This window comes from Marmota flaviventris, chromosome 16 (genome assembly GCF_047511675.1).
Source record: "Marmota flaviventris isolate mMarFla1 chromosome 16, mMarFla1.hap1, whole genome shotgun sequence".
NCBI lineage: Eukaryota > Metazoa > Chordata > Mammalia > Rodentia > Sciuridae > Marmota > Marmota flaviventris.
This window is the reverse complement of record NC_092513.1, coordinates 66673745-67250460: the sequence shown is the minus strand read 5'-3', so window position 1 is coordinate 67250460 and position 576716 is coordinate 66673745. Positions and strand designations below refer to the sequence as shown.

The 576716-nt window shown below is 48.4% G+C and overlaps 3 protein-coding genes and 1 pseudogene across 5 annotated transcripts; 3 read left to right on the top strand and 1 right to left on the bottom strand.

The window, feature by feature from the left end:
- Nucleotides 1-68978: 68978 nt before the first annotated feature.
- Apcdd1 (APC down-regulated 1) lies at nt 68979-102903 on the top strand. The gene is made up of 5 exons (XM_027920699.2): nt 68979-69184; nt 81778-81961; nt 86941-87472; nt 100068-100389; nt 101891-102903. The coding sequence occupies exons 1-5, from the start codon at nt 69127-69129 to the stop codon at nt 102337-102339; spliced, it is 1545 nt and encodes a 514-aa protein (XP_027776500.1). The 5' UTR covers nt 68979-69126; the 3' UTR covers nt 102340-102903.
- A 29800-nt stretch (nt 102904-132703) lies between these two features.
- Nucleotides 132704-156364, top strand: Napg (NSF attachment protein gamma). Its single transcript, XM_027920696.2, has 12 exons — nt 132704-132836; nt 136131-136198; nt 138116-138200; nt 138836-138853; nt 139553-139583; nt 141847-141956; nt 142078-142144; nt 142403-142473; nt 150551-150629; nt 152266-152345; nt 152879-153008; nt 154074-156364. Exons 1-12 carry the CDS (start codon nt 132781-132783, stop codon nt 154215-154217), a joined length of 939 nt encoding a protein of 312 aa, XP_027776497.1. The 5' UTR covers nt 132704-132780; the 3' UTR covers nt 154218-156364.
- A 24061-nt stretch (nt 156365-180425) lies between these two features.
- Nucleotides 180426-528196, bottom strand: Piezo2 (piezo type mechanosensitive ion channel component 2). Of its 3 annotated transcripts, XM_034637375.2 has the most exons (56): nt 528133-528196; nt 462735-462830; nt 405048-405173; nt 359570-359612; nt 333329-333491; nt 323543-323747; nt 322151-322364; nt 294302-294464; nt 290722-290841; nt 287320-287358; nt 286293-286431; nt 285344-285492; nt 282835-283065; nt 278462-278585; nt 277049-277311; nt 276539-276687; nt 274939-275112; nt 272066-272107; nt 260250-260282; nt 259732-259940; nt 257368-257528; nt 254069-254245; nt 253667-253792; nt 252002-252202; nt 251051-251255; nt 250863-250964; nt 249750-249915; nt 245560-245803; nt 242664-242760; nt 241039-241198; nt 237634-237723; nt 235867-235988; nt 234795-234866; nt 230725-230831; nt 229349-229447; nt 225379-225493; nt 220347-220406; nt 216417-216583; nt 215239-215405; nt 210065-210232; nt 207326-207754; nt 206455-206713; nt 204268-204450; nt 203067-203316; nt 202095-202227; nt 200897-201044; nt 200594-200808; nt 194740-194898; nt 194346-194493; nt 189470-189658; nt 189101-189193; nt 187228-187400; nt 185713-185841; nt 184194-184273; nt 181334-181517; nt 180426-180679 (listed from the first exon to the last, which is right to left on the bottom strand). In XM_034637375.2, exons 1-56 carry the CDS (start codon nt 528194-528196, stop codon nt 180427-180429), a joined length of 8577 nt encoding a protein of 2858 aa, XP_034493266.2. In that variant the 3' UTR covers nt 180426. The 3 variants fall into 3 exon arrangements, with proteins under 3 accessions (XP_034493266.2, XP_071458849.1, XP_034493268.2); XM_071602748.1 differs by lacking the exons at nt 210065-210232; nt 229349-229447; XM_034637377.2 differs by lacking the exons at nt 210065-210232; nt 229349-229447; nt 260250-260282; nt 272066-272107.
- A 13941-nt stretch (nt 528197-542137) lies between these two features.
- Nucleotides 542138-543539, top strand: LOC114108448 (suppressor of cytokine signaling 2-like; annotated as a pseudogene).
- The last annotated feature ends 33177 nt before the right edge of the window (nt 543540-576716 follow it).

Below are 576716 nucleotides of genomic sequence, written 5' to 3'. Positions count from 1 at the left end.
CCATTTTCATTTTCTGAAGTGAAAATCTTGAGTACTCTTATAATTCTAGCATTCAATCTTATCTAGCTGCTAATATCATGTGTAGATTAACATATTTATAAATTTAGAAGCAATACAATTTTTTTTCACATTGCAATATGTTCCTTAGATTTTTCAGCCCAGCTTTTCCACACATATCCTGACTTGTGATGAACTCTGGAACCACAGCTTCGAGGATAGAGAATCCAAGTAAACAGTCCAGTGAGCCCAGGGTGCCTTCTCCATGGTGTGGGATTCACCGCCCTGTGCCCTCTGAGGAAGGTTCCACAAGGCGGTTGCTGGTGATTTTCCCTTTTGGTTCACTTTTCTCCTGTTTCCACTTATTTCTCTCTCTGCTGACATCCTTCCACACTCAGAACAGGGTCTTGCTGCAGTCAGCCGCAGCCCAGCCCACAAACCTCCACGGCAGATGGAGTTCTTTGCCTTTTAGGTTGGCTACAGAGCAAGGGGCAGCAGGCAGGTGCCCTCCCAGGGTCGGGACAGTGTGGCGCAACATTGTGGCAGGGGTGAGTCCACGGGAGCGAATTCCCCGGTGTGCATCCATGTGCCGGGGCCTTGGCAGGGATGGGCACAGGCTGGCTTTTAAGGGCCTCAGCACCACCTAACTCACAGTCTCCAAATGCACCAACTAACAACTAACAGGATCAAAGCAAGAAATGTTGAATTTGACCTGTTTGTTTGCTTACTGGGGTCAAACCCAAGGTCTCGAACATGCCAGGAGGGCTCTCTGCCCCTGAGCCAGATGGAACCCAACACTCACGGTTGGAGCTGTTGATCTGTTCTCTTCAGATTCTCTGAGATCAGGTGGAGGAGGACAGTGTCAGGGACGGAAGGCCTGAGGAGAACCATGGGGGATCCTAGCCTCACTCACAGACAGGGTACCACACTTTACGTTGAACACAGATGGAGTGTTCACCTTCCCCAGCCGTGATGTAGGCTGGGGTGACGTGGGTTATGCACACGGTGTTTTGAACATAACTGGGTGAAATAGGATCAGCCACCGGCAGGCAGCAAGTCCCCTGAGGGCTCAGGTTGAATGCTGCAGATCACCAGCTGGGCTAGAGCCCCATGACAGTGTGCTGCCAGGCATGCCCGCGGCCCCGGGTTTAATTCCCAGCTCTGCAAAAACACAAAACCAAACAACATCACTAGTAACCTAGGCTCAAGAGAAAATTGTAAGAGAAAATATTGGAACACCTTGGGACGGTGCTCTGGCAGAGAAATAACCTGTTTTCACTCCACACATCCATGACGGTGTGGATCATCAAGGTCCCCCAGAGCGTCATACGCTAAAGTCTTGTCACAGCCTGTGGGCTTCTGGGAGTGGTGCAGCTTCAGGAGCTGGGCCTAGTGGGAGGCCCCACCAGGTATTCCTCTCTGCTTCCCGTCACCATGAGGTGAGCTGCTCTGCCCCACCCTACCTTGCTGCCCAATGTTTCTACGGCACACAGGCCAAGAGGACAGGGTCAACCAACCATGGGCTGAAACCTCTCAAACCATGAGCCCCCCAAAACCTTTTCTTCTCACAAGTTTATTTAATTCAGGTATTTTGTCACAGCAAGAGAAATTTGACTAACACTATATCCAAATAATTGAGAACAGATGAGCTAAGTATTCAATTTAAGAAACTAGAAAAAGAATAGCAACATCCACCCAAAGAAACTTTAATAAAGCAAAAATAAAAGCAGAAATGTATAAAAATGAAGGCAAAGATTCATAAGCAAAATTAAAAAACCAAAGACTGATTCTTTGAAAAGCAAGTGAATGGGATTGCTAGCAAAAATGACAAAGAGGAAAAGAGAGATGAGATAAGCCAATCAAATCCAGAACAACAGAGGCAGGACAATCATAAGACAAAGAATGCTTCAGAAAAAGACTACCCAAGCATGGTATCAACAGCCATCCCTGTATCTCAAACCTGGATAAAATCAATATGATTTTGGATAAATGAAGGAGGAGAATTAGAAACTACAAGTAGGTCAGATTAGTTGGACTGGTAATCAAAAATGTGTACAGCCTTCCCTGGATAAAGACCTTGCAGCAAGTGCTTGATCTTGGTTTTACAAATAAAGTCTATGAAACATTCAGGTGCTGATCTGTTCCAAGATGATGCCCTTTTCACAGTGTGGGCCCTGAGATCACAATTCCGTCAGGACCACACATAGAGAATAGTATAGGCTCCCTCTGCTCAAGGAGCCACAGTAGGTACAACGATCTTAAATAAAGTACTAAGTGTAACAGTTCACACGGTACACACTGACTGAGATCCAGGAGACGGGGTGAGAAAAGCACGTACCTGGCTGGATCTCACCGTAGGGAAAAAGAGGAAGCATGGCAAACTTCCAGTCAGAAAGAACTATTTATTTACAGAATAGCAACAGTGATCTTCCTTCCTAACACTGGTTTCTGGATGATGGTAGAAAAACATCTCACACTTAGAACAAGTCAAGTCTTGGAACCAAAGAATTCTAACTTCCACCCAAATACCATTCACTTGGCTCTATTCCTTTTATGATCTTGAACAACTTCATAGGAGCTGCTCTAAAGTTTATGTTTGCTAATTTCATGTTTTGGTCATCCTGATGTTGGTATTTATTGAATTTTTTTAACTGAGTATGGCTCACAATTTATTTTTGCTTCTTTGTAAATCTACTAAATGGTTTTGTATATGAATATTGTGAATGATGTGTTAGAGACCCTGGATTTAGTTATATTCCTCTGAAAAGAGTAAAATTTTGCTCTAGCAGGTCTCCAAGCTGCATCTCCTGTAGTATCCAGTGGCTGAAGTTTGGGCTTCCAGCTGCTCTGCTTGTAGGGCCTCTTGAAGTCTTCTGGGGTCAGGGGCAGGTGCCTGGGTCAATGGTCAAGAATACACTATTGGGTGAAGTCTATATGCAGACCATGGTTCATTCCCGCAAAAGTTTCCTTCCTTTGAGGATTTTCCTCCCAATTGTCCAGTTACCTTATCAGAGCTAAATTCTGAGTTCTGACTCCTTAAACGGGTGAGAGTATCCATACTTGCAGGGCACCTTAGGGAGTGGCTTCCTGGCAGAAACTCTACCCTCAGAGCCCACCATGATCCCAGATTCCTGCCCCAGCCTCTGGGCCCTAAATGACCTCCTCCTCTGAGTATGTGACAGCTATGGCTAGGTGAGGTTTCAGTCCCTAGGGGAGGTTACCATGTGGGGAAGGGGAGGGGATTTTGCAAATGAGCTTAGGCACCTGACCAGTTGACCTGTGGTTAATCAAGGAGAATTCCGTCTTGAAAGAGCCTGACTGGCCCAGGAGCCCTAGAAGAAACCCAAGCGGCAAGACCTGCCGGCCTCCGGCCTCAGCCAAACCCTGCTGACACAGTGACCAGGAAGAGGACCCCAGCCTCACTGGGCTGGCAGTCCGCTGTCACCTTCATTTCAGCCTGGTAGACCCTGAGCAGGGGACACTGAGCTGGCCCCGACTCCTGCCCTGCAGAAGCTGTGAAGTTACTCAAGGTCCCGCTCTCAGCTTTGTTTTGTGGCAAGAGAAACCAGTGTTCACCGGGTCCATTCGCACCTCTCAAAGGCCCAGTTCCTCCAGTTCCTGCCTGCTGCTGGGGGAAGCTTCTAAGTGCCTTCCCGAGGTAGCCTTTTGCAAACGTCACCTGGAGGAGTGTTCCTCTGGCCAGTGTTCCAACCAGGGCTGGGAGACCTCTCTCAACTTGAACTTCCTATTTGCCTCAGCCATCTTGAACAATCCTCTCTTTCAATTCTATATACATGGAAAACGTGGAGAACCTAAGTTATTTGCTTTTAGATTAACTGACCTTACGTGCATAAGAGACTCTGAGAGGCACCTGAAGATGAGAATGAAGGATGAGCCAGAAGAATTTGCCCCAGTTTCTGATGCCTGGCAAATTTTACTCCAAAAGGAACAACAGTTCCCCGTGAGCTGCACCCTCCAGCTGGGCCTCTGCTGGCTCCTCTCCCCCGCCCCCCAGGAGCCCAGGCTGAGACCAGGTGAGCAGAGACACAACAGCATTTCCCCTCCCAGGAGATGGCAGTGGCTTCTCCATGAACCACTTAGGAAAGCTGGTTCCCCACAACTTCTTCAGAGTACAAACCCGAGAGGACATTTGTTTGTGATTCTCTGGAGTTTTGCAGGACAGGAATTGCAGTCAGCAAGGTTTAACGGGCTAAAAGACGGAAGGCAACTGACACACGAAGCCAGTCTGACATGGTTCAGCAGTCACGCAAGCGTGCTGATTGCGAGAATTCTGGAGGACACATGCATGGGGGAGGGCCCTAGGAAGAACGTGGAAGATTCCAGAAGAACTGTAGAGTTTGGCTTCGTGCTTTTATTTGTGTGCAGTAATAACGCTCTTTGGCATCTGCTGGGAAGCTTCTCCCCCAACCTCTTCCAATCCTGCAGAACTTAATGAATTTTCAAAGAGAAAACGACTTCCATTTCTGCATGTGGAACAGCTTGTTTACAGCTCTTCTGGCAAAAAGGAATCTGGAATTATTTATTGGTAATTTGCACGTTACTAAATAACAGATGGTCTGCAAAAAAAAATCTCTTTGCAACTTAAAAAATGGTTGAATTTCACATGGTGAGTGTAGGAGTTTTGAGTTCTACAAAAGTCCTTCAAGGGACACCAATACTGCAAGGCCCAGCAATGCCCAAGTCCCAAAGGAGCTATTCACACACGGGACCCTCTTGGTAGGTGGTAGGAGGCTCCGTGGCTTATGGCCCCTCCATCACCCCCACCCCAGTATAGTAAAATAGTCATGATGTCCTCAGAGCCAGGGCCACCACTGTTTCTTCAGAACAATTGCACAATCACAGTGACAATGGCAACCAAATTTAACTTGAGTTCCGTGGATGTGCTGCATCTAGGAGAGAGAAAGGAATGGGGTGGGGGCTAGCCCAGCCCATGTGTCCTCACCAAGAGCTGCAGGACGCCGAGAGCCACCTCCATGGTCTTGGGGGCTTGCATGTGCTCCCTGGGGACTGCGGTGCCTGTTCCCTGCCAGAAGTCAGAGCCTCCTTGCAGGTGAGGACCCCTCATCTGGGTGCCCAAGCCACAGTGACAGAAGAGGGCTATGGGAAGGCAGAAGGCCACCTGGGGCAGCAGAGTGCCCAGGACCTGGGGAGCCCCGATCTGTGATGCTCAGGTGGAGCAGCCCAGCACAGGACCTGCACGTCCTGCAGAGCCAGGAGTACTGCAAGCCTCTGGGCGCTGAGTGACACCCAGTCACCTCTGGCTAGGGCCCTGGGTCATCCCCAAGCCCAAGCTGATGGGTGCCCTGGGGAGGGAGGGGAATAGAGGGAGGAGAGAAAGGGAGAGGGGGGGAGGTAGACAGGAGACAGAGGGAGAGAGGGAGGGAGAGGAAGGGAAGCAGAGCCAGCGGAGGAGGAGAGAGGGAAAGGGAGAAAGGAGAGGAGAGGGCAGGGGAGGGGAGGGAAGGGAAGGGAGAGACCCCCAGGGCTCCCCACTCCTCCCTCTCCCAGCCCACTCCCCTTGTGTTCAAGGCTCTTGGGGGCCCTCCCCAGGAGGGTGCCATGTTTCCCACGGGGGCCTATGGATTGCCTCCCTCCAGCCCTAATCCTCCTCCACTGTGTCCCTTGGCGGGGCCTGCTGGCTCCAGCAGCTGTCCCCAGCACCTGGCCCCTGGTCAGCAGGACAGGAGTCCGTCCCTTGCCGGCCCCTACTCAGGGCTCAGACAGATTTAGCCAAATTAAGGATTATCTTGGCCCTTTCCATGCCGGTGGGGGAGGGCAGGCTCAGGAAGGAGGGGAGTGCCATTGGCTAATGCGTCCCTCATTGTCAACCTGGGTAAACAGGAGCTGGACTTGGCACAGGAGGAATTTAAACTCTCAGCCCGAATGGAGGTTTGGGGATTATCTGTGGATTTCCTTTATTTGTTCTCTTCCCTTTGCCACAGCTAATCCAGATTTGATGGGAAGGGGCATAAGCTATTCCAGAGACCTCACAGAGTCCTGGTGAGGCGGGGTCATTCCTGGCCCCTCTGGCCTTCAGGTCCCCTTATGTGCGTCCCTTAGCTCACTGCCTGGTGGTACCATTTCTTGTCCCAAAGCCAGAGCCACAGGGTTTTAGTTTTGAAGGAAGCCACTCCTGTGGGTCCAGAACTCAGCTCCTCCCAAGCCTGAGGAGCGGCAGGGCTGCACCTCAGCAGGGTGGTGGCTGGCGGGCAAGGCCCCTGCACCCTGAGAACCCGGGCTCATGACCCCAGGGGACTTCCTGAGCACCCGTGGCCCACAGGATCTCTGAAGAAGAAGAGTGACCCAAGCAGGAATGAGTGTGGGTGTACCATCACCCAGTGGGCAGGTAGTTAGTAGGGCTGCACCTCAAAACAGCGAGGAGGGAGGAAGTTCCAGACCCCGGCCCACAGACACGAGGTGCATTTGAGGGGTGGGTGTGCTTCTGGTTTCATCATCTGCCACCAGACCTGGAGCAGAACATCATGCTGCACCCTGCCAACGTGCAGGACCATGATGTGTCAGTCAAACATTTAAAATTTTTAAATTTAAAAAAATGTTTTTTAAAAAAAGATCCTAATGTTTGTATCCTCTGGGGAGCTTGGGGGCGGTCACTGTGAAGGGGGCGCCTGCTCCCCGTCCTGGCACTTCGCTGAGAGCTGCCTCCTGCTCTCATGATCTTCACAACTCCAGGGTGAAACCCTCCTGCAAGAAGCGTCTGCATGGGGGTGGGAGGAGCCCCTTGAGTTTTCCCCTGAACTTGTGAAAGCTGAGGTCAAGGGTCATTCCCACTCGTCCCCCTCAGTGCCTACGTCCAATCCCTGACTTCAAAGTTCTCCTTCCTTTTTAAACGGGCTCTGTATGAGTCACTGTGATTTATGATGTTCAAACTTTTCTTTAAATTGTCAGGAAGTCGAAAGGCAAGGTTTAATATAAAAGAAAACACATTTTGCTAGAAATTTGAAAGTTAGATCTGTGTCATTCACGAATAAAAGCTGATCACTCTTTTCACAGGGGGTAGGGAGGGCTGATTAATGGAAGAGCAGACACATGAAAAGGAGTCATTTCTCTCCTAACGCATGGAAATGGACTGTGGCTAAAATAAGCCAGATGGCCAGCGGCACCGGGGTGTACTCTGCCTCAGTCCGTGGGTGGTGCGGTCAGCTGAGCCTGGGGCCCGGGTGCAGCCCCGTGGAGGGAAGGCTGCAGGCTCTGGGGAACTGGGCTCCTGATAACTCTTTGTTTTTTTCTTTTGTGTGCTTGTTTTTCAGATTCTGGGCTCTCAGATTCTAAGAACAAAAGTTATCCAACTGATTTTTGAAGCCAAGTTTTCCAGGACTTGCACTAAAAGAAGTTTCAGGAAAGATGGGAGACTTGGGCTCCCCGTACAAATCTGCGAGCTGAGAACCCAGTGCGGACCTCAGATCGTCATAGCCAGTCACTCTGCCCAGGCCGGGCCAGAAGGAAGCAGTCTCTTTAAGCTAGTTTTCGGTGGACAGATTGAAATAATTAGCAGTGAAGTCATTGTCTTCCCCATTCCCAAACACGAGGCCCTATTTCTTTTGGGAACGGAACAAAGGGAAATTATTCAAGAAGCAACGTAGGGCTCTGTGGAGATTCTAGTAGCCCATGGAGAATCTGCAATGGGAACACACAGCACGTGGCTTCCAGCCTTGGACCTGAGTCCCCAGTGTGCCTGAAGTGTGCAGTAGTGGTCTTCCCCCCTACCCCACGGTACCTGGGGGTCTGCATCCTGGCTGCCCACTGGTTCTGCTAGTTCTCCAGTGGGTTGTTATAGAAGGACAAGCGCAGCCCCTCCCAGCGCTGAATCTTCCTGTCTGGAGATCTGATCTCCTCCTCCCACACGTGCCTCCACCATTGTGATGCCCTCCGCCATGAGGCCAACCACCCAGCAGAGGCCTGCTCTGTGCCCTTGACCTCCAGACTGGGAGCATAATCAGCCCCTTTTATGTATAAAGTAACCCAGCCTTGGGTGTTTTGTTATGGTAATGACAACTAGAGCAATACAACTTGTCACTGCTGGGCCCCAAGCGCTGGACAGGACCACAACGAAGGATCTAGCCCATTTTCCAAAACTAATGAAATTACTGCTCACTATTTCCTGACTCCCCACCCCCAGATACCAGGACCCTGTCAGGCGGTAGCCACTTAACTGAGCGGGGGCAAAGCTGGGCCTGCCCAAGAGGCCGGGCAGTGGACCACACAGTTAGAGAGGCAGTCAGGATCACTGCCCTTGGTCTGAACAGAAGATCAGGACTGACTTTGGGATTTCAACGTGAGCAGCTTTGGAGCGGAGTCTGAAGTCCAGACTGACTGACGTCGTTTGACATGTGTCACACCAATTCCTACCACCCTTCAACTGGGCAGGAAATTAAAAAGAAACCAATCAATAATACCGAAGCCATATATAACCTGACAAGAAAAGGAAGATGTTGTCAGAGAGTCAAAATACACAGATTTCTAGGAAACAGAAATTCAGGGATAGAAGAAAAACGTCTCTATTTAAGTCCTGTGTGTAGTGAACCCACAGACTCCTCCCGCCATCCCCCTGCACAATGCCGTGTGACAGAGTGTGCTGGCTGCCACGTCACCCAGGGACAACATGATGGACACTGGGGACACTTGGGGCTGTACAGGAAACCCTGCCATGTTACACACGGGCCTGAGCCTCCCCAGATGTGGGCACCCACGGCCCCCTGGGAGCCACAGGGCAACTGTACTGTCACCAGGCATCACCAGGCATCAGTCACCCCCTGGAGGCAAATTCCCACAGACAGGTTTTGGTCCTTCCCCGGGACACCTTCTGCTCTGCCTGACTCTCCTGGACACCCCATCTGACTCCTGGCTCCCTCGGCTTCCCTCTGTGGTGGAGGCTGGTGGCCCACCTGCGCAGCCCCCTGAGCAGGCCACACCGGGTCCCTTTTGCCCTCCACACAGCCCGTCCCCAGCTGCCCAGTGGTGTTCCCGAGGTCCTCCTCTCCGTCCCGGGCATGGCTCGCATCCCGTGTCCCCCTGCGGGTACCGAAGGAGCTTTCTCTAGCTGATCTTTCTGGCAGGATCACTGCCCTCAAAGCCATCATGTCCGCCACTCCCCGAGCAATCCTGCCAAGGGTGGACACGTCAACCTGGTGTCATGCTCCCAATGCTCACTCCGTGACCTTGAAGGTGGATGCTGAGGGAGAGGTTTCTCATTTTCCATCCCGTACCCTGGTCCAGTCTGGGGGCCTTGATGAGCAGGTTGGAAATGTCCCCTGGAGTCCACTCAGTGGCCAAGGTTGCGTGGTGGGACCTGAGGTGTCCCTCTTCTCTACGGCTGGTGCGGAGTCGCACGGGAGGGTACCTCAGGCCACCTCCACAGGGAGCCGCGTGGCTCCCAGACCTGGTGGCAAAGATGACCCCAGAGAAAAGACATTCCAGTTCCCCTGTCATCCCTTCACTTCCGGAACCAACCTGCCTTTGTTTTGTGAGTCAGTCTTGAAAGGCCAGACTCCCAGAGGCCTGACCCCTGCCCACGCCCCGGCTGGGCATGACCCCTGCCCACGCTCAGGCTGAACGTGACCCCTGCCCACGCTCCGGGTGAGCTTGACCCCCGGCCCACGCTCAGGCTCTGCCCACGCTCCAGATGAGCATCATCCCGAGTCCCTCGGCTGCCTGCTCTGGGTGGGCCACAAGCGTCAGGAGACCCTGGCTGTGGGGTCCGCGGCCTGGCCAGCACCAGCACCGAGTCCTCTGGAGAGAGGGAGGAAGCCCGCTGCAGGCCTGCCTGGAGCCACAGCAGTGGGGCGGGCAGGGACGCCACCTGGCTGGGGGACCGCCTTAGCCAGGGCTTGTGACTTTGCTCTGAGGAACTCAGTCGCCTCCCTGGTAGCTGCCAAGCATTGCTGCGGTTGGAGCTGCTGACGCTTTTGTGAGCTTGACGTGCTTTTGATTCCTTGCTAGGAGTCCTTCTGTTCTAAATGTCCACACAGAGCCCGCCACTCATTTTGCCCCGAGGGAGACCGCGCCTCCACTGTGCGGGCCTGACGTGCCGGAGGCTGACAGGTGGCGCACAGGGCCAGGGACCAGGGCCTCCCAACCCTACTGTCCAGCCTGTGCTAGACCCATGCCCCATGTGACTGCTCCACACACAAGAACAAAGAACATAGAAAGTACAGACAGTGGGAGTCTCTGTCACAGCTCAGCTCTGCGGCCACTGAGGTGCACAGGTAGGCCCAGCGACCATGTGAAGGAGTGTGCAGGGCAGAGGGCTCGGGAGCGTGGGTGCCAGGAGCCTTCCTTGGAGCGCTGGCATTGAACGCCACGCCGATTTCCACATGCCATGAAGGGCTCTTTGATTTTCTTTGCAGCCATTCAGAGACGTAAGAGCCATTCTTAGCTCTCGGGAGTAGGCAGTGGGCCAGAGCTGGGAACCCCGAGGTAAGCGTCAGGGCTCAGATTCAAACCTATAAACTTCGCAGCTAACTGGGAGGCCAAGGCGCTCTGTGGAGTCGGCGTTTCTGGGCTCTGTTCCCGCATTTCTGCCACCCGGTACGGTACCTCCTGCACAAAAGCATCCAGACGTCCGCCTCAGGTCAGGGGTGCTGGGCACGGCCAGCTAGAGAGCCAGCACTCTCACCAACTAGATAGATGCCCAGTGTGTGCACGTGCACGGGTGTGACAGTGCTGAGGATGGGTTTCGGCGTAGTCATGGTAACACAGGAGATAGGTGGGCGGGTATCATCCAACCCCCTGTAGCCAACAAGGAAAGTGCGTGTCCAGTCCCGCTGCTCAGTAAGGGGACCACCATCCTGACCCTGGGGTGCTGGGCCTGGTGCTCTTCATTCTCCTGGGCAAAGCCCTGGGGTCCAGCAAGGCACTGCCCATGTCTCTCCCTCAGAATCGTCCTCCGCCTTGGGCTGCCCCAAGTAGGAAAGAAGTCCTCACGGTGAGATGAAGGAGCAGCTCGGATGTCTCAGGCCAGAGTGGAAGCAGGTTTGCAGGCGGCTCTCCCCGTGGCTTTGTGCTGCTGATGAAGGCCTGATGTGTGGCGGGCTCCAGGCCGTCCCGTGGTAATTTGATTTTCACGGGAGAAGCTGAGCTGATTCAATTGTACCTCCGGCTGCCACGGCCCAGAGCCCTCCCCACCTGGGCTGTGCACCCACAGCCTTTTCCAAAGAGGAAAAGTGCTGGCTCCTCCCACCTGGGTACCCAGGGGTTCCCTGCCTTGGAGAGTCCCCGTCTTCTCCAGGCCTTGCACCCATGCCCTCCTCGTACCAGGACCAGAACCCGTGGACATGGGCCTGATCATGCCCCCGGGCCCTTTGCTTCCCACTGACGAAGCATAAAGCACACAGGTCTGCTTAGCCCCACACCTGCTCCCTGCTCCTTGACAGGAGATGTTTGCAGCCTTTCACTTGCATGGCGGTTACTTAATTGTCTGAGTCTCAGTTTGCCCCTCTGGAGAATGGGGAAGAAGATGGTTGTGGTAGCCAGCTTTCTATTGCTGTGACAAAGTACCTGAGATAATCAACTTAGAGAAGGAAAGGTCTGTTTTGGCTCATGGTTTCAGCCCATGGTGGCTGGCTTCATTGTATTGGGCCTGTAATGAGGCAGAACATCATGGCAGGAGTGCATGGAGCAGAGCTGCTCCTCTCGTGGTGGCCAGAGAGCAAGAGAAGAAGGGCCTGGGGTCCCAATGTCCCAAAGATGCCCACTCAGTCCCACCCCTTAAAGGCTCCACCACCTCCTAGGAACGCCACAGGCTGGGGAGCAGATCTGTAGCACATGGGCATTTGGGAACCTTCCAAATCCACACCCTGGCAATTCTTCACGCAGCAGACTCTGGAGAGGACTGGCTGAGGCCATCAAGGTGACCCATAAAACAATCACTGGCAGGTCAGAGCTGTGACATAACTCTTGTTCCCTCTCTCCTTGCCCTCTCACCCCTCCACCAGCAGACACGTGTACGGATACAGATGCACCTGACTCACCCCTTTCCAGCAGCCCAGGCGTGGAGGCAGGAACACCTCTCAGACCTGCTGGGAGGTCCACCTTGCCTGGCTGGCTCTCAGCCTTCTCCCTCTGGGGCTCTGTCTCCTCCGCAGCCCAGCCACCTGTTTCCACAGTGATGCTGCCACACACGGCCCTAGGCCAGACACATGCACACCTTAGCTCAGGAGCCCGGGTGCCCCTTTGAGGGAAAAGGTGAGGTTTCTGATGTGTTCTTTACCGAGGTTGCTAAGACTAGTAGCACAGTCAGGTTCTAAGACAGAAGCCACTTTCCCACACTCCCATCGCAGTGTGCTGCTCTAATTGCTCTAGGGTATTCCTAGTTGTTATTGATCTTTCTGCCTAATTTGTGGACTACACTATATCCTAGGTGAGTGCTCATGGGGGAAACAGTGCACACAGGGTTCAGACCTACCTGTGGTTTCAGGAAGCCACTGGGACCTTGGAATGTGTCCCCTGTGGATTCAGAGGGACTATTGTACCCCATGCCTTGGTGGGGAATCCCAGAGTCACGGGGAAAGGGTGGCGGCTGGGAGAGGGGTGAAGAAGAGCATAATGCAGCTGGTGGGGGGGCATGAGTGCAGCTGGAACCAGGAAAGCAGCTAGGGGATGAATGCACCTTGGGGGGGGGCGGTGAATGCAGCTGGGGGGTGAATGCAGCTGGGGGTGAATGCAGCTGGGGGTGAATGCAGCTGGGGGATGAATGTAACTGAGGGGTGAATGTAGCTGGGGGATGAATGTAGCTGAGGTGTGAATGTAGCTGGGGGGTGAACGCAGCTAGGGGGTGAATGCAGCTAGGGGGTGAATGGAGCTAGGGGGTGAATGCATCTGGGGGGTGAATGCACCTGGGGGGTGAATGCAGCCTGGAGGGATGAATGAAGCTGGTGGGTGAATGCAGCTGGGGAGTGAATGCAGCTAGGGGATGAATGCAGCTAGGGGGTGAATGCAGCTAGGGGGTGAATGCAGCTAGGGGGTGAATGCAGCTAGGGGGTGAATGCAGCTAGGGGGTGAACGCAGCTAGGGGGTGAATGCAGCTGGGGTGAATGCAGCTAGGGGGTGAATGCAGGTGGGAGTGAATGTAGCTGGGGAGTGAATGCAACAGGGGTGGTGGTGAATACAGCTAGGGGGTGAATGCATCTGGGGGGTGAATGCACCTGGGGGGTGAATGCAGCCTGGAGGGATGAATGAAGCTGGTGGGTGAATGCAGCTGGGGAGTGAATGCAGCTAGGGGGTGAATGCAACTGGAGGGTGAACGCAGCTGGGGATGAATACAGCTGGGGGGTGAACGCAGCTGGGAGGTGAATGCAGCTGGGGGGTGAATGCAGATGGGGGGTGAATGCAGGTGGGAGGTGAATGCAGGAGGGTTGAATGCAGTGAGGGTGTGAATGTGGGGGGGGTGAACGCAGCTGGGGATGAATGCAGCTGGGGTGAACGCAGCTGGGGGGTGAATGCAGGTGGGAGGTGAATGCAGGAGGGTTGAATGCAGTGAGGGTGTGAATGTGGGGGGGTGAATGCAGCTGGGGGGTGAATGCAGTGGGGGCGGCATGTGGGGGTGCATGCAGCCAGGGGAGCCATTACAGGAGCTTTTCTGCTCTCTTCCCCTGCTCCCCCCTCAGCACCTCATTTCAAAACAGGTTTGAAGCTCTCCATAAGCAGGAATCGGTTTGGAAGGAGTAACAGAAGTTTAAAGAATTATCCCCTTAGTAGCATTTAAAATTTTAACTGGGGACAAATTTTAAATAAAGGAGGTCATTCCAGAGGATTCTGAGCGCAGAGAGGCGCAGTGGGGAGGACTGAGGGAGAAGGGAGCCTGCCTCTGTTTCCTTTGGGGGCAACTTAGGTGGTCCCTACATGGCCAGCTGGCAGCAGGACTGGAAATGGAAGCTATTTATTCAGGGAGCTCTGACCGCAGCACTATTAAAATCCCTTGGAAGCCTGGACATCTCTCCACTCTGCTCCATTACCATGGCCAAGCTCCTGCCAGCGGGTGGGCAGGGAGCAACCTCTTCCCCTCCTGTTCCCACAGTAGAATTTTGCCAACAAATACACCTATCCTGCAATTGTCGTAGAACTCACCGACTGAGAAAGTCTCCAGGCGCGCAGTGCACTGATTCTTTTCAAACAGTCTTCTTGCATGTCCGTGTGCTGCTCTGAGGGCCAGCCGTCACGCTAGAGAACATCTGTCTGTCCACACGGCCCACTTCTACATAGACCTCCTCCACCTTCTGGGGTAAAGTTGCCACTTTTTGGCATCTCCGTGCCCAGCGACGGGAATAGAAACCATCGCTGAGGAATTCTGTGCCCAAGCCTAGGAGACTGTGTGTTGTCGCGTGACTTTTTGCTGGTGTGACTGAGAAGTTTGAGGGACCTGTCCCTGTGTTTCTCCAACCCACCCTGAGCATTTCATCATTCCCATTTTTATCCACTGCAATTGAGGGCACCTTCTCTGGTGCACCCACTGGAGGGGTGCTTGGCACTGTTGGCCCGCACATCAGGCACAGATTTGTTCTCTGGAAATTCAGTCCCCTGAGCACAGCCTGTAGAGAAGAGAAGCGGTAGACCATGTGGCCAGGAGTTCACCCTCCTGGTGCTCAAAGACATCTGTTCAGCAAAACTGGGTCTCCATAGAGACTTTATGGAAACTGAAAGGAGGATCCAGTCTCCCCTGCTCCGTTCCCAGGGAAAGGTAAGCTTTTGACGCTCAAAGTCCCCTCCATAACACCCTTGCTCTCTCCTCATCCATCCAGTCCAGCATTCGGTCTCCACAAGATGCAGAACATGCTCCTGGCTGGGTGTGCAGCCACCCAGGCCAGTGTCCAGGGGGGCCCCCGTGCCCAAAGTAAGGCCCAGATCCACCCACGCATGTAAAATCCCCAAAGGACAAAGATGAGGGAGAGACTAATGCTGGTGGACAAATTAAGGACTTAGCGGAGTTCCACAAAGCTTTTGGAACCCAACTGATTGTTTCCTTTCATTAGAGTCACTCAAACACGCCGGCATTCATGTAAACATCAGGGTTTTTCTCAGTGATTCTGTGGGATTTCTAAAATGTGCATCTATTTAGTCTGAGATGAAACACTGCTTTTAGGATGAAAAAAATTAAACACGCATTCCTCGGCTCTCGGACGTCAACCACAAACTCAAGTCCCCCAAAGTCATTAAATCACAGTGTTGCTTAAAATAACAAATTCGAAACAAAAATGTTCCAAGACATTAAACTTCAAAAAAATGACCTCCGCCTGGAAGCCCTCTGAACTTGGGTCTGGACATCATTAGGGTCCCCTGAAAACAACAAGGGGGAGATGGGCAGGCTGTCCAGGGACGGCTCGAACAGGCCTGCTGAGAGGGGCAGAAGCAGCGGGCCCTTCACTCCCCTTGGGATGCAGCGTCCCTAAAAAATGGTCTTTGTGTGGACCTTGGGGTCCAGAATCGCCTTCAAAAACCCCACTGATATCTTCTTTTTATTCCTAAAGATGCTATGAAAGTGGATCTAAATGGGCTCTCTGGGTCTCTTTGGAACCCAGGAGGGACGGATGAGGTGCGTGCCCTCCAGGGGCAGAGCTGCAGCACAGTGCTCAGCTCTAGAAAGAGATGTGTGCGTCCATCGAAGCCACCTGCGCACCTCTTCAAACTGCTACCCTCTGCCCCTCTGGAGAGAGGGCCTCTGGCCTGTGAGAGCCTCTCTCTGAGACCCTGCCAAAGGCGGGTGCCAGGGGGCTGTGTGCTCGCCTTCTGCAGAGAAGGCATGTGACCAGCGTCCACACAGCTTAGACCATACCTCTCTGCCCAGCCCACTGTCCAGTCATAACCGGACCAGCTGCATTTGCCAAAGCCGGGAATGTGATATTCAAAACAGATTCTTTTCTGACTTCTCTGGTGGCTGGATTGTCACATTCTATCAGGGGAAGTCCAGAAGGACCAGGCCGAGTCCAGGCAAGGCAGAGCAGAGGGGTTGGGCCTGTTGGCCACCCCTGTGTCTTTGGAGAAAGGTCTGTTGGGGTTCTTATCCCATTTTCACTTGTTTTACTTTGTCTCTTCGCTGGTGGGCTGTTGGAGTCCCCCAGCGTCCTGGATGCTGGCCCGCTGTCTGACCCATGGTTCCCAAGTGTTTGCCCACTGTCCTCCAGCACCTGGTCATCTTGCTCATTGATTCTGCAGAGTTTGATGCAATCCCATGAGTCTGATTTCCTTTGGGTGAACTATGCATAATCCTGCACCAAGGCCAGCTACCAAGAGTGTCCTCCTGTGGTTTCACGGTCTCAGGCCTTGGTTTTGGTGCATAGTACAATACAAGGGTCCAGCTTCCTTCTTTTGCAAGTGGACATCCCGTCTTCTCACCACCATGTATCCCTATTGTGTCCTCTTGCAGCCTGGTCAAACCTGGGTGGGCTGTGTGTGCACAGGTTGGCGTCTGGGCTCTCTGTTCTGGTCCATGGGTCCACGTGTCTGTTTGGTTTTTAACCAGTACCATGCTGATTTGATCTCTGCTGCTGAATAATATAATCTGAAATCAGCAAGTGTGATGAGTCCAGCTTTGTATTTTCCCCCAAATGCTCTGGGCTGCCAGGGTCTTTGTAGATTCATGCAAAATTGAGAACAGTCTTTCTACTTCTGTGAGGAATGCCCTTGGCATTTGGTGGAGATGGTGTTGCCTCTGTGTATGGCGTGGGCAGTGGGGCCTCAGTTCCTCCCGTCCATGGGGAGCGCTCTCCACTGTGTCCATCTTCTTCCCTCCTCTCGTGGTGGGTCCAGTGTTCTGCACAGGGCCCTTGCACCTCCCAGGTCACGTGGGTTCCCCAGTGTGTCACCGTGGGTGCCGTGGACCTTCCTGTGTGCAGGCCACACATGCCTGACTGTTTCTCAGGTGCCTTGCTGAGGTCCCTGGCGTGCACTCCCCGAGGTGCCTGTTCAGCCAACTTCCCCTCTCGGCCGCTGTTCCCACGGGCCTGCGTCCCTCAGGGCCCACTGTCTCCATGCCATGACTGCTCCCCATTGTTGATTCCTGTCATTTCCATTACACACGCGAGGGACCATCTTGCTGAGATTCCAACTGAGGACAAACACTTGGGCTCCAAGGAAACTCGTTCCTGAGGGTAGGTAGAATTAGCTTTGCTTGCCACCTAGTCTAGTTTCAGAGAGGGTGAGTGGCTACCCTGGATCACACAGCTTCTCAGCTGCAGAACCAGGATCGGCTTTCTGAGAAGCTACGGAGTTCAGTTTCATGACCCGTCGCCACTCTGCGAGCCCCTCCCAAGGCTGCAGAAGAGCCTTGTATTTTGCATTCAGAATGGATGGGAAGGTCCTAGAACATGGAGTGGAACATGAGCACTGCTCAGAGCTGAGGCCCTCAGCCCTGGGATACGTGTGAGCTCTTTGCACACTGCATGCTGGAGAGCCCAGTGCCGGCTGCAGGTGTAGCTCCTGTCTGCACAGGGTCAGTGTCTGGGGCTCTTTTGACTGACTTCCTTGCTTGGTCCTCCTCCCACTCCACCAAGCGGGTCAGTAGAGAAGGCAGGAGGCTGGGGCATGGGATGGTGGCTCCTCTTCTGACCTCTCTCCTTCTCTGAGCACCCACTGAGTGAACAGATGTTCTTATTCATTAGTAGCACCCAGCCTGGGCCGGTACAGGCTAACTGAGAGGCCCGAGCCTTGGCCACAGGGCCACCTCGCTCCTGGAGGGCAGTCTGCGCCTGGCCCTGGGCTCCCCTCTCTTCCCTCATGCCCACCTCTTCCTGTGGTAAGAAGGGACGAGCCAGGAGTGGGTGACTTCCTAAGGCCCAGTGTGAGCCTGGGGCATGATTCCCTTCCTGTCCTAGTTGGGTGGGGTCAGCACCCCAGCTGTCCCCTTGACCCCTGGGTCGACCCTAGGGCACCTTCCCTGCAAGAGCCTGGCCCTGGCTGAGCAGCTCCCTCTGCCCTGGGCTTCCTCATCCACAGAGCAGGCGGGAGCCCCCTGACTACTGGGTCCTAAGTGCTAAGCAGCCTCCGCCAAGCTGAGAGCCGCTGCCTGCTGGTGGCCCACGATGGCTCTTCCAGCCCTGGCAATGAGGACCTGAGGCCCCGCCACCCACAGGAGCCCTTCTGTGCCTGCCTGCCAACCATTTTGGCTTCTTTTCTTTGTGACACCTGCTTATGATGTTGCCAGGATCCTGGGGGGGGGGGAACACAGCTGGAGGAGAGAGGAGGAGCAGACGTGACTGACAGCACTGGGCGGTGTCTTCCGTCATTCCTGGGGCCTTCGTGGCCATCAGCCATGGCCTGCACCCCCATCAGGCCAGGCCTGGCTGGTGAAGCTGACTTGCTAGTGTCCATGAGCCCTGAGCCCCGTCAGGGACCTATGAGAGGCACCGATCCCTCAGCCCACGTCCAGCCTCTGGCCCTGAAGGACACAGGCACCCATGGGGACTGTCTCACCTTGCCCAGGACCACTTCTGGCCCCAACTGGTGCTCTGGACAGTGGGTAACTGGCCAAATGAAGCAAAGACCACTACTAGCTGGGAACGTGTGGGGCAGGAGGCGGAGAGGTGTGACCGCACAGGACAAAGCGTCTGGCTGGGGCCTTGGAAGCTCATCACGAGTGTCCAGGCTCTGCCTGGATCTCTCCTAACAGCAGAGTCACCCAGGAGTCCCCTACTTTCTCCTTCTTCTTATTTATTTAAATACTTAGAATCAAACCTAGCTGTCCTCTGGTGAGCGCCTGCCTTGTCCAGCACCTGGGAGCAGCACCCGTCCCCAGAGGAGCGCCCTGGGGCTCAGACCTGCCACTCCCTTCCTCCCTCCCTCCTTTCTTGCCCTCTCCTCTGCCCCTCAGCTTCCTCTGGGATTCCTTGTCACCTCAGTCAGCTATTATGCGTCCAGTTTCAAAAGCGGAAAAGCCGAGTGCGGAGACTGAGCCGGACACAGGTTAGTTAGTTAGGGGATGTGGATTATCTGGTTTCTTGGCGTCTATTTAAATATTCTTTTCAAAAGCCTGTCCTTAAGAATCCCTCGCTCTGGAGCCTCGATCTTGGAGCGCTGGGACGATGACCTCTTTGACTCTAGGCAGAGCTTTGCTTGGTCCCAACACCCCCCAGGCAAAGAGGGACGGAGACTGGAGGAGAGCTCAGGGCGGGAGGGCGGAGGTGAGAGCCAGTCAGCAGCTTTCTAAGACCTCTTCTCTCTGTGGTCCGGGGACGTCTTGCTGTGCCCGAGATGAGGCCACCAACGTGGAGTGGACTCTGGGGCAACTGAGGCTGGAAGTGACCCTGTTGGCCACATCTGAGCCTTCTAGATATCTTTGCTGCATGGGAACTCGTCTTGAAAGCAGAACCAGAGACCCGATTAAAACCCAGCGTTCACTTGGGGGGTGCAAGCCCAGAGGTGAGGAGACCCCGACGAGGGAGTGGGAGGTGCCCTGTGGCAGGGGTGCTGGCCGGGCAGCAGTTGCCAGCAGCAAGTCTGCAGGGCATGAGCACTCTCCTGCAAGGTCACTGATGAATGGTGTATTGGGATGTCCAGCCAAAGGAGGAGGAGGAGTGTCCACCCACCATCTTCCCGCCTCCCAGCTCTCCGTGGGCACCGTTTGCTGCCTGGAGACACCTTTCCCACAGGTTCCTGGGGCACCACTGCTCCCCAGTGCCCATCCAGGTGGCACAGGATCACATCCATTCAAGAGGCGGCAATCTGATATGTGCCCTGGTAAAGGATGCTGAGGAAGAACCCGTTTTCTTTTCTGCCGTGTGACAAGCAGGTTGAACCAGGGCTGGGAGCCACTCACCAATATGAGAAGTCCTGCAATCTGGGGATTGAAACGTTGATCGTTTCTAGAAACATTAGTCATTAACTTGCCATTTATTCAGTTTATAAAACATTTTTTCTACAAAGTTGAATTGGATTATAACACTTTTCTTTTGGATAAATAATAAAATCAGTATACCATGGCGATACAGCCACATTAATGTTTATAGCAGCACCATTCACGATAGCCAGAAATTATGGAACAAGTCCAGATGCCCATCAATAGGTAAAGAGATTTTAAAAAAAATATGTCATATATACACAATGGAGTTTTACTCAGTCACAAAGAAGAAAGAAATCATGGCGCTCCTGCTCTCACTGCCCAGAGTGGGGAGGGGAGACCACTCCTAGCCCGTCCAGGCATCTGAAAGCCGTCCTCCCCGCCTGTGGGGGGAAGTGAAGGTCCGTGACACGTGTGGGGACCTCGCGCTCTGAGCCGACTAGCGCTCTGATGCTCTGACTTCTTAGCATAGGGACACGCCATGGCGGGAAAGCCAGTCCCTGGTTTCGCCTTTGTCATTTTTATCCATAACTTGGGGTGATGGCCTTGGAGAGAAGCACAAGGCACAGAAAAGCTGGTGTTTGTTCCACTCAATACCAGTCTTGAAAATTACCCAGGAACAGTTTCCAATCCAATTGTCTCTTGGGCAGGCCCCTGGACGTCTGTGTCCTAAGAAAACGCGCTTGGACCACATGTCAATGAGGAGCCCTGAAAGCCGCTCCCGCATCCCAGCCAACCCTTCCTGGCTGAATGGCTTTGAAGAATCACATTAAGGCCTATTCATTATTTTGATCCTGAAAGCCAGCTTCTCACAGACTCGTCCACCCAGGGAGCCCTCACTGTCAGCTGGGAAAGCCAGGAGGGCAGACGGCCCCGCGCACGGCTGGGAACCAACTAAGGTGTCTGGCAAGTCGTGGGAGCCGGCCATCTGTCTCCCCGGGCCAGGAGGGCCGAGAGAACACTCGGTGACGGTAGCCTGGGGTGGAGGGTGCCCTGCGACCAGCTCTGGGCTGCCTGAGTCCCGAGACAGACGCACTCACACACCCGTGCACACGCAGGGTGCTCACAGAGAGAGCCGGATGCCCACGTGGCCTCGGGGGTCTCTGCCCCTTTTCCCTACAGTGGGTGGAATCAGATGGACTTCTGATTCCAGACTCTTAGTAAATGAAAGCCACTCATGTGTACGAGTAGGCCTAAGTGTCAAAAGAACTGGCATTTGACATGGTAAAGTCGAGTTCATGGACTATTTTCACATGTAACCCTTTGAAAGAGGGAGCAGAGGAATCCCCCGGTGTCAGGCACAGCAGTGAATGCCTGGCTGTCCTCCCTCAGCCCTGCTCCCAGTAAGGAGGCTTTGCCCCGTGAAATCGCTTAAAGTCACAGCCAATTCAAAATCAGCTGATGTTTAGGTTTGAAATATAATAAAAATATCCATTTCTTTTCTTGGCAACATGCATTGAATATCTATGAAAATAGGAAATATCAGTGGTTTTTGACTCCCCCTATTTTAAGCAAGAATATGGAAGAAACGAAAATCTCGAGATCCGGAAACCTCTAATTTCTCTAGGTTTTAGTTGGCTTAACTTCTCTCTCTTCCTCCTCTCTCCTTTTCCTACCATCAAGTGAATCCTTTGGGGAAGAAATAGGCTGCAGCTGGACCTTGATACCTTCTGACTGGTCTGTCTGGGCTCAGGGTGACAGCAGATCCCACAGCCCCTTTCTAGTCTGCATTACAGAGGGATCCTGCTGGGAGCTGAGACAGGCTCTGTGACTCACAGGGGTGTGCTGGAACACCCGGCCGTGGACCCCAATCCCTTCGGCTGCCCGGCAGCACCAGCATTGATCTGGGACCCTCTAGGATTCTCCACACTTGAGCTTCTGCTTGCTTGCCCAGCGACCGCCTGACGTGTGCACTTGTGAATGTGGATTCACACGTGTGCCCTGGGCACCAGCAGTCAGGGCGCTCAAACTACTGAAGTCTGCTAACTGGTCATGGTTGCCTCCCACCTATAGAACAAAGTCCACCCCCGGCCCCCAGTGACCCCATCCCCTGATGTGTCCTAACCCGCTAGTCCCGTCTCGTACTCCTGGGACAGGAGGTCCTGCCGTCCAAGACTTTGTCCATTTCCAACAAACCAAGGACCAGCAAGGCTCTGCGTCTTCCCTGGGCGCCCCTTCCACTGAGCTGGCCTTTCCTCTCTTCCCCCCTGGGGCTCATCCTCCCCAGTGGTCCACACCTAAGTATTAAGCCTGGTGATGACATGACCTTCCCGGGCAGGCCTGCCTGCAGGGTGGATTTCAGGTTAGGAGGGCCTGGGCGCGCAAGCTGTTGTACCCCTCGCATGCACCACAAAGGAGGAACAGGCTCCCACCCTGAGCTCCTTCATCTCCGCAGAGGCTGGGGAGACTCCCGGGCAACGTGGCCGCTGGCATCCACGAGGCTCTGCAGGCCCCAGAGCACAAAAGGCTTCTCTTTTTTTTCAGGGATTATAGGCAGGCAGAGAAGGAGCAGCCAGAACACGTGATGTTAGAACCAACGTGTGGCCAGCTGGGCCAAGCGGGCACTGGGGTCCAGCCGGTCTACCACGGGGTCTGGCCTCGCAGGGCTCTGACAGGGTTCGGCCTGCACCCTGCGGCGGGAAATGGGCTGCGTGGACACGCAACAGATTTTCTGATAAGAGCTTTGCCGAGTATTATCTTATTCTAACTTTTATTTTATTTGTCTTTTAAAAATTGCTATCTTTTAAAATCATTATTATTAGGTACCAGGGATTGAACTCAGAGGACCACTGAGGCACTTCCCCAGCCATTTTTATATTTTATTTTGAGACAGGGTCTCTCTGAGTTGACGAGGACCTTCCTAAGTTGCTGAGGCTGGCTTTGAACCTGCGATCTTCTCACCTCAGCCTCCCGAGCCCCGGGATTACAGGTGTATGCTGTCACACCAGTTTAGATCATTCTTCACTGATACAGAGAAACACAAGGCCTTCCCTCTCAGTGGGGACCGTGTATCTACCCAGCGACTGCCTGACGTGTGCACTTGTGAATGTGGATTTACATGTGTGCCCTGGGCACCAGCAGTCAGGGCGATCGAACTACTGATGTCTACTAACTGGCCATTGGTCAGTTTAAACCAAGTGACCACACCTCCTAGACCTTTGTCATCTCTGTTTAGTGAGAACGTTCAAGATCCTTCTCCAAGCCTTCAAAGGTACAGTGCGTCACTGCTCAGATACCCCACTGTGAAGGGCGGCTCACCAGACCCTCCTGCTCCTGTGGCTTAGTACCCATTGCTCAGCCCCCCCTGCCCACCATCCCTGGCCTCTGTGACACATTCCACACTCAGCTTCTGTGGAACTATCCCCTGCGACTCCACCTGGATATGAGGCTGGGTGGCCCTTGTCTTCCTGTGCCTGGCCTATTTCATGTAACATGGTGACCTAAACCGCCATCAGCATTGCTGGGAATGACAGGATCTCATCCTTTTCGTGGCTGAATAGTACTCCATTGTGTACCTGTGCTGCATTTTCTCCGTCCATTTATCACTTGCTGGGCACTGCAGTCCTTTCTGCTCCGTGGCCACTATGAACTGTGCTCAATAAGCATGGGAGCACAGGTGTCCCTTTAGCACACTGATGCCACCTCCTTTGGACATGTTCCCGGCAATGGGATTGCCAGATGACAGGGTAGTTCCACTTCTAACTTTTGAGTAACCTCCATGTTGTTTTTCATAATGGCTGGACCCATGTACATTCCTTTAGAGCAGCTTCAACATCCTTCCCACTGGCCTGAGAATGGGTGCAGGCCACAGTTGGATGGGGGAGTTAATGTACGTTCCACAGCACAGGGGGCAGCTCAGGAGTGTCCCACGGCATAGTAGGGGCAGCTCAGGGGTGTCTCATGGCACAGCAGGCAGCACAGGGATGTCCCACCGCTCAGCAGGGTCAGCTCAGGGGTGTCCCAGGGCACAGCAGGGGCAGCTCAGAGGTGTCCCACAGCACAGCGGGCAGCGCAGTGGGTCAGCTGGTTCATACATTCACAATAGTTAGAAGAGTTTGAAGGCAGAACACACAGAAATGACAGTGTTTGAGGAGATGGAAACACTAAGTGCCTGACTTGATCATTATAGAGTGAATACATGTATCAAATTATGATATTATCCTCCATCAATAAGTACGAATATTATGTCAATTAAATTTTTAAAATAAATCTAAAGAAGTGTCTTTAATCCACCTTCTGTCTCCACGCCCATGCGCTGAGTCCTCAGCAGAACGAGAAGCCCAGGCCATTAAAGCTACCCCTTCCTCTATTCCCAGAGACTTGGGGCCACCTAGAGAAAACGGGGAGCCTAAGAGGGTTAAGAACCCCCTGGGGGGCCGCTGCTGAGAGCCAGGAGGACAGCACATGCTGAGAAGCCTCAGGTCTTGCCTGTCACTTCTCGTGCCTCCGAGTCCGGAGGCCCTTTGGGAAAGTGAGAGGGCTAGGGTTTGATTCCAGTTCCCCGCCACGTGTTACCAGTCCCCCAACTTCTCCTCTTGTCCCAAATGCAATAACCAGTAAAAACAGGCTGAAAACATGTCACAGTTCAACAGTATCTTGAAATAGAATGATATCTTGCAGCACGATCAATTCATTCATGGCTTTAAACTTACAGCAGAGTTAAACTCCACAATATCACCGACTGGGGGGCAGGCAGATGGAGATTCTCTACTTGGGATGTGAGGCCATTCCACATCATCCTCGGGTTCAGAGTGGATCTCAAGAACGTGCGTCATCAGTGAAGGGAAAGTGAGCTGGGATGCTAAGGATGGCAGATCTGCATCATGACACAGTCCTTCTTGTCACGGCCATGAGTGTGCCACCACGTTCCAGTGTCCACGTCTGTGCAAGCTCACTGCCAGCTGATGGCTGTGACCGTAAATTTTATCCAATGAAATATTTGGGTAGAATATAGATAGAAACCTCAGGTGGTGGTATTGTTCATGACCAAGAGACTGGGATAAAACAACTCGCGGTGGACCCCCACGAGCACTCTGGGTCACCCACCTGTGTCTACTGCTCCCTGGACACGGGTTCTGGCTGCCAGAGCAGAGCCCCCACCTGCATCCTGGGAGCGCAGGCCCAGGCCCTGCTCTGATGGCGGAGGCCGCCCACTGAGGCCTGCATCTGGAACGTGTTAACAACTCACAGTTTAGGTGGATTCATCGTATTCCTCAAATTCAGATTAATTATCTACTGAGGGGAAAAAAATGTTTGAAATCATTGAACAAAGAGGAAATTACTAATGGCCAGGAAAGAGGCCCAGAGTGAAAGGACATCACTCTGGGCAGTCAGGACGGGGGCCACACCCGGTGGTCATGACGAGGGACACACTGGGCAGTGCTCTTCAGCCTGGGGAGATGAGGAATTCCGCTCCTCCGTGTGCAAGAAGCAGCAGGGCCAAGTTCCCGTCGACACAGACCGTCAGCGGCGCTCAGGTTTGTGTCCTGGCCACGAAGCCAGGTTTCTGGGATATTCTGTCCACGAGGGATGCTTAAATGACTCTAAGAGCTTCCCTGAGAATGCGACCCTGCTGCAGCTTGGATGTGCAGTGTCCCCAGAAGCCACATGCTGAAGGCTTGGTCCCCGCCTCTGGCTCTGTTGGGAGGTGGTGAGCCTTAGGAGGTGGGCTCGGGTCCTTGGGAGCATGCCAACCCCAGAGGTGACTCCTGTGTGACATTCTACCTCACCCACAGGTCCCAAAGCAGTGGGAACAAGACACCACGGATTGAAACCTCTGAACTGTGAGCCCAAATGAGCCTTTCCCACAGACGCTGCCCTTGGCACACCTCCGATGAATCGTTTGACCTGAGGGCTGAGACCCATGTCACCAGGAGGCCTGTCTGCCCCCCATCTGCCCACTGACCAGGGGGACACTGACTTGGGTTGCTTGTGCAGAGGCAGAACTGGCTCTTGGAACTGAGCCTTAGACATGAGAACTCAGAATTTGAAGTCCTACTTGTTTCTGAGCTGGGATGATGGCCCCCTCTACCCTCTCCCTCCACTCCTAATGCACAGGTGTGCACACAGCCACGTGGACACAGGGTGCAGTGTCCAGCAGGCAGCCTCAGGCAGGAGGGCAGGAACGCAAAGCCAATGGGGGGGGGGAGTGAGAGAGGGACAGAAAGACAGAGAGAGAGATGAGGAGGGAGGGAGAGAGAAAGAGACTGAGGGAGGGAGGGGGAGAGGGAGATGTGGGGGAGGGGAGGTGGGGAGGGAGAGACAGAGAGAGAGATGGGGAGGGGGGAGCGACAGAGAGAGGGATAGAGAGAGAGAGAGAGAGAGAGAGAGAGAGAGAGAGAGAGAGAGAGAGCACATGAGCCTGTACTTGCTGTCAAGAGATCTTTTTTCCCATCCAGCTGCAGGGTCCATCTGTTGGGGTGGCCAGGAGACGCCGGCTGGGATCTCAACAGAGACACCTGCCATCCTTGCTACCTTTGTAAGTGCCTGCCGCAGCGAGAATGACCCCATAATCTCCTTGACTTTATTCAAACAGAGCCTGGCTTTGAGGCACTTTGAGGCACTTTTGCTATTCTTCTGCTCTGTTCCTCCTAAGGCTCACCACCTCCAGCTCAGCCCAGCCCCACAGCCCCACCACGGGTGTCTCAACCCCTCCAGCAGCAGGACCCTTGCCCCATGCCGTCCTGCCATCAAGGACTCACTTGGAAACACCTGCTGGGAGCTCTCCTCTGGCCCGTCAGCCCCTGCAGCCAGGAAGCAGCTGAGTCTGGGGTCTTCTTTTTGCAAAGTCAATTCAGAACCCAAAACCAGGTTCCCACACACAGAGGAAGAAGGAGGTCCTCCCTCGGGCACCCCTGGACCCCCCGCGGATCTTGGATGCTCTCCTGCCAACAGCCCCTGCCCTCACTCCCCTTTCTGCTCCCCCATCAGTGTCCTCCTCAGCAGGTAGGAGTGGTTGTCATGCGCCTGACCGATTCAGAACACTGCCAGTCGTGCAATGCACCAAGGCCCATCAGGGGCTCGTGACACACCAAAGGCCGTCGGGAGTGCCCCTGCTTCAGCTCTCCTGTTGCTTAATGTGCAAAATTGGATTCATGGCATAGGATGGCATAGACTGCCTAAAGACAGGTGCACTCCAGTGTGCCCACAGACACCTAGTGACACCTTCCTCGATGCCATTTACACAAAGAAATGAGTTAGAAGTCAAATGGCCACCCATAGGAGTGCACCCTGAGAGTATCAGGCTGACGGAGGACATCCAAGCTTAAGGAACCCAAGGTATCATTATAAACCTAACCCAAAACATGTAAAAATGATCGGGGTGGGGATGTGGCTCAGTAGTAAAGCACATGCTTAGTACACATGAGGCCCTGGGCTCAAGCACCAGCACCCGCTAAAAATGGGCAAACCCAGTGTTTGTGGGATTTTTTGTGATTAGATCATTTAATTTTGTGTGGCAATGTGAATTGTCTCTGCGTCAGAGGAAATTCGATGTTCTGACCTTGATGTTATTATTTCAAATAAACTCCCACAGAAATAACCTCAGGAAAAAATTATATCCCTTGTGCAAAGATAAAGAAAAATTGAAATCAGCTTTTAAATTCCCCCCAGCTATTTGCAAGAAAGTAATGTTTTAGAGCATCCAGCGTCCTGACAGCTGGGGTGGTGGCGAGGGGCTGCGTGTAGGTGAAATCATGCACCAAATCGGGAGACGTCTCTTTGCAAAAGGAACCGCACCAGTTCCCAGCCAGGTGCCCTGAGCACTTGGAAGTCAGCACCCAAAACGGGGAGGATTTCCCACCCAGGAGAGTCCTCGAGGCCCAGAGAGCGATGCAGAGGCGGCCACGGTGGACCTGGGTCCCAGAGGCCTGCTTTTGAACCTGGGCTTCGTCTGCTCACTGTGTGACTTGTCCAAGGGATGGGACCTCCTTGTGTCTCAGTTTTTATCATCAAAAAAATGATAATAGTTCCAATTGCCCAATGATTGGTAAGGACCAATGAGTTAATATTTATGAAGCCTCTAAGAAATGTCTGAGCTTGTGTTACGGGCTTACTACAGTTTTGGAATAAATAAGCCATAAGAATATGCACCAGCCAGGCCTTCCCAACCCTCCCATGGCCCAGGGGGGAGAGGTCAGTGCCCTTCAGGAACCTCACTGGCCCTGATTGAAGGAGATGCCAAGGTTGGCAGAGAAGACGTGACTATAAGCTGAGGAGATGGCTCTTTTAAGGAGAAGGGAGCAGGTGTGGAATGTCAGGGTCACAGCCAGAAGTGTGGGTGCCAGGAAACTGACAGGAGCATGGGGGTCACGAGGGGCAGGTGCCTGCATCAGGAGTGTGGCCTGTCCCTCCTGTGCTCTTCTGTGCTCCTTGAGATCAGTGGCTGAGCCGGGCCCGAGGCTGGGTGAACAGCCCAGGGATAAAGGAGGGCTCCTACTGGGTGGAGACAGGCCGTGGGGACAGCCAGGCCACAGTAGCACCTGGCAAGGGGGGCACCTCCTTCAAGGACATACCCACTGCTAGGCTCACCAGACACACCGGAGGCAAGAGGCCACCCTCCAGCTGCAAAGGCTGGCCCTAGCCTGGTAGGAGAGCACAGCAGTCCCTACAGCTCTTCCTTCTGGGGCCGACAGGTGCATTGGGTACGGCCATTCTTGCCAGGGTGGCGTGAAGCAAGCCACCAGCCCCTCTCATCAAGCAGAGCTCCGGAACTTGCCGGAAGCTGCCGGGATGCCCGCAGACTCCAGAGCAGCTCAGGCTGTTGGGCTAAGGCTATTTTGGTGCGACTGGAGTGGACTGGCAAGCTTCTGCAAAACAGGAGAGTGAACATGGAACTTCACAGACCCCCTGCAGCTCCCAAGGCTTGAACTACATGGTGCCCACGTTCCATCCGACAGTCACGACTTCCAGTTGGTTATAACTATGTCATAGCTCAGGTAAAGGGAGCACAGAGCTGTGACGCTCCAGGCTTGTAAAGGTGACCACTTTAAGTAGATTCACACTTGGCTCTGTGTTTTATGATCCAGAGTTCAAGTTCTGTAGACACACTTCAGGGGCTGTGAGGAGATGAGGAGCAGCGTACACGTGCGAAATCATGTTGATTAGAGAAGCGAACTTGATGGGTGGCGCACCCTGGGAAGACAGTTGCTGGAAATGAGGCTCGATGATAATTTAACTAGCTCCTGTTAAAAATTACATCCATTCACCTCAAATGAATGTTTGTGTAGGAGCTTGCCCTCCATGGACATGGGTTAAGAATGGTCCTGCTATTATTGATCAGTTTGCCTGGATTTTCTGGTTTTCTCACATTCTGTGCAAGTATCAAATGATGTTCCATTTGAAAAACTCTCTCTAGTTGAGGGGCTCAAATTCTCCACAGTAACAACACCTTCATGCCAGTACTTTTTTTTTTCCCAAGAAAGAAAACCGTGAAGCGTGCATCTCATCACACAGTACGTTACCAGGATCCCCTGCCTTTGCCCTCCAGGGGAAGAGAAGCCCATGTGATACCCTCGAGAGAACTTGAAGGTCATCTGTTCCCAGGGTCCAGGCTTCTTGCCCTTGTGGCTGACCTACCACTTAGCAGTACATTCCCAGTTGGGGTGGCTTAGGCCAAGCCCACTCAGAGCCTCACATTCCTGCAGATGGGCAGCTGAAGGGCTTCTCAGATCCCAACTCAGAGTCTCAGAGACCTGTAGCCAGGGCGGGAGTCACACCAGGTTCTCCTTCAGAGCCCACGGCCATCATCTGTGCACAGTCAGACTGAGGGCAGACGTCAGCTCTTCATTGCTACAGGGCAGGGGTTCTGCTTTGTGGCTAGCAAGGCCCAGCTACTAGGGGTCACCCACTGTCCCACACCACAGGGACCACAGATGGCACAGGTGACTCAGAACTCCAGAGCGCCCTGTTCTCCGGTGGCAATTCCCCCAGGGGATGAGAGTGCCTGGGGAAGATGTGGTGCCCGGTGGCCCCACCCCTCCCCCCTGCTCACCACTGAGCTCAGAGGGAGATGAGGCTGAGATGGAGACACTGTCTATGTGCCAAGGGACTGGGGAGGTTTCAGAGAACCTGGGGGACTTAGACCCTGGGTTAGGAGGTGGCCACAGCAGAAGAGGTAAATAAGGGTGTTCCCTGAAACACGCCCTCTTTGCACCGGTGCTTGGAGGATCAGAAGAGCATCACCCAGCTCTGAGGTGTGTGGTCCCTAGGCTTGCACGGGGCCAAGGGCATCCCAGGGGTGAAGGCAACCAGGCACCACTGCCAGGCACTGTCCCCTGGAAACAGGATGGGAGCCACATTCCCTGCAGTTGGGGAGCTCTGGGGCTCAACTCCACTACCTTACCCAAGCTACATCCCCAGCCTTTGAGGAACTCTTCCTCTGCTCACCAAGGATCTATGCCGATGGTCTCCGGTGATGAAAAGAGCCTGGGTCGAAATTCTCCATCCTTCCCTCCACGACCACACCTTGCCCTGGTCCCAGAGACCCGCAAGGACTTGCACATGCACCCACCTTGGTGAGGATATGCAGCTGCAAGCCACCAGTGCCAACTCCAGCTCTTCCCTCCCGTCCAACTCCAGCTCTTCCCTCCCGTCCAACCCCAGAGTAAGAACAGGGAATCCCAGGGCTGGATCACCCTGATGCCACTCTCACTTGTTCTTATGGGTAAATGACTTACCATGTTGTGAAATCAAGCTTTGGCGTCAGGTGGATTTAGGTTCAATCCCATATGTTAGTCACCTTGTCATCACTGTGACCAAAACACCTGACAACAAGTTGGAGGAGGGAAGATTGATTTTGGCTCACAGTTTCAGAGGATTCATCCATGGTTGGCTGTCTCCAAGACAGAAAATCATGGCGGGAGGGTGTGGCAGAAGGAAGCTACTCAGCTCATGGCAACCAGGAGGCAGAGACAGGGTGGGGGACAGGGAGAAAGGGAACCCTTCCAGGGCACACCCCCATGACCTGCTCCTCCAACTAGGACCTGCCGTCCAGTAGCCTGTTCAGGTAGCAGTGGATTGGTCCACTTGATGGGTTAATCAAGTGGTCATTGTCAAAGTCCTCATGGTCCAATCATTCCTGAAAGCCCACCTCTGAACCTTGCTGCACTGGAGACCAGGCATTCCATGCCTGAGCTCCTGAGGGGACATTCAAGAGCCAAACCCTAACACCCAGGTCCCCTTGTCTCTTCTCAGTTTGCTTAGGGCAAACTGCTCACCCTCTTTACGCCTTGGTTTCTCCCACAGTAATGGAGAAATTCATGGTACTGACCTATAGGGTCATTGTGACTATTAAATAGGACTGTGATAGTGAATTCTATGGGTCAACTTGCCTAGACTAAGGGACGCCCAGGTGGCTAGTAGGTCTTACTTCTAGCATGTCTGAGTATTTCCTGATACGTTGGAATTGGTGCCCTGGGGAAAGCAGATGGCCTCTTCACAAGGTGGGCCTCACCCAGTCCATGCAGGGCTGGACTGCCCTACACTGGAAGGCTCAATCTGCTCTCTCCTGACTCCCAGTCTCAGCCTGGCTCCTACACTGTCAGCTCTCCACCTCTGAGCTCCTCCCACTAGCACTCCAGGTGCCCAGCTTACAGAAGGCAGAACCCAGGACTGCCCTGACTCCACACCCAGGGGGACCAATACCCTGTAAGTCTCTTTCTGTACATGCGCTATTGGATCTTTTTAATCTACAGACCCTAAATGGTGCACAGGGCCTGGAGCTCAGTAAGTGCTCAATAAATATCACCAGCCACACAGCAGTGGAGGCCCCGTGAGCCCAGCCATGCTGACATGCACCTGCTGGGCTGCTCTCAGGGCATCGGGGGGTGTGCTTTCAGGACCATATCCCTGGCTCCTATGCCACTGAAGGGTGTGCTTTTTGGGACTATATCTTGTCCTTGGCCCCTAGGTCACTGGGGTGTGTGCCTTTGGGGACTATGTCCTGTCCCTGGCCCCTTCCTCTTTCTCTCCCCACTTCATGGCTACCATGAGATGAGCAGCTTACTCCACCTGCCCTTCTGCCATAAAGTTCCACCTCATCTCAGGCTCAATGCAATGGATTCAACTGACCGTGGACTGAAACCAGGATCCAAAGTCAATTTCTCCTCTTTTAAGTTGTTCATATCAGCTTTTGGTCCCAGAATGAAGCTCACTGACAGAGACCCCCATGTGTGTCCAAGAGTCACACAGCCTCTGAGCCTTTAAAGGGCAAAAGTCACAGGGTGTCACCAGCCTCATGGTCTGCAGAGTCAAGATCAGAGAACCAGAGGGCCCACCTGGCCGGCTCTCAGCCATCTGTGTGTTGCTGAAACTTAAATAAGCAACTGGCTGACAGAGGCTAAGAAGCGTCCAGTGACTGTTTTAATCTGTGCCTGATGGACAGCAGCACTCCTGGTCAGGGAGGCCCTCCTCGCCCATGGAAGACAGCTCGCACTTGTTCACACCTCAGCTGCCACCCTCTGAGCACTAAGTCCCCTGCCGTGCCGTGCCTGGGGGGATCACCCGCAGCATCCCTCAGGCTGCGCTCCTGTCACGGCCAGTGCCCTCAGAGGGTGGGAAGGCGCCCACTCAGAGGCCCAGCCAAGCCAGCCTCGCCAGCCAGAGGCCCCCGTGCCTGCCCAGAGGCCCTTCAGCGTGTCAGGATGATACAGCAGAGGGTGCCTGTGTGGGCTGGTTCTGGAATGTCACGACTCCATAACGGAGTAGCCGTGACAGCACCAGCTGTGTGCTGGCGCTGCTCCAAGCACCTCGCATGCGCTGCCACGTCTACTCCACAGCACAGACTAAAGATGAGCTGAGTACCCGCCTGAGCTCCCCAGAGTGTGCTGAGCTGTGGGACGTGACAGGTCTGGGGGTCACGGCCCCCTCCACAGCCTTCCTGTGCTCCACAGGGCAGAGGACGGGTTGGGGACACAAGGTTCCCTGTGCGTTGGGGCTGACTGAGTGTGTGTTCCCTCCCACGCCTTCAGAGGTGGAGACTGTCGCCACGCACTCGGCCCCAGACCACCCACACCTGGTCTTCGGGCTGTACTTGACTTAGCCCCTTCTCCCCCATTTAGAATGCAAGCCCCAGGCCCACCCCTTGTCTCCCACTCCTGGTGGCACATGGCATACAGTTGGTGTTCCTAAGAGATGTCAGGTGAGCACTTACTGTATGGATAAGGACAGCAGCCCAGCGTCACTGCTCCACCTGCGGGGTCACAGAGCTCAGATTTGCAGGCTGGACCCTGACCTGTGATGGCCTCCTCTTTCCTTCTGCTCTTGTTGTCAGAAAACACTCCGCTCACGTGGAGCAGACCTTCCTCCAGTACCTCTGCTCCCCTCCCAGATGCTGTGCAGAGAGGGATACAGGCACGCCCCACGCCCTGCTCTCTGCCACCCTCAACGCTGAAGCGATTCTTGCTTCCTCTCAAGGAGCCCCTCCTTCCACAAAGCAGCTTTAACTCTCTCCCCTGGGCACACTGTAGATTGTTCTTCTAGAGCCAGGGTGCCAATCTCGCCCCTCGGGTGCACAGAGGTAGGAGAAACACCAGCCAAAGGGCAGTTCTGCTGCCTTGCTCCAGGGGCTCACCTGCGCTCCCTCCCAGGTCTGCCCACACTCCATCCCAGCCCCGACCATGGCCTGCCCAACCCTTAACCAACCTTGCCAAAGGCCATGGTGGATATGAAACCTCAAGCTATGCAGGCACGTGCCCCATGGAGGCAGGGTCACGTGGGCAGACAGCAGGGGCACCACAGGGGCACAGCCAACCGCCCCAGCCCTCCAAGCTGGGAGCAAGACCCAGCAGGCCTGCGCTAGCGTCCCAGCCCCTCCGTGCTCAGGCTTGGAGATAGTGCATTCCTTGCATAATTCCCACCCCTGTGCCTGCCAGGCCTGGCTGTGTGGGAAGGCACCCTTGCCTAAGGATCGTGGCCACAGCCAGCACCTGGCATCCACGTGGGCGCCAGTGCCCCTGGGGAACATAAAAGGTGGTCACTGAAATGGAGTAAAGATTAGTGTGAAATGAGCCGCTCAGTCAGGCCCCAGCCCAGGTCTCCAGCCCACCCGTCATTCCCACCTGCAAGGGAGGCCGAGGAGCTTTCCCCAAGCCAGGTGGCACCCTTAGGTTTTGCTGGTGGCCAGGTCCCCACGGGAATCTTCTGCAGAACATACAAGGTAGGGCTGCCAGTGCAGCTCATGGAAAGTGTGGGCTCCTGAGCTCAGAGCTTCCTGCTGATCCCCTCGTCACCAACGGCCCAGGGAGAATCACACCCACATGTTCAGGTGCTCTGCCCTCCCCCCAGTGAAGAACTGCTTTGTCCCCTCTAGTCAACTGCCACCCACGGTGACTCTGTCTGGAACAGGCTGAGTGACATGGGGCCTGTGAGGCCAAGGACTTCCCTTCTGATGGTAGCCTTTATCTTCAACCCTTGCCTTTTTAGAGGTGACTTACATGGCTTCAGTAAGTTCAGGGTCGGAGAGATCTTTCATCTGGAACTCTCCAGAACATTCTGTACACTATCAAGCCTCATGGAATGCTGGCCTGGCAGACATTAAAATATCCATTTTTCAAGCAGGGGAAGCAGGTCCTTTGAAGTTAACAGCATTCAGAGGCATTCAGAAGCATCTTGCAAGTGGCACCAAGGCAATTATTTTAAGTACTTCGGGCTGTTTTGATCTTGGGGATCACCTGTGAGGCCCGGGCAGCCGCCCTGCAGGCTGGCCAGCAGTGGAGCGCGGATGAGTGGCTGCAGGCGGCTTCGGCTTCTGCAGGGCTGCAGGGCACCATGCTCCTTCTGGAGAATTCTGCTGGTGGGATGGAGCAGCCCAGGGACGCGGCACTCTCCAGGTCCCCTCAGGGGCACTGGGCTCCCGTTACCAAGTTGCTGGAATCTTCCGAGGCCACTGACTGGGCTTTCCCGTGGAAGCCGGGGACCGAATCCAAAGACACCCACAGGAGACAGACAGAACTTCCACCTCTCGGCCAAGGAGATCATCTGCTGAGTGGCCGCAGCCTGGAGTCCAGCTGGGCTGCCTGCTCCCCCTGCCTCTCTGGCCTTTGTCCACCGGCAGCCCAGGCTGTTTCCAGCGTGTTTTCTCGTGCCCTCGCTCGCGTTCAGGTGAAGGACAGTTCAGACTCCAGATCCTCAATCCCAAAGTCCTAGACACCGCCGGCCGCCTCACCTTCCACTCCCTCCTGGACAGGCCTTTCTTCCCTCCAAGCCCTGAGCATGGGCCCACTTCAGGGCCTGCTCCCTTGGCCGCAATGCTTTCCCCTCATTTTGAGTTGACTTAACTGACACTGATCTATCAAAGGATTTGTGGCAACTCTTTGAAAACACGAGCTCATCCTCCCTGGTCTCCTGTGGTCACTCTGCCTGCTTCTCAGCCCAGCTTCGAGGTGACTCCTCAGAGCGGCCTGCCGGGGTCACCTCGTGAACCAGCCTCCCCATCCCCCACCCGGGCTACACCTGTGTGCCACTCACCTGCCCACTGGGTCCCTGCCTTTCCTTTTCTTTTTTTCTTGTTATGGTCTCTCCCAAGAAACAGGTCCCTATAGTACCCTTCAATGCCAAGGCAGTGCTGGGACATGTACTCGGTCCCTCATCTGAAGAAGGAAGGACCATACAGATCATTAGAAGCACGTCCCCCCAGATCTCAGTGCACGTAACACTCTCGACATGAGCACAAGCATCTGCTTGCAAACCTACAGGAATGTCAAATCTGCCTGTGACGGTGAGCTCAACCCCCACAGGAACGGACCTCTCAAGCCCAGCCTGAGACCAGGGGGACCCAGGAGTGCAATCACAGGACAGCATCTGCCTTCAGGTCCACTGGCTACTCTTGAGGATGTCCTGCTGGATGGGCGATTCCTTCCAACCTTATGAAACAAAGCATCTTCCACGACAAGACTATCTCTCATTCCCTAAGTCATTGTGCTTCACTGGGGACCCAAAATGTATCTCAGTCTTAAATATACAGATATCTGAGGAAAAAAGAATTTTCAGGTCTTAAATTGTCATTAAACATATAATCCACACAAGAAGGAAACTTCCGACTGTTATCTATCCAGCTCAGAGTGGGTTCAATCCTCCTTCCTTAGCCAACACCCACTAGGAGTTACATTTTGTATCACAGCCCAGGACGGAGAAGAAGGCTTTGAAGAACAATTGCATCCTCACCATGTACCACGTTTTCCTGCTCTTTCTTCTCGGTTCAGTTCCATCCAGCTTTCTTCTTCCAGAGACCAGCCTGGCTCCCCAAGTCCATGTCACAATCTGCTAATGGCTTATAACCTGCAATTTAGAAACACTGCTTCTCTTCCTACTCCTTTTCCTTGCAGAAGAGGAAGTGCAGCCCAGGAGTCGTGAATTGCTCCGAGCCCAATAACCAGAGAAGAACAAGGACAGGGCCCAGCTTCTGGTTTGGAGTTGCCATTGGAGCAATGTCTCCAGGGCTCCAGTATCTGCTGAGCCTCTGTTTACCTACCTTGCATTTGGCAGCCTTTGGCATTGAGGCAGTGCCTCCCAATTGCAGCTCATAGGTGAGGTCTGACTGCTGGAGCATCTGAGGCTCTTCCTTTGCCAACATAATCAGTCCATGTGCTGACCCAGAAGGCAACGGAGGCAAGTGGCCCCTGCCAGGCAGCCCCTCCCCCAGGAGTGTCAAGTACCACCAAGCCTTGTGCCCCAGAGTCCTATCTACATGCAAATGGGTGTGCTTACTCAAATTTTCCTCAAAGGCAATAATCTGCTCACCACTTGAAGCCTAAGGTCTGATACACAGAAGAAAGGCACCACATGAGAAGCTAAGCCTGGAAGAGAAATCCAAGGGCACAGTTAAAGGGCTAGACAGTCACTGGAATTAATACATTCATTCGTTTTTAATACGAAGGTGAGCCCTGGAACTTAAATGGGGGATGTTTTACACACTCAGAAAAGGAACCTGGACCAATAATGTATGAGCAAGAGTTTAGAAGAAGAAAGAATAATTACCAGGCCTCACATGAGCACCATGGGTGGGCTTGGGAAGGACCCCCAGACCCCCAAGGAGACGATGCTGCCCTGCGTATTCGCGAGTACGAGCTGAGCTACAAGAGCGACACCTACATGTGCAGGAACTTTACAAACAAGTACCCACGCAATGAACTAAAGCTCACAGCATCTGGGGATTGACACACTCCCAGGAGAGTGAACCGTGGTGAACGGGCAGCATGGGGGGGGATGTGGTTCGGCCCACAGTGTGGCCAGCTCACCTGGGGCATTCAAAGGGGCTTTCACACCCTTATCCCTGGCCATGTGCTCCTCCAGAGCCCCGAGAAGAGGCCAGGGTGGTGCTCAGGCCCAGCCTATGCGGCTCACTCACGGAGCAGCTTACAGCCGTGAGCTGTCACCTTCTGTCTGCTCCTTCCGCCCACGCAGCCAGAACCTGGGGCGCTGCACCTGAGCCTGGGTGGGTAGAGTCTGCGTGCCAAGACTGGGTGGGGTGGCTGGGGCAGAACCTGCCCCTGGGCCATGGTGCTTGGAGACAAGGGAACCAGGCAAGAGAGAACGTCCTACGTAGACACTGAAATCAAAAGCTAAGCCATCACCTGAAATGAGAGCTGGGACCGTAGAGGCCAGGTCACAGAGGGGAAATCCAGGCTGGATGTGATAGGACAGAGGGACGGGCAGTGTCAGACCTTGGAAAAGTTCCTCCTGCCATAGATTGTATCCAGGGCCAAGGCCTCTCTGAGGAGAGACCAGGCAGGCTGGCACAGAGCAGGGAGTCACGCGTCCTAAAGAAGAGGCTCATCTTGGGCTGCATTCCTTCCATTGGCACAAGATAAGATGCAATTGCAACTGTGGGACTTGGCCAAGGGGGAAGGTTGGGTCATCCAGAGCTTGGAAAGCTGTTGGCATGCCGTTCCTCTAAACTGGTTCCAACAGCATGTCCCCAAGAAGTGACCCAAGTCCTCCTAGCACAGCTCACCAGCCCCAAAGCGTAAGGACTTCTGCTTGCTGGTCAGCTGCCTTGCTTCTCATACCTCAGAGGGGACTTGTCTAGGCTGGGGCTGGCATGAGGACCATACCCTGCACCCACACCTCCCTTGGGTTCTCCGAATGCTTCTTGGCAGAGGCTGCTTCTGTGCCCAACACTGACCACAGGACCAGCATGCGTCTCTCTAGGATGACATTCATTTGCACCATCTCAGGGAGGACAGAGCACATTGGAAAACTGCGGCTTGATCATCCTGAGCAAATTTGCACTGACCTTCCCTACCGCATAGGCTTCCCACAGGCTTCTTCTAGATTTGCAGGAACTCAAGGTGGAAGACATCTCTGATGGCAAGGTCAGAAGGAATGGGAATGGGAGAAGACGCCCAGCCCCCTGGCTCACACGCCTCTCTGCCAGGCTCACGTCCCTTTCAGTAACCACAATGGTTACTTATACAGGTCAATCTGCTGCACCCAGAGCTCCCAGATGCAGCGGCCTTTCTGAGGGGGTCTGTGGGGGTGTTTCCCATGACATTCCCACTGGAATCCACGGACTCGTCAGAGCAGCAGGCCCTCCCCAGTGTGGGTGGCCATAGCCCCAGGCTTTGAGGGCCTGGCCAGAACAAGAGAGGAGAAAGGAAGAATCTGCCCATTTCTCTTCCACCTGGCAACTCAAGCAGGACTTCTCATCTCACCTTCCCCAGCCCTGGGACTGAGAGTCCTGCACAGTGCCTTAGGCCCCTGGACCCAGACAGTCCACCTCTGGCTTCCCTGGGCCTCCAGCTCACAGGCAGGAGGACTTTTCAGCCCATCACTGCATGAGTGGCAACACACACACACACACACACACACACACACACTATTGCTCCTGTTTCTCTGAAGAGCCCTGATTCACATAGTGGCTTACTATGGAAAGTGGCCTTTTAATTTATTTCATGTTACCTCAACAAGCGGAAGTTGGAGTGTCCAAAGTTCCCTATCAGGAACCGGAGGGGGCACAGAAAAATATACAGGACCACTCCTTTCCCTTATGACTCACAGCCCATCAGGGAAGGTGCATTTGCAAACATCAAGCTATAATCCAGAGCAAAAGCACACAAGCTAGGTGCTGTGGGACCACAGAGGAGCACTGCCCCTGACTGAAGGGTGTCAAGGGGCAGGAGACATCCCACCAGGGGTTAAAGGGCAAATGAGGTTCCCATGGCCTGGAAAGGGCTGTAAGGCCAGGGTGAGAAATTACAAATGTGAATGAGCTTGCGGGCTGGGAGAGCTTGAGGTGCTAGAGAAATGGTGTGACATATTAGCACCTATTGCTGCTGTGACAGATGACAGCCATCTTCAGCATCCATGGGCGCTGGTTCTAGGACACCCACAGACACCAAAACCTGGGGCACCCAAGACCCATAGATCAAACGGCATGGTGTTTACATATAACCCACTGATGGCCTCCATGCGTATGCTTTGAATCACCTCTAGATTAGCTATGATAACAATCCAGGGACATGCTCTGTAACAGTTGCCATGCTGTATGGTGAGCCAGAGACACAGGAGCTAACTGTCCCTGTGTGTCATCGTCACTGCGGGTCTGATGTCCACTCTCGAGGTACTGGCTGCCTGTAGCTGTTATAACACTTATTGCAGACCTCACAACGCAGGACAACACAGGCGACTCCCACGGCTCTGGAACCAAAGTGGAGAGAACAGGTCTCCCTGGGCTGCAGGGGAGCCTTGGGAGAGCTGCATGTGCCCCGGGAGGTGCTGGGCAGATGCACAGGCCTGGGCCCTTTCCCAGCCCTGGGCCGTCTGGGCTCAGCCTCCTTGGCTGGGGCCTCGTCCACTGCAGAGCCAGCAGGCTGTGGAGCCCTGCACAGTGCACACTGCTCGGCCCCTGTTTTGCTCACGCCTCCTCCAACCTCCAATAGAGAACCTTCTGCCTCTCCGTCCACCTCAGGGCTCTCAAGAGACGGGCTGCATCTGAGCACTCAAGACCACCCAGGACCACCCCCGAGTTCAGGTCAGCAGGTTGCCACCTTTATTCCACCTACAATCTGATTCCCATTGTCCTGTAACCTGGCAAGTTCACTGGTCCCTGGGGTTTGGATGTGGGCATCCTTGGGGACCACACCATGGGGGTGTCCAGGAATAAGGCAGGGGCCCTTGTGAAAGGACTGTGAGAGCCCAGGAGGAAAGCTCTGAGGCTGAGCCAGCATTGGTGACGTCGCCTGCACTTGGGCAATTTTTTTTTTTTTTTTGGTATTTGGGATTGAACCCAGGGGCGCTTAACCACTGAGCCCCATCCCCAGCCCTTTGTATTTTTTATGTAGAGACAGGGTCTTGGTGAGTTACTCAGGGCCTCACTAAGTTGCTGAGGCTGGCTTTGAACTCCCCATCCTCTTGTCTCAGCCTCCTGATTCTCTGGGATTACAGGCGTGCCCCATCACGCTACACTGCGATTTTTGTCTGACTTGACCTTGGAAAGGCACAGTGTGCTGACACTGTACTTATTTTAAGGTGAGGAAACTAAAAGCCACAGTGCAGGTGTCTTCTTCCAAGATGGCAGTGTCCCCAGGCCGCTGGCCTCTGCACTCCCCTCCAGTCTCTTGACCTGGGAGGGGTCACCCAGCGACTCAGCAAGGGTGTCCACACGGACCTTACTGTTGGCTGGCTTCCTTTGTGGACCTGGAACTGAATCTTTAAAAATAATGCATTTTCTTATTACCAAAAATTTCCTTTGCTTTGAGAAAATAAAATTCCTTGAATTAACCTTCATATGGGTACATACTGTATCTTCCTGGGGACTATGGACGTGAGGGTCGTCGTGGTTTGTTCTTATTCTCACATGGTGGCTCAGTGGAATGGAGAGCCCCACCTCTGTAAGTCATGTGGGGCATTTGCGTGGGGCTGGGGGTGACTGCGAGGGGTTGCAGTGTGGTTCCAGGGGCTGACACCCCCAGCACCAGCGCTACCTGTGGCTTCTGCTTCCCTCAGTGCGTGGACGCTGGGCTCTGTCTGGGCCCTGGATGGCATGTCTCAGCTCCTCTGACATCCCCTGGGATCCCCGCCCTTGGCGGGTCAGGGAGAGGCGCAGCTTGACCCCTTAGTCCAGAACGCAGAAGGCTGCCCCAGGCTCCCCTCGTCCAGGGCCAGAGTTGGCTCCTCCTGCTCGCACAGGCTATGAGTCCCTCTGGGCTGGGGAGGGCTCTGGTGCCAGGGGCAGACTGGTACCGCCTTTGCTCCTGTTGGTGTCACAGTAGACAGACTGGGACCTGGGCACAGACTTTAGGGTGACCGTGGGCCTCAGGTCTCATCCCACATGCAGGCCCATGCATAGTTCCTCCCATTGGGTTCAGGCCATGGGGCCAACCTCCGGCACACAGCACCCATGGGAGCTGGGAGTGCCAGCTGGTGTCCCCACTCCCATGGCTCTTGCTGCTCAGCCGTCCCCCACAAGGCCTATGCCCATGCACAGCTTTCCCCTGCAGGTGGCTGGGCCCATCCCCCTGATGGGACTTGTGGTCACTGTGGCCTGATTGTGTTCTCAGGGTCAGCAGCCTGAGCCAGGAATGTGTAGTGGACATGAAGAACAGAGAGAACACAGCTGGACACCTTGAAGGACCTCCCGTGCAGAAGGTCGAGTCAGGAAGTGAAAACCTCTTCTCTCCAAATCTTCACTGATAGGATCCCCCCTCACAAGAACCCATGAGTCTTAAAGTGTTTTTAAGTCAAATTGTGTAGAGAGAGACCCCACAAAAATATTTTCCCAGAGCTCTGCAAACCCTAAAACCAGCTCTGGTGTGGACCATGGTCATCTGATCCTTGGTGATCTCTTTCAAATTGTGTCCACAGTGCCGGCCCGGGGCCCAACACGCAGTCAGTCCTGCAAAGATAAATTCTGGGAGAGACAGAGTAGTGGGTGGCTTTAGTCATGTCCCTAATACGTCATTTTTATCTCCGGAAAACCAGAGCACAGTCAGGAGATCTCCTAAGCGTGAAGACGGGGCAGAGCTAACCTCTCCCTCTGGAGGGAAGTCAATATGAACCCGTCGATTTTAGGTAAAAAGTTCTCAGCCTCCAGTAAGACCCGGGGCAAGGAGGGTGGCAGGTGGGCACAGGACAGGAGCCTTCCTTGACTCTCCCTGGGGTGGCCTTCAGTGCAGATCAGGAGGCACAGGAGCCACAGGGGCAGACACCCAGGCCCAAGGGACAAACTCACAAAGGAGCACACAAGTTCAGAGTCACATGCTCCAGAAAAGACAGCGTGCCTCAGCAGCATGTGGAGGCACCTCGTGCAGAACAGATGGAGGGTGGGTTTTGGTCGTCGCTGGAAGGATGCACCGGGCAGGTTTCCATATTGGGCTCACTCTGGGCTGCTGTCCTGATTTCTTCCTTCCTTAGCTGTGACCTCTACCGGCACTCCTGGCTCAGAGCGAGAAGGCCGCCAACCCTCGGTGACATCCAGCTGAGGCCCTCTCCCAGATGGCTCATCTGAAACTCCTCATCTCTTTTGTTTTTGGAATTCAGCCTGAAAATGAGATTTGGGGTGAGACACTCTTTATAAGCAGAGCTTATATCAGCTTAAAATGATGAAACGGTTGTTGTGTCTGAATCAATGTGTAAACACATGCCCAGCCACGGCCACAGGCCGCCTCGAGGCTGGACGGCATTTCTGATGACCTCGTCTCACCCTCGTCTCAAACCCTGGGAAACACTTAGCTTCTCCACACTAGAGGCCTGTGTGTCTGCTATCAGACACGGCTTCTTCCCAAATTAGGGCAACATGGTACAGACAGAGCGTGTTTTAAACCCAGGATGCCCCCTGCCAGACCCTGTTCAGGGAGGGAGATGATACAGGCTCATCGCTTTTGTGGGATGGATGAGGACATATGCAAAGACTGCGATGGCACTCGGCATTGGATGACATACTAGGTACACTCAGAGGACAGCAGGTGGGGGAAGAAGCCCTCTGAGGAATGAGACCAAAACACAGATTGCCACATCCCCTGGGAGGAAAGAACCCCTGATCTTGTCTTCTCCTGCCCACGGTGCCTTTAGGACACAGGTTGCCAGACCTCTCTGACCTTGTCATTGTAAGAAATCTATTAATTAAGAAGGGGGCTTCTCTTAGCCAGTATGCCAATCTGCAACCTCAAAATAATTATGAGAGAAGGAGGGAGAGGAGGGGGGAAGAAGGGAGGGAGGGAAGGTGGGAGGGAGGGAGGAAGGGAAGGAGAAAGGGAGGGAGAGAGAGAGGGAGGGAGGGAGGGAAGGAGGAAGGGAGAGAGAGGGAGAGGGAGGGAGGGAGGGAAGGAGGAAGGAGGGAGGGAGGGAGTGAAGGAGGAAGGGAGGGAGGGAAGAAAGAAGGGAGGGAGGGAAGGAGGGAGGGAAGGAGGAAGGGAAGGAGAGAGAGAGGGAGGGAGGGAGGGAGGGAAGGAGAAAGGGAGGGAGAGGGAGGGAGGGAGGGAGGGAAGGATAAAGGGAGGGAGGAAGGAGAATTACCCAGCCAAGGAAGGAGTCACACTGCAATCAGGGAGAAGGGGTTACTTAAGAAATGGAAGAAATTCCAATATAACTTTAGAAAAGAAGAAACTCCCTGAGGGATTTACGCTATAGGATTTTGGAAACACATATTAATGAAGGACTATAATGTAGCTGAGATCTAGCCAAGAAAAATGTGAACTAATGCAGAATCCAGGAAGGCAGTAGGGAGGTGCATTGAAGTCATCATGTCACAAAATAATTCGGCAGCCAAATGAGTGGAGCCCAGAAATCTGTCCACCTGAGTCAGGGATTTGCACCTGGAGAAGAACAGGGAGCCCAGGAGCGGGGTAGTCCGCGAAAGCAAATCTCCCCTGTAAGGGAAGGTTTGGCCCCTCTGCTGCCCACCAGCCAGCCCCAGAGGCAGGCACCAGTTCTAGGCGAGCAAGCCGAAGCATGGGAAGATGCCAGTTGGAAAAGGCCGTCTGGGAAGAACCCTGGGATGAGAGTCCTTTCTCTGACACGCAGCCTTGCCAGGGCCACGTCCTGGCCCAGGGCCAGCCTGGCTTGAGCTCCCACGAAGCCTTCTGCAGAGTCTCTGCACTGGGCATGACATACACAACTGTGCCTGACTTCTTCAGCTGGACAGAACCTTCTGCATGTGCGCGGCTGCCCAGTCCTGCAGCCTGGGCTCAGATCCATGGGTTTATAAACAATCCCATCAATAACTAGGCTTGGGGCCTGGGAAACCTTGGCCATTTGTGAAGGTAAAGTTATTCTCTTCATTGGATATGAAAAGGTACACATGCATAACTTTTAAAAATAAACACAGAGATAGTCATTTCAGCTCACAAGAGGAATTATTTGTGCCAAGTTTATATTTACAAATAGAAAAGTACGATTTGCCGATTAAACTTGAACTCTTAAAACTAGATCTTACGATTTGCAAGTTTAATCTGTCAAGTATTCATTTTAAAGCCAAGTAGGCCATAAATAATCCTTTCAGCACATAAAAAAAAAATCACTGATTTAACCTTCCTTTAAAAAGAACTCCATAAAATAATAGAAAAAAAAACAGGATTGAGGGAGGGGGGGAATCACACATTAAAGGGAATTGTAGAGCTGGGAAAATAAATTGAGCATCAGCACAATACCATTACCGAAACAACAGAAGATTGGAAACAGCAAGAGGGAAAATGATTAAGGTCGGAAGTCAATTGCTAACATAAAAGCCTGGCTTAAAAGAATCAAAGTAAGTGCAGAGGGAAAAGACAAGAGGATATACTAAAACCAATGTCCCTAAAGAAAAAGGCCAGCAAATGAAAACCTAGAAGTGCTGAAGACACATCAGGAAAGACATGATCCTGAAATGCCAGAAGAAGGGAGCTTCCAGTAAGGGAGGGAACTTTTCCAGAAAATCGATACAAAAAATGACAAATATTGAGATTTATTCGGGGTGTCATTAACCTTCAAGGCAAAAAATCACAAATTCCTCATCACCCACAGAGAGGACCTTGGGCCTCGCTGGCTGGCCTCCGAGGCACCCTCACAGCGCTCTGGCCATTGCTGGTGGGAGCCACAGGATGCGGCCAAAGCAGGACGCAAGAAGGCCATGCCCAATCAAGCAGTCACTCAGAAACAAGGACAATGGGTCAGATGACGCAAGCACCAGTGAGCTCAGGATTGCTGAGTGTGGCTCCTCGAAGGCTGATGGAGGGAGTCAGCTTGCCCAGGGCAAGTGGAGGAACCAGGACTGACCTCCTCGTCCAAAGACTACCAGGCAGCATGACCCAGGAATCTGACACCCAGCAGGAGTTTTCCTTCCAAGCGTTTAAGAATGAAATCCAGCCAAACAAGTGACCATCAAAATAAAGAAAGGAGAAGTAGAAGAGCCACAGTCAAAAGACCTCCTGGGAATGAGGAGTCGCTTCTAACCAGCAGCAGCCTCAATGACCTGGGTTACCAAATGAGAGACGAAGTGTTGTAAAAAACCCAGTGGAAATAATAACACAGAGGGGAAGCCAGCAGGTGAGCAAAAGTATTGAAATGACCCAGTTTCCCAGCGGCAGTGAATATCCAGCCCAGAGGCCTGTCAGTAGAGGAATAGATAAAGAAAAGGAGGAATCCATACACAATGGAGTTCTATCAGCCACAGAGAAGAGGGAAATCACGGCATCTGCTGGCAAATGGGCAGAGCTGGAGAACCTCAGGCTAAGTGAAGTGAGCCAGACTCAGAAAGTCAAGGGTCAAATGTTTCCTCTTGTAGGCAGAAACTAGAGCAAAATAAGCGGGAAAATGGGGAAGGGAGGGTCCCTATGAAAACAGAAGGGAGATCAGAGGGCAGAGGAAGTTGATGGGGGTGCCAGGAAAAGAGAGGAACAGTGCAATGAAACTGATCAAACCACTCTATGCACAGGTCTGAATACACCCCGTGAATTCACCTTCATGAAAACCTGTGAAGCGCTAAATTAAAATATATGTACATAGACAGAGGAACAGGGTCAGGGGGAGGAGGCGAGGGAGGGGGAGGGGGAGGGGAATTCTGGGGACTGAGTTTGAGCAAATTTTACTCCATGCTCCTATGATTATGTCCAAATGAACCCGAATATTATGCATAGTTACAATGCAGTAATGAAAATCAGAAAAACACAGGTACTTTGAAACTACTGAGGATCTCTACTACTTATTGTTTTCCTGATGTTTTCATTCATCATAGAAGGCTCACTTAAGGAAAGAATCTTTTGTGGTAGAAGAAAAATCCATCCAAAGTCCTTTTTTCCACGGTCTCTTTATTGTTACATAAGTTTCTATTTAGTTTAAGGAAAATTGCATTTTGTTATTTTTGCTTAGAGACAGCATGCCAAGCGTGTTTTTCTACTCCAAGTCTGTCGATGATTTCACAGGTCATCACAGGAGATGGCTCACGTAGGTTAGAAATACTGTGGTGTCACAAGGAATCAGACACGTGCTTGGAAGTAGCCGGGCAAGGCAAAATTGACCTCTGCAGATGGGTGTGCTACCTAAGGAAGTAAACTTGGCCGGTATCTGTCTTCATCCCTATCACAGCACTGCTTCTTGCTCTCATGGGAGGAGCTGAGGGTTACAGTGCAGGGATTGGCTGATTTTAAAATTGGGGTGGTAAAAGGGGAAGGTCTGTGGTTCAAATGGCCACCAGTGCACACAGGTTGGGAGTCCAGGACGGCGACCTTTGGATGCATTTGGGACGTCCTCTGGAGCCTAGATCCAGGAGTTTAGACAGGCTACAGGATGCCTTTTTTACATCCCAATTTACATTTAAGGCTAAATACTATATTCTGAAAAATAGGTCACCAGATTTTGTGTTTCTCACAAAAAATATTAAGGACACATAATTCTTCATAGGTTTTGGGGTGATTTTTTCTTTCTTTATATTTTTTCTGCATCACTGGAGTTTTAAAAAACAATTATGGTGGGGCTGGGATTGTGGCTCAGCGGTAGAGCGCTCGCCTGGCACGGGCAGGACCCGGGTTCGATTCTCAGCACCACATAAAAATAAAGGCATTGTGTTGTGTCCATCTACAAAAAAAAAAAAAAAGAAAAAGATTCTTTCTCTCTCCTTTAAAAAAAAAACAATTATGGCTTGTTTTTGCAAAAAGAATAAAGTAGGTATTTTTAAAGGTATAAAACTTGGCCTTGGAGAACAAAATATTTCTGTGTGGGGAGGGGAGGGTCATACATAGCCATGGTTAGTTGGAAAGGGTCTCACAGACACAGCCCATCTGAGGTGGCCGGGAAGCCCCTTCCCAACTATGTGTGGTTAGGGCACAAGAAGATACCAGTCCACCTAAGACGGTCACTCCTCTCAACCACCATTACATTGATCAAGATGGGTTCATTTATTGGCTCCTCTTCCAACCTGCTGGTGGCTGAGAGGTGAAGGCAGGTGGTGGCTGGCGGCCTGACTGAGCCGGAAAAGAATCACTCAGGGCAGCAGAGGGTCAGACACCTGGAGCACAGGAAGCCAGGGGCAGAAGGGAGCAAAGATGAAGGCAGAAGCAACATGGCCCAAGGAACAGCAAACTCTAGAGACTGAACGCAGCACAGAGGGACATCACCTGGAGAAGCAATGTCAATGAAGAGCCAAGGGACAGACGAGCTGGCAGAGCCAAGGTTTCATGGACTCACTTAACCAAGATTTCCCGGGGGTGAGAGAGGCTTGGAGGATGCTTCTTTGGGAGGCTCCTTGTTCAAATGGCTGATTTTGAAGTCTAAAATAGTAGATGTGTTCTGAGATGGGCTATCATGAATGGGGTCAAACAGGTAGCCCCAGACCCCCAGGAGGGGCAAGATGTGGGCTGCAAAGGGCTGTGCAGAGAGGGGTGATGGGGACACCACCTTCGCATCTTCCCCTTCCCCCTCAGCCAGCTCGTCCTGCCCTAGCTGAACTCTAGGCCACTCCCCTTGTGACATGGCAGAGGTGCCAGAGAGCTAAGGAAACAGCACATTCCACAGGGTGCTCAGGGTGGGCGATGCATCCATGCCAGCCGTTGGGCAGTCAGCCCTTCCCAAGCCCCTCACCTGTTCCCAGGTGCCACGCAGGCTGACCCTTGCAAGGCAGGGGCCTGCTGGGCCTGTGTGCAAGGCAGAGATTGCACGGAGTTCCTCCTAAGCAGGCCGAAGTGCACTGAAACGGGTGTCCCTCCAGTCGGTGACAATGTTTAGTGGAAGGTGCTCCTCTTATGGCCTTGACACGCTCCCCTGTGTCAACAGGGCTCAGGGAGACTGTGTTTGGAGCACCCTCACACAGTAGGTCAAGACAGAGATGGGATTAAGTTTGAGCAATGGAAACTGATTTCAAAAGCAACGTGATCACTTTCGTGTACGCCCAGACCGACAGAGGCCAAGAACACGTCCATCTGCACTGATGTGGTCTTGGACAAAGGCCAGGAAGACCGGGCGAGCAGAAGCCCAACTGGAACACAGAGCCACACGTGGGAATCCTGTGGCCGAGCCAAGCGGTGCCTCCCGTAAAGGAAGTCCAGGACCAGGGTGTCCTGAGCACAGAGCATGGCCACTGGTCAGTGCCGCGCCTGCCTGACTCTGAGCATGGAGGACACTAAAGGACATTGTCGGTGAAGGAAGGGGCTGAGCTTGTGGCACATCTGTCTCTGTTTCTCACCTGTGAGATGGCACCCTGATGGTCAGAACCGCGGCCTTGACTGTGAGCCTCAGGCACCCCACACCCTCCAAGGCTAAGACTCCTCAGGGGGTCACCTGCCCAGGGAACCTCTCCCCATGCCCCAACAAGGACACCGTCTCAGTCCACCAGCCCCACCGTGGTCTCCTACAGAGCTTCATTCCTGCCTGAGTCCCAGGCCACTGCTCATCTGTCCTCCTGGGCTGTCGGAGTGGTTTTCCTGAGGTCTTTTTTAAGGCTCTCGCGGCTTTCCAACTGGTCAAAGCCTTGACGTGGCCCCGGGGACAATCAGGGTGTGACTTGTACCCACCTGTCTGGGTTCCTCCCCTGCTGTTCCCAGGAGACCCAGTGCTCCAGGTGACCCAGGGCAGTCCTGGCTGAGCTCTCTGTGCTGGACTAACCCTCTCCGTCCCTGGCAGACCAGAGCCGTGGATCTGCCTCCCTGGGCCCCTCTGTGTACTCCAGGGGCTCTTTATAGTCCCCAAAGGCTCCCTGGCTGGCCCGCCCCCTTGGCCTTTTGTGGCCTAGATAGCCATCCCTTACTGTTCCTGCTACCAAACCCAGCCAAGGTTCTCCTTCTTCAGGTCAGTGGGCCTCCAGGGGACAACTCATCAGCTTCACCGGGGAATGTTCTAGAAGTACCCATCTGTGGGCCTCACTCACACTAACAGAATCAGGCTGGGAGGTGCTCAACCATCTGTTTTAAGAGCCTTCTAGCAGGTTCCAAAGCAGTGAACCTGCTAGAAGCTACAAGTGTGAAAGCTGCTGCTCCAAGGATACCCCCCCCCCAGCATGGGCCCCTCCCCCAGCAGGCTGGCTGTTCCCGGCCATCCCCACCCTGAGGCCTGGCTCCTGTTCCGGCTCCTGTCCTCACACTGTGATTACATATCTATGTGTACCACCCAACTGCGAATTCTTTGAAGGCAGCATTGCCACTCTCTACTGCTTTCCAGGTCAGATCAGTCCCTGTTTATAGGTCTGTGGCAGTTTTATTAGCTCTTTTATTAAGGGAACAGACTTATTAAGTTATATTTAGTTTCCTAAGTCAAATCATGTTGGAGAGAAATGTGTGATCCCAGGAGAAAGAATGTCAGAGAATGAAAAGGAGCAGGTGCCCGGAGGCTGCCTTGAAGCATCTCTCAGGGTGAATTTTCCTCTGATTCTCATTAAAAGACACAGGTTGTGGCGGCCTTCATTTAACAGCAGAATGATAGACACCCTTTTCCTGCTCTAAGAGTAGTCCCACTTTCCAAACCAGCTTATCCCTTGCACACCAAGACCAGACACTGAGTTTTTAGTCCTTGAAGAAGAAAAAGAAGGAGGAAAAACCTCCGAGGGATTGAAAATTAGTTCTGAGCATGGACTTCCTCTTAGTTTGTACCATTCTTAGACCAGGAAGGACCCACACTTTTGGTCTCAATTAAAAACACTGCCACATGTCTGCTATTAATAATGACAGCAATTTACTTCTGTTGAAATTGAAAGCCCTCGATTCACTTTGAAAAACCTAAATGCATTTCACATGGCTTACAGACGTGTTTCAAAGCTTTCTTCTCCTTTATAGTTTTTTTTTTTTCTTTTTGTTTTTTAAAATCGTCTTAATCTTCAAAGCTTTACAATTGCCATTTGGTGTCTGAAGATATAGATCTGGACACACGCACATGTATAAATGTACACATGTGTGTGCATTTCTATTGATATTTATGTGTTGTGGTCAAACAAATAGTTCTGCTTTCTGAGGCAACTTGTTATTGTTCAAGTGAATATAATTTAACTGTTTTTTTTCCCCCTAGCATTTTTACTTGACATTTTAAAAGTCAGTGAAACTAAAGGAAAAAAAAAAAAAAAGAAACAAAAAGCCCTTGCGGTGGAGGAGCGTGATTGTTTGCAGCAAACCACACGTGAGGCTCCAGGCGCATGCTTCAGATGGCACTGCTTCGAGGAGCATGCGGAGGGAAGAGTCTTTAAAAGTCAGTCGTTAGGAGAAACCCGAAAACAACAAATTAGCATTCATCAAATGTGTAAGAAGAAGAGAAGTAACGCCGACCACATCAAATGTCCGACTTTGAACAGTCCGATTTCATGCACTGAATATTTAAAAAACAGACTGTGATTCAGTGGGATTATGCCCTCCCCCAAACAAAGGCATCTGTTCTGGAAGAGCTGGAAAAGGCCCGGAAAAGACACCTGGAAACAATTAGGGGCAGATGTCCCTCATATTCAATGGGAAGCAAATCCTGTGCCAGGGCCTTGGATTTCTGAAGGACTCAGAAAATTTAAGGTCAAAATTAAGCAAGTGGCTTTTAATGCATTAACTTGGAAAATACATTTAAAAAATTATCTGAGTGTCATTAATGGCAAAGTTTGTCTTTTTGTTTGGGATTTATTCATCAATCCCATTTGTTGAAGTTGCTCAGTGGTCCCATTTTGCTGAGTAAGCACAAAATAAATTCGAATGCAATTACATAATTAACCACAATATGGTGATTCCAGAAAACGGTCTATATTTATGATGGATCTACGGAGCGTTTTTCACTTATTCATTTATTTACTTATTAGTTTCTAAAACAATGGTGGGTCCATCATTGATGCTCAGTAGATTGAAGGTTTCAGTTGTGTTCAGTGACTGGTGAACTCCTAGCAGATCTTGTATTATGTTGCCTTTTTTGCTCAAATTTGTACCTGAGAGTTGAACAGATCAAATATTTCAGGGTTATCTAGTTTAGCTATTTCACAGAAATATAAAGCAAAAGGAGCATTATTAACATTAGGGTGGTGCTGATGAGAGACCAGAGGAAGTAACAATATCTCCGTGGATCAAAAAGAAGGTAGTACATGGGTCAAAAGCCCAAGTGCATCTGTATCACTGTCTGCATGGAATTCTAAAATTAAAAAAATTTTTAAAAATCAATCATAAAAAGTTAAATTAAAATAACTAAATTTCACTGAACATCTATAATATGATGTTATAGATGTGATAAAGTTAATGTGGCATAAGACATTCCCCAAGTTTCTACCAAAGGGTGTATAATTTATAAGAATGCTTTTAAAAAGTAAAAAAAAAAAAAAATTCTGATATTATTTCATAAACCAATTGTTTAAAATGTGCCAAATTAGAGAATGAAGGTAAGTCTTTTGAAGACCAGCAGATTAAATCATATGGGCCAGAGTTCTTTTTACTACATTCAATTGGTCAGTAATGTCTGTTTAATACTCTTTCTTCTATTGCTACCAGCTGTTTCTGACCTCTGCTTATTAAGACTCTGTCCAGGCTGGGTGTGGCCCAGTGGTGGAGTCCTTGCCTAGCATGCACAAGGCCTGTAAAAACAGAAAACAAACAAGACATTGCCTAAAAATCTAATTGTCAATATATTTATAAGTGATTCAACATGTAAAATTACACACTATTTCTCAAGTTAATTTTCTTTTTCCTTGAATTGCAAAGTGAGAAAAATCTCAGGAATCCCCTTGGGGTTTTTAATTTAGCCAAATATGGCTCCCCAAGTGCACCACTAACCAAATGGAAAGATCACCTTCCATTTGCCTGTCCTGCAGGAAGGGATTCAATTTCTCCAAATTCTACAGAAGTTCTCTTTCTTTCTTTCTTCTTCTTCTTTTTTTTTTTTTTGGTACTGGGGATTGAACCCAGGGGTGCTTAACCACTGAGCCACATCCCCAGCCCTTTTAATTTAGAGACAGGGTCTTGCTCAGTGCTGAGTCTTATCCTCCTGCCTCAGCCTTCTGAGCTGCTAGGACTACAGGTATGCCTGTCGTGATCCACAGAACCCAGCAAATTTTACAAAAGTTCTAGAGCAGAAGTTTCTTAATGTTTATGTTCACTTAACTATATTGGTTAAGCAAAAACCAAAATGAAGAGCATCACTCTATGCCTTTAATAAAATAAATAAAGGCATGATTTTTTAAAAGTTGATATACACTAAATATAATAAACATTTTTAATGCTATAAAAACATTTTCTGCTTTATAATTTCCTACACGTCTTTCAAAAAGCTTTGCACTTTGTGACAGAGAGATTTAACCATCTGGTTCAGAGTTCAACTTATCTTGATCCTTGGTAGCTGAAGAAGGCACCACATGAAATTCCGTCAGGAACTCTATTGGCTGGGCATGATAAATCGAGACTCTTATTTTTAGTCCATCCACCAATTTTATCAAATTTTCCATAGAAATTTGCTTAGATGTTTTTCCATTTTTTCATTTCCTTACGTCAATCAGCAGTTTGCACTGTGCTGTTTCTGTGCTAATCAGAAGGTTTCACGCTTTAATGTTTGGATGCTAAATTGAATACTTTAGAAAATCTTTCCCCAGGTATTTTAAGAATAGAGATATAAAGGTTTTCATATTATTTTAGTAACAAAATCACATAATGATTGAAATAATTCCAAATGTCTATTTTCAGGTTTTTTTCCAGAGTAAGAGTTTCTTCATAAGTTTCCTCTCTGCATATTATTTTTCTTTTAAAATTACCTTTGTGTTAGAAGTAATATAATAAAATAACTGCTGTTACTTATTTTTGCAAAACTCCTACCCAAAAGAAAACACTGCTAAGTAACTCTCCACAGACCCAAAATCATTGTCACAGACAAGACTTCAATTTCTGAAACGTCTCCTTTATCGTAAGAATAGCTTTTTATTAAATATATTTTAACTGATACATAAAAACATTAAGATTAGACTTATCTATGGAGTATTGTATTTTCTAAAATGTATACGTTGAATAATGCTCAAATCATGACAAATGTACCCACCTTCTCAAACGTTTATCCTTTATGTGAAACCCTTCAAACTCCTTTCAAGTCACTCCTCAGGACTGTCTCTGTAGCTGCCCTACTGTGCAGCAGCACCTCAGAGCTCCTTGCTCTCCTTGGATCGGGCTGGACAGGGCAGGCATAGGGAGGAGATTGATGGAATTGTAACGGGGCCCTGGGCCTGTGGCATGGGCAATCCCGCAGCCATGTCTAATTATAATGCACCAATTCAGAAGAGCTAGGGACTTTTCTCCTAGCTGTGATTTAGTGCTCGCTCACCAACCTTCCCCGTCCCACTCCTGCTCATGACATGTCTTGCCTCATGAAGGAGGTTTTATTTGCGTATGTGTTTGTGTGTTAGGCCACTGCAAAGGACTTTGCCCTGGACAGCATGAGCCCGGTGTGGTCCAGCCCATCTTCCATAGGTACCCAAGTCCCTGCCTCGGAAGCTCTCATTTGTGACAGAGCAATGGACCCCGCTGGGCCAGAAGCCCGAAGCTGGGGGGCAGAGGCCTTCCTCAACACCTCCTGACCCACAGGCCAGAGCCTAGGCCACACGGCGCTGGCCTTGCCCCCAGCACCCTCTCCAGGGCTCCTCTCTGAGCTCCCAACACCCACAATAGCCCTGGGCCTGTCCATAGCCACAGACTTGCTCTTCCTGGGCTCTCTCCCTCAGGCCCCTCCGGGCGCCCACAGGGCCTCCTCCTGCACTTCAGGGAAGATGGGGCAGTTTCAGGTGGACCCAAGGAAACCCAGGGTGTGTGGAGCCGAGCCAGCCAGGCCTCCCGCGTTACAGCTTCTGGATGCACAGCTTGAGGGCCAGCTGACCCGAGGGCTGAGGGGGGTCGAGGCAGCCCTGCAGGCCCCCAGGCAGCAGCAAGGAATGCGAAGGGCTTCCCATATGTACCAGCAGGCAGAGTAGAAGGGACCTTTGGCCTGGGTGTCCTATCAGGTGGTTGGGAAGACTGGCAGGTGGTGTCTGAGCCCACGAACTTACATGTTTCCTCTGTCCCAGACTCTCCCTGGCTCAGGTCTTCTCATGACCAAAGAATATCTGGACTCTGGTTTGAGACAGAAACCGTGACTCAGGCTACCGACCCCCATAAAGGATTGATCCCCCAGGGGTGCTCAAGTATAGGACAAGGCCATGGGGAAAGGCCCTGGAGGGCCACGGCCACACAGGCCTGGCTATCACCAGGGCCTCTGGGGGAGATGGAAGGGCCCAGACCACCAGAGGCGCCACCGAGTGCCCACTACAGGAGGACTGTGGTGGACACGGCATGCTTTCCTCCTTGCAGTTCCACTAGGTACTGACCCTGAATAGGACACTCATTTTCCAGTCAAGAAACTGGCGTCAGGGACACTGGGGACATGCCACCACTAATCCTGAGGCTGTACCAGGTCGCTGGCTCTGGCGTCCTCTCTCCACTGCCCAGGGTGGTGTCTGAACTGTCAGTCTAGAAGACCACTGACAATGAGAGCCCAGCACCCGGCTTTGAGGCCGTGAGAAAATAATTCCTACTGGACATGAAACCAGTTAACATAATCCAGGGTATGAGAGAAAATCCCCTGTCTTTTTTATACTCCCAAAGTGTATTTGCAATCTGTCACTGGCTGCTGTAGGAAATCAGCTCATTATTGTAGATCAAGTATCCCTTGTCAAAGTCAAGTATCCCTTGACTTTGGATTCTGAATAAAAAAATATATATTTGCACATATATAATGATATATCTTGGGAATATCCAAAATCAAAACTGATTTATATTGCACATACACCATATATACAGCCTGAAGTTCTTCCCTAAATTTTTAAAATAATTCTGAGCATGAAACGAAGTTTCACAGGGTGGCATCTTCTACTTGTGGTGTCATGCCAGCACTCGAAAAACTTCAGATTTAGAGTTTGGGATTAGGGTTGACAAGCTGTGTGACTTGAGTGCAGGAGCCCAACGATGTGGGCTGGGCCCTTATGGACATTGTTGTCTTGTTCTAAGCCTGTGAGCCCCACCCCTATGTCTAGGGGCAGAACTGGTCCCCCCATGTGGGGGCTGAAAACCCTGCCCTCTGGCAGGTAAAGGGTTAGGCTGTGACCTGGATATATATGACCAGACCACTCACCTAGCTGAGTGTCGGCTGGGTGTGAGGTGACAGATTGGGGACAGCAGGGCAGCCAGTCTCTGTCTCTGGGCAGCCGTTGCAGTGGCTCATCCCAGGGTCTGGGGTCGACGTGTTCACTCAACCCTAAAAGTTCTGGTCCGGGGCCACCTCAGCTGCACGTTTCCCAAGAGCAGCTCTGCGCTTTGTGTTTAAATGTGTGGGTCTCGGCAGCCTCGCCACCAAGAATCCTCCCAGCCGTGTGGTCGGGGGGGGGGGGGGGGGTCCAGGTCAGCGTGGAGAGCTGCGGTCTGCTCTCTGGACTGGCTGCAGCCCAGCATGGCCAGAGTCCTCAGGAGCCCATCCGGCCGGCTTTGTGGAGGCTGGTCAGCCAATACCAGGCAGCAGTCCTTGGCCGGAGTACCACATGCCACAGCTTCTGTGGCCCTTGTCTGATCTCAAAGACACTCAGGTCCGCAGCACGTTTCCCCCATTTCACCAAGGAGAAAACAAGATTTTCAAGAGATTGAGTGATGCAGCGAAGTCACAAGGATCTAGCACGGTTTTGAAACAAGGCCACTTGGTCACCAAAGTCCGTGTGTGCTCTCACCCACTGACACAGGGTCCCACCATCTGTTCCCCAGCACGGGGCCTGGCAGGCAGTTAATACCAGGCTCATCAGCGGCTCATCTCTGCTTCTGACTGCGTCTCCCCGCTGGGTCCAGCATAGCCCGTGTGTAAGTGGGGAACATTTGTCAGCCTAGACCTTCAGCTCCTTGATGCCAACAGTACAGGGCTGAGAAACGACTATCAAAATGACAAGTGACAGTCAGTCAGATGTGGCTGTGACCGTTAGTATAACTGAAAAAAATTTTTATAAAAGACCTAAAACAGGTGGAGACCCTGGCCTTCTGGAGAGAGCAGCAAAGCCATTCTGCCATGCGGTGGCCTGGGGCACTCTTCTCCCACAGCCCCTTGCAGCACAGTGCCTAAAGCCAACGGCCCATCACACCTGAAGCAGGCCAGTGGCCATGTCACCCGACACTCACCACAAAAATGCCCAGAACCTTCTCCAAGCATCTGGATCACGGCCTCTGTGGTGCTGCCGGTGGGCTTTACCACGTCAGTCTACGGGATCCAACTCCGACATCTGTGTGGGGGCTGGGCCAAGCCATCATGGTGCTGGGACAAAGGAAAATGAGGGCACCGAGGGCCCAGTCCATGCAGACAGGAGCCCAACAACGGCTGCACGCTCGGCCTTCAGAGCAGATGGTTAGCTTTAGTTTTGCAAAGCCACATTGTCTGATCTAGCAACACCGTCTCCATACATAAAGGGACTTGGCTCGGGACTCTAAGGTTTTAACATTTCGTCTCATATGAATGCTGGTGTTCAAGTGCCCAAGGAGGGTGGTCAAGTGCTGGGGAATCAGCTCCAACAGCTCTGCTGTGCTGTTCCAGTTTGTTCCGTAGCCACGTGGACTTGATAAACATACGAAGCAGACATCATACCTGCACAGACAGCCGGACTGAGGCAAGCGGCCATTCTGGGGCACTCACACTCATGAGTGTGAGCTCAGGCTGTGTCAGCCATTCTGCATAGTTTGTGAGCTGAGTTAGAGGTCACTCTAAACAGTGAGGAGCCAAAGCCAAAGCCAGACCAGCCCACTTCTGCCTCTACTTGAAATGAGATTAACTTATTCAGCGGAAGATGCCCCATCTTCATATTTCTAGAAGAAATTGTTCTAGTTGGGAAGAGGAAAATAAACAAAAAAGTGTTTTAAAATAAACATGGAGTTGGTAGGACCACAAGAAACCTTTATTCGCATTTCCTCTCTCTGAGTTGCCTTTTTGTTGTCTGTCTTTTTGTTTCTATTTATTTTAACTTCAAAGAGTTGTATCCAAATGGAATACAAAGTAGGGAGAATGGCTGGAAAGCCCGGTAAGATCACAACTCTGTTTTCATCTGCAGTGGGACCTCTCTGGAGTAGAAGGGACACCCCTCAGGTGTGCATTGGAGTTGTTCCTTTATTTAGATATTGTTTAATTAAGCCAGGCACACTCGTTTCCATAAGCAGCTCTAAGTAAGTGTGTTCATGCTGACATTTATGGGACGACTGCTTATCTTTTTCCTGGTTAATGCTGAGACACTGGTCATTCTCTTGGGTCGGTCATACCTCACCTTACCCGGTCCACACCACCTTGCTATATGTGGGAAGTTTGAGCCATCTCGAGATTCATCCAGAGCCTGCAGTGTCCATCATGACCCTAGGGCCACTTCTTCCAGGATGGTGATCTTGTGGAACATGCAGGACCGCTAGAGTGTTCCGTGATGGAGCACTGCCAGATCTTGGATGTATCACTGCCCTTTTAGAGAAGACCTCAGGGCTGAGGCCACAAGGGCCGGAAGGACTAGGAATCTCAGATCCTCAGCTTGCCACCAGAAATCACCACCAGGGAATGAAAGAGGAGAGATTGCATCATAGGCAGGGAAATGTGCAGAATGAAAGAAGGTAGTCCCTGATACCTTCTCCAGCAAGGTCCCACAGAAGACGGAATTACCAGCCCTAGGAGGGTGAACGGGAGTCCACAGGCGAGAAGCCAACAGCCCTGAAGCCCACCTAAAGAGGTATGCTGACTATCCTCAGACCAGCTCCCCCCTTCCTTGCTTTCACATGAGAAAGGGAAGGGTTTTGCAACCTGGTTAAAGGCTCAGATCCCTGAGATACGGGACCCATATTGCACAAGGTGGAAACAGAATAGAACCAGATAACGTTCACAAGTCAGAACAGAACCAAGACAACACCTGGTGCCATTGCCACATTCTCCAGCCCCCGCTAGAACAATAAACAAAGGACCAGAGCTCTAATGTAAAGGAAGGGAAAATCTGGCTTCCCCAGCTCAGAATACACCAGCAGAGCCAGGTCTTCACCACTCTCTCCCCACTCGCCGCCCACGGGACAGGGCTTGGCTCTGAGGTTCGGGCAGCATCTCCCAGAGCAGATGCCTGGGGTGCAGGCAGTGGGCGCTATGGGATTCCACTGTCCAGCTCACTCCAGCTCACGGCCCCCTCAACTTCAGAGGAAGAACTCAGATACAGGCCAACCTTTCAGGACGTCCAGATTATTTACATTTTATCATGAATGAGTTTCTGAACTCAAATCCTGTTTGTTAAAGAAGAAAGGCAAAGACCATGAGAACTCTGGTATCTTTTGAGAGGATCAGGCAAAGAAAGGAAGCATCAGAGAGACGAGTTTTCAGCATGGGAGAGGAACCAACCCAGGTCAGCAGGGTCCAGAGAGAAGGAAGGGCAGTGTCGCAGAGGCTCTGCCCAGAGCCCTGATGCCCTCTGGGTTTTCCTGGTGAGAGTAATGGTGCGCCTGCATAGACCACTCCTGAAACACGGTGGACACTCAGTGTTTACTGATGACCCACAGAAGGTTCTCGTTGTGTTCTAAGCAATGGTCATGACATGGGGATAGAACCTGGGGAATCAGAAAACGAAAGGAGGACTCGGGCCCGGGCCACCTGCAGGCTGGTGCCTAGTCCTCACCCATCTTGGGCCCCTCACTGTGTCAGCGCTGGACAAAATCCAAGTCCCTAATCTACCGCCAATGCCAAGGAGTGGCTCTCCTCTCACGGGGACCTTGGGTTGCACACGGGCTCTCCCAGGGTACATGGAAGGGTCTGGAATATTAGTCCCATTCAGACCCCCAGACTGCACTCCCAATCCCAGGCAGGCGACGTCCCTGCTGGAAAGTGAAAGCACGTTCTCATGTGCACCATTATGACTCTTTCGACTCTATCACCATTATTTAGAAAGGTTGTAGATATAAGTGACTAGATTCTCCCAGAAAATTCTAGAAAGCCAACAGCCTTCAAATGAGGATGGCATCTGTCCGCAGTGACTCCCACACATACTTGACTAGCTTGTCACCACCTTAGAGTCTAATTTTCAAGAATGTATGAGAGCAGAAGTAAGACTTGGTCTTCCATAAATGATGGTGATTGAAGCAGGAGGTCGGAACCACGTCCCCTTCTTTGCTGCTGACCTCTCTATCTGCCGGCGTTGGTCTGAGAGCACTCCACAACGGTTCTTCTCCACATCCTTTTCTGTCCTTTGACTGCCCTGTTCTCTTCTGGTTGGACAGAGCTAATGTCTGTGTTTGATTGTTTGGCTGTGCTGTGATTTTAATTACTGCTTCTGCAGATTCTTGGGTGGCCAGCCGGCTGCAGCACTAACCCATCTCCCCGAGTTACGCCAGCCTGTGGGGAACAGAGCGGAGCCTGTGCCTGCCATCATTTCACGTCCAAGGGGAGGACTTTGAAAGTGTCGGGATGGGACAAATATGTGTGTGGACGTGTGGATGTGCACTCTGCTTGCGATGTAACTAGCTCCAGCCTGGATAGTGCTGTCCGGCTCTTCCGCTCCAGTATTTTCTACACCTCCCACCCACCTGCACCAATGCTGTTGTCCACGCTGGGTCTCTTCCCCGTGGCAGAGTGGTGCATGAGTGTCCGGGACGTGAGGGGAAGGGTCTTCTATGCAAAGTTTTTGCAGGTGGTTGGATCAAGAGCTTCACTGTGAGCTGCTGGGTTCGGCATAACACACTGGGCCAGCCCTCTCCAAACATGTCAGAGGTCATGCGCTGCAGCGGCTCCTGTGGAATTGGTGACAGTGTGTACCCGGTGACGTTCAGCCTGGGCTGGAAATGCTCAGCCTCACTTCCACCATACACAAAGCAACGGCTGACCCCTCCCACCTACCTGTCCTGCCCATTGCCCATCCATGTCCTTGGAGAGCCACCAAATCTTGGACACTCAGCACATCTGACTCTGCAGTGGCAAGGGAATCCCTCTGTACTGCCTTCTGCAAGGAGGGTCTGAGGCCGCCGGGGGCATGGGAGGATGTGCGTGGCGGGGCTGTCTTTCCCCAGTCGTCCGGTACTCCTCTGCAGCCTGAATGGATTCTTGCAGAGCTGCTTTCTCCAGGGCTTGTCCTCACAGAAGCACAATGACCTCCCACATCCAGGAAACAACTATAGTGGGACCCCAAATCACCAGTGCCATAGATAAGGTTGGATCCCTAGTTACACTCCTAAAACTTTACACCAAGATCACAAACCAGGAGCTCAAGGGGAAGCAGAAAATACTAGACAGCAGGACAGGAGCCTCACACAGGCCCAGAAGCACCAAAGGCAGAATGGATGCAGTCAGGGAAAGAAGCAGGGACACGAGGTCCCATTGCCCCTCAGTAACCAGGGACCCCATGGACACCACAGTCCTCACGTGCTCCCATCCCACACATAAAACGGCATAGTACCTGCACAGAACCTTGCAATCCTCCTGCGGCCCCAGTCACCTCTAGCCGGCTGATAATACCAAATGCAGTGAGAACACTGTGCAGACAGGTGCTGTAGCGTAACATCATGGGATGATGACAAGAAAAACGACTGCCTGTGGTCAGCACAAATGCAGTTTCCCCAGTATGTTCAACTGGTTGTTGGTTGAGGCTGAGGACGCGGAGCCCATGGCCACAGAAGGCCAAACAGGCATATTTAAGAGGAAACCAAGAAAGTGATTAATTTAATCAACAGGGCTTTGTAGCGGTCCTGACCTCCAAGTTTTTAATCAGCACAAAAGAGAGAGCATGGAAGCTCAGGTGGAGAGGAAGGTGCCCTGGGATGAGACAGGAGACCTGGAGTCCTGGCCACCCCACTGGGTGGTGACAGAGCTCTGATGGACGGGCCTCTAGACCCTCTGGCTGGAACTGGGCTCTTGCCATCCACCATGAGGAGACACCACCTTCCTGAGTTCAGAGTGTCTCTTTAATATCCCCTGCGTCCACCTCTGTAGACTGTTTCGAGTTGCTCAACCCTTCTGGAATTCCAAGAGGGAAGCACTGGGCAGTGCTGCTGTGTAGTCTGAGCCCAGCTATGTCTCAGGCACCTGTCCCATCCTTAGGTAGCCATCCCCACTGGAGGGACACTGTCCTCACAGCCGAGGGCCATTGCCACTAAAGTGAGATCAGCCAGCTGGCCCCCGCTAGCCCGGTGTGCCCAGAGCATGCCATCCGTGCGTGGCTGGAGCTCCTGACCCTGTTCCTCTCTCCCTACTCTCCAACAGTTTGCTCATTTGAGTCAATGGGTCTGTCACAGTAAAACATTTGGTCCCCTCTCCTCCACTGAGAGTCTCTCACCAGCTATGGATGTAGGCGCCCGCTACTCCACCTGAGAAAAACACTGGGGTAAATCGTGAAGAAATAACCTGCTGGTGCAGGTAGGCTTGCCTGGGCCTGTAGGGCCAGCTCACGTCCATCCTCAGTGGCCAGAACCCTGGCGCCTTTCACTATGTATCCGTTTACAGAGTTCCCCTCTTGCTGTCTCTGCAAGCACAGGGCAAAGTCACCAAGTCCTGTGGAGAAACAGCAGAGTCTGACTCGGAGCCTGATCCACACCTCAGAGGGCAGCGCACCTTCTCGCGCCTTGGAGGCCTTCCTCGCCTCTCTTGGGGTTTTCTGCTCTACCTTGGAACAGCCCCACTGTCTTCTGGCCTTCTCAAAACTGCAGGAAGCCAAGACAGACGTCACGTATTTGGAAGTCTCTAGGGAATTATAAATGTTACATTAATGTGGAGATGAACTGTCACTGTGGCGTGGAATTGGGTGCCCATGTGTGCATCAGAGACCTAGGCTTCAGAGAGATGAAATGTGACTACACACAGCCATTCCTGAGTGGTCACCCCTCTCCATGCACACCCCTGGAAACACAGTCACGGGACATGCGGCCTAGCCGAGCCCTAACACGGAAACATTCAGACGCCAAGCTGCGGCAGCATTTTCGTGGCTGGTTCACCTGCCTTTACAGATTGCAGTTATCTGCTCAAAAACTACAATGTTTGCATATTTTACCCATAAAACCTTATCTGTAAAATATCTAAGCTTCAAGATCCCAGCTGCAGTCAGTGTCCAAATAGCCTACATAAATCCTCCCATTGGCTCAGATGTCTCAATATAAGATGGAGAAGTCCAAGACTGTCACAGAAGTGAAGCAGGACATCACTGAATGTCTGAAAACCACTGCTATGAAATAGAAGTCCCACTTCTATGCAGTTGTGAATTTGGGGCAATCCACTCCATCTCTGTGGTCTTAGTTTCCCACTTAAAAAGAGAGACCAGCAAAAGTGAACTATCTAAATCCAAGAGAAACAACACAGACAGGACGGGGCATGCAATGGATGGGAAATATGGAGAGGATTGCTTCGGACACTGAGGATGCCTCCCTTCAGGATCCTGGCCTTGCAACTTTGATCAGAGCCCTCTGGCCTGAACTTTGGCCTTTGAATGGTTAAAACAATGGAAGTCTGCTTATTATCTCCTTTGGAAGATCTGGTATTGTGTGGCCACCTGGAGAATCAGTCCATGCCAGGGATAGGTCACGACATTGCCCTTATACAGACCACATGAAAATCACCATCCAAATACACGTAAGCCTTTGAATTTATTTTGAAATCAATATTTCCTCATGTGTTTGGTATGTTGAAAGTGATATGAAACTCCAGTTGCATGTGGCAAGTCTGTGGTGCCATGCTGAGGAAGCATACAGTGCTCTTAACTGTACATGATGTGAACAGCTTGGAGAGCACTAGCTTGCTCAGATCCACACCAACATGAAGTCAAGATCCAGAAAGACAAGGTTGTATGCTTTGTCTGACGGGGGAAGTCAGTCCAAAATATGGGGGGGGGGGGAGGAATAAAAGAAAGAAAAGAATAAGGGGTGGGAAATTCCATCAAAATGGAAGAGTCATTGGTGGAGTAGGGGAAGGGGCTAGGATGGAGGGAGGAGGACGGGACAGGGGAAGACAGTGAACTGACCCTGATCCAACTCCCCTGTGCACACGTGCAAATGGACCACAGTGAGTCCCAGCATCACGCCCGCCCACCAGACACTAATTTTTAAAATTATATAAGCAAATAACAGAAATATCAGAAATATCAATAGAGGGAGGGAAACTGGGGAGAAGGTGGGGGAGGGAAATACGGGGGACTGAATTAGAAGAAATTATATTCCATGTTCTATGACTATGTCAAAGTGAGTCCTAATGTTCTACAAAACTAAGAAGAGGGGCTGGGGTTATGGCTCAGAGGTAGAGTGTATGCCTGGCATAAATGAAGCACTGGGTTTGACCCTCAGTACCACATAAAAATTAAAAAAAAATGAGATATGGTGTCTATCTATAACTAAAAAATAAATATTTAAAAAGAACCAATAAATAAAAAATAAAAAAACAAACACAAGAGAATACCTTACCTTCATCACCACGGGAGTACAGTGCATCCTTCTCAGGGTAAGCACCTGTTGATAAAATCTAAATAAGGTGAAGGCAACTCATGGATATTAGGTTATGTCATAATTCATACTGAATTGTTTAGTGAACCCATGATAGCCAATAAAATAATCTTCAAAGACGATGAAAATCAAGCAAATAACAAGATCAATATTGAGGGTGACCTTACGATGTCGTATTCAGATGGCAGGTTGTCACTTAGATGGTTAGCTGAAGTGAGATCTTTAGTTCCATGTTGTCCCACTATTCGGAGAGTTAAAGGGATGAAGTCAATGTGCATGTCTGACATGTGACCAGTTATAACAGGACTAACCTATCACTCACTCATCTTACACAGGGATCCTCAAAACTTTTTCATTATTGCCCCCAAAGAGACTTTTAAAACACTTTTTTTCTCATTATCTTCCTCCCACTAGACTGTAGGTACCGTGGATTCATTTTTCATCAGCACTGTGTTCCTTTGGAGGGCCACAAATCATGGTCACACCTAAGCTTTTTCACACACACTCAGCCATAGAAAAAGTTCCTGTCCCCTGGGGAGCAGCTTCTCCATTGTTGAGGATACATGGTCTGATCTAACTCGTTCTTGTCAGTGAGTTACTTTTTTAGGGTGAACTTGTGTAGTGTTGAACTGTACGTATGCATCTGACTGGGCCCAGCCAGGGTGAGTGCCCTGCCCAAGGTCACACAGCCAAGTTGCTCCTGCCTAGCACTCTGGCTCCTCAGCAGCCGGGCTTGGCTGACTCTATGTCAGACACGTTGTTGTTTCTCGTGGTGCTATGGCTGGGGTCACATCCAGGGCCTCGCTGGGCAAGCTCTCCACCATGAAGCACATCCCAGCCCCAGCCAGGTCTGAGCATTGTAGCACCTCTGCTCTCCAACGCCAGAGTTCTGTCTTCCTTCGGGAGCCTGTGCACAGTGGCTTAGGGTGGAGCTGGCTTGGAAGGACTCCCTCCTGATGGTCTGGTCTTAGAAGCGCCCTTTTGGACAGACTTGAGAAGGGTCTGGGGAGGGGACAGAACTTCCAGCTTCCTTTCTGTTCTCAAAGAGTTACAAACTCCAGTTGAACCTTCAAGCCACTAGACAGGGCCATCAGCCTCCCAGAAAGCACCCCGGGGTGGGGGGGGTCTCAGATCAAATGCTGGGGCCACATCTCCTCTCCTGTGCTGGGTCCTTAGCCTGAGTCTGCTTCCCAAGCAGTCATGGCAGAGGTGTCTGATGGCAGCTGTCACCCTCCTGCACACCGTCTGTGCCCTGCATGGTCACAGGGTGTGTCTGGTGTCGAGCAGCCTCTCTATCCCTGCGGACGGACGGTCAGTGGTGGAGGAAGAACGGCAGGCCCATGAGCACCTCGTTGCTGCTCTCGTGCAGGGATACTGAAAGGAACTGAAGAGGAGCGTGATGTGTGGCGTTTCGTTTCTTAGGCCCTGAAGACTGTGCTGTTCAGATGCATCTGTTTAATTTTCGGTATGGAGTCTGTTGCGCTTAGTGTGTTTAAAAAGTAGGATTCTTAGTGTGACCCATTCCAAGGCTTCCGCAGAGGGATGTCCTTATCTCTGCCTCTGAGGAAGATGTGTAGGATTTTTAAAAATGTGTATGTCTTCACCGTGGACCAAAGTCCTGCTGCAGGCAAAGCTGAAGGCCCATCTGGCTCCGGTATGCGGTGGGGTGGAGCAAGGAGTGGGGCAAAGAGGCAACAGGTCCCACCTCCAGGTGTCCCAGCCTGTGGGGACTTAACCTATATCACAGGCCGGCACCGACGTCCAGCATGTCCTGAGCACAGTCCTGTGCCTGCTGACATTCCCAGCCTGAGGCCACAGCGCCACTCTCACAGGTTCATCATGCGCACGTCTTGGTATTCACATTTATTACTCTGGCCCTTCTGAAACATACCATTTTCTTCAAGAAAAGAAAAGCCTCGCACCTCTGAAAATCCAAACGGTTTGCATGATGTTAACTTTTGCAAAGCCTGTGTTAGAAAAGCAAGTGGTGGCACAGGTTTTATGGGCCTTGGTCCCCAAACGTCCCAGGGTAACAATGATAGTGAGCTTGCTACGGCTCCACTGATCCATGCCCCCTAAAGATTGTGACATCCTGCTGTGAAAATCAAGCCCATCTGATGGATCCAACCATTCCCTGCAAAGCACATCCTAAAACATTGGCTCCTGGTCACAGTTCCTACAGGAAAAGTGGTCAGTTCTGACAGAGAAGAAGAGGTCATGGCTCAGGAGCCAATCAGCAATGCCCCGAGGAAAAGACCATTAGGTGATCATGATGCTGCCGGAGCAAATCATGAGTTCCCTCCTTCACGCTTTTTTCTTCTCCTGACACGACCATTGCATACAGTCCTCTGGGTATCTCACTTGCTTGGGGATGCTGCCAAAGGGTCCTTCCCAGTGGCCCATCAGGGCTTCTCTCATTATCACCAGGACAGGGCACCCAGGCTCCTGCTCTAGGCTGGTGCCCTCTCCGCTAGTCTGGGGACTTTCTATGCTCAGAGCTCTACATTCTGAGCTGATTTAACAATAGCTTTATCACTTCCCAGCAAGGTCCTCTTCCTGATCCTATGACTCTGAGCATAGATTCACAAATAACCACTCTCAAACAAATCTGTACTATATATATATATATACATATATATATATATTTTTTCATTCTTCTTCAGAAGTGGGTACATTCTAGCAAAAGCAAAAAGTAATACAGAAGCCTGGCACAGTGGTGCAGCCTGGCACAGTGGTGCAGTCCAGCTCCTGGGAGGCTAAGGCAGGAGGGTCACCTGAGCCCAGGAGTTCAAGGTCAGCATGGGCAATGTAGGTCCCATCTGAAAAGAAAACAAACAGAAGCCACACAGAAGATGAGCCTATGGGGAAGACCTCCTCAGCAGGCAGCAGTTGTCCACAGGACACCTCTGGATGGGCCATATGCAGGGTCCAGTATCTAAACCTAAGACATCGGGAGGAGAGAGTTCACCGCAAATGGATTCCAAACTGCTGGTCTCATTCTGGCTGTTTACACCACACTGGTGGAACCAGTTGGGAAAACAGAACATTGAAACAACTTGAATGTCAAGAAGGGGCCAAATTACAGCTGGCCCTTGGTTTTATTCTTTCTTATTTATATAACAAAATCAAATAACTACTGAAGTGAATGTATTAACTACTTGTTGGACTAATGTGTAATGAATGACCTTGACATTTTTCAGTCACTATCAACAAAGCTGCTTATAGGAAAACACCTGCTCCTCATAGCCTCTTCCGTTGTTTGCTTGATCCAAATATTCCCTGGGACTGAAAGGCATTAAGTGGGAGAGAGAACTGCAAAACCTCAACGTGACCGAGGATCCTAGTGTGTGTTCCTTTTTTGGTACGGGCTGGTGTGTGTTCTTGGTGCCAAGGCCCATGTTTTGCCTAAGCAGGCAATGAGTGCTATATCATTTCCAACTGCCCAACATTTGTGAAGAAGTCAAGTTCTTCATTTAAAATGAAAATCTGACCATCTCTTGAGAGACATTCAAATCCTACATATCACTGTGGCCGCCCACGCCAGGCAACCAGGATGAGCATACCCTAACCCTAACCCTAACCAGAAAGAGGGAGCCAGGCAAGATTCACTGGAAACACATCCATGGCTCCAGGGCATCATTCCCAGGGTCTTCTTGAGCCCACACAGAGATGCTGATGTTCATGGTCAGCAAACAGTGGTGACATTGACTCTCAGGACACTCTGTAAGGGAGCAGCCGGTATGTGTGGTATGTGTTATAATTCCCCATGTTAATGATGGAAAGAGGAATGATGGTAATATTTACATCACACCAAAACACTGGTGACGAGGTAGGGTGGGGGCGCTGGGAAAGTGGAAACTGTCAAGTGCATCCTCTTGTATTTTACTATCATAATGAAGTCAAGATCCAACTAGTTTTGAAAGTCTAATGCCTAAGGAATTGAATTATTGCTTTGTTCAAAGGGGCAGAAAACTCTCTTGGAAAGTCAGGCATTCATGTAACGTGTTTTATTTAGGGAAAACCCTAGCAGGGCTGAGTCAAACAATGCTCTCTACACCCATCTCATGCCTGCTCTTTGTCCCAGGAGAAGAGGTGGACTGACATTAGCTTAGGAGCCCATTAAACTGGCTGGGAGAAGTGAAGGGCTCCTCTGCAGAGGGATCTCCCAGGTGAAGTAGGGGCTTTGTACCAGCTCTCCAGGGAATTCAGGACTAGGGAGGAAGCTGTTTCTGCCTTGAAGTCTCAAAGGCCAAAGGAAAATCACCCTAAAGGAAAAACACCCCTTCCTCAGACCACAGGACACAAATAAGATCATCCTGTTTGTGGTTATTAGATTTGTGGTGGGGGAGGATCAGAGAAGGAGAATAAGGGAGAGGTTCTCTCAGATTTCTCCTGTGTTTCAACAAGTCTTCTGCTTCCTGCGAGGGGGTGGAAAAGATAAAGGGCTCCTGCTGCCTACATCTTGTTCCTCACAGGTCAGGGCCTGCGACAGGGCTTCTATGCTCCCCAGAGTAGCCCAAGTGCTCACTAGCGATGGGGGCTTGCAGTGAAGGCTGCACAGGCTGCAGAGCGGTTCTGCTGATCCCAACTCCTCTCTAATCTCTCTCTCTCTCTGGCACGTGTATGTGCAAGAGCACACTCACAGCCCAATCTTAGCAGGCCTACTTTGCCCAGCTCCCACTGCAAACCCGCAGCCTGGTGGGCCCTGGACAAAAGTATGGAGACGCTTTCCAAGTGTGAATCCATACCCATGCGGTGGGCCCGAGGGTGAAGGGCCTATTTCCTCACTCGCAGAAGGGATGTAGTCCCAAACCTGTAAGCCCCTCAAGGGAGTGGTAGGGAGGAAGCGCAAATGGAGCGGGCAGCTGGGCAGGAGGGAAAGGACTGGGGCAGGAGGGGAGGTGGAGGGAGAGGGCAGGTAAAGACGGGGCGGGGGAGGAAGGGGCTCGGGAGGGAAAGGATGGGGCAGAAGGAGGAAAGGGAGGAGGAGAAAAAGGAGAAGGAAAGCTAGGGGCGCGTTCAGCCAAGAGGTCCCAAGGGGCCCTGGGAGGAGGGGAGGAGGAGGGGAAGAAATGGGGAGAGAGTGGGAGGAAGAAGGGCGGCGGGAGGAGCCGACCCGGGGGGCGTGGCCAGCGCCCGCCCTCGCCCCGCCCCGGCCCCGCCCCTAGTCCCCGCCCCGCCGCAGCCGCCCTGCCGGTGGCGCTGGGGAAATATGAAGAGGCGCTGCGGCGGCGGCCACTGCAGCTCGGGGCGGCGCGCGCGGCGGCCGGGGCGGGACGCGGGCCCGGGCGCGCGGAGGCCGGGGCGGGACGCGGGGAGGCCGCGGCGCTGACGCGGGCCGGGCGCCCACCGGGGCCCGCGGGGCATGGGGCGCCGAGCCCTCGCCTGAGGCCGAGGCCGGCCTGGCCGCCGAGCTAGCCCTGCACGCCCCGCGCCAGCCGGCCCCGCGGAGGGGAGCGCAGAGCGCCCGGGCGCGGACGCGCCGCGGGCTGAGGCCACGGAGCGCTGGAGATGTCCTGTCCGCGCCGCCTGCTGCTCAGCTACCTGTTCCCGGCCCTCCTGCTGCACGGTGAGTACCGCGTGGAACCAGCTGCGCCGCGCGGTCTGCACTGCCCCTCGCGGGCCGGGGACAGCCCTGCTCCGCTGCGGCCCCACGGTCCCTGCCCCGTGCTGGGGCTCCGGAGCTGTGTTGCTGCCGAAGTGTTCTTTCTGCAAAGGCGCAAACGTCGCCCACACCGACGCTTTTATCTCCAGAATCTGTTGCTTTGCGTCCGAAGGAATACTTTTATCCACTCTGTTGGCTTTTCGGACTGGAGACTGTCACGAAATCGCAGGCTTCGCGATCCTGTTTCCAAAGTGTCAGCGCGCAGGGGCTCTTAGTGCGGTCCGAGCCCTTACTGAAAAGAGAAACCTTGATCGCTTAAGGGCAGTACACCTCGCGGTGTCCGTGTGCGGTCCAGGACCTGTGTTTGTGGTCTGCTTGCACTCTGGGCTCTCTCTGGGAAGGTGGGGTGCGGTGGCCTCCGCTGGCCCTCTGGGTGCAGTTCAAGGGCTTCTGGTAGCTAGGATTTAACCTGAAACCCAGTTTACTAAGGTTCCCGGGACCTGATGCCCTGCTTCTCTCACTGGATGTGTTCTGTTTGTGCTTCCCGTGCCACATTTTCTCGGGAGTGTCAGCCTTTGAATAGAGTTCCAGAAATCGCACTGAGCAATATAACAAATGCATTGGTGTGAAGAAGGTAGGTTTTGTGCAGGTCATTGTTGATATTCATAGTGGCCATTGCAGAACACAGTGTGCCAGAAAATATCCTAAGCAACTGTCCCTAACAGCCAGACACCTGACATCTCAAGAGTGACTTCAGGACTGTCCTTACCCTGAACCCACCACAGTCACCCCAGAACTTGCAGCTGCCTCTGGCTTTACAATGCCTTGGAGTCAGCACTGAAAAACTGGGCTGTCGACCCCGGAGGATCAAGGAAAGGGAAGAGAGTTTAACCCACAAGCTGCTGTGTCTTTCTTTCTTTGTAGTCTTGCCACCAGTGGGAGGCTCCTGTAGCTCCCAGGCCCAGCGAACATGTCTGGTTGGGCCAGACCTGCTGATTGCCAAGGTGTGCTCTGAGCCCCAGCCATCCCCACGCTCTCAGAGTTAGGGTGGAAGCTGGCAGTTCAGAGCAGAAGAGAGAAGGTGTAATTACAGGGTTGGGCTCCTAGGCCCATCTGCTTAGAATTACAGAGCAGTTTTAATCTTTGGCTGAAACATGAAACAAATCAGAGCCAATGAGCAGATCAAACAGCAGCTGCCACACACACAAGAAAAAAGAGAGACGAAACAGGCAAAATTGGCCCCTTTGAAAGACTTGTAGTATCTGTGGAGAAGAAGGTCATGCAAATGAAAATTCAATTCAAATAAGAGAAATTACTTAAAAATTTGGCATGTGCAGAATTCTTTGCAGACAAGCACTGCCTTTTGAACTGCAGAAGAGATCTCAGAGGTGTAGCTCGGTTTCCTCTAAAGAGTTCCTCCCTCCTTGGAAAGGTGGGGGTTGTCTATACACTCCTCCCCCCAGGCCAACCTGGGATGCAGTAGCTGGCAGACATCAAGAGCCCAAGCATGTCCATATGTCCTCTGGTCTAGGATAGCCCCAATTCTCTTGACTTTGAGATGTGGTGGTTCCTTGGAGTCTGGGTCAGCCTGCCTTGGTGGGAGGGGTCTTAGTGGAGCGGGGCAACTGGAAGACGCAGTCTGTGGAGTCTGTGTGTATGCGGAGGGGAAGAATTTAAGATAAAAAAGGAGGTTTGCAATTTTAATTGGATGATATGGCTTAACCTACCAAAAGCATCTACAATTCCAAAATAAATTTGCAGTGACAAAATTCTCCAGAAGCTTTTGGAGATCAATGCAAGAAGTAAACAGAGGGGATAGTAGTTCAATTTATAAATCCTCAGAAAGGTTTATCTTAATTGGTTAGGATGATGTCAAGCACCAGGAAAAAAAAATGGATATAGCCTCCTCCCAAAAGAAAAAGGGTATTGATCCACTTGACCCCAGGAATGTTTTCATGGAGCATGTCCTCCTGCTCAACAGAGGGTTTCACAGGCATTTGAGACTTCTGTAGAAGCAAGATCAATCATTTGTGTCAGTAGACATGTGTCTGTGTGAGGGAAGTCCTGAAATCTTCTTAGAGTGACTTAATGACTTTTTCCTGATAAGTAGGCATTTGATTTCTGGAACTATGTGATACCATTTTTCTCTTTATGATAATAACTTTGTAGATGGAAGCAAGTGTTCAATGTTTCTAAATGTACTTATGACAAACTTTAATACATTTATCTTCACACACACACACTCAGAGGGTTGCACTGACAAGTCAGGTCAATGAGATGGAAAAGCACACAGAGCCAGGTGAGGACACAGGTGATACCGTCATGTGTGGCATCCAGCCTTTGTTCAGGTTCTTGGCCACATCATTTCAATTCATTGCAAGTCATAAATCACCCCTAAGTTCTGTTGGTGAGTAAATTAGTCTCTGGCAGGACTTGAGCCTAGTGTTTATTTTTGTTCTTTTTTAAAACTGTAAATGTCGGGCAAGACCCAGGTTCAAAATGTGTTGGCATCAAAGTACACATGTCACCTTTGCTCTCCTCTTCTTCGGACTCTGAAAACAATTGCATTTCTTAATCCAAATAAAACCCGTTGAGTGTCATGAAAGCATGCGGCTGGGAAATATCCATTATCACTGTTTTCTTTGCTTAGAGGAAAGCTGCGGATGTTCAGATGTCCAGTTCTAAAAGTCAGTCAGCCCCAGAAAGGCAGATTAGCAGGAGGCATCCAGATCGAGTGAGTAAGTGGTGTTTGAACGCCCAGTGAGGTGCCTCCTCTTGGTTTGCGGGGACCTGACGCTGGGCCAGATGTGGAGCATGTCCGGCAGTGTATGACTTTGAAAGGGGACACTGACCTTTGGGGAGGTGGAGACTTCTCCAACAATTCCCCTTCACTCAGGCTTATGCTGTCCAGAATTAAAGACTGAGTGGGTGACCATCAGAATGAGAGGAAACTTTTAAATGGCACAAAATAGAAATCTTTGAAACTCCAGTTTATTGAAGATAGTTTTTGTACCAAGAAAGCCTTCCCCATACCCTTTGCCATCTTTTTCATTAAAAGAAAAGGAAATCTCGGAAAGGAACCTGACTCATTTGTGCACAAAGGGCCGAAGGCCTCGGGCCCTTGCTGGATATTTCCCTTGTTAAAACAATGGACTTGCTTCAGACATGGCTCAGGTGGCTCGGGAGCTTACAGTCACCTGCCCTCTTGTCCCCCTCAGAAGAGAAGAGGTCTAGAGAGGTGGGAGCAGTGGCCATAGTTACCTGCTGTTGAGGGGTGTCTCATGACAACTTGATGCAGTGGGTCAAAGTGAAGCATAGAGCAGTCTGCTGGCGATGGCCTGGGTGCAGGGTGTCCAGTACTCGCCACAGGGCGGGACTGCAGCAGGCTCCATGCCTGCAGCTGAGGCCCTTACCAGGGACCCTGGGGAGGCCATGTCGCCAAGGCTCCTGTGCGTCCCTCCCAGTCCAAACGTCTGTGGACTGCTCATGGGACACTTCATTCACTTCGAGTAGATCCTTCTGGAAAGGGAGTGAGAGACAGGTTCTAGGTCAAGGGGCATGTGGTGTCCCACTAGTGTCATGAAGGGCGCTTTGATCATTCCACTGGCCCCTCATTCCACACTCACTTGTGAAGACCTGCTAGGTGACACGTGCCAGTGTCACCACTGCCAGGGTGGAAACTGGGAGGGGTGTCCTCTCCCCAAGGACTCCTGCAAACACCCAGGGTTAGGAAGAAATGCCCACTGCAGAGCCCCAGAGCCAGAGGACAGCCCCCCTGGGCCACTCTACAGGCTAAGGATCCCACACATGCCTCACCACACACACACACACAACGCCACACACACACACACATCTCATACACACACCATACACCACACACACACATCCTAAGCCACATACACACACATACCCTATACACACACCCATACACCACACATACACACCCCCTACGCCACACACACACACACACACATACACACACACCCTATGCCACACACACACCCTACGCCCCCTCCTCACACCCTATGCCACACACATACACACCCAATACACCACACGTACACCCTACGCCACATACACACACACAACCTATGCCACACAAACACACCCTATGCCACACACACATACCCCCCGTAAACACACACCCATACACCACACACACACACACACACTCTACACCACACACACACACACACCCTATGCCACACACACACCCCATAAACACACACCCATACACCACACACACACACACCCTACACCACACACACATCCAATGCCACACACACACGCAAACACACCCTATGCCACACACACATACACATCCATATACCACACACACACACTCTACGCGACACACACACACACACCTTATACCACACCCACACACCCACACACTACATACCCTCACACTACCCACACACTTACAACACACACACACCCCATACCCCATACACCACCCACACACATATACCACACTTACACATACACCATTCACACATGCCATGCACCACACACACACACACACCACACACACACACCCCATACACACACCCCATACACCACCCCCCCACACACTCCCTGTACACACACTCAGCTTTACAATCTCTGGTTTGACCCCAGTATCTAGCCCTGGGACCTTGGCATTGAAAATGATGTCACTGGAAAATAACTCATCCACTAAAGTTAAATGGAGCCAGGCTTGAAGCTTTGACTTTATTATTTCTCCTAAAAGGAGACCACATTCAGTATGAAGGTGTACAGTTGGTAAAAGCAGTTCTCTTAGCTTTTTATTGCAGAAAAAAAATGGAAATGAATATAAGACCTTGGTAAGCACCCATCACGTTTGAATTGCAGCAGAACCAGCGTGTCTGCACCCACGTCCATTGTGTCCCAGGGGACAGCCCTGGAGCTCACCCAACAGGACCCACTTCAAAGCACACCTTCATGAGGAGGGTGCCTGTTAAATAGCCGGCAAGTTCACGGCCACATAACTAACTGCGCTTCATCTCATCAGCTGCCCTCTACACGTCGGCCAGTTCTGACTTGAGGTGCGCCCGTCACTGCATGGCCCAGGTTTGCAGGCAGACCAGTGAAGGAGGGAACCTGCAGAGTGAATGGGAAGAGAGCCGTTCAACCTCTGCCCATGCAGACACCCGGCACCCATCTGCCATCCCAGCTACCTGCCGTCCCAGGCAGGAAGCAGCAGGCTCGAGGCCAGCCTCCACAATGTAGCCAGACCCTGTCTCAAAGTAAAAACTACAACGGGCTGGGGTGTAACCCAGTGGTAGAACACCCCTGGGGGCCATCCCCAGTGTCCCCCAGCAAATACTTTTACCCACAGACAGCCATCCGTATTTTAACTAATGTGATTTTTTTGTTCTGTTAAGATGGGTTTTTCTAAAGTATTAGAGTACATACGGAGAGCCCATCCTGACCTAGATCCAGTTCAGCCCACGTGTGCTTAATAATTGTTGCTCCCTCCCAACAAGGTTTACGTTCTGTACATGTGAAGTTTCCCCATCAGTCCTGACAGCAGGGGAGTGTCGGGGCCACCTGAACAGGAGCTGTGCACCCACCTCTAAGTCCTGAGTACAGAGGTCTTGGACTGTATGTACTACACCTGCAACACAAGTGGACTTCACCTCTGCTCAGATAGGAAAGGTACAGCTCTGGGAGTGGGTGTCACCCGATGGGGTGAGTGACACCCACCTGTTTGTTGTAATCCTACCCTTCTGCCCTTTTTGACTAGAATGTTCCATGGATTAGCTCCACCCAGGGGAGAATCTGTGGAATTTTCATTTCCTGTCAAGGGTGGTCCTTGCCTAACAGAGACCCCAACACACAGTAGGCACCTGCAGTGTTGAAGGAAGGCAGGTTGAGCTTCTGAAGGCACTGCCCCTCCCACCCCCACTTTCTTGGAAGGTCCTGCCTGATCTCCCCGTGCCTGGTCTGCTTTCTGAGTGCACCTGGCACCACGTGGTGACCGTAGCAGAACTACCTTCCTCCCCTGAACACTCTGTGTGCGGGATTCGGTGAATTCAAGCGGCCTAAACTGCTCGGTCACTTTTACTTTGGGGCAGTGCTGGGGATTGGACCCCAGGCCTCACCTAGGCCTGCATTCTACTCTGAGCTACACCCAGCCCCACGTGGACTTCCACTTAGGCAGGCAGCCCTACATGGACGGCCAACCTTCTGCTGCCTTTCATTTAGGAAAATCTGTTTCCTATTTGATGTCCTGGGAATTTTCGTTCTCTGAACAGGAGACAACCGAGACTGTGATGGTCAACAAGGTCTTTGCGTTGTCCTTGGGGAGTACCATTGTGGAGTGGCACTACTGGGGGAGTAAATCCCCAGTGCACACACATGGATAGCCTGCGGAGCTCCTGGGTTTCGTGGAATGTTCTGGAAGTGGTAATCTATAAAACTGTGCCCTGGAGCCTGAAGGACTTAATTCGTTTTCAACAGGTGAAGTTTCCTTCCAGAATCCACTTACTTCTCCCATATTCTCCCGGCCATAATTCCATCTGGGTCCGTCCAGGCCTTGCAGTGACAGAATGGCCCCGCTGGGCGCAGAGCCTGGGGCTGCCTGAGCGCTGGTGCCGTGGACTGCCGGGGTCCCTCAGTGTCCTCTGGCACTGCAGAAGCAAATCGTCAGAAGAGCCAACGGCAGCTGCACATTTCAACAGCAGCGTCCACATTTCAACAACCAGATATGTGATTGACAACAGTACACAAATAATCCAATTAAGGGGAGGGTTTTTAAATTACTGTAGGTGATAAGCACATTTACTACTAGGAATGACAGGTGTCCCAGGCAAGAATGGTCATCATTGTCAGCTGCGGTTGTTTTGTTCTGCCTTGCAAATCATCAGGATGACTGATGTGTGCCACTTAAGATCTGTTAAAGTAGGACGCAGAAGGACTTTCAAAAGTCCCTTTTCAAGAGTAGTGCTGAACCTGCCCGCCTACTCCCTCCCCTCCTCGGGCCCTCCCTCTTCTTTCACCCCCAGTTTGCAGAAAATGGTCAGCACCCTTCAAGACCACATAAAGGGTGGAATGCCATTTGCTGAAAGTCGTCACATTTCTCATTTACTTGTGCAGAAACGATACCAGACTGAGCCGGTGCAGTAGGTTCCTCGTGGTCTTCCTGCTTCTGATCTGCTTGTCCCTAATCCCTCCAAAAAAAAAGTAGTCTTTCCAAAACGTCAATGGCATTCTCTTCCTGCCCTTACAGTGATGAAAGCTGTGGGGTGCCTCTTCAGCTTCCCAGAGGAGCCTCCCTCCGCACGTACATCCTGCTTGACCATGGCTGCCTGCCCTCTGCCCACGGGCATCTCCATCCCTGAGCCTGGTTCTCCCCACGGGCACAGCAGCGCCCTCCTGTTGGAGGTGGTGTCTTCTGCCTGGACAGCCCTTCCTTCATCGGGCAGAGATGTCCTCCATAACCCACAGGGAGATGCAGGGCCTGCTTCCTTCACAAGCCCCTCTGGGGCCTAGACCCTCACCCAGCCCAACCTCCAGGCTATAATGTCCGCAGCTGCCGTGCAGGGAGCAGTACCCTGACCTGCAGGCCTCCTGACTGTGGGAGTGAACGGCTGGGCTTACACCTCCAGGGGATGCGGGAACACAGGCCCCTGGTGGACCAGAATTCTCAGGTGGTATCCCTGGAGGGGGCACCAGGGCTGCTCTCAGAGGAAGCCTCGGATGTCAGGACGCTGCTATGATGCTTGCTTCTCTGCTCATGCACTCGTCCTGCCCCATGGTCTCCTACACTTCCAGTCTCATGACCTCTCCTCACCTAGCCTTCCTGCCTTGTACTCTCTTCTCGCACACTCTGCCTGTCTCCACATGATCTCCTCTGGCACTCTTTCGCCGAGACACTGTGACGCTGTGACGCAGGATGCAGTGCAGCCTAGAGGACTCGCCAGAGCTGAGCAGAGGCTGTGGCCACCCGCTGTTCCTCCAAAGCTGAGATCAATCAACCTCATTTTGAAAAACAAGTTACCAAGCCTCAGGTGTTTTGTCAGAGCAGTAGAAAACAGACCAGTGTGAACACCAGCCTGTCCTTCTGCCCCACACTGAGTACTGCCCTAGAGCGTGAGCCTGTCACAGCGTCCTTGGTGAGCTGTGACAGCTGTGGGTGTCTCCCTACTTGGCTGCTCACTGAGGCTCCCACTGTACTGACTGCCTCAGGGGCCCCTCAGCCTGGCCCACTCTCAGTTGCTTGGGTATTGGTTGGCAGAAACCCAAAACAGTTGAACACTTCTTCCCTGCTTTCCAATGATGGGCAGATTGGGCTTTGTTTCCTCAACCACTGGTTGAAAGGAGGCTGCCTTCCCTGTGTGACTCCAGCCTCAGGAACAACCTGTATATGTGCTCACTGCCACTCTTCTGCCTCTAGGGTCCCACTTTTCCTCCCAGGACCCCTCCTTCGTCATCTCTACCCTTTTCAACATCTATGTCAGAGAGACTTTGAGAACCTCAAGGTCCAAGAGCTTGCCTTTGTTCCTCTCTGTGCCTCTGGTCCCTAAAATAGACACAGTAAGAGTTGATGGGCATTCGTTGAGCCAGCAGAACAGACAGGCTCCAGGTCTGGCGCTCGGGGTCCCGCCCCTTCCACTCCAGGGCCACGGGTGCTTGGTGAACGCTCCTGAGAGCTAGCTGCTTGTCTGTCTTCCCGGCTCAGAGTAAGGCTGACCCTGGGCAACTTTCACCATTATTTTAACTGTCTTCTAGTTAGGAGGGACCTTTTGAGGTTGGCCTAAGAGCCTTGTCACTAACATTGATGGTAATGACACCGCTGTGCTCAGGAGAAGCCGGCTCTGGCAGGTGGGTGACACCTCTGCTCAAGAGAGACGCGGATACCAGCGCCTGGAAGGTTCAGGTGTTGGCGGCTGCCGTGCTGACAGGGGATGGCCGGGGGCAGGACGCCCTTGTTTCCTGCTTGGAGTTGTTTATGGTGGGATTGCAGTGGCCAGGAGGGCGGCCCGCCTTTGCCCGTGGCAACTGGACTCAGACACGCCTTTGAGCACTGGCACTTCCTTCCCATGTGCCTTTGGGCTCCATACCTCTAGTCTGATGGCAGATAGGCTGGTTCTGAGAATCAGAAGCACACCACTGAGTCTGCGTGTGTAGTGCCCCCCCTCACCCATGGCTCCTGCTCTCCGCCCCGACCGCCAGGCCTGTAGTAGAGCGTGGTGCCTGTCAGACATCAGTGAAGCCACATTCTGTCATGGCCAGAGCGGCTGCCGGGCATGTGCTCTCCTACAGCTCCTTCAGTGACTTAGAATTGAGGGTGCCCAGGAGAGCCAGGCCGTGCTTACACTCCACTGCCCAAACGCCAAGGGCAAGCAGTGGCCATGGAGCTGCGTGAGAAATCCCCACGTCTCCCTGAATAGATCAAAGGAATGTCAGAGCCACCCCCGGCTGCTGCAGTGACTCACTGCTTCCCAGAACTACTGTTAAAGCCTCGTGTCATCGTTTAAATGCAATTGTTTTTGTCTCTGGTAACAAAATACTGATGCATCTTAACCATCATTGAAATCGCGGGTTCAGTGAAACCCTCCCCGTGGCAGGTCCAATTTCCCCCCCAGCGAGTGGCCCCTCCACTGCACCCGTCTTGTTATCTCCATGGAAAACACGTGCAGGTGGCGGAGTTTACCACCACGTTTTAGAACACAGCCTGGCTGTGGTCACTGATGGCACCTTTACTGAATGCTTGGGTCCTGTTTCAAGTAGACCCTTCTCCGACTCCCAGTGCCTTGTGAGTTTGGCTAAAACCTATCTGAAACTCCTCACAGCGTAATCGATCACACGTGGACCCTCCAACAGCAGGCCGTGTTGCCTTTTGTTCCTTGATTGCTGAACAGGGACATTCAGAAAAGCTTTACTGTCAAGAGAATCGCAGCCCCGGGACTCGGGGAGGTCCTATGAGCATCGTATCTCCTGTGTCAGATTAAAACCAAATAAGAGGACAATGTGGTGTGGACAGATGGGGGTTGAAGACCAGACAGTGAAGAGCACTCAGTCAGAGGATGCTGTCAATGGTGTCCATGATAGGAGGGCCAGTCGTTCACCAGATTCATCCCTTGCTGACTGCCCCAGTGCCAGAGCTGACCACTGAAGGGCAGCGTCATCAGACCTGGGGGAGCTGATCAAAATGCACATACTTTGTAAACAGCCTGGCTCTCAAAACAGAAGGAGAAAAATGGCTGGGAAAAACAACCTGTCTCCTCCCATGGCCTGGGGAGGGATGGTGAGGGCTGCGGGGACACACCAAGAGTGCCCCTCCAGTAGGAGGACCCTCCCACATAGTAACAAGGTCATCAGACAGAGATCTCCCATTTCTGCAGTTTCCCTCATTCCAGCTCAAGCCAGAGGCAGTGGACTGGGCCAGACAGAGCCAGAGGGGAGACTGCATTAACCTGAGCTACTTAACCCTAACCCTAACAGCATAAACCTAACCCTGACATCCTAACCCTAAAACAAATACCCTAACCCTAACTGCATAATCCTAATACCCTGACCCTGAAACCCTAACCCTAACCCTAACTCTAACACTAACAACCTAACCCGATCCCCCTAACCCTAATTCTAACACCCCAACCCTAATACAAATACCCTAACCCTAAAACAAATACCCTAACTCTAACTACATATTCCTAACACCCTAACCATAACCCTAACACCTTAACTCTAATCCTGACTCTAAATACCCTAACCCTAACCCCCTAACCCTAACCCCCTAGCCCTAACCCCAACCCAGTCATCTTTGTCCGGGATCGCTGGTCACGGTTTACCTGGTGGAGATGCCAGGAGGTGCCATGCCTCCTTGCCATGGGCTCAGGTGAGGTGCCAAAGCAGCTGAAATCCTGCTCCTTCTCAAACCAGCACTCTCCTGCAGGAAAACCCAGGTCACACGTGGGGACGCTGCCGTCTCGCAGCCGGGACTCTCCACCAAACAGTAGCTCCATCTTTGAGTTTTTCGACCACATGATAGCAGATACCTGGATATGACAGAAATCTAGAAATTTCAGATATCTGGATGTCACCTGCCTGCAGGCCTGAGTGTGTCCTGGTAGATTTTCTTCATGTGGCTGTAAGTCACTGTACTCTGGGTCTCACTTGTGATTTCAGATGGCCCTCGTGAGCCATGGTCTCCATGAGGTCATTCAGGGGTTGGATGAAATCGAAGGATCGCCTCCTCAGGAGCAGTGATCTGATGGGTCGTTTGACTTTATGTAGATTCTGTTGTATTTTCACACATTTGTCTAATTCATGTCTCTTTCTGTTGACATGGTGTCAAGTACATGGCGGGCCCTCCCTAAGACCCATCGATTTGTTGGTCCCTTCAGGAGAGACTCTCAAGGGGGACTGGGCTCTCAGCGATGCCCCATTTGTCCCCATTGCTTTCCTCTGGACGTCAGCTGGTGGTGACTTTGCATGGGTAGATGGTGGCCAACCTAAAATACCGTTGTGAAGATAAACTTATTCCTAGTCGTGCTTTACTCTCCAGAAACAAAATTGTGATCTTCTCGTAATTATCTTGATTAAAAAGACTGTGTGGACTGTTCAGTTTTTCTGAGACTGGGTTCTTGTGGAGCTCCGTCTTGGAGGCTGATAGCCCAGTTAGCACAGTACTGGCTCTCCTCTGGGCCCGTGGCTGTGTCACAGGACAGTCGGCATGTTGGCAGGAGCACTGGTGAGAGGCGGAGGTCACATGGCAAGTCAGGAAGTATAAGAGGCTGGGGAGTGGCCAGGCACGTTCTTTTATGACAGCCCCCTTGCGACCACCATCCAGGGTCCCACTGACTGCACTCATCTCCTGAGGGCAGCACCCGGTGGCCTAAATGCCTGTCCTGGGCCCCATCTCCTGAAGCTCCCTCTACCTCTCAGCAACACCACACTGGAAGCCAATCTTTTGACTCGCAAGCCCTTGGGGACACACTGCACTCAGATCAGAGCAAGGACCTCCACCCAGAGGCGGAGACAGCTAGAAAATGCACGTGCTGGTGTGAGCAGATGGGGCCACCAAGGGAAGAGATTCCCTGCTGGAAGCTCCAGAGCTGTTCCCCGGCCCCTGGTCCTTCCATCTCCAGGCTACGTTTCTACCGAGACTGGTGCCCTAGCTCTCTCCTTCCCCATCCACAGGTGGCCTGGCACGTGTCCACCCTTCCGAGTGACCCCTTTCTCACGTCTCCCTTCAACCCTGTCTCCTCCCCTGGTGGCTCTGGGACATGTCCATGGCTGTCCTCCATAGCTGTGGTCACTCCCTTGCCTGCACCACACAGGTGCTCCCACAGGTGCCTGCCTTAGTCACCGTTCATAGATGCACGGATTCGAACTCCTGTTTTGCTGGTACCTAGCCAGGTGACCTCAAGCAAAGCAAGCCCTTGTCCCCATGGACCTCAGTTTTGCCACCTGGGAAGTGGCTCCCAGGGACACTTCCCCTTGGAGAGTGGGTCCTGTGGGAGCCAGCAGAGTGGCACATAACAGAGGAAGCCTTCAGTCTTCAAATGCTCCAGGCCCTTCCCTAACTGCCCACCTTTCTTTTCCAGGGCTGGGAGAGGGTTCTGCCCTCCTTCATCCTGATGGCAGATCCCATCCTCGGTCCTTAGAGAAAAGTGCCTGGAGGGCTTTCAAGGAGTCCCAGTGCCATCACATGCTCAGACACCTCCACAATGGCGCGCGGATCACTGTGCAGATGCCACCGACCATCGAGGGCCACTGGGTCTCCACAGGGTGAGAGCTCAAGGGTTGCGGAGGTGGGAGGGGCTGGGGAGGGACCAGAAGACTCTCTGTGCGGTTTCTCTGGTTCTTGGACTCTATATAGCCTACAGTGTTGTGTGAGTCCTAATGAAGGACCAGGTTAGAAATGATGGTTGGTTAAGAAACAGAGCTAAGTGCTGTAGAAATCCTACGCTGGAGCAGAGATTATATTGTGCTACTTGAACCACAGCCACGAGTGAATAGATCCTTGTTTACTGAACTCCGCGGGACCACTGTACATAAAAAGAATCCATTAGCAAGTGAAATTAAGCGTCTGTGTGTCACCAACCCTGAACATGCCTGGCAAGCTCCTGTGGCCTCTAGGTTCTAGCCATAGCCTGGTAACTCAATATGTGGCTTCAGGGCTCCCAGAGCAAGGTTAGAGCTGCCTGGGCCAGCCAGCGCGTGATTCTGAGATTCGTTTCCATGCCGTGAGGCTGAGATTTACCCCAGTTTGAGCTCCAGCTTATCTTCGATTAGAGCTTTTAAAAACAGTCTAGAGGCAGATCTGTGATGTTTTTTTCTGCCCACTAAATTGTCGAGCATTAACTAGACAAACCCTGGGATAGGATCACTTCTCCCCGTGCACTGTTCCTGGGGTCGGATAAGTAGCCTCCAGGTTCCATGGGGAGGGATCAAGTGCATGTCAGAAAAGAGGGAAAAGAAATGTTATAAGATGATGAAGATTCAGAATTTTTTTTCTAAAAATGGGAGTCTCTTAAAGTAAAGGCATTATAAATTATTTGCATAAGATTCTTAATGCAAGATCATAACTTTAAAATGGTCATTTATTAGGTGCCTACCACGTGCCAAGCACTATGTTATATTTCCTGTATAAAGCAGTGCACCAAACAGACTTGGTCCCTATCTTCAGGGATTTTACAAATACATGTAAATCTATACGAAGAAGTCCCGTGGCCGAGGGGCACGGAGTATGACAGGTGGCAGGAAAACACCAGGGCCCCCACTTCAGGATAAGGGTGGGGGCCAGAAAGTCCAGCAGAAGTGAGCTGCCTACAGAGGCTACGGGAAGGGCTTCAGTCTGGAGGAACTAGCAAAATCTAGGCTGGAGGCAGAGTGGTCAAGAGGACCCTGCAGCCAGCTGCGTGGAGTGAGCAGGAATGCACCTGGAGGAGGGTGGAGCCAGCTCCAAAGGCACCTTGCACAGCAGGTCCCCTTTTGGGGCATTGGTCTGTTTGAGAAGGGGACTTACTCTGTTGCCCAGGCTGACTGCTGCTACTGGGCTCAAGCCATCCCTCTGCCTGGAATGACAGGAGCGCCCCACGTGCCCCCGTGCAAGTTTCTCACCAGAGAGAACTAGGAAGTTTTCAGCTTCGGCTTTCCTAAAGAGCACTGCAGCTGCTGAGTGGTAACCACACAGGAGCAACAGGGATCGGGGGTGATACTAAAAGACTGTCACTCACTTCTGAGTGGAGAGAGCAGAGGCTCAGTGGAGAATGGGCGGGCCTGGGATGCAGTATGCAGGAGGGCCTGGGATGCAGTGGGGAGGAGGGCCTGGGATGCAGGGTGCAGGAGGGCCTGGGATGTAGGGTGCAGGAGGGCCTGGGATGCAGTGGGGAGGAGGGCCTGGGATGCAGGGTGCAGGAGGGCCTGGGATGTAGGGTGCAGGAGGGCCTGGGATGCAGTGGGGAGGAGGGCCTGGGATGCAGTGGGGAGGAGGGCCTGGGATGCAGTATGCAGAAGGGCCTAGGATGCAGTGGGGACGAGGACCTGGGATACAGTAGGGAGGAAGGCCTGGGATGCAGTGAGGAGGAGGCCAGGGATGCAGTGGGCAGGAGAGCCCGGGATGCAGTGGGGAAGAGGGCCTGGAGTACAGTGGGGAGGAGGGCCTGGGATGCAGTGGGCTGGAGAGCCCGGGATGCAGTGGGGAGGAGGGCCTGGGATGCAGTTGGCAGGAGGGCCCGGGATGCAGTGGGAAGGAGGGCCTGGGATGCAGGGTGCAGGAGGTCCTGGGATGCAGTGGGGAGGAGGGCCTGGGATGCAGTGGAAAGGAGGGCCTGGGATTCAGGGTGCAGGAGGTCCTGGATTGCAGTGGACAGGAAAGCCCGGGATGCAGTGGCAGGAGAGCCCGGGATAAAGTAGGGAGGAGGGCCCGGGATGCAGGGTGCAGGAGGGCCTGGGATATAGTAGGGAGGAGGGCCCGGGATGCAGTGGCAGGAGGGCCTGGGATATAGTAGGGAGGAGGGTCTGGGATGCAGTGGGGAGGAGGGCCTGGGATGCAGTGGGGAGGAGGGCCTGGGATGCAGTGGGGAGGAGGGCCTGGGATGCAGTAGAGAGGAGGGTCTGGGATGCAGTGGGAAGGAGGGCCTGGGATGCAGTAGACAGGAGGGCCTGGGATACAGTAGACAGGAGGGCCTGGGATACAGTAGACAGGAGGGCCTGGGATGCAGTAGGGAGGAGGGTCTGGGATGCAGTGGGGAGGAAGACCTGGGATGTGGTGGACAAGAGGGCCTGGGATGCAGTAGGGAGGAGGGCATGGGATACAGTGGGGAGGAGGGCCTGGGATGCAGTGGGGAGGAGGGCCTGGGATGCAGTGGGGAGGAGGGCCTGGGATGCAGTAGAGAGGAGGGTCTGGGATGCAGTGGGTAGGAGGGCCTGGGACGCATTGGGCAGGGGTCCTGGGATGCAGTGGGCGGGGGATGCCTGGATGCAGTGGGCTGGAGGGCCTGAGATCCAGTGGGGAGGAGGGCCTGGAATACAGAGTGCAGGAGGGCCTGGGATGCAGTAGGCAGGAGGTCCTGGATGCAGTGGGGAGGAGGGTCTGGTATGCAGTGGGCAGGAGGGTCTGGAATGCATTGGGCAGGAGGGCCTGGGATGCAGTAGGGAGGAAGGCCTGAGATGCAGTGGGCAGGAGGGCCTGGGATGCAGTAGGGAGGAGGGCCTGGGTTGCAGAGGGGAGGAGGGCCTGGGATGCAGTGGGGAGGAGGGCCTGGGATGCAGGGTGCAGGAGGGCCTGGAATGCAGTGGGCAGGAGGGCCTAGGATGCAGTCGGGAGGAGGGCCTGGGATGCACCTGGGATGCCATTGGGAAGAGGGCCTGGGTTGCAGAGGGCTGGAGGGACCGGGATGCAGTAGGGAGGAGGGCCCAGGATGCAGTGGGCAGGAGGGCCTGGCATGCAGTGGATCGAAAGCAGTGCTGACAAGACAAATCATCAAGAGGCTCTTCTCAGCCTCCGTGACCTGGGTGCTGCTCACTCTCTCCTCTCTCCTTGGAGGAGAGAGCTGGAGTGTCTCCTCACCCCTGTGGCTCCAGTGACTGGTGCCTGCAGGACCGCTGTGTCTTACATCCATAGGATGTCATTTGACACTAGGTGACAACTTTCTATTGCCATGGGTACCCCCTGATGTAGCTTTCTCTCTCTCAGGTCTCAGCTGAAGAACTAGCATGTTAGCGGTTCTGAGAAGGCCTGAGTGGCTTGATGTACCCATGTTGTGTCAGCTCAGCCCAGAATCTCTGTTCAAGTTGTAGACAGGAGCAGGGACTGAAGGCCAGCTCTGGTGAGCTGAGAATCAGGACCAGAAGCCGAGATCTCACAGAAGCTCATGGACAGGCTCTTTGGCCAGTGATTTAAGGAGTCCCTCCTGTCATTTGGCTTTTCATCACTGTGACAAATGCCTGAGAAGACAGCTCTAAGGAGGAAAAATTTATTTTGGCTCATGGTTTCAGAGTTTCAATCCATAGTCTGCTGGCTCCCTTGCTCTGGGCCTGAGGTAGGCAGAGCATCGTGGCGGAAGGGCAAGGCCAAAGGGCACTGCTCTGCTCATGGCAGCTGGGAAGACAAGACAGAAAGGGCTCAGGGGCAAGAAATCCCCTCCCAGGGCCTACCTAGTATCTACTCCCTTCAAGCAGGCCCCACCTCCTCCTGTTTCCACCACCTCCTGAGAGAATCCACTCAAATTATTAACCCATCCAGTGGATCAACCCACCATTGGGGTCAGAGCCCTCGTGATCCAATCACCAGAAGCCGCTGTGCACCTCTGCATTAGGGCCCAAGCAGCTTCAACACACCAGTCTCTGGGGGAAGCATTGCATACCCTGGCTCTACACCTCTGCTGCCCTGGGCTGTGCAGCCATGGCACTTGGTGGCAGCTGGAGCAGTGCAGAGGCCCAGAGCTGAAACCCCAGACACCTTTGCTGTGATTGCCAGTCTGAGTGTCCTGGTCAGGACCCCAGCCTTTATCTAACGCCCCAGCAAAGGGCACTTCCTCCCTGTCAGCCCACACAAGCCAAAGGGACCCTTGTTCCTGGTATTAGCTTCCCTTTCACTTAGTGGCCTCTTCCCCCACCCCCACCCCCACCATTCAGCTAGAGGGAAAATCCCTTTTGAATGGGTGGGAGGGAGGGTGAATTTGTCTGCAACCAGGGACTAGGTTCCCTTTCAAGACAGTGTACATCTTGCCTCTGCCTGCACTAGACACAGTCCCTTAAATGACATTTCATGAAGTCATCCACTTTTGATCCAGAGAAGGGAATTCCTTTGCTAGGCCTGCTCCACACTCTTCTTCCTTATCCAGGAGGAAATGTCTCTGTGAATAGGCCCACAGCCAGGACTGAGGAGCCTGGGCTCCCCCGGCCTGTTCCCCCGTGAACACAGACTGGTGCAGTGCTCAGAGCAGTCCCTGGGGCCCTGCTGCCTGGATTCATGCAGTAGCTGGCCACGTGTCTTGGCCTGTACCTCCATTTCTCCAGCTGTAAAAGAAGTGATAATCATATGTAACCCCTGGCTGGTGTAAGGGTTCAAAGAATTGGACCTGCAGGCCGGCCGTGTAGACAGCATGTTGTGTGTTCTACTGCTGGCATGCATCTCTCCCCCAGTCCTGGGATCCCCACCTCTCCTCCCCTGTCCCTCCCCCTGCCCTGGGCTCCCCACCTCTCCTCCCTTGTCCCTCCCCCTGCCCTGGGCTCACCACCTCTCCTCTTCTCTCCTCCAGCTGCGAGGTGCGGTCGGGGCCAGAGTTCCTCACGAGGTCCTACAGGTTCTATCACAACAACACCTTTCAGGCCTACCAGTTTTACTATGGCAGCAACCGGTGCACAAATCCCACCTATACCCTCATCATCCGCGGCAAGATCCGCCTGCGCCAGGCCTCTTGGATCATCCGCGGAGGCACGGAGGCTGACTACCAGCTGCACAACGTCCAGGTCATCTGCCACACGGAGGCAGTGGCTGAGCAGCTCAGCCAGCTGGTGAACCGCACGTGTCCAGGCTTCCTGGCCACCGGGGGCCCCTGGGTGCAGGACGTGGCCTACGACCTGTGGCGGGAGGAGAACGGCTGCGAGTGCACCAGGGCCGTGAACTTCGCCATGCACGAGCTGCAGCTCATCCGCGTGGAGAAGCAGTACCTGCACCAGAACCTGGACCACCTGGTGCAGGAGCTCTTCCTCGGGGACATCCACACAGACGCCACCCAGCGGGTGTTCTACCGGCCCTCCAGTTATCAGCCGCCCCTGCAGAATGCCAAGGTAACCCGGCTGGCCGCAGCCCTGCACCTCCTCCTACTAAGCCAAGCAGGGGGCCCTTGGTAAGGGCATGTCACAGGTGCAAAGGGACCTGTGACAGGGAGCGTTCATCTCAGGGGAGGGACAGACCAAGATGGGACTGCAGGAGAAGAGAGGAGGGCTGGTGGGTGGGAGAGGACAGCCAGGCAGGAGACCCGGGGCTGCCACCAGCTGGCTTTCAGTGACCTGGGGCTAGGTATGCCTGTTTGAAGTGGTTGGCGGTGTGGGTGACAGTCCTAGAAATTTTCTGGCACTAATGTCCGACAGCGCTCTTCTGTGACTCCCAGAGCAAAGCACAAAGGAAAGGACATCACAGCCACACTTGGCACAGAGACCAGATGACAGCCGCCAGCCCAGCTCTGGCGGAGGGGGAGGGGCCACAGGAGGAGACGGTGAAAATGGCATTTTAGGCGTCACAGAGACCTTCCTGTTACTGCTTTGGGTGTGCACAGTGGCCTTGGGGGTGGATGCTATTATGATCCTCCTGGGCACAGCAGGCAGCCGAAGACGGGAAGTCAGGTCCCCATGATCTCCCACTTGTGAGTTTCGGTGCCAAGACTTGAGCCCGGACCTCTTTCCTGCAGACGCCCACTTCTTTCCACCTCACCATGTGAAGTGGGAAGTCACTGTGATCCGAAGGGAGGACCGAGTGGGGAGGGCTGGAAACAAGGACCACTGGTGGCTCTCTCTTCCCCAGTGACACCGCAGTAATTCTGTGGGATTCACAGGCTCAGAACGGTGTTCAGCGTGCAGCTGCCCGTCCACAGCCCTAGGAGTGCGTGTGCGCGGCAGCGGGAGCAGGTTGAGCAGGCTTGCTGCAGTTCCTGATGCGTCCCCCGGCGGTCCCCCAGGGCTTTGATGGAGCACTCTAGAGCAGTAGCTGCCATCACAGGCTGGCTGACATCTGGGATGGCTTATTCACCTGTGACAGTTGTCTTCCTTAGAGGTCTTGTGAGCTCGCGTGCGGCTGGCCTGGGCATCACAGAGGACTTCCTCTACCACACGATGCCCTCTGGTGCCCTTGTCTCTTAACCTGTTATCGTGAGTTCGTGTAATGAAAGCAGCCTTATGGTCGTTGCCCCATGGCGGAGGTGCTTCCTCTGGTTGCTTCTCAGGGTGTGGCCTGTGTGCAAGTCCCTGCCCTCCCGGGGCTTGTGGTGCACCTGCAGGACTCACGGTGCCACCGGGCTTGTCCTGACACAGAAGCCAGTTCTGCTCGCTCTGACCTTAGGATTCCGGGGCACTGCAGAGGTGCCGTGAGAGGGGCCCCTCATGCCCCGCTCCCTCATGGCAGGTGTGGGAGTTCCCGGGAGTGCTCAGGGAGGTCTCATAGGGAGGAGCCCAGAGCTCTGCCCCTGTGGCCTGCCAGCTCCAGCAAGGGCCTGGCGAGGAGGACCATGGTGGTGCCTGGGCACGGTGGCCCTGGGCCAGGCGTTGCTGGGCCACCTGGGAAACCATGCAGTTCGTGGGCTTCAGGCACATTCTGGGACTTTGCGGTTGAAGGTGTGATCTGGAGTCACCGTGGAGCCCCCAGCCACACAGCGCCTCTCCTGGCATCTCAGCAAGTGGCTGTAGCAGGGCAAGAGGACTCTCATGCCCTCAGCTGGGCTTCTCTGAGTACAGTGCAGCCAGCCCTCTGAGAGTCGGGCGGTAATAGGGACACTGTCAGGGATGAAAGTGGCCCCCAGGTCACCCAGGAGCCCCACCTTGGCCAGCAGCACGCCCCTCCCACTGGCTCCCCCAAGCCCTGTTGAAGACCTGCCAATGGGCAGAGCCCTCTTTGCGCCTGCTTCCTCTCCAGCAAGTCCCTAGAGCAGCCAGAAAGCTGGGACTCGGGAGAGGTGAGGCTGGGGCTGAGTAAGAGGCTGACTTGCCCTGGGGGAGGCGGGTGGTGCCCCATGCCTGACGTCAGGTGCTGCTTGCCCCTGCCCAGGTTCAGGTGGCTCTCCTCTCCAGCATGTGCCCCTGTGGGTGCTTTGATCCCTTAGCTCTTTGTAGAACTGAAAGTGTGCAGGAGTGACCCACCAGCCCCTCTTGCCAGACCTCGGCCCTTCACTTTCTGGAGGTACGGGTGACTCCTTTGGGAGGTCCTGCAGGTCTAGTCCACATCCCTGATCCCAGAAGCTCCACGGGAATCCTCCTGGCTACTCCCCTGGTCCAGCTGGGGAGGACCCTTCTCTGTGGCTAGTGTCCCTCACGAAGGGGAGCTAGTGTGCCACCACACACTGGAGGGCCTCGGAACTGGCATGGCAGTTGTGATGCTGATCTTTGTAGAATCTTTATAAACAAAAATGTTGAGGAGTGTTCTGTTTTATTTTGTTCGTGATGCTGGGGCCCTGAGCATGCTGGGAAAGCTTCTACCACTGAGCTACGCCCCACTGCCCTAGAGCTGGTAGTTTTGGATTTTTAAGCCATGGTCTGGATAAATGGGCAAGAAAGTGGACTTTGGCAATGAGAGTCTCCCTGCCCCAGTCCTCAGCCTCAGTTGACTGGCACTGGTACTGTCTGACCTCTTACAACCCTGCTTTGTCTTTGCTACAAGATGGTAGGAATATCAGATCCAGTGGGGTTACCCTGTGGGGTACTGTCTGGCCTCTGTCCCCCTGTGTCCATCTGTGGCTGGTGCCGGGGCATGGATGGTGGTTGACAGGGACATCAAAGTGTGTGCCTGGCCCAACAGGAAAGCACTTCCTTCTGTCTTCTCCTTTCCCCTCTGCGGGGGCTGTTGTGGGGACATTTACCTGGATTCTTAAGAAATGGACTCCGAAGCCTCAGGCCTGATTCCCTGACTCCAGAAATATGAAGGGTGGAAAGAACTTGGGGAACTAGATGTTATCTAGGATGTACTAAGTGACACAGTAGATAAAGAAAGGTGCAGACTAGCCCCGTGGATGCCATTTGATCAGACCAGTGATAGGAGAGGACAGGAGTCAGGCACAGGAACCGTGACCACCGAGAAGGGGCCAGGAGATGGGGACGGCTGGGCCCGCATTATTTTCTCACCTTTGCAGTTTGTGCCGTGATCTCCTGTTACCCAAACACCATCACCACGCAAAAGTAAAATTACAGAAAACAAAAAGCACAGCTGGGACTCCGAGGAAGGCAGAGGTCACGCAAGCGCTGGCGGCCTGGCGGGGAAGAGGGCCTGGGCTTCCAGAGCCAGCCAAGGCCAGGGCCCTGGACTAGCACGGCTGCCTGGCCAGCATGGCCAAGGCTGGTTGGCGTGGCTCTGGGACCTGAAAGGGCCTTTCTTCTCCTGTTGACCCTCGCTGTGTACCTCTTGGCCCACGGCGTGCTGCGGAGTCCTCAGGAAGTTCTCAGATCCTTCCCAGGAAAGCCACGAGGAAGAGCAGATGGACCTGGCCGTCGGGGTCTGTTTGAGCGCTGGGCCTGGCGAAGGCCCTGTGGGCACTGCTGCAGCAGGTTGTGGGGTTCTGTGGCGCCTGGCCCAGGATAGGAGGAGCCAGGGAGCGTCTCCAAAGACCCACACCCTGCCAGGAGGGGTCGGAGCTTCCTCCTTGGAACTCTGTGCCTCCCCTAATGGCTGGTCCACAGAGACCTGGCTGAAAATTAGTTTAAATACTAAATTGAGTTAGAAACCACTAGTCTCAGCCCCTGTGGAAACACCAGGTAAAAATAGAAATGTCGAGCCGGCTTGTTTTTCTAAGCCTGATGCAGCTTCGCTGTGAGACTCTGAGTCTTTTGGCAAATAAATTATGTTTGCAGAGATTCAAGTGCAGAGGGCGCTCTCAGGAGGCAACTGGCCACTCTTCTTTAAGAAAAACCACGGGGGCCTAAAATAACCCCACGGAAGACGCTGTGCTTGAATGGAGTCAGCGCCCGGCAGCCCCTGCCCCTGCAGAGCCTTCAAGCCCTGCAGTGGATGGGCGGGTGCAGGTCCATTCCTGCAGCAGCGATAGAATCCAACGGTAATTAACAGCAAATGATTGCCGGGATCTGCAGAAACGCCAGAGCCTCAGGATCAGACTTGTAAGCAAATGAAATTGGTCTTTCTCCAAAACCCTGCACTGGCCCAACGACGGGGTTGTAAATCAAGGGGGCTATCTGAAAACCAGACAGCTTCCCCTATCCGTGTATCTTAAATATTCTCCCCCAGCAGACTTGCAGCCGCGGGGCTGGGCAGTGGGAGGAGAGCACAGGGAGGAGAGCACAGGGAGGAGAGCTCTCGGAGGCTGGGCCCCGCCCGAGAAGCTGCAGCACTGTGCTCCCTGAACCGTCCGCCTGGCTGTCCATCAGCATGGGTTTGCAAGGCCCCTCTCCTGTGGCAGAGCACAGTTGGCCCTGTGACCACCAGTCACCCCTGTGGGCATCAGTTCCAGGACACCACCCACACACACCAAACCCACGGGTGCTCAAGTCCCTTATGTAAAGTGGAATAGTGTTTGCATAGACCCTACACAGTCCTCCATATGCCCTTGATCGTCTCCAGATGACAGGTCCTGTGGTGTGACTGCTAGGTAAAAGTCCTTGTACTGTATGGTTTAGGGAATCATGACAAGAAAAAGGTCTCCATGTTCAGAAGAGGTAGATTTTTGGCAATATTTTGATCCACAGTTGATTGAGTCCTCAGATGTAAACCCCACAGATCCAGAGGGATGATCGTATATGATAAATACTAGTGAACCATGCGACTTCCTGATGTTGGAGACACCAGAGGGACTTTGGGCAGGGGCTCTCTTTGGGTACGTGCCTGCTGTGCTCCTGGTGGGGGGTGTCCGTGGGGAAGGGGAGGGTCCCGGGGCTTGTAGAAGCTCCCTGGTGCCTTCTCTTCCTGCCTGTGGGGAAGGAAAGGGGTTGCCAAGGGGACGGGAGACAGAAGAGGGACTGGGGGACCCGAAGGCCATGGGGTCGCACCTGAAGTAACCTTGGGGGCCAGTCCTCGTGCAGGTGAATCATGGAGGATGTGCTCCTGGAAGCAGTGCTCAGCTAGCAGCCTGCTGTGTGGGAGGAGTGGGCAGCCAGGTCGCAACCCTGACCACAGGGTTGCTCGGGGTTGCAGTTCCCGTGGCGGCTGCAGGGGCTTGCAGCTGCGCGGTCATTGCAGATACAGATCGTCGTATCCCTTGACTCCTCCGGAGTCTTTGGCAGGCAGACAGGCAGGCAGGGTGGCTCTATGTGAGGAGTTGGAGGACCAGGAAAGATTTGTTGTCAGGGACAATGCCAGGGGTAAACATTTCATCCCTTAAAAGGCAAGAACATTGAGAGGACAGGGCAAAACCCCAAGCAGCAGGAAATCGGCCGTTTATAAAGCGTGTTAACTCCTGACTCCTCGGGTGTGAGCTGAGCCAGTGGGACCGAGGGGGAGGAAGGGGCTAAGCCGGGGGTCCTTGGGATTCGAAGCCCCCTTAACTCTTAAAATTAATTGACTTTGATTATTTAAGTGAATTAAAATACCTAAGAGAAGAAGAAAGAATCAAGTGAAAATGAATACAGATTTTCTTGAGTGACCCATCTGAAAGTCAGGCTCCCGGTGACCAGCTTCTTCCTGTCCTTGTCTCCTCGCTGCTGTCAAGTCCCGCGGGTCTGAGCAGCAAGGGGAGGCCAGATGGGCTTTCGTGGGATTGTCCACGTTTCCTAAAACAGGAAAGGCCTTGTGAGCTCACTTTCTAGATGGCAAGCTTCTCAGAAGACCCATTTCTAGAAGTATCATGTTGCTCCTGGGGACCCCTGAAGTGTCCCTTCTGAATTCCAGGATGCAGAGAGTGTTCAGGTGACTTTGGTTCCTCTCCGCGTTCAGCAGGCGAATAGATACATGGTGTCTAAAGTGCTTCTCTGCTGCTATAACAAAATACCTGAGACGGGTGATTTGTAAGCACAGTGGTTTAGCTAGCACCTGGTTCTGGAGATCGGGAAGTCCAAAAGCGAGGTGCTGGCACCTGGTGTGGCTCTGTTGCTCAGTCCTAATGTGGCAGGAGCATCACTCGGCCAAACAGAGCGGGTGTGCCCGCTGAGGCTCTTCATCCTAAGGCTCTGCCCCATGACTCGCCTGACCCTACTGACCGCCCAAAGGCCCACCTTGACATAGCATGAACATGAAGCTGGGGTCACGTTTCAAGTGTGTGGACTTTGAGGGGACGCATCCAGACTCGGGCCCAAAGGCGACAATCTGACTTCACCCTCCTCTCCTTGTCCGCCTGGCCCAGGCCCCTTCCTAGATGCCTGTAAGAGGCTGTGGGTTGCTTTGCAGGGTCCCCATGACTCTCTCTGAGTCCCCTAGAGCATAGGCCCGCCTCCTAGGGGGTGATCGGCTCCCTGCGTCAATGCCACCCCCTGCAGGAGGTGCCGAGCAGTGCCCAGGCTGGAGGGTTGGCAACCACACGGAGTCCCATCTCCCGGCTCTGCAGGCTGATGTCTGAGCAGGGTGGCAGCGTGGCTGGGTGCTGGCGGGCCTCTGCAGGGTGCAGGTGCCTTCTGCAGCCCCTCTTTCTGAAGGCACCAGCTCTACAGGTGTGGCTCCACCTTGTGCCCTAGTCACCTCCCAAGGCGGCCCCATTCCACCCATCCTCGCTCTGGAGGCCTTTCCTCCCCCTGGGGACCAGGGTTTTGATTTCAAGGGCACTAATGTTTATGGCACGTGGACAGCCAGCCCAGCAGCCTGCACTTAAAGCCACAGTCACAGGGACACAACCCTCTTGGCCCAGCTCTTACCTCCCTCTCCTTCTGAAAGCAGAACCGCCTTGATCCCTTCTGGTGCTTGAAGTAGCCCAGGTCCAGGGCTCCTAGAACCCCACATCTGGAAAATGCCCTCCATGGGGGTCAGCTCCTACGGGAATGAGTGCCACCCTTCAGCTCTCTCTCCACCAGTCAGGCAGGGAGCCCTCCCTGTGTCCAGGTCTGTGTGGCCATCATTCTGCCCATGTCCCAGGAGATATGAGAGAGAGCTCCAGTACAATGGAGAAGACCCTAGAGGACGCACACAAAGGGTCATCAACAGCAGAAAGGCCACCCGACGTGACAAACTGCAGCTGCAGACAGAGCCGTAGACACAGGCCCTCGGCCTCCGCGGCTTCTTTCTGAGAAACAGGAAGGTATTTTTGTCTATGGAACAAAACCCTGGGAGAGGAAGTTCCCATCCCCTGTCCCCACTTCCCCTGGAACACAGCTTTTAGTCCAGAGATGCTGCTTCTGGAGACTCAGGTTGTGTCCAGCTTGCTTCTGTGGTCCATCTGCTCACAACAGGATCCTCTCGAGCCAGTTCCTCCATTCTGGGTTGATGACAGAGACGAGTGGACCCAGGAGCAGAGGTTGTTGATGGAGAATAGGTGTTGGCAGGAAACCAGAGAGAGCCAGGAGAGTCCCCACCTGTCCTCGCCCTGGAGGCCTTTCCAGGGCTGGAGCCTTGGGAGGGACATCTGTTCTTTCAGGACCCTAGCCTGAGAGGCAGCACAGGGCAGGAGGTGGGACTCAGCCAGTCCCAAGACACAATGGGCATCCCAAGGCTTTTGGCTCATCTGAGCCCTTCTTTTCCCTGTGCCTTGTTTCCTTGGCTGGAAGATGTCCCCCAATCTCTGTGGGAGCCTGGGACTCTTAAAGACAGCATGCACTGGAGCCCCCCGGATCCAGGGTCCCCACTGCAAGGTGCAGTCATGTGACCAGGGAGTACGCAGGGTCAGGCCAGCAGAAGAGACAGACTCCACCCTGCCTGACAACAGCACTCACCTAGAGGGTGGAAGGTGTGGGTTTTTAGAATAAGCTTGATTTCTCCTTTCAGAGATTTCTTACATAGGGATCTTTTTCCTTCTCCCTCCCCGCTTCAAATGAAACTCCCCCTCCTTTTCTGCAGTGCTGGGCATCAAACTCAGGCCCTGAGCATGCTAGGCCAGTGCCCTACCACTGAGCTTCACCCACAGCCCCTGCATCAAAGCTTTTTATAGCAGGCAGAAGAATAGCAACTAGGAAGCATGTTCTGACTCTGCTTTTAACCTTCGAATACTCCGCATATAGAAACTCTGCCTTTAAATGGCCCTGTCTAGCATCCAGGGGAATGGGATCCTGCAGATGCCAGCTCAGGGAACCTGGGAAAGGACACTTCCCACTGAGAATCGTGTCACAGCACGGATAAAAACCAGAGAGTCATTTCATGAAGCAGATGACATTTCACAGGCAGAGACATTCGCTCGACACTCCACAGGCCGTTCTGTTTCCACCTGCCAATCTTGAGAGGCTGCTATTTAAGGAAGGCACAGTATGAAGACACAGGTGTCCGCCTCACGTCTGCTTCCCGGGGATTGTCCTGCAGGTCTCTTTAATTTTTATTCAAGCCAGTGATCAGCCACACCTGGGCCCTGGCTGACAGCACCCACAAACAGGCCCAGGGACCCCATCATCTCTGACATCTTTGGCTCCTCATGGTACACGAAGGGTCATTCAGAAAACTGTCAGCAACCCCTCCCCAAAACCAAGAAGCTTAAAAACAAGCGGTGGACTTGACCTTCTTCAAAGAGGATGTACGAGTGGCCAAGAGGCTCACAAAAAGCTGCTCCACTTCTCGGGTCATCGGGGAAACAGAAGTAGAACCAGTCGGGGGCACAAGTTGCCCCTCAGGGTGGCTCTTAGCAGACAACCAGGGTTTTCTCAAAAACACAGCCCTGTGACCTGTGGCCCAGCTGTGCTGCTTCTGGGGGCAAACACAGAAGGTCGAAGGCCAGCACTCGGGTGCTCAGTGCCCAGCTTCCTGGCCGCACATCTGCAGCCAACGGCTGGAGCTGAGTGGCTGTCGGTCAGCAGACAAAGGGACAACAAGGCTTATCCCCCCATTCCCTCCCCTTTCTCCTTCTCCCCACCTCTCCCCTCCTTCTCTCTCTCTCCCCTCCCTCCCTCTTCTCTCCCTCCCAAGCTCCCTCTCTCCCCCTCTCCTCTCCCCCCCTCTCTCCCCCTTTCCTCTCCCCCCCTCCCCCTCTCCTCTCCCCCCCTCCCCCTCTCCCTGTCTCCCTCTCTCTTTCTCTCTCCCTAACCTTCCCTCCCTCTCCCCACCTCTCCCTCCCTCTCTCTCCCCCTCCCTATCCTTTCTCCCTAACCCTCCCTCCCCCTCCCCCTTCTCCCTCCCTCTCCCCTCTCCCTTTCTCCTCCTCTCTCCCTAACCCTCCCTCCCTCTCCCCACCTTTCCCTCCCTCTCTCTCTTCTCTCTCCCTAACCCTCCCTCCCTCTCCCCACCTCTGCCTCTCTCCCTCTCCCCCTTCTCTTCCCACCTCTCCCTCCCCCTTGTCCCCTTCTCCCTCCATCACCCCCACTCCACACCTCAGTGGAACATTATTCAGCCTTAAAAAGGAAGGATATTGTGACACAGGCAATAAACCTGGATGAACTTGGGGGATATTGTGCTAATGAAATAAGGCAGTCCCCATCCCACCCCCCAAAAAAATCTGTGTGTCTGTGTGATCACATTCATAAGTGATACCCAGAGTAGTCAGATTCATAGAGACAAGTGGGTGGGGCAGTGGGCTGGGCTCGGGCAGTGTTCAGTGGCACAGAGCTTCGGCTGGGGAAGGTGCAGAGCTTTGGAGAGGGAGGGCAGCCAGGGCTGCCCATCAGCGTGAGCGCACTCAGTGCCACTGATTAGGCATTTTTTACCACAATGAAACAAAAGGAGCAAAAGGAATTTAGGGAGACCAGCACGTACCAGCCAGGTCCTCCTAGTCCCTGTGTACCACCTGAACTCCCAGACCCAACTGGTGGAAGCCAGGGCTGGCTGCTTTTCTCTTCCACCAACAGAAGCACCATCCATGACCAGCATCCTCCTAAGATGACCACTGGCCAGCCAGGTTCTCATCTGGAGCTCAGGACCCCTGCCTGTCACTTTTAAAGCAGAGATCCTCTGAAGCACCAAATACAGCACTCAGGCGTGGTGCTGTTCTGGACAGCCTGGGTCACAGCCGGGTCTACCACCCCTCTCCTGACAGAACCAGAGGCCTTAGCCTCACCACCAGCAGCATTGCTTGCAGAGCTAAGATCCCTTCTTCCCCGTCCAGGCGGCCTTCTGAGCCTTCCCTCAGTTGACACTGGTATTTGACGGGAAAACCAAATCTTTCCATGGATTGAGACGCTCATCTTCCAGAATGGCCAGAAACGAAGTAGGCACAGTTGATATTTTAAACTTCTGAATCACAGACAGAAGACCAAGTTGTGGGGAGTGGCTGGGGTGGTGCGGGTGAAGGACAAAGCCCAGGCAGCCCCTGAGGACTGCAGGGACAGAGGCCAGCACGCGTACCTGGCTGTGAGCCAGAAGGGAGGGCCCGTGGCCCTTGTGGAGGACTTAAACCCAGGGGCCCCGCCCTTCTTGCTCCCACTGAATGTGGCTTCTCTTTCCAGAATGTGGCAGCCCGCACGGGTGGTACCTGGCCAGGTGCTGGTCCCTGTACACCCTAAATGTTTCTGTGAAGAGAACCAGGAGAGGATCCCCCCTGTCCTGTGAGATCTTAGTGAGCTGAGTGCAAGTTCTGGGCTGGGTTTCTCTGGCCAGTGAGGGACTGGGAGCCAAGACAACAGGCAGTTGGTGAGGACTTTGCAGGCCACCGAGATGTCCCAGCCCTGATGGAAGTGCAGGACCCCCACTGGGCATGACAGGCATTTCATTAACCTTCCATTCTGGACTTTAAATGTCAGAACCTGTCTTTGAAGGTGAACATTTCAGAACTTGCAGCCAATAGTAACTGACTAGGGGAATGCGTAAGGGCAGAGCTCCTCCCTCGCGCTGCTCTCTTAACTCAGTGTATTTATTCACCTTACGGACATCTGAAAGTGGCCCAGAATGGGGAGCAGGCCGCTTACCTGGGCTTCACCCCAAGCAGGTATCCTGTGTGAGAACCTTGGCCTGAAAGTCCTTCTTTCTGGCAGTTATGCAAGTGACCATAATGCACGAAGGAGGAGGTTTAACAAGTGAGAGGCTCTCCCGAGGCCACAGCCATGAAGCCGTGGCTGGCCCCTGGCCTGAACTGCCCTGGTGGGGTCCCTGTGTCTCACCGTGGCCTGCTGAGGGCAGCTCCCTGCTGGGCTCGGGCTGCACAGCAGTGTGAGTTCTCCCTTGTGTCCTCAGAACCCTCGAGGAGGCCACGGCAACAAAGCACCCAGGCCCAGGGTGCAGCAAGGACTTTGCCTGTGACTATGGTCATCATGGGCCACAGCACATTAGCAAGGAACACTCCCAACCTGCAGCTCAGCTCACCTGAGGAATGCGGAGTCCCCACTCCTGAGCCCAGAGAGCTGCTGGCTGGGAACGTGGAGGGGACAGCTGGGAACCTCTACCCTGGCCCACCCTCTCCAAAACAGCAGCGTCCCCAGTCGTGAGCCGCCTTGCTGACTGGGTCTCTGACTAGGGGAGTCAAATGCTGGGCTCAAGCAGACACCTGATGGGGCTGGGGAGCCAAGGTGCCCAGGAACAGGAGTGGCCTGCTCCCCTACCCGCGGCAGCCCTGGTCAGAGGGCAGCATGACTCCAGAGGTCGGTGTTCTGTGAGCCCCATGGGCCTGGGACTACCCTGTGGGTGCCGCTCCATGTCCAGGGCAAGTCAGGCCCTGGCTCGGAGGTGCCCTGGGACTTGGGCCATACCCGCTCTCCTGATGTCCACACCCTCTTGATGGTTTGAAGAATGCAGGTTAGTGGGATTCCTTACACCCATGATGTGCAGCCCTGTCCACTCCCAACCTGGGCTCCCTTCATCTTGCTGACTGGCAACCGCCCAGCAGACCCCACACCTACCCATCCTCCCCAGGCCTGATGGCCACCATCCACTCCTGCCTCTGAGTTTCACGGCTCCAGGCTCATCCTTTCCCTTGGCTCGTGTCCTCAAGTCCATCCATGTGCTAGCAGGTGTCAGCGATATTCAGTGTGAATAGAGGCCCGACTTGGTTTCTGTCCATTTGTGGATGGGGCATTGGTGCACACCTTTTGTTCCTGTGAACGATGCTGTGACCGCAGGTATACCAGCTTGCATCCAGGGTGCCTCAGGCATCCGAGTCCTTGTCCAGGGCCCCTCAGCATCCAAGTCTGCATTCAAGGCCCCGCAGGCATCTGAATCCTCATCCAGGGCCTCTCAGCGTCCGATTCTGTGTCGGGGCTCCTCAGGCCTTTGAGTCTGCATCCCGGGAGCCTCGGGTACCAGTCAGCGTCCAGGGCCCTTCAGCGTCTGAGTCTGCGTCCAGGGTCCCTTGGGTATACCAGTCCGCATCCAGGGTGCTGCTCTCGCCTGGTAGCTGTTGGCCAATCTGAGTGGCCACCTCACTGTTCTGAAGGACTCCGCGCTGTTTCCACTGGCAGGATGCAAGGGTTCCGGTTGCCGCGCACCCGCCAGCACTTGTGGGTTGTGGGTTTGTGATTGTGGCCATCCTTTGTGGTCTGGAAACCTGCTAGGAGCCTAAAGAGCCCCTGTCACAGCTGGGCCATTAGGCAGGTCTGCCCGCTGGGCGTTTGTACACACCCTCGTCCAGCACACCCGCACCTCTCCTCGGGCTCCAGGTGCCCCTGGGGAGTTTGCCTGATAAGTGATGGGGACCCAGCGTGGGAGCTCAGCGGTCTCTGAGACCCGTTGGTTTCCTGCCCGCAGAACCATGACCACGCCTGCATCGCCTGTCGGATCATCTACCGGTCGGACGAGCACCACCCCCCCATCCTGCCCCCCAAGGCCGAGCTGACCATCGGACTGCACGGGGAGTGGGTGAGCCAGCGCTGCGAGGTGCGCCCGGAGGTCCTCTTCCTCACCCGCCACTTCATCTTCCACGACAACAACCACACCTGGGAGGGACACTACTACCACTACTCGGACCCCGTGTGCAAGCACCCCACCTTCACCATCTACGCCCGGGGCCGCTACAGCCGCGGCGTGCTCTCCTCCAGGGTCCTGGGCGGCACCGAGTTCGTGTTCAAAGGTAGGAGGCTGCCTGTGCTGTCACCAGGCTTCAGTGGGGCCTCTCCTGCTGGGGATGCTGGGGACAAATCAGAAGGCCACCTTCAAACACCCCAAGCCCCTCCTGCTCACAGCAGGGCCGGGTGCTGGGTCTGGTCCTGTGGGCTCCAGGGTGGCAGAGGTGACACCAGGTTGGCAGTTGTAGGTGTGGCCCAAGAGGCTGTCACTGCCAGTAAGACTCAATCTGCGTTTTCTTTTTGCCACACACCTTGTGGCCATCCTGAGCTGTCCCCCTGAGAGCCTTGTGCTTGCTTATATGCTGAGTGGGCAACAAGGAGTGACTGTTAGTGACCCTCAGCTGCTCAAAGTTGTCACCTCCAAGCTAAGCTGGCCCTGAATGTGAAAGGTCATCCTGGGGAAGGCGGTGGGATCAGCACTGGGGAGTTCAGGCCAGGTACTGTCACCTAACAAGGAGGCCTCAGGACTTAAGTTTGAACCTCTTTGAATATCCAGTGTCAGCTCTGTCATGCCAGTTAAGAGGCACGGCCACCTGGGAGGGCCTCCCTGTGGGTTCTAGAGCTGTTGGCTAACATGTTCTGCCCACCCAGGCCCTGCTAGAGAGAAAGGTTCGCTCCCCCAGCACAGGAGGCGGTGGGCCAGCTGAGAGAAAGAACCCCTCCCCACAGTCCCCTCAACCTTTGTGTCCCCAACAGGAGCTGCTCCCCTGGGGCAGCCGGCAGAGCCTCGCCACTGGCCGGGGTTTCTGTGCCTTCTCTTCCTGCTCACTCACTTTAGATGCCCGACTTATGGGCCTGCTGTTAGTTCATGAGATGCTGAGGCTAATACAGACATCTGACGCTTTTAGACATCGCAACACTTTTTCATCAAAACAAAATTCCAGCTTTTATTGAATATTCTTGCCTCCCAAACAGACAGCTCAGAAGTCTCCCACACAGGCTGATGCTAAACCCAGAAGCCTGCTCAGCCACAGACTGGGCTTTGCATTTGCGCCTGAGGGTGGTCTGTTTCCTGGCCACCCCTGCGGGGTGCAGTCACCCTTCAGGATCCACAGGGAGTTTGCTCCAGGACCCCCAAGATTCCCAGTTCCGAAGTTGCTCAAGCCCCCCATGTACAGCTGTGTAGCAGTTGTGTGACCTGCAGTCCCCGCATCCTTAATAAGGAGCCTCCCTAGGAGGCTGGTCTTGCCTAAGACGATGTCAGTGCCGGTCCTTTGGGGAATAGGGAGGAGTCTGCTTTCAGTCAGACCGGGCTCCCCCGCCCCGTCTTGGGACCTAGAAGCCTGGGTGGCCTGGGTGGCTGTCTTCCCTGTGACTCCCACTCAGATGACATGGGGACTCTTCCCCCCTGAGAGTGCTTCAGGACTGCCAGGCCAGCTGGCTGGGGAGGGAGCTGAGGCTTGGTTGGGATGGAGCGTCCCCAGCATTTGCTGGGTGAGCGCCTACTCCCCACCCCCCGCCATGTATTGTCCCTTGGAGTTACAAGCTCTCCTCTCTCCTCCACAGTGAATCACATGAAGGTCACCCCCATGGATGCGGCCACAGCCTCACTCCTCAACGTCTTCAACGGGAACGAGTGTGGGGCCGAGGGGTCCTGGCAGGTGGGCATCCAGCAGGACGTGACGCACACCAACGGCTGCGTGGCCCTGGGCATCAAGCTACCTCACACGGAGTACGAGATCTTCAAGATGGAGCAGGATGCCCGGGGGCGCTACCTGCTCTTCAACGGCCAGAGGCCCAGCGACGGGTCCAGCCCAGACAGGCCGGAGAAGAGGGCCACCTCCTACCAGATGCCCCTGGTGCAGTGTGCCTCCTCCTCGCCCCGAGCAGAGGACTCGCCCGAGGACAGTCGCGGCCACCCTTACGGACGGGCACCGGGAGCTGCAGCCTGGCCGCTGCTGCTTGCCACTCTCGCCACCCTTTTGACTCTTCTGCAGTGGAACGTCCTCAGATAGAAATTTTTAGAAGGTTATATTTTTCTAAGCCAGGATTTCTTATCATTTACAGATTTTCTTTACAAAAAAGGAAAGACATTGATTTTTCTGATGCACTTGAAAGCCTGAGGCCCTCTGCCCTCCCTCCCTCCAGCCCTGAGTGGTGACCAGCTGGTTTGAAGTCTCTGCTTTGAACTCCAGCCAGCCAGATCCCGATTGCCCTTGGGGTCTGCAGACGGCCTGGCTTCAGGCTGGCGCGTTGGGAGAGCAGTGGGCAGAGAGCGAGGTCCTCTGGCCCTTGCCCTCCTCAGTGTTGTTGTGTTTCTGAGTTGAGCTTAGAAGAAGCAGCTGTCCAGTTCCCACTCCTGCCCTTTACCACGGCTGCCCCCAGCCTCCTTGAGACAGTTTTCCTGTCTGCGTTTCCTGGGCTGGAGAGCTGGTCTGGGACCGCCCTGGAGACCCCGGGGGTTAATGAAGAGGGTGTGGATGTGTACACAGGAGAGCTGCGAGGTTTAGCGAGACAGCTTGTACAGCATTTGTGCAAAAAAGGAGAGTCCACGTGTGTGGGAATGTTGAGTGGGAAAATGTCTGTGATTAAAATTTCAAAGTAATTTAAACCATTTGTACATCAGCATTTTCACTCTGAGAGAGGAGACTTGTCCCATGCTGGTGCTGGTGGCAAGCCGCTTCTTCATCACCCTCGCCGTGGATGGGGCGGTCGGGATGTGGCAGAAGTAGACCTATCGCTGGACAGACAGAAGCAGCGGGTGCAGGGTGCGGGTGCCATGTAAATTGCCACACGAGCCACAGAGACAGTACCTGTTTGTTGCACAGTTTCCTCCTCGTGGGGGACCCCAGTCCCGTGCCCACTGCTGGGTGGAGTAGAGGGAGCCCCACTCTGGCGTCTCTGCCATCTTTAAAGACAAACCCAGAGAGGCCAAGCTCGGCGCTGCAGCGGCTGGCTCTTCAGAGGGTGCAGCAGGAATTGCCCGTGCTGGGTGCCAGGTGCTCACTGGGTGCCCCTGGGTGTGCAGCCAGGGCCGTGTGCATCCTCCGATCACCGGCCAGCCAGCGTGGCTCGGGTTCCTTCCTGCTCTTGCCTGGAATCCGTCCTGACTGTGAGTTTCAGGGCCACTCATTCTGAGTCAGCTTCTCTCTCACAGTCGTCAGGAGAGTGGGTGTTCAAGGCTGCCCAGCCCTTCGAGTTATTGCAAATGGTGCTACCTAAACACCAAGTGCTCTTGGTCTTAGAGACCAGCACGGGAAGGTGTAGTGATGGGAAGCTCCATGGAACTAGGAGCAGATGCCGAGACCCCGGTCCTGGCTTTGGGAGTCACCCTCATATTTAGAGTGGACTTTGTAAGACGCCGCGGGTGTCTGGTGTGTTGTGAGGTACAGAGATGGCATACAGCACCAGAGTACTTTATATTTAGATTATATTTTAGTTCGTGGTGCGTACCCGAGGGGATATATCAAAATGAAAATACTAACTTAATGCCTGCCAAGTTTAATAAATAATGAACCCAAAACTACTCCCCAAAATGCATTTTATCTGTGGACCTTTTTAATTAATACCGATGCTGTCATTCAGGAATAATAAAACTTCATGGGATACTGTGCACCCAGCACTTACCCAGTGACAGACGCGTAGCCACTCGGCCTACCGCCGTCACCTACCTTAGCTGTCTGTCCTTAAAAGCCTGCCCCCATACCTACATACCCCCAGGTGCATGAGTGTGTGACAGTCCTGGGTGACATGGAGTCCTGGCGGTCACATCACATGCTGAGTCACATCACGTGCGGTCACATCACGTGCTGAGGCAGTGTAGGTCAGTGGAGAAGGACCAACATGACTTACCACAAATGCTGACCCCCAGGCTGACACTGCCACCACACCCCCTTGTACGTTGGGTCTCGCCTGGGTCATGTCACGCCAGCACCCATGGGTATCTCTCACACTAAGCTCCTCTGCACACCCCACAGTGAGCTTCCCAGAACCTTGAAGACACGGGTCCTCTAGAGGGTCAGCAACACTGCCTGGAAACCAAGACGGGACCTGAGGAAAGGGATGCCGGCTCCTGGAACATTCTATCTACTCCACACTCTCAGGAGCGGGCGAGTCTCTTCTACTCAGTGGCTGGGAGTTCTCTGTGAGGTTTGAAGAGAGGATAAGAAAGGGAGGCTCTAGCAGACCTGCTGCAACTGGGTGTCTTGACTCATTGCTGCAGTAGAACACCTGAGCCCGGGTATCTTATAAAGAACAGAGGTTTGCTTTGACTCACAGTTCTGGAGACCAGGAATTCCAAGGTCAGGTGGGTTCTCTGGCAAGGGGCCCTACACATGGTGGAAAGCGGAAGAGCCAGCTGCTGTGTGTGGGAGAGGCAAGACATGAGGTGTAGCTGGCCCTGTGACAGCCACTCCCATGATGTCTAGCTCAGGCCCTCCTCCCAAGAGGACAGCATCAATGCATTCCTGAGGGCTCCCCACAGCCCAGGCCCCTCCCAACCCAGCCGATGAGGACTGGGGTCAGTCAGCTGTTCTTCAGCAACAGTAAAGTTTGGAGGGAGTCAAGACTTCATCCTCTCCAATCCTCAGTGACCCTGGGTTCCCAGGATGTGCTCCAAGTCCTGGGACCCAGCACAGGCCCGAGGGTTGCTCTTCTCAGGCCCCCTACACTGGTGTCTCAGAGCAGCCACTCACATCCTGTCCAGCCTCTGTGACCTCATGTGGCTATCGCAGCAGTCCCCTCAACGCTCTTGTCCTGTAGCCACGGGGGTGACATGGCATCACCCTACACTAAGGACCCCACTAGACCAGGGACAGTCCAGCATGTCCAGGATAGGGCCTCACACCCCTGATGGAGGGACTTGAGAGGAAGACCTTGTTTTCCAGTGAGGAGAAGCCCAGCTGGTAATCAGAGGGCCACGCTCTGCTCCACGCCTCTGAAGTACACCCCGAAAACCAGCGGAGCTTTCACACCCTGCAATGTCTGGTTCTGAGACGGCCACCCAACACCATAAGAGGCCAGGGGCGTGGCAATGGGGTACAGAACCCCACAGTGCACCTAGTTAGTAAGCAGGACCCCATCCCCATAGGAACACGCACCAGAGCCTGGGTGGGTGATGAGTAGGGGCAGTGGGGACAGAGGGGGGACAGAGGGAGCCCAGAGGCCTGCCACCCACACAGGTGTTGCCGGCCTCTTGAGACAGCTGAGAGCCGCAGGGGCCCCCAGGCCTCCAGGCCGTGCCGACCCCCCAGGAGCTCAGCCTTCATCTCCCTGTGCTGGAGGGCAGTGAGCGCTCTGTCCATTGCTAATGAATAAGGAATTATGTGATCCTTGTTATGTCCCAGTGAGTCACTTCCTCTCAAGTGACATTAATAGCAGGGGAGTCCCTCGGGGTGGAAAGCATGCTCTCTGAGGATTCTGGGCCTCTGAGCCCAAGTCTTGCTTCTATAGCTCAGACAGATGCCAGGACACCAAGTTTGGACCCTTCAGAGGACCAAGGTGATCACAACCAAGTGTCTCCAAAGACACCTCCCATCACACCGTCCTCCTGTCTCCTGAGCACCACGCTCAGGCTCCCGCAGAGGAGCAGGTGGGTCACGCTAGTACCCTGGCATCCACGGGCAGACACTGAGAAATGAGACAGAGCCATGTTAAGTCTCAGGCCCAGCATCACAGATATGAAAGAAAACAGTTAAATACTCCCAGGGGCTTGATTGACAGCTCCTGAGAAGAGCACTTCTGAGAGTCCCTGAAGGGACCCTGCTGTCCCCAGGGCTCCTACTGCAGCAGGGAGCTCATGGAGTAGGAAAGGCATTGCTGTGGGTGGGGTAAGGCAGGGCAGGCAAACCACAGCCAGGTGGCTCCCTCCACGTAAGTCCAGGGAGGGAGGCTTTGGACACCACGGCCACTTCAGCCAGCCTTGGAGCTGGCGGGAGCTGGCTGGAAGGACCGACTGCGAAGAGAGCTCCCTGGACCAAAGAGACTTTGATTAGTGCCTCTTCCTTTCTTTGCCCCAGAATTTGAACCCGGCTTTCTCTGCAACAGCAGGAACAACCGCTTCCTGAAAGCACATCACTTGTGTGACATTGTATGCCGTTCCTGGTGCAAGTTGCTTCGTTAGTCTTCACAGCTGCCTAGCGTGGAGTTTTGAGATTTTGAATTCTTACTGAAATCCCTAGCTACAGTCTGCACCATGCTTGCTCTGTCGAACCTCTTCATTTTATTTTATAGGCTTCGTTACTGAGCCCTACTGACCATGGAGACCCAGGGAAGCGTACAAACTTGGGTCTGGTCCCTGACTGGGGGAGGGAGAAGGGAGGAACTGGCTTTTAACTCTCAGGGTGGGACTCACCAGACCTCGCTCCCTCAATCCAGACTGAGGTAAGCCAAAGGCACCTGCTCTCCTCCAGAAGCCCCCCAGCAGAATGATGGAAGCCCTCTTTGCAACAGTGGACAATTTCAACCCCCAGATTCCCAGGGGGCTTGAGTGACCCTCAGTGTCACGGCCTTCCCAAGAATGATCTTTCTTAGCCCCCGGTCTCCAGGGCAGTGAGTGCAGGCACCTTGGGGATGGCGTCCTGCACAAAGGCTTCCATTTTAAGAGCCAATGTTTGGAGACCTAAGGTCAAACAGGGGAGTCTTCATGTGGTCAAGGACCTCCTTAGAAGCCTGAGGCACGGAGGGGTCCTCTACCCGAGAGTGATGTCTACACCCTCAGGCCACCAGTGTCCTTTAGAGGTTTGTTGAGCCTCTGCTTGTAGCTCAGGGCTTATCATCCTGTGGGATCAAACCTCGATTGCCCAGTCCCCCTCCCTTGCTCCCTCACCAGGGCTCTCCATCACCTCTCCCAGCGGCTGGACCCCCGTTGGATGATCAGCCGTCACTCCACTGTGAGGTGACCTGTGAGCGGGGCCACAGGCTGATCCCGTCAGGTACACAGGCTTCTCCACAACTTGAGGATGAGGTGCTCAGGGGTGAGGCTCTGTTTTGCTCTGTCCTTTGATAACGGCTGTCCCCGTAGGTGTGGGGTAACGGCTCGTTGTGGTTCTGCCTTGCATCCTCCTGCTGTTAGACACAGAGCCTCTTTTTGTATTCTTGCTGACCATTCGCATGTCTTCTTGGGAAAACTGTCTATTCAAACACTACCCATTTTGTTAATTGAGTGATTTGCTTTCCTGATTTTGAGTTACTTATGTATTTTTAATATTAATCCTTTATCAGATATGTGGTTGGTAATCATTTTTTCCCCTTAGGTGGGTTTCCTTTTTGCAGTAGGAATAAATTTAACTAAGCATGTGAATGACTTATACACTAAAAACTCTGCCCAAGGCAGTCCACAGATCTAATACAATCCGTATCGAAGTCCAAATGAAACGCTTCACAGAAATAGGAAAAATAAACCTAAAATTAATATTAAATTAAATGAAGGACCCCGAATACTCAAACAATCCCTGCAAAGAAGATCAAGGCTTGTGGCATCGCTCTGCTTGATCTTGAAAAATATTCGAAAGCTACAGTGGTCAGAACAAGGTGGTCCTGGTGTCCAGACAGACACAGAGACCCATGGGACAGAGAGCCCAGAAGTAGACCTGGGCATGAGTGGTGAATCGACCTGCTGCAAGCATCCAGAACCACCCTGGGCAAGGAGAGTCCCATCCACAGACAGCGCTGGGGAAACTGGACATGCACAGGCCACAGGGTAAAGCGAGACCCGCCTCAGACTCCCATCCAAGGGCACGCAGACAGGCCGAGGACTCAAATGTACGACCTGCAGCCAAGATTCACAGGAGCAACTGAGATGCTCCCTGGCAGGTCAGGAGGATGACATCATGGATGGGATAGCAGAAGCACAGGTGACAACCACAGAAACAGACAGGACAGCAGCAGATTGAACAGCCGCAGGGCCCAGGACACGCAGTCCAGGGAGCAAAGTCCAACACGGACGGGCGGGGGACGGCAGTAGGGTTATGTAAGGAAGCCCCTCAAGAGCCACAAACCAAATAACTCTGTTTTACAAAACGGAAGGCTTGACAGGCTCTCCCCGCGTGACGCCCACCACCTCCGCCTGACAGCTGGATGTCAGCTTTACCATGGAAACCGCTCATGACGTCACCAGTGGGATTTGTAACCATTTCAAATGTAGACTTCGTGAAAGATTCGGTCACAGATAAGATGTGGCTCTGATTTCCAAATACGATCCCCCCATGGCCAAGAGAGCAGGTCCCTGGTGGTCCAAGTGTCCGCACAGAAACTCCCTCGAGGCCCTCCAGCCCACCGCCAAATTCAGAGGCCTGCTCGCCGCTCTGCTTCCTTGTGAGCACGAAACCAAAAGGCAGGAAACACCCAGGGGCACCAATAACACTTCAGAATCTCCTGCCAACTTGAGGCCGGGTGGACGGGACTGCAGAGCCGGTTCCTTAATACTTTGAAAAATTCCATTGAAATGAGAGATAACAAACTTGAAAGGCAAGAACTTTTTGCATCAATAAATAAAACATCAAAGCCATGACTGAGCCCGAGATCCAAAGAAGCCATGTACATTTTTTTCAGCATAATACAGCAGCGACTATGAAGTCCAGGGCACAGCCCTAGCTTAAAAGCACAGCGAGAGTCTGCCTTTCCGGAGCGGCCCTCCTCTGGGACACTGGGACCCCAAGGCACTGCGCTGTGCCCAGTTTCTCACTTGCACTTTGTCTCTGGTCCTTTTTCCAGACCACAGAGAGCTGATAAGTTAGCCTTTCAGCTTCAATGCACTTGAAAAAGGCCAGGATCTTAGAGAAAATGGTAGTGATAAAAGTAATGAGAAACTAAATCGGAAGTCTGCAAGCCCTAGACAATGCGTCAATTTAAGAGCAGAGCATGACGCCTGTCATCAGCCGACCTCCTCGTGGTGTCTGAGAGCCCGAGCGGCACAGACCCTGCCCTGGTGCTGCCTTCTCCTCCTGCTCCTTCCTCGCAGCAGGTTGGGCAGAGTTGCCATCTCCTCCACCTTGCCCCAGATGCCCCGTCTGGCTGCTCTTGCACCTGGAGAAAGAGCGTGAGCTTGGAGCCAGACAGAGTGGTAAGGACTCCTGCCTGCCCACTGCCTGCCTGGCCGCTTTGTGCAAGCCCTCAGCTCAGTGACCTCGCTCAGAGAATGAGAATCAGAACCAAGGGGGACAGGAGCCTTCCCAATAGGCAGGTTCCACCGGCTCCCTAGATTAATGGGCTGCCCTATTTCCCTGAGGAAATGCACTGGCGAAAGCTCCCGGAAGCTCTGATGAGGGGGTTCCCCTCAATGCAGACGCTGGCCCTGCAGTGTTGTGGCACCTGGGAGGGTGTTAGCAAAAAGAGAGCTGGGTGTTCACACTAACAGAAAACAAGACAAAGAGGAATAGTATATACTCATCAAGCTCCATCTACACAGAAGATGTTACCACCTTTAACACGTGCTCATGGGAAAACGGAGCTTCAAGACGCACAGCAGGGCGCAGTGGTGCGGCTTGTAATCCCAGCTGCCCGGGAGGTGAGGCAGGAGGATCCCGAGTTCAAAGCCAGCCTCAGCAACTTGGTGACGCCCTAAGCAGCTCAGTGAGACCCTGTCTCTAAATAAAAAAGGGCTGGGGATGTGGCTCAGTGGTCGAGTGCCCCTGAGTTCAATCCCCGGTACCAAAAAAAAAAAAAATTATATATATATAATGCAAATTTTGTGAGAACTAAAGCTAAAGGGAGAAATAGGCAATTCTACAACAATAAGTGGATATTTCAATACCCCAGCCCTTTTTTGTGTTAAGACAGTCGTGCTGAGTTGCCCAGGCTGGTCTTGAACATGTGATCCTCCTGCCTCAGTCTACCATGATTACAGATGTGCACCTCACACCTAGCTTGAATGTGTCCTTGAAGGCAGAGAAGTTTCTAACTTGGAGGAAGTTAGATTTTCTGGTTTTTCTTTGGTTGCTGGTAGTTTTGTTAATGTATATTAAGAACCATTTGCAGACCCAAGCTCATGAAGATTTACCCCATAATCCTGTCTAACATTTTTCTAAGTTTTACTCTTGTGTTTATGTCTTTGATGTATTTTAAGTTGATATTTAATATGGTGTGAGGTTGAAGCCCAACATCCTTCTTTGACACCCAGGCAATGGTTATCTCAATGCTATTTGTTGAAGACACTGCTCTCTTCCCACTGAATGGTTTTAGCTTGATGGTAACATATGATCTGTTTCTGCAGTCTTAATTATATTCCATGATCTACACAAATATAATCTCACCTGCACCTTTTTCTATGGTGTATCCTTAGTATCACATTGTTGTGATTACTCTAGGCTTCCAGTTAAGTTTTGGAACCGGTAATAGAGTGTTGTCCACCTTTGTCTTCTTACAGTACTATTGTGGCTATCTGGGCTCCCTGCAATTCCATATGAGATCCATGATTGGCTTTTCCATTTCTGCAAAAAGAAAAAAGGTTATTGGGATGTTTGTTAGATAATACATTGAATCTGTAAATTGACTTTGGGATTATTGCCATCTTAACAATATTAAATCTTTTAGTCTGTGAGTACAAGATGCCTTTTGTTTATTTTCACCTTCTTTAATTTCTTTAACAATATATTATCGCTTTTGTGTACCAGTCTTGCACCTTCTTGATGAAGTTTATTCTAAGGCACTTGGTTCTTTTACAGGCTATTGTAAGTGCTACTGCTTTCTTAATTCCCTTACAGCTTATCCACTGCTGGGCTTGCTGATCTGTATGTCTCCCGTCCTGCATCTTGCTGGGTTCACATGTTAACTAATAGTTTTTATAGGATTCGTAGTTATCTCCTATGTTTGAGATCTTGCCACCTGTGAACACACACAGGTTTCATTTCTTCCTGCATAATTTGAATGCCTCATCTTTCTTTTTCTCCCTTAATTGCCCTCGATAGAACACCCAATAAGGTGTCAGACTCCTTGAAATCCAGGAACAAGAAACCTTTATCTAGATGTTAGGGAGAAAGCTTGCCGCACTTCGCTCTTAGGTGTGAGGTTAGTATGGGGATTTTCAGGATTGCTGTTTATCACTGGAGGAACTCCCTCCATTTCTGGTTTAGTGAGGTTTTTTTTTTCCCCCTCTAGTCAGGAAATGGTATTTGGTTTTGTTCAATGCTTCTTTATTAGTTGGTCATTTCGTTGTTTCTTTTCATTGTTGAATGTGGTTACGTTGGCCCACCCTTGTAATTCCCACTTGGGCATGGTGTATAATATCTTTCATATGCTGTAAGATTCAGTCTGCTAGTATTTTTTTTTCTTGGGGATTTTTGCACCTGTATTTGAAGGAACACTGGGTATGCAGTTTTCTTTTCTTGTAACATCATTGACTGACTTTGGCGTCAGGGTAGAAGGAGTAAAGAGTTCCCTCCTCTTCTGGGTTTTAAGGGAGGTCTGGTCTGGACTCTCTCTCAGTGTTTGGTAGAGTTCACTGATGCTGTGATTGGGTCCTGGCTGACTCAGCTGGTTTGGGATTATGACCAGACTTCTTCACTTTCTGTTTAATCACTTGAGATTCTGTTTCTTCTTGAGTCAGTTGTGGTGGTTTTTTTTTTTTTTTAGGAATGTGTTCATTTTACCTAATCTATCTGTTGGGATAGTAACGTACCATATGTTATCTCCATGAGGTTTTAACTTTCATTTCTGATGTTGGCAATTTGGATCTTCTCTCTGTTGATTTATTTTTGAGCAGCCACCTGTGCTTAGGTCACTCTATGTGTCCTTCTGTCCTCTATTTAATTTATCCCTATACTCATCTCTTGTGTTTCTTTATTTCTGTTTCTTCTGCCAACTTTGGATGTAGCTTGCCCTTCATTTTTCAGTTCCTAGATGGGTCCGGTTAGGCTATTGATTTGGGACTATCCTTTTTTATTGTTGTTTTGATATTTTTTTGGTACCAGGGATGAACCCAGGGGTGCTCAACCACTGAGCCACATCTTCAGCCCTTTTTTATATATTTTATTAGAGACAGGGTCTCACTGAGTTGCTTAGGGCATCTCTAAGTTACTGAGACTGGTTTTGACCCAGCAATCCTTCTATCTCAGCCTCCTGAGCCACTAGGATTACAGGCATGTGCCTTGGCACCTGGCCTGCCCTTCTTTTTAAATGCAACCATTAGCTATGAATTTCCCTCTGAGCACTGCTTTGGCTGCCTATCATATGTTTTATTGTTTTCATTAGTCTCAATGAATTTTCTTTTTTCCCTTTGAAATTTCTTCTTTGCTACACTGATGTTTAAGAGTGTGTTGTCTAATTTCCACATATCTGTGAGTTTCCCAGTTTTCATTCTGTTATTGATTTCTAACTTGATTCATCATCGTCAGAGAAGATACTTTGTGTTGTCTGACTTCAGTCTTTGTTGTGTCCTAACATGTGACAGTCCTAAAGACTGTGGCAGTACCCTTGAGAAGAATGTACATCCTGCTGCTCTTGAGGGGTCTCCATGGGTGCCTCTTGGGTCCCTCTGGGTTATAGTGCTTCTCAAGTTCTCTCCTTACTGAACTTTTGCGTGGTTGTTCTGCTGTTACTGAAAGTGGAGCATTGAAATATCCACTTATTGTTGTAGAACTGTCTGTTCTTCCCTTCAATTCTCTCAATATTTATGCGACATTTTGAAGTTCTGATGTTCCATAGGCACGTTTTAAAGACAATAACATCTTCTGTGTGGATTGAGCTTCATCAGTATATAACGCCCCTCTGTCTCCTGATTTGTATTAGTATGAACACCTAGCTCTCTTTTTGTTAAAAATTCCTTGGAATATCTTTTTCCATCCTTCTTTTTTGAACCTGTTTGTGTCTTTAAAAGCAAGTCTTCTGTAGACAGTAAAATAATTAGCACATTTGTTCATCCATTATGCCAACCTCTGATTTTTAATTGGAAAGTTTGATTCATTTACATTTAAAGCGATTACCAACAATTAAGGTCTTTCTTCTGATATTTAACATTCATTTCTGATATGTTATGTTTTTATTCCTCAATTTCTTCATTGCTACATTTTTTGTGTTTATTATTTTTTTTCTAGTGTACCTTTTTATCTATTTTTCAGTTGTTTTCTTAGTCATTATCCTGGGGGTCTGCAGTGAGCACATTAGAGCTGTTAACAGTTTAGTTTTAATTAATATCAACACAGCTTCTGAAACTCTGCTTCTATTCTACATTTGCTTCCCCTCTATGCTGTCATCATAAAAATCACATCTTTCACCACTGGGTGTCCAGGGACAGCTTTATAACGATGTCTTATGTATTTACATTTTAAATTACACAGGAAGGCGAGACCTCAGGAGTGCAAATGGCAATGCTGGTTGTCCTAGGCACCTGGACGGTGACCTTTGTGGTGTTCCTCTTTTCCTCCTGTGGCCTCCAGCTGCTGTGTGTGTGTGGGGGGGGGGGGGTCTCTGCTGCAGCTCGAGGGCCACACTAGCATCTCAAGGGCAGGTGGGTCTCCTGGTGGTGACTCCTCAGCCTGCTTTATTCTTGATTTCTCCTTCACGGGGAAGGATTTTCCTGGTGTATGATTTTTGGTTGACAGTTCTTCCTTTCAGCTTTTCAGGGTGTCACACGGCTGCCTCTGTTTTATGGTTTCCATGGAGAAAGTTGCTGACGGCCTCCTGAGGATCTTCTGCTATGTGCCAGGTCACTGCTCCCTTGCTGTGTGTCACTTCTCTCCTGTGCATCTCTGTGGCTGTCTCTGAGTTTTCTCCTGGAGGACGCCATGGCGCCTGTGGATGGTGCAGATCCGCAGTTCTCATCACGTGTGGGAACGTGGGTGGTCTTTGGCACTCCACCTGCCCGTTCCTTCTCTCCCCCTCAGGGACTCCTGTCATGGCACAGAGGTCTGCTCCGTGTCCCACACAGGTTCCCGTAGGTTTATTTATTTACTCCCTCTTCTTTCTACTTCTCAGATGGGATAATTTTAAATGAAGTAACTCCCAGACCACTGATTCTTCTGCCTGTTCAAATCTGCTGTTGAAGTAATCTAGTGAATTTTAAATAGTATTTACTGTACTTTTCAGCTTCAGAATTTCTGTTGGTTCCTTTTGGTCATTTCCTTTCTCTTTGTAGCTAGTCTGTGCCGCGAGACGTCATTCTCCTGGTTTAGTTTAGGTCTTTGTTGTTGTTGTTGTTTGTTTGTTTCAGCTCTTTGAGCATATTTAAGACAGTTGATTCAGGTCTTTGTCTGGCAAGTCCAATGCCTGGACTTCCTTAGGGACAATTCCTTTACTGTCCCCCACCCCAAACAGACCTACTTATTTCTTTGCATACCTCATAACTTTTATGCTAAAGGGACATTTTGAATATTATAACTATCCTCATAGTCGTAAGTTCTTCACCCGATTACTGAGATCTGAGAAGAGGTAAATATGGCAAGTTTTTCTGTCTTCGTCATTGCTTTAATGGAGGGAGGTGGCTGGGGATCCCATGCTGCACTGTGTGACCAAGCTTCAGCCTGAACTTGCCTGGAACTGTTTGCCACTCCTGCTTTGCGCTTCCTAGAACGTCCCCCACTGGTCCCCAAGAGATCCCAGAAGCCGACTGACCCCGTGCTGAAAGCCCATGGTCTGGCCACACCTCTAAATCGAATGTTCTTTACATATTTTCCTGGTCACTGAAGCAAGGTCTACTCTATGATTTTATGAAACCTTGATTGCCTTGAAACGAAATCCTGAAACTAGGAACAATCTTTTCTTGTAACAAATTTCAGGATCTTTACAATATCGTTCATGAACAACACACTAGGAACTGACCCAGACGGCCCAGGAACAGCTGATGGCAAGGGAACGTGGCTCTTTATAGTTAGCAGATCGTTTCTGGTGCCTTTGGGTGACCTGTGTCTTCACAACCAGACCCTATGATAAAGTAGGTCCACTCGCGTGCAAGATTGCACTGCCTGCAAAACATCCCTCCACCAAGGAATGAGGACAGTGTTTCAGCTGCTCTCATGGACTCTGCAAAGCCCCAACTTCCTTCTTCATGCTAACAGTCATGCTAAGACGCGGCGTGATTCGGTTAGTCTGGCCAAGATAGTGTGACCTAAGTCGTCATTCTAAAGTTCTCATATCTGTCTGGTACTCGCCAGTTGTTACAGGACTGACATTACGTAGGTCACTCAGTGAGGCTGTGCCCTCCCTTCCGCTGCCCAAGAAGCAAAAAAGCCATATCAGGACCTCATGTGCACAGGACCCTGGCTCTCCGCCCAGCCCTGCTCTCCATCCAGCCCCTCTCCCACCACAGCAGTGCTCCGGGCCTCCGTAGCTGGCAGAGGATGTCCAGTGTCACTGGAACACTTCTAGGGACTCTGCAAGCACCTTGCTCCATGTGGGGACACTGCTGTTCTTAAGAGAGTGTCTCATGCTGGGCAGAGTCAGTCTGTTTCCCCATCTCTCGTTCTGTCCCAGTAATTCAGATGCTCCTTTCGCATGGCAAGCTTCTGAAGAACTGCTGCTGCTAATGCTGTTCTTCTAGGGGCAAGCTCTCGGCACCGGCCTCGTCCCACCTGGGTGGGGTGAACCGCTCACTGCTCCGTGCTGGCTCTCTTGGCCAAGCCCCAGCTTGATAAACTGATGCTTCTCTGAAATGCTGAGTAAAATATGCATACATGGACCAGCGAAAACCATCTCAGTACTAGTCCTTGCCTGCTGGTTAGTAGACTTTCAGTGTCCCCAAGGTTCATGGGGCAAAGCCTTGGTCCCCAGTGTGGAGCTGTGGGGGGAGGAGGAAGCTTCCATGGTGGGGCCTGCAGGTAGGTGTTCCAGTCATTGGGGGTGGGCCCTCCAAGGAGAAGTGGGACCCTGGCCTCCCTCTCTCTGCTTCCCAGCCACCAGGGGAGCAGGCTGGTTCTCTGGTTCTGCCACACTCTTTTGTCGTGACCTGCTGCCACAGGCCCCAAGCCACAGCTCCAGCTGACAATGAGCTAAAACCTCTAAAACCGTGAGCCCGAATCCACCTTTTCCCTTGATAAGTGGATAAACTCAGGTATCTGTTGCAGCAATGGAAAGCTGGCTAACCCCTTCCCCTCTCCTGGATCAGTGCTGGGGGAATAAATAAGTGATCCTTTTAAGTCTCAACAATCTCTTTTGGTATTGGAATCCTTAAAGACTGAGAAGCTAAAGTTGTCCCCCGTGTGTTACATAATGTTAAAAAGGTAAGCCTTCAACCAACCATCAGTGGAAGAACTTGAGAAGATTCAAAGTTTTTCGTAGAGAAATAATTTGTATTTGTGTCTATTTGAAAGCTATTCAAAGGCAATTCCCGCTCCACCCCTGTGTGCCTGGCATGGATGGAATGCCTCTCACTGGATCCACAAAACTGCATGAGGTGCCTGTTCAAATACTTCACCTTTAGCAGGTTCAGTGCTTATCAAAGCTCACAGAAGAGACGTAAGTGCCAGGACAGAACCAGCTCAGCCACAGGGCAAGATGCGGGGCAGGTCCAGGGAGTCCCTGGAGCCAGGGCCACCGGGTTTCACTCCTGCCAAGGACGAAAGAGCTCTGGCAGCCAGACACCCATAAAGGGGGACATCACCTGGGCTGATGGTGTTTCTACGTAGAGGGAGGGGCAGCTGTTAAGATTTAATTTTGCTTATCTTAGTGCTTATTGCACGTGCTTTTGGACGGGTGCTCTCCCTTCTTGGCTTTGATCTTACTGCATTAGTTTGGAGTGTGTGGTTAAATTGCTTGAGTTTTTTAAATTTGCAATCAGCTTTTCTTTATTTACTTATTCATACGACACTTTGTTCCAGAAATGATTCAAGACAGCTGATGGAAACACCTACAGCTCAACAAGACCAAACAGAATATAAAAATAGCTGAGAACATCTGGACGACCAGCATGTGGGGCTCTGAAACTAGGAACAATCTCCATGTGGCCTTGGGAGGCCCAGGAAATGCTGTCAAATACGAAACCCAGCAAAAGGTGAGTCGTATTTAATGCTAGGCTTTCTAGAAGCTAAATGGTAACATGACTGAAAATTTCATGTGATTTGAACAAATTAATTGCTCAGGAAAAAAGAGCAAATATTCCTGATAGCAGAGAGATTTCTCCTTTGGCGAACTTATTCCTAGAGGGAGAATCCACTTGTCTATCCCCAGGCCTCGTTTCTGGCCAGGAGTACAGATGACCTTCACCAGCTACCTACTGACCCCGGCAGGTTTCTGTATCTTTGGAAGATGGATCAGGATACCTGGGTCACATACCCTGGCTCTGCCCCACATTCAGCCCAAGCTCGGTGGCTTGCAGTTAAATGCACAACCCCGGGAGCATCTGAGATGAGTCTTTGCCGGTCCCAGGATCTCTAGAAGATACGACTCTCTGTGACTTGCACATGTGACGCATGTGGTTTTCATGTGGGATGACTGTTCAACCCAGGGTGCCTCTCAGGGCTTTGGACTTTCATCCTTCAGTTAAACCTAATTAAGAAAACCAACTGAAGCAACTTCCCATAAAAGTGAGATATTATTATCTGCTAATGAAAGGCAGACTGAAGCCCGTGAGTCTCCTGGGTAACAGTCATTCACCGGAGGCCTCATGCCCATCAAAGGCCTCATGCCCATTTTAATTACCCTCTCCAGAATTCACGTGATCCCAGGAGGCTGTTATTAGGTGTCAGTAAATGCCCCCAGGGTGCCGTCTGCAAGCAGCATGTCCCCCTGAACAGAGTCTGGATGGTCTCTGTTAGGCTTACTCAGGTTTAATGCTCTAAATTGCTGTATTTCTTTATAGCAATGTCAATTATTGTGTAATCTCCACATGAAAGGGAACTGGTTTTTAAAACGTAGGCAAGGATGTTCTCAGCTGGACTTCTATGGGGAGAGTGGGAGGGGAGCCACAGGCCTTGACCTTGCTATCCTCTCCCCAAGGGGTCTGCTGCAGCCACCTCTGGGGTCTCCCTCTGCCCTGGGGCTAAGCTGCCCTCTCGCAGAGTGGAGAGCCCCCTCTTCCAGGTTCTTCCTGCCTGGCCACTCTGCCCAACCAGGACCGTGGACCAGACAGGGGGGCTTAGGTCAGGAAGACCTCGGCCTGTGGGTGACATTGGAACACTGGGGACAGACCTTCCCCTGTGCTGCCCAGGGTGACAGCATTCCAGCTGGGACCCCTGTGCTGCACCTCCCTCCTCGGGCCCCCCATGGACTTCACCCAGGCCAGTGTCACCTCTGGAATGATCCCCTGCTGTCCCCAAGAGGGGGTGTGTGTGTGCATGGCCTATTTGTGTCTGAGTGCATGGGCTTGTCTGGGGTCATCTGCAGGAGCGGTCACAGCCCACCAAGGTCAGCCCTGGTCCCCTCCGCACCCTCCTCTCCCCTTCCCTGGAGTTGCTTACAATACAAGCATCAACCCAAATACACTCTTCAATCCTCTCCCGTCCTGTGTTCCCTCCTCAAATAAGAATGTCTTCTCTGTTGTCCTCAGATAATCACAATAGCCACACAAATACTTTCGAAAATGGATCCCTGGAAAGAATGGACTCCAATGTGAGAGTACCCCTTGGCTAAATCCATCTTTTCTGTTTGTTTCTGTGTTATTAATCTTTAGCCGTTGCCACTTTTTCAACATTGGAGATGCCACAGTGACCTTGGCAAAGACGCCCTTGTCCAGTGGACAGCCTGATCGTCCAGCTTGGAAGGCTCTGTACTGGTTGCTCAGAGACTCACGTCTGCTCCAGGGCAGGTGGCGTCTGAGCCAGGCCCTCTCCAGGGCTCATTATCAACCGAGGTGCCTCCCTCAGACCCCACCTGAATGGCCTGGCCAGCCCTGGGGATCCTGCTCCTGCCCCTCCCTCCCTCCCTCGGGCACCCACAACGCAGCCTCAGGTGGGGCAGCCCCGTGGGCAGCAGCTCTTCATGCTGGTAATTTTAGAAAGTGTTATTCACTGTGCGTCTCTCCTCTTAAAAAGCAACTCCCTCCAGAGACCCCTGTGGATCCCGCCCCTGGCACATGAAGGCTTTTGGCTAAGAGATCTGGACGAGCAGGTGAACACAGCTGGCCCTCTGTCCCCCCAGCCTGAAAGCCCAGTTTCATCAAGACTGCTGTGGACAGAATCCAGGATTCCAGAATATTACAAAATCTGACCAGTGCGCAAACAGAGTGCATCAGGGCTCTGCTCTGGCAGTAAAATCAGCCGAACTTCAGCTTCAAACACCACACTGTGCGTCAGCTCAGAACATTCCGTTTTGCGAAAATGTATCAACTGCTATCCGAATATGAATGTTAGTTTAATTTTTGATCTAAAACTACTATTGTCAGAAGCAAAGTTCTTTGTAAATTCTCCTCTGTGACAAAAGAAGAAAACAAAATCAATCCAATATTTCCTAAGAATTGGAAAGGGAATCCTTGCCTCCGGGGAGGGGGGAAGCCCACTGGGGGAAACTCCATACGAGGGTCCCAGCAGCACGTGCCTCGAGCCAGGAAGCTGTGGGTCCCGGCGCCATGAGCATCAAACAGCAAAGAGACTTGACCAAGCCACAGAAGAAGGTTGTCTTAGAAGCCTACAGGGAATATCAGAGACATACTCGTCCACCCTGGAAGTCGGCTTGGTTGATGCTCTTCTAAATTACAGCTCCAGATTTGGACTCCAAAGCCAGAATCGTAAAATTGAAGTCACAAGTGCCGCAGCTTGGCACCTGCTCAGGCCGGAGGCTGGAGGAGACAGGTGTGTCACTCCTGTAGCCTCACACAGCACCGGGGCTGCGCGTCTCCAGGATTCATGCTAATCCCCACAAGTGAGAAGTGAGGGTGATCCACTGTCAAGGCAAACCCTCTTTTAGAAACTTCCTCAAGCACCACGTCCTCATACTGAGCCTGCATGGCCCCTTGACACACCCAGCACCCGCCAGGTGCTGCCTTGCCATTCTGTCCTGAGAATTAAGCATGGCAGGCGGCAGGAACCCAACCAAGGGCAACAAGACCCTCTAGAGAGGAGGCCCATGGGGAGAAGGGAAGTGAGCTGCGGTCTGCTTACACTGGGCAGAGCTGTGGCTGTGGGAACACTGTGTCTGGTGTCCAAAGGAGAAGTTGAGGACCCGTGGGGCCGCTGGGACGGAGAGACCTGGCAGGGAGACAAGAACAGAGGAGCAGAGGGCGCCAGGGAAGCCTGGTTCCTGAGTGGGAGTCTGGGGTGTGTCACCATGGCCCTCTGGGAACCCTCAGGGCCAGGTGTCCTCGGGGACAGAGCCAACAGGAAGCGCTGGCACAGCGGTCAGGAGCCTGGACCAGCCCTGCTGGGCACCTGTGAGTCCTAGCTGATGTCTCCCCTCTCCCTACGTTTTGTTTTTAGCTTTTCCTTTTTTCTTCTTCCTCCAACAGCTCCAGAGGATCAACAGGGAAGGTAGTCGTCCAGTCCTCTGATTCTGGCTGCTGCGGAGAGTCCCAGGTAGGACCCCGTGGCAGACAGAGGTGTACAAGTGCTCTGGAGAACCCCGCCTGCCCTCCAGGCTGCCCCTGTCTGTGGCCATCACCGGTGCTGTGTCCCCACCCCCAGTCCCTGCACCTCCCTGGCACTGCCCTGAACCATCATCCAGGCCAGGCAGGGCAGCAGGCAGGGGCAGGACCCCAGCCAGGTCTCAGCCCTGTGCACCTGGAACGTGGTCTTCCCTCCATGAGGGACGACGAAACCGGAGGGGTATAGCCACACGGGGCCATTTGTGCCTTCAGAAGCTTGTGCCACGGTGGGGACAATGGATGGATAGAGACTAGGAGGTCAGAGTAGGTTGCCATTGAGCCAGGAGGGACAAGGTGTGGCGGGCAGTGGACCACACAGGGGAGACGCAGGAGGCAGCACGCTCTCTTTCTTGGGATTCTGAGTTCTGCAGGTCCACTACACTGGGGAGACAATTTCCTGAGGTTACCCGTGATTCAAGAAGCCCAAGAGTGTCATCACTAGAAGTGTCCCTGAAACACCTATGCCCAAAAGATAAGGCTACCTGGGGCCGTGGGATGGGGTGTGAGGTTCTGGGGCCATGGGGTCTGGTGGCCTGGCGAGCCCGCCCTCCCACACAGCCTGGTGTCAAGGGCTGCATCTGCACTCTCCCAGGCCCCCGAACTTCACGAGCCCCACGTGACTGCCTGGGGAGGTTTGCAGGGGAGAAAGCCAAGCCCAGCAGGTGCTGCCCTGTCCGCACTGCCAGGTCCCTGGAGCGCCCAGAGGCACGTTGTCCCTGAGAGCACGAGGGTTTAGTAGCCCTGAGGGCAGCGGGCGACTTAGAGGCTCTCCTGCACCTGACTTGCTGGGACTGGGAAGGATTTGTGATTCCAGAGCCCCTGGACGGCCAGAGGGTCAGCTATGAGGATTTCAGTGTCCTCTGTGAGCTTGGGGGAGGTTCTGTGCAGCCCGGGGGACAGGTGCCTTGGAGGTGTTATGTGCAAAACTGACACAGACCCTCGTGATGGGCCTTTAGTGTGTGCAGGCAGCGGTGTAGCACAGCAGGCCACACCCAGTGGCTTTGGCAGCTGTTTGTCACCATATCTCATGACAGTGAGGAGGGGATTTCAGAGAGCAGGGCAAGAGCACCACCAGCTTGTCCCGGCCAGGCGGGAGCAGCTGGGTACGAGGCGTCCTTCTCCCCGCACACCTTCCAGCTCTGGGCTGAGGCTCCCTGCTGCCACCTCATCCTCGGGGTGAGAAGCTGGGCAGGCTCAGGCGTGCGCTCTGTTTCCAGATGGGAAGTAGGAGCGCTGCATCCTGAGGCTGGGGCCCGAGAAGGGCCCAGCATCACTTCCTCCAGTTTCTATTGCTGAAACAGCCCCAGAGTCCACCCAGGTCCCAAAGGAACAGATGTGGGCCCACCTCCCAGCCGGAGGAGGGTTGGAGGTGGGGCTGTGACTATGATAAAAGACCCACTGACCAACTTATCAGAAGGAAAGTTCCTGAATGAAGACATGAGTGGAATACGCCTGCTGTACACCAGAGATGTGAAAAATCATGCTCTGTGTGGGTGATGAGAATTGTGACATATTCCGTTGTCACACATAACAGATTACAATAAAAAAAAAATTCTGCAGAGTTCCCAGTTCAACTGAAAGGAGGAGGAGGAGGAGGAGGGGGGGAGGGGGAGGAGGAGGAGGAGGGGGAGGAGGAGGGGGAGGAGGGGGAGGGGGGAGGAGGGGGAGGAGGGGGAGGAGGAGGGGGAGGAGGAGGGGGAGGAGGGGGAGGAGGAGGGGGAGGGGGAGGAGGGGGAGGAGGGGGAGGGGAGGGGGAGGGGGAGGGGGAGGGGGAGGAGGAGGGGGAGGGGGAGGGGGAGGGGGAGGAGGGGGAGGAGGAGGGGGAGGAGGGGGAGGAGGAAAGGGTTACTTGTGGCTCACAGTTCCGGAGGTTTCCGTATATGGCCCATTGGCCTGTTTCTTTGGCGATGCAGCGTATCAAGGTGGGAGCCCATCACTGCATCCTGGCCAGAAAACAAAAGGAGTGTTCGAGGAAGGGGCTGGAGTCCCGCTGACCCTTCAAGGCACACCCCAGTGGCTTCTCTTCCTCCCAGGAGGCCCAGCCTCCACCGCCTCCCAATACAGCCATGGCTGGGGCCATTCCAAATCCAGACTGTAGCCGCCGCCATGTTTACTCTACCACATTATTACTCTTCCTTCCTGGAGGAAGAAACTGAAGCTCAAAGAACCCAAATAATACGAATATTGCAACCAACACAGCTGAGGTTTGAAAGTATGACTAATCCTGACCCTTTTCTCCCTCTGGGATACAGCCTGGCTCCCAGGACAAGGACATGGCTTGTTAGGGGCACAGTTCTCTCCTGACGGGCCCAGGACAGGGCACGCTCGGCAGACAATGTCTTCCCTTCTGTCTGTGACGTATATCACTAGCTGAAGAGCCCTGCTCCAATCAACACACAGACGTAGACTCTAATAAAACTTCTCTTTAGTTCAAGACAGAAAAAGGGGGAAATGCAAGTGAATCTAATCATAAATTCAAATGCAAACTCACTACCTGGCTCAGGGTACGTTGACTGCTTTCCCAGAGGACACAAATATGTTTACAGTATGAAATAAGCTGGGGTCCAATGGGAGCCCTTCGTTATTATTAGATTTCCTCTGGAGAAGGATGTATAAATAAATACACAACCTGCTATTTTAGTATTTTGTTTTTCAGGGAAGAGAACCCCTTTGCAAAAACACATTTAAAAGAAAAAACTTCTCCGTTTCAAGCACTTGTTTATTTTCTTATTTGCCAGGCTAAAACTGTCTTCTTTCATCTCTGATTTCATTGAGGGCTGGGAGAAGAGGGTATTTTTTTTTTCTTATCTTCAGATCTGGAAGTTTTCCTTTCATTTGTGACAATGTTAAGTCTTCCTGGGCTGCCATTCCAAATATGCCCTCCTCTGGCCCTAACTGCGGGCCAAGAGCGCCCCCCAGTGGGCATATTGGGAGGCACAGCCGAGGGAGGTGGCGTGTGGTGAGGGCTGCCCTGGTCTTCTGCCCTCAACTGAGGCCCCTTAGTAGCTATAGTCACTCAACCCTCTGAAACCAGCACACAGCCCCCAGACTCTGGTGCCCTTCTCGGTCTCTCCTGCACACAGGGGTCTCTATTTGCTCAGCTACCCGAGGGTCCTGAAGAAAAGGACCCCGTGGTGACATGTGCAACCCTGGTGTCTGGTGGCTTTGCGCAGACCAAGAGTGCCTGTCCAGCTTCCTCATTAACGTGTGTTAATTCTCATTACGCATGTGGAGGGAAGTTGCGAGAAATGTGTTCTGGAAGATTTCCCCACGGAATCCACAGGCTGCCTGCTTTGAGGCCAATCTTGACAAAGGAAGTGGCGTTGGTTCATGTGCCAAGTGGCCCAGAGCTCCCTCTGTCCCCTGTGGCCTCACTGGTTCTCAGCCATCTCCTGGAATGGTCCAGGGTACTCTTGGCCTCATCCTCTTCCTTCAGATCTTTGCTGGGTGTGGGCAGGGTGAGGACAGGGTGCATGGTGGCACCCCCCTTCCTGCTCTCCCCTCCTGCCCCTGCACTCTGTACCGCACCCCACCTGTTCCCTGCTCGTGCCCCCACCTCACACCTCCATCAGCTGGAGGGAGACTCCAGGGGTGCTGGGATCGGCTGTGTGTTCCCAACTTACCCCAGGGCCTGGAGGGCCCTGCACAGAGAGGCTGCTGTGTCTCGGTGAACAGTGTCAACACAGTCACAGTTCTTTGCTCCTGGCAGCTTCAAAGTGTGTGGTTCTTGAGGAATTTTTAATTTGGAAGATAGATGTTATTTTTAAAATGTCACTAATGAACCTAAGCATGAGTAATAGTTCCTGTTGTGTTAATTTCAACTTTGCATAATTCACATTCGCACAAAAGGTAACCACATGAATGTAATCTTGAAATAAAAGGGAATGGTTACAATTAAGGTTAAAGTCCTTCTCACAGGCATATCTACAGGACCTATTTTTACAAAGAGAACATGTGCCACATAGAACTAGGGCTGTTTTGGTTTTATTTTTTTTAACTTTTTTTTTTTTTGGTAGTGGGGATTTAACCCAGGCACTCTCTACCACTGAGCTAAATTCCCAGCCCTTTTTATTTTATTTTGAAAGAGCATCTCCCTAAGTTGCTGATGCTGGCCTCAAACTCAAACCCAGCCCTGGGGTGCTGCCCTCAGTCTGTTGGCGGCTTTCCTCGGTTACAGCTAATAAGCGCCCAACTGCATCTTCAATCATCATGTAAATTTCAAACTATTGTGTAGAAATAGCTGATTTTTTTTTTCCTTTGGAAGAATTTTGAAAATTTGTAGTTGATCAACACAACTAAATAGAAATGTTACCTAAGTTGCTGTTGATCTACTGTAAAGAGATTGCTCTTAGTCCATCACAGAGGGCCACATATTGAGTCCTGATTTCTGATTTCAAGTCCTCACCTTCACTGCACTGGCTGAGTGATGTTGGCAAGCTACTTGGCTTCTCTGAGCCTCAGTCTCCTCATTTGTGAAATGGGATACCAGTGTAGGGCCTTCTGACCATAGAAATGTACAGGGAAGCATTCCCCTGGTGAGCAATCCCCCTCACCCCATTTCCTACCCTTAGAATGCCCTGCAGTCTCTCTTAGGATCCAGTAACAGAGCTAGTGTACGTGCCATGTCTAGCTGGTATGGCAGTGTCCTGCCCTGAGATGCCTCTGTGCTAGAGCCTCATCCACCTCCACCTTGAAGGCAGGCACATAGCTCCTAGGAATAGAGGAACTTGCTTGCCAGATAACTACAGTGTTTCTCCAAGCTCAGATGCTCCTGGAGCCACCCGCCTCACAGTGACTTCAGACACTGGACCTTCTTGAGAGCTGCACAAAGCTCCTGAGTTGCCTATTGTAACTGTGAAATGTAACTGCAGAACAAGCGCCCTTACTGATACTCTAAACAATAATGTGGTGTGGTACTAATGACCTAATGTGACCTATTGGTGTAAATAAACAAACGTGGCTGCTTGGACAAAGGGCCCCTCTGCCACCTTCCCTGCCTCTGCACCTTGTTTCTGTGTCACCCTTTATTTATTATTCTTTACAACTGGTGATGACCAATGTTGGGGCATGAGAAGAGTTCTCTCCCCAAAGGACTCCCAGTCCACAGAGAATTTGGGACAACAGAATCCACCTTAATAGAGACCCTTCTGGACTTCGACAGGTAACAAGGGAAGGGAGTAGCTTTTTTATGCCTGGAACAGACTTCCGACGTGTGTCTCTTTCATTGGCTGGTACTGGTCCCTAATCAGTAGGCTATGGGTAATTCTCTATCTCTGTCTGACGCTCAACAACAATGTCATTAGGTTGAGCTTTCTGTCCTACTCAGCAAGGCTGAACGTACTGTAAATAGTGCTGATCTTGCTGCCTTGCTGAGAGAGATAAGCTCTTATTGTCCTTTTTATCCAGAAAGTGGGACACTAAATTTGAAGACTGGGAGAAAATAGGTGAGACACACGAATTTCTATTCCTGTGTACAGATGCAATTGAGAAACCCTCTATTTATCAACCTGCCTGCTCTTCTCCTTCTGTGTCTGGCTATTTGGCCCCTTTAAGTCCCCTCTGCTCCCCCTGAAGTGGCGGCACAACGCTGGCCACTATACTCTGCCCAGAGCCCTCCACGCATGACTCCTCTAACTCACTGCCATTGCCTCGGTGGCCAGCTGTGGAAGCCGCCCCGCCCCCAACTAGATCCCAGTTAACTGAATGTTGGGACAAGCTGTGGAGGAGGAGGGAGTCTCATAACTTACCTGTCTGTCCTATTAAGATAAATTCTGCTAACCAACCAAAATATAAACAGTTACCTTTTGCTGTATTGAAAGAGTTACAACCTTTAAATGAAAGGAAGATACAAGGTTTGACTCTACTGTCATTGAAACATGTTTATTAGTTACTGTAAATAAGCCTAAATTAGCTCTTTGTTTAAATGAGCAGTCAATTACAGGGTTATTGGACACAAATACTAATGTCATGGTGATAAATACTTTTATGGTATGGCTTTATGCATGGCCTCAAGAGGCCAGCCTGGTCTGGGGCAAAGGAAAAAAAAAATAAACAAGGATCCAAAAGCTCCCTGTGGCTACCATGCTCTGTCCTTTCCAATCCACAAGAAATCATTACTTATACTCAACTATATGTGGAAACTGTTACAAGATTTGCAAGATTTAAAACAAAAACAGAAAAGAAAAAATAACTCTCCACAAAAAAAAAAAAAATGTAAACTGCAACATCATGCTTCAAGAGCATTATCTTATACAAGAAAAGAAAAATGGTTACAACAGCTTTACTCACCTTTTAACTTCTGCTGGGTCTCTTCTACCACGCGGCCTGCGCAATGGTTTCATTAATGAGGTTCTAGGCATAAAGTTAGTTAGAAGAGATCGAAATAAAACACACAGACTCAGTTACCTTATTTCTATTGCCAGGTCCGAGACGGCTCCCCTCTCTGGCTCCGACCTCTAACCGCCCAGCAGGGCAGCAAGGATTACTCAGGGCTAGCAGGAGAGAGAGAGAGTGAACACGCCAGGGAGTAGCCTTTTATTGGGGAACAAGAAATTCAGGGGATAATTCCATCCAATGAAGGTTGAGGGGGGACTGCACTCCAAGGTCAGGGTCAGTGATTGGGCCCCCGGGGTCAGTGGTCAGTCACACCCCCACACGGACGGGTTCTCTCATCAGGAAAGGGCCGGGAAAATTCCGACACAGCCAGAAGCCTCAGACCCTTAACGGGAGTCGCCCAGTCACGTGTCAGGATGGCTTCCCACAGTCTCTAACTTTCCTAGTCTTATATTTAAAATGTAAATTACAGGACCTACAAAATTTACTAGGCTTATGAAAAACCAGTTAAGACAAAAGGAAAAAAGTGTCTCTTTAAAATCCAAACTGCTTGGCTGGCTGCCTTATTTGTGTTCAGCTGGATTTCTTGACCAGATCCTCCCTAATGTTACAGCACAGAAAGAGAAAAGTAGAAACATTCTAAATGAAAAGCTTTCTTTTTGAAATAAGTTTTTTTCTTAAAACTTTCACAGACTTCCAACTGGCTCTTATCTGGGCTAAAAGCACACTCTGACCTGATAAAAAAAAGTTAGTATTACGGTGATATAAGTTTTTAAATATTCATATAAGTTGATGTATTTTTCTGATCAGTCTGTTTTATCTAACCATAAAGGTTTTTACATACTGTCTTTATCCAAAGGCCAATTTCTCCAGAGTTAACTCTCAAATACATTCAAAAATTTCTTTTAATAAATCCTCAGGAGGATATAAATATGGTTATGATGGGAATGGGTCTGATAAGTATCAAGGACAAAAATGTCTGCTACCCTGAAACTCTTGATTTCAGTGTCCATGATAGCTGTTAGACTTATATACCTGGCATTTCCAATTGTACAGGGCTGTCTTCTGTCTATATATTATGTACTTAATATCAGAATTGACATTTAGACAAATGAGCACTCATAAATAAAAATTTAAATAATTAAGTGAATCCAAATAATTTAATTCAAATCAAATAATTAAATATATGGATGTCTCTAAAGTTCTGACTTATGGGTTTTTCTAGGTGACCAAACAATAAAGTCTTAATTTCTTAAAAATATCCAAAATATAATATAATGCTCATTACTTCTAAATTTTTTCAACAAAACAGGGATGATTAATGCTATTAATCATGTTTTCCTTATGTTTTTATGTTACAATTAAAATAAGTAAATTAGATTTAACATAAATGGGATTAATCTTCCTAAGTATAGTTTCTTAAATACATAAATCAAAAATTACAGCTGATGCCAAACTGAACTCTCATTTTTTCCAGTTGTTTAAGAAACAGGATGCTGCATCCTTTTTTATTTAACTCCTTCTTTAAAACAGGCTTTAAGGAAAATTAAAAAGAATCATCAATAATAACAGTGGATCAACTTTCAATATCTAATGTGTCATTGTCATTGATAGTTTTTGTTAAAATACCTTATACTTTTACAACAGTAGTTGCTAATTACAATAAAAAATTATATATGTTGAAATAATTATATTGCCCTCATTTTTCAGGCTATGATATTTTGCATTTTACTGTTATGTATGCTCAGTTACTTACTGATGATCACATTGAAATTTTATCCTTCACAGACATGGACATTCATGTCTTATACCTTACTTATAAAAAAAACTTCATATCTCCAATACTTACAGTTTTCCTCTACTATCAAGTTGTATTAACAGATATTTTAGAACCAATTGATTTTCACATGCCTCATGATGGACAATTCTCCTTATTATATTTAACAATTTTAATGGTAGAAATGTTATTTCTACCATTCCTCTTATAGATGGATTAAAGATGTATACAGATAAAAGTAAATAAAGAGAAATAATATCTGTTCTTAATAATGATAGATGGACTGACATTATACCCTACCTCAAGTCTCTCCACAACAAGTTGAGTCAGCTGCCATTGTCCTGGCGCTAAGACTGTTTTCTACTACTTTAAACATTATTACAGATTCTCAATATTTAACTAAACTGTTCCTTCTATTTTCATAGCTGTGTTATTCCCTTGTTTGGATTCCAATTTACTGGAGTTTTTTTAACCCTTCAGACCTTTTGCAGGGTCTGTGTGTCCTATCCTCTTTGCTCATATGCACAGCCACACCACGATTCCTGGACCTTTGATGGGTGGTGACGCTCACACAGATGGAACTATGAAATCCTTTTGTCCTTTATTTTTCAGATCCCATGGACTTTTTCATCAAAATGTTCAATGCATTTGTATGCCAGCTGTGGAAATTCAGTACAATCAGACTCCTTGACTTCTAAAACCCATTATAATATCTGGGTTCGCTTGGCTGAAATTGTTATGTACTTGCAAAAATGTCTCATGGTACCCACTGTTGTCTTAGCAGACTGACTGTGTTCTTACCTTCCCCACAGGATTTAATAGAACACCATCCTGTGCAACATATCCTTTAAGGTCTATTCCCCTTGATGAAAACTGTGATGATTCAGTGAGCCTTCTAAGACAAAATTTAACTCTTCGACATTTTCCTTAGTGGGTATCCCTGGACTAGCTGTTGGGACTTACAAAACCACTATGAAACTGGCCTGTGCTATGGTAAAAATATTAATCATACCTCTATGACAATTAATATGCTTAATGTAGAACAAAAACAACATCATCAAGCTATTCTTGACAATCGGGCCGCAATTGATTGTAATTATTACATTATAAAGGATGTCAGGAGTTTAATGATATTGCTTCAATTTAAGTGACAATAGATGTTCTATCTGAAAGGAGTTAGACTACCTTAAAGATATCATTAAAAAGGTCTGGCAAGATGATGGAGGTTTAGACTTATTGGATAGTCTAACTTCTTGGTTACCCAACTTTACATGGGTCAATTATTCATAGGTGCATTTTATTAATATTGGGATTATTATGTTGTGCTTGCTGTTGCCAATTTTACCCTATTTTTTGTCTCCACTGACATTAAAAAAAAAACAAATATTATTCATCTGAAAGGTCTTAAAAAACAAGAAAGGGGAGATGTAGGGATTCTGACCATGGAAATGTACAGGGAAGCATTTCCCTGGTGAGCAAACTCCCGGGGCGTAACAGGCACCCTGTTTCCCACCCTTAGAATGCCCTGCAGTCTCTCTTAGGATCCAGTAACAGAGCTAATGTACGTGCCATGTGTAGCTGGTATGGCAGTGTCCTGCCCTGAGATGCCTCTGTGCTAGAGCCTCATCCACCTCCACCTTGAAGGCAGGCACATAGCTCCTGGGAATAGAGAAACTTGCTTGCCAGATAACCACAATGTTTCACCAAACTCAGGTGCTCCTGGAGCCGCCCGCCTCACAGTAACTTCAGACACTGGACCTTCTTGAGAGCTGCACAAAGCTCCTGAGTTGCCTATTGTAACTGTGAAATGTAACTGCAGAACAAGCACCCTTACTGATACTCTAAACAATAATGTGGTGTGGTACTAATGACCTAATGTGACCTATTGGTATAAATAAACATGGCCACTTGGACAAAGGGCCGCTCTGCCACCTGCTCTGCCACCTTCCCTGCCTCTGCACCTTGTCTCTGTGTCGCCCTTTATTATTATTATTTCTTTACATAAGAAAGCACTAACCAGAGTTTCTGGCTCATGGTGTCTGTGACCTGGGGCCTGCGCCCTCAGGTGCCTGGAGGGTGGGGAAGCCCTGAGGTGGGCTCAGGCTGCCCTGGAAGCTATCCTGGGCTCAGGCTAGGCAGGCCCATGCTGTTCTCTGCTGAGAGAAGGGGCTGGGCATGTGTGGTGGGCCCAGCTGGTCTTTCTCACACACTCACTCTCTTGCCTTGTTTTTTGAATGCACTTGAAAATAAAAAGAAGTTATCAACAATGTTTCTTGAAAGGTTGGAACGGAAGAGGCTGAAGGAAGCATGGAGAATGTCCTCATTGCCTAAAACTGGGGAGGTGGCCTCCAGGAAGTCCCGCCAGGCTTGGGGCCTCTTACCTCTTCTTCCCTGCTGGACTCTCAGGCCGACATGGCTGGCTCTGCCTGGGTCCACCCTTGCCAGCTGCTGAGAATGAAAGGTGAAGAGGGTGCAGGTCGTTCCTCCACGGCTCCCATGGGGGGTGCAGAGGCTGGCTGCTGGCAGGCCTGGCCCAAAATGCAGATCCTCTGTGGAAAAGGCCAGACACGGCTTCTCCCACTGCTGGTCACTGTGCTGACCTGCTCAAGGCCTTGCCCTAGACACCTGCTAAGGAGGCATTCAGGCATGCCTGTGCTAGAGCTGCAGCCAGCCAGGAGACTGGGACCACTGAAACACAAATGAGCTCACTGGAGAAGCTGCCAGGTCCTCCAGGAGCCAGGCAGAGGGTGAAGACCCGCAGGGCAGTGAATGTCAGCACGTGGGAAGCTGGGTTTGAACACAGACCCCAGGCAGCCAAGAGAGAGAGGCTGCTAGGAAGGTGCTCCAGGACAAAGGGCATGCTTGAGGAATAGCAGGGCCAGTGCGGCCAGGGCAGGAGGGGACAGGGCCAAGACAAGGACAGGGTGGGGCCCGTGGGAGGCCTGAGGAGCTGGGTCTGGAGGCCAGCTTCTGGCTTTTACTCTGAGATGACAACTTGGAACTCACTGGAGCCACAAGTGAGTGATCCGGTGTGTTCGGAAAGGGTCAGCTAGTTGCAAAGTTGGAAGACCTGTGAGGACAGGGGTGACTCAGGTGACAGGCAGGTGACTCAGCCCCCAGGGGCCTTGGGAAGACAGACTCAGCAGGAGATGTGTGAAAGGAAGATGGGGAGGACGGCGTGCTGGCACCCACGAGGGTGAGACAGGGAGGCAGGCTTGGACAGGGTGTGTCTGAGGTTTCAAACTTCCATGGATCCAAACTATGGCAGCAACGAGTCGGGTGTAAGGAAGGGTCACCAGGGCTGGGAAACAGACTGCGTAGGCATCACAGGACGTACCTATGTGGGTATCAAAATCACCATCTGGTCTGTTAACGACAAACTTGCTCACGACACTATCATTTCTCTAGACCACTGCAAGTGACCCTGACCCTCTCAATTTGAAACACCTGAGTGAGGGACAGTAGCAGGGTCACAGCCTGTTCTGCTACTGGCTGACACAGAATTGGCGCTAATGGGCAAACGGGCCACTGAACAAATGCTATTCTAGCTGGGCTACCCACTGCAGTCGTGGGACACCGCAAGGCCTCCAGCTCTGTAGGGGACCTCAGCATTTCCACCCCACTAGAAGTCAGGCTCCCCGAGGCCCGGAGTGTGTCGGTAGCACCCCGGGTTTTCCGGGGCGTCGAGCAGCGTCCGACACGCCACAGGAGCTCGCTGAACCCCAGCGAGTGCGCTCAGGCCCGCCCTGCTGCTGTGCGCCTGCGCGCAACGCCCTCCGCGGCGGCGGGTTTGAGCTCCGCGGCCGCCGTAGTGCTGGCTGCGCACAGTCCCGGCTGCCCTCGCGGCTCCTCCGGCTCCGGAAGCTGCGGCGTCTCTGTGGGCGTCGGGGGATTCGTGCTGTGGAGATGGCGGCTCAGAAGATAAACGAGGGGCTGGAGCACCTGGCCAAGGCGGAGAAGTAGTGAGTGGCCCTCCGCGGGGCCCCGCCGCTCCCGCCCAGCCCGCGGCTAGCGGAGACGCCGTCGGCCAGCGCCGCCCGGGCTCCCGCGGGGCCTCCGCGGGGTGGAAGGCCTTCCCGGTCGGGAGGGAGGGTCCGTCCGTCCGTCCGTCCCAGTGACAGGGGCCCGTCTGTCCGCCCGGGTGACTGGGGGGGGGGGGGGTCCGTCTGTCCGTCCCGGTGACAGGGGCCCATCTGTCCGTCCTGGTGACAGGGGCCCGTCTGTCCGCCCGGGTGACAGGAGTTCCTGTGTGTCTGGGTGGGAGGAGGCCTTGTGGGTCCGTCCGGGTGGCAGGGAGACCTGTCCGTCTGTCGGGGAGGGAGGGCCGTGTCGGTCTGTCCGAGTGGCATTGGGCCCTGTCGGTCTGTCTGGGTGGCAGAGAGCTGTCATCCGCATGTGTGTTTCTGGGTGTGCGGTGGCGTCCCTGGTCTGCACCTCCCGCCTCTCCCCAACGATGACAGTAGACTGTATCCTTGGGAGAACAGCGTCACCCAGCGGAGAGCTATTGCTCTGACAGTCCCTTAGGGTGGGGCCGGGCTGTGGGTTAACCCTGGGCTGCCCTAGTGAACCCTGTAGTCGCTGGCATGGGCACGCTGCTCATGGATCCAGAACTGTGCTCCCTGGTCCTTTCCTAAGCTTGTTCTGTCACCTGGTCCTCAAATCCTTTTGGCCCCTTATGCTCCCCCCTACACTTTGGTTTATCTAGCAACCACCGATAATGAAGGGTCTGCCTTGTGCATCGTGCTAGGTGCTTCACATACATAATTTCACAGTCTGAGATTTACACAACTTTCCAGATAGAGATTCTTGTTTTGCAGAAGAGGAAACACCTACAGAAAAGCCTCCTAGTGACTTGCCCCAGGGCTGCACAGATGAAAGAGGCAGAGCCAGTTTTTAAACTGTGGAAAATTCAAGCATTGCTGCAGGGCAGTGTGTGGGGATGGGGAGTCTCTAGGTGCAGAGGTGGTCGGTCACAGTAGTATCGCATGGCAGTGGGAACCGACCACAAAGTGTAATGAGAGTGGTGTATGTGGAGAGGATCATGATAAAGCTGTTAGCTGTGCTTGGGGAACAGGGAGAGATTTATTCTGCCTGGGGAAACTCCAGGAGGTTTCATAGAGATGGTTTCTGAGCAAGCCTTGGAAAGTAAGAAAGTCTTTAGAAAGCCCTGTGATAATGACTGTGTGCACAGGATGTACTGTGTCCACCAGCCTGAACACATGTTCAGGAAGCACCACAGGTAGTCTGGTTGCAGTGCCAGGGGATGAAATGGAGCAGAGAGTAGTTGGGGCCAGGCTAAAGAATGACCCTGAGCTTTAGCTTTTCTAGGCATGGAATAACCAGTGGATCTGGTTAGATTAGTATTAGTACCCATTAATTGTAACAGGTTAACTGTCACAATAAATTTTAGGTGCAGAACAGGCTGAACTATGTTATCTGCAGGGCAGGCTGAACAAATGTTAGCTGCAGGATGGCCCACGCACTCAAAGCCCCCTCTGTCTGGTCCTTTATCATCTGTTTGCGTTAAAGTTGAACATTCAACCCCCACTCAAGGCTGAACACTCAACCCCCACCTTGTGCCAACAAGGCAGCTTGCAGACCCAGAGGCCCCGTTAGATTTGGGCTATAAAAACTCCCTCCTGCTGGGCCCCTCTCTCTCTCTTGCTCTCTTGTTCTCTTGTTCTGTCTCTCTCTCTTGATCTCTCTGTCTCCCTTGCATACATGTTCTCCTCTCTCTCTCTCTCTCTCTTTCTCTTTCTCTCTTTTCTCCTCTGTTGCACTGCTGCAAAAAGATCTCTTGGTTGCTCCGAGTGTTGTGGTCACTTTCCTTTCACTAAATTAACCATAGGGCTTTCTTTTTTTCTAATTAGTGGTGCTCAGCGAAATGCAGAGGGTCTTCAGTACTTTGCATGCATAGTACACTAGACATTTGAATGATTGTATCTTGTTTGTGGGGCTTACATTAATACTGAATGCAATGAATGCTTTGGGGTAGAGATGGAAGGTTGGGATTTTGCTGTATTGCCTATTTCCTCAATTTTGTGAATTAGAGTAGACATACTGCATGCAATTTAAGGATTTTATTTTTCTGAGCAATGAAATTATTTGTAAGCTTGAAAAATTGCTTATAAATTTTAATCTTGTTATAGCATAGAGTCAAATAAGTTTTAAGTATGTTAAATAAGTATTTACCAGGTAAATAAATGGCACTTAAAAGTTAGATTCTCTAAGCCTTTGGTGCAGCTGTCACTAAATGAAGGCTGTACTTCTGAGGGGCCTGAGAGTCTCCTTTTGGTTATTTTACTCCCCTGATCATATGAAGCTGGCACTGTTTATATGTAAGGTTTAGAATTTCAATGAAACTTAGAATTTGAGATGGTGTTCAGCAATCATACACACCCCAGTGTGACAGCTCTGAGGTAGTTTAAAATTTAAGTCTAAAAATACTTTATGTATGAAATATGATATGTCAAGAGCATTGTAATGTTTTGAGCAACCAATAAAAAAAAAACCAAACTATTTTAAAAAGGTAAGATAAGAACTCAAAATTTATTTTCTTTTGATTTGGCCTGTGAAGCCAATTACCAGAATGGAAGGAAACTTCTCTTGGTCATCATGATGTCCTGCTTTTTCTGATTATCCTTCCTCTTTTTTGACAGCTGCTCTTCAGCCTTTTGGCTAACTCCCTGTTGTTTCTCTGAATGGGCATATACCTTTTTCTGTCTTCCTCTACAGTCTCCTGGGGGATCTCTCTGTGCCCTTGTGTAGCATATGCTTGATTTATGTGTGTTCTGTGCTGGCTGCTGAGCTGCTCAGGTCGCTATGCTGCTGGTACACTGCTTCAGGCTCAGTAATTGAGCACCTTGCAGCTTGTTAGACGGAGGATGGCTGCACTCACCCTCAGGGTTTCTGATTCTGTGGATTTGGGGTGAGATCAGTAATTTGTGTTCTTAGCCAGTTTCAAGGTTATGCTTATGTTTCTGGACTGGGGACCATGCGTTAAGAAACCCTTCTGTATTTGGGTGTTCTATAGACATTTCAAATACAGGCTCACCATTTCTGCCACAGTGGGAGGTAGAGAGGTGAGGTCTGTTTGTTGTGGTAAGTTTGGATGGAGGTGAGCAAGATGGAGGGTTTGTACCTGATGGCCTCCCTTTATTGTTCTTTTTAGTGGTGTGCAGGGTTGTTGTAAGCAGAATTCTAACCTACAAGTACAGTTGTAAACTTCTGTTTAATGTGTTTTTCTTTCATTCTAGCCTGAAAACTGGTTTTTTAAAGTGGAAGCCAGACTATGACAGTGCTGCTTCTGAATATGGAAAAGCAGGTATTGGTGCCTGTCATCCCGTGGCTGCAGCGTCCAGTCACCTTGTTTCAGCATATACTTACTTCGTGCTTCCTATAAGGCTTTAGTAGTTAAAAAAAAAAAAAAAAAACAGACCAACTTAACAAGCCATAGTATTTTTTTCTGTTCATGTGTGTTGAGCGCTGAGTTAGGGTCCCAGGCCTGTTCTTCATGACAGCAGAGGTGGGTAGGGTTGGTGGTACCAACTGCATTTTTTTAGCCTTCTTTTTATATCCAACTTCAGTTATTTGTATACAGTATTGTGTCCATAGTTTTACCATGTTTTGCCATATTCCTCTATTATGCTTCCTATTATTGAATAAAGAATTTTCTTTTTAAAGTTTTTTTTTTTTTGTAACAGCCTCATTGGAAGCGGTCTGCAAATCGAATTTTTCCCTGTTATGTTTTTTTAATGAGCCTCACTTTGAGATACACTTAATATATTCATGAAGTGTTAAGCTACATACAGACACTAAGATATAAAAAGTCTGAAATATGCAACAGGAATTTGCTAGAAGTTTAGTGATTTTAGTTATGGAATGGTAGGCTGGCTTTCAGCATCTCTGTTATTTTACATATAAATAAAATTTTAAAGTTCCTCAAACACATTTTCATTGCATCTTAGTGATAGTCTGATCACATCTGTGAGCCTGGCATAGAGACCGCCTAGGTCAAGTGCTTGTGGGCAAGCTTTGGTTTATCACCAAAGAAGAGAAATCAGGTACAAGGAAACTAGCAACTATACCCTAGAGTATTTTTTGTGTAAAATAAAAGCCAGCAAATGAGTGTTCAGCACTTTGCTTTATTCAAAGCTCCAGCTTCATATGAAGTTCATGGACACCTAATGCAGGAGGCTTCTGAAATTGAGGCCAGCCTTCTCTTTGAGGGAGTCTAACAGATTTATTTTTTATGCCCCACACACTGCTTTCAGAAATAAATCTCAGTCAGATTTTCATGTTCATGTTATGTATTTTGCATAACCCCTTTAACATGAAGGGTTTATGCAAAATACATTTAATCAGTAAAATTTTTAAAATGGAAAATGAGGGATGGGAGTAGTTTCAAGATCTAGTTTTCAGAATTTTATTAAAAAATTTCAAGAGTATTTTTAAAAAATAACACTTAATACATAACACTTTTCTTAAATCTGTATGCTTTTACTTTGTGAGCAACTCTTGATAAGTTTTCAACATTTGCTAAATTGCATTTTAGGAACTCTCCTAATTCTTTTGCACTGATGAGTACACTTTTAAAACAGTTGTCAGCATACTTCAGCTCTTTGATCAGTGAGCTGTCTTTTTGAAAGAGACCTAAACACGTATAAAGGATCTTTTAAAACAAACAAACAAAATATATATATATATATACATGTATGTTAATATACATGTATATATTACATTAATAGGTCAACATGTAATTATGTATTATACACACACATATTTAGATATTTATTTAAAAATTGTGCCAAAAGGGAAGGTTTATTATAAAACTAATGTGTTTATTAGTATTCCATTTAGATGGCTGATTGAGCTATAATGAAAGAGTGTTTTTCTCATGAAGTCTGAGGCTGAAGTAAGGTGCTGTCCTCACGACTGAAGAACAGGCTGTTGTTACCTGGCAACGATAGGAGCACTGCTGTAGCACTTGATAACATTGTCAGTAGTCAACAAGTTAAAGAAAATGTTTAGAAAATTCTTCTAAAATATTTATAATTAGAAAAGTTGTAAGGAAATTGCTTTACAATAAAGTAATTAAAGGTTTATGAAACTTCCTAAGTATTTGAAATCAGAATATTTAATGATATTTATAAAATGCAGATTTTAGTAATGATTTGAGTTTTTTTTTTTTTTTTTAATAATGGAAGTAGAAAGTCTTTTTTTCTCTCTCTCTCTGTTTCAGCTGTTGCTTTTAAAAATGCCAAACAGTTTGAACAAGCAAAAGATGCCTGCCTGAGGGAAGCTGTTGCCCATGAAAATAACAGGGCGTATCTTTTTCAGCCTTTAAAAGAATTAAACGACTTTGGTGATTTTGACAGAAACTTATTTCCTGTTGCATTGTGGTAACGTTTCATTGTAAGATACACTTTTCAGGGATCTTCATTGGAAACTGGTTTTGCTTGATGGCTTTCCTTGTGACAGGGGAGGGAACTCTGTAGGCATGTGCTGATGAGTGAAGCATCTATTATAAAGAAATATCATTGAAAATGCGTAAACTCTTTATACAAATATTTTAAATGCAATCTTTGGTCAGCATTTATGGTAAGAGTTGTAAAGTAGTTTAAAACAATAACTCTTCCTAAGGTATTTTTAAATCTACCAATTAAAACATGTTTGTTTTACTTGCAAATTAGAGTCATAATAATTTTGCATTTTGGTAAAAATCTAGATTAACATATAATAGAAATAGTTTAAAATCTATGGGGTGTTCTGCCAGTGTTTTTGTGAATCATGTAATTTTAGGAGACAGCAGCAGTCATTGTCTTGTTTGTTCTTACTTGTTTGTAGGATTTGTCTTTTGGAGCCAACTGGCAGTGATTTGGTTAACTTTTATATAGGAGGTCCTTGAAACTATTGATTGCCTCTTTTTTTCCTTAATTTTGACATTGTTACATCCATTCAGTCTTTTTCATGCTGCCAAGTAAGTAAATTTTCCACATTTTTGTATATTTGCTAATTTTGTTTTAAATGTTGCTATTTATATAATAGACCAGCAAAGTTTTGCCATGTTATATTGTAAATAGTGAATTATTTTGAATTAATTTAACTAATTTAAATTTTAATAATTAATGCTTTTGCTTCAGTGTTCGACTTGATCTAAAAATGAAGTCACCCCTAACTAAAGGTGTTGAAATGAAATTCAGCATTATATCTTCAAGTTTGTTTTGTTAGCCTATGAAAAAACAAGTGAATTAGGATCCTCCTCCCCTTTCCTGACAGGTTATAGTACCAATGGAAGGTATTGGTTATGTGTGTGCATATATTCCTGCTTTTGTGGAGAGTATTTAGTGTTTTTTTTTTTAAACTTAGGTTTAAGTTTGTCTGATAAGTTTAACATTTAGCCTCTTCAAGCCTTACTTAATTTTGCATCTACAAAATAAAATTTCTGCAACTCAAATGTAAGGCATTATTGCCCCTGAAAATTAAAAAAAATAAAAAAGAAGAAGAAAATGATGGTGCAGTGTATGTAACTATAACCCTCACCTCGAGTGATAGGTCATGCCTCCACCAGGGCCAGCTTCCCTGGAGTCACTTCCCCACCAGCTGTACCTCCCTACAGAGCTTCTCCTTGCCCTCCTTATACCAAGGTCTCATCAGAGAAACTGTGTTCTCTTTGCAGAGCTTATGAGCAAGCTGGCATGATGCTAAAGGTCAGTAATGTGTCAAACTGTTGTGTGGGTGAAGTGAATCATTCAGAGGGTGTTAAAGTGGAACTTATGTGGAGGTAGAGAAGGTTTCTTACTGTAAAGCACAGATGCCAAGTTAAGATTTCCTGTCCAGGACAGCACTAACTGGACCCACAGGGCATGCTTGTGTATCATAAGGTAGGCAGTGTGAAATGCAAGGGAATGTGTGTTGGCAGGAGCTGGATGGTCAGGTCCTGAGCTCCGTATTGCTCAGAAAGCAGCAGTGTGAGAAGTCTGCCTACATTGGAGAACTTAAGGACATCTTAATGTAATAAAAATTTACAAGTATTTGTTTTCTGATTTCTCCTGGGCTAGAGAAAGAAGAGATATTTGCTTATTTTATAAATGTCAGTTGGCAACAGAGAGAGCCACAGACTCAGCAGTTGCTGCTTTCACTGATTCTTTTGGGATGAAATATTTTGACTAATGTACATATTTTTGCTGCTTAAAAGCAGGTTAGGAATTAATATCCTGTTGTGGTTGGGCAGGAAGTGTGACTCTCAAGGTATGCCAGGTAGCAAGTGAGATGAAATGTTTTTCTTTCCAGTTTTATGTGTTTTCAAATATGGTAGAGTTATTTTGAATTATTTAATGTTCCTAAAACTTTGTTTTAAAAACTTACACTTTAATAAAGCTTTTGTTTTCTCTAACATTTATAGTGTTAACTTACTGATTTTTTTCAGTGAATGCTTGCTGATTCTAGAACATTAGAAACATTGGAAAGAATAAAGAATGTTAATAAAAACTGTTAACATGTTTAGTTTAAAGTTTTTTTATACTCTTTGGCCCAGAAATTCCAGTACTGTGCATCTATTATAAAGAAATATCAAATATTTAGGCCCAAGCATTTTATTGAAAAAATTGGTAATTATGTAGGTTTTTAATAATAGGAAAGTGTTTAAATTATGCTGCTTCCTCATTATAAATTGTTCTTTGGCCATAGAAATAAAGTTTTTCTTACTAAACATGCAACTAGTTGCTATTTGGTGATGAAAGTCAGGTTATTAGACTTAGCAACTAGAATTTCTCTTACAGCCACAGCAGCCAGGGACCTGTTGTGACCTCCCATTTGTTTCCCCGAGAACGAGGAAGCTCCCAGGTGGCGGTCTGCAATGTGGGTGCACTGTGCCTGCTGTTAGGGTGTCCTGTCCTGGTGCAGCAGTGGTGGAGCACTGTGTTCTCACAGCACAGCTGTGCTGAGCTGCCCTCTGTGTCCACGCTGTTCAAGCATTGTTTCTGATGTTCAGGTGTCTTTTTAATTCGAGGACTGGAAAGGTGCTACTTTGAAGAAAAGGTTAATGGATAGGACAACAGATGAGTGAAGATGCTCTCTGGCAGGGTCTTGTGCTTGAATTAAATGTCTTTGGACATCACTGGGCAGCATTAGGAGGTCTGACGTACAGAGTCCACAGTTGATCCTATGGGCTGTCATATCCACCAGTGTGTTGCGCACCTTCTCACTTATCCTCCAGCAAGGCTAAGGGAGTGACAGTTTGTGGACAGAGGCCCTCTGGTTCCGTCATTTTGTTATTGTTAGATTTCATATCCTGCTGCTCCATAGTGGGCAGTAAAGTTGCTAAGTCACATGAGCCACTGAAAACTGGCTACTTGTGGTGAATGGACACAGGGGAATAACTGAAATGGATGTGGTAGCCTGGGCCTCGAGGCAGGAGGAGGGGGCTTGTTCCTCTAACAGGGACAGCTGCTGCCCAGCCCTGGCTTTTTATTGCCTTGTGGGACAGCAAACATGCCATTGCCATTGCCTTTAATATTTTTTTAAGGAAGCCATAAAAACAAAATTTTTATGAACATATCTGATTTTAAAATACTTCATGGTTCAAATAAAACACACTTGGAAATGAGCTATCAGTTTGTGATCTTTGGCATAGGGCTTACTTATAGAGTTACTCAGTAAAAGTTTAAAGACTTGTGATGTCTAGAAAAGAATAGAGAGCAAGTTTTTTTGTTTCTACAGTTTGTATAGTTTTACTGAAAGTCTGTGATGTTTTGATGAACTAAATGTAGAACTTAACTGGTACGTTTTTGGCTTGGTTAACTGAAGCTTCATGGGATATAACCACATAAAGACCCTCCATTTCCAATATGCTTATTGTAGTTTTTGAGTCATTTACTCTCATGAAATAGGGATAAGATAACTGAATTTGATGGTTAACTCTGAGTTCCTTCAGTGGCTGTTTTCTGACTGTGCTGCGTGCTTTGCCCACAGGAAATGCAGAAGCTTCCAGAGGCAGTCCATCTGATTGAGAAGGCCAGCATGATGTACCTGGAGAACGGCACGCCGGACACCGCAGCCATGGCCCTGGAGCGAGCTGGCAAGTGAGTGTGCAGAGCTCTCGTGGGAAACATCGCTCTGCAGAGACTCTTCTGTTTTACCAAAGTCCATTGGAAAACAAATTCTATTTTTCTCATATAAGTCAAATTCTCTTGTCTCATTTAGGCTTATAGAAAATGTAGATCCAGAAAAGGCTGTACAGTTATATCAGCAGACAGCTAACGTGTTTGAAGTAAGTTTGACTTTTATTTTTCATTAATTAGAATGTTTAGATTTATAACATAGGAAAACGAAAATGAAGTGGCTGCCATTTAAAGCTTTTCCAAGCCTATAACCAAACTCTGTTCCCTTTCTCTGTTAGAGAGTAGTGAAGTAGACTACCCACTTTGGTACCCTCAATCCAGTGCTGATACTTTAGGAAATTGTTATTGAGGGGTAAATTTCTACATCAAAGCCACAAATCTCCCTTGTCTTTGATATCTGTCTTCAGAATGAGGAGCGCCTCCGGCAGGCTGTTGAACTGTTGGGAAAAGCCTCAAGACTGCTAGTACGAGGACGCAGGTACATCTTTGAAAATTATTCCGTGTCTGTTTGTGCTTTGAATCTGCACTTGGGACTGTGCATGATTTAGGGCAAAGACACACCAGATTGCCAAGTAGAAAACCTGACATCTAAGTTATCTAGGCCCTTTGAATTCAGTCTTAAAAGACCTGTGTTGCTGAAGTGTAATGCCAGGTTTGTCATTCACCGCGCTCTGCATAGCTATGGGGTGGCTCTTGGTCTATTATTTGGTTGTATTTTATGTTTTTCTCTTGAGAAAAAAATATGTATATTCCATAAATGACAAAAGTTCCTTAAATGCTAACCCACAAAAGTAGTTTCTTGATTGTCAGGTTGTGTCATTATTTCCTAAACGTAAGACCTGGGGCACAGACTCCTGGAGATGAACAAGGTGTCGGGACAGTTTCCTATCATGTACAAATAATTTCTGTGGAGTTTACATTGCCGCAGTCTGGCTGGGCACAAAATCACGAGCCACTCACAGCCTTGTAGATTCAAACAGCAATTCTTCATTCCCGAACTCACACCGGCACTCTACACACGTTCTGGGGGGCTCCACATTCTGGGCAAAATCCCAAATACTCTCTCAATCCCGCGAGAACTCAACGGGAACTCAAGGAGCGGGCGCGCCTGAGGCAGCAGGATATGCCCTATTCCCAGCAAGGTACACCTTAAACCTGGAACCGCCCTAAACCCGGATTGTCCTAAACCGGGAATGCCCTAAACCCGGATTGTCCTAAACCGGGAATGCCCTAAACCCCCATCCGCCCTAAACCCGGATCCGCCCTGTTCCTTGAGCAAGGTCACCTTACATGCAATGTCACTGCAAATGACCTGGGTCATGCCATGCGTCATTCTTACTTAGCAATGGCCCTCAGCATTACATTTTGTTTTGTTTTGTTTTATTTGGATCTCACTGTTTTTTTTTGTTTGTTTGTTTGTTTTTTGTTTTTTGGAATTACAAGAAGATAAAAACACTCTCAGGCTGGGGTTGTGGCTCAGTGGTAGAGCACTTGCCTAGCATGGGTGAGGCACTGAGTTCAAGTCTCAGCAGTGCATTTAAACAAATAAATTAATTAAATAAATGTCTGTTGACCATTAAAAAAAAGTTTTTTTAATTAAAAAAATAATTATCCAGCAAAGCTAGATACGTTTTTGTTTTTTTTTTTTTTTTTTAGGAGTAGTAAGAATTACCTGATGGGAAAGTTGAAGTCATCTGTGTTTTATTATAAGTTGTGAATATTTTTTTAGATATACATGAAAATATATGGCTTTATATGACAGTTCCATGAACTTTTAGTGAAGCTGATCAACTTTTTTGACTAAGAACTTAAATAAATGCACAGTATTTCTCTTGCCTCTTTTGCTAAGTAGTTATAAGAACACAGAAATGCTATTTTTGTGCCAAGAAATAAATAATCCCTAGTGAAAAATGTGGCTTTTGTAGTTAAATGTGTGAGACGCTCCCGATCCTTTGATAGAATCTGGACACTGTGGCCACAGACTATTTTGAGGTTATTTATTTAATTAATCACATAGACTGTGATAAGCTCATGCTCACAGTTACAGATGACACAGATCTGTGTGGTCTCCCTGGCATTTTCTGTTTGCTTGACATATTGCCCAGACTTAGCACGGCAGAGCTGTGCTCACTGAGTCTGTGGGCCAGCAGTCTGGATCCCTGGGGGGGTCTGTGCTACGCGTTCCACCAGGCTGGAGGCAGGTGTGGCCTTTACCTCATTTGAGGCTCAGGTCCTTCCATGCTCACTGGTTGTTGGCAGGATTCCTTCCTTTGCATCATGTTCCCTGTTCTCTAGTCACCTGTTGACCAGGGACTACTCTGGACTCGAGTCCACCTTCATTGCCTTGGTTTGTCCCCCATAGACAGTTTGCATTGTGTAGTTTGCTGCTGATCCTTCCTTCAGGCAGGGCCCAGGCCCTCTAGGGCTCACCCAGCAAGCTCAGGCCTGCAGACAGACCACTTACTCTGTTAGCCAGTCAGTCTCACATAACAGGACTGAGGCCCCCTCATATTCAGAGGCCATGTGCACACCCAAGAGGGATCACTCAGGGAATGTGTATGAGGAGCAAAAGTCCTGGGGGCCGTCGTAGCATTCTGATGTTCACCCCCACCCACGCTAACTTATAAACAGGCCTATTTCCAAAAAGTCATCAATTCAAAATGCGTTTCTCTAGCATTGTGTTATAAGGTACTGGTAGCCAGGTCATAGCTCACAGAAATTTGGGGTGACTCATATCATGTAGAGCAGTAATGCCAGCATCCAAGCCACTATGTGTATATGCAGTTGTGTTTTTTTCAGTGCATTGTGGTTACACAGAATAGTGGGGTTCATCTTGATATATTCATAGATGTATATAACATAGTTTTCTCCTTTTCAGCCTCTCCCCTTCTTCCACATACCCTTCCTCTACTCTGTTGATCTTCTTTCTATTTATTTACTTATTTTTTTTAATTGATGCTTATAGTTATATATAAAGTTGGAATGCATCGTGGTACATTCATACATGCACCTGATATACTTTGGTCAGTTTCAGTCCCCAGTTCTTCCCCTTTCTGTCCCTTCCTCTTTTCTCCTTGCTCCCCTGCTCCTACTCTACTGATTCATTCTGTTTTCATGAGAACCCCTTTTATAAATTCCTATAGTGCAAGAATTAAAACCAAGAATCAATAAATGGGATGGATTCAAACTCAAAAGCTTCTTCTCAGCAAAAGGAACAATCAGTGAGGTGAATAGAGAGTCTACAGAATGGGAGCAAATCTTTACCACAAGCATATCAGACAGAGCACTAATCTCTAGGATATATAAAGTACTCAAAAACCTTAACACCAAAAAAAAAAAAAAATGACCCAATCAATAAATGGGCTAAGGAACTGAACAGACACTTCTCAGAAGAGGATATACAATCAATCAACAAACATATGAAAATTGTTCAACATCTCTAGCAATTAGAGAGATGCAAATCGAAACTTCTCCAAGATTTCATCTCATACCAGTCAGAATGGCAGCTATTAAGAATACAAACAATAAGTGTTGGTGAGAATGTGGGGGGAAAGGTACACTCATACACTGCTGGTGGGACTGCAAATTGGTGCAGCCAATATGGAAAGCAGAAGGGAGATTCCTTGGAAAACTGGGAATGGAACTACCATGTGACCCAGCTATCCCACTCCTTGGCTTATACCCAAAGGGCTTAACAACAGCATACTACAGGGACACAGCCACATCAATGTTTATAGAGCACAATTCATAATAGCTAAACTGAGGAACCAACCCAGATGCCCTTCAGTAGATGAGTAGATAAAGAAACTTTGGCATATATACACAATTGAATATTACTCAGCATTAAAAGAGAATAAAATCATGGCATTTGCAGGTAAATGGATGGAGCTGGAGAAGATAATGCTAAGTTAGCCAATCCCAAAAAACCAAAGGTCAAATATTTTCTTTGATATGAGGAGAGGATGCTGACTCATAATAGCAATGGAGAGGGAGCATGGGAGGAATGGAGGAACTTCAGGGCAAAGAGGAGGGAGGGGAAGGAAGGGGGCAGGGGGTAGGAATGACGGTAGAATGAGTTACCATCATTACCCTAAGTACATGTATGAAGACACGAATGGCGTGAGAATACTTTGTGTACAATCAGTGACTTGAAAAATTGTGCTCTATATGTGTAATATGAAATGAATTGCAATCTGCCATTGTGTATAACTAATTAGAATAAATAAATAATTATATATATATACATATGTGTATATATGTATAGATTGATAGGTATATATATATATATATATATATATGAATATACACAATTGAATATTATATATATAAATATATATACGTACCTATCGATCTATACATATATAGATACACATGTATATATAATTATTTATTTATTCTAATTTATATATATATATATATATATATATACACACATACATACATACACACACACACACACACACACACACACATATCTATAAATTCTTTTTTCTCTTCAGCTTCTGCATGTGAGAGAAGACATTTAGCCCTTGACTTTCTGAGTCTGGCTTATTTTACTTGGCATGATGTTCTCCAGTTCTATCCAATTACCAGCAGATGACATAAATTTCATTCTTTATGGCTGAGTAGAACTGCAGAGTTTATATATACCACGTTTTCCTTATCCACAGTCTATTGATGGGCACCTGGGCTGGTTCCATAACTAGTTTACTTGACTTGCCAGCTATAAACATTGGTGTGCATGTGACACTATAGTATGCTGATTTTAGCTCTCTCAGATAAATACCAAGGAGTGGAGTAGTTGATTCATACAGTGGTCTGTTCCTAGTATTTAAATGACTGTCCGTACTGCTTCCCAAAGTGACGTACTGGTTTGTAGTCCCATCAACAATCTGTCAGTGTACCTTTTCCTGCCACATCCTCACCAGCAGTATTGTTATTTGTGTTCTTGAGGTTGCCATTCTAACTGGAGTAAGATGAAATCTCAGTGTAGGCTTGGTTTGCATCTCTTTGATTGCTAAGGGTGTTAAAACATTTTTAAATATATTTGTTGGCTAATTGCATTTTTACCTTTTGAGAAATGTTTTCTTTTGGATCTTTTTCCCATTGATTGATTCTTAAGATATTTTGGTGTTTCATTTTTTAAGTTCTTTATATATTCTGATCACTAATCTCCTGTGGTAAGAGTAGCTAGCAAAGACTTTCTGCCATTCTGTGGGTCCTCTTTTCACAGCCTTGTTTCCTTTGCTGTGCAGAAGCTTTCTAATTTAATGCTGTCCCACCTAGTGGTGCTTGGTTTTATTTCTTGAACTTAAGGAGTCTTATTAAGGAAGTTGGTGCATGTGTCGGGATTGTTGCCCCTATAGTTTCTCTGAGCAGTTTCACTGTGTGTGGTGTAATTCCTAGGTCTCTGACTCACTTTGGGCTGATTTTTGTGCGGGGTGAGTGACAGGGACTTAGTTTTCTTCTGTGTATGGATAGCCAGCTTTCACAGCACCATTTGTCAGAAAGGCTATTTTTTTCTTCAACATATGTTTCTGACGTGTTTGTCAAGGATCAGATGACTGTGGATCTGTCTGTGTGTCTTCTCTTCCCACTGATTTTCACATCTGTCTTTATGCCACACTGTGCTGTTCTTGTTACTGTGCTCCATGGTACACTTGAAGACCAGGTGTTACGACTGATTCCTCCAGCCTCACTCGTGTTGCTCAGATTGCTCAGCTGTTCTGGGTCTTTTATTCTTCCAGTTCTGTGAAGAATGTCACTGTTAATATGGTCATTTTGATGATATTGATTTACTGTCAAGCCATAAATAAACATGGTAGGTCTTTTCATCTTCTAAGATCGTCTTTAATTTCTTTCTTCAGCAGTGTTCTGTAATTTTCATTGTATGGATCTTGCACCTCCAGATTTTATTCTAAAGTTGAGTTGTTTTTGTGGGGTGTGTTGTTTGTTTCTGTTTTTTTTTTTTTAGGTTATTGAAGATGGAGTTTTTTCTTTATGTCTCTGCAGATTCATCAGTGGAGAACAGGAAAGTTATTGATTTATGTATGTTGATCTTGTATCCTGCTACTTTGCTGAATCTGTTTTAGCTCTGCAAGTCTTCTGGTGGAGTTTTTGGGGTCTCCCAACTATAGAGTCATGTCATCAGCAAATAGACATCGTTTGACTTCTTTTTCCTAAATAGTATCCCTTTAATTTCCTTTTGTTTGATGTTCTGGGTAAAGTTTTGAGATCTATACTGAGTAGAAGTGGTGAGAGTGGACATCTTTGTCCTGATTTTAAAGGAAATGCTTTCAGTTTTTGTCTTTTCAGAATGACGCTGGCTTTGGGTTTTTCATGTACAACCTTTGTAACATTGAGGTAAATTCCTTCTGCCCCTAGTTTCTCCAGAGTTTTTAACATGAGTGAATTCTGGATTTTGTCAGTGGCTCTTTCTGCATCTATTGAGATGGTCACATGATTCTTGTTCTTGGTCCTATTTAAGTGATGAATTACATTTATTGATTTGCATGTGTTGAACCAGCCATGCGTGCATCTCTGGGGTGAAACCCACTTGATCAAGGTGTTTTTTTCTAATTATTGTATTAAGGATTTTTCTCTCTCTATTCATCATGGATTTGGGTCTATAGTTTTCTTTCTTGCTGTGTCTTTGTGTGGTTTTGGTATCAGGCTGATGCTGGCTTTATAGAATTGAGTTTAGAAGTGTCTCTTCCTTTTCTAGTTCATGGAATTGTTTGAGGAGGATTCATACTAGTTCTTTGCAGATCTGGTAGATTCTGCTGAGGTTCTGTGTGGCCTCCTGTGCTTTTCTCTGTTGGGAGGCCTTTTATCACTACTGTCATCTCATTGCTTGGTACTGGTCTGTTTGTGTTTTCTGTATCTTGGTTTGGTTTGGGTAAGGTTATATGGAATTTGTCAGTATCTTCTAGTTTGCCTATTTGGTAAGATATAAATTTTCAAAGTATCTCCTAATGATTTCAGAAATGTCTCTGGTGATCTCCTTTTTTATCTCTAATTTTGTTGATTTGGGTCTTCTCTTTCATTCTTTTAGTTAGTTTGGCTAGTTATTTATCAGTCTTGTTTCTTTTCTTTTAATATTTATTTTTTAGTTGCAGTTGGACACAATACCTTTATTGTATCTGTTCATTTTTATATGGTGCTGATGATTGAACCCAGGGCCTCACACATGCTAGGTAAGGGCTCTACCACTGAGCCACAACCCCAACCCAATCTCCCAATCTTGTTTATCTTTAAAAGATCTTTTGTATTTTTTAAATACTCTTATTTCATTAATTTTAGCTCTCATCTTAATTTTTTCCCGTCTTCTACTGATTTTGGAATTAGTTTGTTCCTGTTCTTCTAGGGCCTTGAGATATAGCATTAGATTGTTTATTTGGGACCTTTCTGTGTTTTTAATGAAGCCACTTTCTATGAGTAACATCTTAATAGTGTCCCCAAGGTTTTGGTGTATTGGATCATTATTCTTGTTTGATTCTAGGGCTTTTTAAATATTTCTTCTCTCATTTCTTCAATGATCCATTCATCATTTGAAAGAGTATTGTTTAATCTCCATTTGTTTATGTGATTTCTATAAATTTTTTTACTGTTGATTTCTAATTTCAATCTATTATCTAATAAAATGTATGGAAAATACTGATTTTTTATTTGCTAAGACTTGTATGCAACTATTTTTTAAAGATGATAAACATGCAGAGAAACAGAGCACATCATGCAACTTGTTCCATGTGGCATTACTTTACTCTGGGTCACAGCACCTCTTCTCCCTCTGTGTTCTAACAGTGCAGCATCTTGTGCTGTTTGGTTACTGGGTTGTGTCAGCTCCTAAGACCACGTCCCTGGGCCATATCCAGACTGTTGGTGGGGTTGAGAGAAATAGGAAGACGGCAGGTGGCGCCAGACGTGAGTGAGGTGCTAGTCAGGGAGGCCTGAGATTCAGAGTGTGAAGGAACTTCACAGGGAGATGGGCAGCCAGTCGGGCTGTGATGGAGTTAAGGCTGGGGAGTGAGAAAGGGGTGGGAAGATGTTTCAACCAATCCCCTTCCTCTTATATTTCTACTCTGACCTTAGTGGGATGAAGAAAAGAGAATGGGTGAGGGTAGATAGAAAAGACGAGTGTTGAAGGTGAAAGGTGCAGGGTTTGGCTCACGGGGGCCCGTGGCATAGCAGGGATGCCTGGGAAGGAGGAGGGCGCACCCAGGGAAAGGAGTCAGGTGCAGAAGTCGGGGTTTGTCTCATACCTTTCTCGGAGCAGTTGGTGGGATTTGTCAGACACTGACGATGATCCCTGCCAAACTCGAGCTCTCCGTTTGAGCTGACTCAGTTCCTTTGCCTGGGGTGTCAGCTTGATGCCTAGGAGGGGAGAGCAGGCCCTGAGGCCAGGTGAGCAGAGCTGCTGCGAACAGCCTACAGAGCACTTGGTGAAACACCTGTCTTTGTTGTTTCTCTACAGTCTGTGACATCAGATACATCTCTGGTGACCTCTGCTACAGATCACTCAACCCTGCCTTGACATTTCTTCGTTTTGTCTTCAGGTTTGATGAGGCGGCACTCTCTATTCAGAAAGAAAAAAATATTTATAAGGAAATTGAGAATTACCCAACTTGTTATAAGGTATTCTTGAAATGGCTTGTTTTTGGCTTTACATTAGTTAATTTTCCATATTGGTATAAGTAAGAATAAGCAAGGGTTCTGTGGATATTTGTGTTTCTGTAAAATAATACTTCATGGGCTATTTCTCTGACCTGTCTTGCTGATTACAACTAAAACTGCCAAATAAAATACAGAAAGCCACCACCCATGGACCCTGAAAGTGAAGAAGAGCAGGTGGAGGGAGTAGCAAGCAGTGTAGGGTTTCTGTTGCCTGTTGGAGTGTTTCCCTGAGAATCCCCGTCACGCGACAGGGCTCAGGCTGCAGCAGCAGAAAGCTCAAAGGAAACCCCATCCTTCTGGGCAGAGGAGCTGGGAGAGAGGCCCTGCTGTTTCCCTCTTTCCCCTTGGCCTGGCTTAGGGTTGAGCTCTAGTTGTAGAGCTAAGCTGGGACGGTTCAGAGGAGCCGAGAGAGAGCATGGGAAGGGATTCCCCGCACACACAGCCCCCCTCGTCTCCAGAGCAGTGGTGCCCAGTCTAGAACTGCAGGACAGCTTCAGCACTGTCCAGGTCTCCCCTACCCGTGAAGAGCTCATTTGTGGGACAGTCCAGAAGCAGCTGAAGGACAGCAAAGGATCAGAGCTATGACTGGAACTGCTGCCCACCAAAGCCAGTCCCATTAGTAGTCTGAGCTTGAGATGACTGATTGCCCGCTAAAAACATCCACACTCCTGAGAAATCCGTCAGTCTATGCAGTGTGACCTTTTCAAGCACCCAGGGTACAGTCCAGAATTACTCATCATATAAAACCAGGAAAAAGAGTAGCTTTAAGAAAAGAGAATTGCACCAACCCTAGCGTGACCCAGCTGGTGGAATTCCCACATACACACTTGGTTACACCTGCTCCACGAAGAAAGGGTGAACATAGTGGGAAGGAATGGAAAAGAGGACCTGTTATTTTTTATAGAAAAAAATTTAATATCATAGAAAACTATAGAAATGAAGTAAGTGGGAATTTTAGGACTAAATGAAATACTAGGTGAGCTTAATCTTATAATGGAGATGACAAAAGAAAGACTCATCAGTTTGAAGATAGAACAGTAAAAGAGTGGAGATGGTGAAGACCTGAAAGCACTCTACGGAGAGCTGTTCCCACTCCTGTCAGCCGCGTCCTGGTCTCACCACTCCTTCTGTTGTTGATTCACGTCATTGTTCCTGTTACTTCAAGTTTCCATTCATACTCTTTACAGGTATCTTGTTAAGAATTTCAGAGGGTACTTATAGAGCTATGGGTCCTTCCTCTTCTTTTTGATTCCCTTTTTAAGATCATAGAGGTATTTGAAAGAAACTCTGTTTCAAGCATGTGCTGATTATGTTCTCAGATGTTATGGTCCCCAGACCTGGGAGCAGGTTGGGAATGGCAGCAGCATCTCAGGCTGGTCTTGGGCCTGCTCAGCACAGTCCCTGGGTGGTTTATGCACACATCAGTGTTGGAGAGTTACTGTTGTAGGGTATCTTTTCTCAGATGTCCTGTAGAAGCTACTGCAAAATTTATACATCTGTATATAAACCAAAACTCTTAAATTCCAGGTGTTTTAAATGCTTCCAGGAAATTAATGAAGTAGGTGTCAATTTGGTCCATGATTTTCTTTCATTTTAGAAAACAATTGCTCAAGTCTTGGTTCACCTGCACAGAAACGACTATGTGGCTGCAGAGAGGTGTGTCAGGGAGAGCTACAGGTAAGGCACAGGCTCACTCCTCTTACCTACAGTGCTGCTATTTCTGTTCCTTAAGCCAGGCTTGCTGCTTGGCCATGAACCGTTTTTATAAATGGAATAGGAGCACTCAATTTTGGTTTTTAAAGATTTTGGTTTACAAGGTGTTTTCTTGCCTGTCGTCCCCTCGCCCGCCCCCTGTGGGTCTGCATGGAGTGAATGACTTGTCATTTTGTTATATTCAACTTCAAAGAAATAAGGGACACAACAAGCAAAAAAAAAAAAAGAAGAAGAAAGGAAAGTGCTCAGATTGTGTGTTGCAAGGTTAGAAGGAGGTTCTTGTGCTGGTATCTGCTCAGTAGTAAGGTCTGGGCTCACTGGTTCCTTGAGCAGGCTGTGCCTGTGCCCTACAGGGTGTGAGCAGCATACTTGTTCCCACCTAGCGGGCACCAGTAGCCTCGCTCACCCTGGTGACAGTCCTGGTGGCTGCAGACTGCGGGCTTGTGCTGGGGCGCAATGCCCCCAGGGAAACTGACGTGTGCCCTGTCCTGCTCTAGCATACCTGGCTTCAGCGGCAGCGAGGACTGTGCCGCCCTGGAGCAGCTGCTGGAGGGCTACGATCAGCAGGACCAGGACCAGGTGTCGGAGGTCTGCAGCTCTCCGCTCTTCAAGTACATGGACAATGACGTGAGTGCCCCGGCCAGCCTGCCCCTGCGCTCCTGGGGGCACCTAGGCCAGCCTGCCCCTCTACTCCTGGGGGCCCCTGGCCAGCCTGCCCCTCTGCTCCCAGGGGGCCCTGGGCCAGCCTGCCCCTCTGCTCCTGGGGGACCCTGGGCCAGCCTGCCCCTCTGCTCTTGGGAGGCAGCGGTCTCCTGCCTCATCGCACTCAGAGGAGCTGGCCCATGCCTTTGCATTTCCCCATAGGTCTGGGGAGTCTGAAGGTCAGCTGCCTGGGTTACGGCCGTTTAATACCCATCTAACCATGTTAACCACGTGCACACTTTGTAACCCAGCCTCGCTTCTCACCTTGTCCTTCCATCTGCTGTCCTCTGTCGGTTTCCCAATGTAATAAGCTGCTTTTAGGTGCCCTGTCAGAAGAGGCCCATCATGAAATGGCTCTTGCAGCCCATGGACATCTTTGAGGCCAGCTGTGTGAAGCAGGTTGTTAATGGGCCATATCTAAGCCTCAGGGATCTCAGCTATCAAACAGCTGTGAAGAATGCTCCAGTCACTATGGGGACAGCCTCACGTGACACCTTTCACACACGAGCTGTGGCTATCCGTGGCTTGTTCTTGTTTCCCTTCTTCAGTAGGTTTGTGAGCGCCCATTTATTTGATCTGATAACTTTGGAATGCAATCATTTAAAGACCTTTAATTTTTTTAAAAAATGATACATGTGGAGAAGCCAGTTTTTTCTAGGTAAATTCTTACGTGTGCTTTTATAAATTTATAATATTTAACACAGTTTGCCCCCAGCTCACACTCTGATTTATTCAGGCGAGCTGTACTTCATAGGTACTAGGAGGAGTACCTAACTCTGCATGTCCACATTATCTCAGATTTCCAAGTGTGACAGGGAGCTGATATTTTTGCAGCTGTCACATCTTGATCATGAAACATCTGATGGCAGCATCGTGTGCTTTCTATCTCATGGTGGCCTTGGTGTTCTGGAGGGGAGTTAACTGTTGTTGAGACAGCGTGTGTCGGGATTCTGGTTTTCCAGCTCTAAGATCATGCTTTGCCATTAACAGTACGCTAAGCTGGGCCTGAGCTTGGTAGTTCCAGGAGGGGGGATCAAGAAGAAAGCGCCAGCAACTCCACAGGCCAAGCCTGACGGCGTCAGCACGGCAGCTGCCGAGGAGGAGGAGGATGAGTATTCAGGAGGACTCTGCTAGCTCTGCACCTGCGGAAGGAGCGGGGAGGAGGAGGAGGAGGAGAATCCCTGGCACGCATGTTCATGGACCTGGGGCTGGCTTGGGGGCACCTGCACTCCAGTGAAGTCAGGATTTTGAATGCTAACAAAGGTGAAATTTTAGTTACCATTTTCCTGAATCAGCTAATTCCCCTGTGAAGCATTGTAAGAGCAAAAATTAGCTGAAACTATACTGTCACACATTAATACAGTTGATTTCAAAGTTTTCAAGCTAAATTCTAGACAAATTATCCTAAACCAAAGGAGAAATAGGCATATTATTCTTTCTTGGGTTTTTATAATTTATTGTTAGAACATTTTCTTTGCATTTTATTTAATATTGCTGCTAAAAGTGATGTTTACTGGTAGAAATGATTATTTTGAAACCTTTTTTGTTTTGTTTTGCAGAAGAGGAAATTTTTCTCCCATGATATTAGATATCTTTAATTGTTAAATCTTTTAAGAGACAAGGTTGATACTGAAATGATTTTGAGGCTCACAATATTATTTAGCCCAGTAAAAGATGCATTTAAGCTTTTAAATGTGATTTTACCAAATTCTAAAGGTAGCCTGTTAAAATGATACTGTAAATGTCTCTAGTTCTTCCTGAAGTGTGAGTGTTTCTTCCATCAAAAAAGAAAAAATCAATACAGTGTGATTGTCTGTAACCCTACCTGAGTCTTGACCAGGAGCAGCCAGTGGAGACCTTTCTGTGCATTAAGACAGAGGCCCTGTTTCCATCAGTCTGCACCCATGGCTGCTTCTCCCTGAAGGAATGATCTCTTGCTCATTTAGAGTTGCCACTTGACCAGCTCTTCCTGATGTGGGAAATGCTGTGTACTGCAAAAATGTGGCTGAGAGAGAAGAGTTGTTCCTGAGTGACACGTATTTAAAGCCCAGGGCTGCTGATATTTTCATACTTCATAGTGTTTTACTAAAATATTATTTTTGAAGCATTCCTTTTGCACCCCAGGTGGCTTAGACCCATCTCATAATCTGTTAATTGGAAAGAGGCTAGGAGGAGGAGGAGCAGCAGCAGCAGGGCACACTCCGCAGGCCATGTGCCCAGAGCAGGTTCCTTTCACTCACACCCTGTCCCGGAGGGCACCCCTTGTTTGCTGTAGTGTGCTTAGTGTGGACTTCCGGAAGCACTAGGAGAAGTATCGGAGTGACTGGCCACAGTTCTGGGGAGAGCTCAGCTGGAAGAGCACCCTTGGGCAGGTGTGCTCGAGTGGGTACAGGTCAATGTATCCTCTGTTTTGTGGGGCTGACGCAGAACACCCATGAATTTGATGCTCATTTTCATTAAGTATTGAGAATATGAGCAATCAAAATGAAGTTGTGCTAGGCATTTTTATTTAAAGAGAAATCAATGTTTCCAAGGTCCCATTATTGCTGTGTATACTCTAAGATCCAGTCAGAAACTTCTGGAGTCCTATATTAATGCTCATTTGAGCGAGTTAGCTGTGTTAGACAGATTGGTGGTACTCAAAGATATTTTAGACTGTCTATCTCTAGACCATATTACTCATTATCCCCTTGCAGGGGGAAATTAATTTGACTTTTCCCTCATACTGAGAACTTGAAGAGAAAAGGAATGAGTCAGTGGTTCCTGTGGCTGCATGCAGCTGGGCTTGGACCAGCATGCAGGGCTTGAGACAGAGAGCCCCCCGGCTGCCCTTAGGAACAGGTGTGCAGGACAGAGAGAGTCTTTGGATGCCAGGGCTGTTCTTCCTGGAATCCAGGGAAGAGCATTGGTTCACTTTTTCTTTCCACCTGCATAAAGCCCTTCATCCTGAGGTGGTCACAAGTGGAAAATTTGGTGTTTACAATAAACATAATTTCCCCGGCTTCAGCGTCCTCGCTCCACCAAATGAGGGTCTGCATGAGATGCTCAGAACCCAGTGTTCAATTTCTGTTAATGCAGCGAGTGAAGTCGGTCTGCAGGATATAGTTAATATATTGAATTTATTTATACATATGCAGAGTATGGTATTTGTGAATGGAATCTGTGCTTTATTCCTATTTTTTCCAGCTCTTTGACGAGTAAAATATTAAATGTGTTGTTATAGAAATACAGATTATTGCTTCTATAGGAAGATAATTATGAAAATAAAATCTGAAACTATATGTTTATATGCGATTTTTTTTGTCTGATCATTTTCTTTTCTCTGAGGACACATTCTCTTAATTATTTGAAGTCAGCTATGTTTTATAAGAATAATACTTTATCTTAAATTATATGTTCTGCTCTTTAAGAGTCGGGCACCTTTTGGAAGTTACTTTAAACTATTTGACTTTTTAAAAATGCCATTCAGTTACTGTGACACTCCTGTGAAATCTGCTACCTGGTGAGCTAGAAGACTAATTAACGTATCTTCCAGAAGATGGTTTTCCATAGGGTTAAATGAGGTAAGACCTTGTGATTAGGAGACTGAGGAAGCTGATGGGATGAGATTGTTTTGCAGTCACATGTGACTAGCACCACAGTGATCACCATTAGATTCACTTCAAATAGTTTAAATGTGTTGACACTTACTGTGTACATGGAGGGGAAGTGCATCATGGGAGTGGGTATCTAGGTGCAGGAGGGGTTGGAGTGAGTCGGTGACCAGACAGTGACTCCTAGACAAGGCAGTTGTGTTTCTCTCGGGACCTTGGAGGAGGTGGAAGATGCCACGCTGGAAGGGACAAAGAAAAGCCACCCCCCGCCCCCCATTGTCTTCATAGGAGTAACAGCCTCTCACTACTTTAATATGGTGAGTCCAGCTGAAGTACACGCAGTGCCTTGGGAGAACACAGCACTGAGCAGACATCACTTTTATCAAGGAGCGTGAACCTCCCTTTCGGTGTGTGGTTTTATCGCCAGGTGACCTTCCTGCATTCAGGAATATTAAATCTCCTTACATAACTGTTTCTGTGTGCAGCTGGTGAATTAAATCCCCACAGAGCTTGAGACTTAAACGTTTTAGATCACATTTACAGATTCTATATATTTGATTCCCCTCAACTTTCAAGGAACCTCATTTGGGCACTCATAAAACTTAACACTCAGAATTCTCCTAAGCACATAACTAACAAAGCTAACAAGTCCAACTTGGACATAGAGTACTCAAATATTGTGGATTCAAACTCTCAGTCACTATCAGGTAGAATAAAAACAGGTTAGTATGTCAAATTCTGATAAGTGTTTGAATAAACAGACCAGTTTATCAAAATCCTATGAAGCTCATTGCTAAAACTAAATTATCACTAAAGTTGAACTCCTTTGTTGATACGAAATGCTTATTTCTTTACCTGTTACCAGTAAGCCATTGAATTCAGCCACCTCAGGGGACAGGTTCTCTGTGTTGGGCCCAGAGAGTTGAGGACGTGGCCTGGGGCTGAAGGCGTGCACTGGTTCTGTCTGGTGCCCACCTGCAGGTGAGTGCTGGCCTTCTTGCTTTGGTGCTGTGCTGTGTCAGGGGGATATGAGACCCCACCAGGAGTGTGGAGTCTAGGCACAGAGCAGTGGACTGTGACCTTCTGAAGATCCCCTCCTGGGGAGGGTCTTCTGTTTGTTGGGTATCCCCTTCCAGCACTTTGTAGTCAGAGTTTGGTGGAAGGAGTCTGCACCTAGAATGAGGTTGAAGTCACCGTCTTTCCCTGCTTGACTGAAAGTGTCCTTGTTGCTCCATTGGTTTCGGCATCTTTTCGTACTTTGTGGGTTTTGGGCCAGACTCCGTAGTCCTATTGATACTCATAATTCAGCAGGCATTACGTGGTCCCGACCAACCCGCAGGGCAGACGGGGGTCTGGGTTGCAGGTCCGGGGAGGGTTTGTAAACTTGGCCAACAGCAGGGCCATGGTAGGCTGCAGTCATTGCCTCCAGATCTCTGCTTTAAAACCACAGGTCCATGGGGCTGGGGCTGAACGTAGCGCTCTCGCCTAGTGCGTGCAAGGCCCTGGGTTTGATGCTCAGCACCACATAAAAATGAATAAATAAAACAAAGGTGTTGTGTCCAACTACAGCTAAAAAATAAATATCAAAAAAAAAAAAAAAAACCCTCAAAAACACAAGTTCATGTTCACTCTTGCTATGTGCCTGTCCCAGGTCAGCTGAGGCTCTGCATGTGACCTCCACTGCCAGGGCAGGATGGGGGCGGTGTGGATCCCGTGGCAGGGACCGGAACCTGAGAGGCCTCACACCAGCAGCTGGCTACATGCTTCATGTACTCACCCGCCTGTCTTATGGGGCCAGACCACCAGTCAGCAGGGACTGCACAGTCCACTGTGTCTGCAGGCACAGAGGTCAGGGGCTGCGGTGGTGAGCGCCCCTCGTCCTCATAGGATTTGCCCTGTTACGTGTGTTCGGGGGTTCACATGTGTGCCATCCTCCGCTGGTCCTCCGCTGTCTCTGTCTCCAGGTTGATGAGCAAATCTAGATAGTCATTGTCTGGAGAGTTTCAGTGTTAAGGCCACTGCAGGGGGTGCTGCCTGCACTGGCCTTGCGTTTTCCCTGGGCCAACCTGGGGTCCAGCTTTCAGCCTGATGCTTGAACAGGAGGTGAGCAGCCAGTTGCTGAGGGCAGGAGGTGAGCGGCCAGGTGCTAAGGGCAGGAGGTGGGTGGCCAGGTGCTGAGGGCAGGAGGTGGGTGGCCAGGTGCTGAGAGCAGGAAGTGCTCAGGTGGGGGTGTGGCTTTCACCCGGGGGAGGGGGGGGGGTTGTGCGGCCTGCGTGTACCTGAAGGTGGCACAGATCTCAGTCCACATTGATACTGCCACATTTAGAAGATAGGGCAGAGGGAACGGGAGAGGTGCACGGTGTGCTCACATCTACCTGTGGTCCCCAGTAAGGGACACTACCCCTGCTCTTCATATTTGAGGACATCTTGGGTCCATCAGTTCTTGAGGGACACTATTGGCATTTCCTGGGCAAGGGCCAGGATGCTGAATGACTCCAGAAGCACTGACCAGTGCAGAGCCTGAGATCGGACAGCAAAAGCAGGAAATATACCCATGTGTTTGCCCTCAGTGGTGTGTGCAGAGGTGTGTGTGTGCACACACACACCTGTGACTCTGACACTGCCACGTGCTCACCTGAGTGGGCGTGTAAATCACATCCACCCTCCAACAGTCGGCCCTAAGTCTCTCCTGGGAAGCAACACAGCACCTGCTCAGGGGCAGCCAAGGGCTCCGTACTGACCCTGCGGCGCCACCTGGTGGCGAGAAAGTTCTGGCCCTTGAGTCCTGGAGAAGCCGGTTCTCCAACAATGCCTTCTGCCAAAGAAAGGGAAGGCAGAGATAAAGGACACAGGTCTGTCCACTCCTACACGCCTTCTGGTAGGAGGGGGCTCAGCCCTGCTCCAGGCCCAGGAGCTGGGGAGGCCTCAGACACGGGAGGGCACTAGGAGGTCCAACCAGACCATCCCTGCCCGCGCACTGCCCCTCAAGGGCCCAGCCTGCCTGGCCCCAGGAAAGCCTGCAACAGGGCTGGGGATGGTCCTGACCTGGCCCCTCCCACTCCTCACCCTGCTCAGGACCTTCTGTCCCTGCATGTCCTGTGTCCCTCACCTCTATCCCTTGCAGCTCTCTCTGGAGCTTGCATGTGCTCTCTGCCTGGTCCTTTGGTATCACCCAAGCAAGAGGCCCCTGTCCCTCCTGGCCACTGAAGTCCACTAAAGTCACATAAAAATAAAACATTCACTTTATTTAGTCACATTGCAGTGCTCACTAGCCCCTTGTGGCTACTGGCCACCATACTGGCCACAGAGCATTTGGATTGCTACACCAGGCTGTGGTTTGGAAGAGGCCTGAGTGGCCCCGACGGTCATATGTGAAGACTGACCCCTGCTGAGGTTAGGAGGTAGACACTGGGGCCACTCGGGTTCGCAGGTGGCCTTGGGAGGAGGTTGGGGTGAGATCGGGGTTCAGCTGCAGCCCATGAGCCACGGTGGTGTCCTAAGAGGGAGAGACCAGGACGCTCACAGGGTGCCACTCACAGCCTCAGGACTGCACAAGAAGCTGCTGCCCGGGCAGCCCTGCCCTCGTGCCTCTGAGCCGCGAACAAGACCGCCTTCCTCAGAGCCCCAGCCTCTGTGCGGCATCACAGAGGTGTGGGACTGATCGTGGGACTGACCGGGACACCCTGCATCACACCTCGTCTCTCCTGACCCCATGGACTGGCTGGCCTCGGCCAGGGCTCCCCCTCAGGGTCCCCTGGGGCGCAGGGGAGGGAGGACAATGTGGCAGTCAAGGACAAGCTTAACTGGGCAAAAGCCCAGAGGCCTCCCTAGGGCTGTAATCCCCACGGGGCCTCCCTGCGTGGCTTGGCCTTCCCACGTCATGTCAGCCGTGTTCAACAGGCATGTCCCCAGAGCCGTCTTTCCAGGGGACCCAGCCGGAGGTTTGAGGCCAGTGTAACCTAAGCTCAGAGGTCCCCAGGCCACTTTCCCTCACTGTGTCCAATGCGAAGTCCGGCCGGAGTGACCGCCGGGGAGAGGGGTGAGCTGAGGTCGGCATGCAGAACAGCCAGGTCCTCCCTGATGTCCTCCTGGTCATGGCAGCCACGGGAGGACACTGTGGATTCTGTCTTCCAAGATCAGAGGAAGCGTCCTTAAGTGTCCCCCACCCCAACACTGAGAGCCTTGTGGGACTAAACAGCTCCCACAAGAAGCGCCAAATGCACGCTTGGCATACAGCTCTGGGCTTGGTCTCCCTGGTGTCCTTGGAAGGCAGGGTGACTTCTTTTTCCTAGCAGACCTGGGGCTGCCCTTGGGGGTCTCCTGAGGCTGGTCAGGGAGGAAGGACGCTACCTGTTCCTGGGAGGACCTGGCCTGGAGACCAGGGTGGAAAGCCAGCCGCAGGGCGGGAGCATGGCCAGGTCGGGAGGGGCCTTCTGCTGCCTCTGGCCATCACTCTGGGGTTCTCCTGGACATCCTGGGATGGTGACCAGGATGTCAACTCCCCTGATCATGACGTTCCTTTGGGTAATTTGGAAAATACAGATGCATTATGATCTTCAAACCTGAGGCTATGTGGCCCCCAGGTGCCAGTCAGCAGGGCGGTGTGGACCACACCAGCACGAGCTAGGTGTCTTCCTTTCCTTCTAGAAAGTTCCTCAGGGCAAATCTGAGTTTGGCATCAGAAACAAGCTGACAGGGCTGTGAGTCATGGGCGCTCAGAGGCCTCGACTCACAGGTACAGAGGCCTGGGAGGGCACAGGTCACCTGCAGAGCCCCTCCCAGGCCGGTGGCCTGGACACCCGCAGGAGTGACCAAGCCTGGTTCTCCCAGCCCCTCCTGGCTCTGTCCTCCTCCTGCCTCCACCTTCTGCCTCCCTTGGCCCTCCGCTGCTTCTTACCGTCTTCTTTTTTTTTTTTTTTTGGAAAAAGAAAGTATATTTAGAATTAGACAGCTGGACTCGGTTTAGATGATCCCAATTTTGTTGGCAACGTTCACCGTCTTCTGATCTTTCCTTTCCCCCTTCCTTCAGTCTTCCCTCCATTGTTCCCCTTCATCCCTTTTCTGCCTCCTCTATTTCTCCTCATGCTTGTCAGATGACGCTCTGGTCGGTGTGAAAAAACTACCAAATGAACAAAACAACCAACTGAAGCAAAATTGGTGTTTCTGTACAGCCTCCCACTAACTGGTCATCTTTGTGCTTGATCACTGAGGACAGGGGGTCCCCAGGTACTTTGGAATGCAGCTCTGTCTTCTAGAATAAAGACGAGTGGTGACCTTACACCAGCCTTCTGGGCTGTGCACCCTGTGACGTGAGGAAAGGTCCCTGCACGCCTGACAGCCCTAGCTGGGGGCCAAGGTGGAGAAACGCATGGAGAGCTTCGTCACGGTTGTCTCCTCCTCTTTCACGCCGTGTCACCACGTTCAGAGTGCCACCAGTCCACAGAGCTACCCTGCTCCTGTCTGGATCTCGACTGTCCCCAAAGGCCCACATTTTACAGGCGTGGTCCTCAGGGTGGTGCCACTAGGAGATGGTGGGCCCTTTAAGAGGCAGAGCCTTGTGTCAGGTCTTTGGGGGTGTTGGGGTGTGGCCTTAGGGGACTGGGTGCCGACTTTTCCCTTTCTTTGATTTCCTGGCCACAGTGATGGGACAGGTCTCCTCTGCCATACAGTTCTGCCCTATGTACCCTGTTGCCAGAGACCCGGAGCAACAGCGCCAACTAATTGTGGACCAGAGTCTTCCAGTTGGAGGGCAGGAGTGACTTTTGTCCCCGTCGATGGTCACCTGGGGCATTCGTTACAGTGATGGCAGCTGACTCCATCAGCCTAGAGTTACCTCCGTGACCCCAGGGTCACCACCTCCTCCTACAGTGACCCCACAGCCCAGGGCTCCCCCACAGCTGAGTGGGCCTGGTGCCTTCCACTCATCTGTCCTCATTCATCCTGGAGATGTTGGGGAACCCAGAAGAACTCGGGAACCTCAGGTTCCAAGGACATAAGCTGGTCAGAGAGGCCCCAGGACCCACGCACACCAGACTGAGGCTGAGTGGGCATCTTTGGGGTAGTGGAGCAGCAGGGCTGGGGTCTCCCAGAGAGGAGACCTGAGCTGCTGGAGCACCATCCTTCCCTGGGACTTCCTGTGAAGGTCAGGGACCACTGACCACCTCAAACTACGGCACAGCTCTTTGTGCCCCTGTGCCCCAGCAGACTGTGACACTGGGGACAGCACCATCTCACCGCTCGGCTCCCACACTGTGTCTGGCACACAGCAGGCACTCAGTGTGTGCTGGGAAACAGGCAGATGAGGAGCGAGCGGCAGTGGCCATGGCTTTCACCAGGGGCTTCTGTGGGGCAGGTGGACAGCAGGCCCCAGGGCAGTGGCTGAGCCCCTAGGTCATCTCCGCCTATGACATTAAGCAGCACGTTCCTGGTCACTGCACCTGCTGCCCTGGGGCATCTGTGGGCAGGCGGCGTCCTGCTGGGAGCGTGACAGGGTACCGCAGCACCCTGTCCTAGGCAGCACCCTTCCTACGCAACAACCTGTCCTACGCAGCACCCCATCCTAGACAGCACCCTGTCCTACGCAGCTCCCCATCCTGGGCAGCACCCCGTCCTACATAGCACCCCGTCCTACGCAGCACCCAGTCCTACACAGCACCCCCAGACGTCCCTTCCCCAGTAGCCTCCTCACCCTCGCCCCAGGCTGGGGAGAGTCTTGATGAGAGGAAATGGAAGCGCAGCGTCTGCACACTCAGGCCATGAGCCTGTGCCAAGGGTCCCACTGGGATTGTCCTTAGGAAGCAGGGTCTCCTGTGGTCTCGGGGAGCAGAGGTCACCCTGTGAATGGAAATAGCGGGTCCTGGGCAGAGAGGCTGGGCCTGCCACTGTAGGGCCTGCCTGTCGGGGAGCCAGTGAGGGGGACAACCTCTGGCTCAGGAGGTTGAGGGGATGTCCCCTGGAGGCGTGCTCCATGCTCCATGGGTGCTCAGGCACGGCCTGCTCCCCTCCTGTCTGCCTAGGGAGACTCGGGTCCTTCCCACTATGTCTGTCTGAGACCCCTCTTTGCCTGTCACTTGTCACCTGTCCCTAGTGTCCTGTTGTAGGGTACCACGGTGTCTGTCTGCTCTCTGCCTGACGGTCACCTGCCTGGGCTGCTTGAGACAGTCGTCGAGTCCTTCATTAGCAATTTGGTATCCACCTAGGAAGTCACCTGAGCTTCCTTTAAGTCCTTCCAGATGCTTCTGACCTGGGTGTCACTGCCAGGAGGTCCTTAGTGTCCTTTGCTCACACACTTTCCAACTCCTGTGTACATGAAGGAATTTTACTTGTGCCCTGGTGATGGCGGCGAGTGTTCTGCTGTGAGTCCTCAGGCTCCGGCCCCTTCCTCGCGAGTGTGGGGTATGGCTGACCACCCTGACCTCAACCCTGTCTCCAGCACAGCCGTCCTGCCCTCCGGTCAGTCCTCCGTCTTGGACTGGGCTTGCTCTGCCTGTGCCAGGGCTGAGTGGCCCTGTGCAGGTCATTTGCATGCTGACCCCGTGACTTGCCTTCTCCACTGTCTTTACAGCATCCTCCTCCTGGCTGGAGACCCTTCTCCAGGCCAGAGGATGGTGGTTTCTGAAGTCCCTAGGGCGAGGGCTTGCAGGGTGCCTTTCCTTGTCCTGAACTTGCCTGAGTTTGTCCCCTGGCTGGTGCCTCTGGGACGTGTCCCCCTTTTCTTCCTCTTCGTCCCTTGCCCTATGTTTTCCCCAGTGAGTTGCGGTTTCCTGCAGAGGGTGGGAGCTCACTGGCCTCTCCCCAGACGGAGGGCGATTCTAGGAGAACACGAGGCCCTGCCTCTCCTGGCTGCTCTCCTGGTCCTAGGGACAGGGTGAAGTGCAGCCCGTGGCCACCACACAGAAGCAGAGGTCTGCTCTGTGCTGTGTGTTGGCACAGGATGGCTGCCCAGTGGTTCCCACGTAGCAGAAGGAGAGTCCAGGGGCTGTGAGACCGCTGTGCCTCCACCCAGGAGCCAGGAGCCAGGGCTGTGAGCATCAGGGTCCAGGGAGTGGGGATGCTGGGAACACCCCGACTGGGGAGGCTGGCCAGCCTCGTGAGAGCCCAACCACCCTGGGAGAGACTGTGGTGGAGCAAGAAGCTCTAGCTGGATGGGCCAGAAAAGGAGACCTTTCGTCCCTTACAGAGTGACCATGTTGTTTTTTCCTTTTGGGGATGAGGCTAAAGAAATCGAAATTACGGTTTAGGTTGTGAACAAAGTCTCCAAATGGCTGTGTCAAGTAAAGGGACGAAACCCCTCTCTCTGGCACGCTGGGCCACGTTTGCTTCTGGGTTGGTCCAGGGCTGCCCTGGTGAAGGAAGGCTGTCTCAGGAAGCATGTGACGTGAGAGCGCCTCTGGGTGGCACAGCAGGGCACGTGAGAGCACCTCTGGGTGGCATAGCTGGGGCTCCTGCAGCAGATCCTGGTAAGAAGAGGCTGTCGGGGATGAGGGTGATGGAGCCCCCCCCCCGGCCACCCATCAGCAGGGACACTGCGCCCACCACCAAGAGGAGGTGCCAGTGAGGGTGGTGGTTCCGGGCTCAGCAGGGGAGCAGAGCCAGCCCTGGGCACAGGGAGCCTGGGCAGGAGGGCGGCAGGGCAGCTGTGCCCGGCCGTCAGGCAGCCTCAGCTCCTTTGAGGCCTTTCTCAGGGCCGACAGGCTGGGTGGGTTACCTCAGTGTCCACGCTCAGGCAGCTCATTGAGGATCGTGTGCATGCGTAGGGAGGACGGCACGGTGATGTCCCAGAGGAGGGTTTGGCTGAGCAGCGGGGGCCTGTGGCCCAGCCGAGTGCAGGCACCCCGAAGACCCTGCAGGAGCAAAGGCCAGCTCCGCACCCAGGCCTCCCCATGCTCTGGCCTCCCCACTGCCCAGCCTCTCCCTGCAGAAGCTGCCGCAGAGGCCAGACCTCGCATTTCCCCTCAAGACTGGGCTTTTGAGTGCCTGAGTTTCCATCTTCAGTTGCAGACTCATGGCGCATGGGAATGAAATCGAGTCTGTTTATGGAGCTGTATCCGGAACCCTGTTAGTTCCTCATTAGCTCTGGCAGCTTTCAAGACAGAGGACTTGGGATTTCCCTATGTACAAAATGAGATTCCCAGCAAACGGAGACAGGGCTTCCCCTCTGCACAGCTCTGTCCCCTGGCTCCTCAGGGAGGACTCCAGCGTGTGAACAGAAAGGGCTGGCTGGCTGAGCTTCCTGCCTGGCGCTGTCCCCAGGGGAGGCGGGTCTTCCACTGCCAGGTAGGACTGAAGGGCAGGGTGTGATCCTCTGGACTTTCCTGAGGTTGGGAAAACCTTTTTTCCTTTCTCGTTCACTAAGGGGTTCTTGACCCTGTAGGAAAGCTGGACAGTTTAAAACGTCTCTGCATCTGTTGAAATGACCATAAGACTCCATCACTTATTCCCATAAAACGATAAATCATAAAAATATATTTTCCTTGTTTCAGCATTTTATTGGTGCTTTATTTTTATTTTATGGTTTTCCAGAATGTCACTGAAGACGTGTTCCATGTTTCCACAACAGCCCAGCCAGGCACAAAGGACAGAATTCTTCTTCTTCTTTTTATTTTTTTTTGGTACTGGGGATCATTCCCAGGGTGCTCAACCACTGAGCCACATCTGCAGCCCTTTCTTGTAATTTGTATTTTGAGAGAGGGTCTTGCTAAGCTGTTGAGGCTGGCCTCAAACTTGCAGCCCTCCAGCCTCTGCCTCCGATCTGCTGTGTTTGTAGGCAGCACTGAGCACCTCTGCACCTGCAGTGGGATCAGGTTCTTGATGGACGACTTTTCCTAACACCCTGGAGATTGCCTCTGGCTTCTCTGAGGCGAGGCCAGCTGTTAACGCTATGGTGGTTCTCTGTACTGAATCCTTTCCCCTCTGGCTCCTTAGGTGATTCTACTTTAAGTTTAGCTTCCAGAAGTTTCCCTATCCCATGCCCAGCCAAGTCTTCCTTGGTGGCTGGCCCATTTCAGACCTTCAGCCTCCTGGACCTACAAGTTAGCATTTTTCATCAGCTCTGGTGATCGCTGAGCCATTCTGTCCTCGAGTGCTGTGTCCTCCCGCCCTCCAGGACTTCTGGGACTATGTTGACCGCTGGACTTTGTGCCATAGGCTTCTGGGTGTCTCTGTTTCTCCAACCCTGTTGTCCCCCCCCCCACCCCATTGATAGTTTCTATTTATCTGCCTCCAGTTCACTCATTTAAAATTCTGCCTTTATTTGGTTCTGTTGGCCTACGGTGCTTACAAAAGGAGTCTATTTTGTAAACCCATCGTGGAAGAATGAGCGCCTGCGATTGTGAGTTGATAGGGCGGCCAGCGCCCGCCTCCCTCTGACCTCACTCCAGGTCTGAAGCGGGTGTCGCACTTCATTCGTGGGTGGACTCCCACCTCTGCGATGGCCGCTGGCCTCCTCCTGCTGCAGTACGGTGGGATCTGCGTGTCGTCCTTTCTTCCCCTGGTGTCTCCCAGCCGGTGACTTCTGTGTGACAGGACATTGCCGACGTCGGCAGGTACTGCTTCCTTCCCTGCCCAGGTTCTGCTCTGACTGGGCTGGTTTTCTGGCAGGTCCTCGAGCGTCCTCCAGGCAGACCTGCCGTGGTCACAGCACCACCTTTCACATCAGGCTTCCTTGCCTTTGGCTGCTCTGGCTCACCACCTTCCTTCGTCCTGCAGGGCAGGGATCCCTGGGGTGTCCAGCTGTGCTATCCAGGACCCACCCTTGCCCTGGCTGGAGTGTCTCCCCAGTTCTGCCAGGTTTGTTAGAGAACCTTTGTCCTCTGAAGGAACTTCCTTTCTGCTCCTGTTTAGAAGACAGCTTTACGAGTAACGAGCAGGGCTGAGTTTTATTTAGAGCCTCTCTTCTGCAGACGGCTCTCTGCTCTTAGGCGAAGTGGGATGGTCCTGGAGTTCCTGGGGGACACCCTTCTGGTCACAGCACACTGTCCCTTGAAGACATACAGGCACTCCGTTTGATGTTCTGTTGCAATCTCTCCATTTATTATAAATAAAATTTCATGATCTTCTTGAGCTGGTTTTGTTCTTTGAAAACAGTTTGGACCATATTAGCCTCGTTGTGTGGATTACAGAGCTGATCTTTGTTTTGTATCAGGAATTGTTTGGTGTAAGCAGATCAGGTCTCGGGGCTTTGGCAGGGCTCACTGGTAAAGCTTCACGAAACTGATTTATTTTCTGTTTTGGGGGGAGGGGTTTTGATTATCAGATAAATTTGACTATTTAATAAATGGTGTTATGGTTTAGATAGGACGTGACTCCCCAAAAGTCATGTCTGAGACAATGCAAGAGTGTTAAGAACCAAAATGATTCGATTATGAGAGAACTAACCTAATCGGTGGATTAATCCACTCACATGGATTGACTGGGTGGTGACTGTAGGCAGGTGGGCTATGGCTGGAGGGGGCGGCGGGGTGGGGGACACCTTTGGGGCTTATATTCTCCCTGGTGAATGGAGCTTTCTCTGCTTCCTGGTTCCACATTGTGAGCTGCTTTCCTCCCCCAACCTTCCACCATGGTGCTCTGCCTCACCTGCCACAGACTTCACCTCTGAAATCATCAGCCCAGATCAACTCTGCTTGTCAGGTCATTGGGTCACAGTGATGAAAAGGCTGACTTGAACAAATGGCCAATGCTCTATTCTGGTTCTACTCTTCAATTTCTTCTTGAGTTGGATAGAATGATTTTGATATTCACACAGACATTTTAGAAACTTTTAAAATTTGGTGTAAGATTACACATGTATTAGACATATACTAATTGACAATATTTCTTTATGATTGCTTTTTATTTATGCTTTTCCTTTTTTTTTAAAAAAAAAGCTTTTGAGCAGTTAGAGGAGCTCTGTTTTTTATTTTATTATCTTCAAGAATAACCTTGAACCGGGCACAGTGGCACACACCTGTCATCCCAGTGGCTCAGGAGGCTGTGGCAAGAGGATCACAAGTTCAAAGCCAGTCTGAGAAACTTAGTGAGGCCCTAAGCAACTCAGTGAAACCTGTCTCTTAATAAAGGAATAAAAAAAAAAACTTGGCTGGGGATGTGGCTTAGTGGTTATACACCCCTGGGCTCAATCCCAGTACCAAAAAGTAAAACAGAAAAAAAAGAATAAACTTGACATTAGTGTTACCCTTTGGAGGTTTTGTGCTTCGTGTATTTCTCCTTTGGTTATTATTTCTTGCTTTACTGATTCTCTGTTCTAGTTCTCTCTCATATGTATTCTGTCTTCAATTGAGTGCTCAACTTATCAACCTTCAGCCTGAGGGTGAGGGCATGCACTTAGAATCACAGCTGTTCTGACCTTCTACAGACGTGGCTACCGGATGGACCTGGTGTTTGCTGCCTCCCCAAGGTTGAATGTGGGCAGCTCCCCCATCAGTGTGCTGGTGTTAGGAGGGGGCTACAGAGGTGAGCAGGCATCAATGAGGTCCTAAGGGCTCTGCCTTCAGCAATGGGGTGGGGTCCTCAAGGAAGCCTGGGGCCCTCTCATGTGAGGCTGAAGGGGAGGCCGACCGCCCAGCTTGGGCAGAGGGCTCTGTCCAGGAGCTGGCTCTGAAGGTGCCTGAGCTCTGGCTTCCAGTTTCCAGAAGGGAGAAGCCAATTTCTGTTGTTTAAAAGGCACCCAATCCAGGGGACTTTATTACAGCTGCTCAAACTGACCAAGACATAGATGAGCAGTTCCATTTTTGATGAGTTTAGAATTTTTGCATGTCACTTTTTTAAACTCATAAATTATTTAGGAATTTATATTTTATTACCATAAGTTAAAAATTATTTTTGGTTAGTCATTTATAATTTAATTTGATATTGGTTAAAGAACTTGTTAGTCAGGATTGGTTAGAACATGCTTCAATAATAAGCAACCCCCACATGTCTGCGGCTTAAAACAACATTGGCGTCTTACAGGCTCTCACAGGCTGGTGGGGACTGCTAGGGTTGTTGCTTAGAGACCAGGCTGATGGAGCAGTCATCAAACATTGCCAGAGCCAGGTCAGGTAAGGGAGGGAGGGTCCCCTGGAACAGGAAGTGCTACAGGCCAGAACTAGTTTCTGGAGAACTAACCTAATCGGCGGATTAATCCACTGATTAATCCACCCATTGTGGGCCAGGTTGTCACAGTCACACGCAAGGTGCGGTGGAGTGGAGAACGGAGGCAGCTTGGGCCAGCTCGTATGATGACATCAGTTCTAGCTGCCTTTCCCCGTGCTGGGGATGGATCAGGGTGTGCATGGGCCAACCCAGCGCTCTACAGCGGGCACCAGAGCGCAGCCATTCCTGGCCAGTTTCTGCAGTCGTCCCTGTATCTTTGAAGAGTTTATACACTTTCTATCTGCAGGGGGTTGAGATCTATGAATAACCTGCCAGCAACTCTGACTGGGCTGCTGGGTCTCTCCTGCTTTCCCTTGACTGGCACTGACTGTGACCTTCCCTCAGGGCCATGCTCTGCTCCTGTGGCCTTCACCCTGCAGTGGGCGTGGAAGTGAGAGCTGGGCTCCAGTTTGTGAGGACACAGGCCTGCTCTCTGTCAGGAGTGGTCCTGGCCTTGATGGGAGAGTGTGCGAGCTCCCACACTGGCTGTCCTTACCCACCACCAGGACCTGACACTGGTGGTCACCGCACGTGACCATCTTGTCCTTTATGTTGTTAGAGTCTGTAAATAAGTCAAAATAACACCTGGCATTTTGCCAGGGGAATGTTAGAGTTCGTAAACAAGTCTGGATGGTGCCTGGCAAAATGCCAGAGGGAGTGGTTTGAGAAGTAACAAAAGCGAGCCATTAAGTGTGGAGATTCCTTATTGGTTGACTGATGTATCTAGTTTATGCTAATTAGATAAGCTATGTGGAATGTATAAATACTGCTCCTGTCCTGCAAAAAACGGCTCCTACTCCTGCTGTATCAACGTACACAAGTTGTTCGTCACCCCCCGGTTATTTTGCTGCAGCCGGACTGCAGCATTATGTCCCTGGACGACTGCAGTCATGTCCTTCCTATACTCCGGAGGGCATGGAGACCCAGGAGGACGAACCACACCTGCCCTTCCCAAGCCCCACCTCCAGACCTGCACTCCCTTCTGACCATGCTGTCTTCAGAAAAATACAAGACACTGTCCCCACAGCTCTGGTGGACTTCTGTGGTGCAAATTCTTGTACTGGAAGTTCCCTGTGAAGCTCTCCTTCCCTCAGAGAACAGGCAGCCACTTCTCTCCTCCCCAGAGTGCGTGAGGTCCTGCACGTGCTGGGAGAGAGCCCCGTGGGCCAAGCAGGAAGCAGCTGCTAGTGCAGCAGCAATGCCTGTTCCCTCCCTGGGGATGACCCCAGGTGGCTCTCGGGAGGCTCTGAGAGTCCCCTTTCTTCCTTGGAATCCTATGGCCACATTCCCCCTGGTGCCTCTGTGGAGCCACCTAGCTCCACCTAGCTCTCTGCCCTGGGCTCTGGCTGGGGCAGGGATGTGGTTAGGCTCTTGGGCAACTGCTGTCCCCAAGGGCCTCTCTTGAGCTCAGCTGGACCCTACCTGCACACCGGCCCCAGAGGGCTTTCCTCTGTGTCCTCTGCCCCCTGCAAACCCCAGGTCCTCTGAGTGCAGTAGGGGACAGAACCTGCTTGCTCTGACCTGCTGTGGCAGAGAGAGGGGGGGCTGAGGAGCTGCCCCCTGCAGGGCTCACTGCTCTGCAGGAGGCTGGGTGCCTGAGGTAGCAGGACCCACAGTTTAACACTGCTGCCCTGTGTCCCCCACCGCATGGCGAGTGTTGTAGGGAGGCCAGGGCCTCCCTGCACATGTGCTGGCGGCCTCCACAGGGAGGTCAGGCTCTGGGCAGCCCCTGGGCGGGGAGGAGAATGTGCTGGCCGCAGCAGGCCAGCCCTGGCCAAGAAACACAGAGGGAGCTGCCCAGGGCTGGCCACAGCTCCAGGTGCCTGTTTTTGTGCCGCCTTCCTCTGTGGGGATGGAATGCACATACTAAATTGCTGTGATCCAGATGGTACCAAATGCCAGGAGATGAGTGAACAGTGAAAGAGCCAGTAGACAAAGGCCACTTGTATTTAGTGAGATTTTTATGTGTCTATTTTCCAGTCTTGGAAATATATGCATTAATGATTCGGTTTTATTTGGCTTTAGAAAAAGCCTTCTTGGTCTCTAACTCTTGAGTCTTCTCCAAAAGGCCAGCCAGAACTGCCAGAGGAATAGGCCCCTGCAGAGTGCACAGGGCTTGGCTTGGTGGGCTCCAGGCTGGTCTCCCCACAGCACCTTCTGCCTTCCACCTGCTCCTCTCCTCCCCTCTTCCCTCCTCCCCTCCCCCTCTTCCCTCCTTCCCCTCCCCTCTTTCCTCTTCCCTCCCCTCTTCCCTCCTTCCCCTCCCCTCTTCCCTCCTTCCCCTCCTCCTCTTTCCTTCCCCCTCTTCCCTCCTCCCTCTTCCCTCCTCCCTCTTCCCTCCTCCCTCTTCCCTCCTCCTCCCCATCTTCCCCACTCCTCCCTCTCCCCTCCTCTACCCTTCCCTTCTGCCCCCTCCCCTCCTCCTTCCCCCTTCCCTCCTCTTCCTCCTCTCCTCCCCTTCCTCCCCTTCCCTCTTCCCCCATCCCCCCTTCTTCCTCTTCCCCTCCCCTCTTCCCTCCTCTTCCTCCCTCCCCTCCCCACTTCCCCCTTTCCCTCCTCCCCCTCCTCTCCCCCTCCCCTTCTCCTCCCTCCCCCTCCCCTCCCCCTCTAGCTTGGCTCCCCTGCTGTGCCTCCTGCAGGCCTTCCTTCCCTCCAGGGAGACTAGCAGTTTTTCTTTACAAGGTCCTGTCTGGTTTAAGGCAGTGGCAGAGTGTTGCAGGAGGCAGCGGAGACTCAGCACCCTGAGCCCATGCCAGGCATGTGACTGGCTGCCCCTGGGGGTGCGGAGGCTGCACCTTAGCCTCCTGCAGTATCATTCATCATCCAGGCCAACCAGACTCTCCCACATGGGAGCTGGGCTCTGTGCACAGGGTGCCCTTCCTCTGATGTCGAACACCAATGCCCTTCTCTATAAACTTGACCTCCTTGAGCAGGGGCTGATGCCAAGGAAACGGGCAGGTGTCCTCAGTGTCTGGAGCTTGAGTCACTCAATGCCATCCACACCCTTGCCTAGGAAGAAGGGGCAGGTCCACTTGGCTGGAAGGAGGCCAGGACCAACATTTATTGAGCCTGGCGCCTTAGGTGAGGAGGGAGGGACAGCCCTTGAGCCTTACATGGGGAGGGAGGGAGAGTCCCTGAGCCTTAGGTGGGGAGGGAGGGCCCCATAAGCCTTAGGTGGGGGAGGGGCTGCGGCATGTGCCAGCCCCTTTCTCTTTTAACATCCTGGGCATGAGTCATTGTTGAATTAAAAAAAAAAAAAAGAAAAAGAAAGGATATGTTTGCTCCCACCACTAGGGGGCGGCCCTGGCATGGACGATCTGGCCTCCAGTGGTGCTCACTCAGGCCTCTGTGGGTCCCAGACATAAGGTGCCCCAGCGGCCTGTCAAGGCTAGGCGAGAATCACCCGCTGGCATCTCTGTTTCATCATCTAGGATAGAATTGGGGGGGAAATCAAAGAAATGCCCAAATGCTGTGAAGCTTCCTGGTGGCTGCATATGTGAAGTGCTTAACATAATGATTATTATTTACATGTTTTGACAAAAGAAAGATTCGAGTGTGGGTGGAGCTTTCTCCCCGCTCTCTGTATTCAGCTCTACACTATCACCCCACTCCAATAAGTGTAGGTGCAGGTTATAATTTCAGGGCCTACGTTGTGTTCAATCGCTCTCTTGGTGCAGTTTTTCAGGGTTTCTTTCTTTTCTTTTTTCTTTTTTTTGGTACCAGGAATTGATCCCAGGGGTGCTGGACCATGAGCCACACCCCAGAACTTTTTATTGTTTCTTTAGAGACAGGGTCTCACTAAGTTGCTTAGGACCTTGCTAAAGTGCCGAGGCTGGCCTTGAAGGAGCCCAGCCTCCCAGGCTGCTGGGATTGCAATGTGCGCCCCTGCACCCCGGTATGGCTCCTAAACATGGCAGACAACTCTGAAGCCAGCATGCTCAGGGGTTTGCACTTCATTCTGTTCATCTCCTCTGGATTGCTTCTCGAGTGGACAGTCTGGACCTAAGAGGGGGCACTGCCCTGACGGCACTGGCAGGGGTGCCACGCTGCTTTCCCGAGGGCGTGTGGGCGTAGGCCACAGGCAGGACGAGATGTCACCACTCTCATCTTGGCCACTCCAGAAATCCCAGTCTGATAGGAACGCCATCTCACCAGTGTTTCATTTGCATTTCCCCTTTGCCAGCGTCTTCAATTAAATATTGGCCAAAGATCTCACAAGCACTTCAGTTAATAAACCAGGTGCCATGGTTCGTTTGTAACCAAGGAAGTGAGGAATCCCCCCCCCCTGCCGGGCCTTCCACCAACAGCTTGGAGCCCACAGTGTTAGGGAAGGCTTGGGGGCCAGCTGTCAGGAGCCCTGACGCAGCACAGTCCTGGGAGAGCCTGGCCTGTCTGCCACCCCCTCTGGCCTCCCTGGGCCACCCCAGACCTCTGTGCTTCCACGGATTCCCGGACTGCAGACTGGCATTCTCAAGAGGTACCTAAAGCACATCAGACACCCACCCAGTCTTGTGGAAGCTGAGCACAGAAGGGCTGAGCTTTGGTGGACTTGTGCCTCTCTCTGTGACCAAATCTCCATTTTCTCCTATCTGCAGTACCTTCTGAAGGGCGCAAGTGTCCGGCCTGCTGGTCCTAAGTCCCTCTCACAGGTCATCCAGCTGGTCTCTCTCTGGATGACCTGGGCAGGCCATGCTCTGCCCTGAGTGCCCCATTCCCTGCCCTGGGAGAGGGCCTATCCTTGCCATGACAGCCACGACCCCCTTGGGCTGCCAGAGAGCCCGTGGGGACTCTGCTCAGCCCCTCCCACTTCCCTCGGTCTGGTTGTTTCTGGAGAGTAGGAAGGGGTAGGACGCCTGGGGCAGCCTTGGCTTGGCCTCACGGGTTGGCTGGTGCTGGAACTTCCAGCTGGTCTCTGATGGAAATGGTCCACAGGCTCCAGGTGGACTCAGGCCATGGTGCCAAGGACCTGAGGCCTCCATCCATCGTGATGAGGGTCTGCAGGTCATGCTGTGGCGCAGTGCCAGCCGTCGTGGAGGCCAGGAGTGACCGCTTGGGTACCTCCACTTCACTGGGGGAACAACGCCTGTTTTGTGTTTCAGTTACCACACCCACTGTGACCTTCAAGCTCTCTGACTTGGGAAAACCCCAAAAGAGCCATCTAATCCCTGGAGAGGTCCCAAAGGGCTTGACTTACGGAGCTGGGGGTTTGTCCTTTCACAGGAACAATTCTAGTACCTAATGAGCAGTACGTTGTGGTTGTAGACCGCAGAATGGACGGAAGCCGCAGGAGCTTTAAGGGTGGGCAGGGGAAAGGCCTCGAAATCAAACAGTCCAATTGTGAGGGTTTGGGGGGCCCAGAAGAGGCAGGTCCAGAGTCCGCGATGGGACCATCCAGGTCCCAGCTCAAGGGGGCCACATGGTCACATTGTCCTCTCCCTGGAGTGCAGGGCCGTAACTCCAATGAGCAGAACTCGTTCATTTCACTTTATAGCTTTTATTTGGAGTAACAGATCCCCGTAGAAATCACACACGTATTGTTCAGGTACCTGCATTTCTCAAGGAAATCAGACTCCCAACTTGACCAAGTCACTCTGGTTGCAAACCTGAAGTCGACATGCAAATACAAATGCAAAAGGAGGTGTGGTGTACGGGGATAGACAGGGACGAGACGAGCTCTTCACAGTGTGTCTTGTTCACACGAGAGTTACCTGTGTGCTAGTCAGATTTCACTGCTGTGACCAAACGCCTGACACAAAGAGGAGGAGGAAAAGGTTGTCTGGCTCACAGTTTCAGAGGTTCGTCCATGGTCAGCCAACTCCATTGCTCTGACCTGCGGTGGGGCAGAACATCGTGGTGGAAGGGTGTGGCTAAGGAACACAGTTCACTTCATGGTAGCCAGGACACAGAGCAGAGAGACAGTGCGTCTGGGAGGAGACAGTGGCACTGGCAGTCATGGCAAGGAGAGGCCTTCTCACTAAGCACCACGGATCAGGGGCTCAGGGTTAGGGGACAGCCTGCCCACATCATACAAAGAGAGACCAGCTGTGGACAGAGAGAGGGACGGGGTGGGGGGGAGAGGGGAGGAGAGGAGAACCAGGGACAAGATAGAGTCCCCAAAGGCACACACACAGTGAGCTACTTCCTCTAGCCCTGCCCCACCTGCCTGTGGTCTCTACCACCTTCTAGTCCATTCAGATTATTAATCCAGCAAATGGATTAATCTATCAAATGAATCATGAGGTCAGAGTCTTCATAATTCAATCATTTCTGGAAAGCATGCCTCTGGACACTCTTTCACTGGGGACCAATCCTTCAACATGTGAGCTCTTGGGGGACATCCCAGACCCAAAGCGTAACTTGGGAAAGATCTTCATCAGGATTTCAGGTACCCCCTTGTGTGGGCTTGAGGTGGCTGGACTTGGGGATCTGGTTCTGCGGTGTGTGGTCCTGAGGCTGAGCACGGGGCTGTGACTGTTGGCTCTGCTGCATGGGGCATCGTGCCAAACCACCAGTCTCCCTGAAGGGCAGATGGGGAGGAGCTCCTGCCCCTTGGGTTTTCTCTGAGCAGTGACTGAGGACTCCACAGACAGCACCTCGCAGGGCCTGTTCCCACGCCAACTTCCACAGTGGCACCCGCGAGAGTGCAGTAACAGAAGCTGGGACCTAAGGGCCCCCATCACAGGTTTTCCTGGCCATTCCACCAGAGTCAGGAACAGAGATACTACCGTTCTAGAAGGTAATGGACCCCTTTACTCCTTACCTTGCGGCTACTCCAGGCTGGTGGCCAGCCATCTCAGTGACCTGGCAAAGTGCCCTCCTGGCATAGTTGAGAGCCAAGTGGCCCAAGCCACAGAGGGACCCTGGGCTTGGCTTCTCCAGTGGGTGGAGCACGTGGTGGGGGATGGTCCTTCCTTTGGCAGCTGGCGCTCCGCAGCCCTGGTACTGGCAGGGCAGGTAAGGAGGGGAGGCGGGGGCAGAGGGGCAGCTCTCATCTTGATTGCGTCAGAAAAGCCTTTGAAATCCCAAGCCAACTCTGACTGCATGGGGACCTTTTCTATATTCTGTTCTACGTGTAAGCATTAGTCTGTGCACGTGAGCTGATTGGTGGATCATCACTCTTGTGAGATTATAAGTAGGGACAACCAGGCCACCCAGCACAAAAGCCAGATTCTGGGGTGAGGTGTGAAATCCTGAACTTCTGCAGAGGATCCTTCCGTCCCTGAGGTGCGCCTGGGTTGGCACTGCCCACCTGAGGTCCCTCCCTTCACGCATATTCAGAATACGCTGAGCCTCTGCAGCCACCAGACCCTCTGACCTCAGAGCCCAGCCACAGTGGGCTGCCTCATCCAGGGTTAAGTCCCCGTGGGCAGGGGATGGCTGGGAGTGAATTGCTGATGTGGGATCTGGATGCCCACAGCATAGCTTGGGACTGCAGAAGGGCCAGCACCGCTGCCAGGCTCCTGCCACTGGGCACCGTACAGCTACTACATCTCCCTGTCTTGGTCCTGCGGATGGAGGAGGCGGACCTGATTATAGAATGAAATCATAAAACGTCTCGATGGAGAGCCAAACATGGGAAGGCTAACCTCCCCTCCCAGCGGCAGCCTCTCTTCCGAGCCTAACTAACCACGGGCCCTATCTATCGGGTTGTAGATCCTTTCTCCAGGAGTCTCTCTCTTGAAATGTGAACACCCTGTGACAGGTTTTCAAGGCAGACAGGGGCCTGTAGAGGGTCCTTTCTTCTTATGCTTTGAAAGTGCCTAGGGTCTATAGGAATGTAGCTCATCACTCAATTGCTAGGCCAATCACCAGCTGTCTAATCTGTAACCTCCTAGGCTCGATTCTTAGAAACACAGCTCACACGAGGCAAACCTAAGTCATCTTGAGTTCCCACTGCCTGGGGTGAAGGCCACTTCGCCACGAAGCATTGTCTTTGTTTGGCACCTGTGAACTACTTCTCCTAAATTCCCTGTGCAAGGTCCTTGGTCCTGTAGGCCAAGAATTCACACCCACCAGCGTTGTAACGGTTAAGAAATGATGTCGAATTTACTGTAAAAGCCCCATGTGACTCAGCCTGGGGCCAGGACTTCAGAGCACTAGTTCATCTGGGTCTGCCGGTGTAGATGACCTGAGTCTCCAACCCTCCAGTGGTGCTTGGTCTCTTACTGAGCATGATTTCCAGAACACGGCCTTCCTCTCTGACCAGGGTGGCTCCTGGGTCCACTGCCCAGAAAGTCCTCATTTGGCTCCTCATCCCTGATCGCACCTTCTGGAACCCAATCTAGGGCAGCAGGTTGCTTTGGTAAGGGGGCCTCTATGTGGCTGAGGCAGGGGCCTTTAATCTTGAGAGTGCTTCTGAAAGCTCCAGGGTCCGGGGGCTCGAGGAGGGTGAGGGACCCATTGGCTGGGCTTCCCAGTCGGGCTCTGGCTGCTTCTCATCTCTGTGGTGCCCACCCCAGCGAGCCGCCCTGGAGGGAGGGCTCTCTGCTCAGCAAGGCTGCTCTCAACATTTGCCCTCTGAGCAGGGCACAGCTCACCGGCAGAGGGCTTGAGGCCCCGACTCCTTCTCCAGCAATGCAAACAGAAAAAGGAAAAGGAAGAGTAAAGCATTGCCCTCTTACGCACCTGGAGGCTCCTTCTTGAACTAGGGAAATGGTTTCCCCAAGGAATACTTTAATTCAGGCAGCCTTGACCTTCAGTTGTCTTCTCCCGAGAATTTTCCGTGTCTACTGTTTTTTGAATGTGTTACATCTACTTTCCAGAAATTCCTTGTTGACTTTTTTTTTCCTTTTGGTAATTGGGGATTTAACTCTGGGGTACTTAATCACTGCGCCACACCCCAGCCCTTTTTTATATTTTTCTTAGAGACAGGGTCTCACTAAGTTGCTTAGGGCCTTGCTAAGTTGCTGAGGCTGGCTTTGAACTGGCGATCCTCCTGCTTCGGCCTCCTGAGTTGCTGGGATGACAGGCATGAGCCACCGTACCTGGCCACTTGTTGACTTTCCTAAAAGAAAGAACCCACAAGCAGATACGAGAACCCGATTCCTCCAGATGTCGGGAAATGAGAATGTAACCGACTTCCACCTAGTGGGTTGCATTTAATATCACAATGATCGAAGCTGTGTACCTCCACTGGGAAGAAGCTGCCGGCACTCACAGCATGACAGAGAGATGTCAATCCTCTAGAAAATGGTGGGCAGCACATGAAATCTGCTATTATTTTAAAGCTTCACATCCAATTTCATAGTTTCCTCTGTGCAAATTACTGCTAGCACGTGTTCCTGTTTCATGCACACAGAGCACAGGCATGAAAAACCAAACCAAACTTAGGAGAAGCAGTTTCTTATCTCAGTTTTTAAAAAAAATCTTTGTATATTCTTGAAAATAACCACTATTTCATGCAAAAAAGACAAATAAAAAGTATCTTTAGATGACTTTGCAAGATGTGCTTTATTTTAAGTCAGCCCTGAACCCAAACTACACAGGATCGTGTTTTTTGACATATTCTACCCATTCAATGGTTTTTCTCAGAAACTGTGTTTTAGTATGGAATGCAGACTACACTCAGTCATAGCTTTTCATGCTACATTGTTACTCTGTGGAGAGGATGTATCACCAAGGATGATAATTTAAGAAAAGGCCATTTTAATTTCCCCAAGCTTAATATACATATTTCTTTCATAATTATGAACTTAAAAAACCCGTCTCAGATGTAAAAATGTGAATTGGAATATGTAAACTCTTTGATATGCCTGAAAAACAGGAAGGAAAAAGTCACATACTGGAAAACGGTTGCTCGAATTACTGAAATGGGAGAAGCGTGCTGGGGGCGGAGGAACCAGGAACCGTGGTGACCTCAGGCGTGGCGGAGTCAGAAGTCAGGGTGCTGCACACCCACTGGGCTGGCCTGCTGTGCGGTGGGGCAGGGACCCTCGGGCTCGTGCATGCCACACTGCAGAGGGCTCTGCTGGACTCGGCAGAGCAGGTGCCCGTGGCTTGTTTTGCTGCTTTGTTTTCCTGAGACGTCACTGGTGTTCCAAGGGAAGATTTCTTTTCAGTCTTCAGTTAGATAAGGCAGTAAGAGTATGGCTAATGGGATCTTTTTGCTTAGAATGGGGCTTACCCTTCCGTGTCCTTGGGGCCCTGGGTTCCCCTCCCTGCCCCCTGGGAACGAGGCTGGGCCTTCTGCCTCCTGTTTCTCCTGCCCAGCTGCAGTGCTGAGGCTTGCCCAGTCCCCTGCAGCCGCTGCCCAGCCACATGAGCCCAAGGGGCACGCAGCACTCTGCAGTGCAGGTACAGCCTGGGCACAGGACAGGCACTGGCCTTTCTCTGAGGGGAGGGACCTGGGAGATTCTTCACATGGTCCATCAGAACGCAAGATGTTGCTGACCACAGCCAAATCGCAGCCCTGACCTCAGAGAGGGGACTGCAGATGACCTCTTTAGCAGCGCCTCGCTGGCAAGGTGGCCCGGCGGCAGGAGGAAGTCAGCCCCTTGGGCCGCCCATCAGAAGAGAAGCCACTTCCTGGAACGAGAAACACTTAGCTCTTAGGAGAGTATTGTGCTTTTTTAAAAAATCCAAAGGTTCACATTACCCGCAGTCTGGGTCCCACGGTCTCAGTTTGTTTTTTCCCTTGTCCACTTGATCATCGTTTCTGGAGAGCGGTACAGGAATATTAATTTGGCATAGAGATCTTCTTCTAGTTCCAGTTCCCCTGTCTCTCGGACTAAAAAAATATCCGTACACAACTTCAAGATTCGATCCACATTCGGAAGCTCTTCAAACATGATGGAGTGGGAGATCCCACTGAAGAACTCCCGGACAAATTTCCCAATCACGAGGACGACTGAGGCATATAGTCCCATGATCCTGAAAAAGAAAAGCAACCCCGTGAGGAGCACCCACATCAGCAGGCAGCGGTGGTCAGCAGACACGTGACACGATGGATCTGGTGGAACATGATAAAGTTGGTAGAAATGCAGTTGAGCTTCATGCCCTTTTTTAAAACTAGCTCCTTTCACTTTACCATTTCTTTCTCAGAGATCCTGTTTGTTTAAGGTCCAGGTGGGAAATCATCTCCTGTGAGGCTCATTGGGACATGGCACACATTTTGCTGAATTGCAGGGGATGAGCCTCCTTGGGATTTAACCATGAGAAAATAACAAGATGGTTCAAATCTGTTTAAAACTGGGATGTTTTACCAAAAGCTGGAGGCAACCAAAGCAGAAAAGTGGGAACCCTATGCACGATCCCAAACTCAAATGCTAAACAGCATCAAAGTGTGCCACAATAGGAAGGTACAGAGAAAATGTGCCACATGCCAGGGCCACAGGAGTCACACCAGGCACTGTGATCTCTGGGCCTCAGGTTCCCTCCATTTTAAATGAAGGGCCAGCATGTCCATCTTCTAATACAGCCGCCCCACAGCTGGAGAGTCCTCAGAAGAGAACAGGTGTGGTGCCCTGGACCCCATGGGCTAGGAATTAGGCTCTTATGACGGCTCTTTGGGAAAGGGACCCTTACCCGTAGCCAGCCAGGAAGCCCAGGCTGGGGGGACTGACTTTGTCATTGAAGACCACCAACTCCAGAGCTTGTGACTCCTGATCATAGATTCTATTTCCTGTCAGGTTGAGAACCCACCACTCGCTGTTGGAGTTAGTTGAATTATCTCTGGACAGAATGATGGTGATGTTCATGAAATTGTTTTCTGTAAGGGAAGGAAAACAAAGTCAATGTGAGAGTTTTAAGATTTGATACACCAACAGTTCTCAGATGGCAAAACTGGGGCACTCTGGGCAGCCTGTGGCTCCAGGATGGGGACCTAGGGACACCTGACAATGTGAGCAGAAAGGAGTAGGTTCTCTTTCTCAGCTAGAGAGGCCAGTCATGGCTGTGTGTGTGGCGGCCCAAGCACAGGGAAATGGGGGATCCACTGCCTAAGCAGGGTGCTGACCGCCCCAAATGGCTGAGGGGACACTTAGAGGCCTAGATACTGGCTGTGCTGGAACTGGTGACTCATTCACATCACCAGCATGTACTGACTGCCCCAGGAAGTTAGGGCTGCAAAACTGCATATAGAATTGTTCTTCATCTTATGGGTAAAGACAATGTGCAGGCACAATTTACGGTCCTGGGGCAACCACCATAGGTCCAGCATTGCCAGGTCTGTCTGCTGGGGAGACTGCTGCTGGTTAGTACGATCCGTGGGCACTTCCTCCAGTAGATGACTCTGGGCTGAGTTTTGCTCAGTAAGACCTCACTGGGTCGAGAGAGGTGGGGAGAAAGGACGAATGGCACCAGCTCTGAAGAGTTTTGAAGCCCCTAACACATGGTCAGTGACTGCTTCCGCTGGGCAGACAGTGGATGCGAAAGAGCAGTAAAAGACAGAGCCGGCAAGGAGCTGGGAGCCACACTGCACAGATCTCCCTAAAAAGATCCCACTGCTGCCCAGCACAATGGCGGCTCCACTGAGGGACAGGGTGGTGAGCTGTGCACTCTGTGAGGGTGGGAACTGCAACTGCATGATTTCACAGAGTTTCTAGATCACAGAGTCCAGGACACATGTGGCAGGCAATGTTGGCTGGCTGGCTGGGTGGATGGGCAGATAGGTGGGTGGGGAGATGGATGGGTGGATGGATAGATGGATGGATGGATGGGTAGATGGACAGGGGGATGGAGGAATGGACAGACAGATGGATGGATGGATGGGTGGATGGGAGGATGGATGGATGGATGGATGGAAGGATGGAAGAATGGATGGATGGATGGGTGGATGGACAGATGGAGGAAGAATGGACAGACGGATGGATAGATGGGTGGATGGGTGAATGGATAGATGGATGGATGGGAAGATGGATGGATGAATAGATGGATGGATGGGAGGATGGATGGATGGGTGGATGGACAGGTGGATGGAGGAAAGGACAGACAGATGGATGGATGGTTGGATGGATGGATGGATGGACAGATGGATGAAGGAAGAAGAGTCAGCAATGGCAGGACACTAGAAGAGCCAATTTCCTTATCAAAGAAGATGGTGAACCACTCAGAACACTCAGGAACAGGAATAATATTGGTTCTGAAGTTCAGAGACAGTTACTGGGGAAACAGGTTCCAGGTCTGGGTCTAGTTCTACCACAAGCTGGCTGCATGGCTTCTCTGATCCTCTGTTTCCTCACGTGTAACTGGTGATGACGGTAAACCTATGCCAAGTATTCCTGTGCTGACAATACTCACTCACAGGCAGAGAGGCCAGCGTTAGGGGCGGAAAGGTAAATAAGAGGGGGCTCAACCATGCTGAAGGGCAGAAAGGGAGGTGGGCAGGGACATGGGCACAGGAAGCGGCCGACCTGGAAAAATAGAGAGGACACATGTTTCTTGAGCCCAGGGGCCAGGGCGGGGCCAAGAAGGGGCTTTGTGAAATACAAGGCACACCCCAGGAGCTGGAGGAAGCTTTGGGCGCACCCCTGCAGCCTAGATCCGCCCTGGAAGTGGGGGGGGGGGTCTGCTGCACACAGACTCGCACCTGGAGGCAGAGTCCAGCTGTTCCCTGGGCCTCACTGCTGCCTCACCAGGGCCCTCCATGTGGGATTCCAACTGCTCACGTCAGCTTTGCCTTCTGGCTAACTACTAGCAGCATGAGCCTGGCCTCAGCACCCAGCACCCCGCCTGGCGCACAGTGAGTGACACAGTGGTGACAGCGAACATGTACACTGTGCACCTCCACCAGGTTGATCTGCTGTAGGTAATTAAGTCAAGCGAGTCTTCATTATTGAAATGCAGTCAGTCACTCACCATTCAGCACCAGGAGACATCCTGATTTCTCACTGCAGTGATCGTCCAGTGGCCCTAACCAACCTGGGCGTGCAACCTGCCACACACCTGGGCCACGTGCACACTGTCAGAAACATGTGTCTGCAGTGACTGACGTGTCACGTGGTGTGTGAAGGTCGCCTAATGACAGGTTCCACAGGGCGTTACACTGGACCCCAGGCCCTGGAGTGCTCCTGGTGCTCACTAGCCGTGGGTCAGTGGAGGACTCCTTACTGTCCCTGATGGGAGGGACTGACCTACCTAACGGTGTCCGAGGGAAACTTGTAAAAGATCTGGGTGCTTCTGGAAAAGAATGTGCAGGCTGGCCAGTAACTCACTAAACATGGACGTAAGCCAAAGAGGATTTGTATCTTCAACAAGGGCAATGAAGGGTGTGGCTTCTAGGTGCACAAATGATTCCCTGGCCAGCCAGAGTGGACAAGGTTCTGTGGTTCTTACCACACAGGGAAGGACTGACTGCTGGAAAGTAGCTTCATGGAGGCTCAACAGGCAACTGATAAAGCTAAATAAGAGTCAAATGCAAAGTTCTGGAGCCACCTCTCATTCTTACCAGACAAAAGCTGCTTTATAGGTTTTGAGTTCGAATCACTGGGTGCTTTCACATAGTATGGGTAGATCCTTTCTATGGTCCTGGGCATCAAGAAAAGGAAAAAAGGCACAACTGAGTTTTAGCTGCTCCACCCACCTGTAATTAATTGGCATATATAATTGATTTTTGCTGTTTTTGACCTTGTGTCGACAAACAACAATGAAGTCTTTATACATTCATATTATGCATCAGCATCAGGATTTATGGGTTTCCATCGTCCCTGGAGCTGAGAGCATCCACCAGGTCCCCTGGACACTCCTGGGAACTCAGAGCCCAAGACACTTGGAGGCTAGAAAGCGGCTGCCGGCACTTTCCCAGGTCTGTGGCTCCATTCTGAAGCCAGGAGCTCTCCTTCCTGCCATCATCTTCCAAAGCTTACCTACGATCTTGACCTTGAGTGCTCCTCTGATTTTGAATTTTAGGATGAGTGAGGGGCGAGGAGACAGTGCTGACTAGCCCCCTATGCTGCGCCTGCCTCTCTGGGGCTGTGACCCAGGGCATGCAGAGTCCCAGGTCCCACGGGAGACGATGGGAGAGGGCCTGGTGACCTCAGAGGCCCTCAGTGCAGTGGCTGAGGAAGGGAGTCTTTGGGGACACTGCCAAGGCCTGCGTTCTGCTGGCCCTTATGCTCGGCCAGCAGAATTACCCTTATTACCTGGGGTAATTCAGGCTGCAGACCAAGCTCTTCTCTCTGCCCCTTCTCTCTCAGCAGGTGCCTGGCTGAAACGGAGTTCTCGAGTGGGGGGAGCAGCTTCATTGACCCCTGGCCTTCTCCGCCCCACCTCCCACCCCATCCAGGTAGGCAGGTGAGGTCAGTGCTCCCCGGGACCCGGTGAGCAGAGGGGGAGAGACAGAGACGCTCAGCCACTTGGAGGTGGCTCCCTGACGGGGAATCTGGAGGATGTGTGGACACACAGTGGGCACCCTAGAGCAGGCGGCCACCGAGGCCTGGCCAGCTCAGTGTAGTCCTGGCCCCGCCCCCACGTGGGGCTCCCAAAGGCAGTATCCCTGGAGGTGATGGCAGGGCGATGGCAGGACCACGGGCTCATGTCATGTCTGGACAGGTGGACCTCAGAGAGCCTGCTGGAGCTCCCACACCCCCAGATGCCCCAGAACCAGCACAAGGCCCAGTAGCTGAGGGAGAGACCCACCCATGGTGACGCTCGGGCCTGGCAGACAGACACTGCGGCTCAGCAGAAGGCTAGCAGGGCAGGGACAGCACTGGCCACGGGCAGACAGTATCCCTGGAGCCTGCTCCACAAGGCCCTCACATGAGTGCTCACGACCCCAGGGCACGTGGAAAGAACCCAGGGCTGGGATTCAGGCCCTTTAAACTGTCAAAATGGGGCCTCCCAAGAGAAACTGCCTGGTACTCCCAGAGCAGAGAGCCGCCTCCCGTGTGCATGAGCTTGTCGCAGGATGTTCTGTGTGGCCACGTGCCCCTGGTAGAGCTCTCCACCCACAAGGCAGAGACACTTACACTGGGGTTTTTGAGCTCTCTGGGTCGTTGCTAGCGATCATGTTGGCTATGTTCTTCCTTGTGCTGTTCTGAAGAGGAAAAGAGAGCTTATCTGTTGCTATTTCTGCTTTTGCCCCCAGACTCATGTTTCTGTGGAAGAAGAAGAAAAAGAAAGCCCAGTGCCCGTGATTATTCAGAAGTCTGGAGGAGAGACCTAAACACACACTTGATTCTCAGGTTTAGGCAACTCATCAAGCTTTTGCTAGGTCCCCATCTGTCACCCCAACCCCTCTGTCCACCTCACTTCTTTCCAGCTTGTAGACAGCCCAGTTCATGAGACCTGGGACAGCCAGAGTCACAGGAAGGAGGCACAGTCACTGTTTAGAGAGGGACCCTCTTGACACACAGGTCTGAGTCTCAAGAGATGTCCTGCGTGTTAGTTAGATCCACGTTTTACAAAACGCTTCAGTCAGAAGTTTATTTGTAAATTTTATTTGGTACAAGGAATTGAACCCAGAAAAACTTAACCACTGAGCCACATCTCTAGCCCTTTTTTAAATTTAGAGTCAGGGCCTCGCTAAGTTGCTAAGGCTGGCTTTGAACTTGTGATCCTATTGCCTCCCAAGCTGCTGGGAGGGCAGGCATGAGCCACTGTGCCCAGCCAGAAGTTTATTTTTAAATTTTTTTTTGTTGTTGTTATTTTTCATAGCTCTTCAAAGACCAGCAATTAAAGTTTTGGTAATTACTACAGAATCGGAGGTGAGAAATCGGAGACACTTTAAAGGAGAAAGTAAGACTAAAGAAGGAGTGCTGTAAATCCTGCACAGCCACCTTCGTAACTTCTTTCCTGCAAAGTCACTTTGGATTCTAGAAGGCCCTCTGCTTTGTCTGTCAGCATTGTGGTGTCATGGACCCAAATAAACCTGTGATTGTACTGCATGGGTCTGACTCCAGTCTGCGCTGGACATACCCCGCTAGGCAGCCTGTGGCCTGCTCCAGGGTCTCCAAATCTGCATCCCCAAAGCACCAGATGCAGAACCATCATGTAAATCGTGGCTTGTATGCATGGTGCAAGGGCAGGAGCGGCTGCGGAGGCTGGCCGCCCGCATGCTCCATCTTGGAGACAAGACCTGCCAGGGTCTTCCCAGTGCTGGGGGAACAGGGTTGCCCACGCTGCCAGGGGCTGTGGCTTCTCCACTGCTAAGACCAAGGGCGGCTCCATGGCAGTCTGACAGTTCACTGGGTGCCCCTCGGTGACAGTGTGACAGTTCACCGGGGCTGCCTCAGCTTGGAGGCCATCACTCCCTTTCTTGCTCCCTCCTCCTGCCTCTGGCTCATAGAACTCACTGACAGTCTGTCTTGGCAAACTGATGTCAGGGAGAGAACAAGCAAAACCAAAGGGAAGCACAGACATTCTTGAACGGTCAGTGGCACAGAAGGACACAGAGCCAGGCGCCCGTCCACCTCTAGCTCCTCTCCTGCCCAGCCCACCCGAGTCCAGATAGAAGGGAGGATGCATGGAAACACAGTAACTACCTCTGGATACTCCATGAAAACACAACAGAGAAGCTACTACTGAGATCCTTGAGTTCGCTTATCATTTTCTGCTTACTGGGAGGGCTGATGGTCCACAAAGAATTTGAGTTTCCTTCCAGTTCTGCTACTGTTATGTCTTCTTTTTCATAATTTTCCAGAAATTGCATAGCACCCTGTACACCACAAAGGCACAAGCACAAAGAGGTCACGTGCACCATGCTGTGTGAGAAACCAGTCGCTTTCCTTCTAGCTGGCTGTGCGGAAGGGACCCTGCCTGGGAAAGGGACGTTCACAAAAGCCCAGGCCAGGGAGTCCTGATGCTCTGTGTCTGCTGACCTCAGGGGTGGGTGGCTCTCAGGCACGTGGCCCAGGCCCAGGGTGGTGTCCCGACCACAACACAGCTCTGGGATCTTCCCAATTAAACAGTAAATGAAAACCAGATAATTCAGTGTTTCTCTCCACTAAGAAAGAGATTCCTCAATGACGGGGGAGTGCTCCTCTCATGAGGGACAAGATCTCCCCAGGACATCCTGGCCTTGACCTGAGAGCTGCTTGTTGCTTAAGATCATCTTTTTTGGTACTGGGAACTGAACCAGTACCAAAGGCTCGGGGCGCTTAACCACTGAGCCACACCCCAGCCCTTTTTTCCCTGTGTTTTATTTAGAGAAAGGATCACACTGAGTTGCTGAGGCTGGCTTTGAACTTGGGATCCTCCTGCCTCAGCCTCCTGAGCAGTTGGGATCACAGGTGTGTGCCACCATGCCGGGCTCAAGGTCATTTTTGATAGTGTGCCTTGGCTGGTGACCATTCTGAACAAGAATAAAGCATCTGTTGGCCTAACCACTTTCTTAATTAAACACAAGATCTGTAAAACCAAGTGTGATAATGGGAATCATGTTGTCGTATTATTAACAGTGAGGAATACAGAGAAAAGAATGACATCAGTCACAGCTCTGTCCCTAGAACGTGGTCATTGTTTTATGTGGTAGGGGATATATTTCTTATCCTTTTTTGGTTTAGAAAAATAAGAGTCTATATCTTGTTTTCATTTATGTTTAAACTTGAGAAATCATCATGCCTCTTATAGTCTCTGTGATGATTATTATTTTGTGTTTTTTGTTTGCGGGGGTACTGCGGATTTGACCACTGAGCCACCTCCCCAGTCCTATTTTGTATTTTATTTAGAGACAGGGTCTCACTGAGTTGCTTAGCACCCCGCTGTTGCTGAGGCTGGCTTTGAACTTATAATCCTCCTGCCTCAGCCTCCCAAGCCGCTGGGATTACAAAGATTATTGTTTTATTACAAAAGAAATTGGCTGAAAAATATTAAGACTACAAAACATATGAATAAAGTAAGAGTGGGAGTCCCCTCTTGCAGCATGGCCACTGGAGTGGACCCAGGTTCACTTAGTACATCTGCCGTTAACTTCCTCCATGAGCCTCTACATACTCAGCTCTCAAACTGCTTCCAGTTTCAACTAACGCAGATGATGCATTCTTAAGCAAGCACCTGCGTAGACTCCCCGTGTTCTGAATTACTTTCTTAGGAGAGATTCCCAGGGTAGACCTACTGGTCAAAAGATCCATATACAACAAATTTAAAATGTCAATTTTTTAAAAAAATGAATCAATATCTGTGGAGCTTGAATTAAAATGTCCTGAATTCAATTTATGTTTATAAGCACTCAGGTTCAATAGCCTAGACATAACTCCTTGGCTTCTCAAAGTAGCCAGCGGCCAGGAATCAGCTGTTCATGACAGGGAACCCTGGAAAAGCCGCCCTCTCCCCCCTGTGGACCATGGCCAGGTGGTCCGTTGCAGGGCAGCCCAGGACGAGGGCCTTGGCGGAACCCACACGTGCACATTTACTTACGGTGTCCCTAGAGAAAGCTCTCATAAATTTATTAAACTTCGTCTGGTCCATGACCTTCAGCTGGCTCTGTTGGGCGCTCATGGTGAAGATGGGCTGGAAAACAAAGATGAGAGCTTGCTCCTGCCCAGCCCCGCCTGTGTCCTGGGCCCAGACTCAGCCATGACGGCCCCAGGGACTGGCTGCAGAGAGTGCCTTGCCACCTGATCATTCCCCTGCTCACAACCCCAGCAGAGCTATCCTTTCAGACTGCTGCTCCTTATTTTGTATATGTCACAGTGCTGGGGACATCTGGACTGACAAAACGTCACTAGACGTCCCCTCTAGGTCCTCCTGAAAGATTGCTCCAGTGGTCGGTGAGACCCAGGTTACCTGATACCCGCCCAGGGTAATTGTGACCGACACATCCAGGGGCTGGTTGATGACCCCAGCGACAGATTTGATCAGAGACATGAAGAGCAGAGGGAACCACACGATGCAGATGAGCAGGACGATGATCATGCCGCCCATGCCGTACTTGACCACCTTCTTCTTCTTCTGGCCCCGGGGCTGCGGGTATCTCTGCAACACAAGAGTTCAGAGGTTGGGCAGATGGCCTTGACCAGGGTGGGAGCTGGGAACTGTGGAGTCAGCCCTGGCTCTTCTCTGCTTGCTGGGGTGGGAACCTTGCAGAGATCACGGAGCCTTGTTACTCAGGTAGATTGAGATTCCCACCTTGATCAGCTAATTCTTTTTTTCTCTTTGGATGTTTTTTATCTATGGGCCTGTGTTGCACACAATGATGGGACTTGACGTTTCATACTGGTTCAGGCACATGAAGTAACAAGATTATTTGGCCAATACGCCTAACTCTTTTGTTGCAAATGTTAAATCAACATGCAGATACGGAGGTAAAAGCAGTGACGGGAAGGAAGCTGCCCTGAGCTCCCTACCTGCTCCCACGGTGGGGCCACTCAGGGCCAACCATGAACCTTCAAAGGCAGCCACATGATGAATCTAGGGACCAGTAGGTCACAAATCCAGTCCCCAGTAGGAGCTCCTAAGAGGTGGGACCTTTGGAGTGACCTGGGCGCTGCCTCCCTGTGTGGACTCACCCACTTGGGAACGAGGGCTGTCTTAAGGGTTAGCTTCCCTAAGAGCCCTTCCGGCTGGGTCTCTGGTGCATTCCCTGACTCCGGCCTCGTGATGCCCTGCTCATCCTTGGGACTCTGCCAGCAAGAAGGCCATCACCAGATATAGCCCTAAAACCCTGGTCCAGAATCCTGAGCCCCACATCTCTTCCCTTTACAATCACCCAGTCTCTGGTACTGTGTTATTAGCCACAGAAAACAGACCAAGACAGGTGCCACACGACATGGGGTCACCCCTACCCCTTCACCTGGCCAAGTGACTTACCCTGGGCTCACATTCCCTTGGGAGGAATCTGTCACTCCCACAGGCCAAGGGAAGAGGATTCCCTCCCACGGGGGGCACTGTGCTCTAGGCTGCAATCCGGAGGGGCTGGGCGCCCGCACAGGGCCCTGCTGCAGTGCTGGGTGCTTGGTGACTCTGGGGAAGCTCCTGAGAGCAGGAGGGGCCTGTGCAGGACCACCACTCAGCACACGGGAGGGAGCGTCCTAAAGGATCCTGAGCCAGGGGAGCTGTGGGGGCGCAGAGGGCGGCAGTGGGGGGTGATTCTGCCGACCATAGTTTCCTATTTCTAACTTATAATTTTGAAAGCAAAGCTAGAAGTTAATATGTGAAAGTTGAAAGTTGGAAACATGTTACACATATATGGACAGGTGTGTGCACGTAACAAGCAGATTTCTCAGGGAGGCAAGTTTGGAGAAGCAACCACCGGTCCCAGTCCATCAGAGCTCTGTCCTCCTGTCCTGAAGAGTTTTGTGAGTTAAAGGAGATTTAGCTTTTATTTGCCAGGGACAGTTTAGGTCTCTCCTGCCTGAGTGGGACCATGTCATCTCTGCTGAAGGCCAGTGTCTCTGAGGCTCATCTCAGAAGTTCCCAGACCCCGCCCCGCTCCTGCCCCTCTTCCTGCTGGCCCCTCCTGCTGGCCCTGCATGGCCAGGGCAGAGACCCTCCGATCTGTGTTGGATCCCGTGGCTGCTTTCCACAGGGACGGCCCTCCCTGTCCTGCGAGGCTCAGCTCTTGACCGTGTTTCCGCCTTTCCTGTTTCATTGCATTTCTGATTGGCCTCCTGCAGAGTCTTGGGAGGTGCTGGGTGGGACTCACTAGGCAGACTGAGCAGGTCATGGCCGCCTTGCACGTGCTCAGGCCAGCGTTTGGCCTTCAGGAAGCTGCTCTTGCTTCGGGCTGTGTTGTGCTAATCTTATCACAGAGCTCATATAAAACTAAAGGGGCAATCGACTCAATGTGGTGAGGACTGGGTGGGCCTTGTGGTCCAGACTGGGGGGCGGTCAGGGAAGGCCCCTGAGAAAGAGGGGTCCACTCTGGCACCTGTAGCCTGAGAGGCCGAAGGGCTGCGGCAGACAGCCAGGGAGCAGGCCAAGGCCTCACCTGGGAACCCAGAGAGGAGAAGCGCCAACCCCAGGCCCCTGGGCCAGCGGAGGACGGGAGACAAGCCCAGGCAAGAGCAGAAAGAAAGAGGCGCAGACACTCCCTGGCACCGGCCACCCCAGGCCCCTGCAGGAGCTCACACCTGTGGTGATGCCTTCCCTTTCCCAGGTCCCACCATGACGCCCTGGAGGAGCTCCACCTTGGTCACAGAGTGTCACGCACCAGTCTGTGGCCTGGGCTGCATGTGCTGCCTCTGTGGACCGTCAAAGCCTGACTGTGGGGCTGGCCTGGCCTGGCCTTCCTGAGTCGCCATGCCCAGCAGAGGTCCAGGAACACAGCATCTAGCTAGCAATTCACTTTTTGGTTGATTACACCAAAAAGAAAAAAAAATTACATTTCAGTCGTCCTGTGTGCAGGCCCTTGGCCTTGGCTGGTTCTATCAGTTGACCATCCCCTGGACCCTAGGTTGCCTTCGAGCCTGTGTGGCAGCAGGATGCCATGGCAGTGAGGGTGGGGACATCCCGAGCCTGGCCCAGCAGGCTCTGCACCTCCCTCACTGCCCTGGACAGGAGCCAGCGTGAGGGCCATGGGCTCCCCCGGGGGTGTAGCCAACCTGGGCAGTTGTGTTTGGGAAACCTGCACTGGTGCAGGACAGATTCTCTGGTCCTTGTTCCCTGGACAGCACAGCACAGCATAGCTCTGGTGAGCACTGAGGGTGGGCTAGGTGCTGTGTGTGACCTGGAGATGACTTAGGCACCTGGGGAGAGGCCTGTAGGCTACATGCAAATCCTGAGCCACTGTAGAAGAAGAGCTGGACACGTGGAGCTGGGATCCCAGATTCTGGAACCAGTCCCTGCAGATACCACCCGGGGACCTCTGTACCTTCAGAGAGGAAGGCCCTGTGTCGAGAGCCAGACCCTGACTCCAAGCCCCTGTGTGAGACCCTACGTGACCTCCAGCCCCCACTGGGTCACTGGGTGAATGACCCCAGGCAGATGTCCAGTTGAGCCCAGCCAAAACGCTGAGCTGCAGAAGGACAACGGTTTCGTGTCTGAACCACCAAGAGCTGAGGGAGTCGGTTGGCAGTGAGGACAATGACCCTTCATCTGCTGAATGACCACCCCAGAGCTGAAGTCCTACAGCTCAGACGTGAAAGGACCCTGAGGGGCTTCGACTCCAGCATGGTGCTAAGGGAGGTGTTGAGATGGCTGAGAGACAGGACTTGTGGGAGACGCAGGTCCTGGGCGGTGTCCTGAAGGGACCGTGGGGTCCAGGTCTCTTCTCTTTCACTTTCCAGACACCTCGAGGAGCAGGCCTCCTCTGCCACATGTTCCTGCTGCCAAAGGCCCAAAGCAACCGACAGGGCAGTGGTCATGGACTGACACCTCCCAAACTGTGAGTCGAGACGAACCTTTCCTATGTATAAGGATTCATCTCAGGCACTGGGTTACAGCGATGGAAACCTGACGGATTCACAAAGATCTGCTTTCCTCTCATATTTTCCCATTTTGGAACCATGTAATCCTCCTCCTCCCATGTCAAGGTTCTAGACCCCAAGTCACCTGGTCTTGACCCTCAACATCCTTCTGGTATGACTTGGATGTGGTGCGTCCTCACAAAGCCTTGTGGTGAGGCTTGGTCTCCAGCCTAACAGCACCGAGAGCTGGTGGGGAGTTTATGAGGACCTGGGCACACCAGGGGCCCGCCCTCTCCAGGGGTCAATGTTTTTCTTGTGGGAATAGGTTAGTTATTATTAGGGTCCAACCCCTCTTTCCTTTCTTCCACACATGCCTGCCTGCCTTTCTGATTTTCTGCCATGAACAGCGCAGTGTAAAGCTCTCACCAAAAACCAAGCAGATGCCAGCACCCTCCTGTCCTCCAGAACTATGAACCAAAGTCAACCTCTTTCCTTTATAAAATTATCCAGTCTCAGCTGTTGTGTTTTAACATTAGGAAACAGACCAAGGCATTTTGTCATCTCAATTCTTATGCTCCTTGAAAACAAGAACAAGCTGATATGATTTTAAGCACAGAGCCGTTCCCTTCAATTCCTCACCCCTGTAAACCCAGGGGCCATACAGCACTGTCAACGGAGCCGAAGTCCCCAGAGTAAGCTGCAGCATGCACTGGAAACCTTTACCTTGGAGGAGACCTTTCCTAAGAGGATATTTTTGAGATCAGACAGACAGACGTTTCCTCCCCTGGCTAACATCAGTGGGTGTTTCCATTGCTATCATGCAAGCACTTCTTTTTTCATTTCCTGAACTTTTGAAAAATCCAACAAATAATAGTAATTTTAATCTATATTTTAAACTTTAATACTCAATCTAGCAGAATAAGCAAATATTTGCATTTCAGATATTCAACCTTTTCCCTTTGCAGAAAGAGGTTAAATTGTCCTTCCCTCCAAAGAGTGGATGGAAGGTGGACATGAGCCGCAGCCATGTGCCCCACCCTTCCCTGCATGTGCTCCCTCTGCTCCAGAGGAGCATTCAGGAGTGACTGGTCCTACAGCCATCCAATGCCTCTTCTTTTGAAAATAGACCTGCAAAGTCCTGTGGCCATCGAGGACATCTGGGTGCTATCCCTGACAAGTGGCCCACCCGACTGCGGTGGTGGGGACCAGGTGAGCGGCCCACCTCCCTTGGTTCACCACACCCCCAGGCCCCAGCTGGTCCTGCAGGCCACCCCTCTGAGGGACGAGGACACCATGGTGCCCGCATGGGCCCTCACCTTCTCCGACTCTCGCCAGCACTTGAGGATGAAGATATGGGCGTAGATGTCCTCCACGCAGATCCAGCTGGACAGGCTCAGCGTGGTGTCCGTCCACACCCAGTCCATCACTGCCCTCAGCTCGGTCAGGAAGGGGACGAGGCGGAACCTGCCAGAAGCTCCCGTTAGAGACCACGCGGGGCCCGCGTCCCCCAGTCCGGGTGCTCATGCAGAGGCTCCTGAGCCTACAACTCTCCTGGGACCCTTGGGAGAGACCCCAGGTGGAATGCAGTCCTCCCCGTGCGGCAGGCCGAGGGCCAGTCGGCACTCCACCCCCATCCCAGCTGGGACGCTCAGGGTCTTTGCACTGCAGCCCTGGCCCCCCAACGACCAGACGATGACGTGGTGCTCTCACCCTTGGAACAGGAACAGGTTGACGTAGTTGTAGCTCTTGGTGAGGAAGTTCCCCAGCACGCGCGTTGGGTAGCCACAGCGGATCTGGTAGGCGGACAGCCCGAAGTAAACGCACTTCACGAAGTACCACAGCTGGGCCACCAGGTTCTGGCTGAACTTCCTGGAACGTGAACATGGGGAAGGTGAAGGAAGATAATAATTTTCTGGTACAAAAGACACTTGTTTAGAATAAAAACACAAATCAAAAACCAAGAACCTAGCTGGGCGCCCTACCTCATGCCTATAAGTCTAGCTGCTCAGAAGGCTGAGGCAGGAGGATGGCAAGTTCAAAGTCAACCTCAGCAACTAAGGGAGGTCCTAAGCAACGTAGCGAGACACTGTCTCAAAATAAAACATAAAAAGGGCCGGGGATGTGGCTCAGTGGTTAAGTGCCCCTGGGTTCAATCCCTGGTAACAAATAAACAAACAAGGACCTGATTTCTCTGTCAGTTAAAGGCAGTTTTAAGCAATTCTTCATACACAGCAGAGCACTTCAAAGGCAAAAGGTAGGGTAAGAAAACTTAATAGCTTAAAAGGTTTCCAGGGAAGGACCCTCCCACCCTCATTTCTCAGTTGTTTAGGTCACAATTAAAGTAAATCACTACCAAGTGAGTCTACTAAGGACGTTTCCTTACAATGGGCCCACACAGCTGGCAGGGGCCAAATTAGAGCTCAGGAAAGAAAAAAATGCATATTTTTAAATAACTCCAGGTTTTAAGAAGACCTATAATTTGGAAAATGTAGGAGAAGGATTCTGAGAAGTGGAGCCTCATTTTTTTTTAATTTTTATTTTTTAACCCCACCTCCCTGACACGGTCATGGGTGCACGGGCAGGCCTCCTGGACCGTGGTTCTGGCTGGACCGAGATGTGGGCCTGCACCTGAGCTCTGGCCAGCCACATCCACAGGACCTCAGGGTGGGGTCTCCAGGACATCTGGTTAGTGGCTGTCCCTGATGGGCCTTGTGGGCCACTTGTTGCAATCAGGACAAGCTGGGGAGAGGCTTTGCTTCCTGTCAAAAGCGGAAGCCAGCTACTGCTCAGCCCTCTTCCTCTCGGGTTTCCCCGCAGAGGGCCGAAGGCGGCCACGTGAATCCCCTCCGCAGTCCTGACTTCCCGAGACGCTGTTAGGGGGTGTGAGGGTGATAAATATGGAACCAGCATCCTCCAAGGCACTGCGCAGACCCTGAGGGTGTCTCTCGATGACCTCGGGACGGGCTTGTAGATGGGACGCATCTGTCCTGACTGCCTCCCGCTGGGCCGTCGGGAGCCTATTTCTTAGTTTAATAAACCTCCGTGAGAGCTGGGGATGCAGTTCAGTGGGAGAGCCTGTGCGCAGCATGTGTGAAGCCCTGGGTTCAAGCCCCAGCCTCCCAAACAGTAAGCCAACAGAGAGGATGGTGATGACAGAAAGGCAAACAGCAGACGCATCTGCACCTGCTAGTGACGGAACCCTGACCAGCTGCTGATTCTCTTTGAGTCTAGTTTCTTCACGTTTAATGAGAAAAATATGCCTGACTTTCCTCTTTGGAAGGAAGGTCGTGGTGAGATTCAAAGGGCTCCCGTTGGGTCCCGTCTTGGTCTCCACGCACATGCGTGGTCCTCCCACACCACACACCAAAAGAAACTTAGAAAAAAGTCTGCGTGTAAACTCCGACTTTGAAGAGCTTCTTTCTTCCAACAGCTTTGTTAGGATATAAGTGGCACAGACGGAAGGAAGAAGCTTGCTATGCATCGACATCTGCACAGCAGCCAGCAGAGGGCTTGCACAGCAGAGGGCTTGGGCAGTACCCAGCACCCCCACCTCTGAAGCCTTCCAGGGCCTTCTGTGCACCTTCTTCTCTCCTTTTTTCACCCACACACAGCCACCCCTGCTCTGCGCCCTCTCCCTGCAGGTGGACTGGAGTTCTCTGAACGTGGTGTCCAGGCACACACAGCAATGTCCCTTCTGCCGGCCTCTTCCCTCAGCAGGATTACTCCGAGATCCTGCCAGGCTGTCAGGCTGTGTCCTCCCACTGTGCACGCCAGGTCGCTTTCCCTCCACTGCCCACTGGGCCTCTGGCCTCCTCCCTGATGTTGGTGATCTTGGAAGCTGCTGTGGACATTGGTGTGTGCGTCTGTGTGGACCTAGGTCTGCACTTCACATGGGGGACTGTCAGGTCACAGTGTGGGCGGGTTGGGGACCTCAGAGAGCTCTGAGCCATCTGCAGAGTGGCTGGGTACGCCCATCCTCCCCCAGGTATCTGCTCAGTGGCAACGTGTGGAGGAGGAAAAATGCATTTTGGATGTTGAAATCTAACAGTGGCAGAGTGTGAAATGTCCAGAAATGGTATTAGCCACGGGTGGTAGTGAAGACAGAGGCTCGCAGGTCCTGGGACACCCTATGTTAAGTATCAGAAACCGAAGACAGATGGGCAGTTCTACCAGGAGTGGCCACAGGGTGAGGCTCCATGGTAGCGTTCCAGCAGGCCTTGCAAGGTGCCTGGGACCTGTGGTGTAGCGTCCCCTGGGACGTGGGCCAGCCTCCGATAACATGCCCTTTCTTCCTCCACTGCTGCCCTGGACATGGCAGCTCCCAAGGAGCGTGAAACTGAATGTGATGTGCTTGGTCGTAGGTCACCCTAGAGATCTGATTCATGCAGTCATCAAGCCATGGATTGAGCATCTACCATGGAAGAAGTGGGTGTGTCTTTCTTCCCTCCCCAATAGAGGGTTAATTGTTTTTTTTAATTAAATTAATTTTTAAAAAGTTTTGAGATGGTCTCACTTAGTTACTTAGGGCCTCATTAAGTTGCTGAGGCTGGCCTTGAACTTGCGATCCTCCTGCCTCAGCCTCTGGAGCCACTGGGATTATAGGCATGTGCCACCACGCCCACACCCATCAGTTGGTTTATTTTATCTTTTTAAATTTCCCAAGTGTAGTGGATCAAGACTTTCATAGAATGTAACAAGCAAAAACTTGAGACAGACATAGAAAATAAAATCTCATTCTTAAATCTGATTCAATAGAAAAAAATGTACTCTGTCCAAACTTTCCCTGAGTTTCTAACACTTCCTCTCAATGCCTGAATGTATTCCTCACATGCAACTGCCCGACTCGACTCTCCAACAGATGGTGGTCACCTATAGACACACCAGAGCCCCTGCAGGACCATCCCCAGAGGCTGGGAGCAGAGAGATGGAGGGCGATGCTTGGCCACAGGTTGTCGAGATTTACCAGAAAGGACAGGAGACAAAGCCGGCAGGTGCGGAGGGAGGTCAGTTCCCAGACCTGAGGCAGGGAGGGGCCCCGGAGACACAGTCCTGCTGCTCCATCAGCCACGGGGAGGGGAGGAAGGGCCAGCGGCGCAGCGCAGGGGCGGGATGAAGACAGTGCAGGGGCACCCTGCACACAGTTAAGGGGTCAGGATTTAGGAGACCGATGGTCCACTTTCAACGACCATGTGTGGTTTAACATCTGTCCGAGGATGCAGGAGTAACTGTTTTATGGGTCATAACTAAATGAGCACATGGGAGACATCTACGTCACCCCTGTATTTTGGGGGTATTCCAGCTGTATCTGGTTGGAAAGGGTGGCTTCTCGTGCTCTCTTCAAAGCCTGGTGGAGCGAGTGGCAGACAGAACCCTGGTCCCCAGAGGCCTGTGCATCCTGATGCCTGTGCCTGTGTTATCCTGCCCAGCCAGGAGGACCACGCCGAGGAGACGAAGACACGGTGCTGGAGCAGCCATGGGGGCAGCCACATTAAGCCGTGTCCCTGGAGGGGAAGTGGCAGGGAGGTGGCAGGAGCCAGTCTCTGGCCCTGGTCTGCTTTGCGGGTTGTGGGATAATTGGACCTTTTCAAGATGTAGAATGCAGAGAGGCTGGGTGGCTCCAAACACTCTGGGAAGGGAGGACAGGACATCCTATGGGGGCAGGGGGCCATGGTGGACAATGCACAGCTACGGCTCCAGGGTCTGGGGTGGGGCCTGAGGTCTCCAGGAGCTGAAGGGCACTGGGAGGCACTCCTCCTGTGGGGTCTGTAGAGGAGGGAGGCTGAGCGAGCTCCTGAGCCTCTTTCTTCTGCAAAACTAAGGGTTCCTGGAGGCCTGGAAGACCCTGCCTGTGTGATGGTTTTAAACACCAGCAGATCTCAAAGCTCATCATCGGCCACCTTGGGTGTTGGGTGTGGCTTACTTCTCTGACCTCGGGTCAGAGGTAACCATGTGTTTGTAGAGAAAATCTACTCATTTTAAAGCAAGCAGTTGGAGTCACAGCTTTGTCACAAAGGTTCTCCTCGCTGCACAAAGTCGACCGATGGCTTCGATCTCATCATGCTCATGACCAAGCTGCGTGGCCCCCGCTCCGTGGGGTGCAGTGGAGATGTCCGGGCTACGGGGCGTCTTCTGGGTAATAACGCTCTGTTTGTGCAGTTCTACCTGAGGCTCAGGAAGAGCTGTCCTCATTCCTTTTAAAACACTTCCCTGCCACCATTCACTGTTACAAAGCAGCAGATCTCATGGCACTGAACATCACAGGCCAGAGCCTGCGGTCTTCCACCTTGCAGCCACCAAGTCCCCCCCTGCTGGAGCAACGTGGGGACCTCAGCAGCAGCTGCACAGGTTAACTGGAAGCCACAGGGGTGAAGTCATTTCCCATTGCTTCTATTCCCACTTCCAAAAGCATCATTAGTCAGCCTGGGTGACACGCTGAAGATCCTGAGATGCAGTCACAGTGGTACTGTCCCCTGAGGTCTGCTCCACAGTGCCCTGTGGCTGATGCTGCAAGCCTTCTGGGAGAATATACCCTTGAGGCTGGCCCTGCCCCTGGGTCAGATGTGGCTCCCTGGGCCCCAGGCAGGGGAGCACCTGCTGGCTTTCATCTGTGAGGCCGGGGTGCTCCTGGGGAAGAGCAGCTTGTTACGTGGCGCTCTGTGGTCTGAGCCCTCCAGGACCTGGCAGCTGACATTCTGCTCGGAGCAGTCTGCGTAGCTCTCCTGGATGGCCCAAGCCTCTCCTTGGCTCATACATTAAGTGCCACCTTTGTCACAAGTACTGACCCTGGTGGAAGGTGGCAGGGACGCCTAGACTGCAGTCTGAGAGCAGGACAGGGTCCAGGCAGAGGGAAGAAGGGCGCAGCAGAACTGAGGTGTGGGGCCCAGCACAGTGGGGTGAAGGCCAGTGTAGGGATGGGCAGTGGCCACCTCAGGTGTCTCCGCAGCCCCTTCCCTCTGCACCAGGCTGCTTGGCCCCTGCCTTGCCCGACCCCCACCTCATTCTAACCCACAGCAATAGCTGTGCTAGGCGGCAGGGTCTTGGGGCAGTGCCCCTCCCACTTCCCACCCAGTGCCAAGACTCTGCCAGGTGCTTTCCCTGCCTCAGGCTATTTCACTCTCCACTGTGGGGTGGGCAGGCACCATCGGCCTCCCAGGGGCCAGTGTATTCAACCAGCTCAACAGCCTCCACTCCTTCCCTCACGCCCCTGATGACTACATCTCCTGCCCTCTGGCCTCCTGAGGAGCGCTCCAAGACCACGCTCCAGTTCCTCTCGGCTTCAGGGTGTACAGCCAGACCAGCACAAGGACCCCCACCTGCCCGATGGCTGAGGCCGACACTTACTCTGAGCACCCTGCTTCTGTGGATGTGGATAAAGTACAGTCAAATACCGTGGAGTTTTCCATTCCCACTGGGGGCTTGCACCACCATTAGCAGACTCCAAACTGTGACTTTCACACCCCTGGTGCTACCCTGCCCTCCTCTGCCTGCAGCTGGTGGGCCAGCGCATGGGCCGTGGTGACCTTGTCGTGGAGGATGGGCCACACGGCCAGCTTCCAAATCTCACCTCTCGGTCACGACAGGGAGGATGAAGAACATCCAGAAGTGAATTCCAAACACAAGAATGACCTGGAAAACGACCTTGCCCAGCACCGTCTTCCGGAGGTAGAGGGCTCGGTCCACCACCATCGTTCCAAACTGAATGAGGACCATCACCAAAAACGGCCCGGGGACCTGGTCTTCCGAGAGCGAAGAGGTGATGTCCGCAGCAGCCGAGTGTTTCTGGGGAAAGACGACAGGTGGCATTTCACGGGATGGAAAGCCACAGCTCACAGTTGGTGGCACCCAGAGTCCTTTGTCCCCAACCTACCCCGAAGGCCCAGAAGCCGAAGACGATGATGATGAAGTCCACGGTGTCGGCCAGGAACATGAGCACGTACACGTCGGTCACTGCGCTGTAGTCCGGGTGGATGAGGTCGTAGAAGAACTGCCGGATGGGCACATAGATCTGCAGCGTCCTGCACAACAGAGACCCCATCCCACTGTTCCAGGAGGTCCGGAGGGGAGAGGGACTGGAGACCGCCATCATCCGGCTCCTCTGCGCTCCCTCTTCCAACTGGTCCCGCCCTGCTGCCTGGGCTGGTGGCACTTCTGGCCACACAGGAGCAGTGAGCTCTCCGCCAGGTGTGGGCAGCTCTTTCTGCTGGTGGCCCACGACTTTCTCCTGTTTGGAGCACGTGAGAGGCATGAAGCCCAGGGAAATGGGGATGGGTTTGTGGCTGCCCACTGTCTTGGACGGGCTGCGTGACGCTCTGTAAACTGGTACAACAGTCAGACCTGGCGCCAGGGTGGGGCTTGCTACGGGAACACAGGGGGCATGCCGATGGCAGTGCCAGGCCTGCCACCTCTGCACGTTAGGAGCCCCTTCAGTGCAGGGCCCTGTGCCTGCCCTGGCTCCCAGGCACTGCCTAGGCCTCTCCACCTGGCTGGTGCCCTCACTCTGGCTGGTCTCCCGAGTTCTGCCCTGGATGTACTGTGCCCTGGCTCTGCCTTCAATGCGAGGTCACACGCAGGTGCAGCTGGCGTCCTGCTCTCGGGGCTTGTGTGCAGCTGGCCCCTTGCTCGCTTCCAGCCATGGCTGCTTGTGGACACCAACCCCTGCACCCACAGTGGGCAGGAGGGACCTATGCAGTCTGGGGGACCAGCTGTTTGACACCGACGGTGTTGACCAAGCCGCCTCCCCGCAGTGTGTCTCTGCAGCCCCTCCAGCCCTAAGATCACATCCCTTTCTGCACGGCTGGGTGGCATGATCGCGGCTGCGAGTGGGCACCATGAGCCCTTGAAGTCACCCACCTATTCTGTCTAAATAGAAAAAGCGTGGGTACCAGTGCCACACACGGAAAGGAGCCACCCTCACCGAGAAAAGACTGCTCGAGCACGGCCACCGTCATCCCATCCCGTGGGAGAGGTCCCTCCTCAGCTCCTGGGCTTCCTGAGTTGCAGGAAGAGAGCACACAGCTCCTGCCCTCAAGCAAAGCACGTGCACCCCGCTGGTTTTGGGTACTCACTTTTTTATGGTGAACGCTTTGGCTTTGACGAGCTGTTCCTGAAGCTTCTCCACATAGAGTTCCCTTTTGCTTTTTTGCTTAATACTCAAAACGCTGCTGCCCTTTTGGCTGCTGTTCCGGGTGCTGGTGCTGCCTAGAGAGAACAAGGAATGAAAGGAACCACCAATGGAGTGTGAAGAACCGGCTTGTCAACAGGAGTGTCACAGAAGGCCCCGGAGCCCATGTGTAGGAGGGGTGGCTCCAGTTGTCCTGAGGAAGGGATATGCACAGTTGCCTCATGAACACAACTGGGCAGGTAGGAGCCTGCCCTCTTACCCCTGCTTCCATGCTAAGGAAGATCCATGGCTCTTCCTGGGATAGCTGTTTAATCTCTGTCCCAGGAGGAAACACATTGGACGGACAGTGGTTATTGTGCCAACTAGAGTCCCAGGTTGGGTTTTTTCCAGATGGAAACCCTAACTCATACCCTTTTTCAAATCCTAATTTCTCCAAATGTAAAACAAATATGACCCATCTGCCAGATGGAGCAGACTCTGCAGATCATCACACCGAGCTGCAGACATGAGCCCCGGGCACAGAGGCCTGGCTCCTCCAGGAGTGTGTTGCTAAAAGTCCCCATTGAGAGAACACAAACACAACTTCACAACAGGCTGTGGTTCCTGGCTCCCTCCTGGCACCCTAGACGTGCTCAGAGGCATTTGTATGTACGAGGCACGAATGATCAGGTGCCCGACACGTCCTGGGTATCAGGCAGAGTGCTGGCCTCTGGTCACAGCTATCTGAAGTCCTTGTTCCTGGGAGGAGTCAGATGCTCTGGGCAATGAGGTCACACAGCTGCGGAGGGGGGGACTTGACCTTGGGCCTGTCTGATTTCAGAGTCCTCTTTTCATATTACAAGGTGTTTGTTGATAACACCTGACAAACCCCCACCTAGACCAGAGGAGGATGGGGGATCCGCCTGGCGACAGATACCTCTTTTGGACCTATCGGAAGAGAAGCTGGACCCCGGGGAGATCTGGGGGCTGCTGCCGCAGCGTTTCCTCCGGATGGTGGTGGGCTGCTCGGGGAAGGTCACGTGCACGGACTCCACAGAGGCGGCCAGGTTGATGGACTTGAGAGAGTCGGAGGAGTCCCTCCTGCCGTGGCTGAAGGAGCGCTCGTCATCCGACTCCTCCTGGTCGCCACCGTCCACGATGTCGTCTTCGTCCCACAGACCATGGCACTGAGGAAGCAGGAAAGTGACAACTGAGGTCTCAGCTGCAGGAGGGACGCTGGCTCCCTGTCCTGCAGCACCTGTGCCTCGCGACCAGAAAACCAAGGGAGGGTCCAAGAAAAGCTCGCCAGCTGGACCTGCGGGAGTCCCGGGAGCAGGGCGTCTGTGTGTCCACCACAGGTCTGGCTCGGACACTGAGGGTGGCCAGGGAAGCTCGGACACTGAGGGCTGGGGACGTAGCTCCGTGGTCAAGCACCCCTGGGTGCAGTCCCTGGCCCTGGGGGTGATCAGCAATGGTGACCTCCTGCGTGGCCTGGCTTCTGCTTCCAGGCAGGGACAGGGACTGCAGGGCAGGAGCGAGGAGTGCAGCAGGAGCCGGGCTGAGCAGGTGCTGCTAGGGCAGGCCCAGCAGGTGTGCACCTGCCTGTGGGGCGTGCCAGGAGCCAGAGCTTCCTCAGCACCTAATCACATGGCCAGTGCTGTGCTCCTCCCAGGTCAAGTGGCCGCTCACCAGGGGGAACGTTCTATGACAAGAAACCACCCAGCAAAAGCAACGCTGCTACAAGGCGGCGGCAGGAGGTGGCTGAGACTGCCCCGGACCAGACTCAGGCCTTCCAACGTCCAGCTGGAACGAGGGGTGACATTTACGGTACGGTACGGGCTTTAAGACACGGCACTCCACTCAAGCCAGGCCCACGGCGGGACCAGTCACGACACGTCCCACCCAGGATAGGCGTGTTGGGAGACCGTCTCCCAGAGTTACTACAAGTTCCCTCACCAACGTCACAGGCTTGGGAAGAAACGTCCACGGATGGACACAACTGCGGCTCATTCTTACAGAGGAGCACACACAGGCACGTCCTCCATGACTGGGCTGCCACTGCCCTGATGCCCAGGTCCCCAGGAACACCGAGAGGCCTCCGTGAGCAGGCTGAGCCCAGTGTAGGACTAGACGCCTACCTTCAGAATGGAGCGATGGAAGAAGAGAGCCAGGAGCTGGATGAGGTCGTACAGAACGTAGCCCTCCTTCTTCTCCACGCCGATGATGTTGGGGGGGTGGTAGGGCTTGTCCTTGTACAGCTCCACGTTCTTGTTCCAGGGGAAGAAGCCAAACTGGAAGAAGTACTTGACTACGATGGCCACCTGCACAGGGGGAGAGGGCTCAGGACGTTGACCCTTTCAGGGACGGGCATACACGGAAGAAGGGCACCCACACGGTTCCAGTGGCAAGGGTGCGCACAATCACATGGAGTGTGACCAGGTCAGCCTCACGGCCACTGAGGCTCCCCATCCTGGATTCAGCAAGGCCACCTGATGGCCCACACTGCTGCCCAAACCCTTCTTCACCTCTTCCGTGTCTGAGGACCTGGCTCTTACGCTGAGTTAGAGATTTACAGAATTATTCAGTATTAAAATATGGTACTTAGGAACTAGTTGAATAGAAACATCTATATCTTCACATGTTATGCATTGCTTTGATTTCTAATCCTGATGACATAGTTTTTTTATTAATGACTATTTAAAAACTTTCTGAGTCTGGCTCATTTTGCAGCTTTGGTGTATGGTTCTCACCCTCCTTGTCTGTCTGTCATTGAAAAGCAGGACACAACGATTGATCTCTACTTGTCTGTGCCTCCGTTTGCCTAGCACCAGTCTCAGTGCTCGACACTGGTTCAGACTGTGGAGTGAACGGGCGTCAGCTTCATTTCCCATTCATGTCACTCCTCAGTGTGACAGAAAAACGGACAGTCCCACATCACAAGTAGCTCCTGGGGTGAGACCGGGGTCTGACAGACGCCCTCAGGGTGAATGGTCAGAGGTGATCCCTCCCTGAGAAGCCTGGTGAGCGTTCGAGAATGAAGCAAGGCTGTGGCATACAGGTTAGTCAAAGTCGCGGGGTGTACCCGTCTCTGCATTCTTAAGGAATTAGGACTTGGGTTAACAATGCTCTAAACTGGATACTTCTGAGATGTTGTTAGGGTTAGATAGGAGGTGTCCCCCAAGAGTTCACGGGTGAGACAAGGCAAGTCTGTTAGGAGGTAAAATGATCAGATCACGAGAGCTGTGACCTGCACAGTGGCGTACTCCCTCCATAGATTAACTGGGTGGTGACAGCAGGCAGGTGCGGTGTGGCTAGAGGAGGTAGGTCTCTGGGGACGTGCCTTTGGGGCTCATGTTTTGCGTCCCTGGGGAGCAGAGCTCTCTTCCTCCTCTCTCGTGTCCTGAGCTGCTCTTCCCACCACACCCTCCTCCATGATGCTCTGTGTCACCTCGGGCCCAGAGCCATGGAGCCAGCCAGCCAGGACCTAAACCTTTGAAACCATGAGCCCAAAGGAACTTTTCCCCCTCTACATTGTTCTTGCCAGTTTTTTTTTTTTTTTTGGTCACAGCAAGGAAAAGCTGACTAAATTAGATGTCTTACTATATGACCTTGTTTTAATTTGATGGCTGGTTACTTGTTAGCCTACACTTGGACAGACACAGAGTGTCCAAGCTCTGCCCACACTTGAAGAAGCAGTTCCAGGGCTACTGGAAGTGAGAGTCAGGGAGGAAAACCAACCTTCTTCACAAACCCAAGAACACGAGGACGTGGGGCACGAGGCGTTCTGACATCTTCCCTGTGGCCTCTGTATTTACAGAATGGGGCAGGACAGGAATTGGACAACTGATTGGGCAGACGGCCTCTTGTCCCTCACGCAGAAGGGGAGTATGCTGGCAGCTCACCCTCTCGGCCCTTCTGACTGCCGTGTGCTCAGAGGGTTCTGCGGGGTGTGTGGAGATTGACTTTGGGTATGAAAATGGGGGCGGCACATGCTACATCCAGCCAGAGCCACTCTGTCTCGCTGCCCAGCGGTGGCCAGTGTCCCTGGGCACCAGCCGGCAGCAGGCACTCAGCTTGGTTCTGCTGTGTGAGTGGTTAATGCCACAGGTCTGGAACCAGCTCCAAGAGCCTCCCTGGCTCTCTCCAGTGGGTACGGTGGCCCCACTGCTCAGTCTTGCCCACGCTGTTTCCTCGTCTGCTAATGGGAAGGACACCAGCACCTTCCTTGTGTGAGGAGTGGAAAGACACACAGCCCTGCCAGTGCTAGGTAACGGTCAGTGACCATCATTGTGACCTGAGAAGGTCCCTGGCACTGACCGACCTACCTCGGTGTAGACAATGGCCATCATCCAGAACCGTCGGCTGGGCCTGGGCACCGACAGCATGGCCCAGAGAAAGATCAGAATGGGCAGCAAGAGGGTGATCATGGAGGCAGAGACCATGTGATTGAGGATGATCACGAAGTAGCACACCATTTCTGAGCGGGCCACCAGAGTGTTGTACATGGCGTAGAAGAGCAGCAGGAACCGGGGCTGGCCCACGTAGAACCTCTCGGACTCTTCCAGCTCATCGTCATGGAACATCCTGTTAAAACAAACCACGTGCTCACATCTGCCTCCCCTTTCTCCAAAACACTTAAGTTCATTGAATAGGATCCTTCCTGCAGCACCCCCCACCCAGCTTCCTGGGGCCTATATTCTGTTTGGGGAAGAAAACCTAACATAGGTTGAGTATCCTGTATTTAAAAAGCTCAGGATTGGAAATGTTTTGGATTCTGAGTTTTTTCAGATTTTGGAATATCTACATACAAAATGAGATATCGTAAGGTTGGAACCCAATTCTAAATATGAAATTTACTTCTGTGTCATATAACGTCTTATCCATATAGTCTGCAGGTAATTTTATACAATATTTTAAATAATTTCTGTGCCGGAAACAAAGTTTCATGGCACGAAATCGAGCACTTCCCACGTGATGTCAGTGCTCAGAAGTTGTAGATTTCAGAGCATGCTGGATCGGCGAGGGGTGCTCAGCCTGCAGCAGGCTTTCCGCAGTGGGGAACGTCTCTGGGAGGTGTTTGTGGAGGACGAGGTGCAGGGCTCCTGGCATGTGCACTGGTTCTCGGGGTCTAGGAGAGCTTTCCTCCACACCCAGCTAAGCAGGTGTGGAGCTGGCCTGGGCCTGGGCTGCCCTTACTTGTTCAGCAGCAGCTCGCTGGCCGTCAGCTCATGGGTCAGGGGCGGCAGGATGCTGGACTCCAGCTTGTCGGTGCGGCTGTCATCAGGGCTGACCATCATGTGGTTCTGGCCCCCAGAGTCATCCTGTGAGCCGAAGGACAGGTGCTCGAAGCTCACAGCTTTGCTGTAGGAGGGCGGGGCCTCCACGTCACCCTCATCGGTGGAGAACTGCGGACACTCCTCCTCGGGAGTGAGGCCGGCCTCCTCGGGGCCCAGATCACACTCAGCTTCCTCCTCCTCTTCTTCCTCCTCCTCCTGGGTGTCCCCAAGCTGGAGCTCGGGCTCGGGCACAGGGCCTACCACCTCCTCCTCTGCCTCGGCCTCCACTTCCTCTATGGTTTCCGTGGTCCCCTGGCGTGAGTAGAGCATGGTGCACTGCGTGGGCTCACTGTCAGGAGACAGGGATGGGCGCAGAACCCTGCCTGAGCACCCACCCCCCTCAGGATCTCTCCACGTGCTCAAGACACCTCAGAACGCCCAAGCAAAAGCATCAAGGCACGTGAGCAGCTCAGACCCCGCCTCCCTGATTCCCCCTGCTCACTTCCCCAGGACCCTGGCTCCTGATCCGATGTACAGGGGTCTCTGGATGCCAAGGAGGATGTGGGCACACACGTCGTTCAGAAGCAGAAGCACGTCACACGGCCCTCGGGGAGCAAAACCCACCTACGCACAGGTTCTGAAACAGCACGGAGAATCAGAGGCACAAGCTCTGGTGCATACCTCCAAATCAAGACTGCTCGGCACACCTACCGTCAGCGTCTTTGAAGACGAGCAGAAGCGTGTGTGGGGAGGAGAAGCCATGCCGGTTTTGTTGTGTGGGTTTGGACCAAGATGTGTTCTACTCAGTCCTACGAAAGGGACCCACCCAGATCCAAGGAGGATGACTTGATAAATATTGGCTGAACTAAAAAAAGTCACCCTTCTCTGGTATTGGCTTTTCCTCCTCGTTTCCCGCTCACGTGCCTTTCCCTTATCAGTGCGCAGCTCATTCGACTAAACGTCCACCAGCCTGCAGCCCACAGCCCTTTCTCACTGAGCTCCTGTTCTGACGTCTGCCATCTTCTCTTGCCACAGTGATCTCCCTCCCAGCCGTCTGCTGTGCCCAGGGCGTGCTCCTGCTCTCCCTCCAGCACCCCAATTTCCTTCTCCTACCAGCTCCTCCTCTCCTATCCTTTTCAGAAGCTGCTCTAGTCACAGCGTCAGTCCCTCCTTTTGCTGCCCTGCACTTTCCTCTTAGAGCCTTCTCCCCTAACTCCCCGTAGGTGTGTGCAGGGAGGTTAGAAATGGAAGGAGAGCAGCCATACCCACCACGTGAGTGGCACGCCTTCCATGACTGCCTTCCCCGACATGGGCAGCTGCCAGAGGGGCCGCACTTGTCTGGATATTTGGAGCCTGGAGGATGTGCTCCTTCCTGCTCTAGAGACGTACCCTAACTGACCGCCATGCGAGGGCAGGCTGCTTCCTCCAACGCTGAGGAGCTCAAATGCAAAGACTATCTGTTTAGATGTGTCCACGAGTGACGAATGGTCCTGGCACAGCCCCTCCTGGCATCCTGTGACCCAAGAACCCCAAAGTCTGCTCAGGTGTTCAGGCCCCCAGGGCTCTGGCCTTAAAGGACCGCATCAGGTAGAAGGTTCCTGGACTGTCAGGCCCACAGGATTTTTGCTAAGACTTACCTCAGTTAGATACAGCCTCCTAGGAAGGCCATGACATTGACCCCTCACCCAGGTCTCATCTGCAGTGTGACTGTAAACCAGTGGAAGCACAGTAGTCTGGGGTCATGTCTGGGCCCGAGGGGCTGAGGGCACTCCAGGTCTCAAGGGAGTGGAAGGCCCACAGAACTTGCATCTGCAGATATGTCCAAGCAGGAAGGCATTGCTGTCAACGCCAGGCCCTGCTCCCTGCTGCACTGTGTCAAAATACAGGGCTGCAGAAAAAGGTGGCGCCTCTCTGATTTGCCCCACAAGTTGCCAGGGTGAAGTTCATTTTGAATTGGGTTATGTTCATCTCAGGATAAACAGTGGCTGATCTCCCTGCCGACCACTTAAGGCATTTCAAAGAAGGAGTTCTGGGTGCATGCAGATAATTTCATTCCTCAATGATTATTGTTTTAAGGGCAGGACTTAGTGATGAAACAAGCCAGGAGTAGTTTTTTCCAAATAAAACAAATTATAATCTACAAAGGTGATATATTTTACAGCATAATCACATTCTTTCCCAAAGCCAATGGTAAGATGTATTCTGACTTTTATGTCAGTTATGCAAATAAAACAGATTTATTCTGTATCAACTTAGAATGACCATAGATCCCAGAGTTTTCATATTTTTTTCCTGCTGTATGTATTTTTTTTTAATCATGAGACAAATGTTTTCTTCCTACTCCATGAGGACCGTATATAAAAGCTCTAAATCGAATGTAGGGAATATTATTATGTCTTTGGAAATGGAAAGTGTGAAATGCTTAAAAAATGCAAGATAATGTTGGCAATCAGGAACGTTAAGAAATTCCTAACAGACAAAAACCAAGGAGCAGTGAGCATCATGGAAAGCTGTCCTGGGACCAGGCTGCCTCTGAGGGCCGGGGCCATGCTCTGTGAGACATGCAAGTTCTTAAAAGAAAGACGAGGTGCATCCGAGGACTCGGGGCCACGCACGGGGGAGGTGACAGACCGGGAGGAAGCATGCACGAGGTGAGCACCTGGATGCTAAACTGCCACTGTCAGCTGACGAGGAGGACATGTCCATGCTGAGCATTTTACGGAGCCTAGGCCGAGCGCGCTCGCTCGTTTTAGGAACAGCGTCTGGTCCGTCTAAATCATCAAGGGTGGACTGCCTTGAGAACAGCATGGTGGCTTCAGTGTAGCAGCTAGCAGCGCAAACAGTCACAGAAACACAGAGTTAACACGCCAGTGTGCTCCAGGTCCACCCGGCTCACTGGCCCACGCACGGCCATGCAGTGACCACATGGACACCAGCACCAACCACCCAGGCAGGGAGGACCTGCCTGGCAGACACGAATCACAGGAGACCCCAGTTAAAAACACGTTGGTGGTGAGGAAGTCCCAGGGGCACTCTCTGGTGGGACAGGGAAACGGAACAAAGACAAGTCCCAACAGTTCTTTCAAAGAGCATAATTTACATAATGAAAACTTGGCAATGGAGTTGTTCTTAAAATCAAAGAAAATATATTTTATTTGGAATCGTTATCCTGAGTTATTTGAGAGGATTGATTAATCTAATTGCATGAGTAGAAATAACTGCTCATACAATTTGCATAGAAGATTCTTATTTTTTTAAAAAAATGCAGTCTCCAAAATGAGAAAGAGAAGCTCAGGAACGACATAACCAACTGAATTTTCCACCCTGTTTTCTGAGTGACATTCAGTTCAGCCAAACTAAACGCCTTGGGTGTAAGAGATGTTGGCTTTATATCCACCTGGACACCAACCAACATCAAAATAAAATCAAATGCTACAAAGAAACCAACAAAGGAGTTCCAGCAACACCAGGTCCATTTTGTCTGTTAATGATTTGTTTTGCTAGTTTTTATTCTGGATTGTGCCTGGGCCTGGGTGGAGGCCACTGCTACATTCATCCCTGGTGCCCAACGGGACAGCATTGTGCAGGGCAAAGCAGGGTCTCCACCTGCAGGCACACAGCAGGCTCCCGGGGGGTTTCAGATGATGCTGCCCCCTGCATACTGGGGGATGCTTGTCAGAATGTTGTTAACGTGACTTGCAGGGATTTAAGGTAATGCTTTAGCTCTGGGAAGGTGGGTGGTACCAGATCTGACAAGTCAGCTGTTCAGAGTCGAGCTTGTGGTTTTACATCTGGATTGGAAGAAAACCATGAGGCTCCAGCCAAGGAAATGTGAACTCCTCAGTGAGGCTTCACGCTGGCCACCTACTGTGTGCTCACATTGAAAACAGGACATCAGAGCAGGAGCCTTGGAGGTGGAAGGGCCACACTGACAAGGCGAGGCCAGGGCCTGAGCACCAGTCTCCACAGGTGCTCCACTCCACAAATCCCGGGGATTTGGCGTGGAGTGGACCAGTTACTGTTTGCAGGTTTCAAGGCTGCTGAGGTAGAGACTGGGAGTGTGGCTCAGACAGTGTGACAAGGCAAGTCTGCTGATGCCGGAAAATGGCCTTTCTCTCCTTCCCTTTCTTTATGCTGAAAATCAAGTCAAAGTACATTAAAAACTAATGGGGACGGTTGTGGTTTTCTAGTAGATTCTATATCAATCAACCATTTCAGAACCTGGGAAATATTTTGACACCATTTGTTAAACAGCAATCAATGAATTTAAATAGCTCCTGACTCACTATATCTGATCATCTGTATAGTTTTATATTTGTGATCTTGGGTGTACTTGATTTAATTATAACCAGACTTTCTTTTTCCTCCCATGCTTTTTGATTTGTAATATTTAATGACTTAATTGGACATATTGCATATTGTTATGCATAGGAATGACATATGATTATTTTATGGAAGATTTATTTTCAATTTGCTTTCTAATATTCTTTTTGGTTTCTTTGATTCAGAATTTGGTTGTGAAGCAGTAATTCTCCAGCCAGGCCCAAGTATGAGATTCAGGAAGCCTATGAAACCCTTAAATATCTTATGGAAAAAAATCCATATTTGTGGGAATTCTCCCTTTCTGGAGATCATGTGGCTCAGGAAGTTCCAAAAATGGTTCATGCTGCTAGTCATGGTAATGCTGTGACATTGGGCACAGAGAGCTACTCCACGCATCTCCCCCTCATGGCTGAATTTAGAGGTGCGGGTGAATAGTATCCGTCTTACGGAGGCCAAGGAATAAAAAGGCAGATGAGTACACACTGTAAGTCACACCAGGGGAAAGCATGTTTTCTTGAAGAAATGATGCAAGGTGTAATACTCAGATCACAGAACTACATGCATACAGTTACCTTCTTCACTAAGTGGGAAGAAGTAATTCCAGGTGGGCATGAATATGACTTTCAGTTAAGTTAATCAGAGCTTTCTGTGACTTTTTTTGTTTTGAAATTCCAAAAATGAAAATAAAATTTTCAGTTTTTCAAATACAGTACCAAACCCACTCCACATTTCCCATGTGCGGAGGGGCACTGTACAAAGCGGAGGGTGGTAGCATTTATAAGTGCTGAGAAATAATGAATGAAAACATGAATGAATGAAAGTAATATCATTTGGGAAATGCACATCTAGAGAATCTCAGTATTTCCTTCATAATTACCTTAACTATTTGAAATGTCATTGGTCATGAGTAGGTTTTCTAAAATGTGTGGGCTTGGGGACTTGGGGATCCCAGTTCACCTTCTTTGGGTGCTATCACCAGGAAGGGAGCATGGGCCAGTGGCCAGTTTGCCAGGGACAGGCCTCGCCTCCCCACCCCACTGACACCTGCACCTGTGGCCTATTCTTATTACTGTTCTAGAGCTGGGATCAAACCCGGGACCTCCAGCATGCTTAGCACACACTCTTCCCTGGTGGCCCCCCAGCCAATCTTCTTGTTGAGGGAAGAGCTACCATGAGATAAACTGGAACCCATGAGTGCCCAGGAAAATGGGGTAAAGACAGGTTTTACATTTTGGCTTAAAATTAATGAAAGAGAGAACAATCCATTTAATGACATCCATCTAAAGACGTAAAGAGACTTCTTGCTATAAGAACAAATTAAGGTTGGCAGCTTCCAAATAGAACAGTTATTTTGGTCTGCAAAAAAATAACAATAATCTACAAAATAATGACTTTGGTCTTAGCAAAGCCCATCTTCTGATGTCTTTTCTAAGACTAAAGCCCCCCTTTAGTCTTAGCTCCAGAAGGCACAGGCCCTGTCCCTCCTCGCCAATGGCAGCGCTGCACAATGCCAGGTGACTCTGGCATTACTAATGGGTCCAGAAACGAGTGGTGGGAAATGTGCATGTGCTCGGGAAGGAAGAGCACCAAGACAGTCTGGATCCTGGGACACATTTCTCTAACTATTTTTTTTTTTTCTAGGAATTAAAAAATTCCTAGATAGGATCTCAATTAGGAAACAGTTTGACCTTGAAACCTTGAGAGGTTTCTGTCCTTAACGTTGCTTCTTCTCACAAGAATGCTTAATAGCTGAAATATCTGTGACTTTGGAACATATAAAGAATCAAAGATTATTCCCAAATTAAAGGAGAAATACAATCTCATTTGTTTATCCCTGGAAGGACTTCAAAAGAATCAATATCTATTTTGAGAGGACAGGAAGGGATTATATCTATGCAGTTTTATCTGTAAAATATTACATTTAAATCAATATATGCATGGATATATAGTTTTAACATTAAAATGAGATCTCAGCATAATACTATTCTACACTTGAGCTTTCCATTCCAATACATATATCTGCATCAATAGATAATTATTGTGTAGCAGACCAGGCCGGTGCGGAGGCTCAAAAACAGTAAATTAGCCAAAGTTCAAAACAGCACATCAAGTTAAAAAAACAAAAACAAAAAAATTTAACCACCTCTGCCCACTTAGGTGGCAATTTTAATTTCCGGATCCCATTTGAGTTTGGTATTGATCAACCATCTCACTCCCTGCACCTACTTGTCTGGAAACTCAGTGTTTGTAAAGGACCAGGACTTCTCCCTGCCTCAGGCCCCACCGTGGTGCAGTGTGGCCAGCCCAGTCCAGAGCTGGATGCCAGAGGCAGAGGGCAGGCTCCCTGCTGCTCCACACCAGCAGAGCAGGAAGCTGTGGCCTTGCCTTAGGCTCGGTTGATCCACTTAGGAGATGACCCTTTCTTTATGGTTGTGCCCAGAACTGAGCCCAGCCTAGAAGGGGTGCTATGGCATGTGTAAAGAGAATAATTAATCCACACATGTCCTCAGTGGTTCTGTTCCTGACCTAGGAAATGACCACAAGATGGACTCGCTGGGCTAGTGAATCACCTAGGTGATGCTGTTTTTCCTCCTAGGACAGAGACTCCTGCTGGGACTCAGGGGCCAGTGTGGCACACTCCTCAGCAGCAAACCAACACCTGGGTGCAGAGTGCCCAGGCTCCTAGAGGAGTCACACACTGGCCTGGGATGCAGGGAGAAGCAAGCAGACAGCACAGCACTGAGCTCAGAGCTGGGCTCGGGGCTGAACCACACGGCTTGGATCCTGGGTCTGCTTTATCATTAAGTTTCCAGCTACATGGCTGAGTGAGTCTCTCAGCCTGCCCTTAACTGAACCTTGTAAAATAGAGATGACATCAGCATGCATCTTGCAGGATCTGAAAAGATAGCATGAGGCCACCCAGGAGCAGTGTCCAGTGCTGGCCCGTGGCGGACATGTACTGCACAGCCACTGTTGGCCCTGGATCACCTGCCAATCCTGCTGTGGAACAATGCAAGTACTCCTAGCACTCAGGGATGGTGGAAGCTACCAGGATCGTTTCTGGAATTTTTATTCTAAGCCCTAAAGTAACAATTCTGAAAGGAAATATCCAGGATAGCAACAGAAGGTAGAAAACCCCAGTATAGAAGACACTCTTGTGGAATGGTCATTCTGAGAGGCAGCAGAGACGCAGTGCCTGGCATAAACCATAATTTGGGGACTGGGAAGGACCAATCTTGTTCACCTCTGGCTTGGAAATCTCGATACCATTCCTATAAAACACATGAGTGTTTCTTATCCTTTGTGATTGATATCTGTTTTTATCTGGTGTGGTCAGGTGAGGACAGTTCTTCTGACATAGCTCTGTGGATGGAGATCACCGGCAGGGGTTGGGATACCATGCAAATTTTTTATTAACTTCCACCTCATTCATTCATTCATTTCTCATATTTGATGACGTCTACCTCATCACATAGGCCAAAAGCGAATGCTTTTCAGAAAGTGAAATACCTGGAGATACTGTCATGGGAATCTAAGCTATCCATCCTGTGGGCTGTCTGGGCCCCCGGGGCTGCTCCAGGCCGCTCGTCCAGTGTGTCCAGTCCCGACTCCCTGGACAGGTTCATGATGTGGTTCTGATAGTACATGTGGATGCTCTCCCGCGTTGGGACGTTGCCCTGCAGACAGGGGACAGGCCTCAGTTCTTACGGAAGCACCTGCCCATGAGCCACCTGCCATTTCTCAGCACACAGGCCAACCTGGAATATGGACTAACGTGATGTAGGCAGGTTGGGATTGATGTCACCTCATGTAGGGTCACTCATGCCACTCAGTAGTACTAGGAATTCTAAACAAGAAATCCCTATATTATGTACATAGCTTTGCTAAATCTTATTAACTCTTCCAGAAATGGACATACCTACATGACTACTGTATATTTTATTTCTCTGTACAATATGATAGTTTTTCTAGAAGAAGTTTTGGATCAAACTTCCCATACTAAAACTATAATTCTTCATAGGACACTGCAAAGTCTATAGGCATGTAAACTGTGGTGAGGGAATCCAGCCCAGTCCAGAGCTGGATGCCAGAGGCAGAGGGTAGGCTCCCTGCTGTTCCACACCAGCAGAGCAGGAAGCTGTGGCCTTGCCTTAGGCTCGATCCACTTAGGATCCATTTTTGAACGTGCCTATGGTGTTTGACTATTTTAATCCTGAGCAGGGAATAGATTTAAATACAGAAAAGCAACAATTTATGTAATGACTACCTGGAAAGAAAGGATTTTGTCTTACCTTATTTAGAGTTTTAGATACAGATTGAGAATCACTAGTCTGAAATCTGAAATGCTCAAAAATTAGAAGCTCTGAGTGCAGACATGTTGCCACAGGAGGCAAACTCCATACCTGACCTCAGGTGCTCTGCAATTAAAATGTGTGTGCACTCACAAAGATATGGCACTGAATGAGCTTCAGCTGTGTGTGAAATATAAATGCCTTTCATGAGTAGACTTGGGTCCCCGTGCACAAGGCATGTCATTGTGTATACACCAACGTTCCCAAATCCAGAAAAACTGGGCATCTGAAACACTCCTGGTCCCCAGCACTTAGAATCGGGCGACATAACCTGTGTGTTGAATTTGAAAGCCCTTTCAGTGTGGAAGAAGCAGAGGGATTGTGCCCACAGGGTACCTTCTTGATCTCCCTGGTCAGCATGCACCTCTCGATCCTCAGGACGGTGGATATGTCAATGTGCTCCCTAGAGATGGAGTTGAGCCAGGTGGTGAAGCTGTCCACCGTTGCCAGGAACAGCACCCAGGTGAACTTCAAGATGTTGAATATCCTCTTGATGATATTATCTGGAGGAAGAAACACAAGATTGCAAGGGAACAGAACACCATGGCTACCGTGCTGTCCTGTGGCACAGTGGGGTTTAACTGGAGCCAGGCCTGGTGTCTGCTCTGCACCCAGGGAAGCAGTGGGGCCCCTGATCTTCAATGTGACATGGAGGAGGCCCACAGCCAGGAGGCCACATGGGGACTTACACACGTAGGGGCCAAAACAAGGCCAAAGGAGGGTGGAATTTGTAATGTTTGACCAAATATCAGTCAAAATGGGTTCAACTGCAGTTGTCCCTCAAAAAAAAGGAGATTGTTCTAGGACCCTGTGGATAACAGATTGTACAGTGTTCAAGTCAAAAGGTGCTGCGTTTGCAAAGGGCCTGCACACACCCTCCTGTATGCTCTCAGTCATCTGTAGATGACATGATATCTGATGCAATGCAATTGCCAGGTAAGCAGTTGTCATACTGGGTTTTTTAGGAAATAAGGACAGGAAGAATGTCTGTACATGTTCAGTGTGGATGCAGCTGTTTCCTGACTCTTTCTGATCTGCAGTTGGTTGAATCTGTGAGAAAAAGAACCGTCATACATGGAGGGCTGACCCTAACAGGTTTACTAAGGTAGAGACTGCATTCAAAGATGACTCTGTCATTGGTACTGATAGTCTGTCCAGCTGATCAGGGCTTTGGAGGGCCTTCTGGTTTTCTCCTGTTCTTCACCATTGACTCTTCTCACTGCACGTGCCTTGCAGTTAGACCACAGCAGAACTGTCACTAGACAGCTCAGTGCACAGAGTGAGTCTGTGCCATCCCTGGGTCTCCATCATGCTCACACTGCATTGTGCTAACTATGGCTTCTGCAAAGGTGTCACTCATCCCCTGTCAGCTGAAGCCCTGAGGTTCCCCATGTCCTTGTGTCTTTGTCCTTGTCCAGGACCAGGGAGCTGGAGAGCTGCAACGTGGGAGCTGAGCTGACTCCCCTGAGCTCAGGTCGTGGACAGCTGCCCAGGTCCACAGAGGGTTAAGCCTGAGCTCCCTGACGTCGTGGAAGGCGGAGGAGGTAGCACAGTGGTGACCTCGCCTTTTGGAATATTCATTAGCCTCAGAGACGAAGGAAATCCCGTCACTGAGACAACATGAGTGAACACTGAGGACGTTATGTCAAACAAAATAAGCCAGATGAAGAAAAGCACATGCTGCAGGGTCCACACGTGGAACCCACAGAAGCAGAGAGCAACCGGGTGGGCAGGCGCGGGGAAGGAGTGTGTGCAGCTGCAGGTGGAAGCTACGTGGAAGGTCACTGGCTCAGAGGGACCAGGGACTGTACAGCCCTGAGGTGCACCACGAGGACCAGCTAAGGGTGCCGTATTGTATGCTGGGAATCTGCTACGCAGCCCACTTGAGGTGCCCTTTCCACACACATAGGGTCACCATGGGAGGTGTGGCAGGCTGATTTGCTGGAACAGTCACTACTTCACCATGTACATAGAAACTGCATGTCGTGCACCGTGAACATACATTCTGACGAGAGAAGAAGAGTGAGCACAGCCTGCTACCATGTGACCTGCCTGCCCTGCTCACTCAGGTAGACCAGGTCTCCTCAGCCCGTGGCTGCAGGGTTGCTGAGCCCGACCCACTGCAGGCAGGCCTGACATCCATGACCCATTCTTGCTCTCCACTAACGCTCTCTGCTCCGAAGGCCACAATGTGAGTCAGAGTTGGCTTTGTAAAGAAAAAGTACGGCCACTTCTGAAGTAGGTGGCCTAGGAGGAAAGCAGAACTTCTCTCAAAGATTTGCTCTTTTCAAAAGGAGAAGCATCACAGGCAGCTTAGCTGTGAACTTCCTGGCCTCTGGACAAAGTCCAGATGGGCCAGCTGGAGACAAAGAAGAGCTCAACGGTTTTATCCAGCAACAGATGGGGTTTGGAGGTGCCGGCTGGACCCCAGGAAGACAGTTGGTGGTCTGGGAATAAAGTTGGGAGAAAGACCTGGAGAGAAGGCCCTGGGCTGCCCATGTCAGCCAGGCCCCGGAGCAACAGCAGGGTGGAATTGTGATGTCTCATGGTCCCTGTGAAGGTGTTTCCTGCCACCTCTGCCTCCCCTGAACCTCTGCAACCATGTCCCACATCACAATCTGACACAGATAGCAAGGGCCTGCTTGGCTGAGCCAAGATGCACAGGTGGAGAACAGCGGCCACAGAGGCTGAAGGCAGCGACTGTACACAGAAGGCGTTGGAGCCGAGGGACATCAACCCTTGGGCTGTTCTCTCCACTTCCTGTCCTCCCTGGGATCGTCTCCAGCCAGTGTGTCACCCACACCAGTGTGGACAGAGCCTCGGGCTGCTCAGTGTAGACTGTTTCACTCTTCTCCCAACATGGACCTGATGTTAGAAGTAAGATGGAGGCACTGCAGAGGTGAACAATGCACGCTGGGATGCCCCATCACTGACGTAGAGTTAGGGTTTAAATTTTACCTGTGTTTAACTACCGAGGTGGTAGGCCAGAGGCATTCAGAGCACAGACTCCGGACCCAGACTCCTTGCTATTGATCCCTAGCCCTTTGTGGTCGTATAGGCCTGGAGAAGTTAGTGCATCTCACTCTACCTCAGTTTCCTTATCTGTTAAGTGGCAACGAGAGTTTTTGAGGGGGTTGAACCAGTTGATATGGCTACAGGTCTTGGAAAAGGGCCTGGAAAGCAAGATGGGCATCTCATGGGTCAGTTACTATTAGCAAACAAAGCTTTCAGGAAAACAGAATATCTGGTTTCATGGATCCAGTTATCTGGAAAAGGAGGGTGTGGGGGGAGGACCATGAAGGTGCGAGGGTGCCTCCTTCAAGTCTCACTAAGTGCCAACTGGAGTCTCAGATGGAGTCTCAGAGCTGTCAATCACAGGCTGACACCACGTGCCCTGTGGGGGAACTGGGAAGCTCAGGGAGGGGCTGTGTGCAGACCTGGAGAAGCTGTTGGGGAGCTGTTTGGGTTCTCCCATTTGCTTCTCATCCTTCTCGGAGAAAACGTCTCCAAATCATGAGCTTGGTGAAACCCAAGCAGTACCTTGACTGGGTCTGAAGTTTGCAGATGGGGGTCCTGTCCCTTGATGCTATGGCATCTCTAGCAAGTGGCTCCATGGGACCTGTTTTCCCCCTTTACAGCAGGGCCACAGGACCCCAGCTTCTAGAGCACTTTCCACTCCCACATCTGCTCACCTGTCGCTTAATTCCTTCCTTCAGTGCTTTTACAAACAATAAAGGACTGCATCTTTCAAAATAGCTAAAAGAATTTTGAATGTTCCCAACACAAAGAAATGATAAATGTTTGCAGCGATGGATGTGTTACCCCCCAAATTCCATTACTACCCATGGTAGACATGTAGCTAGATATCACCTGCACCCATGAAAATGCACAGTTATCATATATCAACTAAAAAGTAAATGTAATAGATTATGCAAAACAATAAAGATTGATTGCCAGTTCTATTCCTGCCATTATTCTGATGGCTTCCAGGGGACACTGGGATTTGTTCACTAAAACCCTCTCCTGGGCACTTGCACAGAGGACTTTTCAAACAGACACTAACCCAGCATTCCACCCGGCAGCACAAAGGCCAGGGGTGCTTCTGGAGCCGCTGCAGTGGAGATGAGATAAGAGGGACGCTGGTTATTTAGCCGCGGTCCCGAGACAGAGCTGGTGCATTACTTTTCAGGAGCCTTCCATATGTGACTCCTGGGCAGCTCTCATTTCCACACTCCCCACGGCGCACACCTGTCTTTAGCCTGTTACCTGGTCCATCAGACTTCTTTTTGACCGGTTCGTCCTCTCGGTCTTCCCATTCCACCGCACCTGTCGAGGTGTGCCACAAAGATGAGTTAGGTGCCTTCGGTAACAAAATGCCAACGCTACTTTTCTAGATTAACAGAAGTTTATAATTCAAGGTAGGGCACTTTGCCTATTTTAAAAGTTCCTGGGTTACATAAGAATTCAATGTTCAAGTTTTATTTTAAAAAAAAACAACATTTTCTTATTGGTGCAGCAGAGTTACACATGGCAGTGCGTCTTGGTGTGGCACGTCCCAGCATGGACAACCTGACGGACCTCACCCAGCCCCCTTCGTTCTCCCTTGCTCCCGGCTGCCCTTCCTCTGCTCTGTTCATGGTCTCCCCTCTATTTTCAGGATACCTTCCCGCCCCCTTTTCCCTCGTTTCTCTCTGGCTTCCACAGAGAAACTGCATAGCTTTTGACTTTCTGAGTCTGGTTTATTTCACTCACCCTGATGCTCCCGGGTTCAGATGTTCTTCACTGCAGAGTTAGAATTACATGTACTGGTCAACTCTGGCTGGCTGATATTATTAGATGACAGCTTATGAGTTGTGCCTGGCCTTTGTATCTTTAATAGTTTGAAAGGTCTGCATAGAGTAATATTTTGTGCATGTAACAATTATGTTAAATTCAAATGTTAATGAGACAGAGCTCAGCCCCTTTGTGTACTTCCTACAGCCACTTTCACCCCACCTGGTAGAGTTGAGCAGCAGCTGAGACCACAGACAGCAAAACCTAAAATATGTACTATCTGCTCCTTCACAGAAAAAGTTTGCCAACTCCAGATGTACACTATGAAATCTTAATTTTTGATTCTTTGGAAAGATGTTAACACATTTTGGTTTGCAGTATCTGAATAAGACATCACAAGGTTACAGTTTGTTTCTTATCCTATAATTTAAGGTTAAAATTGTCAGATCTAGCAAATAAAAATACAGGACACTCAGTTAACTTGAACGTTTGACTTTCAGATGAACAAGAAAAACTTTTAATATAGACATATTTCATAAAAATTTGTGCAAATTAGACTTAAGCTAAACATAATTTATTCCTTAATTAGAAAATTCAAATTTAACTGGGTTTCTTGTGCCTTATCTGGAAGCCCTAAGACAGCAAATTTGAAAAGATGATCTGACTTCAGTTAACCTTTTCAAACTTGCTGTCTGGTCAATCTTATGATCCCACCTCATTTTCTACAGCTGCATTACTTCCTGCTTGGCCATCGAAGCCAACCTGCTCTTTAGTCTTTAGACAGGACCTTGGGCCTTTGGCCAGGGTGTCACTCTGTGCACGCTGCATCTCTGACTCGCTGGAGCACAATCAATCCTGTCTCCTCCTGCTCCCCACTGTTTCGTCTGTGCTTAGGGTTTCAGTGGAGTTTACAGTTCCTGGGCCATCAGGATTCCTTTTCCTGCGTTTGTCTTTGGGCTGGTTAAGACAGAGGGCGCTAAAGCCCAGGGTCTGGGATGGCCTCTAGACCCACTACTTCCTGAATGGCTGTGTGACCTCAGGCACATTACTTCCCTCTCTGGGACTGTCCCTGCCCATGTGCAAGACAGGCTAACTAAAAGGCCCCTGGGCTGTGGCAAGGAGTCCACAGCCACTGTGAGGAAGCACTGAATAGCACCTGCCCCTCAGGACACACTGTGCTTCCCATGTCCACAGGGACATGGAGGAAATGTCACCTTGATCCAGAAAGTGCCCAGTAGATCTTCCTTTGGGGTGTGAGTGTCTTTAGGTCATTGCTGTCTCTGGTTTGCAGGTAAGCAGCACAGCGCCTGCACTTGAAATCATCTTTATGACATGCAGTGCTGAGCCAACGACAAGATGACCAGGGACACATTCTTGGAACTGGCCAAAAAGTGTCGGAAGAACAAGTGTTTGGGAATAACAAGGGTAGTGAGGGCAGTTTGCCTCGTTAATAGTGAAGCTAACTGCATAGCTGCTAGACTCAGAAGCACGTGGCTCAGTGCTTCAGCAGGAGAGTGCAGCAGAACACGGAGCCCCAGTCACACCCGAGGACAAGCAGATCTCGGTACCCACCAGAGTGGAACTTAACTCCAATAACGAGAAGAGCCACTTCATAAGTAGGGGCAACATAATTACGCATCCATGTGAGCGCTTAAAAATCATTTCTATTTCCTGGGATAACTAAAAATTTAAGATATAAATAAACTGAGTAGGAAATACAGAAAAACATGTGCTTAATTTTGAGGTGAATAGTAGGCACATCAATGTCCTTAAAATTACAATGAGAAATTGAGACACATGACATCAAAAGTTAAAACTGGTTCAGCTACAGCATACTATCACCAAGTCAGACTGTGAGTAATGAGCAAGAAGAACACGTGTGACACACGAGAGAGGACAGTGTGCCTAGCAGTGACACCAGCTGAGAGGAAGGAGCCAGCCTCCCAGCAGAGCTACGGGGAATAGCACCGTGGTCACAGCTCAGATCACCTAGAAGACAGGAGACAAGAAAGCCCAGGCCCGTCAGCCAGGAAGTCCACTAAACTCAGATGAAAACGAAAGCCATTTCCATTTCTCAGAAAGATGAAGCTGTGGCAAGAGCAAGCCCTTGCACCAGCCTTGTAGGAATCCTGGTGCTGAGCCCTCCTGGAAGATGTCTGTTAACAGTGAAGAGCCACGTCCCTCAGCCCAGTGACCCCGCTTCTGAGAACTGACTCCTATGGTGTGGGAAACACACATTCTATCTTTGCTAAACATTTAAAGACACTCACATGTGACTATAGGTCAGTTTTTTTTTTTTTGCAAGGACACCTATTACAGCATTGAGCATTAAGGCAAAAATCTGGATGCAACCCTACGTCCATTAAGGATGATGCAATAGAATAAATGATGCATATCTGTACTATAGAATCTCTGACAGCCATTAAGAAAAGATGATACAGGTTCATAAATACTTAATTGGAGAAAAGTTCTGGGGATGCTATTAACAACCGTACAGGAGAGACTCGTGGAGCATCAGCTCAGTTTTGAAAAGCCCATAAAGGAGACTTTTGCACATAACAAAGGGGTAGAAGCAAAGACAGGGGGTGAGGAGTTGTCCCTTCTGTGCTAGGTCCCGAGGGTGGGGCCTGGGCCGACTGTGGCCTGCCTCCCCGCCACTGATTACTTGGAGTGTGTATTGCTTTTGTCTTTTGAAACTAAGTAAAATAACATTAAAGTTGCCAGGACATATCAGGGGGAAGAAAGATCAAAAAGTAGAGAGGTTTTGCAACTAAAGTTACATTAGAAAATTATACCCCATTTGATTCAAATGTATGATATGTCAAGATCATTGTATTGTCATGAGCAACTAATAAAAAAAAAAGCAAAAATGCTTTCTTCTTATTTTTGACTACCTTTTTAATTTTACAAGAAATTTGTAGATACATTTTCTTTGTAAATAATCAAAACAAACCACTTAATCTTGACCATACACTGAGTCTCCACTCTCCCAGAAGTGACTACTGCCACTAGGTACTGAGTGTCCTTCCCAATCTCCCTCTTGCTTGCAGACACCAGCACATTACATGCACCCATTGAAATACCAGGGCGTTGTTTCCTTTGTTTTGTGTATGGTTTCATTACGTGCAAGTAGTTTTGCAAAGAGTCTTTTTTCACTTAATAATATGCTGGGGATTGTTCTCCATGCTGATTCAAAGCCATTTGTGTCATTTTAAAATCACTGAACAGTATGATATCGTCTATTGATAACACAAATTCATTCAATTCTTTTTTTTAATTCTTTTTTTTAGTTATACATGGACACAGTATCTTTATTTTGTTTATTTATTTTTATGTGGTGCTGAGGATGGAACCCAGGGTCTCACACGTGCGAGGCGAGTGCTCTACCGCTGAGCCACAACCCCAGCCCTCAATGCTTCTTTGTATGAACATTTAAGACGTTTCTAAATTTTTGTTATTAACCCATACGTCAGATGGATATTCTCAGATGTGAATTTGTGCACATGTACAGACATTCCTTCATCTAAGCCACACACCCACTGGTGTGACTGAGCTGTTGTATAATGTGGACCTTTGAAAATAATAGATTCTGACGCGTGGCCCTTCCAGCACCACTCCAGGCTGGTGCGAGTACATCCCTTCCCACCAACCCCAGAGCTGTGACATGTTTTGTCTCTTGCTGATCCAACAGGTAAAAATAATTTAAAAAGCCAGTATGTCTACATATTTAGTTTGTGTTTCTCATATTACTAGTGAGACTTGGCACCTGGGGGGCATTTTTGTTTTCTGGTCTGTGAATTATTTTTCATAGCATTTTGTTTATTGGGTTGAACTTTTCTTTTATGCTTTTTAGGCATTCTTAATACATCCAAAATACTAGTCTTCCGTGTGATACGTGTGTGTGTGTGTGTGTGTGTGTGTGTGTGTGATGAAACTATGATCCTGAGCTTGCAGCTTGCACTTCAACTTGGCATTGGTGTTTCATGATGCTTTTTCTCCTTAGAAATGTGTTTAGGTCCTATGTCTTGGCATAATGTTGAACTGAATGTTGGCAATAAGTTATCTTTCTCTTTTTCCTTACTAACTATTTTTTCCATAATGTTATTTTTGTATTAGATAATGTTGTCTATTTTTTTTATTCCTGAGTATTATTTAAATATATACCCCACACCTTTATTTTCTGAATCAAATTGCTGAAGGTTCAGTCTTTCTTATTGACTTTTTCCAAGAGCAGCTTTAACTTAACTCTCAGGCCTCCTCTTTTGTTTCTTTTTTGGTTACTTAGTATCACCTAAAATTAGTTTACTGCCTTCTGTTTTCTTGGGATTGACCTTGCTCTGTCTCCCCTCCCACATTATGGTATTCATCTTAACCTGTCACTGTACCCAGCGGTGAGTGCTAAGGGACAAATGAGAGCCTCCTGGAGCTCAGGAGTGTCCTCCCTGCCATCTGCCCCTGCAGTGCCATCTGCTTCAGGGCCAGAGGCCAGGGCGCTGGCCCCAGCTGCTGCCCCTTCCACACTCACCCTCCCCAGAGCCTTTCCGCCTTCGCTTCTGCTCTTCTCTTGCAGACTTTTTCTTCTCTTTCCGCCTCTGGCGAAGTGCTGTTTTAGGGTCAGTAATCCAGGCTTGATAGACAAACTGAAGGGAGAAAGTTCAATTATTTCCTGGCCTTTTAATAATTCGAAATAGGAAGACCAGGGACCTACATAAAGCTTCCTAACTCGGGGAGATCAGCACTATGTTCTAATAGACCTTCACCTCCTTCTAAGTTGCTTAGGGAACTTGCAATGAGTTGATTGGGGCCTTGATAAATTGCTAAAGCTGGCTTGGAACTTGCAATCCTCTTGCCTCAGCTCCCCAAGGGTCTGGGATGACAGGTGTGTGAGATCTGCATGACCTCATCCCTCAGCAGATGACTTTTTAAAAGTAAGACCACCAGACAACCAGACTCCTCTGCCTATGCTGAGCTGGTGGGGGCTGTTCCCATCATCTTGAGATGTAACAGGAAAGCAGATGTTATGGGCACATATTTCATTTGGTGTCACAGAGAATCATGAGATAGACTTTGGGTATGTACAAGCAATCATTTCTCCAAGTCCCAATTACCACAGCCATTTGTGACCCTAAATTTCTGAGTCTTCACTACACATAGTAGGAGCAACTGGAAGCCTCACTAAGTGATTCTCCCATCACTCGGAAACTTCTGAGTCGAAAACCAGTGCTTCACTGTGATCTTACATTGGAGAAATCTTACATTGCCCATTCCAGGCTCCCCCTGGGCATGACAGCTCTTTCCAGCAACTTGAGAAAGGGCCTTGCAAATTGATTAGCATTTTTAGAGGAAAATAAATGATAGCAAGGTCAAACAGTTATTTCAGAATAGCATGGAAGAAAACCTGTGGTACTTTTGGTTGTCTTTTGTCATTTGCATTCAAGAGCTGAAAAAAGTGGCATTAACATATTATGTCCGATAATCAGGAAAGAGCAATTTTGAACAGCCTCCCACTAAGTCCCCAGAGTCATGCAGAAGAAATGAAAAGAACAACCTGACACACCAAGTCAGCCATCTAGAAACCAGGAAGCCAGGCAGGCATGCTCGTCATGCAGCACAAACACGGGTCTCAGGGAAGCTGGGTTTTCCATGGTGATGATTAAGTCAAACAGTTTTGTGGGAGCTCTTATAAACCCAGATAGTTTCATTTCATTCTAGATTATTTTCAGGTTTCTGGAGTCTTTGAAAAACATAGCATAAATAAATCACTGGTATTGTGTTGTCAGGAGAAAAGAAAGAGGGACTCAACTTTTCCATATGAGAAGGAAAGGGCCACAGGCTGAGGAAGAACACTTCCTGTTTTCTCAGAGAGAGAAATCTAAGTTGGGCAATTAACATAGATGCAAAATACGTATCATTTCTGGGTGAGAAACCCAGGAGGTAGAAAATATTTGCTATTTTTTTTTGTCAAAAACATATTTAATAAGATGAGAAGATGAAATGGAATTTGAAGAAGGACAAGGTAAAGGGATTTGCAGTCAGATGTTCATGGGGTGTGTTGACTGAGAATTCTGTCAAGGCTGGCTTTCAGGTTTAGTACCGAAAGAAGCAAACTTGCCTCAGCGCAACACGGGATGTTTTTAAAAGAATCTGATCTACTAAACATTAAGAAATTTTCAGGTATAAGAGCAACATATAGTGACATTTCCTTTAAAGAAAAAAAGTGTTATGACAATATTGTTTTAGATAATGAAAAAATCCCCCAAAGAGAAAATAAATAGGTAACTAGGATTTGTGAATGTGGCAGGGCCACCAGTTGGAGGAACTCTTTACTCTGTAGAAAAATAAAGAGTTGGGAGGGGAAGGTAGGATGAGGGAGCCAAGGACAGCGCTGGGCCTCACCCCGTCCCTGCAGCAGGGGCTCTGGCGGGGCTCCGCTGGGGTCCTGTAGTCATGGAAGACATGCCCTGGGTGAGAAGTCAGATTTTGCTAACTCTGTGTGTGTGTGTATTTATTTTTTATTTTTTTGTACTGGGGATTGAGCCCAGGGGCACTCTACCACTGAGCTACACACCTGTATCCCTAGCCCTTTTTTATTTTTTCTTTTGAGACCAAGTCTTGCTAAGTTGCTGAACTTGCAATCCTCTTGCCTCAGCCTCCTGAGTCACTGGGACCACAGGCCTGCACCACAGTGCCTGGCCCAGGTAAGTCATCTTAATGTGGATGTTGTGACAGTTCCAGAAAGGTCTTGTCAGTTTTGCCTTGGTCTGACTAGTTCACACAAATGTTGCCAAGAGAGGAAACATTCCAACCCTCTGGGTGAAGAGATAGAAAGTTCTTCCTGGACTTCCTGATCGTTACTTTGTAGCTGTAAGTGTCTGTCATCAACTGGGCTGGTCTGTCTGGGACTCAGGCACTAACCACACCAACCATCTGTAGAAAACTCCATGGAAATATGCATAAAAGACCTTCAGGCTCAGTGAAAGGCCACCACTGCTGTACGTCCCTGACATTGGCATAAATTTTATCTCATGTGACTTTATCTTATATTTATCATCTATATTGGGGGTAATGGGATTCTTTCTACTGAACATTTATTATGCAAAGATGTCTGTGTTCTTTAAAACAGGGAGAGCCTGGTTGCAGTGGATTCCCTTCCCCAAGACAGATCACGTCTCATGTCTGTGCTTTAATTCAGGTTTATCCAGTACCTTTTTCATTCTGTCTGTGAGAAGATGATTATTTATTTCTGATACCAGATTTAATTCAGGAGTGCTCTACCACTGAGGCACATCCCCAATCCTTTTTGTTTTTTACTTTGATACAGTGCCTCACTAAGTTGCTTAGGGCCTTGGTAAGTTGCTGAGACTGGCTTGGAACTTACAATCCTCTTGCCTCAGCCTCCAGAGCCTCTGGGATGACAGGTGTGCATGACCTCACCCCTCAGAAGATGACTTTTTAAAAGTAAGACAGGGGATGTCACACTATAATCTTTCACCTAAGTAAATTTTAAATGTGAATCGTGAGACTCAGGATTGCCCTACCTCGGGGAAGTCCTAGGGAAGCAGAGCAGGGGCTGCTGGTGGCCAACTCTGCCTGCTGCACATGCAGAGTGGGAGGGGCTTGCAGGGCTGGACTCCGCTGCTCAGGGGCAGCTGAGTGAATGTGGGCTTCAGGTCCCACAGGACCTGTTGAGCCAGGAGATGCATGTAAGCAAGATCCCAGGTAAAATGCAAGATGCACGGTCATGGTCACTATTCCAACCATGTGCTTCACACCCTAGGGGCATTTAGACCTAAGAGGTTTAGGTCCTGTCCTTGATTGAGTTTGAGAGAAAGAATGTTCTAGAAAATACCTGCATTGTCATTTGCTAGTTGTGGTTTCCAACAGTGCAGGGACTGCAGCACAGGCAGCTGAGTCACTCTGTGGTGTGTTAGAACTTTAAACAGTGTACCTAAAGCACTGCCACAGATCCCACAAGGGCGAGAAGCTACCGGGCCATGTGGGGCTGAGCAGCTAGGGCAGGTGCACCGAGAGTAGAAACCAGACCACAGACTCCGTCTAAGAAGACGGAGACGAAAAGGAGGCAGAAAAGGCGATGGAGGTGGGTGAGTCTTTTATCAGCTTGTGCAGAATTTTACCAGCTTTCTGAGAAACATCATCACAGGTTTGACTCATTGTAACAGATGCATGCAACCAGATGTGACCCTTATAAAAACCAGACGTGACTTACGCAGAACCATGAAGAGGACAGAACGTACATGTGTCTGCATTTTCCCTTTCTATTTTTCAGTAGTCTTAGCTTAAAAATAAGAAATCAAACAACACGAAATCTGGCTTCTAAGCACTCTTTTTGGAAAAGTTGTCCCAGTGTTTTACATCTGTACAATTTCTTCCTTGTACGATGTATAGAAAAGAGAGAATGCAGACAGGGGGTGTGTTTGACTAAAGTTCTACTGAGCAGAGAGTCACACACTACATGTCAGTAAAACATGAAATACCTTTGCAGCTCTGATTAAATACTGAAGAATAGTTTTGGGAAGTTTAATGACAGACTTGGGCAAGGCTAAAATGGCTGACGCAAACTTCCCAATAGCTCTCTACAAAGAAGGACAAAGTAAGAGTCGTTAGTAGGGAAAACAAAACTAGTGGTTAATATATGAAGGCGAGAAGAACTAGTAGTTAAAATACGAAGGTGAAAAAAACTGGTAGTTAATATATGAAGGCGAACAAGTTTGTCTCTACCATTAAGATCATGGAGGTTATAATGTGCCAACCGTGGGAACTAGAATAAAACGCGCTCTGCTGGTAAGTGAGGAATAAAGAAAACCATCCATCATTGCACATAATTCATCAGACAAGGTGAAGATGTCCCATGTCCCCTCCTGCGCTGCTAGATGGGTGACAGCTAGAATGCAAGTAATTAGAAGGAAATAAGCAGTTAAGTCATTAGTACTTGGTGAGCCAGCTGCACACACACACACACAAACTCAGTCACCAAAAATCCCACATGGGCCAACAGAGCCAGAGAGACAGCATCCGACTAGGGTGTCTCCATGAGTAACTTAGTTCCACAGTGTCATCAGGAAGACAGGGTGGATTGTGCCTGTCAGCTTGAGGAGGCCTGGCCAGTCAGCTGACAATGACCTCATCGTAGGGCCCTCATGCATGCAGCATGGAGACGGATCTGTGTGCCTTGCACTGTCAGAAACGGGAAATGATTGTGTGGTTCACTGGTACAAGAGACGCACACCGGATTTCATCCTCAGTGGACCGTAGGGACACAGCCTCATCTTTAACAAGACTGGATGACACATTCACCCCTAGCTTTTGGGCTGCTGAATGCCTGCTGGGAACCAGGGAGTGGGTCTGAACCAGAAGAGATGGTTAAGCTGAAGACGGGACTGTGCCAGAGGTTGTGGCTGTCCTTACAGGGCACCCTCCAATCTTGAGCAGTACAGACAAAACAGATCTGAAATCTGAAGCAGCATTTACATGATCCTTTGATTCAAAACAGAGCCAGCACTCTACTTTCATAATCAACTATTTCATACTTTGAAATATAACTCCATTCAAGCAATCCAAAGCAAAGCCAAAGAAATCTTCATCTCTTGCAACAACCACAAAAATAAAGTTCACCCAGTGAAGCTTTATTTTTGTGTAAAGCATGAGGGGATGCATTGACGGAGGGGATGACGGCCTGACAGAACCTGCTCTCCTTGGGCAGCTGCTGTGGCTTTGCCGGGAGGCGGCGTACAGCAGCATGAAGAGGAGTGGCTCAGAGCTCCGGCAGGAGCTCATCAGAAGTTCAGGCCTGCGATGGAGCCTGTTAATCGGAAAATGACAGGGGACACGACCCCTCCCAGCCCAGACTTACCTGGAATGCTGACTTGCGGGGTGGCCCCTCGTCTTCCTTCTTCAACTCTTCCTCTTCCTCCTCTTCACTATCCGTTTCAAACAAGTAATAATCTCCACTCCTGACCACTAAGCAAAATAAAATAGTCACTTATTTTCCTGAAAGAAACACAAGACCGCTGGGGGCTTACTAATAAAATGCCCCTAAAAATATACAGATGGCCCATAGAAGGACTGCAGCAAGAGACGTTGGCAGAGGAGAAACTGAGATGAAGAGAACCAACTTCAGGCTAACGCTACATGATGTTGGCAGGGTGGGGTCCACGGAGCCTGAGGCCTTGTCTATACCACCCAGAGACCCGGCCTCTACAGGGCTGATCCGGTGTTTTCTCCCCTCTTGATTATAAAATTTATACCGTTAACTCAGATCAACTCTGCAGCAACCGATTCTATTACTGAAATAACTGACAATACTGTTTTGCAATTCAGCAATATCGGTGGTTCAGACAAGGCCAGAGGGAAGCGGAGGGTCTGGCCCTGGCTGTTCCAGGGAGGCCAGAGGGGACGGCTCAGCACCCAGACCAGCGCAGCCAGCCTTCCGCTTCACTTCACACCGTGCAGACCTGGCTTCTCCACATGGACACACGAGACACAACATACATGACGAGACATTTCAAACAGTTAAATAACACACATGGCCATGGGGGTGATGGGGGGGGCAACACCGAGAACAGAAGGAAACACGAGGACAATGACAGAGATAGCGGTGGCACTGCTTGGGCTGCTTCTAACATAGCCGCTGGACAGATAGGGCCGCAGCCCAGTCCACACGGGTCATGCCGCCAGCCTCTGGTCCACAGGCAGCTCCCGGGACGTAATGAGGCTCAGGGGAGTGCTAGGGACCAGGAGGCACAGGCACAGATAGTAACGGAGCGCCTCTGCCTTGTCTTTTACTTTCCCTGCAAAATCACAACACCTGGATTAAGAGTTGGGAGCAGAGAAAATGTCCAGAGATTTTAAGAAATTCAATTCTTCTATCATTTTGATAAGTTTCGAGTTTATCAGAGAAAAGAGACCCAGCATATACATTTTGGATGCTACAAGAACTGTACCATCGTTGCAGGGAAACATATCTGCTGGGGTTTGCAGATGCAGGGTCTCTTTTCCGTAACATCTTGATGTCTGAGTTGACTTTTGGACTTAGGCATTGTAGTAATGGAAAACCTTGGCTTGTTTTCAAATCAGTTGCTTGGATATCACTCAACATGGTCAAAACTCAAGTAATTTTGCCCATGATTTCAGACGAATCTGAAGCCTCCATTCATGAAGACGTAGAATGAACAAATTGGGCCTTATATCCTTGAACAGAAGCACTGATTTGTTGATTTTATTTTGAAGAAAAAAACCAGGCCCAGAGTACTGGGTCCAGGCCTGAGGGAATAAATGCAATACAACATAAGGTAAGAAAAAGCAAGAACAAACCAAAGTTACAGCATTACGTTGGACAGTGAGGAGGACCGTGAAGAAATGCATCTACAGAAGCCCAGAGTCTCTGGAAAGTCACAGGGACTCTGCATCGCACGGTCACGTGGGAAAACACAGTCTCACAAGAAGGAGCATTTCACCCTCATTACAAGTTCCGAAATCAACAGTGTTCAATCATACCTTCTGCAACTGTCATGCACACTGGTGAGCCCAACGGTTATTATCTCAAGCACTGTATTTTAATTTTATAATTGGAAACTAATTTGTTATGTGAGTGAGTACAACTAGCACATTAAAAACAAAGAAATGCTTTTGAGGACTTTTAAAACTGTAATTAAATGGAAGTTAGGAAAATAACAAGAGGAGTCTTTCTCCAGTGCTGCCTCCTAGTAATGGAAGGAAAGCTCTCAGGTGGACCAGAGTTTAGATGCAGATACAGCTCCACACTGTCCCCACAGGCTCTGTGGGTGTTGATGATATTGCTGAGCTAGTGTGAAACCAGCTTTTTAAATCCTGCCATTTGTATCCTCAGACACTTGGCCCTCATGGTGAGGTATTCATCAATGAAGCGAGGCTCGGTATTCACTCAGGCAGTGCTGAGATGGGGTGCACACGCAGCACCCACGGGAAGGTATCATTGAACAGCAATAATGCAGCCCATGTGTGCACATGGTATGGACATGGGAGAAGTGGCACCTTCGACCACACCAAGGCCTGCTGCCAATGTCACACAAACAGCAAAGCCATATTACATGTCACGGATTCACATGTGGCATTCTACTGCACACATTCTTATCCTTGGCATTGCTAAGACAGCTCTCTTGGAAAGCCCAATCTACTTGACAGATCAAAATAAGGCCTTCTAATAAAGTTCTTCCAGATTTAACAATAAGTTCTGAAACGTATCCAAGCCTACAAAATAAACTACCCATGCTCTCAGGCTTGGAAAGAAAAATAGATCTCATAGAAAAAATTTAACACCGCTGTTGGAATGTGATTCCAAACCATGAGCGACTCACGGTCCTGCGTTATTGCACCATCAGGTAGTGTAACCAGGCACACTTAGTGAATACCAGTGTTCAGGAACGTGGCATAATGAGGGTGAAATGGGTCAGAAAAGCCTAACTTCAGTAACCTTCACAGGAAGCTCTTCATATCATTCACAACTGGTAAGATGATCATCAAAGACCACATCCAGTTCCTCTGGAAGGGCGACACTGAGGTGGGAAAAGGAAAGACACCCACAGTGACTGCAGTGGGAACTGGTCCCAGTGGGGTCTGACATTCACGTGACACGATATGACACGGACAGGTCTCTGCACTGGCAAAGGCCCTTTGAGGACAGAGAGGTCGCACGGTTTACTTGTGACTTGACAGGAGTAGGCAACTGCACACAGCATCGCTTGGTCCTCGGCAGGGCTCACGTGCCAAAGGACAGTCCACCGAGAGTCACACTGGACTTTTGCTTGAACATTTCTCTTTGGATTTGAGCAAATTGAATAGAACTCTTTATAAATCATTTTTTTTTGTCCAAAATGCTGAATTCAATATTCGGGATAAAATTCAATTGCATCCAGAAATACTGAGCCAAATTCACGAAGCTAGTTTTCCGAGTTTTGGAGAATTTCCTCTGGAGTGAGAGAGGCCAACATCAGATCATCATGATGCTAAGCAATAGGTCGGGGAAGGTTCTGGTTTAGTTAGTTTTTTAATGATTCTGAAGATGCCCCTCATGGGTCCCACCCTGCTCTAGGAAGCATTTTGAGCTCGGTGATATTCCTTGTCTGACAGTTTTGGAGATGTGTCTCTGTAAGCTATAACCAGGGAAGGCATCCCAATTAATTTTCAGAATACTAATCATTCAGTATTCTAACATATCAAAGGAGGGCCAGATGCATGACAATGACATTGGCCAATGGTGACAGTTTCCTTGATAAACAGAACAAAGACAACCCATAGGTCTCATAGCTGCTTCTTCACTGTCATGGCCAACAGGGAGGTGCAGCATGCTCTGCCTGGCCACCAAGCTCTGATTTTCTGATGTCTGCTGTCAGCTGGTCACTGTGGGCCAGCTGGCTGTCCACTGGGCCACACGTTGGGCATGGGAGACCACAGAGCAGTTTCAGAGCCATTTTGAGATGGAGGAGGAGGCAGAGTGAGAAAGTCCTGCCTCAGCTTCGTGTTTAACGTGTTGCCACAGCCTTACTGCAGAGGAAATCAAAGCTTGGGAGAAGGGAGGGGAGGGCCCTGGCATCCATGCTGAGCACCTTACAAAGAGGGTCCCAGAGCCTTGGGGCCCAAGGAGGAGCCTAAACTCACTTTAACCAGGGATTTTAGCCAGAAAGCAAATATTGGCAGAGCTGCAGCCCCAGAACTGGCCTGTTGGCCACCCGCTCAGCTTTCTGCAGAGACGCGGACACTGAGCTGGTTCCAGAGGAGCTCTCGCAGGGCCCCAGGCCCATGGACATGGCAGCTTTTCTGCCCGACCCCCTATGAAGTCACAAGGGCAAACCGTGCAAGGGACACACAGGTCATGGGGAGCCTGAATTCTGGTCAAGGATATAAGGGTGAGACTTGGTGAGACTGAAAGAGGATCGAGAAACCTACTGGAAGCATGATCGACCCAAGGCCGCCACCACTGCTTTTTTTTGCCCTTGGCTTTCTGTTTGTCTGCTTCTCCTAAAATGAAATATGTCCAGATATTAATTCTTAGAAAGTGAGCAAGCACATTTGAAAACCACGCTTTAACAACGCAATGTCAAACCTAGACAGACTGCCCAAGCCCATCAGAGTCAGGAAAAGGAACCACACTGAACCCGACAAGGAAACGTGCTAACAGGCCCCTCTGCACTGGCTTCTTCTAACCCCATGCTACGTTTCCATATCTCCCTAGTAACTGAGTGCCTAGGAAGAAATTTTAAAAGGAGAAGGGATTATCTGTCAAAATGCACTGAGTTTTTCATTAAATCAACAGAAAAGAAGCCTCACTGAACTTTTACAGAAACATTTAGAGGCAAATAGTTTCTAAAAACAGATAAATTACAATAACCAAAAACTTTTCTTGTGATTAATTTAATGTCATGATCAGAAAATATAAATTTACTGGTGATGAATAGACACTAGGTACTGGAAAGATTTCAATATGTGTTATTTCTCTATTCCTTTCAAATAGCAAAGCATGCAAGCCCTCTAAGCAGACCTTTAAAACTTTAACTGGCTACAATAAGTCTGTGATTAGATATAACAAATATATATTTCATACTGTTTTAACTGAAATATATAATAACTGATATTTTAACTACCAATATTCAGATGCCAAATAAAACCATAGGCAGGCATGTTTAATACTCATATAAAACTTATAGAAATGAAAGTTAGCATATTCGAACTACCTTCCCTACAGGCACAAATTAAGCAAAATCACACCAATTTCCTTCATGGGCAGATGTCTGTGAGACAGCGTTAGGCTAAGTGTTCATCTGAGACATCTTGCCCAAGAGTGAAGTCATTCATTCATTAAATGAGTGTTTTAGGAAATAAATAAATGTACCCACTCACAGAGGGAGGGTAAGACTTGCTGATGCAGGTAGAGCAAGCAGCAGAGCCAGCGTACAGCCCCACCCGAACCAAGCTACTGCCCAGCATCTCAGACGGGAGTGGGAGGACCCCACGAACGTACTTTCATCGTCCTCTTCCGGGGGGTTCTGGATGTCCTGGCCTTCCCCAGCCTCCTGCGTCAAGCTCAGCATCCTCTCCTTACCCTTTTTGTACTTCTGCTGTCTGGCCTTGATGCGGTCCATCCTAGGAAATAAACCAGTGTTGGCGATGCCAGGGCCACCTTTGCAGGACTGTGGACTCCACTGCCAGGCGTATTTCTAAAATCGTGGACGGCATGGCCAATTCACTTTGAAATCCTCAATGGTGAAACAATTGCTTCTCAGATGAAGCATCTCCCTGCTCTCTATATAATCTCCATGATACTCTGTCCTCCACAGTGGCTCAACTTGAGAACGGGACCAGTGATTGCTGTGCTGGGTTTGGCCTGCAGGCCACAGTGTGCACTCACACCTGGTGTCACAGCCAGTCTGAACAAAACGCATTCTAAGGTGTAAGTCCTTTATACTCCTAAATTTGGCATTCTTCTTCTTCTACATTTTTTTTTGTACCAGGGATTGAACCCAGGAGTGCTTAACCAGTGAGCCACATCCCTGTCCCCCCTTTTTCTTTTATGTTATATTTAGAGACAGGGTTTTGCTGAGTTGCTTAGGGCCTTGCTGAGGCTGGCCTTGGATTTGTGATCCTCCTCTCAGACTCCTGAGTCACTGGGATGACAGGTACACACCACTGCGCCAGGCCAACTTTTGTATTCTTAAGACAGAAAAATTCAGCAGTAATCACAACTCAGGCCTCCTGGGAAATGAGAAGCACTTCCTAATGTGGGTCCAAATTGTCATTCCTCTGGATCCGTGTTGGTGGGCCAGAAACAATGCTAACACAGATGTGACACGGTGCACTGGTATTAGGTGTTTACGTATAACTTACATCTTTGTGAAAATGTCCAGGGCATGGACCAAATTAATACCAGGAAGCACTTCTGCTGAGGGTGGAGAAATCTTGGAAATCAGGTCAGAAGGGAATGAAGCTGCTCCTGAAAACTTGGGAAACTTTCCTGGGGGACTGAGAGAGATCTCCATTTTCTTGGCAAAGTGTCAGCCCTTGGGGACCTCAGGCTCTTGAAAAGTCTACTCGTGCCATCTTTAACTCCACTGCCATCAGCTTTCACACCTTATCCCTAAAGCTATAAGGTCCATTCCTGGCTAAGAATTACGCTCAGAAGATTCTTTTCAATAATTCCCAAATCTCCCGAGAGGAGCCAGTCTATGCCATGACCCAGCCACAGTGGCACAGTGGGAAAGCTGTGGACTGAACATGGGCCAGGATGAACTGCACTCCTCAGGCTGCCTGTGCCCAGTGGGGCTCTCAGTCTTTCAGAACCAGAGCTTCTTTCTGGATTACATGATTTCAAGATGCTTCCAGAGCTGACCCCAGGTTTATCCCCTTGACCTGAGATGCAATGAGCATTTTCTGTCTCATTCATGAGCTACTTTAATCTCTACAAAAATCCAGGAAGGTGGGCCTGTGAGATGTAGTTTAGGGGCAGGAACCTGAGGCTCAGAGACCTGGAGAGCTTCTCCAGGTTCTCTGGGAAGCACCTGAGCTAGGAACTGCTCGTGTCTTTCTCAGGATGGCCCCTGCCTCCATTCTGGAACTCTCTTCTTCAGGCTAGGAGGCTCTCGCGACTGCTCCGACTCAGAGTAAATACATGGGAAGTTGTGAAATGTCACACACACAGACTTTCCAAGGCTCTGAGGCCTCCAAGGGCTGAGAGCTAAATATGGTCCCACAAATCAGAAGAAGGAAGAGAAGGAGAATGAAAACATCTTACTGTCTCTTCAGCTGATCCATGGACTTCTTCTCCTCCTCGATTCTTGCCTTTACAGCCTTGACAATTGTGGCCTGGAAAAGTTCGGCTCCCCTAAGGGAAAATCGGAAACACAGAGTCACTTAGTAGCTGGCCTTCCCTTGAGAACCACTGCGGATGGGCAGAAATTGTGGCTTCCCTGTGCTGGTGACACTGAAGCTTCCTGGTGGCAGTGGGAGTCACCGACCCCTCTGGAACAGCCTCCCAGGGGAGGAAGTGGCTGCATGTTCTCACAAGGTGCCATACTCCCGTGTTTCCTACTGGGCCTTGGCAGAGTTGGCCACAAGGAAAGGGTTTGCAAGGACGACTGGGTTTCTACTCAGCCAGTAGGAAAGCCCAGAGGTGCAGGTGGAGCAGATGTCCTCTCCACCACGGGGCCTCCAGCCTCTGATCCTCTTCCTCCTCTCCTCTGCCCCTCTTCTTCCTCCCTTCTCCAACCAGCTGAAGTGTCCCTATAAATCTGGGCCTCTCAATATCCTCAACTCTGACTGCTGTCACCTGCTTGGGAAACCCAAGTCCAGGGGACTGCGCTGGGGGGGGGCAGCCCTCAGCTGCTGAACACAGCCCACCAGAGGGCAGACTTCTCTGGGCCCCTGCTCCCTGGAAATCCCTCCTCTTCTCTACAGCACTGTTTTTCAGCTCAAGTTCCGAATTCTGCCAAGTGGTCTTCACTGCTAGTGATGACATCGCTTCCTAGAGAGACCATCCTCAGGTGGCATTATGTAGCTCAGCTCCCTGCCACCCCTTCTTTCCCATGTGCCACCTTCCTGCCTGTGGCCTGCCCTGTGCTCTGGCTCTTCCTGCCTCTGCCTCAGTCCCCACTCCTCCCCTGCTGCACTCTGGCCTTCTCCACCACTGCTAGTCACCAGCAGGCAAGTGACGTCGAGGCTCACTAGTCCTGAAAAACGAAAAAGAATCCTATCACCCCACACCTCGCTGTGCACACTCAGGCCGTCCCTCCCCGTGGCTGAACTTCCCTCCAGAGCCTCCTGGGGCTGCCACCTGCACTGTCCCCTCCAGCTCCTGCTCTCTCCAGGCTGCAGCATGCGGTGGGGGCCATCGTAGCAGGCCCTACATGCCACCACCCTGCCGAAGGGCTCTCCTGCTCCCCCAGCTGCCTGCCACCACATGGCTGTTGGTTCAATGTCTGTGTCCTTCCCCATCCACACTGAAGCCCGGGTGCTAGAGGCCTTCGTGTTGGGAGTGGGGCCTTGGGGAGGGGACAGGTCGTGATCAGCATGAAAGCCCCGGTCAAGAGGCCCAGGTGGCCTCCAGCTCTTCCTTCCCCCAGGGAGGACACAGTGAGGAGGGGCTGTCCACGCAGAACAGGCCCTCCCCAGCTCTGAATCTGCTGGCACTTCGGTCCTGGACATCCCAGCCTCCGGAACTGTGAGAAACAGGCTCATGTTGTTTGTGAGCCACCTTGGTTTGGAACTTAAGTTACGGTGGCCTGGGCTGCGACAAAGCCAGGCACATGTGGGTAGCGGCTGGGTCACCTGTCTTTGTCCTTTCTAGCCTGTAAGCTCTGTGAGAGTTGGGGCCCACCTCCTGACCTCATAACAGGGCAGGCAGTGAACCAGGAAGGCACGTGGGAGTGAATGAACATGCGTGTGTTCTCTGGAAACTGCCTTGGGAGTTCAACGTCCATCAATCAGAGCATGACTTCCTGTGTGAGCACAAGGTATGCTCTGAACAAAGCCATCACTCCTACTGTACCAAGGGGACATGCTGTCCAAATAATTGTGACAACTTTGGGAAAAAGACACTGGCTTTCTATAATGTCTGGGACTTCTAAGGACCATATATTTTGGGGAGGGTGAAAACGAAAAAAAGTATTTGCCTGCAAAATTACCAGCTGCTCTGTACAAATAAGGTCACCTCTGACTGAGACACTGTCCTCTGCTACAGAAATGATGTCCAGCATATTAGAAAACAATTGTGCTGGTCAATTACAGGACTGGTACTGTTCCCCTAGGTGGTGCGGGACACAGGCTGCTGGGAGAAAGTGCGGTGTCCTACATTTCTTTTCCTACAAGGCAGACAGTCAGGTGGCAAAGGCCAGGGTTGCTGCATGTGTATGGACTTTTGAAATCAATGTTTTATTTCTCCTGGGAGGGAAAGGAAACAAGGCTCCAGGGAAATGGGTGGCATAGACACAGACGCACGAGCTTAAGCCATATGCGTATGGTAAATGAGGGTGATTTCACATTCCACAGCCTGATGTCTGCTGGATGGTGAACACCAAGGATCCCATGGGATCTGGGGAGGGTCAGCACCTCTGAGATGAGCCCAGCAGTTGGGGTCACACAGGAGCACTGACGCTCCTGCCAGGATGGCTTGCAGGCCCTTCCTAGTGCTCTGCCCAGTCTGCTTCCGGAGCCTGTAGATCAGGGGCAACACTTGCAAGAAAAGAAATGGTAGCAATGCAAATCCTGCCAGCAGCCCAGAGAAGAAAATCAGTGGGCAGGAAGAGACCAGAGGGAAGGAGGGGGCCGGAAGGACACCTCAGAGGACTCAGAACAAGCGAGGATGCTGGGCTACAGTGTTCCCTTGCAGTTGTGGAGGGAATCCACACTCTTCTCCACGATGGCTGTTAATTTCCCTCCGTGCCAACAGGGCACCAGGTCCCTTCTCGCCCACCCTCCCTGGCATTTACGTTTTGAGGAGAGCTATTCTGAGTGGCTGGGGAGACCCACAGTGGGGTTTTGATCGGCATTTCCCTGATGACACTCTTGCTGAGAGGCGCCTCATGTACTCCCTGGCCACTTGTATGTTCTTTCTTTCTTTCTTTCTTTCTCTGTTTTAAGGTGCTGGGACCACCCCATCCCCACCCAGGGCCCGTGCACAACAGGCACATGCTCACCACTGAACTGTACTCTCAGCCCCCATTTGCATATTTTCTTTAAAAAAATGCCTATTTAGATCAGTTGTCTATTTTATAAGATTTTGTTGTTGTTGTTGTTAAGCTTTTTGACTTCCTTCTCCACTAACGATCTGCTACATCATAGATGATAGTCATGGTTTTCTCTGTTTTCGAGAGTTTCTTCATAAAGAAGAGGTAGGGAGGCGAAAGACGGAGGCTCAGAACCAGCACTGGCCCTGCCCCAGGGAGGGTGTGTGGCAGGCTTCAATCAGCCCAGGCCCCTCTGAGCTTCTGCAGGGCCCAAGTCCTGGGAATGTCACTCTCATCAGACTCCGTGTTTCTACACCATGTGGGTCTTAACGGCCTGGGCTAGATTTTCCTTGCTTTCCTGGAGAGGATGTCTCAGTTTCTGTGGTTTCTCCGGGCAGGCTCAGACAGAAAGCAGGTGGGTGCTACTCAGCACACTTTCTAGGAGAGCAGCCACGTGCTTCTGTGGCCGGACCCACCTGGAAGCTAGGATCTGGGAAGCTTTGATGTCGGCCACAACGTGCAGGAAGTAGTAGCTCATGAACACGCGTCTCTGCAGCAGGAGGAAGGCAAAGCAGATGCTGTCCCAGATGATCCCGGCTTCCCCGCTGGGCAGTCTACAGGAGGCATCATCCTCGGCTGTGTGACAAGAGGAAAACGTGCTGGAGCCAACTTCCCTCCCATAGTCACCCTGTGGGCTGCCTGAGTGCAGGGATCACAGAGGCCCAAGAGCAGCGTTCTCATGCGCTGCTTACAGGGTGACCCATTACAAATGACGCGCACACTTCAAATCTAGCATCAGTGTGAACTCGTTGGGCTATGACACAGGGTCTCTTGACCTTCGGCAGAGAGGCCCCTGTGCCTGTCTCTCCCTTAGGGACCCCCAACGAGGGCCATGGGGAGTAATGTGCAGTGACAGAGGAAAAACTCTGTTCAACAACACAGCTGTCCTACCACAGGCTCTGTGGGGTGAAGCCATGCCAAGGGACACGGTTGGTCTTTAGAGGAGTTGGAGTGAGCAGCACCCTGGATCCTCAGTCGAAGACCATCCCTTGTGGTACTCAACTGCAAAGTGCAGCCTGACCCACCAGCCACGGTGCGGGAGGCTTGGATACAAGCGGCCCCCATCCTGGCCCACAGAAGACCCCCATGTTGTCATGGTCTGAGCTTAATCAATATAGATTATAAATTATAGAGTATAGGTTATGGAATATTAATAAGTAGGATAATAGGATCATGTGACAAGTGTTATAGAATAAATAAGGTTAAGCTGTTTCTAAGATGTTACAGACTGTTTTTCTGTACTTCAGATGCCCACAAATGTGCTTGAATCCAGGATGCTGTCTGTTTTGCTCTGCTGACTGCTTTCTTAGCCCTGGCATCGTACTTGCTTGCCTGCACCTATGTTTTTGAGGATGTGGTTTTTCCCCTTATAAACCCCACAGAACTCAGAACCGATACTGGTCCTAGCAAAGACAATCCGGGTCCTGCAGGGAGCAGTCCCAGCTGACTAAATAGAAGACCTTCTAATTTGGACAAAATTCAGACTGAGAGTGTTTCCTGAGTGATCAGCCCACAACCATGTGACACAGCCCTGGGCTCTGTTGCAAGGGGCAGGGTGGTGGGGACAGCATGTCCCTTAGTCTGTGTGCAGGTCTAGTTCCAGAAATCCCAGGGCCCTCCCAATGGTTTGCATTTACAGATCCCTGAACTTCTTGAGGAGAGAAAGTTCTGGAAGTCTCATCACCTTGAGACCCCGAGTCTAACCAGAGCAACTCCAGTTTTGGGTGGGCCCTGGAGTCCTTCCCTATCTTAGGTAGCTCAGAGGAGTCCAGGGAGTCACAACAGCACTGCACCCAATCTCCAGACCTGCTGGGTGGGCAGTGTCTAGGAAGTGACCCAAGGTGCCTGGAGCGAAGGCACCTCATGCCATGGCCCGCAGGTCCACAGCGCGCTCCCTTTCCATTGCCTCCACACAGGGCACCATCGACCTCCACTTTGGACTCTTCTCTTTGTGTGCCTGGGCCCAGTTTCTAAGTCAGAGCAGTCCTGCTCCACGTCCCTCCTTTCTGACGTCCACTACACATACGCCTCTTGTACTTACGCATGGTGTAGCCCTTGACGGTGCAGGCCAGGCTGAAGGCCTGGATCAACCAGCAACTCTTCTTAACCAACGTTCCAATGTATCCACACGCGCCTATCTGAAAAACAGACAGAGGCAGAGTCTGAAACTGCACCCTGAAAACAAGCTGGGGTCTCGTGATCCCAACAGGTGCAAGAACTCACAAGGGCCTGGTGCCAGAGATCAAGATGGCACATGTGGGACCCAAACTCAGACACCACGCGGCCTGCAATGGCAGCTCCTGGAGCACTGGAAGTCCCCAGGCAAATCAGACCCACGCACACAGCCAGGGTCTTCGGAGCAGCACTGCTGCACGTGGAAGCACCTCTTGTTGAGAGGAAACCTGGGCTGTAGTGGGAATAAGCCCCAGCTCTGTGAATGGGTGCACACTGGGCCCCGGTTTTGATTCTGTGTTCCCAGGAACCATCCCAGACACAGCTGCAGGAACAGGCCATCCGCCCTCACCCACGGGAGCCTCAGCCAAGGACTCTGATAGTGTGGACAGAAATCATCGCAATGACAGAAATGCTCCTTACTGAACTCGAGCTGACCTCCTCCTTGACACCACCTCCTAGGCAGTATAGCACCACAACTGTGCACAGTGTCACACATGTTAGGTGTCCTAAGTGATCCTGGGAGGACTTAGCTTCGGGAAGACAAGCAGGGGTGTGTGGACACACTGCACCATTGTATAGACGGGACCTGAACAGCTGAGGACTTCCATACCCACTGGTGGCTCTGACCCAATCCCGAGGGGTACCAAGGAATGAGAGTATGTGATCTGAGACATTGGGCGGTTCTCTGGGTGAAGAAATCTTTTTTGTTGATTGTTGGGACATGGTTGTCTCGTAATAATGGATTTCTTGTTACAGGTGTGCTGTGCTCAATCCTGAGGATGGTGGGGAGGTTCAGCCAATACCCCAGGTGTGGCTGAGCTGTGTGTCCTGGGGATATGGGAGTGGGAGAATACTGGGGTTTCCATGGGATCCTCAGCCCTGAGAACGACTTCCCACCATCTTCCAAACTACGCTGCCCACTCCAGGCAGGGGATGCCCTTCCCCTTTGTAACTCCACCCCAATCCGTTGTCTGAGTCTCAGAGGTTGAAACGGCATTGCCTCCACGAAGCCTCTCCCTGACTCCCAAGCAAGATATTAGGCTTCCTTTAGTTTTTGCCTTATTTTCCTGCAAGGTTATAACCACATCGTTAACAATTGTATTATTATTATTTGTAGATCCATATTTCCTTCCAGAATGTGAGCTTCTTGAGAGTCAAATAAGAGCACTATTTATCTCCAATTCTTTAAGATATAACATAGTGCTCTATAAAGAATAGGTCTACAGAATGAAGAAGAATGAACGAATGGATGGATAGAGGACAGATGGGTGGACGGAAGGACTGATGCCGTATCCACACATTTTCCAGGCATAGCTATGAGATCATGCTCCAGAGGTGGATCCCTCTCCATGGAGTGGCTTCAGGATGGGACAGCCTTGTCTAGTCTGGTCTATGCTCCGCAGTGACTCCCTGTGCTACTCCAAGCATGAGTCCATGCTAGTGGGCAAAGGCATTGATTTAAAGGCACTTTCACCCTCAACTAGAGAATTCATCTTTCAACGAATGGTAGGCAAAATAAGTTATTCAAATACTCATCACCCACAGACTAGGCTTTCTCAGCTCTGAAACACAGCGATACACACATAAAAAAAAAATAATCCAACAGCCCTCACAGATCAGTGCTGTGGTGAACTGAGCCCTAAGCAGCTAGCAGAGAAGAAGAGCAGAGTCCCTCCACCAGTGCCCTTCGCCTGCTCCACCAGGCACAGCCGAGAGGAGCAGGCACGGCCTGACGTGGAGGCTGGCGGGAGAGGCAGAAACTGCTTCAGCCTGTGAAGGTTTGCTGGTTAACTTCCTACAGCACTGAGTAACTTAAATGGCGTCCTCGTGGCCTAAAAGGTGGATTTCTGGAATCCCTAGCAGGCAGTGTGAGGTATCTGTCACGTTAGCAGAACAGTTAGGCCCAAAGGACCTCAGCTATGTAACAGCAGAGCGAGCGGGTGCTGTTCCTGGGTCCGCATGGTTCAGCCAAGCCCTAATCAGATGTTGACAGTCAGAGGCTGCCGTAGGCTGCACTCTCTCCTGGGTCTCTCCATCTCTGGCACGCAAGGATTTCTTGCATCCTGTCTCCATTCCACCGAGAACACAAAGTGTTCTCGAGAATTATGCTCATTTCATTTCACTTTACACCTCTACAGTTCTTTGCGAGTAAGAGAGTTGTATTTTTGTGAATATGATATGACTGAAAATCTTCAACAAACTGGGCATGGTGGTGAACTCCTGTAATTGCAGGGACTCAGGAGGCTGAGGCAGGAGGATTGCAAGTTTGAGGTCAGCCTCTGCAACTTAGTGGGACCCTAACTTAGTGAGAAACTGTCTCAAAATAAAAGAAAAGAAGAAGAGAAAGAGCAGGGAATGGGACTCAGTGGTAGAGCAGCCCTGGGTTTAATCCCTAGTACCGCAAACACCAAAACCAATTCATGGCTTCCCTTGGAGCCACCAAAGGCCCCTTCAAGCACAGACTTGAGTGATAAGATGGTTCCTCAGAAGGAACGGGACTTAAGTTAATAAAACACATCCTAGAATTTTTCCAGTGAATACAATCCTTTCACCACGTGACCTTGAAACCGTGGAAAAGAGCAAAATGTGTTCTGCTGAATTTGGCAAAGCACAGTCATAATGGTCCTTGGGATCCTGAATGGGCAGCGTCTTGTTTGGGGCTTTTGAGAGCTGTATGAGAGGCTCGGGGCTCCTGATAGCCGCCGAGTGCTGATCCTCTCTCACGTGGAAGCCGCATCTGTGCTGTGTTGGGAGGCACTTACCGACAGTATATTCTTCATGGTGATCACAAAAACGTTGTATGCGATCAGCCAGTCCCAGTAGCGCAGGATGCTCTTGATGGGTTTCAGTAGCAAATCGCCCCCGAAGAGCAGGAAGTAGAAACAGGCCACCAGGTAACCCATACAAAATATACTGATCCTGGTTGTCCCAGTAATGAAGATGATCGTCAGCACGAACCAGAAGAGGTAGCTGAAGATGATGACCTTGGACATGTCCAAGTAGGATCTGGAAAGAACCAAAGGACACGGGGCAACAGGAGAGCAGACGGGCACAGAGCGGGGAGTTTCTGTTTGAAGAAGGGAAAGAACGCAGCTCCATGGGTTGCCCACGAGAGCCGTTTCAGAGCACGCCAGCGGCTCTGGCTGCACCTTTCCTTCTCGCGGCCTACGTGGGGGCACTCTCCTGCAATCAGCGCCACCATAACTGCACCTGCTGCCACCATCATCGTGTGGGTCACGTTTCTCACACACAGCCACATTCTCGGCCTACCACTTGGTGTTCAAAATGCCTCTGCTTTTCCACGGAAGGGATGGATCATGGTATGGCCACAGAAATTGTAATGCAGATACCAAATCAATTCTAAAACTTAGCATTTCTTGCTAGAATATCCTGGCTGGCAAGAAATAAATGAACATGCATTCCTTTTTCTGAGCTAGAAATTAACAGAAGAAACAAACCCATAAACATACGAAGATTTTACTAGAAATGAAAAGGTCTCCATAGAGATGGGGACTAGTTCTGACAACACAGACACTGCCAGATGGGACCCTGGGCTTTTTAGCACTCTGCCTTTGGATGTCCCGGGCTGAGTCAGGGTTCCTTTTGGGGGCCTATCCCTCCACGATGGCCTTCTTGATGGAAGGGGAGACAGGAGTCGTGCCTCGGTCTTCTTGTGACAATAGCCACTGCCAGAGTCATAGCTGACAGGAACACTCCCCACAGGCTGAGGCCACCCATGATTGTTTGGTCACAGCTTTTGGTCTTGGGTGGTTTTGCTTTGGATGCTTCTCTACCCAGATTTGGGGAGAAGCAAAGCAAAACGAGTTCTGGATTAGTTCTTTGATTAACGGGTTGTTATTTGCAGGGTGTCAATAAACCATCTCTTAATAAAACATGAACTGTACTTGACCTGTCCAGTGTTATTAGGGAAAGAGCATTTTTTTCAGATGTGTGAACTTTTAGCCTTTATGTTTTGCAGAGTAAAACACTTAAAATGATTTGTGAATTTTTTTTTAATCTAAAATATGTTTCACCCTCCTTGACTTTCTAAGCAAAGGAGAGCAGATAACAAGCCAGTGTTTCTCAGTGAGCCAGGACCTCTGGGGTGGATTCAGTGACACATGGAGCTCCCAGTCCCTTCTGAAGCCCATATGGGGGACTTCCCTGGACCTGGGATGGGGCACTCTGAGTGCACGTGTGGGCTGTGCGGGACATTCAGTACTCCTGCTGGCCTTCACAGGTCCATCCCTGGCCAGGCGCCTCCCGGTGACACAGTGTGGAGCTGGTGGAGAAAATGCGGGAAACACCAGCAGATGGGGATCCTCCAGGTCCTAGAGAGAACTGATTTGAGTCCTGGTGACAGGTGGCAGGGTCCAGAGGGTGTTTGTTCCCTGTCAGAGCCCAGAGAGAGGCAGTGCAGAGCCACTCAAACCTAAGGGCGGGCTGGAGGAGGGCTGCACCCCTTACATCACCACCTGCTCAGGGCTTCCCACAAGGCCACCTGCTATTGGGCCCCTTACATCACTACCATGGGACGTGACTGTTCAGTTCCACCATAGGGGTGTGTGCCTGTCACTTTCTGGTATTCCTAACTGATAAACAGATCTAAAAACTTGAAACAATCTAATTTTCAAAATAAGATTCAGCCTTAAAAACCAGTGATGAGTAGAGGCTTCTGCCTGGGTTGGTCTTTAGGGGTGGCTTTGCTGCGCTGAAGTACTTCCTCCCTTTGTGTTGGGTGGTGGGGGGTGTGTGCTGGGGCCATCTTTCTCTCACATCACAGAGAAGAGGCGAGACTGGGAACCCTGCCTGAGACCCGTGTTCATACGGCACGCCACTCAGAAAGACCATCTTCAAGCCAATTTGCTTGTGGGTATTTACTCAGTGTGCACTGAGCTTCTGACAGAGCCAGAGCACGCTCGGGGCGGGGCTGGACTGGCGGGCCAGATCCTTGTGCTCTGGTCCCTGTGCCTCAGCTCTACCTGGCGGTCTTCTCATCTGCAAATGGGGTGATATCACCTGCACACAGGTGGCCTTTGGGAGGCAATGGCTCCACACACGTAAAGCACCTGGAACAGAGCCTGGCTCTTTGAAAGCACAGGATAACTCTTAAAGTGACCCTATCCCTCACAGTGCCAAAGCCATAGGGTGGGATGGGCACAAGAGTGAACAGGTGAGAAGCGGACTCACCCCTCAGAAGGGGGCAGAGTGGGCTCTTGGGGTAACAGCACCAGGTTAGAGGGCGGTCGTGCTGTTTAAACAGGACTCTCCTGGCCGTGACTGCAGGAGTCGCTCCCCGGTCCCCTCACGGAAGGAGCCAGCCGCCACCCTGTGAGACTCCAAGGCCAAGCAGTTGGTCCACAGCCTCTCACCAGCTGTGCTGGCTCCTGGGTGGCTCTGAGCCCTCAAGGGTGGAAAGAGCTGGGTATGGAGGCTGAGCCGGCATGCCTCTAAGAAGGGGAGGCCAGGCAGGGCCGAAGGGACCAGGGAGAAGCAAAGCCAGCAACACAGCCTGAGAGACAACCGGCTCTCAAGACCAGGTCCAGGTGTCCCTGATGGGGAAGATGGTGGAGGTCAGCAAAGGTGCTGTGGAGCAGAGGACGGGGACGGGGAGGGAGGAGGGCACAGTGGGGGGGCACTGGACCGAGGACTTTGTGCATTCATGAGTATGTGCAAGTGGGCCCCACCGTCACGGTGGCCAAGGTGGGCCCCACCATCACATGTGACTAAAATGCACTAGTTAAATAAATAAGTCATATCCACCTTACAACAGGCTCTAACGGGAGCCCAGGCCAAGACAGAGAGAGAGCGTGAGGTGAGCAGCAGCACAGGTGGCTCTAGACCCTCTTCTCAGGGTCCAGAACACACAGGAGGTGAGGGAGCCGAGGGACAGGGACGAGGGAGGGCGGAGGATGAGGAGGGATGTGGACAAGGAGGAGGGACGGAGAATGAGCAGACAGAACAGGGACGAGGAGGAGGGACAGGGATGAGGAAGGGCGGAAGATGATGGCAATGAGGAAGGGGAGCGAAGACGAGGAGGAGGGACGAAGGATTCAGGAGGTACGAAAATGGAGAGGAGGGAGGGATATGAGGAGGAGGGACAGGTGAGGATGAGTGATGGGCCACAGGGAGGAGGGAGGGAGATGAAGGGGGACCGGGGATGGGAGGGGATGGGGGATGAGGGGGGATGGGGGATGAGGGGGGATAGAGGATGAGGAGAGGGGATGGGGGATGAGGGGGGATGGGGAAGAGACAGGGATGAGGAAGAGATGGGGGATGATGAGGGGGATGGGGGATGATGAGGGGGATGGGAGATGAGGAGGGGATGGGGGATGAGGAGGGGATGGGGGATGAGGAAGAGATGGGGGATGATGAGGGGGATGGGAGATGAGGAGGGGGATGGGGGATGAGGAGGGGATGGGGGATGAGGAGGGGATGGGGGATGAGGAGGGGATGGGGGATGAGGAGGGGATGGGGGATGAGGAGGGGATGGGGAATGAGGGGGGATAGAGGATGAGGAGAGGGGATGGGGGATGAGGGGGGATGGGGGATGGGGATGAGGAGGAGTGGGGATGAGGGGGCCTGGAGAGAGGGAGGTGATAGGGGATGAGGAGGGGAATGAGGAGGGGGGTGGGGATGAGGAAGAGGGATGGGGTGAGGAGGGGTGGCAGAGGATGCTGGGGAGTTGGGGTGAGGGTCTAGAGGTGGGGAGGTTTTTCTGGAGAGCTGCTACAGGGTCTGATTGACATAAGTCTGCTTTGTATGACGAGGAGGCAAGCGGAGGCCACAGAAGGAGGCCAACACCGATGGGAGCCTCAGTGTGGAGGCTCCCACTCATAGCTTTGGAGTCTGTAGTTCAGCAGATCTCCTCCCCAGCCCAGCAGAGGGAGGAGGGGAGAGTGGGCCTCGCGAGGTGCCCAGGGCGGGGCTGCTGGGTGGCGCGAAGCCTCACCTGCAGTGGATGAAGTCTGGCACGGGGTTGTGCTGGCTGAAGGAGGCCGCATCCAGGTTCATGCAGATCTCCACGTTGTCCCCGGCCATGATCCGCACGGCAGCTTTATTCTCATCCTCAAAGATCTGCCGCTGCAGGGAGGCGCACAGGAGCAGCATGAAGTCGTCTGCAGGACAAGGGCGACACTGGCACCTGCTCTCTTCTGGGCTCCCTCGGGCAGCACAGTCACCCCCGAGTGAGCCGAGCCCCAAAGTGCTCAGTAAAAGCCATCCTGGACCCCAAAGCCAGGCCAAGGGCATCCGCAGCATGGGGAGCTGTGCAAGGGCAGGTCCATAGGGCTCCCCAGGGGGTATGGGTTTCGCCTGCATGGTGGGCAGTGAGGGTGCTGGGCTAGGGAGTCTCCTTCCTGGCCTGGGTCTCTGCCCATGTCCAGGCAGCTGGAGCTGTTGCCCTGCTGACCTCCTCACCTGTTGTGGGTGCAGACATCCTGTTCTATTTGACCTTGTCCTCTCTCTGCATTTGTAACCCAAGGCCATTCCCAGCCAGGCACCAGAGAGAGGGGGAAGGCAGAGAGCGTGTGGGCAGAGGGGATGTGAGCCTGGCAGGCTGCAGCCCTGCTGAGCCCCTCATTTTAAACCTGAGTATGTGGGGGCAGCTGCCACTCCGGAGCCACTCCCTGCCATCCTGGGTGGCGCGGCATCTCTAGCCCTGGGCTCACCAGCCCATGAGATGGCCCTGACAAGGTACCCAGTGACCCCAAGTCTGGGAGGTAGGTATCCTCATCGTCACAGCCCTGCTCCATTTGGGTCTGTCTGTGGTGGCAGCTGGGAACCCTTCCCGGCCACAGGCTCCCTCCCTGATCTGTCTTGTGAAAGGCGGGCGTGCAGGTGTGTGAGGGTGTCTGGGGGTGAGAGGACTCGAGTGAACACAGAACCTCCAATGTTGACTTGTTAATTCTGCAAACGCAACAGAGCAAGGAAGAGCCATTCCTGACTGGTGATAGGGTTATAAGGTCCAGCGAAGACCAGTGGTCCTGGGGCACCCTGCGAGGACTGAGGAGCCAATGTAAACCCAGCTGCTGATGTCTCAGGGCCCTGTGGCATAAGCACTCACAGACGAGAAACACTGGGTTGGGTCGCACGATGAAATCTGGGAAGTACAGCCACTTGATGATGTTGTCGTTGAAGTCGGCGCCCTTGAACCTCCATGGGTAATCTGCAGGGAGGGCCACAGGCAGAATTAGTCTCTTGCACTGGTCTACGGAGTGCCCTTGGGCGAAGCCGCCTGGGGAGTGCCCTCACCTCGGCAGGGGGCAGGCGGGATGCCAATGCAGATGAAGTACTGGAAGGTGATGATGCAGGCCAGGAAGCAGCAGTACTTGGGCCAGACCTCCGCGATGGCCTTTCTTCTGCGTCGGTACAGGACAGCAATGAGCCAGCAGGCGTGAATCATGGCGTAGAAATCCATTCGCTGGCCGATCACGTTCACTGACATTAGGAAACAGGTCTGCGTAAGGGTGACAAGAGGTGAAAACACATGGGGTTTGCAGGGAAGGGGAGCACATCAGGAGCCACACCTGCACAGCCTGGATGGCCCCGCATGGGTCCCCGCGTCTTGCTCTTTTGAAAGCCTTTTAGACTGAAGGCAGATCCACAGGTTACCTCCAAAGGAGCACCTGACTGAGTCACTGTCATGAGACCCACTTCAAACTGGAGAGGACGCAGGCAGGCAGCGGTAATGACTTCATGATACAGCACCCCTGCAAATTCATCCTATTAAATAAAGGGCAGGAACTACCAGCACAACTTCAGGTTAAAACAGCTCCCTGGAGCTGCAGCTTATACGCTGAATGCTCGAAAGCAAAGATGGTTGGGAATATTTTACTCTTTAAAAGTAACTAATGTGAGGGCTAGACTGTGACTTAAGGGTGGAGCCCTTGCCCAGAACATACAGGTCCTGGGTTCCAACCCCAGCACAAAGCTGGCGGGAGAAGAACGAATAAGACAACGGATGTTCATGCACCCAGATGGCTCTTGAGATCCCGAGAGGCCAAGTGCCTGGCTGCAGAGTAAGGGGCATTGGTCCCCAGACTTGGAAAATGCCACTGCATCAATAACAGCACTCTCTGTGGACCCCGAGGAGTCAGTCTGCATGGGCTGGAGTGCAGAATAGCCCCAGTGGCCAACTGGCCTGAGGTAACTATTTATATGTTTGTGTAAAAAGAAATAAAACACATTGGCAAGAAAACTCACCTCCAGGCCAAACTTGTAGAAGAAGTAGTTTATGAAATATTTGGCACAGTTAATAAGTCCATCATCCAGATGCATTCTTGTGATGTCATGAAAGATAGTTTTGGACACAGGGGCAGTAAGGTTGTTTCGACCCCGATAGTACTCCTGATGGCGGTAAATGGTAACTTCGAAGGCCAGAATGGCCAACATCAGGAGGTTATTCTAGGAAGAATAAGCAAGAACATACAGCTGTGTTTGCCAAGGGCTTTATGAGTTTCAGCTTGAGCCATTCCTATAATATCACAGCTCTTGATTCTTAATGTCTAAAGCACAGTGTTTTACAAAACCCCACCTTTATGACTCCTACTGCACTCAAGGTTCATTCTGTCGTCTTATTAACTATGGTGTTGTCTCCATTGTGGAAATGGGGCTAATCTCCATGGCAACAGGACTCAGAATCTCTGGACGTGAGGCTGTGGCTGTGCTCCTGGTCCTGGAGAAGTACTCCACACCGGGGCTACCTGGCCCCGGGGGTTGCTGGCAACCAGAGGGGCCAACGGTGCAGACACATCCTGGGAAACACACTGCACCAGCCACAGGGGACACCTTTACCACCTCTGACGTCTGGCCGGAGTGGGCAGTGAGTTGAGAAGCATGCTCACAATGGAGCAGTAGTGTGAAAACAACAGGAGTGGTGAGAAGAGCCCACGTGGGTCCCCACACTGCTCTAACCACCCTTTTCAAGAATCGATTTGTCTTATCCCTTTCACAGCCACTGGGGGCTGAGACCATTCCCAAAGGTATCTACTGTATTAGGAAAACTTGCAGCTACTCACAGAAGACAGAGGTCTAGGGCCTTTGAGGTCCAGACATGGAGCAGAAAGGTCTTACTTCTAAGGGCCCTGTCCATGCAGCACAGACAGGACTGCTTACATTATCCACCAAGGTAAAGTGTGAAGCATGGAAGGTATAATGTTTTCATCTCTTTGCAACTGAAGTTCTTTTTTTGCAAAGGTAATGCTTTATTCCTTCTAAATGTAGTAAATGGTCTTTATTAAAAATTACAGGGAAACATCTGGGAATGGTGGCACATGCCTATAATCAATCACAGTGGCTTGGGAGACTGAAGCAGGAGGATCAAAAGTTCAAAGTCAGCCTCAGCAACTGAGTGAGACCCAGTCTCAAAAATAAAAAGGTCTAGGGATATGGCACAGAGGTTAAGCACCCTAGGTTCAATTCCTGGTAAATAATAATTATTATAAGGAGAAACATAATTTAGATAGCAAAAGTTTCTTGTAAAATAACATCTCCTTCTCAGAAATTATCACTATTGACAATTTGATATATTTTATCCCATATTTTTCTTTGCACAGTGTTTTAAGACTTGCTTTTTTAAAATTGGACAATGTATTTTGGACATGTTTCAGTTCTGAGAACCTAGTGACCTTGCTCTTGGAATGTGACAAGGCACTTGGTGAATGTACATGGCACACTGTATTCAGTCAAGCTCAGACTGCTGGCCAGCTTCTCTTTGGTGCAAAAATGATCTGTCACAGGAATTTGTTGCAAGCATGATTCCAAATGCCACATGAGAAGAGGAGGTTATATCTAATGGAATACTAACGGTCTCAAGGGGAAGGATTCCAAACTGTGCTGAGCTCTAAGTAGGAACAAAATTGCCCTTACCCTCAGGTAGACAAGCAAGGGAGAAGACTTCCTCAGGCCAACCCACTCAGTGGGGTCGATAGGCGCACTGTAGAGGAGGGACTTGTTCAGGTCCTGCAGGGGTATGTTGGTTTGGTTTTCATTGGGCTGAAAAGAATAAAAATGGAGTGAAAAATTGCTCTCCAGATTGGGTGAGTTCAGGTGTCCTCCTTCAGCTTGGACCAAAGGGACAGGGGTGGGATAGGGAAGGAAAGGCCTAGTGTGAGGTCCCTGCTGGAGGGAGGCAGAGGTCCAGCACAGAGGGCAGGACAGACAGGGCCTGGATGGGGTGACTCACAGGCTGGACAGAATGAGCGTGTGGCAGCTGGCCCTCCAACCGCCTTGCTTCCCTGAAGGGCAGTGGGACCCCTCCCCCTGGCTCACCAAGGAGCAGTTAACAGAGAAGCTCTCGGGCTTGATGGTTTGCAGCTGGTACAGCATCTTGCAGACGATGATCACACAGGTCCAGACGGTGCAGATGCTGGAAGCCACACGGCGGAGCTTGGCGTAAGGCAGAGCGAAAGCCCAAGAAATCAAAAACACATAGTTGAACAGAGACACCTGCAGGCATGGAATCAGAAATGGAGACAGGAACACACAACATGACGTGACATCCACAAGCACAATGACCCGACCTCTGACCTGCAAGGGGGGTTGAGGTCTGAGCACGTGCAAGGCATTGCCTCTGTGTTGGGCACCAGGGGAGTGAGCCCAGGGCCCAAGGACACTGTGTCTTCTGTAGAAGACAGACACGGAACAAGGTGATGCCAGTGTAGGGCAATGATGGCTGAGCTGAAGATGTGAACAGGCTCCTGCCTGAGGCCCAGGAGGCATCCTGGCTCCAGGGTGGAGATGCAAGAATCGCCAAGCCAGGCTGGGAAGCTGAGGAGGAGTGCAGAAGCATGGTGGGGCAGGTAACCACAGACAACTGGGAGCTCGGAGTCAGCAGTGTGAGATGCAGGGATCGTGGGGAGGATGAGGAGCCGCCATGAGCCAAGGGTTGGTGATCCTTTCAGAACTGTGTAATGGCACGTGGCCCATCCTGCAGGAAACAGCCACACCACTCCCTGGAGGGCATCACTCTGGGGAATCTGAAGCTCATCCAGCATCTTACTTAGAGAAATGTAAGTGAGGGATGGAGGGCGCATGATGGGCATTAGACAAGAGGCCAGAGACCAGCTCTCCTGCTGCTGTGGTCACCCAGGAGGAAAGGGGCCATGGATTCATGATGGGAAACAGAGTTAACTGGGTTTGATGGTTGGTGTCATGGTGGTGGTGGGCTGGGGGGCTTCAGGGAAGGGAGTGTGAAAGAAGACTCCTGGGATCTTCTCGGGAGCCCACATGACGACAGGAAGTGCTAAAAGGGGGTCAGTGTTGGGGAGGACATGAGTTCCACGTGAGCACGCGGACCTTGGGACGCCAGCGAGTTTACCCCTCAGAGCATCGTCCCCACTTTTAGCAACTCTGCGTGAACAGAATAGGAGCATCACCATCTTATTCAGCCATGGGCCACATGCACCTATGCTAGATGTGATTCAAATAACATGCTGGGATGTTTCATGTCATTAGGTGAAAACGGAAGCATGCATACCACTGGTAAAGCGAACGCGCACAAAGTGCTGAGCTCTATGATCTTGGGAGGGCAGTCTACCTAGTCGGCTGACAAAACCATAAAGTGACGCGCGAAGACTGCATCATGGTGTTGACGATTCTGCATGCTGTCCCCAGCTATTCTTGTACTTAACTATTTCCACTGTCCAAGGCCAGGGGCCTCTCTGTGCACTCAGAGTAAAAATACTGGACTAGGAAGGGCTGCCTTACAGAATTGATTGAGGATGAAAGAAATTGTCCTGTGGAAGTGCTCTGTAAACCATGAAGTGCTCATAACATACTAAATACGACATCTTATCAAAGTATTTTGATTAGCTAACTGACCCCCCCTCCCTTAGTGGTCAGCAAGGGCCCTGTCAATTTGGATGTTAAAAAGCAAATCCTATTAGAGATATCTATTAAAGATAGACACAGGGCCCCCCAGGCACAGGAGAGTGTGGCTCACACAACACTGGGAAATGAAGTCTCTTTGCTATTTCTTTGAATATGCACTGGAGGCATTGAGGATAAAACAGGACAAACGATTTACACAGAACTTTTGATATTCTGATGATGGGTAAAGAGAAGAAGGGATCTTAACAAACCCTACCCAGGTTCAAGGTTACACTTCCCATGGAGCTTCCTGCCCTGGAGAAGCACAGGAAGCAGTGGGAAGTCCATATGGAGCTGGGGCAGTGCAGCTTGCTGAGGCCGTGCCAGGCTGGCCGGGCGATACAGGAGCCCAGGCAGAGGCAGCTAACCCAGGTGGGGAGACGGCCCCGGAGGAGTCGGGCCCCCACTGGGAAGCGTAAGCAGGTGTGGGCAGAGGGGTCCCAGGTACAGGGCCCCCCAGGCGCAGGAGACTGTGGCTGGCACAACCCGGAAGAACCAAGTGGCTCTCTGCCAGGGAAGTGAGACCTGAAGCCTTCCAGCAGGTGCCCTGGGGCACCCGGAAGGGCAATGTTGAAGTGGCCCAGGCCCGAGGGCAGGGGACATGACCAGGCGGTGGTAAAGGATGGGAGTGAGCCAGGCCAAGGTCTGGTACAGAGCACTGCCAGGGTGCTAACCACACTCTGGGAAGACCATCTGGCTGCAGGATGGGAGGCCCACGGGATGCAGAAAAGGGAGGGGGAAGCAGAAATCGTCTGGAGTCACTGAAGAAGGAATGAGGTGCAGGGTGAGCTCGGTTTCAGGGACATTCATGGAAGGGGCTTTGGGGGCACAAAAAGCGAGCCGCATCCAGCTGCCCTGTGGGCATGAGAGTCTGGAGTCCAGAGAGAGCGCTGAGCTGAGACAGGGACTGGAGAGGCGTGGTTCGCAGCTGGCAGCTGGCCCAGGAGCACACAGGAAGTTCTGGGTCAGACCCCGCAGCTCAGATCAAGTCTCACCCTTAGTGACCTGCACATGTCCACCCGTGTTGTGGTCATCGGCTTTCCCCGCGGTTTAGCTTTCCAAGGATTATAAGTGGAGGTCCCTGACTTAATTTTTAGAGGAATTGAATTTGAATTCTAACCAACTCAAAAATACTCCAGGGAAATTAGAAGTATGCAAAGAGTATTTGTTGAATAAATGCAAGGAGAGCCAGTTTGTCCACCGTCAATAGGAAATGACTGTCGGTGGAACAGTGACTCTTCTTTACGGACACCAAACGGAGGGCAGGAGAAGCATGCAGTTGGAAAGTGCAACTCGTCTCCAAAAATTCAACCACCAACAAGGTGCGCTCTATGAAGGATTTTACTTCAGAACCAATAACATGAGCCAAAATGTTATCATTTTCCTCAGAGAGAACTGAGGGAAGCAGAGTCCCACATGCAGAAGAGCAGCCCACTCTCACACTCGGCAACAAAAAAACAGGCAAAAACAAGCAGCCCCGGGACTGAGGCCAGTCAACTGGAAACTAAGCCCGGGCCCTTCTCTCTGTGGCTTCCCCCTCCTCAGGGCCACTGAGTGGGGTGTTCTGCATGTCAAAGGCATCCTTTCAGAGCCAGATCCCTAATGTAGTGGACACCAGTTAAAAATATGGCGGACAGCTGGACAAGGACTGTGAGACCCCTGTGACTGTTTGATGTGACGCTCCAGCAACGTTCACTCACCTCTTTCACAGAAACCCAGATGATGTAGGAGGACACGATCTTGATGATGTGCAGCTCCAGGATCCACCACGTGAACACCTGCAGCTTGTGAAAGTGCTCCAGGGACTTCAAGAAGAGCACCGTGAGGCGGTCGATCACCAGGTGCCACTTGTTCCGCAGGTCTGCAGGACAGAGCAAGGCGGCCTTTGTTATTAATCAGGGGTATCTGTGACCTCCAGATGAGGACAAGGAGCTGTGAAGTCATCACAGGGGATGAGTTCTAAGAACTGCCAAGTGTGGAGCAAGGGTGGTCCACGAGCCCCCAGGCATGTTGACCACACAGATGTCCTAACCTAGGATTCTGGGGATGATGCTGCCTTATCCACCTTCTAACTAAGTGGGTGTAGAGAAGAATTTTGACCTTATTTACTCTCTCTCTGTGTCTCTCTTGGGTACTGGGGATTGAACCCAGCCCCAACCACACAGCCACATCCCCAGCCCTTTTTATATTTTCTTTAGACACAGGGTCTCAATTAGTTGCACAGGGCCTCACTAAATTGCTGAGGCTGTCCTTGAACTCATGACCCTCCTGCCTTAGCCTCCCGAGTCGCTGAGATTACAAGCATTCACCACTGTGCCTGGCAGCCTTATTTACTCTTAAGGTTAAGATGTAAGCTGAGGATTTGAGGTGACCTGAGCTACCTGTAAGTTACAGTTTTGCTTTGTCAAAATGGTGCTCCCATAAGCAACTTATAAATGAGCAGATAAAACCATCCATTCTCCCTGGAAGAACAGGTCAGAGGTCTGCCCCAGCAGGACCAGCCGCTCCTCACCAGAAGGAACAGCAAACCCAGGGTCAGGTCCAGCCACTCCACAGTTTGGCGGAAATCCTGTGCTGTGATCAGCCAAATCGGTCATTGCGTTCTTGCCAGCTGTGCACAACCCAGGGGTCCCGCTGCTGTCTAGAGGACTGTACTGAAAGCCACCACAGGACTGTCTTGTATTGTCACATTTATGTCACACATTACATTGTCATGTTTGTACCAAGGCTACTGTCTAGGCAGAGGATGGGCCCTCACCTGGCACGGGGAGTTGGGATGGTGTCTGTCCTGGGACAGTTAAGTGAGGTTTCATCCCTGTGGAACATGCTTAATGTACAGGGTAACTCAGATGGTGGTCAGTAGGAAGGTCTGAGTAGTAAGTGGACATGATCTGGAGGAGTGGACAGCATGAGGGCGTGGAGGCACAAAGCAAGTTCGACTTTTGTTGAGATCCATCAGTAAAGCTCAATCCCAGCTTGGAGCTTGGGTCCTTAGGCCTGCTCTGGAGGAGCTGGGATTTCCCTCTGCACTAAGGGTGTGTGTGGCTCAGGTCATGGCTCAAGAAAGGACTGAGCGTCTCTGGTCCTCACTGTGGGTCTCCTGTGCTGAGTGGGGAAGGGGACCAGCTTTTGGGGGGCACTTACTTTTGAGAGGGATCTTCTTTCTCATGCTGATTATTTATTTATGATGGTACCAGGGATTGAGCCCAGGGTGCTGCACTTCTGGGCTACATTCCCAGCTCTTCATATTTTTTATTTAGAGCTAGTCTTGCCAAGTTGCTGAGGCTGGCCTTGAACTTGCATCCTCCTGCCTCAGTCTCCTGACTTGCTGATATTACAGGTGTGCGCCACAATGCCTGTCCCTTTTTGTAAAGCAGAGTTGACCAGCAAGGACAAAAGCAATATTCTACTGTCCCAGCACAGCATACCACCCTCAAAGCTCGGTGCTCTGGGGTCCCCCGTGCTCTCTGGGCACTGCTGCATAGGCCGAGCTCTCAGCCTTGTATGTTTCTGTGGGAAAACATTTTCTGAGCCCACGGCCATTCGATTCTCACCATCCCCTGTTAAAACAGCGTTTTCAAGTCTAGGACAAAAAGCAGGGAAAGAGGGAGGACTCCAGAGTAATGCAGGTGGCGGATGCACCTCTGGGGGTTGGCTTGTGAGTGGGTGTTTCTCACCTTCTCTGTCCCTCACGTCTTGAGCATGACAGCAGAACTAGAAATACATTCTTAATGGGAATCCTTGGAATGATTTCCCTGGGGACGCGTCTGCAAAGGCGATGTCCAGGACTCCGGAGGCCCTGCGCAGGGAGCTGTTCTGCCTGAGCCGTAGCAGACACACCCCTCCTGCCCTCAACAGAAGCTCTGCTTGTGGCTCAGGTGTCCACAGCTGGCCCTTAGCATTCTTCAATTCAGTGAGATTAAAAAGAAATTACTGGAGCAGGATATTACCACTACGGCAACCCCCAAAGTGAAATCTTCAACTTTCAATCCCCTGAGTGGGTCACACTGAGCTGTGGGGTCAGTGCTCGTCCCCTGGTCCAAGCAGCTGCTGGCAGCGGTTACCTGACATTTCTTCCTCCTCCTCCGACTCCTCCTCTTCGTCTTCTCCCTCCTCGGTGCCCTCCCCAAGCTCGCCCTTCTCAGCCTTTCCAGGGCTGCCCTCTGTCTTCTCGTCCCCGAGCTCGGCCAGTTTCTTCCCCTCGGGCCTCTCCAGGCTGGCGGTCAGGTGCATCATGGCAAGGTCTGGGAGGCTTCCCTCGGGGTGGGCCAATCTGTGGGCAGAGAGCAGCTGCATCAGGAGAGGAAGGTGTGCAGGGCCGGTGTGAGTGAGGGGCAAGTCAAAGAGAGGCCCACGGGAGTCGGTGCATGAGCAGAGGCCTGGCAATGTGGTGCCTGTATCTTGCCACTGGTTGGCCTAGGTTAGCCTTTCTTATTCAGTTCTGGTGGTTGGTCAGGAATGAGAGCTATCGACACCTAAACTTGACATTGTTCCCAGAGGAGCAAATGGTCAGAGTTTAGGACGAAGAGGCATGAAATGTGTCGTGGGAGCGAGCATTTCATGGCCTCACAGGGGGACTTACTCATTTTGGTGGATTGGTAATTTTTTCTTGATGCTGCTCAAAGTAATTGAAATAGAAAGGAAAAAAAGGAGATGAGAACAGAGGAGTTATAAGGAAGTCAGAGATCACACGTCATGCCACATTTCACCCGCATTGCATTCCTGAGCGCTGGGCAGCTGCGGCCTGAGGCCAGGTGCATTCAGGCTGCGTGGGCAGCGAGCTCTCGCTAGGGACCTGGGCTTGGCAACTGACCCGAGAGTGGTCGGGTCTGTAAAGGAGGGTCCATGTAGACCACTAAGGCAGAGTGTACCCTGCTCTCTGAGCAACTCAACCGACCATCTTGCAGGAACCGCGTCAGTGACAGGTTGGGTTAGTTTTCTCCACCTCTTACAGGACGTGTGCTCAGTGCACCTTGGCAGGGATGAGCCCACTCCACCAGCGTCTGAAGCCACGTGCTTCAAATGCTTTCAGGAGTTCCGGGGTCTGCATTGCTCAGCCTGAGGGTTGCAGACATAAGCTGTGCACGGGCATTGGGCAGGGGGAAGAAGGCAGGGAGCTTCCAGCCACCTGGGCACTGTGGCTGATTCCACAGTGGACACACCTGCCTTGTGTTCTGTGTTCTCGACACAGAGTCTCTCTGTTGCCCAGGATGTTCCTGAACTCCTGGGTTCCAGTGTGCCTCCTGCCTCAGCTTCCTGAGTAGCTGGACTACAGGTCTGTGCCATGGTGCCTGACCTCCTGCTCTTTTTTAAAAAGCATAATGTGTATTCATATTCAAATGGATGCCTTAAAGAGCCCACCCCCTTGTGGACAATACAGTCCATCCTAGGGAAAAGCCTAGTGGAAGTCATAATGATCTTCACTTGCAATAATTAATGAATGAATTTCAGCCTGATCATAACAGACAATTTAAAAAGCTTTACCCACATAATTGTACACTCTGAAAAAAATTATTTAGCCTTTCTGAAATTCAGTAAATTTTCTATAAAAATGAGTTGATTCAGCTGGGTAAAGTCTTAAGCTGTTTTCAAGCCACAGTTTCACATTTGAAAGCATGTCTGTCATTTTGGGGAGCCACTTGTAACGAGTCAGCATTGTTCTTAGTCTTTCAAGACAGTCATCACTCAAAAGCATCCCTTTCCCAGTGGGGTCAAGTGGTTCATGACGATATGCCAGAAGCAAGCCGATCACCTATGCCCAAGGAACCTGGGGCAGGGCTCCACTCTGGGAGCAGGAACTCTGCCCACAAGCCGCTCCCGGATCTTCTTAAGTCACTAACTGACCCCTTCGACTTCTGGAAAGTCCACTACTCTTGGAAACGCAACTCCATTCCTTTGACACCAGTGTAGCACTTGGAACCTCTGGGTGCACACTGCTGCCCCAGCTTGACAGTTCTGTGTTTTGAACGTGCTTGGGTGTGGAAGCAGTGGCCCCAAGGAGGGAGCCCATGTCCCCACGTACTTGCTGTCTTCTGCATTGGGAAGACACCTCTTACTATAACAAGGAACTTGATGGTGGTTAGTGGGGACATGTGCCCCCGCTGAGTGTGTCAGATGCCTGCCACCATTGTAAGCTGATGAGCAGATGCCTTTCTAACCCTGGAGTGAGACCCCAGCCACTAGGCCGTCCTACAGCTGCTTCTATGGCTACATAGCCAACATCCTCAATCAGCAACGTGCCCAGACTGCCACACCACAGGCAGTCAACACTGAGTACGGACGGCTGAGCGACGGAGTCGAGGGAGACACTGGGGTGAGCCTATCGGGAGCAGCCCTTGGAGACACCATCATCTGCGAGACCTGCTTCTGGAAACTGGTGGTAGTTTGCATAAGGTCTGGGACTGGACAGAACTGGGGACAGAGGAGACCTGGGGCCAACCTGACACCGAGCCCCACTCCCCAGGCAGCCTAGCCTCTGGGTTTACAATGGCTGGCAGAACAGAGCAGAGGGGACCCATGTGCCAGCTACCATTTGGAGCCATCTGAGCAATCAGATGACTTACGAGTCAGGTGACACTGCAAAATTACTTAGCCTGTCTCTCAAGTCTCAGTCTTCAGGTCCGTAAAGTGGAAATTCTGTGTCTGCTTCACAGAATTTTTGGAAAATTAAAGCAGTTTCCATAAGTGCTGAACACACTGCTTACATATACAGGAAGGATTTTAAAGCAAGGAACCATCTTCTACAGGCAGATTTCATATATTAGGTTTCACAACCATGTCATAAGTCTGTCCTGATGAAAAGGCAGAATTCAAAGTGCACCTGGCCGAGCCTCATCAACCAGGACAGGGAAGATGCACCCGTGGATGTCAGCTCTGTCCTCGGCACGTTCCTTCACAGTACTCGGGTATGCCAAAAAGGCCATTCAGAAGAAAACCAGCTAGGATTTCTCCCTGGGAACCTGTCTCCAAGCACTCCCTGGCCTTGTGCACTCTGCTCTGTGTACAACTTCGCTGTGCGTGCAGTGAGGGCTGCGGAGCCGAGGGCTGGGCTGCAGACACCCAGAGGCTCAGTCAGCTGCAGTTTGCTGGAGCCAAAGGTCATCCTCATGCTTCTGAAAAGACTGGGTGCCACAAATCAGTCGTTTTGTTCCTCTAGCAAATAAAAAAAGAAGATCTCGACTTTTTCAAAAACTATAGTAAAAGGCACACTCTCATGAAGACACATTCCCTGGAACTCCATGCCACAGAACTTATAACACTTGCGATTTTTTTTACTGATTATCTTGTGCAAATTACTTGATGATCAGATGAAGGATTTTTCCTTTGGGACTCCAAAGAGACACAGTGAAAGCTCATGGGATTCTCAAAGAAGCTCCCTTTTCTACCTCCTTAAATCAAATGCTTTGTGTTTCTTCCACACAAAGAGTTCATCTATCTCCTTAGAGTTTCTTTATTTTTACAGATATTTTGTTTCCTTGCTTTATTATGATTCAGGTTGTGAGCTCTCAATACTTGTGGTTCTCTGTTTTTGTGTCCGGAAAGCCAAGGGACCTGTCAGTCTGTCCATGCATGCGTTCCTGTCCATCCTCAGGGCGTGCTTCCTTATCTGCGCCTACATCATTTCATCCTAAGTGTGTGCTGGGGACTCTCTCCGGGAAGCTAGAGATTAAGTCCTGCACCCTGAGCTCCTCTGCAAAGCAGACTCCTTGTGCTTGGTACACAGTGGGACTCTTTCAATGCTGGGCAAGACATTTATACCCTGGAGACATGTTCTCTTTGAAACAGAAGAAATAAATTGTGTAACACAGAGTGATGAAGACATTTAATTATTGACTTGACTTGGAAACAACTACATATTAAGCCAGTTTCCACTAAGAAAAATGGAAATTCTGTCATCTTAAAATCTCCATATTTAAACTTTCATTCATTTTTTCAATAATTCTACTTGGGAACATGTGAAATGAAAATTGTAATTACCCACTTCATTAGATGATTAGAGAAAAGGAGATATCTTGTGTTAGGTGCAGGACAAGCTGAATAAGTTGTCTGCAGGGCATGCTAAACAAAGTTAGCTGTCGGATGACCTGGCCACTCAAACCCTCTGTCTGGTTCTTTATCACCTGTTTGCTTCAAGCCCAAACGCCCAAGCTCCCACTCAAGGCTGAACACTCAACCCCCTGCTCAAGGCTGAACACTTAACCCCCTTGCACCAAAAGGGCAGTTTGCACACCCAGAGACCCCATTAGAATTTGGTATAAAAACTCCTTCCTGCGGGGCCCCTCTCTCTTGCTCTCTCTCTCTCTCTCTGTTGCTCTCTCCCTCTCCATATTTCCTCTTCTCTTCTCTTTCCTCTCTCTCTCTCTTTTCTTTCTCTTTCTCTCTTTTCTCCTCTGTTGCACTGCTGCAATAAAGCTCTCTTGGTTGCTCCGAGTGTTGTGGTCACTTTCCTTTCATTGTGCCGAAACCCGGGAGAGGGTTAAAACCCACTTTTGGGTCCCTCTTCCTTTGGAAGTGCCACTCACTGGACGGCCTGAACCCATTTTCTCGACCGCCAGAACTCCATCCACCACCGGCCTTCAATTGGTGAATTTCCCCTTCCTGGAGTCCTAAACCCAATGGTGGTGTCAGGAGGATTTGACCGTTGATTGTCCGGCAAACCTCTTTGCCCACCTGCGGGGAGGAAAGCACCCCACCACAGCCTTTAAGGCCACGGTGGCCCTCAGGGACCCTTCCTTGGGCAGATTCGACTCTCGGGTTCAAAATTATTCCCCTTCCCCTTCCCAGCTGATAGTTTACCAGCATAGGTTTTGTATGTCTCCCTCAAGGGACTGTGTAACCTCCGGGGACACATAACAGAGAACTACACATCACACCCCACCCAGACCTTCAGGGTCTCTGTGGCTCTCATAAAGTCCTAGTCCTCTCACCTTCAAGACTTGGCCGCTAGAAAGATGCTTACCCTCCCCTTCCTCTCTCTTCCCCTGTCTCTCTCTTTCTCCTCTTTATGGCCCTGGGAGTCTCCGGCCTCTCCAGGAGGGGTCCTGAAAAGCCTTGGCCAAGGTCTCCCACGGCTCCAGCTCCATCCAGGACGAGAGCTTCGACTGTCAGGATTCGGTGACGACCAAACCCTGCAGCTCGAACTTGCCACTTAGGCACTCCTGATTTTTGGCTCTAGCGGGGACAACCCTTTTGCCAATAAATCAGTTTCCTCCTTCTCTCTTATACTATCTTTGCGTCTCCTTCCTTCTCCTCTATACTATGTTTGTGTCCTCTTCCCTCCTCCTTATACTACGTTTGCGGCATGGGTAATGTGTCCTCTCTGCTGGTCGACTCTCCCCTACAATGCCTCTTGGATAACCTCAAAACCCTCTCCTTGACACCAGACATCAAACCCCAAAAAATTGATCAAATATAGCACCCAGGCCTGGCCCACTTATCCCTTAGACAACCAAAGCAGATGGCCCCCTTTTGGGTCCCTGGATCCCTCCATTCTAAGGGATCTCTACAATTACAGTGAGTGTTAAAAAAATGGGTAAAGATGGCTTATGTCCAGGCTTTCTTCTTGCTCGGTTCCAATCCTGCTCTCTGCACCTCTTGCAAACCTCTACAAATTCTTCTAGCTTGCAAACCAACCCCACAACCATCAATCCCCAGTCTTCTCCTCTGGACTCATCCACTACTTTTGACCCTGCTGATGAACCCCCACCCTATCGCCTGGCTCCAATAGGTTCTCACCCTCAACCTACTGCCCCAGCCCCTCCACTGTCTCCCCCACCTCAACAACCTGCTTTCTCCCCTCCAATTACTAGATCAAAAACCCAAACCAATGCCCTTCCTCAAATCGTTGCCCCTTTGCATGAGGTACCAGATACTGAGGTATCCCTCTACCCACTCACCCCTCTCTTCTCCTGTCAGTGCCCACACCAGGTACCACCAGGTCCTCTTACCAGCTAACCCAAAGCTCAAACTAGCTGAGGAGAGCCCTCGGACCCCTTTCTCAGATCTGGTGAAAACAGCCTTTAAAGTTGCTCTGTCATCACTGAAAACAGGTTACTAAGAATTAAAGTCCCTCACAGGCTTTTTGGGATATTCACTCCCGTCTTCCCCTCTGCTCCACTTGTTCTACTGCTCAAGTTTTCCTTGCTAGGGAAAATCCCAAACCCCTTTCCCATTATTCTTTTACATCACTCCTTCCTCACTCTCAGATCCACCGAGCTGCTCTCAGTCCCGCCTTCCCGTCTTCCCCTCCTTACCCAGGCCCACAGAAAAGTCTTAACTGACCTTCTCCAGAAATCTTCACCACGGCTGATTTTAGGACTTTCAGCAAAAGAATCTCTACAAAAGAGTTCAGTGTAGATAAACTTCCTATTTTCATGTTGCCCACTTTTACTTGGCCACTGGCTGGGAAAAATCAGCACTCCAGGTGCTGGACACCCCCTTACTAGTTTTTCGCAAAAATATGTAAACAAGGCCTTTGGCCTTGAGCTGGGGCTTCACAGTGATGACTACATTTCTAAGATAAAGGTGTTACCAACTGGGCTCCATGGTAACAGCTCACAGGGGGAGGAAAGAAAGGGAAAAAGAAGCTCCCCACTTCCCAGGTGTCCTTGAAGTGTAACTTACAAGGATTGTTTCAAAGTGTGAATAAAGAAGGGGTTAACAGATGGGAAAGAGAAATTAGAAGGTTCTAGGTATGGATTTAATAAAAGGAAAATGTGTTTCTGGATAAGAGAGTCTATTAAGTAAATAAGAGGGATTAAGCAAGTGATAAAGAAGGTCTGTGTACGTTGGCTATATAGGTTTAAGTAAGTGATAAAGAAGGTCTGTGTAAGTTGGTTATATACGTAAGTTTTTTGAGCAAGTAATCTTGAAGGAATTAAGCATTATACAACTATGGTTAAACAACAACTGTTATTTTGCAATATTGTAATATGTTATTTCTTTAAGAGCTAAACTTGATTAATATAAAAACATCAATGTAATTGTGGTACTATTACTCTTCTTTGTATATTAAATGTGCTCATATTTTCCAGGTATAAAAGTCATTAAGATAAAGGCTTTTAAAAAACATTATATCAAACTGTTGTTCTCCAAAAGGTTGCATGGTAATTTTAGGCTTGTAAAAATAACATATTGGAGATTTATTTATATAATTTAATGTTCTATAACTGGATCTGTTATCAATAAGATTAATATAAAGTTCTATACACTGAGTACAATTTATATGTAATATCATATTGTGTTAGCTAATATTCATGTGACATCAAGCAACAATATATGTAAATTTTATAAAATGATATTTAAGAAACAAAGATCAACTTCAATACTAGAACACTTTACCTAAGATTTATAAAGAGCCCTGCCTTACCTGAGATAAGGCTGTGCCTCCCATCTTACTACATGTTAGATGACTCCAAAGTAGGCCAGACTTTAGCTAAAGCCAAGTACTCTTAAATTAAGACTGGTGAAACTGAGTTTGCTGGATGTTTATGATCAAGACTTAAATTTAAATTAAAATGGCCAAGAAAACCAATATTTGGCTCTTACCCACTGAGTCAGTCTGAATCTAGGGAACAGGGAACTTCTCTAAAAGAGAGTTTTAAAACTCTGGGCCACATAATCTCCCGATCAGGGACATTAATGAGACCACTGGAGAATGAAAAGCCATTCAGCGCACTTGCTGTGAATAGGAGGGTCATTGGAGAAGGGAGACATCCCTGATGCTTCCAAGGGAAGCCACATGGTCAATCAAGACCTGGACCCATCCTAGCGCAAATGGCACTAGCAGAACTAAGAAGCTATTCTCAAGTTTCCCCACAAGTGACCCCTATGGGAACTCGGCTGACTCTTAACAATAGATAGAAACAAAGTCAATTTTGACCAGCTTGATCTTAAACACCTACCAAAACCAGTTAAACCAAAACACAGTCATTCCTGGGGGTAATGGAGGACAAGAACAGCTAGCAAAGAGGAGACAGCAACTAGGCCAACAGGCTCCATGGGGAATGTTCAATCAAGTATGGCCTTGGCTCCTCCCCCTCACAGGACCCCTATTAGTCCTCTTTATGCTTCTCCTAATAGAACCATGACTATTAAATTGCCTACAGAAGTTCCTGCAAGATCAGATACACAAATTCACCAACCAGCTAGTCAATCAACTACTTCTTTAAGACTACCAGCCCCTGATGCTCAAGACAGAGACGTATAATTCATGACCAACTCCTCTGGCTCCAGAGACTCTGCCCCCATCTAAAACCCTTCCTAACCCCTTTTCCAGTCTTTACAACCCCTTTTCCACTTCCTAGGAATGAGAACTACTCTCCAGCAGGTCAATTCTGCTTGTTCAGTCTGCTCTACAGTATCCCCACAAGGAAGCAACAAACCTAAACACCCCACACATCAGATGAAGAGCCACCAGCCAGGCAAAGACTGGTAGATCAACTTCACTCACATGCCTAGGCACAAAAAGCTTCTCTACCTACTTACTTTGATTGATACTTTTTCAGGTTGGATAGAAGCCTTCCCTACATCCAGGGAAACTGCTGACACTGCTGCCTCCATCCTCATCCAGCAGATCATTCCCAGGTTCAGATTTCCCACCTCCACCCAGTCAGACAGCAGTCCGGCCTTCACTTCTCAGGTTGTTCAACTAGTCTCCAAAGGCCTCAACATCACTTGGAGGCTCCACATCCCCCACCAACCCCAATCCTCGGGTAAGGTTGAAGGGCCAATAGCATTCTTAAGGATCATCTCACTAAACTTGCTATTGAACTCAGGCTCCTCTGGCCCAATCTCCTGTCCTTGACCCTCACCTGAATTCAGGCAACCCCAAGGGCCCCCTCAGGCCTTAGCCCCTTTGAGCAACTCTATGGGTGCCCTTTCTTAACCACCCAAAGCTTTCCAATCACTCCTCCTCCCCCTGTGCCTACCTGTCCTATCTCACACTTCTACACAAACTCCGAAGGCAACATGCAGACTGGTGCCTTCCTGCGCCATTCATTGCCTCATCCCCAGCACAACCACAAATCGAATTGGACCCTCTTCAACTGGGTGACTCAGTCTTACTTTGGGAACTGCATTCTTAATCGTTGGAACCTCGGTGGAACCTCGGTGGACAGGACCCCATAGAGTCATACTTACTACCCCGATTGTGACCAAGCTTTTAGATACTCCCCCTGGTACCATGTCTCCTGCCTTAAAAAGGCACCTGTTCCAAATGTCCAGTCCTGGACTTCCACCACGCCCACCAAACTCAAAATTTCTCACCAACCCTCTTCTTCTTTTACTAATCATTAATCTCTCTCAAGTTTCTATTCCAACCACAGATGGCACTTTAACATCCAAGCGACATGGCACCAGGATGACACCATCCGCTCTCAGTTTATGGGTCAAGGTGATTGTCCTTCCACTGGCTGCAATCGGGCTGTCACCCTTAACATTACTGGATTCAACCAAGCCACCTCCAATACTTCCTAGAGTCTCTACAACAGGACCAATAGCTGATACCAAGATCTCCTATGCTCAGAAATGGTTTGATGCTGTTGACAACCTATGGCTTCAAGGAACTTTTATGGACTTTACCCCTACCAAAGTAGTTGTTTATAGCCACTGGGTGTTATTTCTGGCTGCCCTGGTGTTCTCAGACCTGTCCCCCCAAACATTCCTCCACTTTCCCTTCTAGGTTCCAGGCTGCCCACCATTAAGCAGGAAGTAGCTAGAGGACTTTGTGCTGTCCCCCAAGTCACTGAGAAAAACAAAAAGGGAGGAATGTTAGGTGCAGGACAGGCTGGTCTGCAGGGCATGCCAAACAAAGTTAGCTGCAGGATGACCTAACCACTCAAACCCTCTGTCTGGTTCTTTTTTTTTTTTTCTTTTAAGAGAGAGTGATAGAGACAGAGAGAGAGAGAGAGAGAATTTTTTTTTAATATTCGGTGGATACAACATCCTTGTTTGTATGTGGTGCTGAGGATCGAACCTGGGCTGCATGCATGCCAGGCAAGTGCACGACCGCTTGAGCCACATCCCCAGCCCCCTCTGTCTGGTTCTTTATCACTTGTTTGCTTCAAGCCCAAACGCCCAAGCTCCCACTCAAGGCTGAACACTCAACCCCCCACTCAAGGCTAAACACTTAACTCCCCTTGTACGAACAAGGCAGCTTGCAGACCCAGAGACCCCATTAGAATTTGGCTATAAAAACTCCCTCCTGCAGGGCCCCTCTCTCTTGCTCTCTCTCTCTCCATCTCTCCTCTTCTCTTCTCTTTCCTCTTTCTTCTCTCTCTCTCTCTCTCTCTTTCTCCTCTTTTGTACTGCTGCAATAAAGCTCTCTTGGTCGCTCCAAGTGTTGTGGTCACTTTCCTTTCATCTTGCAAATTCATTATGTTTATAATGCCTGTAACATTTAAAATAGAATATATTGTTTGGCATAAAGTATTTTCTAAAACTCACAATCACTTTTAGAAGATTGTATTCACATAAAAGCAATTGATTTATGAATTTAATACCACATATCAAACATATATGGTAGTGTTTCCTCCAAAAAAATATCAACTAAGCAAGACTGGATACGATAGTCTCAACCTCTGTAAATATCAGTGCAATGGACCTTAATTCTGTTAAAATATTCTAATTCACACTGTTTACTAAATCAATTGGAATTTCCCTACAATTAAAAAAAAAAAGCTGCTTTATTAAAATCTCATCACTATGAACTGCTGTTCTCAACACCCTCTCCTACCTCACATCTTGTAAGGTGACCTGTAGATTTTAATCAACCTATGGAGAATTGTAGGTAAACCTCCTCTTTAAATTCAGAATTAACATTAATAAGCAAACTTTTCTCTTTGTAAAACAAACAATCTTGAGCATAAAGAAATCAATTTTGAGGGAAAGACAGCTCATTCACGATCCTTTCCTGGGGAGGAGCTGTGGAAGGTGGGCATGCTGGGCACACACCACAGACGCACCTGGTGCCCAATGGGAACCGGCTTCTCAGATCCTGTTCCTCTGGGGCCTGGCACTACCTGCCTGGGTGGCTCTGAACCTTCACACCTCTGAGGGCCAGAGCGGACACCCTGGCCTTGGGATGCGGACTGCAGGCCGGAGTGACTAATATGGTCAAAGCCACACCAGCTGCTGCCCAGGGAGACCTCAGAGCAGTTCCCTGTCTTCCCTGCAGCCAACGCCCATTGCTCAAGGCAAACACCAAGTGCTTTATGAGCACCACGGAGAGGCAGGGAGGTGGCCCTTTGTGTGGAAGGGCGGGCTGGGCAAGTTGCTGGAGAGGTCTAACTGGAGCCTGCGCCTCCTCCTGCAGTCAGCTAAACCCCGCGTCAGAAGTCAGAGGCTTCTGGCACCCACCAGCTCCCTTCCCTCCTCGCTCTGCAGGGACCTCTCCTTTTACACTGCCTTCTGGACGTGTCACTTCTGACACCTTGCTCTTTGGTTGTCTGCCCAGGAGAAAAGTGAATGGAAAACGAACAAGTGTTTGGAGAGTTGTCATGTGTTAACTGGGCTTACTGTAAAATGCATGTTTCCATCAAGGACACGACAGGTATTATGAGAGGGAACAATTCAAGTCATCTATTAACAACGGTAGAATGGTGGGAGTCAGCCGGACCCACAGGCCTTCTCTGTGCTGGGTGGCACTGTGAGGACAGAGCACTCTTTTGCTTGTGTGCACTGCCTGCTTTACCTCCCCAGGGAGTGGGGCACCTCAAAGTGGGGCTGAGTCCCAGGGCCATCTCTGCACTGCTGCGGGATGTGGACACACTGTGAAATCCTCGTCAAGACTGTCCTGATTTTTTAAAGTAGAGGTTTATTTTAAAAATTAATATTTTAAAAATCGTGTGTTGTTCTGAATATTTGCATTTTTTCAGGAAACATCTAGGGAGCATCAGCTGATGGGTAAGGGCCCAAAGTCCAGGGCACGGGGTATTGTTGCTGAGTGGTCAGGGCGCCGTGCAGGGGAGCTCGTGCCTCTAGCCAGGGAGGTAGGGCAAGCAGGCGGTGGAGGACTGGAGCCAGTCAGGAGAGCAGCAGTGACCTCACAGGAAGGGCATGGGTCTGGCAGCAGGTTTGGCATTGACAGGAGGGTGTGTGGAGGAGCCGTTCTTCAGCTGCGCTCTCGACCGTGTGGCCAGGAGAGAGAAAAACTCAGCCTTGAACGCGGTCTACCAAGAGCAAACCTAGGTTGAGCCAGGATAAGACACTGAGCGCCAGCTGAAGACCCTGACGACCCCCACGTGCGGGGAGTCACCCTTGGGGAGGAGCGCCACACGCTGGCGCGAGCGTACCTGGCAGCCCCTCCACCACCTGACCACAGCACTTCTCATTTACAAAGCGGTGAAGAGTTCAACACAGTAAGAAAGTCTGAAAGACAGAAAACACAGGAGTACCCACCTATTGATGATGAGATATACGCGCCCATTGACTTTGGCGTGACTGTGGCGAGAGGCAGAAGCACAGGATGCAGAAGGAGAGAGAGAGAGAGAAAGAGAGAGAGACGTTAGGCAGAGCAGTGTGGGGGCTCTCCTGGCCTCCTGGTCACAGTGCCATCGCCTGCAAGGGTTGGCGTCAGGAAGGACAGTATGAGCAGCAAGAGTGGCAGCAGCACTGCCAGACACACAGGAATACTGCTGAGGACACAGTGGCCCTGGCCACCGCACCGTCCGCCTCATACACCCGGGAGGACCATCCCTCAGACTTCTCAAGACAGCTTGTCAAAGGAAAGATGAAAGATTAAAGTTTGCTCCTTTCCCAGAGTTAAAAGAGTCCTACTAGGTAACCACAGTCAACTTATTTTCTCTAAGATCTTCTAAAATTTAGGTTCAAAAAAGACATTGCTTTGTTTCTATGTGCAAGACAATATTTTCTAATATGGATCATGGATATGTTGCAGTGACACAAGAGTAATGGGTCTCTAAGGAACTTTACTAAACTATTATCAGTTACACATTATGTAATCAGCATATCATTGCTATGCTATAACATCATATTATTGTTGATAGACAAGTGAAAAGACATTCCAGAGGTTCCTCACTTAGAGTTGATAATAGTTTCTTCTTGTGTACATCATAAAACCGTTTTCAGAAAGCTAACTTTGTAAAGTCTGTAAGGCTAAAGAAAACAAATTCAGCTTTGTACACACACACACACACACACACACACACACACACGGGGAATGGTTAGTTGGATTTTGATAGAAACAACACTGTTCTGGTCAATTTCATGACTGCCAGGGGTTGGTTATTCACAACTTGTGGGCCATGTTTTTTTTTTTTTTTTTTTTTTTTTGTAAAGCATCCAGAGAGGTGAGAGTACAGAGCAAGGCTTGAATCCTGACTCTACAAACAATTCTGTTTCTCTACCACTTTAATTTTAATTAAAATTGTTCAGGATTTGGGGACAGAAATACTTTAAGGTAAAAATTATTAGTGAGAAAAATACTGCAATATAAAAGAGTTGCTAAAATATTTATATATATTATTCAAAATTAACTTTTGGGGGCTTTTCTATTGAACTCTGCATGAAACCCCCAAATACCACCTGGAGTGAGTTCCTTAATTTCCCTAAGGCCCTTTTCCCACAGCCCTGAGAGTGAAATCCCATGAGCTGCAGTCTCAGGGCTGTGTTTATACACCCTCTTCTCGTTCTCCCAGTTTTCTTTACAATTCACTGGTGAGGGGACACTCAGGGTGAGGCCAAGCCACGAGGATGGGAAGTAGGATGGGGTGATGGTCCTTGAGGTCTGCTGTCCCTCTTGTCCTGTGAGAAGGGCAGGAGCTGGGAGGCTGAGGCCAAGGACACATGGGGCAGTGGCCCCCAAAGCTGCATAGTCAAACCCAGTGCGCACAGGGACAGGAAGCTCCGTGCAGCACTGAGTTCTCACTTGCGACCTGAATGAGCGAGAACACTGAGGAGCCACGTTGTCCTCTGCAAAACCATGCTCCTGAAATCTTGCTGAAAATCTGGAAGAAGGTGGCCCATGTCTCTATGTGACCAGGCAACAGAAGACCAAGGCACGTGGCAATGGTAAGGCAAGAAGAGCCCTGCAGTCTGGGGGGCTTTGATGAGAAGCAAGCGCTCATGGGAGGGACGTGAGGCATTTAGAGGAAAAAAATCTAAGCATGTGATCAGCAAAGACGGATGATGACATCTCTTCCACAAACATGCAAATCTTCCAAAAGGTTTTCTTAATTATTGGAAGTGACTTTTGAAAACAAATGGCCTTACAATTAAATAAAGCCAGTACATAGCTGGAGTTGAATATCTAATGCTGGTTTCACCCATAGTTATCACATCCATGTCAAAAAATTGTCCCGCTATCATTTCTCTAATTATTGACAGCTGTTAGTTTTTTACACGAGTACTCTTTCCAAATTTTAAAACTTAGTGTGATTTTTCCTGTCAGCAAGACCACCTATGGGGTCCCCAAACTTCTAATAACATCTTTATTTTTCCTAGTGTCTGATTATCACTAAAGGAAGTAAGTACACAGCACACAGGGATTCTGAGCCCCTGACCCCGCTCATGAGGTGGGAGATGGTGCAGGACATATTGGTGGGCGAGACCTCTTGGCCTTCCTGGTTGTTAGGATGGTGGTCAGGAACACCCTCAGAATGAAACAAAGTAAATCTTAGTTCAAATCAGGAAAGCAATCTACTGATCATAAGGATTATATCATATTTTCATCATTTCATAAAAGTGTTTCAGGTGTATCCATAATTCTAGCTCCTGTTATAAAGTGTTGGAAGGTTAAAATTTCCTGAGAATAGAATGAAATCCTACTTCATTTGCTACTGATGTGCTCATTTCTCCCCTTGAACTCAAAGAGCTAAAGGGAATTTTCACCTGGGGCTGGAATACTCTTTTTTTTTTTTTTTGTACCAGGAATTGAATCCAAGGGCACTTAACCAGCAAGCCACATCCTCATCCTGCCTCAGCCTCCTGAAAGGCTGTGATTACAGACCGGCGCCACGGCCGGCTCTGTGTACTCCCACTCAAATAGCACCTTTCTCCCTTTGAGCTCAGCAAGTGTTTTCTAGGGAACTGAATCACGGGCCACACTGGAGCCCCTGAGGAAAAACACCATTAGCATCCATCAGGAGGATGCTTGTCATTTTCCTGTGGCGGGATGGTGGCTTCCACAGACCTTGGTAAGTGTGCTCTGTCGACCATTGTAAAGCGCTGACCATCACTGGAAGGGAGAGCAGCAGCCCAGGTTGGTCCCAGGGTTGCCTAGGGACGAGGGAAGCACCTCTCTGGCGGCTCACCTGTAGATGGTGTTGTCCTCCTTCCTGGGGATGGACTTGAGGTCTGTGAGTTCTAGGAAGCGGTCGTGGAAGTAGTGGAGGTGCAGAATGCACACCAGCAGGAAGGAGGTGGGGATGAAGATGCGCGTGAACAGTTCTGCCACAGTGAACTGCTTCAGGCCCAGATCCTCTAGCCTGGAAGGGACAGAGCAAGAGCAGGAACCTTCTTAGCAGCGAGGACACCGTCTCCTCCTCCGCCACACCAGTCTCTTTCTCTCACCACTGGCTGCACCCCTCTCCCACCCAGTCCACCAGTCCAACCCGCCAGCCTTCACAATGGTCCATGTAACCTGGACGGGGGCATCTTCCTCAGTTCAGCCTCAGTCCCTCTTGAATGGATCCTTTAGTATCTCTGGATGCTGAAGTACCTCCAGAACTCAGCTTTGAGTCTCCTCTCTAACTGTACCCTCCCCTGGTGATCTCACCTAGTCCCTGGGTTTGTACACCAGCTGCACGCCCAAGACCAAGTGTCCACGATGGTACGGCCTTCTCCTGGGTCCTCTCCTACCCAAATCTCTACTGCAGCATGCCTGCTCATAGGTATTTCACATTTGATGTTTTCAAAACTGTTCTTTGTCTTCCTCTTCTTTGTGAAGCTGTTCTCCACCTCCCTGACCCCCATTCCTGGTCTTCCTCGGACCAGTAAGTGGCCTAACGGTGGACCCTGCATGAAATCCAGAAGTTGGAAGTCCCTGATTCTCTCCTTTACATCACAACCAGGGCGTCTGCTTCAGCCTCCTCTGTACTTCCCAAATCCGCCTTTTCTGCCATCTGTCTTTGCCACCTTAGATTCCAGGTGGACCATGGTCACTTCTCCCAGGACCACGGCTACTGCCTGTGAACTGTCTTATTTCTATTTGCGTTGCGCTTTCTGTCAGTCAAGGATCTTTCAAGACTTAAAAAAAAAAAAAATTCCAATAAGAGGAAGATAGCAGCCACCTGCCCTGAGCCAGCACCCCTCCCCTCCCATTCCTCCTGGCTCCCGCAGGGAGCTTCCTTCCCCTCCCTGAAGGCCCCAGGCCAGCCCTCTTCCCCCTCAGGGCCTCTGGCAGGAGTGCTCTGCCCGCAGACCCAGCTCAGTCCTCCTGAGAAGGTGTCTCTGATCAGCATCAGGGTCAGAGGAACTCAGTGAGGCAGGCGGGGCCTCTCCGCTCAGGCTCCCCTCCCTGGGCCTGCTGTCCCCTTCACACACTCATCATCCCCCACCCTTCACCAGCTGGGGATGAGCTCACCCACTGCAAGGTTTTCATTTTCCTTCTGCTAGAATAGATGCTGCCTGGGCGCGAGGGCCCTTCTGGCTCCCTGCTGCATCTCCAGGCCCAGGGCCCCTGGCAGAGGGGGCCTGGAGGAGCCTTGGTGAACACACCCTGAGCATGGCCGTCTAGCCCCGTGGGGAGCCTTTCCTTTCAGAGCTCCTCCTTGCCACTCAGGACACAGTGGCAGCATCACCTTTTGCCAAAATCTTCCCTAAAGGTGTTTTTTTGAACAATATGCATTCAAATCACCACCCTCTCCCTCCCTCCCGTCACTTCCACATTCCATTGTCACCCAGATCACTTACTTTTCTTTTTTCAATCCGGTCATGTTTTGCCACAGGCCTGGGAAGTTTTCAAATTGATATGTGTATATAAAGATAAGCACCAGCATAGTGTAAATAACCACGGACATCCAAAAATATTTTAGAATTTTCCTCCACCATTCATAGTGCACCTGGGAATTAGACATTGAAAAGCCAAGGAGATGAAGAGCAGTTAGAGGAAAACCCACAAAAGTATTTGGTTTCTTTAGGACAAATGATCATAGACAAAAAAAAGGGTCTGAAAATACAGTTCCTTCATTTTTAGTTCTTTCACATTTTGTTTCTTATTTCAGTTGGTGGATCTGGGGGAAAAGCTCTGATCCCTGTTCTACTGGCCCTGCGGCCTTCGGGAGTCTCAGGATGCAGTGTTTGATTTCAGCCATGACTAGTGTGATCTGTTTGTGGGGTTATAACAAGCAAGAGCTCTACAAGGAGGCTCATCTCTTCCTGGGATGGGTAAGGGAACTGAGGTCAAGCAAGCCGTCCACCCACCTGGTACAAGGCCACACAGAACAGGAACAGCACCATGTAGATGATTTTGTACATGACGATTTTGCCCTCGAAGCTGACGAAGAAGAACATGCCACCACACACGTAGATCCAGTACTTGATGAACATGGCCACCACCAGGTTGCCCAGCACCTTCATGATGTCCTGGTCTTCGTCCTCGTCCTCTTGCTCCTCCTCCTGTGCTTCCTCCTCCTCCTCCTTCTCTTTGGGCTCTCCTTCCACCTGTATGTCTTGAAGGTCCTCGTCTGAAAGGCAGAACACGACATCATTATCCTTCATTGGTTATCTGACCAGCACCTCACTTTGGCCGTGTGACATTCATGAGACATAGGAGCATGCAATTTATGAGTTACTATATGATTTAGGCTGTTCTGTTATTTAATCATTTAAATAACTTAAAGTTTAAGAGTTGAAGCCAAATATGATCGATTTAAATTAGATTTACAGAACGATTACAGTTTAAGGCTAAAGCAATTTTATGTATTGGAATTAAGAACACTTCATCTAGCTTTAAAATTCTGTAAGATGCAGGATTCATCTCTGGGTTAGCAAGGATACCTATATTTGAGTAATTTATTCAAACAACCAGTAACTCAGAGTGCAATCAGACCAATGGTTGATCTCAAATGAACCATTTACCAAAATCAACTGGTTGATCATTGTGCTAAGCACACATTGGAACTCATATAGCAAGATTTGAGCCTTGTAGACAGACTTGTTGCTGGAAAACACCTCGGTGATTAGGGCTAGTTATATAAACATGGCGGCTGGCCTGTTTCCTGGCGGTGCCTGGGTTAAGGTGCAGCCCAGCTGCTGTGAATGCTAACAGCTGGGGTTGGTCCAGAGCTCTGAGGGCAAGTCCTTCCCAGTTACCAACACAGCAGGCCCCAAACCACAGGGATGCTAAAAGAAGCTGTCTTCTTCCCCCCACTCCTCACTCCCTCCCTTTCATTTACTTGGTTGTGTATTATGTTCAGAAAAGGAGAAGATCTGAATTTAGACAATGCCAGTCAGTTTCTAGGTTCCATTTTCATTGTCCTTGGAGAAACCATGCAATTTTGGGGACCCTTAGTTTCTTCTGTTGGGAATCACTTTGGGGAGATCAAATGAACAGTTTTTAAAAGGTCTCTGTGAACTCTTGTGTGTTCTTTGAAAGTTACACATTATAATGTTGTATTTATCGATTCAAGTTCAAATCTGGCTTCCATTAATCAGGGTTTGTTTTGGTAATGGCTTTATTGAGATGTAATTCACATACCACGCAATTCAGCCACTTAAAGTGTATCACTCAAGGACTGGGTGTAGCTCAGTGTGTAATTTCCGACGTATTTGGGGCTCTTTATACCTTTGCTGAGCTCAAGAAGTTGCCGTCACACCCTGTCCACACAAATTTACCTTTCTCTTCATTTTCCTGACTTCCAATTTTGACTTCAGACAGAAGAGCTTCCTTTTCCTGAAGAGCTTTCTGCTCTGTGAGGTGCTGCCTCAGCAGGAGCCAAAAGGTGATAGTGAACAGAATCTGGGACCAGAGAAGAAGCAGAACAAGAATTAAGCACAAATCTGCAGCATAAACACACTTCTGCAAATACACCGTTTTCTGCACTGTCCCAGCGGGAGCACGACAAATAACCACCATGGGTGGGACGGTCAGTGTGCCTTTGGGTTTGACAGAGCCGCTGCTGCTCTGCAGTGGGGACTCTCAGGCAGTTGTCCAGGGCCAGCAGAATCTTCAGCACTGTGTGGCCCTGGGAGGAGAAGAGCCAACGAAGGCACGGCCACCTGGCAGGACAGCAGCGCCGGCACCTGGGTCCCTCCTGGGGCTTGTCCTGGAGTGTCTGCCCGAATGTAAGGTTGCTGCCAAGTGAGGGGAGGGTCACTTCTCCTGTGACACACCTTTGACCCCCATAGTTATCCTTAAGAATGCTGCAGATGGGAAAAGAAAGTTCACCCCAGAAAACACGCCCCTTATTACTCTCACTCCCTCTGGTGCTGAAGCAAGAGGGGACCCCTGCGCCCACACTACCTATCAGCATTTTCCTGAGAACTGAGGGAAAAGGTGACCCATGCCTCACTCTTAGGGAATCTGGAACTTGGTTCCTGGTAGGGTTTGTTTTGGTAATGGCTTTATTGAGATGTAATTCACATACCACACAATTCACCCACTTAAAGTGTATCACTCAAGGACTGGGGTGTGGCTCAGTGTGTAATTCAGTGGGTTTTGGTGTAGTCACAAGGTTGTATGACCACTGTCGTAGTTGTAATCGATTTAGTTTTATATATATGTGTATGTGTGTGTGTGTGTATATATATATATATATATATATATATATATATATATATATATATATATATATATTTTTTTTTTTTTTTTTTTTGATACTGGGGATTAAACCCAGTGCCTCACTCATGCTACACAAGCACTCACCACTGAGCAATCCCTCCATTGAAAATTATCCAATCTCCTCAAAAAGAAGCACCCGAAGAGGGACCTCCTCTTCTTCCTGTGACTCTAGCCAACCAGGGATTTCCTTTTTGCTGTATGGATTGGCTCAACCTGGACATTTTAAGTCAAGGCCTTGTGTAGCCACCTCTCTCAGCAGTGTAGGTGTATCCTGTTGTGGCACGCATGGCCCTGCGTTCCTCCTCCTTACTCCACACTGCTCCACGCACGGGTGCACGCTCTGCATGCACACGCGTGGGCTGATGGGCACGTGGACACTTTGTTTCATAGCTGTGATGGCGAATGCTGCCTGACTACTCAGGCCTGGGTTTCTGTGCGCCTGTGTCTTCCATTCTCCCAGGTGAGGGCCTCGCCCTGGAATTGCTGGTCTCATGGTGATTCTATGTTTGACTTTTTAAGGAAAAATGAATGCTGAACGTTTTCCAGGTGCTGCACCAACTTACATTCCCACCAGCAGCGCACACGTCCCGTTTCTCCACGTCCTCAGTCACACCTGTTGTCTTTTATTATAGCCTTCCTGGTGGCTGGGAGTGATAGCTCTCATAGTAAGCTTTTTTGTTTGTTTGTTTGTTTTTTACATAAGAAGGCTTTATTTGCAGGGGAACAGGAATTTAACCAAAGGGCCCAGATCCCATGTCATCAGCAGCCTCCTCAGACTCCTTCTCGTCTCTCCTCTCCTCTGCTGCAGCAGGAGCTGCTGAGCCAGGGGTGGCACAAACAGCCACAGCCACAGCCCCTCCACGGGCACACTGGCGGTTTGCCAGTACCGGGCTAGGACAGTGTTTTGCCATGCAGCTCACTGATGACCTTGCTGAACAGGCCATCATCCACCTTGAGGCCCATGCTCTCTAGGATCTTCTGATGTCCCTGGTGCAAGGGAGGAGGTGCCCCTGAGGGTGGCCAGCAGATAGGAGTGACAAAGTGCATGTCAGCGGTGGTGGACTGGCCTCTCGTGTGCACCCTCGGTGTGGCAGGGAGCCTCATCGTAAGCTTTTAATAAATATTTGCCAAAGAAATTAAAGAATTAAAAAGGCAAATGAACAAGTCATAGCTTTGTGAATATACTAGAACCCACTAAATCGCACACTATTTTTTGGGGGGGGGGATTCTGGGGATGGATTTTCACTTAGGGTAACTGCCCATTTCACTCTCCGTGGGGTGTTCACATGAACAGGCAGCAGGAAGTCCTCCTGAGCATGACCAGGACCTTAGGAAGTCAAGAGCCAGACCACCTGCGATTCTGAAAACCTGGCATGAAAATCCTGGAGGGCGCCAGGAGTTGACTACGGCCATAAACGGAAAGGAATCTGCTTCTGTCACCTGTGTTCAGAGAGGTCAGCAGCAGTGAGGCCAGGTGGGGCACCTGTGCTGGGGAAAGCGTCCTGGAGGCCAGGCTTTAGAAGTGGGGTCAATGCCATCTGGGGGCCAGGAAGAGACAGGCTCGGGAAGCTGCAGACCATGCTGTCTATCTGGGGGCCTGCAGAGCTTCTAGGATGGAGGCCTGATCCTTCCTTTCTCTCCTTATGCACACCCTGACTCACCAGCACTCTGTAAAGTGTGCTTAGAAAAGTGTTTGGAAGACATCGTTATGTTGGAGGGTCAATGAGCCTGTGTCATTAATGTCTTGGACAAAATCTTGCTTTTTCCCCTTTTTTTAAACCCCCAGTTTCATTAAAATATAAATACAGATCCTAGCTTCCAGGAATTAGTGTTTTTTTAAAAAAAATTATTAACAAATTTAATCACCAAACAACATTTCCCTTCAAAGAATTGTTAATTCTAATTAGCCAGGAGGGAGCTCAGCTAGGGAGCTGGTGCTGTCTGTTGTCTTTGAGAGTCTGAATCAGGTTGTATGAATTCACACAGTCAGAAGGATGCGAGTTTGAATTTCTCTATGATCTTGAATTTCTCTTATAGAAGACAACTGGATTACCCGTGGAGTGAGCTGTGCCTGCGGTTGGGAGGAGCCCAGGGAGGAGGTGGAAGGAAAGCCCCCAGGTAAAGGTACTGGTAGGAGGCTCTTCCACAGGACCAGCAGGGACAGAAGTGGAGTGGGATGAGTGACGGGAACATCTGGCCCACACACAGGAGATGTTGTCTCACCTCTCCTGCGGGCTTGCACCTGTCAGGAAATTTTTCTTTTACACACTAGCCTTTTGTCAAAAACTGTTACAGGATCAATCTCTGCCCAGTCCAGTCAGCCCCTGTCTACAGCCAGCTGCCTTGGATAGGGGGTGTCTGGTGACCTTCACATGGTAGCTCCCGCAGAAGGTGAAGTTCATGGGCGGTACCTCAGCCCTCTCCAGAGACAGAGATCTTCCTCATCTTGTGGAGAGCACCCTTCAAGGTTCATGGAATGTTCAGACCTGATTGATTTACTACCTCAAGACACAGTCATCGACCAGAGATGTGTATGGCACCTGAAAGAATGATCAAGGCTTGCCGTTGGAGAAAAATGCCCGTTTATTGAGGCAGCTCTGCATATTTATAGAGCCAGGGGTGGTCTGACAGTTGGCATGGGGTGCTTTTTGATTGGTGGGTAAGGATCAGGTAAGCCATCAGGGCTAGTCTGATTGGTGGGTAAGGATCAGGTGAGCCAGCAGGGCTCACCATTGGACAGCTCTTCTTGGGAGATGGGGAAGTTAGTCTTTGCAGCCGGGGCGACTCCCAATAGCACCTACCATTTTGTTAACAAAAAAAGATTATAAATGGGGTCTCCCAACCTTCTGAAATAAAAACTATTGAGACAGCCAGTGAAAATAAATGAGTCAGGAAGAGATTATGAATGTCCTGACCACAGGTGAAGGCAAATCAGTAGAGAGAGAGAGAAAAAAAAAAACAAGTGTCATATTTAATTTTTGCTACTAAGAATGTGTGTTAGGACAGGATTGGAGTAAACACATTGTTAATAATAGATGCTTGTCTAAAATAGCAATGTGCTAATAAGTCAATTTTACAAATTAATAATCTATCCAAGAAAATCCTCTAGCCCCTGGAGATATTTTATATTGTATTTTTCTGTTCACATTGTATGTTCCTATTTTCATATCTAATTGCTATCATATGCTAAAAAGAGCTTATACTCTAATTTTTCTGAGTAGAAAGTGCTGCTATTTATAAGCTAATAACATGGTGTACTACATGTTAAATTACAGCAACCTCTCAGCAATGTAAACTATTTCTCACAGGTTTGTGTCTGTTAATTTCTGCAAAGGAGTGATTATCTGGAGCCTAGTGTTATAAGGTTTGCTTCATGTGATGATCGTGATTAGCGCAGTTCTGTTTTCTTGATTTTCCATTCACTTACCTTTGAAGCAAGCTCTCCTGGCTCTTTCTTTTCTAGAAAACCCGGGACCTTTTTGATTTCTGGAAGTTCAAAGCTCCAGATGTACTGCAGCACCAACAGCAGGTTCCCGTAGACAACCATGAAGGGTGAGCTGATCATGGCGTACTTCCTCCTGTTGCGGATCATCCACAGGGCGCAGGACCAGATGAGCAGCACGAAGGTCAGCCAGCTGTGGTAGGTGATGCTCCAGGCCTGGGGTGGAGGGAGGCACCGTGAGCGCAGGAGAGCACATAGTGGACTGAGGGGGAGAGGCCGACCTGGGCTCAGGCGCAGGGCAGAGGCCAGGGAGAGGCACTGCGAGGGCCCTGCCCGAGAGCCTCCAAGGCAGTCAGAGGCCCTACGTGGTGCCAGCGTGCGCCCTCTGCCACCAACCTCTTCATTTTCACCCTATTTTGCAGCGTCACAAACAACTGTAAGGAGCTATCTAAAATTGTTAGTAAAAATACATGATTAAAATTAAATTAAAATTTATTAAAATTAAGTTAGTAACTGACAACTACAATGGTCTGAATTATTTTCCTGAAAATATTCTTACGCAAGAGCGTTCACCAAAGATTAGGTGACAGCTGCCACGTTTGCACTCTATGCACACCGAGTGAATTTGTATTCAGTAGTGTGTTTGAAGCCTCACATGCATACACACTCATACACACACACACATACACTGTGCCAAGCAGATAGAATGTTGCCATTTTTGTATGATCCAGGAAAAAAGATATCATAATTGCAGATTTTTCTCCCCCACACTGTACTCATTTGAGAGGATGAAGGAAAAAACAAGTTAGGAGGTTCATTAGAAGATGTCCTGGCTGGGCAGGTGCACATGCCTGTAATCCCAGTGGCTTGGGAGGCTGAGACAGAAGGATCACAAGTTTGAGGCCAGCCTCAGTAATTTGGTGAGGCTCTAAACAACTTAGTAAGACCCTGTCTCAAAATAAGAAATAAAAAGTGCTGTGGATGTGGCTCAGAGGTAAAGAGCCCCTGCATCAAATGAAAGAAAGAAAGAAAGAAAGAAAGGAAGGAAGATAGGAAGGAAGGAAGATAGGAAGGAAGGAAGGAAGGAAGGAAGGAAGGAAGGAAGGAAGGAAGGAAGGAAAGAAAATAAAAGAAAGAGTTAGTTCTGGCCTTTTAATGCCCAGGCAGTCCACTCTGGGTTTCCGTAGCTAGGAAGAAGAACCCATGTTGTGCTGTTTACCATGCTGGGTTTCAGGGCAGTTGGGCCGTTCGGCCTCTGCTTTATATTCCTTAGTCAACACGTGACTCATCTCACGGGCTCCTTGGGCCTTTGCCTCCACCTGTGATCCAGAAGTCACAGAAGCCGGGCTCTTTCACCCAGCAACACTGTGGCTGCACTCAGACGGAACACAGCACCAGAGAGGGGCACACCTCGAAGAAAGATCTTGCTGCGTTTACAGCAGGTTTTTTCCCTACTGAGTAATAACACGTGTATTCAAAGCTGCTTTTGTTTTAGCTCTGTTTCTTTGGGGGGAAAAAAGACAAACTTACATAACTCAGAGAGAAAAAATAGTACCTTTTTGAGTTCAGAACTGTAAATTGTATTTATTATAATAATTGATTACTTGATGTTTAATGATCAAGAAATTTGCTGCAATTTGAGAGGCAGATATACATAAATTGTCAGAAACCAGGCAAAGGCCCTGAATTCCACTTCAAGGGTGGGGCTAGGCTGACGATGGTAGCACCTGACTGTCATCCTAGCTACCTGGGAGGCTGAGGCAGGAGGATTGCAAGTTCTGGACCAGCCTGGACAACGTAGTGAGACCCTGTGTCAGTGGTCAAGTGCCCTTGGGTTCAATTCGCCGTGCAGAAGCAGCAGTGACAGGTGTGTGGGGTGGAGCACTGCGGCTCCTGCCTCCTCTCCCTGCCCAGTGTCCTTACTGGAAGCTGCCGGTTGCCCAGGAGCTCGTCGCTGCCTGGCAAAGCTGTGTCTGGGCGTGGTTTCCCCAGAGCCATCAGCGTTTTCATTTTCTGTCACTGCAGGTGGCATGGGGTCTCCCCACTGACCATAGATTGTGGAAGAGTTGCCTCTTAAATAGGAGCATTCAGTTTCTCAGAACTAAATCAGATTTTCCAAGAAAGTTTTGTTTTTAAGAAAGAGAGTGACCAGAAGCCCTTCATCCTCTGTTAGCAGAGGCGCTGCTTCTGAAGCTGACAGGCTGGGGACCAGGTGACAGCGACAGGCGTCAAGGACCCTGGCACCTGGAGGAGGCTCTAGGGGCCCTGGGGGTGACTGCAGCCCAGATGGAGTGGAGCCTCCCCTCGGCCAAGGAAAGACGTGCCTCTAGATAGAGAGGGTGTTAATATTACGGAGAGGCTGAGAGAGTTGAAGAGGACACAGTTTTGCAGTCTATGGTATAAAAATCCCATGAAAAATGAACGCGGCCAACCACTGTCAACCCGGCACTGGGAAGACTGAACCCCAGCCTCTGGCAGCACCACTCACACGCACCATCATGGCGATGAGGGCGCAGATGTAGCTCTGCTTCATGATGAACTGGAACACGGAGACCATGGCGTGGACCTTGACACTCCTTTTCTCCTCCTGGCTCCTTTCCTCCTCAAATTCTTCTTTCTCATCCTCTTCTTCCTCTTTCTTCTCTAGATGGACAAACACGTTACGTAACTCTCCATGCCAATGCCCGACATCTGTGTGAGTGTCCCCAGGGGCAGCACTCCTGTGACACGGCCTTTAGGTGAGACTCGAGGGGTTGTTCCCAACTAACAGAGCCCCTAGAATTCTCACCATTCTGTCAGCCCTGCTTGGCCAGGGCCAAGGCACCCAGCACCCAGCACTCGGTGGGAAGACCATCTCCACAAGGTGGGCAAAGACAGACCCTAACCTGGCCCTGAGCTCCCTGCTCCTGTGTTCCTGCCCCGTGGATGCCCTCCCCCGCATGTGGTGGGCTTCCAACAACAAGGCCACTCCTGAAGACTCTGGTCTAAGTCGTGGCTTTTGCTTTGGACGCTTTCTTTCTAGATTGAAAGGGTGACAGATCCCACTCTTGTTCTGAGGGAAGCCAGCCCCAGGGGTAAGTGCCCCTGGAGAGCCCTGGGTGGCGAGCACCTGAGGTCTCCAGCCAATAGCTACACAGCGGGGCTTGGACACAGCCCCCCAGGGGAGCCTCCAGCAAGATGGCAGCCCCTCACTGCAGGCTCAGGAACAACCCCAGGTGCGGGAACCAGCCCCTCACCCCCGGACCCTGACCCAGACAGGCTGCAACACTAAATGTGTTAAATCATGAAGCAAATGTCCTTCCTTTTTGTTAAGTTAAGTGGGCTGCACATAAATAGGACTTCTAGCAGCAAGAAGAGAAAGCACAGACCCTTGAAAACTCAGGGACCACCTACACGCCCGTGCACGACCCTGAACGAGACATGCGCCCTGTGTGGCTGGTTACCTGTCGAGTCCTCGGAGGGCTCCCACCGGTATTGGGGGGTGGAGTACAGATCAGTCTTGGCGGGGCCATTCTCTAAGGGCAGGCTGGGGTGGATGGTGTGGTAGTCCACAGGGTTGCCATTCACCGTCACAAGCAGACCCTGCAGGGAGCATGGGGAAGGACACCTGTGACCACAGGGTGGGTTGCAGTGTGGACCTACTTCCTCCAACCCATCCTCCATGCACAACCCCCAGTGACAAGCTGACTGAAAGCCAGGTGCCACGGTCAATGACACGTATTTTAGCAGGAGGAATCAGGTACCATCTCTCCAAACCTGATCTCAGAGTGACCAGGTGAAATGCACACCTCATGGCACTCCTGTGAACAGTGCGATGCACGCCTTGTCCTCAGGATAGCCTACAATTGTCCAGGGGGCCTTCCTGGTCTGGGCTGACCTCTTCAGGTTCAGCTCTTGCCACTGCCCACCTCCCAGCCACCCCCGGTTGTGTGGTCCTTCATGCCTTCCCTGCCCAGCCCAGAGAGTGGGTCCTACCCACTCTCCACACAGCTCTGCACAGGGCAGCTGCAAAAGTCCTTCTGGGCCCAGGTGACACGCTCCCTGCTGGGGTCTCTACCCAACTGCAAGGCTGAAATTCACTAAGTGCCAACACTGGGATTTTCCCCGTCTGTCACTGTGGCATTATAAGTTCTGAGATAAACATATAAATACACGTATGTGTATCTATGAACATGTAAAACTTCCTTTTTAAAATTATTTAATAATTAGTAGAGCTACAGAACAAAATGCTTAAAACACAACCCCGCAAGCAAGGCTTTAAAAAAGTCTAAATATATTTTGTATTAATATATCCAATCTCATGAGTCAATATTTCACAGCAACAAATCAGATATAATTTCTGCAAGAAAAAAAATTAAAAGCATACAGAGGTTTCATGGATCTTTAAAATATACTGAAAGGAGGTTATTTCATTTGTCACTTTTAAATCACTCACACACACAAAAAGGGTAATTCTAAAGAGGTACTAACATCAGATGGTTTGTAGTCGTCTTGGGTCATGGATAAAAGCTGCAAAAAGCAAAGCAGGACAGCACGTTAGCAGGTGAGCAGAAGCTGACCGCGTCCACAAGGCCCCACACCCGCTCTCCAGCCCGCCGAGTGCTAGTGTGCGTGGAAACTGCCATGTGAGTACAAAGGGCCACTGCCCGAGCTGGACACTGCTCATCATAACCATGTTGCAGCATCTGAAGTTTGCTTAGGACCCTGACCACAAACAGCCAACTGTGAATCATGCACTTTCAAAAACGACCTTTTTCAAGTGTTCTGTTCTAAGAGAATACACTGCTTAGGCTAAGCTCTGGAACCCTCTGGGACATCTGCAGAATCCTGAAACTGCTTTCCAAGAAATGCAAGTTTCTTACTACAAAACAGTTAGATGTATACTGAGATTTGAGATTACTTTGGGTTTATAAATTGTCAAAAAGGAAATCATCATGATATGACCAATCTTTTAACTGCACTAGTGCTAGGTGACTGGGGCTTCCCCAAACAACAAATAGCACGGCGATGAGGTAGTTAGGTTTTGGAGTCAGGACTCCTCTGCAGTCTTGGAAAGCTCGAGGGTAGGGGGAGATTATGTGGCGTCTGCCACTGTCTCACACTAGAAATTCAAATTGAGGCATGTTAAAAACAATTGTTTATTTATCAACTCAATAAAAATTGAAAAGCCCATTATATTTTAAGAAAATTGCTCAAATAGCTTTCAGACACCATTTTTATTTTAGAAGGCCATATACTGAAAAGACTGTCGCGGTTCTGTACTTTGACACATCTCTTCCACGTCTGGTTCACAGAGGGCCTCTGGGTTTCTGCAAGTGCTTCTGCTTTTGTTCTTGTGTGCTGTGTTGCTTGGGTTAGGGTATCAAGAAAGCTGACCTCACAGAAGCAGGTGGGTAGAAGAGCAAGGGGCATTTAATAGTCTCTGCAGATAATGAGGAGAAGTCCTCTCCCGAGCAACACGAGACTCAGCCAGTGGTATTTTCCTGAGGGTCCTCACAGCGTGGGCCTGGAATTACAGTGGAGTGTTCTTCCCTCTGCTGTGAGGACCTGAAGGCACTGGCTGCACCAGAATGGCCTCTTGCCCCTGCCTGGTGCTGCCAGCCACAGGGTCCCCAGCTCTACCAAGTACTGACCCCATTGAGTGACATTCGAAGAGCACATTAAATATTTAAATAACATTGAGATACTGTGTAACATTTCAAAAACATGTGTGTTCAAAAGCCATTTCAAAAAGGACTCCTCCAAAAAGTCCTTAAATATATTGTTTTCAAAGTCTCATTGATGGACACAAGTTTTCCAAAACTTGATTTTTTTTTTACTCAAATGTTGAAGTTTTATAATTGGCAACAAACTCTGCCAGTTATTTGCCTTGAAGTGACCTGCTTGCTTCATTAACTTGCAAGTAGTTATTTGCCAAATATCCGGGTCTGACCAAGCAGGTCTGTCCATCACTGCCCCGTGGAGTGGAAGTGTGCTCTGGGGACAGCTGTCACAGTGCATTGGCTGGCCTGGGCTTTCCCTCTGTCAGTTATTAGGTGGTTTGTGGCACATCATGCAGACGGCCCATTTTGTCACAGAGAAAGACGTGTGCTTCATGCTTGAAACTGAACAAAATTATCATGGTCCTTCGTTACCTGACAAAGGTGACACCCCAGAAGCACACTGTGAGGCCTTTTCTTGCTGTGTGAGCATGTAAAGGGTTAATCTCACAAACTAGACACACTTGGCTGCGATGTTCAGGGTGTCGCTCCTGGGCCACATGCCTGTTCATGATGTCACTGTGCACGGCAGACACCCCCAGCAAAATGGTGTGACTTAGCACACAAGGAGCATTCTGATAGTCTGTGCAGACAGTGAGGAGGACTCCCCTCCAGTATGACCCCAGACTCAGCCAGTGGTAGTTTCCTGAGGGTCACAGAAAATGCGCAGCTAAAATGTGGTGTGAAAGACAAAATGTGGGAAGGATGGTGGCCCTGCAGGACGGGGTGCTGCCTGGTAGCCACAAGCCAAGGGGCGCCAGGCCCAGGATTCCACGGGCGTCCCCTGGAGGACAAGCCTGCACGCTGAGGCTGCACCAACTGACTTGGTCTTACAAGAGTGCTGGTGCACACCCGCGTGAGCAGTGCTGGGCCATGACCCACAGCCATGTCTTGGGAACAGGGTGTGTTGGTCATCACAGTCTCTCAGAGTCACAGTCCTGTCTGTGGACCTTCAGTGCCGGGGACATGATGACGTGCCATGTGGCTGGAATTCACTCCTCTGGCTCATCAAGGACACTCAAGCACGTGGTTGGCCTCAGGGCCTGATGGATGGCCGCCGTGTGGGCGGGTCTGTGCAGGCCCTGACTGTGCCCTGGCAGGGCAGCCTCACCCCTGCTTCTGTATCCCCAGGCAAAGCTCCTCAATGTAGCACAGAACAGGCGTTCCGTGCCCTTGAGGACTCCTCCCAGGGCTCAGCATCCCCAGAGGCCGAGTCCTCACTCTGGAAGTGGGGACCGTCCTCTGTGGCTGTCCATTGTTTAGTGGGATGGACAAGATATTCTGGCACAACCAGAAAACCGTGTCCCTGAAAACCCCCAGATGTTTTATGCCTTCCCCACAGTGCGGTCAGTCCTCCCGGCACCTCCTGTCCTCCCGGCCTCTCAGCACAGGACAGGCACGCTGACAGCAGGCCCAGGGTCTTAGGGAAACCCACCTGCCACCATATACCAGAGCCCCTCCTCTTCTGGCATGCTTGGAAGCAAAATGCTGACCCCGTCAAGAATGATAAAGGACCTGTCTCCACAGCACTGCAAACGGGCGTTAGAGCAAGTCGACGCAGCACTGACGGAGTTCAAATGGCCAGTCAATGAGCAAAGGCGTCTGAATTACGTATCACATGTAGCAGCCGTCGCGGGCGTTCTGGGGGCTACCCCTGTGACCCACTTTTCCTTGTCCATACACACAGCTGCCTCAAAGAAGGGAGAGGTGTTCACCACACATGCAGGGAGCTTTGGGTCTTCTCCAGGAGGTTCTTGAGTAACAACTGTGGCCGGCTGCTCCGTGGAGTGACATTATTTGCAATGATGTATTTCAACACTGAAACTTTCATTCTCCAAAGCCACAGTGTCCTTCCTTACTTTTAGTTTTCTTTAAATATAGAGTTTAAAAATTAGGAGCATTCTTTCTTTGTAGAATTGAAGCAGTCCGAGATGTGGTGCTCTCATGGGGTCTAACGGAACTCAGGTGTGGAGTGCTGGTCCCTCTCTGAACACAGCTCTACCTCGAAGTCCCCTGACTCAGGCTGTTTTTAGGCGCGACCTGAGCTGACATCTGCTATGTGAGGTTCTCGTTCAGCAACAGAATGCACCCGGGAGACAAGTCCCAAGCTCACCTTCCTCTCGTCGGTTGGGTACTGGGCAGCATACCACAGGCTCCGCTTCCTCTCCGCAGTTTTCTGGTTGGAGCTGCAAACCAGGGATCTGTCCTCCTCCTTGGTCTTCTCGTCCTGCACCTGAAACAGCCACAGAGACAGATCTGCCTCTGTTATGGTGTGGATGTGAGGTGTCCCCCAAAGCTCACGGGTGAGACATGCAAGAAGGTTCAGAGGAGAACTGATTGGGGTGCTAGAGCATTAAACCCAACCAGTGAATTAATCCCTTGATAGGGATTAATGGGGTGATAACTGAAGTAGTGGGGTGTGGCTGAAGGTGGGAACTGGGGCGTGGCTTTGGGGTATATATTGGTGTCTGGCAACTGGAGTCTCTGCTTCCTGATCATCATGTGAGCTGCTTCCCTCTGCCGCACTCTCCTGCCATGAGGTCCTGTTTCATCTTGAGTCCCGAGGAGTGGAGCCTGCTGCCTATGGACTGAGACCTCTGAAACTGTGAGCCCCCAAATAAATTTTTTGTCCCCTAAAATTGTTCTGGTCAAATCTTTTAGTAGCAACAGCAAAAAAGCTTAGACAGCCTCCGAAGCAGATCTGGGTAGCCTGCTTTGTATCTTTGCCCCACGTGATTATTTTTCAAAGTTAGTGTATACTCTATGGGATTTGATCAACACACTCTTAAAAACCACAAAAACGCTCTCTGGTACTTGACAAGAATGTCAAAGTGGTCCCTGATTCCCACGACACCACACGTCCCATGACATTTCCCGGTGTGAGCACCCCGGCTTCTCAGTGTGGACCTGCATTGCACTAGAAACAGCTGTGCTCCGGGGCCGAGCCTTCACGAGAGGGCAGGGCTGCTGCGTGAGCCAGCCCAGGGACCTGTCCCTAAGATGGTGTTGACAAAGGCAGGTCCTGCCGACGCTCACAGGTGGCATCAAGCAGGAGCACATCTAGTGCCACAGGAGCACACCTGTGGCCCTGCCTGATGAGGCGCCCGCTGGCCCTGTTAGTGGTGGTGCACAGGACGGAGTCAGTGTGAGCAGACAGCCGGTGCTTTGGTATGTTTTCCCAACAAAGGCGACCCCACAGAGGGGACACTAGCACATCACCAACCCTGGAGTGGGGAGTGTGGACATAGCTTTACTGCCCGACATAGGGTTCCAGTGTGCCAGACAGAGCACCTGAGGGGAGCAGCCCCGATCCCTGGCCTGCAAGGGCTTTATGCAGGCAGTGCCTGGCTTGGGCGGTTCTGCTGCCAGCTCAGGGGCTTCACAAGGGGGCTGAGACGGGCACCAGCAGGGATGGGGCTGTACCATGTGTTGCGTGCCTTAGGCTAACAGTGGGTACCCAACCACCACTGGTTTCATTGTGTGACAGTGTCCAACAGACGGCACATGATATTCAGCACTACATACAATGGGCTTGTAACAGGTGATTTTGCCCAGCTCCAGGCTAACCTGCGGGTTCTGGCATGTCTAGATTGGCTGGGTCCTGCAGGGACCTACAGCTTCTCTGACTCCATGGCATGTCTGCTTGTGAGGCCTCCTGGGGGCAACCCTGTGGCAAATGCAGGGGCACCGGACACCTGACTCTCAAGGTCTGCTTCTCTCTAACCCCAAACACATCTGATGGGCCTTTACCTGGGCATGTACTTCAGGTGGCTGGCATTTTCCACAAGGTGTGCCAGGTCATCTGGAACTCTGATATCATCAGAGCCTGCCCTTGGACACTGCCCAGTGAGAAAGGCCTTCCCCGGCCACTGTGTGTACTGACCACCTGGAATGTGGACGCTAGCTTAATCCCTGTACTCCGTACCCTCCAGGCACAGAGGCTTGGTCACTGCCATTGCCTGTGCACGGCGGCGGGCTTCTCTCCCAGCACTCTCTGCCCCTCGTTCCCAACAGCCCAGAGTAGCAACAGCAGAACAAGAGCAGACCTTTGCCCTGTACTGCGTCCTCCAGAGACCACAGGACCACAGGGAAAGCTACAGGCGCTGGAGCTCAGAATCACTCCAACACCTTCATTTCCGTAATGTGTAAGGAGTTCCTGTTTGGACTTCTTCTGTACGTGTTCTTGGTTCTGGACACACACAGGTACATATCCACGTGTTTGTGCAGTAAGTGAACACAGTATTTTCATGGGTTTTACTGGCACAAATTTTAGAAGAGAACTGGAAAAACTGCAACATGAGTGCCTCAATCCCTCTGACCCTAGGAGTGTTTTCTCGCTATGTGCCGGTCATCAGTCCCTAAAGGTAGGGTGATCTGTGAGAACCTTGCTGACAGGATGGTCCTTGTGACCCTGCCCCTGCCCATGGCTCCCTCACAGCCCAGTGCCTGTCCACACATGGGGAAGAGGCACCACACAGGAGGGCAGACAGATCACTGCGTCCACAGACACACAGCTCGCCCAGTGCCGCTGTCCCTCTCTAATACTGATACTCTTCACTCTGGACAGCTGTTCATTGGAAGAACACAGGGTCCCTATGAGTGTAGGCCTGGCGCTCGTGGCCCTTGCCTGCTGGGCTCTAGCTTTAGGTGGGATGCAGAGGGAAATATTTGTTGACTGACAGATGGAATTAATGTGCAGACCTCCCAGTCTGGGTGTGAAGACAGGGGCCAGGAAAGCAGAAACCTGCTTGGGCCCCAGGACAGAAGAGATCCAGAAGGCCAGACTGGAGGGGGACCTGGGCTTAGCTAGGTTGGCTCAGCAGTTGTGGCTTGAGCGGCGCCCCCTGCAGGTGGTGAGGAGAAGGCACGACACCCTCACCTCCAGGGCCTGTCTCCTGCGGGAGCCAATAGGCCGCCTCACATGAGCCTCTCACAGCCCTTTGGGGAAAGAGAGGAGGACAGAAACCTTTTATTGCTGAAAAAAAAGAGAGAAGCCATGCAAGCTGCAGTCCTCCCCTTGAAATCCCACAGGACATAAACTAGTTCTCAATCGTGCAGAAAGGTAGGGTCCTGTGCACCTGACTGCACGGCAGGCATGGGCCCCCCGAGCTAGACCACCTCCACAGCACCCTCAGAGGACAAGAGCACTGGAGAAGAAGGGAGCCCCAACCACCGTGAGCGCGGGGCATGCGGGCGGTCTTGCAGACCTCAGTGTGGCTGAGCGCACTGGCTGGGATGGACTTGCACCATCAGTGTGTGAGCTCAGCCTCATTTTCCTCAGCTGTGAGATGGCACAACACTTACCTTCCAGAGGCAGGCGGTGGGCCCAGCTAGCATTGCCTTATGCTAGAACCTGCTCAGTGACAACGAACACTCCCACCCCCAGGTGAAGCAGCACTGTGCTCTCAGCAAAGGAAGCTGGTCTCCACTCTGGTAGTATTCTTGTTCGCTTACCGCTGTTTGCAGAATTGATCACTATAACTAACACACTGGCGCCATGCTGGGATATGTTACTGATCAGTCGGGGATAGCAGGAATGGATATATTGGGATACAATACTGATCAGTCAGGGACAGCAGGAATGGCCGTGTTGGGATACAGTACTGATCTGTTGGGGATAGCAGGAATGAGCCGTTCAGCCTGTGGGCTCCAGGTCCCTAAGTGGACAAGAGCAGGAAACCTTTGGTCCTTACGAGGGGTTCTTGTAACCAGATGCGGATCAGCGTGGCCAGCGTGTAGTACATCACCAACAGCAGGATGGGGTTGGCATGGTGGTACCAGGATAGCTCTGGGTTTACTACGATCTTCCAGGTACTGGAACAGTCTGTCTGGATTACTGATTTGATACCAAACAACCTGTTTAAAAACAAAGACAGTCACTTGAAAGCTGCAGAAAACTGTGTTTCCTTGACACAGGTCAACTCCTGCCGGTCTGGGTGTACGACTGCACAGTTGCCCAGTAAGGTACAGACGTGTCTGATGGGAGCTCACCATGAACCTCCTGAGATCCTGCCTGTGGTGCCCAGACTGGATGCCAGCATTAGCCGGATGACCTTCACGTTGGTTCAAAAGTCTGGCTATTACTGACCCTCACACGTCTTTTAGAAATTCGCCTTTTAATGGCTGACCAGCCCTATTAAAACTTGGCACTGTTGAAAGGCCAAGTGTGTGGTAAGAGGTTACTAAGTCCGACCACATGAGCAGATGACTTGTTTCTGGCTGGATTCAGCGTTAGCTAGTCAGCTAGTGTTGATGTTATGAAGCAAATATTGAAACTGGATGTAGTCCTACAGTTCAGCAGTGAAAGTCAAATGTTACGTAGTAGAATTTCTGTAAGATGTATTTCTGTCCAATTTCATTTATGGGTTATTTGAATTTTTTCAAAGCTTATAATTGATCATTTTCCTTGAAAGATGACTTTATGTGGCTTATTAAATTTTGAAATAGTTTATTTATTTTTGCAGTACTGGACATAGAACCCAGGGGCTCTACCACTGAGCTACATCCTCAGCCCTTTGTAATTTTTATTTAGATAAAGGGTCTCACTGAATTTCCCCGGCTGATTTTGAACTTGTTATCCTCCTGCATCAGCCTCCTGAGTTGCTGGGATTACAGGTGTGCACCACCATGCCCAGCTTCAAATGGTTTATTTTTTTAATGCTGAATTCTACTATGTAATCAAAATGTCTCTGGTTATATAATGAGAAAATGTGCAAAATATAATTTCTTTAGAAATTTATTTTGATGTACAGTTTTTCTAAGAGATGTTACTAAAAGCATAAAACTTTTACATGATAAATGTGTCACCTACCTTTCTATTGTTTACATTTGTTCTAATTAAACCTCCTTTAATTTTTACCTTGCATTCTTCGTTCAGTTACAAGACCTTCAAAGACTGCCTTTCACCTTTAAAACTTCTCAGCATTGTCTGTTCCCTGTCGAAATGTGAGTGCAGCACTGCTTTGCTGGACACACATTTTAAAGCAAGATAAATAGAAATTTAGCTTTCTTCAATTTTATCAGAAAAAAAATTAATTGCACTAGTACTTGGTTTTATTGTAGGTCTCTTTTCTGACGTCCAGGAAGATTTTATGTAGTTAGCATTTGAAAGAAAGAAATGCACTGAAATATTACCCCAAACTCCACAATAAGTACATGATAATCAGAAGCAAAATAAAATACATGTTGAAAAAGGAAAATTCCTGAGTCCACATAGAAGAGTGGAACGTCCCAAAAATATTTTCCAACCCTATATATTCGTATAAATTTCTGTATAAAGTACTCAGGAAGGAAAGCTCTTACAATTCCTCCTGATGAGCTGGTTACCCCTTTTGAGCTAATTTAAGTGGAAGATTTTAGCTACCAAATCAAATCCCCACACCTGGCACATCAATGAGAAATGACCTCATTTAATCTCAGCTTTAAAATACCTGTTTTGCCCCATTAGAAATTTAACAGCAACTTTCCAAAGCTGTGGGTAAATGAATTCATGTGTCACATCAACATCTCACACCTGAGCAATGAGCAATGCTCTTATAACTTCCTGCCCCTTTCCACACACTCTGTGCGGAATCAGACTCACATCTGTGCTACCAGGTATGGATCTCAGCTGCAGCAGGAGCTACGGATGGCGGCTGTTGACTCCTGCAAGGAATCTGTTTCCAAGCAGAGATGTGAACACTGTAAGGCCTGGGGCTTCTCTTTCCTTCTTAAAAGACATTGGATATTGCAGAAAGGATTCCTATGGTAGATGGGAAATCTGTACTCGAAAGGTCACATCCTTGTGGCCCTGCAATTCTGGCACCTTCTGTAGTATCTTACTTTGATTAAATTTCCTAAGCCAGGATTGCATCTGGATGCTGACAGTGCAAAGAAAGTGGTTCCCCAGCACCTGTCCTGGGAACAGGCGGGCCACCGCACTGCAATGATGCGTAGGCAGCTCCTCCATCTGACAGGTGTCAGGAAGCCTCCCCTGTGGGGTTGGGGACAGGCAATGGGAAAAGCAGCCTGAAAGAATATGGATGGGGGGCAGTTGGTCCAAAAAGGTTAGATGAGGAGATGAGAAAGAAATTTGAAAGCTTTGGAGAGATTTTTCCAGGTAATGGGGCTGGGCTGGGGAGAGAGTGGGGAACTGAACTTGGTGAGATCAAAGTCTGTGTTACTGTTAAAGTGTCACTGAATGTTGTCAGCTCCATTCTATCTGAAGATACTCACATGGCTGCGAGGGTCGTCACAGCATCCTGGGCTAGCATTCAAACCGACTGGACAGAAGCACAGTCAGCCCCTCATATCTCTGCTTTCTGCATCCACGAATTCAACCGAACACACATCAAAAACGTTCGGAAAAATATTTTGTCTGCTTTGCACACATGCTGACGTTTTTACTTGTCATTATTCCCTAAACAATACAGTATAGCCGTTATCTGCACAGCATTCACTTTGTGTTAGACACTACTAGTAGTCCAGAGATGGCATAGCCATTTAAAATAAGGAACAAGCACCCATGGTTTGGGGTATCCATGGTGGTGGTGGGGGGGGTCCCGGAACCAACTCCTCATAGCACTAAGGGATGACTTTGTCTTTAAAGTTTGTCCATCATGAACAGCACTTAAAAACAATGATCTCAAATCTCTATATAAGCGTCTCTTTGCCTGAGAAAAGATGGCAAAGCTACAGGATAGTGAATTCCCAACAATTGCTTATTTGGAAACATAAAGCTTTTCTGCTCCTCTGGGAGATCTCTTACTTATCGCTCTTCCAAGCCTGGCTGTGCTGACCGTGTTTATGGGCACGTGTGTTAAGTGACTTGCCTGTTGGTGAAATCTAACAGGATGGAGGATGGAGGGTGTAAGACTTTGGACTTTTTTGAGAAGATGTTAGGCTAACTACTGAAGATTCGGCCAACCCTACTGTTCCCCACAGTGGCTGAAGGCAGCTCCTAGGACACTCATTTCCTGGCGGAGACGGATGGGAGCCGTGGGGCAGGCCCACTTTGGTGACGGCCTGCCTTGCTCTGCTGTCTCCTGATAGGTTGGGATTCCTTTCCACGGAAGGGGCTGCACTTCTCTTCTCGAAAAGCTCCAAGCCAAGCCCATTCTCCCAGTCTCTGGTTTCTGTCCAGTCCCAGGGTGACCTTGCCAGAGTTCCCTCATGAGGCCCTGGGTCTGTGTGCTGGCTTCCCCTTCCTAAGCCTCCTCCTCCACAGCCTGGGGAGTCACCCCAAGTCCCAGTGAGTGCTCCCAAGGCCTTTGGCACTCAGGTCTCATCTGTCCCAGATGTAAATCCGAGCTACACTGGACTATCCAGGTTTACCATACAATCCTTTTTCATTCTTTAAAGTATATTTTGGGTCATGTATGGTACATGTTTATCTTTGTTCTCTACTGGCTGCAAACAAGAATCTTGAATTCTATTTTCTGAATGAATCAACAAAAAGATGTATATAGTTAAACATAAGACTCTTTCTTCCTTTTTTTTATGGGGGTGGGGATGGATCCAGCACTCTCTCGGTGCTGCAGGGTCTTCAAGGAGTCTGCGCCCCACAGAGTGCTGGCTTTCCCCTTTCCTCTGCCTCTGAGCACACATGGCGTCTGGCATCCCGTGGTGACTGAACTACGGGACATTTGTGCTACTCACACAGTTGGCAGATTTACAAAGCCTGCACCTGTGCTCAGGTTCCTCCCCGACTCCGTCTGCTGGGCTCTAGAAACACAGGAACCCAGACCTATGCAAGCAACACGTAATACTGAAATGGACACCACACGGTAAAAATAAGTTTAACTGTGGTAAAATGCACGTAAATTAAAACTGACCAGTGTAACCAAGTATACTTTTAAGTATCTGACGTATGTATCTAGATCTCTCTCTTCATATATGTCACATAAATTGTCTAGAGAAAAACAAGTATACATCTAGATCAACAACACAAAAAGTTTCAAGACATATTTTAAATATTATTTAACGTTTAGAATACTTTTATATTTATGGAAAAGTTGAAAATATAGTAATAAAATCCCCTGTGCTCAGTGTCCCCTACTGTTGTCATCTCACTTTAGTATGGCACATTTGACAGAACAAACACACCAATCATGATACGTCATCTTTAACTATAGTCCATACTTGATTCAGATTTCCTCAGTTCTTATTTAATCCCCTTAGTTCATCCCAGAATTCCATCCAAGGAACTGCACTGTTTAATCACCATGCACAGTGCTTATTTGTTGGCTGATTTGACTTTTACCACTATGGATGCCTGGGTAGGACTTTACACCTTGGGCTTTCCTCCAATACTGCTTTATTTATTTGGTTGTTCAGACTGTTCCAGCTATGACATTGTGAGCTCTCTTCGTTTGCTACTGTGCTCATGTGAGAAGCCCCATTGTTTTGCTATTTTCTGGCTCTAGGGAACTTTCCAGGCTCATTCTGTAGATACCCTGATCGAGCCCTCATCTCCAATGGGTACCAGTGGAAAATGGTATTTAGAAACCAAGAGCTGGGCTGTCAGGGTGCTCAGTGTTGCTGGGGCCCACTGTTGCTTCTAAGTCCTCTGCTGAATGTGCAAGGCAGTACCTGTGCATATACACATATCTGAACATTTTCTGTGACTCCTCCCGTAGTTGATGTTAAGAGATCATGGTATCATACATAGGACTGCAACTCCATCACCATCACGTTGTTCTAGTCTTCCCCCTTTCTTATCTGTAGCCTTCCTCTAAAATAGTGAGGAATCTGCTACCCCATTGGCCACCCACTTAATTATTTGTTCAATTTCACATACATAGATAGTGCTTTTAGAATTGTCACCCTGTACCTCATGGGGAATTATTTTTACCAATTAAAGCCCAGAGCTTATATACAGCACTTTTTGTTATAATGACTTGCAACCACCAGTCATTTCCAAAGCTACCTAAGTGCACACTTTTCTCCCTACCCACTTCAGTGAGACTGTATCACACTCTTGTGGTACAACCAGATTCCTTCATCACAGTCCACATTACATCCTGGGGTCTCAACGTCCTGATTGATTGTTTAACTTGCAAATAGTAAGGGTTATTCTTTTTGCTATAAAGCTCTATAAGATTGGATTAGTATCACACGTCCACCACTACAAGAACATACAGAATAATTTCACCTCCCTAAAAAATGCCCTGCACCTTGCATGTTTAACCATCTGCCACCCTCCCCCAAACTTGCAGCAACCTCTGTTTACCTTCCCTACAGTCCTGCCTCCTGCAGCATGTCCTACAAATGCAGTCACACAACATGCAGTCTCTCTAGACTGGCTTTTGCATGTAGCTATCTGCATTTAGGGTAAACCTTCCTAACCTCTCTCTGATCTATGCAGATGTACCTATCAGTGTGTAAGAACCAGGAAGAACGTATGAAGGACAGCTGTCATTGGCCTCAGCTGTCTCTGTGGACAGGAATTGAATCAAGAATAGAAATAAATGAAAAGAGGAAACTTTCAGTTTTGTTTTATTTTTTCCCCTCCTAATGACTTAGACTTTTTTTTAATGAGCATGCATTATCCTTGAAATTTTAAGAATTATTTTACAAAATATATCATTTTATGCCTGCATTGTTTTCCTTCTTTGTTCATATCCTTGAATGTGCCCTAGATCTTATTTTCTACAGTAGATACAAAGATATTTTTTATAAAAAGTTTTCACGACACATACAGAACAGACCTAGCATTTCTTTTGTCATGCATTTGGCCTATGTTTTATTTTATTTTATTTATCATTAATATGGGGGAGTACCAGCAATTGAAACTAGGAGCACTTAACCACTGAGCAACATCCCCAGCCAAATTTTATTTTTTAAAATTTCAGACAGGGTCTTGCTAAGTTGCTTAGGTCCTCACTAAGTTACTGAGGCTGGCTTTGGCCTCCAGAGCTGCTGGGATTACAGATGTGCACCACCATGCCCCGCCTGCCTCCTTCCTTCCTTCCTTCCTTCCCTTCTTTGAACACCAGCCCTAGTTTCTCTGCTGAGGCCAACATTTGCTTCTTTTCCTCTCTTTCTCTGCTATTCCTCCACTTCCCCCTTTCATCTCAGCTCTTCCCTGAAGCACACTGGCATTTGGCAGCCAACAGGCAACATTCGAGGCTCACAAAGACAGCTCCTTGGAAGAACTGCTCTAAGAACTGACAGAATGTGACTGCCCCAACCCTGTGGAAGGGCAAGAGAGCTGGCAGCACCTGCAACGATTTCCACCATGGATCTTTTAGCAGTTAGGGATAAAATGAACTCCGACCCTGGACAAGACTACCATCACCTGCCCCTGTCTTCTTGCTTCCCTTCGAAAGCTCCGATCCTACTTACACTTAGGAAACTAGCTAAGCTTAACATGCTTCTTGATGTATATCATCAGTTGAAAAAGAAAAAAAACCCTTTAACTTCTATTTTACTATTTTTTTCTTTGACAGTGTCCAATGGACAATGAATGTCTAGTAAAAACCTACCCATGTAAAACATCATGAAACAGTAAATCTCACGGATGGAAGTTGCTTCCAGATTACTATTTAATTTTTTTTTTTAGTTGTAGATGGATAGAATGCTTTTATTTGTTTATTTTTATGTGGTGCTAAGGATCGAATCCAGGGCCTCACACATGCTAGGCAAGGGCTCTGCCACTGAGCTGCAGCCTCAGCCCCCAGATTACTATTTTAACAGAGATTTTATAATCAAAACACAGAATGGAAGAATCAGACATTGCTCCCCCTGGCAAGTGTGGGGTTGACCAAGCCTGGACACTCTTACCAACATGAGTGGTTCAGTTACAGCAAAGCCAGCAGTGCAGGTAGGCACAAATGCCACCTCACTTCTAAACGCAGTAGTGCAAAGCAGGATGTGGAAAGGTCATTGATAGAAACATGCCCCTGTCTTCCTAAAGCAGTAATGATAATGGGAATCTCCTCACACCTTCCCAATTAGAGTCACTGGAGTCGGGATGCCACTTAATAAACTGCATAGTGATGACAGAATTCTTCAAAATGAGAAGCCAAGCTGTTGCCTGTTGGGATTCCTACTCCTACAGAACGGTTGGAGGTGTGGGTGTGTCCCACCTGTCAATCAGGGAGTGAGCATCCCCTTGCACTGCTTCTAAATGACCTTGCAAACACCAGACCAGAGAGTGAAGCCAACCTCGGGTGCCAGGTGGATGGAGAACCACGGTGAAGTGCCCAGGGAGAACCCTAGGCTGCAGCACGGTAAGCTGCACATGCTGGTTCCTCTCACCAGCAAACCCATGCCCATGTTGTCACCACAGAGGTGACATACAGGTCATGCATCCAGAGAAACCCCTGGGGTCTGCACATCTGCAGAACCACCACACTCTTGCATTTCCTGCCCTTACTGTCTAAGGCCCAGAGTGCCCCATCCCAGGAGCACCCACAGGCCTGTCCTCAGTGTCCATGCGAGCCGCCCCAGGCTGTGTGCTCCGGGAGGCTGCATTAAGGACCCCGAGGCGGGAGTGTATGGCAGCTCGTGTTTGGGGGGCACTAAAGAGCGTCACTCGTCTGTCTGGCCTTCAGTGGTCCAGCCCCACCTCCTGCCTTCCTGCTTCCCCCAATGCAGGCTCTGATCAATGACCCCAAGACCTTGCTCAGAGCCACCTCACCACAGCTCCCTGCTCTCCCTCCAGCAGGCCTCACTCCTGCTCCCTGCCACTGCCCTCCATGCCACTTCCCACAGCACATCCTGTTCCCGTGGGTCTCCCCTCTACCTCTGCTCCCAGAGGGGGACACGCCCTGGCGCTGTGTGGCGGCTCCGACTGTCATCCCAGCTCCTCCTCCACACGCCTGTCTCCTGCCCGCGGTGTTGATAAAATGCGTCCCCATCTCCCGGGGCTCTTCAGTGCTCCCTGAGAAGCACGGGCCTAGCAAAGCTGGTGGTAACCACACTGCTGGCCACAGAGGTGAAAACACCCACCTCAGCCCCGGGCATCTCTCTTCAGAATTGAGAGGGAGGGAGAGTGCTGGAAGGGAAGGGCCACCATGTGCAGAAAGTTCCTGGGAGAAGCAAGGCAGGCATTTTAGTTATTTTATTGAGGTCACACAAAGTTACTCTCTGAGACCAAGAGGTAGGTGCCATTACTGTGCTGATTTGGGAGATAAGGATATTCATGCCCAGGGAGGTTGAGTAATTTGCCCAGTGTCCAGAGCTCCTAGTCAGAAGGTGAACAGTGTTTAAACACAGACCAAATCAGCCTAAGGGTGATGGGAGGGGAATCTTTCTTTTTTCCTGAAGGCAAGAACTGAGAAAGTAGATACTACTACTATTCAATGATTGGAACAAAGCAGGAAGGGATTCCCTGGGGGACTTGCAACTCAGAAATCCATCAGCCTTTACAGACTAGGGCTCCCAATGCCAGGGGTGAGTGTGGTGAGAGGCTGGAGGACAGGACGAGAAGTGGATCTTGCAGACTGAGAATATGAAGAAAGGAGCCATGGCGGGTGTTTGTCATCAGATGTAAAGCAAATCTTTCTATGGAGACAGAACCTTCCAGATGTCTGTTCTCTATTTTTCTAGCATTCTTTATACCTTCATTTCAATAGAAAATGTGCACAACACTCTGCTGGCGATGTGCCCATGAGCACTCGCAGGCTCCCGGTGCAACTCCTTGCCAAGTTCTTACGGGGCCACTGACGTTCCCAGCAGTTCTCATTCACATGTGGGTCCCACGGGCCAAATCCCAGCAAATGCTCCATCACTAAGACCCCGTGCCAACTTTGATATTCAGTTCCTTTGTGGAAAACCTCTGCTTGCTCTGATGGAGTAATGTCAGCTCAGGGGCTGACATACATGAGTTCTAGAAAGACACTGTCATCTGTGCTCCGAGCTTCTTCCCATGGGGATAGAAGACATCTTTGATGCCGTGGGCAGCTGGGGACGGCTGCCCTGGCTCCTGGAGGTGCTAAGAAGATCCCACAGGATGGATCCCACAGGATGGATCCCACAAGATCCCAGCACGTCTCCCAGACGACTTGCTCTCCAGAACCACTTCCGTCCTCTCCAAACTGGAGTCCTGAGTGATGCTAACTCTTCCTCTGTCACTGGTGGTTCTAGCACTAAATCTTCATAGACAGTGGTGAGGAAAGCTACTCCTGAGCTGTCAGCATCCCACCCTAGCCACAGGCTGGCTCGTCTCAAGGCCTGCAGGCCTATTTCAAATCATAAATGTTTCTGAGCTGAGAAGGATCCTGGCCATCACTGCACTCTATTTCTCCACAGCCATCTCCACCTAACCCCTTCCCAAGTCACATACGACCTTAAAGAAATGGGAACTGGAGGCCTGGTCACACGAGAACTGTTGATTGTCAACCCATTTTAAATTCCACCTCTTTGTTGCTAATCGTTAGATTAAGGTGATGAGCTACATGATATCACATTAATAAAGTAATATCACCAAACAAGCACAGGATAGCTGCCCAAGAAGCTCTGGGTAATACTACCAACCCCAGTGCTGCTAGGCCTATGAAGTACAACACCAATACGGCTTGTGCAGGTCACAGCTTAGCACCAGCAAACAAGAGTGTACAAATGTCCTCCTTAAGACCAAGTACAACCACCATCTCCTAAGAGTGAACCAAAGAGACCCATAAGATTCAGCACCAGCTGGGGGTAGGGAGGGTGGACAGAGCTGAAGGCTTTCTGTGATCTGCCATAGTGTTGAACTGTTCACCAAGAGAAGCAGAGCTCTTGACCTTGGCAATGTGGGGAAAGGGAAGGCTGGGCCTCCTGCTGCCCTTTCAGCCAGGCTCACTTTCACCGGCTCTGCAGCTCTGTTGGCGTGAGCACTGCTACCCACGCACGGCCTGCAGGTTAGTTTCTCATGTTAAACAAACAAGTGAGTTGTGCAGAGTGACTCAAAGACTCCCCTTGCCTAGAAGGAGGTGACGTGGGAGGCTGGTGTGCACTCGTGGACAGACCCAGAACAACGTGCAGCTGAGGTTTGGGGAGGTGGGACTTCAGCAGCCCTCAATAGCCCAAGGGGAGAGTCTGGGATTCAGTGACCCTGGACAGAAGTCCCTGCTAGGGCAGGTTATGGTTTGATATTAAGCTGCCCCAGAAGCTCCTGTGTTGAAAGCCTCCCCGACTGCAGCAGAGGTGGGCTTAGGAGAGGACTGGGCCACCAGGGCTCTGACCTCCTTAGTGGACTGACCCACTGATGGATTCGTAGCTTAATGGGCTTTGGGAAGCAGTGGTAACCCTGGGAGGCTGGGCTGATGGAAGGCGTGGGTCACTGGGGGCGTGTCATTGAGGGTCTGTTTTGTCCCCAGCCTCCCTCTCTCTCCCTGACTTCCTCCCTGTCGCTCTGTTTCCTGGCTGCCATGAGGTAGCAGCTCTGCTCCTCCACATGCTCCCTGCCGTGATGCTCTGCCTCACCACAAGCCCAGAAACAACGGAGCAAAGTGACCTTGGACTGAAACCTCTGCAGCTGTGAGCCAAAATCAATCTCTCCTCCTCGAAGTTGATTTTGTCAGGTATTTTGTCACAGTGTGGAAAGCTAATAGGGAAAACAGAATTTCCTGAGTATTCTTTTCAAATAGCCTCCCTCATCATTTGGGTTCAGTTGTCTTCAGTGGCTGCGGTGTCTTGGAATTACTGGGAGGAGGGGCCGGGGGTAAGAAGCAGGGAGGACTGTCCACTGCCAGCACCAGGAGGAGGCCTTTCTAAGGGAGCTTGGGGACCACTGGGGGAGGGTGTCAAAACTTCTTCCAATCCAAAATTCTATAGTACAATCAAAAAGCCTAAAATCTAAGTGCTGGTGGGTGCCACAGAATTAATTTCTGTCTGTGAATGAAATCAAGGGCTCACTGTGGGAAAGAGGGAGCGGTCAGACCTCCACAGAACCCAGCTGTGTTTCCGGTGTCCCAGGACACTTCCTCCACATCTGTCCGACAAGCACTTCTGTGAGAGAAAGACTGAAGCTACCCTTAAGGGCTCTTCCCAGCAAGAGAGCTGCTATTTCTCAAAGCACCCCACCCTGCGAGCCCAAGACTGCCTTTTCTGTAAGAGCTGGGCTACCTGGGCGCCCAGTGTCCCCCTCCCCACCTCTCTGCATTACATCACATGGAAAACACAGCCAAAGTTTAGCTAGTCCTTTTCATTAGTTTCTTACTTAGACCTTAAACACAGTTCCTGCCAGAGCCATGGACACTTGACGTGTGAGAAAACAGTAATCTGACAGATTTCACACCACATTGCTTTTTCAGGCTTGGAACACCTTTGCAAAAGTCCCCTGGGCTCTGCATTATGGCTTTGAAGTTTTGGGGGCACACACATGTCTTAACTGTTTGCCAGTTTTTTTGTAATTGGGCTTTATGCTGCGTTGGCTGCATGTGCTCTACCACGGAACTATACCCCAGTCACAGCTTAGAACTCAACCAGCGAGATTTACCCCAGAGTACCAGGGCAGTTGTAATAGATTTATAATATTCAAAGACAATTCACCATGTGGACAGATTAGAAAACAATGGTGTTCTCAATATTCATTTCAAAAGCATGTGACAAAAAAATCTATAATCTGAGAATTTTTATCAACCTGATAGAGAGTATCTGAAAAACCTACTACAATCTGAGAGGGAGAACAAGACAAGGATCCTCATCTTGACCCCTTCAACTCAACATGGAATACGATCCTCCAGCAAGTTTGATAAGACAAGAAAAAGAAATAAAAGGTACCCTGATTGAAAAGGATGAAGGTAAACTGACTTTATTTGTATGTTGTTATGGGGTCTATGCAGAAAACCTATTGGAATCTAAGGAAAAATCTTATAGAACCAACACAACTGTTTAGCAGGGTGCCAGGATACAAGATAAATGTACAAAATAGTTGTATTTCATGTACTAGCAATAACTTGTCAGAAAATGAAATAAAAATTACCATTCATAACGGCACTAACACTATGAACTACTCAACGAACAACTAAGACAGTAACATGAAAGGCCTGTGCTCTAAGAATTAAAAACAAAACAAATAAACAAAAACACTGCTGAAAGAAGTGTGGGAAAACTTCTAAATTTGGAGACCTGTATCATGCTCTTGTACCAGAAGACTTCATGCCACCCTAGTATTTCTACAGAATCAATGCAATCCCAATCAAAACCTCAGCAGGCTTTATTATAAAACTGACCAAGTGATCTAAATTGTATATGAAACATAAAAGACTTACAATAGTCTAAATGACTATGAATTTTAAAAAATGACAGATTAAATAAATTCTGACATCAAGATCATGATACAAAATGAACAGTCCCTATTTAAACTCAACCATACATAAATGGACACCTTATTTATAAGAAAGTATAAAGGCAATAATGGTGATAAAGAAAAAGTGACTCCAGAACAACTGGACATCATGGACAAATTCATAAATAAAGAAAGTCCAGAAAAAAAATCCCACACACCTGTAGTCAGTGATTCAGGAGGCTGACACAGGAGGATTGCAGGTTTGAGGCCAGCCTCAGCAACATAGTGAGACCCTATCTTAAAATAAAAAATAAAAAGGGCTGAGGATATGGCTCAGTGGTGAAGCACCCTTAGGTTCCATCTTTAGTACAAAAAAAAAAAAAAAAAAAAAAAAAACCAAGTAAAATACAAATACCATCCCCCACCAAAACTATAAAACTTCTAGGAAACATTATGGAAAATAATTTGAGATTGGCATTTGACAAAGATTCCTAAACTACTACACCAAAGCATGATTCAGAAAACAAATAAAGTAGACCTCATCAAAACTAAAAACTTTGCTCTAGCGCAGATACAATTAGCAGAATGATATTTCACAGAATGGGGAAATACTGGCACAACTGTATATCCAACAGATGACAGTATCCTGGTTATCTAAACAACTCTCAAAATAGTACCCAGAAAACAAACAAGAAAAAAGTAGGTAGAATATTTTAACAGACTTCACTTGGAAATAGAAATATAAAACCAGCTCATGAAGATTCTCAGCCTCATTAATCATCAGGAAATGCAAATTGAGATCACAGGGAATTGGCAGGACCTGCCTATTAGAACGCCCAGAATTGAAGGACCGACAGACCACATGGAAGTGAGAGCAGAGAAGGAAACTCTCCCACCCCAACTTGAGCAACCTCAGTCATCTCCTGCCACGCCCCCCAAAGCACCTGCTGTGTGATTCTAGAACATTCAAAGGAGTCTGGTTATAGAAAGCAGGTCAGAGGTGGCCCTGGTGTGGATGGGGTGGCAGGAAGGACAGGGGCATGGTTATGTCGGGGCAGGAGCAAACGTTTGCACAGAATGGTATGTTCATCATGTGGATTGGGGTGATAGCTTCATGGGACTGTTTGGGTCAAAACTTATCAAATTGTGCACTTAAATATGTGTAGCTGATTGCATATCAGTTAGACCTCATAAAGCTGTTAGGGAAAACAGGATGCTAATGACTGGGAAGTTTATGAAGACATTTCCCAAAGTCTCAGAACTGAAACCCTCCTTTCTGCAGGGAAAAGGTAGAGCAGGACAGTTCCTATGTTCAAAGCCAATCCCTCACCCCTGAGCCACCGCGGCTTGGAACTCACAGGCTGCCACAGCAGTTTCTCCCTTGCAACATTCTGAACTTGAGCCATCCACAGAGGGTTGGGCCAAGGGACTCCAGTGTATTTATTCTTACAACACTTCACAGTGCAGCCAATTGGCTCATCTACAATAGAACTGGAGAACTAATGAGGCGCTGCTGTGATCAATTAAAATCCAGAACACAGACAAGGATCCAAACTCCAACAAACAAGCTGATCATGCACTCCAGTGAAAAGTTGATGGCTAGTAGTCATTTGTCCTAAAAGGCCCTTTCTCCAATAATCTACGTAGATTTAGTTGTTCATACTCTGTTATCTTAACTTGAGGTAGAATCAATGGTACTACCACAAGAAATTCTATCATTGCTAATCTACTATTCGTGTTTAACGTTGAAAGAACCTCAATGTACCACCCAGACACTGTTTGTGGTACGTCCATTAACATCTATCATTTGGAGCAAATTTAGAAAAAATGTACTGTGAACGGTGATGAACCTTTCATCCCCTTCACATTTTGAAAGATTGTTTTCTTAGCAAACATTCACTGGAGCCTGTAGCAAGCTAGACATGGCAACATGCCGAGGAAACACCAAGATAAATTAGATGCAGTTCTGGACCTCAAGATGCCAGGAGACTTCTCTAGCAGCAGTAGGTGCCAGATGCCCTTCAAAAGGATTAGCTCAGTCCACATGCACTAGGCCTGCCCGTAAGCTGCCTCCTGACGCCATTGCTGTAGGGTCCTTCATCCAGGCTCAAATTACTGACCTCTGCACCTTATGTTGGAAAATGCAAAGGCCCATTCCTTCAAGTCACTTGGAACTAGGTGGGGTGAGGAGGGATTCTGAACATTCTAGAAAGGCAGTGGAAGCAGATTAGCACAGGACACACTATGTCAGGAAAGCAGTTATGCTCCATATAGCCAGCAAAGGCACAAGATGAGGAACAAGACTTGGGTTTAGAACTTGTTTCCATAATTCAGTAAACATGCTGCTTGACCTTCATAAGTTTCAGTTTTGCCTTTGAAGAATGGGCTTGAAAAGCACCATGCGGCACCTCCCTCATAGAATTTGGAGAATTTAATAAGAAATAAAATGTGCCAGAAAAGTGCTTCAGGTAAAGTAACTAACCTAGAAACCAAAGTAACTTATAATTCAAGTAATAAGCATCTAAAATCATATTCCCTGAAACTGAAACTCATGTTTGAATTAGAGTTTAAGGAGAAGATAAGTGATAAGACTATTCTTATATGTTGTAATTCAAGCGCTAATCAAATGCTGAAAACCTAATTAATTATTAGGACAACTTATTTAATCAGTTTAAAATTTATTTGACAAGCACCTCTTTGCAGTTCTTATTATTTGCAGACACTGTTTTACAAATATTAACCCTTTAATGTTGATAATAAACTTATGGAAAAGGTATCATTACTATCCTTATCCTCATTTATGTGTGTGCATTCAAAATACATACAACTTCAACTTAATTTTGTTTAAGGAATATGTTTTGCCTCATAGGAAGTGTTAGGTGCAGAACAGGCTGAACTATGTTATCTGCAGGGCAGGCTGAACAAATGTTAGCTGCAGGATGGCCCACACACTCAAAGCCCCCTCTGTCTGGTCCTTTATCACCTGTTTGCGTCAAAGCTGAACATTCAACCCCCACTCAAGGCTGAACACTCAACCCCCCCCCCCTCCCTTGTGCCAACAAGGCAGCTTGCAGACCCAGAGGCCCCCTTAGATTTGGGCTATAAAAACTCCCTCCTGCTGGGCCCCTCTCTCTCTTGCTCTCTTGTTCTCTTGCTCTGTCTCTCTCTCTTGATCTCTCTGTCTCCCTTGCGCGCATGCTCTCCCCTCTCTCTCTCTTTCTCTTTCTCTCTCTTTCTCCTCTGTTGCACTGCTGCAAAAAGATCTCTTGGTCGCTCCGAGTGTTGTGGTCACTTTCCTTTCAGGAAGAATACCAAGGAAAGAAATTAAGTAGTGCTAATCTTTTCCAGAAGCCAGACGAATGTTGTACATCAGTAGTACAACGATAGTATTGAGACTTTTCAGAGAAAATGAGGTTAGAGTTATTGTGTTGGTTCAGAGTTTACTAAACTACTAGCTGTCACATAAATTGGGAATCAGTCCATACATATATTATTTACTAGCCTTCACATCTAAACATTTATTTAATTTAAAAAATCATATGTATATATTTTACATATGCATAAAAAAGAAAAAAATGGTAGAAGAAAAATGGAGCTAATATTTCTTGACTGCCTTCTGACTACCGGGCACTGGTCTGACCCTTGAGCACTGAAGATGCACCTTCCACACACTGTAGCAGGCCCAGAGCCCATGTTCAAGACCAGCCTCCAAACTAAGAAACGTTGCCCATGGTCTCACCAGGCCTCTGAACTGTTAGCTGCAGGGCAGTCTGAACAAATGTTAGCAGCAGGGTGGGCTGGACACTCCACCTCCACCAGTCTGGTGTAATGGAAACCCACATCTAGCCCTTGCCTGGTCTGCCTGAAGGTAGAAGATGACACCCTTAGCAACTACTGTATGATCCAATCACTGTATGCCAACAAGGCAGCTTGCAGACCCAGAGACCCAATTAGATTTTGGCTATAAAAACTCTCTCCTGCTGGATATCTCTCTCTCTCTCTCTCTCTCTCTCTCTCTCTCTCTCTCTCTCTCTCTCTCTCTCTCTCTCCCTCTATTTTTCTCTTCCTTCCCTGTCAATCAGACACTGTCTCAATAAAGATCTCTTGGTTGCTCCAAGTGTTGTGGTCATTTTTCTTTCATGAACAAAATACTGAATGTGAATTGAAATCTCTAATTTCTTTAAAATTAAAAGCTACTTTTTACTTAATTCTGTTTATTTTAAGCCCTCAAGAATGTCATGTACCAAAGGTCACATATTAACCAGGTCAATTTAGGAGTTTCTCTCCTTCCACCCAAGGTCTTGCCTCAGCCCAAACTGCTGAATGCATAGTTTAATTTCTTAACGTCAGTCAATGTGAGACCTTTTTTTCCTGTGGTGTAACACCATCCCTCCCTCAGGGATCTTAAAAGAAGACCTTTTGCTATTTCCTGTTGCCATTTCCTGAGCTGCTTTCCTCCACACAAAGTTCTATGTCACTGAGGGTCCAGAGCCATAAAACCAGTCTCACGTGAACTGAACCTCTGAAACCATGCTGAGAACCTATGGGGACACCATGTGTCCACAGGGGAGAGACCATTGCTGAACTCAACTCAGCCAAAGGACAGCACACCTTGCTCTACACACACATTAATGACACTCAAACATCAACTATATTTTAATATAAAAATCAGAAAAGACAAAACCCCAAACTAACAACTAGACCCAAGTAGGAATGGCTAGGTGTGAGCCCTCAGGTCCCCCTCATGGACATCCACTACTACAGCAAAAACAGAAAGAATTAGCACAAGGGCTGGGATACCACACCTGCCAGGGGTCTCAATCTAGATTACTCTAGGACTCGTTGGCAAGAGAAGGCTGTGACCCAAAAAGGCCAACACTTAAGAATGGCAGAGAAACTCCTCCCAACTGATGCATCAAACCCAACACAAGGATATAAGAAATTTGAAAAAAACAAGGTAACATGACACCTCCTAAAGTTCATAATTGACCAGCAAATGACCCCAAACATACTGAAGCGAATTAAATGCAAATAAAGAATGCAAAATAATGATCATAAAAGTATTAATGAATTCCAAGAGAACACAGAAAAACAACTGAATGAATTACAGAAGTCAGTATATGATATGAATGATAAATTTACAAAAGAGATAGAAAAAGAACCAGACAGAAATCTTGGAAATGAAAGATACCATAAATCAAATAAAAAGTTCAGTTGAAAATCTTTCTAATAGAGCAGACCAAGATGAAGACATAGTCTCAGAGCTGGAAGACACAGTGGCTGGCCTTGAACATCCAAACAGAACTACAGAAAATAAGTAATCATGATCAGAATACACAATAACCCCGAGGAATTTAGAGACCAAATTTGTTAATCATTGGAATTAAAAAGGGTAATAGAATGAATAGCCATTTCAGGGAAATAATAAAAGAAAATTTTCCATACCCTGAGAATGAGATGGACATCTAGATTCAGGAGGCATTCAGAACCCCAAATAGACGAGATCATTAAAGAACTTCTCCATGACACATCAAATGCCTGACATACTTAACAATGACAGAATTTTAAAAGCCTCAAGAGAAAAACATCAGGCCACATTTAGAGTCAAGCCAATCAGATTCAGTTCCAATTCCTCAGTACAATCTCTAAAAGCCAGGAGGAGTTATAATAATGTGTTCCAAGTCCTGAAAGAAAATAACTGTCAACTAAGAGTGCTATATCCAGCAAAGCTACCTTTCAAAATATAAGATGAAATAAAAACTTTCCAAAGTACTCAGAAACTAAGAGTTCATGACTACTAAGCCAGCACTATAGAACTTAATGAAATACACACAAAAGAAATAAAAAACAAACCCCAGAGCTCACAAATGAAGAAGTCTAATTTGAAGAGTAGCTCAGCAAATGAGAAACAGAACCAAATTAAACAAGATAAATAAATAAAAATGGCAGGAATTAATAAACATGTTTATAATAACATTGAATGCAAATAGTCTCAGCTTTCCAAATATAAAAGACATAAGCTGGCAGAATGGGATTAAAAAACAAGATCCAACTCTATATTGTTTTCAGGAGATTTACCGTTTAGGAAAAGACAGCCATAGGCTGAAAGTGCAAGAATGAAGATTGACAATAGTATGCAAATGGAGGCCCCAAACAAGCAGTGGTAGCTACTCTCATATGTGACAGAGCAGATTTCACATCAAAATGAATCAGACGAAACAAAGAAGGGGAAAGTGTTGGGGAGTGCTATTGGCCAAATTATATTGTTACATTGTGCACATGTACAAATATATAGCAACAAATCCCAGGATTACTTACAACTATAATACACCAATGAAAAATGTAGAAAAATAGAAGTCAACACACACACACATACACACACACACACAACCACATTTTTACCTTCCCTGGCTGGTTGAAGGTTTACTGTAGACCCTGCTGGTGCTATGGGCTCTAATAAACTCTTTGGTCTGAAGGTCCATCCTACTCTGTGCCTGTCTGGAGTCCCTGTCTCTCTCTCTCTCCCTTTCTGAATATAACAGGGGAAAAGCTATTCTTTAACTTTCTACACAAATAAATAAATTTAAAACCGTCACTTTTATGAGGCCAAAGCTAAATATTTCCCAATACTGCAATGTGGGGGCCATGGCTATCTATACCACAGCTTTTTAAAATCCTAGCTGTACTTGACATTCAGTTATGGTGGACATAGTCCACAGTGTGGCAGTGGGAGTCAGTGGGTGTACACAAATGGACCCTGGTCTTTGTGGACTGCAGTTTTCCATACTTTATAAACTGTGGACCATCAGCAGTTCAGGAAAAATAGATTTTACATTGTTTTCATCCCAAGGAGCTAAACTACAAGAGTTCTAGGAAATGGAGACAGAAAACAACCTTGAACAGGTATTCCTGGGAGCCCTTTGTGCACACAGCTTGCTAAATCCTGAGAGGACCAAGCCCAACAGGCCTTCACAGCCCTGAGCACCAGGACCTCCTGAAGCAGACACTCATGTGAACTATGGACTGGGGCAGCAAGTGTGCAGAGGGCAATTTCTACAAGGTAACTCCTGTTCTTCACAGAAGGAGCAGGGAAGGTTCCAGAAGGAAGTGCCTGGGCTTGGTTTTGAGGGGAAACTAGAGGCCAGAGAGATGTGTGAGCAGAAGAGGACACTTCCTGTGAAGGAAGGAACAGCTTTATGTGCTCAGGGATCTACAGGTGATGGGTGATAAGGCTAGAATCAACTGTCAGAACTGCAGAATCAAGGGTGGAGAGTAAACATCACAGCTGAATGCAACAGGGGAAATGATACCTTTTTGTTAGCAACCCATGCTGCGGCTGCCAAGCACCTCAGCAGCCTATGTTGCTCTGTTCAACACAGCACGCCCACTCCCGGCCAGGCATGGTTTCCATTCCTAGTTTATAAGTCAGCAAACTGAGGCATGGAGTGTGGTAAATAAGGGTTTGGCAGGTGTGCTCCACCTGGGCAGCAACAGGGCAAGAGGTGAGATTCCCGAGCTCCAGGGAATGCGCTCTGGAGCAAAAGATGATCCTCTTGATAGCGGACCCACAGATGTGAGTGGCGGGAACATGAGGTTAAAGGAATAACTCTATAAAGTGGGTCCACTGTGCTGGCCCCCACATGCTTTCTTTTCCAAGAAGCAATTTACCCACTTACCTATCTGGCTTAAGTGGACAGGCTATGTCTCATTTCTTAGCAAACTACCTGTTATCTGCCAGAGAAATGCAGGCCCAAAATAATGTTGGTAAGAGGAACCCTGAAGGGGACACTTTTGTGACCCCCTTCCACAGACCAGATCTTGGAACTCAGGGAGATAAGGATAATTTCTCCTAACAATAAAATCTGCAAGAATTTAATGTTGATAATCCTATTAGAACCTGTCAGCATGAGCCAAAGGGACCTAGAATTGGCATGGCAGTGGGGACTTGAAAGTCTGTCATTCTGCTGTCAGTCAAAGGTCAAGAGGTAGACCTGGGTGGGACTCTCTGGAAACTTCTCTGGGATCCCCAATAAAACCACAGTGGCAGGAGAGGCACACTGTCCCTCTCTTCTCTTTAATAAACTCATTCCTGTTACTCTGAGTGACGTGTCTAGAATCTTTCTGACTTGATAGCAAGAATCAGGGTTTGAAGGGGCCTTCATGCTGCCTCAGTTTCCTGGGAAGTCCCAGCCCTGTAACACTCTCAGCATCCTCTTATGACAGGACTGGACGTCATTTGACTCCTGATGGCAGTGAGCTCTCTCCTAGCCCTGGACCCTGTAGAATGAGCTACACCATCTGATCCACCAAGGGCCACTCTAGGTCCCCACTGAGAACAAGAGGTCATCTCCCTGAGAAGTGAAGGGAGGCCTTTCTGCTGAGAGGCCTCAGTAGGTGGAGGCAGGGAGTCTGATTTCCAACACTGAGATCCAGGCTGACCTTCTGGAAGGTGAGGAGGGGAAGACCAGTCCCTCTTCTGGATCAATATCCCCTGCAAAGGACCTCTGTGGTCAGAAGCCCCAGTTTCTTCTGAGCCCAAGGCCGGGTGTCACAGCTGGGTAGGATGCCCCACTGCACTGGGATCTTGGATCCACACCATGGCACGTCTGCCCCCAAGTGATCACAGTCGTGCATGTGTCCAGGTGGACTCAGGGGTCTGGGTGTCTGAGTTCTATGTCTGTGTAAATCCATCAAGGTATCTTTCGGCTCCTTTTCCCCACCTTTCAGGTGAGTGCAGATGAAGTTGGTAGGAGCCTCTAGGCTAGTTAGTCACTTGTCATTCAGAAACTTTTCAAAATGAAAAATGAAATGAAATGAATCAAAATGAAAACAAGAGTTTGCTCACCAACTTGTCACCTACCAACTTTACAAATTAAATCATGTTATACATGAACCACTTCCAGGCCACCTAGTCACAAAGGGGAAGATGGGTGTTAACTTGGGTTAATTTACATGCTTTAGCATTAAAATGACAGGTTGTACAGCCCCCCTCCTGCCCCTCCTCCCCTACAGCCCCCAGGCCTCTAGGTGCAATTCTGGCCAAAGAGTTTCCAATTTATTCTTTCTGTGGAGTTTCTGCTTACTAAACCCCAGGCCCCTCAGTGAGAGGGGCACTCTGTAACAGTGTCCACTTTATCCTTTCAATCAGCCCTTGCTGCTCTGCCACTGCAAATTATTTTTTAAATGGACCTGCTTCTTTCTCATCCTCTCTCCGTGTTCCTCCCTAATCTCTCCCCTCCCTAATCTCAGGGGAAACAGGATTACCTTTCTTCCCCCATCCCAGGCAGAGTTATCTGTCCTGGAGCACACATCCACCATAGGAAAGAAGTAATCCAGACTTCGGAGATGGTACCAGAAGATCTCAGAAATGACTGTCTTCCACATTAACAAGTGAATGACAGCTCCAACAGAGAACACCTGGAATGTGTAGCCTTTGAATCACCTCTTTAAAAGTCCCCTGTTCCTGCTGATGGCAGAGTCACAGCCTCTGGGACAGGAGTCCCCTGTACTTCTCCTTTGCTAGCAAAGCAATAGAGCTCTTTTTCCTCTTTCTCAAAACCATGTCCTTGTTATTGGCATTTTGGACGAGGACCAAGCTTTCCCTAACAACTCCACAGCAATCCTGGGGGCACTGCAGAAATGCAAATACGAGGCAGCCTGATGGCCCAACTGCTTGCACACTGCCTGGGCCCTGCCAGACCAGCTGGCCGCAGCCCTTCCTTAGGCCTTTGCTCCCTGTATGTGTAATGGACGTTTTATGACTATTATAAAAATAGTATAAATATAATGACCAACATCGCACTTTTAATGTTTGCTTTTTAACTTTCTCCTCATTTGTTATTGAGCAATTAAACTCAAAAGGCAGCCATCCCAGGCTGTGCCATGTGTTTATTATTATTATTATTGTTTTTACATTGTTTTCACATGCCCACATGAACTTTTCCTTCATTAAACATGATTCACTTTCTAATCATTATGATATAGGAAAACGGCATATAAAAAAGGGTCACAGCACAAATGGGTGGATACTCATTTAGCAGAGTGCCGTTTTCATGAGAACGAACATAGACTGATTCCCATTCCTTTCCCTCCTCTCCTTTTCCAGTTTCACAATTTAGGTTTATAAAATAAGGCAGCATGTTCACGCCAAATTAAGTTACAAAAAATTGTTGCTGTATATGGGTAATAATGAGCGTAATGCATTCCACTATTGTCATGTATTTAAAAAAAAAAAAAAGAGGCAGCAAACCAAACAACTGAATTTGAGAAAAAGTTCAGTGCTTGGAAATCTAGAGAAAGTACAGTGGTTGGAAAGAAAGCCAGTTGAGGAGCAGCACAGAGGACCTAAGTTACTGTCGTCACTGCCTGTCTCAGGATTCCACATGGGCAAAATGAAGTGGGATGGAGACACCAGACAACTGGGACCAGGGTCCACACTGGTGACAGGCACAGGATGCCAGGCATCTGTTTTGGCCTCCTGCTGGGCCCACCACAGACACCAACTTCAGAGCCTGACCTATCTCAGGAAACAGCAAGATTGTTCTTAAGCAAGTTCCCCTCAGAGCTATCTTAGGTGTCTGTCTCACAAGGAAACAGTCAAAGACCGAATGCCAGACTTGTAACTGACTTTTAATAAAAGTCTCCAGTGTGTAAAGAAATCATGCAGTTTATTACAGGAGACAGCATTCTTGACCACATGGCCCAGGCCAGTTTCCCACCTCTGTCCCTGTCCCCTACCAAGTGCACCGGCTGCACTTTGAATGCAAGGCCCACAGTAGAGAAGCTGTGCAGTGCCTCCGGACTCACAGGTCTGATCTCCTTATAGGTGTAGCGGGGGAGCATCCCCAGGCCCATGGGTGACCGAGGCCTGTGAGCTTCTGCCCGACAGGTGGAATTCTACTTCTGCACTCCTTTCAAAGCGTGAAGTGCTTACTGTCTGCAGAGATTTCTATAAGATGCACGCCCTTTGCATGGACTGGCTCTGCATGAACTAAGGCGAACTTGGTTCAGCTCGTCCCTTTTCTCAGGGACGCTGCCAGCATAACAGTCTTAACAGGGCTCTATTCTATTAAACAGGCTGTTGTTAGCGGGTCTCATATTTAGTTACACAGATTCATGTTAAAGCTTTATTTTGCCGGATGAATCTCCAAAGTGTGATCACTAATGTTTTTGTGGATGTAAGACTACAGCACTTCAGATTTGGGAAGAACAACCATACTTTCAGGCACAGTGTGTGAGCCTGTCCGTGGGGACATTCATAATGTCAAATCACAAGTCCTGACACTGTTTTTTTTTTTTTTTTTTTAATGCAGTCTCACTGTCCTGGGTGCAGCAACGGAAGGCAATCACTAAATCCCCCCCTCAAAAACCCAACACCCATCAAGTTCCAGGTGAACCTGAAGCCCATGTGTGCCCTGCTCGTCTTCTCTATGTCCTCTCATGGAAAAAAGTGATGGGCGGCGAATGCATCTGGAGGGAAGCAGATAGTCTTCTGGGGGTCACTTGGTGAAAAGACAGGATTACCTACAGAAAATAGGACCCCAGATCTGTGCCAAGCACAGGCGTGGGACTCAATGCAGCATCACATGGTGAGGGCACTGCCGACCCGACCCTTGGTGCATTAATGTGCTGTTGGCCCAGGACCATGGCAACCTCAGGTCCCCCACAGACCCCAGCAAGGCACACCCCACACAGACTCCTTCACAGCCCAGAGAGCACAGCATGGCTCCAGCCTACTCATCCCAAGGGCTGTTTAGATTTGAAATAATATGGGGCTCATCACCGCATCATGCACTAGAGCAAAAGTGAATCGAAACTCGGGGCAAAGCTGAAGCGTCCATGCACTCATGAGGAGCATGTGCTAGAAGGCAGCATCACGGCCAGAAGACACACAGATTCAGGGAGAGGGACAGGCTACATCAGGGCAGCATGCACAGCAGGCCTCCAGGTTTGTTTTAAAAACAAATATATATGTCAAGGAAAAATACTGGAAAAACAGGAACTAAAAAGTCAAGATCATTTCTGGGAGTTAGAATCAATTTTTTTTTGAAGTGTTTCCTCTATTCTTTATTTTTTCAAACAATCATCAACAAACATGCATCACAGTAATGGCAAAACCAAACCAATTCAATGTTTCTAAAAATAAGGCTAGTTCTCACCAGAGTGCCCATCTGAAAACTCTTGAGAAGGTCACAGAACCTCCCCCTGTTCTAAAGGTGGCTGTGTACAGGAGCTGGGTGTGCGTACTGCACCTCTGTGGTTACAAGGCTGTGACCAGTTCCCAGGAAGATGACTTTTATCTATTTGTTTCTCCTAGTCTTCAGCTTGTCTTCTTACAACTCAGACATGGAGGCTAATGCCATAGTAAAAATCTATTGTTTTAAAGATGCTAATTTCCAAGATTTAAAAGAATCAAATGCAACATCCAGGTCAATGGATGGTGAGGTATCTAAACCAAGGCAGTTTACATACTGCATCATGTAGCTCAAAGTTTCCATGTCCTGGTAAGCAATCTAATTTCTAAGGACTTACTCTAGAGGTGATAGTAATTAATCTCTTAAATTGTTAAAGGGATCATCTAAAAATATATTCAATAAATCACAACCTGGAGTTTGTGACAATTCAAGTGAAAAACAAATGTGGCCAATTATTACACTATAAGAGTTGTTATTATCCACCCACAGCATGGCAATCTGTGGTTCTGGCCCAAGCCTGGCCCCTGCCAGTTTTGGTAAAGGTTATAAAGCTAAAAATGGCTAGATAAATGGCTGGAAAAATCTAAAGAAAGGTATCATTTCATGAAATGTGCAAAGAACGTGAAATTCAAATTTCAGTGCTTATAAGCAAAGTTTAACTGGAACACGAACCTGCTAGTTTGCTAGTTGTTTTTTTTTTTTTTTTTTGGCACTGGGGATTGAACTCCGGGCACTTGACCACTGAGCCACATCCCCAGCCCTATTTTGTATTTTATTTAGAGACAGGGTCTCACTGAGTTGCTTAGTGCCTCACTGAGTTGCTGAGGCTGGCTTTGAACTTGCAATCTGTGTGCCTCAGCCTCCTAAATGCTGGATTATAGGTGTGCACCACCAGGTCTCGCTACCTGCTTATTCTTTTATACCTCTTTTCCTTCTCCTCTCCCCTCCCCTCCCCCTCCTTCATTTGGTGCTATTCACAGTAGCTAATTAAAACCAACCAAACAATGGAAATGCCTTTTGGATGAAAGGAAAACCAGGCCAGGGCCTCCAGCTACTCCCCTGAGAGGTACCAGCCCCACACCTCCACCTGCTCTCTAGGAGGACAAGACCCAGGGAATAGCACTCTAACTAGACACTCCAGAGGATTCAGACATGGAGTGTCTCCCTCCCTCCCTCTATTTCTTTCTTGTGTTAAAACCACAGACACTCTACCATGAACTATGTCCCTGACCCTGTTTATTTTTTTTATTTTGAGACAAGTCTCATCAGGTTGCTTAGAGCCTTGCTAAGTTGCTGAGGCTGGCCTTGAACTTGTGATTCTCCTGCCACAGTGTCCTGGTAGCTGGGATAGCAGGCATGTGCTGCACACCCATCTCTGTTACATCTTGTCTGGGCTGCTTTCCTACTATGATCACCTCCTGAAAGCCTAAAATACAAACTCACCCTTTCCAGCAGAAGTTTGCCAGACCTACTAGAGCTTTTACAAGGTGGTCATAGTTCCTGTTCTCAGCCACTAGGTGGAAGAAGAGCTCCTTAACTAGCAGGAAGAATTAAACCCAAACTGGCTGCTTTCCAGAGGATACTAGGCTCCCAGTTAAGTCATCCCCAAAGTCAGCCCTTTCAACAGTGCAGAACTGTTTTTCTATATGTATACAATAAACCATAAACTAAAGAAGCTCAAGGATCCATTAGTCCAGAACTAAATTCTGTACTGAAATCAGACATTTATTCACCTCTGCAGGCCTAAAATAAATATCACATAACCTGCCTCAGGAAGAGACTCTGCAAGGGCCCTCTGTGGCCTGCTCCAATCACCTGGGGGACTTTGACATAATCGATTGTGCGACCTGGATTTAGTGCCTGTGTGCTGGGCACTAACTTTAATTTTAACTGAGTTTAAGTAATTTTAGGATTTGACTGATGCCTGTTAGCAGCACTGTACAGACACTCTGTGGCCAGATTTCATACAGGCATCAGTGAAGGCCCGTGCATCGCATCTGCGCATTTATCATCACACCAAGGCCATATTAGACGGCAGAGAAGGGCACGGGATGGCATGGCCTACGCGGTATCACCCCTGCTCCTCGTGTCTCCAAGAAGCACTGAGCTCTGCCCACAGGTGGGGCAGAGGCAAGCGACCCAGGCAGGCGCCCACACCAGCCCCCTCACCAGCACCCTCTCCTGTCACTCCTGTGCCCTTTTTCTATTCTGTAACTTTGGTTGTGGACTTTCCCAAGGCCAAAGAAAAGCTCACACAGACTGACCGTGTGGCTCAAGGACTCCGGTATTCTCCCTCTCTCTCACAGGCCTTTGTTCCTTGCTGAAGCATGGAAAGTAGTAAGCATCATGACCCTCCTTCCCTAAGTCCCCACCAGCTCCCACAGCAATGGCATGCACTCTGTGCCCATAATACCGTCACTGCCATCGTGCACCTGAAACGTGGGTAGTAACTCCCAGCTGTCCTCTAACACCCACCGGAGGTCCACCCCCAGCCCTCGAAGCCTTGAGGCTTGATGTCCTGGGATCTGAGAGATGAGCATCCCTCCTGTCTGCTGGGGTCTTTACCTCTCCACTTCTCTCCTCCTGCTCTCTCCACACACCTTTTGAAGACACCAGGCCACTCCCCTGGGGCACCCACAGGCTGGGTTCTCTGACTGGTTTTTCTGGTGGAGCCACTGGAACTGTTTTCCCTCCTTTGCATGCCTGTGCTGTGGAGTGGGGTCTGAAGGCTGGGGCTGCAGGTGCTGAGGACCCACATTGTGCACCACCCTGGCGCTGGGAGAGCCATGGATCTCTTGACTTTAGTAATGTTGGTCTTTATCAATTGGCAGCTAAAGTGCTGTATGTGTTCATAAACTCTGATTTTTTTTTCCTTTGCAATTAGCAAGCAAGGAGCAATGTCACCCTGGGTCATTGTGTGAGCACCTGCCATCTCAGCCACCCCTACAGGTCACCATGTGAGCACCTGCCACCCAAGCACTGTATTGTCCAATAAAATTAAAGCTCCTGACTGCTTCCCCACCTCATCAAATCTCTGCTTGACACAGCAGTTGGCCTCATTCAGAAGAACCCTTGGAAATCCACAGAGCCCAACCATCATCACAGGGTGGACAGGGTGCTCTCTCCCATGGGTTCCCAGCAGTGCCTCTCACCTTGCATAGTAGTCATTGGGTGGAACGGCTTCTTGAAAGAACTGGAACTGATATAAATAAAGTCCAATCAGGTGCCCAGCAGTGAAAATCGCCAGCAGGACACAGAGGCAGCTGAACAGCAATGGGTCGAACGTCCGGCACCAGGACCACCAGGTGCACAGACCCAGAAATACAAAGAAATAGACAGCCGAGGTCAAAGACGGCAGCATCATACCTGGGGAGAGGAAGACGGTCAGGAACAGCAGAGCTGGATAGCACCATGGGGCAGCAAACCCTCTGTCCCTTCCCCTGCCCTTAGCCAGGGAGCAGTTTTAGAGAGGTTACTCATACTTAATCAACATAACCAGAAGAGGTGCTGTATTTACCATGAAGAGATCACCCTGAAGGGGTAGTTTTTAAAAGCAGTGAAAGACCAGAGGATGGAGAAGACCTCCTTGCAGCATTTCAGGCCAGTGAGCATCTCCTTCACACCAACAGAATTAATCTGCATATTTACTTGCCTGCTTCCCAAATGTTGGGGGCACTCATGTCTGTCCGTCCCAACCTTCCCAACACCATTTTATTTGCTTTATTGTTAAGTTAACTACGATCTGACCTCTGGTGGCAGCTCAAGTCTCACTAAAACTTCGTCCAGCCACCAGGATTTGGAGTTTCTTGTCCCTAAGGGCGGCGTGGAAGACCAGGCAGCTGTGTTCAACACAATTTATCCGGCATTGTGAAAGGAGCACTCACTAAGATGCTGGGTTTGATTTTTTGAGAAATTCTACCTTCTTTTTCTACCTTATTTTTTTTTTCCTACTAAAACTTAAGTACTTCACTTTTGACGTCCCCTCTGGACAGTGTGGGTGCACGCACTGTGGCAAGCTCCCTGTGCTGGTGGCAGTGCGATGGGAGGAGGGAGAAGATGGAGATAATATCATCATGGAATAAGCCGTCTACGGCCAAAATTGAAAGGAAGTGAGTCTCTTCTGGAAGATTACCATCTAGCTTCCGAAGAAAAATAGTGTATCCTGAGAGTTAAATTAAGATTTCAAATGACTCCGTCCAGAGACATGCTAGGAGGCACAAGGGTGGCTGCCGCGGGCCCCTCAGATGGTCAGGGCAGCAGATCACCCTCAGAGCAAGAGGAATCAGGTGTTATTCTGACCTCCACCCAGAAAATGAGGTCACTCGGATATGGAAAAGGGTATTAACAGGGCTGTCACGGGTGTACTGTCGGGACCCCTCACAAGGTCAGGACCAGAACCACAGAGAACACAACTTTCTCCTGTGGCCCATCCGCATGCCGTCAACGTGCCGGGTTCCCAGGCCTCACAGTTATCAGTGTCGGCTGCCTCCTCTGCACTGCCTCCCTCCACCGCGCCCTGAGCCACGCAGTCGGGACGCACTCACCCGAGGACCCCAACAGCACGGTGACCACGACCTTGCCGGCGGTGGTTATCATGTTGCCGATGAACTCCTTGAGCTTGGAGGCCACAGAGGCCACCCTGCGGAACATCTTCAGCTTGGCACTGTCCTCCAGCTCGCCCTCTGCGCCGTCCCCGTCTGCGTCCCCGTCCATCAGAGCATCTTCCGAGTCCGCCTTTTCTGCAGCAGCCTAAAGAAATGACAAAGAAGCTGCTGCAGGCCGGCCAGATGCCGCGGGGCTCCTGCTGCAAGGGGCAGTGAGTGAGGTCATTTCCCAAGTCAGCAACACCGCGCGTCACTCCGTAGCCCAGGCCTGGTGGTGACCCATGCCACTGTGGCCTTTCCTGAGGAGGTGAGCCGAAAGATCGCCAGCAGGACACAGGGCAGCTGAACAGCAATGACGCTCCGTCAGGTCCCCAGACAGGCTCTGCCAATGCTGCTCACTTGGTGTGCCCTCGGGGTGCTCCAGGGTTGAGCAGGCCACCTACCCTTCACCCCAGAGGTGGCCCCCCAGGGCTCAGGGCATCCCTTTGCTTTCTGAAATCCACATCTGTTCACTGTTTTGGGACTTCCGGGACATGGTCTCGGGCTACTTGGTGAAGTGCACAGTTGCCCCTGTCTTAACATTTTTAGAGACCAACTCCTGGATCCACCCTGGACAACTGAGCCCCTCAGGAAACACTCCCTCCAGAACACACAGGTGCTCTTTCCACTGGGGATGCAAACCCGGTTTGCTTGTCTTGTTTTAAAAGATAAAATAGGAATTTTTTTCCCCTCATCCATACAAGACTCATACACACAGCCATCACCCTGAGACCAGAGGACTCTGAGGTCCTGAGACTGTTTGCATTTGTCTCTAGGTCGACAGACTTCACAGCTTTGGCTGGGCCAGGCGCTCTGAGCTAGTCAGCTCCAGGTCAGCGGTGAAAAGCAGAGCCTGGCCTTTCCAGTCCCAGGGTCATGGTCCTGTCTCCTGATGATGCTGGTGAGGGTGCTGCCTGTCTGCCTGAGCTCACTGGGGTCGGGGAGGTAGGATAGGACTGTTGCCAAGCTGAAGGAAGTTGAGGCCTCAAGGACACAGAGACGGAGGCCAGGGAAGAGAGCCAGCCCCTCTCCACACCACACGTACACATGCACATGCACACGCACACGCATGTGCATCCACCCACCCATAGCAGGGCTGTGTGGGCCCCTCGAGCCCCTGGGCATGGAGGGCCCTGCTCTGCCATCACAGCGTGAGGCCAGACCCGGGGCTGTGCAGCCACACCCTCAGCTGAGTGCAGATGGGACATGGGAAACAGTCATGTCTGTGCTGGACGCACACAGACGCTTCCCTGTCGTCATTCCCTAAACGACGAAGCACAATAGGTCTTTACATGGCATTTGTATATATATTTTTGAGGCAAAAAGAATGTCTCATGCCTCCATCATTTTTATCCACAGGATGCCCGGTGTGTCCGAACCACTCTAGTAAAAGACACAGCAGTGACTGTGTGGCCACGTAATTGATGAGCAATCTAAATATCTCCAGTAAGGAATCAAATAGGGAAGGACTGACGGAAAGGGTGGCTCCATTAGATCTGAGGTCAGGGAGACTCTCTTAGAGGAGGTGACATGTCATGAGGTCAAGTCCCAGGAAAGGGCACTCTGGGCAGAGGGAAGAGCTGGCCCGAGGTGTTCTGGCTATGGCCTCTTCTGCACCCTTAAAGGACCACCATCAGGTTTTCAGCCTTCCGATTCTCAGAGGATGAATCTATAGTCTACTTCACTGAGGGAAGATCACCAAACTGTATCAGGCCCATCAAAAAGCTTTCCTGAGGCCTGTCTGCCAGCCATGCAGACTGTCTTCCTCCTGTAGCAATGCAAGCTGCAAGTGCTCCAGCAAACTCGACTGGATCTCATCTGCTCAGGACAGCAGGAAGAGGAATGGGTCAGCCACTCCTCCTATGTCCCACATCACAACACACTCCATTTCTCTCTGATGACCCCATCAACAAACAAACATGCTTCACTCTCTAATCTTAGAGGAGAAACCAGCCTTTGCCTCCCAAAGGGAACCTCTCCAAAAAGTTTGAGCAGATCCTCCTCCAGTTCCCCATGCAATTCTGATATGCATGCACTTGAGCTGCTGGGGAATAAGCAGAGGGGAGACAGCAGCTGGCAGCTCATGGCTGTGGTCGGGGGAGGAGGGGGTGTGTGTCTGTGAGGTGTTAGAGGGTCCAGTCGGCAGGAGTAGCAGTGACTCTGCCAGGGGGGTCAGAGGGACGGGGGGGGGGGAACAAATGTTGTTCCTATGCTTGTCTTTATTGGTGGCAGAGGACGGGGAAGCAGGCTGGAGGCTTGGAGGCAACACCCTGGGCTGGGAATTCCACCCCAGAGTCCTCCAGGTGCTCTGATGGCAGAGCCCAGCAGGCAGCCAGAGCAGCAGTTGGCAGCATTTGGGGCAGCAGGAACTGCAGAGGCCTGTTTGGGACTCACTGGAGGGTGAGTGGGTCTTATGTGGGGCTCTGATAGTACCTGAGTTGAGGACAGAGATGGTCACCTCTCTGCTGCTGCCCGCCTGCAGCCCCTCCCTTGGCCTCAGCATCAAGAGAGGGACCCCTGGGGAACAGAACCCAATGGTTCTCCTTGCTGGCCCACACGCCGTGGCTGGCATCCTTGATTAGCTGCAGGCCCAGCCTCAGGCCTCTTCCTGTCGGCCTACTCCAGCTCCTGGAGGACAGGAAGACCAGGGTCCTCCTCCAGCACAGCCCTTGAGGCCACCTCAGGTCACCCTGGCACAGGCGGGCATCCGGGGCCTACCCTCCTTACTCTCAGTGAGTGGGCATGAAAACCATCCATCCAGGAAGGAGCTCGGCCCACGCCTTTACACTGCACTGAAAGAGGGGATGGCCGTGAGGCCTGCCTGGGACACAGAAATGCACCGGTGACGATCGTGACAGATGACTTACTATTCAATTATGCAATGGCTGCGGATGTAGATTAAATCAAGCGGCAATGTGCTCCGGCAGCTCCCCTGACCTCTCCAGGCAGGACGGCTGCTGGCTGTCATAAACACACTGCTGCACGTGAAGCCCTGCAGAATTTTACACCAGAACCCCTGGGGCCCTCGGCTGGAAAGGCTTTCTGAGCCCGCTAAGCCGAGTGGGCGAGGGAGGTGGGGTGGGCTGCGAGCCCACTGGCTCCTGACAGGCAGGCTTGTCCCCTTGGTCATCTGCTGCAGCCTAGGCAGGGCCAGCAGGGCAGGGCTCCCTCTGGATTGTTTACCAACAGGCAGAGTCCAGCTTGCACCTGGCCTGGGAGCTGGGAGAGCTGCGGTTGTAAACAGTCCCCCAGCCCCTGGTTCTAGGGCGTCTGGGCGAAGACAAAGTGAGCCCTCCAGGGCACAACAAGCCACGGGAAACGTCCCACGGAATCACTGTCCATGTCAAAACCTAATGCGCATTCAAAGACGTTTTAGTCCTTTACCTCCCTCTTTAAAAGATGCTGATTCCCACAGGAAATCCTGACACCTGCCAGGAGGGACCCAGGGAGCTGAGGCCAAGTGAAGTGAACCAGGCCCAGGAAGACAGACCCGCTTCCACGCCCACGGGGCCTGAACCCGCAAGAGCAGGGCCAAGGCAGAGCTGGGTTGCGGGGTGGGGGTGGGTGGCAAGGGGCCAGGGCCAGGTGCAGGGACGGCTCTGTTGACCTCCCGCAGGGCCTGCTGACCAGGTGAAGAGCAGGTGTACTCCCAGGTCGGTGAAAGGGATTTTAAATGCTCACAACACAGAGAAATAGCAGGCATTTGAGGAAATCAATGTGCTGAGGACCCCGAGTTGGTCATTCCACGTGTCTACAGAAACCCAAACAGCACAGTGCACCATGAATACGCAACTAGTGTCTGTCCATTAAAATACAGCAAAGAACCGAGGTATGAAGTGGCACAAGGTGGTGATTGTGAACAGTAGCAGCCTCAGAATCACTCATGCCCTGAATTCACCCTCAGAATTTCTGATTTAGTAAGTCCAAGGTTGAACCTGGCAGCCTGACCCCTGGTGGTCCCCAGATGATCCTCAGGTTTATTCCAACCCAGACTGAGTGACACACGGAGGGGTGGGGGACGTGAAGGCGTGGTCCCATGGGCAGCTCTGTCTTCTCTGTGTGGAGCTGATTAGAAGCCCTGGGACTGGGCTGTGGTGGGTGGGCAGCCTCCTGGGGTGAGAGGTGTCTAGTCCTTGTCTTGGTGCACAGAACATGGTGCCCCACAGAGCTGTAGCCACCACACGTGGAGCCCCTACATGCAGTAGGCACTGGCGCTGTGGTGTGGCTTCAGCACTGGGTCCCACTGGGGTGGTGCAATGCCAAGGTATTCTGTTGGAGTCACATCTCTGCAGACCCCTTTTTTTGGAAAATATATTGAGGACATTTCTCTTTGGAACCTTGTTGGGGTCCAGTCAAGCTCAGACCCCAGACCGGAGCTTTTGGGCAATGGAATCTTGTTCCTATTATTTTTGGTGAGAAATCAGTTTTTAAAACACTTCCATAGGAATTTATTGAAGTCACACCCAGGAGTCTAAAATCAGAGGCAAAGGGAGCGTGTTTCTGCAGTGTCACTAGTTTTTCATGCAGTGTGCCTTGTGACATGTTGACAACTGGTCCTAACAAAGAGCACGAGGCAGGGAGCAAACATGCTATGGTTCACTGTAAGGGACAAACTTTGTCTCCAGCATCCCTTAGAGGTGAGAAGGCAAAGGAGGAAGTGGACTGGTGTGGGCTATCGCGAATGTCACCAAGCCTAATGTGAGGGCTTATTCCCTGCTAGACTGGCTTCGGGAAGATTGTTCTCCAAAATCACGATAGCAATTTAAAGCGCTCCCAGGTCATCTGGGAAAGGGAGCATGTGGATGTGTGGGTTCCCACCGCCTGGAGGGCAATGGGCTTAACAACAGGCTGGGGGTCAGGAACCAGGCAGGACAGCACAGGGGATCTGGAAGTGCCAGCACACATGGCCTCTCCCTGGGCTTGTTCTGGCCCTGTGCGGGAACGTCTAAAAACTCCCCAGTTAGGTGGCCAAGTAAGAAGGCACCCGTCCTCAGGAGTCATCTGAACATCATGTGAGAAGCAAATGAATAGCAAAGGAGACCAGCCAAGTGCAGTGACCATTTATGTTAAAGGGGTTTTGCTTTGAGATTTAAAAAGAAAATCACCTAATAGAAAAGCATAAAACCAAAGCAGCATTCACACATGCACACACATGCACACACAATGCACACATGCACACACGCACATGCATGCACACATGCACATACACACACACACATTCGCCCACAATGCACACACACACAAAAATGCACACAGACATACACATGCACACAATGCACACACGCACCCACATGCACACACAATGCACACACATGCACACATGCACATGAGCACACACTATACACAATGCACACACATACACACACATGCACACACAATGCACACACATGCACACACACATACACACGCACACAATGCACACACATGCACACATAATGCATACACATGCACACATGAATATGAGCACACACATGCACACTCATGGTGTGCTAGCCCTGTGCTACCCTTTCTTTCCTAGGAAAAGCTAAATTTGACTCTTCTAGACGACATGCCTGGTACTTGCTCTAGGAGTGGGGGGCACAAGCCTGGCTGGTGCTCCAAAGCTTCCTGAAAGACACAGGACCCATGGGATTACTTGTGATGGCTCAAGATGCAAAGAAAACCAACCTCTCTAAGTCTCTGTTATGAAGGTGTCAAAGGGGGCTGGGGATGTGGCTCGGTGGTGAAGTCTTTGCGTGGACCCTCAAGCCCCAGCACTGCAATACAAACAAACAAAAAGTCCCAAGACAACAATGACAAACTGAGGTGAAAAGGTTGAGCAGAGCAGGGATCAGCAGCCTGACGGCCTTCCCCATCCATCCCGCCATTCAGCACCTGCTCCCGAGCCTGGCTCTGCTCCAGGCCCTGTGCTGGGTCCAAGGGAAAGACAAAGAATTCTTCATGGCACATTCATTGCTCAGGGATGCCAGTATATTAGCTTTATAAAATGCAAATGTCAGGTCCTAAGCCCACCTGATTGCAGGAATTTTGGATGCCCTGTTCCAATCATTCCTAAGATGGATGGGATTATTAAATGATAAGGAAGAAAAATATTATTGGTAAGCAAAGCAAAGCAAAAAGCAAAAAGAAAAAACAAACAAAAACCACATGATCCCCCCAAAACAACAACAAAACACCAAAACCAAAAACTAACTGCTGTTAGATATTAGATTTAGACCATCTGGTTCACAGTAGGACCTCAGAGAAAAGGAACGGAGTAAAAGTACCCTTATGTAAGCACCTCTTCTTCAGGCCCAGTGAGGACAGACTGGCCCAGGGGTGGTTTGGTGGCTCCACTCTGGCTCCATGGAGACTTCTGGGATTGGGGACACTCACCCCTGCAGCCGTGCTGCCCGAGGCTTGCCCTCCTGTGCTGCCTTTGGTTTTCTGCATGGACTGCCCTGTGCACCCATTACATGCAGTCAGTGCCCAAAGAGTGCACGGGCACCACCAGGCTCGTGGTCCTCAGGATCCTGCCATATTCTGGGCTACAACAGAGGTCCAGACAAGCAGAGCCTTGCCCTCCTAGAGCCTTGGCCACTGGGGGACACCAGAAATGAGTAACAGAGCAACACGGGCGAGCACTACAGGCTGTGATCATGAACACGCAGGCCCTGCCCAGGAAGCCCACTTTGGAAGGTGGCTGGGGCAGGCCTCATGGGGGAGGGAAGAGGGGGAGGAAGGGTCCTGTCTGCATGGTCGGGGAGGGAGAGGGCAGGACATGGCCAGGTCCTGCAAAGCCACGTTGGGATCAGGAGCCTGTGTTTTATTCTGGTTTAGTGGAAATCCAAAGAAATATCTTCTCCATGATTTCATCCTCAACTTTATAGGAACAGCTGCTGTGTGTCATCTCCACGGATGGGGTGAGAACAGAAGCTGCAGCGGGACCCCCATCTGGAGGGTCTTCTGGGTCTAGTTGAGAGCCAGTGGCTGCTGGCAGCAACTATGACAGTGGGGGCCGTGCGTGCAGACAGCACTTGGAGGTGAAGACAAAGGATTTGCTGATGTGACGGACAAGGGGCCCAGGGAAGCCAGGGTTATATCAAGTATCTGGCTCTGGTGATTGGGTGGACAGGGCTCATGTTAACCTTGATGGGGTCATTGGTGGGCAGAATGTTAACACCTTAAGAGAGCAAGCAGCCTCATCATCAAATCCACAGAGACCCATGAGTCTTCCTCAGGGATTAGTTGCTACTTTAATGGATGCTGCACTTGAGAAGAATTCTCCCTGGCACCAGGAGATGGACTTCGCCATTTCTCCATTGAGATAAATGAAAGAAGCAACAAAGCCAGCAAACACTAGTCTTTTGGTATCCTCGAAACCCAAACATTCTGGAGAGCAAAAGCCAAGATTTATAAGCAGCAGGAAGTACATTGGGCCCTTCAAAAATAAAATAAATTCAGCTGCGGATTTTGGCTGTGTGACCCTGTTCCTTTCAGACTGAAGCCCAGATTGCCAAAGTAAGAAATCTTTCCTTGTAGACTGAACTTGGAGGCTTCACCCACCACCCTCTTCCTCCTGGGATCCCTGTGGATGGAAGATGCTAAGAGAATGGACCTTAATATGTAAATCAACCAAGAAGGGAAACAACCTGACAATCACGTTTAGCATTTTCAAAGCCTGGAATGAGATTCTTAGAGAATTTATATTATTATCTTTAAATAACAGGGTTCATGATGTGTAAGGCTTAGAAACTTATACAAATTTCAGATGGCACAGAGCTCCCACTAGTCTAAACACGAAAAGGAAGTGTCCTGGAGAAAGAAGCATGATTTTAGAACTGGTGCCCATGATCACACTTCCCCAGCTGTCAGACCCTGACCGTCAGACACAAGCTCTTTTCATGAGAACCTCCGCCGTCTGTTCACGTTTATCTGTCACGAGTGGCGAGAAGGGGTTCTCTGGGAGAGAAACACAAACACACTGTCCAACATAAGTGTCTAGAGTTCTGAGAGGACCCTGGCTTTGAAATTGCTCCCCCTCAAGCTGGAGAAGGGCGTGGAAGGGAGGAAGAAGCAACTTATGAGCAGGCACCCAGGCATCGCATGGATTTTATGTTTACTTTGTACTCACGACTGCTATGTGATGCATCACTACTAATTCCTTGGGGTTTTTGTTTTGTTTTTTGGTGCAGGGGATTTATCCCTAGGCCTCATGCATGCTAAGCACCTGCTCACCTCTGAGCTGCGCCTCTGACCTATTAACTCAGTCTAGGAAGAGTGTGGACAGACTTCCCAACCACACAGCGTTCGCTTCCATCTCTGACTTCAAAGTCCACCCAGTTGTCAGTAGTTATCCTCTATCTCCATCCACAATAAGAGGATAATCGAAAAAAAGTCTCACCTTATAAATAATAATGATGTAAATGTCATGAGCTTATAAAACTTGAGTTAATTAATGGGTTTCCATTCACAACACATGGGACAAATTTTGGTAATGATTATTTTAAGCAGAATCTTTTCAAAACTCTAAATATCATAAAATAAAATTAGGATATGAATTAGAATATGAAAGCAGATACTCAAAATTTAAATTGCCTGTCTTAAAACTGTGAGGTGAACAAGAAGAAAAATAATGTCCACAGTTTTATTTGTTTTCAGGGCTGTAGCCTCGAATGCAAAACGCTGTTAGCAGCAGCTCAGCTGACACTGTTTCCTGCACCCTGTGCCCTTCTTGCCTTTGAAGGGGGAACAGGACATGCAGTGTGAAGGCACATCTCCACCTGCAGGGCGCTGGGGTGACAGCTGCATTCTGGTTGGCCTCCTTTGAGGCACAGAGGTGGCCATTCTCAACATTAGTAAGTTCAGCTTTACAAGTTCAACTTAAAACATTTGGTAGTTGTATCTTGTGTCAAATGTCCAAATCAAATATATTTGAGTGACTTTTAAATTCGTAAATCTCATCTTTCCGTTACTAAATGAATGACTTTTGACATTGATGCCACCTGAACCTGCAGAACCGAGGCAGTCATCAGGTGCGCCTGCTGGAGCAGGTCAGGGGACAGCACGAGAGGCGGCTGACAGGCCCCCGCACACCTCCTGGTCTGGGAGCGACCCCCGAGCCCTGGGTACTAGCTGAGCACTTACAGTTCACTCTTTATCTCTACCTTATCTGTTTTTCAGTTCTCATGCTTCTCTAAAAGTATCTTTTCCCCCTCCAGAATGTTTTAAAATAACTTGACCAACAGACGCGTCAACATAACTGTCTTGGAGGGTGAGGGGCACAGTGGAAGTCTCCCCTCAAGGAGGAGTGAATCTTTTCTTCCAGAAACTACCCGTGTTACTGCTTCTCCAGATACCAAGATCTCCAGACCCAGCGGCTCATAACATGTGGACCCAGTGCAGCTTCACGAGGTTACCATCTGCCTTAGCATCAGATGACAGCTGGGGCTCTCGAGCTGGCCTTACACATTGAGCTCCTCCTCAGGAAGGGTGAGCACTCATGTCCCCACCTGTCTCCATGTGGCTCAGCTATGGAAGAGAGGTGTGTCCAGCGGGCCACCCAGGTGGCTTTGTGGAGGGACTGTTAGGGCTTTGCCAATGCTCTGTCAGTCACTGGGCTCTGCACAGGGAGCTATCACAGTGCCACGACTATCAAGGAGCAAGGCCCTGGGGCCCAGGAGGGAAGACACACATAGTCAGATTTACCAGTTCTTCATTTTCAAACTCCAGGTTATATTGTGCTGCTTCTTCTGTCACTGGTTTCTGAACGATGTTTCTGCAGACGAGCCAGATAGTCAGGCTGGCGATGAACATCCCGATGTCAGGCACAAACACGCGGATCCCGTTGCCAGCATCGGCTCCCTTCAAGCTAGGGAGGGAAGAAAGGGAGGAAGTTTAGTCGTTTCCTTATTTGTATGGTTGACCATCTTACAGTACGTCCCAGTGCTCTCAATGATTTAAGATAAAATATGCTGTTTCTGCCTAGAAGGTATCAGAAGGCTTTTCATTGATCTCAGGGTCTTATGCAAATCTAAGGTTCAGGGGTAGTCCAGCATTTTACAGGAGTTTCAAAAATATTATGGAGAACTCTAAGCAATGGTCACTTCTAAAACATGCTAATGAATACATTTTAGTAAATAAACCAGATGTCTGGTTCAAATGCAGCTGTCTGAAATCTAGCTCAGGCAGTTAAAAACTGAAGATATATTGGCAGCTAGAAGGTATTTTATTATAAATGTAGGTGAAAGGTAGACGAGAAAGCAGAGGAAATGTCAAAGCTCTTTTCAGGTCTGGGACCTCTTCATTATTTTGCATACTGTGTTGATCTTTCTCCCATTCAGTTCCACAGAAATGGATCCACCAAGTTTCTTCTCTGATGTTAGGAGGAGAAATGCTGAACCGGGAATCGGAAGACTGGGGTTGTGGCTAGTGGACACTGAGTGTCTGTCTGCCTTCCTTGTGCCGTCCAGTGAAATGAGACACCAGCTCATGCCTTTATAGAGAGGTGAATGCCTACGTATGCAAAGCGAATATGGAAAGTCACAGCAAAATATGACACGCATTTCCACTGACACCAAGGCGTTGAGAAGAGCAGTATCATTGACCTTCAGATCACCTTCAGACTTGGCATCTGCTGTTATGAGACCTGGAAACAAATGTGGAGCAGCAGGCTGCACCAGCCAGAGGGCAAGGAGGGGCCTCCGCTGGACAGGGAGGAGGGCTCCAAGGGAAGGAAATCCAGACGCTGCCTGTGACCCGAGGCTGCCTGTGACCCTAGGCATGTCCTGGCACAGGGGCCCAACAGGCACCACCTCCACCCAACTGTGCTGGCGAGCGTAGGTCATCAGAACTCACAGCCACGGCTCACGACAGGCCAGCCAGCTCCCTGCAGCTGTGCTCCTCCATCACCCACAGAGCTGCCACTGTCCTGAGCGACTGGCACACAGCACTGACAGGCCTGCAGTGCTAGCAACACAGTGCTCACTGCTAAACGTGAAGAGTGGTTGCTGACATTTCCTCTGTTCACCCACGAAATAGGAAATAAATCCTGGCAAGGAAAAGCCAGTGAAGTAGCTAGTGATATGAGAGGAAGTCCCGCAGCCTTGGTCTGCAGAGTGAGCTCACAGCAGGGAAGACACGGGCCGAGCTGAGGTCTGTGCCAGTGACGGAGCTTCTGGGGGTGAGAGGAGCGCAACCTCCCAGGGGCTTAAGTCTCTGGAGAAGTGTTTACCAGAGGTAAGACTTGTCCAGGGACAGGAAGGAAGAGCCAGGGACATTCATCAGGTTGGGCGTATACATACGCAGTGGGCGGGGCTTGGTCTCAGGACCCATCCTCCGACACCTGGGTCCCTCTCACAGGTTCCGTGTGACCTGTGCGCATCCTCCTGTGTGCCGTATGTTATCTCCAGACTGCTTATGTCACCTGATCCAGTGTCAACGTCACACGCACCCCTGCCGTCCTGTGTCGTCAGGGCATGACACCATGACAACAAGACTTGCACATGCTCAGTACATTCGCAGCTGTTTCCCAGGAGTTTACTGTCTGCGAGTGGTGGATCTGCAGATGCAAAACCTAGATAGCAGCTGACAGTGCATATTCCTATTCACCCTGTGACTGTGCACAGCATCCTTTTATATTGTGTGTGTTTTACACTGTGATGACCCTCATCGAGAATACCATTATCATCGTTCACATCTTGGTAAAGAATGATGATACTTTTTGGAACATGAGCCCTTCCTGTGTATCCAGAGCTTTGCACACACTATTGAATCAGCCACTGCCACACTCAGCTGGGTGGAGTTGTCCCCCCTCCGTATCTGAAGCATCCCAGGCTCTAAGAGTCCCACAGACAGAGGACACAACTGTCCTGCCTGCAGGCTAGTGAGGCCTTCTCCTCTAGGCCAGCTGCTCCCCCCACCTCCAGGCTGCCCACGTGCCTGTGCTCAGAGGGAACAAAACCAAGTGCATCCTTGTTGTTTTGGAAGGGGTTTCACTGGTGTTTCCCCAGCATTTTTGCACCCTGGGGGGTCGTCACGCACCACTGTGCTCAGGGTCAGAGTCCTCACCCCACAGACTGCTTCCCCTATAGTGCAGGACACAACAGTCCAGATCTAACTCAACCAAGGGCTTTCTGGTCTAGCGTCTCCTAGGAATCAATCTTCAGGACAGTCCAGCTGGCTGCTTGAATAAAAGAGGGGCTGCACAGTCTCGCAAAGCTCCACTTCTACAGATGGCTCCAAGCGCTTCATAAATAAACACCATGTATCAGATTTTTTAAAAATAGCAAATTCCTTTCATTTGAGACAAGAGTAAGAGGATCCAATTCAGAAAGCTTCATCCAAACTGAATTCATAATAATGAAATCTGATGATAGATTTTGTCACAGGAAGAACGCAGACGTTCATTGTGCACCTTTAAAGTCAGCCTAAGGTGATCACGCAGAGCAAATGAATTGCAGTCATTAAAATGAGATGGAAGGGGGGGGTCAAGGAAAGAGACTAGAGAACACAGGCCAGGCTCTGGCTGACCCTATGGGGCTGAAGTGAGAGGCCCCTGGTGCTGCTCCCCTGGATTTTTGGCATAGACTTTCATACCTTTCATGGAAAACAAGTTGACCAGACTTCGCAAAAGGCACCTGCCAAGCCAAGGTTGGTAGGAGGTTCTGAGAGAAAGGTACCAGGGCTCCAGCTGTGGCCTCGGCAGCTTCCTGCACCACAGCTCAGCTGCAGACGCCTAGCCTGGCCTTCCCCGCCTGCCGGCTGCATTGAGCTCCCGATTTATAGGCAGTGGCTTTGAATAACTGTCTCTGCTTTGTGCTTCTTGATCCCCAAAGAGACATTTCACAGCGCACGAATGTTAAGGAGTAAATGAAGTTAGTTGCAAAAGCAACCATTCCACTCGCTGTGCCAGAGTTCAGCTCCCAGGTCCAGGGCTGGCTCGGATTCCCATTTGGAATGGAGTCTGTTAGCTGTGGAGGTGCAAAACTATGAACTGGGCTTGCTGAGTTCATCAAGCAGGGCGTCAGTAACGCTGCCTCGCAGAAGACTGTAACAAAAGCAATGCACACTACACAGGTCATAATCTAAGTGATGTGTCATCCAGAGGCCATCAAAAAAGTTTCCTTCTCTGTTGTTTAGACCATGATTTAATAAAGCACCTTCTTCAGATTTTAGTCCTCAGAAGTGCTGAGCATTAAAACAAAACCAAAAAAATCTTTGGTCAAATAGGTGTTAGAAACTCACAGTGCATGTGATCATACAAAAAGGCTTGAGCAATTCAGTTGGATTTATTTACACTTCTGTTTCCCAAACTTATTTGACCAATACGTTCGTGTAAAGGACAGGTCATCTGCTGAATCCACTGGCCTCTCCTTTCTACACCTTCTCCATGCCCTGGTACTGATTTTGTGACCATGACAAAATTCACCAAGGGACAGCCATGATGGCCCTCTTTGCTCTGAACTCCTCTCAGAAATATTCTCTTCTTGCTTATCAAAAACAACGAGACAAAGGCAGCAGCCCAACACTTCTCTGCCTGGATGAGTTCAATTGTTTGAGGTTCTGCCTGTGAGAACGTGCAGCACGTGCCTTCCCGAGCCCAGCTTGTCTCACTCAAAGTAGTGTTCTTCAATTCCATCCATGGGGTCACACATGTTAGGATTTCCATCTTTTCCAAGACTGAATAGTATTCCATTGTGCCTGGACACACTGTCACCTTCTCTTCCCTCCACTGAGGGACTGGGTTGATTCCCTGTCCTGGTGGGCTGAACAGAGCCACAGGGCGTGGCCTTTTCCTTGCTTACTTTATCCGAGTCTACAGAGGATATTTCACTCATTTCTCCCTCAACTAGCCCAATTCCTGTAGATCTTTGTTCGAAATCCCCAAATATTTTATGCATAGCAAAGGAGCCGACTCCATTATAACCTTCAGGAAAGCGGAGCTCATTCTGGAGCGGCTTCCTCCCAAATGAAAGACGGCATTGGCCACACCGCTCCACTGTGCCAGCAGGCTCAGGGGAGGTGGGGTCACAAGGACAACACTACCAACAGTCAGACATCTCCCCCTTCCTCCACCCTGGCCATCAACACATACCGGATGGTGCCTCTTGCTTGCATTGAAAAGCTTGAGAAAAATGAACTTCAATTAATTTTGCTGAAAAGAAAATAAGCTCCCCAGTGAGTAGCTGCAGGAGAGGGCTACAAGTACGCTCTTCATAAATGCTGAGTCTGAAGACAGCAGGGAGTTTTCTGGGTCACGACTAGAAGGTAACAAAGAAATCAGCATGGACTTTGGACTAGAAGACCCCCGATTGGAGCCCCATGGTTCAGTCTTTGCTTCTGGCCTTGACCTCTGAGGAAGCAGTTTTTCCTTGTGCAGGCTCTCAGCCTGGCCCCTGCTCTCTTGCACAAGGCTCACAGGCAGCGCTGTGTCCCTCTAGTGCCACATGCCACACTCACGATTCAGACCTTCCTTGCTACTTGGTGAGCTGGTGTTGCCAGCCTTCTCTGCTGTAGGCAACGTTTCCTGGTTGTATTTGCATCTTGTAGAGACTTGTAGAGACGTGTCCTATTCCCTGTCAAACCGCCTCCTACCACCCTTCAGAGACAACTGCTGTCTGCTCTAATTACCATGCGATAGCCGCCCAGTGGTGATCAGGTAAGGCCACCATTATTGACTGTGTTGTGTTGCAAGGGGACACTTCCCCTTGCCTCCAATTAATCAATTACTTATCTAATCACAATCAACGTGGATCCCTGATTCCCTGTTTTGTTGGGTTGTGTTTCGAACTCATTGCTGTTTATTCTGATGCTCGAGTTGCCCTCTAATAACGAGAGCCCCTTGAGGCGACTCCCGTCACCACTGAGCACACCCGACTCCTTCAGCAAATTTTCAGGCCTTTCTCAGATCCCAGCCCTTGTCCTCTCTGGGCCCTGTTTCTCAAAGAATCCCTGCTTTCTCTGAGCCGAGTGAGGTGCTTGGGGCTGGCACTGAGGTCCAGGCACCCGCAGTGGGCACTGCTACCAGGCCACCACTGTCTGCAGGCCTTATGGCTATAGACAAGGGGACGCACAGATGCAAATGCACATTTACAGCTGTTCCCACGTCTTTCTGTGTCTGTGTGTTTTAAAGACCTCAGGTGTTCATTCTGACACTTCAGCTTCAGTTTCATGCCTCCGCCTTTCTCACCTCTGCCTTCCATGTTTATGAGTCTCTGTTCTAGTAATGAGAACCCTGGCTTCTGTGATCTTTCACATATTTAGTGATATCAGTTATCTGTTTAATGCAGCAAATTTCCAAACCACCACAGCTACCTCATCCACCATCCTTGCCCACCTGCAGGAGCCACTCTCACACCCAGAACCCTTCAGTGATACCTCCCTGCAGCACCACCCCAGCAACCAGCTTCTGTGGGGCCAGGCACACTGCATGCACATTTGATGGGAAAAGAAGAAAAGAGAAAGTGGAAAGACAGGAGAGAAGGGAAGGGTCTTTATGAATTCCTGCAAGAGGAAGCCTGAACAGAGAAGATGGGAGAGATGAGAACACATGCAGGGAGCTCAGGTGTGCACAGGAGCTATCATCCATGATGTACGAGGCTCCCCAAGTCCTGTCAGCTCTCCCTCACTGCCCAGCTCGGTGACTTGTTTACTGAGTGCAGAACCACTGAGCAGAATGTTCAAAGAGAAGGAGAACAGCAGCAGATTAATCTGCACCATTCAACAGAAATAGGAGGGTTGTGATGAGATTAGATGGAGACATTTTTGGTTTTGATGATGAAATTATTTTAAGGCTTTGGACCAAAGATTTGATCCTCTAAAGTATAAAATGTGACAATAACATCTTTGCAGATTTGAAGATTTATTTGCACTTTTTTTTTTTTTTTTTTTTTGGAGATGGCAGTTAAAGATATACAGAATGGTCATCTGTGTTTTAGAGGAAACTTCTAGGCTCTGGGTGGGTGCTGTATGATCCTGGTCCAGTCTAGTTCTGAGCTAGAAGTGGGCAGAGTCTCCTGTGAGGGACGTCAGAGCAGTGAGCAGCAGGGCTGTCTCAGGTCTCTGCAGGTCTCGGCACAGCAGGACGCAGGGACGAACAACCCAGAGGTGTGGGCAGGCTCCTTCCTCCTCAGTTCCTCCACTGCATGCCAGCCCTGCCCTGAGACCTGGCCTGGGGTGACAACTTGCCCACTGCCCCACAGAAGTGGTAGCCATCCGGAGGAAGAGCTTCCTAAGGTCCCATCTCAACTGCTGGGTGGCCAGGGAGTCTCCCTCATCCCCAGAGGCCTTCACTCCCAGCACTGCCCACAGGGGGCAGCCCAGTCCTGGATTACATTCTTAGCCACTCTGATCCCCCTGAGCCACTTGGAGTCCCACGAAGCTCTTAATGTGAATCTTGAACTGGCTGCAAACACTCGTGAAGGACTGCAGAAGTGGGCAGTGAACTCTCTGCTGAACTACAGCCCACATTGTGGACGTGGGAGATTTACTCCATTTTGGCGGAGGACACAGTGTCCAAGAGGAGGTGGCCTGCTTGATCCAAAGCATGAGGATTAGGAATCTAACCCACAGCACATGTTTCTGAGGCGGAGCAGCTTCAATGTGCCCATGAGGCTCAGTCTACAAATATCCTGAAACAACAGCATCATCACCTTTGTGAGGAAGGGTATGTCTCAGGAGGCTTCAACAGGAATAGACTTCATTTGCCTTCTTTCTTACAGCGCCCTCTGCTGGGCATTACCCTCCCAGCCCATGAATTGGTCATGACCGACTCAAATAAATTGAGTGTGCCCCAATCAGCATTTCATTTTTTTCTGAAATTTAGTAGAAAAAAAAGTGGAAAAAAATGTCAGTGTGTAGCAGGTGATAAGAGAAATATTTTTTTTGAAATTTTATGACTAAGTTTGTGCTGTACTGGATCATGACGTAAAAGACATTTCTTAGTGCAGTCACAGTAAAATAAACCATTCTCTAGCAAAACTCTTCTGTTTTAAGCAGGTAGGGAATTTGTGTAAGGCCAAGATGCAGATACTACAAATCCTGTGCCTGACCTCCTGGAGCCAAGTGTACCTCCAGGTCTGCACATCCCCCATGTCGGGATGGCACACCCTACACACCTGACGTAACACCAGGAGGCAGCTCACGGGCAGTGGCCCTATCACACACACCCCTGGATGTTGCACACTGGCCGGCGTGGCCTCCTCCTGCTGCAGGGTGACTCAGGTCAGGTCGGGTTTGCCATGGACACCAAGGCTAAACGTTGGGTTTTCAGAGCATTTCCATCCGGAGGCAGCAGAGGAGGGCTCTCAGTGCCTGCACTGAGTCCCTTACATCAATCAACAGGTGATAAGCCGTAAGGAAAGATCACAAGGCTTCCAGAAATAAAATGTTAATTAAATGAGTGAAAAGAATCACCAAATTTTTAACTGTCTAAAGATGAAAAAGGTTGCACGCATTCCCTGCTGGAGAGATTGCAAGGGACACAGCATCTCTGGGCCTTGTCATGGAATACAACATGGAAAAACTAAAGATGGAACCACCTCGGGACCCCGCAACCTCACATGGGGTGCACGTCCAAAGGAAGCGGAATTGGATGTCAGGAGGTGTCTGCACTCCACCTTCTTACAGCACCTCCCACAGTGGCCGAGCCAGGACATCAGCCCAGCTCTCACCATGGTGGAGAATGAAGGGAACTTGGTGGGCACACACCATGGAACTGCGTGCCGGCATCAAGAAGAAAGAAATCCGATAGGATTTCTTTGGCAGAAGCATTGTGGGTGAGCCTGAAGGACACTATTAAGTGACATGGACCAGTGTAGAAAGACAGACGCTGTGTGACCTCACGCCTGTGGAATCCCAATGCCCATCTCCTGGGGGCGAGCAGGACAGTAGCTGCAGGGGTAGGGCTGCTGGTGGCATCAGGATTCAGGCAGACAGGAACACTCTGCTGCTCCGTTCACCGTGCAGTGGCCACAGCTCAGCACTGAGCAGGGTGACCACAGCCACAGAACTCTAGGTTATCAAAATAGGTAGAGAGAGGGTGTTTTGATACAAAGAAGTAACGAATGTTTGCAGTATGGATCACCTGAGTTGATCACTCCATAACCCAAACAGGAATCAACATATCACAGCTGATTTGTGTAATTATGTGTCAAAAAGGAAAGGGACTGGGGAGCAGCGCAGGGGTACAGAGCTTGCCTGATATGTACAAGGCCCTGTGTTCAATCCCCAGCACTACAAAAACTAAAAATGAAAAAAAAAACATAAATAAGTAAAAGGTGCACTCTATATTAAGCAAATCCAAGAAACAAAAAATATAAAATTGTGAAGCATAAATTATAGTGTGAGGGTTCACACCACAAATCAAAGTGCTGAAAATATCATTAAATGTACTTTCTCATGCAGGTGAAATGTGGTTTGGGTTTAAGGGTGTCCTCAGCAAGCATTTAGAGGAAAGCAAGACTGATTGACTGGCAGATGGGCTGGAAGTGGAACAGCCTCTGAAGAGACCTCTGGAGTGAAAGGGGCAAATGTGTGACGTCCACTCTGAGACCTGTGCGCAAATGCTCACGGCAACTCCTTCACAGTCACCCAACAGAGGGCAGCCCACCATCCACCACTGACCACAGGTGACTGTCAAGGACATGATGTGATACTGCTGCAATCCAAGGGAATTAAGCATGGCCGCATGTGGCTCCGTGGACACCTCTAAATGGCCCTGCTGTGTGAAAGAGGCCAGGCACAGAGGGGCACTGAAGCCACAGTTCCATCACGGGCAATCTGAAAACGCCAAAGCCACAGTGGTGGCTGTTAGTGGTGGGGAGGAAGGAGACTTGGGGGTGAAAAACATTCTGTATGTCCTGATTGTGGTGGTGGTCACGTGACCATGTATTTGTCCAACCTGAACTCGGTGGCCCTTTAGTAGATGTAAATTCAACCAGACAGAGAAAGAGAGAGAGAGAGGAGAGGAGAGGAGAGGAGGAGAGGGGCGGGGGGAGGAGGGAGAGGAAAAAGAGGAGGAGAGAAAAGAGGGAGGCGGGAGAAGACAGACACTGAGACACCGAGGTGAGGTGGGACGTCTCTGAGCTAAGGCAGCACAAGATGGATAAGATAAAGACACAGCCAGGCACAGTGCCATCCCACCGGCTCGGGAGGTTGGAGGATTGCAAATGCAAAGCCAGGCTCAAGAACTTAGCAACTTAGCAAGACCCTGTCTCTAGATAAATATAAAAAGGCTGGGGATGTGGCTCAGTGGTGAAGAACTCCTGGGTTCAATCCCTGGCATCAAAACAAAATTTAAAAATAATAATAAAAAAATAAAGTCACAGGAGCAGCCAGGAGGAAGAGAGAGAGAAGCCCCAAATCTGAAATATAAGTGGAGAAGAAACAGCAACCCCAACCTAACAAGTGTCGGATACCAAATGGAACATTGTGAACCAGCTGCATCTGCAGCTACATAACTGCTGAAAGTAACGGGACGCGGGGCCCATGGCAGGATGGCTTCACGACCTCTCTGCACGCAGAAATCCTGCCCATGGGTCCCCTCCCGCCTTCGCTGAGCATTTCAACAGAAGCTGCTTTGCTGGCTGCGTCTCCCCGGGGATTTCCCTACCAGAAAATTTTATGGCAAGGATAAAATTAACAATGCGAGGTCCACAGGAAACTGTTTCTTTTTGCAAATCTTTTTGCTTGAAATTCTGGGAAATTATGTTTTAATAGTTCAAGACCTATTATGAAATCTCTGATTTATGGGATTAGGGCTAGGTCACTGAGAGCCTTTCTCCTAAACAAAGATTCGTTAATTTCATAAGTAAAAAAATCAAGATCCCCAGCGTGAGTCGGGGCTCCTGTGATCTGTGCTGGCACCTGTGCAGAGTGTGGGTTTCCATTCTATTTGCAGGACACAGGCCCTGCCCCAGCCTGGCCAGACGCAGGGATGCTCAGGCTGTCAGCCAGGCCCCTCCTGTCCTTACTCCCGTCACTGTCCCTGCAGTGTCCTCCCTTGGCTCATCTAACACTAGCTCTCTAGGTTCACTGAGATGACCGTAGCTCCTGCAGCCTCCTGCATCAGGTCCCCTGTTCAGTCCAGACCTTGGGCCTCTGGGCGTGGCTCCTGACAGCTCACACACACACGCGTGCACATGGACATGGGCGTGTCTGAGAACAGGGGGGCAGTTCAGATGAGACGGTAGCTCATGCTTCCTCCCTTCTCAAGCCAGTCTCAATGCTGGCTTGAGAGCCTTATTTAACAAATACCTCTTAATCGAATTGTATGGGAAATCATCACTTATCACAGCTGATCAACTTGGTGGGGCTGAGGGCCAGGAGTGGCTGTTTCCGCCGCAGTGAATTTCTCATTTTAGCATGCAACCCGAAAGGCACTTCCATTCAACATTCTCCAGGTGTCTGCTGAGGGCCAGGCACTATTCTGGCCCCCCGGCCTCTTGATACACAGATGTGTTAAGGTTCTGTGGCTTTGGATCTCATAGTCCCTCCCCTCTTTCCCAAGAAGACAATCTCTAGGAGAAACAAGCTCAGCCACGCTTCTATGAGGCCACTGCTTTCTGAGATACCTCTGTTGGCTATCCATGGTCCTCAGAGAACATGCACCTTCATGACACTTTTGTGCCCTGGGCTGCAGGCTCCTCCTGGATTCCTTGGTAGAGAAAGGCAAGGACCATGTGAGGCCGCTCAGCAATCACCCAGAACCAGAGGCCTGCACAGGTGTTAGGGGTGACTCTGGTGGTGGGATGCAGGTGTCGCCACCTCCATGCTGATGCGGGACTGGTCACGAGGGTGCCTACCGCAGAGGAGCAGGGTACGAGCACACCTCAGCAGGAATGGGTACCCTTCCCTCTGATCCACAGGTTTATATCTGCCCTTGGCAGCAAATCGAATTGCTTTGTTGGTAGTGTTATTGTTTTTCTTTCCCTAAAAGTAACACAGGGTACAATGTATGGGTGACTCAGAAAACATTCCAGCATTCCTAAGAGCCACAAATCCCAGCAGGAATGAGTGGGCCAAACGGAGCAGCTTCGATGCCGTCTGCCACTGCCTTTCTTTAAGAAGTTAACACCCATTTTCTGGAAAGCACTGGTGGCCACCCAACAACCTGGGTCAGAGCCCAAGCATTCCGTTTCAGATTTCCAAGGGTGAGGGTTTCCTATGCCCCCTGGGCTGCGGTCCACATCCATTAGTGTTCTAATGCAAAAACACCAGCAAATGCACTTAAATTGCACCCAGTGCAATATGGGATTCGATTATCTATGTGGATTTCTAAATAAACACATTTAACTGGTTAGAACGGAGTGCAGGGAAGTTTCCAAACCCAAACATCTCTCATGACAACCAAGTGAAAACAATTTCCTCTCTGTTTAGGGTAAGCAGGTCAATAGCGGGCCTCTGGAGGAAGCCACTGGAAGCCCAGTCTGAGGCGTCTCAGATTCTGTCCTGTTCATGCTACTTGCTCCTTAATAACAAGTCAGGGGAAAGATTATTTACTGCTGGGGTGGACACAGTGGTGCAGGGTCACTGCCCTTGGCAGCGTCTGCTGGCACTGCCTGTCTCCAGCTCCTCCAGCGGGAGCAGGTAGCTGCTGGTTGTTCTGTTGTCATCTACTGTGACCCGTAGAGCTGGGGATGTGGTGTGCTGTCCAAAGTCATCTGCTTCTCTGTCATGGCCTGCCACACAACCTTGGCAGGACAAGATGTCTGAACATCTCAGAATAAGGCGACCCACCCAGAATTCACTGAGGCAACAGAATGAAGAAAGGTTGAGCATCCCTAATCTGAAAACCCCAAGTCTTAAATGCTCTGAAATCTGAAATCTTTTGAGCACCAACAGGCAGATACCAGTGGAAAATTCTACATCACGAAACATGGTTCCATGCATAAAATTATTTAAAATGTTGTATAAAATTAGTTTCAGGTTTTGGGTCTACAGAGCATAAATGAGTGGTATGTTTAGATTGTGTCCTGGCTCCATGATACTTCATGATGTATGTGCAAATATTCCAAAATTGAACCATTCTGAAAGCTGAAATATGGTCCCAAGAATTTTGGATTATGGATCCTCATCCTGTATTAATCCCCAAATCCTAAAATCCCTGGAGAGAAAAAAACCAAAAATGCTGAACACCACTGTAGGTGTGACCGCTGCTATTTTTCTATTAAACTAATGTCCATGGCTTTTTAGTTTCTCATGCAAGGTGAGCGCTCTACCACTGACCTACATTCTCAAGTGCACACAGATGACTTCTGAAATCACCCTCTCAGGCTGCAGGGCAAGTACACTCTGCACCACCAGCCAATTGTAACTCTTTCACATGATCCTTCTGACATGGGAGTGACAGCTCTTTCATGTGATGGGTTAGCTGCTCCTTCCTCTTCCATAGGAGTGATTACTTAGCCCTAATAAAACAATTTGCTATGGAAGATAGTTAGGCTGATCGAAACTCTGAGAATCATTCTTAGTGACACTGTTAAAAACATCATTTTGTTGTCAAATTCTGGCTTACAAACTATGAAATTGGGTGCAATGAATGTTTATTTTCTACCTTCTCTGCAGAAGGCCCTGGGCTCAGAGCAGGGCCTGGATAGAGCACATGGCCCTGTACGGATGCTTATGACAGATACAAGTTGTACTTAAGAAAAAAAAAATGTTTACCGTAAAATACAGTTTTAGTAACAATAATTTACACACAGAAAATCGGGACAGAAAGTTTTCAGAAAGGCTTCAAGGGTGAGGTGACATGGCAGGCATCCACCAGAGGGAGAGGTTGCGGCAATGAAGCGTGAATCAAAGGCTCAGGGGAAAGGGGCTGAAAGGTGCAGTGAGTCAGACCCCAATATGAGGAAGCTTGACGTGTGTCAAAGGAATAGTGGGGATCACAGGTGGGGAGGTCCTGGATGCTATGTTGGAGACCTCTAATTAATTCGGAAGGCAGGTGAAAGTTTGCAACAGACCTGACCTCTGAGAGTCCTTGGGGGGTTTGCAGGATTAGCAAAGGGGAGGGGCACAGATTTCACAGTGAGAAGGACCTAACTGCCACTGGCTTATGCTAAAGGAGTCACAGAACCCCATGAATCAACATTTACATATTACCTGCAGGAATGGCACAGGATCACAATTTCATTACTTCAAATAGTTTGTGTGAATGTTGGAAGGGTGTGTGTGTGTGTGTGTGTGGTGTGTGTGTGAGAAGGTAGACCGGGGCAGGGGAGCAACTGTTTCCACTTTGCTCATCCCAGGATCCAATGAAAAACTCAGACAGTGCCTATAAGGTCCCCATAGGAGAAGCTGCCACTTTATCTGAGCAAAAATGTCTTCGTTCCTAGCTAAGATGTGTCACTGGCTGAGCTATTGAAAGGGCATTTTATGGTAATTTGAGCTATGACAGACTCAATTTCATTCTTATAAGTTGGATGCAGAAGAAATAAGAACCCTTTGAGCTTGTGAGCATTAGCCCATTAACACAATCTTTCCAAACACCCCGGGGCAGAGCCTGGACATCCATGCTCCTCCTCTACCTCACCAGCGTGGGTGTCCTGTCTCCCATTGGTCACCCATACTCAGGCATTCGGTCTTTCATTCATATGTCAGGCAGTCCTTCTGCTCATGTCACTAGTGAGTCTAAAGTGCTCATGCAACACCTCTGATCTGTAGGAACAAGGTGTCCAGCTGAGTTTCAAAAAGGCACGGTTCTCTGCACAGCCGATTGCTGCTACTTATTAACTTAGAGGCTACTTACATTAGTCATAATGACCCAATGAGACGAGGACAAAGACAGCAGATTAGAAGATATCTTCTCCAACTGTGTTTTGAAAGAGAAGATTTAGTGAAGGATGACATACTTTTGTCTAGAAGATAACCATCCTTTTACCAACTACTTATTAAGTGATGTCATTACTTAAATAAATGAAGGTGAAGCTCATTACTTTCTAAGTTGGAAGCCAAAGTCCTAGGTTAAGTTCTCAACAGGCTAAAAGTGTAAATTGTCTACTTCTGTTACACAAATGCACACATTCTATATTAAATCTGTGTGCCTTTATTAATTCTGTAGATTTTGATCTGTTTTTCAAGTGTACACATAATATTTTGGCAGAGCAAAGTGAAAAGCAAATTTGATCAAATGTATGAGAATATTTAATGAAAGTGATTATATAAAAATATGACATATTATCACATGCATGTAAATTAGTGAGGGGGATCTAGTTGCCTCCTGATTGTGTGGGAGCTATGAGCACTTAAGTGCTTGAGCAAGAGAGAGCGAGACCTTGTTCTCTCCTGGTGTGGACTGGCCATCTCATAACAGTCGGGTAGACAGAGTCTGACAGGATTCTGGTCAAGTTGCAGGTGTGTCCTGGCAATCAGGACTTATTGGACTGAAGAGAAAGCCACTGATTTGGTCTTTGTCACAGCAAGTCCTTCTCTCTCAGGGTGCTAAGGTGACTTCTGACCATGGCATCCTAGCAGGACATTTGCACCTCCATTCTGGATGGTGGCCTCCCACCAGGCGAGGCTGAGCATGATCACAGAGGTCACAGTCACGTGAGGAAGAAAGCCAGGGCAGGTGTCTGCTGCTCCCTCCACCTGGGCGTGTTCTTCTGCCTGAACGATCTTCATTTCTGCCTAAAATCCTAATTGATTGCTCCTGTCAGCCATTTGCAAGGAATCAGAGTTCCCTCAACCTGTGCTAACACAATATTACATTGATACTTAGCAAACACTTGCCTCTTTCCTTCCTTCCTTTCCGTGCTTGCGATCCACCTGCCTCAGCCTCCAGAGTCTCTGCAATTCCAGGTGTAACCACTGCACTTGGGGTTTTTTTTTTTTTTTTCCTCCCAGTGCTGAGGATTGATCCCCGGGCTTGGCACATGACAGGCAAGTGCTCTACCACTGAGCTATGTTCCCAGTCCTTGACTCTTTATTTAATAATGAGTTTTTGAAAATAAGATGAAAGTAAGAGAAAGAACATGTTTGTTAAAAACAGACAAGCCCCCTTTAAAGTGGAACTGAACTAGTGATTCCCATGGGAACTCAGCAATGTCCAGGGATGCTCGTGGGACAAAGAGTCGGTCCCATCCATAGGTCAAGGCAGAGGACCCCTCCCGCGGCTTGCTTTATAGGAAGAGAACAGCCACAGAATCACCACAGACTCTCCAGCCCAGGAGCCCTCTCTGAGTCTCTGGGCTTGACTTAGCCTTCTAGGGAGCAGATTCTGCACTGTGAGCAGTTGGGAAAACTCTGACGCCTGTGTGTGTGTGTGTGTGTGTGTGTGTGTGTGTAGCACCAGCTCCCCCTCCCCCCCACACACACTCAGCAGGAGATGCTGAGCAAAGACAGTAGAGTTATTTCTGACAACCGATACCCATTCTGACCCAAAGCAAGAAAACAGCCTGGATCATGGGTTCCCATTCAAATCTCCCGCCCACCTCTTCTGAGCTTTGTGGCCACGGGGCGCAGATGCCCTGTGCACGGCTTCTATGTCTACAAGTGCGATGGTGCTAGCAGGGGGGTTTAAGGAGGAGAAAGAATACACAATAGAGTCCCAAGTGCTTGGCCACATGTTGTCATCACTACTAATGTTGCCAAGCTTAGTGTTAAATGGTGGCAAAACAAATTCATTTGTAACACAATTTCATCTAAGTAAATTCATCAAATACAAAGTCAGATCTGGACTTTGAACAGATACTGATTAAAACATTCACATTTCAGGTCTCCTGTTTAATTTCTCTGTGCCTCAGTACAGCCACATGCAAAAGAAGGGGAGACCCTCTCAGGGTCTCTGGACTCTCCAGCTGTAGGAAGCTAAGGCCCAGGCTCCAATCAGTGCCCATCTGCTTCCAGAGAATTCAGGGGAGGCAGCATTGGACATTTGGAGACTTCATCACCTGAGCAAGAAGTGCATTGATATCTTCATCTTAAGCACAGCTCTTGAACTTGGACTCATGGACAGGGTTGATTCTGCACCCTGGACCTGCATGCAGAGTCCTTGGCCTGTGTGCAGCAGGGCACAGTTCTGGAGGGCAGGTCTGACTCTCTTCATCGGCTTCTCTAGGCACCTGCCATATCGTCTCTCATTACCCCTAGAAGTTAGACACCAAGGGTTTCTAAAAGTTCATAAAAGGTGGTTCAAATAATATAGACACTAATAGTGTTATTTTGTCCCCTCATAGAAAAAGTTCATGGCAAGATAAAACTGAAATCCAAACTGTTGGGTTTCCTATGAGTTAGCATAATTTAGCACAAACACCTTAGTCCCTGTTCTCCAAAGTACAGAAGCTGAGAGTGGGCTGGGGTGCGGGTGGGGTGTCTGGGGAGTGCTGCAGAAGTACTGAAGGAGGCACAGGGAGGAGAGGAGAGGCCCCCCCAGAGGGTGTTGCTATGGGTTGTTACCGCAGAGCTCCTGGGAAGTTTTGGCAGAACCCCATGGAACATGCCTTGGGTTGTCCAGGGCGTGCCCAAGTCCACCCAATTCTCTGGCTCACTGGGGAGCAACAGGGCTCTAATCTCAAGCCCTTCCAGGCCAACCTGCATGTGGACGGAGCAGGGTTCTGAGAGGCTGGAGAAAACCTTCATGCAGAACGCAGAGGCCTGCAGGCCCTGGGGACACCCTCGCTTTTGCCACGTGAGATCTCCTTCTCATGCTCCTGCCGTGTTGTGACACAGCCAGGGGCCCTCACCAGATGTCTGGACTTTCTAATCACCAGAGCTGTGAACCAAATACATTTCCTAGCATTCAGTATTTTGTATGGCAACAGAAAACAGACTCAGATGCATGTCTTCAATCTCTCGGGCTGCTACCAAGGTTAGAGTGAAACTTGGTGGCATTGCCTTTAAGGGTACTTCCTGGGCAGACACTTCCCACGCATCTCCTGAAGTGAGGCATCCTCTGATGACTTTCCCTCCAACCTCCCCAACTGTGAGCCAACTTCACCTCACCTCCCTGTGCTCACACATCACTGACCAGCGCCACCTCTCTGCCTTCCACTTCTGTCATACATGTATAAAGGGACCTGGCACAACAAACACTGTCAAACCATTAAGTGGCAGCACATAACTCGCTGTACCATGTTCTATGTTGACATACAGCTATCTTGGGTAAGACCAAGACCATGGCTGCTCACTACCCAGCACCCAGCAAGTCTCTGGTCCTCTGGCCAACAAATGTTGGTCTAGGTGAAGTGTGATAGATGCCAGCACAGTGGACTGCCGGTGAGCAAGGGTAGGGTCCCATCATGTTTCGCCTTTGACACTCACTAGCTGCGTGACCTTCAGTACGATGCTTAGCCTCCTGGAGTTTACTCTGCTCATTGGTAACGTGGGAAAGATCTCCTGTGTGGGCTGCTTTACTACCCTCCTGGTCACTCTCATTTCCTGGGACTACGTTACACCTCCTGGGATGTTCCTCATGGGCCCCTTTGAGGGGAGCAGCCTTCCACACCCACAGACCCTGGACTGGGCTGTGCAAGCCCCTTGGGAGGCTCACAGCAGGAATGTCACGTGTCACGCCAACAAACACTAAGTGCCATCGCTTGGCTTGGCCATGGCAGTTTTCCTCAGCCACAACAAAGGCAGGAGCCAAAGAAGAGTCCAGCAGCCGGGGTCCCAGGATGAAGACGACACTTGAAGAAGAGCCACCATTGATCCACAGCCTCTGTGATATGAGCAGGAAATGAGCCTGCATCCTGCAAGTCACTGAGATATGGGTCAGCCCAGCATCACCCAGCAGGACCTGACCAGAACGCTGTGCAGAGTCGGCGAGTCCTGTGGGGAGGCCACTCAACAGAGAGGTCAGTACAGGAAGCTGAGCTCCTTTTCCTCTTATGTTCATCCACACCCCCATATCCAGCCCCAGAGTGGGTAGGAGTAGAGGTTTAAACTGTTCCACTAGATGAACAAATTAATATGTTGGACACACATTTAAACACTAAAATATAGAAACATTTTTTCTTCTAGTTGTTTCTTGGTTGTAAACTATGTTGACAAATTTTATGTTATAGTCTTGAAATAGGTTGCTAAACTGTCCAAGCATATTTATTTACCTACTGTCTGAAAGAACCTAGACGCTCATCTTCCAGAAGCCACCACGAGACAGGATTGGCCTGAGTCCTGCCCGGGTGTAGGGCACTGCTGTTCCACGCGGCCTCGGTGACAGCATGTGCTGGACTCCAACCTCTGCACACTTCTCAGAGAGGCAAGAGGATGCGGCGTCTGTTTTGGTACAAACAGGTGCTCAGAGCATTCACTGGACTCCTCAACTCAGGCCTCAATCCAGAACCTTCAGAAACACGCGGCAGTGGCGCAGGGGGAACAGCTTCACTTTTCTCACAGAGACTGATTTTATTGTGCCCCCTCATTTCTTGGTGTAAGCTATCACAGAGAACAGCATGTGAAAACCTTGGGATTCACTTTTGTGTTATTTCTCAACATTTTTATCTGACATTACCTAAAGAAATAACATCAATCTCTATAACCCAGTTAGTGAGTTAGGAAGCTAGAGAACAAAAATATTAAAATTTGGCCTTAAGTTTTCCAAGGAATCTATTCATTCTCTAAAGGGAAGGATAATAAATAGTAATTAAAATTTATTGAGAAGGGCAAATTCCATGAGACTGGGGGGTGAGCCAACAGAGCACAACACACTAATATTTACGTGAAATGTCATTTATCAACACCGAGTGCCTCTCATCCACCAGCGGCTGGGCCAGCACTGGAGGCTGCCAGGAGGCCACCTTGCTCTCCTGCTGGGATGCGGGGAGCACTGTGAGCTATGTGCTGGCCACAAACGCATCAGTTGCTTGATTCTGAAGGCAGAGGAGATGCTGGGAAGTAAGGAGAGAGAATGCAGGGCTAGTGGCCAGGGGCCTAGAGCAGGTTCTGAGGGGAGCTGGGGTGGGCCCAAAAGACGGAAGGCTCCTGAAGGAATGGAAAACCAATGAACCAGGCGCAGTCCTCAGCTCCGCTTCCCAATAACAAAGCACGTGAGGCCGTCTGCGGGACGGAGGGAAGGAGGTTTGCCAGCTCACAGTCATGCAGGTTCAAGGTCAGAGGCCAGGTGGCCCTCTTTGTTTGGCCTCTTGCAAGGGCCTGCCTGTGGGCAGCATCGATCACGTGGACGGCAATGGTGAGAGTGTGTGCAGGGCTCACATCTCAAGAAGGAAGCCAGAGAGAGACAGGGGCCTGGCTCAGGTGTCTTTAATAACTGGACTGTGCAGAATGACCTTGACCCTTCTCTTAGGACCTCACAGCCCCACAAAGTTCCACTGTCTCCCAATGTGGCCACCCTGGGGACCAAGCCTCCTACACCTGGACCTTTGGGGGCCGTTCAGACCACTGCACTGGATAAGGATGGGCATGCCCAGCTGCCTGGCCACACTGCAGCAGTCAGAGCCTCACTCAGCCCTCGGTCTCATCCTTTAACTGTGCCTGAGTGGATGGGAGGCCAGGGGACCTCCCCTCGGTTCACGGATGTGGCTCCTCCCAAATGCAGCTCTGGATCTGATCCCGTTGTGATAAGGGGAGTGAGTGGCCAGCGCTGGGCTCCAGTGTGGACTTGGCAGCCTGAGCGACCTGAAAAGGGTCCCTCCTATAGACAGGGTTCAGCAGGAGGCCTGAGAGACAGAATGGAGCCGCACCTGCCTTCACTCTCAGGAGTGAGCAGCCCCAGCTGCAGCTGCGACCCTCCCCCTCCACCAGGCTGCTGTGAGCTGCTGGTGAAAAGCACCAGCTCTTTTCTTTCTTGGCTTTGGCCGAAGCCCACTGCTTCCTAAGCTCCTGCCACTCAGGTGCTGGGCTTCAACATCATGAGCCACTCATCCTCTCTACCACCACATGATGGCTAGTATGTGGGGCACCTGGGCAGTGGTCAGTTTCATGCTCACAAGCCTGAGAACTTCTCGGACCCCAGGAAGAAGTTTCCATAGAGTATATGCAGTATCGACAGAGGTGTGAGGAGGTGACGAGAGGAGGTGACAAGCAGGGCTGGTGGCCCAGGAGCAAGCAGTTTCGAAGGTCACCAGGCGGTGTCACTCGGAGGGGGTCTCTCCACAGGTGAGACACAGCAGACCCAACAGCATGCTGTGGAAGCCTGGGGTCTCCCCGATAGACAAAGCAAGGCTTCTGAATTATGTCTGCACCGGGAAAAAGTCCTGGAGTCCGTGTGCTTTGTTCAACCAGGCTATTTGTAGCATGATTCGTGATTTAAAATGTTTTTTGACAGGGCAAGATATTTCATTCCACAATTTAAGTAGATCATCAAATAAAATCACATATAATCAGGTGAATAATGAAATTTGAAGGGCTATACTGATGACATACATTTATTGAGAATAATTTCTTTGCTTCTTTAGTAAAAATGGGCACGAGATCAGTAAGAGGTTGTTATTTTTTACACGGGCAGAAACAGGATCTCTTACCAAGCAGGAACTCCTATTTCTGCTGGCAAGTTATGTGCTTGGGACTAATTACTTGCTGAAATATGCAGCCTTGGAAAGAAAAACCCATGTTCAGACCTTGCTCAGAGTTTATGGTGGTAGACATTACCATTACTAGCGCTTTCTAACGTTTCTGCTTTTCGTCCCTCCCTGGGCCTTCGGTGGAGGGGCACCCGTCAACTGTGCGTGGCAGTCAAGTGCTGCTCCCGGGCAGAGGCATTTACAACCCTGGTGCACCTCGCCAGACTCCCTTCGCAGGCCCAGGCCAACTCAGAAGCGTCATATTGAAACAAAGGCGTCACAGGGACAGAAGCTGACCATGGACCCCATGTGGACATGCTGCTTGGAGTCCTGTGGTCTCTCTTCCACATTTGCAGGAGTGAGAAAGAAGCATCTGCTGCATTGAGTCACTGAGAATTGGGGCCATTTTGGTTTCAAAGCCACCTCAGCTAGCAACTCTTTGGTAGGACAGCAGAGGAAAAGTGAATTTACAAAGCCCCGCCCACCGGGCCCACCTCAGCACTGGCCGAGATGACAGTGATCTGGAAATGTGCACCATCCCAAGCTCAGGAAGTCTGCACGGGGAAGGGAGCTTTCTGAAAGAGGCCCCGATATGCTAGGCACCGCGTAGGCCTCCAACTGAAACCAAGCGCTCCTGCCCTGTGGCTGAGGGTGCTGCAGGGCCGGGGTGGGGGACCTGCTGGACAGAACGCAGACCTAGGTCCTGACACTTACTTCCAGGGTACAATGCGCTTCCGCAGTGAAGTCCTAATGCAGAGTCCCGGCGCCCCACAATGGGAGAAGCCACTGTGTGCAGAGTGGAGGTGACCACTGATGGGGGTGCTGCCACAGGTGGCAGTGGGTTTCCAGAGAGGAAATGGCTGCACACAGCTCCCAGGATGGTCCAGCACCTCCCCTGCAGGGCTATGCAAGAGGTGGGCAGGCAGATGGCACCCTGTGCTCCACCCAGGACGCCCATGTTCCTGCTCCTGGAGAAGCTCTAAACTCAGTCACGTCTTTCCCTCTCCATGTCCTCACTCAGATAAGCTGTGACAAGCAGGCAGGGGAGAAGACTTCAAAGGACACAGGGAGGAAGGATCAATACCTCTTATGTCTGCTCTGAAGAACCAGGTGCTCTTTAAAGGTAGAATTGGAATGTTCTCTAAGACCAAGACCAGCTGACTGGAGCAGTGAAGAGCAGAGCCCCAGCTAACAGCCCGGCTGGCACACGCTTTGCAGCTGCAAATGGACAAGCCCCCAAAGACCAGTGTCTGCTCTGTATTTTGAGACACTTGATGCAAAGCAGAGAACTCTGTCTGCTCTTAAATAACAAAACGCAGGAGGACATAGTATGACCACATTTAACACTCAGGATGACACCGAGTACCCTCAATGGAGCTGTCGTGTGAGCACTGCACAAGATGACAGAGACCACGGTTCAACAACAGACTCCTGGACTGTGCCCTGTAGCAATTTAATTTACGCAGCTATTGGGGAGCATTCACATTTTAGGGAAGCACTCCAAGATGGAGATTGTACTCTCTGGCTTTGTGCAAAGTAGTCCTAAAATGAGAAGAGTCAGTAACTGGTGACTTGAGGCTGTGTCCCCAGAGCTACAGGAAAAGTAAAACACAAAACCAAAAAAAGACCTCAGTTCAAGAACTCTATGTGGAGTGTGTAGAAAGCTTAGCCTTTGTAACCAGGATGTGCACACAGGTCAACACGAGGGACGGTGCCCATGCAGGAAGCCCTACTTGTTCTTCCGAATCTTTGTGCCTGTGAGACCACAGTCCATGGTGAGCATCAACAGATGATGGCCAGCACCCAAGCCCTGCGGTTGCCCATTTGTGTTCATCTAGTTTTCTTGGAATATAGCCACACCTACTCTCCATGGCTGCTTTCTGCACCAACACAACATTGGTAGGTTGTAAAGACTCAAGTGGCCTGCAGGGTTGGAAAGCCATCCTCTGTTCCCTATGGCAGAACTTTGGCGACTCCTCGTCGGTGGGTTATTGTAAGGATGAAAATGATTCAGCACAGTGCTTGGCACATGGGAGCTCTTCTAATAAGACTGATATGCTGAGAATCAAATGTGGTTTCAATGGCTGAATCCGGATCCTGAACCATTTTACAAGAAGCTCTTGTTCAAAGTGCTTCATTTAGGAGAAAGCCAAGAGTCTCCACCTGCTCTTGATGGAAAAATGGCCACAGACAAATGCAGCCCGAAAGGGCTCTGGGGCACTACTAGTCATCCATCAGGCTGGCAAAGCTCCTGAGTCCACAGCGTGCTCTGCCACTCCTGGGCACTGCTGCTGGGAGTCACAGGCACAGTGGCACAGGCCTGTGATCCCAGCTACTGGGAAGGCTCAGACAGGAGGACTGCAGGTTTGAGGCCAGCCTCAGCAACTTAGCAAGGCCTGTCTCAAAATGTTATATACTTAAATGTAACAAAATCCAAAGGAACTATATCAACTAGATCACTGGTCAAGTACATCAGTGCTGTTTCCTTAGGAGACAGCCCTCGTCAGTGGAATGTTTCAAGCAAGCCATTCCTGGTGCAGGCTCTCACAGTACACAAACCTGCAATCCATTGACTTATGAGGAGATGTCACATGAGCTGTTTAAATTTCTTGGGTATAAAACGGGATGTTGCAAAGTCAAATGCTCCCTGAAACCAGAGGGGGAAAGAAATGTGTGAGAAGCCTCATCTATCGCAGAGTCGGGACTGGTGTGAAGAAAGACCTGGGGTCTCCTGGGTCTCTCTGCATCACCTGTACCCACACGGCTTGTGTCCCTGAGACTATTAGCAAAGCGGGTGCTGAATCAGATCCCGGATTTGCAGGAGGGTGGCTGGACCACTCTCCCCACTGCATGCGCTCACAGAGCACGGCCACCTGCAGGCTAGAGAAGGCAGACCGTCCGCATACCCTGAGGTGGGACTCACCACTAGTGCAAGTCACAAGGAGGGGACTGCCTGTGATGCACCTTCCTCACACTGGAGCAGCGGGAGGCTGCCCTGCACTTGCTGTGAGCTCCCACTTGTGAAGTCACATCAAAAGCTGATACCGTGACCACCAGGGAAGGGAGGCCAGAGCCCAGGGGGAGATGGTGCTGATGTTCCCTAACAGACTTCGTGACATACTATGGCCTAGAGCCATGTCAACGTCACATATTCAAAATAACACTAACCACGAGGAACAGTCTGTTGAAACTAAACGGAATTACATATAAAATTTCAGATACGATCACACAAAGAGAAGAAAACAATTTCAATCTACTGTGGTTCTCCGCCTTCTGATGGCACATTCTGAACAGGACGCCCATCGGGCCAGCGGCCAGCTTTCAAAACTTCCTCCAGCCACCTTGGCATTAGTGGGGACATTAGTATTATTTTGAAAATATATAAAATGAAATGAGGGAATTTTATTAAGAGTGAAGTTTTTCAGTGGAAAAGAGTGAAAAATGTAGCTTCAGAGAAGTTGAAAATTTGCGAGGCCACGTTTGAATTGGGAACACTGTATGAGCTCAGGATTTATTCTTCTTAAAAAATATATTTCCTAGCTCCATCTGTCGACAAGGCCCAGAAAGGATGGCACCCAGTCGTGACGACCATCCCTGGTGTCTAGAGAGTGGTTTCAAAATGCCACTCCCCAGCAGGGGAAGCCGGGCTCCAGGAGGGACCCCTACTACAGGTCCACAGCAGAGGGTGGAGGAGATGGGAAGAGCCAGCTGTGCCAGGACCCAGGACCTTGAGGACCCGGAGGACCAGAGGGTCTGTGCCAAAGAACAGGAAGTCACGAGTCCCTTCCCAGGCTGCAAGTGGAACCCTCGAAAGTCCCACAACAGAGAGGTTAGAACACCCCCCCAAAGGGCAGCACAGAGGTCGAGTCCTGGCACCGAGAGATTCTACAAGTCAATGGGCCAGGCTCCTCCAAGCTTATGACTTAAAGAAAAACAAGATAAAGGGATTGTGGGGGGTAGGGGACCACTGATCAAATAAGGAGGCTTAAAAGAGGTCATAATGAGGAGGGACATGTGGCTTCTGGTGGCATGCAGATTCAAACCAAGAAAAAGGACATTTTCAACATGATTGGGAAGTGGGTCTTTTTCGCCTGTTTCCAGTGCTGGGGATGAGCTGGCCTCGGGTCTGCAGGGCAAGCTTCTGCCACTGGGCTGCTTCAGTACGGTGGCCAGTGCTGTGGCCAGGTCTTAAGGGACTGGGCTGAAGTTGTACTAGGGCTGGTTGTACTACTGCGGATGATAGTGGGTTAGGGCTCAGGGAGAAAATGCCTGTTGTTCTCACCTACAGAGGAAAGGATGGCGTGAGGTTAGAGGTTTTGCTTAACATATTTCAGCCCAAATCAGAAAATAGAAACAGTGAGTTTGGCCGAGCCCCGTCAACGCTAGGTGTGGATATACGACCTCCACTGTCTCTCTCTACTTCTGTGTGTGTTTGAAATTCCTCATCACATGATGAAGAATCGAGAGAGAGAGATTTCACACTGGAATGAAGCCGGACCTGTTTTCCCCTCATCAATTTTTTTTTTTTCGGTACCAGAAATCAAACCCAAAGGCATTCAGCCACTGCACCACATCCCCAGCCCTTTCTTATTTTTTGAGACAAGAGACTCTTTCAGTTGCCTCAGCCTCCCAGGTCACTGGGATTGCAGGTGTGTGCCACTGCGCCCGGCACAACACCCTGGGATCTGGTCATGCAGAGTCAATCTCTGTTGACACCCTGAACTAGTGACAAGAGCTGGAGGGAGACCAGGTCGTGATGGTGCCGGTGAGAGACGGAGCATGTAGGGACATGAGTAAATCCTGGAATCACTTACTCAGGGGCAAAGGACTGCTGTCAGAGGTGACTATTCTGTTGCCCCCGCAGAGACGACGCAGTTTTTAGTATTTTATTTTGACCACTCTGTGAACTTGAACATCCCCAGAAAAGAACATTTTCAATACAGTGAAAGCAACTAGTGAATATATACTTTTAGAGTAAAATAAAATTATAACTACTTTTCTCTCTTTTAATAGCTGCATCTCCATTGAAAGCTCAGTGTTAAGACCCTAAATCCCAAAGGGAAGTGCTGCCTGCCACCTGCCACTCGACCCCCGGGAGGGGGTTTGGGACCTGTCCCGGCCCCACCTCCACATCTTTGATGTTATAATGACTCCATATTCTTTCTTTTGGGGACTCTGGCATAGGAACACTTGTAGCTGCACAAGGTGTGACTCAGCATTGAACTTGGAGGTGACAGGAACTGCTTTAATAACTGGGAGAAGAGCAAGGCTTGCTGTCAGCCACTCCAGTTAACCTTGATTTCCACTCTGCATGCTGGGATGGTTTATAGAGCAAAGCTCTGACTGTGCAAAGGCACTGAGGCTCCCAGAGGCAAGGTGATGTTGTGCCAAACAGTGGCGGCAACACAACTGATTTATATTCAAAAGACCTCTTGGAATAAAACAGGACAAGACAAGTAGCAGGAGGTGGAGACGTGCTGACCCGGCTTACCTTTCAAAGCCGATCTGCCGAAACGTCTTTTCCCACGTTGAGCCTGCAACAGAAGAAACAAGGTCAGTGCCCTCTTCACTGGCTCTGTCCTGCTGTGGCACGCTCTTGCTGGGCGCTTGCTTTGGCATCTGCATGGAATGACCTGGTTTCACTCTACAACCCAACTCTGCTGATGGCCTTTGTATATTTTTGTTTCCCTCAATTTATTTAGTGTTTGATTGACAATATTGTACATATTATAGGCAACAGTGTGATGTATCCCCATATATATATGCATCATGTGAAGATCAAATCAGGGTAATTAGCATATTCATCACAGAAATATTTATTACTTTTTTTGCGGTGAGAACTTTCAAAGTCCTCTCTTTCGGCTATTTTGAAATTTACCGTAAGTTAATGTTAATTAGAATCAGCCCACTGTGCAATATGACATTAGAATTTATTTCTTCTATCAAACTATGATTCTGTGCTCTTGACAGCTCTCTCCCCATCCCACCCTCCCTTCCACCCTCCCCTCCGCCCTCCCAGTTGCTTCTTCTTCCAAGAGATCAGGTTTTCTAGGTTCCACAAATGGAGAAGACACAGAAATGGACAAAGGAGAGAAGATCAAACACAGTCATCCTCCAAACACCCAAGGATGCCCATTTCAGGTCGGGTGAGTAAGTCTCTCTTGTGAAAACCCCAGTGCACTGTGCACCAAGCACTCCAACCCTTGGCCTGCAATCCGTGGTGCATATTCCCCTCCAGGTGACACCCTCAAGTCCAACCCACGCACCACACCTTCCTCTTACCAGGGCTGCACCAGGGGACCGCATTTTCACTCTTTAAATTTTGAACTGTTTTTTAATGGTTAAAAATGTAAAAATGTTATCCAGATCATATGAGGAGTAATAAATACAAATCACAAAAGCAAAGAACACCTGGGTATAAACAACTGCCACAATTTTTCCATTCCTCCATAAGTGATAGGCACCTAATAATTTTCCAAGTAGTTGACAGACAGAGAAACACTAATTTTTATCAAATAACATTTTAATAAAAATGTTTCATGTACATATGTTAAGGGTTTGGGCTAATTTGAGGGCTTTACATTTTCCTGAGGCCTAGCCAGTGGCAAAACTATTTTGATTTCAGCTACTATTATTCTAACAGATTGTTCATGTTACCCTAAATTCATAAGTTGTGCGTTAATTGATAATCAGAGCAAATCATCACTGCCTTTCTGTGGACGATCATTCTGCTAGCAGGCAGTGGAAGATTCTGGCTTGAGTCTTCAGAGGTAGCTAAGAAGTGACCCGGCTTCTTTTCTGAAATCAAAAACACTGGGCAAGTGTTTGCGAGCCTTTCTTAACTCTACCTCAAGTGCTCCACCTTCTGGTAGCCACGCAGACACCCTCAGACATTACCTGGGCTCCTGGGAAAGCAGGAGCTTATACAGGAGGGGGTGGCCCCAGGCAGACTGAAGTAGCCCCAGGGGAGAGAGAAGCAGTCACAGCGAGCTGGAGTTTTACCCCAGGGTTTGGGTCCCTATGAGTTGGTCACGATGGAGTGTTTCAAATGACCTTTATAATAAAGGACACAATTTCATATATGCATTACACACACACACACCAAATTTAAAGCAGAGTTGGCTTATTTTCTTGGATGATGTCATTCTTCCAGCTGAATTCCAATATGTTTTTCTGAGTAGGAATTAAAGACACAGACTTTGAACTCACCAGCCCAGGAATTTTTTTTGGTCTCTGGCCCAGAGAAGCAGGTACCCTGTGAACATCTTGTGTCTTGTGAGCTTTATGCTAAGCCATCAAAAGTCCCTATTTCAGGGATTCTTGCTCCTAAAATCCTAGCCATCAAGACAGATAACTTGTCAGGCAAAAGCGCCGTTGTATTCAAGGCCACTGGACTCTCTCTGCTCCAAAGTAAGGAGCAGGAGAGGAGAGTCTCCCATCAGGGCAGAAACAGATGCTGACCTCAGGCCAGGCGAAGCCCAGGGAGGCTGTGGGGAGGGATGGGATGAGGGAGGAAGTCTAGATGCCACGTCTTTAGACCCTTTAGCTTCTGGAGGGAAACAGGCACCTTTTAAACTGCTCTGTTATTTCCATTGCTTTCCCGGATCTTCTCCTCATATTCCCCAATTCCATTTAAATTTTAAGAAGACTCTTTTCTTAGCAGATTCAATTTATTATCAATATGAAATTCAAAAATAAATGATCCTGCTATACTGTTATATATTTGCTATTTGATGTTTTGAACATGGAGCTTTGTTCCTGTGGCGGAGAAATGGGAATTGTTCAGACAGGAAGGACACGGTCTTGGTGCAAGATGGGAGAGCGACCCCCGTGGGCACCCGAGCCTCTTGCACAGCGACAGCCTTCTTTCTGTGCACACCTTCCTAGCTTTCTAGGGTGCTGGGGGCATATTAAAACCTGCCTCCAGCCCTTAAACCCACAGTACCCCAGAGCTGTAGACTTTTATGTCCTTGGTCAGCGCCGCCTCACGATGAAATGAGAGACAGGCAGTAAATGGAACAGACATATCCAGATCCTTTGGCACCACGAGTATTTTTGGCAGCTCATTACTGACTTGCTGGGGAATTCTTTAGAGCCATTAACTGTGCTCCACGTGGTAAGGTAATACCACTCTCCTTTGCCAAAGCAGCCCGACTCTCGGAGGAAAAGCAGAGAAAACAAAAGTGTCTGGCAGATTGCCTGGACCAGACACTTGAAGAGAGATTTACCACGCCCACCCCCACCCGCGCGCTTCCCACAGCACCGCTTCCCGCGGTCAACTGCCATCTGAACCCTAAATGGAAAACCTCTGGAACAAAGAAAGACTGGTAAGCTTGGGCTAACTCTGATCACAGCGTATTGCTACAATTGCTCTATTTCATTATTAATGATCGCTAATTACTGAGCCCGATTGGCAGGTTAGACCCTGCACACACCTGCATGTTGGGGATCGAGGCGCATCCAGGGCTGGGCGACCCCTGGTTTCAGGCAGGCCCCACAGTTGGGAGGAGCCTGTTGTCCCTGCAGAGGGGTCTGTGGTGAGGAGGAGGATGCATGGAGGGAGACTCCTGCGGTGCTCAGAGAGGCTTCCTCCTCCTGTCCTGGGCCAAGAGCTGGAAACCGCAGGCTGGGAGTCTTCACTTCCAAAACCGGCTGCACAAAGCAGGAGGGAGAAGACACTGTGCAGCACCAGTCCCCACCCCCAGAACTGACGGGGGTCCGCCTCCAGACCGAGTGCCACTCAGCTGGCCGAGCAGGTTTTAGTGCCTGGTCTCACATGTCCTGGGCACCTTTAACACCCACAACTCTGGCACTGCCACGACTCCCACAGGGGCTGACACGCCAGCGCACGCGGCCTTATCTCCCTGAAAGGATCTATCAGCAATTCCCCCCTCTAAGTGTGAACAAAGCTCTGTCGTTCTTTTCTCTCTCTCCTTCTTTCTCCCTATCATCTATCAATCAATCATCTATCAATATATCTATTATCTTTCACATATGTATCTATTACCTATCATCTATTATATATCATCTGTCGTCTTTCATCTATTATCCTTCATCTGTCTACATGTCTATCATCTGTGATCGATAATCTATAATCTATTATCTACCTACCTACCTATCATCTATCCACTGAAGAAATCAGCCAGCGTTGCTAACCCTGGTTTGCAATCAGGGCTCTGGTGTGTGAATCTCAGAAAACACAGAATGTGGACCATGGAAGTCAGAGCAATGCCTTGAGATCCACATGTTGGACGCTGGTAGTGGCAGCATTCTTGGTAACTTGTAGCCATTTTTAACCACTTTTAAAGTCAAGAGAATGGACATTTCCCCCAAAGTAGCATAGCGATAAAAACAGGTATGCTTATTAGTCCCCTACAAACTGCTAACTTCATATATATTAGCTAATTTAACCTTCCCAAATACTCTGTGGAATCCATACAATCATTCCACCTCCTTTTCAAGTGAGCAAACGGGGCTGGGAGGTGAGGGATTTCAGGGCCCCTGTCCTTGACCCCCTGCTCACTCTCCTGCCATATGCTGGGTGCTGTCTTCTTCCTCCTGCTTTGTCTGGGGGGTGTCCTTGGCAGTTCCTATGTGGGAAAGTTAATCCCTCAATTCACATGCTGAGGCCATTTGGAGGGGACTTTGGGATAAAGAGGATTGAATGAGGACATCGTGGTGGGCCTCCATGACAGAAGAGAAGGAGACCAAAGCTAGCACTCCTGCTCTGTCTCACCACTCTACTCTGCCCTCAGCCAACGTTCCAGTGAAACAAGAAAGCCCTCACCAGCTGCCAGCACCATGCTCCTGGACATCTGGGCCTCTAGAGCCAAGGGTAAAATGAACCTTTATTCTTTATAAATTACCCAACCTTTGACATTCCATTATAGCAACAGAAAACAGACTAAGACATCTTCTTTCTTCATTTTCCTATCATTTGTCTTCCACCCCATCTGGTTATAATATGGAATTAAAAAAAATCATTCCCCAAAGTGTTGTATGTCTGCTTATTAATTTTAGAGGTACGTGAGAGCCATGGTTGATGTTACCTGTCATCAAGCCCCTTTCCACATCAGCTTTCATCTAGCATGTGCAGACTTCAGTCAGCTTTGTTTAATATGTTGTACACACAGCAGAGTGCAATCAGCACAAACAAATGTACCCAGATGAAAGGCTGTGTGTGCAGTGACACCTTTGCAGAGGGTTGATTATTTTTTATTTCTTTTGATTTTTCTGCAGTGGTGGTTTAAGCCAAAGGCCTCTGCTTGTTACTCAGATGTGAATTCTAGCAAAAGTTTTGTTGTTGGCCTCCTGTGGTTCCCTAGACAAGCTTCCCTTGTGTCTCTCCGCTTCCTGAACAAAACAATGAGGGACTTTCAGCAAGTCATTTTCAGTCTGCAGTCTTAGTTTTTCATTAGTGTTATCAGTGGAAAAGCAAATTCTCCTGTCTTCGTGTTCTGAATTGGCCATGTGCCTCATTCTCCTGTTTCCTCCCTGACTGGGGCATGAGGCACTCTGTCAATCAATGCACTGCTCTGCTTCAACCACAGAAGTGAACTCATCTGCTTTTTCCTGGAGGAAAAATGTCATGGTAAACTGGGGTCAAGTGAGGCATAGATTTGCATCTAATTGGACAGTCACCACCAGGTGTATCTTGGTCACTACAGACACTGGAACTTGGACATGTGCTGCTACTTTCTCAAAACAGTCTGCAGAAGAGGACTAATGATCCACAAAAGTGGTGGGGCATGCCGGCATATTCCTATAAAAGTTCAAGTACTTTCATATGACACAGGGGCTACCTGGCAGCTGAACATGTAGCCTGGCACGGGAATTGGTGACGGAAATATCAGGAAATCACACCGCGTGTAAATTTTCTGCCAGAAACTTCATTGACATCATTTTTAATTCTTAAAAAGGAAAGATTTTCATATGCAATGAAAGGAGCCAACATTTTACCAGGCCATGCACATTGAATATAACATGGAATTGTGAGAAAAATAGATCTTTTTGCTCAGTTTACCACTTCACTAGGCAAATGTTCAGATGACCTTGTGTTGAACTTTAGCTCAAATCTACTGAACTCCAGCAATGGCTGTTCTCATGGGTGATGTGAGCCAAGTCATGCCACTTTCTTAGCCAATGAGCAATCTCAGCATTGTGGGCTAAATGCTGAGGTCTACAGAATTTTCCATGTCATATTTCCCAGGTGAGATTTTTCATTAATGGATTAAAAGTAAAAGATAGATATAGGCAAAAATCCTAATGTCTCTTAATTAATACTTCTCACATCAAACAACAGATTATTTTTAAAAGCATCATTTCCTTCCTTCTTTCCTTCCTCTTTTTCTCCCTCCCTCCCTCCCTTCCTCCCTCCCTCCCTCCCTCCCTTCCTTTCTGCCAGGGATTGAACCCAGGGGCACTTAACCACTGAGTTGCATTCCCAGATCTTTCTTATTTTTTGACACATTATCTCATTAAGTTGCTTAGGACCTCTCTAAGTTGCTGAGGCTGGCTTTGAACTTGCAATCTTCCTGCCTCAGGCTCCTGAGCTGCTGGTATTATAGACATGTGCCACCGTGCCCGGCTAAAAGCATCATTTTCATTCCCACTATATTCTTTCTTTGTAATGTCCTTTTCCTCTGTCTGGTCACTAACATCTACATGAACCCTCTGTGGTGGGGGCATGTGGTCCTAAATCACCACAAAACAGGAAAATAACAGAAATAGTTTTGCACAGATATCCACATACCAAGACATTCACATTTTTATGCACATAAAAACAGGAGTCATGCCGGTTTGAGTCCTGCTTTGATTACTCAATAATACATAAAGTAACTCTTATAAACTGATAGGATGTAGAGAGTGACCTTAATGTATGTCCCCACAGTATTTCAAAAGTTAACAAAACAAAACTCCTAACTAACAAATAAGACATATTTACAAAAGAATGTGATGGACACCTGTGGTGCATATCTTTGAGTGGTCCACTGTGGCTTTAGGGTAAGTCAACAGAAGCAGAATTATTGTGTCATCACGTATGGATATATGAAATTTTTATTGATAATATCAAATTCTATCCCCCAAATTCATTCAATACCTGCACTTGATTGAGTTCAGCTCTGTGAGTCCTTTTTTGTCTTTTACAAACCTTTTACTTTAACTTGTTTTATCATAATTAACCACGGAGCCAGGTCTGGCGGAGGTCTAGCAAGCCTACTCGGAGCCGCTGGCCCACGCCCTGCCACCTGCCCATCACATCTGTCTTTCTCCTACAGCTTGCTAAAATGCTTGATGTATTGGGGTTACTGTCTGCACCAAAGACACTTGTCCTTTGGGCTTACAGTTTCAAGCCCTGATTATTTCATTTTCCTGAAGCGAACTGAAGAATGTCTATGCTAGGAATTAATTCCCATCTCTTAGATTTTCGGTTCGCTGTTGCCCCAACAGGTGGGAATGGAGATGCTCTTGGATCCTCATGAGGCCTTGCATGTCCAATTACTTGAGTCCAGGGGTTCTGAGCGAGGGTCATGCTGTCACCCCGGTTGGCCAGTCAGCCTGATGAGGTCCTCGCTCCTCTCTCTGCCCCGGGTGGAGACTGGGGCACTCTAGTCACAAACATGCACCCTTCAGCTCCCCATCTCTGCCCGGAGGATGCTGCAGCCCCTTACCATTTTTTCTTTTGAAAAAAACCTTTGATTTACTCTTTGACAAAACTTAAACCTTAAGCAAATCCCTCATGACATCATTGATTTTTTTTAAAATAACCCTTGACTCTTCACTTTCCTGCTTTAAGACTGAATCTGACTGGCAGGTTGTGATGTGTCGGACACCCCCTAAAGTAGCTGCATACACACTGGAGAACCAACATGGGGACACACAGAGCAAAGCCGGCTCCGAGGGCCTGGGTGGAACTTCCTGGAGCCACTCGAGCTCCCTGGCCCGTGAGAGGCTCACGGCAGTGTTCTGTGCACGTGGCTCCCGGGCAGCGAGTGGCCCATCAGCCTCACAGGGACAGCAGTTGCACTGCATTCTTTGCCCACTGTGACCCCCTGACTCAGACACACTGGGTCACCCTAAACACTGGGTCACCGGGTGAGCTGTGCCTTGTCCACAGGTGCCTCGCTCTGAGGGGGCCAGAATTCCTAGGGACAGGAATCAGAAAGGCCCCCGTAGGGGCCAGGGAAGCAGTCAGGGTGGAGCCCTTGCTCAGCAGGCCTGAGCCTGGTTCCATCCCAGCCCTGCAAACACCTAGATCAGTGAAAGTTCCAGTGGGATTGTGGGAAAGACAGCTTAAGAGCTGGCTGGGAACTAAGCCGCGTCACAAACGGGGACAGGAAGGCCAGGCTTCTCTTTTAAAAGGCCAGGCCAAGCTGAGATGGGGAGGGACGAGGAGCAGGGGAAGTTGAGAGGGATAGCTGGAAGCATTCGGGACCAAGGACAGTGTGGCCCTGGGCTAAGACACGTGGGAGTCCTTGCAGGTACGGGAAAGAGAGCAGCTGAGCAGAGGACGAGGACAGGGCCAGGAGGACACTGCAGGATGCCTCAGTTGCAGAGGGACAGGGCCACTCCATGCACGAGTGAAGGAGTGGCCCTGGCCAGGCAGGGTACTCTGAGGAGGAGGATCGTGGTGGCACTGTGCAGTGCATGTGGGTGGCAGGGGTCGGCAGGATAGGTCTAGGTTGTTCGTGCAGAGTGAGGAGGCACGGGTGCGTGGGGCGGTGTGCTGGCTGACTGCCGTGTGGGTGGACGCGATCACACATATGCTCCACAGGTGCATCACGCTACTCAGAGAACTAGGACAGGTAGGCACCAAGACCACACAAGACAAGCCATCTGTTCTAGGCAGTGCAGAAAATGCTTGAGCATGTGGCCATGTCCATTGTTATCAAGAATACATCTTTATTGTGCAAATCTGTAACAATGGGCTGCTCCTGAACTGGCCCCGTCATCTGCTCCAAAACCTGCTTTAAAAAATACTCCTCGGACATGCACGTTTTTGCCTTGGCCTCCTTCTCCTAACGGGAATGCCTTCTGCATTTCCAGAAACTCTGGGTTCGGTAGTCCCGAGCCAGAGGCGTAAGAGCTTCCTGGGTTTGGTGAGCACTGCCTTTGTCCAGGGTGTGGCTTTAGCTGGACTCTGGACCTGTGTCCTGCTGCTGCATTGTCTACAGTGGCTCTGGGGTCGAGTGGGATGTCTGAGGTGCTCACAGAGCTCCCACTTGCTCCATCTCATGTGGACTTCATGATATGACTTGAGGTAAGGATGTAGCAAGTTACAGGCAACTTGCTTCACAAGTGCAAGTCACCAGGGAGTGTGAATCAGTCACCTCGGACGTGCTCTTGGGAATATGGGCAGGTCTCACTCTGACAGGTCCTGCACAGCCGTGACCATGGCCCAACCTAGAGGAAAGGCCTGGGCCTGGGAGGAGTCTGCGGCAAGGGCCTCAGGAGCTGGTGGTCTCCAGCCACAACATCTCCTGAGATGGCATCTTATCCACACGCACTTATCTCTGGGTCAATACATTGGCTTTTATCACTCCTCTCATGGGTTCCTGATGGCCTAAAACATGAGTGGCTTGCATCTGGGATGCTCACCTCCCTCTCCTTCAGGGTGTCACTGTTCTCTCAAAACCACACGTGAAGTCCCAGGAATTCCAGCAGGGCAGACAGCAAGGATTCAGCTTTTGCAGCAAAACAAATTTGGCCTTGAACCTCCACCTACCACTTGCTGTGAGTCCGCTGCCATGGTCAGTCAAGGCAGCTCTGAAGGTGGGTCGGGGCCTTTTTTGCATGACTACAAGGGGAGCAGGTAAGCAGAGCATGTGTGCAGGGCTGGCGCGAGGCAGGTGGTGGATGACGGCAGCCACGGCTCCTGGAGGGTCTTGGGTGGTGGGCGAGGGACGGTGCCGAGACGTGAGCAGCACGCAGGAGCCTCAGGATGCCTATTGTGCAAACCCAACGCAGCACAGCTCCCTCGCCATCCCTTGGCTCAACACACCCCCACACACATGCACACACACGCATGCGCGCACACACTCACACACACGCTTAGCTGAGAAATACATCTACATGTATAGCAGAGGACTTGGCATCGATTCTGGTCTGACTTTGCCACATCATTATGTTTTGTGGTTCCAGTTGATCCACGTCGTATTCCAGACCTTTCCGTTCAGCGTGGGTTTGCCAAAACTCTCCTAAAATTTTCTTGGGAAATGCACAGAAAGTCTAGTCAGGTCAAATGCATAAAAATCTTCATTCAGCTGGGCATGAGGGCACACGTCTGTAATCCTAGTGACATGGGAGGCTGAGGCAGGGGGATCACAAGTTCGAGGCCAGCCTCAGCAGATTAGTGAGACCCTGTCTCAAAATAAAAATAAAAAGGGCTTGGGATGTGGCTCAGGGGTAAGGTACACCTGGGTTCAATCTCCAGTACCAAACATACAAGCAAACCAAAAACAAAACAACGAAGCCCACTTCGTTTCCTTCATTAACCTTAAGTCCTTCATAAAGGGCTTACCAACCTTATGAAAGTATTCTGATGGGTGCTTATGAGGTCATCCTTAAACTTACACAGGCCAACATGAGCCAATGTGGGAGGTCCCGGCTTCTGTAGAAGCCAAAGACCTTCCATGCTGGTCTTGAAGCTGTCATCTTTGTGCCCTGGATGGTAGGCCATAAGGGCAGGCACCCGGGAGGGGAGGGGAGGGGAGGGGAGGGGAGGGGAGGGAAGGAGAGAGGAGGGGGGAACTTCCTGGGGCACAGTGCACAGAGCTGCCTGTGTGAAGAACACCACTGCTCTCTGCTGTACTTAAGGCCCCAGGGACAAAGGGGAGTGGTGCATTTGTCACCTGGGTCACACATACAGGAGGAAGGCAAGCCGCAGGTTTCCTGGATGTCTTTCCTCTGTTTCCCCTCTTCTCTCCAGGGACCGGCGGCCACTTTTGCAAGTATGGTATTGTTATTTGTTCTGCCTTTCGATCCTCTCAAAAGTTAAGATCTCTCTTTCTTTTCCTTCCTTCTTTTTCTTTTCTGTACTTTTTTTAGCAAAGACCCCTTTGAAAACTTGAGTCACTGACCAAAAAAAAAAAAAGCATCCGCAAGGCTGACTCACACAGAAACTCCAGTGGGGTCAGCTACACGGGGGCATTTCCAGGTCCATTTGGAGGAGAGGGGGCCCACAGAGCAGGATGCAGTGGGGAGGGCTCCTCGGCTCCCACCACAGGCCACTGGAGAGGGGCTGGTGCCCCACAGCTCTGTGACAGCCAGGCTTTTGCTTCAGAATTGTGCTTTTTACTGATAAATATTGTGAACATTACATTCACACATAAGAATGTCTGACTAACCTCTTGGCACATAGCAGGGTCTCTGAGTTTTAAATCTGAACCGGTTGACAAGCAATCAATATGCCTCAAAAATGCAGCACATATCCAACTTTTAGAAAGTCTGTGTCCGTATAGAGTCTTTCAGATCCGAGGCATGAGGAAGGGGAGGCTGTCCTGGACTGAAGGCCGCACTCTGGACTCTGTGCTCTCCAGCAGAGAGCTCAAAGCCAGACCCACCCCGTCTGCCCCTCCAGCCCTCTGGGGCTGGTAACCAAAGCAGGCTCTGCTTGCTTTATTTATACTCTGTGTGCTTTAGGAGATATAAAAACTGGATTTTTTAGGGGGATAAGTGCTTATGAAGAAGGCAGGAGAGCAAAGCCCAAGAACTTTGAGGTGGATTAAGGTATTGCGTCTGGGGAAGACCAAGGGTCCACCCTCACAGGAGCACCACACACCGGTGCTGCGGCCACAACAGCATTCCAGATGCAACCCCGCACACAAGTATGAGAGGCGGCTCACACTCAGGCCCTCAGGAAGGAGAGGCAAATCCTCAGGCTCTGGGACTAACACCCTCCCAGGTCTCCACATTGGAGAAAGGGAAAGGGCAACCCAGAAAGAAAAGTCAAAGGAAGACTTGTGGATCCGGTTCAGGGGTGCAGCACAGTGTGAGAGAGCGTCAGCAGGCCCCCGCCATGTCCCCGTGTCCACAGCCAGCCAGGCCCTCTGGAAAATGATCCATCGACACACCACGGTTCCTTCCCCAGTGGCCTCCCTGTTCCACCAAGAGCTACTCAGTGCCCTTTTGAAAGAGGGAGCCAGAGTTTCATTTCATTTTTATAATCCTGACTTCTCACAGGCTATAAATAAAATAAATGAAAAAGGTCTGTTGTAAATGAATAAATGTCATAAATACGAATGAAATGGTTTAGCCATTCGGGTCCCGGGCCTGAATGCCCTCGCATCCCAAGTACACATAGGTCCAGGAGATTCTTCTGGATCCAACATTATAATAGCCAAAGTTCTCTTTGTTTATTAGCAACCTAAGGAGATTGGTAGCCACCTTCCTTAAAGCACTATCTCTCCCTCAGCTCACTGCCAGCGTGACCCTCCGCACATTAATGCCTGGAACTGCCCAGGACACTCTGGGAGGAACTGTGCAGGGGATGCAAGTCTACTCTTGGAGCATCTCAAACCTAAATGTCCCTGTCCTCTGGGTGCAAAAGCCCTTCACCTTTGTCCCCGTCTGTATAATGGTTTAATTGAATGCATTAGCGGGAAGAGGGGGAAAGCCTCTTGGTTTGTCCTCATGATGACTCAGAGAGATTTATGGTCCTTTGCTGAAGCCCTGGCCAGCTGCAGGCTCCCAGCTGCTGTGGAAAAGGTGGCCAGGCCTCAGACTCTGTGCGCTGAGCATGAGCCACAGCTGTGATATAAATCAGTCACAGAGAGGGCGCTTGTTTATGCAATGACTGGAATATCCCAGCCCACTGCCCTTCTGAAATGGAGAACTCGGCGAAAGAAACTGCTGGACACAGTGTGAGCAAACCGTGGGTGCTCGCAGATAACACTCGGACGCCAGGGCCTGTGTGCATGGAGTGTGTGTGCAGTATGTGTGTTTGCACGTGTGCTTGCATGTGTGTGGCGTGTGTGTGGTGGGTTAGGCCCAAGGGCCATAGCAAAGAGCCCCTGATCCTGAGCGCCCACAGAGCTGACTCCCCCCTCCTCACCTGCTCCAGGAGGATACTCTCCCGCCCCCGGGTCTGATGACCCATCTTCAGCTGTTCCCAGTCACTTATTTCTGTAAGTCTGCTCCTTAATTTCCTCCTTTACTATTTACGTTTCACTTACGAAGTAGTTTACAGGGCTGGGGATGTGGCTCAGTGCATGGCATTTCCCTAGCATGTATGAGGCCCCAGCACCGCAAACAAACAAATAAATAAATAAATTGAGGGCGGTCAGCCAAAATTTTTTAAAAATGTAAGGTTTGGGGATGTAGCTCAGAGGTGAAGCGTGTGCCAGGCTCTGGGTTCAGCCCACTTAAAAATAAGTATCTCAGTAGCAATTAAATAAACAAGTGATAAAATTTACCACGTGGCAGGCACTAATCTAAGGCTTTATAAATATTAACATATTTTATTTAATCATCATGTCTGTTCTATAAGAATAGTAGGGACTAGTATGACAGCCATTTTATAGATGTGGGAACTAAGACCACAGAGAGGTTAACTAACTTGACTGGGGCACACAGCATTCCAAGGCAGACCATCTGGTTCTAACATCTGCATGCTGACTACACCATGGGACAGTGTTGCTCCCCTTTTCAGGAATGTCAATTTTTGATTCTGAGAGTACCATGGGAGGATTCCTGGTTTTCTTCCTTGGCACAGGATTGTTAGAGTCTGTAAACAAGTCAAGATGGCGCCTGGCATTTTGTGAGAGGGAGTGGTTTGTGAAGTAACGCCAGCGAGCCATTACGTGTGGAGATTCCTGATTGGTTGACTGCTGTATCTAGTTTATGTTAATTAGATAAGCTGTGTGGAATGTATATATACCCCTCCTGCCCTACAATAAACGGCTCCCACTCCTGCTGTATCAATCTACACAAGTTGCTCGTCACCCCCTGGTTATTTTGCTGCAGCAAATTGCTACTGAGATACTTATTTTTAAGTGGCACAGGATGCCTGGGGACTTCAGGAAATGTCCCCTCATGCCACACAGCCTTATGAATACAAATGTGTGCTTTCCCGGGGAAGCCTGACCTGTGTCCCTTGCCCTGCATGGGGTGGGGCTTGGGGGGACAGTGTGGTCACTGCTTTCAAATCTCCATGCTGCTGTCCAGAGGACACAGTAGCATGCAGGTGAGGAGGCAGGTTTGATTCCCTTGAAAGAACAGCTCCCTGAGGAACAGGATCCATGACACACGTTCCGTGACCCGAGAAAGGGCCGGTGCTGGGAACAGGCCGGCGACAGCAGCCTTGGTCCTCCGCTTGGCAGCCCACCGCCTGGGCCGCCCTCCCAGCCCGCCGGGACGTGGAAGGAAGCCCCAGCTCCCAGAACTCTCATTTTACCTGTGACTTCTGAGGAAAGACCTGCCAGGGGCTGACAATGAGAAGCAACTGATTTAAAATGGGGTCCTTAAATCGCCCCCTGCCCCCCCAGGGAGACACCTGGGAAGGCTGTGGAGAGGGACCCAAATCCCACTTGCTTTCCAGAGCAGAGAAGCAGTGCTCTGTGAGCGGCTGTGGGGCCGGCCGGTCTGCTCCCCAGCAGTTTCTAGAGCTCGGGATGCTGCCTCTCAGGGCCTGAGGCCCTCTCCTGGGGGCCCGCCTCACTTTCTGCTGAAACTGTTTTGGCATCAGAGTTCTGAAACGGCAAGGTCTGGATTCTTTTTTTTTTTTTTTTTCCTTCTGTAATGCAAACTTTACAGCTCATAAACCCTCATTGGATTTATAAAGGTGCAGCTTGCTTTGGAATGTCTCCTAGAGTCTGGACTCACCCAGATTGCTTTTTAACATACTCCTCAAAAAATTGAGAAAAGAAAAGAAAAAGGAAGCCTCAGAAAACCAGAGAAGAGGGCTTTCTAATCAGCCAGGCTGCGGCCAGCCTGTGCAGCACAGATGACAATCTTGCTCATCCCTGTCCCTTCATTTCTGGTGACCTGTTGGTCAGCTAATTCCCCTGGAAGGTGAAAGGCCTGGAGCAAACTTGTAAAAGCTCTGTCAAGACTAAAAGCCTGGGGCTAGAGTTTTTGAGCCCAAGTGCCAGAAACAGATGTTATCACTGTGGGGCAGGCCATCAAAAAAACTCAGCCCCGTGGAATACATCACTGCTACAGATGAGAAAAAAAAAAACAAATAATGGCGGGTGCAGCGGTGCACGCCTGTAATCCCAGCCACTCAGGAGGCTGAAACAGGAGGATGGCAAGTTCAAGGCCAGCCTGGATAATTTAGCGAGGCCCTGTCTCAAAATATAATTAACAAGGGCTGGGGAATATGGCTCAGTGCTGCTGGGTTCAATGAAAGGAAGGAAGGAAGGAAGGAAGGAGGGAGGGGAGGGAGGGGAGGGAGGGAGGGAGAGGGAAAATAAAAATCCCGCAAGCTGTGTTTTTCCAAGTTCCGCTTTGAAGACCAAATTGAGAGGCTGTACACATGAGAGCCAAGGAGCATTCCCACCATGGTGCATCTGGCCTGGCAGGACCCCACGAGGAAAGCAGGGCTCCCTAGTTTCGTGCCGTGGTGTGAGTCGCCATTCAGTTCCCAGCTTCCTCCTTTGATCCTCCCATGCCCTCTCCCTGAAAGCCCTGATGATCTGGAAAGTTCCTAAACTCATGCAGAATTTTTTTCTTCCCATCTGCTCTGTTTTCTCCATAATGCCAACTCTGGACAGACAACCCAGCTCACTGTCATCGAGAGAAATGAATATTTAGTTTATGAAGAGTAAATTATTTACTAGGAAATCACATGTGAGGACCAGGAGATGGCTCACACATTAAACACAGCTCCTTAAAATGCCCTCCCGGAGCCAGGAGCTGGTCCATGGATGAAGGCGAGGTCGCCTCCTGTCTGCTGAGTGCTTCACAGGCCTGTGCTCTTGCACAGCAAGCTGGGGAGGCCCGAAGGATGTTTCTGACTGTGAGCCTTGTGTCTCAGGGAGGCATCCTGCCTGCTTGGAGACAGCTCTGTGGAGTGGCCTGTGCCGGCAGGGATCTTCACAAGTGCCGAGCCCTCGTGGCTGGTGGTGAGCTTTGCACAGAGAGGACGTGGCCCGAGAAGGTCCCACTTGGTGAGGGCTTTGCAGGTTACTGAGAGCCCCCATGTGTTCTTCTCCCTATGTACAGGGTTACCTTATCATAATGCTGTCCCTATGCTCCCTGCAACAGGCAAGTTGAAAACAGACCTGCAGTCAAGAGTCACACTGGGTTTCCATAAACTTAGATTTTTCCCTTCATTCCTCTCATTTCTCTAGTGTTCCAACTTCTAAATTCTGAGAACTTCTTTCCAGGTCCTTAATCCTGCAGAGCTACTTGTCGATTCTTCTAGGCACTTTGTACACTCTAGATGGCCCCTCATTCCTCCTCTACCCAGACATCTAGCCAGGTTCTACCCACATTCTCAAAGGCTCTGCCCTGGCTTGCGCTTACCTAGGAAAATGGTAAATGAAGCCACCTTAACGTCGTCCTTTAACATCTGCTTTGATCCCGTTGGTTGAGACACAAATTGTGGGTTTTAGGGAGCAGAACAGAGAGGAGAGGAATGGCTTTCAGCAAGCAGCTGTGCAGGTAACAAAGTAATTCATGTCTTGCTTCTAATAACCAAACCATCTGCCATTTCAAATAGCGTGGAGAGGCTGCATTTAAATGGGTTGCACCAAAATGGGAGCAAAGAATCAATGGAAAAACAGAAGGGGCATTAAGTTTTGGATCAGAAGATGTGTCGTTAAGTCTCCGTTTAGCCCACAGACTGTGAGGTGGCTGTGCCCAGCCTTCTCGTCTGTGTGATGGGCTTGCTGGTCCAGACTGCTTTCTGGCAGGTCTCAGCACAAACTGAAAGAGCAGCGAAAAGGGAGATTTGCAAAGAGCTAAGAGCTACAGACATATAACACGAAAAAAGTTAATATATGGGCATCTAATAGGTATTAATAGGAGAAATATCTGACCACAAGCAAACACCTATTTTAAGCACCAACTTCTGCCAAAAACCCAAGGCTAGACAGAGGAAGGAAAGACTCGGAAGCCCAGCAGTCTCCTCAAGACGTCTCCCCAGGAAGTCAGCAAAGATTTCATATTTTTAGCTCTTAGTTTTAATTAGCCTTGAACCCTTCTAGAAAAATGCTAAAAATTAACTACTTAGACTTCACCCATGATCTATCAAGCATATTGTTCTAATGGTGACAATAAACATATTGATTCTTCATAATCAGAAAAAAGCATATTCAATGAATTTATGAAGTCACTTATTTCGAACCATGAAGATGATTTTTCAAAAACAAATTTCCCAGACATGAGTAGTAGTGGTCAGTCACATTTCAAAGCTGAATTGACATTCTGAGCATGTTCTGGGAGAAGACTCTGCAGACTGGGAGGTGTCCTGGGCCTTCTGTTATAGGTCACCCCAAGGACAGATCCTGGGCCACCATCTGGTTCACGGACATGTGTGCATCATGACAAAGGCTGAGCTGGGCAGGCAGTGAGGATGGCAGAAGAACCCACAGCACGTGCTATTAGGGGACATGTGTGCCATGGGGATCCACACAGGGGAGGCTGTGGGGACGTGTGTGCCACAGGGGTTCACACAGGGGAGCTGAGCAGGGACGTGTGTGCCACAGGGGTCCACATAGGGGACTTCAGCAAGGGCGGTGCCAGACCGTGTCCTAGATGTCACCAAGGACAGTCAGCTGCCCCATGGGAAACACACCCCAAGGGGCCGGCCAGCCCTTCCTAGTCTAGAGGTGGCCACGCTTTGGCTTTCTTCATCTGTGACTGACACGGGGTCTGCTGTTTATTAACATCAGTGTGCCCTGTGCACGGGTGACGTTCGGCATGGATCTGAGTGCACGGAAGAGTCCAGCAGGGACAGGTAATGGGAAGCCAGCAAGCTCTTGCCCTGACGGGCTGCTCGCTGTTGGCTGGGTAAGCTGTTCTGAAATGGTGCTGGTCCAGCCTCCGGACCCACAGCACAGGTGCAGACGTGGACACAGACATACCTGATCCTGCCCACGGAGTCCCTGTGTGTCCTCTGTGAGCATTTCATGCGGCTGTACCCCAAGTTCCTTAGCAGACAGGGCCAGGGCCTTTGTGCACTCCACACACAAGAGTCACCCACACTTTGTGCCTGCTGGATACTGCGTGTCTAAGAGAATTCAGACCGACATGTGCTTGCATTGCTGCCCAGGAGAAAGGCTACAGAGAGGACACACAGGGCTTGAGTTCGCCTCTAAATATCCAGGACTGTGGGTATTGGCATCGAATCAATATTGACATCAGAGTCACCATTTTAGGTCAGGAGCCATTTTACCTAGAGGTTCCAAAGTCTGGGTTCAGAGGCAAAGCTGCTTAACTTCCCTAAGAACACAAGCCTGCTAAATGGTCAGCCCCCGCAGCTTTGACTCCTAAGCAGCTTACGAGGTTCCTCCTGTGGGCTATAAAGCTGCTCTGTGAGTGCCACAGGTGCTGCTCTCCTCCGAGGGACAGCCTTGGTGGAATACCTCCTGTTAACGACAATAAATCTCTTGCGTGGGATTCCGGTGTGTGGTGTGGTCCTTGGACTTTGCATGGACTCTGCAAGTGTCCTTTCAGTAGGTACTTACTAAAAAGATCCTAGTAGCTGTACATGACCAAATTTACCTGGATCCATTTACAACATTCACAACTGATCTAGAAACATCAATTGTCTCACAATTTAAATACCAAAACGCAGTTATGACCAATGAGGTACCTTAAACAATTATCCCATCTGAAATTTTTTTTTAAATAAAAAAAATGTTCAGTACAATGTTTTTTATTTATTTATTTTAAATATTTATTCATTTTTTTAGTTGTAGTTGGACACAATACCTTTATTTATTTTTATGTGGTGCGGAGGATCGAACCCAGGGCCTCGCACATGCTAGGCGCACGTACTCTACCACCGAGCCACAACCCCAGCCCGGTACAATGTTTTTTAAACATTTGAATTCATCAATGACTTAAAAACAAAGTAGGAAAATCTTGGAAGTCAAAAAATAAGCATATTCTAGAAGTGTCTACCCTGATCTAAACAAAGCTAGACAACCATACCGAACACTGTGAGGTGATTATTGCCCCAGGCCCCACCTGAGGTAGGATGCCCTATGGAGACAGCGGAATAAAACTGAGACCCTGAACGGCTCCTTCCCATCCTGCAAATTTCAACTGTGGGGCTGGAGATGTGGTTCTGGGGCAGAGTGCTTGCTGAGCGTGCAAGAGACCCTGGATTTGATCCTTAGTGTCGCTAAATAAGTAGACAAATAAAGACATTTTAACTTGAAGGAATCTCACACAGAAGGAAACGGCAAGGTCCCTCATCCACCTGTACCAAGAAGGGAGAGGAAAACATCTTTCTCAGGAATTTGCATCCATACAAGTTGCCTGAATTCTCACACCCAACACAGCCTAAAAAGCTTCCAGCTGCGAATCTGTTTTAGGATGGTATTAGGCTGGCAGTGTCCTCAGGTCTCTGATAAAAGCAAAAGCTTCTTGTTCACTCAGAAAAGAACACCCCTACACACAGAGCCTCAGGGTTCCTTTATGGCAAACATCCCAGGAATAAAAGATGGAGGTGCAAATACGAAACACCCCAAACCCAAAGTGACCTAACTAGAGACCACCTAACTAGTGACCTAACTAGAGCTGAGGGACTAGGAGACAGAGGGGACAACAGTTGGCTCAATAAATTTAGATAAACAAAAGCGAAGACTGAAAACGTAAACAGAGAGAAAGAGACTTAAATGACAAACAAAAGCGTTTTTAAAAGAACCAAAGGAAAAGATTTTTGAAGGAAATGAAAATATAAATATTTAAAACAAATACTCTGCAGATGTGGCAATCGTCCATTTGGACAGATATAGAAGGGGATTAGGGAGGGAAAGCTCAAAAGAAGTCATCCAAAATACAACAGAAAGGACAGAGTTCCAAATCAGAGGAGTAAAAACAACAACAAAGACACTGTATTCAGAGAGAGAGTGTGCATACATTTTCCCAGATTTGACTAAAGATGTCAATTCTTATGTGACAGTCCAATAAATCACAAGGATGAATAAAAAGGAATTTACAGTAAAAGTAAAGAACACTGCAAAGAAAATGAGCCTGGCCTAGTGACCCACACCCGTGATCCCACCTACTTGGGAGGCTGAGAGAGGAAGACCAAGTTTGAGGTCAGCCTAGGCAATTTAGTAAGAACCTGACTCAAAGTGAAAAATGAAAGGGCTGGGGATATTGTGCAGTGGTAGAGCACCCCTGGGTTTCATCCCCAGAACTGCAAAAAATTAATCTTAAAATCAATCTAAGAGAAAAAGGAGATTACCTGAAAAACAAAACAAAATAATTGATCCCAAAGACAACATTAAAAGCAAGATTAGGTGAATATTGTTTATCTTCAAATCTTTAGGAGATTCCCCTTCCAACCCAGATGGCGCTTCTGATCCCATATTTACCCTCCTGTCTAAGACAACCAGAAACATAAAATACATCAAAGACTAATGTATGGAATGAAGACTTTTCAAAACACTGGATCTCAGGCAACAAAGGACAGTGGTCCCCAAAAGAAAAAAAATGTGAAGCAAACCCAAGAGCTGCTCCCAGATTCCTGTCAGGAGGGTGCCCAGGTTCAGTGCAGGGAGGGGAGGGGAGAGGGGCAGAGCCCAGGCGCTCCCCAAGTACAGGACACGGGGTGCAGAATCCAGGGAGACCAAGAGAGCTCAGTGCACAGCGGGGAGCTGGGAGAGAAGAGAGGGGGAGACTTGCCAAAGGCCCCAGCACCATGCTCTCATCGACAAGCACAAAGACCATCTGAACCTGAGGAAGAAGCCCTCTGAAGACACTGGAGGGACCAGAAGTACTGCCTCCCACCAGACACGCATAGGGTCCTGCCTTGGCTGTGGGAAGACGTGCTGCTCTGGTTTTCAGAACCACACCCCAAAGATGAAGGCTCTTCTTGATGACGTAACTGCTTTCCAGAACAGAGCTCAAGGTTCCATATAGGAATATAAAGAATGCCCAGTGCACAACCAGATAAAATTCACAAGGTAGGCATCCGACTAAAAATGACAAGATATAATGAATATGTAACAATGAATCCCACCATTATATACAACTATAGTGCACCAATAAACATGAAAAAAAATGAAGAAGAAGAGGGAGAAAGACCAGACTAACACTCTCCCCGTCTCTTGTCATGTGGCAAGAGGACCATCACCAGATGTGAGCCCTGAACCTCCAGAACCATGGGCTAAAATAAATCTCTTTGCCTTCTTAAAAAAAAAATTACCAGATATATAAAGAAGTAGAAAACCACTATCCAAAATGAGTATTAAAAAAAAAGCAAATATAATCATCCCAGAGGTGCCACAGGTATTCTAATTAGCAAACGACAAACTCCAGAGTCAGTCATTATATATTTTTTTCTTCTTCTTGTTTTTTTTTGTATCTGGGAATGAATCCAGGGGCGCTGTACACTGAGCCACATCCCCAGCCCATTTATATTTTATTTTCAAACAGGATCTTGCTAAGTTGCTTAGGGCCTCACTATATTGCTGAGGCTGGCTTTGAACTCATGCTCCTCCCGCCTCAGCCTCCTGAGCTGCTGGGATAACAGGTGGAAGCCACCATGCCCAGCTTCACAATTCCATTTCATATGGAATTATGTTTGAAAAGTTAAGCGATGCACACAAGATATAAAAACACAACTATAATGACTAAAATGAAAAATAAACTGACTTGTTATTAGCAGCAGGTCAGAGTTTACAGAAGAAAAGCCTAGCGTATGTGAGGACATAACACCAGAGACTAACCAAAGAAAAACAGAGAGAAAAAGCGACCATTTAAAATGCAAGGAGCACCCTAGGTGTGAGCAGCCTAAGCCGGCACAGTGGGCATGCAACTGGACCCTGAAATAATGGCCAAGCACATTCTCAATCCCATGAAAGTATAAACACAAGAGAATCTCAAGGCACTCTGGGAAGGAGAAAGACGATAAAAGTCAGTGGATGGCACACCGTATTTAAATGCTCCAAATCATGAAGAACAGAAATCTTAAAAGCAACTAGATTAAAAATCCATGTTACCTAGAGAGAAGAGGGCAGGAAAGGCTTCAGATAATCTGAGCGAGATAGTCAGATGACAAAGCGAGAAGACAGTGAAACGCTGTTTTTAAGATACTGGGAGAGAAATAATAAAAACCTGTCCACTTGCAATTCTGCATCCTGCAAGAACATCTTCCAGAAATGAAAGGGATACTCCCTGGGGAGGCTAACATCCATCCCCACCTTGCGGCAACCAAGCAGGGTGTTCCAGGCTTCCCTTTCTCCTCTCCCTGGTGTTGGCAAGTTGCTGAGTTTCACAGTAAGTGAAGTGGGTTAGTATCACAGAAGGCAGACCCTGGTCAGTAAAAGGAGAACAGAACAAACCCAACATTTTGCATAATGGAAAAAAGAGTTTTAGCTAAAAACCCAGGAATTAGGATGAAAATGATCCTTAAAAATACTTATTCCTACAAAAGGTTTGTTATTTCTTGATTAGAATGAGTGCTTGGAGACTTGGTGTGTGTAGGTAGGAGGCAGTTTGGGACAGACAAGAAGTGCTTGCTGGAGTGCTTGGGGGTACCGTGCATAGACTGAAGGTCCCAAAGGGGGAAAATCTCAAGAAGTAGCTACAAAAGCATGGTTGATTCTTTTGCTAAACCACCACATAATTTCTTAATAACAATCATCAATCCATAATGTTCTATTTTGACTAATGCTTATAGAGAATTTATTTACATTATTTTTTTATAACATGTGCATTACAGAAATACCAAATATGCAAATAAACGACATGCTTCCCTTGGACACAGGTGGATGCACGCTGTGCCTTCCTGAGGTACATGTGAGGGTGTCCTGCTTGCTTATAAAGTCATCCTTGTGTAAAGAGGGTGCTTCTGTGGAATCATCTACCTGCTCCAGGAGACAGAGGAAGTGTGTCCGTGCCAGTGCACAGCCAGAAGTCCTTAAAAGAAGGTGGGGTATTAGGACTCGGAGTGTTCCCAGAGAGATGCCCCTTTAGGGGTTAGTAGAAATGGTTGTTATATTTATTCTGAGATAAAATTTTCTAGGAAGTAATTGTAGAAGTTTGGAATTTTTTAATTGGCATTTGATTGAGAGATAGGAAGCATATTTCTCGTCTCCTGCTGGTTGGCAGCAGACTCAGTCAGCCCTGAGGCAGGATGTGAGTGACGTGCACGTCACAGAGGAGTGCCACGGCCCCACAACAAGCCCCGCTGAGCAACCTCCAAGACCCAGACCAAGTGCACACAGTGGAAGGAAGAGGCAGCGCTAAACACTCTTGCTGCTTCTCCTGCTCTTTTCTAGGGACCTTCCTAGATGTGTTCTCTAACCCAGGGGTGACAGAAGAGCTCCGAGAACCCCAGTTCCCACACTCCCGAGTCCAGGAGCAGAGGTGGAGAAGCAGCCAACCATTTTGGCCTCCGTGCAGCACTTGGCACCAAGAGCTTTTATTCCATCTGGATTGAAAAATATGATCTCAGGAAAGTGTGGACTGGGCTGCGACACCAGCCACAGCTGGCAGGAGAAGACTGCATTCCTGCTGCGCGTCGCAGCCAATGTAAGCAGAGGACCCGGGAGTGAGGGGCTGCTTCTCCCAGAAGTCTCAGGATGCCTATCTCCAAGGACAGGACTGGAGGGGACTGGGTCAGCTGACTGCATGCTCCACAGGGCCTCCAAAATGACAGTCACTGATAAGGACACAGGCAGCAGGGAGCAGGCTTCCTCTGGACCAGAGTGCTCTCCAGCAGCGCCCCTGCGAGACAGCCAGGTATTCTCCAGATTCCACAGATGAACCCAATTTAAGTTGCTCGGAGACTCTCACCACGTTGGCCTTACCCCATTTATTTAAACGAGGGTCAATATTGAAAATAATGAGGAGTTACAGTGTCACCGCAGCCTGGCGCTTAGCAAGATGAAGTCACTTTTTTTTCCTGTTGCAAACTAGTGAGGTTCCTATAGTGAGAGTGGAGAAAGAGTACAACGGAGAGTACACCAGTCACCTTGTCACTTAAGGAATGTCCGCATCTACTGTGTTCTGGCCACCACGCTCAAAGTGGAAAGCTAGGGAGAGACACTTCCCTGAAGCAGTTCACATCCCAGAGGAAGGGACAGCAGAAAGCAGCACACATCCGAACGGTCGGTCGGGTGGAACACAGGGAGGAACAGAAGGGAACTCACCCTGGCAACAACCAACTCAGGACCTCTTTCCCTTTGGGCGGGGATCCCTAACTGAGTGACTATGGCTCACGTCTTGGCTGTCTTTTCGGGTGGGCAGTTGGCTGCAAATCTGGCTGTATCTTTATGGGCACCTAGATACAACCACATCAGAATCTTGAAGACATCTTTCTGAACCACAGAGACACGGAGGCAATGGCCTAGTGGACATTCCCGTAGGGGGCACAGGGGGCCTTACGTAGGGGCCACAGTCACTTCCATGTCAGGATTCCAAGCATGAATCCTGGACAGGCATCCCCCGGCCCTTTCTTCCTATCAAATCTGAGCTTCCTCATGTGGATCTTGGATGTTTTTTTTCTTTGCGGTGCTGGGCATGGAACCCAGGGCCTCCTACTGGGCCAGTGCTTTACTACCGTGCCACATCCTGGTTGGCACGTGGCTCTGTACAGTGCCGTGGTATCTCCGCCCAGTGGGTGGGCCACTCTCTCCTTTCCTTCACATGGAATTGGTCAATCAAACTTCCTAATTTTACACCCCAGGCCCTCTGCTAATCTTCCTCTGCAGTCTCAGCGTAGGTGGTCTCACACACACACACACACACACACACACACACACACCTGCACAGTTCACACTGGGGCCAGAATTATCTTTCTAAAACATGATTTGCTCCTGTTCCTACCTCTGCTTAAAAGCCTCAGTTGCCACACTCCACCTGCAGGCTAAATCCTAAACTTCTCTAAGTGATACCCAGCACTGCTGGTGTCCTGCTTCCCCCCTCCCCATAGCACCCCGACCCCGCTGCAGAGCACGGCAATCATCCTTTGGGAACCCCTTCGCTCACCTCTTATTTATCCCACAGCCTCATCTCAGGGCCCTGTGGTATCCACTCTTACCTGAGACCAGGACTCCCCAGACAGACCACAGCTTACTCCTCTGATCCTGAAGGCTCACTGCCTCCCTCCCTCCTCCCTCCCTCCCTCCTTCCTCCCCCACCCCTCCTTCCTTTCTCCTTTCTTTCCAAGACGTGTACAGTGGTGATCCCATGTTTTGCATTTGTGTTTTCCTAATGATTAATGATGCTACGCATCTTTTCATATTGACTGACCATCTGTATATCTTCTTTTGCAAACTATTTAACATTTTTTTATAATTCTTTTTTTTTAAAGAGAGAGAGAGAGAGAGAGAGAGAGAGAGAGAGAGAGAAGAGAGAGAGAATTTTAATATTTATTTTTCAGTTTTTGGTGGACACAACATCATTGTTTGTATGTGGTGATGAGGATTGAACCCGGGCTGCACGCATGCCAGGCGAGCGCGCTACCGCTTGAGCCACATCCCCAGCCCCTATTTAACATTTTTTGCCCAATTTTTTAAAAATTGAGACACATCTGTTCTTAGCATTGAATTTTAGGAGCTCTTCATATATTCTGGACACAATTCCCTTTTCAGACATGTGGCTGGTGAGTATTTTCTTCCCATTTGTGGCCTTTGTATGAACTTGACAGGGCATTTTGAAAAGCAGAAGTTCTTAACTATTTTTTTTTTTTTTTTGGCAGCAGGGACTAAACCCAAGAGTGCTTAAATGCGGAGCCACATTCCTAGCCCCTTTTTTAAAAAATGTATTTTGAGACAGGCTTGAGTTGCTTAGGGCCTCACTAAGTTGCTAAGGCTGTTTTTGAACTTGTGCTCCACCTGCCTCAGCCTCCAGAGCCATTGGAATGACAGGCATGTGCCACCACACCTGGCCAGACATTCTTGATTTTGATGAAGAACAATTTGTTGTTTCCTCCTATGAGCATGCATTTGATGTATTTAAAGAAACTTTTGCCTTTGCCAAACCCAAAATCATAAGGATTTTATTCTACATTCTTGTAAGAGTTTTATGGCTTTAACCTTTCTATGTAGGCCCATGGCCCATTTTGAGCTACATTTTGTATATGGTAAGAAGTAGAAATTGAAGTTCTTTTTTTAAAAAATATGGATGCTTAATTGTTCCTGTATCATTTGTTGAAAACTCTTTTCTTTCTCTACAAAATTGCACTTACATCTTGTTGAAAATCCACCGACTCTGTATGTGGGAGTGTTTCTGAGCCCTCTTGTCTTTCACCAGTCCCACTAACTGGAGTCCTGTAGTCCTGTAATGCTCTGGTCACCTCCTATTCACTTGCTGGAGAGGGAGGGGTCCCCTCCCCTACACCCTGCGAGGTACTGGACACACACAGGGCACTGGGCAGGTCTGATAGGTGGCAGTTCATTACCCGCATATACTCTTGGCTTCCTGGCCCCTCACTCCTCAGCATCTACAGGGAAACCTGAGGTCTGAAGAGCAAGCTTTGTGCCCGAGTGACTGTGCCGAGGCTCAGAGGACCCCAAAGCAACATTGTATTATTCAGCGAGGTGATACCTGGGTGCTGTCTGTATGAAAAAGAAAGACTTATTTAGCTCACAGTTTGGGGGGATCAAGGTCCAAGACTGGGCAATCCACTGAGTGGCCCTCTGGTGAGGGCAGAGAATGGAAGGAAGCACATCACAATGGGAACACATGTAGGACCAAATGGTCCTACAGTGTCCCCAGGAGCAGAGAGAACCGTGGTCAGGACCCGGCTTGCTCTTTGAATACCAAGAGCCAGGGCTTGTATAAGAGCTACCAAAGAGGTCCCCTTGAGCCCCTTCATGCCCCTGGTGACGGAAGCACCTTTCACTTGTCCCCACCTGCCAACAGCTTGACTCTGGAAACCAGGCTTTAATCCAATAGGCCCTGAGGGCCCCAAACGTGCATGCACCACAGCAGACACCAAAGCATCCATGGGAGCAGAGCCCTCAAGTGCAGTGGCCCTGACCTCTGTTTCTCTTGTCAGATTGGCTCTCAATAACGTTTCCCTTTTTCCTCTCCTGGAGAGCACAAACTTCATTAGACTGAATATATTTTCTAGGTTCATTAAAATGAAAAGAAAGGAGAGAAGACGGGAAGGTGAGGGAAGAGGAGGTGAAGGAGGGCCAAGGGATGCTGGAGACTTCCTGACCTAAAGAACTTGGAGGACACATTCTTCCTTCCATTGTATTTGAGGTGGTATTGGAATATGCAGGTTTAATAGAGCTAAGTTACACTCAGAGCAGTGCAAGGATCAACACCCACAGACCACAGGCAGAGAGAAGGCTCTGTGGGAGGAAGGACAAGTGTACCCCAGCACGTGGCCCAGCCTTTCTCTGAGCCTTGGTGGGAGTCATTTAGTTTTGCCTGGTGGCTCTTCTCTTGCCAACAATCATGTGGTGTCATGGTCTAGATGTGAGGTGTCCCCCAAAAGCTCCTGCAAGAAGGTTCACAGGAAAAAACTGACTGGGTGGTGAGAGATCTAACCTAACAGTGCACTAGTCCATCTGGACGGACTAACTGGGTGGTCACTGTAGGCAGGTGGGGTGCCTGGAGGAGGTGAGTCTCTGGGGGTGTACCTTTGGGGTATGTATTTCACCCCTGGGGAGCAAGAGTTCTCTCTGCTTCCTGGTGGCCATGTCCCCAGCTCCTTTTCTCCACGACACCCTTCCACCATGATATCCTGCCTCACCTCGAGTCCTGAGGAATGGAGCTGGCCATCTATGGACTGAGACCTCTGAAACCGTGAGCCCCAAGGTAAACCTTTTCTCCTCTAAATTGTTCTTGTGGGTCTTTTGGTCACAGCAACAAAATATCTGACTAAAACACCTGGGGACCTTGAGGAGAGAAAGATGAGAACACACGTCTCCACGAGGTAGTGCCTGCATTTGAGTGTTTTCCTTCAGCCTACTTGACACTGAGCTCTCCAACCAACCTCCCAGAGGGCATGTGCCCAAAGAGAAGCAGGCTGCGTAAAGAAGACGTGTGCTCCGACAGACAGGAGCAGTGAGGGCGGAAGATCTCTGGGAGGGCAGGGCAATGAGGGACGAGGATCTCCGCTTTGGTCTTCATGTGTCCACTCTTGGTCTCTTTGTGGTCTCCCCATGTAAAGTTCCACTCTGGCTGGCCTGAGCATGTCCTTTCTTCCTTGCTGGATTCATTTTTCTTAGTAGACTCTATCACTATGATATTATAAAGTCACTTGTTTATGCTTTTTCAATGCCACAGAATATCAGCTCTTTAAAGCTGCCGTTCCCCAGCATGGGGAATGGTGTGCACCACACCTCAGTGAAGAGCAGGTAACTGTCGAGACATGACTGGATAGGCCTGAGTGACGCCTCCACGGCCGTTTGACATCTCTAGGAAGGAGGGGCTTCTCTCTGCTTGAATTTGGTTTCCCTCATCACATCATGGAATTCATAGATGAGGCTTTGACCCACTTGGCTACCTGAGAATGAGTCTTCTTCTGATGAGTCTTATCCTGATTCAGTTCTATGACTCTCTCAAACCAGTCCCAACACCCTAACAATAATAATAATGCTCTTAAGTTGCACATTACATAATCAACCCACAAAACCAGTGGCCTTTGGTACGCTAACAACTATCTGTCACGGAAATTAAGAAAAGAAAATTGCATTTAAAATAGCATCAAAAATTTAATTGAGTAGGGAAAAGATCTGTACACTGAAAGCTACAAAAAAATTGATGAAATAAAATGAAGAACAATGTATTCCAAAAAAAAAAAAAAAATTGGAAGATATACCGTATTCATGGATTTGAAGAATTACTTTTCTTAAAATGTCATATTATCCAAAACAATCTTCAGATTCAGAGAAATCGCTCTCAAAATTCCCCTGCCATTTTCACAAAAATGGATAAAGGGATCCTAAAATTCACATGGAGCCACTAAAGATCCCTAAGAACTAAAAATATCTTGAGTTAAAGGAACAATGCTGGAGATATCACACTAGTCAATTTTAAAACCACAGGGTATTATAAAGCTCCTGAAACCCACACAGCATGGTACTGCATAAGAGCAGACATCACCACCAAAGGGACAGAGCTGACTTCAGATAAAGATGGAAAGCACGCCGCGGGGCAAGGGTGACCTCTTCATTAAATGATGCTGAGAAAACTGGAAATCCACATGCAGAAGAATGAAACTGGACCCTTATCTCACCACTTACAAAAATCAACTTACAATGGCTAAACACTTGAATGTAAGTACTGAGACTGTAAAGCTGCTAGAAGTAAACAGAGGAAGAAAAGCTCCGTCCATTGGTCTAGCCAGTGACTTCCTGGATAAGACTCAAGAAGGACGTGCATCCTAAGCAAAAACAGACAACCGGGGATTGCATCAAAGTAAAAGGCTTTCACACAGCAAAGGGCGAGCAGCGAGGAAGGGCAGGCACGGATGGGGAGGGAGTGCTGCACACATCTGAGAAGGGCTAGTATCCCAAACACATGCGGAGCTCAACTCCACAGCAAGAAGACAAATAGCTGATTTAAAACTGGGCAAAGAAATTAGACAGATATTTCCCAGAAGTGATAGAAGTGGCCAACAGACTTAGAAAAAAATGCTTAACATCTTAAATCATCAGGGAAATGCAAATTAAAACCACAATGAAATGATAGTTAACTGACTAAAAAATGGCTATTATCTCAATGATGAGTGAGTCAGTGGTGGAGAGTATAGGGAGAAAAGGGAACCCTGGCACCCGCTGTGCGGGAATGCAAGTTAGTACAACCATTTCAGAAAATAGTACGCAGGATCCCCCAAAAAACGAAACAGAACTTCCACAGGGTTCAGCAAGTCCACTGCTGACGGAAGTGTGGTCTGCATTCTGTGGAATACTGCACAGCTTTAAAGAAGACACTGTGTCACCTGAGACAAACGGGTGGGTCTGAAGACACTATGTAAGTGACATAAGCCAGACACACACAGATACTAGGTGATCTTGTTTTCATGTGGAATTTTAAACAGTTGATCCCACAGAAACAGGCTGGAGCAGGTGGGCAGGGGCCAGGAGAGAAGAGATTTGATCAAAGGACACAAAGTTTTAGTTGGACCAAAGGAGAAAGTTTCAGAGAGAGGCTTCGCTTCACTGCAGGGTGACTACAGGTAATAATAATACATTTAAACTGGCTCAAGGAATAAACTTTTGATGTTCTCACCACAGAAAAATAAGTTAATGAGGCTGTGGTTTTTGTTAATGATTTTGTTTAATTTTTTTACAATGTATACAAAGATTATAAATATGTGATATTTTTATTTTCCAATTAAAAATAAATTAATTAATATAGTAACGTCCTTTAGTTTCGCCTTAATAGAAATAAAAATCCCTCCTTTTCCCAGAAGGGCTTCGTGTACTTCAGGTAGTCTCTCTTCACATTCTTTTTTTTTTTTTTTTTTAAAGAGTGGGAGAGAGAGAGAGAGAGAGAGAGAGAGAGAGAGAGAATTTTTTAATATTTATTTTTTTTTTTTAGTTCTCGGCGGACACAACATCTTTGTATGTGGTGCTGAGGATCGAACCCGGGCCGCACGCATGCCAGGCAAGCGCGCTACCGCTTGAGCCACATCCCCAGCCCAGTCTCTCTTCACATTCTGCCTTTATTTTGAGGTTGCAATGATCTAAAGGAAGACTCTTCAATAATAACTTAATTTTGAGTTACTTATTTAGATTGAGAGAAATGTCACAGGTTCAAATTCATTAACATATCAAAAGATCACACATAGAAGAATATTCATGACAGATGAAGCTGTCATAGGATGTCATCAGTACATCCAACCAGACATAGAGGATTAATTCTTCATACTGACCACGGAGACTCTGCCTCTCCCTTCTCAGCTTCTGGACACCACCTGTGCCACTCACCACCTGCTGGGAAGCATCCAATCAGCTTCCACCCACCCTTCACTTCATGAGTTACCGAGTCGCCCTGAGGAACAGTGAGTTGCCCGAGGCCAAAGGGACAGAAGGTTCTCAGCTACACAGAAATCTCTGATTTATATTTCAGCTCGACTACAGAAAACATCTACATTTCTTTAAATTAAAATATTAATTTGCTGCACCTTGAATGGAGTCAACTAAATGACAAAATTTTAATTTCATCACAAAGTATATTTTATATTAGTAATTTTTTGTTGCACTCTAGATACTTAGAATAATAAAGAAATAAAGAGAATGCTCTCATGTCAAATACAGTTTCCTCAACAACCTAATATGGCCATATTTCTAGTTTCAGGAAATCAAGCTTATTTTGTATATTTTTAAGATCCCTAAAATCATAAAACTGAAGTAAATCAAACTTAAAAAAATAATTTGATGTATACTAATTGTGCATATAATTGTACAGTATAATAATTTAGCACATGTATATAATTGTACAGTATACTAATTTAGCACATGTATATAATTGTACAGTATAATAATCTAGCACATGTATATAATTGTACAGTATAATAATCTAGCACATGTATATAATTGTACAGTATAATAATCTAGCACATGTATATAATTGTACAGTATAATAATCTAGCACATGTATATAATTGTACAGTATAATAATCTAGCACATGTATATAATGAGTAATGATCAAATCCAGTAAATCAAGCTTTGGATCCCTCTCAGGATACTGGTGACCATAAGGCTTGAGCTTGCTCTGACGGCCAGACGCAGACTTCTGTCCTCAATTTCTACAAACTTTTAAAGAAGCATTTACCGTCAGACTCTACACGGAAGGAGCAGTTCTCTAAAGGCTGTTGTTTTTGTACTCTTGTCTTCCTTCAAACTCTAAAAGGTATTTAAATATGAAGGTACCACTTTCAACCCTAAAAAGCATCACTTATGGATGTAGTCCATAGTAACCCTTGAAGTGACATCGAGAATCAATAGAGTAGCAGCCTTTATGCTCCAGTGGCCATGGAGATTTTTTTCCCCTCTAAATTTATGGTGAGCATCTATTTTTACTTGATTGATCTTTATGAATCAACTGTAGGTTTGGGGTTTTCTTTCCTGTCTTGGCTACTCAGAGGAGAAAAAGTCCCCCAACCCTCACTTAAAATGTATGTCCTAGATTTTTTAAAAAAATATTAGAAGCCCTGGGAAGATGCCCTGGTGCAACCCTTGCACCCAGGACTCTCAGTCACCTTGGAAAAGCTACATAATGGCTGTGTCTCTATTCCCTTATGCCTGGAATAAAGAAGATGGGATCCATCATCTGGAATGTTCCATTTGGTGGAAGAGTCCATTATTCTGAGGACACAGAGATGTCAAAATGAGCCAGCTTATGTATAATAAAACCTCAGGAGAGTCCCATGAGAGTGCTGCCCTCAGCTGTCATCTGCATCAGCACGGGTAAAGGCAATGTGAACTTCTGTGTCTGCACACAGGAAACAGAGTTCAGTGGAGACACACTGTTCCCTGAGTGACAGAGGCCAGTCTTCTCCCAGCTTAAATGTAAAGTCACTATTGCCAGGGGGCTGTTATGTCTAAGAAGAGAAATATTTAAACACCAGAGAAATGGACACAAGGGTTTTCCCTACGGATCCATTAAAGAAAACTTCTCACAACTAAACAAGAGCATGGAAGAACGCTGGCTTTCCCTGGAGGGTGTGTGTAAATTCAGGTGAATGGCTGCATTGTTTCGGCTATTTATAAAGACTTTCAGAAAATCACCCCTGATTATCAAAATGTGCACTTTTTTTGTTGTTTCTTATAAGAATCTAGAACTAAAGACTACAATCAACTTATTTAGCAAGACAGCAAACTCTTTACATTATAGGATTATTCTAATCCCCCAAATTGCAATGGAATTGCAATTATTTCCAGAAGCTCTCTAAACAATGCAGGAAGCTGTCAGCCACAGGCTAAGGTGCTGTGGGTAAGAGGCAGGATCCCTGCATGATCTGTCTCCCTCTGCCAGCCTGCAGTCCCTCTCTGGAAATCACACCCTTCCAGAGCTTTATACTGACATTGAGAAAGTCCTTCCCCAACTTTCTCAATTTTCCTCCAGCATCCTTTGGACAAATCAGAGCCGCTGTGTTTAGGAGCTTCACACTGGCTCTGTCTAGGATTGGTTCTCAGGTCACTTTTCACCCAGTCTCTGCAGTTATGATAGTTTCTCCGTCAATATTTCCATCACTTATGGTGATTTTGCAGAGCCATATTTTTTTTCTTGCTTTATTTAGCTGTGCTGCATTTCCCCTTTCTGCTACTTTTCCTTTTACCAAGTACACATTTCTCCACAAGCTCTAAGTAGTCACCCTGAGATACCACCTCACTTCAGTGTCTTCTTGGATTTGTAACTTCATCCTCATGAGCCGTCGGTCATCTAACCTCTTTACGTGGAAGGCCATGGTTGCCAAGCCCTGTGCAGCTGTTGCATTTAAGAGTCAGGCTGGCAATATAAGGAGTTGCTCTCCCCTGGGGTGCACACTGATAGCTACTGGCTGTAGCAACAGTAAAGATCCATTCAATCAGGAAACACATACACCCTTATCAGTTTACGAACTCCCAAAGATTAGAATTGTCTGTGCGGCTATAAACCTTCTCAGAAACATTCTTCCGGTTAAGATTGAATACAAGTGTCCTAGAAAGAATCAGTTTATCATGACATATGAGATAGCTCTAAAGAGTAATATTTATTCTCTGGAATAAAAGCAACATTTGGGTATTTTTGCTAGGTCTAATCTTAGGAGCTGACCAATACACATTGAATTTAAAAGCAAGACACTGATCAGGGGCAGAGCATCTGGAAACTGCAGAACACAGCATCCCATATCCATGCACCATGCTAGATAGCAATCCGGAAAATCATAATTTCTTATTGCCTTTATCTTCTGTTTCTCCCCAATGCCGGCAACACAGTGATTCCCCCTTATTCACAGTCACATTTTCCATCATTTTAGTTATCTACAGTCACCTGCCACCTGAAATACTAAATGGCAGATTCCAGAAATAACCAATTTATAATGTCAAATTATATACTGTTCTGAGTGATGGAATCTCCCACCATCCTAAACTGACCCTCCCAGGACAGGGGTCATCCCTTGTCCTCACAGTATACGCTACCCACCAGTAGTTGCTTAGTAGCTGTCTTAGTCACCAGGGTGACTGTCATGGTATCACAGTGCTTGTGTCCAAAGAACCCTTATTGGACTTAATAATGGGCCCCAAATGCAAGAGTAGTGTTGTTGGCAATTTTATTATAGACTACTATTATACTTGTTGTATTTTTATTAGGTTTTCGCTAATCTCCTATTGCACCAACTGTATAAATTAAACTTTATCATGGGTATGTATTATAGGGAGAAAAAGCCTAGAAAATATCAAGTTTAGCACTATCCAAGTTTCTAGGCAGCCACGGAAGGTCTCAGAACATATCCCTGCCAATTATGGCAGTTACTGTATGTTTTTATACTCACTAAGGAAGAATGAGTGATAAAAAATATACCCATAAATTGAAGGTAATCTGGGTCTGGAAATACATGGTGTAACGTTACCTTACCAGAGCTATCGGTTTTTGGTTTGTTGTGAGATGCACACATAGTTCATGGCTTACTCTGAACCAAGGGTGACTGAGCTCACCAGCAGGTCCCAATCTGGATGTTCTCATCTGCATCTGGGGGTGCCCCAGCACCTCTATCTGCTGCTTGAATTTCCATGCTTATTCAGAATTTTCTCAAAGTGGAACCTCAAGTTTCACAATAAAAAGAAATGTAAGGGCGATTGTATAAAGCAAGCAAAGGGGGAGGCAAAGGAGATGTTTTTGAGAGAGAGGCTCTACAAGGAGCCCAGGAAACCAGCACACTGCCAGACCTCAGAGAAGGCTGCTGTGCGAATGAGCAGAGCTCACATCTACTGGCATCAAAGGAAGAAGGATTTAATCAATGATGGTGGGAAAAACTAATCAACAGGTTTTTGGTTTTTTTTAAATCTACTCTTGAAAGTCTCTATGCAAATGAACTCCAGATGAATTAAAAGTTGTGGATATTTTAAGTTATAAAAACCAGTAAGAAGTAGGGTATGATATGAATGAACTCTGAAGGTTTATGGCCTTGAAGCAACAAAAGAACAACAGATTACAACAGGAATAATGGGGGGGAAAAAAACCCTATGTAATGGAAGTAAACAAAAAATAATTCTTAAATCAGCTTCATAAATATACTTACAGAGGGTAATATGAGCAATTACATGAGCAAATCTTCCACAAAATAAGGACAATATAGTAAATGTATGAAAAGTTGTTTACCTTTGGTAATCATCATTTTTAAAAGCACTGCTGAGCTATTTTAAATCTACTGAATTAGCAAAAGTGCTTTACTCATATCGCTGATGAGGTTTCCATGAATATGGTGCACTTTTATCTCTTCCTTTTGTTGAAGTGAAATTCACATATCACACATGCTATGGCCTGGCTCTGGAATGTTCCCGAATGCTCATGTGCTGAAGGCTTGGTCCCCAGTGCAGCAGTGTTCAGGGCTTTTGGAAAGTGATTGGGTCATGAGGGCTCTGAGCCCATCAGTAGGTTAATCTATCACAGCTGAATGCATTCCTGGGAGGCGGTAGAAACTGCGGGAGGTAGGACCTAGCTGGAGTGGGTGGGTCACTGGAGCTGTGCCTTGGGAATTACCTTCCTCTTTCTCTTTCTGTACCTCTGCTTGTGAGCTCTACTGTGTCCTCTCTGCCATTCTGCCTCACCGAAAGACCAAAGCAATGAAGCCATAAGCTGAAATAAATCTTTCCTCCGTTAAGTTGCTTCTCTCAGGCATTTTGTCTCTGTGATGAAAAGCTGACTAACAGTACAATTATTCACATGAAAGTGAACGAGTCAGTGGCTTCTGGGGTGTTCATGATGCTGTGGAACCTAGATCCTCTATCTGAGTCCTCTGTCTAGATCCACAACATTTTCATCATTGTAGAAAAACACCACACACCTGTTAAGTAGTCACCCCCATTCCTCTCACCCCACACCCCTGGCAATAATGATCTGCTTTCCACCTCTATGGATTGACCCATTCTGGATATTTCGTCTAAATGGAGTCAGCCAATGTGTGGACTTCTGTATCTGTCCTCCTCACTCAGCATGACGGTTTTCAAGTTCAACCATATTGCCGCATTTGTCAGTAGTTCATTTCTTCTTATGAATGAATGATATTCTGTGTATGTTCATACTAAATTTTGTTTATTCGCTCATCCCATGGTGGATATTTGGGTTGTTTCCATCTTTGGCTATTTTGTGTAATGCTGCTATAAATGCATGCGAGCAAGTGTCTGTCTGAACCCGTTTCCCACTCTTTGGGGGAACAGTTGGGAGTAGAGCTGCCAGATCACATGGTGGTTCCCTGTTTGACGTGCTGACAGCAGGCTGACAACTTATACTTGTTGCAGAGTGGGTGGCCTAGGTCCTCCACACTGTCACCAACACTTATTGTTTGTTTTTAAATTCAGCCATCCTAGTTGGTTTTTAGTCCTTAGGTCCCAGAGGACTAACATGTGGAGCATTCTTTACATATGTTTAGGCCACTTGTGTTCAGAGCCTATGTTTTCTATATATGAATCCACATACTAACTCCTAATATATACAGCAGTTTCATAGGTAAGTCTGAAGAGTAGCTGAACTGCCTTCTAGGACTCTATGACAACACTCAGCCCACGGATGCATCCATCATGCCCCTGAGAGGTCCTTCCACCATGACCTTGAGGTGTCCTCCCACCATGGCCCTGAGATATCCTCCCACCAACCCCCTCAGATTCCCTTCCACTGTTCCTGAGATGTCCTTCCATCATGTCCCTGTGATGTCCTCCCACGATGCCCCTGAGATGTCCTCCCACCATGCCCCTGCGAGGCCCTCCCACCGTGCCCTTGAGATGTCCTTCAGGCCATACAGTGGAGGCATACAGTTACAGTTCCGTTGCCTGCCTCTCGCCCTGATCTTGCGTCCAACCCACACCACACAGACTTGCCTTACTGCTATTATTGTAAATAATTGACACCAGAAATGCTGCATCAGGAAACTGAGGTTAAGCCAATTGTTGTTTAAGCAAACAGAATCAATCCTAAATAATTTTAGATTTCCTGCTCTGGGGTCGATTATCTGTGGGCATGGGGGCAGGGGCCGATGAGCATAAGCAGCCCTTATGCGACTGTTGCCCACTTGGGCGCTCCTTCCTGTCTCTGATGTTATTCATGAAAGCCCTGCTATAGCTCGCCCACCCCAGGACTCTGTTCTCCCCCTTCCCTCCTTGTTACTTCTAACTCCAGCTTTCTCTTACACTTTCTCTCCTGATCCCCAGACTGTGTGAGGAGAAGCACAGAACCAGCCCCTCTGAGCTCTCCTCCCATCCGCTTGCCCCTGACCTGTGCACACAGCTGTGCAGGGCTGAAAGCTACCACCCAATTTGCTCCTCCTTTTGTGTTTTTAGTCTAATAACAACTTAACTCTTCTTCTGCTGCTCAGCCTCTTTACCTGCAAGTGGGTAAAATATCAAGGATGTTTCAAGGCTATCATTCAGAATTGAGATATTGTAAATAAAATATGCCTGGTACATAATGGGCAATTATACAGTGAAGCTGTTACTCTTACTGATTTAGAACAAAACTTAGAACCAAAAAGATGCTTACCACACCCACACACATGCACACAGAGAGGCACACATGCTTATAGATGCTTATAGACATACATAAGCACACACATATGCTCATAGGTATACATGCACACAGACACGCACACACTGCGGCACACACCCGCACACACACAAAGCTGGCTGTGAGATATGGTGAGGGAAATCAAAGGAAACAGGTAGCTGGAATGTTGTGCCTGTGCCAACAGTTCTGGAACTGTCCCCTCCTCAGGGCAGAGGCACAGATGAGTGTGGCTGTGGAGGGAGGCCCTGCACCAGCCAGCACTGTCAGAACCCCGAGTCAGAGCTTCTCCCCATCAGAGCAAGACAAACTGGATCTCATGGAAACAGGCCTGGTGTGTTAGATGAGAAAGATCTGTGTGGATCAACACTGGGACAGTTAGGGCCAGCAAGAAGGGCAGTTCCAGAACAAGGACAGTCAACTTCCTTTTTAACACACCTGAGAAGAGGCTTGTGTGTGACGACATTGACAGATGGCTGTGCAGAGAAAGGCCAAACCACACCTCACGGCTATGGAAGCAGCCTCGGATTCCAGGACCTCAGGGGTTAATGCCTTAGGAGGTGGATCTCTACACACCAGAAATTGTCCAGCTTGTCACTGTCAATTCACTGACTGATTGGTATCAGTCTCCAATTTTCTCAGGATTTATAATGCAGGTCCAGCCAGCTGCAGGCCTGATTGTGGACAGGGGCTATGGCTGGACCCTCCTGAAGGGAGGAGGCAGGAGTGGGCTCAAGGAGGGCTGGGCACAGGCATTCAGCTCCTCAGCCACACATATGGAATGTCCCTGTTGCTCACTCTTAGTGGCAAGATATTCTTAAAGGTAATGTCATGTTGGTAAAGCATAGCAAAGGCTTCCAACCATGAACACTTCAGCTAGAGTGAGCACGTCAGATCAACCATGCTTTCACCCAGCACGACTCCAAAATGTGCATATCCTAATCTTGCTTCTTCCTCTAAACCTAAGTGATCAAAGTGCAACTTCTCCATAACCCCTTGAGGCCGCAGACTGGGTTGGAGAGAAGATCGACTACGGGGTACAGCAGAACTCTGGCTGTGCCACCGTGTGGTCTCATGACAGCTGCTGCCTGCCTCTGGGACTCGATTTCTCTAGCAGTCGGGTGCCAGAGAAAGTCATTACTCCTTAAGAACTTGCTCAAGCGAGTTCTAGGGATAGGGTGTTGGGAAATGACCCAGGACCGTCAGCTCCTTCCCTTTCCAGAGCTTCACCCTCTGCCTCTTCTCCCAAATTCTACAGAAGAGAGAGGTTCAGAGCAGGGAGCCATGCATGTATCACACATTGCTCCGGGCTGGAAGGTACTGGATGCATGATGGGTTTTCAGGTGGACGAGAGCATGAGGACAGGGCCATGAGGGACTCAGAAGTCCAGGCACAGAGCAGGCGCACTGGGAGCTCCCGAGGGTGGGAGGCCAGAACTTCCTGGAAGGAGGACCTGGGGTCACAGGTCCTGATACCACCTTCCAACGGGGGCCATGCAGCCCCATCCCCGAGATTCCAACCACATGGAGCACAGGGTACAACCCAGACGTGACAGAATTAGTGAGACACGGAGACAAAATTGTCATAGACAAAGTTTGGGTACCATGGAAGCTTCCTAATTTTCTGATTTAATTAACATAACAGGGCATGATTTGGTTCTGTTCCTAGGACCTCATGGACCTGTGGGATCTTGGATGAGGAGTACAGGTTCTCTGGTGATAGCAACAGCAGCCTGTACTTACTGGGCACCTAGGGACGGTTCCCAGGGACCGGCCAGTACTCACTCCCCACTTCATATCAGCCTGAGATGGCAACGTTGTCTTCACTTCACAGTGGAAGAAACATGAGTGGCTAGCCCGGGCACCTAAAATGCTGTTTACTCATGTATAAGTAGTATTTAAAAATCCTCATGGAAATACTTCCCATCATAAATGATATCCTCCTTGAAAAATGCTGTACAAAGTGAACGTTTCCATGTGAATGTCACTCCAAGACATCCCCGCGCCTTGGACTACGGGTTTCTCATCCCGGGAGGCACTCCCCTCCATGAGGCACACCCCCTGCTCTGCCTCTCACCTGTCTGTGTCTGGCTTTTGGCTGTAAAAACTGCTTGCATTCATTATTCCAAGAACACCAGCTCTACCAAATGTGAGGCACAAGAGCTCTCCTTCAGTGCTGATTCCAAGCCCGGTCTGCGGATCTGCCTTCGACTGGAGTGTCTCCCCCGGGTGGCAGAGCACCAGACAAGAGGGTCCCTGCAGGGGTGGGAGGAGAAGCAGCACTTTCGGCTAATTCCTCTTATGCATGTGATTGGAAGGCACATGTGGCCCACCTCCTCCCAGACCACCTCAGTTAACACAAGGTGGCACTGTGCTGTCCTGACCTTGCCCAGATGGCCAGAATCAGAAACTACAACTCAGTACAGGGTTTTGTTTTTGTTTGTTATTTTTTTAAATTGTCTTATTGAGGGGCAGTAACTGCTTTCAGGAAGCTCACTCCTGGAGAGCAAAAGCCTGTCCATGGTGCCTGAATCAGGAAAAGGTCCAGCAGAGAGGGGGAGGTGGGGACAGAGGGTCAGGCCTCTCAGAGAGGCTGCCTCCCTGTGCCTGATGGGCCTTCCCAGTGACAGCAGGTGATTTCAGGAGCATGGCGAGAGCCTCCTGCTCTATTCTGTGCCTCCATCTCATGTGGAATTAGTTCTGTGCCCCCCAGGACTATCCTCAATATGGAAAACTACAACAAGGAATCTCCTTAGGCCAGAGAGTTATTTTCTCCAGGATGGACCCAGCAGGTGACACTGCAGATCTCAGGGCCACCTCCGGTTACCACCACCCTTGATCTGCAAACCTGGGGTGAAGGTGGCAGCTCCAGTGCCAAGGGGCTTCGACACTGTGCGGCACCACACAGGGCACAGCGGCTCGCTGCTCCCCCACGATCGGTGGGGAAGGGAGCTGCCAGCCTGTCTGTCCCCTGGCTTTGCCGCCATATAAAGATGCACCACTCATGGCGCCTCAGCCTCGGGAGCCTCAAGGTTCTGAGGACGGAAGTACAGTAGGAAGAAGCTCTGTCAAAACCAATGTCAGGTTCTGTCCAAGGGCTTCTGGGGCAAGTCGCACGTCCTTCTAGAAAAGAATACAAATCTCCAGTGGCCCTCACCCCGCAGCTGCTCTAGGGGTCTCAGCATGAGGGAGACGTGAACCCGACCGAGAGCCGTGCAGCTGAGCAAAGCTGGGGAGGTGCTCAGCCAACAATGAGGACCAGGGGGAAACGCGGACCACAGCCCGGAAACCTGGACTTGAGTTCTTTAAACTGGACTTAACCAGAGGCCTAGGAGGAGCCCAGAGGGGAATAATCCAGAACACGTGAGGAAGGAGTGACACAGAGGGCAGAGCCAAGGAGCACGCGGTGTGCTCACAGTTTTATTCAGTCACAAAGAAAAATGAAATTATGCCATTGGCAGGAAAACGGCTGGAGCTCGAGACCATCATGTTAAGAGGTAAGCCAGACTCATAAGGCCAGGGTCATATGTTGTCCCTCATATGTGGGAGACACAGGGGAAAAGGGGAAAGGAAGGTGGGAGGGGGCAGGGATGTCATGGAATCAAAAGGACATCAGTGGGACAAAGGCACCGGGGTGGGGCAGATACCAGAGAGTGACACTGGCCAAGTTACACTGTTATATTGTGAGCATGAACCAACCTGAAACACCACGTCCCACCATTAGGTGCAACTATGATGCACCAGTGACACATGGAAAAGGGAAAAATCTCAAACGGGGAATCCTGCCAGGTCAGCGCTCAGATGGCGGCTCAGATGCGCTCTGGCTTCTGCTCCCCAGGCCCCTGAGACTGCTTCTCCCCTCCTACACCCCACATCAAGGCTGTGCGCAAGCTGAGCTCTGCATGTATACACAACAGGATTCCTGGGAGGAGGGACTGCAGATGGCACAGCCCATGGGCACGGCGGGGCCAGCAGCCCAGCCCCTGCAGGAGTAAAATGACTCCTGTCGCAGGTGGATGAGCCTCGGGGGAGAAGCTGTCCCTCGCCTCTCAGCTGCTGCCCACACGGCCCTGCCCACCCTGAGACTGGTTTATAATGTTAAATGAGGCAGATCAGGGCATCCTTGATAAAGACGAGTAGAGGCATCTGCAGTGAGAAAAAAGAGGAATTGGAAAAGGAATATCATGATTTCTGGGTCTTACAGTTAGTAAATGTCCTATAAATAGCGATTACAAGTAGCTGTTATCATCAGAAGTTTCCCTAAGATAGCTTTGAACCCCAAAGTTTCTTTCCATCAATAGCGTTCTTCAGCAGAGCCCAGGCATCCAGACTGACCTGGAAATCTCTCTAACACGGCCACACATCCACCCCAGTCAGACAAACTACTCCTATGTAATCTGTAATGACATAATTGAAACCAGGTTTACATTTATTTAAGTAGCCTCGCTGTGATGGAATGAAAATATTTTAGTTAGCGGCACAACACGTCTGAGCAGAATTTACAGCGGTCTCCCCTGCCCTGTGGATTCCTCACTTGCCTATAAGAACTCCATTTTGAAAATGAACGATAGAGGGAGAGAGAGAGAGAGGGCTGGGGTTGAGTTTCAGTTCTGCACAATGACACCTTTAACAACCTGCCAGCCAGTCAAAACCTAAATACAGCATCTGAAAAAGTCTTTACTACTGCCAGTTAATACTCAGAGGCTCTGGGGACAGGAACGTCCAGTGACTCAATATTTGTAAATGCTACTGTTGTCCCTCCAACACATGTAGGAGGCTCCTGGGAGAGGGGGGGGCTTCGGCCATGATGGGGGCGAGGGTCTGAGATTTAAATAGGGAAAGCAGTCCCTAGGAAAACAAAATGAAACATACAAATGAGCACCTGGTGGCCTGGCCCAAGTGCCCGCTCTGAGAGCCCTGGGTCACCCCACCTGCCATGCCTGGATCACACACAACACCAGGAAGACCCACAACACCAGGAGGACCCACAACACCAGGAGGACACGCAACACCAGGAAGACACACAACACCAGGAAGACCCACAACACCAGGAAGATACACAACACCCGGAAGACCCACAACACCAGGAGGACCCACAACACCAGGACCAGGGCAGCTGCGCTCTTCTTCATTTAGATTTGTTCCTTTGTATCTGCAGACACCAGCAAGGCTGAACAGCAACCCCGGGGCATCAGAAGAACAGTGTGTGTGACATCAGTGTGTGCTCACAACCAGGAGGGTCGGACGTCACTGCAGCTGCTGCAGAGACGATGCATGCAGAGCACCTTAGAGTGAAGTCAGCCTGGTGGAAGGTGGCGGTTTCCACTGCCCGCCTGGCGGTGAGCAGGAGTTGACACAACTTGGTCATTACAAACGCTCCAGGCTGAAAACCCAGTCTGTGTGAATCTTGGCCACCACACGGGTTGGCAAAGCTCTGGAGTTGGTTTGTCCTTCTCTTTTATCCTTTTTCAAGAATGTGTTAATATTAATGCTGCACATGAAACGGAACACACAGCGCACCGCGGCGGGCCAGCGTGAGCACCCACGCTGCTGGTTCAGAGAAACTCGTGATGCCCACGAACTCACCTTCACGGGGCTCCGGCCGGAAGCCAAGAACTCAGGCTCCCTTTGAGCTCAGCCTGACCTCGCCTGCCTATTGATCACTCATCAGAAACACTGGCACTTCGAAAGGGAACTGGGGCACTGATGGAAACGGGCTTGAGTGGGAATTTAACTTTGTAGGAACAGAGCTTGCCGTCACAACGCCCATTCCGCTGGCTTTGGTGAGCCAGGAGCGTTTTCACTGGGGACAAGAAGAGAAAGGAAGGGAGGCGACGTTAGGTTGTGACATGTGAGGTACACTGCAGGAAGGACAAGAGCGGCACTGCCAGAGCCACGGGCATTATGGCGCACTGAGAAGACAGAGCACTCAGGAAGGGCGTGCAGGGGCACCTGAGGCCCCACGCTCGGGCTGGCAGGAGTCTGGGCATGGGCATGCCAGAGGCCAGCCCTTCCTACCCTGCCCCACCTGAGACTCCGACACCTGAGGTCCCATCCCAGCATCTGTGTGTTCTGATCCTTGCTCAGAAGGAGGACAAAACAGAAGAGATGGCTGTATGTCTGCGTGAGCCTGTCTCTACCTTAGGGAAGAGAACACAGAGAGTACTGCTACAAACCAGAGAAGGGGACTTGTTCTAACGCTCCATTCTGCAATTTTACTTTGTTCTTTGCAGAATTGTGGAAAACCTTTACTGTAGGTAAAAATAAAAATGTCTAGACTCCCTGAGGCAGTAGAGATGGTGAGTTACACTTGCTAGGCTGGACACTCTCCAGGGATCCTTCCACATCACTCAGCAATCTGAACTTATGCAGAAAGGAGAGAGAGATATTAATCAACTCAGTTTTTAAACTCTTATAAGTTGATAAGCAAAGTATTCTGTGCTAAAATACCTCTGGTGATGAAGAACTCATTATTCTTGAAAAACTCTTTTATTTGGATAACACTGTAATTATAAAGTATGCCCTTAGGGTCCCAGAGTGGCTCACTATGAAATGTGCCAATGATGTTTGATTACGAAGCACTATAAAATATTGTTGCTAAATTTCTGTGTTAGGAGTGAAGCTAGCAAATATAATCAATGCTTTTTATCACTATAATCTAGCTCAAATGCCATGATTTAAACACTCTGTTTTATCAAGACTTCAGTGATAGAATGATGTTTGGCTTTTATCCAACATTAAACCACATGTTAACAAGTGAATATTACTCAATCATGAAAAAGGAAGTGGGTACTGATACATGCTATTTCATGGATGAGCCTTGGAAAGGTTATGCTAAAGAAAAGAAGCCAGACACAAAAGGCCACAGATTGTATCTATTTAGACAGAATGTCCAGCACAGGTAATAAAGACAGAGAGGAGATGAGCGGTAGCCTGGGGTGGCTGGGAAGGAAATGGAGAGAGACTACTCCTGGATCTGGGTTTTGAGTGTGAATACTACATCCGAAACTAGCGCTGTGGGCAGTTGTCGTCTTAAATATACCAAACCCCACTGAATTCTATCTTTAAATGGGTGAATTTTACGGCATGTGAATTACACAGCAATTTTAAGAACAAGGGCCAGACATGCAGTTACAGGACTGTAATAAAAAGTCACTGTGGGAGGCACTGCCACCCGAGGGACTCCAGACTCAGTAGAACAGCCAAAATGCACACCAACCGCAGCTCTGCGGACGCCTAACAACCATGCGGCGAGGGATGAACACAGGTCCTAGTAAAGGGTCCCGGGCTGTGTTTACCTTAATACTCCCTGACCCGTGAGAAGTTTTCATCTTTTTATTTTACAGGGAGGGTATGTCGACTTCATCTCAGTTGTACTTGTACTTATGAAAGTTCAGGGAATTTCAAAGCCACAAACAGGTCCTTCAAAGAGAAGCTGGCAAGGTGAGCTGCTATTACGGTCTGCTTCCAGCTCCCTGGGGCTCCCTGGGGCTCCTGTGGGCCTAACTGGAAACGCATGACTCTGCTCAGGCACCTGGGAGGCTCCTGTTCCTCTCCAGTGACAGTCACCCGTCCTGTAAGAACCAAAGCCTTGGGGAAAACACTCTCTGAACAAAGCACAAATACGCTGACTTTTTCAGATCACAAGTTCAAAATGTTATAGGTGTAGAACTTGTTACTTCCCTGTGAATGCCACTGAGAACTCCTAACTTGAAAAAGGAACTATCTGAATTAGACCACATTTTCCCCCCAAAAGAGAAAAGAGACCTTACGTGACGGTTCATAACACGATTGATGTCACCGTCACATAACCTACATACTGTATTCAACCTCGAGTTCTTGTTTGGTGGTCAGGAATTGTGCCTATCTCTTCCTACTGTAAACTCCAAGGACTGTACGTGAATCTTGATTTTTTAGGTTAAGCTTGATGATGAGGCCTCACACCCCGAGAGGAACCCCAGCGCTCTCGTACGCCAGAGACTCATTAATTACGCCTCCTCGCGATCCCACCCTCTACTGCAGGGCTTCTTAGACGTGCTCACACTACACTGGGCTGCAAAGTGACCAAAGCACACTCAGAATCTCACAATAAAACTACTGTGCAGACGTCCACGTGGACAGTGACGCACAGTGTCACCAAACACCCACACAGCAGAGGGAAGGGGCCCTGGGACACTCACAGTTGTATCCAGGCGTGATGTGGTGCTGGGCTTCCAGGCTGGCCAGGGTGATGTGGAAGATGATGTGCAGCAGCAGGAAGGACAGGCTCAGGAAGCACAGCGACTTCAGCAGCCGCCCCGTGTGTCCTGGGGGTGAAAGCAGAGGCTGTGAGGAACTGAGACCAACACTGCTCTGCCTCTCCAAGGGGTCCAGAGAACGCGTCCCTGTACCACCTGTGGTGGAGGCTGGCCCACCAGTCCAGGCGTGCAATGACCCCGACCTTAATTGTTAGTCGATAGCCAAAATCCACCCTGCACAACATCACACAGTCAGCCTCACGTGCGTTAAAAACTCAATGTAATAGAAAAATGTCTTCTTACGCATTATATGACATGTTATATGGCATGTTAAAGTGGAACCGCAAAAGGGTTCTGGCCCAGAAAATTGTACAAAATGTTGCTGTCAAACTTGAAGGAGCAGGTAATCTGTATTTTACAAAAGTAGTTGTAGAGAAAAAGAAAGAAGATAGTCTGAAACATTTTGTAGTTAGGGTAAGTTTAATTTCAATAAAATAAGGCTGGAAGAGAAAACTATGAACTAATTTTACTTGTGAACATAGACCTAAACTATTAAAAAGATTTATTAAGTAACTGAAATAGCACAGTAAAAAAAAGGAATACATCATAATCAACTAGATTTTATTGCTGAAAACCAAGGGTGGTTTGACATTAATGGATCTGTAAGGGGATTCACATAGCAGTGGGCTGATGTCACGACTTTCTCAATGGACACAAAAGAAACACTTCTGAAAATTCAAAATGAATTCATGGTTAAAAAACTAAGAAACCAGGAACAGAAAGAAGCTTTCTTAAAGGACTGAGCCCATGGCTAAAGCAAGCATGCTCTTTCTGATACAAGTTTAGGCGGGGTCTCACTAATGTCAGAGATAAGGTCACTCAACAGTGCCACCACCAATTAACATGCCGCTGGGTGTTCCAATAATACTGTAAAATTAAAACAAAGAATCAAGAATCTTATTAGCCAGAAGTGTTTACAGATAATATGATCAAGTAAAATAATTTTCAGAGGATATCATTATCAATATAGAGCATGGAACTGAATCCACAGACCAATTATTAGAACAAATGCAAGAATTCAGGAAATGATTGAGATACAAGACCATCTCGCAAAAAACAACGTTCCTCCCCACAGTGCAGTAACCAAATAGAAACTGAGACACAACTTGGATAGCAATCAGAACTCTGCAACGGTGGGTCAGGTGTCAGGCTGGGCTGCTGCGCACAGTTATCTAATCAAACACTTGTTAGGGGGCTGCTTGGAGTTTTCTGGTGTCACCACAGTCCACTGCCCACTGACTTTAACAAAGGGAGGAGACTGTCCGCCACCTTCCGGGCAGGCCTGGCTCCATCTGCTGGAAGGTCTGAAACCAGGGAGGGGAGTTAGGGAAGGCAACTGAGGGCAGGAGAGGAGCTCAGCTCGCCCCCTGGAGATTGGTCTGTCTGGGACCTTCCCTTCCTGACGGCCTGCCCAGTCTGCTGTGGACCTTCTTGGCCAGTTCACAGTCAGTCCTGCAAACCTCGACATAAAAGTTCTCAACCTAAAAGCTACGTAAAGAAGTATTCAAGTCACATATGCATATATATCCTATTGTACTGCAACTCTCTCTCAAACTTGATTAATAAAAATATCTAAAAATACACATAGTTTAAAGACTTTTATGGATAAAATAGATAAATGAAGAAATATGTTACATTATGAATGAGATGATTTATGGCAAAGATGTCAATTTCCCCCAAATTTGGTCTACAAATTCAATACAATTTCAAATAGCATGCAATAAGAAACTTCTATGTCTTCGCCAAATACATTTCAAAATACCTAGGAGGGATGTTCTGAGGATCTCAACAAACATTTAAAAATACATTTAGGAATAAAACTCTAGGAGTTGCTATGCTAATTTTGAAATATTAAGAAATAAGGTCAAAAGTGGGCAAAGCTCGTATGTGCAAACAGACATTAAGGTATGTTATAAACCTATAAGTTGAAACAAAATAAATGAATAAAACAGAAAAATAGTCAAGTGCAATATCATATATTGCTAAAGTAAAACCCAACTTATTTAAATTAACTTGGTAAATGTCAAAGTTGACCCTATAAATTAAGAGAAAAAGGATAGGGATGACATCAGAGATGTGATAGGGTCAGAGGCCCCAGCTCTCACCTCCCCATAGAAGCACAAATTTTGGCAACCACCATGGATGAGAGTACTTTTGTGGGAGCCCCAGAGACTAGTTGAGTTACACCATCTCAATGGGAAAAAAAGTCCCAGAGTGAGCGTCCTGAAGAAGGAAAACTGAGAGGAGCAGTTTCCTTTATCCACGGGATCTCTCCCCAGAGTGGCGCAGCGTGGCGCTGGGGGGCCTGATTGCACTGCAGTTTCTACTCCTGGGCCAAGTGAGAATGACATGAGCACCCAATTTCCCAGTCTTGCATATGCTGCCCGGGAGGCCCACTGTCTCATCCCACCCAGAACACGGAAGGGAGAAGCATGGATGGGTTGCCGGGAGACAGTGAAGAGCAGGAAGAAGAGTGTGTGTGCTTCTCAAGAGCATCACAACCCTGGAGCCTGCTGACAGACTCCCCCAAGAGACCCATCACTGACTCTTGCAGGATGAGTCACCCGAAGACCTCCACAGCCCGCTGATGCAACCACACCTTGGATCCCTCCTCCTGCAGACATCATCCCACACATCCTTGTGCATGGGCTGCATGAGCTCTTGCAGATAGTATAGAGAGTGCAGCAGCAAACACAGACCCAGTAACTGGCTGGGTTTTACAGGTTAGCAAGAAGGTATTCAACTTTGAGCACTTTGTTAGGGCCCTACCCTAGCAAAAATAAGCGGTTGTCTCTCAGCACCTAGCCTGGCTTTATTGATATGGGAGGCACAGGAACCCAAGAAAAGAAGTGACAAGAGGGATGCAGCAGGTCTACCCACAGAAAAAAATTGAGAGAACCCTCTACCCTCACAGAATCTCAAATCAGGCTTACTGGTGAAGCACTTTCTCTTCTGAGATTAGTCAATAAAGACCAGAGAAGGGCAAGTGCCAAAATGGCAATCTAAGGCTGAAAGGAGCACAAAGAATCAAGGAAACATGACACCACCAAAAGAAAAAACTTAAGCCCATCTACGTGAGAAAGCCCATCTACAGGCTGAGCCCATATACATGAAAAGCCACAAATCTCCTGGCAAAGATTCAAAATAATCACCTTGCAATTCAGTGAGCTATAAGAAAATACAATCAGCTAGATGAAATCAGGAAAGCTGTACGTGAGACATTCAGTAAAAAGGCAGGACCAGAAAAAAGGAATCGAGCAGAAGAATATAAAGCCTGAAGTGAAAAATTCAATAGAAAGCGTCAACAGTTGACTGGGCTAAACCAGAAGAGTCAGAGAGTTTGCAGACGGATTATTTGATATTACCCAGTAGAGGAAGGAACAAAATTTAAAAACAATGAAAAGGAAGTGAAAATAGGTTGTGGCAGTCATGGGACACCAGCAAGTGACCATTAGACACATTATGATGTCCAGAAAGGAACAGAATGAAAAAGGGGCAGAAAGTTAACCCAAAGGAACAATGGCAGAAAAGCCACCTCATCTGAAGAGTCAGATAGACATCAGGGCCCAAGAAGCCTAAAGAACTCCAAAGAGTAAGGAGGTCTTCACAGAGATACACTGTGATCAAAGTTTCAAAGGCCAAAAACAAAAACAAAAATTTAAATGAGCAAAAGAAAAAAAAGTCATCACCTACCAGAGCCCCTCCAGGTGACTGTGAGTGCTTCTCATCAGGCCTGAGAGTGGGAGGTGTATTCAAAATGTTATGAAAAGACTTTCACCCCAACCAGGCCACCCATGGATGCTATCCTTCAAAATTGACAGGCAGGTGCTGGAGGGGCTCAGCACCACCAGACCAGCCTTATGAGATATACTGAAGGGAGGACATGAAATGAAAAGACCCCAAAGAGCCATGTGAAGGGCTCTGAAGACATGAAGCTCACTGATTAAGGCAAGAATATTGTCAAAGTCAGAATATTCTAAGGCTGCAATGGTGCCATGTTAATTATGTTGACCTCCAATGTAAAGGTTAAAATATGAAATCATTAAAAACCATCATCACAATAATTTGTTAATAGATACGAATTTTAAAAATGTAAATTGTGACATCAATAACATGAAATATGGGAGAATCAAAGTGTAGTTTTTACGTGTGACTGAAATAAAGTTGCTATCAAATTACGTAGATTATTATAACTAGAAGCTGTTTCATGGTAATCGTTAAACCCAACTTGTACAAGATGCACAAAAGGTAAAATGAATCAAAGCCCACCACTACAAAAAAAAATCACATCATGAAGGGAGAGAATAAGAGGAAGAAAGAGCAAAGAGATGAGAGAGAGAGAGAGAGAGAAAGAGAGAGAGAGAGAGAGAGGAGAATGAACAAAATGCAATTGTTGGTACTGACCTATCAATATTTTTTTAATGTAGATGAATTAAATTATCCTGTTAAAAGATTGAGGATGATGAAATAAATTTAAAAACAAGACCCAACTGTATGTGTACCAAAAAATTCAGCTTTCAGGACACATACAGGCTGAAATGAAGGGAGAGAAAAACATATTTCATGCAAAGAGTAACCGAAGGAGAGCAGGGAGGGCTATTCTCATATCAAAGTAAACTAAGTCAGAAATCTCTCACAAGAGACAAAGACGGTCATTTGATGAAGCTGAAGCATTCAATTCATAGGAAGGATAGAATAATTTTGCACGTACACGCACATGACCTCAGAGCACCCAGGTGTGCCTGTTAGCGGAGATGGATGGAGAGGTAGATGGCGGTATAATCACAGTAGGGTCCTGCACAGTCCAGTTCACAATGGCCACACCTTACAGACAGAAGAGCCAACAGCATGGGTCTGAGCAGCTCGGCGGGCACTCCACTGACCCCTGAGCACACTTTCTTCCCAGGCACACACAGAACGTTCTCCAGGACAGATGGCAGGCGAGGACACAAAGTGAGTCTGATCCAATCTCCTCACCCTGAACTCACGTCTTTCTGACCACAGTGGATGGAACTGGAAACCAACGACAGGGAGAAAATGGAACAATCCAAAACAGGGTGAAATTTAGCAGCACATGTGTGAAAAATCACGGAATCAGAGAAGAAACCAAAAGACAAATAAAAATACCTGAAGACTAGTGAAAATTAAAACACCATGAGCACAATACGTCTAGGGGTACTGGATCCAGAGTGTCCCCAAGGTCCCTGTGTGGGTGGCATGGCCCAGGCTGGTGGAGCTACTTGGAGGGGGTGGACTCTCGGGAGGAAGGGCCTGGATGGAGGATGTGGGCCACGGTGGTACATCTTGTCCTTGGCCCTGTCCCCCAGACCTCTCTCTCTGCTTCCTGGATGCCACGAGGTGAGCAGAAAGAAACCCTTAACAATATCCTAGCAGACCACATTCCACAGCACACTGAAGGGGACACCCGCCACGGTCCTGTAGTATTTGTTGTTGGTTGCAGGGAGGGCTCAACACAGAAATCTGTAAATGTGAAATACCCCATTACCAAAATGAAGGATAAAAAAAATCATATGATCATGTCAATAGATACAGAAAAGTTGACAAAAATCACAAAGTTGGAGGCATCACACTTCCTGATTTCAAATGTATTATAAATTTACAGTAATTAAAATAGAAGGTACAAAGACCAACGGAACAGAACAAAGAGCCCAGAAGTCAACCCACACATACATGGTCAATAAATCCTTCATGAGGGCTCCAAGAAGACCCACTAGGGAAAGGAGACATCCTTAACAAGTGGTATTGGAAAAACTGGATACCTGCCGTCAAACAGTGAAAATGGACCCCTGTCTCCCACCTTGTAAAAAAAACCAACTCAAAGTAGAATGAACGCCTGAAACTGCAAACATCTAGAAGAAAAGCTAGGCAAAAGGTTCCTTTACATTAGTATTGGCAATGATTTTTTTAAAATGTGGTACAGAAAACAAAGCAAAAAAATAACTGGGATTACATTATGGAAAAGTTTTTGCACACCAAAATGAGAAGGTCACCTATGGAATGGGAGGATACACTTGCATGCTATCAGTCGGATAAAGGGTTAATATCCAAAATATATGAATCTGACCTAACTTTCCTTTGTATATATATGAGTATCCCACAAGGAATCTCACTGTCGTGCACATCTACGAGACTGGGTCCTAATTAGAATAACATATACCCTAGGTCGGTATAAATATGTCAAAATAGTCTCTACTGTCATGTAGAACTAAAAAGAACAAATAAAAACACAAAATATATGATGAACCATACAACTAAATAATAAAAAACAAAAAAACATATTAAGAAATGGGCAAAGGGTCTGGGCAAGGGTTCTTCTCTCCAAAGAACTCATAAAAAGAGCCATCAGGTATTTGGCGAGCTGCTCAGTATCACCAATCATTGGGGAAATGCAAATCCAAACCTCAACTGAGCTATCACTTCTGCTATGGTCTGAATGTTTTCACCTAAAATTCCTGAGTGACAACTTAATTGCCAGCGTGGTGGTCTGAAGAGGGAGGACCTCAGGAAGGCTTCAGTGGTGACAGAAGAGCCCCCTGGATGGGATTAGGGCTCTCACCAAGGGCTTCGGGGTTGAGGGGTTGTGCCCTTGTCCCTTCTGCCATGTGAGGAGGCAGCGCTGTGCCCCTCTGGAGGAGGCCAGCACAGGCACCATGATGGAGCAGAGACAGGGCCTGTACCAGACACCAGCGCTGCCAGGCCTCCTCCTGGGATGTCTCAGACTCCAGAACTGCAAGAAACCGACTTCTCTTCCTTACACGTTACCCAGTCTGTGGTCTGTTACCGCAGCACAGGCGGACGAAGGCAGCCTCAGGACAACAGCCTCACTATGGCTACTACTGAACATCAGGTAGTCAGTGTTGGTGAGGACTTGGGGAAAAGGAAACGCACACTGTGTGCGGGAATGTAATTTGGTTTAGCCATTGCGGAGGATTGTGTGAAGGTTTATAACAAATTAAAAATGATACTATGCTATATGGTCCAGCAATCCCACTTCTGGGTACATGTCCAAAGAATTAAATTGGGATCTCCAAGACTTATCTGCATACCCATGCTAACTGCAGCAGAATGAAAAATACCAAGATATGGAAACAATTTAAATGTCCATTGAGGTATGTGAATGGATATAAAAATTCGTGGTATACACGCACAATACAATGGAACAGCATCTGCCATTTGCTTTGATGTGGATGGGCCTGTAGAGTAATATGTTGAGCAAAATAAGCCAGAGGCAGGAGGACAAGGGCTGCCTGACCTGACTTGTACATGGAATCTAAAGTCCAACTCATTGACACAGAGAGTGGCCAGGGGGTTGCCAGGGCTGGGGTTTTGGGGAAGTGTTAATGGTTAGATGATGGGTGAAGGGTAAAGTCACACATGATAAAGGAAGTCTGGAGAAGTTCTGCTCAATCAAGGATGAATTTTACGCCAAGTATTATTATCAAAACCAAAACTCACTAATAATAGAAAGGGGTGGAGGAGCCCTGGGGATGGACATGTCTGAGTTTGGTGGTGCTGATGGTTCCACAGCTCCTTGAGATGTGTACATCAGGCAGCCACACGGAAATGGTGCGTGAATACAGTGGTTCTTAGAAGGAAGGAAAAGGTATGTTACCTTGCAGATAAAAACTGGTTATAATATAGAAAAAAAGTAATGCTAGGTCCTTGCCATACACAAAGGTGATCTCCAGACAAATAAAGACCTAAACATGAACAATAAAATTCTAGCATCAATAAATGAACACATGAAGTAATAACTTCATGACTTTGGAGCAGGGTTTGTTTTCTAAAATAATGCTAAAAAACTAAGCTATAGGAAAAAGAAAAGACGGTTTTAACTGCATTATGTTGGAAATTTCACAAATGCCAACATAAATAAAATGGACAGACAAATGATTAGGACATCTGAAATGTATATTAGATTCACAGAACAGATAAAGAATCCCTGTATATCAACAATTGGGCAAAACATTTAAATGAGCATCTTGCCAGAGAAGATCAGAGTAGGGAATCCGCTAATAGGGAGAAGCTAAAAGCCATTGTAACACAAATGAGCTAAGATATGAATGATCAGACATCTCCTACCCACTTGATCAGGAAACGTTATAAAATGCCATAGCCCTGAGTTTCTGTGAGGGAACCTCACCCAGGTGTTAGTTTGAATTAGTACAGGCTTTCTGGAAGTCATTACTTAAGAATACCTGACCCTCTGACCCAGCACACTACTCAACAACCTGTAATCCCAGCTCCTTGGGAGGCTGAGGCAGGAGGATTGCCATTTTGAGGCCAGCCTCAGCAACTTAGTGAAACCCTATCTCAAAAAATTAAAAAGGGCTGGGGATGTAGCTCAGAGATAGAACACTCCAGGGTTCAATTTCTGGTACCACACCCACACCCACCTGCCCCCCACCCCACTCATCTGCTGTAGTTTTTATTGTTTTTACTGGAAAGAAATAAGTATGAACACACAGAAAGACATTTTCTCAAGATCAGTGAAGTAATGTCTCATTGTGTGCTATAAACAAGGAGGTTTTACTTGTCTAAACCCTTAGAATAACATTTCTCAAGGGCAAAGGAACACACACACACACACACACACAGCCACACACACGCATACACACTAATCAAGGTGAAATTCACACAGCAAATTGGGTGGCACCCGTGTATATATATATTCCCAGTGTTGTGCCACTGCTGCCTCTGCCAATTTCCAAAGCTCGTTATCCTAAGGCACCTGGTGTGCAGTTACTCTCCATCCCCGACCCAGCCCCAGCAGCCACACGCCAGCTCTCCAACTCCATGGAGGTCCCACACACCTGTAGCCACACAGCAAAGGGCCTTTTTTGAGTGGCTTATTAGATAGAGCATACTGCTTTCAAGCCATGCATCTGCAGACTGCATCAATACTGCATTCTCTTTATGGCTGAATATTATTCTACTGCACATATGGAAATTTGCTCATCCACCCATCTACAGATGGACATCGGGGCTTCACACCTACACTGCTGCTCCAAACACACACATACACATGCTTGCTGGAGTGCCAGCCAACAATTATTTTATGTAGGTATCTAGGATGGAATTGCTGCTTCATATGCAATTATATACTTGGCTTTTAGAGGAACTGCCAAATTGTTTTCCACAGCAGATGTGCTCTTATACATTTTTTGGGCAGCCATGTACAAGGGTTCCAATTTCTCAACATCTCTGTCAGCATTTGTTATTTTCTATTTATTATCATTTTTGCTAGAGCTATCCTAATGGGTATCAAGAGAAAAATCTGTGTAGCTTTGATTTGCATTTCCCTAATGATTAATAATGTGCTTATTGGCCATTTTCATATTTTCTTCTAGAAGGAAATTGTCTTATTGATCTGTTTCTATCACCATGACAATGGCACACAGTTTTGAATACTGTAGCTTTGTACTGAGTTTTAAAATGAGGAAGAATGTGTCTTACAACTCTGGTGTTCTAAAATACCAGTTTTGCTATTTGGGATCCCTTATAATTCCATATCAACTGAAGGATCAGGGATTTTTTTATTTATGCAAAAGGTCCATTGGCATTTTAACAGTGGTTATACTGTGTCTGTAGATTATCTCAAGTGGCAGTGACATCTTAACAATACTAAGCATTCCAATCCATAAGCACAGGGTTTCTTTCCATGTACTCAGAACTTCAGTTACATTTAACATTTTCAACATACAAGTCCTTCACCACTTGGGTCAAATTTATTCACATAAGTATTTCTTTATTTGATTACTATAGATTATTCATCGTCAGTGTACAGAAACACAACTGATTTTATGTGTTGACTTTTACTGAGAGTTTGCTGAATTTATTATTTCTGGAAGTATTTGTGTGAATTTTCTCTATATAAGTACACGCCATCTGCAAATACGGGTATTTTTTTTTTTCTAATTTAATGGTCTTTCATTTTTTTCTGGCCTAATTTTCCTGGCCAGAAATTCTGATACAACACTGAACAGAAATGAAAAAAAGTAGCCATATTAGTTTGCTAACATTGACATAATTAAATATCACAAGCTGGGGGCCTTAGCTAACAGATCTTCATTTTCCCACATTTCTGGAGGCTATAGGTCTAAGGTCAGAGTGGCACAAGTGGGTTCAGGTTCAAAGGGACTTCTCCTTGCCTTGCAGGTGACACCTCTTGTTGCCTCTTCACATAGTCTCTCTTCTGCACCCATCCCCAGCATCTCCGTGTGTCCCAATGTCCTCTGACAAGGAGATCTGTTAGCCTTCATTAGGAACCATCCTAACCCTCTTCTTTTATTTTAATTATCTCTTTGAAGTATCTCCAAGTACAGTCACATTCTGAGATGCTGGCATAAGGGCTTCAACCTATATATTTTGGGGATGCTGTGGTTTGAATCTTGAATGTATCACCAGGTCCTGTGTTTTAAAAACTTGATCCTCATGGTTGTTGCCCTACTGGAAGTTGGTGGAACCGTAAAGAGGTTAGGCCTAGGGTAGGCGGTCTTTAGTGATTAGATGCATCCTCTTGTGGCAGATAATGGGACCCAAGACCCTTCTTCTCCCTTGAGTTTTCTCCTGGCCATGAGGTGAGCAATTTTGTTCAGCCAAAGTCTCCAACTATAATGTGCTGCCTTGTCACAAGCCACAAAGAACAGGGCCAACTGATCATGGGCTATAACCTTCAAAATTATGAATGAACCTTATCTTTTTATGAGACGACTATCCAAGGTATTTGTTTTAGCAACAGGAAGCTGATTAACATGGGGAACATAATTCAGCCCATAACGGTGCCCTCGAGATTCTCAAAATTCATGTACCTCTTAAGTGAAAAATAATTTATACCTTTCCCAAAGCCAAAAAGTTTTGACCATTCAAGCATCAGATCCAAGTCCAATGTCTTATCTAAATACAATCTGAATCAAATGTGAGTGAAACTCAAGATACAATTCATTTTGAAGGCAAAATGGCCAAATTCTTCAGTTGCGAATCTGTGAAGATAAACAAAGTATCTGCTCCCAAAATACAATTATGGGACAGCACAAGGTAGACTTTCCCATTCCAAAGTGGAGAGAGGAAGGAGAAATGGCTTGCAACAAGCCCAAACCCAACAGGGCGAATTCCAATAGGGTCCAGTCTCAAGGATGACCTTTGGCTCAGTGCACTGCCTTTCAGGTGCGTTGTTAAAATCGATGCCTTTAGGTTTTCTTCAGTTAGTGCTTTCACAGAGATTACTTTGAGTACTGGATAGGAGGGGGATTGAGTGAGCAGGAGCACAGAGCTGACTGCTCACAACTCTGCCTTAGCCTTCACTTCCTGCTTTCACTGAGCCTAGCAAGAAAATAAAGAAGAAAGCTTGGGGGTTCTATCAGGTCTGTTCTGAGTACAGATCCAGTTCTGGGAAAGTAAGTGACTTTTTAAATTTTCCAGTGGACCAGGACACTTTTGAGTGCCATAATTTCTCAAAGAAATCTTCTCTTCAGTTTTCCCTCCTAGGATTTTAGGATGCCATTGTTTATCTCAATTGTGATTTTTTTTTTTTTTTTTTTTTTTTTTTTGCTCTGAGCAGTTGTGAGTTGTTCATTTGATGTATGAGTTAGATGTCACGAAGTCAAGAAATGTACATCAATCTTTCAGGCTGCCACCAGATGTGGCAATAAAGACAAATGCTATTCTTTGTGAATCAAGTCCTTTCTGCTCTGGAACCAAAGTGGGAATGAGGGGTGTTGTCTTTAAGACCTCTGTGTGAATGAGCATGAAGCAAAGACAAACAGCAATGTCGAATATTTGCATGCTGTTTTAAAATGTTTTGATTATTTGTTTCTTGATTCATTATTCTCTTGATTGCTGCAAATATTGGACAGTCTGAAGAGTTCTTAAAATTTTGATTCTGACTGTTTTTGCTTGATTTTTAGATGTTTTCTGAGAGGGTCAGAACTTGGAGGTGTGCATGTATTAAGCCTCTTGCACTTATGTCCATTTTCAATTGCCAAACATTTCTTATTCTCAGCTCCTTTTCCCCTTATCCTGTGTACCTGGGCCTGAGGTGAGGTAGACCACACTGTGGGAAAGGCATGGCAGAGGAAAGTCACTCCATTCATGGCAGTCAAAGTGGGGAGAGAGAGAAAGGGGGCAGGGGGGAGTACACATTGTGTGGGGGTATCTATTGTGTGCTATGTATTTTAATTTCAAAGTATATGTACCTGCCTGTGATGAACCACAGTCTCAGGTGTGTGGTGATGACCCCAGTGCTCCTTTATATACCTCTGGGGTGAGGCTCTGGACCCTGAAGCTGGAGGCAGGGGGTCCTCTGTATAATTCTTCACGCGTGACCCTCAGCTGATGTTGAACAGAACCAACAGTGGGGGAAAGACAAAGGCCATGCCATTTTGGGTGCCAGAAAGTGGAGTGTAGCGGAATGAAACTCTTCTCCAAGTCGAAGTCCTTGTTTTCCTAAGGGAATCTCAGGAGAGCCCTGTGCAGGAGCCATTGGGAGCTAATTGCTAGAAAAATGCCACTGCCCCCCCCCATGCCCCCTACACCTACACTCCAGGGACTAAGCCTGCTGAGGTGGGGAATGGACTCCCCAGCCCAATTATTTCTCTCATTCCTACCATTTGTAGGTCCCTTGGTGCAAAATTTGGTGAACTGGCTTAATAAATAACAAGAAATCTGAGGACTCCTTGTTGGCCTGATTAAAGTGTTCTTGCTGACAGCATTGAAGGCAGCTCACAGAGACCACCTGTTGTCATCTGTGTGGTTTTCTTTAGTGGACATTTAGTGGGTTCTCCCCAGTGCAAGATGTTGTGCGAGAAGCGTCTTGAGAGGTAAGGCCAGGTGCCCACGCTCAGGGAGTGTTCGGGCTGCTCACTTTAGGAAATGCACAAAGCGGTTATCTGGAACACCCTGAACAGGCCTCCGTTGACAGAACTGCGTCGTGTCAGCTGCAGTGAGAGATGTCAGGGGACACGTGGGCAGTGTGCACCACGGGTGTTAGGATAACTGAGGTTCTCGAGATGGACCCTTAACTTCAGAGCTCCTTCAGAAGAGCTCCCCCGTTCTGGTTTTGACAGCTCCATCAACGGAGCAGATTTTTCACGTGTCTTGTTGGAATATTGTGCATTCTCTCCCTTTCACTCTGTCTAAGCCAACTCCCTACAGCAGCTAGGCTGAAAATAAATATATGAACCTTAAACCACACTTCTCATATTCTAAATCATCCACAAAAATGAAGGCAGCTTTTTATTCCCAAATGGCTGCTCCCGGAGAGGAGTGAGTTGCTGGGCCATCCTTAGAGGACCAACGTGGAGGCAGCTAGTCTGAGCAGCTGGTGAAATCTCAGCATCAGAGGAGGAGCAGGGCTGGGTCTCGAGTCTGGAAACTTCCCGGCTGTACCTGGTAAGTACCCTCCAGTTCCTCTCTTTTTGTTCCTGTCTGAAGTCTCAGGATTTCCACCCAGAGGGAATGAAGGAGCGCATGGTGGGCTCCAGCTGCCAGCTCTCCCCGATGTCGCTCTCCACTGTCAGACACACAGGGAGCCAATGTGGCCACTGCTCAGCTCCTCCCACAGGTAGAGGGCTGGGAATCAACAGGGGACCAGGCAGGAAGTGTCTGTAATGAAGTGATGACCCCAGCCAGGGAGTTTCTGCAACAAAGTTTTCTGCAGAGGGTCCCATGCCCCTGCCCTAACCTCCTTAGGCTGTTGTAGAAAAAACATGGAAACCAACAGTTGTTTAGGGTCAGAGTTGCAGAAATCACAACATTGTTTGCTAAAAAAAATAAAATAAAAGCGATGAGAGGGAGCCTGCTGACCCTCTTCCTGCGGCCCTGTGGCTTGTTCATAGCGTTGGCACGAAGCCCTAACTCAGGGTTCCACGTTCACATGAAAGCGCTTCTCTGGCCTCTGGTGGACCACACCTCACAGCCTGGAACCCCAGTGCATTGCTCAGCTGCCTTGGGGGAGCCAGGCCTGCAAGGCCAAGGCAGGGGCACTTGACAGGGGCGTCCCCACGTTTCTCTCCACTTGCCCACCCGTGAGCTCACAGAGAGCCTGGAGAGCTCTGGCCATGGTGGGGGAGCAGGTGGACATTGTCTCACTTCCTGAGGGCAGAAGTGGTGGATGGGTCCATCCTGCCAGGACGCTCCACCTCCACCTCCACACTGGATGTCTACACCGGCCTGCTCCCCACCAGCCCGCCCCCGGGGACCGTGAGAGAAGTGTGAGGAAAGCCATTTTACTAGGGTGCATGAAAGAGGATGATCCAGGTTGGTCTGTTTCCATAGCTTGGTTTTTCGGTGCTAGGGGAAATTTTAGATGCGCTGGCACAGGGCTCGGCGTATAGTTGTACCTTAATGTCTTTTTCTTTCCCCATTAACAAAACATTACCACAAAACAGCTGCCTCATAGTATCAAGCACATCTGTACTAGTTGAGTTTGATTTTCGACCTGACTTTCTTCTGGCAGCGAGGGCCTGAGTGAGCCCTGTGACTGGCTGTGAAGCGCCCTGTGGGTGTGCCCGTGTACCCTCCTGTGCACAGCCCTGTGCGGATGAGTCGGCACCTGTGCCTTTGTTGGGTCCCCATGAACAGGGAATGGCTCTCAGATCTAGTGGGGCCAGCGGAAGGCCTGGTGGGAACTTTCTTGAATTTCGAAAGCACAGCCTCTTTGCTTATTTGTATCTATAAAACTTTGCTTTCAAGCTTCCTTCTTCCACTAGAAAGGGATCGGCAACAACAGCCTCAGGGTCAAATCTGCCTTTACCCTGGATTGTGTCCTTCCCCACCCTGCTGTGGTGCTGGGATGGAGCGCAGGGTGCTCACTGTTGACCCACACCCCAGCCCTTCTCATTTTTTGAGACAGGGTCTCCCCAGATTGCCCAGGCTGGCCTCCAGCTTGTGATCCTCTCAAACCATCCTTCTAGGTAGCTGGGACTAGACGTGTGTGCCACCATGTCTGGCTCCACTGTCTGACCTGAGAGCTAATTTAAATGGTTGAAAAATGTCAAGAGAAAAATATAGTTTCATGGCATATTGAAAACTACCTGAAGGATAAACATAATGTGCCTAAAAAAATTTTTTTATAGGATCACAGCTGTTTGTTAGATTTCTGTCATTACATAATACCTGAGATAATTATAAAATAGAGAAAAAAGGTTCATTATGGTTCCTGGATCTTTGAGGAACATTATGTACAACATAGCAGCAGTTAAAAATGGAGCTGGAAAAGGCAGCTCTGAGTAAAAATGACAGAGACACAAATCCCTGCTTCTGCCTCGTGGAAAAGGTGCAGACACAACACACAGTAAACTACAGCCACCGACGTGAAGGGAGGGTCACAGGAACACTCAGTGAATTACAGCTACCCAGGGGAAGGGAGGGTCACAGGGACACTCAGTGAACTACATCTACCCAGGTGAAGAGAGGGTCACAGGGACACTCAGTGAACTACAGCTACGCAGGTGAAGGGAGGGTCACAGGGACACTCAGTGAACTACATCTACCCAGGTGAAGGGAGGGTCACAGGGACACTCAGTGAACTACAGCTACCTAACAGCAATTGTGATGTTTACTGTCCGACAGCAGTAGCAGCTTTATCGGGGCCAAAGTAGACATACAACAGAATGTGTTCACATTCCCCCCCCCCCCCCCGCCGCTGCAGGTGATTGGCTGCTTCACACGGCCCTGCAGGAGTAGCCATTCCTGCAGATGTGTGGCTAGCAGGAAGTATGGACTTCTGGCCCCATAGCAGCTGCTAAGAAACCACAGCCCTTGGCCTATGAATAGAGTCTGCCAGGAGCCACAGGGTACTCCTGAGCCTCCGACTGCATGCTGGAAGCTGTCCCCACCTTTAGGACGTGTATGCACGGTCCAGGGACAACCTATGTCTCTGAGAAGATGATGTGGTGGTTCTGTGGTGCACCAGGCTGCTACCCACCCCTAACCCCCTCCACAACCACCTCACTACTCCTCAGGTTCTGCAGGTGATTGACTGATAATTGCTCACAACTGTGTTCCTCCCCCTTAATTGTCTTTTTTTTAGATGTAGATGGACACAATATCTTTATTTATTTATTTTTATGTGGTGCTGAGGATCAAACCCAGTGCCTCACATGTGTGAGGCAAGTGCTCCGCCACTGAGCTACACTGCCTCTCCTACCCCGTCATTGTCTTTAGTATAGAAATTTGCCTTGCCTAAGTCACACCCCTGCCTGGGGACAGCTCACCTCCAAAGTCCAGGGTGCAGTGTGGTACGTTTCAGAGCTCAGCCCACCTGCCTCAGCTTTAGACAACTCCAAAGGGCTGTTTGGATGCTGAGACTTCCTGGATTCAGTTGAGGGTGCATTGTTACCCCGCAGCGTCACTGTCAGCGTATCCTTGGCTCCGTCCTCCTTTCTTTTGTCTCCCCCCACCCTTTGGTTCTGTTCAACATCTTCTGAGGCTCAGGTATGAAGTACACAGAGGACTCCTTGCCTCTAGCTTCACCTTCTTCAGTGTCCAGAGCTTCTCCCTAGGGTTATGTCAAGGAGCTCTGGGGCCATCACCACACACCTGAGACTTGTCAGAGGCAGGTGTGTGTAGTAACTGCTTGGGTGCCTGTGGCTGTCATGTCTTCATCAAACTTGTTCACAGGTACACGCTTGATGTCAGGAGATGACAGCTTCATGGTTCCATGTTAGAGTCTGTAAACAAGTCAGAATGGCGCCTGGCAAAATGCCAGAGGGAGTGGTTTGTGAGGTGGCGCCAGCGAGCCATTAAGTGTGGAGATTTCTTATTGGTTGACTGCTGTATCTAGTTTATGCTAATTAAGATAAGCTGTGTGGAATGTATAAATACCGCTCCTGTCCTACAATAAACGGCTCCTACTCCTGCTGTATCAATCTACACAAGTTGTTCGTCACCTCCCGGTTATTTTGCTGCAGCCGGACTGCGGCAGTTCCAGGGCTGGGACTCCTTGTGCTCTCCTGCTCTTCCCCCAGGGAACACGTACCAGGTTCCTATGACTAACTGCCTCATGACCACTATGTTTATTCTCGCTAACCCTGGGCTTTCCTTTCGTGCCTGGGAAGCCAGGCCGGGCAGCTGTTAGCTAGCTAGGCCTTCTGTTTGTCATCTGTGCTCAGGGGCAACAGTGGGGTGACTCATCTGCGGAGGGAGTCTGCACTCAAGGCATCGATCATCTAGACTTCTCCCTCCATGAGAGTTTAGGAAATGAGTCGGTTTTTTCTCCATTGCTATAATAATATGTAAGAAACTGGTACGAAGACAATTTAACCTCTCCTTTTTGATTCTACATGCCTCTGGCCTTGCATCCAGGCTGCTGTGGGAAGGGCAGCCACGTCCACAAATCCCTCCATCCCATCACCTTCAAGTTCATGTCTTCCTTTCTTTTTTTCCCTCCCTTCTTTCTCTCTTCCTTGTCTGCCTGCCTTTCTTCCTTCTCCCTTCCTTTTCACTTTAACATTAATAATGTGTACCCCTTTCAGTCTTATTTATTACTTGACTTTTGAGTTCTTAGAATAAAAATCCTTCTGTATTAATCTAGAAACTAATCTTAAAATATCTTTCTTTTAATTACATTTCCTATGATTTTTCTTTTTTAATGAGAACCTTTATTCTTTAGAAGATAAATATATCCTTGAAGATTTTTTTTTATCCTTGAAGATTTAATAAGTGTCCTTGAAAATGATAATTCCCCAAATTTAGCCAAAACACTCATTTGAGAGGAAAATCAATACGTGTAATTTCTATAAGGTTATAACCTTTGGGTTACATAAATGCTTTCAAACACATGTCTGGGGTAAAATATAGGCTAAGTAGAGCAAAACACACAGATGTTCAGTGTGCAATTACATGAGTGCACCTGGGAAGCCACCCTGAGGACCAAGACATGGAGCACAGACGTGACTTAGAATGTCTACCATGCTGCTTTTTACCAAATCCCAATCCCCTAACAGAGATTTAAGAATTACAATGCACTCTGGAGAGCATCATAGTTAAGCTTCAGAAAGTCTAAGATGAAGAGAAAAACATGTCAAAGGTGCTCAAGAAATGCATCTGAAGTAGAAACAGGGTCAAGAAGCACGACTGACCTCGTCAAGAACTATGAAACCTAGAAGACACTGGAACAGCACGGCAGAGAGCTGACGGCAGGAGCGCAAAAGACCTCAACCTATCCCTTCAAATTATCCTTCAAAGAAGGTAAACAAGCCAACAAAAACAATACAATGCGGCCAACAGAGCCACCCTATGAGGAAGAAGTTCTTCAAAAAGGAAAACCACTCTGTTGGGCATCTCCAACTACTGGGAGGGATATGGAGCACAGAGAGGACATGAGTGGATACACAAATGAATACAGAACCCCCAGGCCTTGTTAAGTCTCACTGGCTTCCTGCTGCCTGGGGTGGGCATGTTGCTTCCTCACTGACAGGTGCTCTGTGTGTTTGAAAAAGAGGAAATGCAGTTAGGCCCAGGGGCACATCCCTGATGTCCCAGTGACTCTGGAGTCTGAGGCAAGAGGTTGGCAAGTTAGAAGCCAGCCTGGGAAATTTAGTCTCAATTATAAAACAAAAAGGGCTGGAGATAGAGCTCCATGGTTAAGCACCCCTGGGCTCAATCACTCAGAAGAAACAGGCCATACAGGATGAGACTCTTTGTCTAGATATGCTCAGAACCAGAAGTATTTTACATTTTAGAGTTTTCAGATTTGGGTATACTTGCACAAACTTGATAGTTGAGCAAACCTCATTTTAAAATCCACCCAAATCCATAACTTTGTGAACATCACAGCAGAGTAGGGATGCTGGACCTGTATATGTAAACCTATGGTTACATAAAAACCTGAAGCTCCTTTTACCAAGTTTTCCCACTGATCACTTGGTGGGCAGTAACTCCTTGAATTTGAAATGTCTCCTTAAAAAGGAAACTGTTTGTTGGCCATGCTGGCAAGATTTTTGACTTCAGAGCCTGCAATCTGCATCCCAGCAACAGCAGCAACCTTCTGCCACTCACCCAAGGTGCTCTCCTCTGTGCTGAAGAGACCAAACTCACCACAGCCCCAATTTCTGCCCTACCAGGAAAGAGCAAAGCAAACCCCAAACATGTGCCCTTTGCTTGCTTCAACTTAACAGCTATGACTCAGCTGGGGGCCGCCTCACTTCCTGGCCATCTTCACATTTCATGGCCCAGTGACACTTTCCCAAGTCCTGACAAGCAAGCCAGGTATGTCATCTTTGGCTATTCACCAGGTCCCACTCTTTGGTGAACTGGCCTCTGCAACACATTTGGCTTTTGGCCCTTGGTAACAGATGCCTCTGGACCTCTAGCCTTGATCATCTAGATTCTAAATGGCCTGGGATTCCATTCTTGCACATCTCTCAATAACTTCCTCATCCATTGTACCACCTGCTGACTGCATCCTGTATGCCAGAATTACATTGGGCATTATGATGACAAAGGTCACAATCCACGGTCCCCACACTGAAGGGTCTCACAGTTCAGCATGAGGGACAGCTAGTTGGTAAGGTAGGTGTTTTACTGGCTCCATGACAATGTGTATTGTTCTATGGCAGTAAGAATGACTAAATATTTTAGAGTCTTTCTGCCATCTGTAATAATCTTCCAACTGATTAATTCAGTAGGGAAATGGGCACATAACCTTTTCATACAACGAGGCTTTGCTAAGTTCTTATATTATTCCTTGCACCATGTTGAAGAATGAATTCTGCTACTTAATCACTGAGGTGGTTTTGTCCAAGTCCTCCAGAGTCTCTGGGACTCACTCTCTCACTACATAAAACTGCAGAATGTTTCACAGTAGAAATCATGGTTCTTGACTTGTAGCTGTTATTTAACTGGGCAGTGTAACCCAAGGGTTCTTATGAAACAATTTTTGACTGATTGCTGAGGCTCTGAAGAGCTCAGGGCATTGGCAACCTTGTTAATTACAGCTGCTCGTGGTTTGTTTTAAAAATGCAAGATGTCCTGACCTTGGTCCCAGAAGCTCTGATTTCATTGCTCTGGGTGGGCCGGGGCACGAGTGTGTTATACAAGCTCTCTGGGCAGCTACATGGTGAGCCAGGGCTGAGGACCACTGTGGTGGAGGGGCCCCATATCTGTATAAGAGCAGCAATGCCTTTCCTCTCATTGAAGAGTCAAATAGGTCTTTATTTTACTCTTTAAACAGAATAATAAAATATATAGGGCATCCTAAAAATAAGTATGTTACAGGATGAATTGTGTCCCCTGAAAGGTTTATATGCCAAAGTCCTAATGCCCAGGACTTCAGAACAGGACTCCATTTGGAGACTGAGATTTTAATTAATCTAACTAGAGGTCCTGCGTGTGTGTGTCACTGGAGTCCTTAAAGGAAGAAGCGATTAGGAAGGATCTGACCAGAGGGCAGACCACGTGAAGATCCAGGGAGAAGATGGCCATGTACAAGGCAAGGAGAGGTCCCAGGAGAAACCAGCCCTGCAGACACCTGGACCTCAGACACTCAGCCTCCAAAACTGTGAGAACAGAAATGCCTATTGTTTAAGCCACCCAGCTCATGGTCCTTAGTGCCAGCACCCAAGCAAATGAACACAGATAAAAACACTGTGTGAAAGGAGTTTGAAGGAACTTCTGAGTTCCAGGCTATTCTTTATCAACAGACTCCTAATCAGAGGCACGTTCAAAAGTTCTAGGATAGCCTCGGTACCTATGGACCGCATGCCTACTGGGAACTGGCACTCTCTGGGTGCTATGCCTAGGCCCTGTCCTTGAGTCACACATAAACCAGAGGACAAGAGGACTGTAGAGCAGAATCACACTATGCTTTGGTTTCCAAAGCTGTAAAGTCAAGCCATTCGAAACGCTGCCTGCCTGTTCCACAGGATCCCTACAAGATGACCTCATGCATGCAGAATAGTCTGGGAAGTGCAGGGCACTGACCTATTCTGCCCTTTGAGGTAACTGCCATGAGGATGGGGCCCACATCTGTTTTGTGTATCTCAGAGAAGCACTTGGCTTTAAGAGGAAACCCAATCAATGTTTGTTAAAAGAATTCTCCTAATGTATTATCACCTTCCCAGTGAACCAACAAATGGCTGAAATGTTAGGATCATTTTTTTAGTGCACCAAAGTGTATGCTCCTTCAACATCTGTTCACTGTGGATTTACAACGTACAAGGCACCCAGCTATGCAGTGTGAGGACACAGACGGGGCAGGGCCCAGGGTTGTCATGCTTGGTCCTTTAGGCATAGCAAGGGGAGCCTCCTGTGATTGCAGTGGTGTGAGAGCTGCGGCCTTTCAAGTCACTTCTGTTTCTTTTTGATCTTCCAGTTTTCAGGTTAAGTCTTTTATTTCTTCATTCATCTGTTTGGCCAGGATTTATTTCCACTGGATCTTTATTTCCCACTTTCCCTAATTTTAAGAAAAGGTTCTGATTTCATTATGTTTTAGAGAAGTCAAATGCAATGGAAATAAGGTTATAAATATCAGTACCAAATCAGTCTGTCCTTGTAACTAAAGTCCACGGCAGCAAAGTCTGGCTGCTTTGTCTCACATCAACAGGAAGAACTAACTGCAGGCCAATTCTTTTCCCTTCATAGCATATTTGAACTTAGATGCACCAACCTGTTTCCTTTCCATAGCTAATAAAATCCTTGTTACTGCATTTTACTTTCACATTCTCCAACATCATAGGATTCAATTCCTATTTTAAATCAGATACCACACTTTGCAGCAAACACTCAGACATTCATTTCCCAGCACTCGGACACTGCACCTTGATGAGTCTCGCAGTCTGGAGAGGCGGCTCCAAGCCTTAGGGGAACAGTGCAGCAGAATGAGCCTGTAGCTGCCTTGCACTTCTAGCTCCCAAGGAAAATTGATATTTTCTACAATCCTTGCTGTATTGGGGTTTTACCAAAAAAGGAAAACATGATCCATTACCAACGCTCTTTATTGTTCTTCTCTTTGCAAAGAGAAACAATTGAGCTGGCAAGCTGTGCCCTGACCTTGAAGGTAAAATACTCTCAAGGGCACAGGAACCTGTGTGATTGTTCCTGTGGGCTTCCGGAACTTGTTTTCAGCATCCTCTGTGAGCTCCTGAAGAGCTCCTTTATGATATCCGGGCATCGGCCAAAGCACTGATGCACTGTGTCTACCGTGCAGGGTGTCTTCCCCTCAGTGCACACTTTCATGAACTAGAGGAAAGGATTTAAAATAAGAAACAGGAACAGTCTGTGTGTGCCAAGCCCACAGGGCTCCTGCAGCAGTTCTGTCCTTGCTGACCCCTGTCTAATCGCCACAAAGACCGTGAGAAGCCCAGGATGGTTCTCAAGATTCTAACAACTGCTAATTAATAGTGGAATAGAGGGAAAACCTGTGTGGGCAACTTAAGCACAAATATTTGATCTCCCTTGTGACTTAAGTTGATTTTTAACACATTTATTATATAAGAATATGTTTATGAAACATCTTTAAACCTGAAAAAAGGCAGGCACAAACCCCTGGAATATGTGATTTGCATTGGCAATGACTATCAAGGCATGCTTTTAAGACATTAAGCTATTCATTTATTCTAAAATTTTCAGATTAAACCCTTTTCTCTTCATTTGTGTAACTCCCAGAACCTCTGAGAATGTTACCTTACATGGAAGGAAGGATGATGAAGATGGGAGATGGGGACATGGTCTGGATTATGCGGGTGGGCTGCTGAAATCACAGGGTACTTAGGAGAGAAAGAGGGGAGGAGGAGAGAAATGGCATTGAGGAGAAGGAGACTATGTGCCACTGGCCTTGAAGGTGGGAGGTGCAGGAGCCCAACGGTGCAAGAGCCTCCTCAAGCTGCAAATGATGCCCCAGTGGGTTCCACCAGGCTGCAGTGAGGAAGAGCTGGAGTCCCTCCAGCTCACACCCTAAGCCACTAACTCTGTGATGGTTTGTTCTAGCAGAACAGGAAATGCACACAATAAGGATTTACCAGCTCCCGATCTTGATCTTGATCTTATCATTCTGTGGTGTTTAGTCACTAATTCAAGGTCACTCACATATCAGAAAAATATGCATTTTTAAATAATTTGGGAGGTTGTGAGTAGAACAGAGCCCCCACCAATCCTTCAGTGGTAACCCCCAGGGGTTAGCAAATGCCATCAGTACTGCCAGTGGGAGGGAAGGACACACATCCTTACTTGCTCTTCTGAGAAGCTGTAGTCCTACATGGAAGAACCAGAGGCAAACGATATGCGACCTCTGATTTATAAGGAAGCTGGCAGTCTACCTGGGGTCTGATGTGGGACCTTATCAGAAGCCGACTGACCGTTCTAAGTGGTGCTCTGGGAAACTCAAACTCGAGGCAGACACGTCAGAGTGAGCTGGGGTGGTGCTGGAGAGAGGCTGTTCCAATTCTCAAATGTGTCACTCCTCCTTCAACAGAGATCACTCAAAAGCAAGGTTCCCAGATCCTTCATAGAAACAATACAAGTCAGCTCATGTGACTTGAGGGACACTGCAAGCAGGCTCAAGACAGCAAGAGGAAGGAAAAGATGGAGCTACGGCTCATTGGATCACTGAGATCCAATGGATGCAGCCCACTGATGAAGCACTGAGGTTCTGAGCACCTTGGCTTGCCACAGGGGTCGGGCTGAGGGACAGAGACCAGGGCCCCACTCCAGAGATCACAGGTTGGGTAGGTGTCCGGACTGGCCCTGCCTGTGTCCTCCTCCTTTGAGCATCACCAGACCTTCCCAGTTTCAGGAGAAAGCCAGAGAATATGCTCTAGCAATGAAGGAGGAAATTTAGTACTGATTAGCATAATCACATTAGCATAATCCCCTTTACCCTGTAAAGTAGCATTTCACTAATTTGGGGGATTAGGAAAATGAAGAATAAAAGATTCTACCTGAAAATCATATAACATGTGAATAACTCCGTTTTGGGAGAAGGCTGGATGAGGCCAAGTCAAAGGAGGGGCTGCCCCATCGTGTTCCTTGGGTGGTTCGCGCCAGGGGCGGGGGGTGTGGCGACACAATTCTTATGTCCCTCAGCACAGAATGGGACAGATTCTCATAGCCCTGGTATTTATAGTCAAGTTCTGTTTATTTGTGTAGCATTCTATGGGAGACTCAAATTTCTTGTGGAAAAAAAACAAAACAAAACGCAGACACACAAAACTTGAAGGCTGACAGCTTCAATCAGAATTGATCCCATGTGTACATGTTTGACTTCAGATTTTAAATGTTGAAAATGGAAACTGTCTAGCTATTTTTGTAATGCGTCTTTGTTTCAGTCACAATCTCTGTAGTCAGAAGTCAAGTGTACTTAGTAAGAAATAGCATGGGGCAATTCTGGTTGTAGCTAACCAGGTAGCTCCATCCCCAAAACCCTGGCCACAATCAAGTTTTTCCAGGAACGCCCACCATATTTGTAACATATAAGCTGCTCTTCTTGTCAGAAAGATTTTTACAAAGAATATCAGCAGGATTTCTGCAAGCTTCCTCTTCTTGTAAAGACCAGGTTTTCATACAAAAGGTGTGACAGAGTCTATCTCAAGCTTGTTGCTGTACAACACTTGTAACCTCTCTCTAGCCTAAGAATATGGGACGAAGAGTAACTGTTAAGTTCCCAACACTTGTGTGTAACCAACCACCCCAATGAGTACAAATCTAAAGGAATTTCCAGTCTTGGGGTCCAGAGATTTTTAGGCATTAGCCCCTCTAGACTGCCACGGCTTAGATCAACCTGCTTCCTGAAAATTCCTCAGTGTCCAGCCTCATCTGTCCTCTTCATGGGGACAGCTTCCCCTCTCCTATCATCCTCCCAGACATTCTCCTCTTTCCCCATCACTCTTGTGGACCCAGCAACAACTCAATCTTCTTTTTATTAACCTTCGTTCATGCAAATGCCATCAGTAGTGCGGGTGGTGGGTGGATGCGCCCTTGCTTGCTCTTCTGGAAGTTGTAATCCCCCACGGAAAGAAACAGAGGCAGAGAGTGGCTCAAGGAGAGCCCAAAGGGTAGTGTGCGCAGGCAGCCGCAGGAGACAGGGGGAACGGGGAGGGGGAGGAGGCAAGGGTGAAGCCAGGCACAGACGGGTTGAAGCAGCAAAGCCGCAGTGAGGATGCAGGAGAGACCCGGTGCCCAGGCCGACTGGAGGGCGAGACCCGGTGCCCAGCAGACTGGAGGGCGAGACCTGGTGCCCAGCAGACTGGAGGGCGAGACCCAGGCAGACTGGAGGGCAATGAGAAGACCAAGAAGGAAACCAGGCCAGAGCAGACCATCCGGTCACCCAGAGAAAGGGAAGTGTGGGGAAGCCCAGGACAGTGTGGTGCCAGGAGGGCGAGGGGCCAGCTCTTGACACACAGGAGCCCACGGAACGAAGGAGCCAATGGGCATGTGCAACTGGCTTCTCACCTGGGCAAGGGGCGAGTCAAGCTGAAGGGAAAACGGACACGAGGCTGTAACCGGGAAGCGAGATCAGGGAAAGCAAAGCCAGGGTGTGCAGGAGCAGACACAGGTGCTGGGGAGTCGTGCTCAGGGTGAGAGCAGCATCAGAGGACCAGAGGGCCGGCCGCTTCCCTGGAGCACCTCCTGTGGCTCCTGTCCACATGCAGGCGGGCTGCACGTCCCCGCCCGGCGTTTCCCGGTGCTGGCAGAGGAAGCAGCTGCCCTTTTCATTCTGACCCCCTTTCTGTGCTCCCTGCCGCCTCATTGCTGCTTTCTGGTGTGGACGCCTTTTCCTGCTGGTGTTGGAACATGGGGTGGGAGAGACACGTGCTATGTTGGACAAACGTCCCCTACCAGCCCACGCGGAAGGCTTGGTCCCCAGTTTCTGGCTATGAGGAGGAAGTGGAGCCCTATGGGGTGGGGTGCAGTGGGAGCCCTTAGCTCATCAGGGTGTGGCCCCCAGGGGATTGTGGGGTCCCAGCCCCTTCCTCTCTCTTGCTTCCTGGAGGCTGTCAGTGAGCAGTTTCCTCCACACCTGCTCCCACCATGCTGAGCTGCCTCCCGCAGGCCCAAAGCACAGAGCAGAGGGACGAGGACTGGCTCCTCCAAAGCTGTGAGCCCAGAGAGACCTGTCCTCTTCCACTCGAGGGTCCCGGCGTTTCGTCTCAGTGATCAAAGCCAGCGTACACCACCGACAAGGTAAAAGAAAGCTCGGGTAGGCCAGGAGGTGCCTGGGATGGAAGTACCCAGTGCACCAGGAAGGGAGTCCATCCCATGAGGGTGGCGGGGGGCCCTCAGTCATCTGAAAGGCTTTCCAGGCCAGGGAGGGAGACTCAACCTGGAGACTATTTTTAAAGGACATAAATGGACAAGTTACTGAATCACCAAAAGATGTGGTTTTGTCCCCTCGGTCAAAACCTCTAAATGTCAAAATTGAACGGGTTGCAGTGTGTTCTTGGGCTCCTGGAAGCGTTTAAGTGGAATCTGAACGATCTCCTGGTAGAGATAACTGTGAGAAACTGAAGCTTAGGGAGCTCAAGAAATGACCTCTAATGTCCCCTCCAATTTTCAAAATCTGATATTTTTAACACTCTGAAGAGACACAAATGATCCTCCCCATGACATATTTTATTACAAGTAATAAGCACAATCATTACAGAAGGCTGAACGCTTTCCCACGGGCATGTGTGCTATCACTCATAACAGCATCGTATGCAGGTGCTGTCCATCTCTGTCACCCAGGGTGGAGAGCTTGCTACCACACTCCACTCATTGTCCTGTCCAGGTCTGTCCAGTTGTACTGCAGAATGGCTGTGGAGCAGAGATGAGAGCACCATGCTACAGATGGGCACGCTCCTCCTCAGGGCCTTGCCTCGCGGTCTTTCCATCCTCAGGCTGAGGTCCCCTCCTCTGGGCTCAGGTATCGTCACACCTGCTCAGGCACAGCCTTGGCTTCTCACGGCTGGGTCCTAACAGCCTATAAGCTTTGCTCTGCTTCCTGCTCTCCTGGCTCGGGGGTGGCTGGGACCCTCAGTGGCCCTCAGCTTACAGAGGGTGGCTCCCTCTCTGCCTCAGCAGTCATGGTCCACACAGGCGTGTGCAGAGCTGTTCTGTCCTCGTTTAAGGACGCGGTCTGATTGGACTAAGGGCCCACCTCCTGCTGAATGACTTTACCCTAACCTCATCACATCTGCAAAGATCCTGTCAAATAAGGGCACATTCTAACGTACCGGGATTTAGGACTTCAGTGTATCTTTCTGAGGGACACAGTTCAACCCACAGCAGGGATCCCAAACATAACGTGTCTAACATAAATCTTTCAATTCAATCTCCAAACACTAGCTCATTTATTTTCTTCATCTCAATAAATGTCACTGTAGCCCATTTGACAATTTGGAGAGATCCTTCATTTTTCCTGTGTCCTCCATAGCCCACCTCCAATCTACCAGCAAAGTCTGGGGGTCCGCGTCCTCGGTGTACACTGCATCCCTCCCTCTCCGTCTCCACTGGGACTTCCTGTGACAACAGATGCCAGCCTCCAGCATGGAGGGAGACAGCAGCCCTCACACAGTCTCCATGTCCCAGCTGTCCTTCCTTACCAGGAACTCTGCTTACCAACACCAGAGAGGGCTTCTAAAGACATGAATGTCCTCACGTAACCCCCTGTGTAAACCCGTCAGGGCTCCTCCGAGAACCAAAAATGAAATTAAAATTCCCTTCCAAGTTCTCCAAGGCCAGCACTTCCAGCCTGACCTCACGCCTCTCCTCCCTTTCCAACTCGCCTACCATCTCATCCTGCTCCCCAGTGTCCCTTTAGATGGTTGGGACAGGTGACCCTTTCCCACTTCCTGAGGGCTTCTGTACTTCCTGTCTGGTAGACCTGCTCCCCAGTTCTCAGCATGGCTGACTGTCCTTCCTCTTCTGTGTTTCAGCCTGAAGGACTCCTCCTCAGAGAGGCCTTCTGGGCTCACTCCCCAGGAAGCCTGTTGTGGTTTCTCAGGGCCTGTCAGATCGTCCCACTCTGGGCACCCCCTGTTGTGGGTTTTACCTGGATGCCCTGCCATGGCTCCTGCAGGGTTGAGTGCTACTCCACGGTCCTGGACACGTGAGCAAGCTGTGAATACCGATCTCTGAAAGGCTCTGAGCAGCTGGGACTGTTTGTTACACGGCACAGATGACTCTCACACTGACCTCACTGTGTGTGTTTTCTTCATGGCACTTGCTACGATCTGCAATGGAACTATTTCCTTCCTTGCTGCCTTGTCTACTAGAGCTTCCAGGGAGTAATTCCACGCAGCCAGGAGGCATCCCAGGACTGGACCTCCTGACCCTGACCCTGGGCCTCGCATTTACACAGAGCACTTCTGCTATAAAAGGACAAATCTCTCTGGGGCTGGTTTTATCTCGTTTTCATTTGACCCAGTAAGTATTTCCTTTAAAAAAAAAAAAATGCCTTTTGTGAAACACATTAGAAACATCAATTCCCTAATTTTGAAAGTTTGGGATTTAGAGAGAACGGTTTAAAGAGAACAAAGCAAAACAAAACACAACTGTTTCCTCTGCAGGAAAAGGCGATGTGGCAGAGACCACTTTTTAAAAAGATGCGGTTGTGGCTTTTAATTACGTTTTATGCAGTCCTGCCGTTTGTAGCACTTGACCTTGGCCTCCTCTGCCTGATGGGCTCCATTAACATCCCAGAGTCGCTATTGCAGCTCTGAGGTTCCGATGCTTTTGCCGCTCCTCAGTCTTCACCAGATGACTTCTGCAGCAACGTTCTGCTTGGCTTAAGGAAAACTGGCACTTGGGGTACAATTACTTCCCATCACTAGTTCAAGTCAAAATGCAAAATTAGTCCCTTCTGATTTGCACATGTGCAGAATGGTCATTTTCCTGTCCCCACCCAGAACTGATGAATTCCTGTATCTTTCTAGAAAAAAAAACCTCTCGAACTCTTTGGATTGTGCACAACAACGTGGTGAGGAACTGCTGTCAAAACTGCCTGGGAACCGCAGAACAGAGTTTTGAGAATATTAAAATTGCAAGTCTCCAGCTGCTGGCTGACCACTAAATAGAAGTCAGCCTGAGGGGGAGGCAAAGGGACACCTGGCGTTTCCCAAAGAGAGCTCTTTTCTCTTCAAAACACTTCTCCAGCCTCATCGTACAACCCTGTCTGGAACGTGAGGCCTGGCAGGCAGCTCTCGGAAAGCTGGAGACTCTCTTCCCAAGGAAGCTGACCCCATGACTCTGTCTCTCCTGTCTTACACCTCTGCCCCTGCCCCTGGGACTCCCCCTCTCACCAGCACAGGGCAATGTCCCACCTCTACAGTGTTAGGCACGGGCATAGAGGACAGGGCCAGTCCTCCGCTGACGCCAGTCACCTGACCAGGCCGTCTGACCAGCACGTCCCTCCTCTACAGTGTCAGGCGCAGGCACAGAGGACAGGGGCAGTCCTCTGGGAAGAGCTCCGCACTGGCTTCTTGGGGATGCTGTGTGTGACACTCTCTCTTCCTGCCTCCTTGTCCCCTTCACTCTGGAAAAAACATTCTAGTCCTTTGTGGGAAAGTGCGGTGCAGCCTGGTGCCCAGTGACCTGAGTGGCCGCCCCTTCCCATGCTCACCGTGCTCCCGTGCATGTTCCTCCTCGTGACATCCATCGGTGTGTGTTGGCACTGCAGGCTGAGCTCCCAGCAGGCCCCGAGGCTCAGCCTGGCGGCTCTCAGGCTCCACCAGAATGGAACCCGATGGGGCTCCGGAGGGCCCCTCCCTGGTCCCCCTCACAGCACACTGCTGTGCATAAATGTGAGCCCTCCCGCTTGCCATCCAGGTCTCCAGGGCACCTTCTGTCCAGTGTGTGCACATGAACCATAAGACACCAGGGATCATCCTAGACCCTGGGGACCACTACTGAAAACCAGGGAGAGCACCCAGCCCTGGCACACTCCACCCTTCTAACTCTCCACAGGAGGGTCCTGGTACTGGCATTTCTTTTAATTCTTTTAAAAATTTTATGTATGTATATGTATTTGGAGAGTACCAGCGATTGAACCCAGGGATGCTTAATCACTGAGCTACACTCCGAGTCCCTTATAAATAGAGACAGGGTCTCAATGAGTTGCTCAGGGCCTCGCTAATTTTCGGAGGCTGGCTTTGTGCTAGTGATCCTCCTGCCTCAGCTTCCTGAGCTGCTGGGATCATAGGTATGCACCACCATGCCTGGCTAATTTTTAAAAATTTTTGGTTTTAATTGTACATATTTATGGAGCACAAGGTAATAGTTCCATACTTGTTATACATTGTGCAATGAAGAAATAAATTTAGCTTCATTTATCATTTCTTTATGATAAGAATATTTACCACAAATAGCTCTCTTTTAACTATTTTGAAATATTCAATAAAATATTGTGAACTATAGTCACACTGGTGTACAATAGAACACCAGAACCTTTTTCTGTCTAAATTTCTAGGCATTGACCAATTTCTCCATGTATTTGTCAGCTTTCTGCTATTTAACAAAATGCCTGAGAAAAAATAACTTATAAAAAGAAAAAGGTTTATTTGTGCTCACAGTTTTGTAGATTCCAGTTCAAAACTGGGCAGACCCATCACCTTGGGGCTCTGGTGGGAGTGCCAAATGGAGGTCCCACAATCCCTTTAGACGCAGCTCTGCCCAAGAATGTTTTCTAAACCAAAACATGAAATGTTGCTGAGCAGTCAACTGATACCCTGTGGAGAATGAGTATAAGCTCAACTATGCTTAGATGATGAGAGTGATTTGAGCAAACAAAAGCAGGTGGCAATGGGATGTGAACAGACCTCCAAGTACAAGTAAAATTTGGAGAGGGGAAAGAGAGGAGAGAATGAAGAGACAGAGGAGTCAATGGTGAACCACAAGCTCTGGGCTCTGAGCTCCAGTCTGGATATGACTGGGCTCTGCCGAATCAATGTGTCCATCAAGAAGGGCATCAATCAGCCCCCAGTACTGCAGGGACTGCCTGGTCAGAGCCAGCAGTGCACACTGGGAGCTCTGGGAGCAAGGTACAAGAGGTTAAAGGAAAAAAAAATCAAATTGACAATGAAACAGGAAATAGAATCATTTAAAATTTAATTTTTGAGATGATTCAGACTTTGCATGAGAGCTATACCTAACAGTCATCTGGAATAATCCTCAACTTCATGTTTTATTTGTAGGATTTTCTTTTCTTTTTTTTTAAACTGGAGAAAATTTAATTTAAAAAACTGTCTTAGGTAATGGGTTGATGGACAAATGGGAGTGCGGTGGGGTTTCAGTTCCATTCGGGGTCTTCTTTCACAATTATACTGTACAAATAGATGTAAAAATCATTAACATTAACTGAAAATAGCCATTCTCTGTAACTGCAGGACTCGTAGTGATCTTGATGTATCATTTAGAGCTGCAGTTCAATGCTGGAATTTCAGTTTATGGCTGGCTAAATGGCTTTTACATTTGAGAGTTTGAGTCTTATTATTTAAGAGTAGAGTAGACTTAAATATAATCATTAAATATACTCAAGACAGTTTTTATTTACTAGAGTGGACATTTTTGAAAAATTCTTGAAAATCTGTATCTGAGAATGATCCTACAGGACAGAAAGAAGTACTATTTTGGTTGCTCCTGCGTAACAAGCTGCATGCCCCCAGAATCAGATGAGCACAGCTCAGGACACCAGCAGTCATGTGTACCCACACAAGCTGAGAGTCCCTTATCCAAAGGGCTTGGACACTTGTGATTTTTGAATATTTGCATGTAGGTAATGAGGTATCATGGTTACGGACACAAGTCTAATCCCAAATTCATTGATGTTTTATATCTACCTTGCACACACAGCATGATGGTAATTTTATACAATTTTAAAAATAATTTTGTGCATGAAACAGCTTCATGGTATGGGATTTCCCATTTGTGGGACTCAGTCAGTGTGCAAAATGTTTCCCGTTTGGCCCATCTCAGACTTCAGACTAAATCTAGATGCTTGTGTCCATGTCTATGGGTGGTGGCGAGACACACTGCAAGTTCTAGAAGTTGTCATTCATACTCTGCTCCAGAAGAAATGATAGTCAGGAATGTAGGCATTCTGTACAGGGCCACATCACCTGGTGGACCCAGGCTTCTAGCACCTTGTGCCTTCTGGTGACTGTCAGAGACATGGTGGTTGACACAGTCCTTGAGCTTTACCTGGAAATCTCCATTACTACATGGGATTAAGGACTGGATACATCAAAACTCTGCAGTTTTAGGGAGGTACATTTCCCCACTTGCTCTGACCAGTTCTGCCATAACACAAGATACCCAGAGCTGGCTATGGAGCTGAGCCACATCCATTTTGGTCTTCCTTGTGCTTGGGATTCTATCAGAATACCTCCCCCTAGTCAGCAAATATCCATCAAGTGCCCTTGTGCCAAAGAACACGTTTGATGTCATAGAAACAGACTAGAGGAATGTTTTAGACGGATGGCACACACGATTTTACCTTGCCTCTAAAGCTTCACAAGTGCAACCTGCACCCCAGGTCACTTAAGCGAGAACTGAGAGAATGTAAGTTAGCCGTAAAATTTCAGTTAACTTGTAATAGCATCAAATTGCCTGGAAATTGCATTAATTTTTCACAGTCACAGTTAAAATTTGTTATAGGCCCTCTTCATATTCAATTTAAGAGTGTGTCTGGACTTGGCTCACCCGACAGCCCCCTTTGGAGCACTCCCTGCCAACTCACACACAGGAATCCAGCAGGCGCTGGCTTCCCTGCCACGCACACTGCTCCAGCCCCACCTCACAGTTCAGTCGGTGCACAGCACACCAGGGCGACACCCGAGGCCACGGCTCAGTCCCTCCCAAGCCCTCCCTGCCACATTCCACATCAGATCCACCCAAAATCTTACTGGATTTTCCTCCAAAATGGATTTTGAAAATACGCCCTTTCCTCAGTCCTGGCCCCCACTCTGCTGCTCCCAGCCCCTGCCCCACCTCCCCCGCCACTCCGGCCTCCAAGGAATCATTTCAACAAGCAAGTCAGACCCCCATTCTCCTGCGTACAGACCATTGACCATGCCCCATTACACCCGGAGCCAAGGCTGAAATCCATTAAAGAAATGAAATCCTGGAGTGTGTGGCAACATGGTGGCACTCGAGGAAGGACCCAGAAGGACAGAGGCCACAGGTTCTCACTCAGACATAGCAGATAGGGGGGTTGACAGCGTGGAAGCACAGCAGTGGTCCCTAGAGGCTGAGGCTGGGCCAGGAGGGGCGAGGGGCAGAGGGAGGTCAGGTAGCCTGAGACAGCAGGAAGTCCTGGCGTTCCACAGCCCCTGGGTGGCCCTCTTACAGAAACCTATTATGTCCTTTATACAGAAATGGAAGTGAGGAGGTTAGAGTTTCCCAACATGAAGAAATGACACGTTGAAGGACACAAAATGCTGACAACCGCGACTTGATCATTCCGCGGCCTATACGTGTGTCAAGCCATCTTAGTGTGCCCCGTACAACGTGCCACACCTACATGTCAACTAGACACTTACAAGTAGTAAAGTCCAAACTAAAAAAAAAGAAAGCATGAGAGCCACTGTCCTTGCCCCCAGCTAGGGGGGACTGTAGCCCTAGCAGCCCTCAGGCTCCTGTCTGTGGGGGACGCACCTCCCCGCTGCTGGGGGGGGGGGGGCCCGCACGCCTCAGGGCCTTCCATGCACCTTTCTGTGCCTTGAGGACCCAACCCTGTGCCTCCCGTCTAGGCCCTGGCTGGCTTGGTGGGTCTCTCCCTTCTTCAGAGAGGCCTTGCTGGCCCCTGGAAGGCAGACCCTCCCTCACGGCATCCTCCTCCATGCCAGCCCAGCCACTCTCCTCGTCACCTGTGTCCCCGCTAGGCCACCATCTCTGGGGTTTCTCTGAGCCACGCGACTTCACTTGGAGACTTTCTTATCTATTCTGAAACTCGTGGCATGTCTCATCCCTTCAAGGGACGTGAGGAGGCCCTTCTCTGCGTATGACGTTCGGTTTCAGTGCTTCTCATGCTGTGATCTTTCTGCAGAATGTGGAATCACAGACCACCTCCTGCATTCCAGCCACGGAGCCAACCCTGCGGCCATCAGGGCCAACACACTGAAGTAAGCTGGGCAGACACTGAGCACTTTGGCCAAGTCCACGGGATCCTGGGAATGGACAGCACCACAGCGTCCACTCCTCAGGAGGAGACCTTCTAATCTCAAAAACGCCACAACGAGGGGAGATCATCCAGGAACGTAAGAGAGGGGCATTGGCTTGTATCATCAGACTCCACAAGTCTGCATTAGCTGTGGGCCACACGTCACAGACTGTCTGACGGGTCTGGTGCTCCCGATCCTACCCACTCTGGCTTGCCAGGCTCAGTCCTGGGTCGGTTACGGGGAGGACTGGTGGCGGTCAGTAAGCTGGGCATCCACTTGCCCTGTTTTATTTCTGTCCCGGCATCAAAAGACAAAATACTTCAGCTGATCTGTCCTGAGTGAAGCAGAGGAAGCGGTAGTGTCCTTGGGTAGCTGTGGTGAGGACGTGGCTCCCCGGGCACAGGCCATACCGACCACTTTTAGATTCCTGGCGAGACCCAGTCCAGGCTTTGGCTTGTTCCGATGACTCCTCAAGTGGGAGGGAAAGTGTACCTATAAAAGCTGGCTCTTAGAAAACAAGGATTCACATAATAATCACTTTTTTATTGACTTGGTTTAGCTCCAGTCACTCTGCAAAACACGTTTATACTTCAGCAAGATTCCAGAAGCAATCTCAAGTGCACTTCATGGTGATGAATTCTTGCTTCTGTGACTTTTTTCCATAGGCCCCTCAGGACCTTGTGCAAGTTTGCATTGTCTCCAATGAAATGAATTCCATACACCAGGACTTTAGAACCAGACTCTACTCTTAATTCTGACATTTCACATCACAAAAACACAATTGGTGAGTACTTGATGGAATGTTTTTGTTTTGGCCCAGTAATTTTTTTAAAAAATAGCTGAATTTTACAATGCTGGAACATATACCATTGTGATATTTTAACGATCTTTACAGAGGTGATATTTGAATTGTACCATTTTTATGTTTTTCAATTTATCCAGGAGACACAGTCACGATATTAAACCACCAGTCTGACACCGTGACTCAACTCTTCCAGCTGGATCACATGCAGGCCTCGGGAGCTTCCAGAAGAGCCAGGGCAGCCCTTTAGTTACTGCACCTAAGTGGGCTGTAGGTCCTGGAGTGAGGAGAGCTGGACATCTGGTGAGGAGTGTGGGTGCTGCCTTGGGCGATGGCTGGTCGTCAGCCTGAGGACGTCTTTCAGTGTCTGGCAACCCCGCTGCTGCACAGGTGACCGTGGCCCAAGCCCTTCCCCTCACCATCTCACCATCTCACCATCACAGTTCCAAGACAGAAGATTCCCTCCTCTTTGTCCCTCTCCCTCTCACTGCCCCCCAACACACACGTGCCTGCCCACCTACCTACAGCTGACTCCAGTGTGATGGTAAGACAGCAATAAGGTCAGGAGCTGGCATTTCTGCCATATGCCAAAGTGTGTGTGGCGTACTTGACATCAATCATCTTCTTTAATTTGAGCAAGAAACATGGGAAGTGGACGCCTCTGTGGATGGCAGAAAGTTAAGCCCCAGAGGAGCACAGCAGAATGCCTCACGTCCACTGCCAATCCTCAGTTCCCACAGGACAGAGGGTCATGTTTGGAACAAATGAAGTTCATTAATTCCCACTGGTCTCTTAACTGGGCGGCACAGGATTCTGCAGAGGGCTCAATGACCTCAGCTCAGCCACGGGCCCTCATTTCTGTCCTGCAGACAGAGGTAGTGGCATCTCCCATCTCTCCCACCTCACCTGGGAGTGAAGACATGCGGGATTCCAGTTGTCCTCTCACACTGTGGAGCCGTTCTTGGACTGTCCTTCCTCGGGCATAATATTTGCCACTCTGCTGGCTCATGGCTGGAGAGTGGGAATGCCAATGACCCTGGTCTTCAGGGCACAGGTGTAAACAGACCTTTCTGGAATGACTTTGAAATATAAAGGATGGATTTGTGTTCATTCAAAAAGGCAGTGTGTTCTAAGTGCTAAGGCAAATGTCTTTCAGTTTTAAAATGTTAGAAGTTATAGAAGCAGAAATGTAGCCCTGTATGTGAGTGTGTATGCATGTGTGAATGTGTACACACAAGCATATTCTTCCAAACTCCTCCTCCTAAATGCTTTGGAAGTTGGCTATATGAGAGCTCTTAAAGGAACCCACTCTTAGCACAGGGTGGCTGAGAATGGAGATGTGGGTGGTTCACAGGGAGACAGGTCAATGGCTGAGGCCCGACAGCACTGGTCCTGGTCCAGGAGAACACGGAGTAGGTGTGGCTGGCTCCGCCTACCATTCTTGGCAGTCAAGCACACTTTGAGGGACACTGCAACACGCTAGCTATTCCCTTCCAACTGGTCGCAGGTAACGAGTGGAGGGAAAGTCACGGCTAGTACCATGGGACCCTCTCTGAGCCCCCACGCTGTGCATCCCTAAATCTCTTTTCCACACAGCGGGGGCACTGCCTTTACCTTCAGTTAACACACGAGGAAGGAGAGGCTTAGAGGCACAAAGCGACTCCCCAAAAGCCCAGGGCTCCTCGGTGGAGGAGGCAGGATTGAGTCCAAGTTCACTAATTCCCCAGTCCAGATGCCAGGCCACCAGGACTTAGGGCAGGACTCTGGCTAATGGCGCAGGGCCTCTCCCATGGCAGGAAGGCCTCCCTGTCCATCCACCCAGAGGACACAGATGGTGCATGGCTGCCCTCTGACCTGCGTCTGAATGTGCGTGCAATTGCTGTCAAAGTTAGCCTAACGTTGACTTAGTGGAAGAGACACTTGGCCATGGTTACGACAGCATGGCCTCCAAGACGTGCTGAAGGAGTGCTTTCCATCAAACCAGGGCTCCTGGGAACTGTTTCTGATGTCTAATGTCAAATAACTACGTTTCACTGAAAAAACATCCAGTCTCAAGACGAACGTGTGCGGGAGTCAGACACGCAGAGCACGTGCTAGGAGCGAGACGCTTTCTGTCCTGTGAACCAGCCAGACCTGGAGCGTAAACACTGATGTGCAGTCGCTCTCCGAGGAAGTCAAAATTTGATTTAAAGTTGGCATGCAACCTAACAGGCTCGGGGTGCTCAGCATAATTAGGTACAGAGTCGCTGGCTGCCCAGAAAGCACACAGCTGGCCAAGACACAAGCTTTCCCGACTCTTACCAAAAACCTGATCTGTAGGCTTCACGGGGTGGGTTATAACTCAACACTTGAAAACTTAAACAAGCTGACACTGTGCCCAGTTGAAGCTGACGGGAGAAAAACTACTCGTAATTTTATTTGGACATTTTAAAAAAATCTGAAAGCTGTTACCAAGGTTGTTTTTTTAGAGACCCATTTTCCCCCAATGCTGTGTGTGCAAATTCCCCAGGGATCCTGGTACTGGTTCCTGTCTTTATTCACTTTCCAGTAAGTTCATATTCCCCCTCTTCCTGAAACACCTAAGTCAAAACTTTTACTTTACTCCATTCTGACTGAAAGAGCAGCAACGTGATTTTCTCTATTGTAAACCAGGGCAGGTGAGGAGGGATGTGGGGCGCACACCTATAATCCCAGCAACTTGGGAGACCAAGGCAGGAGGATCGCAAGTTCGAGAGTCAATCCCTGGATTCAATCCTCAGTACAAAGAAACAAAACAAAAATTGGCTGAGGAGGAGTGAAGGCCATTTATTAAATGAAATGCACCATTTTTAGGATTATTTCCACTTAATATTACTTTCACTGCTGGCTTATTAGTGGAACTAAAACAAAATTACAGACTTCTTTGTGCTTCAAAAAAAAATTAGCCCTTTATTGAGTGTTGAGCACATTTTAAAATTATGCATCCTGTGTTCACCAAACTGCAACTTACAACTGCTGGTAGATTCCGTCACCAACACGAGAAATGAGCTGGGAGGTGACTCAAGGCCTTCTTTGCCCTGAAGAGCATGGCAGAAGCAATTCCAGTTCCAGTGCATGGCACGCCAATTAGAAAACAAACAGTGTATCCCAGAGTGTTTGCATGGGGGTGGCTGAGGTTCACGATGACAGGCACTGCTAAGAGTGGGACCCAGCAGCCTGCCGGCAGGAAGCTCAGAGAAGGGGGTTTACAGACTCATTATCAGGGAGTAGAAAAGCATATGAGAGACCACTCATAGGAACAGGAAATAGTCTGACCCTGCAAAATCTCCAGAGGCTTGGAGGTAAGATTATGATGAAGTCAGAATCCTACAAAACCACTTCTCTGTAGGGGTAAGTGAAGTGGACGCGTTCCTGCTCTTCTTTAAGGACAGCACAAAAGAATTTGGCTTGGAATAATACATTATTTCAGGATCATATCATTCACACAGAAATTACATTATCTAGGGCTGGGGTTTGAGTGCTTGCCTAGCACGCGTGAAACACTGGGTTTGATCCCCAGCACCACATAAAAAAACAAAAACAAACAAACAAAAAAAACTAAATAAAAAAATAAGGGTATTGTCCATCTTCAATTAAAAATATTTTTAAAAAAGAAAATACATCATCTAGCATCATCCATGCCCCTACACACGAGGGTAACTTCACAATACTCTATATTCTTCCAGTAGTGACTTCCCCTTGTGAAATCTTTCATCCCATCCTCTGATCCTCATCCCCATAATTATCCTCACTACAGAATAATAATAAAAAAAAGGTGCATTGTGTTTTTGCTATTAAGTCAGTTGTGGCATTAGAAGCTACTTTTCTTTTTATAAATTTTATTTTCATTAAGCTGTATTGTACTAGTCTCTTTTCAAACAATAACAACAACAAAAAAATCTTATTTTTTTTCAATATTCAAATTCCAAGCAGGATCATTTAAGATTATCTTGCAGCTCAAGAGGATGAGGCAGGAAGATTGGGAATTCAAAGCCAGCCTCAGCAACTTAGTGAGGCCCTCTGCAAATTAGCAAGACCCTGTCTCTAAATAAAATATAAAAAAAGAGCTGGAATGTGGCTCGGTGGTCAAGCACCCCTGGGTTCGATACCCAGTACCCCGACCCCAAGAAAAGTGAAAAAAGATTATCTTGTATATGTGTTTTTTCTCCAAGAACATGAATGAGAAAAAGCGCATGGGGCTTAGTCTACAGCTTCCTGAGAGGCCAGAGCTGGGGAGCTGTTAGGGACAGAATGGCTCCCCCTGGTGGAAGCAGAATTATTTCTCTTGGCAAGATTAGGTGGCCCAGACATCAGGATGCCTACTACAAAGGCAGCGTCCAAGGCAGCTGGGAAACTAGGAAGGAGTCTACAGCCAGAATCACAAAGTGTTCTGTCTTCCGATTAAACGACTCTAACCACTGCACAGCACTCCCTGGGGTAGCTTGCCACGGGGACCTGAACAGCGAAGTGCACACAAAAAAAGATTAAAAAATTCAGAGTTCAGAGAAGCTGTCTTCCGCCACGAAGTAAAGTGCAACAAGACTCCCAGGCCCCCACATCTCTTTGCAGGCCCCAAGGAGAAGGACGGTGGAACAGCCAGCACAGGAGCTGGGCGAGTCTGCAGATGGGAGCAGGGACCTGCAGCTCCCGAGTCCATGAATAGACAAAGGCACGATTTCAAAGCAGAACGGCCCTCTAGAATCCGTCCTGTGTTCCAGACAGCCACTGTCATTGTTTTCAAAGGTCAGTGGGTTTTAAACTAAATAGTTGGAACTGGAGGAAATGGGGATGTTAGTCATTGTTTACTTTACCATATTATCTCCCCACATCTGTGGTCTTTTGGTGTTTAGACTAAATTTCTTCCTTATTTTTCTGCTGTGTCGATTGTTTGGGGCTTTTTAATGTGAGAAAGCGTCACTGTTATTGTTTTAAGATTGCTCTTTAAAAATGCAATTACTATACTAATTTAGAGGGCAGAGTAAAACATTCTGTAAGGAACAAACTCCTTGCTATTTCTTCACCTAATTCTCTACAAGTGCCATCCATAAAAGTCAATGTCCACATTTGTGTAAAATCCAGCTACACCAACAATTGTGCAAGGACCGAGCAGAGAGAGCAATGGTGTCTCTGCGCCCAGTATATCCTGTGCCCTGGACAGCTCGAGAGCCACATTCCCCGAGCTCCTGGCTGTCCAGTGTCTTCAGCCACTGCTTCTATTCCACACCGCTCGCTGAAGGCCACCACCTCTCTCCAAGAAAGATGCTGCTCTGTGGAGCAGATTTAGCCATCTCCCCCTCGAGGTTATAAATGTGCTTCTATTCAGGCCACCAAGGGAAAGCCCACTCCTGACAGTGGGAGATGCTCAGAAGCCTGCTCTGCGGAGACACGGTCCCAGAGGATGGACTGGGTCTCAGCCCAGCATCATCCCCCCAGGTTGAGGAGGAGTCTGGATGGCCCAGTCACGCAGAGTCAGCCTCCCACACACGCACGCCTGCTCCCTGGCCATGTGCACTTGGGACATCCAGTCCCGCTGAGCCTGGTGAGCCGAGTTTCAGCAGCAGTGTGGGAGAGGAAGTTTTGCTGTTTCACCAACTAAAGTGTCCCAAGTGTCACCAGAGGGCAGGTCCACACCAGCACCGGTGCTCAGAGCCTCTCCTGCAGGACAGGGCCACCTGGAAGGAAGCTGCCTGAGGCCCCTCGCTCAGGTGGGGACGAGGGGAGGGCTCAGTCAGAGGCAGGACACTGGACCCAGCAGTCCTTGCCCTTCCATCTGAGTGCCCCGGAGCAGGCTGCTTGACCGAGGGTCCATTCCGATGAGGAAGCAAGGAAAGGGGATACCAGGAATAAAACCCAAAGCACACTGAGGACTCCGAGAAATGTCCATCAGCACCTGCAGCTGAAAGAGCAGCGTGGTCCCTCACCAACCTCCTGCGCTGCATGGAATCGATGGTTAAGTGAGACCCAGGAGTGCTTCTTCCAAGAAGACCACAGGTGACTCACAGCTGTAGTTTTATTTGTACACTGGCTCTGATCCCCAAAACACTTTATAGAAAAAAAAAGTTTGGGCTTAAAAGGAAGTTATTCCAGATACAGGTTTAACCAGCTAAATATACTCCCATGCTCCTCAGACATCCAGGGTCTTGTTGACAATCATGTCTGGTGACACTTGGGACACAGTTGGTGGAACAGACCAGTGATCTGCATCACACTGAAGAGTTCATGAAATCTTATCTTCTGAGGCCCACGGATAAGGATGTGATGAAGAAGGAGGAATCTCTTCCCTCTAAACACACACCACATACGCACACACACACAGAAAGGAGAGTACACATGTATGATTACTGAGGTTACCAGCGTAGCAGACATGGGACATGCAGTTAAATTTAAATTTTGAATAAAAAACGAATAATTTAATGTTTCAGTATAAACATGTCCCATAGAATGTGGGACATAACTACACTAAGAAATGACTTATTTATTTGATGTTCGAATTTGGCCACACTGTATTTCATTTGGCAATCATAATTATTAGAGGCACATATGTGGAATGCAATACATATGATTTATATGTCATCTCTGGAGATTTTTTTTTTCTCCATGTGTAGGAAAGAAAAAAGTAGAATAAGTGAAAGAGAGAGAGAACAGATTACAGGCTTATCAAGAACTGAGTGTAGGAGATCATGAAATTCACTGTCATAAAGCACCTCCTTCCTAACCGCATGTGTGCACACGCACATGTGTGTGAACTTCCTGAAATAGGAAACTCACTGATGTTTTGAAAACTACTATTGTAAGTGAAAATGATGGATGTTAGTTCTGACATGCTCCAAGATTCCTGCTAACATTTCTTTCTTGCATCTCCACACTTTAGAATCTAAAACTGGGACACAGAAATTTAGGAGAAAAGTGATCTGTGTAAGCTTTCCAACTTGCCAGCTAGCTGCACAACAGTGGAGAGATAACCCCAGCCAATGCCCCACCCATAAGGTGGAACACGGTGACACCTATCTCAGGATATTGTCCTGTGAACTAAGAAATAAAGTAAAGCACCTTCCTGAAGTGTGAGAACAAACTTGGTCATTCATAAATTAACAATAATCAAAGCATTGAAAATAAAAGTACACGTGCAAGTTTCCTTCATACCTCTCTTTCTGCCACACCTGTCAAATAATACACATCCAACAGCATGGTGCCTCTAGACGTAGACCTGGGTCTAAAGTTTTAAGTTCCAGACTTTATAAAAAAAGAACCTCAGAAAAGACCCTGATACTTGCAAATGAAACCAGAGAGCCAGACTCTCAGGCTGCGGAGTCACTCTGATGCCAGTCCCACAGCTTGTGTGGCATGTTCTCTGTAGCATGTTCTGCAACACTGTTCTGAACACCCCCAGTGCGCTCCCAGGGGGATGTGAGCTCAGTCTCCTGAGGGCCTCGAGCTACATCTTCCTGGCAATACTTTCAATTGCTTTTTTGCTGTTTTTGCTTAAAGATGCCTAAGTTAATATACACAGAGGGTTCAATAACATTGAACTCGTGGTCAAGAGCACTATTATTCAGGCCTGAAAAACTGGGTGCATCTGGTCCTTGGGAAGGATAGACAGCACTTTTAAACTGAAATCACACACACACAGAGGGCAGGCAGATGTGGGAGGCGAGGCACAGAAGAGCCTGTGAAGAGGACACACTTTATGCAGAGCTGGAGCAGGAAGGCAGGGAGTCGTCCCCCTCGCAGTCCACTGGGGACACAGGCATCAGGTGACTCACATTCACCGGTTCTGTTCATGGGCAGATGATCCTGGAAATTTAGCAGGGAGACAAATTCACAATACTGATGGTGAGTGACGATTAACTTGACTTTATAACATATTCTAAGATCCGGCTCCTACTTCAGGGTCACCAAAGAGACCATGAGTTTCTGGATTACAGGGACTATCTCTGAGTTTCTCAACATTGTGTCACCAGCTCCTGCATAGGTTTTGTGAATACGTAGACACCTTTTGAGGAACAGGGTTCGAGGAATGAATGGATTAAGCACGATAGACATGTCCCTATCTGCTACAGCTGGTAACACTCACCGTCCCTCTATCCCACTGCTTGGTGTGGGTCCATCTTCCCGTAACAGCTTCCTTGTGAGCGCATAGGGAAGTTCTGCCAGGTGTCACACATATAGTCACAAATCGGCAACACTCTACCCACAATATTTTAAAATTTCCCAGGTAACCACTTGTCAACCCCTCCTTCCTTCCAACTCTGTTCCCTTGTGTCCTAACACAAAGCCCAGCCCAGCCCAGCTGTCAGGAGCCAGTCTCCTGCTTCTAGCCCATACGGAGCCTTTGTAAAAGCTCCAGCTGTTGAATATTTGATGCTGGCACAGGGGTGAGCAACAGCAGCCGTTCTGCTAGGTGGAGACTAGTCGGCACCTGCTTGCTGCTTGCAACTCACTCTGAAGAGGACAGCATGGTGGGCTGTCTGTCCATCTGCAGGCTGGACAGACAGCACAGCGCTCCTCCTTGGTTGCGCATCTCTAATAAGCTAGCTGTTGAGGGAGCCTGTGATGAATAAATAATCAGCCCTCACCTGTCACAGGATCACAGAGCCAGGGCATGCCAGGGCGGTCCCTGTGCCCTTGGCTCTGCTCAGCCTGTGATCTGCTCCTGCCCCCTGTGAGCCGCTTCCTCTGCTGGTCCAGCCTTGAGCTCTGAGCAGCCTTCTCTGCCCTCCTAACTCTCCATGTGTGAGAAAGCAGTGATGGACCACGTCCCCCATGTAGTCACACACAGAAAGGTCATTCCAGGGGGGACTCAGAGGGCCAGACCTCCCCACCAACTTCCACACTGCCTTCTGCAGTAGTGACCCCATCACAGCGCTGCTGGAGGGGCTGAGCTCAAGAGAACCGCGCGGGACAGCGGGCAGGGTCACCTGGGGAGACAGGGCCATCGTCAGGAAATCATGCCCTGCTCCAAGCCGCCCGTCAGAAAACTGCAGAAGCAGGGCCACGGCTAGGGCACCACGGGGCTCCACGGCGTTCTAGCTCACTCGAGGCTGGACTAGAGAGTTCGTTTTGGTCAGTGAAACAGAGGCCAGAATCCAGCCTTCACTCAGCCACTGGCCAGGGACCTGGTGCAGCATGTGACCTGTCAGCCACGGTCCCCTCCTGGGTGCTCCTCACTCCACACCTCTCATACAGCAGTCCTTGCTCTCTGAGGGTAGATGCTCGCCCCTCAGAGCTGTTGGATGGCCAGCTCTGGTCATGAAAACAGGCCTCATGGCGGAGACCTGCGAGAGCATGACTTTTGGTCAGGCATTCACGTGGTGGGACGGGAAGAGGGAGGGCTGCAGGGTTGGACAGAGGCAGAGGTCAGTGCTGCACGGCGCAGCAGAGGTGTTGCCAATGGCAAGCCCCGGTGCAGGACAGTCCTACAGAGTTGTCCAGGAGCCTGGCAATGGGGCGGGTCCTTCACATGTGTGCCGTGACCACTCATGGAAACAGAAGCCACACCCGCCACAGGTCGAGCCGGATCCTTCCAGCTGGGACACATGTAGCTATGATCCCTCAGCCACCGCAGCTCCAGCTAGAGGAGAGTAGTGCCCTGGCCCTAAGGAAGGGCCTCTGCAGGGACCTGGGCAGAGCGCCCACTACAGTGAGGGCTAGACATCCTCACTGTCCGCCAGAAGACGCCTCTGCAGCTGTTGTGGAACCTTAAATGCAGTTTCCATTGTGTAGATGCCATTTGACCTAAGGAACGGCGACACCATGGTGAAAAGGTGCCATTCCATTGCACCGATAGCACAAGGGTCATCCTGTGAGGCTGACGAGGGCAGCCAGTTGCAGGGGGAGAGGAAGGGCATCTTGAGAAGCCGAAACTCACGGAGGAGGCTGCACACATGCTCACGCACTCCAGCTTTCCCTCTGCACCATCAGGGCTCTGGAAAGGCCAACCCGACCCCCTCGGTGGCACCTACTGGCGCTGGGGTGGGTAAATGCTGTAGTTTTGATAAATGTCCCTCAAAGGCCCATGAGTTCAAGACTTCGTTCCCAGCCCATAGTCCTACTGTGAGGTGGTCAAACCCTTAAGAGGCGGGGCCTGGTGGGAGTAGGTTAGATCACTGGGGTGTAACTCGAAGGGGACACTGGGACCCCAGCCCCTTCCTCTCCCTCTTGGACTGCTGGCACCATGAGGGGAGCAGTCTCCAGGGCCATGCACTCCCTCCATGATGTGCTGCCTCACCACAGGCCCCAAAGCAGTGCAGCCAGCCAAGCATGGCCTGAAACCTCTCCTACTACACGCTCAAATAACCTCTTCTTCTTTGTAAATTGATTTTCTCAGGTACTTTGTTATGGTCCTGTGGGTTAGAAGTTGCCCAGTGGTTGCAGCCAGGGTGTACTTAGAGGAAATGACTGCAGTGATGGGGAGCTGACTAACACGTCACCAAGGAGCGCAGCACAGGCTACTGTGACCACCGTCACCTGCAACTTCTCCAAACCGGCACCTCCACCTGCCTTCCCAAGGACTCCGCAACTCTCAGGTCACCAAGCACCAGCAAGCTGAAGGGCAGAGAATGAGCTTAGGCAAAGCTAGTTTAAAAATTAGATAAAGAAAGGGAGGAAGGAGACAGAACTAAATGGTAAACCGTAGGATGGAAAGGAATAGCTCATGGTGGCTCTAGTGCCATAGTGTCTACCTGCCCACTTGAGACCCTCAGGAGCACATTCGGGGAGCCAAGGAATGGACACGTGGCTCTAACCAGCACCCTGTGTGCAGGTGGCTGTCCTTCTTCCTAATGATGAAGACTTCCTAAGGGCAGGTTAGAGCATGCTGACTGTCCCCCTGTGTTCCAGTGCATGGAGATGACACGCCTAATCTCCTTGTTGTTTCCACTCTGTTTTTCATATTAAGAGAGTAGAATGAGGGACGCACCCTTAGATAACTGAATTATTCACAGCAGAAGCACTCCCTCGGTGCATCGATTTTGAAAGCTTGTGACCTTCAGGAATAAGTCGGTAATCACTGTGTGCATCTCCATTCCTTCTCCGTAAAATAGAACCAATGCTCACAGGGAGCTCAAAAGGTGCGTGTGTGGGTCAGGACTTGCTGTGTGGATGCTTGAGGTAGTGGCCTGGCCTCTAGCAAGCTCTGTTTCCTGTTTATTCTTCTTATAATTAACAATCAGCAACATGGAGTTTAATGTAGGTTTTTGTCTCAAAGGGGTTTTCATATAAATCTGAGCAAATGCAACGGGGTGTGTTTAAGAAAAACAAATGACATAAAACCCAATCTAGCTAATAAATGAACCCATCAGAAGTTAGTCTGGCCCAGCCTCGGAGGCAAGCCAGTTTCAAAACTGAAATAAATTGACTCCAAAAAGTATGTAAGCCAATTAACTGCAGCTGAACATTTGTAGAGGCAAAATAAAATTTAAAAGTCAGAGAGCTCTAGAGCTCATTCCACGTCTACGGAGCTCAGGTCACAGGCCCCATGAGGTACCTAGGGACGGCCGACTGGTCACTGTTTGCCCAGAATGGTGCCAAGCACTCAACAGACAAGGAAACGAGGGCTGGGAATTGAAGGAACTTGCCAAGACTGGCTGGCAGAGCCAGATCCAGACTGGGAGGACAGAGGCCTGTCCAGTTTACCTCTGTGTGTTCAACTGCCGGAATCCAGGCCTGACAGGGCAGATGCTAGGATGTATTTGTCAAGTGAATAAATAAAAGCAGCATCATTCAAAGAACCAATAACAGACTGATGAACTGCCACACAAGACAATGTTTAAATAAGAGATGGAGTTTAAAGTAGAGGTGGGGCTTATTATGGCCAAAAAAAATAAAAACTGGGGGGACTTTTGAAATCTTCTTTGTATAATAATGTGGCCTGATGTTTTCTAAAGCTCCTTGGCCTGCTAAATTTATGTTGCCTGAAATTCCCTCTGTCTGCCTAAAGTATTCCATATGCCAAATTTAAAACAATAACAGAATATTATATATGTGCCATCCCCAAAAAGAACAGATAAAATAACCCAAAATTCCTATTGAATTGTTAAAAATTCAGGCAGCAAAATTATTTTTGTTGACATTGCTTTTGGTGGTAGCTGATGTTGATAATGAAACACCTAATAATCTGCTCAATTAAATATTTTCGTGCCTTTTGTTTTATTACAACATAGTAAAACACTGCAATAATATGCCTAATGGTTTAAAGACTGCTTTTAACAGAAACCAGATGCAAGCAGTTTTAAATATCTGCTACTATTTCCTTTCTGACGTCTAAACACGGCTTTACAAATGACAGACCTCTTTGCCTCTTTGAGTAGGCAAACTGAACATCATTTATCTTTCCTAGGGTGCCTTTTGTGACTCTGGTTAAAAGTGTCCAGGGTCAGAAGCTCAGGAAGAGGCCCCTTTGGTGTTTATGTCACATGCACACACAAACACATACATACATATACACACCAGCATGGTCTTCATACTTGTGGATCCTAGAGCTAGCTCTCTGTCCACCTGCAGACTCAGTCTTCATGTGCAGTATGAGGTTTTTTGAAATTGTTTTTTATAATAATAGCAGCTCCCTCAAAAATGCGTTGGGAGAATTAAATAGACAACTTACAAGCTTAGTGAAACTTCCCCTTAAGGTAAGACTCTTATTCAGAGCTATGCAGAATAAAATATGCTTTTCTTTTCTCTCGTCTTAGGGTTACTTTGGCAACACTTCACAAACTTTAACTTGGCCTGCTAAATGTTCCACCTGCTCACAATTGTCAACAAAGTGCAATGATGCCCCTCCTTTCCCAGCCCTTCCTGATTCTCTTTAAATGTTGGCAGAGATCTCAACAAACTGCATAAATATGTATATAGGTACACACATGAATATAATTTGTAATAAGTTTAGAATGCAAATGCAAAACAAATACATCCAGGGAATGGCTACATTGACCCAAAGAACAAAGCAAACCTTATTAGTGGGGAAAGGTTATTTACTCCTTTCAAAGCAGGAGGTGGAAGAGGCCACCTATTGGACATGCTTGCAGGGAAGGCCTGTGAAGGCTGGCGCTACAGCAGTCCTGTTGCAATTCCCTTGCAATCCCGCTGGCTGCAGCAAAGAGCTGGGCTCAGCACCCGGCTTCACCTATTCCACGGGAGCTGGCCGCCATTGCTGAGCAGGGAAGACAAGAAGGACTCACCGAGGCACAAGTCCGCCCCTGGCATCTACCACTGGACCCTGTGTTCTGGCCCGTTCCAGGGCTGTCTGAGCTCAGAGAACATTCACAACTGAGGCTTTCACAGTGGCTGTGGGTCCTTGGACAGGAAAGAGAAATGACCACACACCTTAGACAATGGCCGGCACTGTGCCATACCAAGCAAGTGGACAGAGTGACTTCCAGAGAGTAGGAAATGCCACACTGCATGCCACACTGGGTGTGCGGCCCCCTCCCGGGACTGCGGTGCTCTACTGACAACACCAGAACTATCCTTTATGAACCAGGAGCACAGGGGAGACGGGGAGCCCAGTGGACACCACCCACCCATCTGAAAGGGACTCTGGACTTCAAGTATTTACAGAATCAAAGACTAAGAATTTGTGATCGGGTGCCTGAAAGGAGGAAGAGGTCCCCAGCTCTGCCAGGACGAGGTGACCAAGGGAAACAGGGATCCAGACTGCCCCCAACGGAGCAGGCTCACCGACGCGGTTCCAGGCCTGGCCAGCAGGAGGGCGCAGTGGAGGGAGGCCTCGCAGCAGCGCCAGCGCACAGGGGCCGCTCCCCCCTTAACTTCACCGAGAGGTTTCTCACCCCAGAAGGGGCTTCTGCGTTGGCAATGGTAGTCCCTTTCTTCTAATGACAGCGTGAGTGTGTGCCTGGCACGAAGACGATGGGCCGAGAAGCTGGCTACTTCCATTTTACCAACTTCCTCAGTGAAAGCACCTGTCCCGAGAGCCCCCAGGGGCACGGCTCAGCTTTGTGCTTCAGGTTCCGGGGTGACCCCAGCGAAGCCATACTCCCTCAGGATGCTGCCTGCCCACCAGGTGCCTCCTTCAGAACAACGTGCAGAATCACTTGCACCCACAGCTGACGTGTGCCATCCTGGAAAGGGACACACCTGGTCCTCAGGTACCTGCCATGCATAGCAGTCAGGCTGCTCCCATCCAAATCCCCCCAAACCTCATTCATGAAGATCGAAATTCAGACGCTGTGCTGTAAACTTCTTGTTATTTAGTCATTTTTTTCCAAAATTGGCATGACTAATCCCATCACCAGTTTTCCCTCCCCATCGAGCTTGACTCCCAGTGCTGTACGAGTCAGACCCTCCGTACAAGCACGCAGCTGTGCCAGGAGCCTGGTCAAGAAAAATCTGAAGACCACTGGGAAGAAAGCTGGAACCAGTTCAGAGAAGTAACAGTGTCACTGGAATAAGAAGGAGACTTCCAGGATCATATACTGCAGAAGCCACCACTCAACAGGGTGCTCCAGATCAACGTGGGCAAGGGGATAGACTAGCAGAGAGCACGTCCCCGTCACCTCCTCACCCTGCACCAAACACAGTGTTTTTGAAGGTCAGTCTCAATTAATATTTGTTGAAAGGAACAACCCCTCACACTGTGGAGTGCTTTTCACATAAGACACACGCACACCATCAGTCTCTTCCAACACAGTAAAACACCTCCTCCACTGTGCTTGTGTTCTCTCCGACCCTGTCCCCAGAGCTTGGTGATCTACCAGTCAACAAATATTTACCGAAACAAATATTTGCTTCCTTGCTTGAAGAACCCCCGCTGAGTAGCTCTGTTCAGGAGACGTGTTAGAATAGCACAGGGGGCACCAGCATGACCCTCACACTTGTGGATCCTGGGGCTAGCTCTCCATCCACCTGCAAACTCAGTAGGAGGTTTTTTGAAATTGTTTTTTATAATAAAAGCAGCTCCCTCAAAAGTGTGTTGTGAGAATTAAGTTAATGCATGTAAATAATAATAGATACTAATATATACTTAGCACATTAGTAGCTCAGTTAATCCAAATGTTATTTCAAAAAATTAGAGACATTATTCTCTCTAGGAGCAGCACACTAAAGAACCTTGGAAATAACCTAATTATCTGTCAATATTTAGAAAGCACCAGTACAGTCCTTCAGTGAAGACTAGCTATGGGGGCTGGGGATGTGGCTCAAGCGGTAACGCGCTCGCCTGTCATGCGCGGGGCACTGGGTTCGATCCTCAGCACCACATAAAAAATAAATAAAATAAAGATGTTGTGCCACCGAAAACTGAAAAAATAAATATTAAAAAATTCTCTCTCTCTCTCTCTCTGAAAAAAAAAAGACTAGCTATGGTCATGAACAAATGAGAAAGATTTCTAAACTGAGGCTCCCTGTGACATTTAAGGTAATGTTATGTTCTAAAACAGTAACGATATTATCAGCCAGTATTTACTAAACACTTACTGTGGCCTTCTTCCAGAGCCACACCTGTTTTAATACTTATGCTCCATCCAAAGAAAATATGAACACTTCTGCTACATTGACCAATTGAAGAAAAATGTTAGGTATTAGCATAAGGAACTTAATACCTAATTAATCTGCAATACACAGGCCTCCTGAAGCTAACTATATACTAGTCAAATACATTCAATGGAGGACAGATTCAACCCTGCTGCAGACTTCATTGTTTGTGAACAAGAAAGTGCTCATTTTCTTGGCTACATTATTGCAGGTTCAGATGAAATGCCCCTCGTAGCAGTCTTGGTTCTTCAGCTGCTCCTGATTCTCCAAGCCCAGTTCTGCAGCTGGTACAGCAGGGCACCTGGCTATGCGAGAATCCATGCTGTAGAAGCAAGGAGAACTGGTATGGAGGGAAGAATCCCACCCTCAGGTCGTCAGTGAATGCCCCTATGGGCATGCCAATAGGTAAAGGATGCTGAGAAGCCAGCCCAAGGTTGAGAAGCAAGGTGGGCTGTGGGGACCTGGCTGCAGAGGGGAGGGCTTGCTGAGAGGAGAACAGGCACTCTGACCATGCAAGACCACTTTTTGTTGCTATAACAAAGTACCTGAAACCAGATGATTTACCAAAAAAATAAAAAATAAATTTAAAAAATCACAAAAGTTTATTTGCCTCACAGTTCTGAATACTTGGAAGTCCAAGAGCATGCGCCGCATCTGCTCAGCATCTGGAAGGGCCTCTAGCAAGAGGACATGGTGGAGAGCATCGCACGGCAAGTCAGAGCTAGCGGGCCACTTCAGATCTCTGTCCCTGTTCTCAAGAAGCCACTAGTGGGGCTCCACCTCATGACCTCATCTAGTTCCAATTACATCCTCCCTGGGCCCCACCTCCAAGTGCCATCAATATATGCATTGGGGGTCATATTTGCAACACGTGAACTTTAAGGGGAGACATATTTAAAACTGTAGCACTGATGGCAGATGAAAGGTGCCCACTCCTCATGCTGTGTGTGTGTATGATAATGATAGGGGGGGGGAGAGAGAGAGAGAGAGAGAGAGAGAGAGAGAGAGAGAGAGAGAACCCGCCCTACAGAGCTGGCTTCAACTCACTGTTCCCACAAGGAACCATGGGAAAGGTGTTCAGCTCTGGACCAAGGAAGGCAAAGAGAGTAAGATCCAACCAGGACTCCCTACTGCCACCTGCCACCTGCCACATCCAGGGAGACACAGCCCAGTCAGGGCAGGGGCAGGAGCCAAGCAGGCCAGGGACAGGGACAGGAGCTATGCAAAGAGGATCCCCAGGGGCCCTGTGCCCTTTCCAGATTCCCACAGACAAGAGCACACAATGGAAAGAAGCTTCAGTTGTAAAGAAACTTCCTGGTTTTCATTCTTGCACCGTCTGATCTGAGGCAGACAGGGACACTAGAGAATCCAAGGACATGTGTCCCTCCAAGGGTCAGCTGACAAGCTCTGTGGGCTGCTTAGATTTTCACCCAGGGAAGAGTCAGCCCCTTGGGGAAGGTGGACAGGACTAACCAAGGGGCAAAGAAGGACAGCTGTGTGGTTAGCACCTTTAGGTCCAGCACCTGTTGTGGACTGGTGGCTCCAATAGTTCCAGGTATGTCCAGGTTCTGAGGGAAACACGACTGGTTCACAGCAAGAAACGTGGAAGTGGAAGAGGATGGGACAACTTTAGTTAGAAAGGGAAGGGAAGCCATCTCTGTGGAGGCGACCCTGGAGAAGAGTCTGAACTATGAGAAGAGGCCCTCCATTCAAATCTGGGGAAGAATATTCCAGGCAGAGGGAGCTGCAAAGCTGCACTCTGAGTCCATTGTGCTGCTCTCCTAGAATGCCTGCTCACGTATAAGGAACAGAGCTTTATTTCTTATACTTCTGTAGGCTGAGAGGCCACGGGCTGGGGTCTGGCCAGGGCCTTGGTGCTGTGTGCATCACAACATGGCGGAGGGCACTCAGGAGTCGAGATGAAAACTGATCCAAGCTCTCCCTTTTTCAGAAGGCTATGCCTGTGATAATGGCCTGAGTCCATTTATGGGGTGGCCCCTCATCTGCTGGTCACCTCTCAATACTTCATGCTGGCAACTGAATTCCAACCTGGGTTTCCAAGAGGCATTGGAACCACAGGAGTCTTAACCTACTCAATGCATTCATCCCCTGATGGGGATTAGCTGGGTGGGAACTGTAGGCAGGAGGGTGTGGCTGGGGGAGGAGGGCCCCTGGAGCGTGGCTTTGGTATATATTTTGTCCTTGGTGAGCAGAGCTCTCTCTCTCTCTGGCTTCCTGGTGCCACATTCCCAGATGCTTTCCTCCTCACACTTCGACGGTGATGTTCTGCCTCAGATTGTCTATGGACTGAGACCTCTGAAACTGTGAGCTCCCAAATAAACCTGTCATGTTCTAATTGTTCTCGTCAGGTCTTTTGGTCACAGCAGTGTAAAAGCTGACTAAAATGCTAGAGTTCTCCGTGCACATCTCAGCCCTCCCTAAATAAATTCTTTGAGGCTTGTTGAGGCTCCAAACAATTTTTTTTTTACCCTAACTTTTTTTTTCCTGGTGTTAAGGGTCTAATTGGGGCCTCGTGCTGCCAGTCAAGTGCTTTCCAATGAGCTACACCACAGCCCCACCATAATGGTGTAAAACAAAACTTGTAGAGTTTAGCATGAGTACCTGCTGTCACCCTCCTCCTTCAGCACTGCAGGACAAGGTCTTATTCCAATCAGTTTAGTCACAGGATGGGGAAGCACCATTACTACTCAGATGTTTTCATCCTGCGGATGACACTAACATCATGAATTCAGCAAAGTAGAAGGATATGAAATCAACACCCATAAATCAAAGGCATTTCTGTATATCAGTGACAAATCCTCTGAAAGGGAAATGAGGAAAACTACCCCATTTACAATAGTCTCAAAATAAATAAATAAATAAATAAATAAAATACTTGGGAATCAACTTAATGAAAGAGGTGAAAGACCATTACAATGAAAACTACAGAACCCTAAAGAAAGAAATCAATGAAGACCTTAGAAGATGGAAAGATCTACTTTGCTCTTGGATAGGTAGAATTAATATTGTCAAAAGCACTATACAGATTTAATGCAATTCCAAACAAAATCCCAATGGCATTCCTCATAGAAATAGAAAAAGCAATCATGAAATTCATCTGGAAAAATAAGAGACCCAGAATAGCTAAAACAATCCTTAGCAAGAAGAGTGAAGCAGGTTGCATCACTATACCAAATTTTAAACTATACTACAGAGCAATAGTAACAAAAACAGCATGGTATTGGCACCAAAATAGACTGGTAGACCAATGGTACAGAATAGAGGACACAGAGACTAACCCACAAAATTATAATTATATTAGACAAAGGCACCAAAAACACACATTGGAGAAAAGATAGCCTCTTCAACAAATGGTGCTGGGAAAACTGGAAATCCATATATAACAAAATGAAATTAAACCCCTATCTCTCACCTTGTACAAAACTCAATCTCAAAGTAGATCAAGGACCTAGGAATTAAACCAGAGACCCTGCATCTCATAGAAGAAAAAGTAGGCCCAAATCTCCATCATGTCAAATTAGGCCCCAACTTCTTTAATAAGACTCCTATAGTGCAAGAATTAAAATCAAGAACCAATAAATTGGTTGTATTCAAGCTTAAAAGTTTCTTCTCAGCAAAAGAAACAATTAAGGTGAATAGAGAGCCTACATCTTGGGAGCAAATTTTTACCACACACACATCAGATAGAGCATTAATCTCTAGGGCATATAAAGAACTCAAAAAGCTAAACACCAAAAAAAAAAAAAAAACCCAATCAATAAATGGGCCAAGGACATGAACAGACATTTCTCAGAAGAGGATATACAATCAATTAACAAATATATGAAAAAATGCTCATCATCTCTAACAATTAGAGAAATGCAAATCAAAACTACTCTAAGATTTCATCTCACTCCTGTCAGAATGGCAGCTATTATGAAGACAAACAACAATAAGTGTTGGCGAGGATGTGGGGGAAAAAAGCACACACATACACTGCTGGTGGGACTGCAAATTGGTGCAGCCAATATGGAAAGCAGTATGGAGATTCTTTGGGAAATTGAGAATAGAACTACCATTTGACTCAGCTATCTCTCTCCTCGTTCTATGCCCCAAAGACCTAAAACAGCATAAAAAAGGGACACAGCCACATCAGTGTTTATAGCAGCACAATTCACAATAGCTAAACTGTGGAACCAACCTAGGTGTCCTTCAGTAGATGAACGGATAAAGAAAATGTGGTATATATACACAATGGAATATTACTCAGCAATAAAAGAGAATGGATGGCGTTGGAGAAGATAATGCTAAGTGAAATCAGCCAATCCCAGAAAACCAAATGCCAAATGTTTTCTCTAATATAAGGAGGCTGATTCATAGTGGGGTAGGGAGGGGGAGCATGGGAGGATTAGACGAATTCTAGATAGGGCAAAGGGGTGGGAGGGGAAGGGAGGGGGTATGGGGTTAGAAATAATAGTGAAATGAGATGGACATCATCATCCAAAGTACATTTATGAAGACATGAGTGGTGTGAATATACTTTGTATACAACCAGAGATATGAAAAATTGTTCTCTATATGTGTAATATCAATTGTAATGCATTCTGCTGTCATTTATAACAAATTGGAATAAAAAATTTTTTGAAAAAAGCCAACTCGTTCCTGATGAGGGTTAGGGTGAACTTGAAACATTTTCATTTTGTTTTGGTGGAAATTTTTAAATCAAAGGTAGATCTATTTTTCAGCTCCCTCCCTCCAAGTGTCATTTACAAGTGTGCTAATCTTGCACTTGAGTGTTGATACTGTTGTAAACGTGGATTTACTGGTTGGAGATGCCTTATTATAAAATAAACAAATATAGGCAAAAAGAAATATGACTTAAACCACAGTGGTGGGGAGAGTAGAATTTTCCCTTTGGAAAATAGTCGCACAAGAAAAACACGCATTTGACCAAACAGAGGGTGAAAGGTGGAGAAGCAACAGTGCTCCTGCGCACCACACACCTGGCTGCCAGCACAGAGGGCCTGCCTTAGTGCAGCGCCAGCCAAGGTGATTCTGCTCCTGAGCCAGTTCAAGTTCACCTGCTGATTCCAGCACAGGCTGTCGGGGAGCAGGGACTCAGGGCTTGTGGATAGCCCTTTCCACCTGCCAACGTACATGCCCATCGACCTGTGTGAGACGGAGTGAGACGAGGCCAAGGCTGAGGACAGCCGGACCTGGGTCTCCCTGAAAAGCCGCATGGCTTCCACCAGCTCATAGTCACTTGCTCAGGTCGACTCCAGGGAGGACCCGCTCTGCCAGCAATGTCTCGCCCATGCCTCAAAGCACAGAGTTTAGATGGACGGACCGTGAGTCCTGCATGTTGAGAATAACCAGGCGACATCCCTTGCTAGAGTCGGAAGCACATCGGGAGGTCACAGGGAGGCACCGTCCCGCCTCCTGGAGCTGGAGTGGAGGAAAGAGGAAACAAGCCACAGGATGCTGCTTCCAAGCGCTAACTGAGAGGCACTGGTGGCTGCCATCTCCAGTGTCCCCTCCCCTGCTGCTACGTGAGCACTGACACATAGCTGCACGCCTACCTGTGCTTTACCTTGCAACAGACCTTGGAACACTTCATTAAGGCAGGATATTTCCTTACATGGTGTTTTGCTCTTCGTAGGTATGTTGCCCCTACAGCCTTCCTGATAGTCATTAGTGCCCCTGGACTAAAACAGATGGCACTTCTGCCACGGCTGCTCCTTCAGGGCTGTTGCTTTGGGGAAAGGAAGACTCGGGGGCTGTCCCCTACATATGGAGGGGAAATCCCAGTTGCCTGAGCTCAGATAGAACAGTGACAGGATATCTTGATTAAAAAGTGATAGTTGAATTCAACACCTTCAAGTCCTTATTTTCGAAGCTCTGTATCATTTGAGTGTCATGAAATCTTTCTTTGAGAAATGAGCTCTGAGCCATGAAGCAGGAGCTGCTCGTGTGTTACAACCTTGTCCTTGAGGTTAGAATCCATTCTGTTTATGTTAGACAATTTAGAAATGAGGCTGTGGTGTGTGGGGTCCCACAGACAGTGTATCTATGGTTCGATAAAGATTTGCAAAAACACGTTTCTCCAGCTTGTCTGAACTTTGCTTATTAAGTAGTTAAATAACATGAAAGAGTTATTTTTTAAGTTCCTTGAGATAGGACAATACCATGGTATCTGCAGTTATAACCACCAGGACGAATGCTTATAATATGCTTCATAAATTTACTAATGAACCAGGAGAATGGGAAGGTATTTGCTGTTCTGGGTGCACCGTGGGCGGCACTCATCTCCTGAGCCCCCGTCACTAAGGGGATCGCCCCCGTGGCTTCTCCATGCCACTCTGTAAGTTGTGCAGAGCCAGCTTTCCTTCCTTCGTGTCCACACGCAGCCATCCTGCTTGCCCATGGAGTTTGGTACGGCCCTTATTTCTTACAATGGTGATGTGTTAGAAAACAACTAATCAGATCAACTAAATGCGATTTCATTTTTATACTTGCGGGAGCCCTTCAATTAAATAAATTATAAACCAGATTGTGTTTCCTAATTAGAGGCCAGAAAATGCAGCTCCTGTTCTGTGCCTGATTCTTGTGGAGCAAAGAGAAGGATGCTAAAGCTTTGCTGGAACGTGCTTAGACACCAGACCCAACTCAGGACCGCCCTTGCTGTATGTCGTCAAGACAGACTTAAGAAATCTCAACAGATGCATGATCCAGGAACAAGTGTAACCAGGCTTCTTACTCAGTTCTCCCACAGAATGCTCAGCAAAGTCAGACATTGCTGTGTCTCTTCCGGTTACCATGTTCTCCCAGCAATATGCAAATGCACAAGCCAATGTCGGCCAGCCATCTGCCTTGTTTTATTGACAATACTTTAACTAACCAAAACATTCCAGAAGCACTGCCAAGCCTACCAATGAGGACCCAGGAGGGAACTTACATCAGGAGAATAGCTGTGCAGGTGGCACAAGCACATATCACAGTGTGCACCCAGCGGTGCCCGGTGCAGCCGTCACAAGGCTGGACCCCACTCCCTGGCGGACCACCCTGCTGCACAGGTGGCAGCTTCCCCAGGGAATAAAGACAAACCCAGCAAACCCAGCAAATGCACTGGGGCCCCGTAACCGTGGTCCAGAATAACACAGTGTCTCTTACCTTGCATTGTTGCTTTTGTTGGTTCTGAAAACAGAGGAATGAGCAAGAGGTAGATCAGGTAGACAAACGACAGCCCGTTGTATCGGAATGCACACGCTGCAGTTGGGAAGAGAGAAGAGGGAGAACGTTGTTACCAAGCAGGTCAACAGAAGCCGGTGTGCACAACAGTGTGGTGACGGCATCAGCTGCCACTGGAAGGAACAATACCACTTCCTGTGTGGACATGTTAATCCCATTGCAATAAATGAGTATTTATTCCATGTTCATCACTATGTCAAATGTGATGTGAAACAGAATTAAAATACATGGTCCCAGGTCTTCGAATCTAACCTGAAAGCATAAAATAATAAAGAGACACTATTAAAAATAATAATCACTACAATAATTTGTTGAGATATACATAATATGAAAAGATGTGCATCTGACATAAAAACCGAACAGTGTAGTCTTTTATATGCAATTGACATTGTTATCAGCTTCAAAAAGCCTGTTATAACTGTATTTTATGTTCACCTAATCACGACCATTAAACAAAAACCTACAGTCGATTCACAAAGGATAGAAATTTTAAAAGTAGAGTGGGTGGTAGTGGCGCATGACTGTAATCCCAGAGGCTCATGAGGCAGAGGCAGGAGGATCGGGAGTCCAAAGCCAACCTCAGCAACAGTGAGGCACTAAGCAATTCTGTGAGACCTCATCTCTAAAGAAATTACAAAATAGGGCTGGGGATGTGGCTTAGTGATTAAGTGCCCCTGATTTCAACTCCTGCCCAGCCACCCCCCACCCCCCCAAAAAAAAAAAGAAAATTAAAACATGCAACTGGAGAAAAATCATCAAATGAAAAGGAAGGTGGCAAGAGAGGAAGAAAGGAACCAAAGAAGGACCAAGCAATGGGAAGAGAGGCGACAAAATGGCAGCAGGGAGTCCTCAGCTAGGGACAACCACCTCCGATGCAAATGCACTACGTTCTCCACTCCAAAGAAGCAGAGAGGACAAGGGGATGGAAAAACAAACCCACTAGGTGCTGCCTACAAAAGATTTTCTCCACATTTAAGAAGACACAGGAAGTGAGAGTGAAGGGTAGAAAAAGATATCCCAAGCAATTTGAAATGAAAAGAGAATAGAGTGACTACACTTAGACCAGACAAAACAGACGTAAAGACAAAAACTACACAGTGGACCAAACACAGGACTACCCAATGCTGAAGGGTCGACTCACCAAGGGGATAGAACCGTTGTAAATGCATATACACGCTCAACCCCAGAGCACTAAGTGTAGGAAGGAAGAATTACAGACATGAAGGAAAAGATGGACTACAGGGTTGAGTGCAAGTTTGAGGCCAGCCTCGGCAACTTACTGAGACCCTGTCTCAAAAAGTAGAAAGGGCTAGTGATGTGACTCAGGATAGAGGGCCCCTGATGTTAGTCCCCCTGGAAGAGATGGACTACTGAATAGAAAGGGATTGAGAACCCTACTTTCAGCAATGGACATACCATTCAGACAGAGTCGACGTGAACATCAGACTTCAATTAAATTTTAGACTAAATGAACCCAGGACACACATACAGAACAGTTCCTCCAACATCCCCTCAACTGCACATGAAAGGTTCTTCAGGACAGAACATAGGTGATGCTGCTAAAAAAGTTTTTAATAATTGAAGATATGTGGATATTCACACCAAATATCTTTACTGAGCACACTCCCATGGGAACTAGAAATCAATAACAAGAGCAATTTTTGAAAATTTCCAAATACATGGAGATTAAAAAAAAAAAAAAACATGCTCCAAATCAACCAATGAGTCAAAAAAGAGATTCCAAGGGATATTTAAAAATTATGTTGAGACAAATGAAAATGGACAAAAACATACCAAAAGTTTGGGGTGCAGCAAGAGCAATCCTAGGAGAGAAGCTGATACTGGTAAGTACCTACACAGAAAAATTCTCAAATAATATGATTCTACCCCTCAAGGAACTAAAATGGAAGAACAAATTACATCCAAAGGTAGTAGAAGGAAAGAATTGATTAGGATGATAGCAGAAATACATGAAATAGAAACTAGAAAAATAAGAAAAAAAATCAATGAAACTAACAGTTGGTTTTTTTGAGAAAATAACTAAAATTGATAAATCTTTGACTAAGAAAACCAGAGAGAAGACTCAAAAGATAAACAGAAATGAAAGAGATGTTATGACCAATACCACAGAAATACAAGGAATCATGAGATTACTATAAACAATTACATGCCAAAAAAAATTGGTCAATCTAGAAGCAATGAAAAATTCCTGTACACAGGTAACCTACCAAGATGGGATCAGGAAGAAATTAAAAACATATGAACAGATCAAAAATGAATAAAGAGACTGAATGAGTAGTAAAAGTTTCTCATCAAAGAAAATTCCAGGACCTGACGACTTCACTCTTTGATTCTAATAAAAGCTTTTATGAGTGCATTATAATTACACACAACAGTGGCAATCATGGTACCATATTTGTATATGCACATAATGCAATTTGATCAATCCCATTCCCAGTACCTTCCTTCCCTTTCCTTCTCCTCCTCCCTTCCCCAATCCAGTTACTCTACTGATCTCCCTTCTATAATTGTTCTTATTATGATTTTAATTAGTACACTAATTATATGTAAGCACTATATTATATGTAGTATTATAATTATATGTAAGCAGTATGTATTGCAGTATATCCATGCATGCACATAGCATAATTTGTTTACCAAACATTTAAAAAGAACTAATGTCAATCCTTTTCAAAAGCTCCTAAAAAACTGAAGAAGAAAAAATACTTCAAAACTCAATTTTTGAGGCTGGCATTACTCGGATACCAATGTCAGAAAAGGAAACCAAAGGAAAATAATTGTTCAATTACAGGCTAATGTTGCTTATGAACTTAGATGAGGAAGTGATTGACAGCACAAGGAAAATGAATTCAACACTACATTAAAAAAATAATAATTCACAAAAACAAGTAGGTTTTACCCAAGGGATGCCAGGATGGATTAACACACACAAATTCATAAATGTGATGCACCAGATCAGCAGAATGAAGGATGAAACCATATGATTTTCTCAAAGATGCAGAAAATTTATTTGACAAAATGCAACATCCTTTCATGATAAAATTAGGAATAGAAGTATTGAACCTCAAGACAAGAAAGGCTTGACAAACCCACAGCTAACAGCACATTCATCTGTGAAAAGTTGAAAGCCTCTTCTCTAAATCAAGAACAAGACAAGTAGGATTGCTTGCCGTTCATTTCTGTTAAACAGAATACTGGAAGTCCTGGTTAGGGCAATTAGGCAAGAGAAGGACATAAAAGACATGTACATTGGAAAGGAAGCAGTAAACTGTTTCTGATTGCAGATATATGGTCTTTATTCAGAAAACCCTAAAGATTCCACCAAAAACCAAAAAAAAAAAACACTAGAATTAATCTTAACAATTCAGGTTCAGCATATCAATGAACATACAAAAACATAGAAATATTTCTATAAAATGACAAACTATTTAAAATCAAATCAATAAAATAATCTTATTTGTGTTATCTACAAAAATACTTAGTAATAAATTGAATCAAGGGGGGTACAAAACATGCATACTGAATACTAAAGAAATATTGATAAAAGAAGTTGATGAAGTCATGAAAATGGAATGATATACCATGTTCATGGATTTGAAGAATCAATACTGTTAAGTTGTACATACTACTGAAGGTGATCTGCAGATTCAATGCAATCCCTATCAAAACCCCAATGTCATTTTTTTCACAGAAATAGAAATAATCCTAATATTTATATGAAACCACAAAAAAGCCCAAATAATCAAAGAATGAAATTGAAGAAATCGTATTCTCAGACTTCAAGACATGCCACAAACTATAGCATCAGAGCAGTATGGTACACATTCCCCACCAAAGGGACAAAATAGAACCCAGAAATAAATCTCACATACTTGATTTCAGATAAAGGTGCCAAGAACATAAACTGGAGAAAAGACCATGTCTTCAGTAAGGTGGGCTGGGAAAACTGGATATCCACACATAAAAGAACAAAACCAAACCGTGTCTCACAGCCCCTCCAGGGGCCCATCTTCTCCTGCAGTTTCACTTACCCATGGTCAAACACAAACTGAAAATATACAACGGGGAATTCCAGAGATGGTCCCTAAGTGTTGAGGTGACATCACTCTCCGCAGCAGGATAAAGTCTCATGCCACCCAGCACCGCCCACTCGGGACATGAATCCCCTTGTTGCGTATGCCACCAGCTCCTTGGCCCAGCAGCCACCTGCTGTCAGACTGATGGCCATGCACTGGGTATCCCCGGGGCTTCTCCACAGGTACGACACCACCCCTGGGTCCAAACCTCCACTGGGTTCTGGAGGCACCTCCTCATAGATAAGGGAGGGCTCTGTACTAAAGCCAGCCTAAGTGGGGAAGCCACCAGAAGATGGCAGGCTCAAGCTCCACAGCATTGGTCTGGGGGAGAATATCATGGAGACGACCCTAAAAGCAAGGCAACCAGGGCAAAAATAAACAAGTGGAATTAGGTCAAGCCAAATGCTTCTGCACCGTAAAGGAAGTAATCAACAGGGTGAAATGACAAGATGCAAGAAGGGTGGGTGAAGAGATAGTCTATACAACCTTCGTCTTTGCGAACTGTACATCTGTAAGTGACTACTATCCAAAATGTAAAAGGAACTCAAAACACTCAACAGTTAGAAAAAAATAAAAAATTGGTAAAGGACCCGAATAGAAATTTCTCTCAAGAAAATAAATAAATATCCAACATTCATGAAAAAAATGCCAACTTTGCTAATCATCAGAGACATGCAAACTGAAACCAAAATATCCCTTTACGTGTATTAAATGGCTATTACAAACAAGAAAAAAGATAATGAATGGTGAGGAGTACATAGGAAAAAAAGGAAATCTTTGTACCCTGTTGGTGCAAATGTGAATGAGTATAGCCACTACGGAAAACACCGTGGAGGTTCCACATGAAACTAAAAAGAAACGACTATGGGCTGGGGTTGTGGCTCAGTGGTAGAGTGCTTGCCTAGCCCACGGGAGGCACTGGGTTCGATCCCCAGCACCACATTAAAAATAAATAAACAAAATAAAGGTATAAAAAATATTTTTAAAAAAAGACATGACTATGATTCAGCAATTCCAGTACCAGGCATACACTGAAATGAAGCAAACCAGTATGTCCAAGAGACACAAGCGCTCTCAAGCTCAACAAGCAGCATCCACTGTGGTCAAGGCAGGGAATCAGCCTAGGTGCCCACCCAGAAAAGAACAGATTCAGCAATGGAGTCTGCGCATACAGTGGCACGTGGTTCAGCGTTCAAAGTGAGGGGAACTGTGTCATTTGGGACAATGTGGGTGACTTTGGAGAACATCATGTGAAGTGAACTAATCCAGGCACAGAAAGACTAACAGTGCTCATTCCCACTCACCCCTTACTTCTATATGCTCAAATCACTAAAGTTTTTGAACTTATAGAAGTAAAGGGCAGAACACTGGATCCCAGGGACTAGGGAGGCAGAGGATGAGATGTTGGCCAAAGAATACAAAGCTCAGTCAAGAAGAATGCATCCAAAAGTTCTGCTTTAAAACACAGTGACAATATGTACCAACAATGTGTTTTGAAAATTGCTAAGAGAGTAGAATTTGTCCTCACCCCCAACGAGATCAGGAGATAATGCAAGTATTATTAATTCAACTGAGCAATTCCATAAACGTTTACATATTTTAAAACAGCATGTTTTGTGTGACAAGCTTATGTAATTGTACTTGTCAATTAAAAATAAAATTAAACTTACTAAAATCCAAACATGAAGGCAAAACTAAAATACATGAATTGAAGATAGGCCACAATTAAGTTCTGAATTAAACCAGGGAGATTAAAATCCCTACTGAAATGCAGAGGACAATGGGTCGGGGGCAGGTTTGAGACAGTCATCAGCGCCAGTGGAAAGGGCGAGGCTAGGGAGCTGGAAAGAGAAGGAAGAGACTTCCAAATGCTATTGTTAGGGCCTTGCAAAAACCACTGGGCTGTACAGGGACAGCACTCCAGCTCAGGGTCCTCCCAGCCAGGATTTGGTCTGGGGGAGAATATCATGGAGACTTTGAATCAGGTCAGCCGGCTCCTGGCCTGTGATCCTGCCACGGCATACCCTACCCGACTGGAGGACGGATCTTCAGAGGTGTGCCCAGCTGGGCACTTTACACCTCTCCCCATTTCCTCATCAGCAGAGTGGACATTACAACTGTCTCTAACTGGTAGACTTACTGTAAGGGACAAGTATAAGAAGACACTTGGCTCAGGGGCTTGTAGGCAGAAATGCTCAGAAACATGGGGAATATCCCCAGCGGTCCCCACTCCACAGGGTAAAGGAAGCCTCCAGCATTCCTCGTGCAGAGGTGATGAGCACACCAAAGCGGCTCACAAACATAAATGCATTAGATGAACAGAGGAGTGGCAGGGTCTGTGCGGTGGAGACCAGGGAACAGATGGCGCAGGATGGGGAATGCTGGCGTTGGGGAGGCTGTGGAGGGAAGGGGGTGCCATGTGGGTACGTCCAACTGCAGCACCACTGACCATTTCTCCTCAGGAGGCGACAATAGAAAGGCTAGTCTGGCGATCACTGAGCAGCAGGAGAGCTGGGCAGGAAAGCTCAGGTGTGGCCGTGACGGGTTATGAATGAGGACGCAGTAGGTCGAACCACGGGCCCTCTGTCACTAACCGTGGGAGGAGACAGGAGCCTCCCACAGAACCACCAAGGCTGCCAGGCCAGGCCAGGCCTTGGTCCACAAGGGACACGCGGAGGTGAAGGGGGCGGCAGCTGTCCACACCATCCTGGAACCCTGTTTGGGAACAGCCAGCAGACAGTGTGCTCCACACTGTGGCCGCTGCTGTGCGCTCACAGGGTGAGGGCGGCCAGAAGACACAGGGACGAAGGAGCAGAGCAGCAGCGCATGGTCGCAGACAGCTGTGCGGAGACACAGGAAGGCCCAGCCCCCGCAGGAGGAAGGGGTCCATGCATTGGAGAGACCAGCTGGCCAAGGTCGCCAGCACCGCCGTCCTCGCAGCCTGTGCAGAAAGGACTTGCCCGGGAGGAAAGAAGAATGCCCAAGTGTGGAGTAGGAACAGCACCACCAGAACCAGAGAGAAGGAACCGAGAAGACCCCTGGGGACAGCTCAGCAGAGGGAGCTGGGACAGTGGCCTGGCCTGGGTGCTCTCGGCCACAGAGCTCTGGGGGACCTGGGTGTGCCACTGGGATGCACCTCGGGATGAGGACGGGAACCCAGAAGGGGAGTCCAGACCAGGAAGCCCCGAGGCTGAGCCAGAATCTGTACAATGCAACACAGCGCACGAGCCCAGGCCGGCAGGAGGACAGGGGTCCTGCCTGAGTGCCTTGCTCTGGAAGCTGGCAGCAAAAGCAGCAGATGAGCTGAAGTGAGGAAGGGGGCGAGGGGTGGGGGGCAGGGCGTCCAGGGGAGTTTTCCGTCCCAAAGGGTCAAGCACGTGTCGGTAGCTTTCTGTACCATCCCTAAGATCCAGACCCTCAGCAGATCTGAGACAGGAAAAGACCCAAGTGAAAAGAGCAGGGCACATGTTTGAATTGTCTTTCTTGTCATTATTTCCCTTTCTGCTGGTTTCTCACCCAGGATGGAAGTTTCTCCTACAACACTCCAAACACACAGGTCATTCTTTCCACCTGTGGACCCTGTACTGGCTGCTGGGGTCGGGCGTGGGAGTCGTGGGAGAGCAAAATCGAAGTGTGAACAGCCCCACCCCACCTTCCGGATTGTCCTCCTGGTGAGGACACAAGGATGAAGGATCAGCTGGTAAGAGCCAGACTCTGATGGAAGGTCAGAGCCAGGGCCACAAGAAGTGGGCCAGGAAAGGGGGCCGGGCTTGGGTGGAGGGTGGCGCAGCCAGGGGAAGGAAGAAAGGTTTATTTTGGCTTATGGTTTGAGAGTTCTCAGTCCATGGGTGCCTGGCCCTGTTTCTTCTGGCCTTGGTGGCACAGTGTGTCACAGCAGGAGGCAGGGCTGGAGGAGGCCTGTTCCCTTCAGGGCTCTAGGAATCAGAGAGAAGTGGAGGCCAGTATCCCCATGTCCCCTTCAAGGGCCACGCCTCCAGTGACCTAAATTCCTCCCCTGAGGCCCCACCTCCTAAGGTTTCCAGCCCCTCAACAGCAGCACGGACTGGTGACCACACTCTCAACACTTGGCCTTGGACCCGAGCTATTGCAACGCCTCAAAGAAAATGCAGGTTGTCAAGACATGTGGCACAAACCCCCAGAACTTGAGAACTACTTTTCTTTGCTATTGTCCCAGTTGTTCATTTTTTTTAAAAAAATGTTTCTATGTATTGTGCAGTCAAAATACCTAATTCTGGGTAAAGAGAAAAATAAAAGTCACTTGCATGATTCCAAGAGAAGAGTACCCACAGGGCCCTTATCTGTGCCTCCACCTTTGTGATGGCTCACCTGGTGCTTACAAGGCAAGCCTCCATCTGTGCTCTTCTTACTATCAGCTCAAGTTACATATAGTCCCCATTTTACAGAGAACCTACTATTCTCTTTATACCTGTGAAGAGGGGCCAAGGAGGCATTCCGGTGAGGCTAGAGCCCAGCAGACCAGTTCTTGAGCTGTCACCAGGCCTATGACCTCTGCTCCCCAGAATATGCTCCTGCCTCTCTCTCTCTGAACTCAGGACCATGGCCCCAGGCCCCTTTATGCCCCCGTGCCTCCATACAGGGCCTTCCCTAACACAAACCAGTCCTGTGAAGCTGTATATCCTTCATGGCTGAACAACAGGTACAGAGAAAATATCCTGTGACTAATTTTACAGGTGGGAGAGAGATGCTCGTCTTCAGTCTCCCACATCACGACCTTCAGTTACCATTATTGACAGCAAAGTCCAAGGAGCTTAAGGAGAGGGTGAGAATGACCCAGCAGGGGCCTACTCTAAAATGGGCCTTGGCACCCCCTCCTCCTGGTGTTCGGCCCTGTGTGATCCCTCCTCTTGACGGAGGGCTGGACCTAGTGACTCACTTCTAATGAGCAGAACAAGGTGAGAATATTGGGGTACCATGCTGAGGTGCAGCACGTTGTGCTACTGTGCCGGGCCCCTTCTCCTTCTTTCCTCCTCTTTCTGAAGGAACCTACTGTCACGTGGTGGACTGTCCTGTTGGGAGGCACACAACAGGAGGAACGGGTAGCCAGCCTCACCAGTCAACAGTCAGCCTCACCAGCCAATAGCCACACATGCCACTTGGAACAGGTCCTCGTGTGGCTGTGCCCTGACGTGTGGCGCTCCTCCTGGAGCGCAGCCTGGGAGGTGTTGAGCCAGATCCAGCCAGGTCGCGCCTGGTATCCTGATTCCCAGGAATGCCAAGATACCCTTCGCTGTTCTAAGCTGCTACCTGCTCAGCTCATTTGTATGCAGCAACAGATGACGAATACCCAAACTGAAAAAATAAGCCACTTCCCAAACCACTAACTCATTTACTATTTGTCTGAAATAATCCCATTTGACTGATGACAGAAATCAAACTGCTAAACTTTCGGCTTCGCGTGTGCGAAGCTGCTACTCAGAAGTCATCCAAGCTTATGAGGGCATGAAATGACATATCTAAGTGAGCTATCTCCATCTAGGGCAAAATATGTCTTTGAACTTGGCAATACAGCACATCCAAGCTAGAAAAGCCATAGAAGGTAAACCCTCCTCTCTCAAGTGCGGTGCTGCCTGGGTCCAGGACCTGGAGAAAAGGATACTGCACACTCATTGCTGTTCATGATGAACTGCCACATCCCTGTGCACAGCAGGCCTGACACCCTCCACCCCCAGGAGGCCATCAGCCCGGCTCACTTCCATAAGCCCCTCAAGAACACTGCTGCTGCCGGAGGAATAAATACACAGATCCAGTTGGTCAAAGAAAGAGATGATTTGCTTTAGCTGAGCAGGTGTTCTGGTTGCCACTCTTCTCAGCTGGTTTTCACCATCCAAAATCATAGGAAAGCCTTCTCCAGAAGGAGGACAATAACTGACAGTGAGTTCTCAAAGGCCCTGGCCAGGCCCAGAGAGCTCACAAGTGCAACCTGAGGTCCCATGTGGATGGAGTGCCTTTAACTTCAAACTCCCCTCATTCACAAATTTTGTTTTCTAAGGACAAAACCTGGCACATGGATTTGGAGAGAAAAGTGAGAAAAACAATTGGTCAACTCACAATTTATCCATATAAAAGGGGACATCTCTTGCAAATATGGAATCATTAAGAGGGACACGTGACATTTCTAAAAACACCCGTGTTGTGGGACGTGTGTGGCAGCGTTCCTGTGCTGCAGTGGGATCACAGAGACTGCACACTCTCAGGCAGCCTGCGGTGGCAGTTCAGGAGAGCATCTGAGATTGCTATGGAATCCTTCACCTTGTGTCCTTCCTACGCCTGCAGCCCTTCTGCAAGGCCAGGCAACATCTCGCCCTTGAACATTCAGACCTTCCCATCTCCACTAAGTGAGCTCCAAATGCTCTATTTTGCTCCACGGAGCTTTGTTTATTTCAACAGTTGCCAGAGCAGTGACAGATACACATGACTCAGAAGAAGTATCCTCCGCACCAAGTGACAAAGTAGCTGTCAATTCAGGGATCCTAGAATTTTTTTGTTTATATTTTTAAGACGTTTCCTTCTGTGCTCTGAAGCAATCAATTGGTTTTTCAAAGAATGACCTCTTAAAATTCTGGTTATTTTATAAATTTCTAAGAGGGAGAGAGGGAAACAGCTGGGAAGTATTTATAATGGAGCAGGAAATAAATTAAACAATCGTAGATTTTTTCCTAGGGAAGTAAAATATCAAAGAAAGGGGAGACAGGAAAAAGGCAGTTACATCACCTGATTCATTGTCTATTTGTGTGGAATTCTTCCTCCCATTATATACTCCTGGGCTTTCTTTCTCGTTAGCTCTGTAAATGTCTCAAAGACTGATGCTTTGACCCAGCGACAGCCAGACCGGAGCACTCTCTTCCTGTCTCTCTCTCTGGCCTCTCACCCACCCACCGGAGGTCATCCACATGCTTCCTTCAGACCACAGCAGCCACAGTTGTCTCCAGAGACAGGACACCAGTCTCTCTGTACCACGCAGAAGAGCAAGCAACTGCTCACACACCTTTCCCATGGGTCATCCAGTGAACCAAGCAACTGCACTCTCTCTCCATGCACACCAGAAGAAAACCCAAATACCCGTGACACAGGACTAATAAAAATATTTTTCAAAAAAGAAAATATACCCTCACATTAAGAGACAGTCCCTGTTTCACCCTACATCTTTATCCTGAGCTGTATGAAAACTGACTTTGTTGCAACAGTGTGTAAACTAACCAGTCCTGCATGTTTTTTACTTCAAGAAAAAGGAACATCATATTGTGCATTAATGTCATCAAAGAACTTGGTTCAAAGAATGTAATTTAGGGTGAAACCTCAAGGAAAATATGATGTTTACAGGGTAATAGATTATAATAACTTAAAGTCAAATTACATTATAAAATCATAACCTCTACTTACTTAGTAAAAACATAAACCAATTTAAAAAGAAAAAAAAGATGAAAACATTTTATGTGCAATGGGGAAAAAGCATTTGGTCTGAATTTTCTGCTTCTTTCAAACAAGTTGAGAGGCCATCTGGTAAAATATGACCTGGAATAGATAGGCACTATCTATTTGATTTTGTTGGCCATGAGTTTAAAAATCCATTGCCTTTTTAGTAAGAATTAAAAGGCAGGGTTCTGCTTTCCAGTTTAACATGGATAGACAGATCAAGTGTCAGTACCACTACCTCACGTTTCTAAACTCATCCTGATGGTTGAACAGTTTGCAGAAAGCGTACAGAAAGAATAATGGTGCTCTCTCCTCCTTGAAAAATACCTTTTCATATGTTAAATGCAAATGTACTCATAAAAGTTATTGCATTAAAACTCAAATCCTTATACTCACTCAGCTGTGTTCATGCTACATTATTGATCTAGGAGAAGAGCACAATGGATTATCTCTCATGACTGCAAATGGGGAAAGAAAGCTTTTATGCTGATATATAATTTCTTAAACTATCTGAAAAATTAATTAGGAATGTGATGGGCTGGGGATGTAGCTCAGTGATAGAGCACATGCTTAGCATGCAGAAGCCCCAGGTTCAATCCCAGTACAAAAGAAAGAAAGAAGAAACAAAGAAAGAGGAAGAGGGAGGGAAGGAAGGGAAGGAAGAAGGAAGGAAACCTCATCCCAACATAGAGGCCTGCTTTCTAAGTCCGCAGTTCCTGGGCCTACAAAAACAAAACTTGTTCTCTTCCCACTGCGATGAGTAGGTTTGGTCAGTGAGAGCAACAGGTAAGAACAGGTCAAACATCAAAACTGTTTACTGACCCATCATCTTCGTGATCTGTCAGGATTTGCAGACAGAGAGACTTGAAAATTAATAACTTGCTGGGTTGACTAGGTCTGCGTTTGTTGACAGGTAAATTACTAGTCAGCCTTTGTGCACACACTCATTCTCATGTGAAGAAGGTAACTGTCAACTAAGTCTTAATTAACTGTTATAGAATTCAACAATTAAGAAAAGCTGTAGATCACCCTCTCTCTCTAGAGGTCCATAGGAGCAGAATGCAAAAGACCTTATTTTAGTTTAATTATTCATTATTCATTGCAATTATTCATTGCAATTAAGCCATAACCTATGAAGAGCTATTGCTCATTAAGAATTTATATACTCGTTGTATACTCCACCTTCTTTTGAGAAGTGTCTGTTCAATTCTTCAGACCCTTTTCAACAAGCTTGTGTGCTGTTGGAGTTCCTGCACCTTCTGGACAGCACTCCCTTCTCAGGTGGAAGTTTGCGGGCGTTTCTTCCCTCTGCAGCCTGTCTGAGGATTCTGCTGAGTGTTTCCTTGGCTGGGGAGATGCTTTTTGGCTTCCTATAACCCCACATATCTATTTCACTGTTATTGCTGGAGTCTTTGGGGGTCCTCTAGAAAAGTACCACCTGTGCCAACATCTTGAAGTATCCCTAGGCAATTAGGCCTATGCTTCTAGGTGGACGTTTGGATCCAGGGTCTACTTTGAGTTGATTCTCACGTGTGGTGAGAGAGAGGATCTAGGGCCATTCTTCTGCACATGTGTAGACAATGTTGCCAGCATCATTTATGATTAAAGAGAGAAGTGCTTATTCTGCCGATTTGGTTATTACACCTTGTATGCATATATCAAGTCACCATATTTTATTAGAAAAGATTTTCAAAGGATTTAAAGCCTATTTTTTTTCAGTAAAAATATTATTTTTGCAGTAAGCTGGCTACTTATCATGCTTAGTTTTATACCAACTTTTTCATTCCCAGTTTCCCCCATTTTTGATTTTTCATTAATGTGGGCTTTATTAACTGTCTTATTTTAAATTAACCCTACTCTTCTATAACCTTCCCGATACACGTAGATGCTAGTACCTGACACATTCCCCACAGGTAGATTTGCATGTCAAGAGTTCTTGAGATACCTCATAGCGCTCAGGACCCTGGGAAGATGACAGCTGTCCCCATTCGGCCACTGCTTCTGCAGATTTCTTAAGGTCACCTGTTCTCTATGGAATGTTTAACTTTATAGGCTTGGATACTTCAGATACGCAATGCCACCTCTCCGTTTCTTTTAATATCATTATTAACCTATTAGGTGGAGTAGCTGAACTGCATAATTCCATACATCAAAATCAGCTAAACAGCAGCAAGTTCATATGGTCCAACCTAAAATGAACTGGGATGGCCTAACTGGACCATGTTAGAAAGTAGAGATTAAATGTCATTTTCATTTGCATAAACAAGAGGTATCCTTGACCGATCAGTCCCCTAGAGTTCAAATGCCTCCACATGCCCATCCCTAAACATGTGGAAAAGGCCATGGAAAGAGATTGCCAGCAAAGCCCAGAATACACACCATCACATGAGTGTGGCTTTTCAGTAATAGGGTTAACTTACTGCCTGCCACAGTTTCCTTCTTTCAGAAACTTAGTAAAAGTCGATACTCTGTAGGCTTTATAATGTTTCATATTGTTCTTGGCAGTATTCCATGTGCATATCAACATGAAAAGAAATCAGTTCCACAGCTATGAAGACGTATTTCTTCCATCTTCAGCACATGATATCACCCAGTTCTGCATCCTATTTAACAGCTCACAGGACTGAAACGTACTAAAATTGCAGATTTTGTCTTGATATATCTGCTGTGACGTCCTGCCTGCTTCCTCCTGAGAGCATCCTCTTCCCTGATATAAGTGGGACAATCGCTATGGCTTTGACCCACTTCTGTTGCTGGTAAGGTGGTCTCACTTTGGACCACATTGAGCAGAAGCAGCCTCTGGCCAGCACAGAACCCTGGCCACCAGAACAGCAAGGAGCTAGAGAGGAGAGGGCCTCACTCAAGTCAGCCACCTTCGCCAGATCTCTTTGATTGTGCTCTACCTACCTGGTGTCCATGGATTTAGTCAACACTGCAGTCTGTGTAGCCAGGGATGGGTAAGGAGAAGAGGACTCCTTCAGTGAACATCGTCGAGAGACACACTGCAGCTTGCCAGCCATGCACCTCCTCTGCCCAGGCTGCCTCCGCCTTCTCCTCTTATTACCTTTCCAATTCACACCACACCCACCCACACAAGAAACTTAGGGTAGCTGAAGAATTGCTGGTGGGTTGCTCTGTGCAGAGGATTTGAGAAGCCATGCCAGTAAGGTTTCTGGATCATTGCAGGTGTGTTCCTCAGCTCATAGGCCTGGACTTTGACTGACTGGATGCTAGATAAAGAAGCATTAGGTCTTCTAGATGTCCAAGCCCAGATGGTGTTTTGCTTTCCCTGGCCCACTGTTTAGGCCCTGCATTTGCTAAATGATACACAATGTTCCAGGAATTTCCCTGTGTTACCCAAAGTGAGCCTGCTCTGATGTCACAGTCCACCCTCCAAAATGCACACACCATCAAGCAACTCAGCTAGATGGTTTCCATGGATACTATGCAGGGGTGGCAGCAACCGTTTCCTCTTATACACAGAAAGACCTCTAAGAACACATCAGCTGTCTTTTCTGGCCACTCGACAAATTTTCCTGGGGGAGGGAAGTTGCAGCACCCCGCCACTCTTGGCTTACACTTGAAGAATCAAGCAACAATGCACCCTCTTAAGTGCACCCCCAATTCAAGCCAAATCCCCAACTAGCTGTGCCCAAATGTGTGAACCACCAGGTCCTGGCCACTCTGGAGCAGGGGCTGCTTCCTACTTATTGCTCTACTCCAGTCCTGACTCCAACTTCTGGACATAGTCAACATGCAGTAAATATTTACTCAAAGAAGAAATAAATAATTCCCTGCCTCTTTCTTTGCCAACCTGCAATGTCCTCTGATCAACAGTGTGTCCAGAAAAAAAAAAGCCCACATGCCTGGCAGTAAGGGAACAGTTCCCCAGGGCTTTTGTTCAGCGGGAGTCTGCCAGGCACAGCACAATGCTGCACACGAGGCTGCACACAAGGCAACCCTGGAACATGCGCAATATGGCAGGTGAGATAAACCACAGACTCATACATGCTGTGACAGGTCAAGGAGGTCCACTTAGAGGACACTGAGGCTCAGGAGAACACACAGGCAGCCCAGTGTCCAGGGGGCACTGCAGTGAAGCCCACTCAGGCTGGTGCCACAATCCCCACTTATGTATTTATTTATTCTAATGAGTTATACATGACAGTAGGATGCATTTTGACACATTGCACACAAATGGAGCACAGCTTCTCGTTCCTCTGGCTGAACATGGTGCAGAGTCACACCGGTAGTGTAATCATACGTGTAATAATAGGGTGATAATGTCTCTCATCCCACTGTCCTTCCCATCCCCATAGCCCCTCCCCGCCCCTCACTTCCCTCTGCACAATCCAAAGTCCCTTCATTCTTCCCCATTATGGATTAGCATCCGCCCATCAAAGAAAACCAGAATCCCCACTTTGAACTGCTGCACCTCAGTTACACACAGAAAAACTCTCTAAGAATGCAGCAGACATAACTTCAGTCGCTTCAGGGAAGAGGGAAAACTGAGGATTTTTACTTTAACAAATGGAAGGTTTTTTTTTTATGATGACTATATGGATATTGTATTTAAAGATAAAATCAAATCTAAGGGAGAATTCATGTCTCTCACCACTTAACACCATGGTATTTGGGCTTTATTGCTGCTGCGAGCTCATCACACACAGCGTGGGGGTGCATCATCAAGAAACATGCCAACTTCAAGCCCTGTAAGAGAGCAGGACTTGGTCACTGTGCGCCTTCAAAGAACCTATTGCAGCAGCTCGCATATGACCAGCACCGGCGACTGGGTAGAACCTGTGAGGGAACCAAGGTATGAGGTCCTACTGCCTCAGGGGGTCAGCAGAGCCAGGCCGCCATGTCCAGCCAATGGAGCAAATGTCCCTCAGCTTCAACAAATGTGTTACCCTGCAACATTAAACTGGCTACCATGGCAACATGGCTGCTACAACATTAAAAAAGAATGAGATGAAAATGTGAAAAAATAGTATCTGGGTGAGGGCTGGGGGAGTGGCTCAGTGGTAGAGCACGTTGATATAGCACGCGAGCCTGATCCCCAGCACCACAAAAATCATCACATCACCATCATCTCCATCACCGTCATCACCATCACCAGCAGCATCAGCATATCATAATCCTCATTGTCACAATCATCATCACCATCACCATCAGCATCAGTATCATCATCTCCATCACCACCACCATCATTATCAGCATATCATAATCCTCATCATCACCATCATCATCATCACCATCATCACATCATCACCACCACTGACACCATGACCATCATCACCACCATCACCATCACCATCATCATCCCATAGTCATCATCATCCCCATTGTCACCATCGCCATCACCACCACCATCACCACCACAGTCACCATCACCATCATCACCACCATCACCATCATCATCCCATGTCATCATCACCATCATCATCATGTGTACATGATAACCCCCACTTCAGTATGCAGAAAGAGACAAGGAGCAAGAGAGCTGTTGGCATCATGTGTCTTTGTCACAGAGAAGTTAAGCTCTGGAGCTCCCCTGGGAAGAAGAAGGGTGTGAGAAGCTAAAACAGGGAATAACCATATTTTGGCAAATGATTCAATGTAAACTCTGTGTCTCCACCTGAAGCTCTGGGGGCTTTGGTCAGCTCTGAGGGTGCAAGACATCCATCAGCCACATATACCTATGGAAAGTGGGAACGTCCATTCTCAAAGGGCCATATTCAGCAAACACCCAGCCTCAAGCAGGAGCCCCACTGGCAGCCACCAAGGGATGAATCAAAATTTTATTCCAGTAGGTCAGTGGTGAGCAAGTCCAAGCTCGGGGTTTCATGATTGTTTTTAACCTTGCTGCAGGCTGGTTCAATCAGAACTGCTTAAAACTAATGCATGGGATACCTTAATGGCCTCCCTGACCTCCTGAGCCATGCTGGGGCCACTTCTCAGCCAGAGGGGCTGAGCTCCTACTCAGACAGTATTAAGGCCAAGGTGTCTAGGACCAGGCTCCGGTGCCTACCATGGGGGCAGGAAATAGACTGCTCTGTGGAAAGAGGCCAGAGCACAGCACTGAGAAGCACAAAGGCTTCTCTGCTGGCCACTGAGAGCAGACACACCCTCCTCCTGGCTCTGGCTCTTTCTGCCTTTTCTCCTCTAGTTAAAAATAGGGCTGGAACTTTTTCAAAAATAAACATTAGTGATTTGGGTAATTTGTATCCAACTGCTTCATCAGTAAGAATTAATATAGGAAATCTAGTGAGATTTAATATTAACCACTTCATTAGGAGGGCCATGGAGGAAAATATATATCTCACAGATTCTAATTATCTTCTACAAATTGCAATTCTTATACTCTTTCTTGGAGAGTTCTTGGTTCACATAGGTGTTTGGATCAGCTCCACTTTTCAGAGAGAACATTTAGCTTTTGGTTTTGGGGGATTGGCTTACTTCACTTAGCATTATATTCTCCAACTCCCTCCATTTACCTACAAATGCCATGATTTTATTGTCTTTTAATGCTGAGTAATATTCATTGTGTATATATATATATCACAGTTTCTTTATCCATTGAGGGGTATCCAGATTGCTTCCACAGTTTAGCTATTGTGAATTGAACTGCTATAAACATTGATGTGGCTGCATTGCTATAGTAAGCTGATTTTAAGTCCTTTGAGTATAGACAGAAGAATGGGGTAGCTGGGTCAAATGGTGGTTCCTTTCCAAGTTTTCTAAGGAATCTCCATATTGCTTTCCAGAGTGGTTGCACCAATTTGCAGTCCCACCAGCAATGTATGAGTGTGCCTTTCCCCCCACATCCTCGTCAACATTTATTGTTGTCTGTATTCTTAATGATTGCCATTCTGACTAGCATAAGATGAAATCTTAGAGTTGATTTGATTTGCATTTCTCTAATTATTAGAGATGTTGAATATTTTTTCCATATATTTGTTGACTGAATGTATATCTTCTTCTGAGAAGTGTCTGTTCAGCTCCTTAGCCCATTTATTGATTGAATTGTTTGGAAATCAACAAAAGGGGTGAAAGACCTCTACAATGAAAACTACAGAACACTAAAGAAAGAAATTGAAGAAGACTTTAGAAGATGGAAAGATCTCCCCTCATGCTCTTGGACAGACAAAATTAATATTATCAAAATGGTCATACTACCCAAAGCATTATACCAATTCAATGCAATTCCAATTAAAATCCCATCGTAATTCCTTATAAAAATAGAAAAAGCAATCATGAAATTTATTTGGAAAAATAAGAGACCCAGAATAGCCAAAGCAATCCTTAGTAAGAAGAGTGAAGCAGGAGGCATCACAACACCAGACCTTAAACTATATTACAAAGCTATAGTAACATAAACGGCATGTTATTGGCACCAAAATAGACATGTAGACTATTGGTTTGCCTTTAAACTACGTATTGATGATATGCTCCTATGTATTGATGATATGCTCCTATCTCAACAGATGACACAGCCCATCTCCTAGCCTGCTTTCTTCCTGAGCACCCTCTTCCTCTTTCTGTTAAGGCTGAAATTTCCTGGACATTACACTATTTGTTGGCACACACACACAAAATGTTACTTTGGGAAGAAAGAGAAAAAGCACAGAGGGAAGGTTAGTGTTAGGGTTAGGGTTAAAAATGGTACACTCAGGCCTCTGATGCCTGTGGACTGCCAAGGGCAGACTACCAACCATGCCCCTTCTCCCTGCACCAACACAGTGCCTGGGATAATGAGCTGTCCACAAGTCTATAGTGCACTGAACTGAATCGACATGACCTACAAACAGTAATATTTATAATGATGTACACAGATTTTCCAAAATAGGTCAATAAGGGGAAATATGAAAATTAGTTTCATTAAACAAATTAATGTGAAGTTGACTTTTTAAAAACACTTTCATATTTATTCTAGTAAATGAAAATTCAGCATGGAAGTCTTAATATGAAGCTAATACAACTAAGTAAGTAGGAAAACACATAAGATGAAAATTAGGTATTATTATAAAATATCTGCACAATGAAAATAAGTTTACGCATTTGCCATTAGGTGTTCTGAAGGAAATGTTATGTATGAAAAAGCACTATTATGTGTGATAATGGATCCCTGCTTCTCTACTCAATCTTTCTCACTATAAAATAAAATGAGGCAAGTAAATAATTTAGCTTCTTTTTTAATGGGAATAGGAGAAAGAGCTGAAAAATGTTATATGTAAGAGGCACAGGCCTTTAATTTCAAAACTGTCCCTGACTATCCAAGCTTTTCTTAAGGGCATAGAGAAGTCTTCTGTTTTAAATGAATGTGCACCCAGTGTACTCTGCAGCATGATGGGAAACTGAGCAAATCCTCCTGCGTGGTCCCAAATTCACACGCTGAGCTTTCCTGATGACAGTCCTGGGTGGAGCCCCTGGGAGGTGAGGGGGTCATGCGTTGGATCCCTCACAAATGGCATTTGTGCCCCCACAGAAGAGGCCCTGAGGCTGCCTCCTTCCACCACCTGAGGACTCAGCGAGAAGCTGCATCTGTGAACCAGGGAATGGGCTGTTGCTGGACATGGAAACTTTTGGGCCTGGAAGGTGGACTTCCCAGCCAGAAGTGTGCAAAATAAGCTTCTGCTGTTTCTGAGTTGCTCGGTCCATAAAATTTCATCATAGCAGCCTGAATAGGCAGCACCACCTGCAGTGTCACATTCAGCCCTGGGTGGTCGGGGTTGGGGCTGTCAACGCAGACCAGTGGAGCTCCGGTGCAGGCAGCATGGCACCCACCCGGGCACCGACCCAGGCCCGGCCCTTGTCTCCTTCTCTGCAACCTGAGTATATTCATCTGACTTCCGATGACACAAGTGTGTCTCTTCTGCAAATAAATAAGAGTGTGGTGCGACTCCTGGGGAGCTCCCACCTCAGGGAGCACCTCTGGGCCTGGCTCCTCGGTGGACAGGGACCATTCTGTTTCCCACTCTGTCTGCATGCCTGCCTCTGGACACCCAGGGCACACTGTGTTCTGTCCTTGCTTCCTCACTCTTTTCACAGCCTTTCATCAAGGGCACATGAAACTCTCCTCCCAGTTTCCATCTGCATGAAGTTTCCATGCTCCTCCAAGGGAAGCCAATCGGGCATCTGGATCAAAGCTGTGCCCTGGCCCCTGCCCCCCCCCACCAGTCACCATGCACACCTGGGCCTGCAGGCACTGCCCTCTGCTCCCATCCCGCTTCCCTAGCTTCGTTCTTGGCCTTCGTATTGAGACGTACAGCTTCCTGTGTTTCTTCACAGTTCCACTCAGATGGCTCCTTCTGGAAGTCGTCACTTGGACGCTGGGTGCTCAGTGAGGCACCTCCACTACAAGCACTCAGCACCTGAGAGACCAGGTCCCACTCTTCCAACAACTGTGAGCCCCCAGAGGCAGGCACCTGTGCTGTCCACTCCTGAGTCCCCAGGGACTTGACCCAGAAGAGACCAGGGAGGAGCGCATGGAGGTAGGCTGCCAGTCCACAGCACAGCAGGGGCCTCCCGGTTCCATACTCTTCTAGAAACTTTCATTGAGGAAACACAGATAACAAAGTGCTATAGTACATGTCCTGAGATAGAAAATTCTATGGCTTTCTGCTCACTGGGATTCCATATGAGTCCATCCTTCCCCTCTGCAGTGAGTGGAGCAGAGCTATTCCCGGGAGAATCCCTTAAGGCCCTGAGTTCTCTGGCAGCATTACACTGGTGCATGTTTTGCTGTGTTCTAATTTAAAATTCTTTTATCCCTGGCACAATTGATGTATCAATTTCTCTCTTTATCAAACGCACCACTTGTTAGCTCCAAATGAGGAAGACCATGGCATTCAGGTCCTGCAGAACATAGATGTGCTCTCAAACTGGTGCCTGAAGGTTGCTACTCTTTGGTTTGATCGAGATTAGGAAAAGCCACAAGAACAGTCCTGAGAGACAGGCTCTCAACAAGGGTGCCAATAGGGACCTACCTCCTGCCACATGCCATTGGCCACACCCGCGAGGAGCCTGGGGCACATGAGCACCTCAGTGTGGTCCCTCAGTGTGGCCAGCCTCCTGGTCACACAACTGTGGCAGGTGGTCTAGAGAAGCAAATGGGAGCCGTCTAACCCCGTGACTAGACCTGGGTACTGAGAAAAGGAAGCTTAGAGACATAGACTCTCGTGGGAATCAGCCAGGTAACAACACTGATGACACTCAGTCACCACACTGTCCCAGTGCCCTGCTGGTCTGTCAGGTACAACAGCTGTTCATCTGCCCAGTGTCAGTGGTGGATGCATTGGTGCACATCCTCCTCACTGGCCAGAGGTCCTTCCGACTGGCCACGTGTCAGAATCTTCTGGAGGGCATCCCCAGCTACTGAATCCAAATCCCCAGAAGCAGCACTCAAGAACATGTTTTTCCAAAGAATTCCAGGCAATTTATGTGTGTATAATGATAAATAATACTTCATTCACACTAATTGGCCTCGACAGTAAGGTGCTTAGAGGACATGCTGAGAATCTACCTCATGAGACTAACAACCTACTGTGCAGTTGAACTAAAACTGGAGGCACAGTGTGTGATCAGACCTTGTCAACAGAAAACACACAAATGAGTTCACTGAGTTCAAGAAATCATCCACTTCACCCAGAGCTGGGGATCAAGTGGTGCTGATGAAGCCAGATTTAAAGATAGGTAGTTAGTGTAGTTAGGTAAATCGGGTCTAAAATCCAGTAAAATCGAAAATGAAGGCCTTGTTGAGAATGGAGCACAGGAAAGCAGAGCAGCACTTGGGAAAATGAAATGTTAGTGTTCCCAAGGCCCAGAGCCCATTCTAAAGAAATGTTAATGGAGCAGCTCCCAGCAACAGTGAGGTGCTAATCAGAAGGGGGGGGGGGGAGCCTTCCTGCCCACATTACTCCTCTGGCCCATCTGCCCCTCACATTTTGGGTCTCCCCACCTACATTCTATCACTGCAAGTAACAGAACAAAAGACTGGAATGCTGACAGAAATGCGGGAAATCTGAAAGTAAACCTTAGCTATAAAAGAGGGAAGACCTCCCCCTTCCACAGATTCCACCTTTTGGGTCCCCTTCTTCCTCTGGGGAGAAGTCTTTTCTGCTGTCCTTAATAAAGCTTCAACTTTGCACTCTAAACTTGCCTCAGTGTGCTTCTCTGGTGTTATACTTCAGCATTGGGGAAGCAAGGACTTGTCACCGGTAAACAGAGGTAATACTGATGGGGCCTCTGGAGCCTCTGACAGCCTGCTGAGCCTCCCGAGCTGCTTTACTGCCCCAGCATTCTGGAAGGAGTAGGAAAAGGGTGTGCAGGCAGTCTTCACTCTCAGCTCTTGAAGTGTGTCCCTAAAGACAAGATTCAGCAGCCAGGTCTCAGAGTAAGAGAGTGGAAACCATGGCTCTCCCGAGGAAAAGCCACCAGCCTGCATTTCTGAGCACTCACTGTGTGTTAGGTGTATGCTAAACCCATAGACTCCATCCCAGGACTTCCTGGACGAGCTCCTGGTTCCTTGAGCCAAGAGCAGGAGAGGGTGGAGGGAGAAGAGCACGTCTCTTCAGATGTTCTGTCTGACCCAGGCATGCTCCGTCGGAAGCCCTCCAGAGTTGAACAAGGGCTTTCCCTGCTGGGTCTGCAGGGTCTGAGGAGGAGATGGATCTCTTCCAAATCTGTCCAGTGGGCAGTTCCTGTCCCCGCCCTTCACACAGCCTCCACTAGGGCTCTGACACAAATCCAGAGGGTTTTGAGAACCTATTGGTCTTATGAGTTATGTTCTCAAAAGGGACAATAAAATCATGGCAAATGATGTCAAAAATTTCCAGTCCCCCTTCTCACTGTGGGGAAGGAAGTACCCAAGAGTTTAATTAGAAATTCTGGTGTGGGCCTCAAGGTGCTGACCAGCTGGGCCACACCCTGCCGAGGAGAGGGACTTGGTGGGGAAGCAGGAAGCCTGCTGGCCCTCCTGACGCTGAGTCTGTGGGTCAGCCTCTGGTGCAGAGCATCTCACCAAGGTCCTTCTTCACTATTGATTCTGCACCACAGAGCATCTGTAGCACCGTCCCTTCCTGGAACAGAAGCAGCAGTCCCCTCTGACCTTTGGTGGATTGGCTGCCAAATCCACTGTATCAGATTAAATACCCAGGAAGAAGGGAGGGGTAGGGAGGGAGGAAGGAAGGAAAAAGGGAAGGAGGGGGAAAGAAACACAAACTGCTTTGCCAAAAAAAAACACTGAGGGGTTGAGGTGCAGCTCAGCGGTAGAGCATGCATAGGCCCTGGGTTTGATCCACAGCAATAAACAAACAAATAATGGATAGATTTGGCTTTAAGCTAGGAGGTGGAAGTGAACGAGAGACCACTCATTGCAGGATGCACCAAATCTGACACAGCTTAATGGCTGTATAAAATCCACTGGCCAGACTAACTGAAGGCTGCAGAAACCTATTTTCGACCTGAAGAGGTGGGGGAGTCAGAGGAGAGGAAGAGGGCAAGGAAGTCAATTACTTCTAGGCAAACTGCCCGGTAAGAGGCAAAAAATAGATGTGCAACCATTTTATCTTCCCAATCAGAGTTTCATAAACACATCCCCCACTTCCTTTAACTGGAGGTGTAGGGCACTTTGCTCTTAAACAACCAAAAAGCTGATCTCTGTACATTTGCATAGAAAAGATAAACTTGGGAAGTTAAGATTGCCAAGCATGGGGCCTCCGGGCTAGCTCTGAGAGTGTGCAGAGAGAAGCATCCTCTACTGAATCTATAAGGATGCTAGAGGAAAACTACAGTATCGGAGGGTATTGAGCACAGGCCTCAATAAGGGATTTTATACGGGAAAGTCATTCCAAGGTAAGTTATTTAACGAACAAGTCATTAGGCAACGGCGTGTTTGGCATGGACTGCTCTGGTTCTGGTAGCACAGGAAGGTAACTCTCCGGAGTGAGTGACGGGGACACCAAGAAGGGAGCCTGAGCTGGCCCAGGTGAGCGCTGCAGAAGGCTGCCTTCTTGCTCCTGGCTCCCTTGCTGGTCGTGGAGACCTCCTCTCTGGGATGAAGTCCTATAGCAGCGCAGCAGGCTCCTGACTCCACCCGCTGAATCTGGGATGAGCAAGGGCCCCAGTTCCAAAGGCAGCAGCCCCAGCTCAAGACCCTAGTGAGTCCCACTTCTCAGAGGCACCACTCAGCCACCAAAGAGGGAGGAGCTGCTCTTTCCTTCTGAGGCCTCCTAAAATAGAGGACCCTGGGGTTCCTGGTGCTGGTCCAGGAAATAGGACCCTGGAGGGTCCTTGAAGCAAAGCTGACTTTCATTCCAAGAGGTGGTTGGAAAGGCACCTTTGGAAAGGCTGCCTGGAAGCCTGACCACAGGAAGAGGTTTGAGGGTGGAGATGAATGGAGTGCATTCTGGTCCCAGATCAAGAGCACATCATCACAAGCACTATTTATAAAAGCAAAACTTGGAAATGACTGTAGAAAGACGGTTAAAGACACTAAGGAAAGTCCACGTTGTGGCCAGTGCACTGGTAATCAGGCTGATGGAGAGTATATACCAAGAGATTGTCTCATACACACATCAAATTATAAAAACCTGAAGCATATGACTCGGTTTTGTTAAGATATCTAAATATCCATTTGATAAGAGCTATAATAAGGAGACAAAAAAAAAAAAAAAAAGCCCAGCAGCAGTAGTCACCTCACTTTAACACAGAAACAACTGATTTGTATTATATTTTTATGGATTTGGGTCTGTTTTTATATTCTCTAGAACTGACATCCTTATCTTTGTAACCAAGAAGAGAAATAATTTTAAAAATTATGTTTTTTAATTATCATGAAAAATAACTAGATACATTAAAAATATATTTACCCCACCAAGAATAAATTGGGCAAGGCAATCTGCACAAAATTTTGACAAATTCTGAACTATCAGCTTCGAAGCACCTGGAGAGTGGTTTATAACGAGGTTTGGGCCTCGCCCATTGGTATACCCGCCTCTTCACTGGGGCTGGAGCTGAGAGCGCCATGGCATGGACCTTCTCTACCGGCTTTGACACCCACTGTGTCCATGTCCCCATCCTCTGAGCAAGTAGCAGAGCTCACATCTTCTCCAGTCTTTCCTGTCAAATCCTGTTCCCAGAGAACCTGGCTCCACATGTGTCTATGGACCTCTTTCTCTTCCCCCAGACTGAGCAACCCCCAGAGCTTACAGAATGGCGGGCCTGGGAGCCAGAGCCCCATGGTTTCCAGAAGAGACTGCAGCAGAGAATGGTTTTGAAATTTTTTTTTTTTTTTTTTTTTTTTTTTAATTTTTTATTGTTGGCTGTTCAAAACATTACATAGTTCTTGATATATCATATTTCACAATTTGATTCAAGTGGGTTATGAGCTCCCATTTTTACCCCATTTTGAAATTTGAATGACAAATGGCCACTCCAGGGCTTTGGGAAGCAAACCACTCTAGGTCTAGCAGCTCTGCCTACCCTGGTGATGCACTGAGGCAGACCCACAGGTAGATTGTCAGGCAGCCTAGCGAACACACTGTCATTTTCTCTGCATTAGAAGTAACCTTCATTTCTGAAAACACTGTCATCCTGAGTAAGGCAGGGCCAGCTGCTTTGAGGCAGGGCCCCATCTAGAACCCAGTCAACACCCCCCACCACCCTGTTTGTCTCGTGTGAGTTTCTCATATCTAGAACCATTCCACAAGTCAGGTGTGGTGGCACACACCTGCAGGACCCAGCTCCTCCAGAGGCTAAGGCAGGAGGGTCACTTGAACCCAGGAGTTTAGAGTGATTACCTCACAAAAGAAAAAAAAGAAAGAAGAGAGAGAGAGAAGAAAAAATAAATTTGTTTTGTACCAATGTTAACAATTTAATGAGCAAATAATTTAAAATGAAATATTTTTAATATCAAATGAAATATTTTCAAATGAAATATTTAGTTTCCATCTTTTTCAGACTCCATATAGTTTCAGCAAGAAGAAACAGGCTTGCTCTGAAGATGTGACCAGATGATCCCAGTCAACCAGTTTGAGAATCCATAGAGTCTCTTCTATAAAATTCTTCCTTTACAGATTCTGAATAGATGTCAAAGAGATAGATTTTTCTTTGGCTTCTAATCAATTCACTCAACTCATAAAAGAAATATAAAAGGCTTCAAATCGTCAGCATCCATGGGCTATGTCGAAGCCTTCACTCCAGACTAAGTATAGTGAAGGTGAGCAGTGAGTGTCTCCCATCCACCCCACATCCTCAGCTGCTGGCACACAGGTGCTCAATAAGGAGATATTAAGTGACCAAATATCAAATGTACAGCCATCTAAGTCTACTAACTTTCATGGCTGAAACAATTCAAACTTTTAATAATTTCATTAACTCCTTTAGAGGCCAACTTCCACAGACCTACAGTGGTTTATCTTCCCAAAGCCCCGGAGTGGCCATTTGTCATTCCAATTTCACAACTGGAAGCCGAGGCTAAGTGACTTTCACAGTGTCACATAGAAAGAGAGCAGCTTTGGGAAGACTTGAACTCGGGCCTTGCGCTGCAAATCAATGAACTTTTCACTCTCTTACAGCTGCCTAAGTGGCAAAGCAAATTTTTTCTCTTAAAGACATAGGGCCAACATCCAGGAATGGGGCCATAGGTGCAGGTAACAGCCACTTGCCAGAAGCTCTCCCAAGGCCAAGGATGTCACCTGCAGGCACTCAGGAGCTCTGCCACTCACCTCTGAAGCCAGACACCAAAGACTTCCACTTGCATCCAACCCTTCCCGCCCAGCTCCAGCCCTCCTCCAGGTTCCTGCAATCAAGTGAACCAATGCCTTGTGAATTTTTCTGTACAGATTCTAGACCGGAAAGAAAACCAGGAGCTGGATGAAGAGCTGATTATTCTACATAAATTATAAAATATCTCTAAACATTGCTTGGAATCATTTTCCAGCTCTCGTAAAAACGTCTCTTCTTTGTAAACATTAGTCTGCAAATTTAGAAGCACTTAATAAAAGACCCGGGGAAGCGCCACAGGGCTGTCCGGACTGGCGGCCATCTAGGGAGCTCTGTCAATTCTTCCTGCAGACCTGAAAGTCACCACTGGAAGGGGCGTTTATGTCCCGAAGTTGTGGTGTGCTCAGAGGGGACACCTGGTGCCCGCCCTGATCTGACCTAGCCTTCCTTCTAGAAGTGAGGACTTGGACACCTGGCAGGGGGAGGTGACTCACCCCCATCAGTGCTGGACCAGCAGCCAGGCCACAAAAGCTCTGCCCTCCAGATCTCATGCTGCCTCACCTTCCCCTCTTATTTAATTCAGTATGTGGCCAAGGACATTCCTGAGCAGTATGAGAATCATAACAAACTCACAGAAAACCAGTGAAAATTATTTTATTCGGACTAAGCAAGAATCAGAAGGGAGTGAGAAATACGCAGAGCCTGCCGTGTGGTTCGTAAGAATAACCTCAACATGAGCCCCCTGCATAGGACTCTTGGATCCTAAATCGGATCAGCAACCAATTTGGAAGCTTTCGTCAAAATAGCCTTGGAATCGCTATGGATTAGGAGAGAAACAGCAATGAATTGGTCTCCCCTTCCAAAAATAATACTCAGGCCCAGCTGGTTAGCAAGGCCTTAGTTTATTTGTAGTCATTTGAAGCAGAAGACTATAAATTAAATTCAGATGCCATGAGGAGGAAAGTCACTCCTTCCCAGTCCAACACTGGAACCCCTGTCTTGCTTGGGTGCTGAGGGACAGGTCACAGGAGCCCTGGGCCTTTACTCAGTGCCCCTCTGTCCAGAAGGAATCGAAGAGCAAACTCACTGTCCTGAAATGGCTCACCTCTCTCAGCCAGCCAACTCAAGTCCATTACTTTTATCCCCAAGGTGGCTGAGGCCCCGCCAGGCTCAGGGCCTTCCACGCTGGGGTGCATGGCTGATTGACAGAACCCCGGGTGATGAAGCCATGAGAGGCCCACATTCCCTGGTCAGACCAAGCGGACCACCAAAGGGACCCTACTGTCCCCATGCATGAGGTTCCATGACTGCTACCAAACACCTCATGGCTGGCATCTGCAATATTCGTTTGCCTCTGAATGGTGAGCCCCATCCAAAGTCAACACGCTTACCAAGCTGAGGGCCAGAACAGGATGCAGGAGCCTGGTCCTGAGTTCCACACCTGGTCTGCCATCTGAGAGCTCGTGGAGACAAACGCTCCACTGTTCCTAGGCTTCAGTTTCCTCACTGATAAAAATAAGAAGCTTTACTAAGCAATCTCTGCAGCATTCCCGGTTCTCTGCAAAGATTTCCAAGAGAAACAGGAAATGATCAATCTTTGAATTCCTGAGATTTATGGTTTATTTCCTGCCTTTTGTCCTCATATTAGACACACACACACACACACACACACACACACACACACACATCTGTCTCCAGTCCTTCAAATAAGATATGTCTGAAACTAGGGAAGAGGAAGACTTTTAAGATGGAAGAAGGGGCAATGAGTCACCTACACAGCTCAGGAAGACCAAAATGATCTAAACAGCATCATTCTTCTGCATTTCCTGCTGCCTGCTGATAGCAAACTTGGAGAAACTTGGGATTCTGGTGGTGCTTTTGGAACCCTGTGATCTCACCTGCAGAAGAGAGCTGGCAGGGGATTTCGCTTGCTTTGTTAAGAAAGACTCAATTATCTAAAGCCAATGGAATGGTTTCTGCCCGCTTTAGGACACTCAGATGAAAACAGTCAACTAGCTGAGTGTGTTCCCAGGCCGGGATCTCCATTCTCTGCAAACAAGTTGTCAGCAAATACCCTCCACCAGACCGCATCCCTCCAGCTGAGAATCACTTAAAGGTGCCTGGGGAAAAAGTCAAGGAAGACCACTTCATGGAACCTGAAAATCATCCGAAAGTCAAGTTTTGGTGTCCATCCTAGGAGTTGTACTGGGACCTGGTCAAGCTCATCCTTTTAAGAATTTTCTGTAGCAAAGCTGAGAGGCTGCAGCAGAGCTAGAGTAGGGTGTAAAGCAGATGCGACCACTGTCCATCCTCTCATAGAAAAGAAAGGGGGAGCCAGTCCCAGAGAGAGGGAGATCAAGTCCAGAATTTAGTATGGAGCAGGTGGTGAACTGGGAACCTCTGGCCAGAGATGCAGACTCAGCCATAACCAGTCTACAGTGTGGAAAGGGCAGAGGCTGGCGAGGAGTCTGCCCATTTCCACCACCCAAAGGAGTCCCCATCACCTGGTGGCCCCCTTCTGCATGCTAGCTTGATTCTGAGTCCCCCTCAGTAATTTTCCCACAGCTGGACTTTCATCCACGAACACTCTTGCTTACCCACCGGCAAGATCACTTGGAAGTTAAACACATGGAATAGTACTCTGTGGTCGATGGACATTCCAAAGCAGAAAGAGGCCACAGGGTTCCTTTCTGAAGACTTCCATTGACTTGAGCATTTATGGATAAAGTGGGAAGCCGAAGCATCCATGGTGCTGACCCCTTCTCCCGAATGAGTGTACATTAGGCTGTGAGGTGCTCTGCAGGGAAGATGTGGTCATTTTGACTTGGAAGAGATTTTTCACAATTATTCAAAGAATGAGGTTTTTAATTGAATACATCCATTGCCCTGAATCCACAATCACTTGATTCTTTTGCTAAAATAATTGGTTTCAACAATTTGCTCCATTTGATTTTTTTTCCTTCCATTTGAATGCTTTTTTTTTTTTTAAGAAATGTAATTAATTATCACAAAAGTGCTCATGGAATAGAGTCAAAAGTCATTGAAACTAAAGCAGTGACTGAGATGGTCAAGCCTCCTGGGACCCGGCCACTCCATGGTGAACACCAGGCTGGCAGTGTTTCCGGAGCCTGCGGGCGACTGGCGCTGTCAGTGGCGTTTCTTTCTATTTAACAATGCCCCCTTGGGTTCTCAGGGTCCTGCTTGCCACCTTTTCACTCCCACAATGCTTCCGCAGGTGCCTTGGGAGCCACAGGGTCACACAGAGGAGGGCCAAGAAGATCACTAAGTCAACGAGTTCCCACACCACCTGTCACACTTGGCATCCTAAGTCTAGGCTGTCACATTTGATACCATACCCTAGCTTGTGATATGAGTACGTCAACATTTCTGGATGTTGTTGACCTTTAAACCTCTAATGCTGTACCTGTTGATGAAGCAAGAAATGGGAGCATTGATCATAATCCCAGAAATCCTGGGACCCTTCTTGGAATCTGTAAACTCAAGCATTCAGAAAAAAGTCTTGGGCTTAATTCTGTATCTCCCATTCTTGCCTTTGAGAGGCTGCAGTGGTAACAAACATAGAGACTTGACAGAAATCAGCTTTCTGAACTAAGCAGAGTGAGGGTTCAGCTGTCATGGCCCAGGGTGGAGCACACACCAAGTCTGGAGTGTAGCCAAAATGTGATCTGAAGCCAGGCAAGATGGCACGTACCAGCCATGGACTGGCCAGTCTTCCCTGCCTGGGATAAAAGCCCAGGCAGGCCGAGTGACCCTCTGGATTCACAATAAGCTACATAGTGCCAGCTCGGAAACCACAGGAGTGACCTCCTGACAATAACCACAATGCTGACCTTGAGGAAGGTCACGTCTCACCCTCTCTCCACTGTGGCAGGACAGTGCCAGGGGGCCGTCCTCGACCTGTCTCCTCTTTCCCTCTCCTTCCTGAGTGACTAAGAGCTGCAGGCCCTTTGGGGACAGACGACAGGATGGGAACCACAGAAAGGGAGAACCAGAGGTTCTGGAACCACCAAGCCAACTGGTTTGTCTCTGCCTAGAGAATGTCAGAAATCCACCCTGACCTGGGGTTTTGGGGGTGTCTCCCCTTCCCACTGGGCCTCCACTGGTCCCACCCCAGGATGAAGCCCTCTCACAGCGGCTCCTCCTGGCTGCCCTCAGCCCTCACAGGGCCCAACCCCACAGCCCCCACCGGGTCTATGTGGGCAGGACTTCCACAGGTCAGCCTGTGTCCCAGGAGGTCACCTCTGCCTCATGCTCATGTCATTACTTCCAGGCGCAGCTCCCCTCTATTGGCCTCCAGTGCCAGGCAGATCCCTCTGGGGAGAAAACTGCTAGGCACTATGTCTCCTCATCCTAAGGCACCATGGCTTTATGGGAGGCTTAGAAGGCCCTGTGGGCTCGAGGTAGGTGGCTGGGTCTCAGCACTGCTTTCCCCAGGAGTCCTCCTCACAACCTCCCTCCACACGACCAACTCTCACATTCTCCACGCCCAAGGCCCCGGAGTCACAGAAACCACCTCTGGATCGTGCATTCAGAGGACTTGCACTTGCTACCTGATGTCTTTCTGCAGCCACCTCGGTCAAAGCTGGGATAATGAGAAACCCATTTCAACATTGGAATATCCTACTGTCCACCCCTGTGAGTGAAGACATGAAGCCAGCAGCTACAAGCAAGCCCCAAATATTTAAAAAGTGAATAAAAATCACCTAGCCTCTCCTTTTTTAAAATATTTTTCTAGTTGTAGACGGACACAATACCTTTATTTTATTTATTAATTTATGTGGTGCTGAGGATCGAACCCAGCACCTCACTCGTGCAAGGCGAGTGCTACCGCTGAGCCACAACCTCAGCCCCCTAGCATCTCTTTTTAATGAAGGCCACAAGCTTTCGAAATCTGTTGGCACCCTTGTTTGATCTCTGCATTTCTGCTTGGTGTTCTTTCCAGACCAGAGGCACAAAGGGTGAAGAGGGTGGGCCTCCTGCTGCCTGCCCCTGACCCTGGCTGAGGGAGCTGGTGAGGTGGGAAGACACCAGTTGCTGAGAAAGGGTAACAGGAAAGGATCTCGCCTTCCTTCCACTTGCAGTATTGTAAGCTGTACGTTCAGTTAACGCAGCGTCAATTACTAAGTACGCAGCTTGTGGAACACACTGCCCTGTGCCCAGCATCACAGAGTTGAAGGATCATCTCACAACCTCCTGCGGGAAGAGTTCGCCCTTCTGCTCATGCTCCTGCCTTTCAGGAAGCAACTGCCTTCTACATGGGGGGGAAGCTCCCCTCTTGTCCTCCCAAAAGTTTCTCCCTAGTGACTGTCCCAATCCTGTATTCCCTGCCCCCAGCCAAGGATGCTCCACCCGGGGTGGACACCTGATCCTCAGAAGGCCCACGAGAATCCTTCCGGGGGCAGGGGGGCAGCAGCAGTCCTGGAAGAGCCCTGCTCCAGGGTTAGCCATGCTCTTTCACCTGGGCAGGAAGGGGAGTGACCGGGGTCATGGGGAGAGCTCTTCCCACAGAGGGCAGCAGGGACAAGGAAAGTCAAAGGACAGTTCTGTGGCATTGGAATTCTTGGCTCTAATTTCACTGATGCCAACTGTATGTCTGACTTTCCTGCAGCCACACAAATATTCTAGAACTTCCTTCTCTGTGTCTAAACTAGAGAGCTGTGACTTGGAGCCAATAGTGCCCTTGTGGACTTGTGTGTGACAAAATAAGCCCTATGTGCTTATGCTAAACAGAGTCAGAGGCAGGTTCAGTAATATATGTAATGATGTTACCACTCCATAGACATCTAGAACATTCTCACTGAACTGGAAGTGGAATCAAGATTCATGAAAGAAAGCAGTGAGGAAAAGGTCACTTGATATGGTGACTTACAAACTGAACCTGGAGCTCACATCTCTAAGAGGACACTTATCAGAGGTGGGGCGGGAAGCCACGTCAAGCCTCATTGGCTGAGGAGCATCTCCACTCCAGAACCACCTAGCGGGGCGGAACCAGGCAGGGCCATTCACCTCTGGGCCTCATTTAAGACAGGGGGGTTTCTGTGGAGACCCACCAAGGTAACTGCCAGTTCTTCTTAGTCCCCAAAATACCTGCTTAGGGAATTCTCTTACCTCAAACAGCCATTTTCTGAGAGCAGCAACTGGCAACAATTCTGGTTAATAAAAAAGAAACTCTACACAAACATGTGACTGAGAGGAAGCCTTGCAGGAGCATGGGTCCGTCACCCTCAGGGAGGAGACCCCCTGCCTGGGCTCTGCTCCTCCTGCAGCAGGCAGCCCTGAGCAGGACAGGACCTCCAGGAGCAAGTCCCCGGTGCAGGCGGGGAAGCTCACGTCTGTGAGTCGTGCACCTCACGGGAAGTGGACTTCTCAGCATGTGGCCCCTGCCACAGCCCCTCCTCCAGCCCTCGAAGTGCAGAAGGACCACTGGTGACGCTATGATGAATCCAGCACTGCGACCCTCAATCAAAGCGCCTCAACGTGGAAGGGCCTGAAAAGCCTCCAGCTCCACTTCCCACCGTAAGTCCCACCAGACTCCTCCAACACGAGGCAACCACAGACCTCGGGGAGGATCTTCCAGCAGGGAGCAGTTCACATGGAAGACGGGCCTCCTTTGTTGACCCCCTTTCTAACAGCCACTCCCATCAAGTCCCGTGGGTTCTGGGAGCCCGGACACGTCTGCCACGGCCCCAGTCTTCTCCCCGTGCAGGCCATTCTCTTCCCACGGCTGCTCCAGACTGGTGTCCCACTCTTCATGCTCTCACGCCCCCTTTGTCTCTGTTCCCCAAAATGGCTGTGGTGGAAAGTCCCACGGGACACCTGTCCTCTGGTCTCAGAAACACCCAGGGCAGGGCGGGAGAGCTTCTCTCACACACTGGAGTATTTCATCTGCCACTTTCTTGGTGGCTGTTCTAGGAGGTTGTGCATCTCCTGACCACAGCTGTGGTCCCCAGGCAGCCCTCATGGTATAGGACAACCGCATGCCCCCAAAACACTGGAGGCGACTTGCCCTTCTAACTTGCTTGGCTGATCACGGGAGCAGCAGAAGCTCGCAGTACTGCTGTGTGGACGGCCACCTTCCCTTCTCCCTCTGCTGTGAGGCCGCTGTGCCCAGTACCAGGCTGCCCCTCAGCCCACCTACAACCAAGAGGGCTGCCGCAGAGAGCAAGCAAGAAGCCAGTCCTGCTACGCATGGCCGGCTGGGGTGGCCCACTGGGTGCTGAGTCAAATGGCATCTCCTCCCTTTGAGGACCACTGTTCTCCATCATGGTTCATGTTTCAGAGACCACACTCCTAGGTGGAACCTGGGGGTGGCTAATGAGTTCCCTCCCCAGGCACAGTGATTGGCACAGGGGTCCCAGAAGAACCACGAAGAGAACTTTAGGACCCTCACGAGGAGTGAATAGGAAGGATAGATATTTTTCACGGAATCCCGGATTCATCTGCCTAGAACTGCCACTCACTGTCATCCAGCAAGAAACAGCTTGACAAAGAGTGACAAGGACAAAGAAAAGAGGACCAGAAATGGAGAAGGGGATGAGATGTGGCCCCTGGGCCTCGCCACAGTGGGGAAAGTGCCAATGCACTGCCTACTGTCTTGAATCAAGACCTGGTTTTGTTTCTGAAACTTGCAACCCAAACCAGTCATGGGTCAAACCACAACAAGCCAGAATCGAGCTGCGTGTGCTGTTTGAGAGCCAGCATCTGGACTGGAAGGGAATGTGACAGTCTCTGTCCTACCCTGCACACACAGCAGCTGAACTGGTCTCAACTGATGACAGCGTATCCGCTGTCACACGTGTCCACAGATGTCTAATCGCGACACACGTCCACGTTTGCCCTGCAGCCCAGTTTACCTCGTCTTTCCTGCTCATGGTGATCTCTGAAAGCTTCAGGTGGGAGGTGTTGACAGGATCCCCCTTCATCATGTAACTGCCACCTTCTACACAGTGCTGAGTCCCACCAGGACCACAGAGGTCGGAAGCAGCTAGGGAACAGGGGAGCATCCCACTGGATGCCAGAGCTTCTGGAGATCTGAAATGAGGCACAATATGTAGGCAGGACCCGCTGCCGACAGCCAGCAGCACCTTGGGATGAAGCCTCCCTCTAGGAAGAGTCAGCTGGAAGAATCCACGGCCCAAGGGACTACACTCACTGCAGAACAACCTAGTGTCTTCTGTGGGGTACCTGACTGATGTAGGTCATCATTAAAAGCAGAAAAACCTTCTATTTACCTGAGATGCTTAAGTTGATTTTTTGGGCACATGGCAACAAAAGTCATTCCTGAACAAAATTTTAAAATTTCTTTTGGTCATTGTGCTTAACCACATCAGAAAGGCTACCTTTAGCCCAAATCTCCTGTGTCAACAGACCTATTTCTGTCAACAGTCCTACTCCTCATGAGCACTCGGGGACTGCCCTCCTGTACTGTGTGTGTTCAGTACAAAGAAGGTGGTACCCCGGGAATGCTTCAGAGAGAAACACTGCTTCCCCGAGAGAGAACACCTGTTCATTCTCCCTGAAACATCTTTGGGGAGAAGCGGCCTAGGAGTGGATTTGTTGTGAGCAGCTTTTAAACACTTGCATTACTGCTCTGGGGCTTGCTGTGGCTCCCTAGGGACTGGACAGAGTAAAGGAAACTCAGCCCGGGGCACCCAAAATATTGAGGATGGGGACCACTGTGCGGGATATCAGTTAACAGAGACACTGGGGAGGACCGCCCATGTGCTTTTCCTCCCAGCTCAGTATGGTGGCTCTGTGCAACCTGATGGGTGTGGGGGAGGGGGCATGTGGGGTGAAAAGCCATCTCAACTCTGCCACAGAGAAGATCTTTCCAGGGTGAGAAGAGCTGTGCATACCCCCCGCGCCTGTGGGGCCACAGTGAGAATCTGGGGCTCAGCGGGCGACCAGCAGTGTGCAGCAGTGTGCACGCCCTGAGGATGGCCCTTCTTGCTGCACCAAAGGCTTGCCCTGGGCTTCCTGTCTGTGCCAAATACACCAGAAGGCATCACGGGATCACTGGCCCTGGGAACTCTGGGGGAAGGCAGTGAACTGAGATCAACCTGAGAATGTTTAAGTATTTGAATAAAACAAATATGACAATCTAGCACTCAAGAGAATATGTTCCTGCTTCTCTCCAAGTAAAGTGTGCACCCATTTCACAAATGTCTCTAACATTTTATGTGAAGTGTCGTGTGGGCCAGTTGTTGATTTTGCTCACAGCCACCCTCACGCCAGGGCCCTTCAGAACGCTGAGTACCAGGGAGGCACGGGCTTGGGGCTGCAGAGCTCAAGCACTGGCCCTGCCCGAAGGCTCAGCAGCACTTCATTAGGATCCCCGTGGTGTCCCCTCAGGTGCAGAGGAATCCTAGGATGAGGTCACAGGAGGATGAGAGCAGCTGGTGCTGTCATTTAGCTGTGAGGGCCAACACTGACACCAAAGCAGAGGGCAGCAGAGGACTTCCTTAGAGCTGCTGCGAGAAGTGGGAGCTCAGATGCACGCATGTGGCGTGTCAGTGTGCACTGGGCACTTGGACCTTGACCTACAGGGGTGCGGGTCCAGGAGAAATCAGCCAGCGGGTTGCCCAATGTCAGAATGCACAGGTGTTCTCACTCACATTAAACGACTACGGGACTGGATACAAGACTCAGGGCCACCTTGTGCCACGTAAATGACCTATGGGAAGTTCTCATGGAATCTCTGTGTCCAGTGAACAGCATCAAGGTGCTCTGGATTTCTTCAAGGAAAAATATGAAACAAATAAATGTGCCTCAAGTAAACATCATCATATTTTGATTCTAAAAAACAGTCAGAATCCACCTGTAAAATTTCCAAGGGAAAGCCTCACAGTCCAACAGCTGAGCAGAAGAGCGGGTAAGCAAAAAGCATCAGAGTAGAACCCACATTTTGTCTTCAAGTCCACAGCACATTCTCACCAGAAGGCCTCCTCTGTTATCGGCAGTCAGTTGCAGGAACCGGCCCCAACACCAAAATCTCTGATGCTCAAGGAGCATCTCTGAAATGGCATCATATTTGCACATACCCCAGGAACATTTTCCTGTGCACTTTAAATCACCTCAAGATGACCTATAATACCTATCACCTACTGTAAATGCCAAGTATAGTACCTAGTACTATAATGCCTAGTACAATGCAAGTGCCTCGTACTTAATACCTAGTACATCAGACCTAGTACTATAGTACCCAGTACGATGTAAATGCCTAATATGTAACACCTAGTACATTAATACCTAGTATCTAAGAGCTAGTACTATAATACCTAGTACAATGTACCTAATATATTACCTAGTGCCTAGTACTTAATAGCTAGTATATTATACCTAGCACTATAATATCTAGTACAGTGTAAATGCCTAATACATAATACCTATTACTATAATACCTACTACAATTTAAATGCTTAGTACATAATATTAAATACATAATACCTGGTACCTACCTAATAACAAGTACTACAATATCTAGTATAATGTAACTATCTAGTACTTAATATCAAGTACTATAATACCTAGTACAATGTAACTATCTTAATACCAAGTACAATGTAAATGTCCAGTACATAATACCTTTATATAATCCATAGTACATAATTCCCAGTAAATAATACCTAGTGCAATGCAAATGCCTAGTGTATAATCCCTAGTACATAATACCTAGTACTTTAATACCTAGTACATAATACCCTAATATCTAGTACATAAACCTAGTTCTATAATACCCAGTACATAATACTAGTACTATAACGCCTACTACCATATGCCTACTACATGATACCTAAAACACGATGCCTAGCACTATCATATCTAGCACAATGTAAATGCTATGGGAATAGTGATACTGTGCTGTTTAGGGATAATGATAAGAAAAATGTCTGCACCTATTCAGTACAGACACAATTTTTTCCAGACTTTTGATCTGTGGCTGGTTGGCCCCATGGCTGCAGAACCCTCAGGTACAGAGGGCTGATGATGCGTTACCTGACTTTATTCCCATGCCCACTCTGTAATGCTAAGTGAAGTTAGCCAATCCCAAAAAACCAAATGCCGAATGTTTTATCTGATATAAGGAGGCTGATTCATAGTGGGGTAGGGAGGAGGAGCATGGGAGGAATAGACAAACTCTAGATAAGGCAGAGGGGTGGGAGGGGAAATGAGATTAGAAATGATGATGGATGTGATGGTCATCATTATCCAAAATACATGTATAAAGATATGAATTAGTGTGAATATAGTTTGTATACAACCAGAGATATGAAAATTTGTGCTCTATATGTGTAATAAGAATTTTAATACATGCCACTGTCATATATAAAAAAATAAATAAAATCTGAGATAAACCACTAAAAAAGACAAAAAAACAACAAAATAAAGAGCCCTCATTGCTTTGCTAAGACCCAACCCCCATGACATTCTAGCTCCTGGGGCTTTTATGAGGGTGCTGGGGACTTAAATTTTAGTAGTCCTCTCATTCACCCTGCGTAGGTGTCTGGGTCTTTCTTCAAATAAAACAGGGTTCACGGCAATGGTGGGATGAAACTGCTCCACTGTTTGCCAGAGATGCAGGGAGTTGGGGTGGGGTGGAGATAGGCTCAAGTGATCTGTCCCTTGGCCTCGTCACACAGCCCTGCAGGTCTGACACAGCACCCTGCTGTCCCTTCTGACCCAGCCTGGCCCTGGATGCCTGCCCTGGACTCCTGCAGTGGCTCCCCTCTGGGTGACCACAGGCAGCTCTGGCCCACTCACACATTTTCTTTGGAGCACTCAGTCTTGGCCAGAACCTTGTTTTAAATTTGAATTAGTTGCCAAGACACAAAAGCCCAGGAGAGGCCGGCTATCTGTGGTCCTCTGGTGCTGCTGCCCCTGGCTTCCAAGGCCTTCGCTGTGCCCCAGGTCAGGCTTCAGCCCAGGTGTCTGAGTCAGAGTGACACAGGAGGCCCTGGGCTGACTCAGGAGGGAGGGAGGCCTAGCGGCAGCCAGAGCAGCTGCAAACAACACCTGGACATACAGGTCAGAAGACAAACATGGAGGTCTCTGAGGCCCCGTCCCCTGGGCAGTGCCTGCTTCAGCGATGGCCGCTTCAGGCTCATGAGCCCTGAGACTGCAGAGCTGCCCAGAAATGAGCTTCTGAGAGGATCTGTGAGCAGCACCTGCACCAGGCACCTCCACCAGGGACCGCTACCATCCAAGAGTCTTCCTGCTCTTCTGCAGTGGTGCGGACCCACAGACCCTGTGCTAGAAAACTCTGTGCTTGGAACCCATAAGGTAGCTTTTATCTCCTGACCAAGCCCTGCACTGTCATGAGAAGATTTCTTATAAAAGTCGTAGATTTCTGTTTCTCTTGAAAAAAAAAAATTCTTTCAAAAAAAATATAACATCTGGTAAAATCAGGCTTTCACACCTCATGGCAATAACTGGCAGACACTTCTGGAGAAGGATGCATCCTCCAGGGACCAGTGGCCCCACATGTGTGACACTAAGGCCTCTCTAGACCACAGCCACCTGCGCTGTCTGCAACCCCAGAGGCACCTGAACCTCTGGGTGTAACCTGCTTCTTGTCCTGCCAGCCCCGCTGCCTCCCTCCTGCTCACGATGACATGGGATCACATGTGCTGGACCCTCACGAGGCTTCCAGAAGTGCAGCAGTGGATCCCAGGGGACACGCAGTCTACCCCCAGTACCCAAAGTCACATCCCTGAGGCCTCGCCTGTGTTATCACCAGCTCATGAGAAGCAGCTTCAAGTATTATTTTTATAACAAAACAACTAGGATAGATGATAAAGTAGACGAAAAATGTGTCTCTCAGAAGATTAAATACAAAAACTCATTGAAATTGGTATCTGGGGCGGTCCTCCTCTGTGGTTCTTGTGTAAGGAAAGCTGAGCCTGAAGGTTTGTGTCCTAAGCGGGTTGTGGCAGGGAACTCCATGACTGGGGCAAACAGCAGGTCCCCTTGGGTGAATCTCTGGGACAACGCCCATTTGTGTATATGCTCACATTGAAGTATACAATCAGAATATGATAGTCTAGATATTTAGTATCTTCAGGATCAGACATCTGGATATTGGATCAGAAAGGGTCAAGGTTGCTTTTTGAACTCTGAGTAATTGAGGTTGTTTTGTTCATTTGGGTTTTGGGTATCAGGAAGATGGTTTAAAATCGATTAAAACAGCTGTCAGAAATTACCACAGTAGTGGATTAGAGAGAAGCTGATCTGTCCATCAAGGAAAGGCCCAGGCACGACTTCCTGAGAGCAACCCTCAGAACGCACAGAGGCCGGCCACGCTGAAGTAGGTGTCACCAGCAAGACATGCTCCAGTGACCTCCTTTAATCATAGGGCACCACTGAGATTCCAATCTCCAAACTTCACAAGGGCCCATGACCCCTGGAGGTCACCAGGGTCATGGTGCTTGACCCTGCTGCAGCTCTCAGAGCCACATGACACAGCATGTTAGTGACAGCCGCACAAGAGAGTCACAAGTCTTGGAATCAGCCTTTGCCAAATTAGGTACAGAAAAGAACCTAAAATAAATTTTGAAAAATGATACGCAGAGTGTTTTACTTTCTTTTGTGAAAGGCCCCACGCCCTGGAGTCCAGAGGAGAGGTGGGTGATGTCTGCCTTCAGCTGACAGCACACAGCAGAAGACAGCGCCCTGCAGAGAAGGAGCGGCTGGACCTCTAGGTGCACACCCTGCAGGCTCGGGCCACAGTATATGAACTGCTGACATGAACCGGCTGATTCACACAATGCCAGAAGTAGACCTTTGCCAGGAGGGACAATGCTGGTCTTCACCTGAGCCCTGAGCTCTCGAAGTGGCAATGATGGAGACCCTCTCCTTCCCCTCCCTCGTCCCCCAGATGAATCTGTGTCTTCAGGAAACAGGTGATGGCAAAGAATCCCCTCCCCACTTCCCCACGTGGCCCAGGTGGGACTCCAAACACAGCCTGCCTAAGAGGAGGCCAGGTGCAAGCCCTCCATGTTCCCAGCCTTTGTTTCATGAATTTATAGCTGCACAGCTGGACCAAGTGGGTCACGATACCCACTAATGAAATGGATTAATGGATCTAATGTTTTATTTGACATCAGGAGCCACTCAACCTTCATCAAATAGGTCATCCTCTCAGCACATTCTCCTGAGAAGGGAGGCCCTCCTGGCCACACCCCAACCTACTTCCAAGGCAGGATAAGGAGGAAAGCCAGGTGCAGAGGTGCCCACGCCTATGCCCGGATGTTCTCCGTGTGTCCCTGACAACACAACCCTTTCAGACAGAACTATTAGCATTGTCCTTTTCAATATTTATCAGACCATACCCTGACTATGATGAAATATTCATGGGATTTCAGAAGCTACAGCAAAGCCAAGGCCAGGACACCCTGGGTAATGTACGTGGAGCCTCCAACATTAATGTAATGGATGCACCGGGTGATCAAAGACTTTCCAGATTGATAATCTTCAAAAACTATGTGACCAGCCTAGTTTCATTACATAGCTTAGAATAGAACCTTAAAAATGTTGACCAAGGGAGATGCTATATCAAATAAATGCTCCCTTCAAAGTTTTTAGCCCAGCACACAAGGTCCTCAGGAAACTCCCTCCCAGATGACTGTCAAGCTTCTCTGTTAGGACACTAGCTATGTTACAATGGGGCTCTTTATATAACCACAAGAGAGAGGCTCACACAACTACATGCAGTAATACAGGGTTTTTTCAAACTACCAGAAAAAATGAGATCATGTGGGAATCACCTTCTTATCCCCAAACACTGGATGCCAAGCCTAACAGTTCTCATGAGAAATCCAGACAGCAGCCTGACAGCATTCAAAATGCCCTATTCCTGGGTGAATTCCTCTCTTTGCACACCTCCCATTTGGAAACCCCCAAAGAGATGACCCCTTCAGGCAGCTTGTCACCACCTGCGTGGATGTCTCCAGGGGCCGGCACTCTGTACCAGGCCACTCAGGAGGCATTGCACATACGGCTGGCCTAGATACAGCTGTCCTTGGGTCGGGAAGGAACCACTATATGATTGGCCAGATATAGCTGTGGAATTGGTAATACTCAAAAGGAATGGCATGAGCCTCAAATGATCTATGCAGGAAAACATCCTGTGGTTCCTTTCAGGAAGCAATTCATGGGTTCATTTCTAGGATGAAGGGTCTCTCATTCCTGCCTTCCTTCTCACCAGTTAGTCCCAGGCAGGTAGGAAAGCAAGCACAAGCTGCCCCTCCCAGTGCCCACTTGTCTGGTTCCCCCAAGCCCTGAACCCCACTCAGTACTGCTGATCCCATGCGTTGCTTTCTTAGGATAGAAGTCATCCACTTAAAGATTCCTCTGCTCTCACCCACCACCTTGTGTGGTTGGTCTGTTTATATGCACTTTGCCTTCTTCCTGAAAGGACTCAGGAAGCCTAGATGGGAGCACATTTTCAACATCATAAACAAGAATGGCTGGACACCAAACAGAAAACACTGCAGGTGGCCACAAGTTTACTCATCACAGATGAACAAAGATCAGAATCATTACCATTCATCAGAAGTTCTTGAGGAAGAGTAAGCAAAGGGAAAACAAAGGTAGAGGAAAAAAAAAAAAAACAACCCAAATACTATGTACTATGCAAAAGTTTGGCTCACTTACAATAGATGACCCACACATTCAGCAGAAACCTAACTCACACCTTCAGGAGATTCTTAAAAAACAAGAGCACCATTATTCATAACACTCAATCAAGAACAAAGTACTTAAAGTCTATCTCATTTTAGATGAAATGATCAGCCACCTAAAGATCAAAGCTATGTCTTTTTTCTTTATGTGAGCCGCAACAGGGCTGAGGACATAGCTCAGTGGGACAGCACTGGCCTAGCATGTGCGAGGCCCAGGTTGATTTCCTGTACTGCAAAACAAACACACACCTCTATTAGCCATAACAGCCGTCAGTATGGAGTAATGAGCACCTGGGTCCAGTGGTCACAGCACTGGTGTGTGACTCCATGGGCACCTGCAAACCTTGACATGGCTCCTCTGGGTCACCTCTCCTTCTGTTTGGATGTAATTTGACATATATTTGCTGCATTTCTTATCCTTTTTGTCATTTATCACCATATGGGTAGGCACACTATTTAGATATCATCTAATCCTAATGAGAACCTATGATATGCTTATTATTCTTATTTCCATATCAAAAAACTGAAGATAGGGGCTGCGGTTGTGGCTCAGAGGTAGAGCTCGCCTAGCATGCATGGGGCACTGGGTTCGATCCTCAGCACCAGATAAAAATAAAACAGATATATTGTGTCCACCTATAACTAAAAAATAAATATTAAAAAAATGAAGACAGAGAAGAGACTCAGAGTGGTGGGAACCCTGCTGTGGATCATGCAAATAGTCAACTGGAGCCTGAGATCTGCCTGACTCCAAAACCTGTGCTCTCCCCTCCAGGCCTCTCTGCTTTTCCACCTCGTAAATGGGTCCAGGAACACACAATGACTTCTACAAAGTCTCCCTGAGACAGTATGTCTGCATCCCATAACTCTCCACCCATCTCACAGATTATTATATCATAACATACACAAGCATCATAAACACAAATGCCATGTACATGACTAACGAATTCTGGACCAATAATTCACAAATGGGATGCTCAGACATGCATGTTTCAATTGCTCAGGAGAATGGGAATTTTCTTTTGTCGGAAAACTGTGCATAATCCAGATGCTTCCATGCTGTAACTCAGTCTGCACCATCCAGGTAGGTCCAAGCAGTGCTGAAACTTAGGGACCTTGCTACAGACAGACCAAAACAACATTTGGTAAGAAAAAAAAAAAAAAAAAAAAAAACGCTTAGTAAGCTGAAGCCATGTGGAATGCTAGCAAACTGTGGCTGTCTGTGTCGAATTCAGTTACAGCAGTTAGTTATTCTTAACAAATTCCCTAAGAAAGGAAATAATTAATGGCATATCAGTATTAAAAGATCCGGGGCTGGGTTTGTGGCTCAGTGGTAGAGCGCTTGCCTAGCACATGTGAGGCACTGGATTCCATCTCAGCACCACATACAAAAATAAATAAAATAAAGGTATTCAAAAAATTTTTAAAAAAATATTAAAAGAGCCAAAATAAATCGGAGTAAAATGGATTTATTCCAGAATGCACTATTAAAATTAATTTTTATAAAAGCACAGGAAAAAGAACATATGATTGAAACATTTCAGAAAATTTAATCCTCCTAAATACATGAAACAAAAATAACTGAGAATGCCATTTCAAATTGACTAAGTCAACTTTACTGAGTCTAAACAAGAGCTTAGACGACTCAAAGTGTTTGCTTATAGCATTGGATAAATGAATCCCTGGCTGGGTTCCTGATATCTCTGACTCCTAGACTCCTTCCTCATCAAACTGATATCCACTACATACTTCAGAACTAAAAATGTTCTAACTAGTGTAAAGATGCTTTAAATTGAACACTTATAAAGGTGAGGAGTTTATTAAACTTTTCTATGCCTTTATGTGGAGATTTACTTTGTGAGCAATTTTATAAAAACTTTACTAAATATTTTCACTTGGAGAAAACACAGAGGGTTGAGTAGAAAACTATGTCATACTGTAACAACAGAGGAAGATCCATTCTGATGATCAATACTATACTTATGATTTTTTAAAATTCGACATAATGTAAACAACGAGCTTTGTGTGATAACGGTGTATCAATGTCGGCTCACTAGTTCTAAACAAATGTACACCTCTGTTCACCTGTGTGCACCTGTGTACACCTGTGTACACCTTATAGTCCCAGGGGAGCTATGTGTAAGAACCGGGTCACATGAGAGTTCTGTGCCTATGCCTTCATTTTGCTGTGAATCCTAAAACTGCTTCTAAAAGATAAAGTATATTTAAGGAGAAATAAGTTCCATGTACTGTTATAAAAACCAGATATCTAAAAAGACCTCCTTCCATTGCTTTTTTATGCTCAAGATATTTCAGACCATGATCCCTGAATGAAGACCACACAGCCCAAGGTTGTTTCTCCCACAGTCCTTCTTGATTGGTCTTAAAGTTGAGGAGGAGTTTTTGAATACCCCAACCCTCATTTCCTGTCAGTGGGATTGGATTTTTATGTAAGTGGCAACATCAGTGCAAAGCTAACAGAACAAAGAGTCCAACCCATTTTCCTCCCCCTAAAGTTCCCAGCTGAGAGAGGAAACTTGGCCAGACCTATGTTGAGATGCTCAAGTCACCTGGAGCCCTGGCAAGGCAGGTGCTGGGCTGGTTCCCACCCTCGAAGCCAGCAGGGCTGGGTGGGCTAGAAGGCACATTCCCAGCCAATGCCAGAGGTGGTGAGACTCCTGGCTCAGAGTGGAGACTCACCATCTCCTAGGCCTCCGCTAGCTCTCTGCTTGTAAACGAAGCAATGAAATTCTGTAGATACAATGGATACAGTGGCAATCAAGAGAAAATGGGGTTTGTGTTTGGTTTTTTTTTTCTTCCCCATGTATCTGAAAAAGACAGCGAGTGTCAGCAACAGGTTTTCACATATCACAAATTATCACCAAGAGTAAAAAAAAAAAAAAAAAAAGCTTGAGGGGCTTCAAAGCCATCAGAGAAGCTCAAAGAAACTCACAGGCTGGTTCTGTCAGTTCAAGGACGAAAGTACTGCTCAGGTCACACACCACCTGGCGCAGTTAGAGTGACTGAGCCAAAGTGTTGGAATCACCAACAGTGAGGGCACACTCAGAAACCCAGAACCACTAAGACAGGTCCCTCCCCTCCTTTTATTCATCTGCCACTCTCTAGAGATGATGCTTTACAGGTTAGTCAGCTGTTTCCTCTGGAGTATTTAAGAGCTTTGAAGTTTTGGGACATCTGACTGGACAATGACATTTCAATAAGTATTCATCAAAACATGGAATTCAGAAATAAATGCTCATATTCTAAGTGTGTGAGATAATCAAGTCAATATGCTCATGCGCTATACACTTATGAATTAAGTTTTATAAGTGATTATTAACACTAAAATAGCCCACAAAAAGTTACTTTTAAAATTTTTCAAAAGAACAAAAATCCTTGTTTAGATTTATCTCTGTCCCTTCAAAATCTTTTTGAATTCAAGAAAGTAGAGCTTTAAATCAATTAAATGAAAATACTTGAAATATCCAATATATCTAAAACAGGGAAATATCGATAAGCATGGGAATGAGCTCATGGTAATGGTACACAGCCATTGAAATTAGAACTCCAAAGCCCACTTAGCAAGATAGAAGTAGTATTATGAGATAATGCAAACAGAGAAGAGTGCAAATTTTACATAGGTATTGAATTGCATGTTTTGTGCAAAAATCTATGAATACAGAGAATATCACATGTAGCCCTAAGTGTTCAAAATACTGCAAGAGTATAGTATGCTAAAAATTACATATGTGTATGTTGTTTTTCTGAAATTCAAATTTATCTTGGAATCTTTTATTTTTTTCTGGAAACCATGATATTAGACAAAATTCTTGCACTAAAACATAAGCATTCCAAATATTTCAAGTGCTGTATTTAATTAAATTAAGTTTGTGTTCCAGTAAAGTATATGAATAACCATCACAGCCATTAAAAAGAAGCTGTATGCTTCAGTTTGATAAATACAAATACCTATGTGCATTTTGAGAAGAGACTTCAAGGATCAACAGATATTTCACTTCTGTGTTAGTTTAGGATGAAAATCTCAGGTCTAATTTCAGGAGGAAATATCAATAACTGAAAGGAAAGCTATTTCTACAACTTAAAGCTGAATAATAGACACAACAGTAGGCTTGAGAAAGTACTTTATAAAATGAGTCTCCATGTTAACTGCAGTTTTCCAACATTCACCATAAAGATTTTTTAAAATAATTTTAAAAGTGAAAATATGCCCAATGTTGTCAGTGCCTAGCCTGGCAGGTCCCACGTGGTATTTGATTTTGGAAGTTTCTTAAGAATAGTGGCCCCCTGAGAGTCTCCTGAGCCTCTGAGACACTAACAGGAGATGTACTTAAGACCCCTGAGTACAAGGCTTGTTTGCTTGTCCCTTGGGTGCACATAAATAAAATTTGCAAATTCCCTTTGCTACCCAGTGACACTGAATTGAAAGCCATTTTTGCTGTAGAGCAAAATATGATTCCAGAAGTTAAAGGAACTCTAGTTAAAGGCCAAGGAGATCTTCAAATTGGAAAAATTTCAAAATTCACCCTGGGATAGACACTGACAACCTAAGCTGAAGGAAAGAATGGACATGGCTGAAGTGTCATGAGCCATGATTTCATGGAGCACTTCAGAAAAAAAAAAAATGACACTGCCACCTAAGGGCACTATAAAAAGTTGTTCCAGGATACAGGCTTCACAATCTGAACCATAATCACCACTAAGGGTTTGTCTGATTGGCTGATAAACACTCACTCAATTCTTTGGGAACTCCCAACTTCACAGCCCCAAACCATCAACAGAATAGTCACAGCATTCCTGAAATTAAGATGCAACTAGCGGCATGAAGTACAGCTTTCCGTGTGAATAAGAGGATACTGACCATGTGCTGACTTATATAAATGCAACATGCAAGAATGATTTTGTTGAGAACATTTTCCCCAGCTAGGCATGGTGGCCCACCCCTGTAAACCCAATGACTTGGGAGGCTGAGGCAGAAGTGTCCCAAGTTCAAGGCCAGCCTCAGCAACTTAGCAAGTCCCTGTTTCAAAATAGAAAAAAAAAATGGGGATGTAGCTCGGTGATAAAGCACCCTTGGGTGCAATTTCTAGTGTGCCCCCCCCAAAAAAAAAAGTTTTCCTTAAATTTTACTTATTACTACATCAGTAAATCTTAAAGTTTCCAAATTGAGATGGACAGAAAGTTTGCTTTTGAATGTTTGCATATGGGATAAAAATGTGGTATTGACTTGAAAGATACAAGTAGCATTTTTAAAAAGTTGGGGAAGCCAGGTGTGGTGGTGCACACCTGCAATTCCAGTGACTTAGGAGGGTGAGGCATGAGGATCCCAAGTTCGAGGCCAGCCTCAGCAACTTAACCATGCCCTAGCAACTTAGCAAGAACCTGTCTCACAATACAAAATAAAAAGGGCCGGGAACTTGGCTCAGTGGATAAGTGCCCCTGGGTTTAATCCCCAGTACCAAAAATAAAAATTTTAAAAATTAAAGGCTGGGTTTGACGAGCTGTTGAGCAGAGGGGGTTCTGAGGTGTCATCTTTACCAGGAGCGTTAAGGGGTCTGACAGGGCTGTGCAGCAGGTGCCTCTGCCTCCCTGGATGGAATTCCTCTAGGATGTTCATGTTCCAGGGCAGCTGCTTCGGAGCCAAAGGATACAGTGGCTGCATTGAAAGATCAGCATCATGGCTTCAAACTCTGACTGAGAACACTGTGCTTCCTGTTTGTTTATTAGTTAGATGGCTGAAACTTTATGTTGTCAGCATGCATGTGACAATTTTTATATTTGCTTCAGTCCTTGCAAACTTCTTGACACAGTCCATAGCAGGGACATTATTTTTACCTTGGTTAGGGTCACTGCCTCTCCTTGTACTTGTGTAAATGACTTCTTGGGGTGCTGTTGTCATGTAAATAGGTGTAGCTGAAGCCCAGCTAGAGTGAAGATCCAGCCCATGGGGTCATCCCAGGGTGCATCTCACTCTCCAGTGCTTTACCAGGAGGGACAGAGATGCCTGTGCTGTCCCAGGCCAGACCTTCCTGCACACCTGCTTCTTTTCTTATCCTGCTGGAGGACTGACTGAGATGCCAGGAGACAGGACTCTGAGATGTGCTAGCACCCTTCCCTTCCCAGTAGCCCCGAGGAGAACAGGCTCTTCCAAAAGGCATCAGGCCATTAGACAACACAGGAAGGCACAATCTATTGCACCTGACCTGTGGGGCGCATTTAAATGCCACCCAGTGCCAAATGTTTGAGAACAAAATAATGTTAAAAGAAAGTAAAAGGAGGGGGAAGAAATGAAAAGTATGAGAAATTTCGCACAAGCCCTGATTTTATTGTAAAATAATTTCTTAAGGATGAATAACTAAAAAAACATACATTGTTTAATTATGAGTTTTGCAATGAATGAGTTGGTCAAATAAAAATCATTGATCCATCAGATCAGGTTAATCATACCAAGAATAGCCACGAGCCTGTACAAAGAACATACAGTTCAAGTAATATCTTGGATGTGATCACAGGCAGTTAGACTCAAGGCAAGAATTTCCAATTGTCTATCTTGAGAATATATGGAATATAGAAAAGCCACCCTGGGAGACACCTGTGCCCTGCAGTTACATAGTTGCAGTTTGTTGGTAGAATCTCTAAAAGGTGATAAATTGGTCGGCAGGATGAAGTTGGAACAATCTACAATTTCACTGAATTATAATAATGCTAAAAAGAGGGGAAAGAATAGTTCTTTGTGTGAAGGGAAAAAAAACAACAGAACAATATTTGTATTTGATTAAAAATAAAACCAGGTTTTTGTGATTCCATTTAGAAAGCATCAACTTTTGTCTTTGCCTAATTATTCTTCAAAACAACCATGACTTATATGACTTGCTCTGCTAACAGCTGCTTTGACCCCTATGGGTTACATTAGCACAGTGAAATATTACCCAGCAGCCAGCGGGGTTGAGAGCAGGGACAAGCCACAAAACTGGGTTCTTCAGCGTAAAGGCAAACTTGGCTCACTTGCATGTAGCCGAATGCTCTATTACAAATACATTTAAATGTTACCTCCTGTCAAGGCCAGCCATAGTGCAGAAGGGAAAGGATGTGAGAGGCAACTCTTCAAAACAACTTTCCTCTCTATGGCTTAAATGTACTAGGCTACTGGACTCAGAGTTTCTTACAGCAAATAAACAATTGTGTAAATATGAAAGCAATGAAAAATCAACCGCCACTTGGAATTAGTGACCGCTTGATGCTTCATGATCTTGTAGTGGATATTGTTTCGAAAGACAAGCTTGAGAGGTCAGTTTACCTCTGTATCATCATTTTAACGGTTACCCTCAGGATAATCAAATTGAACCCAACGGCACCAATCAACACTACACAGAGCCCCAAATACCCTCAACAATGTGGTTGCCTCAAAGTCCAAGTGCCAATCAGCACTCCAGAACCATCCATGGTTACAATGACGACAGAGATGGCCTACCAGAGAAGATCAATAGGCCACTGCCCTCTGTTACACTTCACATATGTCACAAAGCACCTGCAAGGTCAGATCACCACGAGCCATGTGCAAGCTGAAGAGAAGTCTCTTCATTGAAAAATATTTGCCACAAAGTAGGTTCTCCTTGAAAAGATATGTTTTGTTGACTTACATCTTGGCTAAATCATCTGCAGTGCATTCCTCTCCTCCCAAGGGAAGCTGGGCATGTCCACATTTCAACAGGATGAATGCATCCCCCCTTCCTGACCCCAGGTCTCAGTGGGCACCTGCTGTGCACACAGCACCTCACCTTGCCAAAGCAATGGGCCAGGGCGTGTCCGAGTCAGCAAAAAAACAACTGATTCCACCCACCACTGCCTTAAAGACGCTGATCCAAAGACTTAAGGCCTTGAGAATAAAATTTTTAAAAAAGAAAGCACCAAAGTTTCATCAATATATGGAAATTCTAGTTATCTAAATCTATAGACACATTTTCATAATCTTAGAAACAGGATTCTGAGGATGTGAGAGTCAAATGCCTGACTATGCCTGGCCATGTGGCTGATCCTATAGAGTCTGTAGCTTTGTAACCTGTGGTCAGACAGAATATGTGTTTCCTCTTCCTAAATGTACATTTTAAAAAGTTCAAATATATGCCAATTAAATCCCATTCATTTTGAACAAATCACCTTGTGAAGAAATATAAAATTATATTAAAAATACAAAACTCATATCAACTCTATTTTCCATTAATCAATAAAGTTGATGGAGTGTTTTTTCACTTTCACATATCTGAAGAACTCACTCTGTTCATTAGCTGCTTGCATTCCCCGACATTCCCAATTACCTCTTTGCCAGACTTTCATTGGAATTCTAAAAGGTTTTATAGGTTAGAGTCTTCCTTGATTGCACAGGTAGGCCAGCAGCGGACATGATCTCTAGCCCAGACTCAAATCCAGCAATGAGTGGGCATCTTTGCACCTGTTCTCATGACCAAAATGCCAGTGACTTCAATCTCCCTTTAATCTGCAGGTAAGTCCTCCTTGTTCTGTTCCCAGGAAGCCTAGCTATGATGTCCACTGAACATATAAGCACCATCACAAGTTCATGCACCAAACCAAAGGTCTTCTTCCCATCTCACACAGGCATTTGCAAACCCTCAGTAGACAGACATTATTAAGGTCTAACTTCTAACGGTCTCACTATAAACAATTAGCCAGGGAATCTTTCTGTAGCCTTCTCCTCAGCAGGTGCAAATGATAATGAATGCCATCACTAAGAATTCTATCGACAAATGTTATCTAAAAAGCAAAAAGCTTCCTCTAAATACAGACTCAAAGACAACTATTCACACCCACAGCTTCCATCTCTAGTTTAGACCTGCCATATTATATAGGAAACAAACCAAAGTTCTGAAAAAATTCAAAGTAACTATTTACAATAAGAGGCTTCTAATAAAAAAAAAAATGAGGTGCAACTTATTAGTAACAACAGTGAGCAAGGATGTCTCCTAGACGTTGGCCTTGAATACAGCAAGGTTTCTGCATAAGATGCTTGGATGACATTTCCTTCATCTGGAAGCAGCATGAAGGGTCATTTTAACAAATGATAGCTTAATTTTATGAAATCCTTAGACATTAGACAAAAATGATAAATCTTAGCCATTTAATGCCCTGAGAATTAATAAATATATATAATTTTTTTTAAGTAAGCATCATATTTACCTTTTGGAATAACCATGCCTGAATTTACCAAACTATTCTTTCTAAGAAAATGTCATTTACCATAACATCTCTAAAGTAACTCACTCCTAAGAAACTCAAAGTAGTTAAAATTAAGTCCAACAAATCACAAAAGTTTATTGTGGGTTAAGACGGCATAATCATTTATTATGTCAGGCCACAGAAACCCAAGAGCACTGTACAACTGAAAAAAGAATCCAAAAATGCTGTTGAAAATGCCCGCAGGGAACGCAGAAGAGCACATATCTCCTCTGAAGAAATGTGTAGAACATTCAGCACCTCGACCCCGAAGAGCTGAAACTGATGGTTTCCTAAAAGTGGAGAGTTGTTCAAGAGGAGGCACTTCTAGGACCCTGGTAAGGGCACCCTTGGACCCAAGAGAAGCTGAATCTTGCACAGGATTCAAACTCCTAGGTGAGCCTTGGAGAGAAAAGGACATGGTCCTCTCTGCTGGTGGAGTCTGAGAAAACCTAGGAGACCCGGGGCCCTTTGCCTGCCCCTCAGAATAAATGGCACACACCCTGCTCTAAGCATTGTTCTAAGCATGGTCAGATATACACAGTCAGAGTTATCTTCTAAAAGATCACTCTTGCAGAAATGGAGAAAATGGGTGGAAAGATCCAGATTAGGAGCATTTACAAATACCAATACTTGAGAAAAGCACTTGTGTTGCTAAAAGTATACTAGATGAAAATTGAGTATCTGATGTCCAGGTTCTAGTCCAGCACCTTTCTGATAACTGACCCACCAAATAAATAAATGTCACTTAATTTTTATGAATTTCTGTTGTTTTTGTGAGAAATCTATTTCTTCATTCCACCCTTACCGTGTAAATTCAAGAGTAGTTTCTATTCTGCAGAGCATTTGCAGCTATTCAATGAGACACCCACCCACCCCATATATACACACACTAATATAGTATGTGCACACCCCCCATCTGCCAGGCATCTAAGAGGGGATGCAGTATCCTACAAAACAAGAAAACCACAATCCTAGCCCTCTTGAGCTTACCATGCAAAAAACATGTGAACATGTTATAATCTGCAACATGCCCAACAAATAAAGGGCATTGTCTTTAAGTCCTCAGTGTTGTTACAGAATTCACAAAGCTGAATACAGCCTTTCAGCAACTTTAAAACCCAGCTCTGTCTTAAGATGCTTGAGGGAGGAAATGAGCCACTGCTGTCACAGCACAGTTGGGGGACTCTGTTCAGCTGACAAAATGCCTGTGTAACACTGAAGACGGCGCACTTCATAAAGCTGTTGAATCGTTTCCTCAATCTGTCTGAGGAAATCAAGACGCACTCCATTCTAAATGAAGGACAAACCTTCAGGGAAGAGCGTCCTGGTATTTATAAAGTCCTGCTGTAACTATAATGAACGAGAGAGAGAGAGAGAGAGAGGGAGGGAGAGAGGGAGAGAGAGAGAGAGAGAGAGAAAGACTTCAAAGTCAGGATTGAGAAGCACTGTGCCAGAAAGAGACTCTGGCCCAAGACGGGATGTTATAGCTCTGGCTGAAGTAATTTCATACTCTCTCTTTGAACAGTGCCAATTTTTCCCAAGTGTTTAGATGTCGCTGCCAACCTTGGCTTTCATCGACTTGATTGCATGAAGTGGCTAGGCATGTCCAAGATAAGGCAAGAGAAATATAGGACAGCCATTCCATCGCCGACTCATGGGCTTCCAGCGCAATTACAGTGTACACTTTGGAGGAAATATAGCCACGGGAAGACCAACAGACAAGAGGCACATAGCTAGGGTGGCATCCAAGTCTGTGTCGTGACCGTAGGTATTCCCCAACGACAGTCATCTTCAGCTGGTAGGTACTCCTGGGTCTAAATTAGAGTTCTTTTATTGCTTTTTAAAATTTGGTGCTGGGGATAGAGCCCAGGCCCTTGTGCATGCCAGGCAGGTGCTCTACCACTCACACCTGCAGCCCCCAGACTGATCTTAAATCTAGCAGCCAACTGGTTAGGACATCAGGGCTGGCTGGAGACCAGTCCGCTCCTTCATTCTGTATCCACCAAAGGCTGACAGCACAGAGAACTGGCCCAAACAACTCCATGCACAGTTTGCTTTAAAGATTGTCCCCTATTTAAACAGATATTACCAGAAGTATCAACATATTTTTTTTAAATGTTTTGGTCACAGTTTTGTTTGCTGATCATTTCTGAAAGTGGGTTTTGATGGCAAGGGGTGGCCTCTAACTGGTCCAGCAGGACTCCCCTCCATCTTCACATCCTCAATTCAGGACACACCTCACTGCATTGCTCCAGACTGACTCTCAGCTTACTGTGCCCTGGGCCTGGGAAAGAGCCACGGTTGGCTCACCAGGAGCTCTTCCTCCCTCTGCAAAGACCAGTTTCTCCACCACCTCCCAGGTCATTCAAAGTACTGAAGGACAGAGGCAGAGACCTGACGGACACCATCTGCAACTTTCCATTCAGACTTCAGTGGAGACCCTGGGCTACCTTAGGTCTGAAAGGAATCTCAGAAGCAGAGACCAAGCCTTACACAATTTTTTTGCATTGCCAGAATCTAGCCATATTGATTGACCAAAATTGATGGATGAAGCAATAAAAGATCACCATCACAAAAATTTTTTATATTAAGTGCTTAATAAATGCTACCTAGTGTTTAACAACGTGTTAAGGGCATTAATTTTTATTTTTATATTTTTGTGGTGCTGAGAATCAAACCTAGGGCCTCATGCTTTCTACCACTGAGCTACTCCCCTGGCCCCAGATCAATTTGGGTTAGCCTCCCCAGTGATCCTACAAGGTAGGCAATATTATTCCCTCTGTTTTACAGATAAGTAACTGAGCCTTAATTGAATGGAGGAATGAAAGAACATGGCTGTTGGGTGGTCATTTAAGGCCAGTGCTGAGTGTGCGGCTGCTTCCCGTGGGCCAGGCCCCACCTGAGATACTGAGGGCAGAGCAGGGAGATAGCAGGGAACAGGATCTTCTCTTCTGGGCTCAGATGCTTCAGTCTTAGGAAATCAGAGGGAATGGGAGTCAGAAAGTAATAAATAAGCATGCACTGGCATGAAAGAAGTGAGACAGAACCAGCATGGGGGAGAAGGACAGAAGCAGTGCCGTGAGTGAGCAGGGTGGTCTGGGTGGTGTGCAAGCACAGCCCTGAGTGGGCCATGTGCAAGCTGAGGTCCAGGGAAAGACTGCTCTTCAGATCAAGGAGCGAGTACAAAAGCTTCAACACAAAAAATAGCTTCATCTGAATAATAGAAATAACGCCAGGGTGGCTAGAGGGCCAGGGAGCCCTGGGCTTCACGGGCCAAGTTAAGGATTTAGTGTTTGTTGTTTACATTCAATGAGAAAGCACTGGACGTTTAAAGCAGAGGAATGACATCTGACTTGAATGTTCCAAAGCCCAAGCTGGCCTGGATGTGGACAGCGGACTATACTACACAGGGATTTGTCTTTTTAAATGAACTACAGTACATGTAAGTCAGCAAGCAGAGGTTAACAAGGGAAGTCCAATTCTTTCTTCTGGTAGTTTTGACAGTGAATATCAGTCAGCGTTGGCTACGGTTCATTTCTACCCCTCTAAAGAGATCCAGGGTCTTCTGAAAGGCCACCTTATGCCAAAAATAAAAAATAAAAATAAAACCCTCCTCATTTCCATGAGTGTAAGGCTCCAGAAATCCAGAACGGTCCAATGTACGTTCCCAAAACATGAGCGCCATAGGAGGGAGCAGGAGTCCAGCAGTGGGACGGGGAAGCACACCTCAAACTCACTCAGAGAGATTCACAACTGCAGCAGACACAAGCCTCTGACCAGCCTTGCTGTGCAGAACATCTGATTTATTTAGCTGGCACTTCTCACAAATACCTAATCATGTAAGTTTCTTAATCTCTCGCTGACACAAAATGCTGACTTAAGACATTGAAAGTCTTCGCAAAATAAAAATGTTTCCCAATAGGAATTGCATCATAAATTCAAAGAGCCCATGAACAATGACTTGGTGGGGAATGGAGAACACAAAATCCTTTAGGGCCTCAGCCCTGAGCTGCAGACTCCAGGGTACCTCCTCAGCCACTCTTTAAATCCCTCCCCCTATATTTTTTTTAAATACTTATTTATTTATTTTTTAGTTTTCAGTGGACACAACATCTTTGTTTGTATGTGGTGCTGAGGATGGAACCCGGGCCGCATGCATGCCAGGCGAGAGCGCTACCGCTTGAGCCACATCCCCAGCCCCTCCCCCTATGTTGTTAAATTTTGAAGGAGAAAGAAAAAACAAGGCATGCAAAACAAAGCCTTTTTCTTCTGTTTCTATTAAGAACCAAGATCGGAATAGTGCCAACCACTGACCCAGGAGTCTAAAGATGGGAACTACAGAGATACCTGGAGACCTTCACAATAAGATTTGTAAAATTGGTAAAATTCCATGTATACCTAAAAAATAAATATTAAAAAAAATAAAAAATTTAAAAAAGGTCAAATTCCCCTTGAGCAATAGCCAGAAAAGAAGCCTAGAAAAAGCATCAATGCCTACAAACACAGAGAGCAATCAAGAAAGAGACCTAGGTTTCCCCTGGTCTTTGGAGTAAAGAACAGCCTGTTTTAAGATAGCAAAGGCGGGGCACGCGTATTGTCTTAGGTGACTGCATGAATTTTGACAGATTCTGGAAAATGCACATGGATCCCATGAGAAGAGCAGGAAAAACTTGACCAAAACCAGACAGAGGATGATTTTTATAAACAGATTGAAATAAACAATCAGCAGTGGACTATCCAAGCCACACTTCAAAAGTGTTCTTGTAAAGAGAATGCTCTCCTTGCATGTTCAAATCTATGGAATATCACAGTGTGGCTCCTGTTACTCAAGTAGCCCAGACAGGTTGCCTGAGCAGCACACTGCTCTGCCCTGGGAAGATCAGCACTACATTTGAAATTTGCATTCTAGGAAGAGTTAACACCTGAGAAGGAACATATTGGAACAAATGACCAATCCATACCATAAGCTAAGATCATATCTGCAATTTGTTCCCTTCTGAATAATTTGGGGAAGATATGCCTTTATTTTTCTAGAAATAATTGCTAAAAATATTCTTATATATGATTTTAAGACATGCCTTTGAGGACTACCTGGCATCCTTTACAGTAGCCCCAGGTGAGAGACTGGCATAACATGCAGGGGGTTCTAACGTGGGAGAACAGCCCAGAGTTGTCTGAGCTGAATCCAGAGAACGAGCTGGTGGTCCGGCAGTGCCCCTATGGATAGACACTGCAGTGAGCCCTAGGGAGATGCACAAGCAAAGCCCACAAGGCTTTGAAACTACTGCTGAAGGTGGTTTGTGGCTGTTAATGAAAAATTCTAGGTAGTTGGAGGCTTCTGGAAAACACTGGCTCACAAGACACAAATCCCATTGAATGACTCTCCCTCTTCCCAAAGCCTTGTAACCTGACTCTAGTCCTCTCTCCTGGCTGAAGATGGGTGATCAGAGGCCTGGAGCCACAGCAAGCCTATCTGGCATGCAGGTAGCACGCCTGGCTTTAGCAGAGAACATTCCAGTGCTTACCAGCGAGACTGACCCCAGGACCAACATAAGTCAGAATTAGCCTGGTGCGTGTGAACCAGCTCTGATTTTTAGTCTGAAAGAGGAGAAGGAGGGTGGAGGGCTTTGAATGCAGGAAGCTCACACTCTGTAGCTGGTGCTGAGGTCCTGCAGCACACCTACGTGGGGCCTCCCCTGGGACTCCTTTCTATGGGCATCTAAGGATTCTGTGCAGCCTCCCCTTTCTTTCATGAATAATGGAATTATCTAGCTAAGTTCGCCCAAGGTCTACAATGTCATTGTAATGTCATGCTGATTAAATTCAGTGTATTACTCAAAATTTATTTTCCTGACTCAAATCTTATTTAGATAACTCTATGTTCCTACAAGACCATGCAGCCTCAGCTACCCCACACTGTGGCTTGGTTGTCTTTACAGGCATGACTGAGCACAAGCTGGGCACTCCAAGTCCTTTACTTCTGCAGAGACCAAATGCAATCATGCCTCTTGCTGCTCCTGTTGCTGTCACTGGTGAGGTGAGGTATCTTCCACGTCTGAACGCAGAGCAGGTGAGGGAAGAGCTGCAAAGCCTGGACCAGAATCTCTGTCCCCATGACCAGCTCTGTGTGACATCTGCACTCCCACAGCTAACGGGATAAAAAGCTATTTTACTTAGCAGTCCCTCACCTTCCTTTGAAGCAAGTCTTTAGCCACATAAGTTGGATGGGTATTAGAGACTAGAAAAGTTAGATGTAAAAATGCTGGCTATGAGATGGTGGTTTGTGGTCGTACCTTTCTCACATTAAAAAATGCGTGTGCAGAAATAACCCTGTTAAACCATGAAAGCGTTTCTTAGCTTTGAATATCTCATTCTATAGATGATGTAATTGAAGAATGGAGAGTTTCTGTGACTTGGCAGAGTAATGAGTGTATTACAAACAGGATCCAGACTTTCTCACTAGACCTGCAGACCAGGGTCCTTCCCAGATTCTTCACTGCCTGTATTTCTAACAAGGGTCCATGTTCCTGCAGCAATGCCAAGCCCAACACAGCTGGCACACAGGTACAGTGGGGGACAGAGAAGGGAAGGGTGTGACAACTCAATGTGCACACTCCATGGCACTCTGGTTCTGAATCACCATCTTGTTAAAGCCCTGTGTTCTTCCTCCTTTACTGAATCTGTGGCCAAAACTGCTGACCTAGAGGATTTGACCACAAGAGAAAACAGATCGATTCGTGTGGTTCCAGAAGAGCTGAAAACATTTTAAAAAATAATATGCACTTCAAGGATGATGCTCCGGTCAAACTTTACATTGTCAAATGGGTTTTTTCCTTCTCTCCTCACTGCAAAGCAAGTAAAATGCATTAATTGCAATACTGATAAAATGCTCATTTATGAAAGTCAGGGAGAGTGTTACACGCTATTATGAATTTTATATTCAAAGACTTAGAAGCCAACAGCTATAGGAAGGTAGACCTTAACTCTAGGTTCAAATTTCTGAGATATTCAAGAGAAAGAAATTTAGCCAATGAATATTTTAATTAATCAATTGGAAACTATGTGCTCAGTGCTCAGCCCTTATACAGTGATCAGGCACAATACAAAAACCTACAATTCAAAACCAGCATTTTTTCAAATGGCTGCTCTATGTTAGGAAGTCATTTAGTGCTGGGGATAGCAACAAGCAGCCCCTTATACAGAGTTCCTGAACTTGCAGACACAGAGAAGGGAAGAACTAAGCACAGAATTTTGTAAGGAGCGTGAACAAAGCACCCTATTGCTAGGGAAGGGAAATTAAGATGTCACAGTTGTCACGTTATTTCAGAGATAAAAATGAGCAATGGCACAGAGACCTTCCAATGTGTCTGACTGTGGGGAGGGAACAAGACAGGGTCATCCTCAGCCTTCAACAGTGTCTCAAAGCACCACTTACACTGACTGTGACTCTGAACTCTCTGCCCATGGGAAGGGGCAGCTCTTGATGGACAGGCCCTCAAACTAGCCCATAAATCCGACCCAACTAACATGGTTGCTTAGCATCAGACTGCAAGAATAAAAGCTGCTATTTATTGCATACTAGCACACATTAGCTAGTTAGCACACTCATGCAACTCCCAGGTTGCAGCCTTACATGGTGGAAAGAAGGGTCCTTTTTGCATTTGCTTCCTGCATCCTTCAGCTTGATATGGACCTAATGACAGGCTGCCTTGAGCATGTCCTGCAAGATGGCAGAGCAAGGACTGCATCCCTGGGGTGTCTCCTGGAGCAGGGCAAGCGCACCAACTTGACTGCCTACACCTTCACTTCATGTTGGTCTTATCTGCCTCATGCCCTGAGGAACGCATATTGATAAGAGAACTCAGGAACAGGAGACCCACCTCTGCTTAGAACCATTTGTCAGCAAAAGGAAAGAGCCCACCTGCTGCCAAGATAGGAATACCAGCTGGTAGGCCACTGGCCTGCTGGTGGGCCTAAGGGGAAAGACAACAGGGGATTGCCTTCTTTGAATGAGGTTCAGGCTGAAAAGCACTCAAGCCCTCAAAGAAGCCCAGGACCCTTTGCTGAAGAAATTCCTGGAGAGCTCAGAGCACAGGAAAGCACCCTGGGCTTCACACGCAGCAAAGGTAGAAAGGAGCCAAGAAGGAGGCCTGAGACTCTCCCTGCTCTGGGACCCAGAGGGGAAGCCACGGCTCCCTGGTGGGCCAAGAAGAAAGAGCAGGATGAACCCAGAGGGACGGCTCTGAAGGCGGCTCCTGGTTAGAAAGGGCCTGCCCTTGAGGGCAGGGGCATCGACAGGCTCCTGGCAAACGTGCAGGTGAAGGAGTAGAAAATGGTTTGTCCACTCCACTCAGAAGGCCTGAGCGGGCAGAGGAGGCTGCAGGGGACACGGTGTGCTTTGTGTTGTCCCCATTGAACCTGAAGTAGGCTGTGGAGCTCAGAGTTGGAAAACTATGAGGGGGGCAATCATCTCAGACAGGGTCATAAAACCATTAACTTTCTAAGAAATCAGTTGTTAGTCTTTGAAAAATCTTCACCCTCAGATAACTAGTGGAATGATATCAGAAGGCCCAAATACTGACTGGCAAAAACAACACAGACCAGATCTGCTTCTGCTTTAATAAAATGTTTTTAGTATTTGCAAATTCACATACAAGAGTCTAAACCCGTTCATCATAATAATATCCTGGTTTCATGCTGAATAGTGTGCAAAGAATTCAAAAAAGCAGGTCATAATCAGAAAACTTCTGCATACTATACATGTCAAATCCATTCAGCTATTTCCATCCTTTCAGTTATTTTTGTGAGTGGGACATAGTATCTACTTCTACAAGGCCGAGAAGGTGTGGCTAAAAGCAAAGTTACTTTAAATGCTTTCCAGGGATCCTTCAGCAGCTGGAACCACTGAGCAAGGTGGCAGCAGCAAGCCACTGATCAAGAAAAATCCATGCTGATTAGATTCAAATTAGCTTCATTTGTGAGTCTTGAACTGTGTTTAAGTGGGACTTCAAAATTACATCTGGAAGCCAGGTGCAGTGGCACACCTCTGAATTCCCAGCAGCTCTGAAGGCGGAGGCAGGAGGATCATGAATTCAAAGCCTGGCTCAGCAACTAAGCGAGACCCCTGTCTCAAAATAAAAAATAAAAAAGGTTGGGCAGGTGGCTCAGTGGTTAAGTGCCCCTGGGTTCCATCCCTGATATAAAAAGAAGAAGATGAAGAAGAAGGAGAAGGAGAAGGAGAAGAAGAAGAAGAAGAAGAAGACATCTGCTACATAGAGAAAATAAATATACTATAGAAAGAAATTGTGTGTAGAGAGCTAGACCTAGACATATTTCAAAAGTGACCACATATTTTTACTATGATTTTAATGCAGCTATTTCCAAAGGGAATTTTAGAGAATATTCCTGGAATTGCAATATTTTCCAAGTATAATTTTTCCTGGGAACACTTTAGCCTATGCAGCCCTTTATTTCTCTGCTCTTTCCTAACCTCTTACGCTCCATTTAGGGGGAGCAGGAGCTGGGGTGGGGAGCTACCTAGGTCTCTGTCCTCTGTTCTCCCTTGGTACTGTCCAAGTCCAGTGTCCTCCCTTCTCTTCCCTCCCTGAATGTGAGTATGCTGGCTCTTCTGGACAAGACCTTGGGGAACTCCAGGCAACCCTAGGCAAGATGGAATAAACCAGTTGGAGCCAGTGATCAAAATATCCCTAGTCCCTCCTAACTTTGGAACAAACTCAGTCATGTACTTAAAGATGGGTGGGAAAACGATTGTGTAAAAAGAAAAGATATTTGTAAAGTGCTCAACAAAGACCATTTACTGCTATCATTATGAAAGGCTGCCTGATATTACAGAAGGTTTTTGCCATTTTTCATATATTATGCATAAGGAAAACTCTGAAGGCCACCAAGAAGTCACAGGTCGTTTTGGAGATATTCAAATCTGCGGTGGCTATAGATATAGGCACATCTGTCAGCACATGTTCATTTTGGATGATGAACACCACATTCTGTTATGGTTTTGTTTGCTTTTAACACTCAAGAATCAGATAACACCTGGATAGAAGAGCCCTGGTATCACTTATCACTGCCCTTTCATTTCTTCCACAGGGGAAAAAAAATTAGCAACAGATTAAACACAAGACAGTTGGTTCTCACCCCCATCACTAGGTGAAGACATGAGGGTGGAGGCTTCCACACCAGTGCTACAGAAATGGGGGCTTAAAGGGAAGCCAGCCGCAGGATTCTGCCAGGGCTTGACTTTGAAGGCTGCCTTGTCCAAGGTCAAAATAGATGGGGAAGGTGTGAGATCCATTCTAATGGCAAGCAGATTGCTGCACTCCCTGCCCAGGATGTTAAGGAAGTTGCATGCTTGATTTAGCAGCCCCCTGGGAGTAGATAGACCAGAAAACCCTTCAATAACCTTGAAATCTCCACTTCCTCAAGAAGAGAATCAAGGTGGCAGCCACCACCCTGTTGAAGCTCAGTCATTGGAAGACACCATTAGCCTTCCAGGTGTGGGTTATCTTCCAGACAGCAGCGAAAGTCCAGCAGAGATTTAGGGCTGCATCCCCTAATGCTCTCCTCCTCCACTTTCCTGGAGCAGCCAGCCCCTGCTCTCCCTGAACCCATGCCTTGCAGGCTCCTGGGAAAACAACAGGCTCTAGGCTGAGCTGGGGACACCACTAGGCTCCACACCACACACACTCAAAACATCCCCACACCCTCCCACTCGTAACATCTCACACACAAAAAACAACACACCACATATCCATAACATCTCTCACACACTCATAACACTCCACACACCTGCTCACACACACAGAATCACATAAACACAAGCTCACTCAAATGCACACAAACATACACTCTTAGACTCATACATACACATGAACACACACCCTCCCACAGAGAAGTGTGAGCAAGCAGGAAGGAGCAGACCATGTTAAGGCTGCAACATCCCCTGGGCTGACTCTGTGGTCCAGGAAACGGAGGGGGCGGGACTACTATCCTGGTGCCTGGGAGCCCTGCTTCTCCTAAGAAAGCCCGGGGCTCAAGGTGGACTCACATCTAAAGCCCACAACCTGCGGGCTCAGGTTGGCAGGAGGTGACTCTTCCATGGTGGGTGGGCGCCATGGAAGAGGCAGGATGAGACAAGAGGCCAGGAGGATGATGACCCCAGACTGCGGGCAGCAGCCCCTGTTCTGCCTCCCCTGGGGGCTCTGGAAGCTCTGGGGCCTCCGCCCAGGGCTTTGCAACACCCACTCTGTGCCAGAGCAACAATCCTGGTAAAGGGCCTCCCGGAGTGGAAAACCCGAGGTTAGTCGGGATAATTAGGCTCCAGCCTCCCAGACTAGGGACAAGCAAGATGTCCAATAGGAGCCAATGGTTAGGGAGAGGTCACAGGCAATCAACGGGTCATTCCCTGCTGTCATTTGACAGAATGGACCGAACTGGCTGCAGATGACCACATCTTATTCTTCTAACAGTCACAGAACCCAGCAAGTGCCCAGGGAGAGGGAGGAGGGGAACAAGGAGGAGATGGTGGGTCAGAGAGGGGAGGGAGCAGCTTCTGACCCCAGCGCCACTCCTGAGGACCCCTTCTGGTCAGCACTGGCCACAAGTCGGCCCTCTCTCTAAAAGCCCCTCCTTAACTCAGGCACTAGCTTCCAATCAGCAAATACGAAATGTGCCGGGCACTCTGCCAGGCTCCAGATGCAGAGGTGACTGCCAAACAGAGACACCCACTGTGCTGAAAGCGCCTAGAGAACCTTTCCCAAACCAAGCTCCAAGTCAGTTTCGCTGAAGATGAGCTCCTCCTGTATGTGAGTTTGTTGACAACAAAGATCCCTGGAAAATGGTCCTGCCTTGAAACTTGAAATGCAGTTTTGAGGATGAGGCCAGCAAACCCCATAGGAGTCCCTTCTGCTGCCCAAGCTGGCTTTTCCATGGAGGGTTCTCCTGCTCAAGTCTCCCAGACACTTTGCTATCTAAAGGTGTTAATTAGTACTCCACTACAATATTCTGCCGATAGCTTGCATCGGGTTTCATACTCTAACAAAGAAAACATTTAACACAGGTGTGATTTCGATTCATCAACCTCTGGCAAGGTGCACAAAGGTGGCCTTTTGTGCAAAGACCACCCTCTCTTTGTAAACACAATTGCTACTTGGTAAAGTGCTCTACTCTCTAGCTCTGGAGTGGGAAGAGGAAAAGCCAAGCACAGTCCCATGGCCCCATGATCAGTCTTAGGAGTGGGATTCAGCATAACATGCAGGATTTGAGAAGAAATTCAGAAACTCCCTCATTACTAGAGGTTGGCTGGTCCTTAGACCAACGCCTACATCCTTTCAACACCCTGCCAGCCTGTAGAATAGTGAGGCACTCCTCTGGGCATCCCTGAGACTCTCGGTGGCCGGATCTTCACCCCGCCAGTCCCAAGGAGTTCCAAGCCTGCTTCCAACCCTCTAAGTGCCTGGAGAGGGAGGGCGGGACTAGGTAGGTTCTCAGCCTCAGCATCCAACACTTCCCTTGTAAAAGGGGGCTTTCCCGGTGCCTAGTCCCAGTTTTTCTTTTAAAAAACTCCATTGGATCTTTCACTTCTCCCTACAGGGTGGCTGGGATATGGGGTAGGGAAGAGATGGCCCCTGGTGGTCTGGATGGAGCACCATGTGCTGCCTGTCCCAGGACATCCCGGAGGAGGGGGCCTCAGGTCTAAGCTCAGGTTCCTACCGCGGGGGTCACTGCCGCCTTCCAGGCGACTTGCATCCTCTGTGCACAGGCAGTACTGTGCTTATTAAAAAAAAAATCCACGCGTGGCTAAATTCAACACAACCGTCTCCAGCACCTGCAGCAGATCTCTGTCACCGGGACTCTGCAGCTGGACGTTGAGGGGAGACACCGGTCCTTTGCCCCAGAGCGGGAAGTGAGAGAGACTTACTGTGTCACCGGGACAGCGCGGCTAACGCTGTTGCCACCTGGATCACGCTTCGGGAATCGAATCCGGGAGCACTAGTGCCCTTAACTTTGCTAGGAAGTCCCCGCTAAGAAGCCCTCCTCACAGTCCCCGAGTAACCTTGGAGAGCCCACTAGACTCACCTACTGCCAGGCAGATGGGGAGCAGCAGCCTGAAGACCAGCCCGCACACCACTTCCGAGGCCATCGCGTCGGTTCGGCGACTCCGAGTGCAGGGGCGAGGCTCGAGGGTCCCTAGGGCTGGGACGCCAGGCCCATGCCCGCCTAGGGCCTCCTGCCACCAGGAAGCCGCCCAGGCATCGCCTCTGCGCTGGCCGCCGGGCTTTCCGCCCCGAGGGCGCGCTCAACGCGCTCTCAGCTGCCCCTCGCCCGCAGGGCTCTGGGCAGCCGCTCACCAGGCTCTTGGCAGCCACCTAGCCAGGCGCCCGACCCTCTGCGGCCGGCCCATTAAGTGTAGAACTCAGGTTCCGGTGGCGGCGGCCTCTTCAGGGGCAGCCGGGGCGGGGGCCCTGGAGGAGGACAGTTTGGGAGAGTCCTAGGGGCCTGGAGCAGTTCGGAAAGGGGGCGAAGAGGGAGTGCAGTCCTCTGGCTGGGCTCCCGGGGCGTCGCTCAGGGGAGGCCGGGGAGCCTTTTGCGCAGAACCTTTCTGAAGCCAACGAGTCTCTGCTGCCCGGCCCCAGCCCCTCTGCCCACGCAGGCTGCCGCGCGCCGCCCTGCGCCTGGCTCTCGAAGCTGCCCCGCGGACCCCGAGTCTCGTCCTACAGCCCGCGGCCTCAAGGAGCAGGCTGTGGATCCCGAGTGGTGGTGCAGCTCAGCCTCTGCGCCCCCCAGCTTTGGGCCGGAGAGACCGAGGTGGGAGCAGCCAGGCGCACAGGACCATTCCCGACACCGCTGGGCTCCAGTTATCTGTCCGCGGGTGGCGCTGCGAGTCCTTCCCGCACTTGAAGGAATCGTGTGAGCGTGGGCAGGAATCGAGACGAAAGCGCAAAACGGGTAGATCAGATGCCAATTCCCTCCTCCACTGTCTCAATTTTAAAAAGAAAACTCAAACGCCGTCCGGATGCCCAGCGCGCCCCCCGCCCGCCGCGGTGCAGCCTCGCCCTAGCCGCGGCGCAGCCAGGGCTCCCCGGCGGGCGCACACTTCTCCACCTTCAATGAAACTTTGGAAGCCCTCACTCGGGGACGGGCGTGTCCTCCCGCCAATGGGAAGGCGGCTCGGGGCTGGCCCGCCAGGACCGCCCCTGAGCGACTCTTGAAGCAAGCGCAGTACACCCGCGCAAAGGGCGAACTCCATCTGCACCCGGCACGCAGAGAAAGGCCTGGCCTTGCCAACCAGGTGGGCTTCGCTCGTTGGCTCACTCCTTCTTTCGCGCCGAGAGTTGCTATTGGCTCCGCAGACCCCTATCTCTGCGTGCACTGTGTTTCTAGTTGCGAACAGAGGCATCCTGTACACACGGAGCGCCTGGAGCTTGCCCAAACCCAGGAATCACTCAACGCCAGAGGAACAATGCACAAGCCCTACAGGAGAGTAGCCAGGGGCTTGATTAACTCTGTGGGCAGTCAGTGCTGATGAGCGCACAAGTAACTATCCACCTGCGTTGACAAGAAGAATAAGGCTGGACTTCCAGAAGCTTTGTCCGTATCTAACCAAAGAAGTTTCAACTCTGAACGGGGTCTGACCAATCCTAGCTAGCCTTTCTCCAGAATGCACAGAAAAACTCAGATGTGCATCCCCTTTGTATATCTTGGGGAACTCTTTTTTTCCTCTTAGGCTTTGTTTCTTGCTGGTCGTAGCTCTAGAGGAGAGTATGTTGGCACCTAGAATGTTCCAATAACCTCCCTTTGCTTATTTACGAAACAACATCTAGAGAAATCAGCTGAAGCTGTGACATTCCAGTTTGTCCCTTCCCTGGTGTTAAGATTATCCAAGAGTTAGGGATCTGCTGGGGCCAAGGGGAATCCCAGGACCAGGAGGCAGAGGATCTTAGGATTTGTAGAGAGGACCAGGGAGAACTGGCGTTTCCATCCAGGGAGTGGTGGGAGCATTTAACCTCCATTCAGGACTTGCACCTGGGATTACATTGGTTGGAGAGGAGGGATCCGTGGATCCATGAAAAAAGCAGGCAAAACATGGTTCTGTCCTGACTCCTTAACCATAACAACTACCTGTGTGGGTACTGATTTTTTGACATAAAGTAAGCATGTGGTTTGAACTCAGATGCCCTCCCAAGTTCTCTGGGAGCTACAGTGCACTTTGTAATGTGATCCATTACCTTTTCTCCTTCCTTCCTTCCTTCCTTCCTTCCTTCCTTTCATAAAGACTCAAGATAGTTTAAATCTTGTGCAGATACCCTGAAACTTAGTCCACCTATGTGTGCTGCCACCTTCAGGAAACTTAAGGCTGTAGCACTGAGTTCAATCCTTAGCACCACATAAAAATAAACAAATAAAATAAAAGCATGCTGTCCATCTACAACAACAACAACAAAAAAAAAAAACAAATTTTTTTTAAAAAAAGAAACTTAAATAGCCTCTAAACCCAAACTCATCATAAGTCTAATAGCAGGATCAGAGAAGAGGACAGAGCTTTAAATTAGCAGCTAATTACTGATTGTGAATAAGAAATATTTATTTTACAGAACGCTGACATAAATACAACGCTAATTTTGATGTTCAGAGCTTGTGCTTGCCTCCCCCCTTCCCTCTCTCTGATATAATTCATTTTGGGGTCCTAACTAAAAGGTGAAGAAACACTCCTCAGTTTTAAATAATACTGTGTTGTTAATTGAATATTGTTTTCTCTGAATATCTTCCATGTTCTTACCAGGCTTAACGACTGCCCAGAGTTTTTCAAAAGTTACCATTCTGGAGGCCTAGTGAGGAGACACAACCGTCCCAGCAAACAGGGCACCTGACCAAGCATCCTCTCTGCTTGCCCTGTCTCACGCCTATCAAGCTAGTCCTTCAGTTCCAGAGATGTCAAGAGCTCCATCCCAGTTTTGAGACTTCCAATGCCTACTCTCCAAGGAACTTCAGTCGTCTCCACAATATTTAATACAAAGTGTTCAATCCCAGCCACATGTTGCTGTCACCTGGGGAGTTTTTGAAAATCCAAATGCTCCTACTCCACATTCCCAGAAATCCTGACTTAACTGGTCTGGGGTCTGGGGTCCCACACCTATATTTTTTTAAGGCTCTCATGTGATTCTCAGGTATGCAGCCAGGGTAGAGAACCAGAGTCCTCTTTCACACATCAGAACTCAGAAAACATTCCCCTGGATTTCAATACCAACATCCACATGGCCGGACCAAATCCAGCCTTCTGGAGCTGGGTTTCCATACCAGATTGACTGGAGCACACCAGTCATTAGCCAGTGGCATTGTTTTTTTATTTATCTTTTTATTGGTGCGTTACAGTGGTGCAAGTGGCAGGCTATGCCACTACATAGTAGTTCATGAACACAATGTAACAAAATAATTTGACCAATATCCCTCCCCATTGCTTCCCCCTCCCTCCACCTCTCCCACTCCCTGGTCCCTGTCCTCTATTCTGATCGCCCTTCAATGGTGTTGTGTTTATAACTGCTGTTTTCTCCTCTGTCTCGCCTACCTTGAGGGGCAGGACTGGTGTCTCCACAGGTCTGTCTTGAAGGACCCCACTGGCCCACCAGGGTTCTGATAACAGTGTTCAGGAGCTCTGCTTGCTCTGCAAACTTATCTCCAATCTGAGCATGATGGGAATGAATTCTGAAAGAGTTAGAGAATGCTCTGGTGAGAAGACAAAGTGCCTGCAGTGCTCAGCCACATGAGTGCACATTTTGATTGGGTGAATACCTGCTGTTTGGGATAAGTGTCCCCCAAGGCTTATTTGGGGGTACACTTATAGACACTTAAAGATTTGGTTCCCCCATCCCATAGGACTCTAGAAATACTGTGGAAGCTTCAACAGTTGGCCACGGGGAGAATGCCATTGAATTCACACCAAGCCCTGAGGTGAACTGCCTTCCCCCGCCAGGTTCTGCCGCCATCGTACACTTTGCCTTCACAGACTCAAAGCAGCAAGACTATTGCTCATGGACTAAACCCTCCCAAACTGTGAGCCAAAATAAACCCTTTTTCTTTTTAAATTGAGTTCTCTTAATTATTTATTACATCAACAGAAGCTGACTTACATAGCCCTTTGAAGTACATGACCACCAGCTTAGCTTAGGGAATGAATTAAATACCAGTTACTCCGTGTCGCTCTGAATCTACACTGTCAAATGATGACTTCTTTGCATCATTACTGACTAGTGCCTCAGTTTTTTCATCTAGAAATGGAAGAAATAATCAAACCTATCTAATATGGAGTGCTAACTGATGAAAACCATATATACAGTCCTTAGAGAAATGCCTGGCACATAGCAATTTTTCAGCAAATACTGGCTGCTATTATGACTATAATAATTACTATGACTACTATCATTGTTATTGGAAAACAAGGTCTGGTTCTTCATTTTTGAAACTGATATGCTGAAGCTTTACCTGCTGTAACACTTCAAGAAGGATACACTGGCCCCTCAGGTATGTTCAGAAACTGGTCTAGAGGAGTGGTGGACATTTTCCCAAGTGTTGAAGTCTTTGGCTGCAAGGAACGTGGCGCTTCATGCCTGGTGCAAGTTGCATTGCACCTATGTATCTTTTGCCTTTTCTGAACTTGCTTTAGTGCGGCATTGATTGACAGTGTTATTCAGAAATGCCGTCTTTGTCCCATATGCTAATTTTCTCTATCCAGCTCAATAAGGCAATACAGAGCTAATAATCTTTCTCAGTCCCATATCATCTTTAGTCCCATTATCCTCAATTATCCTCTCAGATACTCTGAGATCTTCTTTTGAGAGATCTCAGGGATGGATATTTCCCAAATGGCAACCTTACAAAGCAGTGTCTCCCACAGGGAACATAAAGCTTGTCAACCTGGCATTTTCTTCCTCCAGTGAGATCTGCCAAGATCCATGGGCGCCATCCAGCCTGTGGAGACTGTGGACCTCTTGCCAGCTTAGGGAGGGTGCCATCCAGCACTGGCAACATGTCTGCCTTAGTATGTACTAATAGAACATTTTAGATACGTTCATTTCCACGTTCCATCTATACTCAGTTTTATTTATGTTATAAGGCACATTTACTTGGAAATCAGTTTTGTTACAGTCCACTTGGTTTGGAGATTTTATACTTAAGAGAATCTGGAAGCTAAATGGAAGCCTTTCCTTTTGCTGACAAAGTTGGTCTTCCATACCTGTGAGCTGCACACCAATGGATTCAACCAATTCCAGATCAAAAGTACTAAAACAACAAATCTCATCCATACTAAACATGTTCAGACTTCTTTTCTTGTCATTTTCCCTGAACAATACAGTAGAGTAATATACAATGTTTATATTGTATTAGGTATCATGAATAATCTAGAGATGATTTAAAGTGGTCAGGAGGATGTGCATAGGTTAGATGCAAATACTGTCCTGTTTTCTATAAGAAACTTGAGCATCCACAGATTTTTGGCATGTATGTAGGGTGGGAGTGGTGGTCCTGGAAACAATCACCCATAGCTACCAAGAGATAACTATCTATTCTATGATTGCAATTTTTGAATGTATCAATTTAAGATATACAGCAGTAGTATTTACAAGATCCCCAAAATTTAAGGACTTAGACAACTTTTGATAATTTGCAAGATGCCCCTCGTTATACTTCTGCTAAAGTGGTTATTCCTACACAATCTTTGCCAGAGTAATTGACAATGAAAAATCACAGCCTGCTGGCTCTACATTAGATTTATACTTTGGTTATGTGTTTCAATATGGATCAGGAATCTGAAGCGGACCACTGATTTCATGTCTGCTGTTTAAGAATTTTGAAGAGTCAGCTAACTGTTGTGTATGCATTGACGTGTATGGTGTATGGGAAGATACTTCCCAACTGGATTGTAGGCTTTGAGGATGTGGACAAGATTTCATTTATAAGGTAGATTACAAAGCAAAATGTTGTTTCCAAATGAATTGTATTATATTTATGTTTCCACCACATACACACAAATACACACACACATCCATAACTTGATAAGAAATGACACCTATGAAAATAAAGGAACATGTAAAATTTTATGTGTTGTTTTAAGGTAAATGCATGGAGGAAGAGATAGTGAATCTGTGGGGAGGGTGCTCTGTTGAAGATGTGACTTGCCTTGGGCACTGCAGGCACCCAGGTGACAACAGTAAAGTATGGAAACCACTATTCATTATTTATAACCAACATCACGGCAGATTTTTATCTTGGGGTTTTCTAGCTGTTTTCTGTGTATTTGCTCCTGAAACCTTTGAAGAGGTTGCTGGTTTTAACGTGATTTTATCCAGAGAGGCTATCAAATTCTGGGAAGAGTTTTGCAGAAGGGAACTGGAATTGGGGGAATAATTTTGCAGTGAAATGTAGTAATAATTCAAAGCAAGTTACTAAACAAAATATATAGCAATACTTTTCTTTACCTGTAACCAATGAAATAAGAAAAATAGACTTTTCTGTCTTCTTAGATATTTATTTATTAATAAACACACGTTTCAGATTAACTAAAATTCCAGTAAGTCACACCACCAGGATTTCTTCCGTGATCATGGCAATGTTAATGTATTAGTAAGTCTAAGTGATTTTCCTGTATTGGTCTTCTCAAGGGATTTCAGATGTGTGTAAGCACATGAGTATGTATGAGGTGGGGAATTCTCTATTCCTAGCTGTTCACATTAGCCAATAACTAGGATCAGTGGATCAGAATCCAAAGCTGCAGGCAGCTAGTCTCTGGCTTGGTTCATTTTCCTGCAGTGCCACCTTTTGGCTAAAAGTGTATTTTAAAACATGCAAGTACTCTCAGCAGGAAGCCTGTAATCCAGCACAATCCACAAACATCCGAGGCAGCCAATGACAGGCCAAGAGGCTCAGAAATACAGCAGGGGGGTGGAACCAACAGGGCTGCCCTTGTAAAGTGGCCATTCACCAGGAAAGTCAGACTGTTTGCATCAGTGTAAATAATTAAGTAAATAGGAGGTTGTGCAAAGAACTATAAAGAAGCATTAAACATCACAGAAGAGTGATAAAAGTTAATCTGAGCTCCTCCAGGGAACTAGAGGGAGACAAATCCCTTGGGAAGATGGTGCTTCCAGAGAGGATGTAGATTCCAGGGAATGTCAGCTCCAGGAGGTCCAAGGCTTCTCCAGTGCTATATCCCCAGTAAGACAGGATGGGGCCTGTAGCAACCATTGTCTAATATTATAGTTGAGTAAGTAAGTCAGTCAGTCTAGGTGGGAAGGAATATCATTCCCAGCAAGAACAGGCAGCATCCTGGAGGCAGCAGAGGACATGGCCTGGTAAAGAATGTCCAGATTCCATCAGCTGTGATCCTGTGCATCTTAATTTGTTGGATGATACAGTTTCTATGCATTGCCTGTTTTCTTTTCTACCACTTGTTAAGTCCAAGCAGAATACTCGACAGAGGCAGGCATATCACAGGAATAAGGACAGCTGTCACGGGAGTTTACCTGCCCCTCCAGCCATGGTATTCCATCTTTGCAATGCTGCTGGTCACTGCAGAGACATGAGAAGCAGAGACCACTTACAGAAAGTCAAGAGACTGGGGTCACTTCAGCTGGATCAACTTCTTGCTGATGTGATGCTAAATAAGAACCTTCAGAAGCTGTCTGAGTTTTGTGTTCTTTTACCACTGTAGCGTTATCTGTGTTTAGTTCCTTTCTTTTAAGCCTTCTTGAGCAACTCCCATTTGGGCCTAGGGGGTTTTATGTTGTCCCTTTACTTGTGCAGAAGGAAGCAGTGTGGTTCTGAGTGAATGCTCTGCCACACTCTCCAAACAGTCACGACAGCCATTGATGAGCCTCTTGACTAAGAAGTCCGACACTTCTTCTCCAGGGCCAGTGTCTGGCTTGCTGGATGATGACATAAACATCATAGGGTATTCCAAGATTCTTTTAGGTCCTTCAAATAAGTGTTTGGCTTGTTTGTATTGGGATGTGTACAAATGGCCCCTCTTATTAAAATAAACATAAGGCATCAGTCTCCTTTCCCCAAGTCTGCAGAAGGACTTCCCAGGTCAGAATCCCTGGGTTGAAAGGGGTCCCCAAGCCCTTTTTGCCTGTATTGCACTGTGGCATGGCCCTAGGGTCATGTCGCCCATTTGCTATGCATGGAGAAAATGCCCTTTCTTAAATTCCTCTAACACAGTTGAGCAAACTAAGCATTTCAAAAAACAATGTGCAACAAATTTAAAGGTGAATGGGCCACCAATGATGTGTCTTTCAAAATCTAATTCTCAAAACAGGACGACTTTTTGAGATGCCCCAAGATAGTTGTTCTCCCACCTAGGATGAGTCCAGGGCCAGCTACAGTTCGTGGGCCCCAGTGCAAAAGGAAAACATTGGCTCCTTGATCAAAATGCAGGAACTAAAATGAAGCTATAAGCCACAAAATATAAAACTTTTCCCTTTGTGTCATGGTCCGTCTATCTGTCCCTGTCTGTCTCTCTCCTATCAAATTGCCTTACCATTTTTATTTGCCATTTGATGTTGTTCTGGGTAATGAAAAAATAACAATACTTAAATTATTAGCATAAATTTCACCATAAATCTTTATATTCTGCAATTCTAGTTTTAAGTGCAAACACAAGAACTTTTAACTCAGGCAAAATTGTTGAAATACAGTTTCTATTTTGTGGCTTGTACATTCATGTGTGTTATGTTCTCAGCAAAATGGTTGACACACTGCATGAAACTAACTCACTAGTTTTTACTTTACTTCTTGACTCACTCCTTTCTACTGATATTCTGCCTTTGATTTACTGATGAATGAGAAGCAACTGAAATGGAAAGGGACTATGGGTGTCCTTCCCCTCTTTCCTTCCACAGTCATTCATTGTTTTCCCCACAAGTGGCTAACACTGGACACAGGTAAGGCAGGCTATGATAGAGTTCTTCACTCCTTTGTGGTCCTTAGGCACCCACTGCCTTCTTTCTACATTTGAAGAGATTTCTGGTTCAAAGGGACAAGTTTGTGTCCTGAGGCTGGGCTGCCACTGCTCCTCCATCTTACTCGATCGTTGGTAACCTATTTACCCTCAACTCCCAAGCATCATGGATCCACTGGAGTTCTGTAAGCATGCACATCTGGAATGCCACATGGTCATGCAGCTACAAGGAGTACCTATTGCAGTATCACCTCTGCTGCTGCACATGCTCCATTATCCTGTGGACTTATCTTGCAAAACATTAGTTCAAAGATCGTTTTTTTGAAACGTTTTTATTGACATACATAAATACAATAGTGTCAATAAAGTGCAGTGACATTTGAATGTATAGCAGTGTCCTTAAAGCGAACATTTAAAGGAGGTCCCTCATCACTTAGTTTTGCTCATTTTTGAAGTTCATATGAAAAATCTGGCATTGCTTTAGGTACTCCATTCTCATAGCATCATGTATGTGAAATTCATCCGTGTTGTGTGGACCACAGGTCTCGCTTTCTTATTGCTTTGTAGTGTTATTCCATTCTGTAAAAACTTATAAAAAATTGATTTATTTTCTCCTGCTGACGGCCCTTTAGAGTGTTTCCAGTTTGGGACTCTAAGGAACACAGTGTGATCTTTAAGGAGAACTGAAAAAAGTGTCACAAGTGGCTAACGTGACTAAAATTCACAACTGGAATCTGATAGCTGGGTCGACCACAAGCTAAACTTTGCTGCCCTCTCCTGGGAAAGTTCCTGTTCCGAGCTGCCAAGATAAGGGCTGGGAAGATGTCATTTTCCTGTTGAGACCTGACCAATGAGGTACCACCTTCAGGCCTATGTAAATACCTGCCAATAAGGAATGGGCGATGAGAAAGGCAGGGGGCGGGGCCGAGGGCAGGGGGCGGGGCCGAGGGCTGCTGCTGAGCAGGTGCACAAAGGAGCCTGTGGCTGGAGGGAAGCAGGAAAGGTGGATTAGTGAGGAAGGGTGACACGCACAGGCACAGAGCAGTAAGGGAAGGGAATCAGTGAGGGCAAAGCCAAAAATAACTCCCACAGGAGGGAAGCCCTCTGGGCGTGGGCAGGGCCACTGGCTCCTCGTGAAGCCGCCCTGTGGCAGCCCTGCCCACACCCTGGGGAAAGCGGGGCTCCCCCTTCCCCGGGGGGCACACTGCCCGCTGGCCACCCGTTCAGTGGCTGGGGCGAAGAACAGGAGCATGGAGAAGGAGGGGGCCTCCGTCTCAGTGACACCCGAGTCCTGTACCTCTATAACCTGAGGAAACAGGCAAAGAGATCTCCCCACCAAAGTCACAGCCCCCCACCAAAGGACCTCACAGATACAGAAGTGGATGACATTCCAGAGAAATATTATGAAAAACTTGAGTATTAAAATGTTCAATGAACCAAAAGAAGATCCAAGGAGTGAATTATGAGAGCAAATAGAAATATGGGATAGAAACCAATTGGAATTCCTGGAAAGGAAAGACACAATGGATCAAATAAATCAAAACTTCGCTTAAAAGCATCTGCAACAGATTTGACAGCATAGAAGATAAAACTTCAGTATTAGAAGATAGAACCTCAGGCTTTGAAAACAGGAGACATGAATTTGAGTACACAGAATACAATTAAGTGGAAAAATAATAGAACATACAAGCAACTCTGCCACAATATGAAGAGGCCAAACCTGAGAATCACTGCAATAGAAGAGAATATGGAGATACAGGCAAAAGGCATAAAGAACATTTTCAGTGAGATAGTTATAGAAAACTTTTCCCACTTCAGAACTGAAGTAAACATTTGCATACAGTAGCGTTACCACTGTTGGCCGGTGACGAGTCCTTGCTTCCCCAATGTTGAAGAATAACACCAGAAAAACACGCTGAGGCAAGGTCAGAGTAGAAATTAGAAGTTTATTAAAGGACAGCAGAAAAGACTTCTCCCGGAGGAAGAGGGGGACCCAAGAGGTGGAATCTGTTGAAGGGCAAATGTGTTCCCCTTTTTATAGGTTTGGTGATGGAATGTAAGAGGGAAGGGTTGGGACACAGGTGGGCCAAACAAGTAATCTGGGCAGGAAGGACTTCATTATCACTTCTTTGGGATGGGCTATTTCCAAATCTGTTGGGGGCTGTTTCCTGGGTTCCATTAACATTTCTTTGGGGTGGACTTTGGCCTAGGGCCTTTCTGGGACTTCATTAACATTCCATGAGTTGTCCTGCGTTTCCGGAATCATTGTCAGCATGGCCTTCATTTTAGATTTTACTCGGTATTAGACCCGATTTACCTAACTACACTGACTACCTAATTTTAAATCTGGCTTCAGTAGGACCCCCTATTGTTAACCAGAAAAGTATTCCAAGACACATCATAATCAAAATGTCTAACAGAAATAAGGAAAGAATGTTAAAATCTGAAAGAGAGAAATATCAGGTCACATTTAGAAGCAAACCCACAAGGCTCACTTCTGATTTCTCTGCTCAGACCCTAAAATCAAGGAGTGCCTGGAATGAGATATGCCAGCCAAGATTATTATGCCCATCAAAGCTCAGTTTCAAATTCAAGAGGGAAATAAAAACTGTCCATAACAAGAATAGACTGAAAGAGTTCATGACCACCAAGCCTGCAATACGGGGAATACTCCAAGATAAACTGCACACAGAGGAACCCAAACACAAATCCCAAGTCTCCCAAATAGAGCAAGACCAAAAAAAGAATGATCCACTAAATGAGTAAGACAGTATTAAATATAGCAAACAATTCAAAATGGCAGGAATGCACAGACACATATTTGTACTAACGTGGAATGTTAATGGACTCAACTCCCCAATCAGAAGACATGGGTTAAAATATGGACCCAAAACAAGATCTGACTATGTGCTGTTTACAAGAGACTCATCTTATAGGCAAAGACACCAACTGGCTAAAGGTAAAAGGATGGGAAAAAGTATTCTTCATAAACTGACTCCAAAAACAAGGAGGAGTAACTGTTCTCCTAACTGACAAAGCAGATTTCAAGTAAAAATTAATCAGAAGAGACAAAGAAAGCCATTAATCCCAGTAAAGAAAATGATTCAATAAGAAGATATAATAGTAGTAAATATATATGCCCCAAATGTCAGTGCACAGAATTAATTTAAAAAATACTAGTTGATATTAACTCCCATATATACCCCAATACAATAATATTGGATAATTTCAGCACACCCCTATCACCAATAGACAGGTCACCAAGGCATAAATCAATGAAGATAAATCCAAGCTAAATAATACTATAAATCAAAGGGACCTAACAGACATCCACAGAATATTTAACCCCAACACAGCTCAATTTATGTTCTCAGAAGCTCATGGAACTTTTTCCAAAATAGACCACATTCTAGGCCACAATGTAAATCTTAGCAAATACAAAAGATCTGATATAACCCCATCCTATCAGATCATAATGAAATGAAAGGAACTTAACAGCAATAAAAATATAAACACATGAAGATTTAACAATATTCTTTTAAATGAAGAATGGATCAAAGAAGAAATGAGAGAAGAAATTCTTAGAAACAGATGAAAACAATAATATATCAAAATTTGGGGGACAGTATGAAAAAATACTTAATAAAATCTATTGCTTTAAGTGCTTACATCAAGAAAATAGAGAGATTCCAAATAAGTAAGGTAATGTTCCACCTCAATGCTTTTGGAAAGAAAGAACAAACTAACCTGAAATTCAGTAGAAGACAGGAAATAAAAACTGATCAGAACCAAAATTAACAAAATTGATAATAAAAAGCAATCCACAGGATCCAAGCAACCCAGAGTTGGTTCTTCAAAAAGATAAATAAGGTTGATAAACTGCTTGCCAAACTAACTAAAGAGAGGAGACCCAATCAACAAAATTAGAGATGAAAAAGGAGATATCATCACAGACACTCCTGAAATCCAGAGGATAACTGAAAACTGTTTTGAAAATTTATACTCTGATAAACTGCAAAATCATTGACAAATTTTTATACACATATGACCTGCCCAAATGATCCAGGAATAGACAGGAAACTTAAACAAATCAATATCAAGTAATGAAATTGAAACAGCAATTAAAAGCCTGTCAACAACAAAATTCCATTACCAGATGGATTTCTCAACTGAATTCTACCAGATCTTTAAAGAAGAACTATTCCCAGTCCCTCTCAAATTATTCCATGAAATGGAAAGAGAGGGAACACTCCCAAATACATTCTATGAAGCTAGTATCACCCGGATACTAAAACCAGACAAAGACACATCTAGGAAAGAAAACTACAGACCAATATCCCTAATGAACATAGATGCAAAACAAATCTTAATCAAATATTAGCAAATCACATTAAAAACATTAAGAATATATTACACCATGACCAAGTGGGCTTGATCCCAGGAATGCAAGGTAGGTTTGACATTCACAAGTCAATAAATGTAATTCACCACAGAAATAGAACTAAGAATAAGAAATATATGACAATCTCAATAGATAAAGAAAAATCCTTTGATAAAATACAGCAATCATTCATGGTAAAAACCTGCAGAAACCAGGGCTAGAAGGAACTTACCTCAACATTATAAAGCCTACTTATGACAGACCCCAAACCAATTTCATACTGAGTAGAGGGAAAAAAAAAGAAAGCTTCTTCTCTGAAATCAAGAACAAGACAAGGGACAGACGTTTAACTCTTGCCAAGTCTCGCTGCTGCCGCGGCTCGTGGGCCTTGAGTTTCCCTTGAAGCTTGAGCCTCTTCGCCCACAGCCACCAGCGCTGCGCGGGCCTCAGACAGTACCAGTCGGGGGGCTGGGGCGCACAGCCTCAGGATCCTAGGAGTACCGAGCACGATCGCTCGCTCGCGACCGGCGATCTGTGGGTGACCGCGTCTGTGGGAGATTTTACCATCCCTCCTCTGGGACTTGGGGAGAAAGAACCAGCAGCTCCCCAAGCCCTCCCCCTCCATCACCATTTCGGACACCCCGCAGGGACGCGTTTTGGAGTTCCCTCTGACTTCCAGGAAGGACACGAGCCCCTCTGTGACTCCAGCTCAGGCGGCCACCTGTCTTTGTCGTGCTGACCCTTCTTCCATGACCCTGCGGTGCCTCCAGCCCTTGGGGAAGGGCGCGGATGGGACGTGGAGCCAGTGGGGGACCGCTGGGTCAGCCGAGGAACCAGCCCCCAGGCAGCACGCCTGGCTAAGGCTCTGCGCGAGCTGCGTCAAACAGGATGGTACTGGGGAAGTATGACTGTTAATGAAGCCAAAGAGAAATTAAAAGAGGTGCCAGAAGGAACTTTCTTGATTAGAGATAGTTCGCATTCAAGACTACCTACTAACAATATCTGTTAAAACATCAGCAGGATCAACTAATCTGCGAATTGAGTACCAAGATGGGAAATTCAGATTGGATTCTATCATATGTGTCAAGTCCAAGCTTAAGCAATTTGACAGTGTGGTTCATCTGATTTTTTTTAATCCACAGTTGACCTTTATTATGGGATGCAGGAAGATTCTGAAGAAGCTGGCTTCCAAAAAGTACAGCTCGCTGCCAGAAAGTTTGAATTTCATTTCCTGTAATGCCATTGGAATAATTGTTAAAGGATTTCTCATTGTAGCTGTACAAATGTGCCAGTGTGTGACATTCAGAAAAAACAACTTCTGAAATCTCAGATCTGGTTTTGGAAACCACTACACCCTATGATGGAAGAAGGGGAATTGTATGGCTTTATATGTTCTGACTTGTAGAGCCCCAAGTCTTATTACACAAGGGAATCCTGTCATTGGACTTAACTGCCATCGCCATGGAAAATTAATAAAAGACCCAGCAACAGCAAGAGGCTCTCAAGGTGAGGTGGTGCTGTAGTTTTATTACTTTAACCGTGCCTGCATAATAAAACCGTTACGGAGCCCCAGTAAATATTGTAAATCACACATTCCCTCCTATAAAAGTTCATAATGAACTGAGCGTAAATATCAGTAAAATATATGAATAACAAAACTACTCATATACATACTGCATATTAATGAAGTCGGAAGTTTATTCTTGACTTCTCTAGAGTGCAGCTTAAAATGCTGTTGCCAGCAGGAAAAATCTACTGATGAAAAGTAATGGAAAACAAAGGACCAGGAAGCAGTGAGATCTCATTCTAGTACTGTTGTCACTAACTTAGAGTAAACTTTTATGTCAGTTTTTTCAGAACATAGCATTTTTCATTTTTTTTGTATATATTTGAATTACTGAAGCAGACAGTATGTTGCTTATTCATCTGATTGACTACTATGTTCAGATGTGCAAGGATAAGCAGTCGGGCCCAGAAGCCCCCCGGAATGGGACTGTTCACCTTTATCTGACCAAACTGCTCTACACATCTGCACCATCTCTTCAGCATCTCTGTCGACTCACCATTAACAAATGTACCGGTACCGTCTGGGGACTGCCTTTACCAACAAGATTAAAAGATTAATTGGAAGAATATAAACTCCAGGTATAAGTGTTTCTGTTTTTCTAAACATCATCATATAGAGTATCTCCAAATGCAGCTATGTAAGACAACGCCAAAACTTGAGCGACTGGATAACTGCACAGAATTCTAAAAACAGCTGAAGTCAACCTAATTTAAATGCGTAAAGAGGTAGCTAGGTATTTAAAATTCCCCTAGATCTTTTCACCTGAATGATACTTCCTTTCCTAAGGCTGACTAAGATCAGTTGATCCTTTTAACTAAAAAATAAAATGCCCCAAGTTAAGGCTGAGGGAGCATTTTATCAGAATGCCTTGTCTTCCTGAAGTTCCTTTGCGTTAGGTCAAAGGTCCAAGCTCCAAGTGCCAGTAGCAAAGAGCTCCAAGTGGAGTACTGAAGAAGCAAAAGGAACCAAGCTGATGCAGGCTTTCCTTGAGTTTATATGCCTGGTGATCAGTATCTTTAAGGACATTTTATATGTTGTGTTCTGGTGTACATAGTTTTGTCAAACACATCATGCTTGTGAGTATTTATCCCTCATTTTATGCAATTAACCAAATCAACCAAAAAAAAAAAAAAAGTGACCATGAGATCCTGTATTTGTCTTTTTACTACAGGTATGAACTCTCCTGTGAATGAGTACTGTAGTAACCCATTTCAAGGGAGCCTTATTTCAGAAATATTTCAAACTGGTGCAAATGGAAAAGACTTTCTCTTTTCCTTTAAGGCTAAAGACAAGAATGTCATGCTCTACAGGTGCAACTCAATCTCTGTTAATAAAAACCAGTGTAGATATAAACATTTTACCTTTGAAGTAGCTGTGCCCCAAACTGTTGCCATTGAATTTTTTGGAAATGGCTTTAGAAATTTCCCAGTCCTTGAATTGTCTAACCACGGACATCAGCAGTTGTCTCCCTTCCACTGTGTAGAATACTTTGACTTAATTTTCTTCCAGATATAGGGGGATACCTGCCTGTTTTTCAAAGTGTTTATTTACTGCTGTTACTATTTGATTAGAATGTATTAAATAAAGAAAAGACAGGATTTCTACTATTACCAATTATATGCATTACAGTTCTTAAAACTCTAACCAAAGCAATCAGGCAAGAAAAGAAAATTAAGGTGATACAAATAGGAAAAGAAGTCAAACTGTCAGTGTTTGCTGATGACATTATCCTATATTTAGAAGACCTAAGAAATTCCATGAAGACTTCCAGAGCTAATAAATGAATTTAGTAAAGTAGCAGGATATAAGAATCAACATTCATACAATAATAGCTTTCCTATTCTCCAACAGCAATTCAGCTGAGAAAGAAATAAGAAAAAACATCCCTTTCACAAAAACCTCAAAAAATTTTGAAATTAATCTAACCAAGGAGGTGAAAGATCTCGACAATTAAAACTGTAGAACACTGAAGAAAGAAATTAAAAAGACCTCAGGGGCTGGGGTTATGGCTCAGTGGTAGAGCGCTTGCCTTGCACACGTGAGGCACTGGGTTTGATCCTCAGCACCACATAAAAATAAATAAATTAATTAAAGGTATTGTGTTCATCTACAACTAAAGAAAAATTTTTAAAAAGAAGACCTCAGAAGATGGAAAGACTTCCCATATTCATGGATAGGCAGAATTAATATTGTTAAAATGGCCATATCATCAAAAGAATAATACAGATTCAACACAATCGCCATCAAAATATCAATGACATTCTTCTCAGAACTAGAAAAAAATGGTCCTTAAATTCACTTGGAAGAATAAGGGACCCAGAATAGCCAGAGCAATTCTGAACAAGAAAAGTGATGCAAAAGGCATCACAATACCCAATTATAAATTATACTACAAATCTGAAGTAGCAAAAACAACAGGGTATTGGCATCAAAGTAGACATGAAGACCAATGGAAGAAAACAGATGTCCCAAAGACAAACCCACATACTTACAGCCATCTGATAGTTGGCAAAGGTGCCAAAAATATATGTAAGAGAAAAGACATCCTTTTTAACAAATGGTGCTGGGAAAATTGGATATTCATATGTAGAAGAATGAAACTTGATCCCTTTTACATTGAAAAGAAGATTAGTAGAATAGAGAGGAGGGAGAACAGTGGGAAGAGAAGGGGCCAAAAGGGAGGGAGAATTGGGATTGAAATAAAATTCCTTGCAAGTATGATTTTTTCAAAATGAACCCAAATACTATGTATAATTATAATACTATAATCAAAATAGGTAAACAAAATATAAAAACATAGTATAACAGATTATAAATGTTGCTATGAAGGAAATTTACATTAAATAAAAGATAAAAATTCTTAAAATGGTCTCCGAACTTGTTTGCATCACATGGATTCAAAAATATTTTTGTGCATATGCTTCAATGTGAGTAATTATACATTATCAAGTTACAAATTATACATAGATAGTATGACTTTTATCTATATGAGGAAACAGTTATATGTATATTATGATTTATATGTGTTGGTATGCATTGGTGTGTGTGTGTGTGTGTGTGTGTGTGCACGCGCGTAAACTATCATCAACTAATAAATCAAACTCACTGAAAACTTAGGGCAAGGATCATCATTAATGAGACATATTTCAAATACTTCTTAATAATGTTGAATTTTTGTTGAATTCTTATGAGAGCTGATGAAATTATAGTGGCTTAATCGAGCAAAAATGAATGTTTCTCACCTGCCAAGTGTTCAGATGGGCATCCTTGACTTGAGCAGCTGTACCTCCAGCATCTCAAACCACCGTGGGTTTGTGTATCTGTAACTTTCACATCCACTGATTCAAGCAAACTTGAACTTAAACCATTTGGAAACAAATGTATTCATACTAAACACATACTAACATTTTGTCACTGAATTTTTTTGTGGGGTGGGCTACCAGGGATTGTACTTGGGGCACCCAATCACTGACCTACATCCCCAGCCTTATTTTGTATTTTATTAGAGACAGGGTCTCACTGAGTTACTTAGTGCCATGCTTTTTGCTGAGGCTGGCTTTGAACTCACGATCCTCCTGCCTCCGCCTCCCGAGCCCCTGGGATTGCAGGGGTGTGCCACAGCACCTGGCTTTGTCACTGAATTTTAACAAATTTGTAATTGCTATTTACGTACCTTTTACATTGATTAGGTGCAGCAAGTAATCTAGAGAGGTTTGACATGTGCAGGCGGATGTGTATAGCTCATGTGCAAATACTAAGTCATTTCATACAGGAACTTGAACATTCCAGGGATTTGGTGGGCTGAGGATGTGTGTGCCTTGACGTTGATCCCTGGGGGGCACTGAGGGATGACTATCCTTTGGTCTTTTCTTCCCATCGGTGTGAGCCACTTTCTTCTTCATCATGACTTCCACGTGCAAGACGGATCTTCCCTAGCCCCACATCTTTTTTCAGGGCTGGAAGAGGACAAGGGAGTGGTGTATTCATCGAGAACTTAGTGTGCTCCAGATACATTTTGAGAAGCAGACTTTAGGTTTAAAGGTTATCTTCTTTCCTCCTTGCCTCCAAACTACTTTTCTTCTCATTCCCAACTAAGGTGACACCTGGAGGTTGACAATTTGGTCCAGGTCTCACAGCCAGTGTGGGACAGAACTAAGCCCAGCAGGCAGGTGGGCAGACCCCCAATGGGAGTCCTTTCTACTCACCTGCAGGACAACAGGCATGATGTGTTTCCAACAGGAACTGACCACATTCTGTAGGGCTTGGGCCAAGCTCAGCACCCACGTCCTGGCTGAACCTGACCCTTGAGAGCTACGCAGCATCTGCCCCCATGTCACTGTTAGAACAGAGTTTCTGCAGCAGTGTTTACAAACACACCTGCGCAGCTGGAATCACTCCACAAAGTCACTCAGCCTCGCCGACTTCCTTCCAGATCCTCCTCACAGTGAGATCAGTGACATCAGTAAGCCATTTCTCCCCCTCCGCCCTGGAGCCCTGAGAACGTGGGCATCTGCAGGTCTACTTTCAGGTCCCAGTTGTTGGTGCACTCAGAAACTGTGTGACCTGAGTGGCCTTCCTACAACCTTGTGTTTTTGTTTCCCTTAAAATAAAGAAGGAGAAGTGTGACCACCGAGAACAGTAAACTCAGTACTGATGAAGAGCAAGGATCTGGCCACCTGTAAAGTAAAGGACTTCAGGAAAGAAAGCCACAGCATCATCTTTTTCCCAGAAGTGTGAAAGTTAAGCAGAATGTAGCTGTGATAACAACCATACCTTGCATTTATCTGGTTCCTGTCTCCTAAGAGCTCAAAGTGCTTCTCAGACATTATCTCATTAGTTTGCAAATCATTCCTGGGAGTTGTAGGAATGAAGCCAGACAGAAGTTTCTAGCTTACCACTTCTCTATGAGCCAAAGGTTGAAATGTTCTCTCCTCGAAAGCCAGCACATCTTGCGTGCAAACGTGAACTGTCACTCAAACCCCAGATGCGGAGGATCAAAGTTCAGATTCTAGGTATCTTTAATATAGTCTACCTTTCAGGTGAATTATTGTAAGAAAAATCTTCCTCTTTTCCTTCTTAACAAATGAAAGTCTTTATACAGTTTTACTCTCAGGAATGAAATGGGCAACCAGTGAAATTCAAAGCTATTCCTGGATTTTGTATGCATAAATGTGAGCTCCCCACACCCAGCACTGACGTGGGGATGTCTGGGGTGTGCCTGCACATTTCGAGGTAGGTTATAAAATTACCATAAAGCCAACAAAGTCAGAGGTAGGCAACGTCACCTTTAATACATAAAATAAGACACAAGCCAACATGCACTGACTATCCCAAATGAAGACATCATCAGATCCAAAGGAAGAACATGCCAGTCAAAAAGAAAAACGTGGAAAGAGAGAAGCAATATTTTCCAGAGACGGAACAAATCCTGTGCAGCTGGAAAGGAGGTGAGATGCACGCACTGCCCATATTGGGTCCCATGAGCAAGGCCACTCCAAGAGAAAAACCTCTCTTGTCCATTGTCCTTACACCCAAGGGCAATGTGGTAGACATGCGGGCCCTGGATGTCGAGTCTGGGAAATGTGAGCATCTGGTGGGGCCAGAGGGAAATGCAAGTCAAGAACATTGAGGGCTGGCCCCCTGGGGCTCCCTAGAAGCAGGGTCTGAGTGGGGGGTGATTGCACAGTGACTGCTGAGGGAGGCTCCCAGGAGAAGAGGGGTCAGGAAGAAAGTGGACGGGGAAGAAAGCTAAGTGAGGGTGGAGTTGATGGAGAGCAGACTCCCCAGCCACGTGGAGTGCTGGGAAATGCCAACTGCATTGCAGAGACTTCTACCCCACTTTGTGAGTGGGCGGGCTTCTGCGTCTTTCTTAGCCAGTCATTGACATGAGCTGCCCTGAATAAGTGGTGGGCTCCTGACTCCCTAGAGAGGAGGCCCTTCTTCATGCAAGGGCCAATACTCTGAGGAGGGCAGGCACCACTGGGTTGCAGTTCTCTGAGCACATCAGGGGTGGAAGTGAGCCAGTGGGAACAGGGACATGCTGGCCTTCTGCTCTGCTCAGTGACCAGGTAGCAGAAAGCACCAAGGCCTCTCCCAGGACATATATTTTGGAAGACTTTCTTTCTTCTCATTAAAACACCTTCCCCCCTCTTCTACTAAACCTTTACACAACCCACCAATAAAATAACTAATAAGCAAAACAAAATAATGAATGAATCAACTAACCAACAAGACGTTTAATAGAATCTACCAGGTTTCCTCTACTCTCAAAGTACAATGGCTGGACAAGTCCTCCTCCTTCTGTCCCCCAGCCCATATCCTACCTTCAACTTACCCACCAATTCTTCTGAGCACTCACCACATGTTAGGCACTGTCTCCGGCTCTGGGCACACAGTGATGAATGGCAGAGACGTGTTCCACTCGCCACAAGTGGTGCAGTGTGGGAATCTCCACTCCCCAGCACAGTATTCCAGGACCCGCTGCAGGAAATGATGGGTCACTAAACTGTTCTCCCCACATGTGCTGAAAGTCCTCTTGGCAGGTCTCCATGCCCACGTTGGATAGGTCTTCCATTGTGTCTACACAGACCCTCTTGAAAGAGTCAGACGCCATGTTGGGCCATTCTGGTTGGATGTGTTGCAGCTAATCCTGCTAGATGAGGTGGCCTGAATGTGGCTTGGCGTCCCCTTCCAGGGTAGTCACCATCCTGGCCAACAAGAGCAAGCGTTAGTTTCTCATATTTTTTTGGTGTGTGTGTTAAAAAGAACTAGATGTGGACATTGATATTGACTGAATGCCTTGGACATATGGCTATATCACTAGACAAATGGTCTTGATTTCCCTCCCCCTGAAAACAGAGTTATTTCCTTCCTCTTCCTCTTCTTCCTCCCCTCCTCTTTTTCTCCTCTTCATCCTCCCTGCCTTCTTTTTCTTTAGACACATAGTTTCTTTCCCCAGAAAGCTCCTTTTTCTGGTAGTCCTCTCATTCTTTAATCTTACCCTGGGTAATCTCGTGAAATAATCTCTCTGTAACTACCCAACTCCCCTAACTACTCTTTTGCTTCATAGCACTTAGCACTATTTATTTTAAACCATTTACAATAGTTAAATATCTGAGGCTGTGTAAGGAAAAGAGGTTCTTGCAGCTCACAGTTTTGGAGGCTGGGAGTATGCACAGGATGTTGGCTCTGGTGAGGGACCCGTCTGTATATCTGAGGGAGGTTTTACAATGCTATGTGTGCAGAAGGAGGAGTGCACATGCAAGAGAGGAGGTGGAGAACTATGCTGTCCCCTTCCAGAGGCAGCACTCTCAATGACCGAACCCCTGCCCACCACTCAGCACCACCAGGCTGGAGGCCCCCCTTCTAGCACATGAGCCTTGGAGAAACTCACTTGAAGCATGTTCAAGCACTATTTTAAGTTTTACTTATGTGTGTGTCCATTCATGTCTGTCACACCAGGCTTAGTGGCCCCACTCATAGCACCAAGTTCCAAGGTGTGGGGACCATGTGGGCAGCTGAGACTCACTGTCAGTGACACCTTAGAACAGGCCTCTCAAAAGCAAGGAGATGATTGCAAATGGGAAGAGAAGGCAAAGGGGATGGATTTAGTCTTATAATCCACGAAGAAGAAATAACACTTATTGGAACTCCCCCCAAAAAACATTCCTGCCCAAAAGACATTTCTCATCTGGTAAATCATACTAGATTCAAATTAGGAGGATGTCTGCCAAGGAGAAAGCAGAAAAGAGAGAATTTGCTCACTCTAAAATCATTAAATCCTGTGTTTAAATGGGCTATTCTGTCTTCACAAAAGACTTCCTCATACTTAAGTATCTCAGAAGACAGAGTTTAGACTCTTGATTTGAGGGGCAGTAACGGTGGACTTTAAAAACACAAGTAGAACTGAAACAAAGTCCTTGGAGGAGGGCTTATTCCCTCTCACCTGCTCTAGTAAACATGTCTAACTTCACCTTCTCCCAGCAAACCCACCAGGGCTGTAGCTGCAGAGTGGGCTAATGGCCAGCATTGACTACGGAGAAGTTCAAGGCCATGTGAAGAGGGGCCCCCATAGTAAAACCAGGAGGCAGAGACGGCCCCTCCGGTTTGTCCTCCCCCTTTGTAAGCCTGTGCCATAATTCTTCTTGGGTCCATAAACTGAACCAGGAAGCTCTAAGAAATTCCAGGCTGGTTAAAATGCCCAGATTGCAGTGGGAGGGACGAGGCAGGAGGGAGTCAAGAGTCCCCTGCAGAAGCATGGATGTTGTAAGTAGCACTATTTATGCCTTTTAAAAATTATTCCTTGCTCTCTACTAACAACACAGGAACTGAGAGCCTTACTATAATTGGTGGTGTAGAAAAAAAAAAAAGAAAAAAAGATAAAACATTTGAGCAAAGAAATTCCCAGATATCATGGCCTCCCCTGCACCAGGCCGATGAACACAGATTCTGATCTCCATTTAGTGTGGAGAGAGAGAGAGGAATTCCTGTTGCCAGCCCCAGCCTTGGTTGAGATCAATGTCGTCTCTGCAGCTATACTCAGACCCTAAGTGGCAAAGAGGGAGTCTCTTCCAACGCTGACCACGGGGTGGTAAGAGCAGCGCCACTGATCAGCACCGGGTGCAGAATCTGCTGAGGGCTGTAGTATATTCTAACTCACTCATCGTAAACCCCACACCGCAAATACCACCACCCCACCTTATAGATCACAGGAGAAGCCAGATGAGGGAGGGGGCAATGTCCTAAGTCTCACATGCATTAAGGAGGAACAGTGGCACCTGAACTAAGATCTACGTAATTTAAAACCCGTGATGTCTTTGCTGTGCAAGCCAGACCCATGAGCCTGAGACGTCCCTGTTGCTCATCAAGCCTGTGACGATCTGCTGTCCTGCACATTTGACTTCTTTGTTTGGGCGTGCAGTAGGACAGTACTTCCTGGCAGCAGAGTGGGGTCATGCAACTTTTTCTGTGTCACTTCCTGAAAGAACTTAAAGAAGATTATCCTGACATGAGATCCAGCCAAAGGCAACCATGAGAAAAAGACAGACCCACATTCCTAAAAAAATACAGATGCAAAAGTCCTCATTAAAATTCCATAAAACTGAGTCTATCTAGCAGGATAATGAAAGGATTATACGACATGACGAAGTGGAATTTATCCCATGAACGCAAGGTCATCTCAGCATACACAAAACAATCCACGTGGTACTGAATGAAATAAAGGACAAAAACCACTCGATCATATTAATAGGTGCAAAGAAGCCATTTGACAAAGTCCAGCAGCCTTTCATGACAGAAATACTCAAAAAGCAAAAAGAGAAAGGCACTTCTCTGCTTACTAAGCTGCTCTATGAAAATCCTACAAGTGACATTACGCTTTCCTAAGGTCATTGAGAAAAAACACAAGGATTTGGGGGTCTCATCACAAATGCTGCTTTGTATGCTTATTCTGCTCTCCTTTCTGATTTTGAGGGCCAAATACAGCTGCTTTATATGCAGCATTCACTTGGAGATTACAGCCGAGGTAATGAAGGAAGAAAAAGATATGAAGGACCCCTGGAGACCACAGGAAGAAATAAAACTCTGTATTGCAGATGATGTGAGCTTATATGCAGAATATCCAAAGGAGTTCACTAAGAAATTATGAGAACTAGTCAGTTAGTTCCAGATCTATATGTAAAAATAAGACAACTGTATTTTTATACACTAGACATGAAGAGAATGCAAATAAATTTAAGAAAACAATGTCATTTATAATAGCATGTCAAAGAACATAGTGCTTAGGAAAAAATTAACAAAAGACATGCTGAATTTATAATCTGAAAACTTACAATGTCATGGAAAGAAAATAAAGAAGACCTAAAGTCACTCAGTGTTCAGAGGGTAGATGCCTTAACATTGTTAAATGGAAGTGTTCCCCAAATTGAATTACTGCTTTAGCAAATTGTTATCATTAATCCAGCTGCCCTTGTTGCTGAAATTGACAAAATAATCCCCAAATTCAAATAGAAATGCCAGGGACCTGGAGTAGCCAAACAATCTTGAAAAAGAAGAGCAAAGTTGGAGAGCTCACACTCCCCAGCATGACTCCCCGGCACTGGCCTGCAGTAGCTGCCAGAGTGGACTCACTCACTGGACAGTTCTTTATTGGGACAGGGACAGCCCATAGATCAGTGCACTCAATCAGAAAGCCCAGAGATTAAACCTTACATTTATAGTCAATTGATTATAATTGTTGACAAGGTGTCAATAATTATAATCAATAGGGAAAAGAATAATCTTTTCAACAAACGATGGTAAAACAGCAGTATGTCAACATGCAGAAAATGAAGCAAGACTCTTGCCTCACACCACATACAGAAATTAGCTCAGAACAGACCACAGCAAAAACATCAAAGCTCAACTCTTGCAAGGAACACGAATGTGAACATTTGTGATATTAGATGTGGTGACAACTTCCTAGAATGAAACAAAAAACTTAAATTTATTTTTTTAAAAAAGGTACATTAGAGTTTCTTAAAATTAAAAAAAGATTCATTTTTAAAAGACCATATTCAAGAAAGTGAAAAGAGTACCCACAGAAAATAATTTCAAATCATATATCTGATAAGGTGCTTGTATACAGAATGGACAAAGATTTCTTACAACTCAATAATCACAAAAACATATAGCCAAATTGAAAAATGGCATCAGATCTTAATAAACATTTTTTTTTTCCAAAGAAGATATCGTCAGTAAGCACATGAGAAAATTATCAACATGATTTGGAAAGTGTAATTCAAAACCACAATGAGCTACCACTTCACACCCCATAGGATGGCTACATTTAAAAGGAGGAACTGTAATAAACATGGAGATGGTGTGAACAAACATGAGCTCTTGCTCATCACTGCTGGGAAAGGGATGCAGTAGCTGTTTTGGAAAACTGTCTGGCACTCCCTTACATTAAGCAGAGGGTTACCTAAGACCCAGCAATTTCACTTTGAGGTATATGTCCAAGAGGACAGAAAGCCTACCTCCACACAGGAACTTGTACATGAGTATTCATAGCAGCATTAAATAGTCCATAATATCTGCAGTGTTCTCACCTGGTGGGAAGCAATCCATGTGTCCATCCCTTTATGACTAGAAAAGCCAAATGACATATATTCATGCAATGAGATGTCACCCAACCATAAAAGAATGAGGTACTGATACATGCTCCATGGTGAATGAACCCGAAAAACACCAGATGGATTGTGCCAAATATGTGTGATTCTGCTTCACGAAATGTCCAGCATGGGCCAATCCACAGAGTCAAAACACAGAACAATGGTGTCCGACAGCTGGGAGGAGGGATGAATGAGAACTGATTCCAAATGTGTGATAATGTTTCTTCTGGTGAAATGTTCTAAAATTGGATGACAGTGGCCATTGCCCAACCATGTGAATACACTCAAAGCTGTTCAATTACACACTACAAAAGAGGTGAATTTTATGAAATGTAAATTATGTATCAATTTTTAAAAATTTAATTAACTCTTTAAAGCAAACAAACTTCGTTCTGGGTTATACCATATATATAAAATTAAATTATGAGAGCAACAATACAAATAAGAGGAAAAATGAAAATGTACGACTGTAAGATTTTCTTGTTGGGTGTTTTAGCCAGCTTTTCATTATTGTGGCCAAAACACCAGTCAAGAACAATTCAGAGGAGGAAGCATTTATTTGGTTCATAACTTCAGAAGTACAGTCCGTGGCCAGCCAACTCCATTGCTCTAGGTCCAAGCGGAAGCAGAGCATCATGGCGGAAGGGTATGGTGGAGGGAAGCCATTGGACGAATGGCACCAGGAAGCAGAGTGAGAGGGAGCTCTGCTCACCGGGGACAAAATATAAACCCCAAAGGCCGCCCCCAGTGATCACTCCTCCAGGCACGCCCTATCTGGTACAGTTACCACCCAGTTCATCCCTACCAGTGGATCCATTGATTAGGTCACAGCTCTCATAATCTAATCATTTCACCTCTGAAATGTCCGATACATGAGGTTTTGGGGGACACCTCCTCTATAGACCATAAAATTATACAAGAATAGTATAATAGCATTTAAAGGTGTTAGTTAAAACTCATATTATACCCTGCATGTTCCAATAGAAAACAAAACATAAACATCTAGCTAATTTGACAAGATTGGGTAAAAAATTAAATCTTAAAAATGCATTACATTTTAAAAAATACTCAAGAAAAGTAGAAAAGAGAACAGACAGCAAGATGGTAAATTTTAAACTCAACTATATGGATGATTCAATGAAATGTAAATGGTTTCTGAATTTTCATTATGAAGCAAGTATTGTCAGACTGAACAAAAAATGAGACCCACATACTATTTACATGGTATTTACATGTAGTGTATTTTAAATAAGAAAACTCATAGAGGTTAAAAGTAAACAGACATAAAAATAGACCATAAAAACATCATTTAGAAGAAAGTATTAAGCAGATTAGAAATCAGAATAAGAAATATCACCAAGGATCAGGAGGAACATTTATTTACAATTAAAGAACAAGAAAACTCAAGGCATTGTAGAACAGGGCATTCATTGACATTTATAGAAGATTCTAACCAACAACTGCAGAATTCACATTTTTTTTTTCAAATTCACATGTAACAACCACTAAGATTATGCTGTGAATCATAAAATAGGACCTGATCGATTCAAATAGATTGAAATTACTTAGAGCATATTTTCTGATCCTAGCCAATTACATTAAGAATCATAACAGGAAGACATCTGGAAAGATCCCCCAAATAGTTGGAAATAAACATAATCCTAAATGATCCATGAAGCAAAGAAGACAACACAAAGAAAAACCTTTAGTCAATGAGGTAGAAGAATATTTGAAAACAGTTACAAAGAATAAGGTTGATTTCGATTTTCTAGTAAAGGGGTGGTGTTTGTAATTAAAAACCTCCACATGGTTTGCAGGATTATTTCTTAATTGCAGAATGGTTTTGTGGTTGAAAACCTATTAGTGTAATTCACCATATTAGAGTAATTGAGAAAAACACGCAGAACTATCTTGAAGCATGCAAGAATAGTGCTTGGGAAAAGTCAGCTTAGCGGGGTCAGGGGGCAGGCCGCTCTGGAGCATGCTCTATGTGGCAGTCGCCCCCACCCCAGGCAAGCAGGGCTACAGTCACAGAGGGGATGGGGGATTTTATAGAGAAGATAGAAATTTGAGGGACCAATTGGAGGAGTGGCTCCATCCACAGAGGTCAGTGAAGGCACCACCAGCTCTTCTGTCTCATTGGAGATGTGAGATGCCTTCATTAGTAGGCCCACACCCAGGTAGGTCCTCCACGCGCTCAGCCACTGGGCCCACACCAAGGTAGGTCCTCCACATGCTCAGCCACTGGGCCCACACCAAGGTAGGTTTTCTACACGCTCAGCCACTGGGCCAAATCCAAGGAAGGTCTTCTACACGCTCAGCCACTGGGCCAAATCCAAGGTAGGTCCTCCATACACTCAGCCACTGGGCCCACCCCAAGGTAGATCCCCACATGCTCAGCCACTGGGCCTACACCAAGGTAGATCCCCACATGCTCAGCTGCTGGGCCCACACTGAGGTACGCTGATGAACCATCTCCCCCTCCCCATTCCAGGACTCCCATCTTAAGATTGGGAGTCATCTCATCACAAAATCATGAAAAGTTCATTTCTGTTTTACTGTAAAATGCTAAAATTTCTACTTGGCCTGACCACAATTTGATGTTTTAAAAACTTGCTTGGAATTCCTGTCTGAGCTTTGAGTTTACCGGTGCCCAGCTCTCCTTGACCAGATAACCACCCTCCCTGAAATCCCAGCTGCCCCTCATCAACCCTGATGTTGGAGTCTGAGTCGGCTCCCTTCCTTGAGATGTTAAGCCATGCACATCATTAACCTGCGATCTGCCCTTGTATTTCTCTTGCCTAAACCCTGTCAGCTCTAAGTTCCCAAGACACCCCCTTTTTGTGTTATAAAAACTTCCCTGTTATCAGACCAGCTGGTGCCCTGTTTTTCTGGGTGAGGCAGCCGCTCTCTTTTGCGTACACAATATAAGCTGCTTTAATTTGGTTTAAATTGGAGTCAGTGGTCTTTTTCTTTTTTTAGATGTAGTTGGACACAATACCTTTATTTTATTTATTTATTCTATGTGGTGCTGAGGATGGAACCCAGGGCCTGGCACGTGCTAGGAGAACACTCTACCGCTGAGCCTTAGCCCAGCCCCCGTCAGTGGTCTTTTCTGTGCATCGTGGTTCAACAAGGTCCTCCACACGCTCAGCCACTGGGGCACACCTGGGTAGGTTCTCCACGTGCTCAGCCCCCACTTTTCTGCACAGGTGTCTGGGCTCTGCTTCCCACAGGGGATCCCAGGGCAGGAACCTGTGATGCCAGCTGGTCCCCCAGCAGAGAGCCAGGCCCTGCCATTCTGCAGTCCTCTCCTTCGCCTTATGTGGGTGCCCGTCCTCGAGACCAGTGAGGATGTGACCGTTCTCCACTTCCCGTGCCTTTTCTGTCTTTGTGCTTCTTGATTTGGTTTTGGCCACGCGAATGAGGAGAGAATACTGCACAGCCGGGGGAAATAATGAATGAGGAAGACTTTTAAGTACCAATATGAAAAAATCTCACGTTACTAAATGAAACACACCAGGAGCAGAAATGCCACGCAATGGCACTTTCCTCCTTATGGAAGTTGCTCTTCATGTCCACGTGGTAACCAAAGTGACTCCCAGGGAGCAAAGGTGAGGGCCTGTTGGAGCATGCTCTGTGTGGAAGTCGCCCCCACCCCAGGCAAGCAGAGGTGACGGGAGATTTTACAGAGAAGGTGGAAATTTGAGGGACCAATTGGAGGAGGTGGCTCCATCCACAGAGGTCAGTGAAGGCACGACCAGCTCTTCTGTCTCATTGGAGATGTGAGATGCCTTCATTAGTAGGCAGAGGAGGGAAGCCAGGCGGAGGCGGAAGAGGATTCGATACAGTTTGGGTTTTTAACCCATATAAGGTTATTAGAATAAGTTTCAATAGATAAATATTATTAACGTTTTCATTTCAGAATGATATTTAAGATTATACTCTAATAAACAATGAAGGAGTTCAGCTTAACAATGAACGAAAGCACAGGACTGTTAATAATCACGTAGACTAATTAACATGTGTTTGTACTTGCTTATTTATGTTTAAGAAAATGCAGATGAATAACAGAAAGGCAAGGACAACAGGTACTTATGAGTTTTGGAAGGAATGGTTGGAGATCATAGGATGGGCGTGAGAATCCTCTAAGGGGACATTTTAGATGATTTTGAAATGTAAATGGAACATGAAAAATGTTTTATTTATTTTTAAAAATGAAATTCCATGAAGAGGAAAAAAAATCCTGAAACTGAACATTGATGAACTTAATTCCATATGAAATCGCCATAGACACAGAGGAAATAATTATTATAAGAATCTTTAAACACAATCCCCATACTGTACCTCCTTTGTGAGAATAGGGTTAGTAGGTTATAGTTAGTAGCAATACTGGTATTACAATCTTGAAATTAATGATTATTGTAGGTTTATATAATAAGAAGAAATATGAATGTTTTAGAAAGTTCTAGTGTAAGATCAAAAGGGAAATACAATATAAAGTAAAGTGATTTAGGACAGATCATAATGCTAGACTTGACTTGGACACACCAATGGTTACCTTGTGATTTAAAAACCCTCATGTGGGCTCTCCACTGATAGGGTCCAGCAGCAGCGATGCCTGAAGGGCAGTCAGCATCCCTCCACCCATTGCCTCTCCAAGAACCATGTCCCACTGCAAGGAACCCAGACCAGAGGACTGGGAGCCCCTGGGTTGCAGGTGGGAAGTCCTGGGGCACTTAGATACCTTATTCTAGGAAGGAAGGCTCAGAGGTTTTCAGGGGGGCAGCAATACGGCCTGGAGACAGCGTGGAGGGACCTGCCCTGGCCGCCTTGGGGATCTGGAACACTAATAAGAATAATAGCAATTATGAATTTTAACACATAAGATTTAACAGTTTATTAAATGGACAAGATTCTCATATTCTCATAGGCTTCACAGAGCTACGAGACCCGTGCATGCTTCTGTGCCAGCATAACTCATGCACCTGCTGCTTGGCTTTTGTGATTACAGAGTTATGGCATTTAACACCATATTTTTCCAATTTTGTGATTGTGTTATACTATTTGGTATCCAGGAGGGAAAGTAGCAGAGTGTTTTCTGTTCCCCCTCTTCCCCTAAGAAAAGACAAAACTCCAATAGCAGTGAAAGCACTATTATCATGAACACATTATCATATCACATTATCATGAACATGGAAATCCAGGTGAGCACAGAAAGCAGGCTTGCAGGCTTGGAAGTCCCCCTGGGCAGTGGTCACTCATTCTGCATCACCGTGTCCCTCCTCCACTTTCCTCTCCCTTTCTTCCCAATTTGTAGCTCTCAATGCCTACTGGAAGAAAAAGTAGGAAATCTAGAGATCTTGCTCAAAACAAAAAATAAAAGAGGGCTGGAGACATGGCTCAGTGGGTAAGCACCCCTGGGTTCAATCCCCAGAACCAAAAATTAAAATAAAATAATTTACAAAAGGCTCATTGAGCTCTCAATGTTCAAATTCAGACTCTCAGCTGAGTCTTTTGTTATTACTATTTACAGTTGTTAGTGCATATTAATTGTACAACATAATGGATTTGCTGCAAAATTTCATAGGCACATATGATGCGTTTGGATCTCATCGATCCACTGCGAGCACCTTTCAAGATGAAAACAGGGCCGAAAAGAGTGAGGGAAGCCGTCCCAAGAGACAATGGTGAGAGAGAGAAATGTTCATGGGAGGCCCGTGAGGAGCAAGGCTCAGGCTGTGGGGCCTCTCCCCGTCCCACAGAAGGACACCTAGGTTGGCTCCACAGGTTAGCTATTGTGAATTATGCTGCTATAAACATTGATGTGGCTGTGTCCCTGTAGTATGCTGTTTTTAAGTCTTTTGGGTATAGACCAAGGAGATGGACACCATTTAGTTTCATTTTGTTGCATATAGCTTTCCAGTTTTCCCAGCACCATTTGTTGAAGAGGCTATCTTTTCTCCAATGGATGTTTTTGTCTCCTTTGTCTAATATAAGATAATTGTAACTTTGTGGGTTAGTCTCTGTGTCCTCTATTCTGTACCATTGGTCTACCAGTCTGTTTTGGTGCCCACACCATGCTGTTTTGTTACTATTGCTCTGTAGTATAGTTTAAGTTCTGGTATAGTGATGCCACCGGCTTCATTCTTCTTGCTAAGGATTGCTTTAGCTATCCTGGGTCTCTTATTTTTCCAGATAAATTTAATGAATGCTTTTTATATTTCTGTGAGAAATGATATTGGGATTTTAATTGCAATTGCACTAAATCTGTATAGTGCTTTTGGTAGTAATGTCGTTTTGACAATATTAATTCTCCCTATCTAAGAACAAGGGAGATCTTTCCATCATCTAAGGTCTTTTTGAATTTCTTTCTTGTGTTCTGTAGTTTTCATTGTAGACGTCTTTCACCTCTTTTATTGATTCCCAAGTTTTTTTTTGTTTGTTTGTTTGTTTTTGAGGCTATTCTAAATGGGGTGGTTTTTCTAGTTTCCCTTTCAGAGGATTTCTCACTGATATACAGAAATGCCTTTGATTTATGGGTGTTGATTTTATATCCTGCTACTTTGCTGAATTCATTTATTAGTTCTAGAAGTTTTCTGGTGGACTTTTTTGGGTCTTCTATGTATAGAATCATATTGTTGGCAGATAATAGTGCTAATTTGAGTTCTTCTTTTCCTAACCATATCTCTTTAATTTCTTTAGTCTGTCTAATTGCTCTGGCTAGAGTTTCAAGAACTATGTTAAATAGAAGTGGTGAAAGAGGGCATCCTTGTCTTGTTCCAGTTTTTAGAGGGAATGCCTTCAATTTTTCTCCATTTAGAATGATGTTGATTTGGGGCTTAGCATAGATAACCTTTATGATGTTGAGATATATTCCTGTTATCCCTAGTTTTTCTAGTGTTTTGAGCATAAAGGGGTGTCATATTTTGTCAGATGCTTTTTTCTCCATCTATTGAGACGATCATATGATTCTTTAAGTCTATTGGTGTGATGAATTACATTTATTGATTTCCGTATGTTGAACCAACTTTGCATCCCTGGGATGATCATGGAGCACTATCTTTTTGACATGTTTTTGTATTCAATTTGCCACAATTTCATGGAGAATTTTAGCATCTATGTCCATTAGAGATATTGGTCTGAAGTTTCTTTCTTTGATGTGTCTTTGTCTGGTTTTGGAATCAGAGTGATATTGGCCTCATAGAATGAGTTTGGAAATGTTCCCTCTTTTTCTATTTCATGAAATAATTCGAGGAGTATTGGTATTAGTTCTTCTTTGAAGGTCCTGTAGAATTCAGCTTTGTATCCATCCGATTCTGGGCTTTTCTTGGTTGGTAGGCTTCTGGTGGTGTCTTCTATTTTAGTGCTTGAAATTGATCTGTTTAACTTGTGTGTATCATCCTGATTCAGTTTGGGCAAATCACGTGACTCAAGAAATTTGTGGATACCTTTGATGTTTTCTATTTTATTGGAGTACAAATTTTCAAAATAATTTCTAATTATTTTCTGTATTTCCGTAGCATCTGTTATGATATTTCCTTTTTCATTTATGGATGGTAGTAATTTGAGTTTTCTTTCTCCTTTTCTTTATTAGCATGACTAAGGATTTATCAACTTTATTTATTTTTTTCAAAGAACCAACTTTTTGTTTTGTCAGTTTTTTTTCAATTGTTTCTTTTGTTTCAATTACATTGATTTCAGCTCTGATTTTAATTATTTCCTGTCTTCTGCTGCTTTTGGTGTTGATTTGTTCTTTTTCCAGGGCTTTGAGATGTAATGTTAAGTCATTTATTTGTTGACTTTTTCTTCTTTTAAGGAATGAACTCCATGCAATGAACTTTCCTCTTAGTACTGCCTTCATAGTGTCCCAGAGATTTTGATACATTGTATCTATGTTCTCATTCACCTCTAAGAATTTTTTAATCTCCTCTTTGATGTTTTTTGCAACCCATTGTTCATTCAGTAGCATATTATATAGTCTAGTTTGAGTTCTTCTTTTTCCTATCCATATTTCTTTAATTTATTTTGCAGTAGCTTTTATTTTTTTAATATTTTATCATTGATTTCTAATTTCACTCCATTATGATCTGATACAATGCAGGGTAGTATCTTTTTTTGCATTTGCTAAGAATAGCTTTGTGGCATAACACATGGTCTATTTTAGAGAAAGATCTATGTGCTGCTGAGAAAAAAGTGTATTCACTCATCGATGGATGAAATATTCTATGTATGTCAGTTATGTCTAAGTTATTGATTATGTTATTGAGTTCTATAGTTTCTTTGGTCAGCTTTTGTTTGGAAGATCTATCCCATAGTGAAAGAGATATGTTAAAGTCACCCAGAATTATTGTATTGTGGTCTATATGACTCTGGAACTTGAGCAGTGTTTGTTTGATCCTCCATTGTTTGGGGTATATTTATTTATAACTGCTATGTCTTGTTGGTATATGGTTCCCTTGAGCAGCATGTAGAGTCCGTCTTTTTCCCTTTTATTAACTTTAGCTTGAAGTCTACTTTATTTGATATGAGGACAGAAACACTTGCTTGTTTCCACAGTCCATGTGAGTGGTATGATTTTTTCCTAACCCTTCACCTTCAGTCTATAGATGTCTTTTCCTATGAAATGAGTCTCCTGGAGGCAGCATATTGTTTGGTCTTTTTAAAAAAATCCAATCTGCCCATCTGTGTCTTTTGATTGGTGAGTTTAGGCCATTAACACTCAGGGTTATTATTGAGACATGATTTGTATTCCCAGTCATTTTTGTTTAGTTTTCGTATTTAACTTGACTTGGTTTCTCCTTTGATTGGCTTTTCCTTTAGAGTAATCCCTCCCTCTACTGATTTGCATTGCTGTTTTCCATTTCCTCTTCGTAGAATATTTAGCTGAGGATGTTCTGTAGTGCAGGCTTTCTAGCTGTAAATTTCTTTAACTTTTGTTTATCATGGAAGGTTTTTATTTTATCATCAAATCTAAAGCTTAGTTTTGCTAGATATAAAATTCTTGGTTGGCATCCATTTTCTTACAGAGATTGATATATGTTGTTCCAGGATCTTCTAGATTTCAGGGTTTGGGTTGAAAAATCGGCAGAGATCCAAGTAGGATTCTCTCTTGTGGCTTTTAAAATTCTCTCCTTATTCTGTATGGTAGGCATTTTCCTTATAATGTGCGTTGGTGTGGATCTGTTGTGATTTTGTACATTTGGTGTCCTGTAAGCCTCTTGTATTTGGTTTTTCAATTCATTCTTCATGTTTGGGAAAATTTCTGACATTATTTCTTTGAATACATTACTCATTCCTTTGGTTTGGAACTGTATGCCTTCCTCTGTTCCAATAACTTTTAACTTTGGTCTTTTTATGTTATCCCATATTTCTTGAATGTTCTGCTCATGATTTCTTACCATCTTCACTGTGGGATCTATATTCTTTTAAAGAGTATATATTTTGTCTTCATTGTCTGAGGTCCTTTCTTCCAAATGGTCTAATCTGTTGGTGATGCTTTCTATTGAGCTTTTAATTTGGTTTATTGTTTCTTTCATTTCAGGATTTCTGTTTGTTTGTTTGTTTGTTTTTTAGAATCACTATCTCCTTATTGAAGTAATCTTTTGCTTTCTGTATTTGCTTATGTAGCTCTTTATCAAAATTATCTTTTGCTGCCTGTATTTGCTCTCTTATATCATCCTTTAATTCACAGAACATTTTAATTATGTACATACTGAACTCCTTCTCTGCCATTTCTTCTGCTGTGATAGCCATGGATTTTAATAATGCAGTATATTGATTTGTTTGGGGCACTTTCTTCCCTTGTTTTTTCATGTTGTTCCTATGTCTTTCCCTCTAGTACTGTGCATCCAAGGCGTTATCACTTTTACCCTATAGACTTATAGTGACCCTGCAGGGTTCCAATACCTCTCCTCTGAGGTGAAGGACAATGTTAACAGATCCCAATACAAACATTATACAGCCTTAAACCAAATAGTTGCTATTAAGACATTTACAATCTGGTCACAATATACAGAAATGATGAGTTCAATTATTATCTACAATATAAACATTAGGTTTGCAAAAGGGTCTATAGTTTCTGATGGTGGACAAGTAACTGGGGTGAGGTGTAGGATGAGATTTTGAGGGGGTAGGAGGTGAGGATATAGAGTTATAAGATCTTAGGAAGTGTGGAAGAGGAATCTAAAGAAGATGGTTAGTAGCAGGAGAAGAGAGAGGAAGTGATTTTGGGTAGACAAGTGGGAAGACAGTAGAATACATAAAACAAACACATGTAAATGTTAAGAAAAATAAAAATGTAAAAATAGGAGATAAATAATATACACCACAAGTGTAATACACTCTTCCGACATCCCACTCCTCAGTAGCCTAATTCATGCAAAGTACTTGGTTTCACAAATGTTGGGGATGTGAGGGTGGGAGACTTGAGAGGGAGAAAAAAGAAAAAAAAAATCTCGAAGGTAGAAACAAGGATTGTTTTGGTTGGAGTTCAGTGTCTTTCCTGCTTCCCTTCTCATCCAGTAGGTGGGTTGTCTGTTGTTTGCTGGTGTCTCCACCCTCAAGATGGTGAAGGTTACCAGGGTGGGAGGGTTGATCTTGGGTGCAGGACACCTGAAAGTGGAGTATGGTACTAGCTGGTCCCCAATGGGAAACTTCACCCCCAGGATCTCCTTTGGGTCTCGCTCCTGTGATGTGGGCACCTGGCCTTATCTCCTTATATCGCCTGTAGACCTCACAGTTCCTGGTCTCTAATTTAGTCTCTGAACTGTATCTCACTCACCCCCTCCCTTTCTACTTCCTAATTGGGGATTTTCTCTCTGTAGGTCTGGTGGGTTGTACTCTGGGGGCTGCATACCTCTCTTGGAGAACTGTTTTGCATTGGGCAGTCACTGTGCGGAGTTAGCGGCTGCAGAAGAGAGGAGGGAGTTGGGGACTATCAGTACCTGCCCAGCTGGTGTTCCAAGTTGGGAGTTGCCCCAACTAAAGATGGCCTCAAAGGTGTCCCAAGATGGAGGTGGCTGCTTTCAGCAATGGAGTGTCAGGTTGGGGGGGCAGCGGTGGTGTTGGGTGACATGTTTAGAGATGTGGTCAGTTGTCTCTGGATCCAGCACGGAGGTGTTGGCGGGGCTGTCTGCTGGTTCATTTCCTTCTGATTAAGTAACCTCTCCTGAAGTCGCTGGGCCAGGGTGTAGTTCCACTGGTCGTGCTTTGAGGCACCTCCACACCGCTCAGTGTGCATGCTGCTGAGCCACAGTGCCATGCATGACACCATAGATACTGCAGTGTGAGGCCATGCCCTGCTGGCCTTCCTACCCCCTCAAAGCCCTGGATACACACAGAGGCCATAGAGAGAGCAGCCCTAGGAAGATGGACATGAAGAAATCTCTGAAACTGAAATGTATCTAAAGTATATTAAGGTTATTTGCATAGTACAGAAAGCCACATTATCACCTTTTCCCCCCATTCTTGTCCCTAAAAATCACACAGTACATCAAATGCAAAACCAAAGTCACACTCTGGTCATGTTAGAACAAAGGAGAGGTGCAGGGCTCTGAAATGCTGTTCCCACCATGCAAGCCTTTGAGACCTTGAGGGGCAGCAAGGGAACACAGGCTCCTTCATAACTTCTTCCACCTGTGAAAGCAGCTCATGATTTACAAGCTGGCCCCAGTTAGCAAGCGCCTACTAATCCAGAATGGTCATTGTGAAGTGTCTCCTGGCGAGTCTGTATTCCTCAGGCTGTGCCACTTGGTAAATTCCATGATGACCTGGCAAAGCCTCTCTCCTCCCTCCCAGGACTCTCCAGATCACCATCTGAAGCGATGCCACATGACTCAGACCATCCCTGGTCCCATGGCTCCTGCAAAACACATCAGAAAGCGATGCAAAGTCCAGCACAGCTCGAGAGAGCCATGCGGTTACAAGGCCTTTTCATTGGAACTCGGACCTGAAATAACCTCTTCAGTGTCCGGGTCAAGCAGTTCCCCTGGAGCTTCCAACAGGCAGTACAGCCTGGAAACGAACTGGACAGCCCCCAAGAAGGACCGAGGGGGTGCCAAGTGAGCAAGCCCGCAGAGCCACAGGCAGACCTGCCTCTTCCTCCAGGCCTGCAGCCTCGGTGACACCTACAGAGTCCTTTCCATTGACACCTGCAGCTGGGTAATGAAGGCAGGTGCCTCCCTGTGAGCTTGGCGTGGAGCTCACTATACACTCACAGCTGCCTCTTTCTTGCTGTCCCCTACTCAGTTCCAGGCTCCTTCAGCAGAAGACAGTGTCCTGTGCCTGCCAGGTACCACAACACAGTAGGGTGCTCAGCACCTAGTAGGCACTCAACAGAGTGGTCAAATAAATGGATGTGAATGGAGGAGGAGGGAGGGCTTCGAGGCACTCCTGGAGTGTGGACACTGAAAAGCATCCTTTGGGGGCACTTCTTGTGGCCAGAATAATGCTTGTGTTGTTCCATTTACTCATAACAGTAGCTGTAGGGCAGTGCCCGTTGTCCCAGCGGGCAGAGGAGGCCTTTCCAAGACAGGGGTCAGAGCCATGTCACAGCCATGCACAGGGAGTGGCAGAATCGTGACTCTCTGGAACCCAGACCCCCTCGGCCCGTCCACAGGAAGCACATGAGAGCAAATGTAGAGGGGTAACAAATGCCAGAGCCCTTCCCACTGACTTCTGCAAGGCTGCAGTGGGTCTGATACTCACAAGGAGGGGACCAAAAGGAGGGGAAGTCTACCCAAGAGGCCAAGGACAAGGAGCAGGACACAGAGAAACCTCGCAGTCAGTGGAGATAGACGGGGGCTCCTCAGGCAGCAAAAGCAGATCTGTCACTGGTGGTTGGCTGTGTCCTATGCTGGCTGATTACAGCAAGAGTCAGTTGGGAGAGTCTGACGTCTCTGGCTGACTGGGAGCTAAAAGGCCATCCAGAGAGGGAGGGCAGCCAGGCCCCCGCTGTGACTCTGGTTCTCTAGCAACAAGGTGTAGTGGGCTTGGTCCTGGAGACAGGCGTGGAGAGGATTTCAGTTAAAATTGGGAAGAGAGATGAGAAACTGTGAGGCTGGAGGGCCCCGAGTGAAAGACGGAGCTACTGGGTGAGGAGGGCTGCGGCTGTGGAGGGCACAGGAGTCTCGGGGTGGAAGTAAGGTGACTGGCAGCAAGACCTCGGGGAGGAGGATGAACTCCACGTCAGATTTTTCCTGCGACTTCTCATGAAGGAGTTTGTGAAGGTCCAGGGGCCTGGGGAGTTGTCCCAGCCCACCTCATTCTTACTGAAGAGAATCCCTGGGGACACGGTGGTCCAGGAGCTGGGGCTTTTTGGTCCTCCTCACTTCCCTGGGATTCTGATTAGTCTGCAGAAACCAGGGCAAGTGCAGGGACAATGGAACCTGAGCCTGCTGGGAGTGCCACGGGCAGCGGCCCAGGCTGGGCTCTGGGGAGGACGATGAGGGCAGGAACCATTACCACCCTTGTGGCACAGTGGCAAGGGGGCTGGCCGAACCTGTCTCATGACAAGTTTTTAAATTTACAGAGCGTGAGACAATGTTTGCTTAGGATTTTGGAATGTGAGAAAGAGGCCAGGGTCAGTTGGATGGGCCCTCCCAGAGGTAGGACATCACACACTCGGTTAAATGCAGTCTTTTGTGGGTCTCTGGGGCCTCATCCCCTTGCAGGACCTACTGGCCCCAGCACGGAGGCCCGCTCAGGAGAGGAGGAGAACTTACCAGTGCCCCGTAGCTCCTGGGCACCTGGGACGCGTTTGGTCTCTTTCCAGCACTCTCCTGTGGGACAAGCACCCACTGAAGTCAGAGTCGTGGGGTAGAGTGCAGCCACGTGGCCTGGGGTGGGCACTGCCCGGGGGTGCCAGCCCTGATGGGTACTTACAGGAGAGGTCCTCTGGTGGCTCTGGCCCAGCCCTGGCCTCCAGAGAGACAACAGAGCAGGATTGTGCAGGGACGTCCGAGGTGCTGCTGAGAGAGGTCCTGAGGGCCTCGGGGGGCCTTGGGGATGCAGGGCAAGGGTGGCAGTGGAGCCGTGGGAGTGGACACAGGGGAGGAGAGAGCATTTGCCTCAGAACTGCCACTGTTTATGTTTTCTCTTGGAGACCTCCCTTCTGTCCCTGTAGCCGACAGTTCTGAAGAGAAGTGCGACTCACCTGTAGGACAAAGTCCGCCTGCCGCTGCACCTGTGTGTTGTTGAAGAACAAGTGGCCACAAAGAGCCTTGGAAAGCCAGGAAGGCACGAGGCCGCCACAGGCTTTGCCGACCAGAAAGTCACTGCTCAACACAGAAGGAACTGCTGGTCAGCCCTGCGAGGCAGGGTCCGATGTGGGTGCTCTAACCTCCAGCTGGTGACCTGACGGGGTGTGAGAGCCCATGACACCATGATTGATCGTGAACCCACCAGGTTCACAGCTGCTCTGGGTTTGCTGGGAGCGCTGCACCCCCAAGCCCAAAGTCCTGCTGGGAGGGCAGGCTGGGCTGGCGGTCCCGACACCCCCGTGGTGGGCTCCCTGGCCCCGGGGCCCACAGAGTTTAGCCACAGCTGTGTGCTCTTCCTTCCTCTGGAGATCACTTTACATTTCAGAAATAGAAGTAAGTCAGAGGTTCCAAAGATCACCTCAGGTTCATTTTTCATCAAGATTTGCTCAATTTTGGAAAAGCAATTTCATTTTTAAGAAAGTCTTTCTTAATTTCATTCACTAATTTGTATTAAAATACAAATTGAATAATTGAATAGGGATGTCACTAAATTTCAAGACATTTATAAATGCATGCTTTACTTCAAAGAAAAAATAAGTTGGCAAAGGTCTTCCCTGAGCTTGTAGAGAGGTCAGCAATCCACGCGTGCCACCGTCCTCTGGAGAATCATCTACCTGGAGCCTCTCAGAGAGACCAACCAGCAGAATGATGTGTGTTCCAAAGGTTTAGTGATATTTCAGTGATTGTGCTTTAAGTCCAGGATAGGAAGAGATGGGTGTCAGTATATCAATGTTAGGCCAACTCCTTTATTGTCCTCGAAGCCATTACATATGAAATTATAGCACCTTTGAATCTCACCACAATTTAAAACTGTAAACATCTAGCAAATGGCCGCAGGTTCCAACATTGGATATTAGGGGGGAAATAAACGCCCCCACCTCCTCAGCTCACAGCCTCGTGACCTGGGCCTGAGTGACAGATGTTTGAAAGGCTTCTCTCCCCCAACAGGGCATCCAGCCTGAAGCCCAGCAGCCAGCTGGGGGCTCCTTGGGCTGGGAGCTTCAAGCTGGGCCTGGACTGGGGGGACCAGGGGCTGGGAGTGCTGAAGGTGGAAGCCTCTTGTCTCCACCCGCCCAGAGCCTGCCCTCCTGGCAGGAGCCTGGTGAGCCTTTCGCTGAAGGACTGGCTCCTAAGTTAGAAGTGCATGTGCTTCTCTTCCCTGCACTCAGCAATTAATTTATTACTCGTAATTATCTATCTGGTGCCTTTTGTTCCCATTAGACTCTCAGCTTGAGGAGGGCCAGGACCCTCCCTGCCTGTTCTCTGCTGACCGCTGGCACAGATCCTTTTCCATACTGTCCACTTGGTTAATAAAATGTATGAAAAAAGAAAAAAATGAATCAATGGGTACAACGGAGTCTTAAGAGGAATTTGTCAATTTTATTCTGGCATTGGAAAAGTCACTCTCAGGGCCTATTGTGGTTTTAGATTAGAAGAATAACAAGATTTGGAATGCTTCGTACATGCTTTATGCAATTCTCTCTTTCACAGGCACCCCTCTCAGAGACCCCCCCCCCACAGCAGTTTGCATAACACTGGGTGACAGAGGAGGCTGGACATTCGAAGAATGTATTTAAGATCCCAAATATCAGGATGCCTGTCAAACACACACTCTGAATCAGGATGCATTGATCTGCAGGGACCCCAGCTCAAGAGGCCTTCCTTCAAAGGACCGGTGAGGAGTGTTGCCAGTTCTCAGAAGTCAGCACCTCGCAGGGGTTTTCTGCTTACCAATCTCAGTCTTGCAGAGCTCTTGCTCATTTCTTGTTGGGAAAGGCTGGGCTTTCATCCAACCTGTTCCACTATCCACCTTCATCTACTCAGACCAGGGTGCTTTGCAAGGAGAGTCTGCCTTGGAGACAAAATCAGTGCAAGCAAAGGGAGTCTCCCCAAGGCCTGGCTCATCGAGACTCTGGTCTGCAGGGTCAGGGTCAGGACCACTCTTCATCCCACTCCTGCTGCACGTTCTGCACAAGTGTCTAGTCGAATTCAGTTATATTCTGGCATCAGCTCGGAGCCTGTTAAACACAAGCCCAGGTGGAGGATGTGTGTTTTGAGAACAATCTCCAACCATTTGGAAATGGGAGTTGTGTTGTAGAGTAATCTCCTGCAGATCTTTAAACCACAGCTCCAGGTAAGAAATGCATTTGCCCTTCAGACTACACATATACATATAAAACCAGAACAAAACTGTAGCAACTGATGTGTATCCTTGCTCTGTGGGATGTGGTTACTTGCTAACATTTTCTATTCCATTAGATGGAATTTTTCAGGTGTGAGTCATTAACGGATGGAGCCCTCTAGAGCAGGAGGCAATGGCAAAGAGCTCTGTGCTTATTGAGCAGAATTCTCCTCCTCACCCCTCATCACGTATCATACCTTCACTGCTACTCTCTCCCCGTGCCATTGAACCCACGCACATTATTGGAAATGACTCAGGCAAACATTCTGCTCAGCTGCCATTCAAGCCAATACTGTGGTATGAGACACAGCACACTAGGTGAGGGTTTAGCTTTCTCTTATCTTCTAATAGAGCCTTACAAACAGGGACTGGTTGGTGAGTTTCAGTTCACAGTTCATGTCATGTGTGAATCAATGCATAATACAAAAGAGAATGGGTTAGGTGATTGGGAAGAATATCAGATGTGACATGAAATTCAGTTGTAGTTGTTCCTCAGAACTACAGGGGATTGGTCCCAGGTCCCATTGTGGCTACCACAATCCACAGATGCTCAAGTCTCTTTCATAGAATGACAAAATATTAGCATAGAATATATGTATACACTCCTATAGACTTAAGTTGTCTCTAGCTTACTTGTAATTCCTACTAGAGTGTGTGTAAATAGCAGTTATACTGTATTGTTCAGGGAACAGTGGCAAGAAGAAAAGTCTGTGCGTGTTCATCACAGTTGAGATTTGGGTAAAATATTTTCCATTCATAGTTAGTGTAATCTGTGGATGATGAATCCATGGATGAGGAGGGTCGACTGTACTTATATTTCTAAGATCTCTGAATCTTTGTGTACCTAAAAGGACAAGAATTGGGACAAGGAGGGTGATAGGAAAACATGTTAAAATAATGCAATGACTCGTCATTGTGGACCAATTACACCTTGAATGTTAAGCTGAGGGGGCACCTGGCTCCAAGGCAGGACACGTGGACCAAGGACACCTTGAATGCTGAAGCTCAGGGAGCACCTGGCTCATGGATCTTCAGTTCAGGACACGGCAGCAGAGCAGTCCATGATGCTCCATGTGTCTTGATGATACTTTATAAACTAGTAAGTGTCGGACTCCTGAGGAATGACTATGAAACTCTTAAAACTGCAGAAAGGATGTTTAAATTTTCATTAGGTGATAGATGGTAGAACTTTTGAGACTCAGGAAATGTGTGACTTGAAGTCAATCAGACTATGAAACCACTTTGCAGACATCTCTGATCCTGCTCTTTGACTCACATGCATGATTTAGTTTTTGGCCACATTTTAGTCTCTGCCAAATATTCCTGATACCAAATGTTCAGAGACAGATATGCAATACTTAACTGACAGACTATTGGATCCACTTTAGCCTTTTTAAGGAGAACAATAATGGAATTAATAAATGTTGATACATTACAATTTTTAGGGCTATGCAGCCACCCAACTAGCTAAAGAGAGCTTTAATTCTAGGAGGCGAGGAGTCTTGTACACAACCCTGAACAGCATCTGCACAACTGAGAACAAAGTAGGTGTTTAAAAACTAACAGTTAATTGATAACTTTTGAAGGGTTCATTGTGGAGCTTGTGGTCTTAAGAATGATTGAAAGATGAGCTGGGGGCAAAGTTCAGTATACAACACTTGCCTGGATATAGAGACCCTGGTTTCCATCCCTAGCACAGAAAAAAAAAAAAAAAAGATTAAAAGAAATTCAGATAATAAATGGCAAGAGAGGATGTTAATATGGTTTTCACTAAAAACTAGCAAACGCTAAAACATCTCAGCAATTCAGGTTATTAATCACCACACTGGAACTTTCCAGAAACATTCTAAATGGAAAGTAGGAAGGACATATTTCTACATCAAGTTGCCAAATTAAAAAGACCTTTGATAGTATATCAGCAAAAATCATTATAAGACTTTTTATTTGCACTGTTTTCATAAAGAAATCCATCTAGAAGTGCTATATAGTCAAAAAGTTAGTTTAAAACAGAGTATGATGCATTTGATTAATTTTGGACTAAAATGCTGTTGTATAAAAAATAACCACTTCCTTAGCTATAAAAATGATAAACTTCAGTAGGAAAGTTCCACAATTTCCACATAAATCTGTGATGGGTCAGAGTGAACTAATGAAATGAAAAGAAAGTAACCGAGCTGAACCCTACGATCAGGACTCATCATTTCTAACATAATTCATAATTTAGTTCTGAGGAAATGTGGGCCCAGAATACTGGACAATGCTTAATCATCTGTGATGCTGTGTATAAATTTTTACACGTGGCAAAAAGGATCAGCAAAACAAAACAAAACACCGATCTGCTCTGAATGATTGATGCAGGCTACTTGCTATGGAAATTACCTCTCTAGACCTGACTTAGAACGGCAGATTTAATCAAGGTGATTAGTAAACTCATCACCTCACATACTTTTTATGTATAAAAAAATCCACATTGTATTCCCAAAATATGTACAATTATGTTTTTCAACTTAAAAACATTTAAAAATAAGTGGGTTTAAAGTTAAATGTTTACTGCCGCCTTATATAAACAATGAAAGTGTAATTTATCCCTTACCCAGCTTTCTTTAAACCATAAATTCATAGGGTCTGCCTTCCCAAAAGTCTCCATCCAACTTTTGGATTATGATTCTAAGCATTTGGAAAACCATTCATTTTCATTATTGGCTAAAAGGTTTCAAGAGATCCAATAAGCTGGGTCATCATTTTGGAAGTCATACAGTAAAAGAAAAGTTAACCACAAAATGCAAACTTGCTTTTAAGTTCAGAGGGCAGTTTATAAAGGTTACTCTTCTACTTACTGCAAATTGAATCACACAAAAGTCAATACATAAAAATATATTGCCCTTGTTCGATAAGAATTTCTCAGTCCATGCCAATGTTTTACACAGACCTCTGCAATGTCAGCAAATCCACACAGAGTTCAGATCTGTGGAGCCTTCAATTCACTTTTGGTCGTGGGGCAAGGAGAATTATCACAGTGATGTGACAGCCCAAACTCTCAGTCATCTAAGAAATGCTCCGCTGACTTGGCAGCAAGCGGAGAGATGGGTGCACTGTGAGGAACACTTCAGGTGGCTAGCTGCTGGTTTGCTCACTTGTTTTCTTTCCTAATGAGAATATCTTACATGTACAATATTGTGGGAAGCAGTATTAAAATATTTATTATTCTTTGTTGTCCAAAAAGTTAATATAATCCCATAATTGGTTTATACTAAGATTTATAGGAAGTCCTGAGTTTAATAGCTATTAAGGATAATAATTGGGGATAAAGCTCCAATGAATGGAATTAGACCCCTGATAGAAGAGACCAGATAGACCCTCACCTGATAGAAGAGACCAGAGAGACCCCTCACCTCATCCTCCATGTGAGATTAAAGCAAAAGCATGACACTTCGCGAACCAGAAAACAAACCCTCATCAGACCTGGATCTGCTAGTTCCTGGATCCTGGACTTCTCAGCCTCCAGAATCGTGAGAAGTGAATTTCTGTTGTTTATAAGTCACTTGGTTTATGGTATTTTGTTATAGCAACCCAAACAGACTAAGACTTCCGTAACATGGGTCTGGCTTGAGTGCTTACTCCGTGCTGGGTACTGTGTTGTGAACTCCCCACGTATCTTATCAGCTGTCACAAGAGCTTTATGAGGTAGATGTCAGCATTATTCCTGTGGTATCTGTATGAGAACCCAGGCTCACTGGGAGCTGAGCTAGGTGGCAATGCATCGGGTCGGCATTTCAGATGCTCCAAGACGCGGTTTGGCCAGCAGGTCATGCACTCATTCACCAAATATTTCATCAGTCAACAAATATGTCTTGAGCACACACTCTGCCAGGCACCATTCCAGGTAAAAATGATGCAGCACTGATCAGAACAAGATGATGTGCAAGCTCTCAAAGGGCGTATGATCACGTCCAACAAACGTCCATGGGGGCTGTTCACTTGCCCCTGGAAGCCAGGCGCGAACCGAGCATTGGAGCCTGTGAAATCTGGCATATGTGTTCCAGACCTGTGCCAGGACAGCGTCTCTGGGCCATCCCATCCAGGGCGTCTGATACACAGAGTGAGGCGTCCACTGCTCACATTATGGAGCCGCTCTGCTTTTATGAAACAAATATAGTCAACATGAAAACTGAAATTTTATTAGTCTTAAAACTTCACTTTATTGCTCCTTGGACATGAGAAGGGAAATAGGGCCAGGAAAAAAAAGACTTTATATACAGTTGATAGAATCGAGATAAATTACTATTGTAACGTTCAAAATATCGTAGGTCTCTTACTGTTGGACTAGGTTCCAGCTTCTGACCAGAAAGGACACCGTCTAGGGGGAGCAGAGCCACATAGGTCAGACCGAATGTCAACTGGCAGTTGCTGGCTCTACTCTTGCAGCTTCAGCCAGGATGACAGAGAATTTTGGCTGGTGGAGTTTCTGCCTGTCATCATAGTTCATATGTGAAAAAAGTTGGGGGCTTAAAAAAATGTCACAGCACGGTCATATTTATTATATCAACTTTTATTCCAAAATAATTTGTGGTAACTAAATGTCATAATTTTAAGGATTTAGTAATAAAATCCCCTGAACATAATTTTAGTGGATTCCCTGAAAGGGCTTGAACTCCCTCTTCCAACCCCCCTAAAGTGCCACAAATCCTCAGAAGGGTTTATCTTTTAAGAAAGCACTCAGAATCCTTTCTCGGTTTGTGCACCATGAATCACCGTGGAATGCCACCATACAACTCTGTTTTCACTGACTTTACTTATTTTAAAGATCCTATTTTGATGGATTAGCAGGAGGAAGAGCCTCTTTCTAATGAATAAATCACGAACAGTGTGGGCCCACATATCTGAAGGTAGGAAGGGGCACAGTGGATATCAGTGGATATCAGTGTCCCCCTCTCTTAACCAAAGTCCAGAGGATAATATAAACAGCATTTTAAATGAGAAAAACATCTTAGTGACACAGGAGTGGTGTCTGCTCATCATCTTTGGGCTTTCCCCAAATAAGCCACGTGATTCCAGAAATGTGGGAACCCCCCCCCCCCCCACCACCACCACTGCCACAGCAAGGCCTCGTCTGCCACAGGATGCTTCCACCATGGAAAAGAAACCTTTGTCTTGTTGGTAGCTACCTTTCTCCCTTAGAACTCAACCTGCAAGGTCTGACTTGTGCTTTGCCACATGCTCACACACTGTCACACACAAGGCCTCACGGTTGCTCCGGATAACCAAAAAAGTCAAGCAAGAGAATGAAAAAAAAGTGGTGGGATTTATATCTCCCTTTGGGGAAAAATACCGTGAGAGACAGAACTAGAGAGGCCCGATTGCCGGCAGAGCCTTGGAGTAGGAGGGCACTGGGTTCGAGTGCCAGCTGAGGCTGTCCCTGCTGCAGGCCTCAGGCTGCCGAAGCTCCGGGCTCCTGAGAGAAGACACCCTTGTCATCCAGAGTGTGGATTCTGCAGAAAGTCCTGGGTGCGAGGAAAGTGCAACTTCTCCCACTGAAATGTTTGCACTGGGGAGATAATTATAGAAGGAGGAGGTACTGCTTCTCTTGTCTGCTCTGGAAATGAAGGAAATCACATTATAATGAAGTTATAAAGGTATAAAGAAGGAGGCTTTGAGTGCCGGGACTCTAAAGCTCAACTTCCATGGCCCCAGAAGACCAGAGGGAGTCTGTCAGCCCTCATCCTCTGCCTGGGGCTAAGGCAAGGGCATCCATGGTGGTCCGTCCTTGGTTGGTCTCCTGGTATTGGGGAATGACCCAGGGCCTCACCGAGCCTCCTGTTACTTAACAAAGATGTGAGAGCAACGGTGTAAAGCCCAGCCTTGGCAGAGCCTGGCTTTCCTGCAGTGCCTGTCTGTGAGTTTCTCTGGCCTGCTAATACCCGTGTTGTAGAAAGGGGTGGCTCTTATCTGTGAGTGCCACGGATTCGGGCGTCTCCTTCAGGCTTACCATACGGAATAGGTACATGGTCATAGATTATATTTAAATACATTTCTATCATTAACATATATGTGCAATGATTTCTGATGGGTAAAATGATATTTGTGGTTTTTAAAACATCGTTTTGTGAAGTTCATTCTACATCTAGGTTTACTGTGGTAACAACCCCTGAACTGAAAAGCTGTCATGGA

What these genes read in the sequence shown, in the direction of transcription:
- Apcdd1 (XM_027920699.2), top strand. Translation starts at nt 69,127, where the DNA reads ATGTCCTGTCCGCGCCGCCTGCTGCTCAGCTACCTGTTCCCGGCCCTC. An exon ending in CGCCCCTGCAGAATGCCAAG is followed by an intron (nt 87,473 to 100,067) that starts GTAACCCGGCTG and finishes TCCTGCCCGCAG; the next exon opens with AACCATGACCACGCCTGCAT. An exon ending in CACCGAGTTCGTGTTCAAAG is followed by an intron (nt 100,390 to 101,890) that starts GTAGGAGGCTGC and finishes TCTCCTCCACAG; the next exon opens with TGAATCACATGAAGGTCACC.
- Napg (XM_027920696.2), top strand. Translation starts at nt 132,781, where the DNA reads ATGGCGGCTCAGAAGATAAACGAGGGGCTGGAGCACCTGGCCAAGGCG. An exon ending in AAGCTGGCATGATGCTAAAG is followed by an intron (nt 139,584 to 141,846) that starts GTCAGTAATGTG and finishes CTTTGCCCACAG; the next exon opens with GAAATGCAGAAGCTTCCAGA. An exon ending in TGTGTCAGGGAGAGCTACAG is followed by an intron (nt 152,346 to 152,878) that starts GTAAGGCACAGG and finishes GTCCTGCTCTAG; the next exon opens with CATACCTGGCTTCAGCGGCA.
- Piezo2 (XM_034637375.2), bottom strand. Translation starts at nt 528,196, where the DNA reads ATGGCCTCGGAAGTGGTGTGCGGGCTGGTCTTCAGGCTGCTGCTCCCC. An exon ending in CCCCATCTGCCTGGCAGTAG is followed by an intron (nt 462,831 to 528,132) that starts GTGAGTCTAGTG and finishes TCCCAACTGCAG; the next exon opens with CGTGTGCATTCCGATACAAC. An exon ending in GGAGGAGGAAGAAATGTCAG is followed by an intron (nt 257,529 to 259,731) that starts GTAACCGCTGCC and finishes TCTGTCCTGCAG; the next exon opens with ACCTGCGGAACAAGTGGCAC.